We start from the raw sequence: 478328 nt of genomic DNA on the forward strand, positions 1-478328 counted from the left end.
CAGCCTGGGCGATGGAGTGAGAGTCTGTCTCAAAAACAACCACCACCACCACCACCAAACAGCTATTTTTGGGCTATCGGTCCCATTTATATGATAACCCATTAATCCATTAACAGTGAAAGGATGGGCTGGGTGCGTTGGCTCATGCCTGCAATCCCAGCTCTTTGGGAGGCCGAAGTGAGTGGATCGTTTGAGGTCAGGAGTTCAAGACCAGCCTGGCTAATATGGTGAAACCCTGTCACTAATAAAATTACAAAAATTAACCAGGCATGGTGGTGAACACAAAAATTAGCTGGGCATGGTGGCACGTGCCTGTAGTTCCAGCTACTCAAGAGGCTGAGGCAGGGGAATTGCCTGAACCTGGGAAGTGGAGGTTGCAGTGAGCTGAGATCATGCCACTGCACTCCAGCATGGGTGACAGAGACTCCGGCTCAAAAAAAAAAAAAAAAAAAAAAAGTGAAAGGATGAATCCCCTCATGCGGGCAGAGCCTTCATGACCCAATCATTTCTTGAAGGTCCCACTTCTGAATACTGCCACATTGGGAATCAAGTTTCAACATGAGTTTTAGAGGGGACAAACATTCAAACCATAGCAATCACCTCACTGATGCATTAGAATTGCTCAGAGCTCCCTACACATTGCACTAGGCTGGGGGTGGTGGCTCATGCCTATTATCCTAACTTTGGAAGCCAAGGCAGGCAGATCGCTTGACCTCAGGAGTTCAAGACCAGTCTGGCCAATATGGTGAAACCCTGTCTCTACAAAAAAAAAAAAAAAAAAAAAAAAGCTGGGCATGCTGGTTCACACCTCCCAGCTACTCAGGAGGCTGAGCTGGGAGGATTGTTTGAGCCCAGGGGGTTGAGGCTGCAATGAGCCGTGTTCATGACACTGCACTCCAGGTTGGGGGACAAAGTGAGACCATATCCGAATCAATACATATCACCCTGTTCATGACTGTCTTTGCTCAAGTTGATGCCCCCCCAACAAATGCCCTTATTTGCCTACTGCACCCTTTGCCTGTAGGTTCTGACATATCGAAGTCCAGTTTATTATCCAGTTTCCTTGACTTCAAGCATTCATTCAATACTGAACACCTACCTGCTACCTACTGGGCAAAACAAACTTGCTTCCTGCTCTTGTAGACACGGTCATAGGTTACTTTCACTAATCACCAAATGCTTTAAGAAAACACATAGGGTTGGGTGTGGTGGCTCACGCCTGTATTCACAGCACTTTGGGAGGCTGAGGCAGGAGGGTAACTTGAATCCAGGAGCTTGAGACCAGTCTGGGCAACACAGCGAGACCTTGTCTCTATAAAAAATACAAAAAACAGGCCAGGCTTGGTGGCTCACGCCTGTAATCCCAGTACTTTGGGAGGCCAAGGCGGGCGGATCACGAGGTCAGTTCAAGACCAGCCTGGCCAACACAGTGAAACCCCATCTCTACTAAAAATACAAAAAATTAGCTGGGTGTGGTGGCGTGCATCTGTAATCCCAGCTACTAGGGAGGCTGAGGCAGGAGAATCGCTTGAATCTGGGAGGCGGAGGTTGCAGTGAGCGGAGATTGCGCCACTGCACTCCAGCCAGGGCAACAGTGCAAAATTCCATCTCGAAAACAAAAACAAAAAACTAGCTGGGCAGGGTGGTGCATGCCTGTAGTCCCAGCTATTCCAGAGCCTGAGGTGGGAGGATTGCTGAGTCTGGGAAGTAGAGGTTGCAGTGAGCTGAGATCGTGCCACTGCACTCCAGCCTGGGTGACAGAGATGCCGTCTCAAAACCAACCAACCAAACCAAAAAACCACATAGGATGCTAAGTGGGAGTACAAGGGGAACTTAGATTAAGGGTCCGGAGAGGCATCTTTGAGGAAATATTTGGCTAAGGTCAGAAGGGAGTAGGGGTTAGCTGAGTAAAAGGGAGGGGGGCACAAGCATTCTAGAGGGATCAACATGTTAAAAATAAACCCAAAGCAGAAGCCAAAAGGAAAGCAGCAGTTGTGGAACTGAAACGGAGCCTATGGCTGCAGTGCAGAGAAAGGGGTGGCCAAAAGCGCCCGGAAAGTGCTGTAGTCCTATGGCCATGGCCTTCCCCTGCCTTCCTGTGGTACCTCCAAGCTAGGCCTAGAACCCTTCCTTTGTGCATCCTCTGGGTTATACTGGAACCTTTTTTGTGTGTGTGTGTGAGATGGAGTTTCACTCTTGCTGCCCAGGCTGGAGTGCAATGGCACGATCTCGGCTCACTGCAACCTCTGCCTCCTAGGTTCAAGCAATTCTCCTGTCTCAGCCTCCCGAGTAGCTGGGACTACAGGCATGTGCCACCATGCCTGGTTAATTTTTGTATTTTTAGCAGTGACGGGAGTTTTGCCATGTTGGCCAGCCTGATCTCGAACTCCTGGGCTCAAGTGATCCGCCTGCCTTGGCCTCCCAAAGTGCTAGGATTACAGGTGTGAGCCACCGCGCCCAGCCCATCTTTTTTTTTTTTTTTTTGAGGCAGTCTTGCTCTGTCACCCAGGCTGGTGTGCAGTGGCGGGATCACTGTTCACTGCAGCCTCAATCTCCAAGGCTCAAGGGATCCTCCCATCTCAGCCTTCTGAGTAGCTGGGACTAAACTACAGGTGCATGCCACTATACCTGACTAGTTTTCATATTTTTCATAGAGATGGGTTTTTGCCATGTTGCCCAGGCCGGTCTTGAACTCCTGGGCTCAAGATCCGCCTGCCTGAGCCTCCCAAAGTGCTGGGATTACAGGCGTGGGCTACTGTGCCCAGCCTCCACCATAACTGGAAGCTATCTCTTCAGTTCAAAATTAAAGTTGGGCAGGAAGGAAAAAATAGTACGTTTCTAAAGATGACTTTGATCTATCTATAATGAAAGGTATGGGTGGTTTTGAATTCCTTCCAGTGGTAATAAGAGGACAAAGTACTTAACCAATCCCACTACCTCTGTTTTGAATCACAAATTCCTGGGTGACTAAAATAAATTCCTAGAGTTAAAGTTAAGTGGGGAAGGTGACTACCAGAAAATAAACACCAACTTTATTAATATAATAGCAACAGAAAGAGTTTCCAATTTCTCAAAAGGAAAATAATATGAGACTAGTGGGCTATGATGATGCCTGTGAATAGCCAGCTACTGTACCCCACTGTAGCTGGACAAGTGTTAAACAAGTAAATGCCTTTCAAGAGGGCAGAGCCCTGCCCCCCCCCTCCAAAAAACGGGAAATGCCTACATTTCTTGTTCTGATAGCTTCCCACCACACACCAAAGGTTCCTCAAGGACAGCTGCCACCAGAGCTGCTGCAAGAACATGTTTTTCACTGAGCGTCGCTTCACAGTCAATTCCTCAAGCAGAAGACTAAAATATTATTTCTTTTTAGAAGATCTTGGTTGAGGGAGAACATACCAATATAGAGAACAGATCTTTGCTTCTCGAATTCAAGAAAAACCATTAACTAATCTATCAACTTTTCTCCGATATGGTGTGCCAGAGTGCTCTGTGAAGAATCCTTTTCCATCCCTACCACGTGTCTGGGTGAAGGGAGAGGAGGGGGTGGCAAGCTGCCAGTACACTAGCAGGCACTCCTGGTGATGCTCTGGGCTCTGCTCCCTTTCTGCTGGTAGTAGTAGGCATGTTTTCTGGCAGCTGCAGCAGACTGATGTTGGGGGGAGGAAGGGGCCACCCACCAATCACCTCTTCTTGAAGCCGTATTTTTTGCGTTCATAGAAGAGGTCTGTCTTAGAGCTCCCCAGATTGACAATCTTTGGGCAGCCATCTCTCTGGAAAACAGAACAGAGAAGTCGTTAAGTCTTTGAGCCTGAACCAAGAGTGACTTAAGATAAAAAATTTAAGCCCAGTGTGGTAGCATGTGCCTTTAGTCCCAGCTACTACTCGAAGGCCGAGGCAGGAGGATTGCTGAAGCCCAGGAGTTCGAGACTAGTGGGCTATGATGATGCCTGTGAATAGCCAGCTACTGTACCCCACTGTAGGCAACATAGCGAGACCCCCATCTCTTGAAAAAAAAAAAATTGGTCACAGAGTTCAAATTCTCATCTTAGTATTTGAAGAACTCAATAAATGGGTTTGTAAATGTGTCCAAACACCAGTTATCTCCTTAATTGGGAGGCCCAGATCAGCAATGTTTCTTCCCTGTCTCTTAGCACTTACGAAAGATCATTTATAGGCCGGGCACGGTGGCTCATGCCTGTAATCCCAGCACTTTGGGAGGCCGAGGCAGGTGGATCACCTGAGGTCAGAAGTTCGAGACCAGCCTGGCCAACATGGTAAAACCCCGTCTCTACTAAAAATACAAAAATTAGCCAGACGTGGTGGTGCGTGCCTGTAGTCCCAGCTACTCAGGAGGCTGAGGCAGGAGAATCGTTTGAACCCAGGAGGCGGAGGTAGCAGTGAGCTGAGATCACGCCACAGCACTCCAGCCTGGGTAACAAGAGAGAAACTCCATCTCAAAAAAAGAAAAAAAGACCATTTTATAACTTTTGGATTAATGGTTTAGCCATTTATCTTACCAATTATCCTATTTGATCTATCATCAATAATTTACTAAACACCTAAGAATGTGCTCAGGGCCTGCCTACCCTCTATCCAATGACTTGCAATTCACGTAGAATGCTGGATTCTCAGCCATGTCTGCTGCTATGACACAGTTGAGGTAGACTATGAAACTCTTTTTTTTTTTTTTTTGAGAAGGAATCTCGCTCTGTCGCCAGGCTGGAGTGCAGTGGCGCGATCTCGGCTCACTGCAACCTCCGCCTCCCGAGTTCAAGCAATTCTCCTGCCTCAGCCTCCCGAGTAGCTGGGACTACAGGTACACGCCGCCATGCCCGGCTAATTTCTTTTGTATTTTAGTAGAGACAGGGTTTCACCATGCTGCTCAGGCTGGTCTCGAACTCCTGAGCTCAGGCAACCCGCCCGCCTCAGCCTCCCAAAGTGCTAGGATTACAGGCGTGAGTCACAGTGCTCGGCCATACCTTATATTTTATTTTTTTTTGAGACAGAGTCTTGCTCTGTTGCCAAGCTGGAGAGCAGTGACATGATCTCGGCTCACTGCAACCTCCGCCTTCCGGGTTCAAGCAATTCTCCTGCCTCAGCCTCCCGAGTAGTGGGGAGTACATGCGCCCGCGACCATGCCCAGCTAATTTTTGTATTTTTAGTAAAGATGGGGTTTCACCATGTTGGCCAGGATGGTCTTGATCTCTTGACCTCCTGATCCACCCACCTCGGCCTCCTAAAGTGATGGGATTTCAGGCGTGAGCCACCGCGCCTGGCCCTTATATTTTAAATACCATAGGAGACTAATGGGTTTTATGTGTCTTCATTAATTCACTTAATTTGACACACCGTCTTGGGGGTACAGAGCACTACTGGCTAGAGATAGATGGCTGTTGACAGACCATGCACTAATTTGTCATGACAGGCTGCCCTGGCCATTTGATGAGCTTGAGTGCTTTCAGTGAAGCCCCTGGGAAGCTGTGTTATATAGAAATGATGACTCCATCAGTTGATTAGGGATGATGGGAGAAAAACCGGGGAAGCTGTAACTGGAAAACCCTTACAGGTCTGTTGATTTTATTAAACACCCATGTCAGAGTTTGAGTCCTGTGATATTAGGTGATAGTATGAATTAATCAAGTCCTTAGCCATCTCATTTCTAACTCAACTAATATCCTTCTTTGGGGGCAGACATCAACAACTACAAAAATCTCTGTAACTAACACTAACATTTTAGGATCTCCTAGAAAACAAGTACCGAGTCATTACATTGAGCACTTCCATCTCTGAAGCCTGGTGTACCAAGGAAGCCGCCTACCAATAGCTTGCTAGGTGAACCCAAGTAAGCAACGTAATCTATATTTAATGTCCTCGTAAAAATGAGGCACTAGCTGCCTCTCCTGGACAAAGGCCTGATATTAGACATAATAACAGGACTCTCAACTCTTTAGAGAGGCTATGAAACTCATGGTATGATGATAGCTTAAACTGTGCCTTACTGACTTGTGCAAATGTGGGCAAGTTGCTTCTCTTGGGACTTATATTACTCCTCAGCTGCAAAAGAAGAAGACTGGAATCAGGTCAAGGTTTACAAACTATCCTTATAGATACCTAAATATTCCTGGAAGGTACCAAGTGATGGTATGACCCAATCCTCCAATCTGCACAGCTCTGTTCTTTACTTACAGGTTAGCTTTTTTTTTTTTTTTTCTGAGGCGAAGTCTCATCTGTCGCTCAGGCTGGAGTGCAGTGGCGCTATCTGGGCTCACTGCAACCTCTGCCTCCTGGGTTCAAGCAATTCTCCTGCCTCAGACTCCTGAGTAGCTGGGATTACAGGCACCCACCACCGCACCCAGCTGGTTTTCGTATTTTTAGTAGAGATGGGGTTTCACCATGTTGGTCAGTCTGGTGTCGAACTCCTGACCTCATGATTCGCCTACCTGGGCCTCCCAAAGCGCTGGGATTACAGGCGTGAGCCACTGCCCCGGCCTACTTACAGCTTAGCTTTAAGATGGTAGGCTCCTGCCCAGCCCCAAAATTTAATTAATTTACATTAACTTTTAACTTTTCTCCTTAGGGGTGCAATGATGAGAAAAAAAAAATAAAAGGTTGAGAAACACTGAGTCAGATCGGGCGTGGTGGCTTACGCCTGTAATCCCAGCACTTTGGAAAGCCGAGGCAGGCAGATCACCTGAGGCCAGGAGCTTGAGACCAGGCTGACCAATATGGTGAAACCCCATTTCTACTGAAGATACAAAAATTAGGCTGGACACGGTGGTCCATGACTGTAATCCCAGCAACTCTGGGAGGCCAAGGTGGGTGGATCACAAGGTCAGGAGTTCAAGATCAGCCTGGCCAACATGGTGAAACCCTGTCTCTACTAAAAACAAAAAATTAGCCAGGCGTGGTGATGCACGCCTGTAATCCCAGCTACTCAGGGGGCTGAGATGGAAGAATTGCTTGAACCCAAGAGGCGTAGGTTGCAGTGAGCCAAGATCACACCACTGCACTCCATCCTGGGAAACACAGTGAGACTCTGTCTCAAAAAAAAAAAAAAAAAAAAAAAAAGCCAGGCATGGTGGCATGTGCCTGTAATCCCAGCTACTTGGGAAGCTGAGGCAGGAGAATCGCTTGAACCTGGGAGGCGGAGATTGTAATGAGCCGAGATCGTGCCATTGCACTCCAGTCTGAGTGACAAGAAAGAAACTGCGTCTCAAAAAAAAAAAGAGTCAGACCACCTAGGTTCTAGTCCTGGATCTGTCACTTATTAGCCACGTGACCTTGGGCTAACCAAGTTGCTTAACATCTCTAAGCCTTAGCACCCTCATCTGTATCACACAGAACTTTTGGAAAACAATGTTCAGCTAAGTACCTTGCATATATTAAGAGCTTCATAAATGTTAGTGCTATTTTTCTTATTTTCTGGTTGGGCGAACTGAGGAAAATGGTAAACAAAAGGAATAAAGGAATCAAGATTAAGGGGATTACATGATGTGGCACCATAAGAACCTACAAATCAGTCCTCTGGTAGCAATGTCCATAGACATCATCCCTGTCTCCTGGTTATTCTTGTGGCTTTGAAAAATTATAAATGAGAATACCTAGCTTAGCTTACCTGTCTAATTCCCTTATCAATTATGAAAGTTGCAGGAAGAGAATAATAACAAGGGGTACCTTGGTTGTAGGAAGGTTTCTGCATAGGAAAGAGCCTCGGCCACTTAATCTACATGATGATCTGTAAGGCTGAGAGCCTGGATCATGTCACTGGACTTTGTGTTCCTTGGAAACTAGTGCTGAAAATGTGAGCTAGATTCCATCTCAAATGTCCTCAGAACATTCGTGTATAATGTGAAGTAGGGGAAGTGACATCTAGAATAAGTCTCAGGGACAGAATGAGGCATGAGGATCCAAAGGTATCAGTTCACACACCACATTCAGAGGAGTCAGACAGCAATTAACATTTATTAAGCATTCTCTGGTTGCAAGCTTACGCTACATAAGAACTCTAGCTAGACCCATGCAAAAATTCAAGAAAATGCTGTCTTAAATGGCTTAAACAGATATCCTGTATCTAGTTTAGGAACTGTTTGTTACTTTTCTTCACTGCTGTTACCTTATCATGCTTTCACTGCTTATAGACCAGAAGTAATTAACAAACACCTACTATGTGCTAGACACCCTACAGGGGATACCTCTGGATGACTTACAGGGACAGCACCAAAATACAAGTACCATGCTTGCACCGCATGTCAGGCACTGTATCATGACCTAAAGAAAAGGAGAGGCAAATAGACAAACCAAAGTCCTGCCTCTAATGAAGTGTAATCTAGCTAGTAGACTAGATTTGGATTTTCGGACAGCAGGATGTGACTTGATAGTTGAAGGTAAATGCAAATCAGAGTTGAGGACAAGAGAAAGGTCCGAATCATTATGTTTTTGGTACTTCAGGACCTTCCTCATCTCCCTAAACAACAGAAGATTCAATGGTGTACTCACTTTTTTTTTTTGAGAAGGAATTTCGCTCTTGTTGCCCAGATTGGAGTGCAATGGTGTGATCTCGGCTCAGCTGACTGCAACCTCTGCCTCCTGGGTTCAAGCGATTCTCCTGCCTCAGCCTCCCAAGTAGCTGGGATTACAGATGTGTGCCACCACGTATTTTTAGTAGAGACGGGGTTTCACCATGTTGGCCAGGCTGCTCTCAAACTCCTGACCTCAGGTGATCCACCTGCCTCAACCTCCCAAAGTGCTGGGATTGCAGGCATGAGCCACTGTGCCTGGCCCAATGGTGTAGTCTTATCTGGCCCAATCTCTCCCACTTACTGGGGGTAGGCAGGATCCAAGTGCATGAAATGAGGTACTGGCGTTACTGCCTTCACCATGGGCACATCCCAGAAGCACTTGTAAAAGGACAACATAAGGCCAGGCGTGGTGGCTCACGCCTGTAATCCCAGCACTTCGGGAGGCCCAGATGGGTGGATCACAAGGTCAGGAGTTTGAGTCCAACCTGGCCAGCATAGTGAAACCCCATCTCTACTAAAAATACAAAAACTAGCTGGGCATAGTGGCATGCACCTGTAGTCCCAGCTACTCGGGAGGCTGAGGCAGGAGAATTGCTTGAACCTAGGAGGCGGAGGCTGTGGTGAGCCGAGATGGCACCACTGCACTCCAGCCTGGACAACAAAAGTGAAACTCCATCTCAAAAAAAAATAAAAATAAAAATAAATAAATAAAAGGACAACATGGTGAAATAACGACACTACAAGGTTTAGTTGAACAGCCTGGGCTTGTCAGAGGAACTACAAAATGGGCATCATAATAATAATCCCTATTTCACAAACTTATTGTGAGGAACAAGGTGTGATAACATCTTGTTCCTATTCTTGAATAGATACCATCTTGTTATCTATTCTTCGCTCATGGGAATGTGAAGAATTACGCATCTTTTGCCTTATTCTGAATTAGAATTAAATTAGATAACTAGGTACTGTCATTAACCTAGTGAGACTGTATCATACTTCCTTTTGTTTTTTGAAGAAAACAAGCTGATTCATAGTTTTCTCCCACAAAGAACCCTGCTGCCAATACTAACCGAAAAAAATGGGGTAAACCTTGCCTGTAGCACTAGTCTATAAGCTCTCTCTCCTGGCATTTGGCTCAGAGTTGAATAGAAAGTAGCCACTGCCACTACACAGCGTCAAGGGACAAAAAAAATCACGATGCAGGTCCACAATCATTTCTGCAATATTAAACCAAAGGCATCTGTTACCTGCTTAAAGCTGAAGTCAACTTGAATTGTCCCAAATTCAACTTTGTCACGATATACACCCAAATAGTGCTTAATGATAGATTTGAGTGGCTATGACACAACATGGGCTGTACAGGACTTATAAACAGACAGGGTCTCTGTCACCCAGGCTGGAGTGCAGTGGCGTGAAAATGGCTCACTGCAGCCTTGACCTCTTGGTCCCAAGTGATCCATCCGCCTCAGTTTCCCAAGTAGCTGCGACCACAGGTACACACCAGCACACCTGACTAATAAAAAATATGTTTTTTTGGCCAGGCGTGATGGTTCATGCCTGTAATCCCAGCACTTGGTGAGGCTAAGGCAGGAGGATCACTTGAGCCCAGGAGTTCGAGACTAACCTAGGTAACAAAACAAGACCCTGTCTCTACAAAAAAAAATTAGCCAGGTATGGTGGCGCATGCCTGTAGTCCCAGCTACTTGGGAGGATGAGATGGGAGGATCGTTTGAGCCCAGGGGGTCAAGGCTGCAGTGAGCCTTGCACATGATCATGCCACTGCACCCCAGCCTGGGACACAGAGCAAGAGACCCCGTCTCAAAAAAACAAAAAACAAGAAGCAAAAAACAAAAAACAAAACACTTTTTTTTTTTTTTGAGATGGGATCTTGCTCTGTGGCCCAGGCTGGTCTTTAACTCCTGGACTAAAGTGATCCTCCTAACTTGGACTCCCAAAGTGCTGAGATTACAGGTGTGGGCCACCACGCCCAGCCGGATGTCATTTCTGAATAAGAATAACCACAGAGACATGAATGAGAGGGCTCTCCAAATTGCTGGTCTTGACAAAGATTTGCTTCCCTTGCATTTTTCCCCTTGATGCAAAATAACTGCCTTTTATTGGACTACACCCAGTTTGACTCACAGAACTTGAAGAAATTATAACCTAGATGACTAGATGAACACAGTAATCTCCATAGACCATAGGAGATTGCAGTGGATGGCAAAGTGTTACTAAACAAAAGGAGGAAAGGTCAGATGGAAAGCTGTACACTTACGTCCTTCTCCTGGATGGTGCACTCCTTACAATAATAGGCATCAGAGACCCCAGGTCCTCCACAGATCACACAGCGCCCCTGGTAAGATCCATAGTTACACTCATCACATATGCGCACCAGAGTGCAGGGACGCACGTAGGAGTCACAAATCACACACTTGCCATCACCTGTAAGGAAGAGAATGGAGTCATGCTCACAAGTTCTTCAGTCCTCTGCTATCTCCTGCCACGGGGAAATATACTAGTCTCCTGGGAAATACACTAGTCTCCTTTTGACAGTGACTTTAGGGCCCACCTCTTGGCATCACAAAACTTGGTTTCCCCAGTGTCCATCTCAAGCCCCTCAACACATACAAAAGTTTACCAATTAACATATGTGAAGAGCTTAGAAAAGCACCTCGGAGATGATAAGCCTGTATAATTGCTGGCAAAGTGCCGTGTGTTGGGGAGGGGTCATGCTACTCTGGCGATTCTTCCCGTTGAAAACTAGAGAGATACAGCGTTAAATGTGCAAGTGGCAGTGGGGAGATAGAGGGGCCTTTGGCTAAAGTGCAACATTCAGTGTTCACATACTTCCAGGCACATCTACTCAAAGCCCTCTTTGTGGCACTTTTGTTGGTTCCACAGAAAACTGGGAGTGGGAAGGGTGGGTTGTTGGGACGGTGTGTTCCACTCACATTTTTCACACAGTCTTCCGATGGCTGCAAGATGAAAGATGGTAAAAAGTACAATTAGAATAAAGGATTTGACAAAGAGGGGAAGTACATCCTCGAGCTGGGGGTAGGGACATGAGTAAGGACTGCAGTGAGAGACCTGCGGATAGCCATTTTATCATTACAAATTTCCATATGAACCAAACCTACATCCAAGCACCCTCCTGAATCTCCTCCAACATCCTGGGTAAGCTCAGAGTTTCTCTGGACCTGGTTCAGACCCCACCCCCCGATACCTGCCTGGGGCTCCCAGCACGCGCACCCCCGCCCTCTTCTCATCAGAGGCCACAAACCTGCGCGCTCCTACAACACCCCGCGCCTGAGAGGCGGGAAACGTGGCGCCTGCGAGGCAAGCCCCTAAGGAAGAGACGGGAACCCCCGACCCCCCAGCTCCTAATACCACCCCTGCCCAGACAGCCAGGGGTAGGGCGCAGTCTCACCAACACCAGCCTGCTTGCGGCAAAAGATCAAATCAGGATGATGTTTAGCCATAGCTCCTAACTAAGCCGGCCACCGGAAGCTTCGGGAACTTCCGTCCGACCTTTAACCCCCATTGTTCCTGCCTCCACGTCGCTGTGATTGGTTCTCTAAGCTTCCGTCAGTTTACAATCCTTGCACCAGGCCCGTCTTGCTCTCGCGCGAGTTTTTGTCGCTGCTGGGCGGCCAGGTCCTGGCAGGTGCATGAAACTCTTAAAAACTCTCCCAGATTTGGATGGCGGAGATAACTAAAATTTGTTCTTGGGTAAAACATCTTTGTGCTTGGTATCTATTTCTGCAAGTGTCTTTAGGCAGTCCGATTTCCTCTTGCGTGTCTGTTCGTTGCACGTGAGCTCCGCCTATTGCGTTCGCAGGGTTCTGGCGCCTCTAGGGAGGCCTCGCCTTCACCGTGTGCCCCACTCTTCCGGGCACGCCCCTGCCCAAAGGCTTTAAAGGCGCCGTGTGGGACGTCACTTTAATGCGACCTCATCTTTGTCAGTGCACAAAATGGCGCCTTACAGCCTACTGGTGACTCGGCTGCAGGTGAGCGAGCTCAGGGACCTCTGGGTTCACGGGGGCGGGGTGTCTCCTACTGTGCCGGCGGCTGTGGGCGAGGCAGGGCGAGGCGGGCCCAACCTGGGGCCAACTTCTCGTGTACCTGTCCCGGTTGTGGGCCCGGCACCCGTGCCCGCTTCTCTGGTGCCCTAGGTCAAGGCGTCCCCGGCACAGTCAGCTTTCCTGGCCCTGTCCCTGCCTCGCAAGAAGCGTGGGCCCAAGCAGCGGCGGCCGGGTGAAGAGCGGAGGCACCTCTTTCTTCTTTTTGAGGACAGCATTGCCTGCTCCCGTGGGGTGTGTTTCCATTCCTCAAGGTGAGGACAAGGTGACTAGGGGGCGCGGTCGTTGTTGAGTCTTCTAGGCCCAGTTCCTGAGGCCTCACTTCCCATCTCTTAGCAACAGAGGCATGACAGCATCTACGGTTGCCAGGCCTGGAGTCTGGAGAAGAAACTAGGACCCTGTACCACCTTTTGAGGACCCTGCGGAACGTGGAATGTCGGGGAGGGGGGCGGTTTTCTGGGCCCATACGTAGTAAATAATATAATAATAGTCTCTCACCTTTGCACAAGATTTGAGGCCTGTTTTAATTCTTCATAATATTATTTGATTCATGTAATCATAGGAATGAGGTGGTTTTTCTCATTTGATAGGTGATAAAGCTGGTAGAAAGTAGGTGAAAGTTCTGATTCTCAAGAGTGTCACCGAAGTGCTGTGGCAGAAGCATGGGCCCTACCATCACTCAGTTCTTGTTTATGTCAGCCTGCCCTCACAGAACTTTATGAACCAAGGTGCAATTATTTCTGTTTGTTAGAATGCAGTACGAATATTTTGAGCCTCACAATAAGTTGCTTGTCAAATATGGGAGGATAAGGAGACTCCAGTTTGACCTTGACTCCCTTGTTAGGAGCTATCTAGAAAGCTGACTGACTGCCAGATGATTTTTTCACTTCTAACTTGACAGCCCTGGGAAGGTGTTATACTCAGAGGTTCAATGTCAAATGTGTACTTTGTTAATAAAAATCAAGCAAGCATCTGTAGACATTCTCTGTCAACCTTTCACATTTAACTTTGTGAATTCCTTTTGGATCAAGTGGCGCAACTTTGATAATAGAATTTTACGAGTTGTTATGCGTTGTACTCTCAGGAAGCTTGTGGTACTTGAACTTATTTTTCATCACATTGCTTAAATTTAAACTTGAACTTATTTTTCATCACATTGCTTAAATTTAAACCATATGGTTTAAAGTAAAATCATCATTTATCTGAAAGAAAATATTTCTGATCTCAATTCCGGGCTAAGGGAAAGGATTTGCACCTAATTATCTCTTTACGTCTTTTTTTTTTTTTTTTTTTTGAGACAGTCTTGCTCTGTCACCCAGGCTGGAGTGAAATGGCGCAATCTTGGCTGACTGCAACTCTGCCTCCTGGGTTCAAGTGACTCTCCTGCCCTCAGCTTCCCGAGTAGCTGGGATTACAGGTGTGCACCACCATGCTTGGCTAATTTTTGTATTTTTAGTAGAGACGGGGTTTCACCCTGTTGACCAGGCTGGTCACAAACTCCTGACCTCAAGTAATCGGCCTGCCTTGGCCTCCCAAAGTCCTGGGATTACAGGTGTGAGCCACCACACCTGGCCTCTTCACGTCTTTTGATTCTCTAGGTTAATGATGTGGAAATAGTTGTTTCTTCCTGTCTCATGATTTAAGGGAGTCAGGCAAGATTATTTGATAAGATAAATGATTATAGAGTTCTTGAACTTGGAAGAGAAGAATAGTATCACACCATTTTGAACTGAAAAGGATCTTGGAAAGTATGAGTATTAGACTGGTGTAGAAGGAGATCTGGGCTCTCTTTCCTGATCCTGTGACCTTGAGTAAGTTACTTCCTGAATCCATTGTCTGTCCATTGGAGGTGATCTTCATTGAACAAATGTATATTCAGCAACTGGATGTTAGAAAGTGATGAGCAAGTAGAATGAGTTTACAACCATCATGTAGACTAACCTCTTATACAGGTGGAAAAATCTAAGACCTTGAGAGCCTGGGTGACTTCCAGTAGCAGAGTCAGGATTAAAATCCTGGTCTCCTTGTTTGTTCCTTCAGCTAAGATGAATGAACAGTATTATGCAGTTTGCACACTGCCTCCCAATAACCAGGCTGTCTCAAATAACCAACTAACACGGTTTCTCTGAGAAGCTTGTATATTTACCCCTTTTGTGCTTAGATACATTTGAGAAGTGATGGTTACTACCTTAATAGTCGTGTATGCAAAACCCTATGCCTGTAGTCAATTCATTCCTACCTCATTCACCATATATTTACTGAGCGCCCAATGCTTGTTCTGGATACCGTGGTAAGCAAAGACAGTCCCTGTTCTCGTGGAGCTTCCACTGTATTCTAATGTACCTGACTGCAGAGGGCCTTGGAGATCTTTCTCAGCCAAATACAGTATTTTTCTTTCCTTGGCTGGACCAAAGGTGAAGGTAGATAATAGAACGATGGGTGTTACTCCCAGCACTAAGAGTACCTAACATTTATCTTACTGTGTATGACTAATTTCACATGACTCTGTGAGATGAGGCAGGCCTATTAGCCTGGTTTATAGATGAAGAAATAGGATTAGAGAGCAAACATAGTGTTATGGTTGAGAGCATGGACTCTGGCATCAGGCAGCCTAGATTTGAATACCGTAATAACTCTAATACTCATGTTGCTGTGTTTTGGGTAAGTTACTCAACCTCTCTGCACCTGTTTCCTTGCCTTTAGATACAATAATAATAGTATGTCTGTTTCAATCATGTAATAGTTGTAAAGTATTTAGAACCCTGCCTGGTACTTAGTAAGGGCTATATAATTGCTAAATAAATTTGTGGCAGGGCGCAGTGGCTCACACCTGTAATCCCAGCACTTTGGGAGGCCAAGGCAGGTGGATCACAAGGTCAGGAGTTCGAGACCAGCCTGGCCAATATGGTGAAACCCCATCTCTACTAAAAACACAAAAATTAGCCGGGTGTGGTGGCAGGCGCCTGTAGTCCCAGCTACTCGGGAGGCTGAGGCAGAAGAATCCCTTGAACCCAGGAGGCGGAAGTTGCAGTAAGCCGAGATCGCGCCACTGCACTACAGCCTAGGTGACAGAGTGAGACTCCGTCTCAAAAAAAAAAAAAAAAAAATTGCCTGGGGCTTTATCAGTAGTTGTTAGTAGGTATGGTTTGAATCTGGACATGTCTGATTCCGAAGCCTGAGGGCTTAGCAACTGGCACTATGCGGCTTCCCTTTGGCATCGAGCTCAGCCTGTGGATCAGGGAACCATAACCTCAGAACAGTGCCAAGTTGAATGTGTACTCTCGTTTGACAGTACCTGCTACCAGGTAGTAAGATTAGAAACAAGAAAATAGAACGTGGGTTTTGTTTTATTTTGTTTTGTTTTTTTAAAGAAATGGGGGTCTCGCTATGTTGTCCAGGCTAGTCTCAAATTCCTGGGCTCAAGCAATCCTGGCTTGGCTTCCCAAAGTGCTGAGATTACAAGCGTGAGCCACTGCAACCAGCTAAGGAGGTGAGATTTTTGAAAAACCACATTTATTCTCTGGTTTTAGCATTTATTTTTGTGCATATGACTGAGTAGTACACAAGAGGGGCTGAGCAGTTGCAAGTATGTTTATTAGGTGTTTGGTTTTGCCTTGAGATAACTGGGGTGCTGAGGTTTCATGTGACCTTGGGGGAAGTCATGTAACCTCTTGCATATAAATTTGTGATGGCAGTTAACTACAAAAATATTTGACAGAAACTCTGTGCCATGTTAAAATCTTGGTTTGAATTGTGAAACAGATGATTCTGGTTGTATGGTCACTGTGATAACCTTCGCAGATATCAGTTGTTATTAGAATTGAGTGAATGAATGAATTGGTAAATAAGCTTCCATCTTAGATGTGGACAGAGGGAACAGACACACCATCCGAGGATTAAGGGAGCACAGCATTACCTTTCAAACCAACTGCTTCACAGTGTTCTTTGAAAGCTTTGGCTGGGCTCAGTGGCTCATGCCTGTAATCCCAGCACACTGGGAGGCCAAGGCAGATGCATCACCTGAGATCAGAAATTCAAGACCAGCCTGGCCAACATGGTGGAACCCAATCGCTAATAAAAACACAAAATAAGCCGGGTGTGGTGGCACATGCCTGTAATCCCAGCCACTCGGGAGGCTGAGGCAGGAGAATCACTTGAACCCAGGAGGTGGAGGTTGCAGTGAACCGAGATCACGCCACTACACTCCAGCCTGGGCAACAAGAGTGAAACTCTGTCTCAAGAAAAAGAAAGAAAAAGCTTAATGTCTAGCACTGCCTAGCATTGTTCTAGACACTGGGGGTGCAGTAGTGAACAAGAATAGTGGGGCTTAAATTGTTGTCCTGGGGAAATTAAGTAGAAAAATAAGAATATTGTATTACTGAGTGTTGTGGGGAAGATAAGGTAGAGAGAATAGGGGTGGGAACGTGGCATTTTTAACTGGGGTGTTTGGGGAAGACCTCGTAGAAGAGGTGACATCTGAACTGAGACTTAAATGATACGAACGCAGCTGTTTACCATTTTTGGAGGAGACTTCAAATAGAAGGAGCATGTGCAGAGCACCCACCTAGGTATGAGCTGAGTGTGTTGAGGATAAGAGCTAAGGCCAGTGTTGCTACAGTGTCCTGAGGAGCGAAAGGTCTGAACAAGAGGCTGGGGCTAGGGTCAGGCAGGCTTCGGTAAGGAAATCCAAGTGTAGTGAAAACTGGGAGATTTTAAGCCAGGGAGTGATGTGATCTGATCATCTGGGCTGCTGCATGCATGATGGACCATAGAGGGTCAAAAGGAGGAGGCAGGGAGACCAGTGGGGGACTGTTGGAGTCATCCCAGGAATGGCAGAGGAGTCTGGGACTAGGGATCTGGGGGGTGGAGATAATGAGATGTATTCAAAATTGGGATATATTTGGAGGCAGATGGGTTGGCGCATGGGAGGGATAGAGAATATGGGTGACTGCTGGGTTTGGGGTCTTAGTAACTGAGGGATGGGTGAGCTTGATTGAATTCAGTGGTCATGTGTTTGCAGTCATTTTTTTTTTTTTTTTTTTTGAGACAGGGTCTCGCTCTGTCACCCAGGCTGGGGTGCAGTGGCGCGATCTCGGCTCACTGCAAGCTCTGCTTCCTGGGTTCATGCCATTCTCCTGCCTTAGCCTCCCGAGTTGCTGGGACTACAGGTGCCTGCCACCACGTCTGGCTAATTTTTTGTGTCTTTTTAGTAGAGACGGGTTTCACGTGTTAGCCAGGATGGTCTCAATCTCCTGACCTCATGATCCGCCCGCCTCTGCCTCCCAAAGTGCTGGGATTACAGGCGTGAGCCACCGCGCCGAGCCTTTTTTTTTTTTTTGAGACGGAGTCTCACTCTGTCGCCCAGGCTGGAGTGCAGTGGCGCGATCTTGGCTCACTGCAAGCTCCGCCTCCCAGGTTCACGCCATTCTCCTGCCTCAGCCTCCTGAGTAGCTGGAACTACAGGCGCCCGCTACCATGCCTGGCTAATTTTTTTTGTATTTTTAGTAGAGACAGGGTTTCACTATTAGCCAGGATGGTCTCAATCTCCTGACGTCATGATCTGCCTGCCTCGGCCTCCCAAAGTGCTGGGATTACAGGTGTGAGCCACTGCACCCGGCCTGCACAGTACTTATAAAAATTAGCTAAGGGCAGAATCTCATTGATAAATTTTTGATTCTTTCATCAGTTCTCAAGTACTTTATTTCACAGGTGAGAAAGCCAGATGACGTCAAGTGTCTTACTCAGGGGCCCTCACTTGAGTCAAGTATGAGCATCTTGTCTCATGTGGACTCTGTCCTATCTGGTCTTATTGTGAAACCTGGTGTGTGTCCAAGAGGGCCATCTTGTAAATGCTTACCTTTTTTATAAAAAAAAAAAAAAATTGTTTTTTCCTTTTTTTTTTTTTTTTTGAGGTAGGGCCTCATTCTGTCACCCAGGCTGGAGTGCAGTGGTGTAATTATAGCTCACTGCAGCCTTGACCTCCTGGGCTCAAGCAGTCCTCCCACCCCAGCCTCCCTAGTAGCTGGGACTAGAGGCATGTGGCACCATGCCCAACTAATTTTTTATTTTTTGTGGAGATGGGGATCTTGCCATGTCACCTAAGCTGGTCTTGAACTCCTGAGCTCCCAAAGTGCTGGGATTATAGGCGCGAGCCACTGTGCCTGGCCAGTGGGAAGAGAGTGTTGAGTCTTCCTTGGCTCCAGCTTTCTTTGACTTGCCTCGTTTTCCCAGCACCTGGTTTGGAAGGCAGTGGTGGGCTCTGGGCCTCTCAGCATGAAGGAGGGAAGGTATTGTAGAGAGACTTCTTGTAGCCTTTAAAAAGCAGCAAATGGGCCAGACGTGGTGGCTCACGCCTGTAATCCCAGCACTTTGGGAGGCTGAGGCGGGTGGATCACAAGCTCAGGAGTTCGAGACCAGCCTGGCCAATATGGTGAGACCCCATCTTTACTAAAAATACAAAAAAAAAAAATTAGCCAGGCGTGGTGGCGCATGCCTGTGATCCCAGCTACTCGGGAGGCTGAGGCAGGAGAATCAGCTGAACCCAGGAGGTGGAGGTTGCAGTGAGCCGAGATCGCGCCACTGCACTCCAGCTGGGCAACAGGAGTGAAACTCTGTCTCAAAAAAAAAAAAAAAAAAAAAAGCAGCAGATGGACCCTCAGGAGCCTTGGGAGACTTCTGCCACTGGCTTACTGTGTAGCTTCGGGCAAAGTCTCAACTCTCTGTGGTCCTGCAGTTAGTTACACATCTGCAAATCAGTGTAATTAATAACTACCCTTCAGTTAAGAAGGGTTCTGAAGGCCTAATATTTGAAAAGTTGTTTTGACTCTGTTTGATGTGCTATAAAGCATTGTGAGCCGGGTGTGGTGCCTCATGCCTGTAATCCCAGCACTTTGGGAGCCCAAGGCAGGTGGATCACCTGAGGTCAGGAGTTCAAGACCAGCCTGACCAACATGGTGAAACCCCATCTGTACTTAAAATACAAAATTAGTCAGGTGTGGTGGCGCATACCTGTAATCTCAGTTACTTTGTAGGCTAAGACAGGAGAATCATTTGAACCTGGGAGGCGGAGGTTGTACTGAGTTAAGATTGTGCCATTGCACTCCAGCCTGGGCAACAAGAATGAAACTCTGTCTTAAAAAAAAAAAAAAAAAAAGGCCAGATGCAGTGGCTCACACCTGTAATCCCAGCATTTTGGGAGGCCAAGGCAGGCAGATCACCTGAGGTCAGGAGTTTGAGACCAGCTTGACCAACATGGTGAAACCCCATCTCTACTAAAAATAGAAAAAAATTAGCTGGGTGTGTGGGTGGTCGCCTGTAGACCCAGCTACTTGGGAGGCTGAGGTACGAGAATCGCTTGAACCTGGGAGGCAGAGCTTGCAATGAGCCGAGATTGCGCCACTGTACTCCAGCTTGGGCAACAGAGCAAGACTCTGTCTCAAAAACAAAACAAAACAAAAAAAACAAAAAAACACACACACTGCAAATAGTTTCTGATATTATTTTAGGAATAGGCCATTTCTAAGATTGAGAGTAGGGACAGATTTTCCCCTTGTAGAATATCTTCATTTTGGAAGTCTTGAAAGGTAGGGAGAACGGGCCAGGCATGGTAGCTCACGGCTGTAATCCCGGGACTTTGGGAGGCCGAGGTGGGTGGATCACTTGGGGTCAGGAATTCAAGACCAGCCTGGCCAACATGGTGAAACCCTGTCTCTACTAAAATACAAAAAATTAACTGGGCATGGTGGCGTGTACCTGTAATCCCATTTACTTGGGAGACTGAGGCAGGAGAATCAGGTTCAAGCGATTCTCCTGCCTCAGCCTCCCAAGTAAATTAAAGGTAGGGAGAATGGTTTCCATATTTTTTATTTATTTATTTATTTATTTATTTTTTTGAGACATAGTCTGGCTCTGTCTCCCAGGCTGGAGTGCAGTGGCGCGATCTCCACTCAGTTCAAGCTCCGCCTCCCGGGTTCACGCCATTCTCTTGCCTCAGCCTCCCGCGTAGCTGGGACTACAGGCACCCGCCACCACGCCCAGCTAATTTTTTGTATTTTTTTTTTTAGTAGAGATGGGGTTTCACCGTGTTAGCCAGGATGGTCTCAATCTCCTGACCTTGTGATCCACCTGCCTCGGCCTCCCAAAGTGCTGGGATTACGGGCGTGAGCCACCACACCCAACCTCTTTAGTTTTATTCTGCAGCACCTGGGCCAGAGGAAGGGGCACCAGCTTTGGAGCCAGGTCTGGAATTCCACCTTGCTGTGTGACCCTGGGCAAAACAGCATTCCAGAGCTTCAGTTTCCTCATCCATTAAATGGGCACAATGCCTTCTGCCTCACAGGGTAGTCGTGGGATTGTGTGGATAAAGTACTTGGGGCAAATCCAGTGCAGGGTAGAGGCACTTGGTGAATATTCATTTCTGTCTCCAGCCCCTGCAGATGGCCCGTGGCATCCATCACCCCAGCCTTTATCCTTAGCTCATACGTTTAAAAAAGACCAGTTGTGGCCGGGCACAGTGGCTCACGCCTGTAATCCCAGCACTTTGGGAGGCCGAGATGGGTGGATCACGAGGTCAGGAGTTTGAGAACAGTGTGGCCAATGTAGTGAAACCCCGTCTCTAATAAAAATACAGATATGAGCCGGGCATCGTGGTGTGCGCCTGTAGTCCCAGCTACTTGGGAGGCTGAGGCAGAAGAATCGCTTGAACTCAGGAAGCAGAGGATGCAGTGAGCCGAGATCACGCTGCTGCACTCCAGCCTGGGCAACAGAGCGAGACTCTGTCTCAAAAAAAAAAAACAAACCAGTTGTGAAAATTGCTTGTTCCTCCCATCATCTCCCCAGATAGCAGGTAAGTGGTAGTTGTTCAAGGAAACCTTTTTTTCAAGACAGAGTCTCGCTCTGTTGCTCAGTGTGGATGCAGTGGCATGATCTCACTGCAACCTCCACCTCCTGGGTTCAAGCAGTTCTTTTGCCCCAGCCTCCCAAGTAGCTGGGATCACAGGCACGCACCACCATGCCCAGCTAATTTTTGTATTTTTTGTTTTAGTAGAGACAGGGTCTCACCCTGTTGGCAAAGCTGGTCTCCAACTCCTGACCTCAAGTGGTCCAGCCGCCCCAGCTTCCCAAAATATTGAGATTACAGGCGTGAGCCACTGCGCCTGGCCAAGAAAACCCTTTCAATACTGTTTTAAAAGAGTTGGGGGAAGAGGTAGAAACGAATCTTTTGGTTTAGTTTTTTAATTCTCTAAGGACAACATTGGGGAAGTGAGCTTTAGAGTTATATTTGCAGTATTTATTTTTATCATGAAATATTTAAGTCTAGGCCCTTGGTGAATTGAGGCCTGGTGAGTATTTCTGCTTTCCCCCTGGAGAGATTGAGACGGTTTCTGATTGGGAGCTTTAATTCTGTGGGCATTTGTGGGACTTACCAAAGAGGTAAGTCCTCTTTAAAACCCCCGCCCTGTCCCTGCCACATATCTTCTTTTTTTTTTTTTTTTTTTTGAGAAGGAGTCTCACTCTGTAGCCCAAGCTGGAGTGCAGTGACACGATCTCTGCTCACTGCAACCTTTGCCTCTGGGGCTCAAGCAATTCTCCTACCTCAACCTCCCAAGTAGCTGGGACCAGAGGCATGCGCCACCACACCTGGTTAATTTTCTTGTATGCCACACTTCTTTAGTTCCTTGTAGCCGGGCTCCTTGACCTTCTGCAGGGCATCTGTGGTTGTGGTATTTATAAGCACTCACTGTGTCATGAGTGTGTTCACAGAGCTCTAAGACAAGGGCCCTGTCTGTGGAAGAGCTTTTAGGGTGGTGAGGGAGAAGTCATCTAAATAGCTATAATACACGGTACTGAAGCAAGGAGTAGGTGGGGGGGATTTGCTGGGTGGGGCTAAGTACAGCCTCAGCCACCCGTCCTGGAACATGGATGTAGTGGTGGTGTGTTTGGTCCGCCCACAGACAATGACAGATGCCCATCCAGGCCTGGAGGAGCGGAGAAACGCATTACCCACCATCTGTTGAGCAATCAGGCCCTCTGCGCCAGTCACAGAACTAGGTCTTGTTTTACAAATATTGCCTCATTTGTCCTTCACAACAACCCTAAGAAGTACATATGAGTAGCCTGTTTCACAATGATGAAACTGAGTCCCAGAGAGGTTAAATAGCTCCTCTGAGGTCACAGCTAGCACATGAATGCAGATTTGACTGCAGAACCCAGGCTTTTTACCAGTCAGCCAAACCGTTTCCCCAGAGGGAGTAGAAACTGATCTCTGTGGAGCGGGCTGGATATAGGGGATACAGTTCAGTCGGCTCTGTGCCCGTTTGGGTTATGTCTTTGAGACTGTGATTGTCTCCTGCCCTAAACACCAGTGAGGCTGGTGGGGGAGAGGCTAGAGGGGTGGGTTGCACAGAGGCAGCTTTATTCCTTGACTGAGCTTCAGCTCAGCCTCACAGGCTGCCTGTTGAGCTTGCAGAGAATGCCCGTCTCAAGTGTGTAGGTGCAGAGCTGCTGCCTGTGGGGCCAGAGCAGGGCTTGGGATTTGTATGCAGCTCACAGTGTACGACTGATGTAGGCAGCAAAAGAGAATTAGTCAGATGAGCGAATCTGTCATCAGCCTATTCCTTAAAGGAACCCCCTGCTGCCTTTGGTACCCATTTAGAGGCTTTGACTTGGAGAGACATGGCTCCTTGCTCCCTTTCCAAGCCTCTGAAAAGGACTGCATCACTTTTGTTCCTGCCAGTTGCATAGCAACCAAGCTAGCTGACTGCCTGCTGGCAGGAGGGAATTGTTTAGCTTTGGTTTCTTAGGAGAGGAGCCAGGCATCGCCTACCAGGAGGGGGAGAAAATTGTTAGAAGCCCTGCAATGGAGGTGTGGGAAGATGCTTCTCCTTAGGAGGGTGTGGACTGATGTGCATTCCTGTGTTGCCCACTTAGACAGAGTCCACCTGAGACTTCTCTGCCAGGAAGGGCTAGGCAGTTAGTTGCTAAGAGATGTGAGCCCGAAGTCATTCTTCTGTGAAATGGGCTGCCGTGTAATGTATGAGTTCCCCACTGCTGGAGACAGCTTGGCTAGGTTGGGTGAGTGTGTTAGGCATTCAAATACAGAAGGAGTGGATAGATGAGGCCTTTTCAGTTCCATTTCAATTCCAAGATGTGCTGTCCTGGTGCTTGGGACCTGCTCTGGGGCTCTGGTCTTTGGTGGCTGGGGAGGGAGAAGTAGGCGGCATAGTGGAAAAACATCTGCCCGTAATCCTCTCCCCAGTACACAGGCAGGCCACGTTTTAGTAGCAGCATCTCATTCTCCCAGGAGAACTGAGTAATAGCAGCTTACGTTTATTGAATGCCTGCCAGAAGCCCAGCTACCAAGCTCTATGCCTTTCGTATATTTTTTTTGTAACAGAATGCAGTATATTCATAAAAGCTCTCTTCTCCCTGTCCCAGTCCCCAGGGGAATTTTGTGTTTATCATTCTAGACTTTTCCTCTGTGTTTACAAGTCTTTCTAATCCTCACAAAATCTCTGCCATTTTTGTTGTTGTTGTTCTTTCGAGATGGAGTCTTGCTCTGTCACCCAGGCTGCATGCAGTACAGTGGCTCGATCTTGGCTCACAGCAGCCTCAAACTCCTGGGCTCAAGCAGTTCTCCTACCTCAGTCTCCTGAGTAGCTCAGACTATAGACACAGGCTAATTTTTGTATTTTTTTGTAGAGATGGGGGTCTCGTTTTGTTGCCTAAGCTGGTCTTGAACTCTGGGCTCAGGAGTGGTGGTGATCCACCTGTCTCGGCTTCCTAAAGTGCTGGGATTACAGGCATGAGCCATTACCCTCGGCCAAAATCTCTGCTCTTTTACCCCCATGTTACAGAAGAGGAAATTAAGGCTCAGAGAGGTAAAGAATCTTACCTGAGGTCCCACAGCTAGGGAAGCTGAGATTCCAAGCCAGATCCCTCCAGCCCTAGAGTGGATGCCATTTCTGTGACTCGGCACTTGTCTTGGAGTGTTTCCATGATGGCACTCTGACAAGTGCTTGGTGACTTCTCTGTCAGTTGTTAAAGCAACTGTCTCAAGGACCCTGGCCTGTTTGGGTGGCTCGGCACCCTCAGCTCTGTAGCTTGCTCTGTGTGCTGGGGCTCACTGGTACATGGCTCCCCAACAAGCAGTGCTGTATGCACCATGCTGGACAAGGTGGGCAGAAGCCTGCCCGAGAATAGGTCAGTCCGTTTCGATTGTAGTATTCTCTGAATACAACTGGTCCCAAGGGAAGACCTCCGACCTCCGTCCTTTGGGAAGAGAGGGCAGCATGTCTGACTTTGGCCGAGTGGGGTTGTGGGGAGTTCTGAGTGGGTGTACATGTGATGTGCCGTGGGGTGGGCCCTTTTCCCATCTGCCACAGCTCTGAACCCATGCTGTTGCTCACCACGGCTTCTGCCAGAGGCACTTAACTTGAGTTTGAAAGCACAATCCAGAAGGCCGGTGGTCGTGTCACGGCTCTGCCTTCATCTGTTTCATCAGTAAGTCTTTCTTGAACTTCTTCTATGTGTTGGACATTGTCCTAGGTTCTGAATATATTGTGACCAGAATAGACCATTTTTTGTCCCCATGGAGCTTATATTTTAGTGGACTTTACTTTCCCATCTGGTCCAAGTCTCTGTCTTCTCATGTAAACAAGGGACAGAATGACCTGTAGTAGTCCCACTTGGCACAATTTTTAGGGTAAGAGAGCTGTTGTCATCTCGCCAGCAGCATCCTTTCTTCCTTTGTCTTGCCTAGCCGTGTGGTGCCTGGCTCCCCGGTGGGGGTCTGCTGTGGGGATGCCCCTTCCCTCAGCGTTTGCCCACTGTTCTGTGTTGGTAGTTGCAGGATCAGCAGAGCCTCCCTTACTCCCTGGAAGCCCTGGAGATTTGTGGCTCATCCAGCTAGACTCAGCAAAGGCACTTAGGGTCAGCAGTTGGGACCAACAACCCCCTGGAGGACTCAGCCCACCTGGCCGCTGGGCCTGAAGCAGAGGTTGGGAGACACTGTCGGTAGCACAGGGAGAAAGCCTCGGCCTCTGCAAGTTCCCAGCTGTTTGACCTTAGGCAGGCCCCTTCCTGTCTCTGAGCCTCTGCAGCTTCAGGCAGTTAGGGAGGCTGAGCTATGCACAGCAAGGTTCACAAGAGTCACTGGCACAGAGATGTGTGGGAGGTGATATTTACTCCAAAACAGATCTGTGGGCATCTGGCTACTGGTCACCCTGATGGGAGACTCCCACTTAGGTGTAAAATTAGGAAGTTGTTTTGTGGCTGAGGAAGTGCTATAGTGATGCTTAGGATGGAGAAGACATAATTGTGGTTTTCAGTGATTTGAAGGGCTGGTTGTGGAAGACTGACTAGCCTCATTTGATCTGGTTCCAAAGGATAGGACTAGGAAGTTAGGCCTGTCATGTGCCAGGCACTGGTCTAGGTTCTCTCCTTTCATCCTCACTGCAGCCTGTGAAGCATTATCCCCATTTACAGATGGGAAAAATTGATGTTTAGAGGGATTAAATAAAACCACAGAAGGTTATACAGCTTGTAAGGGGCAGAGCTGGGATTTGAGCCCAGATCTCCAAAGCTGGAATGATGTAATGGGGGCACATTTTCATTTGATTTAAGAAGCATTAGTTTAAAATCTTAGAACTGACCAGTAGTAGAATAGGCTTTCGGGAAGAGAGTGAGCTTCCAGACCTAGTCATGTTGAACCAGGGGCTTATGGGAGTTGATGAGGGGAGATTTTCTGCCTCGAGGCCACCCCAGTCCTGCCCTCAGCCCCTTTGTTCCCCAGAAAGTGGGGGAAAGTGGAGGGCGAGGGCGCAGTGAAAGTATTTCTTCTAGATGAGGGCCTGGGATTTACCAGTGAGGATTTTACAAGGCCTGAGACGTAGGCTCCAAGTATGGGAAAAAATTTTCCCGTTTCCCAGTTTTGGGAAAACTGTGTTGGATGGCCTTATGGGTGACCTCCGGAATGTCTCTGTGGCCTGTGGTTGAACTGAGCATTGAGTGTGTTTTACTTTTGGAATCAGGAAATAAAAACAGAACTCTGTAAAGTTATTTTTAAAAAATATGGCTGGGTGCAGTGGCTTATGCCTGTAATCCCAGCACTTTGGGAGGCCAAGGCGGGCGGATCACTTGAGGTCAGGAGTTCAAGACCAGCCTAGCCAACATGGCAAAACCCTGTCTTTACTAAAAATACAAAAATTAGCTGGGCGTGGTGGTGCATGCCTGTAATCCCAGCTACTCAGCAGGCTGAGGCAGGAGAATCGCTTGAACCCAGGAGGCAGAGGTTGTAGTGAGCCAAGATTGCGCCACCGTATTCCAGCATGGGCGACAGAGTGAGACTCCGTCTTAAAAAAAAAAAAAAAAAAAGAAAATTAAAAATATGCCCAAGGCATCATCATCATCCTTCTTTAAGTAATACTGGGCTGGGCATGGTGGCTTACACCTTTAATCCCAGCACTTTAGGAGGCTGCAGTGGGAGGATGGCAGATACTTGAGGATGTGTTCTCTCAAAACGAGAGTAATCTAAGAAAAATCCACTGAATCCAGGAAACAAGAATCCACCTCAAGAGGAGGACAGGATATTCTAAGGATACTAATGGATGTGAGTTCCAGAGAGGTATTAGACCTTATGGGGAAGGAGACAGAGGCTCCAGGAGATGACGAGGCTGGTGGATCTCCTGACGCATTCATAATATCGAGTGTCGTAGCCGATGGAGAGTTTGAGAATGAATTTGTGATAAGTACACCAAGTGTTGAAGTTTGTTGTCTTTGGGGCAGGGAAATGGGGGGTTGGGACTTGAGTCCTGGTTTCCTTTATAATGATAGTTTTTAAATTTTAATAATGCGTAAAGATGTTACTCTGATCAAAATAAAAAATTACATTAAAAACAAAAGTATCAAATACTACTAATAAAGATTAGTATTATCATGGTTGTATTTGCTCAGAAACTTCAGCCCTGACACCTGTTCAGTGTGGGCACAATGGATTCCATGGTACCAGGGATTGTGGGGAGGGAGAGATGCAGCATAGACTAGTGCTTGGTGCCTTGCTTGGAGTCATTGAGTATTAGAGACCCACAAGATATCCTGTACCAGGCCAGGGAGCTGGTGGATGGGTAATGATGATAGACGTCCCTGGATGGGCTTCAGGGAGTCTGTAAAATTGTGTGTTTTATGATTTTTCTGTATTTTCTCCATGAAATATATCTTGCTTTTTATAACGGAGGAAAAATTCTGGTAATTTTTTTTTTAAATACAGACTAGGTCTCACTATGTTGCCCAGGCTGGTCTTGAACTCCTGAGCTCAAGTGATCCTCCTGCCTCAGCCTCTCAAAGTGCTGGAATTACTTTTAGTATTTTACATATTACATAATTACATACTTGCTATTCTTTGGGAACCCATTCATATTATTTCATGCTTCACAGTAACTCAGAATAACATTCATATCATTTCATTCCTCGCATAATACTGCAGATATTATTCTTTTCTTCCAAGTGAGGAAATTGGGGCGAAATGTGCTTGTCATGTAGGTAGTAAGTGAGAGAGCTGGGCTTTGGAGTCAGCTCTTTTTTTTTTTTTTTTTTTTGAGATGGAGTTTCACTCTTGTTGCCCAGGCTGGAGTGCAATGGTGCAGTCTCAGCTCACCGCAACCTCCACTTCCCGGGTTCAAGTGATTCTCCTGCCTCAGCCTCCTGAGTAGCTGGGATTATAGGCGTGTGCGACCACACTCTGCTAATTTTTTTGTATTTTTAGTAGAGACGGGGTTTCTCCATGTTGGTCAGGCTAGTCTCAAACTGCCAACCTCAGATAATCCACCCGCCTCAGCCTCCCAAAGTGCTGGGATCCGTGAGCCACTGCTCCCGGTTGGGTTAAGTTTTCTTTACTGTGCCACATTGCCCCTTGTAAACAGCAGGTTATAGTTCAGGTTTTTAGGACAGCGAGCCACACCCTCCCCTGCCTGGCTGGGTTTCCACCCCGATCTTCCACTATTTCCTGCTTTGTCTTTTTTTTCGAGATGGAGTTTCACTCTTGTTGCCCAGGCTGGAGTGCAATGGCGCAATCTTAGCTCACCACAACCTCTGCCTCCCGAGTAGCTGGGATTACAGCATGCGCTACCATGCCCGGCTAATTTTTTTTTTTTTTTTTTTGAGACGGAGTCTCGCTCTGTCACCCAGTCTGGAGTGCAGTGGCACGATCTCGGCTCACTGCAGGCTCCACCTCTCAGGTTCACGCCATTCTCCTGCCTCAGCCTCTCGAGTAGCTGGGACTACAGGCGCCCGCCACCACGCCCGGCAAATTTTTTTTTGTATTTTTAGTAGAGATGGGGTTTCACTGTGTTAGCCAGGATGGTCTCGATCTCCTGACCTTGTGATCCACCCGCCTTGGCCTCCCAAAGTGCTGGGATTACAGGTGTGAGCCACCGCGCTCGGCCCGCCCGGCTAATTTTTGTATTATTAGTACAGACCGGGTTTCTCCATGTTGGTCAGGCTGGTCTCAAACTCCCGACCTCAGGTGATCCGCCTTTCTTGGCCTCCCAAAGTGCTGGGATTACAGGCTCGAGCCACCGTGCCTGGCCTCCTGCTTTGTCTTTTACACCCCAGCATTTTGAGTGATTGGCAGCTTCTGCATGCTTCACTTGGTGAGTCTCTGTGTGCATGCTGTGTGTTCTCTTCAGCTGCCCTGCAAATGCCTGGTTGCCCTCTGCGACCCTGCTCAGGTGCTGCCCTCTCTGTGAAGCCTTGTGGAAACATCCCAGGCAGAGCTTCTCATTCTCTGTGCTCCACTCCTGCCCCTTGTGTGTGTGTGTGTCCTTCTTTCAAAGGTTACAGTGAGGTTTTGCATTTACTTCCTGATCTTGGCCAGACTGAGGCATATTAGTCTAGTGACTGTCTCACTCTTCTTGGTATCTGAGTCCTATTGCTTGGCACATAATAGAGTGCAAATGTGCTGCTAGGAAAGAGGGTACACGATAAGCTACTGTCAACCTCTTCTTTTTTTTTGAGACGGAGTCTCGCTCTGTCACCCAGGCTGGAGTGCAGTGGTGTAATCTTGGCTCACTGCAACCTCTGCCTCCCAGGTTCAAGCGATTCTCCTGCCTCAGCCTCCCAAGTAGCTGGGACTACAGGTGTGTGCCACCACGCCCGGCTAACTTTTTGTATTTTTTTTTTTTTTTGAGACGGAGTCTTACTCTGTCAACCAGGCTGGAGTGCAGTGGCGCGATCTCGGCTCACTGCAAGCTCCACCTCCCAGGTTCATGCCATTCTCCTACCTCAGCCTCCCAAGTAGCTGGGAGTACAGGCACCCGCCACCGTGCCCGGCCAATTTTTTGTATTTTTAGTAGAGACGGGGTTTCACCATATTAGCCAGGATGGTCTCGATCTCCTGACGTTGTGATCCGCTCGCCTCGGCCTCCCAAAGTGCTGGGATTACAGGCGTGAGCCATTGCTCCCGGCCCGTTGTGTAGCATTTCTACACCTTCAAGGTCCCTCGTGATACCTGGTTCCTTTTTGTCTCCTCAGTCTTATTTTCTGCCATTTCTTCTTCACTTTGCCACAACCAAGCTGCTTTTCTTTTGTTTTCTTTTTTTTGAGACAGTCTGTCTCTGTCGCCCAGGCTGGAGTGCAGTGGTGCCATCTCGGCTCACTGTAGCTTCCGCCTCCCAGGTTCCAGTGATTCTCCTGCCTCAGCCTCCCGAGTAGCTGGGATTACAGGCGCCCACCACTACGTCCGGCTAATTTTTGTATTTTTGATAGAGACGGGGTTTCACCATGTTGACCAGGCTGGTCTCGAACTCCTGTCCTCAGGTGATTCACCCACCTCAGCCTCCCAGAGTGCTGAGATGACAGGCATGAGCCACCGTGCTTGGCTGCTTTTCTTTTCTTTCAGTTGCAAGTGCTTTCTTGCACATGCTGTTCTCTCTGTGCCAAATTCCCTGGACTCCTTCCCCTAAAGCCCATTTGTTTAGCCTCAGATCAAACATCACTTTCTTGGAGAAGCCCTTCCCCCATTCTGGATTAAGCTGTCCAGCTTTATGCTGTTACAGCAGCTTAACTTTTTTCTCACAGCACTTCTCTCACATAGTCACTTACACAGTCCGTTGAGTGATGACTTGACATGTTTTCTCACCTAAAATTCAGGCACCACAACACATAGTCTGGGACTGGAGAAACATTTAATGAATCAGGAAGACGTTAGTTTAAATTGGGGAGGTAGTATGGGAGGGAAAGCATTGACTTGATAATTGGAGGGCTTGAATTCTGCCCCTAACTTCTGTTAACTAGGTATGTGACCTTGGCATTCATATCCTCATCTGTCAAACGAAGAAAAAATTCTTGGTGATCTGGGGTCATCTTGAGTTGTGATAATCTATACTTCTAGATGAATCATCAAATTAACACAGCTCTAGAGGGCTGCTTATCTAGGATGAGAATCCACCTGCCTGCTTGGCCTCTCCACTTGGGTATCAGATAGTCCAATGTCCAGAACCAAACTCCTGATCTCACCGTGCATGCCTGCTCTTCCTGTTGCCTTCCCCATTTCGTTTATAGCAACCCATTTTTCCAGTTACTTAGGTCCAAAACCTAAGTTGTATTCTTGATTCCTTCTCTCACACCCCTTGGCCAACTTTTCAGCAAATCCTACTATTATTACCTTCAAAATATATGCATCTCTAGCCAGTTTTTTTGAACTTGAACTCAAACATGATCTGGTTTGAGCCTGATAAAATCTTGCCTACTTTTGCGCCTGATTGCTCATATTTCTGTGGCCTCACTGAATCTTGCACCTAATGTGCACAATAGCAACTATAATACTACAGCACTTTCTGTTTTGGTGTCTTCCTTATTCTACCAGATGGTAATCCTGACGGTAGGGGCCCCATGGTGGTGTTCCCAGTGTCCAATGTGGTACAACTAGGCATCCCTCAGGTGCGCTATAGCAGATGGGACGTGGGCATGTCAAGATAGTGAGCCCTGGCTTTACCCTACCCTAGCAGGGTGACATGCTGAGCCTGCCGGTTGCCTCCCGGCAGCAGTTTAATCTGCTTACTGCTCTGTGGTGCCCAAATGTATTATTTTGTTAATGTGCCTTAACTTGGAAAAGCTTGGAAGCCTCATGGTAACAGCATTTGGCACCTAGGAAGGTATTCATTGTTAAATGAATTCTTTGTTAAGTGAGGTAGACTAGAGGGATCATTCTCCCTGTTTTATAGAAGAAAGAGTAAGCTATGTGACCAGCCAGGGGCCTGATCATAATCGAGTGCTGTTCTGAGTCTCATGTGCGTTCTGGGGCAACACACTGGGTTGCATTTCACATGTGCACACATGTAGCTCGTTGCTTCCTTACCTGCATGTACATGAAGGTGAAGGCTGTGGCTAAGCCAGAAGGGCCTGGGTTCTGGGGGTTTCTTCCTTGATACAGATAAATCCATTCTGACATTGCTGTGCTTTCCTCCAGGCCTTTGGGGATTAAGGGGGTTTACTGGAGAGCCTGCTTGCTGGGGAGGAATATTTATAGACTGTGAGCTGGAAGGAACTTTGGAGAACATCAGGTTCAGTGGTTACCAGATGTGGCTATCTCAGAGTACCTGGTAATCTTTGACTGATGCTTAGGCCCTACTGCAGGTGATCTGGTTCAGAGCTCTGGGAGTGATAGGGCTTAGAAGCTGAGTTTTTACAAAACCTTCCAGGTGATTTTGATACAGCTGGAATAATCCAGTTCCTCCTCCTCCCCTTTTTTTTTTTTGAGATAAGATCTTGCTCTGTGGTCCAGGCTGGAGTGCAGTGGCACACATGATCACAGCCCACTGCAGCCTTGACCTTCTGGACTAAAGCTGTCCTTCCATCTCAGCATCTCAGGGAGCTGGGACTACAGGCGTGTGCCACCTTGCTCGGCTAATTTTGTTTATCCTTTGTGGAGACAGGGTCTCACTGTGTTGTCCAGGCTGGTCTCAAACTCCTGGGCTCAAACCATCCTGCCTTGGCCTCCCAAAGTGCTGGGATTACAGGTGTTGTGAGCCCTGCACTGGCCAAATAATAATACTCTTAATAGTAATACCCAGACCACATTCTTAATTTCTTCCAAAATGTCTTTGATAGCTATCTGTTTCCAAATCGAGATCTAATAAAAAACATACATTGCATTTGTTTTTCCATTTCTCTGTCTTAATCTACAGCAGCACCCCCGCTCCCTGCCCCAGCACTTTCTTCCCCATGACATTGACTCTTTGAAGAGACCAGGCCAGTTTTCCTGTAGAATGTCCACCTTCTGGGTTTCATTGTTCTTTTTTCCTCCTGCATTTCCCTTACTCTGGAGGTAAGGTTCCAAAGCTTGCTTAGATGCAGGTTAAACATTCTGGGCAAGACTTCTTTATAGGTGAGGCCGTGTCACCAGGAGGCACCGGTGTCGGGTGGTCCTGCTGTCGGTGGTGCCGCATTTGATCTCTGGGTTAAAATGGTGGTAATCAGATCCTGCTATTGTAAAGGTACATTTTTTTTTCCTTTTCCTTCATAGTGATAACTTCCTGTAAGTAAACCTGCTGAAACAAAGGGTTTGCACATTTCAAAAAACCAAAACGCTTTTGATTATTGTCAAATTGCCGCTAAACAATTCTGCTATTCTATATTTTAAGGAGTATGCTTTTCTTCACTCTTTGCCTGGTTTATTTTTTCTTTTTCTGATTACAAAAGAAATGTATATATCATGCAACATTTAAAAGTTACAGGCCGGGCACGGTGTCTTACACCTGTAATCCTAGCACTTTGGGAGGCCCAGGCGGATGGATCACCTGAGGTCGGGAGTTCAAGACCAGCCTGGCCAACATGGTGAAACCCTGTCTTTACTAAAAATACAAAAATTAGCTGGGCGTGGTAGCACGTGCCTGTAGTCCCAGCTACTCGGTGGGGGGCTAAGGCAGGAGAATCGCTTAAACCCGGGAGGCGGAGGTTGCAGCCAGCCGAGACTGCGCCACTGCACTCCAGCCTGGGCGACAGAGCAAGACTCTGTGTCAAAAAAAAAAAATTGTGGTCAAATCTAACAGAAAATTTGACATTTTAACCACTTTCAGTGTTCAATTCATTAGTACTAATTATGTTCATAATGTTGTGCAACCATCACCATTATCTTCTTTGTAAACAGCTGTAGAGCGGCATTCCATGGTGCATGAGCCAGAATTTATTCAATCAGTGCCCTGTGTATGGACAATTGGGTTGTTCTCTTAAAAACAGCGCCACGGACAGTACCTTTGCCTGTCTCTCTGCTCTTTTATATATTTTAATTAGATAGTTTCCTGGAAGAGGGAAAGCTAGTCAAAGAGTGCAAACACTTTACATTTTAATATGTATTACCTAATTGTCTTTCAAAATGTTGAACCTCTTTACAGTCTAACTAAAAGCATCTAAGACTGATAAAGTATTGATTTGCCTTGATAACTGTTGGCTCTCACAAGACTAACTCAACCTGCTCTGTATTTTAATCCTGCTTAGTAAGGAAGAGCTGGTTGGGAAAGTAGAAGCAACATCCTTTTTTTAAACTAATTGGTATTTATGTAACACCTCCTGTGTATCGGGCTTGCTTTTCAGGCTGGGGGATTTTAGTTATGAATAAACAGAGACCATCTCTCCCTAGTGGAGCTTACAGACTAAAATATTTGGAGACAGACATCATCTCATGAATGAAGTCAAGGAGAGGTAAAGGGCATATATAATAGGAGGCTCTGATAGGGCTGGGGATTTGGAGAAGGATTCCCTGAGAAAGTGAAATGTATTTGGAGTTTGAAGGATCAACCGGATGTTCCCTAGGCAAAGGGCAGACTGGGAATGGAGGTGGACAGCAAACATTCCAAGCAGAAGAAGAACGGCATCTGTAAAGACCTGTGGCAGGTCCCTTTAGAATGTGTTCTGGTCAAGGAGGTTCATCACGTTCAGTGCCCTTGAGGAAGGCAGGTTCTGAATTTCCCAGATACCAGATAGATGAGATCCCACTGCCAGGGGCCCATGAGCAGAAGGGGTTTGAGAGGGATGGGAGACTTTCCAAGGCAAATTCTAACAAATTACAAATAATCTGGAGAGGAGAAAGAGAGGCACCTAAATAAATCAGTTTAGAGTTTTAGAATGACTTGTCCAAAGTTGGAAGGGGGTCAGGTAACCAAGGAGGAACAGTGCCGAGCAGCTGGAATACATCAGAAGGGGGTCAGGAATGCCAAAGGACCTGATGAGCTAAGGCTTCTGGAAAATGCTAATCAGCCACAAGGGCCTTTAAAACTGTCTGCAGTAAGAAAAATAAGAGGCATGCTGCTTCTGGCAACATCCAGAGAACGAACACAATGTCACCACTTCTAGTTTTACGTTCATCTCCTTTATGGAGGAAACAATATAGTATAACACATGTGGAGTGCTTTTATTATGAATAGGCCATATGCCAAGCACTTTATGTAGATGATTTCATTTTTATCAATACTGTGAAGTTTATCTTCATTTTATTTATGGCAAAACTAAGATGTGGGGAGCTTAAATAACTTCCCCAGGGTCACAGCAGTTAAGTGGTGGAGCTGGGTTGGGCAATCTGACTATAGTTCTTCAATCCGAACTACCACACTGTGCTGGGAAAGGAGGGGCCATATGAGGTGAGAGGGACTGGCCGAGATTCTAGAGGTAGCAGGATCTAGAAGAAGTGATCCATCACAGAAGGAGAGACCTGAGCTTGCATCCTGGAGTCAACTGCATACCAGCTATCGAATTCTGACTTACCTCCCTGATCTCCAGTTTCCACATCTGTGAGATGGGAATAAGTTACTTGCACTGTTATATTGGGAATTCAAAATAGGCACAGAAAGTGCTTGGCATGGAACAGATGCTTAATTAGTAATTTTTTATTTTTATTCTAAAAGCAGGGTAAATACCCAAAGCTAGTCTTTTATTTATTTAACATATGAGAGATATGTGGTCCATGAATGAATGATATGTGGTGTCTTAGTCCATTTTGTGTTGCTATAACAGAATATCACATACTGGGTAATTTATAAAGGAATTTAGGCCGGGCGTAGTGGCTCATGCCTGTAATCCCTGCACTTTGGGAGGCCAAGGCAGGCGGATCACCTGAGGTCAGGAGTTTGAGACCAGCCTGGCCAACATGATGAAACCCCGTCTCTACTAAAAATACAAAAAATTAGGCCAGGCACAGTGGCTTATGCATATAATCCGAATACTTTGGGAGGCAGAGGCAGGCAGATCACCTGAGTTTGGGAGTTAAAGACCAGCCTGACCAACATGGTGAAACCCCATCTTTACTAAAAATACAAAATTAGCTGGGTGTGGTGGTGCATGCCTGTAATCCCAGCTACTCGGGAGGCTGAGGCAGGAGACTCGCTTGAACCTGGGAGGTAGAGGTTACCGTGAGCCGAGATCACGCCATTGCACTCCAGCCTGGGCAACAAGAGCTAAACTCCATCTCAAAAAAAAAAAAGAAAGAAAATTAGCCAGGCGTCATGGCAGGCGCCTGTAATCCCAGCTACTCAGGAGGCTGAGGCGGAAGAATATCTTGAACCTGGGAGGCGGAGGTTGCAGTGAGACGAGATAGCGCCACTGTACTCCAACCTGGGCAACAAATGTGAAACTCCGTCTCAAAAAAAAAAAAAAGAAAAGAAAAGGAATTTATTTCTTACAGTTCTGGAGGATGGGAAGTCCAAGATTGAGGGGCTGCATCTGGTGAGGGCCATCATGCTGTGTCATCACTTAGCAGAAGGCGTAAGGGCAAGAGAGAGGGGAGGAAGGGGGCCGGATTTATCCCTTTATCAGGAACCGACTCGCATGACAACTAACCCACTTCTGTAATAACAGCATTAATCCGGTCATGAGGGTAGCGCCCTTCTGACCTAATCGCCTCTTAAAGGCCCCACCTCTCAACACTGACATTGGGCATTGAGTTGCCAACACATAAACTTTGGGGGACACATTCAAACCACAACACATGGTGGCCTTGCCCTTGAAGTTAGTCTACAGGGTAAGCATATTTCTTGCCCATGTGTAGAGAATGAAATTAAAAAAAAAAATACAGGGTAAGCATGTTGATATGGCCCCCTCTTTTAACAGTTTCCATGTGACATTTCATGCACTACAGCCTCTCACGGCTCTGAAGCCAGGAGTCAAGCTGAGATTTCCCCTGAGGACTGGAGAAGATAGGTGAACTGGCAAAGACTGAAAGTCTAGCTGTCTTTTACTTTTTTGTTGCAATGAGCAGATAGACTAGTGACAATGAGTGTTTCATCCTTACTAATTTATAAACCTAAGCTGTTCAATCTGGCAATTTAAAATTCAGTGACATAAAAAATTCCATTCCTTGGCTGGGTGCGGTGGCTCATCCCTGTAATCCTAGCACTTTGGGAGGCCGAGATGTGAGGATCTCTTGAGTCCAGGAGTTCGAGACCATCTTGGGCAACATGTTGTAAAAAATAAAATAAAAAGGCCAGGTGCGGTGGCTCACACCTGTAATCCTAGCACTTTGGGAGGCTGAGGCAGGCAGATCATCTGAGGTCAGGAGTTCGAGACCAGTCTGACCAATATGGCAAAACCTCCTCTCTACTAAAAGTACAAAAATTAGCCAGGTGTGGTGGCACATGCCTGTAACCCCAGCTACTTGGGAGGTGGAGACAGGAGAATTGCTTGAACCCTGGAGACAGAGGTTGCAGTGAGCTGAGATCACACCAGACAGCACAGATCTAGAACATGTTCATCAGGACAGGAAGTCCTCTTGGACAGCACTGGATGTTGAGAACAGACACTTTCACATAGTTGGAAAGCAGAACGGCACAGTGATTAAGGGTGAAATGTGTAGCTGATTTCATTTGTGTTTAACGCTGTGAAGTGTATCTCCATTAAGCACGGAGGTTTAAGGAGTTAAATGACTTGTCTGGGGCAACAGCAGGCACGTGGGTCACTCAGGCTGGATTTGGATCCCGCCTGAGATAATCATAGGAGCCGCTTCACTGGGTGGCTGTGAAGATTAGGCCATGTAATATATTCCAGGTGCGTCACACTATGCTTGTCTCATATTAGAGACATCGTAGTCTTTCTTTACCCATAAGTTGTATTCTGTATCTTTTTTTTTTTTTTTTTTTTTTTTTTTGAGTCAGAGTTTCGCTCTTGTTGCCTAGGCTGGAGTGCAATGGCGTGATCTCGGCTCACTGCAACCTCCACTTCCCGGGTTCAAGCGATTCTCCTGCCTCAGCCTCCTGAGTAGCTGGGATTATAGTCGTATGCCACCATGTCCGGCTAATATTGTATATTTAGTGGAGATGGGGTTTCACCACGTTGGTCAGGCTGGTCTTGAACTCCTGACCTCAAGTGATCCGCCTACCTCGGCCTCCCAAAGTACTGGGATTACAGGCGTGAGCCACTGCGCCAGGCTGTATTCTGTATCAACATATGATTTTGTCCTTTTTGTTTTTTGAGACAGAGTCTCACTCTGTCACCCAGGCTGGAGTACAATGGCGGGATCTCGGCTCACTGCAACCTCTGCCTCCTGGGTTCAAGCAATTCTCCTGCCTCAGCCTCCCGAGTAGCTGGGATTACAGGCGTCTGCCACCACACCCTGCTAATTTTTGTATTTTTAATAGAGATGGGGTTTTACCATGTTGGCCAGGCTGGTCTCGAACTCCTGACCTCAGGTGATCCACCCGCCTCAGCCTCTCAAAGTGCTGGAATTATAGGCGTGAGTCTCCGCACCCAGCCTGTTTTGTTTTGAGACAAGGTCTTGCTCTGTTTCCCAGGCTGGAGTGCAGTGGTGAGATCATAGCTCACTGCAGTCTGGAACTCATGGGCTCAAGTGACCCTCCTGCCTCAGCCTCTTGAGCAGCTGGGACTATAGGTGTATGCCACCATGCTCAGCTAATTTATGTTTTATTTTATTTTGTAGAAACAAGGTCTTGCTGTCTTGCCCAGGCTGGTCTTGAACTCCTGGGTTCAATTGATCCTCCTGCCTCAGCCTCCCAAAGTGTTGGGATTACAGGTGTGAGCCACTGTGCCTGGCCTGTTTTGTCCTTGACAGGTCTTGCTATGTTGGCCGGGTTGGTCTTGAATTCCCGGTCTCAAGCAATCTTCCTGTGTCCGAAAGTGCTAGGATTACAGGCATGAGCCACCGCTCCTGGCCCAGCATTATTTCTTAAGCCCATCTACGTATTGATAAGTAGTCTGTAGTTTGCTTAACCGTGCCCTGGCTGTTGGGAATTGGGGCTTTGCCTTTTCCCGGTACTATAGATAAGATTACAATGTATTGTCTTGCCTACTGACCAGGCAATAGGTATTGTTACAGTTATTTTTCTTTCTTTTTTTTTTTTTTTGAGACGGAGTCTTGCTCTGTCGTCCAGGCTGGAGTGCAGTGATGTGATCTCGGCTCACTGCAAGCTCCACCTCCTGGGTTCATGCCGTTCTCCTGCCTCAGCCTCCCGAGTAGCTGGGGCTACAGGCGCCCGCCACCACGCCATAGTAGAGACGGGGTTTCACCATGTTAGCCAGGACTGTCTCGATCTCCTGACCTCGTGATCCACCCACCTCGGCCTCCCAAAGTGCTGGGATTACAGGCGTGAGCCACCGCGCTCGGCCACAGTTGTTTTTATTTCTAAGGAAACTGAAACTTAGGGCAATTAATTTGTAAAAATAAAGAAACAGGTTGGTAATTTCACATTGGAAAGCTGTCTGAGATTTGTTAGTAAGTGAAAAAGATGAGTTGCAGGCCAGGTGTGGTGGCTCACACCTGTAATCCCAGCACTCTGGGAGGCCAAGGTGGGTGGATCACTTGAGGTCAGGAGTTTGAGACCAGCCTGGGCAACGTGGTGAAACCCCATCTCCACCAAGAAAGTACAAAAATTAACCGGGTGTGGTAGTGCACGCCTGTAGTGCCCAGCTACTTGGGGGACTGAGGCAGGAGAATTGCTTGAACCTGGGAGGCAGAAGTTGCCATGAGCTGAGATCGTGCCACTACACTCCAGCCTGGGTGATGAGAGCAAGACCCTGTCTCAAAAAAAAAGAAAAAGAAAAAGAGTTGCAGAACAACTTGTATGGTTTCTCATTTGTGTGTAGAACATGGTGGGGGTAGCTGTGTGTACACTTAGGAACGCACAGGGTAATAATCACGGAAACGTACTCAGTACTTTATATAATCCCTCCAGATCCTCACAATAGCTCTGTGAAGAAATGATTGCTTGGAGAGGTTAAATTGTCCAGGATCAGTAAGTTGTGGGGCCATCCTTAAACCCAGGGCTCTGCTACTCCATCTACCCCATGCACTGGGCTCCTCCACCCGTCACAGGGATAGCGTTTATCACTGCAGCAGAAATACACTACCTTCTTCCTATGCACACGCACTGTGGAAGGTCCTTTGACGTCATGTCATTGGTGGGTTCTTTGCACCTACCCAGTGAGGCAGGCAGTGAGGAGCCATCAGTCAGGTTTGAGCTTGAGGGCAAATGGATGTGAAGTCTGGACTGGGGATGTCGCCCATGCCATAGGTTAGAATGGGTGATGGTCAGGGGTGCTGTTTCAGAATGTGGCCTGTTCTTACTGCTGGGTGACTCGAACAGGGAATGGCTGCTCTGGGTACATACTGGGTTCAGGTGCTGAGATTGACAGCGTTTGGATTATATATCCAGGTGACATACAGAAGGGAGCCTGGGGCAGTGGCTTCAGCTTTGCCTCTTCCCTTACCCAAGGTATGACGAGGAACACCAACCACCTAGAAAGGAAGCAGCTCTTCCCTTCTTGCTGTCATTTCTTTTTTCTTTTTTTTTTCGAGACGGAGTTTCGCTCTGTCACCCAGGCTGGAGTGAAGTGGGGTGATCTTGGCTCACTGCAACCTCTGCCCCCTGGGTTCAAGCAATTCTCCTGCCTCAGCCTCCTGAGTAGCTGGGATTATAGGTGCCCGCCACCACGCCCAGCTAATTTTTGTGTTTTTAGTAGAGACAGGGTTTCACCACGTTGGCCAGGCTGGTTTCAAATTGCTGACCTCAGGCGATCCACCTGCCTCGGCCTCCCAAAGTGCTGGGATTACAGGTGTGAACCACTGCGCCCGGCCTCTTGCTGTCATTTCTTTGGATTCATTTATTCTTCTCTGGTAACAAGGTACCCTTGAAGGTTGTTATTCATAGTTTAAGATTAACTAATACAGGCCCGGTACATGCCTGTAATCTCTGCTTTGGGAGGCTGAGGCGGGAGGATTGCTTGAGGCCAGGAGTTTGAAATCAGCCTGGGCAATGTAGTGAGACCCTATCACTACAAAAAATAAACATAAAAGAATTAGGGTGGGCGCAGTGGCTCACGCCTGTAATCCTAGCACTTTGGGAGGCCGAGGCAGGTGGATCACCTGAGGTCAGGAGTTCAAGACTAGCCTGACCAATATGTAGAAACCGCATCTCTACTAAAAATACAAAAATTAGCAAAGTGTGGCGGCGTGTGCCTGTAGTCCCAGCTACTTGGGAGGCTGAGACAGAGAGTTACTTGAACCCGCGAGGTGGAGATTGCAGTGAGCCAAGATCATGCCACTGCACTTCAACCTGGGCAACAGAGCAAGACTCCCTTTAAAAAAAAATAAAAAAAATATTGGGAGGCCGAGGCAGGCGGATCACGAGTTCAAGAGATCGAGAACATCCTGGCCAACATGGTGAAACCCTGTCTCTATTAAAAATACGAAAATTAGCTGGGCATGGTGGTGGGTGCCTATAGTCCCAGCTACGCGGGAGGCTGAGGCAGGAGAAGTGCTTGAACCCGGGAGGCGGAGGTTGCAGTGAGCTGAGATCGCTCCACTGCATTCTAGCCTGGCGACAGAGCAAGAATCCATCTCAAAAATAAGTAAATAAACAAATAATTGGGTGTAGTAGTGTGCGCCTGTAGTCCCAGCTACCGAGGAGGCTAAGATGGGAGGATAATTTGAAGTCAGGAGTTTCAGACTGCAGGGAAGTATGATCTTGCCCCTGCACTCCAGCCTGGACAACAGAACAAGACACTATCTCTTAAAAAAAAAAATTAACTAATACAGATCCCACCATAACAATCATTTATTTATTGCTGTGTAACAAATTGCCCCCAAACTTAAAGGTTTAAAACAGCAACAAGCATTTATCTCATATTTTTGTGGGCCAGGAATTTGGGAGTGGCTTGGCTGGGTGGTTCTGGCTTGGGGCCTCTCCAGAAGTTGCAGTGAAGATGTCAGCCGGGGCTAGCCATCTGACGGGTTGAACCGGGGCTGGAGCATTCGCTTGCAAGATGGCTCACTCACACCTGGCAAGGTGGTGCTGGTTATTGGCAAGAGGCCCCTGTTCCTGTCTAGGTGGGCCTCTCCCAGGATTGCTTAACAATATGGGGACTGTCTTCCCCCAGAGCAATCCAAGAGAGAGAGCAAGCCAGGCAGAAGCTGTTCTTCTTATGACCTAGTCTCGAAGTCCAATAGCATCACTTGTCACATTCTATAAAGTAGAAGTAAGTCCGCCACACATTCAAAGGGAGGGTAATGGCTGGGCACGGTGGCTCATGCCTGTAATCCTAGCACTTTGGGAGGCCGAGGCAGATGGATCACTTGAGGTCAGGAGTTTGAGACCAGCCTGGCCAACGTGGTGAAACCCCGTCTCTACTAAAAATACAAAAATTAGACAGGCATGGTGGTGCATGCCTGTAATCCCAGCTACTGGGAAGCTGAGGCAGGAGAAATTGAAGCTTATACCCAGGAGGCGGCGGTATCAGTGAGCCGAGACCCCACCACTGCACTCCCACCTGGGCGGCAAGACTCCGTCTCAAAAAAAAAAAAAAGGAAGGGAATTAGGCACCACCTTTTGAAGGGATGAGGAAACATCCAAAGCTCACGCACAGGGTTTTCCTCATTCATTCTTCCCTCTGACCCATGGATATTTGTTGAATCTCCAGTATGTGCCAGGTAGTCCAGACATAGAGATGAGTAAGATAAATAAGGCTTGATCTCAACCCTCAAGAAGCTTATAGTGCAGGTAGACTAATAGCTATGGTTTGGATAGTGTTTTACAGCTTAATGAGCACTTTCACTTATGGTCTTATTTAACCTTCCCAGTACCCCGTGTGATCACCAGAGCTGGTTATATCCCTCTTTTCTATCTCCTCTGGGTTTTAGTCAATGAGGGCTTTTCTTACATTGATACACCTTACATGATAGAACTTGACTTTGATCCCAGCGATTTTTGTCTATAAATCCCTTGCACTTTTTTCCTACCCCAGGCTGTGTTCCTTGTGGCTGCTTTGTCATCCCTGTCCTGCAGATGAGGAAGCTGAGGCTGCAGTTACTGAACAGCTCTTGACACTTTAATTCCTGGATTTTTTTCACCATACTGAGCTGCCCTCGGGGATGGACTCTCCTAAGTGCTCCATTGACAGTGGCTGTCATGTTTCTTCTTGCAGAAAGCTCTGGGTGTGCGGCAGTACCATGTGGCCTCAGTCCTGTGCCAACGGGCCAAGGTGGCGATGAGCCACTTTGAGCCCAACGAGTACATCCATTATGACCTGCTAGAGAAGAACATTAACATTGTTCGCAAACGGTAAGGCTGCAGATGGGAGGCTGTGACTGTCAAGGGCATTGCGTCTGCTGCCTGCCCGTCAGGCAGAGAAGGAGGTGTTTTGTGAAGGATGCTTGGTGATAGTGGCAGGGTCAAGGTATTCAAGGTACAAAGGTTTCTGCTGAGGAAAGGCATTCCAGATCAGTGGTGTAACTTCTGTCCTCTCTGCCAAGGGAGAATCTGTGTTATCAAGAAGCCTCTAGATGTGAACCACAGCCAGCTCTCTGAGACACTTTGGCGCTATAACCTGAACCTCCCAAACTTTTCAGGGCAGGCTGCTGACCCTTGGCCTGCCCTCTGGAAGCCACCAGGCCCAGTGCCTGGAGAATCATCTTCTATTTCCTCTTCAGTGCACAGGCACAGAGGAGAGCTCAGGTCTGAGACCCAGAAGATAAACTAAGATGGGACCTTTTTAATTTAATTTAATTTTATTTTATTTTATTTATATATATTTGAGGCAGAGTATATATATATTTTTATATATAAAATAAAAAAATATATAAATATATGTGTATTTGAGGCATAGTCTCGCCCTGTTGCCCAGACTGGATTGCAGTGGTGCAATCTTGGCTCACTGCAACCTCTGTCTCCCCAGTTGGAACGATTCTTGTGCCTCAGCTTCCTGAGTAGCTGCAATTACAGGCATCTGCCACCACACCCGGCTGATTTTTGTAGTTTTAGCAGAGATGGGGTTTTGCCATGTTGCCCAGGCTGGTCTCGAATTCCTGAGCTCAAGCAATCAGCTTGCCTCGGCTTCCCAAAGTCCTGGGATTATAGACGTAAGCCACTGCGCCTGGCCTATTTTATTTTATGATTTTATGTTATGTTATTTTATTTTTTGAGACAGTCTCACTCTGGTCCAGGCTGGAGTACAGTGGTGCAGTCTCGGCTCACTGCAACCTCCGCCTCCCAGGTTCCAGCAATTCTCCTGCCTCAGCCTCCCGAGTAGCTGGGACTACAGACGCACCACGATGCCTGGCTAATTTTTTGTATTTTTGTGGAGATGGGGTTTCATCATGTTGGCCAGGCTGGCCTCAAACTCCTGACCTCAGGTGATCCACCTGCCTCAGCTTCCCAAAGTGCTGGGATTACAAGTGTGAGCCACTGTGCCCAGCTGGGACTATTTTTTTTTTTTGAGATAGGGTCTCACTCTCTTGCCCACGCTGGAGTGTAGTGGCACGATCACAGCTCACTGCAACCTCAATCTCGTGGGTTTGAGTGATCCTCCCACCTCAGCCTCCTGAGTACCTGGGACCACAGGCGTGAGCCACCATGCTCACCTAGTTTTTTTATTTTTTGTAGAGATGGGGTATCGCCATATTGCCACCGATCTCGAACTCCTGGGCTCAAAACTGTTCTCCCACCGTGGTCTCCCAAAGTGCTGGGATTACAGGCGCGAGCCATGGTGCCTGGCCTAACGTGGGATCTTGAGCATGTCTTTTTTCTGGACCTCATTTTCCTCACTTGGTAAAATGGCAGTCAGCTCCGCCCTGCTGTCCTGTGTGCCAGGTCCTGGGTTAGATGCTGCCACCAAAAGGATGAATAAAGTACCACAGAGGATGAGGAGTTGGGGCTGGCAGTGCACACCAGCCTGCACTGCCACACTTCCACCTTGCTCTTCATCAGGCATGAAGGAGAGCTGTCATAGAAGTTTGCTTTGATTGATTGGAACCTGAACAACTGCAGATGGGGCTGTGCCCTTGCCTGCCTGGTGGCTTCTTTGATACTGACAGTGGTGATCCTGGGAGAGAACAAATCTGAGTCTACCCACTGGGTAGCTGAGGCTCAGCTGGAGAAGGAACCTGCTGACAACCATGCAGTGCATGAGTGGTGGTGTCTCGTCTTTGTACCCTCCAGTGCTCTAACCACTACCCCATACTCCCTTTCTCATGCCACTTTGCTTTCTGTCTACTGGTATCCCCACTTCGGTTTTAAGGGTAGGGACTTCCTTAATCTGGATCTCCAGCCTCCAGCACAGCATCATCTAATTATAGTAAAGGACCTATTGTTTGTCAAGGACGGCTGTGACAGGAGTACCCACCTTGTTGTCCAGTCTGGCCTGGGTACTTGACACACATTATTTCTGTTCTCAGCAACCCCTGTAGGTTGTTGCTTTCCATCTCTGCCCCCCACCATTCTGCAGGGAACAAAATTGAAAGTCAGGTTGGGGAAATACCCTAAGGCCATACATTTATTGAGTGACTGACCCCACACTCAAGCCTGGGTCTCTGTGACTCCAGGGCTTGTTCTTGTGGGTTTCTTCTGGGCTCCATGTTAGAATCACCTGGGAAGCTTTAAAAATGACGGACACCTGGGCCCCACTCCCAGCAATTCTGATTCAAGTGATCTAGGCATTGCTATTCAAAATGTGGTCCATGGGCCAGCAGCATTGGCATCACCTAGGAGCTTGTTAGAATTCCAGCATCTTAGACCCCACTCCAGACCCACTGAGTCAGAACCGGCCATTTAACAGGATCCCCAAGGGACTTACGTGCCTGTCAAAATGTGAGAAGCACTGGCCCGTTCCCCAGCAGGTCCCATAGTGCAGTCAGGACGAAGAACCACTGTCCCTGTCAATATAGGACGTTGTATTTATTCTTGGAGCTCTCACACCGCTGCTCAGTGGAAAAGTGATAGATTTTTCTTTACTCTGTAAAACACTTCCACCTTGCTTTCATCAGGTATGAAGGAGAGCTGTCATAGAGATTTGTTGTTGTTTTTGTTTGTTTCTGTTTTAGACTGAGCCTCACTCTGTCACCCAGGCTGGAGTGCAGTTGTGCAATCTCGGCTCACTGCAACCTCCACCTCCCAGGCTCAAGCGATTGTCCTGCCTCAGCCTCCTGAGTAGCTGGGATTACAGGCGTGCATCACCATGCCCAAGTAATTTTTGTATTTTTAGTAAAGATGGGGGTTTCACCATGTTGGCCAGGTTGGTCTCGAACTCCTGACCTCAAGTGATCCACCTGTCTCAGCCTCCCAAAGTGCTGGGATTACAGGTGTGAGCCACTGCGCCTGGCCTTTTTTTTTTTAATTAATAAAAAAAAAAATTTTAAAGATGGGCTGCCCAAGCTGGTCTTGAACTCCTAGGCTCAAGTGATCCCCCTGCCTTTGGCCTCCCAAAGTGTTGGGATTACAGGCCTGAGCCACTGTGCCGAGCAAGAGGTTCGCTTTGAGATAACTTGACAACAGAGTATTATTCACTATTTAGTTTTTGCATTAAACAATTAATAACAACAACAAAATACCCTTTAAGGCACTGGGAGTTTTTTAGTTTTAATTTTATCATTAAAATTGACAACTACAACAATATTTTTCCTTGCTTACTTTTATTCCAACCTTGCTTTGCAACCAGAAAAGTCCAATAACTTTTTTTCTTTTTTTTTTAAAGTCCAATAACTTTGAACATTTTCCAGATTAGTACAGACGAGGGGATTGTTCTCTGTTTTCTTTTTTTTTGAAACGGAGTCTCGCTCTGTTGCCCAGGCTGGCTGGAGTACAGTGGCACGATCTCGGCTCACTGCAACCTCTGCCTCCCAGGTTCAAGTGATTCTCCTGCCTCAGCCTCCCGAGTAGCTGGGATTACAGGCGCCTGCCACCACGCCCAGCTAATTTTTGTATTTTTAGTAGAGAAGGGGTTTCACCATGTTAGCCAGGATGGTCTCAATCTCCTGACCTTGTGATCCACCCGCCTCAGTCTCCCAAAGTGCTGGGGTGACAGGTGTGAGCCACCACACCTGGTCTGTTCTCTGTTTTCATTGTTGCCACAGAGCAGGTCTCAACAAGGTGGGGGGTGGTCAGTTTTGTCCCTAGGGCCCATTTGGTGATGTCTAGAGATATTTTTCGTTGTCATAACTTGGCTGGGGTTGGGGCTTGCTGTTACCCAATGGGTAACCAGGAATACTACCAAGCATCCTACAGCGCACAGGGCAGCCCCACAACAAAAGAATTCTGCGGCCCAAATAGGTTCATAGTGCCCTGGCTGAGAAACCCTGACATGGAGAAAGAGGGCAGAGGTGAGGTTATGCTAAAAAGAATTATATTCTAGCCGGGTATGGTAGCCCACGCCTGTAATCCCGGCACTTTGGGAGGCCGAGGCAGGCGGATCACTTAAGGCCAGGAGTTTGAGACCAGCCTGGCCAACATGGTGAAACACTGTGTCTACTAAAAGTACAAAAAAATTAGTCAGGCATGGTGGCGAGCGCCTGTAATCCCGGCCACTCGGGAGGCTGAGGCAGGAGAGCCGCTTGAACCCAGGAGGTGGATGTTGCAGTGAGCTGAGACCACACCACAGCACTCCAGCCAGAGTGGTGTCTCTGGTGACAGAGGAAGAGACTCTGGCTCAAAAAATAAAAATAAAAAAGCATTCTATTCTAAGAATTTTTTAGAAGGCCAGGGGACTTGCTGGGCGACTTCTCTTCCACCTTGTGTCTCCAACAGAAGGGGTCTAAGTCTGTTCTTGAGAACTGGATCTGTGTCATCTGGAGAGCAGAGGGACAGATGGATATGAAGACCCATTTTGTCATCCTCAGTTAATCCTCAGGGACATTCAATGATGAACCCATCCTAAAGCTTCAGCATTGCTGAGCTTTTTTATATAGCTTCAATCATTTGCTTCCAAAGTCTTGGGTTTTTAAGCCCATGTGCTATTTTTTGTCTCCCTCGGGGCCCAGAAGGAGGGGCTGTGAGTCATTGCCCGTACACCAGCCTTGGCGGTGCTGCCGCAATCGGCGCAGGCTGTACCTCAGGCTAGTGCTATTTTTATTCGTAGAGATGCTCAGAGTTGCCAGTTGGTCTGCTGTTGCCAGCAGATCCAGCACCTTAGGGAACTTTTTTTTTTTTTTTTTTTGAGGTAGGGTCTTGCTCTGTTACCCAGGCTGGAGTGCAGTGGTTCGATCATGGCTTACTGCAGCCTTGACCTTCTGGGGTCAATCCATCCTCCCACCTCAGCCTTCCCAGTATCTGGGACTGTAGGCACATGCCACCATGCCTGGCTTCTTTTTATGTTTTTTGTACAGGTGGAGTTGCCCAGGCTAGTCTCAAAACGCCTGGACTCAAGTGATCTGTCTGCTTCGGCCTCCTAAAGTGCTAGGATGACAATCGTGAGCCACCACACCCAGCTGGGAACTCTTACTTTGAAGAGGTTGGGTAAACTTGGGGGTGAGGGACTGGAACCCAGCTTGCGAAGGAAGTTTCTCTGCCATCTCACTATGCATATTGATGATAACAGTAATGATAACTGAGAAAGGACGAGGTGGCTCACACCTGTAATCCCAGCTCTTCGGGAAGATCACGTGAGCCTAGGAGTTCAAGACCAGCCTGGTCAATACAGTGAAAACCCATTTCTACAAAAATAAAATAAATAAATAAATAAAATTAGCCAATGTGGTGGTGCGTGCCTATAATCCCAGTTACTCAGAGGCTGAGGTGGGAGGATCGCTTGAGCCTGAAAGGTTGAGGCTGCAGTGAGCTACGATTGTGCCACTACACTCCAGCCTGGGTGACAGAGCAAGACCCTGTCTCAAAATAATAACAACAATAATAATAATAATAATAATAATAATAATAATAATAATGGAACATTCACCATGTGCTGGCCCTATTCCAGATTCCAGGTGTGGAGAGACCGGGTAGATTAGTGTCAGGAGCACAGCCGTAGGGCCACACTGCTGCCTCTTCGTGGTCCAGCTGTACCCCTCACTGGCTTCGTGTTCTGGAGCAAAGCTACTCTGTCCCTCTGTGCTGCAGCTTCCTCATCTGTGCTGTGAGGATAAAATGAGTTTTATACATGAAAATACTTAAGATAATGCTGAGCTGAAAGTAAATGCTACGATAACGCTGGTCTCTAGTGACAGAAAGCCAATCAGTAGTGGCAAAGGGGTGGGAGGGAGTTAACCAAGGGGTGGGGAAACTTGAAGGAGAGATGGTCAGTATCTTGATTGTGGTGCTGGTTTCACAGGTGTATACAGTGTCAAAACTTAGCAAATTGTGTACCTTAAATATGCAGTTTATTGTATGCCAATTATACCTCTGTTTAAAGCTGTTTAAAAATGAAAGGCTATAGAAGTGGAAGCTGTTATCTCATCCCAGTGCAAGCCCTGGTATTTAGAGATGGGCTGGCTGAGCTGAGGAGAGCAGTTGCTTATCTTGTTAAATAGTGGTTTCAGTAATAGGTCAGGTTTGGGCTTTTTTGGTTTTTTTTGGTTTGTTTGTTTTTATTAGAGACAGCATGTCACTCTGTTGCTCAAGCTGGAGTGCAGTGATGTGATCAGGGCTCACTGCAGCCTTGATCTCCTGGGCTTAAGTGATCCTCCCGCCTCAGCCTCCTGCGTAGTTGGGACTACAGGCACGCATCACCCTGTCTGGCTCATTCTTTTTTTTTTTTTTTTTTTTTTGAGATAGAGTCTTGCTCTATTGCCCAGGCTGGAGTGCAGTGGCGCTATCTCAGCTCACTGCAAGCTCCGCCTCCCGGTTTCACACCATTCTCCTGCCTCAGCCTCCCGAGTAGCTGGGACTACAGGCGCCCGCCACCACGCCCGGCTAATTTTTTTGTATTTTTAGTAGAGACAGTGTTTCACCATGTTAGCCAGGATGGTCTCCATCTCCTGACCTCATGATCCGCCCGTCTCGGCCTCCCAAAGTGCTGAGATTACAGGCATGAGCCACCGCACCCAGCCTCATTCTGTTTTTTATAGAGACAAGGTCTCACTCTGTTGTCCAGGCTGATCTTGAACTGGCCTCAAGCGATCCTCCTGCTTTGGTCTCCCAAAATGCTAGGATTACAGGCGTGAGCCACCACACCAGGCCCCCAGGTCAGGGTTAAACTCAGAGCTTCTGACTCCCAGTCTGAAACTTTTTTCTTGGCCTCAAACAATAGGACAGAGCCTGTCAGGTGTGGGTTGAACTCTGCTCCTCCCTAGGAAGGAAGTCTCAAGCTTGGCCTAGGCTTTGAGAATTCTGGGGGGCAGAGCGTGAGGTCCGAAAGGGGCTGTTGTGGCAGGCAGGGCGGCCACAACAGCCCCTTTGCTCTGTCGTGTGGGTGCAGCCGGGAGTCAGCCGGAACGTTGAGCCTGGCAGGGAGAGTGGACCCGCGCAGAGCTCAGTCTAGATGGCTGGGAGGCTTGTGGGGAGAAGATGGTTGAGTCCTGACAGGGCCGGACCCCAGGGCAGGTTTGGACTGCCATTTTGGCTCTGATGAGGAAGGGAGGGGTGGGGCCTCCGGGGAAATGGGGTCTGGGAGGAGGAGGAGCTGTGAGAGGCCAGTGGCAGTGACCCGGTCTCTGTTCTTGAAAACTGACAGATACTCCTGTCTATGTCTGGAGCTAATGGGCAAAGTCTTAGTGTCATAGTTGGGTAGCCAGGCATCCCAGGCCTGAGGTGTGGAGGGTTGTAGATGGCGGACAGGGTGGACAGGTGAAGGGGATGCTGGTCCTGATTCCCTGTGCCTTAGTGGGGCTGAGGGCACAGAGGGAAGTAGCGAAATCTAGCTGTGAACTTGGTCACTCTGCTGAGCCTGTTTCTTGGTTGTTGTTAAATGGCTTTCTTGGTTGTTGTTGTTAAATGGCAGGAATGATGAGATATGCATGTTGCGGGGACTTAGTAGGAATTACGATGCTGGGAAAGCCAGGATCCTTTGAAAAGAACCAGCGCTGCCCTCTTGTGATGTTGTCATTCACTTACTCATCAAGTAATTGTGGAGCACCTAACAAGTGCCAGGTGCTGCGGGAGGTGAGGAGGTGGTGCAGTGAACAGGACCCAGCAGTCCCCACCCAAGTGGAACGTTGAGGTCCTGAGTTCAGACTCCCTGTCCCTGGCCACTGTTGAGGTTGCCACATGGACTGAGAGGGAGAGGCAGGGCGGGAGGAGGCCGTGCAGCTAGCACCAGGCCACCCTTTTGCTCTTCTCCCCACAGACTGAACCGGCCGCTGACCCTCTCGGAGAAGATAGTGTATGGACACCTGGATGACCCCGCCAGCCAGGAAATCGAGCGGGGCAAGTCGTACCTGCGGCTGCGGCCGGACCGTGTGGCCATGCAGGATGCGACGGCCCAGATGGCCATGCTCCAGTTCATCAGCAGCGGGCTGTCCAAGGTGGCTGTGCCATCCACCATCCACTGTGACCATCTGATTGAAGCCCAGGTTGGGGGCGAGAAAGACCTGCGCCGGGCCAAGGTGAGCGGAAGGTGGCTTTGGGGGTGGGCAAGTGGACAAGACTGGGCGAGAGGCCTCACCCTCACACTGGAGCAAACCAGGGCATTGCCTCCAAATTCTCACACCTCTTTGGACTGGTCTGCTTTTAAAACTTGATTTTACTTGTTTCTCTTTCTAAAAATACCACTTGCTCATTATGTTAAAAAATACAGAGGAAGCCTAAAGAAAGAAAAAATCATCCTTGACCTTACCACACTGCAGGTCCTTTTTCTGTCCTGTTGGAGGATGATGTGGATCCTGCCAGGTGCTCTGGAAGGGGCCATGCAGGCCTCCCTGTCTGCCTGAGCAGTGAGGGGTGCATCTTAGCATAGTTTGCCAGCATCCCATTTGCACCCACTCCCGCTCTCCTCTGACCCTCCAAGGACCCTCTCCGGGAGGTAGGCGTGCTAGGGTCACTATTTGTAAATTTGAGGCGGCAGTGGCATCATACTTGAGTTCTGTAACTACATGAGGGCACGATTAGGGCTCAGTGCTGATCCTGGCTCCCACTCTGGTGCTCTGTCACTGAGGAGCCTCCTTTGGGGTCCATTCTTCTGTGAGTTTTGCTTAACTACATGGGGGTGGCTGTATGCCATGCTGAAGGCTTTTCCCCCACCCTTCTATGAAATCGAGTTCCTGCTCCTTCTCCCAGGCTCAGCTTGTGGGACCTTTGTGTCAGCCTGCTCTTGGCAACAGCGGGCCTCTCTCTCCCAGCTCTGGGCCTCCCCACTCTCCAGCCCCTGCAGTGGGAGTGGGTCCCCCTCACGGGGAGGGGCGTTGGCAGGAGCTGAATGCTGGCAGGGCTGCGGCCTGTGGGCATGTGATTGAAAGTGCTCCAGCTCCCAGGGTCAGCATGGCTCAAAGCCTCCCAGCCCCATGGGAAACACTCGGGGCGGCGCTCTCACTCAGACCCTCTCTTCCACCCTGGCCCCCTGGTGGTATCCTGGCTCCACAGTGGCTCTTTCCCCTCAGCTGAAAGGACAGTCCTGCCTGCCGGCCGGCGGTTTCCACATTAGCAACAACACTGGTGGGGGTAATAATGTTACAGGAGCTCCCACAGTGCCGGGAACTGCACGTGGCCGGGAACGTGGGTCCTCTGCAGCCCTGGGGACAGCTGCCCACAACAGGGCTGCTACCTTCTGGGGCTGGCTTTCTGCTTGCTTTATGGGCTCAGAGTGAATCTTCTGGAGATGAGATGCACACTCATAGCATTCAGAGCTCATTCCCTCATGCGTTCAACAAATTGAACATTCTTTATGTGCCAGGCACTGGGCTAGGTACTGAGGTTCAGTGTGAACAAGTCAGGCAGGGGCCCTGCCTTCAGGGATCTGCTTGTGGGTGTGGACACTAAACAATGGCCGAGGTAGGTAACTGCAGATCTGGGTATGTGTTAGGAAGGGAAAGTGCGGGACTTGGTCAGTATAAAAAAGAGGTCTAATTTAGATGCTGGGGGAAAGAGAGAGCTTCTTTGAGGATGTGACAGATAACCTGAGGACTGAACATACGAGTTGCATTGACTGGAGGAAGAACATGCTAGAAAGAACAGCATTTGCAAAGACCCTGAGCCAGGAAGAAACTTGATGCTTTTGTGGAAGTGAGAGGGGGCCTGTACTGCTGGAGTTCTCTGTGTTTGGAAGAGCGGGTGGTATGAGGTGGGCAGGGGCAGCCAGGAACGCGAGGGCTGTGGGAACGCTATGGTCACCATCCTCAGAGTCCTAGAACGGTTTAAGCGGGGAAAGAATATGGTCTTTTTTTTTTTTTTTTTTGAGACAGAGTCTTGCTCTATCCCCCAGGCTGGAGTGCAGTGACACACAATCTCGGCTCACTGCAACCTCTGCCTCCTGGGTTCAAGCGATTCTCATGCCTCAGCCTCCCGAGTAGCTGGGATTACAGGCACCGACCACCATACCTGGCTAATTTTTGTATTTTTACTAGAGACAGGGTTTCACCACGTTGGCCAGGCTGGTTTCAAACTCCTGACCTCAGGTGATCCACCCACCTCGGCCTCCCAAAGTGCTGGGATTATAGGTGTGAGCCACCACGCCCGGCCTAGAATGTGGTCATTATTACGTGTATTTGTAAAGTGTCCCTCTGGCTAGGGCTCAGAGAGGCAGTGACCTGTCTAGGGTCACAGAACCAGAGATGGATCCAGGCTGAGTCCAGGCCGAGACTCTGGCACCAGTCTGGGGTCCTCCCACACCCCTTCCTCACACTTAACACAGACGTGTAGTCACATGCGCCCAGACACGACCACAGCCTCCTGTCCTGGATACCAATTTCATAAGTGACTGATTTGTAAATGAAAAAGCTGATGTATTAATTATTAATTGGAAAGAGACTGCTCTGGAAACCCACATTCTTTGCCATTCTCTTACCTGGGGGAACCCAGTGGGCCTTCAGAGGGCACACACTGGTCTGGAGTTTCAGTGAAGGGGTGTGTGGTTTGAGTGTATCTTATCAAGGGTCCGAGGGCACTGGCTGGGGTCCCTTCTCTGAAGCATCGCTCTCCCATGCCAGAGGCTGGCAGGTCCCATTTCCTAGTTCCTCCTTTGAGACTCAGTAGAGTCCACTAGAATCCCACCCTTTTGTTACTGGGGTCAGTCTCACTGACCCCACACAGGGACCTCCCATGTCTTCCAGATAAACCCTGGCCTCACATCTGCTGTGCAGTGGGCCCTTCCCTGTCCCTCAAGGAAGCTTCCTTCAGATTAGGCAGGATGGCTGCAGCCCGTGTCATCATTTCGTTTGGCTGAAACCTCCTTTTCAGAACAGTGGTCCATTCGACAGCCTTCCATTTGGGCCCATCAAACACATTACCAAGAATTCAGCACTTCCGACAGTCAGACACCAGTCCAGGGGGCTCTCTCAGGTGTCGTCTAAGCCTGGGATCTCCAGCAAGTTATTTCAAAAAAAGCCTCGGGGGTTTTTGTTTTGTTTTGAGGCAGGGTCTTGCCCTGTCACTCAGGCTGGAGTGTAGTGGTGCAATCTCGGCTCATTGAAGCCTTGAACTCCTGGGCTCAAGTGATCTTCCTGCCTCGGCCCCCAAGTAGCTGGGACCACAGGTGCACAGCTAATTTTTATTTATTTTATTCTTATTTTTATTTTTTGAGACAGTCTCGCTCTGTCTTGTAGGCTGGAGTGCAGTGGCACGATCTCGGCTCATTGCATCCTTGTCTACCAGGTTCAACCAATTCTCGTGCCTCAGCCTCCCGAGTAACTGGAATTACAGGTGTGCGCTACCATGCCTGGCTAATTTTTGTATTTTTAGTAGAGACAGGGTTTCGCCATGTTGGCCAGGCTGGTCTTGAACTCCTGACCTCAAGTGATCTGCCTGCCTCAGCCTCCCAAAGTGTTGGGATTACAGGCGTGAGCCACTGCACCCAAGCCACTGCGCCTAGGCCAGGGCCTGCCTCTGCACTGCTGGCCTCATCTGGGGACTTGAGTGCCACAGGCACTCTTGGCAATTATTTAGACCAGTCCCTTCTCCAGATAAGGAAACTGAGACCCAGACCAGGGCAGGGACTTGTTCCAGACCCACCACCCTGGCCAGGTGTCACAGAACTGGGGCTCCATCTCTGCTCCCCTGTCCTTCTCTCTGACACTGCTAGTGGAGACTGGGCCAACATCCAAGCTCTTTGGAATTATTTTTAGAAGGTCTCTAAGAGAGGGCCTGTCTCCAGTGCCAGCATTTCAGAGTCAGAAGGGAGGCTGATGGGGTGGGGAGGGCTTGGTGAGGGTCACCTGGACACAAACCATGTTGCTAACGCCCAATTATTGATTTGTCTCAATAGGACATCAACCAGGAAGTTTATAATTTCCTGGCAACTGCAGGTGCCAAATATGGCGTGGGCTTCTGGAAGCCTGGATCTGGAATCATTCACCAGGTAAAGCTGGGCTCAGTCTGCCGTCCCAAGGGCCCAAGCCAGAGAAGTATGTTCCAGGCCTATGGGGGGAGGGGGTTCGAGGCCCAGGGGGGCTGAGGGGAACTGGATGACATATCCATTAGCTCTTATGCTCTTCCTCCTTTGTTTTGAAACTGATTTTCATTATGTCATTATACGTGCTCATTTTCTGGGTGAGAAGTTAAAATAATACCTCCTAACCACCCAGGTAACCAGCATTTTAAGTGCGACATGTTTCTTTCCACATTGTCTTCTGGGCGTGTACTCAAGCATCTCTATTCCCGTAAACTCTCATACAGAACATGGTATTATTTTGTTTTTTTTCACAAGTGTCACCCCTTGTGGCATGCATCACTGACATTTGATGAGCCCATACTGTGTCTCAGGTACTAGGCTGAGCACTTGAAAGATATTCACCATGCCCTGTGAGGTAGGTGCTTTTACTATCCACACCCTACAGAGGAGGCAGCTGAGGCACAGAGATGTTAACGTTCTTGCCCAGGGACACCTAGCTGGCTTACTGTGGAGCCAGGCCTGTGGGCAGGAGGGCTGGTCTGGAGCGAGTGCCCCATGCCACCGTGCTGCTCTGCCGCCTCCCTCGCCCCCAGAGCTCTTTCTGCTTCTGCACGTGGCGCTCCTCGGATTTCTTTTTGGCTCCTTCATGGTGTTCTGTAGGGTGGAGGTACCATAGGTCATGTGGCCATGTCAGCCGGGGGCTCCTCTGAGGTGTCCCAAGGATGGATCTTCTTTTGGTGGACAGTTGGACAGTTTTGTCTCTGGAAGTGCAAGTGTGAACGTGTATATCCTGGGGAGGTGGGTGCTTCCCTTTCTTCCAAGGGCACTGTTAGGGACCACTGACCTAGTTTGTGTCCATTTACATCCACCCTGTATGTATGAAACCTGCCTCTTCGCACCTTTGCAAGGTGGCCCTTCGCCCCACCTCCATCCCAGACCTCACTGTCCTGGCCTCCTCAGGATGTGCTGAGTCAGGCTGTAATCTGACGCCGCACAGGCTCCCAGCACCGCCCCGCTCTGAAACCAGAGCCAGCAGGGGATCGCTCCTCTGCCCTGCCCAACCATCACTCTTGCCAGGAAGGGGCTGCGTGGAATGGCCGTTTGCAGCGGCCCGTGGGGACTAGAAAGCCCCTCTCTGCAGCAGGGTTAGGGAGTCAGGTGGACCCAGCCTTGGCCTTCTGTTACGAAGGGCACTGCAATGCAGGTGTCTCCCTTTCTACCTCAGTACAAATGCCCAGGCCTTTATGGCAGCTCCTGGGCCAAAGTTTGGAGCCATGAGTGATGGCAGCTCACATCTGCCACCGGCTAGCTGCTAAGCATACAGCCTCGTGTGTTTGTTTCTTTAAAAAGAAAATGCCCAGGGGCCATGGGAGTACTTTGCAGCTTTACTTTCTTCCCGCCTTGATCTCACGTCTTCAGCAGCCTCAGTCCATTAGGTCCAACCCAAACCTGAACCCCTTTCCCTCCGGGAAGTGCCCTGGCCCCACTTGGCCCGCAGACCTTCCTCCACATCACAGCTTTCTGGTTCCTCTGTGGAGCCTCCCTGGCCCTCCCCGTGCCTGGCACAGTGGCTTCCAGTGGATCCTCTGTGGGATCTCTTCACATTATGTTCCCAGCATCTGCCAAGTGCTTTCTGCACTGGATCATGTGCTCTGTGGGGACAGGGACTGTGGCTTATTTATTCCTCTCTAGCTCTGGGTTTGGGACCAAGTCAGTACAGAGCAGGTCCTTAATGTATGTGTGTGTTGTGTGGATGGATGGCTGAATTTCCAGGTGTAGTTCTAGGCATTAGTCCTTCTTCCCAGCCCTCACCCCCATCTGTCCAGCCACACCCACAGACCGGGGAGCTCACTGTCACGGCCAGCGTCATCGTGACACCTTCTGCAGTCCTCATGTCTGCCTGACCTCTCCCCCTGGATGTGGACCACAAGTGTCTACACCGTGTAGACCACCCCGAATTCTGTGTGCCCAGCCTTCGTGGATCCAACTTTTACAAGCTTGAGGCTCTTTAGGGATGCACTAGTCTTAAATCCTCGTACGTGGCAGCATTGGCCAGTTCTTCGCAGCCAGGTCTTCCCTCTGCATCCCCAAGAGATGAGACCTTTGGACCTTAGAGTCTGCTGGGCAGATGCTTGTCCTGAGGCAGAGGCCCTGGGGTTTCTGTAAGATTTCTGGGAGCACTGGTGGGTCCTGAGAGTTCACAGAGCCTGTCACGCCTCTCATGTGTTCTTCCCCACATCCCCGGGTGGGGCACTAACTCCATCTGACTGATGAGCGGCAGAACCTCAGGTGAAGGCTCTTGCTGCAAAACAATAAATAAAAATGTTGCTTCCCGCAGGCACTATTCTGTGCCTCACGGACAGGATCTCATCCAGTCATCAGTGAACCAATGATGTGAGCACGATTGTTAGCTATTTCTTGATAGGGAAACTGAGCTCGGAGAGAAGTGACTTGTCGTCCATGGTCCCACAACAACTAGTAAATGGTGGGGCCAGACCTCAGACCCCCCGATACAGGACGCCTGGCTCAGGGCTTGCCAGGCAGTGTCCTGCAGCTTCAGGGGGCCAGTGCCTCAGAGGTGCCTAGTGCCTGGGCCACACTTGGGTGTTGAGGTGTTGAGCCTATACAACACCCAAGGTGTTGAGCACTTGGGTGTTGAGGTGTTGCTGCCTTTCTTACCAAATGTTTTGGGGGAAGTGCTCCCCCCGGCTGGGAGGAGCGCCTCAGTGAAGGGAGTACTGTGAAATGGGACAGGTGATGAGGCAGGGTGGCATCGCGCCTTGAGCAAGTCACATGGGTTCTCAGAGCCACCTCCAGATGCTGAAGTGGACGAGGCATCACCTATTCTTTGCAGTTGAGGAAAAGTTCATAGCTTTGTGCACCCACTGGGGCCCCAGCACTTCTTCCTCAGGGGCCTTGTGGGGCTGGAGCCAGCTCCTGGAAGAACCGCCAACCCCTATGAGAAGCCAGGTGGGGATGCTCCACACCCAGGATGAGGCCGGGCCTGGGCCCATCACAGGACAGTTTCTCTGGTTCTTGTCACATCCTGGGGTCATGGTGGTATGGGTGTTTGGTTACTGTACTACAAATGAGGAAACTGAGGCATGGGGCAGCATTCAAAGGCCCAAGACATATAGCAGGAACTATCAGAGCTATTCAAGAGCCCAGGCCACCTGTCTCCCAAGGCTCTGGCTCTTCTTGGCCACCCTGGAGACGGCCTGGATTAAATGGCGCTGCTCCCACCAGTTCCATCCTGGGAGAGTGGCTGGACGTGGTTGGGAGGCCCCGGGTCAGTGGGGCCATTTTTTGGTATTCTCGGCTGAGGGCTTCTAAATATAACATCTTGGATTATTTTTCAGATTATTCTGGAAAACTATGCGTACCCTGGTGTTCTTCTGATTGGCACTGACTCCCACACCCCCAATGGTGGTGGCCTTGGGGGCATCTGCATTGGAGTTGGGGGTGCCGATGCTGTGGATGTCATGGCTGGGATCCCCTGGGAGCTGAAGTGCCCCAAGGTGAGGGTGGGGAGGGACTCATTCTGGGCTGGCTGTGGGGTGGTGGTTGGTGGGGATGAACGGGAGACGGTGGGACCCAGGAGGGAAAAGGGAACAAGTTAGACTCGAATCTTCTGGGAGGGAGGTAGAGACCAATAAGCAGCAATGTGAATGGCAGCAGGGCCATCCTGACTTCGTGGCTGGCACAGGCACACACGGCCTCTCACAGCCACCTCGCCCCCTCCTGTCCAGGTGATTGGCGTGAAGCTGACGGGCTCTCTCTCCGGTTGGTCCTCACCCAAAGATGTGATCCTGAAGGTGGCAGGCATCCTCACGGTGAAAGGTGGCACAGGTGCAATCGTGGAATACCACGGGCCTGGTGTAGACTCCATCTCCTGCACTGGTGAGGAAGGCGGCCAGGCGACGTGGCCCCTACCCTGTGCTGGGCCTGATGGGTCTCCAGTTGGGAGTAGAAGCGGTGAATGGCCTTCACTTGAGAATCTGTCTGTTCCATTTGGGGACTTGGGATAGACAGAGGTAGAAGGAAAATTGGAGACAGCATTAGAGATTGTCTAGTCCACACCCTCATTAAACAGATGAAGAGATTGAGATACCTGTCGAGGCTGCCGGTGACTTCCTAACTGTGTGGCCACACACAGTTAGGAGCCAAGTCAGCTTCTGCTGCTGGGCCCAGGCCATAGCACTAGGCCACCTTGGGTGATCTAGACGAATCCAGAGAGGACAGAGGCAGTGGTGGGAATGGGCAGAGCCAGGGCTTCATTCATGAAGCAGCTGCAGGCCCACATCCTCCCTTCGCTGAAGTTCGAGCCTCACTCACTTCCCTTGGATTAGAGATCGGTGCCTGTCCGCCTCCAAGACCAGGTAGGAGCCAGCTGCTCCCTGCCTGTCACTCCTGGTGACCTGGCCTGGATGCCTGGTCCTCAGAAATCCAGGGAGATTTGGAACAGTCCAGACTTCCCAGGTGCCTTCCTGGGCTCCCTGGCAGCCCTGCAGAACTCTGGTTCCCCTGCAGTGATGGGGGCTCACTCCTGCCACGGGACTGCTCAGTCAGGACGTTGGTAACAGGCCCATACCTCCGTCCTAGTGGCTCCTGAGGCAGGTGGCCTGGTAGCAGCTGCAGTACCTGTGAGCCCCACCAGTTCTGTGACGCTTTGTGGTCCAGACAGTGTGTATCATTTCAGTTTTGTTTTTGTTTTTGTTTTTTGAGACGGAGTCTAACTCTGTCGCCCAGGCTGGAATGCAGTGGTGCAATCTCGGCTCACTACAACCTCCGCCTCCTGGGTTCAAGCAATTCTCTGGTCTCAGCCTCCTGAGTAGCTGGGATTACAGGTGTGCACCATGATGCCTGGCTAATTTTTTTGTATTTTTTTTTAGTAGAGATGGGGTTTCACCATGTTGGCCAGGCTGGTCTCAAACTCCTGACCTCAGGTGATCCACCCACCTCGGCCTCCATCACTGGAAAACTTGAGACACAGAAAAGTGTCTCCACCATGGTATGGCTAAAGGAGGGCAGGCCACCAGGCAGACAGACCAAGATCTGAATGTCAGCATCTACCTTTATGTGCTTTATGGCATGACCTTGAATCTCTCTGAGCCAGTTCCTCCCCTGCCAAAAAGAATAGCAACTGGGCAGTGTCTGGTCAGGTCAGCCTACAGTACGTGGTGCCTGTTCAATCTCTTGGGCGACAGTCAGGCCCCAAGCTCGCAGCTCAGTGTGTGGGGGCTGAATCTTCACCTGAGTCCTCTTCATTCTACCCAGCAGCCACCCTGAGCTGGGGCCCTGAGCTCTGATCCCCATGGCCTCCCCTCACCAGCCCAGGTTTTTACCCAGGGCCTCAAGGGATGAGTCGGCCCGCTGTCACCACATCTCTCTGAGTGGGAGAAGAAGCAATGCAGCTCCCTGGTGTGAAGATGCAGGTGGCCGCGTAGCAGGTGCGTGGGACCCTGGCCCGGCCACCAGCCAATGCCCGGGGCTCTGTTGCTCCACAGGCATGGCGACAATCTGCAACATGGGTGCAGAAATTGGGGCCACCACTTCCGTGTTCCCTTACAACCACAGGATGAAGAAGTACCTGAGCAAGACCGGCCGGGAAGGTGAGCTGGCAGGGGCAGGCCCGTGTGGGTGGAACAGTCACATGCCCGCTCCTCCCCAAGACAGAGCTATGCCTTTCCCTGTAGGGCAGGGGTTCTTAACCCATTGTCTCCAGACAGGCGTCCGAGGCTCTGAGAAAGCCCTGAAGAGGTGCAATATGTTTCTAAGTAGATTGTCTGGAGCTCTCTCCAGCTTCTCAAAGGGCCTGGCGTCTGAGTTCAAAATAGCCCCACCTCAGGATGGGCATTTCATTTTCCCTGAAAGGTGGCTGAATGCCCTCCCTTCTCGGCCTGGTCCCTGCTGCCCCCTACAGGAAACTCCGGAAATGGCAGGGATCGCTTCTGTTGATAATTCCTGACCTAGCAGGGGAACATTTGGAAGGAGAACCACTTTCCCAGCCTCCCCTGACAACTTACCTGAGACTCTAGCCTGGCTTCTTTGGAGCTCAGAGGGCATTGGCACCTGTGAAGGGTGGTGCGTTGTGGGAGTGAACGAGGAGCCAGAGACCAGGGGCCATGGGGAGAGCCGTAAGCACGTGGAATCCTTGGAAGGCTCCTCCCTTTCCTTATTGAGTGACTGCTTCTTCAAAACCCAGCTCTTCACTTCCAGGACACCCTCCCCGGCTCTGAACCTTAGCTGGCGCTCCTCCTCTGTGTCTCCGTGTCCCTGACAGCTCCTGCACTAGGGTGTGAGCTCTGTAAGGGCAGAGACAGCAGCCTTGGTTTCTTCATTGGCCTAGTCAGTGCCCAGGGCGGGCCTGGTGTTTGGCAGGTGCTCAGGTGGGTGGTGAGTGAACTCTCAAGAACAGTTTCTGTTTCACGTGCTCCATCCCCGTCCCTTGTTGATTTCAGACATTGCCAATCTAGCTGATGAATTCAAGGATCACTTGGTGCCTGACCCTGGCTGCCATTATGACCAACTAATTGAAATTAACCTCAGTGAGGTGAGGAGACAATTAATTGGGTTCAAGAAGTTTCTGAGAGTAGTGGGGAGCAGGGCGGGTCCTGCCTAAATACTCATTGAGGGCCGGGCGGTGGCTCACAGCTGTAATCCCAGCACTTTGGGAGGCCAAGGCGGGTGGGTCAGTTGAGGTCAGCAGTTCAAGACCAGCCTGTCCAACATAGTGAAACCCCGTCTCTACTAAAAAAAAAAAAAAACCAGCCTGTCCAACATAGTGAAACCCCGTCTCTACTAAAAAAAAAAAAAAAAAAAAAAAATACAAAAATTAGCTCGGCATAGTGCCATGTGCCTATAATCCCAGCTACTCAGGAGGCTGAGGCAAGAGAATCGCTTGAACCCGGGACGCAGAGGTTGCAGTCAGCCGAGATCGCACCACTGCACTCCAGCCTGGGCGACAGAGCGACATTGTCTCAAAAACAAAACAAGAAAAACCTCAGGGTGACTCGTGGGCCCCTGGGTCCCCAGTGTTCCTGCAAACTGCTTCCTGAAGCAGCCTGGAGCGGTGGGTGGGGAGGGGGGAGACACAGCCATGGGGAGAGCAGAGGTAGCTCTGGCTGCTGAACCAGAAGTGGATGTCAGTTTGCCACCAGCTCAGCTTTAGGAGAAGCCAAGGTTTCACCCTGAAGGGTTTTTGTTATCTGAGTTCAGAGGGCAAATCCCAGCAGGGTTAGGCACCCTGAGACGCACAGATCAGAGCAGGTGTTTGCAGAGCCAGAGGAAGGGCAGGCTAGAGGATCCCGTCTGCAGGAGTTCACACCTTGGCTCTGCCACTTAAGTTGTGTGGCCTTGGTCACGCACTTAGCCTCTGTAGGCCCCTTGCTCCATTACGTGTGGAACCTACAGCAGTCGTGAGGATTGAATGAATTCATGTAACTAACACTGACGGAGGTTTACTGCATGCTGGGCACATAGCTGAGTGCCTCGCATTTACTGATGATTATGATATGTAAAGCGTCTGGCCTTAAGTCCATTTTTGTCATAAGATTCCAAAAGCGGCCGGGCATGGTGGCTCACACCTGTAATCCCAGCACTTTGGGAGGCCGAGGCGGGCAGATCATGAGGTCAGGAGATTGAGACCATCCTGGCTAATGTGATGAAACCCCGTCTCTACTAAAAAAATACAAAAAAATTAGCCAGACGTGGTGGCGGGCGCCTGTAGTCCCAGCTACTCGGGAGGCTGAGGCAGAAGAATGGTGTGAACCCGAGAGGCGGAGGCTGCCGTGAGCCAAGATCGTGCCACTGCACTCCAGCCTGGGCAGCAGAGCGAGACTCCATCTCAAAAAAAAAAAAAAAGATTCCAAAAGCAACATCGAATGGGAGATAATGAACTTAGGAAGCTGACAGCCTTGATCCATTCCATGCCTCTGCTGTCTCCTAGCTATGTGACTTCAAGCACAGCATGTCACTTCTGAGCTTCAGTTCTTTCATCTGCAGAGCTGAGCCCAGCCTTGCAGGGCTGGAGGGAGCCCGGGAGCGGGTGTGTGCAGAGCCAACTGCTCAGTTCTTCCCTGTGATGAGGTTTCAGTCAAGAGAAAGTCGTTGGCCTCTCTGTGGGGACGTGGTGAGGCAGTGAAAGAGACTGTCCCCGCTTCAAGGTTTCTTCCCTCCTTTCTTCTCCTTGCATGTTTGTTTCTTCAGCTGAAGCCACACATCAATGGGCCCTTCACCCCTGACCTGGCTCACCCTGTGGCAGAAGTGGGCAAGGTGGCAGAGAAGGAAGGATGGCCTCTGGACATCCGAGTGGGTGAGCACCTTCCACCCCATCTGTTTAGCAGGTCTCAGGGCCAGTGGCTCTGCCCAGGACTGTAGACAATCACCTATGCCTACTGTGTGGCACTTTCTAAGGTGGGCAGTTTCTGAAATGGGTTTATTATTGAAAAATTACTTTTTCGGCCAGAAGTGGTGGCTCATGCTTGAAATCCCAGCATTTCAGGAGGCCAATGCAGGTGGATTACTTGAGTCTAGGGGTTCAAGACCAGCCTGGGCAACATGGAAAAACCCCGTCTCTTAAAACAAAATGCAAAAATTGGCCAGGGGCAGTGGCTCACACCTGTAATCCCAGCACTTTGGGAGGCCGAGATGGGTGGATCATGAGGTCAGGAGATCGAGAACATCCTGGCTAACACGGTGAAACCCCATCTCTACTAAAAATACAAAAAATTGGCCGGGGGTGGTGGCAGGCACCTGTAGCCCCAGCTACTTGGGAGGCTGAGGCAGGAGAATCGCTTGAACCCGGGAGGCGGAGGTTGCAATGAACCGAGATTGTGTCACTGCACTCCAGCCTGGGTGACAGAGCGAGGCTCCGTCTCAGGAAAAAAAAAAAAAATTGGCCAGGTGTGGAGGCGCATGCCTATAGTCCTGGCTACTCAGGAGGCTAAGGTGGGAGGATCACTTGAGTCCTGGAGGTCAAGGCTACAGTGAGCCGAGATGGTACCACTGCATTCCAGCCTGGGCAACAGAGGCAGACTCAAAACTGCAGACTCAGGCAACAGAGCCTGTCTCCAAAAAAAAAAAAAAAAAAAAAAAAGAAAGAAAAGAAAAATTGCTTTTTCTTGGCAGAAAAGAAAAATATGTTTATTGTAGAGAATATTCACAATCAAGAAGAATTTTTAAAACTCCTAATCTCAACCCCCAGCCAGGAGCAAGCTCTTAGAGCTCTTGGAGAGGTGTGCTGTGTTTCTGTGTATTGTGTGCATAGATTTTCCTGTTTTACATTTTATATCACCCTTGCTGCTTTATGTGACTTTTCATGCTTTACACATGCAGACGCCCTGGCATGCCAGTCACTGGCATCTGCTGCTGCTGGGTACAGTGTGGCTGTGAAGAGCATGGATCCTGGAGCCAGATGGCCTGGGCTTGAATCCTGGCTCTGCCACCTAACAGCTGAGTGACCCTGAGCAAACTACTTCACTGTCTATGTGTGGGTTCCCCATCTGTAAAACAGGAGTCATGATCGTACTGACACCTTTGAAGGTGGTGTTGGGCCTATTGCTGCTATCACCAATGAGAAAAATAAATAAAAAATAAAGTTGTCTGGAGAAGTGACAATATGTGAAAAGAGATTTCTATACCATCTGGCCGAAAATAAGGGCAATATAATGTGTTCACCCTTATTCATTGAAGTAATTTTAAGAAAAAAAATATTTGGTGGTTTAATAATTAGAAAGTAAATTACTAAATTAATAAAATAAACTATCTTGGCTGGTTATATTGGCTTTCGCCAGTAATCCCAACCCTTTTTTTTTTTTTTTTTGAGACAGAGTCTTGCTCTGTCACCCAGGCTGGAGTGCAGTGGCGCAATCTCGGCTCACTGCAGCCTCCGCCTCCCAGGTTCAAGCAATTCTGCCTCAGCCTCCCGAGTAGCTGGGACTATAGGTGCCCGCCACCATGCCTGGCTAATTTTTGTATTTTTAGTAGAGATGGGGGTTTCACTGTGTTAGCCAGGCTAGTCTGGAACTCCTGACCTCAAGTGATCTGCCTGCCTCGGCCTCTCAAAGTTGTGGGATTACAGGTGTGAGCCACCGCGCCTGGCCAGTCCCAACACTTTGAGAGGCTGAGGCAGGAGGATCATTTGATCCCAGGAGTTCAAGAGCAGCCTGGGCAACATGGTGAGACTTTGTCTCTACAAAAACAATTTATTGAATTAGCCAGGTGTGGTGGTACTCACCTGTGGGTCCCAGCTACTCAGGAGGTTGAGGTAGGAGGAGTTGCTTGAGCCCCAGGAGTTAGAGACTGCAGTGAGCAAGCCTTGACTGTGCCCTTGCACTCCAGCCTGGGCGACAGAGCAAGACCCCATCTCAACAACAACAAAAAGAGACTGTCTAGACAGAAAATGCGATGTTATTCAGGTTTTATAGACTTTTTAAAAAGAACTCTTATTGCCCTGATTATAAAACAATCTTTAAAACCCAGAAAATACTAGAAAGTATAAAAGAAGAAAATTAGCATCTCCTGTCAGCCCCAGCCCATCAAGGATGGCTGTTCGTGTGAGCCCTCTGACGTGCCTACACGTGTACATGATATTGCTGTAAAAGGGGTCATAGTCCTAATGTGTTCAGCATCATGGCCAATGGCTACAGCATCTTTCTTCAAATGACGCCACGTCATGAGTAGCCTGTCCTTTATTGTTGGATATTTCGGTTGCTTGCAACTGGTCTCTGTTAAAAAAGTCTCTGGCCCAGCCCAGATGGTGAACTCTTTTGGCCAAGTCTGGATAATTTGAGGTCAGGTGGAGACCTCTGCTCACTGTCTCCTCCTGACCCTTAACCCCACCACCCACAATGCACCAGGTCTAATTGGTAGCTGCACCAATTCAAGCTATGAAGATATGGGGCGCTCAGCAGCTGTGGCCAAGCAGGCACTGGCCCATGGCCTCAAGTGCAAGTCCCAGTTCACCATCACTCCAGGTTCCGAGCAGATCCGCGCCACCATTGAGCGGGACGGCTATGTGAGTGCCCATATCCCCCTGCCCATCTCCCCCACCCCATGCTGAGTAATGCCTCCAGGCGGCACAAGCCCAGAGGCCTGTTGGGCCGGGGCTGGGGCAGGTCCCAGTGGCTGCCCTGGGGTTCCAGTACAGCACTTCGTCCTGCAGCCACCACATCACCCCTTCCCATCAGACTCTCACCCACCCTTGACATTCTGTCTTCCTCTCTCCCTGGCAGGCACAAATCTTGAGGGATCTGGGTGGCATCGTCCTGGCCAATGCTTGTGGCCCCTGCATTGGCCAGTGGGACAGGTAAGAGGCGTATCTTTTGACAGGACAGCCCCTTGTGCACAGGGTACGGAGCCCCAGAAGTTGGAGGGGGAATTATTGGGGTGGAGAGAAGAGACTCCAGCCAAGGTCTCTAGCTCCAGGGACTCTTGCCCATTAGAAGCCTCTGGCAGACATGCCTGGGAAGAGGGGCTGGGTGAGGAAGGGCCCTGCAGAGGCACTGGGGGGCCACTTGGCTGAAGCCTGGGCTGGCAGGAGGAAGCCAGCGCGGCCTCATCCTGACGGACACAGCAGGAGCCATTTGGGAGGAGGCAGTGCCCCAGGTCAGGAAACTCAGGCCTTGAGCAAGGCCTTGCCTCTGGCTTATGTGTGGTTGCAGGCTGGGCCCAGTGATCCTGAGGTTCCCTTCTGCTCTGCGCGTGGCCCCAGGAGGAGGCAACCCTGGCAGGGCCTCTTCATTTTCCCTCGGTAGGAGCTAGGCTGGGCTGCGCCACAGGAACCCAGCTTATCTGTCCTCAGGACAGGCCAGGTGACAAGGCCAGATATCCCTAACCCTGATCCCTCTGACCTGGCAGGAAGGACATCAAGAAGGGGGAGAAGAACACAATCGTCACCTCCTACAACAGGAACTTCACGGGCCGCAACGACGCAAACCCCGAGACCCATGCCTTTGTCACGTCCCCAGAGGTGAGACTGCCCAGCTGCGCACGAGCCTGGGATGGCCTCTGGGGGCCCCTGGCGGGTCAGAGGAGGAGGCAGGAGGAGATGGGGACTGGGGTCATCCAAGTGGTAGCCAGGAGCTACAGGCCTTCCCAGCCTCAGGCGCATGCTTGGTGCTTCCTGCCTGGGGCTCCCTGGGTCGTGGGATTATGAGATATTTATACAGTGGTTTGTGCTTATGAGCATGGAATTTGGAATCTCACTCACTGCCTAGGACACATCCCAGCCCTGCCTCTAACTCGCTGTATGAGTGTGGCCAAGTCACTTACCTTCTCTGTGTCCCCGTAATCCTCGGGATTACCTGGGAAAGTGCGTGGGACACATGCAGTTTCCAACCCCAGGTAGGAGTTCCACAAAAGCGAGGCCTTTGCCATTGTTCCCGTGGCCAGAGTGAGCCTTGCCCTTGGCGGTATTCAGCCCTGGCCGTGACTGGCACATGGCCAGGCTCTCTTGACTTGGTTGTTTATCTGCGTGTTCTACAAATACTTCTTGCTAAATGGGTGAAGGAATGGCCCCTTCCATGTTTTTAGTGTCCTGCGCACTGAGCAGGTTTGCATCATACCAGCATTTCTGCGCCAGGGCCCCCACTCCCTCCAGGATAGCTGTGAGGAGAGAGAACAGCACTGCCGGCCCGGCCCTGCAGGGATGGGAGAGGCCGCACTGCCCTTGGCTTCCTGAGTCCTCTGCAGGCCCAAGGCCCCGTGGTCCCAAAGATCGTCCTGCAGCTCTGGCCTCTGAGGAACACAGGGGTCTGGGAAGAACATGGAAATTTCCTGGGTTCCTTTCTCAGTTTTGGCTTAGGCTTTTGGTAGGTGCAGGAGACAGGAGTGGCGATTGGTGCTGACCAACAAACTGGCCACCTCCATTTCAGATTGTCACAGCCCTGGCCATTGCGGGAACCCTCAAGTTCAACCCAGAGACCGACTACCTGACGGGCACGGATGGCAAGAAGTTCAGGCTGGAGGCTCCGGATGCAGATGAGCTTCCCAAAGCGGTGAGCGCCCACGCCCCCTGCTTGCTGGTTGCTGTGTGGCCACAGCACTTCCTTCTCAACCTCACAGCACCTCCTGTGCAGGCAGGGAGGGCGCTGCTAGTGAGAAGGAAGCAGCTCTGTTCCCTGGGAGGGGAGGTGGGGCCCGGGGAAACTTGCCTTCTGAGAGTCTGTCCTTGTGGGAACTGAGGACTCAGCACCCCACGCATCCCCATTCCCTGCTGCAGGAGTTTGACCCAGGGCAGGACACCTACCAGCACCCACCCAAGGACAGCAGCGGGCAGCATGTGGATGTGAGCCCCACCAGCCAGCGCCTGCAGCTCCTGGAGCCTTTTGACAAGTGGGATGGCAAGGACCTGGAGGACCTGCAGATCCTCATCAAGGTCAGCAGCATGGGGACGGCAGGACAGCCCCACCCTGCCAGGGCCCCCCGTCCCCTGAGCATCGGGAAGGGCCATGAACCTGGAGGAAGTGAGCAAACAGTCAAGACACAGGTGGGAGATGGAAGGGAGGTTTGGCTGCAGAGCAGAGAGGGTATCGCAACACAGTCCAGCGTCCCCCTTCTCTGTGGCCCCGAACTGGGCAGAGCTAGATCTGGCCAGCCTCCGTCTGGGGCCCTCAGCCATCCAGCAGCAGCTGATCAGAGCCACCTCCAGTGGGTGTGGGCAGGTGAGTACAGCTCAGGCTGGGCTGGGACGGTGTGTGTGATTGCACAGCAGGCTCCACACCTGGCACGTCCACACAGGCTCTGGAAGCCATGGACAACTCCTGCCCCCACAGTTGGGCACCCGTGGATATGGGATGGCTTCTGTTTGGCACCGACCAGAAACAAGCCTTTTTGGTGTGGCCAGAGGCCTCCAATCTGTGTCAGATATTAATTTATGCTGCTTATTAAGGGGTCTCCAGGCACCCCTGTGACAGAAGAGACTAATCAGTCATCAGCCAGGACCCAGGCATGTCCTGGGCTCCTGTGTCTGGCATGAGGTCTGTGGCTGATCTTGCAGCCAAGGCCTGAAGGGTGAGCGAACATTGACCTGTCCCAACTTTGGGCGGCCTCTGCCCCATAAGGGAGACTGAGCAGCCAGAGGCCTTTGAGGGGATGAGTGGTGGCCTGGCCTGAGCCCATGTGGCCTTAGGGTGGAAGCACCAGGACCACAGAACACGTGTCTGAAGACTTGCCTGCCTCTCACCCCTCTGTCACCCCTCCTGGGCCGCGGGGCCTGCTGCCTGCCTCTGGAGGGCTTGTCATCCACCCCTCCAGGGCCATGCCCTGACCTCTGTCCTCTCTACTTACCACCCAAGGTCAAAGGGAAGTGTACCACTGACCACATCTCGGCTGCTGGCCCCTGGCTCAAGTTCCGTGGGCACTTGGATAACATCTCCAACAACCTGCTCATTGGTGCCATCAACATTGAAAACGGCAAGGCCAACTCCGTGCGCAATGCCGTCACTCAGGAGTTTGGCCCCGTCCCTGACACTGCCCGCTACTACAAGGTGGGTCAGAGTTGATAGGGGCAATGCCAGTGGTCACTCCTGAAGGGGCCTGCAAGGCAGGTGCAGGGAGGACATTAGGGGAGTGGAAACTGGGAAGGAGGCCGACCAAGCCCAAAGGGGACTGCTGTGGAAGGGAGGAGAGGCCTGCAGCCCCTCCCTGTGGCTGAGAGGGCATGAGGCCCAGGTCCGGTGGTACAGCCGGGTCCCTGCACCAGGAGGAGTTAGTGAGAGATATCTCAGGATATCTGGCCCTAGACAAAGACAAGGAAGGGGGCCGACTCAGGAAGTCAGAGGCCAAAAGCTCAGAGAGGGGGCTACACGGGGCCTCACAGTGAGCAGGCAGAGAGGGTCTGAGGTGATTGGACTTTTTCTGCTTTGAGAAACAAACAGAACCAGGGCTGAACCCAAGTCCTGGCCCAGCCGGGTGAGAGGACTCTGGCACCCCCTGGTGGCTGGGTGGGGCAGAGGGTGCTCCCAGGAAGGGGGCGCCTTGAGCTTCACAGATGCATCTTGTGTGGGGCCCGGAGGCCGTCCCTGTCTCACCCAACCTCCCTCCACACACACCTGCCTCTGCCAAGCACCAATGGGTGGCTTCTGTCTTCTTTGCCACTACAAACAACCATGTGCCTCTGTCCCCTCGGGGCCTCGTTTGGGTCTCATTCACGCAGGCTTCACTTGCCCTTAGGCAGCAGGTGAGGAAGGGCCCCTCCAGCCCCTTTACCGGGAGCCTCAGGATGCCCAGGCGCCAGGTGGGTGAGGCCAGGCAGGTAGGGCCAGACAGGTGAGGACGGTGCCCTCCTCTGCCTTATAACCTTACCCCCGCTTGCCTGACAGAAACATGGCATCAGGTGGGTGGTGATCGGAGACGAGAACTACGGCGAGGGCTCGAGCCGGGAGCATGCAGCTCTGGAGCCTCGCCACCTTGGGGGCCGGGCCATCATCACCAAGAGCTTTGCCAGGATCCACGGTGAGCTGGAGTCTGTACCCAGGCCATCCTCATCCCATCCCTAGTGATCAAGGTCACTCTCCCTGCCCGTGGCTGAGTTGGGCCTGGTTCTAGGCTGTGTCCACTGCAGCCCACAGGCCCGTCAGCCTCTTGCCCCTTCTTAGGCTCACACAGTGCACATCCGACGCTCAGCTTCCTGGCTTCCCGCAGGCCCTGCTTCCAGGCTTGTAGATCTGAGCCGCTGAGATCTAGGACATGTGCCAGGGGGTTCTTTCTGATCATGAATGTGCAGCAGGAAGGCCTCGCAGACCTCAGCACCAGCACACACTTGCTAGGGGCACCCCTAGTGAAAGGGAGCAGACCAGGGCCCCGTAGTCACTGCCCGGGCATTGTCCCAGGCAGCAGGATTAGGGGCATCTCCTAAAGCCCCAGATGGGTTCAGAAAATGAAGCTCTCCAGGCTAGTCAGACCCCCGATGACCGAATGCCGCCTGCTTTCCAGAGACCAACCTGAAGAAACAGGGCCTGCTGCCTCTGACCTTCGCTGACCCGGCTGACTACAACAAGATTCACCCTGTGGACAAGCTGACCATTCAGGGCCTGAAGGACTTCACCCCTGGCAAGGTTAGGGGCCCGGGTCCCCCTGAGGTGGTGGGGTGAGGGACAGCCACCTTGTTTCCCCTCCTGCACTGGCCCCAGGGTAGCTTCTCCCAGGAGGCTTCATTCCAGCTGGCAAGGCCCCCAGTTCTCCAGGTGGCCCCACAGAGAAAGCAAAGTGCCTTCTCAGAGTTGGGGGTTGGGGTCAACCCGGGGCCCTCACACCTCCCCAACCTCCCTTTACTCACCAGGACCTGGCACTCAGGGGACAGCCCACCCACTGCAGGACCCTCTGGGCCCCAGGAATCCCCTGTAGGTGCCACCTGGGTCTGACCTGGGCCATCAGGCACAGACTGGCCTAGGATTTGGTTTGCCTGCTGACCTCCTAGGTCCCCAGGCAGTGCCCTGTCTCCCTGACCCCCCTGCAGGGCCAAGGGCACACAGTACCCACCACTTCCACCCACACCCACCTTCTCCTTGCAGCCCCTGAAGTGCATCATCAAGCACCCCAACGGGACCCAGGAGACCATCCTCCTGAACCACACCTTCAACGAGACGCAGATTGAGTGGTTCCGCGCTGGCAGTGCCCTCAACAGAATGAAGGAGCTGCAACAGTGAGGGCAGTGCCTCCCTGCCCCGCCGCTGGCGTCAAGTTCAGCTCCACGTGTGCCATCAGTGGATCCGATCCGTCCAGCCATGGCTTCCTATTCCAAGATGGTGTGACCAGACATGCTTCCTGCTCCCCGCTTAGCCCACGGAGTGACTGTGGTTGTGGTGGGGGGGTTCTTAAAATAACTTTTTAGCCCCCGTCTTCCTGTTTTTAGTTTGGTTCAGATCTTAAGCAGCTCCATGCAACTGTATTTATTTTTGGTGACAAGACTCCCATCTAAAGTTTTTCTCCTGCCTGATCATTTCATTGGTGGCTGAAGGATTCTAGAGAACCTTTTGTTCTTGCAAGGAAAACAAGAATCCAAAACCAGTGACTGTTCTGTGAGTGATTGGTGTCTGTGCCGTTTGTTGTCAAGTCCAGGGTCCAGGAAGGGTCTTTTCAGTCAAGGTCAGTGGAGGCCCAACAGCCACAGCCACAGATGGATCCATCACTGCAGTGAAGGAGGAGCAGGGCCTAGATGGTGGAGGAGCGGGGCAAGCTGGTGGGCACTCCTGGCCTTGCCTCACTGTCCAGCTCAAGACACCATCTCCTTAGCATCGGCCTCAGCTGCTGTTGTCTTCACAGCCGGCCGTACCACCTTCCTGCAGGCTGGTAGGGTCCACTGTCCAGCCCCAGGGCTAGTTGCTGGTCCACCAGGAGAGAAGGCCCAGGCCTGGCTCACTGATGGATCCCTGCCAGGAATAAAGAACACGCACATTTCACTGACATGCTGGCTTGAACCAACCTGGACAGGAGGTGAAGGGAGCCCAGCAGGCCCAGCACAGGCAAAGAGGAGGCGGGGCACACGGCAGCCAAGAGGCTCTGGAGAGATGTGGGAGCCACAGCAGTGCTCCCAACGGGCACGCGGCACGCAGGGCGCAGACCCCTCTCCAGGGACTCCAGGCCCTGAAAGGGTCAGGGACCCTTCCTCACCCTTAGGCCTGCCCTCCAGGGCCACCTAGGTTCTAATCATGGCAGGAAGGCTGAGCAAACACAAGGCCCATGCTCCAGATGCATCCAACAGGGAGCAGCCTTGAAAGCCACTCTTCCCCGGAGCCCTCCCTTTTATTTCACCACTGCTGCAATGCTGCTCCTACAGGGAGCCCTACCCAATTTTTTTTTTTTTTTTTTTTGAGACAGTCTCGCACTGTCACCCGGGCTGGAGTGGAGTGGCACAATCTTGGCTCACTGCAACCTCCACCTCCCGGGTTCACACCATTCTCCTGCCTCAGCCTCCCAAGTAGCTGGGACTACAGGCGCCCGCCACCACACCCGGCTAATTTTTTGTATTTTTAGTAGAGATGGGGTTTCACCGTGTTAGCCAGGATGGTCTCAATCTCCTGACCTCGTGATCCGCCCACCTTGGCCTCCCAAAGTGCTGGGATTACAGGCGTGAGCCACTGTGCCCCAGCAGCCCTACCCTTAATCTCAGGGCTTTGATCTCTCCCAAGCCCCTTCCTTGATTTCTTTCTCCCTCAAACCCCTCCCTACCCCCCAATTTCTTAAAGATAGCATCTCATTGTGTTGCCCAAGCTGTAATGCAGTGGCACAACCTTGAACTCCTGGGCTTAAGGGATACTCCCATCTCAGCCTCCCAAGTAGCTGGGACCACAGGGCACGCCACCATGCCCTGCTAATTGTTTTTTATAGAGACAACTTCTCACTTTTTTAGCCAGGCTGGTCTCAAACTCCTGGCCTCACGCGATCCTCCCACTTTGGCCTCCCAAAGTGCTGGGATTATAGATGTGAGCCACTGCACTTGGCCTCAAAGCCGCTTTATCAGTGGTCTTGTCCAGCGTGAGCTCTGTCCCCTTTGCAAGCTGACTCGCCCACCCCACCAGCAGCCATGTACTTTTACTGCCTCACAGCCCTGGCCTACAGAAACTCAGGCTCTCCAGGGAGAAGTGACCAGCCAAGACCCCCCAAACAGGATCCCTGACCTGCTGGGGGAGATCCCAGAGCAGAAGCCCCAGGACACAGCTTCCAGCCCTGCACTCCGGCTCTCCCGCCTCATGGGGGCTTCAGCACCATCAGAGCCACTCACCACAAGCGTGTACGGAGCCTCCTTCTTTGGCAGCTCCTCACTGGAAGTGGTGGCATCTGCTGAGCTGGGCCCTGTGGGGGACGTGTCAACAAAGCTCTCGTCCACCACCCGGAAGCGGATCTCCTCGCCGGTGTCCATGTAGAGGTCGTGCGCTCCTTCCTCCGTCTCGTACTCCCACACCCACACCTGCTCTGCTTCGTCGCTGAGGGGGTCCAGGGTCAAGGCAGCAACCAGATAGTGGGAGGGGCTTCCCTCAGCACCCACTCCCCGACCCCGCAGGAAAAACCAATCTCAGGGTGAGATCACTGTGGCTGGGAAGTCACAGGAAAAGCAGGTCCCAGCCCCATGTACAAGGCCTGGGCCAAACAGAGAGGAACAAGCGCTCTTGGAGGCCAGGACCCAGGAAGGGGAACATGGGGTCCCCAGCCAGGCACCACGGCCAGACGCACATGGATCTCAGAGCACCAGAGCAGGAGGGGACGAGACAGGGTCCGAGTCCCACCTCTCAAGACAAGAGCAACCTGGGCCTCCTGCCACGGAGCCCCACACACCCTTTTCATCAAAGCCTTGTGACGGGCTGATGGGCACCCAAAGACTTGCCGTTTTCAAGAGGACATAGTGGGATGGGAGGTCACCTGCCCACTTGGATGACAGGTGGTGAGAGAACCAGCCGGGCTGCGCCAGGTTTTCTAACACATCCTGGAGTCACACGCAGACCCAGAGCCGTGCGGCCACCCAGCCAGGGCAGTCCCCCTTGGCTCTCCATCGTCCCTGGCAGAGCCCACACAGTGGAGCCATGGGTTCTCTGGTGGCAGTCCCACTGTTGGGTCCTGCCTCTGTGCCAGGTCCCGTGCTGTGCACCGTGGGTACAGCTGTGACACGTCAGAGTCCTTCCCAGTGAGGAGTCTCAGATTTGTGGATAGCCCCACAGAAACAGACAACCCCAGTACAGCAAGGTGAGGGGTGGGACAGGGACAACGGAGGCCCAGGAGGAACACATCTTAGCCCATGACCCGGCACACAGGCAAGGCCTCACGTCCCAGGGACCAGCGCATGCCTCCAGGGCAAGTGATCTTTAAGATGATTCCTGCAGGGACAACCTAAGTGAAGTGAACCGGAAGTGAATGGTGTCCCCCAGGACACCACAGCTCTAATGGTGTGCAGTGTACAACCCAGACAGCCAAGCCTGATGGCCCCGACAAAGACAGGCATGTGGACATCACATGACTCCCTGCATGGGAGGCACAGACAGGCTGGTGCCTCTGGAGCAAAAGCACAGGTGAGGGGCAGGCACAGAGGCCAGTGACATCAGGTTACAGGCCCCAAAGGCCACCCTAAGGAGTGGGGACCTTCCTTTGGAGAGGCCTGAGCTCCTCTGTGACAAACCACTTTAACCCTTGGAGGATACAACTTGGCTGGCTGCTGCAGTGACTCTGGGGGGATGAGAATGTCATCGAAGAAGCCTAGAGAGACTGGAAGGAAGGAAGCAGGTGACGGCCTGAGATGGGGGTCCCAGTGGACGCCAAACACTGCGGGGTCTTATGCTTGACAGGCAAGCCCTGCCTGGGGCTGCCCACGAGGCGGATGTCGCTGTGGAAACCTAGGCCCCTTCCCCACCTAATGCCTCTGCCTACACCACCCACATAGCGGAGCAGCCCTGGGCAAAGCCCGGAGCACCTAGTCCCCAAAACCTCTGCATACAACAGGGGCCAGTGGGCGCTGAAGACTCCCAGTCACTTCCGCCAGCTTCAGTGCCCACCCTGAAGTCCTGAGTGACGGCCTCACAGTGAAACCGCACTGCTGACGGAGGTCCTCACACAACACATAAAAGGGAGGGTGGGCAAGCTTCTCTGACACCACGGGGAAGGTTCGGCCTCGACACCTGAGCCCTCCCCTGACCATGTGGATGGACACAGACCTCCTGGCCCCACAGTGTTCCCAAGTCTTGTCTGAGGCGTCAGGGCCACTGTTACCGTGCACTCCTTCTGGGCTGCAGCCTTTGATCTTCCCAATGAGAATCTCATCTAGGAATGGATGAAACACCACGCAGCGAAAATGGACTGGAAATGAAGAGAGCCCATCAGTGATGCTGACCGGGGCCCCAGTGCGCTCCCATGTCACCCTCAGGTGCCAGCACACCTGGGGCCTGTGTGGCTGCTCCATGCCACATCCCCCTGCAGGCCTAGACCCTCCCTTTGTCTCCTGCAAGTTCACAGCATGGCCCCCACAAGGGGCCAGCAGCAGCTGTCCTGTAACTGGGCACTCCCAAAACTGCCAGGTTACTCACACCTGAGCCCAGATTCTGAGCCATCAGTGGCTCCAAAGTCAATTTCAACCTCCCTCCAGGCTCTCCTTCAGCTCCTAAAAAGGGCAGAAGCAACTGGTAAAGAACGCAGGGTTTGGAAACTCCCACCTCCTGCTGAGCAGCAAAGTCGGCGCCAGGCACAGCTCTGACCTGGAGAGGAGGCTAAAAATGCCCTGGTGTTGTGAGGCGCAGGCCAGCAGCCCAGCAAAAATGCCTCTGTGGGTTCCAGGCCATGCTGCAGGTGGTCCCCACTCACCTGACTGCAAGGAAAACACCAGGTGGGGTCTGTGCCCACATCGCACACTCTGACCCCAGGCCCTGGCATTAGCTGTATGTCACCTTGTCACTCAGGCCCTTGCTCGAAGCCCCAAAGTGGGAGTCCAACGCTGACCTGAGAATCGGCACGCGGCTGCCCCCTGCTGGTCACCAACAGAGTTCCCACCGTGAGGATAAGGCAGTGGCTCAGAGCCAGGGTGACCCACTCACAGCCACATAGCCATGGGGAGACACCTGGTCTTTCTGTACCCACCAGACAGGGCCACCGGGTCGAATCTTGCCTTCCTCAGACAGGTTTAATCCCAAACACAGGCTTCCACGATGCCGTCAACCATTTAGTCAGCCAACATGCCCCCCAGGACGGCAGGGACCCTGGCCCCTGGCTCCCTGGCATCAGCAGGGCATGAGGAGAGGCAGCCGATGGACCTCTCACCCTGGGAAGACACAAACGTGAGCCATCACAGCCACCATGAAGATGACTGGGCCTTGTGCTGACCTCCCAGAGAGCAGATGAGGGCGGCCAAGGGCCACTTACGCACAGATGGAAAAACCCTGTCCCCTACATGACCCAACATTCAGTTTGGTTTAATAAATCCTCACAGAGGCCGGGCAGGGTGGCTCAAGTCTGTAATCTTAGCACTTTGGGAGGCCGAGGTGGGCAGATCACCTGAGGTCAGGAGTTTGAGACCAGCCTGGCCAACATGATAAAACCCCGTCTCTACCAAAATACAAAAATTAGCCGGGTGTGGTACCAGGTGCCTATGATCCCAGCCACTCAGGAGGCTGAGGCAGGAGAATCACTTGAACCAGGAGGTGGAGGTTGCAGTACGCCAAGATCATGCCACTGCGCTCCAGCCTGGGCAACAGAGCAAGACTCCGTCTCAAAAAAAAAAAAACTTCACAGAGCCTGCACCAGGTTTGTGCCAGGCCCAGTCTGGGCACTGGGCTCACAGGGGTGGGACAGCACATGATCCTGCGCCCAGGGAGCCCCAGGCTGGAACAACCACATCCAAAAGCAAATGCTGGGCACCCGGAGTCCCCCATGGATGGATGAGTAAACAAAACATGCTGGAGACACACAATGGAATATTATGCAGCCTTACAAAGGAAGGAATTCTGACATGCACTACAGTGTGGCTGAACCTCGGGCTGAACCTTCACATGGGGCCAAGTGAAAGCAGCCAGACACAAAAGCCACACAGTGTGCGACTCCATTCATGTACAGTGTCCAGAACAACATCCACAGAGACAGAAAGCAGTTAAGTGGCTGCCAGAGGCTGGGTGAAGGACAAGATTAGCAGTGACTGCTACTGGGCGGGGTTTCTTTGTAGGGTGATAAAAACACTGTGGAATGGCCCCGCGCACGGTGGCTCAAGTCTGTAATCCCAGCACTTTGGGAGGTCGAGGCGGGCGGATCACCTGAGGTCAGCAGTTCGAGACCATCCTGACCGACATGGTGAAACCCCGTCTCTACTAAAAAAATACAAAAATTAGCCAGGCGTGGTATTGGGTGCCTATAATCCCAGCTACTTGGGAGGCTGAGGCATGAGAATTGCTTGAAACCAGGAGGCAGAGGTTACAGTGAGCTGAGACTGCGCCATTGCACTCCAGCCTGGGCAACAAGAGTGAAACTCTGTCAAAAAAAAAAAAAAAATGTGGAATTAGATAGTGGTGATGGCTTAGCTGATGAGGGTGTTGTTCCTGGTGGTAGGGGGCCCTCTCCTGCCCTGCTCATATCTGCCTACCTACCATAACCCCTGGAGGCCTGTGGTGCCAATCACTGTATTCCTCCATTCCTACAGTTCCTCCAAACTGGAACTTGCATCTAGAATTTTTAATAGATTCAAGTCCTAACGTTTAGCAACAGAACTGCCTCATAATTGGTGTTGAGTTCTTCCATCAGGAACTATATAATGCTTGTTTGTCTCTCTTTGGGGGAAGCTAAAAAGTTAATGATCATTGATGAGATCTGTCTTCATAAGGAGTTGCAAAATGGTGATAATGTAATTAAAAAAAAAGATACTGGTGATGGTTGCACAACTCTTAATATACAAAGCCACTAAATTGTATGCTTTGAAAGGGTGAATTTTGTGGTATGTGAATTATATCTCAGTGAAAAAACAGAAGGACACAGAGCAACAGGCTGGTCAGCCAGGAGAGTGCTGGATCTGCAGTTCATCTCACAAGAGCCCCACCTGGAGGTCTAGGGATGTGTAGCCTGCAGAGGGGATGCCTGGAAAGTCAGAAAGGATGAGTCTAAAGGACCATCAAGAAGACGAAGGAAGCTGGGCGCAGTGGCTCACGCCTGTAATCCCAGAACTTTGGGAGGCCGAGGCGGGCGGATCACTTGAAGCCAGGAGTTTGAGACCAGCCTGGCCAACATGGCAAAACCCAGTCTCTACTAAAAATACAAAAATTATTAGCTGAGCAGGCCGGGCGCTGTGGCTCACGCCTGTAATCCCAGCACTTTGGGAGGCCAAGGCAGGATGATCCCCTGAGGTCGGGAGTTCAGGACAAGCCTGATCAACATGGAGAAACCCCATCTCTACTAAAAATACAAAATTAGCTGAGCATGGTGGTGCATGCCTGTAATCCCAGCTACTTGGGAGGCTGAGGCAGAATTGCTTGAACCCGGGAGGCAGAGGTTGCAGTGAGCCGAGACTGCACCACTGCACTCCAGCGTGGGCAACAAGAGTGAAACTCTTGCATTTTTTTAGAGACAGGGTTTTAGCATGTTGCCCAGGCTGGTCTCGAACTCCTGGGCTCAAGTGATCTGCCCGCCTCAGACTCCCAAAGTGCTGGGATTACAGGCATGAGCCACCATATCTGCCCTATGAAAAAGTTTTGGAGGTGGGCCGGGCACGGTGGCTCACGCCTGTAATCCCAGCACTTTGGGAGCCCGAGGCGGGCGGATCACGAGGTCAGGAGATCGAGACCATCCTGGCTAACATGATGAAACCCCATCTCAACTAAAAACACACAAAAAAATTAGCCAGGCGTGGTGGCGGGCGCCTGTAGTCCCAGCTACTCGGGAGGCTGAGGCGGGAGAATGGCGTGAACCCGGGAGGCGGAGCTTGCAGTGAGCCGAGATCGCGCCACTGCACTCCAGCCTGGGCGACAGAGCAAGACTCCATCTTAAAAAAAATGAAAGTTCTGGAGGTGGATGGCGGTGAAGGTTGCATAAGAATATGAACGTGCCTAATGCCACTGACTTACACACTTAAAATGTTTAAATTGGTAAATTTCATGTTATGTATATTTTACCACAATAGAAAAAAATGAAATAAATGATAAACATGTCAAAAAAGGTTTAAAAAAAAAAAAAAAGGCCAGGCGCAGTGGCTCATGCCTATAATCCCAGCACTTTGGGAGGCCAAGGCGGGCGGATCGCCGGAGGTCAGGAGTTCAAGACTATTCTGGCCAACATGGCAAAACCCCATTTCTACTAAAAATACAAAAATTAGCCAGGCGTGGTGGTGGGCACCTGTAATCTCAGCTACTCGGGAAGCTGAGGCAGGAGAATGGCTTCAACCCGGGAGGCAGAGAGGTTGCAGTGAGCCAAGATGGTGCCACTGCACTCCAGCCTGGGTGACACAGAAGACTCTGTCTCTCAAAAAAAAAAAAAAAAAGGCTTTTAAAAAAAAAAAGGTGGGGGGTGTCTCTGCACCAACTCTGGCTGAGGAGGCTGCCCGATTTGCAAATCAATATAACATTTAAAAATGTTAAAAAATAAATAACTAAAGGTGGTCACAAAGGAGCGCTGCTCTAGACTGAGAGCAGGGCCCCCAATCAGTATGGGGCAGGCAGGGGCAGGGTATAGCAGGTCCCAGGCTTGGAGGATGTGGGGAACACGGGCTGGCACCAAATGTCGAGGGATAAACTTGGCCAGCGGGGGTCAGGGTCCCATGCCACAAAGGCCATCATCTGTGAGCACTCCCCACGTGCGGGGCGCTAGACCACAGCTTCACTCAGACTTGCTCGTTGACTCCTCACAGATATTTGATGAAGGAGGAAGGCTCTATTACTGTTATTATACTGTGTGCACAGATAGGGAAACCGAGTTTCAGACAGGTCAAGCAACTGCTCCCAAGGCCCAGGCAAATAAATATTCCTCTGAGCAAAGGTGAAGGCACAGCATGACCTGGTGCTGAGCCCTTCAGCACTGGCTCAGTGACAGCCCTGAGTGAGGCTGTGGGGTTGCAGGAGAGGGAGCAGTGGGAACAGGGCCTGGGGTCAGGCATCAGCCTCAAAGCATGGCAACTGGTTCCCACCACAAAATCACAGTTCACCCTGCATGGTGCTCAACAGGACTTTTATAGCTGCAGGGTTAACCCCATTGTACAGAGGAGGAAACCAAGGCAGAGAGAAGCAGAGGTACCCGCCCAAGGTCCCCATCCAGGAGACCAGAGCCAGAATTAATTCAAATCTAGGTCCTTGTGATCACTCCATGCCTCCCACCTGGTTCCCAAGAAAACAGAGACTCAGGACAGATGAGGGTGGGGGCTAATAAAAGCCAGCAGTAGAAATCTTCCAATTGAATAGACAGAATTTCCTCCAACTTTTTTTTTTTGAGACGGGGTCTCTCTCTGTCACCCAGCTGGAGTGCAGCGGCGTGTTCTTGGCCTCCTGGGTTCAAGCGATTCTCCTGCCTCCACCTCCACCTCCCAGGGAGCTGAGATTACAGGTGTGTACACCACCAGACCTGGCTAATTTTTTTTTTTTTTTTTTTGAGACACAGTCTCACCCTGTCGCCCAGGGTGGAGTGCAGTGGCACAATCTCAGCTCACTGCAACCTCTGCCTCCTGGGTTCAAGCGATTCTCCTGCCTCAGCCTCCAGAGTAGCTGGGATTACAGACATGTGCCACCACACCCAGCTAATTTTTTTTTTTTTTTTTTTTTTTGAGACGGAGTTTCACTCTGTTGCCCAGGCTGGAGTGCAGTGGTGCGATCTCGGTTCACTGCAAGCTCCGCCTCCTGGGTTCACTCCATTCTCCTGCCTCAGCCTCCTGAGTAGCTGGGACTACAGGTGCCTGCCGCCACACCTGGCTAATGTTTTCTATTTTTAGTAGAGACAGGGTTTCACCGTGTTAGCCAGATCTCCTGACCTCATGATCTGCCCGCCTCGGCCTCCCAAAGTGCTGGGATTACAGAAGTGAGCCATCGTGCCTGGCTTTTTTTGTAGTTTTAGTAGAGATGAGGTTTTGCCATGTTGGCCAGGCTGGTCTAGAACTCCTGACCTCAGGTGATCCACCCGCCTTTACCTCCCAAAGTTCTGGGATTACAAGCGTGAGCCACCACACCCGGCCGCAACTTGACTTTTTTCTCCAAGTTTTTCTGGAAGTTCTAGTACCTATTACCACTTGTCTCCTGGACAACCAAGGCCCCTGTCCAAATGCGGAGACTGGGCTCAGCTCGGCATCCTTCTCTGTAAACAGAGGCCCTCGTGGTTGTTTTCACACTGCAATCTTATTTCTCTGCTAATGAAAATGCTCCTAGTCTGTACAAAGACAGCCTGTTTCTTCGGCCTCTCGGCGTACCATGGTAACATCCATGCGAACTAATTAATTCCCTGAATGGCTGGACACAGACACTAGGCAGTCTCACAGCATACTTGGGAATGTTCTGGCATCTCTGTGCTGAGAGGCTGACCAGTATGGACTACAGCAGGGCTTATCCAACATGAGCTTGTGTGACAACCACCTGGTACCTTGTTAAAACAGTCTTTGGGGCTGGGGGCAGTGGCTCATGCCTGTAATCCCAGCACTTTGGGAGGCCGAGGTGGGCGGATCACGAGGTCAGGAGTTCAAGACCAGCCTGACCAACATGGTGAAACCCCCCTCTACTAAAAATACAAAAATTAGCCAGGCGTGGTGGCACGTGCCTGTAATCCCAGCTACTCGGGAGGCTGAGGCAGGAGAATTGCTTGATGCTGGGAGGTGGAGGTTGCAGTGAGCCAAGATCACACTTCTGCACTCCAACCTGGGCAACAGAGCAAGACTCTGTCTTAAAAAAAAAAAAAAAAGTATTTGGGCCCATCCCCCAAGATTCTGACTCAGGCGGAGGCCTGGGGCAGGCTGAGAATTGCGCTCTGAGTGCCCAATGGATGGCAGGCTTGGCGCCTGCGCTCTGGGAGCCTGAACCATCTCAATGGGCCTCTCACCATCTCCTATACACTGGTTTGGTCCAGACATGAGAATGAAGAATGCCCCTCTCCTGGGGCTCATCACCTCCCTTGACTGGTGGTCCTGGCTCCTCTCAGGGTGGTCCTCTCTCTACTCCTCCCTCCTTCCAGGATCTGGTAATCACCTTCCATTCCTGGATGCACACCCTTTTGCAATGTGACTGCAGTTTCTCCCACCCAGAGGTGAAGTCTGTTTCTCCATCCCCTCACCCTAGCCAATGGGATGGAAGCAGAGGCTTGAGAAGTACTTACGCACTGAACTTTGGAACCTTAAAACCGCCAAGCCCAGCCTGGCCTACTGAAAGATGAGACCATGTGGGGCAGAGATGGGCCAGCCCAGCCCAGGCCCCCAGTAACCAACCAGTCTGCCAACCTTCAGAATGTGAGACCATCCTAGATTGTCCAGCCCCAGGCCAGCCAGATGAGAGGAAAACCACCCAACTGACCGACAGAATAGGGAGAAACAATCCACGCTGATAAGTCACTGAGTGCTCGTTAGGTGCCAAGGCTCTGTCCTAAGAGCTTTCACGTATTAACTCCTTAATCCTCACAATGGTCTTAGAATATAAAATCTATCCTGAACTGCAGTTGACATCCTGAACTGCAACTGACAGATGAGGAAGCAGAGGCACAGAGCAATGACATATTCAGCCAGGACACACAGCTAGTAAGAAGCAGAGCTCAGCTTTGAATCTTGAGGCCACACTCTTACCTACTGTGTCCTACTATCGAAGTCCCCCACCCCCAGCCAGCCTGCTGATCCCCCTTCCGTCTGCTCTCCACAGGCAGCGGGCAGCCCGAGGAATGGACAAGGTGCAGGGCTCAGTAGCAATGAGACCAAAAGGGCACAGACACAGAGCTATGAAGTCAGAGCTGAAGAGGCCTTGAAAACCAACTAGTCCACATCCCAGGCCTCACAGATGAGGGAACAGAGGCCCAGAGAAGAGAAGTCTGCCGCTGTCACCAGGTCAATTCCTGGCCGATTCAGGATGAGGCCCCACATCTCCCAGCCTCCAGGACTCCCACCACCCTCTGGCCATCTCTTTGGCTTTAGCCTTTTAAAATTTTTTCATATTTTATTTATGTATTTAAAGACAGGGTCTTGCTATGTTGCCCAGGCTGGCCTTGAACTCTGTAGCTCAAGAGATCCTTCCGCCCTCAGCCTTACAGGCACGCACCACTGAACCTGGATTTGGCTTGACCTTTGGCTACAGAAAACTGAGCCCCAAGAAACCCAATGCCCCAGGGACAGAAGATACCCACCTTTGGTGTGTGATGCGCCATCCCCAGGGAACACATAGGCATCCTCCAGTTTGGTGATATCAAACAGACAAATGCAGAGTCCCACGTTGTACACGACCTGCATGCATACAAACACAGACACACAAGTACACATGGATACAGAGTGACCACAGGCCCAGCTCCCAGGCAATCTGAGCCCCTCACAACCACAAGCAAGCCTTGATTATCTCCTTTTTTAGGTGAAAATGAGTTTGTGGAGGGGACCAGGGTAAGGAACCTCAGAAGGATGCAGAGCTCTGGAAGGAGCAGGGCCTCGGGTGACAAAACAGGTCCAGGTTCCAAGGCCAGCTCCACCACCCACTGTGTGACTGCCAAGAGGGTCACTTCACCTCTCTGAGCCTCGGTCTCCCCATCTGCCAATGTGAAATACCAGGCTGCAGAGTTATAAAATAAAGAGAGATAACAGATGTGAAGCCCCTAGCCTTGTACCTGGCTCGTGTATTGGAAACCATCATCATCAAGGATCTTTGTTATTACTAGTGAGGACCAGTGACAGGAATGCTGCCTAAATGTGCACTCTCCGACATCCCAAAGCCAATGCCAGAGCTCACAGTTTAGTGAGCGTCACAGCCACAGCTAAACCCCACTGTGCTCACAACATCTCAGACACACAGACGCAGCCACAGGGACTGCAGCTGGCAGAGGGACACAAGACCTAGGCCCCAAGAATGTGCAGAAATCCCATGCCCTCACCCCACACCACTGTGGTTCAAACGACTGGCTCCTCAGTGTCTGCTTATCTGCCACCGAGTCATCACCCCCACTTAGAACCCTTGCAAGAACTGTCCAAGAATTAGCAAGAAGCTCAGAGAACTCAGAGTCGTGGCCAGACCTCACCAAGATAATGCGACAAGATCTGTGCCCTTTGTCAGACCATGGATTTCTGTGTGGGCCCCTCTCAAACGATTCATCTAATCAAATACTAAAAGACTTGTCCCAACAGGACCTCTACCCCAAAGGGACTATATTCCCTTCTTGGACTTTCCACACCTTCTCTCTCAAGGTCCATACCTCCATCCCCCAACAGACCCTCATCTTCAACCTCACAAAGTAACCAGAAGCCATCCACTTAAAGACTCCATGAGTTCCCTTCACTATCTAGCAACCCCCACATCAACCTCACCTCTTCTGAAGGGACCTGTCTCATGCGTAAAGCCAGCTAAGCATCCTCTTTCTGGCTCCTTCTCAGCCCATCACCTTCTGATGCTCCACGGATAAAGACCAATACCTCAACTCCGACATCCTACAGGGCTGTGTGGCCTGGCCCCCACCCACCTGTCCAGCCCACCCTCCCCTCTGCCCAAGCCACACCAGCCTCTTCCACACCATGGTGGGTATTTTACCCCTTCTTCTTTTTTTTTTTTTGAAGCAAAGTTTCACTCTTGTCACCCAGGCTGGAAGGCAGTGGTGCGATTTCAGCTCACTGCAACCTCTGCCTCCTGGGTTCAAGTGATTCTTCTCCCTCTGCCTCCCAAGTAGCCGGGATTACAGGTGCCCGCCACCATGCCCAGCTATTTTTTGTATTTTTAGTAGACATGGGGCTTCACCATGTTGGACAGGCTGGTCTCAAACTCCTGACCTTGGGTGATCCACCCGCCTCAGCCTCCCAAAGTGGTGGGATTACAGGTGTGAGCTCCCACGCCCGGCCTGTATTCCTTCTTCACAGGGCCTTTGCACATGCCAGTTCCTGCCTTCAGGGCTCTTCTCTCCACCCAGCCCCCTCCCACCCTAGAAAGGAATCCTCTGGTTGGCTCCACTTCACCATCAGATCTCACCTTCAACCCCACCTCCTCAACAAAGCTGCAGGTCCCCTCATTCCAGGGGACGTTCCTTTGTTCCACAGGTGTGTGAACACCTGTCCCTCATAACATTTACCTCAATTTGCCACCACTCAACTGTGGACCCTTCTCATTCATATCTGCTTTCCCACCACACTATAGCACAGAGCCTTGTCTCTGTTTCATTCATTCAGTCAACAAATGGCCGGGCGCAGTGGCTCACACCTGTAATTCCAGCACTTTGGGAGGCTGAGGCAGGCAGATCACCTGAGGTCAGAAGTTTGAGACCAGCCTGGCCAACATGGTGAAACCCCGTCTCTACTAAAAGTACAAAAATTAGCCAGGTGTGGTGGCAGGTGCCTGTAATCCCAGCTACTCAGGAGGCTGAAGCAGAAGAATAGCTTGAACCTGGGAGGTGGAGGTTGCAGTGAGCCAAGATCGCTTCATTGCACCCCAGCCTGGGCGACAAGAGCGGCACTCTTGTCTCACACACACAAACACAAAACAGAAAATTATGGGACATCTACTCCCGCCAGGCTTTGGCTAAATGAGGGGATACTTCAGGGAAGAAGGCAGATAAGGTCCCTGCTCTCAAGGAGAGGGAAAGGAAAAAGTCTAAGAAGGAAAGAGAGTGATGTGACACAGAATACCTGGAAAGGGAGGACTGTCAAAGAAATGGCAGTGGGAAGACCTCTCAGCTGGCACTAAGGCACATAGGCACAGCACAGAGAAGGCGCACAAATATTGGCTGCTGGAATGAAGGGATGAACCTCCTGACAGTTAATTCTGTACTACTAGAACTCTCCATCTTCACAAAAACAATGCATTGACCCGAGGCGATGGCGCACACCTGTAATCCCAGCACTTTGGGAGGCCGAGGCGGGGGGATCAAGAGATCGAGACCATCCTGGCCAAAATGGTGAAACCCCGTCTCTACGAAAAATACAAAAATTAGCTGGGGCTGGTGGCGCGCGCCTGTAGTTGTCCCAGCTACTCGGGAGGCTGAGGCAGGAGAATCGCTTGAACCCGGGAGGCGGAGGTTGCAGTGAGCCGAGATCGCGCCACTGCACTCCAGCCTGGACGAAAGAGCAAGACTCCGTCTCAAAAACAAAAAACAAAACAAAACGAACAACAACAACAACAAAAACAATGCATGGCTGGAAGGACAGCAATATTTTATCCCCATTTTAAAAATGGAAACCGAGGCCCAGAGGGGGTCAGTAACTTGCCTGCCATTGCAAAGTAATTTAGAATTGTGGAATCTAACACTTCCAGTTACAACTCCCTTTTTCAAGCCCATTTCCTTTTGATCCCCTTCAATATCTCCTTTCACGGTGAAGAAAAGTTCTGAGACATTAAGCTGCTTGCCCACGGCCAGGGCTTGGCAAGACCGAGGCCGGGCCTGCGGCCAGTGGGCGGCGCTCGCTCTCCCACGCCAAGGCCTGCCCGCGAGCCGTGGGCCCAGTACCTTGTTGGCCAACTTCTTGTTCAGCTCCTCGGCAATGGAGTCGTTGAGCTTCCTCTCAAACTGCCAAGGGGGGATCCGGACGGTGTCCACCATCTCCACCAGGACGAACATCCCGGCCTGCGCTGGGGGCTCTGGGAACAGGAGGGTCAGTCACGCACCAGGGCCGGGGGCAGGGAGAATCCCCGAGCCCCTTGGTCCCGTCCCGGTCGCTGAGGCCCCCAGGCTGGCGGTGAGGTTGCACGGGGCGGTCTCGGGGGCCCGGTCCGGGCCTTGCTCCGCTACTACAACATGAGGAAACTGAGGCCAGAGGGAGGCACTCTCCGTCCACAGCTCCGGGTGCGCGCCCGCGCCGCGAGACCCCGCCACGCCACGCCACGCCCCGCACCCGCGCCACGTGCCGCCGCTCGCACTACGCACCACGCACCACGTACCGCACACAGCCGCTCGCGCTTGCGCGACTGCGGGCGAGATTCCGAATCCATCGCTTCCGGAAAACTCACCAATAAGAAGCCTCTGTCCACCCCCCCGAGGCGGGGCGGGGCTGCCTGTGTGCTCGCGCTCAGCGTGGGGCAGAGAGAGGGCGGGGAGAGGGCGGGGCCTCCTCCTTTCACAGGAGCAGAGCGGTTCCCCCGCCCCCGACAGCGCTTTCTGTTGCTAGGCGACCTCCGTGCAATCCCGCCTGATTATCCCTCGCCTGGCCTGTGCTTTACCCGCCTTGCTGTCCTCTGCTCCGCAGCCAGAGTGATCCTTTGGAAACGCAAACATATATTACCACATCTAAGTTAAAAAAAAAACCCACCGCAAACATAACATGCTTAGCACCCTTAAGTGTTCCGGAGACAAGCAGAATTGGCAGGAAAGAGGCATTTGGGACTGTTCTGGGATGATGGAAATGTTCTGTATTTTGTTTTCGGTGGTATAACATTGACGTATATAATTGTCCAAACTAATTGAACTCGACAAGATTTTTGCATTTATTTGTAGACATTATGTCCCAATTGAAAAGTTATAATAAATTGGAACAAAAAACACAACCCATTGAACTTAGAATACTAGATCCAAGCCGGGCGTGGCGGTGTACACCCGTAGTCCCACCTACTCAGAAGCCTGAGACAGCAGCATCGCTTGAGTCCAGGAGTTTGAGGTTGCAGTGAGGCAGTGACCTACAATCACGCCGCTGCACTCTAGCATGGGTGACAGTGACACCTCATGTCTAAACGAAAAAGAAGAAGGAGAGGCGGAAGAAGAAGAAAGAAGAAGGAGAAGAAGAAGAAGAAAGAAGAAAGAAAAGGGAAAGAAGAAAGAAAAGAAAGAAAAGGGAAAGAAGAAAGAAAGAAAGAAGAAAAGTCCAAAACCTTTATGGTAGTTCACACGGCCCTGCAAGATCTGACCATACCCCCCTCCTATAGCCCCATCATGCTCTGTCTCGCTGACATTCCAGTCTCATTCATCTTCACGTGATAGCATGGGCTAAGAGAATTTGGTAACTTACCCAAGATCACGTGTTGACAAGTGGTAGAGGTGGGCCCAGTCTGAACCTCACTACCCTGCCTCTAAAAATTGGTGGGGTGTAGATGTATACTGTAGTGGGTTTGTTTGTTTGTTTGTTTGAGACGGAGTCTCGCTCTGTCGCCCAGGCTGGAGTGCAGTGGCGCGATCTTGGCTCACTGCAAGCTCCGCCTCTCGGGTTCACGCCATTCTCCTGCCTTAGCCTCCCGAGTAGCTGAGACTACAGGCGCCCACCATCACGCCCGGCTAATTTTTCGTATTTTTTTTAGTAGAGACGAGGTTTCACCGTGTTAGCCAGGATGGTCTCGATCTCCTGACCTCATGATCTGCCCACCTCAGCCTCCCAAAGTGCTGGGATTACAGGTGTGAGCCACCGCGCCCGGGCTTGTAGTGTGTTTTAACCAAAATAACAATTTAGGTACTTACAAAAGATCCTTGGGGTAAATGACAGAGGCACTTGGAAATGTATGGTGCCTTAATTTGCTGATTTCACAAGCATAGTGATCTCTCAGTGACACTGGCTGCAGTGATGCTAAATGTGGCCTTCCCTGCATCTATGATTTTATTTTTAGGTGTGCTTCTATAGGATTTGAGGTACTTGAGGACAGCAGCAAATGCTACTTCAGCTCTTTATTCCCACAATCCCCTAACACATTCCTAGGAAGCATTGAGTAAAGGTGTTTAGGGATTACCATTAATTCTTCCTCTCAAATGTTTCCTCTTTATTCCACTCCCACTACTATTGCTTCGGTTCAGGCCTTTTTTTTTTTTCTTTTGAGACGGAATCTTGCTCTGTCGCCCAGACTGGAGTGCAGTGGCATGATCTCAGCTCAATGCAACCTCCACCTCCTGGGTTCAAGCGATTCTCCTGCCTCAGCTTCCCAAATAGCTGGGATTACAGGTGCCCACCACCACACTTAGCTAACTTTTGTATTTTTAGATAAGATTTCACCATGTTGGCCAGGCTGGTTTCGAACTCCTGACCTCAGGTGATCCCCCCCGATCTTGGCCTCTCAAAGTGCTGAGATTACAGGCATGAGCCACCGTGCCTAGCCAATATCTGGTCATTTAAAAGTATGTGGCGGGGCCGGGCGTGGTGGTTCACACCTGTAATCCCATCACTTTGGGAGGCCGAGGTGGGTGGATCACAAGGTCAGGAGATTGAGACTATCCTGGCTAACACGGTGAAACTCTGTCTCTACTAAAAATACAAAAAAAAAAAAAAAAAGTAGCCGGGTGTGGTGGCACGCGCCTGTGGTCCCAGCTACTTGGGAGGCTGAGGCAGGAGAATCACTTGAACCCGGGAGGCAGAGGTTGCAGTGAGCTGAGATCACACCACTGCACTCCAGCCTGGCGACAAAGTGAGACTCCGTCTCAAAAAAAAAAAAGTGTGTGGTGGCCAGGCGTGTGGCTCATGCCTGTAATCCCAGCACTTTGGGAGGCCAAGGTGGGCGGATCACCTGAGGTCAGGAGTTCAAGACCAGCCTGACCAACATGGAGAAACCCCGTCTCTACTAAATACAAAATTAGCCGGGTGTGGTGGCGCATGCCTGTAATCCCAGCTACTCAGGAAGGCTGAGGCAGAAGAATCGCTTGAACCCAGGAGGTGGAGGTTCTGGTGAGCAGAGATCACGCTATTGTACTCCAGCCTCGGCAGCAAGAGCAAACCTCCATCTTGAAAAAAAAAGTGTGTAGCACCTCCCTCCTCCCACTCTCTTTCTTGCTCCTTTTTTCCCCATGTGATGTGCCTGCTCTTCCTTTGATTTCCGACATCATGGGAAGCTTCCTGAGGCATCCCTGGAAGCTGAGCCTATGCCAGTACCATGCTTGCTGTAAAGCCTGTGGAACCATGAGCCAACTAAACCTATTTTTTTTTTTTTTTTTTTGAGACGGAGTCTTGCTCTGTCGCCCAGGCTGGAGTGCAGTGGTGTGATCTCGGCTCACTGCAAGCTCCACCTCCCGGGTTCATGCCATTCTCCTGCCTCAGCCTCCCAAGTAGCTGGGACTACAGGCACCCGCTACCATGCCCAGCTAGTTTTTTGTATTTTTAGTAGAGATGAGGTTTCACCGTGTTAGTCAGGATGGCCTCGATCTCCTGACCTCATGATCCACCCGCCTTGGGCTCCCAAAGTGCTGGGATTACAGGCGTGAGCCACCGTGCCCAGCCAGCCTATTTTCTTTATAAATTAACCAGCTCTGTTGCCCAGGCTGGAGTGCAGTGGCGCTATCAGGGCTCACTGCAACCTCCACCTCCCCATTTCAAGCGATTCTTCTGCCTCAGCCTCCAGACTAGCTGGGATTACAGGCGTGCACCACCACACCTGGATAATTTTTGTACTTTCAGTAGAGACAAGGTTTTGCCATGTTGGCCAGGCTGGTCTGAAACTCTTGACTTCAAGTGATCCTCAGCTTCGGCCTCCCAAAGTGCTGGGATTACAGGCATGAGCCACCACTACCAGCCAGGTATTTCTTTTTTCTTTTTTTTTTGTGCGTGTCACCCAGGTTGGAGTGCAGAGGTGCCATCTCAGCTCACCGCAACCTCCGCCTCCTGAGTTCAAGCGATTCTCCTGCCTCAGCCTCCTGAGTGGCTGAGAGTATAGGCACATGCCACCACGACTGGCTAATTTTTGTAGTTTTAGTAGACACGGGGTTTCACCATGTTGACCAGGCTTGTCTCAAACTCATGACCTCAGGTGATCTGCCTGCCTCGGCCTCCCAAAGTGCTGGGATTACAGGCGTGAGCCACCACGCCCGGCCAAGGTATTTCTTTATAGCAACGTGAGAACAGCCCAAAACAGAACCCACATGTGATGCTGTTCTCATTCATTCGTGCATTCATTCAACATACTGTTGTGTCCAGTTGTTGGAGATGCAATGCAGAAGAAAAACTGGGCCTCAAACCGAGCTTCAACTCAGAGCACTTGGTGCTGGAGTTGGGGGGCAGCGGGGTGGGCATTGAGAGAAAGAGCGAGTTTGTACTCTCAGGTAATTAAAAGTATTTGGAGACAGGCACAGTGGCTCATGCCTATAATCCCAACATTTTGGGAGGCCGAGGCAGGAGGATTGCTTAAGGTCAGTTTGAGACCAGCCTGGGTAACAAAGTGAGATACTGTCTCTACTAAAAAAATAAAATAATTAGCTGGGTGTGATGGCACTTGCCTGTAGTCCTAGCTACTTGGGAGGCTTAGTTGGGAGGATTGCTTGAGCCCAGGAATTTGAGGCTTCAGTGAGCTTTGATCATGCCACTGCCCTCCAGCCTGGGTGACAGAGCAAGACTCTGTCTCTGAAATAAATAATAATATTCGGGCTGATTTACATGGGAGATGAGAACTGGTAAGCTAAGAGGTTAGAGACCTAAGCAGCATGCAGATCAGAGGGCCTTATGATTATATTAACAGCTAACATTCATGAGCACTTACTATATGTCAAGTACTACTTAGGTGCTTTATATGCATTAAGTTTGATCCTCAGAACAGCTGTATACAGTAGGAGCTATCATCGTTATCTCACTTGCCCAATTGTCTCATTTTGCCTCATCTAAGGTAAACAGAGGTTAAGTAGGTCATTCAAGGTCATACAGCCAGTAAGTGGCAAACCTGGGACCCAGGCCCCAGAGTCCCTAATCACGACCACCAGGCTGTGCCCCGCCATGACGTTAGCCTGAGGACAGCGAAGGGAAGCCTTGGAAGGCTAGGACAGTCCAGGCGTGGTGGCTTACACCTGTAATCCCAGCACTTTGGGAGGCCGAGACCAGCAGATCACTTGAAGTCAGGAGTTCGAGACCAGCCTGGCCAACCTGGTGAAACCCTGTCTCTACTAAAAATACAAAATTAACTGGGCATGGTGGCGCATGCCTGTAATTCCAGCTACTCAGGAGGCTGAGGCAGAATCACTTGAGCCTGGGAGGCAGAGGTTGCAGTGAGCCGAGATTGCGCCATTGCACTCCAGCCTGGGTGACAAGAGTGAAGCACTGTCTCAAAAGAAAAAAAAAAAAAAAGAAGGCTAGGATAGGAAAATAACACAGGGACATATCAGCTGGGTAGACAGCAAATGGGAAGGGGCTGGAGCGGAGGCAGGACCAGGAAGGAGGTTATTGTGTGGCCGCAGCAAGAGATGCTCAGAGCAAGGCTGGTAGCCATGGAGAGTAACGCTGGTCAGAGTCCAGAGGTCTTCAGGGGGTGGAATGGGTGGGATGACCTGGAGGACAGAAGTGGGAGGAGCCGACGCCTGTGGGCTTTAGCCTTCACCTCTGAGATGGGAAACTGCAGCGGGGCCAGGCTGGGGGCAAGGGGCCAGAGCTGAAGCAGTCAGTGTGTGGGTTACCAGGCTACTGTTACGGTATTCCGCTCACAGGATTGCAACAGTGATGTGTTGGCACGTTTGGTTTACTCATTGGTAAAACCAGAGATCAGGCCTCTTTATGAATTCTCCATGTTGCTCCATGGAAGGTTTGAGGTACAAAAACACACAAGCGGGCCGGGCGCGGTGGCTCACGCCTCTAATCCCAGCACTTTGGGAGGCCAAAACAGGTGGATCACGAGGTCAGGAGATCAAGACCATCCTGGCTAACATGGTAAAACCCCGTCTCTACCAAAAATACAAAAAATTAGCCGGGCGTGGTGGCGGGAGCCTGTAGTCCCAGCTACTCAGGAGGCTGAGGCAGGAGAATGACGTGAACCCAGGAGGCAGAGCTTGCAGTGAGCCGAGATCGTGCCACCACACTCCAGCCTGGGTGACAGAGCGAGACTCCGTCTCAAAAAATAAAAAAACCAACAAAAAAAACCCATCACAAGTGGCTTCATTTTCAAGCTCCGTGACCACAGAGCTTCTCTACCTATTGCGTCCCTGCATGTGCTCTGGCCTAACCCAGTGTCTGATACATGTTATTTGAATGAACAAAATAATAATAAAAGAATTGGCTGGGCGCAGTGGCTCACGCCTGTAATCCCAGCACTTTGGGAGGCCAAGGCAGGTGGATCACAAGGCCAGGAGTTCAAGAACATCCTGGCCAAGACAGTGAAACCCCATCTCTACTAAAAATACAAAAAATTAGCCAGGCACGGTGGCATGTGCCTATAATCCCAGCTACTCAGGAGGCTGAGGCAGGAGAATCGCTTGAACTTGTAGGGCAGAGGTTGCAGTGAGCTGAGATCATGCCACTGCACTCCAGCCTGGGCGACAGAGTGAGACTCTGTCTAAAAAAAAAAAAAAAGAATTGCTGAAGGTATAGGAGTGAGGGAGAAATAGGGCTGGAAACTCACCAAGGCAGGAGAAAGAGAGTCACTCAGGATGACTAGGAGCATAGCGTTTCCATGCCACAGCACACGAGTTGAGCACCTGCAGGGATGCCCATGACCCTCTCAGTGCCCCACGGCCTCTCTGTAAAAGGGAAGCAGCAATAGATCCCATCTCAAATGACTGTCCATCAGCAGAGTGCTGGCTGAAAAAAAAACATGGTACATCACATACCAGAAAAATATGAAGCCATGAAAAAGAATGAGAATGTCCTTTGTGTATTGATATAGAATGATATTTAGGATATATTGTTAAATCCAAAAATACAAGGTGCAGAGCACTGTGTAATGGTGTAATGGGATGTTACCATTTGTGTAAAAAAGGGAGAAAAATAATTATCTAATGTTATTTTATGCAGAAAATAGCTCTGGAGGGTTCATGAGAAGTGGATTACACTGGTTGTCTCTGGAGTAAGGAATGAACAGCTGAAGCGGGGTGAGGGGCAGTGGGAGGGGAGAGAATTTTTTCCTAAATGCACTTTGGAATCTTTTTTTTTTTTTTAAGAGACAAGGTCTTGGCCCGGCGCAGTGGCTCACACTTGTAATCCCAGCACTTTGGGAGGCCAAGGCGGCTAGATCATCTGATGTCAGGATTTCGAGACCAGCCTGGCCAACATACCCCATCTCTACTAAAATTACAAAAAATAAGCCGGGCATGGTGGCGGGCACCTCTAATTCCAGCTACTCGGGAGGTTGAGGCAGGAGAATCACTTGAACCTAGGAGGCAAAAGTTGCAGCAAGCCAAGGTCATGCCATTGCACTCCAGCCTGGGCAACAAGAGTGAAACTCTGTCTAAAAAACAAACAAACAAACAAACAAACAAAAAACAGAGAGAGAGAGAGAGAGAGACAAGGTCTCACTCTGTCATCCAGGCTGGAGTGCAGCAGTGTGATCATAGCTCACTGCAGCCTCAAACTCCTGGGCTCAAGCAATCCCCCAGTCTTAGCCTCCTGCATGGCTGTAGCTGTGTACTATAGGCACGTACCACTCCACCCGGCTAATTTTTTTATTTTTTATTTTTGTAGGAATGGGGTCTCACTATGTTGCCCACGCTGGTCTCGAACTCCTGAGCTCAAGTGATCTTCCCTCCTCGGCCTCCCAAAGTGCTGGCATTAGAGGTGTGAGCCATTGTGCCCGGCCAGGAATCTTCTTTGTGTGGGATCATGGGAATATATTACCTGTTCAAAATGAATAAAACAAAATTTAAAAAGCAATTAAGATTTTTTTTCACATCTTAAAAAAAAAAGCTTCTCTTGGCCCCCTTTCCTGGCTCCCTTTTCCTCCAGTGAATGCTCCATTTTTCTGCTCCCTTTACTAGCAAAACTGCTTGAAACAGTCGTCTGTACTTGTTGGGTCCCTTCCAAACCTCTCTTCTCTCTCCGACCTGCTTCAGCCAGGGTTCTGCCCCTGCTGCTCCAGGGAATATGCTTCCTGAGGGTCATTAATGGACTCCGTGTTGCCAAATCAGTGGTAATTCTGTCCTCAGTGGCAGTTTTTGTCCCAGAAGGTCAGACACCTTTTCCCCTGTGGCCCAGCCATGTTCTCCACCCACCTCACAGACTCCTCTCTCGGCCTCACAACACTGGTGGGCCTTGGGCTCACTTTCGGTTCTTGGTACACTCCTGCGGGTACCATGCCTCCACACAGCACCTGCCGCTCATGGCTCCGCCCCTTCCTGCCAGCCTAGCCTCTCTCCCCGAGCACGGACTCCACAGCTCCATCTGGTCACTCGAGTTTAACATGCGTCACAATGGGACTCCTGGCTGGCCCTCCCAACAAACCTGCTCTTATTCATCTTCCCTGTCTCTTTTTTTTTTTTTTTTTTTTTGAGACAAGGTCTGTCGCCAAGGCTGGAATGTAGTATTGAGATCACAGCTCACTGCAGCCTCTACCTCCTAGGCTCAAGTGATCCTCCCACTTCAGCCTCTCCAGTAGCTGAGACTACAGGCGCGCACCACCACACTCAGCTAATTTTTGTATTTTTTATATTTATTTATTATTTATTTATTTATTTATTTTTGAGACAGAGTTTCACTCTTGTTGCCCAGGCTGGAGTATAATAGTGTGATCTCGGCTCACTGCAACTTCCGCCTCCAGGGTTCAAGTGATTCTCCTGGCTCAGCATCCCAAGTAGCTGGGATTACAGGCATGTGCCACCACGCCTGGCTAATTTTTTGAATTTTTTTAGTAGAGACAGGGTTTCACCATGTTGGTCAGGCTGGTCTCGAATCCCTGACCTCAGGTGATCCGCCCGCCTTGGCCCCCCAGAGTGCAGGGATTACAGGCATCAGCCACTGCGCCCAGCCTCATTTTTGTATTTTTTTTAGAGATGAGGTCTTGCCGTGTTGCCCAAGCTGGTCTTGAACTGAGCTCAAGCAATCCTCCTGCCTCAGCCTCCCAAAGTGCTGGGATTATAGGCGTGACCCACTGCGCCGAGCCTCTTCCCTGTCTTAGAAAATGACTTCTCCACTCTTCGTTGCTCAGGTCCAGGCTTCAGAATCATTCTCCACTCTTTGTCTCTCACACTCTTTGTGAATCCCTGAGCAAATCCTGTTGTTGCTGTCTCCAAAATGCATCCAGAATCCGACCTTTCTCCATCAACTCCACTGCCATTTTTGGGTCCCAGCCACCCTCAATCCTCCCCGGGCCATCGCAGCAGCCCCAGTACAGGTTTCCAGGTTCCTGTCCTTACGCCCTGCCGCCTACAGGTAACACAGAAGCCAGAGAATTGCTGTTTCAGTGTCAGTCAGGAATTTTCTCTCTTCCCCTGCAGACTGTGCAACACCCCATCTCCTGAGAGGAAAAAGCCCAGGCCTTAGGATGGCCTTCACAGCCCTTGGGGTCCCCCTGCCCCCGGACTCCTCCAACCTCATGCCCCACTCCTCCGCCTGGCGGCTGTTTTTCAGACACCCCAGACCCACCCCCACTCAGGTCCTCCACCTGTGCCGTTTCCTCTCGCTGAACACCCTTCCAGTCACCTCCTCCAGCTCCTTGCTGTAACGTCACCTTGGTGAGGCTTGCCCTGGCCCCCTGTTTTATTTTTGTTTATTTATTTTGTAGAGACAAAGTCTCATTATGTTGCCCAGGCTGGTCTTAAACTCCTGAGCTCAAGCGATCCTCTTGCCTCAGCCTCCCAAAGTGCCAGGATTATAGGCGTGAGCTACCAAGCCCAGCCTTGACCCCCTGGTTTAACCACTCACCACCATCCCCACACTTCCCTGTTTAATTTTCCCTGGCATTGCCTAGGCTAGCATTCCTAGTCTTCCAACATGACATTATTTATTTCTTAAGCTATTTTTGTTTGTTAGGCTTTTTTTTTCTTTTTTCGACAGGTCTTGCTCTGTTGCCCAGCAGAGTGCAGTGAATTCCTGGGCTCAAGGAATCCTCCTGTCTCAACCTCCCCAGTAGATGGAACTTTAGGCACTTGTCACCATGTCCAACTTTTTTTTTTTTCTTTTTGAGATGGAGTCTCGCTCTGTCACCAAGGCTGGAGTGCAGTGGCACGATCTCTGCTTACTGCAAGCTCCGCCTCCTGGATTCACGCCATTCTCCTGCCTCAGCCTCCTGAGTAGCTGGGATTACAGGCACGTGCCACCACTCCCGGCTAATTTTTGTATTTTTAGTAGAGACAGGGTTTTGCCATGTTGGCCAGCCTGGTCTTGAACTCCTGACCTCGGGTGATCCACTCGCCTCAGCCTCCCAAAGTGCTGGGATTACAGGCGTGAGCCCCCATGCCTGGCCTTATTTATTTGGGTACTTTTAAAACCTCTCTCACACACCTATAATCCCAGCGCTTTGGGAGGCCGAGGTGGGCGGATCACAAGGTCAGGAGATCGAGACCATCCTGGCTAACACGGTGAAACCCCGTCTCTACTAAAAAATACAAAAAATTAGCCGGGCATGGTGGTGGGCGCCTGTAGTCCCAGCTACTCAGGAGGCTGAGACAGGAGAATTGCCTGAACCCGGGAGGCGGAGCTTGTAGTGAACCGATATTGCGCCACTGCCACTGCACTACTCCAGCCTGGGTGACAGAGCGAGACTCCATCTCAAAACAACAACAACAAAAGTCCCTGCATGGAGGCCAAGGCACAGGCAGAAGTGCCACTGGGAAAGGAGATTCTAGAAAAGGCCTAAACACTAGACATCCTGGGCCAGGTGCAGTGGCTCGCACCTGTAATCCCAGCACTTTGGGAGGCTGAGGCTGGCAAATGACTTGAGGTCAAGAGTTCAAACCAGGCTGGCCAATATGGTGAAACTCCATCTCTGCTAAAAATACAAAAATTAGCCAGGTATGGTGGCAGGTGCCTGTAATCCCAGCTGCTCAGGAGGCTGAGGCAGGAGAATCGCTTGAACCCAGGAGGTGGAGGTTGCAGTGAGCCGAGATTGCACCGTTGTACTCCAGCCTGGGTGTCGCAGCAACTCCATCTCAAAAAATAAAAATAAAAATAAAAACCACTAGACATCCAGATGTCACCCAGGATGCTGCTCCCTGGTTTGGCTTGGGCCAAAAGTGAAATGCGGAGAGTCACCAGGTATTTGGTGAGGGCCTCAGAGGCCCTCCTATAGGGGCCTGTGCTCTGGGGGGACTGACAGGAAACGGAAATAGACACGTAGGGAGATCATTCCAGGTGGTGCCATTGAGAGGGTCACATGGATAACATGATGGGGCATAACTAGAGACCACTGCCCTCGCCAGGGCACCAGCTATAGCTTTGTTCAGAAGGTGAGGATGAAGGGGAACCCTCAGCATTGAGAAGGCTGGAGACCCATGGCCCAGAGGGTCCAGGAGTGTGTGTGAATGGACGGATGGCTGAGGGAGACTTGGCTCACAGCCCAGACCAGCCCTGGAGCAGCCGGGAGACAGACTGCTACCCCAGCCTCAGGATCTCAGGGCAGGATGCGGGGGAGGTTGACTGTGGGCCAGAGCCCGCTACCCATCACAGAGAGCTACTCCCACGGACCTGGGAGGAATTCTGGAAGGAGTCTGAGCAGCAGCTGCAGAAGGAGACCCTGCCCCACGGCCCAGGGACCTCAGCTGGGGGAACCCCCTCACCTCCCCCATTCTTCTGCCTGCAGTGATCGCTACCCCAGACAAGGGTGCCAAGCTCTGAAGCCTGCTGGCCACAAAGAGGCTCTGCCAGGTTGCCAGCTATGCTGTTTGTTGGCAGAAGCATGTCATTCCTTCCCCTCTCATTTCAGATGAGGAGCAGACCTCTCGTCAGGTCCCCCAAATCCCATACGATGTGGCTGCTGCCCTTCTCCTACATGCTGTTCCAGCCACATTTGCAATCGTAAGTTGCTTGAATGTGCAGAGTTGTTTCTCCCCTCTGGGTGTTCCCTTCCCTGCCTTTTTTTTTTTTTTGAGAGGGAGTCTCGCTCTGTTGCCAGGCGGGAGTACAGTGGGGTGATCTTGGCTCACCGCAACCTCTGCCTCCTGGGTTCAAGTGATTCTCCTGCCTCAGCCTCCCGAGTAGCTGGTACTACAGGGACACGCCACCACACCCAGCTAATTTTTGTACTTTTAGTAGAGACGAGGTTTCACCATGTTCGCCAGGATGGTCTTGATCTCTTGACCTCATGATCCACCCACCTCGGCCTCCCAAAGTGCTGGGATTACAGGTGTGAGCCACCACACCCAACCCCCTTATTTTTTATTTTTGTAACTTGTGATTCTACATTTGTCTGTGGATTTTGTATCATCTGTATCATTTGTAGATGAGATGCGAGCTCCATGAACTCAAGGAGCTCACCTGCGTTGTCTGCCGCTGTCTTCCTGGAGCCTTGGCCATCTGGTACATGGTAGGCAGGCAATAAATATTTGCTGAACGTATGAATGAATGCACAAATGATGTGGTCAGATCTGCAGGAAAAGATCTTCCCTGGCAGAAGGGTGGTAGTCGGATTGGAGGAGACAAGTGGGAGACAAGGAGAGAGGAAGGAAGGACCACTCTGATTTACTGAGTCCAGGTTGGAGATGAGTCCCACTGTAGGGGAGATGGGCATCTAGGGGATTGAAAAGACATTTCAAAGACAGTGTGGCATGGCAGGAAGAATAGGAGTGTAATGAAGCCAGAACCTCTGTGTGTGTGTGTGTGTGTGTGTGTGTGTGTGTGTGTGTGTGTGTTTGAAACGGAGTCTTGCTCTGTCGCCAGGCTAAGAGTGCAGTGCCGCGATCTTGGCTCGCTGCAACCTCCGCCTCCCGGGTTCAAGCAATTCTCCTGCCTCAGCCTCCCGAATAGCTAAGACTATAGGCACTTGTCACAATGCCCAGCTAGTTTTGTACTTTTAGTAGAGACAGGGTTTCACCATGTTGTCCAGGATGGTCTCGATCTCTTGACCTCGTGATCCTCCCGCCTCAGCCTCTCAAAGTGCTGAGATTACAGGCATGAGCCACCACGCCTGGCTGAACCTCTGTGTTTTAATACCAGCTCCATCACCAGCTGTGATGCTCTGTGCCTGAGCATCCTCATCATCTTGTCACACGGCACCAACACCTTAGAGGTGTATGTATCTCAAAGGGATGTGGATTCAATGCCACATAGGTCCAGGCCTGGCCACCACAGGTGGGCTGACCGTCGATAACAGGAGTGAGAATTGTAATTCAGGTGGAATCAGTAGTCGCAGGCACTATTTGGCTCTAACCCACCTCTTCGGCTTCTCCAAGGCAAGGGAGGCTTTCAAGGAGATGAGCTTTTGAATTCTCAGCTTTTCACAAAAATAGCCTCCACGCCGGAGCCCCTGGTTTCAGGCAGACAATTTCTTTGTTACTCAGCTGCTGGTGGGTGGGTGGGTGGGGCTGCGGCTGCTCTTTTCCTGAATGAACAGCTGTGCCCTCTCATCGCCGGCTCAGGAATAATCATAACACTGCTTCAATGCTCGGCCCAGCCTCCTTCATTCACTGCTCTCTGGCTGCCTGGCAGCTCTGGGCACATGTTCAACAGCCCATGGGAGGGGCCAAGAGAAAGGAGACTGGACGTGAAGGGAGGGGTCAGGGCCTTGGCCACAGCAGCCGGGCCTCAGCCTCCTGAGAGCTGGCCTCCGGGACCCTGCCTCATGTTCCGCATTCCCTTCCCTCACCCTGTCCCCTGACACTGCCTCCTTTCTGTTCCTCCGCCACCCCAAGCTCATATACAGCCAAGGGCCTTCCAACCTCCCGAGCTTCTTCCCTCTCGATGTCTTCTCTCTAGGTCCTGACAAGCTGGGTCCCGAGGTCACCTGGAGTGCAGAAATGTCCGCCCAGCCACTCCCCCTCTGCTGGCCAATCAGCTTATAACCCATCACTCAAACAACATGGGGGCCCCCGGGAGAAGGGCCAGCCTGGGCATCCACATTCCAGCTCAAGTCCTGATGCCAGTTCTGGTTGGCCAAGCCTGGGCCAGAGGTCCTACAGACCAAGAGAGGGGAGAGGTGATTCCCCAGGTGACAACATCAAGGCAGTTCCCAGCAAACGGGATAGTAAGGGTGGCCAGGGAAAACTGCCAGCGTCCACCATGGCTCCAGCGCTTCTGCTGGGAGGGCAGGTTGGTGTGTTTGAAAAACATGGGTCCACCGGGCGCAGTGGCTCATGCCTGTAATCCCAGCACTGTGGGAGGCCGAGGTGGGCGGATTGCCTGAGGTCAGGAGTTCGAGATCAGTCTGGCCAACATGGTGAAACCCTGTCTCTACTAAAAATACAAAAAAAGTAGCCGGATGTGGTGGCGTCCTCCTGTAATCCCAGCTATTCAGGAGGCTGAAGCAGGGGAATTGCTTGAACCAGGGGTGTGGAGGTTGCAGTGAGCCAAGATCGCACCACTACACTCCAGCCTGGGCAACAGAGCAAGACTCCGTCTAAAAAAAAGAAAAAAAAGAAAAAAAAAACATAGGTCCAGAGATCAGGCTTGGGGCCTCTGCTCCAGCACTCCTCCACTTCGGAGCCGCGTGACTCAGTGGAGCCCCACGAGCTCTCTGAGCTGTTTCCTCATCCCACCGAACCCGATAGAGCTGTCAGAAGAAGCAGGCAAGGGGCTGGGCGCAGTGGCTCATGCCTGTAATTCCAGCACTTTGAGAGGCCGAGGCAGGTGGATCACCTGAGGTCAGGAGTACAAGACCAGCCTGGCCAACATGGCGAAACCTCATCTCTACTAAAAATACAAAAATTAGCCGGATGTGGTGGCACACGCCTGTAGTCCCAGCTACTCAGCAGGCTGAGGCACGGGAATTGCTTGAACCCGGGAGGCAGAGGTTGCAGTAAGCTGAGATCACACCACTGCACTCCAGCCTGGGTGACAGAGCGAGACTCTGTTTCCAAAAAAAAAAAAAAAAAAAAAAGAAGAAGAAGAAGAAGAAGAACCAGGCAAGGGGATGCCTGTGAAGGCCCTTTGAAAGATATTATTGCTGGGCCGGGCGTGGTGGCTCACGCCTGTAATCCCAGCACTTTGGGAGGCCAAGGTGGGCGGATCAGGAGATCAGGAGATCGAGACCGTCCTGGCTAACACGGTGAAACCACGTCTCTACTAAAAATACAAAAAATTAGCCGGGCGTGGCTGCAGGTGCCGGTAGTCCCAGCTACTCGGGAGGCTGAGGCAGGAGAATGGCCTGAACCTAGGAAGTGGAGCTTGCAGTAAGCCGAGATCTCGCCACTGCACTCCAGCCTGGGCGACAGAGTGAGACTCCGTCTCAAAAAAAAAAAAAAAAAGAAAGATATTATTGCTGGAGGAGAGGAAGGCAGAGAAGAAAGAAGAGACGATGTTATCCCAGCACTTTGGGAGGCCAAGGTAGGAGGATCGCTTGAGGCCAGGAGTTTGAGACTAGCCTGGGCAACATAATGAGACCCCATCTCTATAAAAATTTTTTGAAAACTTAGCCAGGCATGGTGGTGCACCCCTGTAGTCCCAGCTACTCATGAGGCTGAGGCAGGAGGATCATTTGAGCCCAGGAGTTGGAAGCTGCAGTGAACTGTGATTGCACCACTGCATTCCAGCCTGGGTAACAAAGCAAGACCCTGTTTCAAAAAAGAAAAAATAAATAAATAAAAAGGAGGAAAGAGAGAGGAGAATTTAAAGGGGAAGGGAGGCTCCTCTGGGTAGAGTTCTCAGGTAGGGGTGTGAGATAAAATCAGAACCCTGGCTGGGCGCGGTGGCTCACGTCTGTAATCCCAGCACTTTGGGAGGCTGAGGTGGGTGGATCACGAGGTCGGGAGATCGAGACCATTCTGGCCAACATGGTGAAACCCTGTCTCTACTAAAAATACAAAAAAATTAGCTGGGTGTGGTGGTGTGTGTCTGTAGTCCCAGCTACTCAGGAGGCTGAGGCAGGAGAATCGCTTGAACCCGGGAAGCGGAGGTTGCAGCGAGCTGAGATCAAGCCACTGCCCTCCAGCCTGGGCGACACAGCAATACTCTCTAAAAAAAATAATAATAATTCAGAACATCCCCAGGTAACCACAGGCAGCATTTCTCAACAGTCTCTCCTGCAGAACCAGAAACCCAGACTGTCTGAGCCTGATTGTCCTGAGAGGTTCTGGAAGGGCAGGGGCGTGTGGTGACACTGGGTGCTCCTGGGTTCCAGTACCTCTCTAGCCAGTTGGAAGAATATAGGCAAGTCAAGTCCTTCCTCCTCCCTGAGCCTCTAATTCCTCACCGGTAAAGTAGGGATGATAAAAATAAATTATTAAATTGTTGTGAGGTTTCAATGAGGGCAAAGCTTGCTGCCTGAAACAGAGCAAGCTCTTGTGGCATCTTAGCTATTTGTATTAGTTACTTGTATTTTTCTCTGCGGTTTCCCTTTTAACTCCCACCTCCTTTTTATTTTAAAAAGACTCCTTTTGAAAATGCCAGCCTGCCTCAGTAGTACCCGGAGACACCAGGGAAAGGCTTCCTTCTTTCCAAGCTGAGGCTGAGAAGGAATGGGAAGAACGAAGAGAAGCACCTTTGTGGAGGCCTCCTCCAGCCGGCCCTGGGTTTAGGAACATCACACACTCAACCTCCAAAGGCCCTCAGGGGCTGGCCCAAGGTCACACAGCTTGACAGTGCAGAGCACTTCAAAGCCAGGGCGTGTGGTGTAAAACAGGCTGGGTGCCTGAATTCAATCAGCCCTCTCTACTTCTCTACTCAGAGCCTCCCAGGCTGTGGGGTGTTCACCTGTGCACCTTCAAGCCAATCACTTCCTTGGGGTCCTCGTCAATTCAATTCCATGGAAATATTACAAGGGGTAGACAGAGATGAGCCGTGTCAGTGTCTGTACTAGCAGAGGGCAGGACCACTGAGCGTCCGGAGGGGAGATGAGTGTCTGGGTGTCCCTGGGAACCTGGCTTGTCTCGACCCCTCTGGGGGGCTCCTCTTGGCTCTGACCTCCATTCTCCCAGACTCACCCCCACTCATGCCCACCCACCCCGAGGGGCCCCCCAGTGTGCACTCACACACTCACACTCAAACTCACCACCCCACTTGCTCTCTAATTACCAGGAACGTGGCGCTGTCTCAGGTTCTTCCTCCCCTGCATTCCTCAGCAGCTGCCCTCACTGGGCAGGGCAAATTATACTGTGGCCCAACCATAAAAGCCACTTTCCAAAAAAAGAAGCTTTAAGGCCCCCGAGAGACGCAGCTGAGCCTCTCACCTGGCAGTGCCTGACTCAGGAGGTGATGTCTGGGCCATGAGCCACAGAGCCTGGTGTCCCTTTAAGCAGGGAGTACAAATTCTCATCCCTCCCTCCTGCTCTCCCTGACGTCAGCTGGAAGGCGTGTGAGTGAGTGAGGGGCTGAGGTACCGCCCGCGCGAGCACACACAGACACACACACACACACACACACACATCTTCCAGACCCATCCCCTGCCTGCCAGCTCCACGAGCCAGAGAGAGACAGAGCGCGGACGCCGCAGGAGGCAGTGCCTGGACCCCGGCTGCCCAGGAGAGGTGAGGGGCTAGATGGGGCCTGAGGACACTGTGCCAGAAACTGTGGCTTTGGCCAGGCCGAAGGAGAGAGGTACAACGTGAAGGTGGGGGCTGGATCAGCCCAGTTCAGCTTACAGATAGGGTGTTGGGGGTATAGAGGATACCACCTGTCTCTCCCTCCCTCCTTCTCTCCCCGTGACCCCCAAATGAGGTGAGGCCGTGTGGCTCCCGTGGGAGCATGTCTGTGTCTGTGTCTGGGACCTGCGTCTGGCTCAGGAGGCAGAGAGCAGCAGATACCTGCCAAGCCGCAGCCTCCTGTCTGGGAAGCAGCGGGAGAGAGGACCGCCTTGACCAGAGAAACCCCAGTGCCGCTTCCAGATGCTGAAAGCAGAGTGCAGCAGGGACCCTTGCTGGTCCTTCCCCTGGAATGTCGGGCTGGGAAGGGACCGGCTGGGAAAGGCAGACAGTTGGACCTGGAGCAGCTGTCTTATCCTGACTCTATTTTTTCCCCAGTGTGATGGGGATAATTGTGTTAGTTGGCTTAGAGAGGTGGCTCCGTGTGGTTATTCTCTTCCCCCAGGTACCACCCCACCCCGAGCCCTTGCTTCTTGCCTGCCTGCTGGTCTGCTCTGACCTCCACCCTTGCCAGGACACAGTCCCCGGAGGGCAGGGGTGATAAGTCAGGGCCTGCTAGGCCTCCTCTGTCATGGGATACAGGGACTTAGGGTGGCCTTGGCTGGTGCCAAGCCCATGAATGGCCTGACCCTGGCACAAGGAGTCCAGGCGGAGATAAGGGGCGACGCTGGCACCCACAAGGAGACAGCAGGTTCCTGCCAAGCTGCCAGCCTGCAGGCTCTTCCCAGGGAGAGGGGAGGGGGACACAGAGCGAGAACAATAATAAATAGAGTGTGAACTGCTGCATCCACTGGGGCTGGGGGAGGGGAGGAGGAAGTATGCCCAGTGGGGGGTGGGCAACCTCTCTGAGAGCCTGGCATCATGCTGCCTGGCTGTGATCCGGCAGGGGCCTCTCCCTGGGAAAGGGGGTCTCCAGCTTTCTGGGGGATGGGGAACTGGTTTCCCAAACCTGACTCCATCCCAGAGTCCTCTGGACCCTCCAAATTCTGAATGTTTCCTCCTCCCAGCTTTGCCCTGCCGCCCCCCATTTCCTTGAAGTCTTCTCCAAAAATGTCTGTTTTCTGTGTCTGCCCATCTTGACCCATCCTCACCCCCTTCAAAAAAAAAAAAAAAAAAAAAAAAAAGACAGGTATAGACAGGAACTGCCTGCCCGTGTCCTGGGAAAGGCCAGAGGACAGTTTTGGCCACAGATGGCTCTCCCAGGCTTGGAGAGACATGGCTAGGCAATGTTCACGGATGTGCAGGGGGATTCCCTGAGGGGGACTTGGGGACACTCTCGGATGGCTGGTGGGGAGGGGACACCTGCCAGCCAGTCTGGAGTAGAGCCCCCTAGGGGGTAGAGGGCGCTCAGGACCTGGCTGAGCCAGTCATGTCCACGGTCACAACTGGGGCAGCCAGGACCCAGAGCCTTGTAGGAATGGGGCTTGGGGCAGTTCAGACCTTTGTCCATGCTGAGCAGCAAAATGTGAGGCTAAAAGTAGTAGGGAGCTCTTCTGCCCCACAGCCAGCAAAATAACACTCCTGGGCTGGGGGGCTGGCATGGCACACCAGAAAGCTTTGGGGTCACACTGATTGGAGTTCAAGTTCAGATGCTGTGTGTATGTATGACTTTGACCAGTCTATTCCTCTCTCTAGGGGGTCTCAAAATGGGAAAGTGACTTGCCCAGGTTCGCACAGCCAAGCACAGGTGGGACTGGGGTGCGAATTTGGCTCTCCCAGTGCCGTCCTGGTTTCCCCACCACCACCCAAGCCACAGAAGCCCAAAGGCCTTAACCACAGCAGTTCCCCAGGGCAGCCTGGGCATGTGACAAGGAGGACTACAGGGTCTCTTAAATAATTAAGCTCAAGTATTGGCTGGGGCAGCCCCCATGCACAGACTCAGGCACACAGGCTGTGTGGGGGAAGGACCAGGTTTAATCAGGTCACCTCAGGCTGCAAGAGCAGTTCAGGCACTGATGTATTTTAAGGAGCATCCGGGAGGCTGGGGGAGGGGGAGGAGCCAGGGAAGTGTCAGCTCCTGCCCGGGGGTCCTGAGTTTGTTTTCTCACTCTCCCAGGGCCCACCATGCACAAGCTCCCGATGTTCGGGAAGCCCTTCCAGCGTCATCCTTGTGTTCCCCGTCCTTTCTATTTTTAAACCACCGTACCCATTCCTCCCATCTGCTCCCCTGTGATGGGGGCTTGGGGCTGGGACATTTTTATTGGGGGAGTTGTTTTTAAGTTTAGCAGAGTTGGTGAGTGACTCACCCAAGGTCATGGTCTGAGTCAGCGCAAAGCCAGAAATAAAAGCCCCAGTCCTGGCTCCCCAGGAATTCCACACCCGTCTCCTCCTTCTCCAGGGGAGGGTGGGCGCCACCCTCAAGGAATGGCTGGTCTTCACCTCCCCAGACATCTCCAGAGGGCAGATATGCTGCACCTGACCTGCTGTGAGAGCTCAGCGAGGCTCTTCACCTCTCTGAGCCTCAGTTTACTCTTCAGAAGATGGGTGTACTAAGCCAGGCGCAGTGGCTCATGCCTGTAATCCCAGCACTTTGGGAGGCTGAGGCGGGCGGATCACGAGGTCGGGAGATCGAGACCATCCTGGCTAACACGGTGAAACCCTGTCTCTACTAAAAATACAAAAAAAAAAAAAAGAAAAATTAACCGAGCGTGGTGGTGGGCACCTGTATTCCCAGCTACTCGGGAGGCTGAGGCAGGAGAATGGTGGGAACCTGGGAGGCGGAGCTTGCAGTGAGCCGAGATCGCACCACTGCACTCCAGCCTGGGCGACACAGCAAGACTCCATCTCAATTAAAAAAAAAAAAAAAAAAGAAGAATGGGTGTACTAATGGTAGTTACTGCATGGGGTTCTTATGAGGATGAAATGAAAAAATGGGGCAAAGGGCTTGGCACATGGTCAGTATCAATAGATCACTAGATGGTGGCTGAGGCTCACATCAGGACTTCCAATGCTGCTTTTTTAAAATTATTATTGTTTTTGAGACAGAGTCTTGCTGTGTCACCCAGGCTGGAGTGCAGTGGCGCGATCTCGGCTCACTGCAAGCTCCGTCTCCCGGGTTCACACCATCCTCCGGCCTCAGGCCTCCCCAGTGACTGGGACTACAGGTGCCTGCCGCCACGCCCAGTTAATTTTTTGTATTTTTAGCAGAGACGGGGTTTCGCCGTGTTAGCCAGGATGGTCTCAATCTCCTGACCTCGTGATCCACCCGCCTTAGCCTCCCAAAGTGCTGGGATTACAGGTGTGAGCCACCACTCCTGGCCCCCAAGCTGCATTTTAATAATCTGTTTCTGTTCCCCCTGCTGGACTGGGGTGCTCTAAGGACAGCTGTTGCCCCACGTTTGTTGTTCTGGTGCCTGCACTCAGTTTGATTTCATTTACATATGTGTTTTTGAAAACCTCGGAGGAGAATTGGCCTGACCTTCATTAGTCATCTGGACCAACAATGATTCACGTAGCTGAAGAGAAAGGTGAGGTCCAGAGAGGAGCAGGTGCCTGCCCCAGGTCACACAGCACTGGGTGGCTGACCAGGCTGCCTTTCTCTAATCCGCTCAGACTGAGAGGACTCATGGTCAAGAGAAGACCATACAGTCAGGCGCGGTGGCTCACACTTGTAATCCCAGCACTTTGGGAGGCCAAGGGGGTTGATCACCTGATGTCAGGAGTTCAAGATCAGCTGGCCAACATGGTGAAACTCTGTCTCTACTAAAAATACAAAAATTAGCTGGGCATGGTGGTGAGCGTCTGTGATCCCAGCTACTCGAGAGGCTGAGGCAGGAGAATCACTTGAGCCTGGGAGGCAGAGGTTTCAGTGAGCCGAGATCGCGCCACTGGACTCCAGCCTGGGAGACAGAGTGAGACTCAAAAAAAAAAGGATGGGTGCGGTGGCTTACGCCTTTAATCCCAGCACTTTGGGAGGCTGAGGCAGGTGGATCACAAGATCAGGAGTTTGAGACCAGCCTGGCCAACATGGTGAAACCCCATCTCTACTAAAAATACAAAAATTAATCGGGTGTGGTGGTGCACGCCTGTAATCCCAGCTACTCAGGAGGCTAAGGAAGGAGAATTGCTTGAACCCGGGAGGCAGATGTCGCAGTGAGCCGAGATCGTGCCACTGCACTCCAGCCTGGGTGACAGAGTAAGATTCCATCTCAAAAAAAAAAAAAAAAAAAAAAAAAAAGAGGACTATGGCCAGGCACAGTGACTCACACTGTAATCCTAGCACTTAGGGAGACTGAGGCTGCAGTGAGCCATGATGGTGCCACTGCACTCCGGCCTGGGTGACAAAGTGATACCCTGTCTCAAAAAATTAAAAAGTAAGAGAGAACCATGACAACCATTTCCTGCCCCATTCTGCATCCTTTTAGGGGAGCTGAGAATTGGAGCAGAGCCCCAGCATGGGCTGTGGTTCATCTGCCAAGAAGGCTGAGTCACCACCCAGAGTGCCCCATGACACTGCATCCAGCCTCAGGTTATCTCCAAACAGCCTGACATTTGTGTTTACTTCTAGGCCCCTTTGTCTGCAGAGTCAGTCATTTGGGGTCTGGCCTTCTGCAGGGAAATGAAGATGAACTTGGCTCAGAGCCCAAACTCAGGGCTGGGGGACAGGGGGATGCACACTTTCCGGGGGGCCTTTGACACAGCTCTGTGGCTCCTCCCGACAACCTGGGTAGGATGTTATGATCAGCCCCATTTGACAGATGAGGGAACTGAGGCACAAAAAGGGAGAGTTGGCTGGGCGCAGTGGCTCATGCCTGAAATTCCAGCACTTTGGGAGGCCAAGGCGGGTGGATCACCTGCAGTCAGGAGTTCGAGACCAGCCTGGCCAACATGGTGAAACCCCATCTCTGATTAAAAAAAAAAAAAAAAAGGCTGGGCGCAGTGGCTCACGCCTGTAATCCCAGCACTTTGGGAAGCTGAGGTGGGCGGATCATGAGGTTGGGAGATCAAGACCATCCTGGCCAACATGGTGAAACCTTGTCTGTACTAATACAAAAAATTAGCTGGGCGTGGTGGCACATGCCTGTAGTCCCAGCTACTCGGGAGGCTGAGGCAGAAGAATCGCTTGAACCCCACAGGCAGAGGTTGCAGTGAGCCAAGGTTACGCCACTGCACTCCAGCCTGTTGACAGAGCAAGACTCCATCTAAAAAAAAAAAAAAAAAAAAACCACACAAAAATTAGCTGGGTGTGGTGGTGGGCGTCTGTAATCCCAGCCAGCTACTCGGGAGTTTGAGGCAGGAGAATCACTTGAACCTGGGAGGCAGAGGTTGCAGTGAGCCGAGATCGCGCCACTGCACTCCAGCCTGAGGGACAGAGTGAGACTCCGTCTCAAAAAAAAAAAAAAAAAGGGGAGGGTCACCGGGCTCAGTGGCTCACGCCTGTAATCCCAGCACTTTGGGAGGCCAAGGCGGGCAGATCACGAGGTCAGGAGATCGAGACCACAGTGAAACCCGTCTCTACTAAAAATACAAAAAATTAGCCGCGCGCGGTGGCAGGCGCCTGTAATCCCATCTACTCGGGAGGCTGAGGCAGGAGAAAGGCGTGAACCTGGGAGGCGGAGCTTGCAGTGAGCCAAGATCGTGCCACTGCACTCCAGCCTGGGCGACAGAGCGATCCTCCGTCTCAAAAAAAAAAAAAAAAAAAAAAAGGGAGGGTCACAAAACTGGGTTGCAGTGGAACAAGGATTTAAACTCAGGCAGTCTGGGTCTCAGGCTGCCCTCTTACCTGACTGCTCGTTCTGAAGGGCATTATTCCTGGCAGGAGATGGCCCCAGAAGGACACACGAAATCCCCCTGGAGCTGGCCTTTAGCTCTGTTTGAGTGGAAACAAATGTTCTAGAAACATATCAGTTTCTCTGCTCTTGGGGGAGTTTATTTTCCCATTTAGTTTCTCAGGGAAAGTTCTTTTGGAAAAACTCCAGCCTCATCTTGGCTGAACCAGGAACAGAATTTATATTCACAGGAAGAGCACTGGTTTACTGTTAGACAGATCTGGGACTCTGTCACCTGCTGTGTGACTTTGGGCAAGTCACTCAACCTCTCTGAGCCTCAGCTATCTCATCTGTAAAATGGAAAAATTGTAATTTCAACTCTATAGGGTAACTGGGAGGTTGAAACATAGAAAATAATTTCTGTAAAGACTTTTGCACAGTACATGGCATTCAGCCAATGAAAGCCTCATTTTCACTTGCCCTCTTTGGCAGCAATGCTCTGGAGAGGGGGTCTGAACTGGAGGGTTGCTCCGTATCTCCATGTTCCCTTCTCTCTGGTCTCTCGGGCTGCTGGGCATTGTACAGCTCCTCCAAGCCCACGCCCTGGCGGGCCCAGAGAGGGAAAGGCCCTGTACCAGCTCACACAGTAGGTCAATAGCAATACAGAGCCTGGACACAGGACTCCTGCCTTCCCACTGGAAGGCTCCAGATCATACTGATTGAAATTCTGGCTCAGACTTTGATTGGTGTGTGTCCTTGAGTGAGTGATTTAACCTCTTTGAGCCTTGGTTTTGTTGTCTACAAAGTGGGGTAATAATAGCACCAGCCTTGAAGAGCAGTTGCAGGAATTAAAATAAGAGACTGTGGAGTTTTGAGGGGTGGGCGATCCTTAGGGAAGAAGAGAGGATGAAAGTGAATGGTGGGCTTGGCCCAGCTCGGCTGGGTCTCTCCTTCCCCCACTCCCTCTTCCCTCAACACCCAATTCCACAGCCTTGTCTAGGAGGGGCAGGCTCTCGCCCAGCGCCCAGCGCCTACTCAGTGCTTCCCACATCCCACCTCAATTCTCATTTCATCCTCAAAAGAGCCCTTGGAGGAGAGAGTCTTTTTTTTCTCTCTCCCTCTCTTTTTTTTTTGAGGCTGGGTCTTGCTCTGTCGCCCAGGCTGTAGTGCAGTAGCTTGATTACCACTCACTGCAGCCTTGACCTCCTGGGCTCAAGCAGTCCTCCCACCTTAGCCTCCTGAGTAGCTGGGACCACAGGCATGCACCACTACACCCAGCTAATTTTTTTTTAAGACAGTGTCTAACTTTGTCCCCCAGGCTGCACTGCAGAGGCGTGATCTCGGCTCTCTGCAGCCTCGACCTCCTGGGTTCAAGCAATCCTGCTGCCTCAGATGCCCAAGTAGCTGGGACTACAGGTGCGCCACCGCCATGCCTAGCTAATTTTTGTAATTTTTATAGACACAAGCTTTCGCCATGTTGCCCCAGCTGTCTTAAGCTCCTGGGCTTAAAAGATCCTCCTGCCTTGGCCTCCCAAAGTGCTGGGATTATTGGCGTAAGCCACCTTGCCGGTTGGAGGAGGAATTCTTGTGATCCCCATTTCCCAGATAAGGAAACTGAGGCTGCAATGGGCGACAGGGGAGAAGCCTGTTCTCTCTGCCTTGTGGAAGCTGCCTGTCTCCTGCCCCTGCCTGAGCTCTTGCCCTGAGGCCAACTCGCTGCCTCCTCTTGGTCCTGTCTTTGCTGTGGCTCTTCTGCCTCCCTTCTGCTCTTTGGTCTCTCTGCCACCTGAGAGCCCATCATGGGGAGGCTGCCCTCGACCCTGGCCCAGAATCATCAGTGGGTTCTTCCCCCATCCCTGCTGCCCACTTAGCATGAGGCCCTGGAGCCGCACAGTCACTTGGGTGGGAGGTCTGGCTGGCCAGAGCAGGCCCCAGCTCAGCCGCGTCTCCCTGGTAACCACCATGAGCTACATCTCCCCCTCTCCATCCTCCTCTTCCCTCCCTGCCCCTCCATGGCCTCCCAGCACTGGCTGTCACTGCCAAGCACAATACCAGGCCTGGGAAAACTGCAGTTGGGAGACCGCCCTGCTCCCTAGAGAGAGGGAGGCAGGGCCTCTGTCCCCATCGCCTGCCAACCCTCACCCAGGTGGGGCAGGTGGCACTCAAGGAGTGCACTGCAGGGCGTCTGGTGCTTCCCAGCTGTGTCATCTTGGGTAACTTTGCTGCCCCGTCTTCTTTTTTTGGTAACAGCTTTACTGAGATATCGTTCATATACCATAAAATTCACCTGCTTAAGGCGTTCAGTTCAGTTGTTTTTAGTACATTCACAGAGTTGTGCAGCCATCACCACAGCCAATTATAGAACATTTCCATTCCCCAAAAAGAAACGTTCTACCCATTGGCAGCCCTCCCCTCTCCCTCCTTCCCAGCCCTGGTGACCACCAGTGGACTCCCTGTCTGTGAGGATTTGCCTCAGAGATGGAATCATGCCCTCTGTGTTTTTGGGACTGGCTTCTTCTCTGTGACCTTGCAAACATTCTAGCATAATGTGTGCAGGGTTCATCTAGGGTGTAGCGTGAATCAGTATTTCTTCTTTTCTTTTTCTTATGGCCAAGTGCTAGTCTACCATGTGTCTAGACCATAATTTATTATCCATTCATCTGCTGATGGGCTCGGGCTGTTTTCACTTGTTGGCTGTTGTGAATGAGCACTGGTGTGACCATTCATGAACATTTATGTCCAAGTGTTTCTATGGTTGCTTTTTTTTTTTTTTTTTTGACAGAGTCTGGGTCAGTCACCCACCCTGGAGTGCAATGGTGTGGTCTTGGCTTGCTGCAACCTCTGCCTCCCGGGTTGAAGCAATTCTCATGCCTCAGCCTTCTGAGTAGCTGGGACTACAGGTGGATGCCATCACACCCGATTAATTTTTGTATTTTTAGGAGAGACAGGGTTTCACCATGTTGGCCAGGCTGGTCTCGAACTCCTGACCTCAAGTGATCTGCCCACCTTGGCCTCCCAAAGTGCTGGGATTACAGGTGTGCGCCACCACACCCGGCTATTTGTGTGGTTGCTTCTTGAAGCTTCCGTATTCTTCTCTCTAAAATGAGGATAATGGGTGAAAAGGCCAAACCTGGTTTGCCCTGCCAACCTGGCATGAGCTTAGACAGAAAAGCCCCACTTCAGCCTTTTCAGGGTTGAGGGTCTGTGAGGCAAGCCAAGCCCGGGGCTCCACTGCCTTCCTGACTGGAGGGGGAGGGTTTGGGGAGGAGGGAGGATACTACTCCACCTCCACCCCCTAGGCATGGCAGAGCCAGCTCAGCATCTTGGTTCAGAAAAATTCCACTTGCTGTATAATCTTGAGCAGAGGCCAGAAGACCTGCTCCAGTGGACTGCTGGACTCATCCAGGCCTGCCATGCAGGGTGTTCAGGCTTTCTGAGCTCTGGACTTCAAGGAACCTTACAGGAACCTTGTGGGTGATTTTCCTTCCCTGGGAACTCCAAGCTCTGTGGTGGGAGGGGTATAAAATGGAGGCCACAGGCCTGTAACCCCAGCATTTTGGGAGGCCGAGGGAGGTAGATCAACTGAGGTCAGGAGTTCGAGATCAGCCTGGCCAACATGGTGAAACCCCGTCTCTACTAAAAATACAAAAATTAGCCAGGCGTGTTGGCAGACACCTGTAATCCCAGCTACTTGGGAGGTTGAGGCAGGAGAATCACTTGAACCTGGGAGGCAGAAGTGGCAGTAAGCCGAGATCACACCACTGTACTCCAGCCTGGGTGACAGAGTGAGACTCTGTCTCAAAAAAAAAAAAAAAAAAATTAGCTAGGTGTGAGGGTGCATGCTTGTAAATTCCAGCTACTTGGGAGGCTGAGGTGGGAGGATCGCTTCAGCCCAGGAGATGGAGGCTGCAGTGAGTCATGACCATGTCAGTGTTCCCCAGACTGGATGAGACCATGTCTCAAAAAAAAAAACCAAAGGATCAATGCTAGCCCCATTTTACAGAACAGAAAATAAGAGTCAGAAGTTAAGAGTGTTGACCAATGGGCTGGACGAGTTGGCTCATGCCTGTAATCCCAGCACTTTGGGAGACCAAGGTGGGCAGATCACCTGAGGTCAGGAGTTCGAGACCTGCCTGGCCAACATGGTGAGACCCCATCTCTACTAAAAATACAAAAAATCAGCCAGGTGTGGTGGCAGGCGCCTGTAATCCCGGCTACTCAGGAGGCTGAGGCAGGAGAATCACTTATACCCAGGAGGCAGAGGCTGCAGTGAGCCGAGATCGTGCCAATGCACTCCAGCCTGGGCAATAAGAGTGAGACTCTGTCTAAAAAAAAAAAAAAAAATTTGACCAGGGCCAAGGCTATGTAGCCAGAAGGTGGAGGATGCAGGATTCAAACCCAGGCCTGGGTGTGGAGCCCACACTCCCACCTGCCATGTTGGAGCTGATGTGTGGCTTGGCTTGCTTGAAGTCACCAAGTTGTAGGTGACAGAGCTAAGGTTTGAACCCAGATGTGTGACTCTGAAACAACTGACCCTTATGCCGAACCATATTCTAGACCATCACTGGCCACCCTACCCAGCCACCTCCCAGGCCCCTGGAGTTAAGAGAATTGAACTGCAAACTGGAAGGACTTAGGGGTCATATGACCCCTAGTTTTGTTTTTCTGGTGAGGACTCTGAACCACGATGGGGTCGTTTGTGACTTGAAGTAACGCCGTGAGGATAGCAGGTGGGACCAGCCCTCCTCACTGTGGCCAGGGTTCAGGAGCTGCTCCCCTGGACTAGGCTCACCTGTGCCTCTTTCTTCCTCTTCCAGACGGAGCCCGTGGCTGGTGAGGCTGCAGAGCAGGGCCAGGCCGGGCCCTGCCCGCAAGGACGACCAAACCCCTCACCGGCCCCTGGGCCCCAGAGCCCACCAGGCTCTCCTGCTGGCCCCACCATGACTTCAGAGTCGACGTCACCCCCAGTTGTGCCCCCGCTCCACTCCCCCAAGTCCCCAGTCTGGCCCACCTTCCCCTTCCACAGGGAGGGCAGCAGGGTCTGGGAGCGGGGTGGTGTCCCACCTCGGGACCTACCCAGCCCTCTGCCCACCAAGCGGACCAGGACCTATTCAGCGTGAGTACCTGCCCCTTGCCCAGGCCCCTGACCCTTGTCAGGACACGAGCTGACCATCCCCAACCTCTTCCAACTCCTGTTGTCCTCACCTGGGACAGGGGAACTGTGTGTGGACCTTCCAGTAACTGGATGGATGTTTGTCCCATACATCCATCCATCCATCCACCCATCCATCCACCTGTCCATCCATCCATCCACCCACCCACCCACCCACCCATCCATCCATCCACCCATCCATCCACCTGTCCATCCATCCATCCACCCACCCACCCACCCACCCATCCATCCATCCACCCATCCATCCACCTGTCCATCCATCCATCCACCCACCCACCCACCCACCCATCCATCCATCCACCCATCCATCCACCTGTCCATCCATCCATCCACCCACCCACCCACCCACCCACCCATCCATCCATCCACCCATCCATCCACCTGTCCATCCATCCATCCACCCATCCATCCACCTGTCCATCCATCCATCCACCCACCCACCCACCCACCCACCCATCCATCCATCCAGCCACCCACCCACCCACCCATCCATCCATCCAGCCACCCACCCACCCATTCATCCATCCATCCATCCATCCACCCACCCACCCATCCATCCATCCACCCATCCATCCACCTGTCCATCCATCCACCCACCCACCCACCCACCCATCCATCCATCCACCCACCCACCCACCCATCCACCCATCCATCCAGCCAGCCAGCCAGCCTCCCACCCACCCACCCACCCACCCATCCACCCATCCATCCATCCATCCATCCACCCACCCACCCACCCACCCATCCATCCATCCATTCATCCACCCATCCACCCACCCACCCATCCATCCATCCACCCACCCACCCACCCACCCACCCATCCATCCATCCATCCATCTATCCACCTGTCCATCCATCCATCCATCCATCCACCCACCCATCCATCCGTCCATCCATCCGTCTGTCCGTCCATCCATCCACCCATCCATTCATCCATCCATCTATTCCACAAAGATTTACTGAGCTCCTGACCAGTCGGGATCCATAAGCTGCTTACAATCCAGAGGGGACTTGTTCACCATCCATTACCACCCAGCCGGGTTAGGGGTGAGGACCCAGCATGGGGTACCAGAGGAGATGATGTCCTGGTTGGGTATGGAAGATGTATCAGGTGAAGAAGGGAGCTGGCGATTCTGGGCAGATAGTACAGCATGGGCAAAACCCAAGACACGGAGTTAACCTTTGGAGAGGGGTGGGCAGGCGGGACAAAGACTAGGCCTGGGCCTTTGGGGTAGGTCACCGATGAGGTGGCATAGGGGAGTAATATGGGTCCATATTGGGGAGGCCAAAGGATCTTTTGGGAAGGACAGAGTCTCGCTCTGTTGCCCAGGCTGGAGTGCAGTGGTGCAGTCATGGATCACTGCAGCCTCAACTTCCTGGCCTTCAGCAATCCTCCCACCTCAGCCTCCTGAGTAGCTGGGACGACTGGTGCGTGCCACCACCCCCAGCTCATTTTTTAAAAAAAATGTTTGGGCCAGACATGGTGGCTCATGCCTGTAATCCCAGCACTTTGGGAGGTCGAGACAGGTGGATCAGTGAAGGACAGGAGATCAAGCCAGTATGGCCAACATGGCCAAACACTGCAAAACCCTGTCTCTACTAAAAATGCCAAAACTTAGCTGGGTGTGGTGGTGGGTGCCTGTAATCCCAGCTACTCAGGAGGCTGAGGCATGAGAATCACTTGAACCTGGGAGATGTAGGTTGCAGTGAGCTGAGATTGCACCCCTGCACTCCAGCCTGGGTGACAGAGAAAGACCTTGTCTCAAAAAAAAAAAAAATTTTTTTTTTGTAGAGATGGGAGTCTCCCTATGTTGTCCAGGCTGGTCTCAAACTCCTAGGCCCAAGTGATCCTCCCGCCTCAGCCTCCCAAAGTGCTGGGATTACAGGTGTGAGCCACCGTGCCTGGCCTCATTATCGTTGAATGGGGATGACTGTGTGGTTTCTGGCCTGGGGCAAGTTTCTCACAGCCCTGAGGCACGCTCAGCAGAAAGGGCCCAGAATGGCTGTAGGGATCCGGGGAGGAGTTCCTCAGGCCACAGCTCCAATCCCACTACCCTATCTCCAGGACAGCCCGGGCCTCAGCTGGCCCTGTGTTCAAGGGCGTCTGTAAGCAGTTCTCACGCTCGCAGGGCCATGGCTTCATCACCCCCGAGAACGGGTCCGAGGACATCTTCGTACATGTGTCTGAGTGAGTCCCCTCCACCTCCCTGTTCTTGGCTCCTGCCCTAGTGTCCCCAGTGGTGCCTCAAAAATGTCTCTCCACGCCTCTCCTCTCACTGGCTGAGGTCTGTATTCATGGCGCCTTTTCTGTCCTCTGAGTAGGGGCTGAGGGTGCGTTGGGAGAGGAGGGCTGGGGCCAGGGAGGGAGTGGGCACGCAGACCCCAGAAGCCTGGGAGCCAGCGGCTGGGCCCTGGATCCTGTTACAGCATCGTGGAGGTCTGAGAGGGCTAGGCCAGCTCCTGAGCCTCTTGGCCTGGAAAGGGCCTTCATGTGGGTGGGCCAGGAGGTAGAGATGGATGTCATGTCTAGGCCTGGCCCCACCCACTTCTAATGCCAGGAGGACCGGGGGAGGTCACTGAGCTTCTCAGAGCTTTAAGGACCTCCCCGTGCCCTTTCACATCTCAGTCCCCAAGGGACCCAGAAAGGGAGGTACAGTTTATGAGTCCCATTTTATTTTATTTATTTATTTTTTGAGAGGGAGTCTCGCTCTGTCGCCCAGGCTGGAGTGCAATGGCACAATCTCGGCTCAGTGCAACCTCCACTTCCTGGGTTCAAGCGATTCTCCCGCCTCAGCCTCCCGAGTAGCTGGAATTACAGGTGCCAGCCACCATGCCTGGCTAATTTTTGTACTTTTAGTAGAGCCAGGGTTTCGCCATGTTGGCCAGGTTGGTGTCAAACTCCTGACTCAGGTGATCCGCCCGCCTCAGACTCCCAAAGTGCTGGGATTACAGGTGTGAGCCACTGTGCCCAGCCATGAGTCCCGTTTTACAGATTCGAGAGCTGAGGTTCTGAGAAGCAAGGCCTGGCCAGGCCTCCTGGCCTAGGGAGGCTTAGGGCCAGGCTGCCCCCAAGGCCAGGCCGCAGGATTGTCTGGGGCACAGGGCCTGCCGCTGGGCTAACACCCCTCTTCCTGCCCGCCAGCATCGAGGGGGAGTACGTGCCAGTGGAGGGCGACGAGGTGACCTACAAGATGTGCCCTATCCCTCCCAAGAACCAGAAGTTCCAGGCCGTGGAGGTGGTGCTCACTCAGCTGGCCCCCCACACTCCCCACGAGACGTGGTCTGGCCAGGTTGTGGGCTCCTAGGCTGAGTGGCTCACAGGCCAGCTGGCCGGGGGTTGGGGAGCCACACAGGGTGAACGGGCAGCAGCCGGCTCCATGCCCCACTGCCCTGGCTGATGAGTCCTTCGGTGGCCTCAGTGTGCACGTCTGTCTGTCCGTCTGTGCTTGTGGCTATGAGCGTGTGCCTCCACCCACCCCACGACCCGTGACTACTGTGCAAGCTGGCCAGGAGGTGGGTGGAGGGCGAGGCCACCAGACCTGGCTTCTCGCTGTCCACTGCCTCTCTCCTCCCCTCCCTGCCGCAGACACGCAGGACCCGCTCGCCCTCCTGCTTACCCGTCCCCATGGTGACTGAGCTGCGAGAGCCTGCACTGGGCTCACTCCCTGGCCTCCGCCCCTGAGCTGTCCCGTGTCAGTCCCTGGCCCGGAGCCAGGCTCTCTGTGCTACTTACTTACATCTCCCTCCCTTGGCTGAGGTCCCCCGCCACAGCCTGGACCCTTCCCTCAGAAGCCTGGCCGGTGGGTGCTTTTGGGGAGCCTCTCAGCCTCTGGCAGGGGAGGAGGACTGACACGGAGGCACACAGGCCTCTCACTGCCGAGGCCAGCCTTCCTTCCTGCTCTGCTCTCTCAGTGCCATGGAGAGGCAGGAAGAGGGGCCTGAGGGCGGAAGGGGTTTGGGGCTCCCATTTCGCCGGCCAGTCCCTCCTCCTCAGCCTGGCAGTGGCGCTGGGCTCCTTCCCCTGGGCTGTACTGAGCCGAGCCCAGGGGTTTGCAGAGGGTGGGGGTCCATCTCTCCAGCTTGGCTGCAGCCCTCCTTTACCCTGACTCACAAGCCCCACTGATGCTCTGGGCCATGCCCAGCTGACGGCTGCTGTGGATGCCACGAGGGACGGACACACGTCCGGGGCACCCACGAGGAGGGCCCCCAGCCTGGGAGACTGGCCCTGCGGCCTCCACGTCAAACTCTCTTCCCAAAGCCCTAACAGACCAGTGGCCGAGGTGTGGCTCTTATCGCATCCATCCCTGAAGATGTGTGGCTGTTGCTGTCACCTGGAGTCCTTTTGGGGCCAAGATGTGTGTGCACCCGGGGTCGTGGCCATTCACTCCCAGGCAGGGGTGAGGGTGGCCTGGCCCAGGAGGCCAGGAAGGAGGGCCCTGTCTGCCTCCACCTCTGGGTGCACCCCCTGCCTACCACCGTCCCTCCTAGAGAGCACATCGCCTGACCGGGGAGAAATGGGGCCGTGGTTCAAGGGAGGGCTGGCCAGGGGTGGGACCCTTATGAGACTCAGTCTGTGAGTAAAACCGGGGGCTCAAATGCCCAGGATGAGGGGATCAGTGACTGTCTAGGAGGATCCCTTGCCTTGTAGGTGCCCCAAGACCGCAGGGTAGAGATCAGCCGGGATGCCTGCATCCCACCCCCGGCCCCAGGGCCCACCACATAAAATCTGGGAGCCCAGAGCTGCTGAGGTGTGGTCAGCTCCCCTAAAATGGGCACGGCCCAGCCTGTCCCATGAGGAATAAAGGCCCCTGGCCCCCTTGAGAGAGGGCTTGTTGGTGAGGGCTGACTCCTGGGGGCCCCCAAGGCTCCCCTCCTGTGGGGAGGCCACCTTTTAAGGCACCACTAGCAGTCAGGATATGGTGGCATCAGCCCTGGGGCCTCCTGGGTGGCAGGGGGGCAGCAGCTCTCCTCCCCACTCACAGGCCCTGCAGTGCCCATTTGGAATTCCTCCCAAGACCCCTGGCCACCCAGACCCCCCATTCTTCCTAACACTGGCAATAAACCCTCAACTGTGACCCACCGTGGCCTGAAGCTGCCTCTGTGTCAGGGTCCCCAAGGAAGGGGCTGGGGGTGGACACACCAAACCAGCTCTTCTTTGGGGATTCAATGGCCCCCTCCTCGACTGCATCAGACTTCCTTTGTGACCTGGGCCAAGTCCCTGCCCTCTCTGTGCTGTTTACTTGTCGGCAAAGTAGTGGCTGTGACAGCATGTGACTGGGGCCAATTATCCATTCAGACACAGCTGACACCTACTTTGTTCTGGGAACTTTAATACTGTGACAAAGTTCTCTAAAATAGGCACCTTCCCCACCGTACCTCATCGCCCAGGGCAGGCAGGCAGGGCAGGCTAGATCTCGTACCGACACTTGCGCACGCCTCCTCCTGGTGCAGAAAGAAACCTCTTCTGTACCGAAATACAAGCAGCAGCTGTGGCCTGGGCCACCAGGTGGAGCACGGGGAACACTCTGGGCCCTGGGAGGACGAAGCCAGTGCCACTAGGAGCAGACTGGCTGGGGACGGTTGTCCACACGGACTCTGGCCCCATCTGGGTGGGCTTGCAGCAGGCGTCCTGGGCCAGAGGAGGGGCCCTGGCATCTATCCAACACCAGGACCTCTCTTTAGGCCTAGGCCAAACTCTTCAGAAGTCACGACACACAGATGTGGGCCCCGGTCACGCCTCATGAGCTGTCTCTGGGAAGAAAATCTCCCGGCATCGCTGCACCGTGTCCTGAGGAGACACCACGCTGTGGCCAACAGTCCGGGGGTCGGCAAAGATCTCAAAGTCGTTCCCACCCTGCACACAGAGGATGGGCAGAGGAGGGATATTTAGGTGGAGTCCCTCTCCACATTGGCTGCTACGGACCTGCCCCTCCTCCTGCCCCTTCAGAACTGCCAGGAAACCCACCTTCTCACCCCTTGTCAGACCTGCCCTGACTTGCTGTGTGATGTAGAACAAGTGCCCAGCCTCTTGGGGCCCCAGCTTTCCAATCTGTGTAACGGGGCTGGTGAGCAATGGTTGTTCTCCAGGAGCCCCCCAAGAGGTCTGTTGTGTTGCCCCATGTTCTGGCCTTGACCTCAGGTGATTTGCGTTGGAGAAGCCACCAGACCTGGCTTCTCACTGTCCACTGCGTTGGGGGAAACCTGGGGTGGGCCACACTCACAGGGCTAGTCTCGTTCCCAAAGAAGTGGATGGTGTCGAAGCTGTCCTGGTCCAGGCTATCCAGGCAGTAGCGCTTGTCCCAGCCCTCGGGGAAGACGTCAAAGCTGATCATGCCTCCTGTGGGCAGGGGTGGGGACTGTTATTCCCTGCTGGGAGGGGCAGACAAGGCTAACAGAAGGGCTGCTTGTTCATTCATTCATTCAACAACCCTTGAGTGCCTACTGAGGGCCAGGAACAGGACACGGGACAGACTTAGGATCCTCAAGGAAGTTATGACACAGGTTGGAGAACGAACAAGACCATGAAGTGGGTGGGGGAAGCTCATCCAGCCAGGGTGATCAGGGGAGACCTCTGAGGAGGTGGCAATGAGCTGGGACCTGAGCCGAGTGGGGATGGCTGGGGCGCAAAGTACAGCCCCTGAGGCAGGGAAGAGAACGAGCGTCCCAGCAACGGAGGAGGCCAGGAGAGGTAGGAGGAGGACGGGCAGGCCCTGGGCATCATGTGGAGAGGGAGGAAGAGCCGGGGGAGGACTTTGGGCAGAGGCATGTCATGACTCCAGCTCCAGCCTCTCTGGCCACTGGGGAATGGGTGAGGTGGCAGAGGGGAGCCCAGCTGTGTCAGGGTCAGTTGGAGCCTGGGACAAGCTGCTGGCAGTGGAAGTGTGAGCACCGGTGGGATTCCAGACAGGGGGCCCTGTGACTTCTAGGAGTTTGGACTTGGGAAGGGGTAGGGGAGAGCATTCAAGGGAGAGGCTCTGATTTTTTGGCCTGAGAAACTGGGTGGGCATGGGGCGTTTACCTCTGAGGTATGAGGTGGGGAAAACTGGGGGCCAGTAAACACTGAACCCCTTTCTGCATCGGGCTCAGCCACCCTCTCTGCCCTGAGCTGGGGAGGGGCTACTAAAGCTACTGGGGGCCACAGCCTGGTCTTGGCAGGGGCAGATGGTTTGAGGAGGGGCCCTGTACCAGGCCTCCCAGGTCCTCTGCAGGGTGGACGTACCTCGAGAGAACCTCAGCCCTTTGCCAGCAAACTCTGTTTTCAGGGCTTCCACGAACTTCTCCCGGATCTTCTCTTTCTGCAGAGGGGAGGGAGCAGATGGCAGCTCAGAGGACCTGCTGTGTGCCAGGCCCTGGCTGGGCACACAGTCCACGTGAGCGTGCTGAGCATTCTAGGTGGGTAGGACCCCCAACTGTGCAGATGCGGAAACTAAGGCTCAGAGAGGGGTTGTGCCTTGGTCAAGGTCACCTAGCCCTGGTGGCAGAGCCAGGGCGTAAATCCAGAAGGGATGGGGCTGCCAATGGGGCTGTGGGCTAGGTCTTCTGAAGGAGACCTCAGAGGAGAGACACGAGCAGGAAGGGCGAGGAGACGGGGCAATCTGGATCCCACATCAGTGTCCTCCTCAGGGCAGGGCTCGATCCTGTTATCTGTAACCAGCTCAACAAAGCAAATACTCAGAAATGAGCATGGGAGCTGAGAGCAGGAGACCTGTGAGGAGGTGGCTGTGGGCATTCACAGAGGGCAGCAGGATGCCAGGCATGGCAGAGCACCCAGCATGCAAAGACGCGGCTGGGCTGGGGACTAGGTAGTGCCCAGGCCGGCCCGGTCCCTCTGAGCAGGAACTCTGGCAGCAAACGTGGAGCAGGGGGACATTCTCCCCGCCAGCCCCCAGGATCTCCATCTCAGAGGGCCACAAAGGGGAGCAGCTATGCCCAGCCTGAGGGGCAGCTGAACATCTAAACCAGCCAGCAGGACATTCAGCTGACAGAGGGTCTCGAGACCGGGCTGGGAAGTCTGACCACATCCTGGGGGACCAAGAGGCGCTGAGGATTCTGGAGCACAGGAGTGGGGTGGCTGGTATGGCCCTGTAGTCAGAGCCGGGTAGGACTGGGGCAGAAAGGCAGGCAGTGGTCAGCAGCATGGAGCTTGGAGAAGTGGCCCAGGGAGGATGTCAGATATAAAGCCAGACACCCACTAGCCTGAGATCTGAAGGCAAGTAGCCAGGCTTGGCTACTGTACTCCTCAGCTGTGTGACCATGGGCAAGTCACCTGACCTCTCTGAGCCTATTTCCTGGACTAAAGGACAGAGAAGTAATGAATGACCCCTGCCTGCTTCCCTCTCATGGAAAAGCAGAGATAAGGGATGTGAGCCCCCTGCCAGCCTTGGCCTGGCTTTCCAGCAGGTAGGTGGGCCCCAGGGAGGCCAGAGTCCCCACCAGCGGCCACTCTGTAGGCCCAGGGCTACCACTAAGACTGCCCCAAGCTCTGAAGAAATGTTTCCACATGGCCGAGGCTGGCTGCACCTCCCTTCTCTGGAGAACAAGGCTGGTCACTAGACAGCCCCATGTGCAAGGCCAGCCTCAGGAGGGACCGGCACTGTGACCTCGAGCTGGTTACTCACCCTCTGGCCTCAGTGTCCTCATCTAAGGAAGGGAAGTACTCATCCCCCCTTCAGGGTTCTGGAAGACGAGCTGGGTTAAGCATTTATTTACACCAGCTCTGGGCCAGGGCAGGGCGCACACATCAGGAAGGTTCATGCTCCTCCAGTGCCAGAAGGGAGCAAACAAGAGCCAAAAATACTTGAGAAGGCTCTGGGGTGGGGAGTTAGGGTGTGGCTCCCCAACTCCATGCCAGGTGGGGTCCATGTGCCACCTCGTCCAGTCCTCATGACAGCCCATGGGATGGGAACTGCTATTACCCCCACCTTACACATAAGGAAACTGAGGCACACGTTAGTAAAGATGCTTTTCCAGGTTACAAGGCAAATGGGTAGAGCTGGGACTGGGAACCTGGGTGGACAGGAAGGGATAACCTCTCAGCACGTGTGTTGGGGGGAAGGGTTCTTTGCCTAAGACCAATCCTAACTACCCCAAAAAAAAAGTCCCCGTGGCCGGGCGCAGCGGCTCACATCTATAATCCCAGCACTTTGGGAGGCCAAGGTAGGCAGATCACTTGAGGCCAAGGATTTGAGACCAGCCTGAACATGGCAAAACCCTGTCCCTACTAAAAAATACAAAAATTAGGCTGGGCGCGGTGACTCACGCCTGTAATTCCAGCACTTTGGGAGGCCAAGAAAGGCGGATCACAAGGTTAAGAGATCGAGACCATACTAGCCAGCATGGCAAAACCCTGTCTACTAAAAATACAAAAATTAGCTGGGCGTGGTGGCAGGCACTTGTAGTCCCAGCTACTTGGGAGGCTGAGGCAGGAGAATCGCTTGAACCCGGGAGGCAGAGGTTGCAGTGAGCCGAGATCTCACCACTGCACTCCAGCCTGGCGACAGAGTGAGACTCCATCTCAAAAAAAAAAAAAAAAACCAAAACCAAACCAAAACCAAAACCAAAACCAAAAAACTTAGCCAGGTGTGGTGGCATGAGCCTGTAATCCCAGCTACTCAGGAGGCTGAGGCAGGAGAATTGCTTGAGCCTGGGCAGCGAAGGTTGCAGTGAGCTGAGATCATGCTACTGCACTCCAGCCTGGGTGACAGAGCAAGACTCTATCAAGAAAAAAAAAAAAAAGTCCCTGTGCCTGTGGGCACTGCCTCCCCTAAGCCTCAGGGCCCAGGTGGGAGTCAGGAGTCACTGAGCTGAGAGGCACCCTCAGGGAGGCACCAGAGGGCCAATGGCAAAATCAAATCTTTGCTCTGCAACCAACTCCCTATGTGACCTCGGGCAGGGCCCTTCTCATCGAGCCTTGGTTTCCTCATTTATAAAATGGAGATAATACAGCTCATTTCATTCATTCAAAAGGTATTTCTTGCCGGGCACAGTGGCTCACACCTATAATCACTTTGGAAGGTTGAGGTGGGTGGATTGCCTGAGCTCAGGAGTTCGAGACCAGCCTGGGCAACACGGTGAAACCCCATCTCTACTAAAATACAAAATATTAGGCCGGGCACGGTGGCCACGCCTGTAATCCCAGCACTTTGGCAGGCTGAGGCAGGCGGATCACGAGGTCAGAAGATCGAGACCATCCTGGCCAACATGGTGAAACCCCGTCTCTACTAAAAATACAAAAAATTAGCTGGGCATTGTGGTGCATGTAATCCTAGCTACTTGGGAAGGCTGAGGCAGAAGAATCGCTTGAACCAGCGAGTCAGGGGTTCCAGTGAGCCGAGATTGTGCCACTGCACTCCAGCCTGGTGACAGAGCAAGACTCCGTCTAAAAAAAAAAAATTAGCCGGGCGTGGCAGCATGTGCCTGTAGTCCCAGATACTTGGGAGGCTGGGGCAGAAGAATTGTTTGAACCCGGGAGGTGGAGGTTGCAGTGAGCCGAGATTGTGCCACAGCACTCCAGCCTGGGTGACAGAGCGAAATTCAGTCTCCAAAAAAAAAAAAAAAAGGGTATTTCTTTGCGAGGTGCGGTGGCTCACACCTATAGTCTTGGTACTTTGGAAGGCTGAGGCAGAAGGCCCACTTGAGGCTAGGAGTTCAAAACTGGCCTGGGAGACACAGCGAGATCCCATCCCTACAAAATATTTTAAAAATTAGCCTGGCATGGTGTAATGCACCTGTGGTCCCAGCTACTCAGGAGGCTGAGGTGTGAGGATCGCTTGAGCCTGAGAGATCGAGGCTGCAGTGAGCTAGGACTGGATCACTGCACTGCACTCCAGACTGGGCAACAGAGTAAGACCCTGTCTCAAAAACAATAACAACAAAAAGTATGCCATGTGCCAAGCATAGGGGATCCAGAGGAGAACAAGCCGCAGAAATCCCTCATGGAGCTTACAGTTCTGGGACAGGGACAGACAGTAATTCGGATTTTAAAAGTAGATGATGAAAGTTGTCCAAGGCTACTTGGGGAGAAATAAGGTAGGGGAAGGAGCAGGAAGTGCAGCAGTGGATGTGATACTCTCGGAGGCCCCACTGGGAAAAGGATGTGAAAGGGGATTTGAAGGAGGCGAGGGACGAGCTGGGCCTGAGAGAAGTGTGCTCTGGTAGAGGCACAGCACTCTAGAATCAGCCAAGAGGCCATAGCTGGAGCAGAGGGCAGGGAGAGCCACCGAACAGGTCAGAGAGAATGACAGAATGACGTGGACGGGCCAGCATGGAAAGGTTTGGATGGGTGGATTGCTCCATCCCCGAGAGGGAGGGAGGCGGTGGGGAGAAAAGCAAAATGCACATCAAGATTTAGCAGGGGCAGTACAGGCAGAGGTGAGAAGACCTTGGTGTATTCCAGGAATAGAAAGTGGAACTTGAAGGGCACAGAGAGGAGACGCGGAGAGCCAGAGCCAGACAGAGCCCTCAGGGCTTGAGGCACCATAGCAGGGGGCTAGGACATCATCCAGTTGGCAACGAGGAGCCAAGGAAGGATTGTAAATGAGGGGGCGGGGCTGGGGGGTGAATGCGGCTGATGTGTTTGAAAGGTTCTAATGGACTGTGCGTGGTGGCTCATGCCTGTAATCCCAGAACTTTGGGAGGCCGAGGCAGGCGGATCACCTTAGGTCAGGAGTTCGAGACCAGCCTGGCCAACATGGTGAAACCCTGCCCCTACTAAAAAAGTACAAAAATTAGCTGGGTGTAGTGGTGCATGCCTGTAATTCCAGCTACTTGGGAGGCTGAGGCAGGAGAATCACTTGAACACGGGAGGTGGGAGTTGCAGTGAGCTGAGATTATGCCACTGCACTCCAGCCTCTATCTATTTTTTTGGAGACTCTATCTCCAAAAAGAAAAAGAAAGAAAGGTTCTCAGTGGCATTGCTGGAGAGCAGGCTGGCAGGGCTATGCAAGGGGTAGGGAGGGACAGAGAGGAAAGTTGGGGCAGCCTGGGGCTGGGGAAAGGGGTAATCTAGAAAGTGGGGTCTCAGTTCTGCAGACGAACAGATTTGACACTGACTCGAGAGGCTGATGAAATAAGAGTTGTTGGACCCGATGTGGGTGGGAAGGTGGAAATGATGTTCCCAGATGTTGGCCTGGCTCAGTGGGTGGCTGCCTGGTGCTGGTCACCTAGGAAGGGGGACCAGCAGCATTGGAAAGATGCAGGTGTGTCTACAACAATGGCACACAGTAGGTGCCTGAAAGGGTATCAGTTAAATCAGAACACATCCCCCAGTCTGTTTTACTGATGAGAAAATAAAGGCTCAGATAAATTGAGTGACTGAGGCCCTACAGGCCTAAGATTGCATAGCTAGTGGTACCTTGTCCAGTTCGGAGAACTCGATCCTCTCCTCCAGGGTGCAGCTCCGGCCGATGGGCGAGATGTTCAGCATGCCATTCCGAAACTCGATGAAGGTTCCACTGGTGGTGAGGGAGGGCGGGGAGCCAGAGAGAACCAGAACGGCCCTGAATTCAAATCTAGCCCCACCTGGGACCCCAGCCTCCTAGGACTTCAAAGGGGACAAGAATCCACACTCCCCGCAAAAAATCAGGGGCCCAAGTATCTCCAGGCTCCCTCTGAGGGACCCACACTTCTCCTCCCTCAGGCCCCAGGTTCTGGAGACCAGGCTGGTGGGACCTCACCGCTTCTTGGGCAGCCTGAGCAGGGCCATGTAGCTGAGGCAGAAGTTGATCAAGTCCTGCAGCAGCTCCTCCCCCAGGTGGTTCTGGATGGTCTGGCCAAGGAACACAGGGCTCTGAGCGTGGCCTGGGCTGCCTGACCCTGAGACAGGCACAGTGTCTCTCCCCCAGCCCAGGACAGAAGCCCCCTTGGACTGCTCCACTATGGAAAAGTGGGGTGCCCCTGGCTAAGCCCTGGGGGACACTGACCTGCTTGGAGAGCAGTCGTCCGTGCTTATACTGCACCGTCCCGTTCTCGGCAAACACATAATCAAACTTCTCAATGACTTCGAGGTCACATAGAGGACAGGAGGAAGAAAGAGTGTGAGACCACGTCTGTGACCCCACGGGCAAGTAAAGAGAGAGGAAGCCTACACCCTTGGTTTCACATTCAAAGGCCATTTGTTCAATCTGAGGCTGCAACCTGCTTCTCCAGCCTTTCTCCCTCTGCAGCTTGGTTTTCTTCCAAAGAAGCCAGTCACACCTGTGGGCCTCTGCACACAGGCATCCATGCAGGTCCTTCTGTCAGAACCGCCCTTCCCTGGCTTCCCTGCCACTCATCCTCCAAGATCCAGCTTCCTCCTCTGGAAGCCATGCAGTACTCTCTGGCAGAGGGCATCATTTCCACTCTGTGCTCCCCTGCCCCTCTGCAGAGGGGCTCCCTTCTGTTCTATAGCTGCCATCGCACTGGGTTCTCAAGGCTGGCTGCATGGGAGAGTTGGAGGTTTCAGCTCTGACTGCCACGAGAAGCAGCTGGAGTGGGTGGGAGGTGGGAGGCGCAGGGAGCACAGCCCAGAGGCTGTTGCGGGGTCTGGGTGGCACGTGGTTACCTGGACTATGATGGCGTGGTGGAGATGGAGACAGAGGGGACAGGGAGATATTTTGGGGTTTGCTGATAGAATAAACAAGAGGTGGGGAAAAGGAAAAATTCGAGGAAGTTGCTGGCTTGAGGAACTGGAGGCACCCACTTTGACTGGGCTGAGACCAGGGGCTCTGAGGTCCAGTCGATTTCCTGGATAACTTCAGACTCATCCTCTGTTAAATGGGATGATCACGCCTACTCTAAAGTGTGATTGTGGGGATCAAATGCAATGACATTAACACATGATCATTTTTGACAAATGGTAGCCATCATTGGTTCTGCCCTTTTATTTATTTATTTATTTATTTATTTATTTATTTTTGGATGTGTAGCCTCACTCTGTCACCCAGGCTGGAGTGCAGTGGCCTGATCTTGGCTCACTACAACCTCCGCCTCCCAGGTTCAAGCGATTCTCCTGCCTCGGCCTCCCGAGTAGCTGGGATTACAGGCACGTGCCAACACACCCAGCTAATTTTTTGTATTTTTAGTAGAGACGGGGTTTCACCATGTTGGCCAGGCTGGTCTTGAACTCCTCATCTCAAGTGATCCATCCACCTCGGCCTCCCAAAGTGCTGGGATTACAGGCGTAAGCCACCGTGCCGGCTGGTTCAGCCCATTTTAAAGATGAGGAAATCAAGACTCAGCAGGGAGAAATGAGAATGTAAACTGCATAAGGGCAGGTTCTGCTTGCTTTGCCCCAGCCATTTTTCAAGGGCCTGGCACAATCCCTGGCAATAGGAGGTGCTCAAGTGTTTGTCAAATCAGTGAGGGAACTATCTGGCTGCTCTCTCTCTATTTCTTCTGCCCCACAGAAGCAGGACTGGATCTTTGAAGACGCCCAGGAATCTCTCAAACTCCCCACTCCCTCTACCCCCAGCCTCACTCCTACCTTCATCCCCGTCACCCAGCTGCTCAGCGATCTTACAGTAGTCAGAGCCGCCCACCACACCGATCTGCACTCTACTTCGCAGCTTCTGCAGGAAGGCAGCCACCTCAGGGTCAATTTTCTATGGGGGGAGAGGGGAAGCATAGCATTCTGGCTTTCAACATGTCTGGGACCTCCACTTAGCCCTCACTTAGTGCTGAGAACCCAGGAAGCCCACATTCTACCTGGATCTGAAGCAGTACAAAGCTTAGACACCAAAAATTAGACAGGTTGGACACCGTGGCTCAGGTCTGCAATCCCAACACTTTGCGAGGCCAAGGCAGAAAGATCACTTGACCCAGGAGTTTGAGACTAGAGCCTAGGCAGCAAAGGAAGACATTGTCTCTATGAAAAAAAAATTTTTTTTGGAGACAAATTTTTGCTCTGTCATCCAGGCTGGAGTGCAGTGGTGTGATTCTGGCTCACTGAAACCTCTGCCCAGGCTGGAGTGCGATGGCGTGATCTCAGCTCACTGCAACCTCTGCCTCCCGGGTTCAAGCGATTCTTCTGCCTCAGCCTCCCGAGTAGCTGGGATTACAGGCGCCTGCCACCATGCCCAGCTAAGTTTTAAATTTTTAGTAGAGACAGGGTTTCGCCATGTTGGCCAGGCTGGTCTTGAACTCCTGACTTCAGGTGATCCATCCGCCTGGGCCTCCCAAAGTGCTGGGATTATAGGCGTGAGCCACCGTGCCTGGCCGAAAATTTTTAAAAATTAGCCAGGCATGGGCTGGCACGGTGGTTCACACCTGTAATCCCAGCACTTTGGGAGGCCCAGGAGGGTGGATCACTTGATGTCAGGAGTTCGAGACCAGCCTGGCCAACATGGTGAAACCCTGTTTCTACTAAAAATTAAAAAAAAAAAAAAAATTGGCCATGCGCGGTGGCTCACGCCTGTAATCCCAGCACTTTGGGAGGCCGAGGCGGGTGGATCACAAGGTCAGGGGATCGAGACCATCCTGGCTAACATGGTGAAACCCTGTCTCTACTAAAAAATACAAAAAAATTAGCCGGGCGTGGTGGCACGCGCCTGTAGTCCCAGCTACTCGGGAGGGCTGAGGCAGGAGAATGGCGTGAACTTGGGAGGCAGAGCTTGCAGTGAGCCGAGATCACGCCACTGCACTCCAGCCTGGGCGACAGAGCGAGACTCCGTCTCAAAAAAAAAAAGAAAAAAAAAATTAGCTGGGCGTGGTGGCAGGCGCCTGTAATCCCAGCTACTCAGGAGGCTGAGGCAGGAGAATCCCTTGAACCCGGGAGGTGGAGGTTGCAGTGAGCCGAGATCATGCCATCACACTCCAGCCTGGGGGACAAGAATGAGATTTCATCTCCAAAAAAAAAAAAAAAAAAGATATTAGCCAGACATGGTGGCACTTGCCTGTAGTCCCAGCTACCAGCTACTCCAGAAGCTGAGGCGGGAGAATCACTTGAGCCCAGGAGTTCGAGGCTGCAGTGAGCTGTGATAGCGCCACTGCACTCCAGACTGAGTGACAGAGTGAGACCCCGGTCTCTAACAACAACAACAAAATAGCATCACAATCAAGTTGATTTTTGAGGAGCCAAAGAACAATAACAAAAATAGCCTCACAAAACGATGCTTAATATTTGCTCTGGGCAAATAGATCCAGATAAAGGCCTGGAGGGAAGCCACACCACAGTAACCACATTAACTTGGGGAGCCGGCCAGGCTCCCCAAGTGCGGTCAGAGCGGACTTTACCCTTCTCTGTTACGTTTCCATTCTTTACCAGGAGAGTGTGCTCATGAAAATGTGTACGATTAAAAATTAACTTTCAAAAGGCACTAAGCACAGAGGCTGGCCCGTAGACAAATTAATAGGCTGTTCTTATTCAGGTTGTTATGTTTGTGGAGCAAAAGGTCAGAGGGAGGGGTCAGAACTGTGCCTAGGCCCTGCCACCTTTGTTCCAGTTCTTTTATTCATTTATTTGTTTGTTTGAGACGGAGTTTCACTCTTGTTGCCCAGGCTGGAGTGCAATGGCACAATCTTGGCTCACTGCAACCTCCACCTCCTGGGTTCAATCGATTCTCCTGCCTCTGCCTCCCCAGTAGCTGGGACTACAGGCACACGACACCACGCCCAGCTACTTTTTGTTTTGTTTTGTTTTGAGACTGAGTCTCCCTCTGTCGCCCAGGCTGTAGTGCAATGGCACATTCTCGGCTCACTGCAACTTCTGCCTCTCGGGTTCAAGTGATTCTCCTGCCTCAGCCTCCCGACTAGCTAGGATTACAGGTGCATGCCACCATGCCTGGCTAATTTTTTGTATTTTTAGTAGAGACAGGGTTTCACGATATTGGTCAGGCTGGTCTTAAACTCCTGACATCGAGATCTGTCCGCCTCGGCCTCCCAAAGTGCTGGGATTACAGGCGTGAGCCACTGAACCCAGCCTAATTTTTGTATTTTTAGTAGAGACGGGGTTTCACCATGTTAGCCAGACTGATCTAGAATTCCTGACCTCAGGTGATCTGCCCACCATGGCCTCCCAAAGTGCTGGGATTACAGGCGTGAGCCACAGCAAATGGCCCACCTTTGCTCCAGTCCTGCTATCTTCCTCCTGGATCCACCCCTGCAGGAAGGCCTCCAGGGCCCAAGCCAGGGCAACTTCACCACAGAGGATGGGGCGGGGCATTCGGGACCTAAGAGAGGAGGCTAAGACCTGGGTTCCCATCAGCCACTGCCCAGTAAAGCCCATCCCACTGCTCCCCCACGCTAGGAGACCTGTCGGTTGGTCCTTGAGGCCCCCAGACTGGAGGGTGGGTTACCCACAGGGAGGGCATGAATGAAGCCTGCTTACTGATGCATCCAGCTGGTGAGGGGGCTTTTGGGGACTCACTCACAATGAGACCCAATGGGAGAAAAACTGAGCAGAGGTAAGAGGCTCAACACAGCGAGAGTCTTTAGAAGAAAACTACACTCTTACCCTCACTATTCCTCAGTGTCCTCACAGCAAACAGGCTAGGCCTGGAGCCTCTCACATCCGGGTGGGTAGAGCTCATAAACGAATTTGAAAAGAAGCCCTCTCTGCTCCACGACTGGGGGTGGAAGGTAAAGTGGGTGATGGGGCTTCAGAAACTAGACCCAGTCCCAGGCCTGCAAAGGTCGGGGTGGGAAGACTCCGAGACGCCCTGTCTCCCACCAGATGATGACTGACGCTTGGCTGTGTGCTTGTGTGCCTGGAACCCCGGTTCAGAAGCCAGCTCCGACCACTGGTGTGTCGTAGGGCTGAACTAGGGTGGGATCCCCAGCTCAGGAGGCGGGGGCGTCCGTGAGCCAGGCCTTAGCGGCGTGTGAAAGCCTCTAGGGAGGGAGGGAGCTAGGCCCCTGCTCGCAGCCTCCTCCCTCCAGTACTGGATCCAACCCCAGCACTCCCAAGCAGAACACAGGCAGGGACGCTGCGGGGTCAGTGACGTAAGGGCCAGGTCCCCTCACTCCCGGTGGGTGGCCCCGGATGTCAGGGGGCCGGGTACCGCCGCATCCCACACTCGCTCCCCGGGTGTCCACGGTCACGCTGCTGCAGACCCCACACTCAGCCTCGGGGGTGTCCGCGTGACACTCCCGGCGGGAGCTTCCAATCTTCAGGGTCCTACCTGGCGAGCCGGCGTGAGGGTCCCGTCCACGTCAAACAGGCAGAGGACGCGCTCCTTCCTGCGGGCTGCCTGGGCGGTGACTGCCATGGCTGCAGGTCCGCGCGCGGGGCGGAGTCCCGAAGATGCAACGGCAGAAGCAGCTCAGGGATAAGTGCTGACGGGGCGGGGCATTAGGGGGCGGGGGCCAGTGGACTGCCTGATTGGCCAAACGAAGAAGGGGCGTGGTCTAGGCGGGCGGAAGCGGGGGCGGGGCCTGAGCTGATTCTGATTGCTCCTGGAGGAGGGGAGCGCGGCATAGGGCGGAGCGGAGCCCTCCAGGTTCGATTGGATTGCTCCAAACAAGACGGAGGAGGGGCCTGAGCCTGGGATCGGCAGGAAGTGAGAGGGTGAACCCGGAAGACAGGGGCGGGGCCAGAATTGGCGGGTTGATAGTGATTGCAACAGGCCGATTAAGGGGCTGGGTCGGGCGGGGCCTCTACCATGCAGTGCAGTGTCTAGTGGGCCAAGCGGGACTAAGAGAGCCGAGGTCGCTCTCCATCCACTCTCACAAGGTTTGTGGCCATCTCTTTGCCTTACAAATTTTGAGCTGTAGGAAATCTCCTGAGCCGGGCGCGGTGGTTCACGCCTGTAATCCCAGCAGTTTGGGACGTCGAGGCGGGCGGATCACCGGAGGTCGGGAGTTCGAGACCAGCCTGACCAACATGGAGAAACCTCGTCTCTACTAAAAATACAAAATTAGCCAGGCGTGGTGGCGCATGCCTGTAATCTCAGCTACTCAGGAGGCTGAGGCAGGAGAATCGCTTGATTCCAAAGAAGCCAGAGGTTGCGGTGAGCCGAGATCGCGCCATTGCACTCCAGCCTCAAAAAAAAAAAAAAAAAAAAAAAAAAAGGAAAGAAAAGAAAAGAAATCTCCTGAAGGCCTTTGTTCAGGCTTTGGACTTCGCCAAATTGCCTTCCCCGAGCCTTATTCCTTCTGTCCACACATAAGACCCAGCTCTCAGGGTCTACCTGCTTGGAGACCTTCCCAGATTCTTCTTCTTCTTTTTTTTTTTTTTTTTTTGAGACAGAGTCTCGCTCTGCCCAGGCTGGAGTGCAGTGGCGGGATCTCTGCCCACTGCAACCTCCACCTCCCAGGTTCAAGCGATTCTCATGCCTCAGCCTCCCGAGTAGCTGGGACTGCAGGCGTGTGCCACCATGCCCACCTAATTTTTGTATTTTTACTTACTTTTATGTTTATTTTATTTTATTTTTGACACAGGGCGATTTATTTATTTATTTATTTATTTTTTGAGACTGGGTCTCACTCTGTTACTCAGGCTGGAGTGCAGTGGCACGATCTCGGCTCACTGCAACCTCCGCCTCCCAGGTTCAAGTGATTCTCCTGCCTCAGCCTCCTGAGTAGCTGAAACTACAGAAGTGCGCCACCACGCCCCGCTAATTTTTTTTTTTTTTTTTCTGAGACGGAGTTTTGCTCTTGTTGCCCAGGCTGGAGTGCAACGGCACGATTTCAGCTCACCACAACCTCTGCCTCCCGAGTAGCTGGGATTATTTTGTACCCACTACCACGCTCGGCTAATTTTTTTATTTTTAGTAGTAATTTTGTATTTTCACCATGTTAGCCAGGCTGGTCTTGAACTCCTGGCCTCAGGTGATCTGCCTGCCTCAGCCTCCCAAAGTGCTGGGAATACAGGCGTGAGCCACCGTTCCCAGCCAACCTTCCCAGATTCGATTCACAATTATTTAACCATTGCGTTGACTTTGGAGTCACTTCCAGGTTGCCTTCCCGGCTCCACCACTATGGGACCTTGGACAAGTCACTTCACCTCTCAGAGGCTTTGTGTCTTCACCTATAAAATGGGATGAACACCACCTGCTTTGTAGGTTTGCTTTTCACATGAAAATAAGTAGCAGGCTGGGCGCGGTGGCTCACGCCTGTAATCCTAACACTTTGGGAGGCCGGGATGGGCAGATCACCTGAGGTCATGAGTTTGAGACCAGCCTGGCCAACATGGGGAAAGTCCGTCTCTACTAAAAATACAAAAATTAGCCGGGCATGGTGGCAGGAGCCTGTAATCCCAGCTACTTGGGAGGCTGAGGCGGAAGAATCGCTTGAACCTGGAAGGCGGTGGTTGCAGTGAGCCGAGATGATGCCACTGTGCTCCAGCCTGGGAGACAGAGGGAGACTACACCTCAAACAAACTAACTAACTAACTAACTAACTAAATAAATAAAAAATAACTGTAGAGCTGGATGTGGTGGCTCACACCTGTAATTCCAGCACTTTGGGAGGCCAAGGCGGGTGGATTGTTTGAACCCAGGAGGTCAAGATCAGCCTGGGCAACATGGCAAAATGCTGTCTCTACTAAAAATACAAAACATTAGCCAGGCATGGTGGCAGGCACCTGTGGTCCCTCAGGAGGCTAAAGTAGGAGAATCACCAGGAAGCTGAGGCTGCAACGAACCAGATCTTCCCACTGCACTCCAGCCTGGGTAACAGTAGTGAGACCCTGTCTCAAGAAAAAAAAAAAAAAAAAAGATGCAGATCATATGAGTCAGCAATTCAACTTTTAGAAAATAGGAAAAGAGGCTGAGCACGGTAGCTCACGCCTGTAATCCCAGCACTTTGGGAGGCCAAGGCGGGTGGACCACAAGGTCAAGAGATCGAGACCATCCTGGCTAACGTGGTGAAACCCCATCTCTACTAAAAATACAAAAAATTAGCCAGGCGTAGTGGCGGCACCTGTAGTCCCAGCGACTCGGGAGGCTGAGGCAGGAGAATCCCTTGAACCCGGGAGGCGGAGCTTGCAGTGAGCCGAGATCGCACCACTGCACTCCAGCCTGGGCCATAGAGCGAGACTCTGACTCGGGAAAAAAAAAAAAAAAAAAGGCCAAGCGCGGTGGTTCACACCTGTAATCCAGCACTTTGGAAGGCTGAGGTGGGCGGATCACGAGGTCAGGAGATCGAGACCATCCTGGCTAACACGGTGAAACCCCATCTCTACTAACAATACAAAAAATTAGCTGGGCGTGGTGGCGGGTGCCTATAGTCCCAGTTACTTGGGAGGCTGAGGCAGGAGAATGGTGTGAACCTGGGAGGCGGAGCTTGCAGTGAACCGAGATCACGCCACTGCACTCCAGCCTGGGCAACAGAGCAGACTCCGTCTCAAAAAAAAAAAAGAAAGAAAAGAAAATAGAAAAAAGGACAAATATATGGAATTGTTTAAATGAACTAAGACCCATCTAGAAGATGAAATGCTACGAAGCCATGAAAATCTGCATTGTGTTTGTGTGCGTGTGCACGTGTGTGTGTAGAATAGGGTCTCACTATCTTGTCCAGGCTGCTCTCAAACTCCTGGCCTCAAATGGTCCTCACGACTCAGCCTCCCAAAGTGTTGGGATTACAGGCCTGACCCAACGCACCAGATCCCCATGCACAATTCTTGTTTTTCTGACTGGGTAGCTATGGTGTCCTGGAGAGATCATTGGAGTTGGAATCAGGAGAACTGCAGTTTGGTCCTGGCTAACTACAAGGACTTGGACAGGTCACCTTTCCTCACTGGGCTTCAGTTTCTTTATATGTAATGAGGATATAAACCCCACGTGATAGAACTATGAAAGGTGATGAGAGGTGACAGCGTACTAGCAGCCCTCGCTCACTCTTGGTGCCTCCTCGGCCTCGGCGCCCATTCTGGCCGTGCTTGAGGAGCCCTTCAGCCCGCCGCTGCACTGTGGGAGCCCTTCTCTGGGCTGGCCGAGCCCGGCGCCGGCTCCCTCGGCTTGCGGGGAGGTGTGGAGGGAGAGGCATGGGCGGGAACCGGGGCTGCGAGCGGCGCTTGCGGGCCAGCTAGAGTTCTGGGTGGGCGTGGGCTTGGCGGGCCCCGCACTCAGAGCGGCAGGCGGTGCCGGCCCGAGCAGTGAAGGGCTTAGCACCCGGGCCAGCAGCTGCGGAGAGTGCGCCGGGTCCCCCAGCAGTACCGGCCCACCGGCGCTGCGCTCGATTTCTCGCAGGGCCTTAGCTGCCTCCCCGCTGGGCAGGGATCGGACCTGCAGCCCGCCATGCCTGAGCCTACCCTCTGCCGTGGGCTCCTGCGCAGACAGAGCCTCCCCGGCGAGCGCCGCCCCCTGCTCCATGGCGCCCAGTCCCATCGACCACCCAAGGGTTGAGGAGTACGGGCGCACGGCGCGGGACTGGCAGGCAGCTCCACCTGCAGCCCCGGTACAAGATGCACTGGGTGAAGCCAACTGGGCTCCTGAGTCTGGTGGGGACTTGGATAACCTTTATGTCTAGCTAAGGGATTGTAAATACACCAATCGGCACTCTGCATCTAGCTCAAGGTTTGTAAACACACCAATCAGCAGCCTGTCTAGCTCAGGGTTTGTGAATGCACCAGTCGACACTCTGTGTCTAGCTACTCTGGTGGGGACTTGGAGAACCTTTGTGTCCGCACTCTGTAACTAGCTAATCTAGTTGGGACGTGGAGAACTTTTGTGTCTAGCTCAGGGATTGTAAAGGCACCAATCAGCACCCTGTCAAAACGGACCAATCAGCTCTCTGTAAAACAGACCAATTGGCTCTCTGTAAAATGGACCAATCAGCAGGATGTGGGTGGGGGGCGGTGGACCAATCAGCAGGATGTGGGTGGGGGGCGGTGGGGTGGCGGGGGGTGGCGGGGGGGGGCCGGGGGTGGCGGGGGTTGGGGTGGGGGCCAGATAAGAGAATAAAAGCAGGCTGCCAGGAGCCAGCAGTAGCAACCCTCTCGGGTCCCCTTCCGCAATGTGGAAGGTTTGTTCTTTCGCTCTTTGGATCCACACTGCCTTTATAAACTGCAACACTCACTGCGAAGGTCTGCAGCTTCACTCCTGAAGCCAGTGAGACCACGAACCCACCAGCAGGAACGAACAACTCCAGACTGGCAGCCTTAAGAGCTGTAACACTCACCGCGAAGGTCTGCAGCTTCACTCCTGATTCAGCGCGACCACGAAGCCACCGGAAGGAAGAAACTCCGAACACATCCGAACGTCAGAAGGAACAAACTCCGGACACGCCACCTTTAAGAACTGTAACGCGGCCGGCGCGTGGCTCACGCCTGTAATGCCAGCACTTTGGGAGGCCGAGGCGGTGGATCACGAGGTCAGGAGTCCGAGACCAGCCTGACCAACATGGTGAAACCCCGTCTCTACTAAAAATACAAAAATGAGCCGGGCGTGGTGGCGCACGCCTGTAATCCCAGCTACTCAGGTGACTGAGGCAGGAGCATCGCATGAACCCAGAGGTTGCAGTGAGCCGAGATCGCACCACGGCCCTCCAGCCTGGGTGACAGAGCAAGACTCTGTGTCAAAAAAAAAAAAAAAACCAAACTGATGCTTATTCCTCTACTATGGGCTGACCACCACACAGGACACTTGACCAGGTATCTTCATTTTCCTGTTCCATGACTGAAGAATTCCTAGAAACAGATGAAGTGCGAATTCCTGGGCCCTACCCGTAGTGCTTGGATCCAGAACATCTGGAAGGTGGCCCACTGGGCAGGAGGGGTGTTTGTCTCCTATGGACTGGATCTACTTTTCTAAAAACAAAGATAAGCACCCTTGGCCCCTTAACAAATGGGCTGCTGCTTACAAATCCCTTTCCTACAGTCTCTCCGTAAATTCTCATAACAACCCTTTCCACATGATGAGGCCACTGAAACCCAGAGAGGGAGAGTTATTTGCCCTGAGGTACAGACCCAGGAGGACCAGGTAGGGGGGTACCTGTGGCCACCACTATGTCCCTTTAAGAGGAAGGCTTATCCCTGGCAACTGGTGCTCAGATGGGGACCAGGGGAGGCCCTGGGGAGAAAAGAGCAGGACTGGTGGGAGGGAAGACTGGACAGAAAGGTGACTTGGAGGGACCCAGAAGCAGCCAGGACTGAAAGTGGAGGGCCTGAGACCTGAGCCTGGCAGGATTCTGCTATGAAGGGAAGACCCTGGGCTCTTCTGGGCCAGACGTGTGGCTGAAGTTTGGAGGTTAGTGACTTTCATGTTTGGTTTGGGTATTTCACTTATTTTTCCCAACACATCTCCGAAGACAGTACCCTTATACTCAATTTCCAGAGGTAGGTACTGACATCAGAGAGGTGCAATGGCTTTTCTAGGGTCACACAGCACAGTCGAGATTCCTCCTCAATCCCGTCTTGCCCAAACCCAGGCTTTTCCCTGGCTCCTGGCTATTGGTAGGAGGCCATGTGTCAGTATGTCCAAGTACCGGGGCTGTCAATGCTCTTTTTCTGTACCTGGTATGTGACTTGTTGTATATGGGTGGTCCAGGCCCAAGGGGCAGCCTCTGTGTAGTGGGGTTTACAGGCAGGCTGACAATTCCTGGAGTTCTCCTCCCACTAGTGACTTTGGGCAGGTCCGTCCCACTCCGTGAGGTTGTTGTTCATTTACAAATGGGGTCAACACCCTCCTAAAGGCTGTGTAGTTAAGAAGCCTAGGGGCAGCAGGGGAGGTGTGCTGTGTGCTGAGGTTGGGGGAGACTGTGGAATTCTTTTTTTTTTTAGATCTGTTGCCCAGGCTGGAGTGCAGTGGCACCATCTCACAATCTTGGCTCAATCCAACCTCTCCCTCCTGGGTTCAAGTGATTCTCCTGCCTCAGCCTCCCAAGTAGCTGGGATTACAGGTGCATACCACCACACCCAGCTGATTTTTGTATTTTTAGTAGAGATGGGGTTTCACCATGTTGGCCAGGCTGGTCTTGAACTCTCGACCTCAGGTGATCCACCTGCCTCGGCCTCCCAAAATGCTGGGATTACAGGCGTGAGCCACCTCGCCTAGCCTGTTTTTTTGTTTTGTTTTGTTTTTTAACTTTCAAAATGCCTGCAGTGCTTACATTGTCTTCATAATAAGCAAGTCCATTGAGTCTAAACAAGCTGAAGGGCGCATGCTCAGATGGCTTTGTAGGAGGAGGTGGAGGCTGTTGCTGGGTTGGCTCAGGCCCTCTGGGGCTCTCTCAGACAAAGTCAATGGGGACAAATATGGCCCAGGCCACAACACTGTTCCACCTGGGGGTGTGGAACAGGAGCGGCAGCCTGACAGCTGGGGTCAGTGGGCTCTGCAGGTCAGAGCTCAGCCCAGAACTGTGAGAACTTGGGCAAGTCTCTCTCCTGACCTTGCAAGCCAGGGGTGGGGAGCGGAGTCATACTGGGAGGGACTTAGAAAGGATCCAAGGCCTTTGTCATGGTCTCAAAATCTGGGGCTCACCCCATGCCAGGCCCTGCCCTGGGAGGTACTGGGCTGGTGGGAGTGCGTTGGAGGTACCCATGGGAGCAAGGAGTCAGCTCTGGGCGGGGACAGGTCAGAGGACATGCTGGAACTGGGCCTTTAGCACTGAACAAGGGGTGGGGAAAGGGGATCCAGGTGGAGCAAAGGGTGAACCGAGGCCTGGAGGTGTGAAACCACCAGAAGTGACAGGGACTGGGACTGGCACTTGCAGCAGGGTGTGGGGTAGGACCAGGGTGTTCAAGGACAAGATTGAGAAGGGCCTTGATAAATGAGGACAAGGAGCTTGGCTCTTACCCCATGGGCTCGTAGGTGTCCACACGGGCTGAGGGGAGCTGGATGAGCTTACTGAGGTGGCCGAGGGTACCCAAGACCAGCCTGGCATTGGGCGTTGGGCAGTAGGCTGGGCCTGGTGTGCAGGGCCACAGCGCCACCTGGTATCCATCACTCTCACTGCAGCGTGACCTTGCCTGGCTCTCCAACCTGGGAACCAGTGGGGCAGCCTCGTCCCAGACACACTCTGCCTCTTTCAAGAGCAGCCAGGCTCTGTGGTCAAGGGCTCACATTCAGTGGTGTGCCAGGCCCCCACTAGGCTCCTTGTGTGCCCTCTCAGCTACAGCCTGTCTGGGCATGAGGAGCCACAGACCCAACCTAGAGCCAAGTTGAAAGTAGAAGTGAACACTTTTCGGTGAGGTCAGACACTCCTGATAGCTAGAGGAAGACTACAGAATTTGAAGTTATCAGACAAAGCATTGAGCTGCACCAGCTGCAAGGTGACCTTGGGCAAGTGATATTCTCTCTGGGCCCTTCCCCCATCTTTATAAACCAGTGGTGAAATTCAGACATCCTTCCCTGTTATCACTTCTTATCTACAGGCTCACAACCATGCAAAGGAGACACATGCAGACCCCGCAGACTTAAGCTCCAAGGGACCCAAAAGCCTGGGGTCGCTTCATGTTGGATGCATGTGCAGACCTGATTCAGGCACCACACAAATGCAGCAGGCAGAAATGAGTTTATTGCATTAGAAAAAACACCGAAGAAAACCAGCAAACACCTCCGTACTAGACAGTTATTAGTTTGACTCAAGGGCATAAAGAAAACTCAGATACTAGATTTACTTCTGGGAGGGGGTGATGGTCTCATCCCTCCTCCTTCCCTATCCCTTTAAACCAATGGACCTCTAGAGGTGTCCACTGTGCAATACAAGTACGTGACTCTTCCCACTGTGCTTGCCTGTTCACATCCAGGTGGAGTTAGCCGGCCACAATGAGAATGCTCCTGAGGTGCTGGGACAGACAGAAATATGAGGATGGGGGTAGGCAGTTGAAGCCTGAGCCTGAGTTTACAGTTAGTGACAGTGGGGCTCCCATTGGGAGGGAGAGCTTGCCTTCCCATGGAGCTCTGGGAAAACTGCTCAGTGATCCCTCGCTCTCTCCCCACAAACCCTAGGGCACAGGCAATGGCACAAATGGCTGCTAGTATAAAGGGGGGTGCTGTTCAAGGAAATGAGTGACTCAAATTCTCTCAGGGGAGCTGCTCCTGGGCCTAAGGGTGCCTGCTGGAAGAAGCAAACCAGCTGAAACTGGATCTGGAAGAGGAGAAAGGAAAAAAAGGAGCTGTGATGCCCAGAACCCCCTGGATGGAGGGGAGACCCCAGGCAGAGGGGTCTGGAGCAGGACCCTGGAAGACAGAGCCGGGCCAGGCAAGCTGGAAAAGGGAACAACACTGGTGGGAAACAGAGCACTGGCCAAGACCAACCTGCTACCCTCCCAGAAGAAACCCAGCCTCAGAAATTCTTTCTCTTTGGGCCCAATTCTGCTAGTAGATCACGATTATACAACAGTCCCTGCTAGTTTCTGCTCTAATCTATTATTTCCATGCACACTGGCAAATCAGTGGGTCTTGAGAAGAATTAAACTTTCAATCATTTGGCCTCTACAAGTTCCCAAATGTCACTTGACATCCCAGCTGGTCATGCCCCTGGTCAGGTCACAGGCAAACACTGAGGCAGAATGACAGCTCCTCTAGCTGAGACTCTGATGATGCCAAACTGTGATGGCTGATGGCAAAGATAGCAGCAGATGGGGCCAGAAATGAGCAGCAGCTTTTTGGAGAGGAAAGGCCTGTGCTGCAGGCCAGACTTCCAGGAAGAAGCAACATAATTCAAGTCCGTGAAGTGGCAAGAAGTTGTGGCAGAAGGGGCCCAAGGATGTCAGACCTGAGACTCGGGTACCTGGCAGCTCTGAGTCCCTTCTTCATGCTCACTTTCCCAAAATCTAACTAATGGAGGTTCACGTGAAGAGAGGGAATCTGAAAGTCTCTCTGGATTAGAGACTCCCAGACTGTTCCCTGCCTATAACCTCCTAGCAGCAAGTCATTAGGAAAATGCCCACTCATGCCCCAACCTGCCTTTCTAAAGTCAGAATGACAATGGAAATAACGTGTGCCTTCAAAACACATTTAGGATAAGGGAAAGTCCCTATCAGAAACGATTCTAAATTTTCTTGCCACCTTGATTCCACTTCACTATTTTATTTTTTTGAGATGGAGTCTCACTCTGTCGCCCAGGCTGGAGTGCACTGGTACGATCTCGGCTCATCGCAATCTCTGCCTCCCGGGTTCAAGCGATTCTCCTGCCTCAGCCTCCCGAGTAGCTGGGACTACAGGCATGCGCCACCATGCCCGGCTAATTTTGTACTTTTAGTAGAGACGGGGTTTCACCATGTTGGCCAGGCTGGTCTTGAAGTCCTGACCTCAAGTGATCTGCCTGCCTCAGCCTCCCGAAGTGCTGGGATTACAGGCGTGAGCCACCGCGCCAGGCCTCACATCATTATTCTTTCCATATCAAAGGTATTTTCTGGCCAGGCGGCGGTGGCTCACACCTGTAATCCCAGCACTTTGGGAGGCCAAGGGAGGTGGATCACCCGAGGTCAGGAGTTCCAGACCAGCCTGGCCAACATGGCAAAACCCTGTCTCTACTGAAAATACAAAAATTAGCCTGGCGTGGTGGCACACACCTGTAATCCCAGCTACTCAGGAGGCTGAGGCAGGAGAACCACTTGAACCCGGGAGGCAGAGGTTTCTGTGAGCCGAGATCATGCCACTGCACACCAGCCTGGGTGGTAGAGTGAGACTCCGTCTCAAAAAATAATAATAATTAAAATAAAGGTATTTTCTTAGAGTAGGGAATCCCATCCCTTGGTCCCCAGCTAAATACTGCGTACTGGCCTGGATGGTGGTTACAGAGACTGCAAATAACCTACATCATTACTTGCAGAAAAAAGGCCTTGGCTTCTACTGCTCCAGCCCAGACCTCATCCACTATGACAAGTCAGCTATGCTGAGGAAAGGCAGCCTCGGGGGCACAAAGGCAGGTTTCCCAAAATTGATGGCAGAAGATTGGCAATCCATCTAGGTGGAAGGAGGAATGGCTTTATCCTGTTTTCTCTGGCCTGATACTTGCTGTTACTCCCTTGATCCGGAGGCAATGGCTGCTCCAGCACTGGCCTTGCTTGGGGTAAGGGAGGGAAGGTGAGGGTTGTGGCTAAAGAGTTCACTTAGGTTAGTCATCCTGAAACCGGTCCCATGTACACCAAATCCTTTGGTTCATTTAACACTAGAGTAACTTTCTGGGTCACGGATGTTCTAAAACTCACCTGGGTCCCACAGGTGTTGGCAACTTGGGTAGAGCGTGAGTGTTCTCTGGAAAGAGTTCTAGGTTGGGGCTCCCGCAAACTGTGACTCGCTTTCTGTTTAAACAAAGCCCCTCCCTTTCTCCAGTGTGGAGGACGCTTAGGAAACAGCGTCCGAAGTGAACGCACAGACAAGACAGCCTTAATAAATTAGTATAATACTATTAGAAGGGGTGGCATTTTGTTCTGTTTCTTAGCAGCATTGTCTACATGCGGCCTGACGGTCTCCTTCCCTGGGAAATTTAAAAAGCCGTCCCCTGGTTGTTAGCTCTGATGTAAAATTATAAAATAGAAATCTGGTAGGGTTTGTTTTGTTTAAAAAGGAAAAGCCCTGGTGAGGCAGGGCGGTCCCAGGCAGTCCTGTTAGCTCTGGCCGTTGGGTCTGCCCACGGAGCTCCCTCCTGGAGGCTGGATCTGAATGGAGTCCAGGAGGGGCCGAAGTGCCTGTCCAAAGGGCCTGCAAGGAAACAGAGACATGAGAGGGGTGGGCTCTGGGATGTGGCCTGCTGTCACACACCCTGTGCTGCCCACGGGTAGGGAGGAGGAGTGGGCGTTGGTGGCAGCAGCAGCAGCACCAGCAGAGAAGGAAAGAGCACCTCGTCACCTCACTTAAGTTTCCCACCTGCCTCACACACCAGTGTTCTTGGAGGGCATCTCCGAAATAGCCTGCTCTGTATTTTTATTCCTGGGGTTCCCTCCTCAGGGCCTCACCTCTAGAGCCTGGTTAGCTGTGGTTTGAGTAGGCTGGCTACATACAGAGAACTAGAACTTTCTGTGCTGTATGTGCTTGTGTCTTTAATTCTTGTGAGCAAGGAAAAGATCAAATTTAAGCAGGGAAACTGAGGCAAAAGAAGAAGGACATGAAAAAGAAGACAAAGGGGTGAGGACAGCAAACAACTGGATTTTTTTCAGGAACAGAGGTCTGCCAGGGAGTACAGGGAATATTCTGGAAAAATGACAAATGCTAGGTTGCCAGTATGAATGCCTTTCTTTCACCCCGAGACAGAGTCTACCTCTAGCCTAGAGCTGGAGTGCAATGGCGTGATCTTGGCTCACTGCAACCTCTGCCTCCCAGGTTCAAGCAATTCTCCTGCCTCAGCCTCCCAAGTAGCTGGGATTACAGGCATGTGCCACTGCGCCTGGCTAATTTTTTATTTTTAGTAGAGATGGGGTTTCACCATGTTGGCCAGGCTGGTCTCGAACTCCTGACCTAGTGATTTGCCTGCCTCGGCCTCCCAAAGTGCTGGGATTACAGGCATAAGCCACTGGGCCCAGCCATTAATGCCTTTCTAAAGGGCTCCTAGGTTGCTCTCATAGTAACAGATGGAAAAAGTACTACAAATACTGGAGTTTGGAGATTTTCCATGATTACGACAACCATAAATAAGGTTGCCCAGAAACTTTTAAGTCACTGGCTTTTTCTTCAGTGGATACTGCCATTTTTGAAAATCATCTCCAAGTTTAAAGGAATGAAGTACTCCAAAGTATAGACAGATGAAACCTAGAAATATCAAACCTAATTCAGACAATTCCAGGAACTCCACCCATAAAATAATAACAGCAAGAACATTCTGGCTACTCCAGTTTGCTCAGGGCCCCATAACCTAGATCCCTCAGCAGAGCTGTGGGACTGCAAACTCATCGAATGATAGGAAGGCAGGGCCAGGGCTGGCGGACTGGGGCTCCTCACCAGCCTGCCACAGCAGTCTTGTTTCCTATGCAAGCTCTTCCTGGGAGGTGCTTCCTCAGATATAAAAAACAGCCCACCTTGCTGGGCCTGCGAAACCTGCCAGGATCTCTGTTAAATAAGGCCATAGTTCAGGATAAACTGAGTCAGAATAAGCAAATAGACATGGTCCTGGAATGAGCAGAGGCTGCCTGAATGCAATCAACGACAAGAGGGAGGAGGTGAGATGGCTTTGGGGGTGTTGTGTCCTTTCGGGGTATACTGCCTGGATGATGGCCTGCAAGGCTCTTCCAAGGCTTGGGGCACATCAGGACAGAACGGGCTGCAGAGTGTTCTTGAAGAAAACATCTGTTGAAGACTGTGCTGTAATACATGAGGGCAAGTAGAACATAGTCGTTGAGGGAGTCAAAGAGCTCATGGTGCAGTGTAAGGCAAATCAACAGCTACAAAACAAGCCCCCCTACTATTTTTCTGACCCCCTCTCTGCTTGTCTAACATTGCATTTTAACTGGGTGCTTCTGGGGAGTGGCATGCTTCAAGCACAATGGGAAGGACAGACGCCAGAATTTTGTGCAAGTACTGAAGCCAGTGTCAAGTGGGTGTCTAAGTTCTGTGGTTGCACTTAGGCCAGGGCAGAGCTGGTCTAGCTCTGAAGGTGGAGGTAATACAGGTGCGCATCAGTGGATGGAGAGAATGGCAGCCTTCTGTGTTAGAATCTGCCATCAGGGCAGGCCCACCTGGTTGGGAGGGCAGATGGGGGCCAGAGGAAGGGCACTGACCATGAATGGGGATTTTCAAGGTTGGCCAAGGCAGGGGCAGGGACAGAGGCCACACTTACGTGGAGAGAACTTCAGAGGGCAGGTCTGTGATGTAAGAAGGAATCTTCCGCCCAGTCAGGAACTGTGCCACTTCGTTGCTGAAGGTGTTACAATTGTGTTCAAAGAGGTTGTAGGCCTCACCTCTGTACATTGAAAGGTTTGCAGAACATATATGAGAAACCAGCAAGCGTCTATGTGGAATAACTCAAGCTAGGCAGTGGAATGGTGAGCACAGCTCAATGTGAGGATTGCGATTTCCCCCGTCTCATACACCAGAAAAGCACTGCTTATTTGCCATTCTGGCCATTAATAACTGATTTTTAAGGGAAGGAGAAACTGAAAAGACATGGCTCCTACACAGTTTCAGGAGAATCTTTACATTCACGAAAGCAGAACTCTGGTGTTAAGAGTTTACCCCCTTACTGAAACTGACTAAAGCCTCTTTCAGAGAAAATCTGCTCAAGTTTGTATTTCATCCCAACCCTTCTGCAAACCCTGTTTTTCCTTCTGCAAACTTGGCCAATACAGGTTGAGAACAGCGCTTGCCGATTTTAATCAGAAGGAATGAAAAGCCCTTATTTCCTCTAAAAATTTCAGCAGAAAGTATGTTTGAAGGAATATCTGTATCAGAACAACTTAGAGCTTTTTGTAGCATAACTGCCTTTTGTTCATGTTAATTCAGCAAAAAACTGGGCCAGGCCTTGTGCTGAGTGATAAGGATGATATGACATGGCAGCTGCCTCCAGGGGTTATTATCTAGTTGGGGAGACAGACACAACTAACCACCACCCCTGTCTCCACTCACCGGAACAGGGACTCCCCCAGGGAGGAGAGGTACTCCAGAAAGATTTCTTCTGTGACTTCTGTACTCCCCACATCAACCACAGAGTCTGGAGGCCCAAGCAATGTCCCTCCCTAAAAGAGCCAACCCAAAGGAAGTCATTAAGTTACCATCTCCACTGAATGTTTTAATGTGGCTTCCCACAGTAGACTACAAACACTCTGTTCTGACTTTTTTTTTTTTTTTTTTTGAGACGGAGTTTCTCTCGTCACCCAGGCTGGAGTATAATCTCAGCTCACTGCAACCTCCGCCTCCCGGGTTCAAGTGATCCTCCTGCCTCAGCCTCCCAAGTAGCTGAGATTACAGGTGCCTGCCACCATGCCCAGATAATTTTTTGTATTTTTAGTAGATACAGGGTTTCACCATGTTGGTCAGGCTGGTCTCAAACTCCTGACCTTAAGTGATCCACCCACCTCGGCCTCCCAAAGTGCTGAGATCACAGGTGTGAGCTACTGCGCCCAGTCTGACTTCATATTTAACTTGCAGAGCACCCTGGGCAGATGAAGAATGCAATTTGCTATTTGTATCAAGGATGCAATAGCTTAGAAGCATGGGTGTCCAATCCTTTGGCTTCCCTGAGGCACACTGGAAGAAGAATGGTCTTGGGCCACACACAAAATACACTAACACTAATGATAGCTGATGAGCTTTAAAAAAAAAAAAAAAAAAAAAGATAAAAAAATCTCATGTTTTAAGAAACTTTACAAATTCACGTCAGGCCACTTTCAAAGCTGTCCTGGGCTGCGTATGGCCCACAGGCTGCAGGTTGGACAAGCTTGGCTTAGAGCTTTCTGGTCACTTTTCATTGCCATGTGCTGGCAGCACAGTTAGGAGTCGGACTTCTTGTTTCTGGAGGGGAGGGGGGCCCTGGGAAGCTGATTCTCTTGCAGCTCTGACTCCTGATGCTGTCCACTTACTCAGCTGAGAAAGAGAAACCCAGAATCTGAAGTCTACTTTTGTCCCCAGTATGTCTCATCATGAGGACAGAACAGGACAAGAGAAATGGCTCACACTTCACAGGCCATCTCTCCATGCCTATTTGCATAAAGTATGCAGCCAGTTTTTCTTATGATATACTTGATATCCCGTGTAATAATGGAAAAACGAGGACGGTGAGAAATCTGGCAGGCTGGCAGATATTTCCATAATTCAGTTCTTTTTGGATCTGTGAGCCTAATCCTTGCCCTATCACCATCATAGGGCAAGGGAGTTAATGGCTCCCGAAAGGCCTACAGAAAACCCTCAGCCATGTGGTTAACAGACTGCCAGAGAAAACTGAAGGAGAGACTGAGGTTGAGTGGGGAAACCAGCCACTGGGGAAGCAACGGGATCAGCAGGAGAACAAATCTGGGAAGGGATAACACTCCAGAACAGAGATCCCTGAAAAGATCATTCATTCATAGCCACTGAGCACCTCCTACATAGCTGACATTGTTCTGGGCACTGAGGAAAGCATGGTGAGCAAGATAACCATGGTAGGCAGAGAACAATTATCTCAGAGTTGTAAGAAACTAAAAGGTCACTCTTTGACCCCTCTTATTCACTTATATAACAACTATGGATTGAGAACTTATTGTGTGTCAGGCCTTATGCTAGGCACTGGGGCTGTGGTGTGGACAAAATAGATGAGATTCTTGCCCTTAAGAAGCTTAGTGTAGCAGGGAAGGGAAACTGAAAAATCCCATAAACCAGTATATAATTATGAGCTGCAATTAAGGGGAGGCTGGAAAAGTACAGAATGCCAACAGTACGTATGACAGGAGACCTTCCCGGTCTGAGGGATCAGGGAAGACTTGCCTGAGAAAGTGACACAACTCAAATCTGAAGGATGGGGAGGCGTAACCAGGTGAAGGATCAAGAAGGTGTACTGATGTCAGAGTGCAGGTTTCAATGTCTATGGTGTGTTCAAAGAATGAGAAGAGAGTGAGGGTTGGGAGGGAACAACCTAAAAGAGGCTGGCCAGAGTCAGAGTCAGAGACCACATCAGGTAGGTCCTGGGAGGCCATGCTGAGTTTTCTGGCTTTTATTCCAAAAGCAATGGGAGAATTCTGGCTTATGCAGTAGATTGCTTGAGCCCAGGAGTTTGAGATCAGTCTGGGCAACATAGGGAGATCCTATCTCTAAAAAAATAGAAAAAAATAGCAGGGCGTGGTGCTGCTGAGTCCTAGCCACTCAGGTGGCTGAAGTGGGAGGATTCATTGAGCCTGGGAGGTGGAGGCTGCAGTAAGCAAGACTGTGCCACTGCATTTCTGGCCTGGGTGACAGAGCAAGACCCCGTCTCAAAAAAAAAAAAAAAAAAATCCTTCCTGTAGGATGTAGCAAAAACAAACAAACACACAACCAAAATGAATGGCTGCTTGGCCATTGCTTGAGCACCTACTGTGACAACACTTGGATAGCTGATAGAAATTTTTGGAAAAGGCTGGGCGCTGTGGCTCACGCCTGTAATCCCAGCACTTTGGGAGGCCGAGGTGGGCTAATTACGAGGTCAGAAGTTTGAGATCAGCCTGGCCAACATGCTGAAACACCATATCTACTAAAATATGCAAAAAATTAGCTGGGTGTAGTGGCAGGCACCTGTAATCCCAGCTACTCGGGAGGCTGAGGCAGGAGAATGGCGCGAACCCGGGAGGCGGAGCTTGCAGTGAGCCGAGATCGCACCACTGCACTTCAGTCTGGGCGACGGAGCGAGACTCCATCTCAAAAAAAAAAAAAAAAAAGAAATTTTCGGAAAAGGGTGTGGGCTTTAGTGTGATAATCCTGGGTTCTAGGACTGGTGTCACTTATTGGCTGTTTAAGTTTGGGCAACTCTTGATGCTTCTCAGAGCCCTCATCATTCAGCTTAACATCAGTTGCGTTCCTAGGATGAGCCGGACACTGTGCAGGGGATGGAGATGGAAGGTCTCAGCTCGCAAGGAGCTTACACAGTTCCCTGTGGAGAACCAGAAACAGCTCATTTCACCATAACATGCTCTCTGTGAGACAGAAGGACCCACACGTGCCATGGGAACAGAGAGGAGAGGAACTGGCTGGGGTGTCTGGGAAAGGTTTTATTGAGCCGAGTCTTCAGGTGGCTTTGAGGAACAATGCCAGAAGTCCATAGTAGAAGCAAAGCTCCTGGTCTACAGGAGCCCCCAGGAACCTGAGACTGCAGGACAGAGTGTAGGGGAAGACACTCACCGGGGGGCAGCTGGAGATACCACCACTGCCGAAGAAGAACTCATCCTTGTGCACAACTATGGATGTGTGCCTGTCACACAGAGAGAGACACAGTAAGCCAGAAAACTTAAACTTTGAGAAAAAGCAAACACCATAATGCAATGAGAGTAATTTCTGCCCAAGGATAGGACTGTGGGGACCAGTCTTATAAAACCAACAAACCAAAGGTATGAATATGATAAATACCACAGATCAGGGCTTCTCAATCTTGGCACTATTGACATTTGAGGCTGGATAGTTCTTTGTTGTGTGGGGCTGTCCTGTGCATTCTAGTCTGTTGAGCAGCGTCCCTGCCTCTATCCACAAGATGCCAGTAGCATCCTCCTCCCTGTATGACAACCAAAAATATCTCTGGACATGGCCAAATGTCCCAGGGTGAGAGAGCAAAAGAACTGATGAGAAGCACTGCTTTAGGGCTTGAAGATTTATAGCATGGAGAGCTAGGTTTCATGCTGGAAGCCACAGACTAGAACCTGAAATGCATAGAGTGCTGCCTTGTTTCAAAACTAGTCAAAGTAAGGAGACCCACCCAACTTACCAGATGCCTTCCAGTTGTTTCCCTGTGGAGAGAAGAAGAGATTTAGCCACTTGGGACTAGAATAAGTGGCCCCTCAGCCTTGGTAAATTCACGACATCACTCAAACCCAGGGTAACCTGTCATAAACCTCTTGAGGGACTTTCTAGGAATGCAAGTCCCCTCCAGTAAGGTCTTTAGGTTGTGACAGAGTGTAAGTAAGTTGAAAAGTAATGAGAGTCTTTTATCAGAATGCAAGATTAAAAACACTAGTATAAAGGTACCCCAGTTTTATGTCTGCTATTCTTTCCTCTTTGGGGTCAATTCAGCTATGCCTTTTTAACTTCTCTGTCTCACGTACAGTAAGACTATAGTAATACAATGAATGTTATTACTCATTTCTTCATTGAGGTGAAATCCTTCAGAAACTGATAGGATAAAACTTTGCAAATGCTATCCATTTAAATAGTTAAGGCACTGTTATTCTACCTCTATGTGCCAGAAACAATGTTAGGTGTGGAAATGCAAACAGGAACGTATTACTTTCCTGCCTTTGAGAAACTCAAAGTCAAATGGACTGAGACACACAAATAATTAACTAAAACACAATGTTAATACGCTGTATCATAGTGGTAAAAATAAGGTGCTAAATATAATAAACTACTTTTGTGAGCTTCCATTACCAATGACAAGTAAGGGCAGGGATGGACATTTCTGTGGGAGAGAACAAGATGTGCACATGCATGGCTGTGAAGTCTAAAGCCTGCAGGGCAGAGTGAAGGGGGCAGTGATGGTGCCAAGGGGAGGAGCGGCCAACAGGATGGCCAGCAAAGCGGGCAGGCCTGGACTCAAAGAGGCTGTGAGGCTGGAGAGTGCCTTGATCAGATCCATGTTCGGAAAAGATAACTGTAGTTGTGGGATAGCAGATAAATTGGAGGGAAGAGAGCAGACCAAGCAGACCATCCAAGAGTCCATGGGAGATACTCTACAGCAGTGCTCAGGAGGCAGAGGAAGGGCATTGAAAGACGTGGAGTGTCAGCAAACATCACCCACTCACTCCTGCTTATCACTTCACACGGCGACATGGCAGATTACTGATTGCTAACTGCTACCTTCGCTGTTTGCCCTGTGCCTTTCTTTTTTTTAGAGGCAGAGTCTCTCTGTTGCCCAGGCTGGAGTGAAGTGACGTGATCTCGGCTCATTGCAACCTCTGCCCCCCGGGTTCAAGTGATTCTCATGCCTCAGCCTCCCAAGTAGCTGGGATTACAGGCATGCACCACCAAGCCCGGCTGATTTTTGTATTTTTAGTAGAGACAGGATTTTGCCATGTTGGCCAGGCTGGTCTCGAACTCCTCGCCTCAAGTGATCCACCTGCCTCAGCCTCCCAAAGTGCTAGGATTACAGGCATGAGCCACCACACACTTGGCATAGCATCCTCAGAGATAGTTAAGGGGACCATATGGGTTCAGATCCTGGATTTTCCACTTCCTAGTGGTGGATCTTGGGCAAGTTTACCCAGCCTGTTTAAGTCTGTTTCTCCAGTTCGGAGTAGCTGTGACTGGTAATGTTAATGTATAGAAAGCTTCACAGTATGTGATATACAGATGTCTGATAAATGGAGGCTCTTATTAGGTACAATGACCTCCTTGGGGAAAAGGGTAAAGACTTCCACAAGATAAAAATAAATTCTACTTCAGACATGTCACAGTGGCCCACCCCTGTAATCCCAGCACTTTGGGAGGCCGAGGCAGGCAGATTACTTGAAGCCAGGAGTTCAAGACCAGCCTGGCCAACAGAGAAACCCAGTCTTTACTAAAAATAAAAATAAAAAAACTCTCTGGGTGTGGTGGCATGCGCCTGTAGTCCCAGCTACTCAGGAGGCTGAGGCACGAGAATTGCTTGAACTTGGGAGGCAGTGAGCCGAGATTGCGCCACTGTACTCTAGCCTGGGCAACAGAGTGAGACCCTGTCTCAAATAAAATAAAAAATAGGCCAGGTGTGGTGGCTCACGCCTGTAATCCCAGCACTTTGGGAGGCCGAGGCGGGTAGATCACATGAGGTCAGGAGTTCGAGACCAGCCTGGTCAACAACCCTGTTTCTACTAAAAACACAAAATTAGCCGGGCATGGTAGTGCATGCCTATAGTCCCAGCTACTCAGGAGGCTGAGGCAGGATAATCGCCTGAACCCAGGAGGCAGAGGTTGCACTGAGCCGAGATTGCGCCATTGCACTCCAGCCTGGGCGACAAGAGCAAAACTCTATCTTAAAAAAAAAAAAAAAAAAAAAAGACAAGGTACGGTGGCTCACGCCTGTAATCCCAGCACTTTGGGAGGCCGAGGCAGGCGGATCACAGGTCAGGAGTTCAAGATTAGCCTGACCAACATGGTGAAACCCTGTCTCTACTAAAAATACAAAAATTAGCTGGGCATGGTGGCAGGCACCTGTAATCCCAGCTACTCGGGAAGCTGAGGCAGGAAAATCGTTTGAACCTGGGAGGTGGAGGTTGCAGTGAGCCGAGATCGTGCCACTGTACTCCAGCCTGGGCAACAGGGTGAGACTCTGTCTCAAAAAAAAAAAAAAAATTCTACTTCAGTATTGGTAAGTAAAATCTAAGAACAGATTTCAACATCCAGGAAATTAATATGAAATGCTATATCTATTTTACATGTAAAATTCCATTCTTTGCTGTTAGTGTTCCCAGGCTAAATGGAATAACAAGAAAATGAAATGTAGCGGAGTACTTCTGCCTCTGTTCCAATTCCAGAGATCAGTCTGCTTTTCACCAAGAGATCTGCTGCTCTGGCCCGGAAGACCACAAGTGGGCCAGGCGTGGTGGATCACCTGAGGTCAGGAGTTTGAGATCAGCCTGGCCAACATGATGAAACTCCGTCTCTACTAAAAATACAAAAATTAGCTGGGCGTGGTGGCAGGCGCCTGTAATCCCAGCTACTTGGGAGGCTGAGGCAGAAGAATCACTTGAACCCAGGAGGCGGAGGTTGCGACGAGCTGAGATGGCACCATTGTACTCCAGCTTGGGTGAAAAGAGCGAAACTCTGTCTCAAAAAAAAAAAAAAAAAAAAAAGACCACAAGTGGATAGAGGGATCCTAGCCAGGGGTTTCTGGGGATAGCACCCTAAAGAATGTGAGGCAGGTTCTGACCTTATCCAAACTGAGGTGAAATTTCACAGTGGTTGATGAGAACCAGACTGGATGCCAAAGGGGAGTGGTAATCCATTTAGGACGAGCATCTTCAAACCCTGGGTTCCACTGGGCTATAAGATACTAAATCTCCTCTTTCCTGTTTACTATATGTAAAATGGGGAGACTAACATTCCTTTTTTTGAGACAGAGTCTCACTCTGTTGCCCAGGTTGGAGTGCAGTGGCACGATCTTGGCTCACTGCAACCTCCGCCTCCTGGGCTCAAGCGATTCTGGTGCCTCAGACTCCCAAGTACAGGCTGGGATTACAGGTGTGCGCCACCATGCCCAGCTAATTTCTGTATTTTTAGTAGAGATTGGGTTTCACCATGTTGCCCAGGCTGGTCTCGAACTCCTGACCTCAGGAGATCTGCCCTCCTCAGCCTCCCAGAGTACTGGGATTACAGGTGTGAGCCACTCTATGTGGCCTAACACTGCATTTTAAATAGAGCTGATGTGCCCTTCTGAACTGTCATTTATAAATCAGCTGTTTAAATGGCTGCAATTTGCTTATTTACTTGAAGACATTTAATAGTTCAGTGAAACTGGAGAAATTAAGGATACCTGCTTTCTCTTACCTGTTCCTTCTTTTTTTTTTTTTTTTTTTTTTTGAGACAGTCTCACTCTGTTGCCCAGGCTGGAGTACGATGGTGTGATCTTGGCTGACTGCAACCTCCGCCTCCCAGGTTCAAGTGATTCTCCTGCCTCAGCCTCCTAAGTAGCTGGGACTACAGGCGCTCACCACCACGCCTGGCTAATTTTTCTATTTTTAGTAGATATGGGGTTTCACCATGTTGGCCAGGCTGGTCTTGAACTCCTGACCTCGTGATCCGCCCGCCTCGGCCTCCCAAAGTGCTGGGATTACAGGCGTGAGCTACCGCGCCTGGCCCCTGTGTTCCTTTCAAATGAAGCTTTTCTCATTTACTTTGTGAGGAATGCTACGCTTACAAGGAGGAAGTACAATATAGTGAATAAGAACACAGGTTCTGGTGTAGACAGGTTGGGTGTGAATCCTACTGGCTTAAACGGTGAACTAATGGTTTATTGAGTGACTACTACCTTCCGGGCACTATCCTTGGCACTAAGGATACATCAGTAAACAAAAACCTCCTTCATGACACTTACTAGGTGGGGGGAGGGGACAGTCAATAATAATAATGATGATAATAAGTCATAACATGTTAGCAATAGTGAATGATATAGAACGAACAAGAGTAGGTTAAGGGGGTCTGGGCGTAGTGGCTCACGCCTGTAATCCGAGCACTTTGGGAGGCAGAGGCGGGCAGATCACCTGAGGTCAGGAGTTCGAGACCAGCCTGGCCAACATGGTGAAACCCCATCTCTACTAAAAGTACAAAAATTAGCCAGGCATGGTGGCACACACCTGTAATTCCAGCTACTCGGGAGGCTGAGACAGAAGAATCACTTGAACCCGGGAGGTGTTGCAGTGAGCTGCGATTGCACCACTGCACTCCAGCCTGGGCGACAAGAACAAAACTCTTGTCTCAAAAAAAGAAAAAAAAAAAAAGAGTAGGTTAAGGGAGTTTCAGGGATGATCAGGGTGGGCCTCTTTGAGAACGTGATATTTGAGTGAAGATTTTTTTTTTTTTTTTGAGACAGGGTCTTGCTCTGCTACTCAGGGTGGAGTGCAGTAACGCGATCAAAGCTCACTGCAGCCTTGACCTCCCAGGCTCAAGTGATCCTCCCACTTCAGCTTCCCAGTTGCTGAGACTATATGTGTACCACCCAGGCCTATTTTTTGTTTTGTTTTGTTTTTTGTTTTTGAGACGGGGTCTCCCTATGTTGTCAAGCCTGGACTTGAACTACTGGGCTCAAGTGATCCTCCCACCTCCAGGCGTGAGCCACCAGGCCCAGCTTTGAGCCAAGATTTAAAGGAGGCAAGGGAAAGAGGGATGCAGGGGCAATGACATGCCAGGTTTATCTGAAGGCCTGTAAGGAGGCCAGTGAAGTTAGAATGGGTGAGGAGGGGAAGTAGAAGATGACCAGAGGTAATGGAGGACCAGATCACAGAGAACACTGCAGAGGCTGAGAACACTAAGCCTGAGCTGTCCAATATGGTGACCACTGACCACATGTGGCTATTTAAGTTAAATAAATGCACAAATTCAGTCCCTCAGTTCCACTAACCACATTTTAGGTATTCAATAGCCACATGTGACTAGTGGTTACTTATTGGACAGTGCAGATCTAGAACATTTCCATCACTGCAGAAAGTTCTATTGGACGCACTGTTTAAACTATAGTTTCCTATTCTGTAAAAAAAAGCATAATAACACTGCCTGCCTCATAACATTTCCAGGATTAAAAGAGACGATACATGACACATGCGTAGCACAGGGTCTGGGACATAATACATGCCCAATAAAGGCTAACTCATTTCTTCTAGGGTTTATAATTTGAAAGTTTTATAGTTGTTCTCATAGTACCCTGGTATTGAAACTATTCACGTGTCCTTCTCCCCAGTTAGACTACAGTTGCCTCAGTAACCAGGACAGTTTCTTATGCATCTTTATAACTCCAGCACCTAGCAAAGGACCTGGTCCTGAGATGTGACATGAACATCTGTTGAGATGAGCTGTTCTGTTTAGTTAGCTTTGTTGGTTGACACACAGTGCTATTGAGGACAAAGTTCCTAACCCCAATCTGGGCTGCCTGGCTTGTTATTGCAATGACTCTGCCACCCTGGCATACTGCACTCCCAGTCTACTGCTATCTTCTCAGATGCGCATGCTCACTGACTCAGGAGTACAGCTGGCAGGTATGGATGTATCATCAGCTCAAACCCATTCCTACTAAACAGATTTTTGAAGAGGGGCCTCAGTTATTTCACACCTGAAAAACAACTCAAAAGTTGCAGGATACAAACCCTACTTTATTCTCCTTTATATCCTTTGTATCATCACTGAATTTGCCTGTAAGCTACACGCCACACTTCCTATTCAATTGCATCAAGGTACACTTAGGATCTCATCCATTCATAGAGTGGAGATAGGGACTATAGAAAAAAGATCCCCTTATTTATTCATTCATTTTTTTTTTTTTTAAGACGGAGTCTCGCTCTGTTGTCCAGGCTGGGGTGCAGCGGTGCAATCATGGCTCACTACAACCCCCGCCTCCCGGGTTCAAGCAATTCTCCTGCCTCAGCCTCCCGAGTAGCTGGGATTACAGGAGCGCGCCACCATGCCCGGCTAATTTTTTGTATTTTTAGTAGAGACGGGGTTTCTCCGTGCTGGCCAGGCTGGTCTCAAACTCCTGACCTTGTGATCTACCCGCCTCGGTCTCCCAAAGTGCAGGGATTACAGGGGTTAACCACTGCACCCAGCCTATTCATTCTTTCACTTATTCATTCATCCACCAAACACTTGGAGCCAACAATAACATTAAAAATGAATTGAGTGAATTTACATCCTTTCTTTTTTCCTTTTGAGACAGAGTCTCACTTTGTTTCCCAGGCTGGAGTGCAGTGGCGTGATCTCGGCTCACTGCAACCTCTGTCTCCGGGGTTCAAGCGATTCTTCTGCCTCAGCCTCCCAAGTAGCTGGGATTATAGGTGTGAGCTACTGTGCCCGGCCTACATCCTTTTTTTTTTTTTTTTGAGATGGAGTCTCACTCTATCACCCAGGCTGAAGTGCAGTGGCATGATCTCGGCTCACTGCAACCTCTGCCCTCCGAGTTCAAGCGATTCTCCTGCCTCAGCTTCCCGAGTAGCTGGGATTACAGGCATGCGCCACCGTGCCCAGTTAATTTTTGTATTTTTAGTAGAGATGGGGTTTCACTATCTTGGCCAGGCTGGTCTTAAACTCCTGACCTCAGGTGATCCACCCGCCTTGGCCTCCCAGAGTGCTGGGATTACAGGCATAAGCCACCTCACCCCGCCTTGTTTTCTTCTTTTTTTTTTTTTTTTAACAAAAAAGTTCCTTTTCACCTGTTTTCCACATGCATATCTGCAGAAGATTTCATTTCAAGGAAGAGTTTCACAGCTAAAGAGCATTTGAAAACCACTGGTCAGGCCACGTGCAGTGGCTCACGCCTGTAATCCCAGCACTTTTGGAGGCTGAGGCGGGCGGATCACAAGGTCAGGAGATCAAGTCCATCCTGGCTAACATGGTGAAACCCCGTCTCTTCTAAAAAAAAATACAGGTCGGGCGCGGTGGCTCAAGCCTGTAATCCCAGCACTTCGGGAGGCCGAGGCAGGAGGATCACGAGGTCAGGAGATGGAGACCATCCTGGCTAACACGGTGAAACCCCGTCTCTACTAAAAATAAAAAAAGAAAAAAAAAAAAATTAGCCAGGCACGGTGGCGGGCGCCTGTAATCCCAGCTACTCAGCAGGCTGAGGCAGGAGAATGGCATGAACCTGGGAGGCACGCGCCACTGCACTCCAGCCTGGGCACACAGCAAGACTCTGTCTCAAAAAAAAAAAAGAAAATTTAAAAAAGCAGAATCACGCAGGGGCTTGTAAGCCATATTCCTTTCCATTTTGCCTTAAAGAAATTGCATGATTATTAAATTAATTCATTAGATGAGTATAAAACAGTTCACACAGTGAACAAAAATCAAAAACAAAGCACAATAGATGGCATTAAAACAGAAAAAACCTCTCTCAGATTTGAATAAATTTTACTTAATCTTCAAGCTTAAGTTCAAGTCTCAATCATTTCTATAAACAATACTTACTGAACACCTGCTCCAACAGGCCACTGGGGACATAAAGGAAGGGGACAGAGTCCTTGCCCTCCAGGAGCTCCAGGCTCTTGCCAAAGCCTTTCTGACATGCTCAGCTCACCATGGCCTCTCTTATTTCAAAGCGTAACATAGTTCCTGCACCACTCACTCACTTTGGCACCTAATCATAATCTGTTTTATATTGTTATCAAATGTTATATGTGTACGTTCATTATTTAAAGGAAAATAATATTTTAAGAAAAACTCCTGGGCTGGGCATGGTGGCTCATGCCTTACTTTGGGAGGGGGGTTTGTTCAGATTTTGGGAAGCTAAGGTGGGTGGATCGCCTGAGATCGGGAGTTTGAGACCAGCCTGACCAACATGGTGGAACCCAGTCTCTATTAAAAATAGAAAAATTAGCTGGACATGGTGGCACATGTCTGTAATCCCAGCTCCTTGGGAGGCTGAGGCAGGAGAACTGCTTGAACCCAGGAGGCGGAGGTTGCAGTGAGCCGAGATCGTGTCATTACACTCCAGCCTGGGCAACAAGAGTGAAACTCTGCCTCAAAAAAAGAAAAACTCCTGGAGGACAGAGTTCACGTCATATCTTTTATTTCATTACTATTTGTACTACAAAATGAAGTAAAGAATTGAGTATAGCGTAAAATCTCTAATATTCATTAGAATTCATTCTGCCAAGAAATTTATATATTCTATGTCTCCAAATCTTTAAATCTGAAAACAGTTTTGAAATGGGCTTGTAAAGAAAAATAAACGTGATGCATGTACACGAAACTTCTGATCAGAAAATAAACAAATATGAAGTACTTCTTACCACAATTAAAACACACACACACACACACACACACACACACACACTTCTGCATGTACTCTGGCACAAAAAGAGGTCAAGAAACTTAAAGAGCAGCCAAAATTATTAAGAGGAGGAACTGAAGGACACTTATAATAGCTAATTATTTTAGGCAATTGGTGACTATGAAAAAAGGTGCAATGAGGCTATCTGCTCAATTAGAATGCTGAAGATAATTTTGGGACCATTTTTCATAGTGAATGAAAAGCTATAGAACAGTAATGCCTTCACTTGAGGCAATTCCAGGAGGCTGAAAACAGGACAGGCTAAAACTACGGAATTTACATTGCTTCAGGAAAGGGGAATTACCTTGGGCTTTATCTAGTCTAATCCTGAACTGCGACAGAGCTAGATGAGGTCTCCCATTGGAGAACTGACATAACTGAAGCCTGAGAGGGTACTGCAGATGAGATCACATGGATTTAATTTGGGAAAATGGAGACTAAGAGGCATGATCATAAATCTAGATTGTAAGTGGCACATACACATTGAACCCAGCTTTTTTTCTCATCCAAACTTGAAACATTTGGCAAAGGATGCCTTTACAAACTTCAGGAAGGCATCTACTTTACTTCAATTTTAAAGGAACGTATTACACAGAGGTGGTATCTCAAAATGACAGAGAACGCGAGCTCTGGAAGTCAGACTGCCTGTGTTCATAACCCAGCTCTACCACCTAGTAGCTCTGGGACCTGGGGCAAATTCCTTAACACTCTACTTCTCAGGTTCTTCAATCAAGAAAATGGAGGCAATAACAGGACTTATCTCACAAAGTTGTGGTGAGGATTATAATGCACGCAAAGTACTCAGAAAAAAGGGTCTGACACATGGTAAGCTCTCAATAAATAGTGGCTATTAATATACTTCTAGAATTCATCATAAAAATCAGGAAACAAATTGATTTTTTAAAGGTTCAAATATATTTAGGAATGGGAAATCAATATATGGCTACTTATAGAACTGGGACATACCCAACTTCAAGATTTGTGTTGTCTGAATGGGATGAATCAGTAAGACCATGCCTATTTTCCTTAAGTTTTCAACTCTAGAAAGTAATGACTACTAGCTTTGCTAATTCTTTCTTCATTAATTTTGCAAAAGGTATAAAAGCAATATGGAAAAAAGAGGTAGAGAAGACCGAAGTAGATTAGCACACAAGGTGATTTCCTCAGATCAGAATCTGATGTGCCCAATGAATGGGTGATGTTCCCATGTTTGGCTGAGGCATTCCAGGACTTTACATCTATATAAAGGGGCGGGGAGTGGGAAGGGGGCAGGTCTATTACTCCATCTTCAGTTACGGCACTTTCCCCTTCACCCACTACACTCCACAAAAGCCTTCTTTCAGTTCCAGTATCAGGCCAGACTCTTTCCTGTCTCAGGGCTTTGGCAGGTTGATCTTTCTCCTACCTGGAACACTGTTACTCCCTTACTACCCTCCTGTGGCTACTTCTTCCTCATCCTAAATTCCCAGTTTCAAAGTCACTACCCTTGATACCCTTATTTAAAATAGGTCTCTTCACTGGGTGCAGTGGCTCATGCCTGTAATCCTAGCACTTTGGGAGGCTGAGGCGGGCGGATCACTTGAGGTCAGGAGTTCAAGACCAGCCTGGCAAACATGGTGAAACCCCGTCTCTACTAAAAATATAAAAATCAGCCAGGTGTGGTGGCATGCACCTGTAATCCCAGCTACTCTGGAGGCTGAGGCAGGAGAATCACTTGACCTGGGAGGCAGAGGTTGCAGTGAGCTGAGATCACCCCACTGCACTCCAGCCTGGGCAACAGAGCAAGACTCGTCTAAAAAAAAAAAAAAAAAAAAGGTCTCTCTTGTTATTTTCTATCACAGCACCCAGTGTGCTTCCTGTGCAGAAGGCACTTATGCAATTTGTAACTATTTATGTATTTATTTTTAATGTCTCCCCTATTAGATAGCTCCATGATGGCAAAGAACATCTTTGTTCATTATATCAACCTCATTTACCTTAACACGTTGACTAGCATAGAGCAGACGCTCAATAAACATCTGCTGAATGAATGAAATAATGACTCCTAAGGCTCCTTTCAGCTGCCCAATAATTATTAGGTAATAGGATAAAAAATACCCAGTGTAAAGGGGGAGGTTTTACGTGGGGTATAGGAAATATCTGATTCCTCACTATGATAAAAAAACAAACAACTAAATGGCTCCATTCCAAGAAGTTTAGTTAAAACTTGACTGATGTGGGCTGGGCATGGTGGCTCACGCCTGTAATCCCAGCACGTTGGGAGGCCAAGGCAGGCGGATCACAAGGTCAGGAGATCGAGACCATCCTGGCTAACACAGTGAAACCCCGTCTATACTAAAAATACAAAAAATTAGCCGGCTGTGGTGGCGGGCGCCTGTAGTCCCAGCTACTCGGGAGGCTGAGGCAGGAGAATGGCGTGAACCCGGGAGGCGGAGCTTGCAGTGAGCCTAGATCGCGCCACTGCACTCCAGCATGGGTGACAGAGCGAGACTCCGTCTCAAAAAAAAAAAAAAACACTTGACTGATGTAATCTATTAATGAGTAACAGCTTCCTCAGTGACTTTGTAAGTTTTGCTTTCAGATGTGCCTCAATCATTTTAACAACTGGTTATCTAGGCCCAAACCCCTGTCAAATAATGGGTTGGCTACATAAGAATTAGCTGATAAGCTCATTAAAAATACAGATTTTTGGACCAAAACTCCAGGAGATTCTGATTTAGTATTTGTGAAGCTCTAGAATCCATATAATTAAAATTTTCTCATTTTAAATAGATATTATGTGTATGTAATACACAGGTCCAGAGGTAAGAAACAGTTTACAGCAAAGTTTCTCTTCTACTCCTGTTCCCCTGGCATCAAGTTCCCCTTTCCATAAGCTACTGCTGTTATCAATTTCTTGTGTATCCTTACGGATAATTATTTGCCTAAGCAAGCACATATATATCCTTTGATTTGCATATTTAAAGAGCTGTTCTAACCTTGTTTTTTCTAATCTCATTTACAATATATGTTGGAAATGAGGGTATCTGCATTTTTAACAAGCACCCTAGATGATTTTGATGTGAAGCCAAATATAGAAACAACTCATGGACCCACGGTTGTGAGATGAAGTTCAATTCACTACGACATATTAGAAACTCAAGGGCATTGAAGGATGCCCTCAAAAGTAGCCTCCCTTACTTGATCTCTGCCCCCTCGTCTCACAGAGATGAACTAAATCATTCGCCAGTGTCTCCACAGAAGCCAGGAAAAACTAGCCATTCAAATGGATGCTGTCAAAGCTTCAATTTTCAATAACTGGAATTCTTTCCTGCTCATTGTTACCCGAAATTACAAACCTGACAATTCCTGTGTTACACAAGACATTCCTGTATTTAAGTTGAAATAAGGTGTGATCTTCACTGAATGAGGGCTGGTTTTTCTCCTGCCAGTTAAGTAGTTTAATGGAGCACAACCGAAATACTTTCTTTACTAATCCTTATTCACACAGCCTCATCCAAACTTCCCCCAAAACTGCTTTCTTGCCATTTGAGCAAAAGCAATTAACTTAGAAACTGTGGGGAGAAGACTGCTTGGTGAATTCTGGAGTTCGGGGCTCCTCTTATCCTGACTTGACCTACCTGGGGGCGATGGCTGGGTCCCTAGGCAGCTCTATCTCCCCCATCCCACCTATCCCTGGGACTGCAAAGGGAGCTTCCTTTTGGCACTGAGACAAGGTTCTCCGAGAGCCACCCGACCTCCGCAGTGTCTCTGTCACCACGAGGGGCACCGCGCGGCAGGCATCCTCACCTTTCCTACACCGCGCCAAGGAGGCAGGAGTGCACTGGGCTACCCGAGCGAGGCAGAGAACCCGCCGGGATCCAGCGCTGGTTTACCCCACACCCTCGTCGAAGGGGCTCTCGAGGGCTCTGTTTCTGCCCGAGCCCCCTGCAAGGTGGAGGCATGACTCCTCCATCCCTTCCCCTTGAATTCAAACGTGAGGATGGTATCTGCGAGGCTAAAGCGGGGCTCAGATGGCCCAAACTTCAGACCACTCTCTTCTCCACTCGGCTTTTCTTCCATCCTCCTGGCCATGTGTCTCCCCGTGAGTCGTGGCCCAAGTCTCCCCACCTCGGCCAGCCGCCACCCTCTGGCCTGGCTCCCGCCCTCCTGCCCACCTGGCCCCTTCCCCCTCACCCAGCATGATGGGGCTGAGCCGCCGGGCCAGGCCTTTGGACAGGTCGTACACGTAGAGCTTCACCGGATAGAGATTCGGCGGCTCCATTGGGACCCGTGGCGACGGCGGCCACGACGGCCCTCGGGCACCCGGCAGCGGCTTGGACCTTCCCGTACCCGACGGGAGTGCGAAGCGGAGGGAGAGGGGGGGACCGAGCCCGGGCCCGGGCTGAGGGGTGGGGGAGAGGCCGCCCTGCGCTGCTCGCGCCCCCACACCCGCTACCGGCAACGACTACTGTGAGGTGACAGAGAGGGGACAGGGAGGGCCCACACGGAAGAGGGGGCGGGGGCAGGGATGCACTTTTGCGCATGTGCTTACTGTCCTGACGTACGGAAGGGGCGGGGCTTTGCCGAAGGGGGCGGGGCTCTCGCTGATGGGTTGGCTTTCGTCAGGGACATAGGTAGAAGCTGGTTGGGGAGTGTGCGTGCCAGCCTGACGCGATATAGTGCGCACATGCGTGATGACGTAGGGGGCGTTGATTGGGACCGAGTACAGGGCCCGCGCATGCGTGGATTGTCGTCTTCTGTCCAAGTTGGTCGCTTCCCTGCGCCAAAGGTAAGCGGGCCGTTATCCATTTGTGTTGTTCGCCAGCTAGGCCTGGCCTCGTCCCGCTTCGCTCGGTCGGTCTCGCGCGCCCCCATAGCCTTGCTAGAGGGTTAGCGTTAGCCTTAAGTGTGCGAATCCGAGGAGCAGCGACAGATTGGAGACCACGCTCCTTCCTCGGGAAGGAGGCGGCACCTCGCGTTTGAGGCCCGCCTGCGTTTGAGGCCCGCCTGCGCTTGCGGCCTGCCTGCGCTTGAGGCCTGTCTGCGTTTGAGATCTCATTGGGCGTGATTGAGGAATTTGGGGAGGTTTTTGGGCGGTATTGAGGACGAGGGGGTCCGTTAGTCAGCACAGAATCCGGAGCGGGAATCCCTCACCGTCTAAATGGCGTCGGGGGCGGGACCTCCGGGATCTGGCTTCCGCGGGCCGCCGCGGGCCCTGAAACGTGAGGGGTAGCTGAGATGAGGCAGCTACTGGGATGGCCCCCATGCGCATTTACATGCAGTCCGACTGCCGAGCTTTCGAGGCAGCAGGATTTACCGTCCACATTCCTCACTACTAACCAAGCTTTTAGAACAGATCTCACAAGAACCTAGAGGTCGGTATTTTTTCGATTTAAATTTGCCTGTTGCTGACGTTAACGTCTTTTGCCTAGTGAGCAGTAGCCAACATGTCAGGGTGGGAGTCATATTACAAAACCGAGGGCGATGAAGAAGCAGAGGAAGAACAAGAAGAGAACCTTGAAGCAAGTGGTAAGTGACTTCAGCATGTAGTGCCATTCGGTGTGTGGAAGAAAGACCTTCCCTGCCTATCTCTGCTGGATGGACTTTGCTGTTTGATGGCCTGCCCTTCTCCCAGATAATTCTGAAATTCTTTTCTTCCTTTGAACTTTGCAGAGCTACCCTAGGCTCTTATATTCAGATCTTACTCTAGTGTGCCCTAAGTTTTTTTTGGACACTGGTAGTTTGACATCTTTTGGGCCCTGATAAATGGCCATGACCATAGGTATTTTTTGTCATCTTAAGTGGTTCAGGTGAGACCCTTCTCATCCAGGAAAGTAGTGTTACCATTCCAGGACCTCAGTGTAAAAATGCCCCCACCCTGCAATAACTACACCAACCAAAGAGTAAACGCAAGCAACACAGTTACAGGAAAGTGATTGATTCCCTCACTATAGCCTCCACGTTTGGGAGTGTATGTGCAGGCAACACAGTAACACATAAAACAAAAGAAGAGAAATAGGGGTACATGTAATCTTCATACTGGTTAGTTTAACTCCTGAGCAGAAAAATTTTGAATATTTTTATTAAAAATGAGAAACGGCCAGGCGCGGTGTCTCAAGCCTGTAATCCCAGCACTTTGGGAGGCCGAGGCGGGCGGATCACGATGTCAGGAGATCAAGACCATCCTGGTTAACACGGTGAAACCCCGTCTGTACTAAAAAAAAAATACAAAAAATTAGCCGGGCGTGGTGGCGGTCGCCTGTAGTCCCAGCTGCTCGGGAGGCTGAGGCAGGAGAATGGTGCGAACCTGGGAGGTGGAGCTTGCAGTGAGCCGAGATGGCGCCACTGCATTCCAGCCTGGGTGACAGAGTGAGACTCTCTCAGGAAAAAAAAAAAAAAAAAGTGAGAAACATAGGAAATATAAAAAAGAAAAAAATTTGCTATAATCTACCACTCTAACACAACCACTAGCAGCATTTTGACATTTTTGTATTTTTCTTTCAAGTATCTTTCAATATTTATTTCCTAATGAAATATATATATTTTTTAATTTTTTAATAGAGACAGGCTGGAGTGCAGTGGTGAGATCATCGTAGCTCACTGTAACCTCAAACTCCCGGGCTCAAGTGATCCTCCTGCTTCAGCTACCTCAGTAGCTGGGACTACAAGTGCCGCCAACTCCCAATAATTTTTTAATTTTTTGTAGAGACAGGATCTTGCTATGTTGATCAGGCTGGTCTCAAACTCTTGGCCTCAAGCGATATCCCCCAGCCTTGGCCTCCCAAAGTTCTAGGTTTATAGTCATGAGCCTCCATGCCCAGACTGTATCTGATTTCTTTTTCTTTTTTTTTGGAGACAGTCTTGCTCTGTCGCCCAGGCTGGAGTGCAGTGGCGCGATCTTGGCTCACTGCAAGCTCCGCCTCCCGGGTTCATGCCATTCTCCCGCCTCAGCCTCCCGAGTAGCTGGGACCATAGGCGCCCACCACCACGCCCGGCCAGTTTTTTGTATTTTTAGTAGAGAGAGGGTTTCACTGTGTTAGCCAGGATGGTCTCGATCTCCTGACCTTGTGATCCGCCCTACTCAGCATCCCAAAGTGCTGGGATTACAAGTGTGAGCCACTGCGCCTGGCCTATCTGATTTCTTGTATTGTAACGATAGTGCATATACATTTATTTATTTATTGAGACAGAGTCTTGCTCTGTCGCCCAGGCTGGAGTGCACTGACTCAATCTCGGTTCACTGCAACCTCCGCCACCCCGGTTCAGGCTATTCTCCCATCTCAGCCTCCCAAGCAGCTGGGATGACAGGCGTGTGCACCACCACACCCGGCTAATTTTTGTATTTTTAGTAGAGGCAGTGTTTCACCATGTTGGCCAGGCTGGTCTTGAACTCCTGGCCTTAGGTGATTCACCCACCTCGGCCTCCCAAAGTGCTGGAATTACAGGTGTGAGCCACTGTGCGTGGCCTATAGCTCATTTTAAATGTACCATAATTTGGCCGGGTGTGGTGGCTCACACTTGTAATCTCAATAAATATACCGTAATTTGTCTGGGTGTGGTGGCTCACGCCTGTAATCCCAACACTTTGGGAGGCTGAGGCGGGCAGATCACTTGAGGTCAGGAGTTCGAGACCACCCTGGCCAACATGGCAAAACCCTGTCTCTACTAAAAAATACGAAAATTAGCTGAGTCTGTGGTGGCATGCACCTGTACTCTCAGCTGCTTGGGAGGCTGAGGCACGAGAATTGCTTGAACCGGGGAGGCAGAGGCTACAGTGAGCCAAGATTGCAACACTGCACTCCAGTCTGGGCAACAGAGTGAAACTCTATCTCAAAAAAAAATAAAATAGGGGCCGGGCGCGGTGGCTCACCTCTATAATCCCAGTACTTTGGGAGGCCGAGGCAGGTGGATCACAAGGTCGGGAGATAGAGACCATCCTAACTAACATGGTGAAACCCCGTCTCTACTAAAAAAATACAAAAAATTAGCCAGGTGTGGTGGCGGGCGCCTGTAGTCCCAGCTACTCTGGAGGCTGAGGCAGGAGAATGGCGTGAACCCGGGAGGCAGAGCTTGCAGTGAGCCGAGATTGCGTCACTGCACTCCAGCCTGGGCGACAGAGTGAGACTCTGTCTCAAAAAATAAATAAATAAAATAAAAAATAAGGCCGGGCGCGATGGCTCACACCTGTAATCCCAGCACTTTGGGAGGCCGAGGCGGGTGGATCACGAGGTCAGGAGATCGAGACCATCCTGGCAAACACGGTGAAACCCTGTGTCTACTAAAAATACAAAAAAATAGCCAGGCGTGGTGGCAGGCGCTTGTAGTCCCAGCTACTCGGGAGGCTGAGGCAGGAGAATGGCGTGAACCCGGGAGGCGGAGCTTGTAGTGAGCCGAGATTGCGCCACTGCTCTCCAGCCTGGGCGACAGAGCGAGACTCCGTCTCAAAAGTAAAATAAAATAAAATAAAATAGGTCAGGCACGGTGGCTCATGCCTGTAATCCCAGCATTTTTGGAGGCCAAGGCGGGCAGATCACCTGAGGTCAGGAATTCAAGACCAGCCTGGCCAACATGGTGAAATCCTGTCTCTACTAAAAATACAAAATTAGCCGGGCGTGGTGGTGCATGCCTGTAATCCCGCTACTCAGGAGGCTGAGGCGGGAGAATCTCTTGAACACGGGAGGTGGAGGTTGCGGTGAGCCAAGATCGCGTCATTGCATGTTTAAGGTTCTTGACACACATTGCCATTTTGTTCTCCAGGAGGCAGCTAATTAAACTTATTAAGAAGCAGCAGGCCATGCACAGTGGCTCACGGCTGTAATCTCAGCACTTTCGGAGTAGGAAGCTGAGGCGGGCTATCACCTGAGGTCGGGAGTTTGAGACCAGCCTGACCAACATGATGAAACCCCATGTCTACTAAATACAGAAAATTTGCTGGGCATAGTGGCACATGCCCGTAATCCCAGCTACTTGGAGATGACCAGACATTATATACCTTTTTAGGAAAAAATATGTTACTTATGATAAAGTCATGCTGAAGAAAGAAAACCTGAATCGGATTAAGCCTCTCTAGGTCCTTAGTAGGAAGGACAGAGGACTCTGTTAATCTACACCAAAAGAGGTCAATCAGCAGGCCAGGCAAGGTGGCTCATGCCTGTAATCCCAATACTTTGGGAGGCCACGGCAGAGGATCGCTCAAGCCCAGAAGTTCAAGGCTGCAGTGAGCTGTGATTGCGCCACTGCATTCCAGCCTGTGTGAGAGAACAAGACTGTTTCTAAAATAATTAATTCAATAATTTTATTTTTTTATTTGAGATGGAATCTCTGTCGCCAGGCTGGAGTGCAGTGACTAATCTCGGCTCGCTGCAATCTCTGCCTCCCAGGTTCAAGTGATTCTCCTGCCTCAGCCTCCCTAGTAGCTGGAATTATAGGCATGCGCCACCACACACAGCTAATTTTTGTATTTTTAGTAGAGATGGGGTTTCACCATGTTGTCCAGGATGGTCTCAATCTCTTGACCTTGTGATCCACATGTCTCGGCCTCTGAAGGTGCTGGGATTACAGGCGTGAGCCACCGTGCTTGGCCATTTATTTATTTTTATTTTTTTTGAGACGGGTTCTTGCTCTGTCACGCAAGCTGGAGTGCAGTGGCGCGATCTTGGCTCACTGCAGCCTCTGCGTCCCAGATTCAAGCGATTCTCCCACCTCAGCCTCCATAGTAGCTGGGATTACAGGCATGCGCCACTACACACAGCTAATTTTTGTATTTTTAGTAGAGATGGGGTTTCACCATGTTGTCCAGGATGGTCTCAATCTCTTGTCCTCGTGATCCACATGCCTCGGCCTCCCAAAGTGCTGGGATTACAGGCGTGAGCCACTGTGCCCAGCCAAAATAATTTTTTATTTTTTATTTTTTATTTATTTTTTTTGAGACAGAGTCTTGCTCTGTGGCCCAGGCTGGAGAGTAGTGGTGTGATCTCTGCTCCCTGCAACCTCTGCCTCCCAGGTTCAAGTGATTCTCCTGCCTCAGCCTCCTGATTAGCTGGGATTACAGGTGGGCACCACCACACCTGGCTAATGTTTGTATTTTTTTTTTTTTTTTGTGAGACCGAGTCTCACTCTGTCACCTAGGCTGGAGTGCAGTGGCGTGATCTCGGCTCACTGGAAGCTCCCCCTCCCGGGTTCACGCCATTCCCCTGCCTCAGCCTCCCGAGTAGCTGGGACTGCAGGTGTCCACCACCACGCCCAGCTAATTTTTTTTTGTATTTTTAGCAGAGACAGGGTTTCACCGTATTAGCTAGGATGGTCTCGACCTCCTAACCTCGTGATCCGCCCGCCTCGGCCTCCCAAAGTGCTGGGATTACAGGTGTGAGCCACTGCGCCCAGCCTAATGTTTGTATTTTCAGTAGAGACGGGGTTTAACCATGTTGGCTAGGCTGGTCTCGAACTCCTGATCTTAAGTGATCCTCCCGCCTTGGTCTCCCAAAGTGTTGGGATTACAGGCATGAGCCACTGTGCCCCGCCTAATTAAATTTTTTAAAAAGGCAATCAGCAAAATTCAGAATATGGAAAAGTGTATAACACAAAGCATCTTGGCTCTTCAGAAGATAAATTACAAGGGAAAAAAGAGAGGGTATCTGTAGATGAAGAGGCTTTAGAAAATTAAGTCAAAGCTAATGTTTAGAAATGTAGGTTTGGGTGATAAAATTATAAAGAAACGTAAGGGGTGGGTGTGTGGTAGATCATGCCTGTAATCCCAGCTCTTAGGCCAGGGCGGGGTGGGGTGCGGTGGCTCACGTCTATAATCCCAGCACTTTGGGAGGCTGAGGTGGGTGGATCACCTGAGGCCGGGAGTTCAAGACCAACCTGGCCAACATGGTAAAACTGCGTCTCTACTAAAAATACAAAATTAGCTGGGCGTGGTGGCGGGCGTCTATAATCCCAGCTAGTTGGGAGGCTGAGGCAGGAGAATCGCTTGAACCTGGGAGACGGAGGTCGTAGTAAGCCGAGATTGTACCACTGTACTCCACCCTGGCAACAGAGCGAGACTCCGTCTCAAAAAAAAAAAAAAAAAAAGGCCTGGCGGGGAGGATTGCCTGAGCTCAGAAGTTTTAGATCAGCCTGGGCAGTGTAGCACAATACCATCTCTACAGTAAATTTAAAAAATTAGCTGGTCATGGTGGCACACACCTGTAGTCCCAGTTGCTCGGGAGGCTGAGTCAGGATGATGGCTTGAGCCCAGGAGTTCGAGGTTGCAGTGAGCTATCATCGCGTCACTGCACTCCAGCCTGGGTGATGGGAGTGTGACCCTATCTCAAAAAAAAAAAGTCAGGATATTGACTTTTTTGGGGAGGTGGGTGTTGTAATTGGGGGGGAATATAAGAGGGATTTCTGGGGTGTCTGGCAAGACTCAATTTCCTGACATAGGTGGAGATTTTATGGTTGTTCACCTTATAATAATTTATTAGGTTATACTTTCCTTTATGGCCTTTATTTATCTTATATGGTAAACAAATACGAAAACAAGGACAAACATTTTCTTCCATTTTTTTCCCCATAGGAGACTATAAATATTCAGGAAGAGATAGTTTGATTTTTTTGGTTGATGCCTCCAAGGCTATGTTTGAATCTCAGAGTGAAGATGAGTTGACACCTTTTGACATGAGCATCCAGGTAAGACTACCTTTTAATTTAAGAGAAATTTAAAAACAGTATTGGCTGGGCATGGTGGCGGCTCATGCCTGTAATCTCAGGACATTGGGAGGCCGAGACGGGCAGATCACTTGAGCCTAGGAGTTTGAGACCAACCTGGTAACATGGAGAAACCCCGTCTCTACAAAAAATACACAAATCATCCAGGTGTGGTGGTGCAAACCTGTAGTCCTAGCTACTCAGGAGGCCGAGGCGAGAGGCTTGCTTGAGCCCAGGAGGTCAAACAGAAAAAAGAAGTAGGCTCCTCCTCTTGCAGAGATGGAAGTATAAAGGAAGAAGGGAAGTTCCCACAGTTATAGTGTGGAAAAGAGTGAGTGATACTTGGGAGTTGACTACTGCCTGTGGTTGGGGAAGATGGCTACAATAAAAAGGCAACTTCAATTTTAAAACAGGCACAGGACTTGAAAAGACATTTCTCCAGCTGGGCGTGGTGGCTCATGTCTATAATCCCGGCACTTTGGGAGGTCGAGGCAGGCGGATCATGAGGTCAGGAGACCAGCTTGGCCAACATGGTGAAACCCTGTCTCTACTAACAATGCAAAAATAATTAGCCAGGCGTGGTGGTGCGCTTCTGTAGTCCCAGGTACTTGGGAGGCTGAGTCAGGAGAATCTCTTAAACCCAGGAGGCGGAGGTTACAGTGAGCCGAGATTGTGCCACTGCACTCCAGCTTGGGCAACAGAGTGAGACTCTGTCTCAAAAAAAAAAAAAAAAAAGGACAATTCTCCAAAGATATGCAGATGTCCAACAAGCACAGGAAAAGATACTCAGCATGTTTAGTCATCAGAGAAAGGCAAATGAAAACCATAATGAGCTACCACTCACACCCACTATATAAACAAACTAAAATTTAAAAAACACCAGCAGAAAATAAGTGTTGGCAAGGCTGTGGAGAAATTGGCGTGATTGACTGTACCTGACCTGTTTTTGTTTCTTTAAATTGAGATTGTGTTTCATGTAACATAAAATTAACTATTTGAAAGTATACAATTCAGTGACACTTAACACATTCACAATGTTATGCAGCCACCACCTCTATCTTATTCCAAAACATTTTGAATGGCTAAACAGTGGCGTATGGATATACATTCCATGAAAAGGAATGAATAATTGATACATACTACAAAGTAGATGAATCTTGAAAGCATTATGCTAAGTGAAAGAAGCCAGATACAAAAAGTCAAATATTGTATGATTTCATTTACATGAAATATCCAGAATAGGTAAGTTCTTAATGCAGAGGGGTGGTTGGTTACCTGAGGCACAGGGAAGAGAGGAACGGGGAGCAACTGCTCAATGGGTATGGGGTTTGCTTTTGGGGTGATGAAAATTTTTTGGAACTAGAGTTGGTAGTTGCACAACATTGTGAATGTTTGTGTGTGTATTTATTTATTTATTTATTTTTATTATTTTTGAGACGGAGTCTCGCTCTGTCACCCAGGCTGTAGTGCAGTGGCGTGATCTTGGCTCACTGCAAGCTCCGCCTCCCGGGTTCATGCCATTCTCCTACCTTAGCCTCCAGAGTAGCTGGGACTACAGGCACCTGCCACCATGCCTGGCTAATTTTTTGTGTTTTTAGTAGAGACGGGGTTTCACCGTGTTAGCCAGGATGATCTCAATCTCCTGAAGTGATCCGCCTGCCTCGGCCTCCCAAAGTGCTGGGATTACAGGTGTGAGCCACTGCGCCCAGCCTTGTGTGCATTTATGCTTTTTTTTTTTTTTTTTTTTTTTGAGATGGAGTCTCGCTCTTGTCGCCAGGCTGGAGTGCAGTGGCGCAATCTTGGCTCACTACAACCTCTGACTCCCTGGTTCAAGCGATTCTCCTGCCTCAGCCTCCCGAGTAGGTGAGATTACAGGCACGTGTCACCATGCCCAGCTAATTTTTGTATTTTTAGTAGAGATGGGGTTTCACCATATTGGCCAGGATGGTCTTGGACCCCTGACCTTGTGATCTGCTCGCCTCGGCCTTCCAAAGTGCTGGGATTGCAGGCGTGAGCCATGGCACCCGGCCTTGCTTTTTGTTTTTTGAGATGGTGTCTCACTATTGCTCAGGCTGGTTTGGATCTCCTGGGCTCAAGCAATCCACCCACCTCAGCCTCCTGAGTGGCTGGGGTTAAGGCATGTGCCACTATGCCTGGCACATTGTGAATGTATTAAATACCTCTTAATTGTTCACTTAGAAAATCTAAATTCCAGCTTAATTAAAAAGATTACTGTTTCTTTTGTGTACTTCGTAGAGAAGAATTTTCACAGATTTATTATATATCTCATGTCTCATAATTTTAGAATTTGGAACTGAACAGAAACTTTTCATGTTCTAATTTGTGTACAAATAGTTCTTGGTAGGCAGGGTGTGGTGGCTCACGCCTGTAATCCCAGCACTTTGGGAGGCTGAGGTGAGTGAATCACTTGAGGTCAGGAGTTCGAGACCAGCCTGGCCAACATGGTGAAATTCTGTCTCTACTCAAAATACAAAAATTAGCCGGGCATGGTAGTGCAGGCCTGTAGTCGCAGCTATTCAGGAGGCTGAGGCAGGAGAATTGCTTGAACTGGGGAGGTGGACGTTGCAGTGAGCCAGGATCGCGCCACTGCACTCCAGCCTGGGTGACAGAGAGAGACTCCATCTCAAGAAAAAAAGAAATAGTTCTTGTAGTTGGCACACCAGAATATCTTGCACCAAAAAAAAAGAATAAGCTGGGTGTGGTGGTGTGCACTTGTAGTCCCAGCTACTCAGGAGGCCGGGGTGAGAGGATTGCTTGAGCCCAGGAGTTTGAGGCTGCACTGAGCTATGATTGTGCCAGTGAACTCTAGCCTGGGCAACAGAGTAAGACCCTGTCTCTTGGAAAAAAAAAAAAAAAAGAAAAGGCTGGGCGCGGTGGCTCATGCCTGTAATCCCAGCACTTTGGGAGGCCGAGGTGGGCGGATCACGAGGTCAAGAGATCAAAACCATCCTGGCCAAAATGGTGAAACCTCGTCTCTACTAAAAATACAAAAATTAGCTGGGTGTGGTGGCGTGCGCCTGTAGTCCCAGCTACTCCAGAGGCTGAGGCAGGAGAATCGCTTGCACCTGGGAGGCAGAGGTTGCAGTGAGCCAAGATGGCACTATTGCAGTCCAGCCTGGGCAATAGAGCCAGACTGTCTCAAAAAAAAAAAGTGTATGTAAAATAAAATAATAAAACTATGAATAAAAACAATCGTTAATTTAAAGTGGTTCTCAAACAGAATTACTTGCAGGACATTAAAACACAGACTACAGAACCTTGCCCCAGAATCAAAATTTCTGATTCTCTACGTCTAGAATGGGGACCAAGAATTTGCATTTCTACTACATTGTCAGGTGATGCTGATGTTACTGATTTGGAGACCATTACTTTGAAGAGCAGTGCTTTAACCTTTTTTAGACCATGGACCTATTTTTTTTTTTTTTGAGACGGAGTCTCGCTTTGCTGCCCCGGCTCTTGGCTCACTGCAAGCTCTGCCTCCTGGGTTCACACCATTCTCCTGCCTCAGCCTCCTGAGTAGCTGGGACTACATGAAGAGCAGTGCTTTAACCTTTTTTAGACCGTGGACCTATTTTTTTTTTTTTTTTTGAGACGGAGTCTCGCTTTGCTGCCCCGGCTCTTGGCTCACTGCAAGCTCTGCCTCCTGGGTTCACACCATTCTCCTGCCTCAGCCTCCTGAGTAGCTGGGACTACAGGCACCCACCACCACACCCGGCTAATTTTTTGTTCTTGTTTTTTAGTAGAGATGGGGTTTCACCATGTTAGCCAGGATGGTCTCCATCTCCTGACCTCGTGATCTGCCCACTTCGGCATCCCAAAGTGCTGGGATTACAGGCGTGAGCCACCGCACCTGGCCAACCGTGGACCTCTTTGAGGATATGATGACAGCTACATACCTTCCCCTGAAAAAAGATAGTACTCACAATTCTACCTGTAATTTCAGAGAGTTAAAGGAACCCTTGATGCCTAAAGACCTCAGAAGAAAATGTAGTGTTAGGTAGCAAGGAAATGAGACATTCATAGATGAGCACAATTTGATAACCGATAATAAGTATTCAGTAGTTGATAAGCAATAGAAAACATTTTCTAAAATTCTGTTTTAGTTTTTGTTTTTAATTTTTAGAACCTAAAAGGAGCCCTTACCAGATTCTTTTAAAAGTTTGTAGACTCCTCAGAGTAGATTAAAATATTTATGGAAATGACTACTTGCCATGTGGATTGTTGTCAGTGACTAGCTATAGTACATGTTCTGCATTTAAGGAGAGAATAGCTGTGGACGAAGGCCAGCTAGAGCTCAGGCAGGACATGGAGGGGATCACCATGGTTGGTTTATTCCTCAGCTTTGCAGGTTCCAAAACTTAATTTTTTTTTTTTTTTGAGACAGGGTCTCGCTCTGTCACCTAGGCTGGAGTACAGTGGCATGATCTCTGCCCACTGCAGCCTTGACCTCCTGTGCTCAGGTGATGCTCCTGCCTCAGCACCCCTGAGTAGCTGAGTAGTGGGGACTAGAAGCATGTGCATGCCCAGCTAATTTTTTTGTTTTTTGTAGAGACATTGTTTTGCCATGTTGCCCAGGCTAGTTTCAAACTTCTGTAGCAATCCTCCTGTGTTGGCCTCCCAAAGTGCTGGGATTATAGGCATGAGCCACTGTACCTGGCCCGAAGACTTAATTTTGTTGGTGCTCCAGAATTAGGTAGGCCCCTAGAACTGATGAACTCTTTTTTTTTTTTTTTTTTTTTTTTGAGATGGAGTCTCGCTCTGTTGCCCAGGCTGGAGTGCAGTGGCGCAATCTCAGCCCACTGCAACCTCCACCTCTTGGGTTCAAGCAATTCTCCTGCCTCAACCTCCTGAGTAGCTAGGATTACAGGCACGTGCTACCACATCCAACTAATTTTTGTATTTTTAGTAGAGTTGGGGTTTCACCATGTTGGTCAGAATGGTCTCGAACTCCTGACCTCGTCATCTGCCCGCCTTGGCCTCCCAAAGTGCTGGGATTATAGGCATGAGCCACCGCGCCCGGGTGAACTGATGAGCTCTTACAAGACCTGATTTACCAGATGCTGACATTAGTTTATATAGAGGGGTAGACTTTTCCTGTTACTGGAATACTGATGTCTTTAACTGGGTAGTTAAACAGTTTTATTTCAAGGATGCGCTTACTGGTAGTTATTGACTTATTTTCAGGTCACATGTACTTAAGCATTGTAATTATTTTATATAGTCATCCCTTGTTATTGAGGGAACTGGTTGCAGGACTCCCCGTGGATTCCAAAATCCGAGGATGCCCAAGTCCCTTAAATAAAATGGCATAGTATTTGCATATAACCTACACACATCCTCCCCTATACTTTAAGTCATCTATAGGTTACTCATAGTACCTAATACAATGCCTATGCATCACTTCATTCACATGGCTTCAATGTAGTACTTGGCACATGGCAAATTCAGGTTTTGCTTTTTGAAACTGGAATTTCTTTGTTTTTCCTGAATATTTGAGATTTGAAGTTGGTTGAATACATAGATGCAGAACCAGCAGATATGGAGGGCCAACTGTGTATATAAACTCTGTTTCCTGATACCAGGGTACTTGAAAGATCACATGACCTGTCCAAATTCAGCCAGTTAAGTAAGTGACATCAGTAGGACTCAACTTCAGGTTTTCTGATTCCAATGCTTTGCTTTGCCCCAACTCCCATAGCACAATTTCCTCCCTCTGATACTTCTTTTTCTTTTTTCTTGAGATAAGGTCTCACTCTGTTGCCCAGGCTGGACTGTAGTGGTGCAGTCTCTGCTCACTGCAGCCTTCACCTCCTGGGGTCAAGCGATCTTTCACCTCTGCTTCCCAAGTAACTGGGACCCTGTGCTGCCATGCCCAGCTAATTTTTTTGTTTTTTTTTGTTTGGTAGAGATGGAGTCTCACTATGTTGCCCAGGCTGGTCTCGAACTCCTAGGGTCAAGTGATTCTCCCACCTCAGCCTCCCAAAGTGCTGGGATTGCTACAGATGTGAGCCACTGTGCCTGGCCTGAATATACATATTGTTAATTCTCTGATTTCAATGGCAGGGACTGCTTATACTTCTAATGTATACTTACTGCATTCTGGTTTTTGTTAAAATTTGATATTTATGCCCATTACTTTCACTGATTCATTACCACTGAAGGTAGGGATCATGCCTTATTTTAGTGCCATATACAAATTCATTGCACATATTTTGAGCAACTAATAGGTACTGAGCACTTATGGAGCTTCCATTTAGTGGTAAGTAAATATTAATTGAATTTTTATTTTTTTTCAGTGTATCCAAAGTGTGTACATCAGTAAGATCATAAGCAGTGATCGAGATCTCTTGGCTGTGGTGTTCTATGGTACCGAGAAAGACAAAAATTCAGTGAATTTTAAAAATATTTACGTCTTACAGGAGCTGGATAATCCAGGTCAGTAATATTTTAAGATCAGCTTTTCCCTTATATATGAGAATATCAGTACTCTGATCAAAGAGGACTGTGGAGAAGGAAGCAAGTTACATCTTGTCTAGGAGTATGCTTTCCTCCATAAGGGGACCTTGCTCGATGTGGACTTTGTTAAATGGGTTAAACAGCTCTGGGGTGAAAAAGGGTCCTTCTGTTAGTCTTGTGGTAAAGGCAGCCACTGACATTCTTCTGATTTTTCTTTCCATTTGACTCCCTGCCTCTGATCAGGTGCAAAACGAATTCTAGAGCTTGACCAGTTTAAGGGGCAGCAGGGACAAAAACGTTTCCAAGACATGATGGGCCACGGATCTGACTACTCACTCAGTGAAGTGCTGTGGGTCTGTGCCAACCTCTTTAGTGATGTCCAATTCAAGATGAGTCATAAGAGGATCATGCTGTTCACCAATGAAGACAACCCCCATGGCAATGACAGTGCCAAAGCCAGCCGGGCCAGGACCAAAGCCGGTGATCTCCGAGATACAGGTGGGCATATTTCCCCGTTCTCTTAAATTGGCACTTAATTATTGTTTTTTTATTTTTTATTTTTTTAGGTGTTCAGGAGTCTTGGCTCAGCCTCAGCCTCCCAAGTAGCTGGGACTATAAGCATGTGCCGTTGTGCCCAGTGCAGTTTTATTGCTTTCTGTGTACCTGACTTCAGGCATGTGCTTTTTACCATTTAGAATAAAATAAAAAAATAAAGTGAAGCCAGAAGACAACTGTGTAACATTAACACTGCAGATGGCCATGCCATTAGCTGTCTAAAGGACTCTGTCAGAACAAGATTGTCTTGATTTTTTTTTTTTTTTTTTTTTTTGAGACGGAGTCTCACTCTGTCCCCCAGGCTAGAGTGCAGTGGCACAATCTTGGCTCACTGCAACCTCCGCCTTCCAGATTCAAGCGATTCACCTGCCTCAGCCTCCCAAATAGCTGGAATTACAGGCATGAACCACTGTGCCTAGCTAATTTTTGTATTTTTAGTAGAGATGGGGGTTTCACCACGTTGACCAGGCTGGTCTCGAACTCTGGACCTCAGATGATCCACCACCTCGCCCTCCCAAAGTGCTGGGGATTACAGATGTGAGCCACTGTGCCTGGCCAGTTGTCTTGACTTTAATATTACCACGAATCGTGATTATTTGAAAAGTTGTCTGAAGTCATTATAGCAGTTGGTTTCCTTAGTCACTTTTTCTAAGTGCTGAAAATGTTAATAGTCTAGTTTTCAGGGCTCTTTTAAAAGCATGTTTCAGTTTTAACTGAAAGAACTTCTCACTTGCTGAAAATTGTTTTTTCCTCCCTCACTTTTGTTTACCCTTGCAACAGGCATCTTCCTTGACTTGATGCACCTGAAGAAACCTGGGGGCTTTGACATATCCTTGTTCTACAGAGATATCATCAGCATAGCAGAGGATGAGGACCTCAGGGTTCACTTTGAGGAATCCAGCAAGCTAGAAGACCTGTTGCGGAAGGTTCGCGCCAAGGAGACCAGGAAGCGAGCACTCAGCAGGTGTGCACTCAGCCCGGGTCAGCTGCCTACACTGCCCTTAAATCAGAAGCAGGCTGGGCGCGGTGGCTCACACCTGTAATCCCAACAGTTTGGGAGGCCAAGGCAGGCGGATTGCTTGAGCCTAGGAGTTGAGACCAGCTTGGGCAACATGGCAAGACCCTCTCTCTACCTAAAAAAAAAAAAAAAAAAAAAATCAGAAGCAATGCACTGCTACACATTGCTTAACAAACCAGAAGCAATACATTGCTCTGACCTGACTGGCTACTTAACTCGACTATGCCACTGCCTCACTGTATTCCTCTAAAATAGTTTATTTCAGGATAGCAGAAGCTATTTGCTGCTTTATCTCTGGCAAGAGCTGGCATGATATTTCTCTAAAGTAACACAGCCCTCCATTTCGTGGGGGTAAACAGTTATGGTCTAAGAGTATCCTTAGCTGTACTCACTAGTACAGTCATGTGTTAATTAATGATAGGGATACCTTCTTAGAATTGCGTCATTAGGCGATTTTGTCATTGTGCAAACATAGAGGGTACTTCACACACCCAGAGAGTACAGCTTGACTACACACCTGGGCTGTGTGGTTAGCCTGTTGCTCTTAGGCCACAAACCTGTATAGCATATTACCATACTGTTTACTGTAGGCAATGGTAAGTATTTGTGTATCTAAATATATCTAAAGGTATAGAAAAGGTACAATAAAAATATATAGGCCAGACACGGTGGCTCACGCCTTGTAATCCCACCACTTTGGGATGCCGAGGCGGGTGGATCACAAGTTCAAGAGATTGAGACCATCCTGGCCTACATGGTGAAACCTCGTTCTCTACTAAAGATACAAAAATTAGCTGGACGTGATGGCGTGCGCCTGTAGTCCCAGCTACTCAGGAGGCTGAGAATCGCTTGAACCCAGGAGTCAGAGGTGGCAGTGAGCCAAGATCATGCCACTGCACTCCAGCCTGGTGACAAAGTGAGACTCCGTCTCAAAAAAAAAAAAAAAAAAAAAATATGGTATAAAGATAAATGGTATACCTGCATAGGGCACTTACCACGAATGGAACTTACAAGACTAGAAGTGGCTCTGAGTGAGTAGTGAGTGAAAGTGAAGGCCTAGGACATGACTGCATACTTTTATATAACTGGCAGCACAGTAGGTTTGTTTACACAGCATCACTACAGATGCATGAGTGATGCCTTGTGCGACAAACTTACGACAGCTATGATGTCAGTAGGTGACAGGAAATTGTGAGCTTCATTATCATCTTAACAGACCATCATTGTACGTGCGCCCTATTGTTGACCAAAATGTTAGTGGTGCATGAGTGTGCATTATTTGCTTTATTCTTCTCTGTAAATTGGTGAGAACAATACCTGCCTCATTAGGTTACTGTGAAGAGTTAGTGAAGAGCACAAAACAGAGCCTGTTAGGGAGCAAAAACTCATAAATGTTAGTTATGATCATTGTTGTTAAAATTGTGTCATTCTGATTTCTTATAAACCTGAGACCAATGGGAACCAGATTGCTAGATTCTTTTTCTTTTTCCTTTTTTTTTTTTTTGAGACAAAGTCTCACCCTGTTGCCCAGGCCAGAGTGCAGTATGATCACAGCTCACCTTAGCCTCGACCTCCTGAGCTCCAGTGATTGCCCCGCATCAGTGTTCTGAGTAACTGGGACCACAGGCGTGTGCCACCATGCTCTGCTGATTATTTTTTATTTTTATTTTTATTTTTTGTGAGATGGGGTCTCACTGCTTTGCACAGGCTGGTTGCAAACTCCTGGGCTCAAGAAATCCTCCCATTTAGGCCTCCCAATGTGCTGGGATTACAGGCGTGAGCTACCATGTGTCCATGTGTAGCCTAGATTCTCTCTCTCTGGTTTTTTTTTTTTTTTTTTTGAGATGGAGTCTTGCTCTTTTGGCCAGGCTGGAGTGCAGTGGTGCGGTCTCAGGTCACTGCAAGCTCTGCCTCCCGGGTTCATGCCATTCTCCTGCCTCAGCCTCCTGAGTAGCTGGGACTACAGGCGCCTGCCACCACACCCGGCTAATTTTGTATTTTTAGTAGAGACGGTTTCACCGTGTTAGCCAGGATGGTCTCGATCTCCTGACCTCGTGATCCGCCCGCCTCGGCCTCCCAAAGTGCTGGGAGCCTCTGCGTCCGGCCTAGATTCTGTTTTTTTTAGAGAGCCTTGATATTAGAATCCTAAAGGTTACTCATTGTTTCTTCCTAAAGACCTACAGCCTTTTATTTATTAAGAGACGGTGTCTCACTCTTGCCCAGGCTGGAGTACAGTGGCACCACAGCCTACAACTCCTGGGCTCAGGCAGTCTTCTGCGGTCTTCCTGTCTCAGCCTCCCAAGTAGCTTTTTTTTTTTTTTTTTTTTTTTTGAGACAGAGTCTTGCTCTGTCGCCCAGGCTGGAGTGCAGTGGCGTGATCTCAGCTCACTACAAGCTCCGCCTCCCGGGTTCATGCCATTCTCCTGCCTCAGCCTCCCGAGTAGCTGGGACTACAGGCACCCGCCACCACGCCCAGCTAATTTTTTTGTATTTTTAGTAGAGACGGGGTTTCACCGTGTTAGCTAGGATGGTCTCGATCTCCTGACCTTGTGATCCACCCGCCTCAGCCTCCCAAAGTGCTGGAATTAAGGGCGTGAGCCACCACACCCTGCCCCAAGTAGCTTTTTTTGTAGACTTGGGGCTCTTGGTATGTTAACCAGGCTGGTCTCAGACTCCTGGCCTCAAACGTTCCTCCTCAAGCTTTCATTCTGGAGTGGTTTCCTCAGTATAGGGGTCCATGACCTTTGGTAACTTTTAAGCAGTTTTTAAGAGTTTACTGACAATTCTACCAGAAAACCCAAGAAATTTTTTTGAGGAGACCTTGAATCACTCATTGCCACAGTTGTAGTTTTGTCATTGTTCTCCTTTTCCTCTCGGAAACTATTTTTCTTTCCTCAGACAAGTATCTTGTCACCTCTTCACCTGTCTTGAAATGATGCGATGTTGTTTATACTACAGTTTGGAAGTCTACTACACATTTTGGTGGAGATGGATGGGAGGATAGAATAGTGGGTAAATGTAGGCCTTGTTGTCAGATTGTTTGGATTCTAGTCCTGGTCCCTTTGCTATGCGACCTGACTTCTCTGAGCCTTAGTAAAATGGGAGCAAAAAATGGTACCTCCTTGGGTAGGTGCAGTGGCTCACGCCTGTAATCCCAGCATGTTAGTAGGCCGAGGCAGGAGGATTGCTTGAGTCCAGAAGCAAGACCAGCCTGGGCAACCCAGGGAGACCCTGTCTCTCTTTATTAAAAAAATTAAAAAACTGTACTTTCACATAGGATTGCCGTGAGCATTAAATGAGATAACCTAGGCATAGTGCTTGGCACGTGGTAATTATTTATAAATGTTAGCTGTTCTTATTTTGTGGAACAGTCATTGTAGGATGGATACTTCATATAAATAATAATAAATTGGAGATATTGAGAACTAACAATGCCTTAGGGCTAAGGCCTAGAAAAATATTAAACTTACGCTTTTTAAAAAATTTTTAATTTTTGTGGGTACATGGTAGGTGTATATATTTATAGGATCCATGAGATATTTTGGTATAGGCATGCAATGCGTAATAATTACATCAGCATAGATGGGTTATCTATCACCTTAAGCACTAATCCTTTGTATTATAAGCAATCTGATTATACTCCTTTAGTTATTTTAAAATGTACTGTTATTATTGACTATAGTCACCCTGATCTGCTCTAAAGTATTAGATCTTATTCATTCTTTCTATTTTTTGTACTCATTAACCATCCCCACTGCCCCATCCCTACCCCCTTACCCTTCACAGCCTCTGGTAACCATCCTTTTCTGTGTCCATGAGTTCAGTTGCTTTACTTTTTATCTCCCAGAAATAAGAACATTCAAAGTTTGTCTTTCTGTGCCTGGCTTATTTCACTTAACATAGTGAAACAACATTGCATAGTGAATGCAACAACATTTATGTTGTTACCAATGACAGGATCTCCTTTTTTTTTTTTTTTTTTTTTTGAGCCTGAGTCTTGCTCTTGTTGCCCAGGCTAGAGTGCAATGGCGCGATCTCGGCTCAGTGCAACCTCTGCCTCCTGGATTCAAGCAGTTCTCCTGCAGCCTCCGAAGTAGCTAGGATTACAGGCATGTGCCACCATGCCCGACTAATTTTGTATTTTTAGTAGCGACACAGTTTCACCATGTTGACCAGGCTAGTCTCGAACTCTGGACCTCAGGTGATCCACCTGCCTCAGGATCTCATTTTTTATGGCTGAATAGTACTCCATTGTACTACACTTTCTTTATCCATTCTTCTTTTGATGGACACTTAGGTCGCTTCCAAATCTTGGCTGTTGTGAATAGGGCTGCAATAAACATGGGAGTACAGATATCTCTGATATACAGATTTCCTTTCTTTGGGGTGTATACCTAGCAGTGGGATTGCTGGATCATACAGTAGTTTTCTTTTTAGTATTTTCAGGAACCTCCAACCATTTTAACTGAGGTGAGATGATATCTCAGATTATGTTAGAGTTTTTTCCTGTAGAGTTGTTTGGGTTCCTTATATATTCTGGTTCTTAATCCCTTGTCAGATAGATAGTTTCCAGATATTTTCTCTTCTCTTTGTCGATCATTTCCTTTGTTGTGCAGAAGCTTTTTAACTTGATGTGATCCTATTTGTCCGTTTTTGGTTTGGTTGCCTATGCTTCTGGAGTATTACTTAAGAAATCTTTGCCAAGCTCAATGTGCTGGAGAATTTCCCGGTATGATTTTGTGGTTCCACATACATTTTAGGATTGTTTTGTCTATTTCTGTGAAGAATGTCATTGGTATTTTGATAGGGATTGCATTGAATCTGTAGATTGCTTTGGGTAGTCTGGGCATTTTAACAATATTTAAACTTACTGTAGCAATCTACAGAGTGAGACCCTGTCTACAAAAAAAAATAGTTACTTTTGAAGATTGTGCAGTTTTGTAATTGGTTGCATTTATCGTCAACTCTCCTTCAAGCAGCCTTTAGACACTGATTTTCACATCTAAGAAGCCACCAAATGGTTGATGTTGTTAGTAATGCATCTGTTACCAACACTCATCTGTGAGTCACGTCATGCATTTCCAAGTTGATCTGAAGGTATATTAGGTGCTTGCCCCAGGAACCAAAATTTCTATTTGTGGCTCTGCTCAAAACCAGTGTTGTCTCCACGGTGTGAACCTGTATATCTTCGAACTATACAGACACTTGTCTAAACATGTTCTTTTCTTTAAATACTGCTAGGTTTTCCACAACAGTGAAGATTTGGTTATTGGAGACTGTTCTTTTCTGATAAAAGTGTTATAGCTGGCCGGGTGCGGTGGCTCACGCCTGTAATCCCAGCACTTTGGGAGGCCAAGGCGGGTGGATCATGAGGTCAGGAGTTCGAGACCAGCCACACCAACATGGTGAAACCCCGTCTCTACTAAAAATACAAAAATTAGCCAGGCTTGGTGGTGGGCGCCTGTAGTCCCAGCTACTCAGGTGACTGAGGCAGGAGAATCACTTGAACCCGGGAGGCGGAGGTTGCAGTGAGCCGAGATCACACCACTGCACTCCAGCTTAGGCGACAGAGCCTCTCAAAACTCCAGCTTAGGCGACAGAGCCATCTCAAAAACAAAAGAAAACAAAAAAGTGTTAAAGCTGTAAATTTGTCTCTGAGCATGGCTTTAGCTGCATCGTATACATTTTGATATATTGTGTTTTTACTTTCATGCAGTTCAAAATAATTTTAAATTTTCTGGCCGGGCGCGCTGGCTCATGCCTGTAATCCCAGCACTTTGGGAGGCCGAGACGGGTGGATCACCTGAGGTCAGTAGTGCGAGACCAGGCTGGCCAACATGGCGAAGCACCGTCTCTACTAAAAATACAAAAATTAGCCAGGCGTGGTGGTGGGCACCTGTAATCCCAGCTACTCAGGAGGCTGAGGCAGGAGAATCACTTGAACTCGGGAGGCGGAGGTTGCAGTGAGCTGAGATTGCGCCACTGCACTCCACCCTAGGCGACAGAGTGAGACTCCATCTCAAAAAAAAAAAAAAATTAGCTGGGTGCAGTGGCATGTGCTTGTAGTCCCAGCTACTTGGGAGGCTGAGGCAGGAGAATCTCTTGAACCCGGGAGGCGGAGGTTGCAGTGAGCCAAGATGGCGCCACTGCACTCCAGCCTGGGTGACAGAGCAAGACCCTGTCTCCAAAAAAAAAAAGAAAAATGTTTTCCTCGTGATTTCTTCTTGGGTTTTTTATAAGTGTATTGTTTAATTTTCAAAAATTTCAGGTTTTCCCACATTTCTTTCTGTTGTGGACCTCTAACTTAGCTCCATTGTGGTTAAGGAACATACTTTATGGGATTTCAACCTTTTTCCATGTACTGAGACTTGTTTTGTGGCCCAACATATGGTCTCTCCTAGAGAATGTTCTATGTGCTTGAGAAGAATGTGTATCATGGGTTATTTTACGTTCTTTTTTTCCCCCATAATATAAGAATTTTTTGCATATTGTAAATATATGTGTACATTGTTATTATTGCAGAACACATTTTCTTTTTTTGGAGATGGAGTCTTGGTCTGTCATCCCAGGCTGGAGTGCAGTGGCACGATCTTGCCTCACTGCAACCTCTGCCTCCTGGATTCAAACAATTCTCCTGCCTCAGCCTCCATAGTAACTGGGACTGCAGATGCACGCCGCCACGCCTGGCTAATTTTTTTTGTGTTTTAGTAGAGATGGGGTTTCACCGTGTTGCCCAGGCTGGTCTCAAACTCCTGAGCTCAGGCAATCCGCCCGCCTCAGCCTCCCAAAGTGCTAGGATTACAGGCATGAGCCACTGCACCCGGCCTGCAGAACACATTTTCAAGAGGGATTATAGACTGCTTAAGCTGTTGGTATAAGTGCTCTGGAGTAATATGTCATGATGGAAAAGTACATGAGCTTTGAAACAGGGATACTTGAGTTTGAATATGGATTTTTATTGTGTGTCCTTGGGCAAGTCATGTAACTTCTCTGAGCCCTCACTTATAGAAGGTCAATAATAAGGTTCTTGAGTGGCAAGCAATAAAAACTGACCTTGAGCTGGGGGCTGTGGCTCACACCTGTAATCCCAGCACTTTGGGAGGCCGAGGCGGGCGGATCACCTGAGGTCAGGAGTTTGAGACCAGCCTGACCAATATGGAGAAAGCCTGTCTCTACTAAAAAATACAAAATTAGCCTGGTGTGGTGGTGGGTGCCTGTAATCCCAGCTACTCGGGAGGCTGAGGCAGGAGAATCACTTGAACCCGGGAGGTGGAGGTTGCAGTGTGGAGATCGTGCCATTGCACTCCAGCCTGGGCAACAAGAGCGAAACTCCATCTTAAAAAAAAAAAAAACAAAAAACAAAAAAGGCTGACCTTGACTAATTTCAGCGTATGAGTCAAATAATTAGTTCTAGGAATCTACATAGCAGGAACTAATGACAGTGTCTTTAGGGTGCCATTATGAGAAGAAAGTATCCTCTGCAATCATATCCTTTCATGGCCACTGCTCAGAGACCCCGACTCTCAGATGAGAACGTCCTATGGCCTTCTCCAGGGTCAGATATGCCCACCACTTGGCCAGAAGAAGGCACAGCAACTTGACTTTGACTAACATTCTCCCAAAACTGTAGTGGGGGAAGGATAATTCCCAAAGAAAAATTGGGGTGTTTTTTTGTTTTGTTTTGTTAAGTAACCCTTATTTTGATGGGGCTTTATTCTTTCTTCTTCTTTTTTTTTTTTGAGATAGAGTCTCGCTCTGTCGCTAGGTGGAGTGCGGTGGCACGATCTTGGCTCACTGCAACCTTCAACTCCCTGGTTCAAGCGATTCTCCTGCCTCAGCCTCCCGAGTAGCTGGGATTATAGACTGTGCGTGCGCCACCATGCCTGGCTAATTTTTGTATTTTTAGTAGGGATGGGGTTTCACCATGTTGGCCAAGCTGGTCTCGAGCTCCTGACCTAGGATTACAGGCCTAAGCCACCGCACCCGGCATGATGGGTCTTTATTCTTCAAAGCAGGAGGAAGGGATCCTAGAAAAACAGAGACAAGGCCAAACATGGTAGCTCACACCTGTAATCCCAGCACTTTGGGAGGCCAGTGCGGGTGAATCATGAGGTCAGGAGTTCAAGACCAGCCTGGCCAACATGGTGAAACACCGTCTGTACTAAAATAAAAAGAAATTAGCTGGGTGTCGTGGCAGGTGCCTGTAATCCCAGCCACTTGGGAGGCTGAGGCAGGAGAATCGCTTGAACCCGGGAGGTGGAGGTTGCAGTGAGCTGAGATCACACGACTGCACTCCAGCCCAACCAATAGTGTGAGACTCTGTCTCGAAAAAAAAAAAAGCAGAGACAAGACAACTAGTACAGTACTTACAGGGTTATTATGATGATTAAATGAGAGAATAGCTGTGAGGTGATTGATATAGTGCTGTGCTTAATACAAACTATCATTTTATTATACGGGTTGAGTGTTTCTAATCTGAAAATCCAGAATTAGAAATGCTCTACAGTCTGAAACTTTTTTGAGCACTGACCTAATGTTCAAAGGAAGTGCTTATTGGAGCATTATGGGTTGTTAGATTTTTGGGTTGGGAATATTCAACCAGTAAGTACTATAAAATGCAAATATTCCAAAAAAAACCTGAAATCTGAAACATTTCTGGTCCTAAGCAAGCATTTTGCAAAGGGATACGCAAGCTGTAGTACGTTCTAGTTAATATATTGTGGTACAGATTCTGAGGTGGTATAGCAAATTCGATTGTATTATTAAAAAGCATATTAATATTTTGAGAGCTTGCTTAGGATTATTGGAGAGAATAAAACAGTGAAGCTTTGGTGTTATGAGGGAATTTTAGATAGAAAAGTGCAGTTTTTCAGTTCATGCTCTTTCATTTTTCACTCCCTCAGGTTAAAGCTGAAGCTCAACAAAGATATAGTGATCTCTGTGGGCATTTATAATCTGGTCCAGAAGGCTCTCAAGCCTCCTCCAATAAAGCTCTATCGGGAAACAAATGAACCAGTGAAAACCAAGACCCGGACCTTTAATACAAGTACAGGCGGTTTGCTTCTGCCTAGCGATACCAAGAGGTCTCAGGTAGGTAGAGATGCCTTTTGTTGTTGTTGTTTTTGAGACAGGGTCTCATTGTGTCGCCCAGGCTGGAGTGCAGTGGGGCGAACATGACTCGCTACAGCCTTGACCTCCTGGACTCAAGCGATCCTTCTGTCTCAGCCTCCCAAGTAGCTGGGATCACAGGCATGTGACATCACACCCAGCTAATTTATTTATTTATTTATTTTTTAAGAGACTGGATCGACTGGGCACAGTGGCTCATGCCTGTAATCCCAGCACTTTGGGAGGCCGAGGCGGGTGGATTACCAAGGTCAGGAGTTCAAGACCAGCCTGACCAACATGGAGAAACCCCATCTCTACTAAAAATACAAAATGAGCTGGGCATGGTGGTGCATGCCTGTAATCCCAGCTACTCAGGAGGCTGAGGCAGGAGAATCACTTGAACGTGGGAGGCAGAGGTTGCGGTGAGCCGAGATCATGCCATTGCGCTCCAGCCTGGGCAACAAGAGTGTAACTCCGTCTCAAAAAAAAAAAAAAAAAAAAGAGACGGTGTCTAGCTATGTTGCCTGGGCTGGTGTCAAACTCCTGGTCTTAAGTAATCCTCCTGCTTTGGCTTCCCGAAGTGCTGGGGTGCTGGGATTACAGACATTGGCCACTGTGCCCAGCGTTTTTTTGTTTCGTTTTGTTTTGTTTTGTTTAATAGAAATGAGGTCTCACTGTGTTGCTCAGGCTGGCCTCGAACTCCTAGGCTCAAGCAGTACTCCTGCTTCAGCCTCCTAAAGTGCTGGGATTATAGGTGTGAACCACCACACCTAACCCAAGATGCTTTCTTACTGAATTTTCTCCAACTGAAGAGTTAACAAGGAGGAGAGACATTGATCAGGCTGACCAGTTAAATAACTTTCATATGTGCATCTTTCCTTTCCTTCTCCTTCCCTTTCCTTTTCTTTTTTCTCTCTCCGACTCCCTCCCCTCCCCTCCCCTCCCCTCCTCTCTTCTGTTTCTTTTCTTTCCGCTAGTCAAGTGAAGCAGTGGGAATGGAAAAGGAACAAAGAAATCTGTAACTGGTTGTGATCAATTAGTTGTAAACACCACCGCACTTGGACGAGCCATGTGCACCTTTCTTGCTAACCTGTTAAACCACAAAGACTTAACTCTTTGGGACTGTGGTATCTGGATCAGTGATATTTTGATAGCTAGAAAGTTAAACTGGGCCAGTGTCTGAAAGAGATGTCAGTGAAAACCTCACCCCTTCATCACTCAGTACATGCTGCTGTCAGTCTAACAGTCTTGCTCAGGTACAATAGCAGAAAATACTTTATAGTTAATTAGGGAGATAAGGAGTTAGGAAAAGTATGAAGTGAACTCATTTTTTTAGGGAGAGAATTTATTTTTGCTAGTGATATTTTTCCTGTGCCTTGGGATGACATACATCTCCCTTTCTGCATCTGAAAGACAGATGGAGGACGCAGAACATTGTCTTTTCTCATCCTCTTACCTTTGCTCAGTCTATAGAGGGATTTAACATCAAAAATTAAAATTGAATGAGTCATGCTTCCTATATGCAAAATGTGGAAGAATCTGAGATTTTACATAAGTTTAGGGCCTATAAGGATGACTAAAATATTATTTTGATTCAAGCCAGAGAGTTTTGCCCTACTCTTTGAAGGAGAAAAAGATAAGGAATTTTCTTTTCCATTTTGGAAGTAACTAATTTTTTATATTGATTTATTTATAGGCAGTAAGCTCTCTGGTCACTGAGTTTCTTTCTTGGTCCAGTATGTTTGAAAAAACCTTGAGAGTTCTTTTGTTCATAAAACCCAAATTTGAATCTGCTACTAAGCTGTTATTAGTCACATATCCAGGATCAAATGCAAACATCATTGGGTATGGTGGCTCATGCACTTTTGGAGGCTGAAACAGGAGGATCACTTGAACCCAGGAGTTTGAGATCAGCCTGGGCATCATAGCGAGACCCTGTCTCTACTAAAAAACTAAAAATTAGCCAGGCGTGGTGGTGCACAGCCTGGGGAAGAGAGTACAAAAAAAAAATATATATATATATATATATGTATATGTATGTATGTATGTATGTGTGTGTGTGTGTATATATATATCTCTCTCCAAACAATACAAATAATCTTTGCAGTAGCGCCATCATGGTTGACTGTAGCTTCAACCTCTTGGGTTCAGTTGATCCTCCCACCTCAGCCACCTGGGTAGCTGGGACTACAGGCTCATGCCACCACGCCTGGCTAATTTTTTGTATTTTTTTTTTTTTTTTTTCATAGAGACAGGATCTCACTATGTTACCCAGGCTGGTCTCGAATTCCTGGGCTCAAACGATCCAGCCACCTTGGCCTCGCAAAGTATTGGGATTACAGGCATGAGTCAATGTGCCCTGCCTTGGAAGTAGTACTTATATGTGTGTGTCTCTGCCTCCCACATTGAGACCTAGCACAGTACCTGACATAGGTCCTCTCATTTAATAAATAGATATGGTGGCCGGGTGCGGTGGCTCACGCCTGTAATCCCAGCACTTTGGGAGGCTGAGGCGGGCGGATCACGAGGTCAGGAGATTGAGACCATCCCGGCTAACACAGTGAAACCCCATGTCTACTAAAAATACAAAAAAATTAGCCAGGTGTGGTGGCGGGCACCTATAGTCCCAGCTACTCGGGAGGCTGAGGCAGGAGAATGGCGTGAACCCCGGGGGGTGGAGCCTGCAGTGAGCCGAGATCGCTGCCTGGGTGACAGCGAGACTGTCTCAAAAAAATAAATAAATAAATAAATAAATAAATAGATATGGTTTGGGCTGGGCACAGTGGCTCACACCTGTAATCCCAGCTAGTCAGGAGGCTGATGCAGGAGAATCACTTGAACCTGGGAGGTTGCCGTGAGCCGAGATTGCGCCACTGCACGCCAGTGACAGTGTGACAGACTGCATCTCAAATAATAAATAATAATAAATAGATATGGTTTAAGCATGCTTTGTGTGTCAGGGATGGTGCTGACAGGTCAGTACATTTTTTTTTTTTTCTTTTTTTGGGTTGGGATAGAGTTGCTCTGGTACCCAGGTTGCAGTGCAGTGGCGCCATCTTGGCACACTGCATCCTCGAACTCCTGGGCTCAAGCGATCCTCCAGTCTCAGCCTCCCAAGTAGCTGGGACCACAGGTGTGTACCACTATACCGAGCTAATTTTTAATTTTTTTATACAGATAGGGTCTTGCCATGTTGTCCAGGCTGGTCTTGAACTCCTGGGCTCAAGCAGTCTTGCCTCAGCTCTCAAAGTGCTGGGATTACAGGCATGAGGCACTGCACCTAGCCTATTTTTATTGTTTTTGCAAAGAGGATCTCACTGTGTTGCCCAGGTTGGAGTGCAGTGGCTATTCATAAGCACAATCCCACTCTAAAACAGTTTGAACATCTACCTCTTGGGATTGTTACAGAAGATAAAGTAGTTGGTGTAAAGTACCTGCAGTCACTCAATAAATGTTAATTCCCTGTTGGAGAAGGAGGATGCCCCAGGTGAGCCATCTTCCTGCTCCTTAGCAGAGAGCTGATTTTAACTTGCTAGTGTCAGCATCTTCGAGTTATTTTGCATCTCCTCGTAGCCTTCCCATTTGATCCTTGTTGTTCTTCTCCTTCAGATCTATGGGAGTCGTCAGATTATACTGGAGAAAGAGGAAACAGAAGAGCTAAAACGGTTTGATGATCCGGGTTTGATGCTCATGGGTTTCAAGCCGTTGGTACTGCTGAAGAAACACCATTACCTGAGGCCCTCCCTGTTCGTGTACCCAGAGGAGTCGCTGGTGATTGGTAAGTAGCGTGGACCATGGATGAGTGACTCTAACACACAGTGCAGTTTACGGAGCAGCGCTTTGTAAATGGGCACTGCTTGGACACTGTACAGGAGATGTTAATGGAGTATGTTGAAAGTGTTTCGGCCGGGCGCGGTGGCTCACGCCTGTAATCCCAGCACTTTGGGAGGCCGAGGCGGGCGGATCACGAGGTCAGGAGATCGAGACCATCCTAGCTAACATGGTGAAACCCCGTCTCTATTAAAAATAGAAAAAATTAGCCGGGCGTGGTGGCGGGCGCCTGTAGTCCCAGCTACTCGGGAGGCTGAGGCAGGAGAATGGCGTGAACCCAGGAGGCGGAGCTTGCAGTGAGCTGAGATCGGGCCACTGCACTCCAGCCTGGGCGAAAGAGCAAGACTCCGTCTCAAAAAAAAAAAAAAAAAAGAAAAAAAAAGAAAGTGTTTCAAGCTCTGCCTGGTGCAGTGGCTCATGCCTGTAATCCTAGCACTTTGGGAGGCTGAGGCGGATGGGTCACCTGAGGTCAGGACGAGCCTGGCCAACATGGTGAAACCTTGTCTCTACTAAAAATACAAAATTTAGCCAGGCCTGGTGGCTTGCGCCTGTGATCCCAGCTACCTGGGAGGCTGACGCATGAAAATCGCTTGAACCTGGGAGACAGAGGTTGCAGTGAGCTGAGATCACACCACTGCACTCCAGCCTGGGCCATAGAGTGAGACTCTGTCTCAAAAAAAACAAAAGTGTTTCAAGCTCAAATTTTGGAAATGTGGGAATGAAGAAAGTTAAACAGATTTCTTTTTTTTTTTTTTTTTTTTTTTTTGGAGATGGAGTTTTACTCTTGTCACCCAGGCTGGAGTGCAGTGGTGCAGTTTCAGCTCACTGCAACATCCGCCTCCCGGGTGAGGACTGTGGAATTTAGCTTTATATATATATTTTTTTTAATTAAATTTTTTTTTTTGAGACAGTGTCTCACCCTGTCACCCAGGCTGGAGTGTAATGGTGCAATCTCGGCTCACTGCAACCTCCGCCTCCCTGGTTCAAACGATTCTCCTTCCTCAGCCTCTGGAGTAGCTGGAATTACAGGCACCTGCTACCACGTCTAGCTAATTTTTGTATTTTTAGTAGAGACGAGGTTTCGCCATTTTGGCCAGTCTGGTCTCGAACTCCTGACCTCGTGAGCCACTGCACCTGGCCTTATTTATATTTTTATTCATTTTTTTGTTGTCGCCTAGGCTGGAGTGAAGTGGCACAATCTCGGCTCACTGCAATCTCCATCCCCTGGGTTCAAGCGAGTCTCCTGCCTGAGCCTCCCAAGTAGCTGGGATTACAGGTGCACGCCACCACGCCCGGCTAAATTCTGTATTTTTAGTAGAGATGGGGTTTCACCATGTTGGCCAGGCTTGTCTCGAACTCCTGACCTTAGGTGATCCACCCGCCTTGGCCTCCCAAAGTGCTGAGATTACAGGCGTGAGCCACCATGTCCAGCCTGGAATTTAGCTTTTTAAAAACAATTTCCCATGTAATTCTTTGAAGCATCAGATAGCAAAAAGCAAACAAAACCAAAATAAGTCCACAGCTTTTTCTCCAGTGTTGGAAATTAAAGAGGATGTGAACCTTGCCGTTGTGTTTATTTGTGCAGTCTAGACCCTATCTTCTTTTGTGCTATGGCTCATGAACACCCCAGATTTGACTTGATTGGTTTTCATTAGTAACTGGGGTCATGTCATTAACCTAGCGTCAGTAAAAGTGAACTGACATTAATAATTTGCTTTTTTTTTTTTTTTTTTTGGAGACAGTGTCTCACTCTGTCACCCAGGCTGGAGTCCAGTGGCACCATCTTGGCTCACTGCAGTCTCAAGTTCCCAGGCTCAGGTGATTTCCCACCTCAGCCTCTCGAGCAACTGGGACTACAGGTTCACACCACCACGTCCAGCTAATCTTTTGTAATGTTAGTAGAGACAGGGTTTTGCTATGTTGGGCAGGCTGGTCTCAAACTCCTGGGCTTAAGCAATCTACCTGTCTTGGCCTCCCAGAGTGCTAGGACTGTAAGCGTGAGCCACCTCACCTGGCCAATAATTCACTTTCTGTTTGTTTGTTTTGAAACAGAGTCTCACTCTGTCGCCCAGGCTGGAATGCAGTGGCAATGTCTCTGCTCTCTGCAAGCTCCGCCTCCTGAATTCAAGCGATTCTTCTGCCTCAGCCTCCCAAGTAGCTGGGACTACAGGCACGCACTACCATGCCCAGCTAATTTTTGTATTTTTAGTAGAGACGGGGTTTTACCATACTGGCCAGGTTGGTCTCGAACTCCTGACCTTGTGATCCGCCCGCCTGTGCCTCCCAAAGTGCTGGGATTACAGGCGTGAGCCACCATGCCCGGCCATAATTCACTTTCTTAAGTGGAATGTTTGGGGCTTCTAAACCTCTTATTCCTTTTTAAATTTTCCTTTCTGTGTCTCTGCTGTCCCCATTTTCCCCTCAGCTGTGGGGTCCTCCAACCCTTACCTGTTGAGATATTATAAGCCCTTTAAAGGCTTGGTGCGGTGGCTCATGCCTGTAATCCCAACACTTTGGGAGGCTGAGGCTGGAGGATCAGTTGAGCCTAGGAGTTGGAGACCAGCGTGGGTGACTTAGAGAGACTTTGTCTCTACAAAAAATCTTAAAACTAGCTGGGTGTGGTGGTGTGTGACTGTAGTCCCAGCTATTCAGGAAGCAGAAGTGGGAAGATTGCTTGAGCTTGGGAGATCAAGGCTGCAGTGAGTTGTGATTGCAGCACTGCACTCTATCCTGGGTGACAGAGCGAGACCCCGTCTCAAATAAATAAATAATAAAATTAAAATAAGCCCTTTAAAGAAAATGGAAGAGAAACTTTAGGGCTAAAAGAGAAGAAAGGAGGAAACCTTTTTAGGAGGCTAGTCACTGGGCTTTTTGTTTTCTAGGGAGCTCAACCCTGTTCAGTGCTCTGCTCATCAAGTGTCTGGAGAAGGAGGTTGCAGCATTGTGCAGATACACACCCCGCAGGAACATCCCTCCTTATTTTGTGGCTTTGGTGCCACAGGAAGAAGAGTTGGATGACCAGAAAATTCAGGTGACTCCTCCAGGTATGTGGCAGAGATATTTCCAGGGCTTCTGAACCTTGCCCATACTTTGGAATCATCCATGGACTCCTAATGCAGACCTACTGAATCATAGTCTCTGGGAATGGGGCTTAAAAATGTCTATTTTTAAGCTTTCTTGGGTGAATTTCGTGCACAGCCAGGTAAGGCCACTAAATATGGTGATGGGGTGCACAGCATGCGCAGCCGTACAAGGCTGATCTGCAGCTAGGATAGAGAAATGTCTGCCTAGGGGACTGTTTGCAGATTACTGACACAAGTTCTTGGGACCTCACTGCCGACACCTTTCTTTCCAAAGCCATTGTTTGGCACCCTTGTAATGTCTAATGTTTGGTTTAGTTCCTATACAAACCAACCATGGGGTTTGCCAAGATAGTGAGGTATAGCGGAAAGACCATGGATTTTAAAGTCAGATTTGACTTTATCTTGTGCTTATGTGTCTGGAAGCTTGCTTGCTTTTGTTTTGGGCCCATCTCTGCTGCTTGTTAGCTGGTCAACGTGGGCAAGTAATTTAACCTTTCTGTTTAATATTCCTTAGCTACAAAGATGGGCGTTCTGGAGCACCTTTCCCTCAGGGTGGTTTTACATTTGAGATGAGTTACTGTAGTTTTAACTTTGATCCTCAGCATGCTCAGGAGTGCTCAGTTACTAAGCTATTGTATCTCAGCTCCAAATTCACCCTTTTATGCTCTGCACTGCTGAGGCTGAAATGATCCAAACCTAATTTCATCTTTCACAGCTGGCTCTCAGGCTGTGTCTATAGTGGGTGCTAGAGGGAGACCAAAGGGCAGAGGAGAGGTGAGGGATTTGCTTCTTCCTGTTTGCTCAGTGTGGTCAGCATTGTCAGCAAAGGCTTTCACCTGGTAGCAGCAGTTAGTTACAGGGCGTAGATTTTTTAGTCCTTCCAGAACCAGCCAGTAACTGAACTAAAATCAGCCTGATAACTCTTACCTGTTTCCTTTTATTTATCACGTGGTAGAGGGTAAGGAAAAAAGGGGCGAGGGTGAAGCTCAGAGAAGGCCCCCGTGGAGCTGGGACTTAGCCCTCTAGGGAGGAGGCACTGTCCAGCTGGCTCTGGATGTATCAAAAAAGCTGGAGACTGGAACCAACTGCCGCCAGGTAAAGGGTCTTTGCTGGGGCAATACAGGTAGGAACAGAAATACAGGAGGGCCACAACCACAGTTTTGCTTTCTGCAGTTTCAGTTACCCATAGTCAACCATGGTCCAAAAATTTTAAATGGAAAATTCTAGAAATAACTTAAAAACACAATCCCACCTGGGGCAGGAATCATCTGTTTGTTCAGCATCTCCACACTGTAAATGCTACCCACCAGTTAGTCACTTAGTAGCTGTCTTGGTTATCAGATTGACTGTCAAGGTAATCAGTATTGCGGTGCTTGTGTTCAGGTCACCCTTATTTAATAACGGCCCCAAAGCACAAGTGTAGTGGTGCTGGCAGTTTGGATATACTAAAGAGAAAGTCATAAAGTGCTTCCTTTAAATGAAAAGGTGAGAGTTCTTGACTTTAAGGAGGAAAAAAATATATGCTAAGGTTGCTAAGATATATGGTAAGAAGGAATCTTCGAACCACAAAATTGTTAAGAAGGGAAAAAATTCATTTTAGTTTTTTTTTTTTTTTTATGCTGAGGTTGCTAAGATACATGGTAAGAAGGAATCTTCTATCCACAAAATTGTTAAGAAGGAAAAAGAAATTCATCTTAGTGGCCAGGTGTGGTGGCTCACGCCTGTAATCCCAGCACTTTGGGAGGCCAAGGCAGCGGATCACGATGTCAGGAGATTGAGACCATCCTGGCTAACACGGTGAAACCGTCTCTACTAAAAATACAAAATTAGCCAGGTGTGGTGGCAGGCTCCTGTAGTCCCAGCTACTTGGGAGGCTGAGGCAGGAGAATGGTGTGAACCCGGGAGGTGGAGTTAGTGAGCTGAGATTGCGCCATTGCACTCCAGCCTGGGTGACAGAGCGAGACTCTGTCTCAAAAAAAAAAAAAAATAGTTTTTTTTCCCCCCCTTCTTTTTTTACATAAATTGAGACAAGGTCTCACTATGTTGCCCAGGCTGGTCTCGAACTCCTGAGCTCAAGTGATCCTCCTGCTTCAGCCTCCCAAAGTGCTGTGCTTACCGACGTGAGCCACCATGTCCGGCCCAAGCTAGTTTTCCTGTTGCACCTCAAACTGTAAAAGTTACTGCCACAGTACATGAGAAGTGCTTAGTTAAAATAGAAAAGGAGGCCAGGCACTGTGGCTAATGCCTGTAATCCTAGCACTTTGGGAGGCTGTGGCAGGTGGATCGCCTGAGCCCAGGAGTTTTGAGACCAGCCTGAGCAACATGGTGAAACTCTGTCTCTGCAAAAAAATACAAAAAAGTAGCCAAGTGTGGTGGCATTCACTTGTAGTCCCAGCTACTTGATAGGCTACTTGAGCCGGAGAGGTAGAGGCTACAGTAAGCTGTGATCACACCACTGCATTCCAGCCTGGGTGATAGCAAGATCCTGTCTCAAAAAAAAAAAAAAAAAAAAAAGATGAAGGCTGGGCGCAGTACCTCACGCCTGTAATCCCAGCACTTTGGGAAGCCGAGGTGGGCAGATCCCCTGAGGTCAGGAGTTTGAGACCAGCCTGGCCAACAAAGCGAAACCCCATCTTTACAAAAAGTACAAAAATTAGCCGGGCGTGGTGGCGCCTGTAATCCCAGCTATTCAGGAGGCTGAGGCAGGAGAACCGCTTGAACCTGGGAGGCGGAGGTTGCAGCGAGCCGAGATTGCGCCACTGTACTCCAGCCTGGGCGACAAGAGTGAAACTCCATCTCAAAAAAAAAAAAAAGATGGAAAAAAACATTAAATATTAAATTTATGAACGTATGACATGGACAGAAACATGTTTCAATTGACGGCAGTCAGGTTTGGTGCTGTCCGAGGTTTCAGGTATCCTCCCGGGTTCTTCAAACATATTCCCCAGGGATAAGGGATCTACTGTATACAGGAAGGGGCACCCCTCCTCCCTTGCAGTCTTCTGGAAACTGCAGAGGGAGTCTGTTAGGCAGATGATAACAAAAACCAGCTGGTGGAGTTCAAGAAATGGGGCCTACGGGGCCCCAGCCCCAGCACCACAGGACATAAAAGGAAGAATTTGGAGCTGAGAAACAAGTGACTGCAACACTTGAAGTCAAATCAAAGAAAATTTATCTCCTTTCTTCAGGCTTCCAGCTGGTCTTTTTACCCTTTGCTGATGATAAAAGGAAGATGCCCTTTACTGAAAAAATCATGGCAACTCCAGAGCAGGTGGGCAAGATGAAGGCTATTGTTGAGAAGCTTCGCTTCACATACAGGTGAGTCAATCTCAGGCCTTCTGGAACTGCCTCCTGAGTTGAAAGTCTTATTAGAAACAGCTTGGGCATAGGCCAAGAGAATGGCACTACTCTTTTCAGCAAACTGACAGATTACTACTTGTTATTAATAGTTTTTTGAAAGCCATATAGAGAATGGAACCTTTTATTATGTTGGAGACTCTGGGATTTTGTGGTTGCTCTGTTGTGCTGTACTTAGCCAGATTAGTTGGTTGAACAAATTTGAAAAAATAGCAGGATTCTTATTCGCCCTTCTCCTTGATTGTTTGTTATTCCACAATGAGCAAAAGTAAATAAATCTAGTGTAAATGTTAAAGGCTTAAAAGAATGATTAAGTAATTCAAGTCATTCCCTCTCACATATATAATAGACCAACTCTCAGAGCCTGCATAATGGGACACTAAACGTAATTTTTTTCACGTCATTTTTAAAAATTTATTATTATTATTATTATTTTGAGACAGGGTCTCTTGTCACCCAGGTTTGATTGCAGTGGTGTTACCGTAGCTCACTGCAGCCTTGACCTCCCTGGGCTCAGGTGATTCTCCCACCTCAGACTCCTGAGTAGCTGGGACCATACCCTTGCACCACCACACCTGGCTAATTTTTGTATTTTTTGTAGGGACGGAGTTTCACCATGTTGCCCAGGCTGGTCTGGAACTCCTGAGCTCAAGCCATCCGCCTGCCTCAGCTTCTCAAAGTGCTGGATTACAGGCATGAGCCAGGGTGCCCAGGCTGGTTTGCTTTTTAAGTTGACTTGAGACAAAGTCTTGCTCTGCCATCCAGGCTGGAGTACCGTGGCACGATCATGGCTCACTGCAGCCTCGATCTCCTGGACTCAAGCAGTCTTCCTGCCTATGCCTCCTGAGTAGCTGGGACCACAGGCGTGCACCAACATGCCTGGCTGATTTTTAAATTTTTTGTAGAGACAGGGTCTCACCATGTTGTCCAAGCTGGTCTTGAACTGCTAGACTCAAGCATTCCGCCTACCTTGGCCTACCAAAGTGCTGGGATTACAGGCATGGGCTATTGCACCTGACTTCAACTGTTTTACTTGGGGTGTTTTTCTCAGCTCACCCCGGACCTGTAGTATCTCAGGTGGTTTTATTTATTCTAATTTTTTCAATGTTTAAATTGTCATGTTTCAGTTGAGTTACATTATTGTTTTAACAGAAGTGACAGCTTTGAGAACCCCGTGCTGCAGCAGCACTTCAGGAACCTGGAGGCCTTGGCCTTGGATTTGATGGAGCCGGAACAAGCAGTGGACCTGACATGTAAGGAGGTTGAATAGAGTAGTTCTTTTCATGGGAGGCTTTCTTACTGGTTCCACTCTGCACCAGTAATTTGGGTGCATTTCCCAGTCCTCTCTAAACACTTAACCTCATTCCCCAGACCCCCTCTGTTTGGAAGCTTTTCCAGACCAGCTTAAACAGCCAGGGAACAGATGTGGCTGGTTCCATAGTGAGAGGAGGAGAGTGTCAGGCTTCTGAGACCTGCCTCTGCACTAGGCCGCCCTGTGACTACATGCTGGTGAAATTTAAAAAATAATATAAGAGGCTGGGCACGGTGGCTCATGCCTGTAATCCCAGCACTTTGGGAGGCCGAGGCGGGTGGATCACGAGGTCAAGAGATTGAGACCATCCTGGCCAACATGTCTCTACTCTGTCTCTACTAAACTCTGTCTCTACTAAAAATACAAAAAATTAGCTGGGTGTGGTGGCGTGTGCCTGTAGTCCCAGCTACTCGGGAGGCTGAGGCAGGAGGATCGGCTGAACTCAGGAGGCAGAGGCTGCAGTGAGCCGAGATTGCATCACTGCACTCCAGCCTGGTGACAGAGCGAGACGCTGTCTCAAAAAACAAAACAAAAACAAAAAAAAATTAAATAATTTAAGAGGAAATAAGTGGTGGATTTGGGTTTAGAATCCAGCGACTCGCGGCTGGGCGTAGTGGCTTACGTCTGCCTCCTAGGTTCAAGCTATTCTCGTGTCTCAGACTCCCGAGCAGTTGGTCCCCGCCCGGCTAATTTTTGTATTTTTAGTAGAGACGGGATTTCGCCATGATGGCCCGGCTGGTCTCAGAATGATCTATTTTAGACAAAATATCCCCAGTGTTAAAAGCAGAAGAGTTATTGGACCATTGTTACTGTGGTGCCTGCTTAGCTGTGTCTGGCGAAAGAGAAACGTTTTGAGCTAAACAGCCCATCTCCTCCTTTCAGGCCTTAGGCAAATTTGGAAGTTGGTGGCCTAGTGCCTAGCAAGGTAGTTTAGGACACAGGTGCCCGCCACCAAGCCCGGTTAATTTTTTTGTATTTTTAGTAGAGACGGGGTTTCACTGGGTTAGGATGGTCTCGATCTCCTGACCTTGTGATCCGCCCGCCTTGGCCTCCCAAAGTGCTGGGATTACAAGCAGGAGGCGCTGCGCACGGCCTATTTTGTGTTTTTATTAGTGATTGGGTTTCACCATGTTGGCCAGGCTGGTGTCAAATTCCTGACCTCAAGTGATCCACCTGTCTCGGCCTCCCAAAGTTCTGGGATTATAGGCATAAGCCACCGTGCTCAGTACTTTTATTTTTATTTTTAGTACTGAGCATAGGCTGGACCTCAGTACACTCATTCATTCATTTGAGACAGGTTCTCACTCTTGTCACCCAGACTGAAGTGCAGTGGTGGGATCTCGGCTCACTGAAACCTTTGGCTCCCAGGCTCAAGCAGTTCTCCTGCCTCAGCCTTCCGAGTAGCTGGGATTACAGGCACCCGCCACCATGCCTGGCTGATTTTTGTATTTTTTGGTAGAGATGGGGGTTCACCATATTGGCCAGGCTCATCTTGAACTCCTGACCTTAGGTGATCCACCCGCCTCGGCCTCCCAAAGTGCTAGGATTACAGGCAAGAGCCACTGCACCCAGCTTCTCTGTACTTTTAAAACTCTACAGATGATTCCCAGATTGGGAGCCAGTGCTCTTGCAGAGGTTCCCATGATGTGGACCAGGGGACTTCTGATGCAGCAGGAGCACAGTTTGGCTCCAGCATTGTGCCATCTAGGTACACCAGCAAGAGCTCCCCTCCATGCTTGGCAAATACGGGCATGTGAGCTGCCCATCTCATCACCCTTGCCTTTGATGTGACACAGCTCATGTCAGAAGCTTGATTTAACAATATAGTTGTAAGCTAACAAAAAAGGAAACAAAAGTATGATCTTTCCTCCAAAGTTGCCTTTTCCCGTCATACTTGCTCCCCCTGTTTCAGCCAGTCATCTCCCCATCCCACTCCTATTCTTCTTACATTCTGGTTTCCAGCTCTGTGATTTCAGTTAAATAATAAATCCTATTCTATCAGTAAGTCCTGCCAGTTCTGTCACTTCTCATGATTATGGGTCCTCCCACCCACACCCCACTTCACCTGTCTATCTTACCCTCTTTCAGTTCACCCTCCATGCAGCCATCAGGGGATTCTTTGGATAAGGCGTAATTCCTTGGCAGGCATCCCAGCTTCCACGACCTCATCATACCCATCTTTCTCACCTCTCTGCTGGCCCTGTCCTCCTTAACACCCTACCTTCCAGCTATATGTCACCTGCTATTTCTCTCCCAATGCCTTCTGCTTCTTATCTTTCACCACCCCTCCTGTGTTCCAGTGTGTCTGTACAGTCGCTTCTTGCATGGTGTTGCCCAACTCCACTGCATCGTTTTTATCCACCTCCTCTCTCTCACTGGGCTGTAAGCTCACCGCAGGCATGAGCACTTGTTTGAATTCCCAGAATCTAGCTTAGTATCTCCACTGTACCACTGCCCTTCGGGAAAGTCATGTAATCTCTCTCCTTTTCTCCTCTGTAAAACTGGGGACAAATCAAGAGGCTGAGGCAGGAGAATCGCTTGAACCAGGGAGTTGGAGGTTGCAGTGAGCCAAGATCGCGCCACTGCACTCCAGCCTGGCAACAGAGCAAGACTCCATCTCAAAAAAAAATCTAAAAAAAAAAAACTGGGGACAAATTTATCTATCCTATAGGTTGTTAGAAGGAGTAAATAGAGTAAGTTTAAAGCATTTACAACAGTGCCTGGCGGTAGTATGTGTGATTACAGTAAATGCAGGTGTTGGAAGGTACTTGGTAAATGCTGGAAAGACCTTTCCCTAGACCCCTCCCACCTTAGCAGTTAGGTGCTCTCTCTTCTGGTTCTCAGAGAGTTCTGGAAGTGGACAGCAAGCTGGGGCTCGTGACTCACCAGGCCACTCTTCTGTGTTTTGATTTTCTAGTGCCCAAGGTTGAAGCAATGAATAAAAGACTGGGCTCCTTGGTGGATGAGTTTAAGGAGCTTGTTTACCCACCAGATTACAATCCTGAAGGGAAAGTTACCAAGAGAAAACACGGTGAGAAGCTGAATGTGGACATGTGGGCTATTTTAAAAAATTGCTTTTATGATAGTCTTATCACAGTGGGCAATATCCTTTCAGAAATATCTATTCACAGTCTAGTTAAAATGGCTTTTATCCAAAAAACAGACAATAACAAATGCTGGCAAAGATGTGGAGAAAAGGGAACCCTCATACACTGTTGGTGGGAATGTAAATTAGTACAGCCACTATTATGGAGAATAGTTGGGAGTTTCCTCAAAAAGTGAAAACTAGAGCTACCATATGATCCAGCATACCATATGATCCAGTCAGTATATACCCAAAAGAAAGGAGATCAATATATCAAAGAGATACGTGCACTCCCATGTTTATTGCAGCACCATTCACAATAGCCAAGATCTGGAAGCAACTTGTGTCCATCAACAGATGCCAGGTAAAGAAAATGTGGTACACGTACACAATGGAGTACTATTCGGCCATAAAAAAGAATGAGATCCTGTCATTTGCAATAATATGTTAAGTGAAGTAATCCAGGCTCAGAAAGACAGACATTTACATGTTCTCACTTATTTGTGGAATCTAAAAATCAAAACAATTGAACTCATGGAGAGAGAGCATAGAAGGATGGTTACCAGAGGCTGAGAAGGGTAGTGAGGCATTGGGGGGTTGGTGGGGATGGTTAATGGGTACAAAAAAAAAATAGAATGATTAAGATCTATTCGATAATACAACAGAGTGACTATAGTCTAATTTAATTGTACATTTAAAAATAACTAAAGGAATACAATTGGAATGTTTGTAACACAAAAGATAAATGCTTGAGGGGATGGATACCCCATTTATGCTGATGTGATTATTTCACATTGCATGCCTGTATCAAAATACCTCAGGTACCCCACAAATATATATACCTAGTATGTACCCACAAAAATTAAAAATGAAAAAATTTTAGAAAAGAACTGTCTATACAACCATACATATTTACACATACCAACATACATATTTCAGCACAAATGGAATAATACATTGTTTTCTAGTTTGCTATTTTTGTTACTCAGCTATATATGTTGGACAGTTATTTATATCCACACTTACCTATCTAATTTTCTCTATCCAAGAAGGAGTGTGAATGTTTTCCTGCACTCTCACCCTTCCAGGACTTAATTTTTTTAATTTCTATTTAAAATGATACAGAAGTTGGCCAGGTGCAGTGGCTCACACCTGTAATCCCAGCACTTTGGGAGCCTGAGGTGGGCGGATCATGAGGTCAGGAGTTCAAGACCAGCCTGGCCAACACAGTGAAACCTTGTCTGTACTAAAAATACAAAAATTAGCCAGATGTGGTAGTGGGCGCCTGTAGTCCCAACTACCTGGGAGGCTGAGGTAGGAGAATCCCTTGAACCCGGGAGGCAGAGGTTGCAGTGAGCCGAGACCACACCATTGCACTCCAGCCTCGGTGATAGAGTGAGACTCCATCTCAAAAATGATACAGAAGTTACATCCTTTTTTTGTTTTTAGACAGTCTTGCTCTATCACCCAGGCTGGAGTCCAGTGGCTCAATCACAGTTCACTGGCTCACTGTAGCCTCAACCTCCTGGGCTCGAGTGATCCTCCAGCCTCAGCCTGCTGAGTAGCTGAGACTGCAGGTGCACACCACCATGGCCAGTTGATTTTATTACTTTAGAGCCAGGGTCTCACTGTATTACCAAGGCTGGTCATGAACCTGTAAAAGATTTTCAAAGGAAGGAAGGAATGACTTACCCAGAGTGAGCAACAGTTTTGGGTAAACTGATGGCATTCACACTACTTGTAATTTCCTCCTAGGTGTGATCTGTGTTTTATTTTGCACTTTAAATGAAGCTACCTTATCGAGATAAGTCTTCCCCATGGTGTCCTAGGCTGGCATCACAGCTTTATGGTTAATTGCAGCCCAGATTATACGAGGTCCCCCATGCCATGTAGCTGGGATGCCACTTGTAGCATTTCCAGTCACTCCCTCCTGACCTTTCCCCCCAGATAATGAAGGTTCTGGAAGCAAAAGGCCCAAGGTGGAGTATTCAGAAGAAGAGCTGAAGACCCACATCAGCAAGGGTACGCTGGGCAAGTTCACTGTGCCCATGCTGAAAGAGGCCTGCCGGGCTTACGGGCTGAAGAGTGGGCTGAAGAAGCAGGAGCTGCTGGAAGCCCTCACCAAGCACTTCCAGGACTGACCAGAGGCCGCGCGTCCAGCTGCCCTTCCGCAGTGTGGCCAGGCTGCCTGGCCTTGTCCTCAGCCAGTTAAAATGTGTTTCTCCTGAGCTAGGAAGAGTCTACCCGACATAAGTCGAGGGACTTTATGTTTTTGAGGCTTTCTGTTGCCATGGTGATGGTGTAGCCCTCCCACTTTGCTGTTCCTTACTTTACTGCCTGAATAAAGAGCCCTAAGTTTGTACTATATACTGTTCTTTTGTGTGAAGGAGAAAGGTGTGTATGCCTTGCATCCAAAACTTGCTAGCCATCACTTAGCTTAATTTTCTCTTTCATCGGGAACACTCATCACCACAATGGAAACAAAACAAGTATCAGAGGGGAGGATGAGAGTGTGACGGGTCAGGGCAGGCGAAGGCATTTCGGGAGTAAGAAGCCCTAGCAGGATTATATTATCCTTATCCTCTGTCCTCTAGCCTGTTTTCCTTTAAATGTGTCATGTTAAGGTATAAAAATCAGATTTCTGAAGCAGTAAGAAGGTAACACTTAGTTCTGGGGCCATTTGCTTCGTGAGTAAACAGCAACTCCTTCTCATTGCATTCCTCTTAATGCAACATTAAGTCATGCAAAAATATACCCATTTTCTGTTGCCCTGAGAATTTGGGTTCCAGAATAAGTGAAATGAAGAGTTACTCCTCTTGTGTTTCAGGGGAGCTGTAGGAAATTCAAGATGAGAAAATGTCCTAGTATTTAAAGAAGGGGAAGAGGACAGGAGTGTCTTTTACCTTTTCTTCTTCTACATCCCTGCTCTGTCCTCCCTGTCCCTTTCCTGCTCATTCTACTGCCACTGCTTTTGAAGAATTAGCCTGAGGGAAGGAAGGAGAGCATCTGGAATTGTTGGTCTCCTCTGAGGATGTGAGTAAGGATTTGCAGGTCCTGTGTCCTTCAGGACTAGAATGAGCAGCACCTCATGAGGAAGAGTGTAGGAGGGGCCAAATTACTCCTTTCAGCTTTGGATTCTTGGCTCTAAGCTTTATAGTTTTTTTTTTTTAACCTGTTATTGCTTTTGTTTCTGTTTGAAAGGAGATACTGTATTTTTTTTGTATTTCCTTACGTGTCTGGGCAAGAGGGGAAGATAATTCTCCCATTAGATGCTTAGAAATTGTTGAGAAATTGGACCATTCCCCTTAAATGGAGCAAGTTTGGAAACTGGATTCTATAGGGGGTTAATCTACCAAGGTAGATTGAAATTACACTAGTCACAGCCAGTCACCTGCAATAGGAGGGCAAGGAGTAGCCCCACTGAGCCCTTGGTATCCGACCCTGGATGCTGGAGCTAGTGAAGAGCAGCCCTGGGGTGAGCTCCAGGCTGGCTTTGCTGTGCACACTATGCCCAAGCCTACGCTCCTTTGCCTCCTACTTCCAAAATGGAGAGAATGAGAGTTCAGAAGTCAAATACCTACCAGAGCCAGGCAGGTATGTGAATGTTAGACAAATCACCCGAGGTCTGTGATAAACAGCAACAGAGTGATATTTCTCTGTAAATCAATGATGCCTTCTCTGCCTGCTGAGTCCCCCACCCAGGAGAGAAGAAATACCATGTTCCAGTGGAATTGGTTAGGCCTTTGGAAGCTCACGAGGCTGATTTAGCAAATTTACATCTTAGTGCCATCATATATACAAGTGACCTTGGGCAGTTTATGAGGTATTTTGAGCCTTAGCTTCCACATTCTTATAATAACGTCACATGGTGAAAATGAGAAAATACGTAAAAGAACATGGCACTCAATAGATACAGTTGGCCCTCTGCATCCGCAGGCTCCACATCGATGGATTCAACCTACATGGATCAAAAATATTTGGGGGCCAGGCGTGCTGGCTCACGCCTGAAATCCTAACACTAGGAGGCCGAGGCAGGCGGATAACGAGGTCAGGAGTTCGAGACCAGCCTGGCCAGCATGGTGAAACCCCATCTCTACTAAAAATACAAAAAATTAGCCGGGCATGATGGCGTGCACCTGTAATCCCAGCTACTCGGAAGGCTGAGGCAGGAGAATCGCTTGAATCTGGGAAGCAGAGGTTGTAGTGAGCCGAGATCGCGCCATTGCACTCCAGCCTGGGCAACAGAGCGAGACTCTGCCTCAAAATAAATAAATAAATAAATAAAACTTGGGGAAAAAATCGATGGCTGCGTCTGTACTCTTGCTCTTGTCGCCCAGGCTGGAGTGCAGTGGCGCGATCTTGGCTCCCTGCAACATCTGCCTCCTGGGTTCATGCGATTCTCCTGCCTCAGCCTCCCGAGTAGCTGGGATTACAGGCGCACAACACCGCACCCGGCTAATTTTTTACTTTCAGTAGAGACGAGGTTTCACCATGTTGGCCAGGCTGCTCTCAAACTCCTGACCTTAGGTGATCCACCCGGCCAGGCCTCCCACAATGCTGGGATTACAGGTGTGAGCCACCGCGCCCGGCCAGACTTTAAATTTTGTCATTAGCCCGCCGGGCGCGGTGGCTCACGCCTGTAATTCCAGCACTTTGGGAGGCCGAGGAGGGCGGATCACCTGAGGTCAGGAGTTCGAGAGCAGCCTGGCCAACGTGGTGAAACCCCATCTCTACTACTAAAAATAAAAAAATTAGCCGGGTGTGGTGGTGGGAACCTGTAATCCCAGCTACTCGAGAGGTTGAGGCAGGAGAATCACTTGAACCCGGAAGAAGGAGGTTGCAGTGAGCCGAGATCACGCCACTGCACTTCAGCCTGGGCGACAGAGCGAGACTCTGTCTCAACAAAAACAACAAAATTGTCTTTACAGTATGACAATTATTGACATAACATTTACATTTTATTAGGTATCGTAAATTATCTAGAGTATAATTTAAAGTATCCGGGAGGCCATGCGTAGTTCATATGCAAATACTGCGCCATGTTACATCAGGGACTTGGGCAACCTCAGATTTGGGTATCCGCATGGAGTGCCCTCTGGCGCTTGACTTCTACCGCGGCCATCGCACTTCCATCCGCCAGGTGGCGACATAGCCAGCGCGGAGCGCCGACCTGGGCCTGCGCATGCGCGCCACGGACGCGGCAGGCCGGGTGCCTGGGCCTGGGAGCCATAAGCCGGAGAGTCTGGCGGGCTAAGCTCAGCGGCATCCGGGTTCCTTGTGGCCGCCGCAGCAGCTCGAGAACACGAATCCGTTTGGCCAAAACTGAAACAAACACACGGATGCACATATGTCTGTTTACTTCTAGGCCAGGTGCAGAAGGAACGTCTGGAATGACACTCAACAAAAACTGCGGTTACTTGGGAAGATGAGCCTTTTACCTCTCAGCCTTTCCCCTTCTGTAATGTCTTGTTTTAATGTCTTGTTGAAAACCAGAAGAGGCCGGGCGCGGTGGCTCACGCCTGTAATCTCAGCAGTTTGGGAAGCTGAGGTGGGGGTGATCACCTGAGGTCAGGAGTTCGAGACCATCCTGGCTAACACGGTGAAACCCCGTCTCTACTAAAAATACAAAAAATTAGCCGGGCGTGGTGGCAGGCGTCTATCATACCAGCTACTCGGGAGGGCGAGGCAGGAAAATCGCTTGAACCCGGGCGGCGGAAGTTGCAGTGAGCAGAGATCGCGCCAATGCACTCCAACCTCAAAACAAAACAAAACAAAACAAAAAAGTAAACAAAAAAAAACAGAAGAAAGGCAGGGCAGGACCACGAGCTGTGAGGGAGATTAGTCATCCACTTCCTCTCCCTGCCAACTATCCAGAAATTCCATCCTCATTAGAATCCGTATTAGAAGAGGAAACACACCCAGGTTTTACTGGAACGGGAGCTATGTATTCAGCCTTTCTTGTTTAAGCCACACTGCCCCTGACTGTAAGGACCCTGGTGCAACCTTCTCTGCATCATGTATGGAAGCAAATCCTACGTGGATTTCTATCTTCTGAGGACTCAGGCGGCTCGTGGGCCATGCCAGCACTTCTAGTGTTCCTCGCTACCCTGCAATTTTAGCATGACCATTTATTTATTTATTTGTTTGTTTATTTATTTATGACTACAAAGATCCAGAAGAGAAACATGACCATTTCTTTCTTTTTTCTTTTTTCTGAGATGGAGTCTTGCTCTGTCGCCCAGGCTGGAGTGCAGTGGCGCCATCTCGGCTCACTGCAACCTCCACCTCCCGGGTTCAAGTGATTCTCCTGCCTCAGTCTCCTACGTAGCTGGGATTACAGGCATGTGCCACCATGCCCAGCCAATTTTTGTATTCTTGGTAGAGAAGGGGTTTCACCATGTTGGCCAGGCTGATCTCCAACTCTGGACCTCATGATCTGCCTGCCTTGGCCTCCCAAAGTGCTGGGATCAAAGGCGTGAGCCACCGCACCTGGTCCTTTTATTTTTATTTATTTTTATTTTTTTTTGAGACTCAGTCTTGCTCCGTCGCCCAGGCTGGAGTGCAGTGGCACAATCTTGGCTCACTGCAAACTCTGTCTCCCGGGTTCAAGCAATTCTCCTGCCTCAGCCTCCCGAGTAGCTGGGTTACAGGCATCACCACGCCCAGCTAATTTTTGTTTTTGTTTTTTGAGACTGAGTCTTGCTCTCTTGCCCAGGCTAGAGTGCAGTGGCATGATCTCGACTCACTGCAACCTCTTCCTCCTGGGTTCAAGTGATTCTCCCGCCTCAGCCTCCCAAGTAGCTGGGATTACAGGTGCCCCCCACCATGCCTAATTTTTGTATTTTTAGTAAAGACGGAGTTTCCCTTTGTTGGCCAGGCTGGTCTCGAACTCCTGACCTCGTGATCCACCCGCCTTGGCCTCCCAAAGTGCTGGGATTACAGGCGTGAGCCACCACGCCCGGCTAATTTTTGTATTTTAGTAGAGATTTTGTATTTAGTAGTAGTAGTAGTAGTAATTTTATATTTAGTAGAGATGGGGTTTCACCATGTTGGCCAGGCTGGTCTCAAACTCCTGACCTCAGGTGATCCACCTGCCTTGGCTTCCCAAAGTGCTGGGTGGGATTACAGGCATTAGCCACCGCGTCTGGCAGAAACATGACCTTTTTTTTTTTTTTTTTTTTTTTTTTGAGAGGGAGTTTCACTCTTGTTGCGCAGGCTGGAGTGCAATAATGGCGTGATCTCAGCTCACTGCAACCTCCGCCTCCTGGGTTCAAGCAATTCTCCTGCCTCAGCCTCCCGAGTAGCTGCGATTACAGGTGTGTGCCACCATGCCTAGCTAATTTTGTATTTTTTTAGTAGAGACAGGGTTTCACCATGTTGGTCACGGTGGTCTCGAACTCCAACCTCAAGTGATCCACCTGCCTCGGTCTCCCAAAGTGCTCAGATTATAGGTGTGAGCCACCGCGCCCAGCCAACATGACCATTTTTATTGCTGTGGTTTGACAAGGCGTCCCCATCCCTTCATCACTACGCCGCACCCTCCTCCCACCTTAGTTATCTATTGCTGTGTAACAAATTACACCCAGGAACTACTGGCTTAAAACAGTAAGCATTCCTCTCCTACCTGAAAGCTAGAGTGAGGCTGGAGGATCTATTTGCTGGGAGGCCGTAATGAGCATGTTTCCAATTTTCTCTGTCTTATGTTTTGACATCTTGGGGGGCCTTCCAGACCCAGGAATAGACTGCTCCTCCCAGGGCTAGCTTACTCATAGAGACAGTTACCACATATTTGTGAGAATGCCTCTCATGCACGCCAGTCACCTCCTTTATCTTTCACACACCAAAGCATTATTCCTCCTGTACTAACTCATCCCAGGACCAGATGCCAGGCAACTAGAGACCACCCCATAGCCCAAAGCCCACTGGAACGATTCAAACTAGCCAATCAATCCTAAACCGTTTATTCTGTCCTGCCTTTCCTGAGGAAACTCTGATAAAGGATGTGGCCTGTGATTCCCCTTGCTCTAATTCTGACTCGTAAACAAAGCGCGATGTTTCTCCCATGGCCCTGTGCTGTGTGGAATGCCCCTTCTCGTAGGAAACGTACATTCTTTCAATGGCATTGACTTAGTGTCATCACTCAATCTGTTAATTAAAATCCCACAGGAGGCCGGGCGCGATGGCTCACGCCTGTAATCTCAGCACTTTGGGAGGCTGAGGCGGGCGGATCACGAGGTCAGGAGTTCGAGACCATTCTGGCTAACACGGTGAAACCCCGTCTCTAGAAAAAAAATACAAAAAATTAGCTGGGCGTGGTGGCAGGTGCCTGTAGTCCCAGCTACTCGGGAGGCTGAGGCAGGAGAATGGCGTGAACCCGGGAGGTGGAGCTTGCAGCGAGCCGAGATTGCGCCACTGCACTCCAGCCTGGGTGACAGAGCGAGACTCCGTCTCAAAAAAAAAAAAAAAATTCCACAGGTACAAATGAAACAGAGGCTCATTCCCATGGCTGGCAAAGGTGATGCCAGCTGTTGGCTAGAGGCCTTAGGACCTCCATGTCCTTAAGTCCATGGCAGCTGACTTCCCTTATAGCCAGTTATCTGAAGAAATGAAGGCAGAAACTGCAATGTCACATCAATTCTGCCAGACCCTGAGTTGGTGTGGTAGACTATACGAGGGCGTGAATCGCAGGTGAGGAGCACTGGAGCCATCTTGGAGGCTGGCTGCCACAGGTCATTGTGAATATTGACTTGCTACTTTAAATTATTTCCTTCCTTCACAAGAGTATAGTTATCTTCCATCCCCATGACCCCACCCCCAAGTAGATACATCAGCTCAAGCCAGAGGCCATACTTGATTTTTCCAAATGTAACCTGGGCTAGACATGGTGGCTCATGCCTGTAATCCCAGCACTCTGGGGGACCAAGGCGGGCAGATCACCTGAGGCCAGGAGTTTGAGACCAGCCTTGACAACATGGTGAAACCTCATCTGTACTAAAAATGCAAAAATTAGCCGGGCATGGTGGTATGCACCTGTAATCCTAGCTACTCGGGAGGCTGAGGCAGGAGAATCTCTTGAACCCGGGAGGCAGAGGTTGCAGTGAGCCGAGTCTGCACCAATGCACTCCAGCCTGGGTGACAGAGTAAGACTGTCTCAAAAAAAAAAAAAAAAAAAAAGTAACCTGATGCCAGGGGGATGGGGGACACTTATTTCCTACAACAAGCTGCCTTTCCATCCATCAGTTTGAGATCAAAGATAATGAAAACGTTCAAATACAACAAATAAATACAACAAATAAATAATCTCTTTAGGTCAATACTAAATGTAATGTAATTAAATGTAATGCAATTAAATGTAAAACTATTTAATTGCAGGTTCTCTTGGGAAAGAGTTTCAGGAAACACTGTAAATCTGAAATTCCTAACCAGTTGTGTTTGGGGTCAGGGGAACCTTTGAGACCTGATGAAAGCAACGGATTCTCTCTCAAAAATAAAATGTTTAGAAACAAAAATCAGAAGGCAATCTCAGGCTGGGCCCAGTGGCTCACGCCTGTAATCCCAGCACTGTGGGAGGCCAAAGCAGGCGGATCACTTGAGGTCAGAAGTTTGAGACCAGTCTGGCCAATGTGGTGAAACCCCATCTCTACTAAAAAATACAAAAATTAGCTGGGTGTGGTGGCGCACTTCTGTAATCCTACCTACTTGGGAGGCTGAGGCAGAGAAATTGCTTGAACCGGGGAGGTGGAGGTTGCAGTGAGCTGAGATCATGCCACTGCACTCCAGCCTGGGCAACAGAGACTATGTCTCAAAAAAAAAAAAAGAAAGAAAGCAATCTCAGACATTAGTTATGTTTAAGTTAAAAAAAAAGTAGAATGTTACAGAGCTAGGGGGAAAAGGAAATTATGAGGTGGGGTAGCTAGGAAAGGCCCTAAAGAAAGGATGTTTGGAGCCGGGCACAGTGGCTCACGCCTGTAATCCCAACACTTTGAGAGACCAAGGTGGCGGGGGGAGGCGGGGTGGGCCATGAGGTCAGGAGTTCGAGACTAGCCTGGCCAACGTGGTGAAACCCCGTCTCTACTAAAATACAAAAAATTAGCCAGGCATGGTGGTGGGCACCTGTAATCCCAGCTACTCGGGAGGCTGAGGCAGGACAATCACTTGAACCTGGAAAGCGGAGGTTGCAGTGAGCTGAGATCGCGCTACTGCACTCCAGCCTGGGCTACAAGAGCCAGACTCTGTCTCAGAAAAAAAAAAAGAAAGAAAAAAGTCATTATGTTGGCTGGGCGGGATGGCTCACGCCTGTAATCCAGCACTTTGGGAGGCTGAGGCAGGTTGGATCACTTGAGGTTAGGAGTTCCCGACCAGCCTGGCCAACATGGTAAAACCCCGTCTCTACTAAAAATACAGAAGTTAGCTGGGCGTGGTGGCGTGTGTCTGTAATCCCAGCTATTCAGGAGGCTGAGGAAGGAGCATCACTTAAACCCAGGAGGCAGAGGTTGCAGTGAGCTGAGACTGCTCCACTGCACTCCAACCTTGGTGACAGAGCAAGACTGTCTCAAAAAAAAAAAAAAGTAATGTGTCATTTAATGACAGAGGTAAGTTCTGAAAAATGCATTGTTAGGCAATTTCGTCACTGTGTAAACACCATAGAGTATACTTACAAAAACCGGCCGGGTGCGGTGGCTCACGCTTGTAATCCCAGCACTTTGGGAGGCCGAGGTGGGCAGATCAAGAGATCAGGAGTTCAAGACCAGCCTGACCAACATGGGGAAACCCTGTCTCTACTAAAAATACAAAAATTAGCCGGGTGTGGTGGCGTGCTCCTGTAATCCCAGCTACTCAGGAGGCTGAGGCAAAAGAATCGCTTGAACCCAGGAGGCGGAGGTTGCAGTGAGCTGAGATTATACCACTGCACTCCAGCCTGGGCGACAGAGCGAGACTGTCTCAAACAAACAAACAAAACCCTAGATGGAACAGCCTACTATACATACACCTAGGCTACAAACCTGTACTGCATGTTACTGAATACCGTAGGCAATTGTAACACAATGGCATTTGTGCATCTTAACGTAGGAAAGGTACAGTAAAAACACAGTATTACAATCTTAGGGGACCACTGTCATATATGTGGTCTGTCATTGACCAAAAACACTGAATGCATGACTGTGAAAAAGCAAGCACTGTGTAAAATTCCACCATCCAAAAATATAAAACTGCTTCAGGGGTGGTGATGAGAACACTGGAGTAAGCTGGGAGAAATGACCAGCCCAGGATGCACAGAACAGGTCCGACTGGCTAAGGTGGCTGCCAGGTTCCCCCAGGTGTGCTTCTTGCTAGAGCAGGGGTATATTGGCCCAAGCTGGCAAAGAGGGGATCACTATGGTACCCAGTTACTTGCACCTTGGAAGATTTCTCAAGCTGAGTTATTAGGCTTTCAAGGAACTTATCCTTAAGATAATAAGTAGAAGAGGCAAGTGAGGGGGCAGTGGCTTTAGTCACCAATACCAATCCTGCATGTGCCAAGGGTTACTAGAAACCCTGATTCTCCAACAGTGATTCTCAATTGGGGGTGATTTTACTGCCGGGGGCATTTAACAATGTCCAGAAACATTTTTTGGTTGTGGGGGGGTGCTGCTATTGCCACCTAGCGGGTAGAGGCCAGTGATGCTACTAAACATACAACACACAGGGCAGTCCTCACAACAAATTAACCAGCCCCAAATGTCAACAGCACGGAGGTTGAGAAAGCCAGTTCCAGTGATAGCAATGCTCCAGTTGAGTGTGTATAAGACGACATTTTGAACTGCCAAGGTAGGAACTACCTGGTAGGAGGAGACAGCTCTTCCATAGCCTTCTGGTAAAAAAAAGTCTAAGCAAGTGGCCAGGCGTGGTGGCTCACACCTGTAATCCCAGCGCTTTGCGAGGCTGAGACAGGTGGATTACCTGAGGTCAGGAGTTCAAGACCAGCCTGGCCAACATGGTGAAACCCTGTCTCTACTAAAAATACAAAATTAGCTGGGCGTGGTGACGCACGCCTGTAATCCCAGCTACTCTGGAGGCTGAGGCAGGAGCATCACTTGAACCCAGGAGGCAGAGGCTGCAGTGAGCCGAGATCGTGCCATTGCACTCCAGCCTAGGCAACAAGAGTGAAACTCTTTCACAAAGAAGAAAAAAAAAGTCTTAAGCAGCTATCACCACTCTAGTAAAGCTAAGTATGTCTTCATTCCAATTTTAGCCGGATACTTACTAAGAATCAGGCACTGCCATTCTGTCATCAAAATGGAACAGATTTCTTTATTAGGATGCTCACAAGAATGGAGAACACATGAACTAGCACTCTCCTCATGTGACAGAGAGTACATCTGACCCACACGGTGGCAGGACACAGGGGAAGGGCTCTCAGAGCTGGTGCCAAGTGTCCACCAAAGAAAGTCCCATTCACCAGAGACAGGCTGTTTCCTTGGACTCCACCATCTCTGTTTACAGCTGCCAGCCAGGTCTCCATGATCTTCCTGGAATCCTTCATGCCAGCATCAGTTCATGCTCTCTGAGCTTGTCACTCCCGACTCTTTCAAGACCCAGGTCAACTGCCCCATGGCTCACCCACCCAGGCCGCCTCCGGAGTCCTGCAGCACATCTCTTTGGTATGCTGCTGCCCTGCTACCCTCAAGGGCATGGTTGGGGGTAGGGGGAGAACATCAACATCACATTACCAAAAGCAAACAGCAGGGGTACATTAGTAAACGACACTTGGACATAGCCGAACAACCTCACAGAACACATGCTTCCTCCCCAAATGATACCTAATCCCCCAAGAGCAAATGAAACCCTTTGATCACTTGAACACGTATGAATGATTCTGTGTGCCAGGCACAGGGACACACAATGAATGCTGTTTAATTCCACCACACCCTGCACACAACAGGAAGCTAGTGGCTGAAAGCTGGAACCAGATCTCTGTCCTGGCTCCATCAGCTTTCTCCTGGCTCTTTCTGCCTTTCAACGGTGCCACCACCCTGCTTCTGTCTGCTCTGAACACTTGTTCCAAAAAGGGAGGATAAAAGGATGAAGGATGGCAGAGGGAGGGAGGAAAGGAAGGGGGATAGCAACCCTGTAAAACAGAACAAAAACAACACAAAAATCCAGAAACCAGATTTAGTACTACATTTTATAACAATAGAGAGTAGCTGAAAATACTACATGCTAACACAGATAATATGATACACAACCTCAGGGGGGAAGCTGGCAGGGAGCACGTGGCAGAGGCCACAGGTTTAGACTAAGAGCCTTTCAATGGACTGCTGAATGGACTGGATCTGCTGTTTCAGCTGCGAGCCTTCTTTGATGGTGACAGAACAGGCGATGACAGGCCTGGAGACCCCACAGGCTCTCCCCAGGGCCTGCTTGGAGCGCACAAACACGTAGGGCACATTCTTGTCTTCACACAGCAGCGGGAGGTGCAGAATGATCTCCAGTGGCTCGGCGTCTGCAGCCATCACGATGAACTCAGAGATGCCCCTGTTGAGGGTTTTGGTGGCTGCGGAGAGAAGGACGTGAAGCTAATAGGTGATGTGGGCTTGGGCAGGGCAGCCACAACAAACTGGGAAGAATGCCTAGGCACACACAATTGTGTGTCCTAGACCGGCCCTGGGATATGATAAAGGATTCAAACACCAGTCAGTCATACACAATGGCCTTTTCTCAAGCCCTACATTAAATCCACCACTTATCCTCAAAACACGTCCTGAATCTCACCACTTCTTCTTTTTTTTTTTTTTTTTGAGATGGAGTCTTGCTCTGTCACACAGCTGGAGTGCAGTGGTGCGATCTTGGCTCACTTCAACCTCCGCTTCCCGGGTTTAAGTGATTCTCCTGCCTCAGTCTCCCAAGCAGCTGGGATTACAGGCACGTGCCACTGTGCTTAGCTAATTTTTGTATTTTTAGTAGAGAGACGGCTTCACCATGTTGTCCAGGCTGGTCTCAAACTCCTGACCTCAACTGATCCACCCACCTCGGCCTCCCAAAGTGCTGAAATTACAAGTATGAGCCACTGTGCCTGTCCTAATCTGACAACTTTTTTCTTTCTTTCTTTTTTTTTTTTTTTTCTTTTTTTGAGATGGAGTCTCACACTGTCGCCCGGGCTGGAGTGCAATGGCGCAATCTTGGCTCATTGCAACCTCTGCCTCCCAGGTTCAAGTGATTCTCCTGCCTCAGCCTATTACAGGTGCCCGCCACCATGCCCAGCTAATTTTTTGTTTCACTATGTTGGCCAGGCTGGTCTCAAACTCCTGACCTTGTGATCCACCCACCTTGGCCTCCCAAAGTGCTGGGATTACAGGCATGAGCCACCATGCCTGGCCCTGACCACTTCTTTCTACTCCTCTGCTATACTCGTCCAAGTCACCATCATCTCTTACCTCGTCAACTGCAACAGCTTCCACAAACCCCCACCAGCAAGTAGTAGTATATTAATAATATAGTACTTCTCAAGGTATCTGTGACTGAGAGTCGGAGTTTTACCATCTCAATCTGCCATAATCAATACTTCTAGAAAGCTGATCCCACATGCGACTCACCATGCAAGTTCAACACCCCACAGCACCGTTTCAGATGCGTACTCTCCTGACTGCTTGCCTCTGTGGCTCAGTGTGAATACTCTGCATTCATGCTGGAGTACTTGAGAAGGGCACACACTCTAGAGCTACACTGTCTGAGTGCAAATGCTGGCACTCATTCTTGTTACACAAATGGCCTTGAGCAAGGTGTTTAACTTCCCTTACTTTCATCATCTATAAAATAATTCTACCTAACAGGATTCTACCTAATAAAAAAAGAATTACCTAATTCTTTTTAACCTAATTCTTTTTTTTTTTTTTGTATCAAAGAAAATATTTTATTCAAGTTCCCAAAACAAACTTGAGGAGTTATGCTGGGTTTGAATTGAAGAAAAAAGGCCAAGTTAAAATAGGAAAACAAATGGTTTTCATTTGGTGGCAGTTCAAATCAAAGTATACATGTGTATACATTCTAATCCGTCATCTATCCCATGTGGCATTTTCCAAGGTTTTAAGAGTCTACCAGGCCAAACCCTTTGCCACTTTCACTGCTTTTGCTTTGCTTTTCCCCTTTCTTTTCTCTCGCTTTGCCGTCAGCCTTTTTCGTTGCCTTTGGTTCGTCCATATTGGGTACTGTCCATGCTGGTCTAGAAGAGTCTTTTTATTTCTCTTAATATCAGTCTCCATTTTCATGTCATCTTTTTCATCTTCTACCTCACATTGCATTTTCTCTTGGCAATGTTTGGGTTTGGGTACCACCACAGTTGCTATCTCTTGAACATCTTTCATTAAAACATCACAGTCTAGTTTGAGAATACTTTTAAGCCTGCTGGCCTCCTTTGGGGCATTCTTTTTTCTCTTTTCAGCACGCATCTTTCTTTTCCACTTACTCCGTAAGCTTTTAGCCATGTTTTACCTGAGAAACGAACACCCACACCTCAGCTCTTTTTAACCTAATTCTAATTACCTAATAATTCTACTTAATAGGATTATTGAAAGGATTAAACAAGTTAATAAGAATGATGAGGCTGGGCATGGTGGCTCACACCTGTAATCCCAGCCCATTGGGAGGCTGAGGCAGGTAGATTGTTTGAACTCAGAGTTTGAGACCAGCCTGGGCAACATGGCAAAACCCCATCTCTACTAAAAATATAAAAAATTAGCCAGGTGTGGTGGCGTACACCTGTAGTTCCAGCTACCTGGGAGGCTGAGGTGGGAGGATCACCTAAGCCCAGGAGGTCGTGGCTGCAGTGAGCCATGATCAATGCCAATGCACTCCAGCCTGGGCTGCGGAGTAAAACCCTATCTCAAAAAAAAGTAAAATAAATAAAAATAAATAATAATAATAATACCTGACACATGGCAAATGCAAAGCATGTTCATTTCTATTGATATTACTATAGCTTACTCACCCTACAAAAGTCATAGGAGTGACTCTTTTATAAGTGTTAAGTAAGATCATAGCAATCTTGCTGTTCAAAATCTTTCTACTCATTTACCATTGTACTCAGTGCTAACAGTGGCCTACATGGTCTCATGTGATCTCCTAGTACCTCTCATCCCCTCACTTAGTTCCAGCCACACACCAGCCTCCTTAGAATCCCTCAAGCATGCCTTTACACCATGCCCAAAAACGTTTTTCCAACACCCTCATCTATTCAGTTCTCTGCTCAAACTCCTCAGACAGACCTTCTCTGAATACTCCATCTAAAAAGACCCACCACTGCCATTCCTATCCCCCTTCTCTACTTTATTCTGTTTTACAGCATTCTTTTTTTTTGAGACGGAGTCTCACTCTGTCGCCCAGGCTAGAGTGCAGTGGTGCGATCTCGGCTCACTGCAAGCTCCGCCTCCCGGGTTCACACCATTTTCCTGCCTCAGCCTCCTGAGCAGCTGGGACTATAGGCGCCCGCCACCACGCCCGGCTAATTTTTTGTATTTTTGGTAGAGATGAGGTTTCACCGTGTTAGCCAGGATGGTCTCGATCTCCTGACCTCGTGATCTGCCCACCTTGGCCTCCCAAAGTGCTGGGATTACAGGTGTGAGCCACCGCGCCCGGCCTCTTACAGCATTCTTTACCACCAGGCATAAAACCTATGTCTTTCTCCACTGGAATGTATACTCCAAGAAGGCAGAGACTTCATTTTCTTCGCCAGTGCATCATCAGCATATATACATGCACCTGGCACATACCAGGCAATCAATAAATATGGCAAGAAAGAATACCTGACACTGAGGCAGAAGTACGGAAAATTGTTGCATCTCCCTCCCTGAACTCCCAGTAAGCATATTCTGAATTAAGTCGCTGAGACTGAGCATCTCCATTCAAGGACCTGTGTGCTTATCACCGTGCAAAGTATGGCAAGAGGAAATAAGGTTGCTCTGTGTCCATGCGTCCTCATCTACCTGAAGTGTAAGAACTCACATCCCTGCCCAGCCAAGCTGACGTGAGTGCATCGAATGAGAAGAGAGACCTCCCAGGAGAGCTGGTGGGTCACCCTACAATGCCCCACTGGCCACTGCTATACCAGGCACTGCAGTTACTGCAGTGTGACGAGCAGGGAGGAAAGAGCACCACGATGAGACCCACAGAGTCTACTTTATCTTCCTTCAGCAACACAGGTGAAAGCGATTGTAATAGTTCTCCTAAATCTCAAACACAGTTGACAAAATCTCTGATGTTTCCATTAAAAATCTTCAACGACAAAAGAGCTCTACCACATCAAACTACCCAGCATCTATTAAAATGAGAGTATTCTGGCTGGGCATGGTAGCTCACGCCTGCTGTTATCCTAAACTTTGGAAGGCCAAGGCAGGCAGATTGCCTGAGCTCAGGAGTTTAAGACCAGCCTGGGCGACAGAGCGAGATTCTGTCTCCAAAAAAATAAAATAAAATAAAAATAAGGCTGGGCAGCCGGGCACAGTGGCTCACGCCTGTAATCCCAGAATTTTGGGAGGCCAAGGCAGGCGGATCACTTCAGGTCAGGAGTTCGAGACCAGCCTGGCCAACATGGTCAAACCTCGTCTCTACTTGAAAAAAAATAAAAATAAAAATAAGGCTGGGCACAGTGTCTCACGCCTGTAATCCCAGCAGCACTTTGGGAGGCCAAGGCAGGTAGATCACCTGAGATCAGGAGTTCGAGACCAGACTGACCAACATAGTGAAACCCCATCTTTACTAAAAATACAAAATTAGCTGGACGTGGTGGTGCATGCCTGTAATCCCAGCTACTTGGGAGGCTGAGGCAGGAGAATCATTTGAACCCGGGAAGCGGAGGTTGCGGTAAGCTGAGATCCTGCCATGGCACTCCAGCTTGGGCAACAAGAGCAAAACTCTCAAAATAAAAAAAAAATAAATAAATAAAAATAAAATTAAAAAAATAATAATGAATAAAGTGAGAGTATCCTATATCACCTCTGGGCAGAAGCATCATGCATACATAATTATTCTACTGAAAAACAGCTTTTTTTTTTTCCTTTTTTACAAAGGGAGGTAGTGCTCGCTTCAGCAGTACATATACTAAAATTGGAACAATACAGAGAAGATTAGCATGACCCCTGCACAAGGATGACATGCAAATTCGTGAAACGTTCCATGTTTTTGAATAATTGCATCCAAAAAAAAAAGGGAGAGGGGTAGGGAATGTTTCTGGGAACCAAATGAAATTCATGAATGTTAAGTATCCATCATATAAGGGATGCTAAAAAGCATTAATATCCCTTTCCTTCTGATGGCTCTGGTGAGGTCATACAGCCACTATACAAAGTCTCCACAACTGCTTTCAAATGGCTCAGCAAAAATAAAATTCACTTATAGAGTGAAAAAGAAGGTAAATGTGGCAAAAGGGGATGTTAACAATTGGTGGGTCTAAAAAAAATTCTTAGCCCATCAGCTTTAGCATCTAATGCCAAAGTCCTCCCACTGGCTGTAGTCAAGAGCAGCTAGCCCTCCTCCCAAACTGGAAATCAGATCAGAGGCCCCAGATGGAAACAGGTGCCTTTAACATTCCCCCAGAGCATCCTGTGGCTGCCTTACCCTCATTGGCTCCTTTCCGAAGCTGCTTATAGTTACATGACTGCTGAACGAGGTCCAGTAGCTTCTTGGTGAGGTGGGCATCGGCAAGGGGATAGGCCTTCGGATTCACATCAGCCTCAGTCTATGGGGGGAAATAAAAATATCAGACAAATTGAGCCAGAAGTTTTCCTACCTGAGTCACAAAATACTAATCAACAATTGAGACACAGGGGGCAGCTGCCCTGCTCCCTAACCCTCAAACACACAAAACACCAGGTAGTTAACAATGGACTTTCCACTCCTACCTTCGAAAAAAAGGAAATACACTATTAGGAATTACACAGTTCAGTAAAGTATACTAAAGCTCATGTACTTTTGTCTTTCTTCAGCCGAATGTTTGATAATATTACAGCAAATGGATTACAAACAGGCTGCCATGGCTCTGCATCCATTTGAGTCCATGGCTAATCCATTTCTGTTTTTGTTTTTTAGATGGAGTCTTGCTCTGTTGCCCACGCTGGAGTGCAGTGGTGCAATTTCAGCTTACTGCAATCTCTGCCTCCCGAGTTCAAACGATTCTTGTGCCTCAGCCTCCCAAGTAGCTGGGACTATAAGCGTGCACCACCATGCCAGGCTGATTTTGTATTTTTTGTGGAGACAGGGTTTCACTATGTTGGCCAGGCTGGTCTCAAACTCCTGGCTCACGCCTGTAATCACAGCACTTTGGGAGGCCGAGGCGGGTGGATCACCTGAGGTCAGGAGTCCATGGGTAATCTTTAAATTTGAACTTCTGTATTCCACCTGAATTTACTGAATCAATAAGATATAATTTACAGTAAATGTAGCACAAAGTTTTCTTTCCATTCCCCACTCCATATGCATATCTTCTGTTCAAACCCCTGGTTTCCAACACATTAAAGTATTTCCTCACCTCCTCTACAATACACACAAAATGGTTCCAAAATTGCTACACCAATATACCACCTCTACCAACAAACTCACCAAAGTCAAAATTTATTTTTGTTCTTAGGATATACCCTATCAAAGCCATCCAGTGGCAGGACTTTGTTCAAAAGTTATTCAAATTAAAATTTTCCTTGTGGTTAGCAATTTGGTATACAAGTAGATTTTGTAGTCAGCTTGCTTTAAATTTTATTTTTCAAATATGTAAAATATCTTCATGGTTTAAAAGTCAAAACTATGCAAGTGATAGCAACTCAATATTTTGAAAACTGGGAAAGGGAAACAATCATCCTCTGTGCCTTTCCTAAATGCTGTATTAGGCGGTAACCAGGTAGAAGATGAGAAGTACCTCTTGTATCACTCTTCCGCCTAATAAATAAAGAGGGAATGGTACAGTTAAATATCACCAACTTGCAACCCTTATTAACTAATTAATGGCATTTGCAGTTATGTTAAAAATTCTTACTTTATAGATATATACTGTAATACTTATGGATAAAATTATGTCATTGAGATCTGTGTCAAAATAACCCATGTAGGGGCCGAGCGCGGTGTCTCACGCCTGTAGTCCTAGCTACTCGAGAGGCTGACGCAGAATAGCTTGAATCCAGGAGGCGGAGGATGCAATGAGCGGAGATGGCGCCACTGCACTCCAGCGTGGGCGACAGAGCGAGACTCCGTCTCAATAAATAAATAAATACACACCCATGTAGGGAGCATATTGGGTGAGTGGCCTGCCTATTCCGCTCCTTCCATCTCATTCCCACTGCTCCAGTAAATCATTTTCATTAATTTTTCTCTTTTTTTTGTTTTTACAAACACGTATTTATATACAAGGATATATTCATATTATAACCCAGGTGCGGCCCCACATGTCGCCATCGTGTGTAACGTGCGAATCGCGAGTGATTCACTGCGGCTACCACCTAACCTCGGCCTTGGAGGCTGGACACAGGGTGGACGGCAGTCGCTGGAGACGGAGATGGCCTGGTGGGACCACTCATCTATAGCGCCTGCCTCGGTGGTCTCCTGCCCGACACCGCGCACCTGCCTTTTTCTCCTTCCGTTTTTTTACAGCTTTTCTGACACAGCTGGACCACGCTCGCGGCACCGCGGCTCTCGGGAGGTGACCCGGAGATAGTGGCCCAGTAGGAACACTCACCATAGCGTCTGTCTTGGTAGTCTCTTGCCGGACACCGCGAGGATACCACGCGTATCGGTTTGGACGGTCTGCTGCCCAGCACCGCAAGGACACGGATGCCCCGCCCCCAAGAGCAGGAAGTGACGCCACTGCCGCCAGCGGAAGTGACGTCCAGGGCCACCCCGTACACCAGGACGCCCTGTCTTCTACGTAACTCCTTATCTTAGGCGAACTTGTCTTGGTCCCAGGACAACTAGGAGGAATTAGGTGAAGGATGGAGGAGTTCTCTAAAGGAAGGGGGTTGGGGGAGGTCAAGGGAAGACCTCCATATTATTTTTCTCTTCCTCATACATTTATTTATTTAGAGACGGAGTCGCCCTCTGTCGCCTAGGTTGGAGTGCAGTGGCGCGATCTCGGCTCACTGCAGCCTCAGCCTCCTGAGTACCTAGGATTACAGGTGACCGCCATCACGGCCGGCTGATTTTTGTATTTTTAGTAGAGACGGGGTTTCACCACTTTGGCCAGGCTGGTCTCGAACTCTTGATCTCAGGTCATCTGCCTGCCTCAGCCTCCCAGAGTGCTGGGATTACAGGCACGAGCCACCGCACCTGGCCATCCTTTCTTTTTAATGTCTATAGAGTATGTCTCCTTCACATGTTAGCTACTTAAACCTTTTCTTTTTTGAGACAGGGTCTCGCTCTGTCACCCAGGCTGGAGTGTAGTGGTGGCATCTTGGCTCACTGCAACCTCCTCCGGGGTTCAAGCGATTCTCCAGCCTCAGCCTCCAGAGCAGCTGGTACTACAGGCATGCACAACCACGCCCGGCTAATTTTTCTGTATTTTTAGTAGAGAAGGTCTTTCACCATGTTGGCCAGTCTGGTCTCCCAATTGCTGACCTCAAGTGATCCGCTTGCCTTAGCCTCCCAAAGTGTTGGGATTACAGGCGTGAGCCACCATGCCTGGCCTTATTTTTTTGATTAATCTTTCTGAAGGGGACTTTCCTGGGCTCAAGTGGTCCTCCTGCCTCAGACTCCCAAGTAGCTGGGACTACATGCATGCACTACCACGTCTGGCTAATTTTTTAATTTTAGAGGCACTGTCTTATTATGTTGTCCAGGCTGGTCGTGAACTCCTGGCCTCAAGCAATCTTCCTGCCTGGGCATCCCAAAGTACTGGGATTACAGGCGTGAGCCACTGTGCCCAGCCCATGTATATATTTTTTAATCTTTCACTATTATGTAAATGCTATAATGTCTAATCTCATCTATACCTAATCTATATTATGTTTCATTCAGTATATCTGTAAGATAAACTCCTAGAAGTGGGATTAACGAGTCAAAAGATATAATATGCATTTGTAACTTTTATATCTATTCTAAATTGACCCTATATAGGGTTTAACAACTTGCACACCCACCAGCAATGCATGACAGTGACTAATTCCCCAAAACTTTGACAACAGTGTCAAACTGAACTAGCTTCGTTGCCTGGGGTAAATATCCAGGGTTTGTTGTCTCATGCCAAGAAAATTTAGGACACGGACACACAGGAGTTTAGGAGCAGGGTTTTTTTTTGTTTGTTTTTTTTGAGATGGAGTTTTGCTCTGTTGCCCAGGCTGGAGTGTAGTAGTGCGATCTTGGCTTACTGCAACCTCTGCCTCCTGGGTTCAAGCAATTCTCCTACCTCAGCCCCCACCAGTAGCTGGGATTACAGGTGCGCATCATCACACTGGGCTAATTTTTGTATTTTTTAGTAGAGACTGGGTTTTGCCATGTTGGCCAGGCTGGTCTCGAACTCCTGACCTCAGGTGATCTACCTGCCTCGACCTCCTAAAGTGTTGGGATTACAGGCGTGAGCCACTGCGCCTGGCTGGGAGCAGAGGTTTAATAGGGAAAAGAAAGAGAAAGAACAGCTCTCTCTGGTGAGAAAGAGGGGCTTCGGAAAGGAAAAGACCCAGCAGTATGCTCTACTTTCTATTTCAGCAATTTCTCCTTTTGTTTTTTTTCTTTCCTTCTACTTTCTTTGGGGTTATTTTGTGCTTGTGTTTTTTTCCTACCTTTTTAGCCCGTTTCTCCCTAGCATTAGCATCTTAGGCTCCAAGTAATACTTTCATTATATCCTTTCATTTGTTTCTTCCCCCCTCTGCCCTTGTCACTTATGCTCTGGTATGTGGTATTTTCATTATTGTTCTGTTCTATTTTTGAATTCCTACTACAATTTTTAAATCTCTCTGATAGTTTATATTTTTCATTTCAAACTACTTTGTTACTAATTTTTAACTTATTTCCATTTGGGTTAGGCAAAAATGGTATGTAATATTACCAATGTTAAAATTTGCAGGGCTTGCTTTATGGCCAATTTTCAAAAACGTTCCATGTTTGAAGAGTGTATTCTGAACTGGCTGCAGTGGCTCAGGCCTATAATCCCACCAACTTGGGAAACTGAGGCTGGGGACTGATTGAGGCCAGAAGTTTGAGACCAGCCTGGGCCACACAGTGAGACCCCCATCTCTAAAAATATTTAAAAACTTAGCTGGGGCAGTCCAGGCACAGTGGCTCACACCTATAATCCCAGCACTTTGGGAGGCCAAGGTGGGTGGCTCTCTTGAGGTCAGGAGTTCAAGACCAGCCTGGACGACATGGTGAAACCCCCGTATCTACTAAGAATACAAAAATTATCTGGGTGTGGTGGCAGGCACCTGTAATCCCAGCTACTTGGAGGTTGAGGCAGGAGAATGGCTTGAACCCGGGAAGCGGAGATTGCAGTAGGCTGAGATGATGCCACTTCACTCCATCCTGGGCGAAAGAGTGAAACTCCATCTCAAAAAAAAAAAAAAGAATTACACCCTTTTTGTTGTTGAGACAGGGTCTCACTCTATCACTGAGACCAGAGTGCAGTGGCATGACAATAGCTCACTGCAGCCTCGACCTCCAGGGCTCAAGCGATCCTCCTGCCTCAGCCTCTTCAGTAACTGGGACTACAAGTGTGGGCCACCACTCCTGGCTAATTTTATTTTATTTTATTTTTTATTTTTTGAGACGGAGTTTTGCTCTTGTTGCCCAGGCTGGAGTGCAGTGGCACAATCTCGGCTCACCGCAACTTCTGCCTCCGAGGTTCAAGCAATTCTCCTGCCTCAGTGTCCTGAGTAGCTGGGATTACAGGCATGCGCCACCATGCCCGGCTAACTTTTCTATTATTAGTAAAGACGGGGTTTCACCATGTTGGCCAGGCTGGTCTCGAACTCCTGACCTTGTGATCCGCCCGCCTCAGCCTCCCAAAGTGCTGGGTTTACAGGCGTGAGCCACTGCACCCGGCCAACTCCTGGCTAATTAAAAAAAAAATTGTTTAGGCTGGGTGCGGTGGCTCACGCCTGTAATCCCAGCTCTTTGGGAGGCTGAGGCAGGCAGATCACCTGAGGTCAGGAGTTGGAGACCAGCCTGACCAACACGGCAAAACCCCGTCTCTACTAAAAAAATACAAAAAATAGCTGGGCATGGTGGCACATGCTTGTAATCCCAGCTACTCGGGAGGCTGAAACAGGAGAATCGCTTGAACCAAGGAGACAGAGGTTTCAGTGAGTCAAGATCGTGCCACTGCACACCAGCCTGGGTGACAGAGCGAGACTCTGTCTCAAAAAAAAAAAAAAAAAATTTGTAGAGACAGGATCTCACTATTTTGCCCTGGGTGGTCTCCAATTCCTGGGCTAAAGAGATTCTCTCGCCTCAGCCTCCCAATTTCTGAGATTGCAGGCTTGAGCCACAGTGCTCGGCCACATCCCGTCTTTTAACTGGAGCACTCAGTCCCTTTACATATTTAAGTATTGGTATAAAGGTTTCAAATTTTCCTTCTTTTGTGCCTTCTATTTGTTCCACTTGTTCTGTTTCTTTTTCTTTCTTTCCTTTCTCTGGATTTATCATTGCATTTGCACTATTTTCCCCTCTACTGATTTGGAGTTTATTCTTTTATCTTTTTCTTTTTTTTTTTAAGAGACGGCATCTCCCTCTGTCGCCCAGGCTGGAGTGCGGTGGCGCAATCTCGGCTCACTGCAACCTCTGCCTTCCAGATTCAAGGAATTCTCCTGCCTCAGCCTCCTGAGTAACTGGGACTACAGGCATGCACCACCACGCCCAGCTAATTTTTGTATTTTTAGTAGAGACGGGGGTTTCACCATGTTGGCCAGGTTGAACTCCTGACCTAAGGTGATCCACCCGCCTCGGCCTCCCAAAGTGCTGGGATTACAGGTGTGAGCTACCACGTCCGGCTATACAAATGTTTTATTTGATACTACAGTAGGGATTTTTTTTTTCTTTGACACAGTCTTGCTTTGTCACCCAGGCTGTAGTGCAGTGGCATGATCTCGGCTCACTGCAAACACCGCCTCCCTGGTTATAGTGATTCTCCTGCCTCAGCCTCCTAAGTAGCTGGGATTACAGGCACGCACCACCACGCCCGGCTAATTTTTGTATTTTTAGTAGAGATGGGGTTTCACCATGTTGGTCAGGCTGGTCTTGAACTCCTGACCTCATGATCCACCCGCCTCAGCCTCCCAAAGTGCTGGGATTACAGGCGTGAGCCACCGTGCCCAGCTGGAAATTTTGGTTAATAATTTATCACAAGTTTTATTTTATTTATTTATTTTTTTGAGACGGAGTCTCAAACTGTCACACGGGCTGGAGTGCAGTGGCGTGATCTTGGCTCACTGCAACCCCCGCCTCCCAGGTTCAAGCGATTCTCCTTGCCTCAGCCTCCCAAGTAGCTGGGATTACAGGTGCCCACCACCACGCCTGGCTAATTTTTTTGAATTTTTAGTAGAGACAGGGTTTCACTATGTTGGCCAGGCTGGTCTCGAACTCCGGACCCCATGATCCACCCGCCTCAGCCTCCCAAAGTGCTGGGATTACAAGCGTGAGCCACCGCGCCTGGCCCTGTTGCATGTTTTAAAATAGATATACTTAGAAATATTACATGGAACCCCCAAAGTATGTACAACTATGATATGTCAATTTAAAAGAACTTTAAAAATTGCCGTTGTTTCCAACAACCCATTCTCTGGAAATCAGGATTCTCAAATCTCAATAAACATCAAATTCATAAAAGAGGAAGACTTCAGGAATCTGAACAATCATTAAATACCTAAATGTTTCACTATTAGTCAACAAAAAAGTTAAACTCAATTTAAAAACCAAACTAGCTTATAAACACTAATTGAAACTTGCTTAGGGTGTATTTATTTGCCTTTCAATTTCTTCAGGGGTTAAATAAATTAACGAATGATATCATACCGCCAGCCAACCTAAATCCCTACCTAGCATGATCAGTTTGGTTTCCCTGTACACCAGACAGCCAAAATTTGCAAGGTTTTGATTGAACAACAAATACTGCGTGCTTACTCTGTACCAAGCATCAGGACTAGATGTTTACCATGCTTTATTTCATTTGATCCTCACAACACTCTCATGCACTGTCATCCCCATTTTACAGTTGAGGAAAACTGCAAAGTTCAACCTGAGACCATCCGATTCCAAAACGTTTCAGGGAGCTGCGTTAAAGCGAGCACTGAGTTTGGAAGCTTCAAGTTCTAGGCTCAGCCACGTACTAAGCTTCAAAATGCACGGGAGGAGGTTTGTGGGGAGTGCTACCGCCGGGATCCAAGCTCCACTGGAAGGATTAACTATAGAAGTTACAGTGCTTTACAAATTCTTCCCTCCTCACCAAGTGCCAACCAAAACTACTACGCCAGGACACACGTTTTAGAACTTTCCCTAGATGTTTAAAAGTCAGAGACGACCAAGAGTTTAGAGACGCCGCACGTGGTGCTACCAGACTTCTGGTTTTTGAAGCCACCGCCTTGCAGGAGAAGCCTTTCCTGCACTCCAGGCCGTGAGTCGCGCTCACTTCATGTTCCCCACAGCCCCCAAATGCCAAAGGCTCCTCTAGGTCCCTGGCGCGTGTGACTCGCGGCGGGCACTAAGCGCAGACCCATGGGAGATCTCCTCCTGAACCCCAGCAACGGGGGTGGGGTGAGGTAGGGTGGGTAGGAGAGGTTGATCCGAATCCCAGGGTCCCACGCCATCGTAGATTTCGTATGAAAAGAAACAAGGAAAAAAAAAAAAGTTGGAGCCAAGTTTTCTTCACCCAACTTTTTGCCCTCTCCCACGTGGGTTGGTCTCTTTCTCCCAGGCTGGGCCATGCCCCCTCCGCTCGCTGCAGGCCTTTTGCCAAGCAAACAGACCGTGCGGCAAAGCAACACAGCTGCGGGGATCCTAAGGTTTCCTGAGTTCTAACCTCGGGCCAGGCTGCTGGGACCCCGCCGCTGCTGGGGTTCTAAGGGCCCGGCGGTTAAGACCCAACGCCGGCGGATGAGACGGCGCAGGGTCTAAGCCTCCATCTAACAGGCTAGGGAGTGAACGCAACCCTGAGTCTCCCGCTTCCCGGTCCCTCGGCCGGCGCACGCACTCACCATGGCTGCGGTTCCGCGGGCTCAGCACTCCTAGGGGAGCGCAGCTGACGTCTGAGAAGCACTCGCGTGCACCGGAAAAACTCACAGAAGCAGCAGCGGAAATGGCCCCGCGCGGCCGGAAGCGAAGGTGACGCTACCCGAGCGAGTGGGCCCCGCCCTCTACGGGGGCACTGGCGCGGAAACTGGCCCTGTGTCGAAGAAGGAACGTACTTTGGCGTTCTTATGAGCTGCCTAGTACAAATTATTGGCAGAAACAATGAATTAAACATTCAAAAAGTAACCCACCGGCCGGCCGCAGCGGCTTATGGCTGTAATCCCGGCACTTTGGGAGGCCGAGGCGGGCGCATCACCTGAGGACAGGAGTTCGAGACCAGCCTGGCCAACATGGCGAAACCTCGTCCCTACTAAAAAATACAAAAATTAGCCAGGCGTGGTGGCGGGCGCCTGTAACCCCAGCTACTTAGGAGGCTGAAGCAGGAGAATCGCTTGAACCCCGGAGGTGGAGGCTACAGTGAGTTGAGATCATGCCACTGCACTCTAGCACTCCAGCTGAGGCGACAGAGCGAGACTCTCAAAAAAAAAAAAAAAAAAAAAGGCCGGCCGGGTGCGGTGGCTCACGCCTGTAATCGCAGCACTTTGGGAGGCTGAGGCAGGCGGATCACTAGGTCAGGAGATCGAGACCATCCTGGCTAACACGGTGAACCGTCTCTACTAAAAATACAAAAAATTAGCCGAGCATGGTGGCTGGCGCCTGTAGTCCCAGCTACTCGGGAGGCCGAGGCAGGAGAATGCCGTGAACCCCGGAGGCGGAGCTTGCAGTGAGCCGAGATCGCACCACTGCACACTGCACTCCAGCCTGGGCAACAGAGTGAGACTCCGTCTCAAGATAAAGAATAAAAAAAAAGGGCCGGGTGCGGTGGCTCACGCCTGTAATCCCAGCACTTTGGGAAGCTGAGGCGGGCGGATCACCTGAGGTTGGGAGTTCGATACCAGCCTGACCAATATGGAGAAACCCCGTCTCTACTAAAAATACAAAATTAGCCGGGCGTGGTGGCGCATGCCTGTAATCCCAGCTACTCGGGAGGTTGAGGCAGGAGAATCGCTTGAACTTCGGAGGTGGAAGTTGCAGTGAGCCGAGATCGCGCCATTGCACTCCAGCCTGGGCAACAAGAGTGGAAACTCGGTCTCAAAAAAAAAAAAAAAATTCCAGCCACTAAACAGTTAAGGCCTGGCTCATTATAATTGGCTGACGTCCCTGCCTGCTCAGATATTTAATATTTTGAATAGAACTTTTGGGTAAAAGAGTCTTCAGGGTAACATTTATTTTCCCACCAACACTGATCCTAAGATGGGAAAAGTAATTCCCCCACAGGAAATCAGGATACTGCAAGCAACGAGAAAGGGATGTTGAGTGGTTAAACAAGAATACATGTATTCAATACAGTGTTCATTAAATGTTGATAATAGAAGGACAGGCAGATCCAAGTATTTCATAGGAAGGAAGAAATCAAGCAGACCGCAGGTTATATCACCCCATCAGACATTCAGGGAACTTAATCTTTTCATTCCAGAGGATGGGTTTGTTTAAAACAAGTTCTTCCTCCTAATTACTTTTGAACAATTCCCCAATACTGTCCTTACCTGCACCAAGAGCATGCTAACCAGGCCTGGCACCAGGGTCAAAGTTGAGGCTGGGGCATCAGCCCCCTTTGTGAGGTGGCCTCAGTGACAGGGGTGCTATGAGGTGGTGGCTATCCTACTGCAGCTGGCTGCATCAGATGTGCCAGGCCTGCCCTCTAGCTCCCAACACCATCTGCCTGATCTAAGCTTTGCCATGTTGTTGTCACTGCTGGGTGCCTGTGCTATGGTGGGGCCATTCCATGGCCCTGAGTGGGAGCCAGTGCAGGGCCTGCTCTCCCAGAATCACAGCTGCAGGGACCCTCAGTGCTGTGGCAACCTGCTTGTCCTCTGCCTCTTTCTGGTCTGGCAGGTCCGGCACTGTTGGCACCAGGTCACCAGGACCCGCTTCAGCACAAGGAATGTCATCAAGGTGAGTGGGCCCCATACACCTTCACCCTTCTTCCCTCAGCACCATGATTGTCTCTGTCACTTGTTACAGGGACCTTGTTTTATGCCTGGTGTACCAGAAATGAATCAGAGGGAAACTCAGGCTGCTCAGGGAGAGCATCGGCCAAGCCCCAAACCCAGGAGTCACCCTGAGCTCCTCTCTTTCCCTCACTCCACACATTCAATCCATCTGCAGGTCCCAGGGGCTATACTTGCAAATTGTATCTCAAATCTGCTCACTTCTAACCACACCACACCCTCCTGGGCAGAGACACCATCATGTCTCAATTGGACCATAGCAACAGCCTTCTGCCTGGTTCTTGCTGCTTCTCTTATCCAACTACAGCCTATCCTCCATACAGTCACCAGAATGGCCTTCTTCTTTCTCTCTCTCTCTCTTTTTTTTTTTTTTTCTGAGACAGAGTCTCACACTGTTGCCTGGGCTGGTGCGCAGTGGTGTGATCTTGGTTTGCTGTAACCTCCGCCTCCCTGATTCAAGCGATTCTCCTGCCTCAGCCTCCCGAGTAGCTAGGATTACAGGCGCCCGCCACCACACCTGGCAAATTTTTTTTTTTTTTTTTTGTATTTTTAGTAGAGATGGGGTTTCACTTTGTTGGCCAGGTTGGTCTCGAGCTCCTGACCTCGTGATCTGCCTGCCTTGGCCTCCCAAAGTGCTGGGATTACAGGTGTGAGCCACTGTGCCTGGCCTCTTTTTTCTCTCTTTTAAAAAAAAAATTGGTCCAAGGATAATACACACACACAATTACAAGTGTGTAGATCAGTAAATTTTCATAATTGAATACATCAGTTTGTAGCATGCAGATTAAGAAACAAATGATTACCAGCAGCCCAGAAGTTTTAGTTACAACTCTGCGGATTTCCTTTTCTTTTCCTTTTTTTTTTTTTTGAGATGCAGTTTTGCTCTCGTTGCCCAGGCTGGAGTGCAATGGTGTGATCTCGGCTTACCTCAACCTCTGCCTCCCAAGTTCAAGCAATTCTCCTGCCTCAGCCTCCCGAGTAGCTGGGATTATGGGCATGCACTACCACACCCGTTAATTTTGTATTTTTAGTAGAGGCGAGGTTTCTCCATGTTAGTCATGCTGGTCTCGAACTCCCGTCCTCATGTGATCCGCCTGCCTTGGCCTCCCAAAGTGCTGGGATTACAGGAATGAGCCACCACTCCTAGCCAACTCTGCAGATTTCTTTCTTGTTTCTTTTTCTTTTTTTTCTTTTCTTTTTTTTTTTTTTTGAGATGGAGTCTTGCTGTGTGGCCCAGGCTAAAGTCCAGTGGTGCGATCTCGGCTCACAGCAACCTCTGCCTCCCAGGTTCAAGTGATTCTCTTGCCTCTGCCTCCCTAGTAGCTGGGATTACAGGCATGTGCCACCACGCACAGCTAATTTTTGTATTTTTAGTAGACACAGGGTTTCACCATGTTGGTCTGGCTGGTCTCGAACTCCTGACCTCAAGTGATCCACCCACCTTGGCCTCCCAAAGCGTTGGGATTACAGGTGTGAGCCACCACGCCTGGCCAACTCTGGATTTCTTTCTTTCTTTCTTTCTTTTTTGAGACGGAGTCTTGCTCTGTCACCCAGACTGGAGTGCAGTGGCGCGATCTCGGCCCACTGAAAGCTCCACCTCCCGGGTTCATGCCATTCTCCTGCCTAAGCCTCCTGAGTAGCTGGGACTACAGGTGCCCGCCACCATGCCTGGCCAATTTTTTTTTTTTTTTTTGTATTTTTAGTAGAGACGGGGTTTCATCGTGTTAGCCAGGATGGTCTCAATCTCCTGACCTTGTGATCCACCCACCTCGACCTCCCAAAGTGCTGGGATTACAGGCGTGAGCCACTGCACCCAGCATCTTCTTTTTTTTTTTTTTTCAGATGGAGTCACGCTCTGTCACCCAGGCTGGACTGCAGTGGCGTGATCTTGGCTCACTGCAACCTCCGCCTCCTGGGTTCAAGCAATTCTTGTGCCTCAGCCTCCTGAGTAGCTGGGATTACAGGCATGCGCCATGATGGCTGGCTAATTTTTGTATTTTTAGTAGAGAAGGGGTTTTGCCATGTTGGCCAGGCTGGTCTGGAACTCCTGACCTCAAGTGATCCACCCATCTTGGCCTCCCAAAGTGCTGGGATTACAGACATGAGCCACCATGCCCTGCCATCAGAACAAACTTTTAGAAACAGAACATAGCACTTAGCTGCTCAAAACCCTGCAATGGCTCCTATACTTACATTATCTGGCAAACTCAGAATAAAATTCTCGCTCCTAATCATGACTCTAAGGACCAGCATAATCTGTCCCGTGTTTGTCTCCGATCTTATCTCCCAGTGCTCTCCTCATTACTGGTTCCATTCTGGCCACACAGTCTTCTTTGCTGTTCCTGTACATGTAATTTTGTTCCATCCTCAAGCCTTTGTACTTAATGTCTCTTCTGCCTACAACGCTCTTTCTTCAGATGTCACTTGGTTTGCCCCTTACTTCATTCAGGCTCCAGTCAAATGTCACTTCCTCCAAGAAGCCTTTCCTGACTATTCTGTCTGTGCGGATTATGCAAGTTATTATGTGTGCAAGGATTTTGCTTCTCTGTTCTCATCTACAGGTGCCACTGCAGAAGCGGGGAGTGCCCTCCATGAGGTGCGAAACTGTCTTCAAGCTGACTCCTGAATTCTTCAGTCCTGGAAAGTCCAGGGGCCTAGATTCTCAACAATGCGCACAAAGGCAGAGATGGGGATACCGAAGGAGCCTCCAGGAATCATGGGCCCAGAACCTGCTCTCTCCACAGCACCCATGTACAGGCCCACCTTCGGGTGTCCACACCCACTCTGAGCCCATCTTTTGTACCACCTCCATTTCAAACACCTGTTTACTGCCTCAGAAGAGTTCCTGGAAAGCATGGCAGGTGCCTTGGTGTCTCCATGATGGTCAGACTCGCCCTGCCTTGGACATGTGTCAAGAGATGGAGCAGCTGCTGCTTCACTCACAGGAAAGGTTGGTGTCACTGGAGCCTGTCATCAGTGTGAGGTCTCGCCCCACCTCCATGACCTTAACCACCTCTCTTCCAAACTTACTTTCAGCTCAGAGGCTGCAATTCTGCCCCAGAGAGCTCCTGCCTGATCCTTCCCACCAAACACTGAGAATGTGCACTTGGAAGTCTTGGCACTGTCGACCAGAGGTCTGGGAACCAGGGGGTAAAAACCAGACAGCAGGCAGAGAGGATAGTAGAGAGACCCAGGCTCCAAGGTGGGTGAACCAGACAGGGAGCAGACAGGAGGATGCTTCAGAAATCCAGGCATCTGGGGAGCAGTTCCCAGTAGACTTTGGAATGGAGGGTGATGCAGAGACTAACGTGTTGGAGTGTGCAAACCAGAGACTAGTAATAAGTGAAACTGATGGTGAGATCTTGACACCAGGGTGGGACACCCAGGACCGGATGGGAGTTGAGAGTAGAACCAACATTCAGGAACTAGGGAATAGAAACCAGAGGGAGGCTGGAGGTGAGAATCTCCCTGAAACCCAGGCACATATGGGAGAGAACCAAGAACAGTTAAGATGTAAAATTGATGCAGAGACCCAAACACCTGAGTGGGAGAACCAGGATAAGAATGGAAGTGAGGATGCTGTGGAGACCCAGACATTTGAGAGGAAGGACAAGAAAGAGGCTGGAGAGGAGGATGGGGAAGAGATCCAGGCTCAAGAATTGGGGAAGCAAGGCCAGACTGGAGATGAGAATGGTGAGGAGACCCAGACACCACAGTGGGAGAAACAAGATCAGATGAAAGGTGATGCGGATGTGGAAATTCAGATGGAAGAGGGGAGAAACAAGGATCAGGTTGGAGGTCAGGATGCTGCACAAACCCAATCATGTGGGAGGGAGAACGTGGGAGAAGTAAAAAAGGAGAATAATGTAGAGACCCAGGCCTTGGATTGGGGAAAACAGGAATGTGTTGGAAATGGGAATGTTACAGAGATCCAGACACCAAGGTGGGAGAAGCATGATCAAGGTGGAAGTAAGAAAACTAAGAAGACCTAAGCATCTGGGAGAGAGAACCAGAAACAATTAAGTCATGAAATTCAAGTGAGGTGGGGAAATAAGGGCCTGAGAAGAGATGAAGATGCTAAGTAAACCCAGATAGCTACCAAGAAGAAGCTCAGGGAGATAAGAGAGAAGGATTGGGTGGTGATCCAGGCACTATGGTGGGGAAACCGGAGACAAGTAGCAAGTGAAATTTATAGAGAATTTGAGATACTATGTTGGGAGAATCAGAACTGGATTGGAGGTGAACATAGAGCAGAAATTCAGGCATCAGAGAAGAGAGACCAAAGAAAGGATGGATGTGAGGATGGCACAAATATCCTGGCACCCGAGGCTGAGATCCAGGAACAATTAAAAGGTGAAACTGATGTGGAGACTCAGAGCAATGGGCCACTTAGAGAAGAGGATGGTACAGACATTCAGTCACTAGGGAGGAGAGAGGTTAAAGGTGAGGATGATAAAGACACCCAGGAACTTGGGGGGAAAAATCAGGGTCAGTTAGGAAATGAATTTAGTGGAAAGATTCACATACCAAAGGGGAAGAATCAGGAACATATTAGAGGCGAAGATGGTGCACATACCCAGACATCTGAGTCAGGGAACTGGGGCAAATTAACAAGTCAAATTGATGGAGAAATGCATTCAGTAGAATGGAAGAAAGATCAGCAGATTGGAGGTGAGAATGGGGCAGAAATTCAGATACAAGGGAAGAGAAACCTGAGAGAAGTTGGAGGTGAGGACGGTGTAAAGACCTGGGCACCTGGGAAAGAAACCCAGAGTCAGTTTAGAAGTGATCTTGGTAGAAAGATCCTTTTATCAGAGTGGAAGAGCCAGAAGCAGATGGGAAGTGAGAATGGAACAGAAATTCAGGCTCCAGTGGAGAGAAACCAGAGAGAACCTGGAGGTGAGGACGGTGTAAAGACTCAGAGACCTAAGAGAGAGAACGACGACCAGTTAGATAGTGAAATTGGAGGGAGCCATTCACCAGGGAGGAGGAACTGGGAGCTGATTGGAAAGGATGTTGCAGAAAATCAGGCATCAGAGAAGAGAAACCAGAGAGAGGTTGGAAACGACGGTAGAATGATCTGGAGGCTTAGGGGAAAACTGGAGGCTTACAGCAAAGAACCAGAGACTGTTAAAAAGTAAAGATAATGGAAAGACCCGTTTATCAGAGTGGAAGAACCAGGAACAGGGTGGAGGTGGGAATGATGAAGAAATTCAAATACAGGGGAAGAGAAACCTGAGAGGGACCACAGGTGATGATGGTACAGAGACCCAGGCTCCTGCAGGAGATGACCAGGGACAGTTAAGAGTTGAAATTGATGAAGAGATCCAGGTACAAGGGCAAGGAAATAAGAATGAGGGTGGAGTTGAGGATGTTGCAGAACTCCAGGATATAGGAAGCCAGAGAAAGTGCACAGATGAGGATGTTGGAGAGCCTCTAGCACCAAGGGAAGGAAACAAGGATCTGGTCAGAGGAGAGGATGCTGTGAGGGACAGTCTCCAAGTCGACTGTTCTGGGAGTGAGAGGCCCACAGGCAGGAAGCACAGCCTACTATGGCCTCCAGCCTTCACTGGCTATGGATGTGGGACCCGGGAACAGGAACAGGCAGTGGCTGTGAATGGTTTCATCTCTGCCCCCTGTCCTGAGATGAATCCTGTCCCCCACTGGGGTGAAGTCTTCCTGCTGGTGGGTGGGGAGGGAGAGCATCTGGCCAGCCAGGGCACAACCCCTGCCAGGGATCATAGAGTGGGGATCAGTCCAGCCTCCCAGCAGGCCCAACCTGAATCCTGGAGAAGACGACAAAGGGACAAAGGGGTGGATCCAGAGAAGGCCCCCAGCCTGACTCGGCAGTCCCAAAACCCTCCGTCTCTGACTGCTCCCTTGGGCATGCCCTCTGCCTGCCCCTGTCTCCCGTGTGGCCCAGCCCCGGAAGCTGCCATCATTCTAGCGGATCCTCCCACCGCCCTCACTGTCCTGCCCAAGGGGACAGGCCTCAAGAAGAGCAAACGACTGCTCCTGGAGTCCCTCATGCGGAGGAGGATTGCACACCTGAAGTGGGGTCTTCCCTGGCGGATCCTGGAGTCCTATTTCCTATTTAACTTCTTAGGATCTTGCTCATTGACCCTTGCTGGGGCGAGGCTCTCTGGACTGAACACAGGCCAGGAGCTCCAAGCCCAGCAGGAAAGGTATTGTGAGGCCCAAGGCTCCCCACCAGGCCTTAAGTCCCCGGAGAGGTTCCAGAGGGTTCAGCGCCCAGACAGAAAAAGCTCGAAACTTCCTATACAAGCCAGAGCTCTGGAGAGGAACAGACCGCACATGTCAGAGCCCATAAGCATTTCCATCCAGCCTGAAAAGGCCAGGAGAGTCAGGCCACCAGGGGGCGCCGGAGAACCACAGGAGATCCAGGAAGCGCCTGCTAGGACCAAGCTCCCAGCTCCCAGGACCCCCAGGCCGGCAGCGGAGTCCAAGAGCTGGTGTGGCCCACAAAGGGTCGGAGAGCCTCTCAGTGAAAACAGTAGGGGCAGGAAAATGATCAGGTCAAGGGTCTCCCAGCTGGCAGAGAGGGCTCCCAGCAGAGTGAGTACTTCATTCTCTAGGGCAGACCACGCCCACTGGAGGAAGGAATGTACATCCTGGGAGGCCTCTAAGCTCCCCAGACTCAAATGCCAGCAGCCCACATACTGGAGAAGAGGAAGCCTGGAATCTACAGGGTGCAGAGGGGCTGGGCAGCAGCCTTCCTGCCATTCTGCAGAACCTGTTAGCTTCAAAGGGAGGCTCCACTATGCAGTGGCAAAGCTGGGCCTGACCCTTCTGGCCAAGATGTCCTGGTCCCCACAGCTCGCGAAGCACAAGAACTTGGCCCCTAACCTGAGCCTGAGGGAACCTGATTCTACTCTGCCTCCCAAAGTGGGTGATCCTCGTGCAGGGGACGACAGCATCGGAGATCACACTGCTTCACAGAGGGATCTTCAGCCACAAGGTCACTGCTGTACTGGGGCCACCCTTCCTAAGACAGAGAGTCCCCAGGGCCAGGAGGCACCTGGGAACCCAAATGGGGCTCCACAGAATACACGAGCCTCCAAAAAGTTTAGTATTATGAAGCATCTGAATTTTTTTCTCTTCCAGCATGGCTTTAAAAAGTAGACTCAGGCCCAGAGTCCTCAGGACATATCAGAAAAGCTTTGAGAGTGTCCTGATCCCTGCAAAGCCTCTAATAAATTGGTCATTTGGGCCCTGTGGTGTTCTGATTTCTCTGGCAGATTTTCCAAGTGCCCCCTTTCGGGGTTTGGGATACTTTGTGGGTGGGGTAGAAGCCCCTTCCACTCTGTGGTTGTGGTTTAGGGAATGTGGGTCAACCCAGTGTCCTCTCCGAAACACCTGCCCCCCAGCTCCTCACAGTGGAGTCCACTGAGGTTCTATCCTGCTCTGTCTCCAAGCTAATCCTGATTGAGGCAGGACACTCCAAAAGCCTCAGCTGCTTATGGGGAGGGGTGGTCCTCTGCATGGGACTCTTTTTTTTTTTTTTTTTTTTGAGATGGAGTGTAGGTCTGTGGCCCAAGCTGGAGTTCAGTGGCTTGATCTCCCCTCACTGTAACCTCCGCCTCCTGGGTTCAAGCGATTCTGCTGCCTCAGCCTCCCGAGTAGCTGGGATTACAGTCATGAGCCACCACACCCAGCTAATTTTTGTATTTTTAGTAGAGGAGGGGTTTCGCCCTGTTGCTCAGGCTGGTCTTGAACTTCTTTCTGTCTTTGGTGTTTTTTTTTTTACTTTTATTTTTATTTTTTGGTCTTAAGCCTCTGATTTATTTATTTATTTTTAAGATGGAGTCTTCCTCTGTCACCCAGGCTGGAGTGCAGTGGTGCGATCTTGGCTCACTGCAACCTCCACCTCCCAGGTTCAAGTGATTCTCTTGCCTCAGCCTCCCTCCGAAAGTGCTGTGATTACAGGCATGAGCCAACTCACCCAGCCTCTAATTGCTTTTAGATGCGAATCCTTGGGATCGCTTATTTTCCCTTTTTTTTTTTTTTTTTTTGAGATAGAGTCTTGCTCTGTCGCCAGGCTGGAATGCAGTGGCACAATCTCAGCTCACTGCAACCTCTGCCTCCCAGGTTCAAGTGATTCCCCTGCCTCAAGCCTCCCAAGTAGCTGGGATTACAGGCACTTGCCACCACACCCAGCTAATTTTTTGTATTTTAGTAGAGATGGGGTTTCACCATGTTAGGTAAGATGGTCTTGATCTCCAGATCTCGTGATCCGCCCACCTCGGCTTCCCAAAGTGCTGGGATTACAGGCGTAAGCCACCATGCCCGGCCTTCACTTTTAAAAAACAGTAGAAATAGCTTCCTTTCCTTCCTTTTTCAAGGCAAATGCCCCCTACTTTATAATTGCTTTTCAACTTTGGATGTGGTAAAGACATTCCTGCAGGGTTCTAAGCACAAACCGCTTTTGGCTTAGCTAGACACGATCCAGAGCACTTGCGTCCACCACTTGCCCTCAGGGGCTGCTGCTCGTCTGAGACTGCAACTTCCTGGGTCCGCGCAGGCGCATTCCACACCGACGCAGGTCCGTCCTCCAAGTGCGCATGCGTGCAGTCTGCGCGGGAAAGAGTGCCGCCTCAGCTGAGGGCAAGCGAGGAGATGGCTGTGAGGCAGGCGGCGACGGCGGGCACTCCCGGGCCCAGGAGAGAGGAAGAGGCGGCGCTTCTATTCGAGAGGGCCCATTACCGGCACGACCCGCGCTGGCTGCTGCCCGTGACCCCCCGCCTGTGCCTGGCCTGCGCGCTGGAGCTGCTGCCGGACCCCGGCGTGTCGGTGCGGGCGGAACCTTTTCTTCAGAAGACCTGGGTTTGGCCATTTCCCTCAGCAAACGCGGCCAGGCCCTTGCCAGACCCGCTCCGGTGAACCCGACGCGAAACCGGGCCCCCGCGCTGTGTTCACTCTCCTCCCTGTCAGCCCGTCCCGGACCAGGCCGCAGCGGCCTCTCGGGCCCCTCAGCCCCAGGCCGGCCTGCGGGCCTCCGTGGAGCCCGGTCCACTGGCTCTGCGCCTGAAAGGACGGAAATCCGAATCCCCCGGGACCTCACCCAGTCTCAGGGACACACCTTCCCGCCTTCCGCCTTCTGGCTCCTTCCCTTTGCTGCCCCTGCCTCCATTTCCCGGGGATTCGGCCTTAGCTCAGGCTCCCGCCATTTCAGCCTCCCGCCATTTCAGCCTCCACTCACCTGCGGGCCAGGGGCGCATGCGGCGGCCGCTCCTCATTCCCTTCAGCTGTCGGGGTGTGAATCGGAGGAGGGGCAGTCTGGGCTCCGAGGGGACAGGAGTGACAGGTTACAGCCGGGCAGAAGTGGGGTGAACGGGAAGACTGTTCCTTGGGCAGAGCTGGCCAAAGCGGGCTGCCTGGGCCCTCATTGCCTACCGCGTTTGCAATGAAGTGGTTTTGTTTGTTTCGAGACGGAGTCTCGCTCTGACACCCAGGCTGGAGTGCAATGGCGCCATCTCCGCTCACTGCAACCTCTGCTTCCTGGGTTCAAGCGATTCTCCTGCCTCAACCTACCCAGTAGCTGGGATTACAGGCGCCCGTCACCACGCTCGGCTGATTTCTCTATTTTTAGTAGAGACGGAGTTTCATCATGTTGGCCAGGCTGGTCTGGAACTCTTGACCTCAGGTGATCCACCCGCCTCGGCTTCCCATAGTGCTGGGATTATAGGCGTGAGCCACGGTGCCCGACCTGCAGTGAGTTTTCTTGTCCATGGAGGCATCCAAGAAGACTTTGGGAGGTCAAGTTTCTCTCCAATTCATGGGAGGGGAATTCGTGAGTGGGTGGATTGGCTAGATCAGCAGTTCTCAATTTTTTTTTTTTTTTTTTTTTTGTAGAAACGGTCCCGGGGGTCTCCCTGTGTTGCCCAGGCTGGTCTTGAACTCCTAGTCTCAAGCAATTCTCCTGCCTTGACCTCCCAAAGTCCAAAGTGTTGGGATTGCATCTGTGAGCCACCGTGCCTGGCTGCGTTCTCAAATATTTTGATTTCTTTCTTTCTTTCTTTTTTTTTTTTTTTTTTTGAGATGGAGTTTCACTCTTGTTGCCCAGGCTGGAGTGCAATGGCGCAATCTCAGCTCACCGCAACCTCCGCCTCCCGGGTTCAAGCGATTCTCCTGCCTCAGCCTTCCGAGTAGCTGGGATTACATGCATGCGTCACTACGCCCAGCTAATTTTGTATTTTTAGTATAGACGGGGTTTCTCCATGTTGGTCAGGTTGGTGTTGAACTCCCAACCTCAGGTGATCTGCCTGCCTCAGCCTCCCAAAGTGTTGGGATTAAAGACGTGAGCCACCACACCCGGCCAAACAGCTGGATTTTTATCTATTTCTGCATTCAGTCTGTTGTGCTATCATGTCATGTAGTCTCAAAAACTCCACTGTACACTTGTGGGAGAATAAGAATGAGAAAGACTGGGCCGGGTCCGGTGGCTCACACCTGTAATCCCAGCACTTTGGGAGGCCGAGGTGGTCGGATCACGAGGCCAGAAGTTCAAGACCAGCCTGGCCAACATGGAAAAAATTAAAAAAAAAAAAAAAGAGGAAGACTAAGAACATTTTAATATTATATGAAAATATTTTTGTTCTTGTGGACCTCTGGGAAGTTTTTAGGCACCCTTAGGAATTCCCACACTGTGCTCTGGGAACTTGTAAACTAGCTAATAACCTCTGAATTTTCATTAAGGATGGAAATTCTGAGGCTGCTTTTCTTGGACAGTAAATCAGAGATGAATAAGACAGTGCAGCGGGGAGAAATAAGAGAACATGTTAGAACTTAGAAGAATGAACATGTTTGTAGTCAAGTGCTGTTCAGGGTAAGGAGAGGAATTAGGAAAGGTTTCTTAGAGGAGGAAGCATTCAAATTAGGTTTAAGAAGTTGGGTGAGATTTGGACCAGAGGAAGTGGGAGGCTGATTATCCCAGGAGGTAGGTATTATAAGGATGGGTTTTGGGGATAATCAGAGTGTTTGAAGGGAAAGTGAAAGAGATGAGATTGGAGAGACAGGTTGAGGACAGTTACTTGAAGAGTTTGAAACCCAGCTAAGGAGCTTGAACATAATCTGTCAGATGAAGGGGAGTTACTAGGATTTTTTGAGTAGCTCATATAGATCACTACCTTAATCTATTACGTAGGATGAATTGGTGAAGGAAAAACAGGAGCCTTACAGTAGCACAGATGAGAAGCAATAAGAGATGCAACTTCTACCTTTTATTGAGCACACTTTTCTTTTGAGATGGTTTCGCTCTTGTTGCCCAGGCTGGAGTGCAATGGCGCAATCTTGGCTCACTGCAACCTCCGCCTCCCAGATTCAAGCGATTCTTCTGCCTCAGCCTCCTGAGTAGCTGGGATTACAGGCGCCTGCCACCATGCACGGCTAATTTTTGTATTTTTAGTAGAGAAGAGGTTTCACCATGTTGGCCAGGCTGGTCTCGAACGCCTGACCTCAGGTGAGCCACCCACATTGGCCTCCCAAAGTTGGGATTAGAGGTGTGAGCCACTGCACCCGGCTTGAACACACTTTTTTTTCTTTTTCTTTTTTTTTTTTTTTTTTTGAGACAGTTTTCCTCTTGTCCAGGCTGTAGTGCAATGGCGCGATCTTGGCTCACCGCAACCTCCCCTCCCAGATTCAAGTGATTCTCCTGCCTCAGCCTCCCAATTAGCTGGGGATATAGGCATGCGCCACCACGCCTAGCTAATTTTGTATTCTTAGTAGAGACCAGGTTTCTCCATGTTGGTCAGGCCAGTCTCGAACTCCCAACCTCAGGTGATCTGCCTGCTTCGGCCTCCCAAAATGTTGGGATTACAGGCGTGAGCCACCATGCCCGGCCTCTGAACACACTTTTCTTTTCTTTTTTTTTTTTTTGAGACAAAATCTCGCTCTTGTCCCCCAGGCTGGAATGCAGTGGCGCTATCTCGGCTCACTGCAACCTCCGCCTCCCTGGGTTTACAGGCACCTGCCACCATGCCCGAGTAATTTTTTTATTTTTAGTTGAGATAGAGTTGCACCATGTTGGCCATGCTGGTCTCGAACTCTTGAGCTCGTGATACGCCCGCCTTGGCCTCCCAAAGTGCTGGAATTACAGGTGTGAATCACCGGGCCCGGCCTCTGTTTTTGCTTTCCTCACCAACTTGTTAGTCTTAAATGAGCTGGTGGACAAAAATGATTTGTGAAAAATAAATTGCTATGTAAATATAGGGCATTAGGAACCTTAGCTCATGTATAATCTTCTGTATGAATACATGGATTCCTCTGCGTAAATGATATCCTTTTCCAACCTCCCTTGAAGGAGTATGGATCTCACCGTAGTTTAAATGATCCCTTGTATCATCTTGTAATTGTATTTGGAAATTACGGTTGTTGGATTCAGAATAGCCAAAATTTGGTTGCTATTGAATGTTTTTCTTCATTTGCTTCAAGTTAGTGCGCAAGAAGCACATGTTGTCCTGCTTCCAAGATGCCCTTGTGAGGCATACCTCCCTGGTCACGCAACTGGTGTCTCAGGATCAGAGAGTCTGCATCCACTTCATAAGTGTGCTTTTTGGTAAGATTAAGAGGGAAATTTGACATGAGTTTTGAATGTATAGTATGTATATCTGCTTTTGGGGCTCTTGGAAAAATGATCTTAGATGATTTAGATTTTTTGTATTGTAATACTTTATCAGCAAATTGTTTTGTCATAATGATGTAGAAATGGCCCTTTTTCTAAGATCCAAGATGCATTTTACAGTAACTGACTTTACTAGAGCCAAGAAGTTAGTAAAAGTAAGAAGATGAAAATGGGAAATGTTGGCCGGGCGTGGTGGCTCATGCTTGTAGTCCCAGCACTTTGGGAGGCTGAGGTGGGTAGATCACTTGAGGTCAGGAGTTAGAGACTAGCCTGGTCAACATGGTAAAACCCCCATCTCTACTAAAAATAACAAAAATTAGCTCAGTGTGGTGGCACGTGCCTGTAGTCCCAGCTACTTGGGAGGCCGAGGCATGAGAATTGCTTGAACCCTGGAGGTGGAGGTTGCAGTGAGACCAGTTCGTGCCACCACACTCCAGCCTGGGTGACAGAGCAAGACTCCGGTCTCAACAAAAATAAAAATTCTTCAAAGAGTCCAGTATACATGGTCTTTGTACAGGACCAGAATGGAGTCTGCTGACCTAGGTATGACCCTGCTCAACTTACTTTCCCTCTTCTGTGCCTTAATATCTTCATGTGTGAAGTATGATAGATTAAATTTTATCTGATGTTCTTTCTTTGAATATGACGGTAATGTCCAGTGGAATGAGCCCTTTCAGGGAGGAAGGCAGCTAACTTGTATTTACTGCTTTTCTGTGCCAGAGACTTTTCAGGCTTTTAACTGCCAAGACAGTTTTTAAGGGAGCTAGGATGATCTTCCAAGCTTCAGGGAATTTATGCTAACAAGTGACAGAACTAGAATTTTATCCCAGGTCTGTCATAGACACCAGAGCACATGGGGGTTTTTTTTGCTGTACCACATTGACAATTCTTACCTTTTTTTTTTTTTTTTTTTTTTGAGATGGTGTCTCGCTCTTTCGCCCAGGCCGGAGTGCAGTGGCGTGATCTCAGCTCACTGCAACCTCCGCCTCCTGGGTTCAAGCAATTCTCCTGTCTCAGCCTCCCGAGTAGCTGGGATTACAGGCATGTGCCACCATGCCCGGCTAATTTTTGCATTTTTAGTAGAGATGGGGTTTTGCCATGTTGGCCAGGCTGGTCTCGAACTCCCAACCTCAGGTGATCTGCCTGCCTTGGCCTCCCAAAGTGCTAGGATTACAGGCATGAGCCACTGCACCCTGCCACAATTCTTATCTTTTTTTGAGATGGAGTCTTGCTCTGTCACCCAGACTGGAGTGCGGTGGCATGATCTTGGCTCACTTCAAGCTCCGCCTCCCGGGTTCACCCCATTCTCCTGACTCAGCTTCCCGAGTAGCTGGGACTACAGGTGCCCATTACCACGCCTGGCTAATTTTTTGAATTTTTAGTAGAAATGGGATTTCACTGTGTTAGCCAGGATGGTCTCGATCTCCTGACCTCGTGATCCACCTGCCTCAGCCTCCCAAAGTGCTGGGATTACAGGCGTGAGCCACCGCGCCTGGCCAATTGTTATCTTTTTAAAGCCTGGGCAGGTCATCGAAAGTCAAAGTGTTTGGTGCTGAGAGTAGAATTTAGCTGGAACATTGTTTATAGCTGCTTTTAGACTTAGAATTTACAGTGTGCCTGTGTGGGTCTATTTCTCTTTGAAGAGAACTGTTAACCACTCCCTTTTTTTTTTTTTTCTTGAGACAGTCTGTGTTGCCCAGGCTGGAGTGCAGTGGGGCAGTCTCAGCTCCTTGCAATCTCTGCCTCCTGGGTTCAAGTGATTCTCCTGCCTCAGCCTCCTGAGTAGCTGGGACTACAGGCACAGACCACTACTCCCGGCTAATTTTTGTGTTTTTAGTAGAGAGAGGGTTTCGCCATATTGGTCAGGCTTTTCTTGAATTCCTGACCTCAGGTAATCTGCCACCTCGGCCTCCCAAATTGCTGGGATACAGGTGTGTGCCACCGCGCCCTGCCTAACCACCCCTTTCTTACCTCCCTCTGCTCCAAGGACTATTATGCAGCATGGAAGATGGGAGTGTGACAGACCTCTGTATTGAAGGTAAGTTGAAACCTTGTATCTAGCACTTGAAGATGAAAGTATTAGTCTGAATTGTAGCTCTGGTTACTTGAGACCTTGGCGAAATTGTCCGTTTAGACACAGATAAGACGAACCCCATTAGTTTTCAATCACTAATTCAACATTTGTTTTTTACTTTTTTTTTTTTTTAAGACGGAATCTTGCTCTGTTGCCCAGGCTGGAGTGCGGTGGTGCAATCTCAGCTCACTGCAACCTCTGCCTCGCGGGTTCAAGCGATTCTCCTGCCTCAGCTTCCCGAGTAGCTGGGATTACAGGCATCTGCCACCACACCCAGCTAATTTTTGTATTTTGAGTAGAGACAGGGTTTCATCATGCTGGCTAAGCTGGTCTCGAGCTCCTGACCTCAGGCGATCTGCCTGCCTCAGCCTCCCAAAGTGCTGGGATTACAGGCATGAGCCACTGCACCCAGTCTTTCTTTTTCTCTCTCTCTTCTTTTTGTTGAGACATGGGCTCATTCTGTCACCCAGGCTGGAGTGCAGTGGTACAATCATAGCTCACTGCAGCCTTGAACTCCTGGGTTCAAGCAATCTTCCCGCCTCAGCCTCCCGAGTATCTGGGATTACAGGTGTGCACTACCATGACTGGCTAAACAAATTTCTTTTCGTTGAGACAGGGACTTACCATATTGACTAGGCTGGTCTCAAACGGCTATTCTCAAGCAATCCTCCTGCTTGGCTTCCCAAAGTGCTGGGATTATAGGCGTGAGTCACCATTCCTGGCCTTACATTTTTTCCTTGGGTATTTACTCTGTGCTAGATACTGGATCAGGCACTACGGATACATAGATAGATAAGACATGGTCCCTGTCCTCTAGGAGCTTACAATCTGGAGAAGAGATTGACTGACAGGTAAATAACTAGAGTTGATGAGTGCTGTTACAAAGGCACATACAAAACTCTTTTTTAGTACATCTCGTATTGGTTCATTGAAAGTTGTCTGCACACAGATGGTGGTTAAAACTGTTGAAGTGGACTGAGGATGGTACAACATGCCTGTAGTCCTAGCTACTTGGGAGGCTGAGGTGGGAGGATCCCTTGAGTCCAGGAGTTTGAGGTGACAGTGAGCTATGATCATCCCACTGCACTCTAGCGTGGATGACAAAGTGAGACCCCTTTCTCTTAAAAAAAAACAAAAAACAAAAATTGTCGAAGCGCATGGGTTTACCTATAAAGGGTTTGTAGAGAAAGAAGGTAAGAGCCCTGGTATGTGACGATTCTTGCAGAGAGAGTGAGAATTGTACTAGTTAGGATCCAGTCAGGAAATAGAAACCACACCAATTATTTGAATAGAAAAAAACTTTAAAGAATGGTTAAGTAGGCCGGGCGCAGTGGCTCACGCCTGTAATCCCAGCACTTTGGGAGGCTTAGGTCTGTGGATCACTTGAAGTCATGAGTTCGAGACCAGCCTGGCCAACATGGTGAAACCCCATCGCTACCAAAAAAAAAAAAAATTAGCCGGGTGCGGTGGCGGGCACCTGTAATCCCAGCTACTTGGGAGGCAGAGGCAGGAGAATCACTTGAACCCGGGAGGTGGAGGTTGCAGTGAGCTGAGATCGCGCCACTGCACTTCAGCTTGGGTGATACAGTGAGACCCTGTCTCAATTAAAAAAATAATGTTGGTTAAGTAGGTAACTGAAGAAAAAGAGAACAACCAAATTTTCATGGAGATAGCTATTATAGAAAACAACTCCCTCACTGGGGCTGGGGGAACAAAGGAAAGAGGCTGGAATTGTTAAAACTTAGAAGTTTGGAGGAAGGGCCTACTTATGAAACTCAGACCTCTGAGTGGCACTGACTAGATAATACCGTTGTCTCTGGAGGAGGAGAGATGCAATGAAGGTGGTTCTGGAAAAACTGCAGGCTGGATTCAGCTGCTGTCATAGAATGGCACTGCCACTGCCAAGATAAAGAAGTGCTAAGGTGCCAGGCACCTTAATTGTGTGGGTCTGTGGTCCTAGCTACTCAGGAGATTGAGGTGAGAGGATCACTTGAGCTCAGGAGTTCAAGTCCAACATGGGCAACATAGCAAGACTGTCTCTTAAAAAAAAAGTGTTAAGGGGATACTTACATGAATGGGAAGACTTATATGAATGGGAAGACTTACATGAATGGGAAGCAGACAGGAAACCCATAGGAAACAAAGAGGAAGGAGCAAATCCCTTCTTCCTATAGCCTTGCCATCTCTTTCTAGTGCTCATTATTGGCAGAGCTTAATGAGGTTCAGCTAGCAAAGCAAAAATGTGATTTGCAAAGTCCAGTCTTAGTCTTCCAAGGCAGATTACAGGGTGGGTTCTGGAGCTCAAAGACAATAGTGTAATAACTGGTTTGATCCATTCCTTTGGCTACTTGGTGTCCAAACACCCTTCTCCACATATTTGAACTCCCATAGAACAAAAACAACTTGTTTTTTTACCTAACAAGATGTAACTATCCTTCATTCATATACTTCATACAGACTAAGCCATTGTCAATTTGTCCCCAACATAAGGAGGTTAGTAATTTATTTTTAAATTCAATCACAGTCCTATATGAATATTCTGTTACCGAAAGACTAAATTTTAAAGCTAACCTCCACCAAAACTTGTACAAACAATAAGGAAAAAAGGAGAGAGAAGAAAACAGTTAATATACTGAAATATATTACAATCTTCATTTTCATAACTGGTCAAAACGATATAGTTAATATTTATAATTTCCTTCTTAATGGTGTTTGTTCTATGTATCCTTTGCCTTCAACGAGGGTCTCAACTGGTCAGGGTTTTTACATGGTAGGGTGACTCACACCTTCATTCCTGAAAGGTCTGAATCTTTTTTTTTTTTCCAAGCCAAACTGTATCCAGCTTTATTAAAGATACTTTCCATAAACAGTCATGGTATTTCAGGCAGGACATGGGCAGACAGTCGTTAACAGTATACAACAACTTTCAAACTCCCGTCTTCAATGGATACCAAAAATCGGAAAGCCACTATAAAACCCAATGAAGTCTTCATCTGATGCTCTGAACAGGAAAAGTTTAGAGTGAGGGTTGACATTTCACATTTAGCATGTTGTTTAACAACTTTAAACAAGCCGACCCTGACTTTCAGGAAGTGAAATGAAAATGGCAGAATTTATCTGAAGATCCACAATCTAAAAATGGAGGCACTGTTCTTTTGACAGATGCCATCTCAGTGGCATCACTGGAAAGTCTAGATTGCCTGACACACTGGTAACCAATGAATAGGGGTCAGGTCCCAACAGATGTCTGGGTCTTAAGGGAGTTAAGTCTATGCTGAAATGTAGAGAGGGAGAAGAGGACATAAAAACGAATTTGTTTTTCCATACCACAAGGCTTTTGTGCCAAAGTGGCCACGTGTGTCAAAGTCAGGGAATCCCTCCTCCTGGGAGCCAAGAGGAAGTCTCTCACAACTAGAAGGGAAAGATGTTTCCCCACATCAGTCCAGCTGTGAAGACATTCTATTAGTGACATTTGCCCCTTCCCCAAAATATAACAGTGAAGTGTTCTGTGTGCTAACAACATAGCTTAAAAAAATTCTGCATTTTTATAAAACTTGATAAAAAATAGTATTTCAAACTGTACAGTCACCAGAAGTACACAGTTACCAAAAATGTACACACTTCACTTGGCATCTCCAGCACCTTCAGCTTTCTGTGCCTGGTCTGTTTTGGCATCTCCATTTTCTGCAGGGTTATTCCCTTCCTTGCCAGCATCCACTTTTCCCTTTTTCCCTTTGGGTACCTTCTCTTCTTTGCAGGGGCCTTTTTAGGCTTGGGCTCTGGCTTTGGAGGAGCAGATTTTGCAGACAACCTTGTGGATCTTCTCTGTGGTTCGTCCTTCACTTTGGCTTTATCTCCTTTAGCATCACCTTCAGCCTTTGTCTTGGGCATGGTGGCAGCAGCGACGGCGGCGGGATGTAGGTGCTGTGCATGGGATGCAGCGGCACACGGGCTTTGGTCGGTCCAGGGGTTGTTCTCGCCTCTTCTTCTGAAAGGTCTGAATCTTCAGTGGCTCTTCCTTTTTTTTTGGTTGCTGATGTTTTTCATTAACTTTTACTATTGAATGTGAGACTAGTAAGAAGAGCCCCAGAGAATACCTGGTTCCAGACATAGTCCTCCTTGCCATTATTGTTAGTGGCAACTGAGTTTCCCCTGGATATTGGGATCAGTCATTCCAGGTAGTAGAATAATCCCTTATTTGTCTATTGGTTGAATGACATGAGGCCTCAAAATGGCCAGATGATAGTCACAACTTCTAATTCAATGAAACCATTGTGTGACCTCTCATGGAAGCATTCTTTCCTTAGGAGCTAAGATCTTTAGCAGAGCCCAAAGTTGCAGGATAGGATATGTTGTGGGCTAAATTTATATGTACCCCCCACCCCCGGCAAATTTATATGTTGAAGCCCTAACTCTCAGAACCTCTGAATGTGAGTGTCTTTGGGGATAGGGCCTTTAAAAAGTTGATTAAGCTAAAATGAGGCAATTAGGATGGACCCTAATCCAATCTGACTAGTATCCTTATAAGAAGAGCAAATTTGAACACACACACAGAGACACCAGGGGTGTGTATGCACCAAGCAAAGACCATGTGAGGGCAAGTGAGAGGGTAGCCATCTGCAAGCCAGGAAGAGAGGCCTCAGAAGAAACCAAATCTGCTGACACTTTGATCTTGGGCTTTCAACCTCAAGAACTGTGAGAAAATTTCTGTTTTTTAAGCCATCCAGTCTGTGGTATTTTATTATGGAAGCCCTAGTGAGCTATTATAGGATACAAAAATTCTGCAAGTGGGTTAGTAAGTGTAATAGGGAAATGACTCCCACTTTACCCCCTTGATTCTCTGACCCATGTATTCTCCTGTGGGTAAGACAGCACCGAATGTTGATCACCACATCAAAATATATACCACATGGAAGATAGAACCCTATCCTTTCAGAGTGGTGTCTTTCAGATGGTGGAATAACTGAGTCTTCAGAGGCCATTCCACATTCTGTTAGGTCAGGTGGTTCCAGCTGATAGAGTATGGGATAAGAGCAGTGAATTTTATGGGTGTGATCCCATTGCCTCACTTCTTTTGTGAAATGAGTTCCTTAATCCAAGTGATGTTGTGCAGAATACCATGATATTGAATAAGCCATTCTGTAAGCTTACAAATGTGTTTTTGGCAGAAGTATCATGGTTTGGGAAGGCAAGTCTGTATTCAGAATACATGTTTATTCCAGTGAGGACAAATCTCTGCCTCTCCATTTGCTGTTGGCAGGTTAGGCACTCAGTCATAGCAGTAATCAATTTAGCCTTGACAAGGGAAAGTCCGTGTTGTTGAGCCCAGCGCATAGCCTCCAGCTCTGCCACCATAGCCAACTTGTACATGGATCCATTGAATAAGCACTTGATGGCGAGGGAAAGAGGTGGATTAGCATTCACAAAATGTGCCATTTTGACTACCTGGTTACTGAGAATCTCTTCTTTAATAGATGTTCTTTAGGGAGCATTCACACAAGAGACAAGTGTCTTCCCACTTTATGCTCCCTCTGAAAGGTCTATCTTCTTCTCCAGGCCTCATTGTCACCAATATTTCTTTTTTTTTCTTTTTTTGAGACAGAATCTCACTCTGTTGCCCAGGCTGGAGTGCAGTGGCGCGATCTCGGCTCACTGCAAGCTCCACCTCCTGGGTTCACGCCATTCTCCTGCCTCAGCCTCCCGAGTAGCTGGGACTATAGGCGCCCGCCATTGCGCCCGGCTAATTTTTTTGTATTTTTAGTAGAGACGGTTTCACCGTGTTAACCAGGATGGTCTCAATTTCTTGACCTCATGATCCGTTCTGACCCCCCGGGGGATTTTCCTTCATCATTTTCCTTCTAGGCCACCCTTGAGTGGGGCTACAATCCTGCAGCCATCCACTTCTGGTTGGTATCAGCATGGCTTGCAGAACCATCAGACCTCAGGAACTTCACCCAGGTGGAAAGCACTAGAGGAAGACTAAGGGTGAGGGGTGAAGGACTTGCTCCTTCCTCATGGTTCCTGTTTGCTTTCTTCCTGCTTCTTGTTTCTGTGCGTGTTCGCCTAGAATGCTTCTTGAACCTCCAGTGACAGAACCTTCCCACAGCAGCTGCTGAATTTAGTTTGCAGCTTTTCCAACCTTACAGAATCTCTCCTCAAAGCCACCAGCAGAAGTACCACAAATGATTGTAGAGAAGGGTGGGTTTGGAGCTAAGAGATAATGTTGTAATAATTGGCTATAGGAACTTGCCTATAATTCTTTTTTTTTAGTATATATAAAGGAGCAAACTGAGGAAAGAAATAGTAGAGATAATATAAAATAGCAGTTTTTGGCCAGGCACAGTGGCTCACACCTATAGTCCCTGGGAGGCCAAGGCGGGCGGATCACCTGAGGTTAGGAGTTCGAGACCAGCCTGGCCAATATGTAGAAACCCCGTCTCTACTAAAAGTACAAAAAATTAGCCAGGCGTGGTGGGCGGGTACCTGTAATCCCAGCTACTCGGGAGGCTGAGGCAGGAGAATCACTTGAACCCAGGAGGCAGAAGTTGCAGTGAGGCGAGATCATGCCAGTGCACTCCAGCCTGGGCAACAAGAGTAAAACTCCGGCTCAAAAAAAAAAAAAAAAAAAAAAGCATTGTGTTTTTTTTGTTTGTTTTTTTGATACGGAGTCTCACTCTGTTGCCCAGGCTGGAGTGCAGTGGCGCGATCTCGGCTCACTGCAAGCTCCACCTCCTGGGTTCACGCCATTCTCCTGCCTCAGTCTCCCGAGTAGCTGGGACTACAGGCGCCCACGACCACGCCTGGCTAATTTTTTTGTATTTTTAGTAGAGATGGGGTCTCACCGTGTTAGCCAGGATGGTCTTGATCTCCTGACCTCGTGATCCACCCGCCTTGGCCTCCCAAAGTGCTGGGATTACAGGCGTGAGCCACTGCGCCTGGCTCAAAAGCAGTTTTCAAACCTGGCTTCACAATAGACTTACCTGGAGAACTTTAGAAATACAGTAGAATTTTATATTTAGAAAAATATTTTAAAGTATAAAACATTTAAATATATGTAAGTATATTTAAATAGAAATACGTGTGTGTGTGTGTGTGTGTGTGTGTGTGTGTGGAGCAATATATATATATATTCACATTAAACAAAACAATATATTGGGCTTTTCCCTTAGACATTCAATTGGTCTGGGGTGGGACTTGGGTATTAGTTTTGTTTGTTTGTTTGTTTGTTTGTTTTGAGATGGAGTCTCGCTCTGTTGCCCAGGCTGGAGTGCAGTGGCATGATCTCGGCTCACTACAATCTCCACCTCCCAGATTCATGCCATTCTCCTGCCTCAGCCTCCTGAGTAGCTGGGACCACAGATGCCTGCCACCATACCTGGCTAATTTTTTTGTATTTTTAGCAGAGATGGGGTTTCACCGTGTTAGTCAGGATGGTCTCCATCTCCTGACCTCGTGATCTGCCCATCTCGGCCTCCCAAAGCGCTGGGATTACATGCGTGAGCCACCGCTTCCGGCTGGGCATTAGAATTTTTTTAAAGCTTCCTAGGTGAGTCTAATGTGCAGCCTGAGTTGAGAACCACTGATATAAAACAAAGAAGGCCAGGCATGGTGACTCACACCTATTATCCCAGCACTTTGGGAGACAGGCAGGAGGACTGCTGAAGCCCAGGCATTTGAGATTACCCTGGGCAGTACAGACCCTGTCCCTACAAAAAAATTAAAAAATTAGCCAGGCATAGTGGCATGTACCTGTAGTCCCAGCTGCTTGAGAGCCTGAGTGGGAGGATTGCTTGAGCCCAGGAGTTCAAGGCTGCAGTGAGCTATGATCACACCACTGCACTTTAGCCTGGATGACCCTGTCTCTAAACAAAGCAAAAGCAAAATCAAAAGAAAAAAAAAAAAAAGAAGCCAGAACTCCTTTAGTTTAGATGTGCACACATAGTTGTTTTTTTGTTTTGTTTTGTTTTGTTTTTGAGACAGAGTTTTTGCTCTTGTTGCCCATGCTGGAGTGCAATGGCATGATCTTGGCTCACTACAACCTCCGCCTCCCGGGTTCAAGCAATTCTCCTGCCTCAGCCTCCCGAGTAGCTGGGATTACAGGCCTGCACCTCCATGTCTGGCTAATTTTGTTTTTCTAGTAGAGATGAGGTTTCTCCATGTTGGTCAGGCTGGTCTCAAATTCCTCACCTCAGGTGATCCGCCTGCCTCGGCCTCCCAAAGTGCTGGGATTACAGACGTGAGCCACTGTGCCTGGCCTGTGCACACATAGTTAAATGGAAGAAATAGAAAAGAATAATACCAATTAGCCCAGGCAAATCACTACCCTGCACTGATTGAGTAGAAGGGCCATGGAAGGTGGACTCTGGGTTGGGGGTGCCTCCTGGTTAGTAATACTGTTGTGTCTGTTCAGTCCTTATTCAGATCACAACGCACCTGAAGCTGGAGCAGACTATCCATTGCCTGCTGGATGAGTGCCACAAAGAGGTCAGTAAATAGCTATGGGTTCTTGAGTCTCTCAGAATCCTCAGATGTCAGAGCTGGGTCAACCCTTCTTTGAACAAATGAGAGATTGAAGTCCAGGGAGGAAAAGGAGCTTTCCTGAGGTCACCGAGTTGGTGGCAGAGTCAGAGCTAAGGCCTGGGTCCACTGATCATGCTCCAGTGTTCTTTACAGCTTTCTTCTTTCCCCTTTCAATCTCCCAAATGTTACCTCCATGCAATGAAGTGCCATCTTTCTGGCATAATCATCCCATGGTTCATTTTCCGTGACTTCCTAATTATAATACAGATTTCCTTGATGAAGTTGTCAAGGAAATATGTTCTCTATGTCTTGTTTTGGTGGTTTTATTTAATTTTGAATTGTATACATTACTTAGTACTGAAGGTGTTTGGTTTTATCAGCTTACTTTGTACTGAAGGCATTTGCTTCTATCTGAGTAAGCATTGAGTGGATATGGTATGTTTAATCTGCTTTCTTCAGTGTAGTCAAAGAAATTAGTTAGCCAGGCACGATGGCTCACACCTGTAATCCCAGCACTTTGGGAGGCTGAGGTGGGTGGATCACTTGAGGTCAGGAGTTCGAGGTCAGCCTGGCCATTATGGTGAAACCCCGTCTCTACTAAAAATACAAAAAAAAAAAAAAATTAACTGGGTGTGGTGGTGCATGCAAGTAATCCCAGCTACAGGGGAGGGTGAGGCAGGGGAATTGCATGAACCCAGGAGGTGGAGTTTGCAGTGAGCTGAGATCGCGCCACTGCACCCCAGCCTGGGTGACAAAGCAAGACTCCATCTAAAAAAAAAAATCAGTTAAAGAGCAGCTTTTGTGTTGTATTTAAGACTGAGGAATAATATCAGAATAACTTTTTATTTAATTTGCAGAAGGAAGACAAATGTTTATCTTGTTAAAACCATCAAGAACATTTCATTATAAATTATATTTCAATTATATCATAGTTATTTTACATATGATTAATATGTCAGATTGAATTTATAATTATATATATCAGTGCTTATGATTATGATGAGATGATGCCACTTAACATTTATTGAGCACCTTCTATGGGCTAGGGATTGTATGAGGTGGTTTATATGTAATATCTCATTCAGCCCTATCAACAACCCTATAAAGCTGTTACTATTATTATTTCCCACCAGAGTTAAGAATCTTGCCAAAAGTGGTATGACTAGCTAGTCAATAGAAAAGGTAAAATATGGACTATTGACTCTCCCTGTAAAGCATGAAGCATAGTGCCTGGTATACAGAGAATTTTCAGTAATAGGAGCTATAATAACTATGATAACAATAATTTTTTTTTTTTTTTTGAGACGGAGTCTTTCACTGTTTCCCAGGCTGGAGTGCAGTGGCGCAATCTCGGCTCACTGCAAGCTCCGCCTCCCGGGTTCACGCCATTCTCCTGCCTCAGCCTCCCGAGTAGCTGGGACTACAGGCGCCTCCCACCACACCCGGCTAATTTTTTGTACTTTTAGTAGAGACGGGGTTTCACTGTGTTAGGCAGGATGGTCTCGATCTCCTGACCTCGTGATCTGCCCGCCTCGGCCTCCCAAAGTGCTGGGATTACAGCGTGAGCTACCACGCCTGGCCAACAATAATTTTTTTTTTTTGCATCGAGTCAGTGTTCTGTCTTTATGACATTTCAAACTTTTGTCCCCCAACTTCTGGTTCTATGGAGGCAAAATATGTAGATTTTAATTCAGTTTAACAAACATGCACTGAGCTAGGTACTGAGGACTCTGAGAGGACTCAATCCCTTTCCTCTGGGAGTTCCCAGTCCAATGGGGGAGCTGGACACTAAGCTAAAAAAGCTGATTGCTGACTGTGGTGAGAGACACATGCAATACAGGCATTGGTGTGGGTAGGGCAAGATCAGTTTTGGTGGAAGATCTGTCCTGATCCTAATTGACAGAATGGAGCATATTCACTTTCTGTAGCTGTGTAACATGCCCTCCATGCGAGGCAGCCTGGCCACCCTGACCCTTCTTGGCAAGTTGGTGGATGCCATCCCTGCTCTGGCAGACGAGCTTGTAATGGAGCATGGTGAGTGACCTGTGGGAGGAGCTGCCACTACCCTTTTACCTGCTTTTATCATACTGCCATTTGGGTGTCCCATTCACTCTGTACACCTGGGAAGTCATTACTTTCCTGCTTTAGCCTTCAGTTTCCCCATCTGCAAAATGTACCGTATGTTGGTCAATTTGAAAAAGGTCAGTTTTTTGACTCTATTCTTGGACTATTTCCATTCATTCTTTTTTTTTTTTTTTTTTTTTTTTTGAGATGGAGTCTTGCTCTTGTTGCCCAGGCTGGAGTGCAATGGCGCAATCTCGACTCACTGCAACCTCCACCTCCCGGGTTCAAGCGATTCTCCTACCTCAGCCTCCCGAGTAGCTGGGATTACAGGCATGTGCCACCACGCTGGACTAATTTTGTATTTTTAGTAGAGACGGGGTTTCTCCATGTTGGTCAGGCTGGTCTCGATCTCCCAACCTCAGGTGATCCGCCTGCCTCAGCCTCCCAAAGTGCTGGGATTACAGGCGTGAGCCACCACGCTGGCCTTCCATTCATTCTTTTTTTTTTTTTTTTTCCCCTGAGACGAGTCTTGCTCTGTTGCCCAGGCTGGAGTGCAGTGGCGCGATCTTGGCTCACTGCAAGCTCTGCCTCCCGGGTTCACGCCATTCTACTGCCTCAGCCTCCCGAGTAGCTTGGACTACAGGCGCCTGCCACCACGCCTGGCTAATTTTTTGTATTTTTAGTAGAGACGGAGTTTCACCATGTTAGCCAGGATGGTCTCTATCTCCTGACCTGCTGTTGGACCCGCCTCAGTCTCCCAAAGTGCTGGGATTACAGGTGTGAGCCACCACGCCCGGCTCCATTCATTCTTTAACACAAATTAATTAAGTACCTACTATGAACCTTCCTTTTGGATGCAAGGAGGAATTCCGGAATATAGAAGCACTTTTTTCTGTCAGCGAAATGCAAATAAATATCTCCCAGAGGATTTACCAAAGGGTAAATAACTTCTTTAAGTTGGTTTCCCCTTTTTAAAAAAATTAATAATAATAATAATAATTTTTTGAGACAGAACCGGGCTAGAGCGCAGTGGCATGATCTTGGCTTACTGCAATCTCTGCCTCCCAGGTTCAAGTGATTTTCCTGCTTCAGCCTCCTGAGTAGCTGGCATTATAGGCGTCCGCCACAACACCAGGCTAATTTTTGTATTTTTAGTAGAGGTGGGGTTTCGCCATGTTGGCCAGACTGGTCTCGAACTCCTGACTTCAAGTGATCTGCCCTTCTCGGCCTCCCAAAGTGGTGGGATAACAGCCATGAGGCACCATGCCCAGCCTAATTATTATTATTTTTTAGAGACCAGATCTCACTATGTAGAGCAGGTTGGTCTCAACCTGCTGGTCTCAAGTGATCCTCCCACCTTGGCCTCCCAAAGTGCTGAGATTTCAGGAATGAGCCACCGCACCTGGCTTTCTTTTTCTTTTTTCTTTTCTTTCTTTTTTTTTTTTTTTGAGTTGGAGTCTCGCTCTGTTGCCTAGGCTGGAGTGTGGTGGCATGATCTCGGCTCACTGCAACCTCTGCCTCGTGGGTTTCAGCGATTCTCCTGCCTCAGCTTCTCAAGTAGCTGGGATTACAGGTGTGTGCCAGCATGCCCGGCTAATTTTTGTATTTTTAGTAGATGCTGGGTCTCGTCTTGTTGGCCAGGCTGGTCTCGAACTCCTGACCTTAGGTGATCCTTCTACCTTGGCCTTCCCAAGTGCTGGGATTACAGGTGTGAGTCACTGTGCCCAGTTTGGTTTTGCCTTTAGATTAAGCATGCAGAAAGCATTTTTTGTGGGAGATTATAGGGACTTACCATTACTACCCTGTTAGGAATAATAGATTGGAGTTTCATATAGCAGTTGACATTGTGAAATTTCCCTTGGCTCCTTGGTTGTTTTCTGGACAGGCAACCTGATGGAGCATCTGTTGAGAGGCTTAGTATACCCCAGTGAGGGCATACAAGCTTCTGTCTGTTACCTTTATGGGAAGCTATACTCCTCACCAGTGGCAGCTGAGATGCTTTCAGGACACTTCCGGGAGAAGCTTTTTCCCCTCTTCCTTTCCATCCTGGATGGTGCCCAGACAAAGGAGCTGCAGATTAACTGCTTGGGTAAGACATGAGGCTGGAGAAAAAAGGGAGAATACATTTTTGACATTTTGCTAGAAGACTTGAGATATTGGATTCTCTAGTAGTGGGGAAGTTTGCTGTTTTGCAAAAGGTAGAAGCCACAAGGCTTGAGAGATAAGAGGCACACTGTGTGAAAGATGCCTAGAGTTGGTATGACATCTTAAGAATGTTGCCTTTGGAGGAAAATAGGAAGGAAAGTGGGACAGCAATTTTTTCTGCCTTTACTGCCTGCCCTGGTGCATCCTGTATTTGCTGGCAAGTTAATCTTTACATTGTATAGCTCACATCCTGTCACTTTCTTAAGTCAGAAATTCTTCCATGGTTCCCTCTGGCCTCCAGGGTAAAGCCTAGGTGTCTTAGTGCATTTTATGCTGCTATAACAGGATACCACAGACTAGGTAATTTATAATGAAAAACTTACTGGTTCAGAAGTTTATTGGTTTGCAGTTCTGGAGCCTAGGAAGTCCAAGATCAAGAGGCTGGCAGTTAGTGAAACCCCTCTTGCTCTGTCATCCCATAGTGGAAGGGCAAAGAGAGGGCAAGAGAAAAAGCTAGAGGGGACTGAACTTGTCCTTTTTTTTCTTTTTTCTTTTTTTTTAGAGACAGAGCCTTGCTCTGTTGCCCAGCTTGAGTCCAGTGGTGCGTTCTCAGCTCACTGCAACCTCTACCTCCCGGGTTCAAGTGATTCTTTTTTTTTTTTTTTTTTTTTTTGAGACTGAGTCTCACACTGTTGCCCAGGCCGGACTGCAGTGGCGCGATCTTGGCTCACTGCAAGCTCCGCCTCCCAGGTTCACACCATTCTCCTGCCTCAGCCTCCCGAGTAGCTGGGACTACAGGCGCCTGCCACCATGCCCAGCTAATTTTTTGTATTTTTAGGAGAGACGGGGTTTCACCGTGTTAGACAGGATGGTCTCGATCTCCTGACCTCGTGATCCGCCTGCCTCGGCTCCCAAAGTGCTGGGATTACAGGCGTGAGCCACCGCGCCCGGCCGGTTCAAGTGATTCTTATGCCTCAGCCTCCTGAGTAGCTGGCATTACAGGCGCCCACCATCACATCCGGCCAAGTTTTATATTTTTAGTGGAAACGGGGTTTCACCATGTTGCCCAGGCTGGTCTCGAACTCCTGATTTCAGGTGATCCGCCCACCTTGCCCTCCCCAAGTGCTGGGATTAAAGGCGCAAGCCACTGTGCCTGGCCTGAACTTGTCCTTTTATGAGGAGCCTACTCTCATGATAACAAACCCACTCCCATGGTGATGGCATTAATTCATTCATGAGGGTCCAAACCCAAACCCCAAAGTCATGACCCAAACACCACCCGTAGGTCCCAGCTCCCGATACCGCTGCATTGGGGATTCAGTTTCCAACACATGAACTTTGGGGAACACATTCAAACCATGGCACTAGGTTTCTCTGCTTGTTACTTGAGGCTCTTTAGAAGCCCCAACATACCCTTTTAACGTCCTCTCCTGCTATTTTTTTACATAAATACATAAGGTCTATCAACTGTTCTAAGCAGGGAGATTTCTTATTTTGGGCAGAACAGATGGGCACTGTAATTGGTGCCTGGTTGAGGGCCTGTTCTCAGGTAGAAGCTGTAGAGAAAAGCATAGTCTATGGGTGACAGCAGCTTCTTTTCAAAATTTGGATCAGGAGCTGTGTTATGAATGACCTAGCCATACATAGTGAGCATTCGTTCTATAGCAGGCCCTGTGCTGGGCTCTGAGGTCACAGAGATGATCAAATCCAAGCTTTATCTTAGGGGAGCTCACAGGCCAGTGTAGAAGACACACATGGACAACTAGAGTCTAGTGTGATGAGTGCCATCTTGGAGGTGCACAGCAGAGGGTAGGAGCAGGGGACAGGAGAAGCTTCCTAAAGGAAAGGATGCCTGGACTGAGTCCTAAATTGAGGGGAGAGGAGGAAGGCAGAAGCACAGGCCAGGGCACGAGGTATGAAGCAGCCTGTATCTGCGGTAACTTGCAGCAGGGCAGTGTTGGAGTTAGTGCATATAGAACAAAAGGGTGCAAATACAGGCCCTAGGGTAAGGCCCTTGGCAGTCCTACAGCTCACCTAACCATAGCAGAGGGAAATCTCAACTGGTTATACTGGGAATTCCCACTTTTATTTTTTAAAATTTTTATTTACTTATTTATTTTGAGACAGGGTCTTGTTCTGTCACCCAGGCTGGAGTGCAGTGGTAGGATCACAGCTCACTGCATCGTTGACTTCCAGGGCTTAAATGATCTTCCCACCTCAGCCTACCGAGTAGCTGGGACCACAGCCTGCACTACTATGCCTGGCTCAATTTTTTTTTTTTTTTTTTTTGACAGAGTCTGGCACAGTTGCCCAGACTGGAGTGCAGTGGGCGCGATCTCAGCTCACTGCAAGCTCCACCTCCCGGGTTCATGCCATTCTCCTGCCTCAGTCTCCCGAGTAGCTGAGATTACAGGCGCCTGCCACCATGCCCGGCTAATTTTTTTTTTTTTTTTTTTTTTTGAGACAGAGTCTCGCTCTACTGGCCAGGCTGGAGTACAATGGCGTGATCTCTGCTCACTGCAAGCTCCGCCTCCCAGGTTCACGCCATTCTCCTGCCTCAGCCTCCCGAATAGCTGGGACTACAGGTGCTCGCCACCACACCTGGCTAATTTTTTGAATTTTTTTTTTTTTAAGTAGAGACGGGGTTTCACCATGTTAGCCAGGATGGTCTCGATCTCCTGACCTCGTGATCCACCCACCTCGGCCTCCCAAAGTGCTGGGATTACAGACGTGAGCTACTGCGCCCAGCCTTTTTTTTGTATTTTTAGTAGAGATGGGGTTTCACCATGTTAGCCAGGATGGTCTCGATCTTTTGACCTCATGATCCGCCCGTCTCGGCCTCCCCAGGATATGTCCGCCTTGGCCTCCCAAAGTGCTGGGATTACAGGTGTTAGCCACCGCGCCTGTTCTTTTTTTTTTTTTTTTTTTGAGACGGAGTCTCGCTCTGTCACCCAGGCTGGAGTGCAATGGCGCAATCTCGGCTCGCTGCAACCTCCACCTCCCAGGTTCAAGCAATTCTCTTGCCTCAGCCTCCTGAGTAGCTGGGACTACAGGCGCATGCCACCACATCTGGCTATTTTTTTGTATTTTTAGTAGAGACGGGGTTTCACCGTGTTAGCCAGGACAGTCTCCATCTCCTGACCTCGTGATTCGCCTGCCTTGGCCTCCCAAAGTGCTGGGATTACAGGTATGAGTCACCGTGCCCAGCCCATGCCTGGCTAATTAAAAATTTTTTTTTGTAGAGTCTGGATCTCATTATATTGCCCAGGCTGGTCTTGAACTGCTGGGCTCAAGAGATCCACGTGCCTTGGACTTCCGAAGTGCTGGGATTACAGGCATGAACCACCACACCCAGCCAGAATTCCCGTTTTTAAATGCTACCTCTTTTTTTTTTTTTTTTGAGATGGAGTCTCGCTCTTTCACCATGCTGGAGTGCAGTGGCACGATCTCAGCTCACTGCAACCTCTGCCTCCCGAGTTCAAGTGATTCTCCTGCCACAGCCTCCCTAGTAGCTGGGACTACAGGCGCGTGCTACCATGCCCGACTAATTTTTGAATTTTTAGTAGAGACGGGGTTTCACCGTGTTGGCCAGGATGGTGTCAATCTCTTGACCTCGTGATCTGCCTGCCTCGGCCTCCCAAAGTGTTGGGATTACAGGCGTGAGCCACCGCGGCCAGCCTCTTTTTTTTTTTTTTAAATAATAAAAAAAATTAACCCTATGCATGTTTGTCAGACCCGAGGGCCTCTTTTATCCTGGTCAACGGGAGTGCTAACCTTCTTTCAAACAACACTTAAAGGTCACCTCTTCTCTGGAGCCTTTCCTTCCCACCCTCTCCCCTCAGCCAGGGATGTAGTCACATCCTTTGGACCCTTGAAGCACCAAGGGTCTTATATTCTGTCTTATATCATCTTATTCACTTACTTTACAACCCAAGATCCTCATAAGTTCTTATTTTATTTAATTTACTTATTTTTAAAGATGGGACCTGTTCTATTGCCCAGGCTGAAGTACAGTAGCATGTTCATAGCTCACTGCAGCCTCGAACTCCTGGCCTCAAGTGATCCTCTCACCTTGATCTCCCAAGTAGCTGGTATTACAGGTGCACGCCACCTTGCCAGCATTTTAATTTTTTTTTTTTTTTTTTTTGTAGAGATGGGGTCCCACTATGCTCATAAGCTGTTTATGGTCTAATCCTTATTAACCTCTCAAGCCTCATCTCTCACTTCTCTATCTGTCCCCATCCTAACTCAGCCTTACTGAACCAAATCCATCTCCAGGAACACACCATACTCTCCTGCCTTTATATATTCCTCTGCCCAGAAGTTGGCTCACATCCAACTTCTCATCCTTCAAGATTTGGTTCAAATATCTTCTTATAGAAGCCTTCCCTGGGCCCCCAGGCTAGATTAGATGATTCATTTGATTTCCCACGGTCCTCTGGGCTTTTTTCCAGATTATTTAATTTTAATATTTAATATTCTGACATGCATTTCTTTACTTGTTTGTTAAAGTATGTATTATTTGGAACACTTTGGTGACTTACCATGAATCCCAGCATAAGTACCAGAATCCTTAACATAGCTTATGTGGTCTTTTGTGACTACTTCTCAAACGTAATTTCTGGACTTTTTTTTCCCCCAGCCATTCTGGCTTTCTTTCACTTTCTAGAATGTTGTTCTCTGTATCTGGAATACTCCCCACTTCACCTAGTTTTACGTACTTATCTTTCAGATTCAGCTTAAATGGTACTTGCTGATGGAAGGCTTTACTGATCCCCCACACTGGGTTAAATCCTCATATACATTTTCATGTATTTGGGTATTTCTCATTTATATCATTTATCACAATTATAAGGGTCATTTGTCTGACTTGGTTTTTTTTTTGAGATGGAGTTTCACTCTGTCACCCAGGGTGGAGTACAGTGACGCCATCTCAGTTCACTGCAACCTGTGCCTGCTGGGTTCAAGCGATTCTCCTGCCTCAACCTCCTGAGTAGTTGGGACTACAGGCACGTGCCTCCATGCCAGGCTACTTTTTGTATTTTTTTACTAGAGAGGGGGTTTCACCATGTTGGCCAGGCTGGTCTTGAACTCCTGACCTCAAGTGATACACCCACCTTGGCCTCCCAAAGTGCTGGGATTACAGGTGTGAGCCACCACGCCTGGTCTTGTCTTACTTGTTTTTGTGTTTGTTTCTCCTACAGGAGTGTATGCTCCCTTTGTTAATCAAAAAATATTTTTTGAGTTCCTGCTGTGTGTCAGGAACTGTGCCAGGTGATGGATGATGTTATGTTGAAAAAACTCACATTATTCCTGCCCTCATGAAACTTATAGTTGAGTGAGGCAGTCGGGCTATGTTTATCTTGCTTACTCTTGAATCCCTAGACCCTTAGGCCTAGCACTTAGTGGGCTCTCACTAGATCTGTGTGGAAGAGAGTCGGGTGCAAAAAGCAAATTGGTGCTTAAGGATTCTAACCATTCTTCATATTTGTAGAGGGATGAAGAACTTTCTCTGGGGATGTCTGAGGGGCTATCTTGGGAGTACTCTGGTGCCTGTGTTCCTCTCGCCTTACTTCCCAATCCCTTTGTTTCCTAGGTTTGCTGAGGCAGCTGTTGAAGTATGATCTCTTTGTGTCCATGATCATGAACCAGGATGGACTGGAAGAAAGTGCTAAGAATATCGAAGGTTCATCAGGAAATACCTCACTGCCTTTGGTGCTCAAAAAGGTAGTTGTCTTGTGATTCCTGGTCTCTAGGTTCAATAACGAGGGGACCCAAGTGCTTCTTGGGCCTTGTCTTCATCTACCACTCCTATCTCAGATTTCCAAGTGTTTTCTTACTGGGCAAAATAATATACTGGCTGGGGGCTGTGGCTCATGTCTGTAGTCCCAGCACTTTCGGAGGCCTAGGTCGGTGGATTGCTTGAGCCCAGGAGTGCAAGACCAGCTTGGGCAATATGGCAAAACCCTGTCTCTATAAAAAATACAAAAAAGTTGGGCGTGGTGGCTCACGCCTGTAATCCCAGCATTTTGGGAGGCCAAGGCTGGCGGATCATAAGGTCAAGAGATTGAGACCATCCTGGCCAGCACAGTGAAACCCCATCTCTACTAAAAATACAAACATTAGCTGGGCGTGGTGGCACACACCTGTAGTCCCAGCTACTCGGGATGCTGAGGCAGGAGAATGCCTCGAATCTGGGAGGCAGAGGTTGCAGTGAGCCAAGACCGCGCCACTGCACTCCAGCCTGGTGACAGAACGAGACTCTGTCTCAAAAAAAAAAAAAAAAAAATTAGCTGGGCGTGGGCGTGGTGGTGTGCACCTGTAATCCCAGCTACTCAGGAGGCTGAGGTGGGAGGATTGCTCGAACCCAGGAGGCGGAGGTTGCAGTGAGCCATGATCATGCCACTACACTCCAGCCTGGGTGATAGAAAGTAGATTTCCTTTCATTTGTAAATTCTTTTTTTTTTTTTTTTAAAGTGTCGAGGTCTTGCTCTCTCCACTCAGGCTGGAATGTAGTGGCACAATCACGGCTCACTGCAGCCTCAACCTCCTGGGCTCAAGCGATCCTCTTGTCTCAGCTTCCTGAGTAGCTGAGACTACAGGTGTTCACCATGAGGCATGACTAATTTTTAATTTTTTGTAGAGACAGGGATCTTTCTATGTTGCTTGGGCTGGTCTCAACTCCTGGGCTCAAGTGATTCTCCCACCTTGGCCTCCAAAGTGCTGGGATTACAGGTGTGAGCCACTGCACCTAGCCTCAGTTGTAAATTATTATTATTTTTTTTTCGAGATGTAGTCTCGCTGTTGCCCAGGCTGGTGTGCAGTGGCGTGATCTTGGCTCACTACAACCTCCGCCCCCGAGGCTCAAGCAATTCTCCTGCCTCAGCCTCCTGAGTAGTTGGGATTACAGGCGCCAAGCCACCATGCCCGGCTAATTTTTTGCATTTTTAGAAGAGACGGGGCTTCACCATGCTGGCCAGGCTGGTCTCAAACTCCTGACCTTGTGATCCGCCTGCCTCGGCCTCCCAAAATGCTGGGATTACAGGCATGAGCCCCCAGGCCCAGCCGTAAATTCTTACCTCTGCACTTCCCCTTCACATTTGGGCTGCCTGAAAATGGAGAATACTTACAGCAATAGAAACAAAGTCACCTCAGTTGCTTTAGGGATCAGATTCTGAGCTTGGTACTGAGAACCTTCTTTATCTGGATATCCTTCAGCCTCACTTTCCTGTCTCTTCCACCCCACAACCCAGTGCTCCAGCTACATGCAGTCTTTCCCTGGTCCTGCATATGCTAGGTCATCCTGTCTCAGTGCCTGTGCAGTTGCTCTTCCTCTGCCTATAGGGCATTTCTCCTCTCTTTATCTGCTGATCTGAGTCAGCCTTCAAGCCTATAGGGCTCCCCTGTCACCCTGGCTCCTTTAGGCAGAATGTGAACCATTGCCACCGTGCTTACCTCATACCATATTGTGGTTGACTGGCTGGGAGCTCTTTCAGGGCAAAACCTGAGTCTGGCATCTTTCCCCAGTGCTCGGCACGGGGGCTGGCAGAGCTGCAAACCCTGATGTGATGGCAGGGGTTGATTGCCCAAACTCTGGGGCTCTTTCTGCAGCAAGGAAGAGGAGGAGGAGCTCTGGTTAGAAGTGAGAAGGGAGGCCGGGTACAGTGGCTCATGCCTGTAATCCCAGCACTTTGGGAGACCGGGACGGGTGGATCACGAAGTCAGGAGTTTGAGACCAGCCTGGCCAACATGGTGAAACTCTATCTCTACTAAAAATACAAAAATTAGCCAGGTGTGGTGGCACACACCTGTAATCCCAGCTATTTGGGAGGCTGAGGCAGGAGAATATAGCAAGAAAAGTTTGTCCTGAGACTACAGCAAGAAAAGAAAAGAACTGACTTCTAAAGAAAATAGTTTAGTCCATTTCAGAGTTTAAATGTCGGTCATCAAGTGTAATGAGCTAGGATCAGGTTTCTGACTTAGGAATCATACACGTATTCCATAAGTTTTAGTGTAGTTTTAAGCTTAAAACTTAACTTAAAAGCAGTAACTTAAAAGCAGTTACTGTTGCCATTTTCAAACATATGTACTTAAACAACAACAGGGAAACTAAAAATGTGTTATCAAATCACAAAACTGAAGTGTAATGAAATTTAACCAATTAAACTTCAAAAAAGAATATTTATTTTAAACCAAGAATCATTGTTTTAATGGATACATATCATATTTCTTTGATTCTGAGATACATTTTTTCACATTTTAACAGCTCTGAAATTGGGAGACTTTTTACCATCAATGGTGCATCATAGTTTAATTGGGAGCACTTTTTCTTTCTTAGTGGTACATAAAATAATGGCTTGCGTTACATCAATAGCATCTTAAGATACAATATGTCATTTCTTTTATAAAGGAGAACAAGATAAAGATTAATTTCCTTTTTTTTTTTTTGAGATGGAGTCTCGCTCTGTCGCCCAGGCTGGAGTGCAGTGGCGATATCTTGGCTCACTGCAAGCTCCACCTCCCGGATTCATGCCATTCTCCTGCCTCAGCCTCCCGAGTAGCTGGGACTACAGGCGCCCGCCACCACACCCAGCTAATTTTTTGTAGTTTTAGTAGAGATGGAGTTTCACCGTGTTAGCCAGCATGGTCTCGATCTCCTGACCTCGTGATCCGCCCGCCTCAGCCTCCCTAATTTCTAAACTCCTTTATATACTATCAGAAAATCTGGCTTTTTTTTTTTTTCTTTTCCTGATATGTCTGACAAGTAGGAAGGCTGTTTATGTGTCCACTTGTAAGTCCAATATGGCTGAGATAGGGTTAAGCTTGCAGTCCTCAGATGTATCTTTACCAGACATTAGTAGTCTCATGTCTACTTGGTCCTTTTTCTTAAAAGCTGTAAAACCAGGTATGCCCTCCATTCTTCTGGTGATGTATATTCTGTTTGGCATTTTTCTCCCCCAAAATCAGCTTCTATGATACTTAAAATCTGTGGTTGCAGTTAACGCTTTTCTTGATTTCTGAAAGTGTTAGAGGCATCCCTAATAGCTATGGTGACCAGTAGGAGTTTGGATATTATTCAGAGTGCAATGGAAATTCACTGAGATGTTTGGAGTAGCAAATATGCCTGATCTAAAAATTCTGATGGGGAGGCATCACAGTTGTGGGAAGACTCCTAGATTTGGACTTGTCTGACCTGAGTTTGTGCCTTAGCTTTGCCACTTATCAGCTGTGTAGCCTAGAGTAAGTAACCTAACCTTGCTAAAGGTTCCCAAGACTACCCCCAGGTTTGATGATTTGCTAGGAGGACTCATAGGACTCAACGTATAGTCATACTCATAGCTACGATTTACGGCAGTGTAAGGAAAGCAGTATCAGCAAAAGGAAAGGTGCATGGAGCGAAGTCTGGTGGAACCAGCACAAGCTTCCAGAGTCCTCTCTCAGTGGAGTCACATGGGATGCACTTCTTAATTTCCCCAGGAATGAACTGTGACATGTGAAACCTTACCTACTGAGGAAGCTCATCGGAGTGTCAGTACCCCAGGTTTTTATGGGGGACTGGCCGTTCACGTAGGTATCCTCTGCTGAGCATGTACCAAAATTCCAGACTCCCAGAAGGAAAACAGGTATTCAGCATAAACTACAGTTGTCCCTCATATACACGGGAGATTGGTTCCAGGACCGCCGGCATATACCCAGACCCACATATACTCAAGTCCTACAGTCAGCCCTGGCAAACTCCAGTAAGTTGGCCCTGTTCATATGCCAGTTTCACATCTAGTGAATACTGCATTTTCCATCAGCGTTCAGTTGAAAAAAGGCCGCATATAAGTAGAACCACACAGTTCAAGCCTGTGTTGTTCAAGGGTCAACTGTTCATTGTACACATAGTTTAGTCACAGTGAGCCACTCTCTCAGTTCTGTTAGGAACCCTCCTGAAATCCAAGTTCCCAAACCTAGCCAAGAGCCAGCCTTGCAGAGAAGGTTTTCTAAGTATAATAGCCTCAGGCCTACTGTGTTAAATCTTTTCTGTGCACTCAATAAATTGAGGTTTATAGTAGAACCTTCCCTTGTTATGTCACAGAATTGTTGCAAACATCAAAGCCAGATGAGGGCCAGCTGGGCACAGTGGCTCATGCCTGTAATCCCAGCATTTAGGGAGGCCAAGGTGGGAGGATCACTTGAGCCCAGAATGGGCCATATACTGAGACCTTGTCTCTATAAAAAATTTTAAAATGAGCTGGGGCTGAGCATGGTGGCTCATGCCTGTAATCCCAGCATTTGGGAAGGCCAAGGCAGGTGGATGGCTTAAGCTCAGGAATTTGAGACCAGTCTGGGCAACATGGTGAAACCCTGTCTCTATAAAAATAAAAATAAAAATTAGCCAGGGTGGTGGTGCATGCCTGTAGTCCCAGCTACTTGAGGGGCTGAGGCAGGAGGATTGCTTACGTTGGAGAAGTTGAGGCTGCAGTGACTCATGTTCACACGGCTGCACTACAGCCTGGGTGATAAAGTGAGACCCTGTGTCAAAAAAAAAATAAAAATAGTAATAAGGCAAGGCGCAGTGGCTCATGCCTATATTCCCAGCACTTTGGGAGGCCAAGGCAAGTGGATCACGAGGTCAGGAGTTCGAGACCAGCCTGGCCAATATGGTGAAACCCTGTTTCTACTAAAAATACAAAAATTAGCTGAGCGTGGTGGTGCACACCTGTAGTCCCAGCTACTCAGGAGGCTGAGGCAGAAGAATCGCTTGAACCCAGGGAGGTGGAGGTTGCAGTGAGCCAAGATCATGCCACTGTACTCCAGCCTGGGCGACAGAGTGAGACTCCGTCTCAAAAAAAAAAAAGGTACCAGGCATGGTAGCATGTACCTGTAGTCCCCGCTACTCAGGAGGCTGAAATGAGAAGATCGCTGGATACCTGGAGGCAGAGGTTGCAGTGAGCCATGAGCCATGATCATACCACTGCACTCCAGCCTGGGCAACAGAGTGAGACCTGTTTCATAAATAAATAAACCAGATGACTTTGGAAGTACTTTTGTTAATGAAGGCTTGAGCACTTATTGGTGATAACAGTTACAGTGTTCTTTGAGTGCCCCTAGTGGGTTTTACATTGTGTTCTTTCCTTATTTTTCTCACCTGCTGCTGTTCACGGAGACCCCTTCCCATAATCCATAACTGCTTTCCTGACCACCATCCTTGTGCCTGGTGCCATGTGGGACAGGAAGGATCGAAAATGAATTAGGCTATTGCCCTGAGGCACCTAGGCCAGTTTTTCTGGTCCTATTCGTGGTGTGACTGGGGTACTTTTTGCTGCCTGTTTCTCCAGCTTCTCCTCTCTAGAGATGAAACCCTGCAGGTGGCCAGTGCTCACTGTATAACTGCGGTGCTTGTCCACTCCCCAGCGAAGCATGCCCCAGCCTTCATCCACGCTGACATCCCAGGTAGGGGAACACTTCTAACCTTCTCCTCCCTATACTAGAAAGATAGGGTGGTGACAGGTTCAATTGTGTATGACAGACCCTATGAACTATGTCTCATAACATCTGAATCCTATTGCTACAGATTTCTTGTATGACCTTGAGCAATTTGTTACCGATTTTTGTCATTTATTTGGTCATCTATGAATAAAAACCTAATGTGGGGTGGTGAAAAGACCTGTGGACCAGGTAGGCAACAGGAAACAATATTTTTCAAGGGACTATTATGAGCAGGGACTGTTATGAGATGCATTGCAAATGTTACCACATTTAGGTCTTCATCTTCACTATTTTATAGATAAGGAAATTGAGGCTCAGAGAATGTAATAATTGGCAGGCCTAGTCATTGGCAGAGATGGGATAAAAAGTCAAGTCTCTCTGACTCTAAAAACTCTTTTTCCTTCATCCACACCACTGCCCATTCTGAGAATTAGGAGACTTAAGTTCCAACTCTACTTCCGCCACTAATAGTGCCTCTTCTCTGGGACTCAGTTTCCCCACCTGTTAAAAAGAAGAGGTTAAACCATAACCAAGGGCACTTTCCAGGTTTATTAGTGGATTGATGATCATGACTCATGGAGAGGATATGTGAACAGATGAAGTAGCAAGAGTAAGGTGCTGAATAAATCCAAGGCCTTAGCATCAGTTAAGGGATCGTGATCACATGGCTGTCATTTATTGTTTTCTCATCCTCTCCCTTGTTAGAGTTCCTCTTTGAGCATCTTTCTTCTTCCAGTGAAGTGCTCGTCTGGTCCAGCTGTAACTGCTTGACTCTCCTGGTAGAAGAGCCACTCTTTTTTTCCAAGTGCCACACGGTGTATGGTTGGTAGTAAGGGTCCTGTACTAGCTTTGGGTTGGGTGGACGGCAGTTTGCACTTGGGTAGCAGCAGCAGTGATGGGGGGCTAGCCTTCACCTTGGAGGGGAGCACTGAGTCTAGACATTTCATCAGCCCAAACTCATTACCAGATTTCATATGCAAGTATTGATATCCAAATGTTCTGCTGTTCACTGATTATCGGAAGTATATATGTTTAGACTCTTCAGCAAGGGAAGGACACTTCTCTTAGCCACTAAATGAATTCCTGTTGCATGTTAACAACAACTCTAAACAGTGTTACTCAACCTTAGATTTAGTTCTTTCCCATGCCGCAGATATCTAACCATCCAGGTAGTCTCTAAGTTTTGTTAATTTATTCTTTCAAAGTTTCTTGAAACTGTCCTTCCTTGTCTGGGACTTTTTTTTTTTTTTTTTTTTTTTTGAGATGGAATCTCACCCTGTCACCCAGGCTGGAGTGCAATGGCGTGATCTCGGCTCACTGCCACCTCTGCCTCCCAGGTTCAAGCAATTCTCCTGCCTCAGCCTCCCGAGTAACTGGGATTACAGGCATGTGCCACCACGCCCAGCTAATTTTTTGTATCTTTAGTAGAGATGGGGTTTTACCATGTTGTCCAAGCTGGTCTCAAACTCCTGACCTTGTGATCCACCCACCTTGGCCTCCCAAAGTGCTGGATTACAGGCATGAGCCACCACGCCAGGTGACTTTTTCTTTTTTTGAGATGGAGTCCTGCTCTGTCACCCAGGCTGGAGTGCAATGGCACAATCTCGGATCACGGCAACCTCTGCCTCTGCCTCCCAGGTTCAAGCAATTCTCTTGCCTCAGCCTCCCAGGTAGCTGGGATTAGAGGCGACTGCCAGCACACCTGGCTAATTTTTTTTGTATTTTTAGTAGAGACGGGGGTCTCTCCATGTTGGCCAGGCTGGTCTTGAACTCCTGACCTCAGGTGATCTGCCTGCCTCGGCCTCCCAAAGTGCTGGGATTACAGGCGTGAGTGCACTGTCTGGGACTTATTATACCACATCTGGATTTTTAGAGTAGGCACATTCAGTCATTCATTTTATATTCCTAGTTTATGCCAGGCACCAGGCTGGGACCTGGAGATTTAGAGATAACAAATAACATTGGTCCTTGCCCTCAGAAAAGGGAGAGAGATGCAAAGGGAAATTTCATTATGAGCTGATTAGAGCTCTGCTAGAGGGAAGCACAGGAGCTGTGGGGGCTCAGGGGAGGTTCACAGCTCTGAATGGATCAGGGAAGGCTTTTTGGAGGAGTGGGGTTTTGACCTGATTCTCCAAGGAGGAACAGGAGTATGCCAAGTGGAGAAAATATGGCTTGGTCAGTAGGTGTTCACTGAAAACCTCAAGTGCCAGGGACTCTGCTATGGCTTGTACTGGGTGTTGGGGAGATGAATCAGATGAGGGCCCAGCCTCAAAGATCTCACAGTCTGGTCCCATTAGCTCAATCTTGTCAGGGTCCCTCCACGAGTGGCCTCCAACTCATACATGCTGTCCAGAGCCTGTCACCTCTTCTGGGTGGGCAGTGAAGGAACAAGAGAGCACTGATCCCTGGCCTCTGTCATGTCATCCTGTGGTAGGGATCGAGGCAGTCGTGAGGAGCCTGCAGGGAAGCCTGAAGATGAACAACATAGAGCTGCACAAGCAGGGCCTGCTGCTTTTTGCTGAAATCCTGACCCGGTGAGCAAAGTGGTGGAACATGAGGCTTGTAGGGGCCAGACTGCAGAAGGAAAAGTGGGCTTTCATTCCTGGTGGGGTCAGTGAGAAGAGTTCACCTACTCGTTTCTCATCTACCATTTCTCAGGCAGCCAGAGGAGATCAAGCTGTTCACAAGCTCAGCCATGTGCAGAGATGCTGGCCGTGCCCTCCAAGAAGCAGTTAGTAGCCCTGTGCTGGAGGTGGCTGCTGAGGCCTTGAAGGCCACTTCTGCTTTTCTGAGGTGAGAGACCCAGGCAGGCTGAACTTTCCATCCCCGCATATACCTAAGGGCCTGTTGAGGCCAGGGCAGCGGATATTTAAGTATCCCTAGATAACTTATAATACCTAATATAGTTGGCCCTTCATAATTGTGGATTCCACATCCATGGATTCAACCAACCATGGATTGAAAAATTTTTTTTTTTTTTTTTTTTTTGGAGATGGAGTTTTGTTCTTGTTGCCTAGGCTGGAGTGCAATGGTGCGATCTCAGCTCACTACAATCTCTGCCTCCTGGGTTCAAGTGATTCTCCTGCCTCAGCCTCCCAAGTAGCTGGGATTACAGGTGTGTACCACCATGCCCGGCTAATTTTTGTATTATTATTAGAGGCAAGGTTTCACCATGTTGGCCAGGCTGGTCTCGAATGCCTGACCTCAGGTGATTCACCTGTCTCAACCTCCCAAAGTGCTGGGATTACAGGCGTGAGCCACCGCATCCAGCTGAAAATTTTAAAGAATGGATGGTTGTGTCTTTATTGAACACGTACAGACTTTTTTTCTTGTTATTATTCCCTAAACAATACAGTATACGTTGGACATGGTGGCTCACACCTGTAATCCCAGCACTTTGGGAGGCCAAGGTGGGTTGGATCACCTGAGCCCAGGAGTTCAAGACCAGCCTGGGCAACACAACAGAACCTGTCTCTACTAAAAATCCAAAAATTAGCCAGGCATGGTGGTGCACACATAGTTCCGGCTGCTTGAAGGCTGAGGTGGGAGGATTGCTTGAACCTGGGAAGCAGAGGTTGCGGTGAGCTGAGATCACACCACTGCACTCCAGCCTGGGTGACAGAGTGAGACCTTGTCTCAAAAGAAAAAAGAAAAAAAGAAACCAGGCCGGGCACAGTGGCTTATCCCTGTAAACCCAGCACTTTGGGAGACCAAGGCAGGTGGATCACTTGAGTCAGGAGTTCGAGACCAGCCTGGCCAATGTAGTAAAATCCCATCTCTACAAAAACTTAACTGGGCATGGTGGCGCATGCCTGTAGTCCCAGCTACTCAGGAGGCTGAGACACGAGAATTGCTGCAGAGGTTGTAGTAAGCCAAGATTGCGCCACTGCACTCCAGCCTGGGTGACAGAGCAAGGCTCTGTCTCAAAAACAAAACAAAACAAAACACCCAAACAGTATAATAACTATTTATATAGCATTTGCATTGTATTAGGTATTATATGTAATCTAGAGATGATTTAAAGTATACTGGAGGACCAGGTGCGGTGGCTCACGCCTATAATCCCAGCACTTTGGGAGGCCAAGGTGGGCGGACCACCTGAAGTCGGGAGTTTGAGACCAGCCTGGCCAACATGTAGAAACCCTGTCTCTACTAAAAATATAAAAAATTAGCTGGATGTGGTGTCACACACCTGTAATCCCAGCTACTCAGGAGGCTGAGATAGGACAATTGCTTGAACCTGGGAGGCGGAGGTTGCAGTGAGTGGAGATCGCACCATTATACTCCAGCCTGGGTAACAGAGTGAAATTCTGTCTCAAAAAATAAAATAAAATAAAATAAATAAAGTATGCTGGAGGATGTGCATAGGTTATATGCAAATACTATACCATTTTATGTAAGGAGCTTGAGCATCCTGGTTTTGGTATCTTCAGGGGTCCTAGAACCAATTCCCCACAAATACTGAGGGACGACTATGCAATGTCAATGCAATGTAGATGGGGCGCGGTGGCTCACGCCTATAATCCCAGCACTTTGGGAGGCTGAGGCGGGCCAATTACCTGAAGTCAGGAGTTCAAGACCAGCCTGGCCAAGATGGTGAAACCCCGTCTCTACTAAAAATACAAAAATTAGTTGGGCATGATGGCGCTTGCCTGTAATCCCAGTTACTCAGGAGGCTGAGGAAGGAGAATTATCTGAGCCTGGGAGGCGGAGGTTGCAGTGATCTGAGATCTTGCCACTGTACTCCAGACTGAGGCCACAGAGTGAGACTCCATCTCAAAAACAAACAAACAAACAATGGAATGTAAATAGTTGTCATGCTGTATTTAAAATTTTTTTTGAGATGGAGTTTCGCTCTGTCGCCCAGGCTGGAGTGCAATGGCGTGATCTTGGCTCATTGCAACTGCTGCCTCTCAGGCTCAAGCAATTCTCCTGCCTCAGCCTCCTGAGTAGCTGGGACTACAGGTGCGTGCCACCATGCCCAGCTAATTTTGTATTTTTAGTAGAGATGGGGTTTCGCCACGTTGGCCAGGGTGGTCTCGAACTCCTGACCTCAGGTGATCCACCTGTGTCGGCTTCCCAAAGTGTTAGGATTACAGGTATGAGCCACTTGCACCTGGCCTACATTTTATATATTTTTTATTGTATTTTTTTCTTTTTTTTGAGATGGAGTCTTCCTCTTTCACCCAGGCTGGGGTGCAGTGGCATGATCTTGGCTCACTGCAACCTCCGCCTCCCAGGTTCACGCCATTCTCCTGCCTCAGCCTTTCTAGTAGCTGGGACTACAGGCGCGCGCCACCACACCTGGCTAATTTTTTTGTATTTTTAGTAGAGACGGGGTTTCACTGTGTTAGCCAGGATGGTCTCGATCTCCTGACCTCGTGATCCGCCCGCTTCGGCCTCCCAAAGTGTTTTTTTTTTTTTTTGAGATGGAGTTTTGCTCTTGTTGCCCAGGCTGGAGTGCAAAGGCATGATCTCGGCTCACCACAACCTCTGCCTCCCGGGTTCAAGTGATTCTCCTCCTGCCGCAGCCTCCCGAGTAGCTGGGATTACAGGCATGCACCACTACACCCGGCTAATTTTGTATTTTTAGTAGAGACGGGGTTTCTCCATGTTGGGCGGGCTGGTCTCGAACTGCCGACCTCAGGTGATCCCCCACCTTGGCCTCCCAAAGTGCTGAGATTACAGGCGTGAGCCACCGTGCCCAGCCATATTGTTATTTTTTTTATAGATTTTAAAAAATATTTTTGGTCCACAGTTGATTGAATCCATAGTTGTAGAATCCACAATACAGAGGGCCAAATTATACTTCCAAAGTATTATGTTATCATGTCTTTTGTATTTTCTCTGTTGTTTTGAATTTATATCTTGAAAGAAAATTCTCTTTCATTTTGGTAAGGAGTAGCAGAGGTAACTGTATCTGTTGACTCCATCATCTTTAATCAGAAGCTGGCAGCTCTTTAACACCTATGAACTCCAGCCTCTAGCCCTGGTTCTCTTACTGGAGTTCCTCTTTGAATGCTCTCAGCCACTCACAGAGCTTCAGCTACTAGCTATATGTTGATAATGCTCAAATCTATAGTTCATGCCTAAAATGCCTGTGTTAGTTTCCTATTGCTACAGGACCAGATTACCACAAACTTGAAAACAACAGGTATTTACCTTCTCATGGTTCTAGGGGGCCAGAAGTCCAAAATCAGTATCACTGAAATGAAATCAGGGTGTCAGCAGGGCCACACTCCCTTTGGAGCTTCTAATACGAAACCCTTCCCTGCCTCTTCCAGCTTCTGGTGGCTCCGGGCATTCCATGACTTATGGTCATATCACTGTAATCACTGCCTCTGTGACTACATTGTCTTCTCTATGTGTATAATCTCCCTCTGCCTTTTCTCTTTCTTTTCTTAAATTTTTTTCTTTTTTCTTTTTCTTTTTTTTTTTTGAAACGGAGTCTTGCTTTGTCTCCCACGCTGGAGTGCAGTGGCGTGATCTCAGCTCACTGCAAGTTGTGCCTCCCGGGTTCACGCCATTCTCCTGCCTCAGCCTCCCGAGTGGCTGGGACTACAGGTGCCTGCCACCATCCCTGGCTAATTTTGTTTTTGTATTTTTAGTAGAGACAGGGTTTCACCGTGTTAGCCAGGATGGTCTCGATCTCCTGACCTTGTGATCTGCCTGCCTCCGCCTCCCAAAGGGCTGGGATTACAGGCGTGAGCTACCGCACCTGGCCAAAAAATTTTTTTTTATTTTTTGTAGAGATGGGGATCTTGCTATATTCCCCAGGCTGGTCTTGAACTTCAGGCTTCAAGTGATCCTCCCACTTTGACCTCTCAAAGTACTGGGATTACAGGCATGAGTCATTATGCCTGGCTGCCTCTCTCTCATAAGGCTACTTATGATGGGATGTAGGGGACCACCTGAATAATCCTGGATAATGGCTTTATCTCAGGATTCTCTGTGAAAACTTTACTGTAGAAAATAACATAGGTTCCCGGGATTAGGACCTGACATCTTTGGGTACCACCATTCAGCCCACTATAGTGTTTTCCTGAACTCCAGACAACATTTCCAACTGCCTGGTGCTTTATTCCAGAACCTTCAATCTCAATTTGTCCATGCTACTAGCATATAGAGAAAAACACCCAATTTGGGATCTAAAGAATTAGATTTGGGTCCCTGGCTCCACAAACAGTACTCAGTCACTTCTTGTTCATTCCTCTGATCTGCTTTCTGTTTCTTGAACACATCAAACTTATTCCTGCCACTAATTATTTCAACTCTGCCCAAAATAATATTCCCTTAAATCTTTGTGTGACTGCGTTTTTCTTATCATTCAAGTCTCATTCAGAATTTCCTTTCCTAATTGACCTTATCAGACTGCTATAGCACCTATCAAACATTTGAAAGTTATTGTTTATTCTTTTTTTTTTTTTGAGACGGAGTCTTGCTCTGTCGCCCAGGCTGGAGTGCAGTGGCGCGATCTCGGCTCACTGCAAGCTCCGCCTCCTGGATTCACGCCATTCTCCTGCCTCAGTCTCCTGAGTAGCTGGGACTACAGGCGCCCACCACCACGCCCAGCTAATTTTTAAAAATATTTTTAGTAGAGAAGGGGTTTCACTGTGTTAGCCAGGATGATCTCGATCTCCTGACCTTGTGATCCGCCTGCCTCGGCCTTCCAAAGTGCTGGGATTACAGGCGTGAGCCACGGCGCCCGGCCTCTTTTTTTTTTGGGGTGGAGGGTCTCACTCCGTCACCCAGGCTGGAGTGCAGTCATGCGATCTTAGCTAACTGAAACCTCTGCCTTCTGGGTTCAAGCAATTTTTCTGCCTCAGCCTCCCAAATAGCTGGGATTACAGGCGTGAGCCACTGAACCTGGCCTATTCGTTTGTTTTGTACCCCCCCTCCCCCCACTAAAATATAAGCTCCAGGAGCTAAAGGACCTTGTCAGTTTTTTCACTGCTCTATCTCTGGCTCCTCATAGGTAGTCAATATGCGAATGTAGGATGTTAAAATGGACAGTGAGACTAAGGGATCCTAGCACCACAATGGGAAATTATTCCTTAGCAAGGTGCTTGAAATCTTAAAAAAAAATAATAATAACCGAGGAAACCCATATTTATAGAGTAACTTTTATTTTGTTACCATATTTTCTCTTTTAATTTTCTAACACAGTAATGTATTCAAATAATACAAAACAAAATATTGGCTGGGCACGGTGGCTCACGCCTGTAATCCCAGCACTTTGGGAAGTCAAGGTAGGAGGATCGCTTGAGGCTAAGCGTTTGAGACTAGCCTGGACAACATAGCGCCACCCCATCCCTACAAAACAATATAAAATAAAATAGGCCAGGCACAGTGGCTCATGCCTGTAATCCCAGCACTTTGGGAGTCCGAGGTGGGTGGATCACAATGTCAGGAGATTGAGACCATCCTGGCCAACATGGTGAAACCCCATCTTTACTAAAAATACAAAAATTAGGCTGGGTGTGGTGGCTCATGCCTGTAATCCCAGCACTTTGGGAGGCCAAGGCGGGCAGATCACGAGGTCAGGAGTTCGAGAACAGCCTGACCAATGTGGTTCATCCCCGTTTCTACTAAAAATATAAAAATTAGCTGAGCGCAGTGGCGGGTGCCTGTAATTCCAGCTACACAGGAGGCTGAGACAGGAGAATCGCTTGAACCTGGGAGACGGAGGTTGCAGTGAGCCGAGATCATGCCACTGCACTTCAGCCTGGGCAACAGAGCGAGACTCTGTCTCAAAAACAAAACAAAACAAAACACCAAAATACAAAAATTAGCTGGGCGTGGTGGCACATACCTGTAATCCCAGTTACTTGTGAGGCTGAGGCAGGAGAGTCACTTGAACCAGGGAGTTGGAGGTTGCAGTAAGCCAAGATCACGCCACTGCACTACAGCTTGGTGACAGAGCGAGACTCCGTCTCAAAAAAAAAAAAAAAAATAATAATAATAATAAAATAAATAAAATAAAATAAAATTAGCTGGGTGTGGTGGCATGCACCTATGGTCCCAACTACTCGGGAGGTAAGGTGGGAGGATCACTTGAGCCCGGGAGTTTGAGGTTACAGTGAGCTATGATCACACCACTGCACTCCAGCCTGGGTGACAGAGTGAGATCCTCTCTTGAAAATAAATAAATAAATTATAGAGGATTTATCATGAAAAGGAATAGGCTGGGCATGGTGGCTCACGCCTGTAATTCCAGCACTTTGGGAGGCCGAGGCAGGTGCATCACCTGAGGTCAGGAGTTCAAGACCAGCCTGGCCAACATGGCGAAACCCTGTCTCTACTAAAAATACAAAAAAAAAAAAAAATTAGCTGGGTGTGGTGGCGAGTGCCTGTAATTCCCGTCTTAAATTTAAGACATTATTCATTGACTTGCCAGTTAGAAAGATCAATATTTAATTAGCTCACATTTTTTGTCTTCTCTACATGTCCTTGGCATTTTTGCTATTTAATATTTTGTTTTTAACCTTTAAATAATGTACCTAAAACTGGTATTTCTTGTTCCCTCAACTTGAAGCAGTGTCTCCTGAGTTCCTACGTGGTTAGCAGCACCCCAACTCTTCTTTTCCCCTCTCTTCCCTACTTCTACTTCTCAAGGCCAGTCAGCTATACCTTTAATTTTACATTGTGAAAGTTGTTAATATTTATAGTCTCTTCTGTAACTATATTTAAGTCTTTGTGATTTGACTCTAGGTTGGTTCTAAAAATTGAAACAAAAAATAGCATTTACGTGACAGTGACTTCAGTCTGTCTTCTTTCCTCCTTTGTCCTTCCCTGAATTTGAATCTCTAAATCTAGGACATGAATTCTAGAGTGGGAGGGATGAGTAAACCAACAAGGCAACAAAAGCATAAGTAAGAGCAATGTCAATCAGAGGCATCTATGCTGAGCTGGAAGTCTCCCAGCAGGACACTGCTAGAGGGGACCAGTAGTGCCTTTTGGGCAGGAGGTGGTATTTCAGTTGTACTATGAAGGGTGAGAGTTAGATTTGTGGAAGGACCAGGATTAGCAAAACGTGGGTTCGAGAGTATAGAGATTGCTCAGGGTGCAGTAGCCAGTTGACCAGCAGGTTACATGAAGGGGGTGTTGCCTGGAGAAGCAGGAAAGCTGTTGGGTCAGAATTGTGGAGAGAGATGGATAGGGGGCAGGTTATTAAGCCTTGGATTATTTTACTTTTTTTTGGGGGGGGGGGTGGAGTCTCGCTCTGTTGCTCAGGCTGGAGTTCAGTGGCTCGATCTCGGTTCACCACAACCTCCACCTCCCAGATTCAAACGATTCTCCTGCCTTAGCCTCGCGAGTAGCTGGGACTACAGGTGCCCGCCACCACGCCTGGATACTTATTGTATTTTTAGTAGAGATGTGTTTTCACCATATTGGCCAGGCTGGTATCGAATTCCTGACCTTGTGATCTGCCTGCCTCAGCCTCCCAAAGTGCTGGGATTATAGGCGTGAGCCACCGCGCCCGGCCAAGGATGATTTTACTTTTGACTTTAACTTCCCAGAATGTTTACTGACGTGGTCCCTCTGAGGTGGGGTGGTTCAGAGTGCCTTTGGAAAGCACAACTAGAAGGAAGAATGAAGAGTGAGAGCTGCTAAAAAGAATTTAAAGAGGCCGGGTATAGTGGCTCACACCTGTAATCCCAGCACTTTGGGAGGCTGAGGCTGGAGGATCGCTTCAGCTCAGGAATTTGAGACTAGCCTGGATAACCTGAGGAAACGCTATCTCTACAAAAATTATCCAAGCGTGGTGTATGCCTGTAGTCCCGGCTACTCAAGAGGCTGAGGCAGGAAGATTGCTTGAGCCCAGGAGATTGAGGCTGCTGTGAGTTGTGTTTGTGCCACTGCACTCCAGCCTGGGCAACAGAGCGAGACCCTGTCTCAAAAAGAAAAACAAAAACAAACCCAAGAATTTAAAGGTGGTGGAACTAGGGCTTGATGATCGTGTAGGATCGTCAAACTTGGAGCTTCCAGAGATGAAGAAGGAAAGGGGAAATCAAGCCGTAACCATATGCAGTTGACTGAGAACCTGTTAGAAGGCCCAACAGATTGCTCTCAGTGCTCAACAAAGGCCCAGGGATGAGGGTCTTGCTCTGTCACCAGGCTGGAGTGCTGTGATGTGATCTTGGCTCGCTGCAACCTCCAACTCCCTGGTTCAAGCGATTCTCCTGCCTCAGCCTGCCGAGTAGCTGGATTACAGGCACGCGCCACCATGCCCAGCTAGATTTTGTATTTTTAGTAGAGACAGGGTTTCATATCATAATGTTTTAAGAAAGTTTACAAATTTGTGTCAGGCTGCATTCAAAGTTGTCCTGGGCTGCATGCGGCCTGTGGGCTGTGGGTGGGACAAGCTTGCTTTAGAGGGGACATGGCCCTGACGACACCTCAATTTCAGATTTCTAGCCTCCAGAACTGTGAGAGGATAAACTTCTGTTGTTTTAAGCCACGCAGTTTGTGGTAATTTATTATAGCAGCCCTAAGAAACCAATACCCTGTGAAATAGTCATTCATTCATTTGACATCTGTTCTATTAATCATCAACTTACAATGCATCTGTCTCTGTGTAGGTAAAGTGAAAAGATGGAACTGGTCCCTTTCCTCTTGGAAACTCACAATTAAACTAGTCAATGACTCTTGGCTCTTCTGAGTCTATAGAATCTGAGGGTTCAAATGGGCCTTAGGTGTTACCTGTCTACATTTACCCCACACTCATAATGATTGAATCTCCAAAAGTACTTTTCCAGTCTCTGCGTATAGTCTCATAGAATGGGGAATCACTTCTCCCTAGAGATGGTCCCCAATACTTCTATAGACTTTGACTCAGAAAATTCTCAGGCTGATGCTGGGCGTGGTGGCTCACGCTTGTAATTCCAGCACTTTGAGAGGCTGAGGCGGCGGATCATGAGGTCAAGAAACCCCGTCTCTACTAAAAATACAAAAATTAACTGGGTGTGGTGGCGTGCGCCTGTAGTCCCAGCTACTTGGGAGGCTGAGGCAGGAGAATCACTTAAACCCGGGAGGCAGAGGTTGCAGTGAGCTTAGATTGCGCCACTGTACCCCAGCCTGGTGGCAGAGCGAGACTCCATCTCAAAAAAAAAAAAAAAAAAAAAGAGAGAAAAGAAAGTTCTCAGGCTGGGTGCAGTGGCTCATGCCTGTAATCCCACACTTTGGGAAGCTGTGGTGGGTGGATAACTTGAGGTCAGGAGTTTGAAACCAGCCTGGCCAACATGGTGAAATCTCATCTCTACTAAAAATACAAAACTTAGCTGGGTGTAGTGGTGTGCGCCTGTAGTCCCAGTTACTCAGGTGGCTGAGGCAGGAGAATTGCTTGGATCTGGGAGATGGAGGTTGCAGGGAGCCAAGATCACACCACTGCACTCCAGCCTGGGTGACAGAGTGAGACTCCATCTCTGGATCTTAGTAACATTTACCTGTTGATCCTGGTTTTCCTCATTGAGTTAACAAAGTTCGATCCCTCTTCCCCAGAAGAGCTTATTACTTATTGGAAAACAGTAGCTGTCACTCTCTTGATGCACGTTCAATTCTAGGTAGTGCTTCTTTTACCAGCAGGCTCTCCTCTGCGAGAAAACCTTGTATCCTTAATAGTAATAATAGACACAGCTGACATTTATAAGGACTTATTACGTATTAAGCATCATGCTAAGTGTTTGGCATACATTATCGAATTTGATCCCCATAATAAGTCTATGAGGAGAGTACTATTAGCCTCATTTAATAGATGAGGAAATTGATGGTTAGAGAGGGCAAGGAATGTACAAGAAGTTGTGCAGTTAGATAAGCATTGAAGTAAGGATTTTTTTGAGACAAAGTCTCGTTCTATCACCCAGGCTGGATTGCAGTAGTATGATCACGGCTCACTGCAGCTTCTACCTTCTTGGGCTCAGGTGATCCTCCCACCTCTGCCTCTTGAGTAACTGAAACCACAGGTGTATGCCACCACACTTGGCTAACTTTTTGTGGAGACTGGGTTTCACCATGTTGCCCAGGCTGGTCTCCATCTCCTGGACTCAAGACATCTACTCATCTCAGTCTCCCAAAGTGCTGGAATTAACAGGCGTGAGCCACCATTCCTGGCCTGGAGTAAGGATTTTTATCAGATTAGATTCCATGTTCTGATCTAACTGCACTGCCTCTCATTGCCTGAGAACCTGGGGTTATCTTGGGAATACCGTTGCCTTACCATGAACCTGCTTTTGTCTCTCTGGATGCAGGAAGGACCATCAGAGCACTCCACCTGTGCAGTATGGGGAACTGCGGGCTTTGCTAGAAGCCATGCTAAACCGATGTGCGGAGTTTTCCCAGACCTTGCTGAGCAGGAGGCCCCTGGTCAGTGTACTGCAGCCTGCTGCTTCCGAAGATCATGCTGCAGTGTGTTTTTAGAAAGATAATTAGTATATTCCCTTACTTTTGTATGCTATTTCATGACTTTTTCTCATGCACACATGGCTACAGTGAGATGCTTTTTCCCTAATAGCAGAACTATGAAGCTTAAGGATTACTATTGTCATTTTTACAGATGGGGAAACTAAAGCCACGAGGGTTAAATAATTTTTCTCTAAGGTCCAAAACTATAAAGTACCTAAGCCTAGACAGTAAATTCCAGGGTGTTTTTACCCCAGTCTATTATGCACATTCTCTGTTTATATCATATAAGCAGATAGGGTAAACATGCTCACAAAATTATTTAAGTCTGAATTCACTAGAATCTTAGAATCTGACCAATGTGCAATGTGTTGTAGCTGCTGGCTTTTAATAGCCTGTAGACTTAAGATATCAGGAAAGACACTGTCAGTGTGAATGTTGATTATGTCTTTCAGGATTAACTTTGGAAACTAAGCTCTTTACACCTGATGGAGTGGGGATTTTCTTGTGTTTTAGAGCAACTAATAGGGCCATTACAGTCAAGCTAATGCCCACGAGCCTGTGACAACTTTCTGCATATAATAGACCAATAGTCATTCCTGTGGTTCAGAGAGACTGTAGGTTAAGGTCCCTCCAACACTGCTACCATTTTTTTTTTTTCCCGAGATGGAGTCTTACTCTGTGGCCCCAGTCTGGAGTGCAGTGGCACGATCTCGACTCACTGCAACCTCCGCCTCCCGGGTTCCAGTGATTCTCCTGCCTCAGCCTCCCGAGTAGCTGGGATTACAAGCACGCACCACCACACCTGGCTAATTTTTGTAATTTTAGTAGAGACAGGGTTTCACTGTGTTGGCCAGGCTGGTCTCGAACTCCTGACCTCCACCTCGGCCTCCTAAAGTTCTGGGATTACAGGCATGATCCACTGCGCTGGGCCCCTGCTACCATTTTTTTTAATTCTGTGATGGAGTCTTGCTCTGTTGCCCAGGCTGGAGTGCAGTGGTGCGATTTTGGCTCACTGCAACCTTCGCCTCCGGGGTTCAAGCAATTCTCCTGCCTCAGCCTCCCTAGTAGCTGGGACTACAGGTGCCCGCCACCATGCCTGGCTAATTTTTTTTGTATGTTTAGTAGAGACGGGGTTTCACTATGTTAGCCAGGATGGCTATGATCTCCTGACCTTGTGATCTGCCTGCCTTGGCCTCCCAAAGTGCTGGGATTACAAGCGTGAGCCACCATGCCCAGCTTTGCTATGATTTTTTTAAAGGAGCTATTTGCAAGGATATAGCCAAGATCTCTTGGAAAGTTAGGTGTATGGGAATGTCAGACTGCAGTGTGAGAAGAAGAGGTCTACAGTCATCCAAGCATAGACTGAGACACAGCATATACTTGATCACTAGGTTCCTGTCTCTCCTTCCCACCTCAGGGCCATGCCTCCAGTAGAGATTCAGAGAAGGCCATTCTTCAAAGGGGAAAGTTCCTCCTGAGCACTCTGGAGGGATTTAGAAGTGCCTGCAGGTGAGGGGCCCTCTGAGGTATGAAGTAATAGCATGGAAGGTAGGGGTGGAAGGGATTCAGACAATGGGTGAAGTTCTAGAGGCAACACTTGATTTCTGATACTCTGCTGTATGGCAAAGAGGACTTTGGCTGGGGTAGGGGTTGGGGGTGTGTGGAGGAGGCTTGAGGACAGGCAGCTAGGGGTAGGACCTTTCTAAAGATTCCTTCCTCATGGAGTTTTTGCTACTGTGCCATGAGGTTGTGTCTTATTCACCTTCGTTCCCCACCACCCCCCAACTAGCCTAGCACTACAGGTATTCACTGAATGGTTGCTAAATTAATTCAGTTTACATTAGCAAATGTTTGTTGTATCTACTATGTGCCATGCCTGATGCTAGACAGTGGGGCTAGAAAGAAAAGTCAGAATGGCTCCTGCCCTCAAGGAGCTCACAGTCTCTTGGGGAAGAGATGCTTTTTGGTATATATGTGGGATTCGTTGGGTTTTCAAGAATCCGGGGAAGGTATTCCAGATAGAGAGAGCAGCATATTTAAAGGCAAATGAATGGGAAATAGCAAATAGCATGGCATATTCAGGGAAATACACACAATGGGGTAGAAGTACACATAGTTGGGGGAGGGGGTAGGGAGCAAGAATCTGGAGAGGTAGCCAGGGATCAAGTCCTCTCCTCATTGTGGTCTATTGAATTTTCTCCCAGTCTGATAATAGAGATACTTTCCCTGGACCCTGAGCACAGGCACTCCCCGCCACCCCACAGGAAGCTGTTTGTAACCTTTAGGTTGCATAGGTGGTAGTGGATATACTCACACATTGATTTCTTAGGTTGGCTATAGAATTCCAGAGTGAGCCTTCAGCCCAGGAGAATCCATTCACAGCTCCCAGCGCCAAGAAGGAAGACACCTTGGAGGCCTTCTCAGAATTTCTTCTCAGTGCCTGTGACTCGCTGTGTATCCCCATGGTGATGGTGGGTTCTCCTGAGCCACGGGCAACATGAAGCTTGGGGAAGAGAAGAATGTGCAGGCGAGCCAGGCTCAGAGGCATAAGGCAGTGACTGCTCAAAGGAACTCTCTGGGGGCCTCAGCAGTGCGATTCTTGCTGCTACCTTTCCTTTGTTCTAAAAATAAAATGCAGTGTTTGATTATGAAACTAACAGGTTCATCTTAAGAAAAAATAGAAAGCAGTAATAATAAAATAATAAGTGGCTAAGTTTATGGAGTGGAAAGTGCCTAATATTCACTACCTGATTTAGTTCTCCCAATGACCCTGGGAGATGGATGCTATAATTTGCCCTAATTTACAGATAAGCTTGTCATATTTCTATAGTTATAAAGCAAGCCCATAACGGTGCTGAGATTGAACCTATGACTTCAGGTCCCCTAGCTTTTCTTGTGTCTTTAATAATGAGCAGCAGTGAATGTCTGTTATCCAGGTGTTAACAAGGAACATGTATGTGTGTTCTGTAAAATGAGAGATGACCACTCTGAAGAGAGACTTGATCCTTGATCCTGAAGAGCTTCATTTTGAGCTGACTTGAGGTTGAGATGGTGGGAAGAGCAGGGCCAAGAGCTGCTGACTCTGGGTAACCTTGGATGAGTCCTCTCCTGCTTGAGGTTTGGGCATCCTATGAGCCTGTGAGGAGTCCCTGTTAGTCGGGAAAGGGCAACTCCTAACCATCTACTGGGAACAGTAGGTGGCAGCAGGGAGGCACCTCTGGCTCTGCACCAGCGAGGCTCTCTTCCTTGAAGAAGCCATTGAGCTGGAGTCTGCAGGAGGTAGTAGTCAGGAACCCTGGACTGTGGCCCTGACTTAACCCACTAACAGTAAGACTTGGGCAACTCATCGCAGTTTACTCACCTGCCCTGCCTTCCTCCTAGATTTTTGAAGTGTTAGAGCTAAATCTAGAAGTAGATCATAGAATTATTGTATTAGTCCTTCTTTCTACTTTTCTGTATTTTACACATTTTCTTTAATGAGCATATATTACTTTTATAATAATAATAATAATAATAAAACAACCAAACTTGCTCTAAAAATGAAAGGAAAGGTGTCGACAAGAACAGTGCCTCTGAGGACCCAGCTGTTTACAGAAAGGGAACTGAGACTCAGGGAAGGGAGAAGGTGACTACCCAAGGGTACACTGTGGTGGCTATGTACAGAGCCTGAACTAGAACCCTGTTTCTTTTTTTTTTTTTTTAATTCAGAGCTGTGTTTACCACATAAGACTGCCTCATGACTCTTGAAGAATTACCTGAAGGCTGGTCTGAGTGCAATGGTATTTACAACTAATTGATCACAACCAGTTACAGATTTATTTGTTTCTTCTCCATTCCCCCTGCTTTACTTGACCAGCCTTAATAATAACGGGCCGGGTGCAGTGGCTCACACCTGTAATTCCAGCACTTTGGGAGGCTGAGGCAAGTGGATCACTTGAGGTCAGGAGTTTAAGACCAGCCTGGCCAACATGGCGAAACCCCGTCTCTACTAAAAATACAAAAGTTAGCCGGTCGTGGTGGCACATGACTGTAATCCCAGCTGCCTGGGAGGATGAGGCAGGAGTATCACTTGAACCCGAGAGGCAGAGGTTTCAATGAGCCGAGATCGCACCACTGATCTCCAGCCTGGGTGACAGAGCAAGACTCCGTCTCAAAGAATAAAAAAAACCCCACCCCCCCCCCAAAAAAAACAACAAATATGAAGGCAGTTTATAAACTATATTATTATTATTACTATCGTAATAGAAACATGAGAGTCACTCTGCATTATGGTTTAGAAAGCAGTTTTTACACACCAGACCACATTTGTTTCTGGGAGGGATATCTTGTTATTCCCACTTTAGTCTTGGGAACAGAAGCCCAAAGAGATAAAGTATCTAGTACAATCTATCAGGTGATCCAAGCCTTAGATGTAGGTTTGGACTTTAAGTACCCTAGCTTTTCTTGTGTCTTTCAAGTGAAAGGAGTTAATCTACTGTTGCTAGATTTGATGTGAGTTTTCTCTGATGCCTTTTCTTCTTCAGAGGCTCAGTCCCCGTGGGCTGTGTTCTCTCTCCTGGTTCTTTGCAGAGACACTTGGAGCAGACCACCCACCCAGCTTTGATGGAAGTTTTCCTCTCAATTCTACATAACCTCTTTGTCATCGTTCCCCACATGAAGGAGAAGTTTTCCAAGAAGCTTGGTAGGCAGCAGGCAAATGTGGAGGTTGGGAGGGAGGCAAGCACCTTAGGCAGTGCTCAGAGAGTATTCAAAGAGAGGATAAGTTGTGGGTGCACATTTACTAATTCATTCAGAATCTGTATCTATTCTTTGTCCAGTGATGAGTGAAAGGAAGTGTCAGGCAGCAATCAAAAGTCATTAAAGGGGCTGGGTGTGGTAGCTCATGCCTGTAATCCTAGTGCTTTGGGAGACCAAGATGGGAGGATCACCTGAGGCTAGGAGTTTGAGACCAGCTTGGACAATACAGTGAGACCCCATCTCTAAAAAAGATTAAAGAAAAATTAGCTGAGAGTTTTTAGTAACATTAGCGACTAGTTATTAATAATAACTAACATTTAAGTTCTTACAGTGTGTGAGACTGTTTTAAGTGCTTTGCATGTATGGACTCATTTAGTCCTCAGAAAAACCCTAGGAATTGTCTATTATGATTGTACTCATTCCACTGATGAGCAAACTGAATCTCAGAGAGGTTAAGTAACTTGCCTAAGGTCACACTATAAGTGGTATGCCCAGGATTCAAATCCAGGGAATCTGACTGTAGAACATGCTTTTTTTTTTTTTTTTTTTTGTCTGAGATTGAGTCTCGCCCTGTTGCCCAGGCTGGAGTGCAGTGGCACGAACTTGGCTCACTGCCAGCTTCGCCTCCCAGGTCACGCCATTCTCCTGTTTCAGCATCCTGATTAGCTGGGACTACAGGCGCCCGCCACCACGCCCGGCTAATTTTTTTGTATTTTTTAGTAGAGACGGGGTTTCACCGTGTTAGCCTGGATGGTCTCGATCTCCTGACCTCGTGATCTGCCCGCCTCGGCCTCCCAAAGTGCTGGGATTACAGGCGTGAGCGACCGCCCAGAACATGCTTTCTTAATCTCTGTGCTATATTTGGCTCTTATCATTATAATTTAATGTTTTTTCTTTTATACTTGTCACATGGCATGCAACAAATGTTGTGCAACAAGTCTACCGTGGAGAGGCAGCCAGGGCTCAGCCATGTAGGCCCTTGTTGGCCATGTGAGGAATTTGGATTTTTTTCTTTTTTTTTTTTGAGACAGAGTTTCGCTCTTGTTGCCCGGGCTAGAGTGCAATGGCACGATCTCGGCTCACCGCAACCTCCGCCTCCCGGGTTCAAGTGATTCTCCTGAGTCAGCCTTCCAAGTAGCTGAGATTACAGGCGTGTGCCACCATGCCTGGCTAATTTTGTATTTTTAGTAGAGATGGGGTTTCTCCATGTTGGCCAGGCTGGTCTCAAACTCCCCACCTCAGGTGATCTGGCCACCTTGACCTCCCAAAGTGCTGCGGTTACAGACGTGAGCCACCACACCTGGCCTGGAATTTGGATTTTATCCTAGGAGTTTTGTTGAGTTTTAAAGAAGTGGAGTAACATGTTCAGATTTCTGTTTCAGAAAGATCTTTCTTGGAGCAGTGTGGACTATGAGTTAGAGGGAGGCAGATTGGAGGCATGTATCTCAGCCTCTTGCATTAACTCAGGTTGGTGGTAGGAACTAAGGTAGTGTTGGGGCATGGAATAGCTGGATGTAGGGCTTGAAAGAGAGGGAACAGTGCAAGGTAATGCCTGGCTTCTGGCTGGCTTCTATGTGGATGGTGGTGTGTTTAACTGAGAGAAGGCTCACTGGGGGAGGATCTGGTTTGGGGGGGTCAGTAGAGGGTATGGTCAGTTTGGGTCAGGGTGAAAGTGAGATGTTCCAGTGAAGATGTTAGGTGGGTAATTGACTGTGTCTGAAGACAAGGGAGAGATCTGGGATTTAGATATAGGTATAGAAATCTTCAGCATCCAGCCTTTCATTCATTCAACAAATATTGGGCACCCACTGCATGCAAGATATAGGCTAGGGCTGGAGATTTAGCATTGAACAAAACAGACCCCTGTCCTTGTGAGGCTGACTCCTCAGTGGGGATCAGGTGAGATTCTTCAAAGTTGAGGGTGTAAAATGAAATGATGGAAGAAGCCAAGCATTTAATTGAGCATTTAATGGTCAGGAGGAGGAGAGGTACGAGCATTTGGAGAGGTAGGAAGGAAACCAGAAGGGTACGATATTAAGGAAGCCAAATGAAGAGAGTTTTATGGATCAGGGAGTAGTCAGGAGTGTGAAAGGCATCCCAGAAGTCAAGTAAGATGAAGATTGAAAAATGTCCATTGGACTTGGCTTCATGGCAGCTTTTGGCCACATTGGCCAGAGCAGCTTCTGTGGGAGTGGTTGGAATGGAAGCCAGACCAGAGTGGGTTAAAGAATGAGTGCAAGATGAGGCAGTAGAGACAGGATACACAACTATTTTAACAAGTTTGGTGTGTGGGGAAGGTGAGAAATGGGGGTGTGAGTAGAGGGGAACATGGAATCAGGAAGGATTTTTTCTACCCCCTAAGATTGGAAACACTTACCTGATTAGCTGCTGATAGGAAGGAGCAGTAGAGAGACTGGTTGTTAGCCCATGTGAGTTGGAATTCTTCTCACCTCTCTTACTTGTTTATTGAGATTGTACAAATTAATTTTCTTGTCTCCAGTGTCCTTAGCTAGAACATGGTGATAATAGTGAGAATTAAACAAGATGATGCATATAGATTTCCTGAAGACTGCATCCCTCAGCCATTGTGATAACTGATACACACTTCTTTCCTTCCTTCTAACATTCTTCCTGCCTGCCATACTTCCAGACCCAAGAGGATCTAGTCTTGGGGCGCTGGATGAGAGGCAAGTGTAGATCTCTTGGGGGCAGTGGTGGGGAATAGGGGATGTAGAAAAAGGCTGTGAGATCTGTAGGGAGATCTGTGTAGCATGAAGCCAGGTAGCACAGGATCAGATCAGAGGCTCAACCTGCAAGAGGGAGGAGGGAAGCAGGCACTGCCAGCCAGGAATGGTATGGAGACCTGGAGTAGGAGTGTGGAGAAACTCTGGATCCCTGAGAGATTGGGCCAAGAGGAGCCCATCCAGAAGGGAAGCTTGGTGCCCCTTCCTGGGAAAGTCATGGGTTAAATTGTTGCCCCAGAGAGTTGCTGTGAAACCCTGAGGGATTCCCTGTCAGCTGCTTTAGCCCCAGGATAAAATACAGATTATTCCCAACCCAGGGGCTGGTGAAGTGGGAGCTTCTGATGTCTTCTTTATCTAGGATTCTGTTTTACAGTGGCCCAGGGAAGGCAGAACAGAGGTTAGTATTGACTGAAAGCCTTACTGGGGAGACTGGGAGGAGCCAGCAGCACAAAGGCCTGGGCCAGGGTCAACAGCTAAGGCAGAAACTGCTGGCTGGGTGCAGTGGCTCACGCCTGTAATCCCAGCACTTTGGGAGGCCAAGGTGGGCGGATCACCTGAGGTCCAATACCAGCCTGACCAACATATAGAAACCCTGTCTCCACTAAAAATACAAAATTAGCTGGGCGTGGTGGCGCATGGCTGTAATCCCAGCTACTCAGGAGGCTGAGGCCGGAGACTCGCTTGAACCTGTGAGGCGGAGTTTACAGTGAGCCGAGATCGTGCCATTGCACTCTAGTCTGGGCAACAAGCGTGAAACTCCATCTTAAAATAAATAAAAAAAAAAAGACCAGGCGCAGTGGGTCACACCTGTAATCCCAGCACTTTGGGAGGCTGAGGTGGGTGGATCATGAGGTCAAGAGATCGAGACCATCCTGGCCAACATGGTGAAACCCCATCTCTACTAAAAATACAAAAATTAGCTGGGTGTGGTGGTGCGTACCTGTAGTCCCAGTTACTCAGGAGGCTGAGGCAGGAGAATCGCTTGAACCCGGGAGGTGGAGGTTGCAGTGAGCTGAGATCATGCCACTGCACTCCAGCCTGGCGACAGAGTGAGGCTCCGTCTCAGGAAAAAAAAAAAAAAAAGAAAAGAAACTGTTATTGGACCTCTGTTCTGAGAATCAATTGCTTTCAACAGACAATTCAGAGATGAGAATAAAATAGTAACTACTGTTCTTTCTGCATCTGAAACTGGATTGTTTTCTATAAAACTGAAAGAAGGGATAGAAGGAGCAGATGTGCCCTTCCTAGGTCCTTGTCAAATATACCAAATTGTAGTGGAGGATCATTCAGAATGGAAGAAAATGAACACTTATTGCAGCACTTACTTTGAGCCAAGTACTTGTTAGATGTTCTCCATACATTTATCTTACTTAGCTTTACAACAACCTGTGAGGTACAAATATCAAAACTGAGTCTCAGAGAAGTTAAAAAACCTTTCCAGAGTGAAACTACTAGACAGTGATGGAGTACATTTTGAACCAAGTCTGTGTAACTCTGAAACCAGAGCTTTTTGATACCACCCAGGCTTGGGACTCTCTGTGACAAGTCTGGTTTAAACTGCTCTCTGCTTTATTCCCACTTCTCTGAAGCTTCCTCATCCTTCATACGACTGACCCTGGAGCTGAAGGCCAGGTTTTGCAGTGATCTGAGGTATGTGTGGTCCCAGGCAAGATTGAGTGGCCAAGGGGCCAATGTCCCTCTTGATGGGACAAGTGGGAATTGTTGGCTGGTGTGTTTTAGTCATGGGCTCATGGTGGTGTTGACATAGTGTCAGCATTGCTCAGCATCTGGTGCAGTAAGCTGGTCATGCTTCTGTAGGTTGTATTGAATCTAACGTGGTAAGGATCTTATTCCTGGTGATACTTGGATGGGTACCTGTCACATCAAAACTGGGAGAGGCCTGGCACAGTGGCTCATGGCTGTAATCCCAGCACTTTGGGAGGCCAAGATGGGAGGATTGCTTGAAGCCAGCAGTTCAAGATCAACTTGGGCAGCATAGCAAGACCCTGGTCTCTACAATTTTTTTTTTTTTTTTTGAGATGGAGTCTTGCTCTGTCACCCAGGCTGGAGTGCAGTGGTACAATCTTGGCTCACTGCAACAACCGCCTCCTGGGTTCAAGCAATTCTCCTGCCTCAGCACCTGAATAGCTGGGATTACAGGTGCCTGCCACCATGCCTGGCTAATTTTTGTGTTTTTAGTAGAGATGGCCAGACTGGTCTCAAACTCCTGACTTGAGGTGATCCGCCCGCCTCGGCCTCCCAAAGTGCTGGGATTACAGGCGTGAGCCACCGTGGCTGGCCACAAAAGTTTTTTTTTTCTTTTTTTAATTAGCCAGACCTGGTGGTACACACCTTTAGTCCCAGATACTCAGGAGGCTGAGGCGAGAGGATCCTTGAGCTTATGAGGTCAAAGCAGCAGTGAGCTATGATCGCATCCCACTCTAGCGTGGATGACACAGTGAGACCTTGTTTCTAAAAAAACACAAAAAGCCCCAAAAAACGCTTTCAGAGATCATTTGTTTAACCTCTCATTTAAATGAGGAAACTGGCCGGGTTTCCTCCGCCTTCTGAGTTCAAGCGATTCTCCTGCCTCAGCTTCCTGAGTAGCTAGGATTACAGGTGTGTGCCACCACGCCCGGCTAATTTTGTATTTTTAGTAGAGACAGGGTTTCACCATGTTGGTCAGGCTGGTCTAGAACTCCTGACCTCAGGTGATCCACCCGCCTCAGCCTCCCAAAGTGCTAGAATTACAGGCATAAGCCACTGTGCCCAGCCCCATATTTACTTTTCATAGCCACCTTAAGACCTCCTCTGCCACGGCCATGGCTAGAATTTCACTAGCCTCTGGCACAAAGCAGTGGTGCCCAGGCATATGGCAGGGATAATGCTCTCCCAGCCAAAGTAGCAATGTCATCTCTTCTATTCTTTCTTCTTCTCCCTCTAAGTCACTCAGCCCTAAACCAGGTGTGTTCCAATTTCCTCTACTATATGTGCCTCAACCTTCTCTCAGCTCCAGAGAAGACAGGACCACCTTCCAAAGAAGGTAAGATACTACAATTTGACCACTCATGTGGCCTGTGCTGGTCTTTAGAGTCTGGGTGCCTTGCTGATTGACTAGATAGTGAGTTAGTACAGGCATGAGATTTCTTTGTCTGAGGCTGCCCAGAGGAATAGGAGTGATGCAATTATAGGTTGATTCCTAGGGATATGAAGTAATAGAACTGGAAAATGATGGAACCCAAGGCTCCTGGCACCTTAGAGTTGAGAAGGATCCTAATGTTCATCAAGTCCAGTTCCTTCTTCCTGACAGTCTCCTCTGCAACATCCCCATACCATAGGCCTCAGGAGTCCAGTGTTCACTATAGCATTAATAGTGTGTTCTATTTCTTCATTCATTCAAGTAGTGTTTCTTTTTTCTTTTTCTTTTTCTTTTTCTTTTTTTTTCTTTTTTTTTAAGACAGTCTCGCTCTGTTGCCCAGGCTGGAGTGCAGTGGCATGATCTCAGCTCACTGCAACCTCTGCCTTCCAGGTTCAAGTGAGTCTCCTGCCTCAGCCTCCCAAGTAGCTGGGATTACAGGCTCCTGCCACCACGCCTGGCTAATTTTTGCATTTTTAGTAGAGACGGGCCTTCACCATGTTGGCCATGCTGGTTTCAAACTCCTGACCTCAGGTAATCTGCCTCGGCCTCCCAAAGTGCTGAGATTACAGATGTGAGCTACCGTGCCCAGCCAAGAGGTGTTTCTTGAGCACCTGTTGTGTGTCAGACTCCATTCCAGGTGCTGGTGAAAGAGCCAGGGATACAAAGCCCTGCTGTCATAGATCGAGACAGGCAGGCAATAAGCAAATGCATACTATGTCAGAGATCCATAGGCACTATGAAGAAAATAAAACTGGGCAAAAGGATAGAGAGTGATAGAAGGAGGAGAGAGACATGTTAGATAGGGTGGTCAGGGAAGGCCTCCATGTGGAAGTGGTATGTGAGCAGAGGTCTGAGTCAAGTAAAGGAAAGCCATGCAGAATCTAGGCAGGAGGAACAGCAGCTGCAGGGCTGAGAGCTGGAAGTTTTTCCTCTTGTTGAACGTTCATTGAGCTTCTGCTACCTGCCAGGGGAGGCCTAGGTACTGCTGTGGATAGAGCGATTATAACAGTATGTTATTTGCCCTGAGGGGTTCCTCTATCTTAGACCTGTCTCCTGATATAATAGAAAACAGTTTAATAATTGTTTCATCATTCATTCAACAAATATACCTCTGTGGGTAAGACCTAGTTCTGGCTCTTTTCCCCCTTATTATATTTGTGAAGATTCTGTGTCCTCTCCCCCACTCTCTACACCTGCTGCTCTCTTTTATCTTTCCCAGACATCATGCTGAGAGGGAGCAAAGCCCAGGTGAGCATTTTTATTGCTTCCAACATAGCTTGGCTACTGGTTCTCTCACTATGCTGGCTACTCCTTTCTGCAATCTCCCTGTTAAGGCATGATCTGGCCTGCAGAGAGAATAGCATGATTTCTGCCATGTAGTCTAAGACTATTGGCAGTCACATCACCATCACCTCTCATGCTCATAAGTGCCTGCTCCACTGCTTCTGGCAGTTCCCTTGCTTGTCAAACCAAGGGGAGCCCCACACATCTCCTGCCTTAAACACTGGGGCTTCTTAAATCTCATTGTGCCAGGAAATGCAGCAGATCTCTCATAACATTCAGACTGCTTCTTTCTTTTATATATCAGGAGAAAGGCAGGTGGATGTGTGTGGCTGAAGGATATTTGTTTCATTATTATTATATTGATGAGAGCATGCTTTGGTGGACAAGCACTGAACTTGGAATTAGGAGAGCTGACCTGGCTCTGCTACCAAATTGCTGTGGGACATGCGCTATCCTCACCCTCTGCTTGCCCAGGACTTGGCCCTGGCAGGATGGATTCTTTCGGTTGACCTTCAACTGAGGTCCTGTCTTTCAATCTCTCATCCACTCACTGCTGGAAGGATTATCTGAAAACAAAGTCTTAACATCTTAACTCCCCTGGCTTTCAGCTGTGGTCTCCACACATCAGTCTGTGGAGTAGTGTCAGATAGTGATGAAGTTTTCTCTGGTCCATGGTGAAATGTGGAACATAAGGATAAAGTTGACTTTATTTAGGTTTTTTTGTTTGTTTGTTTTTTGAGGCAGAGTCTCAGTCTGTTGCCCAGGCTGGAGTTGAGTGATGTCAGCTCACTGCAACCTCCACCTCCCAGATTCAAGTGATTCTTGTGTCTCAGCCTCACGAGTAGCTGGGACTACAAGCACATGTCACCATGCCCAGGTGATTTTTTTGTATTTTTAGTAGAGATGGGGTTTTGCCATGTTGGCCAGGCTGGTCTTGAACTCCTGGCCTCAAACAATCTACCTGCCTTGGACTCCAAAGTGCTAGGATTACAGGTGTGAGCCACCGCACCTGGCCTTTATTCAAATTTTAAACTCTGAAGTCAGTCTTTTTCTTTCCTTTTTTTTTGTTTTGGGACAGCGTCTTGTTCTGTTGCCCAGGCTGGAGTGCAGTGGCGTGATCTCGGCTCATTGCAACCTCCGCCTCCCGGGTTCAAGCAATTCTCCTGCGTCAGCTTCCTGAGTAGCTAGGACTACAGGCACTTGCCACCACGCTTGTCTAATTTTTGTATTTTTAATAGAGACAGGGTTTTGCCATGTTGGCCAGGCTGGTCTCGAACTCCTGACCTCAGGTGATCCACCTGCCTTGGTCTCCCAAAGTGCTGGCATTACTGGCTTGAGCCACCACGCCTATCCTTCTTTCCTGTTCTTTTGGTATTAAAATATTCTTTCTTTTATGAAACCGTTTTCGTAAGAAATCTAGAAGTCTCTGCCCTCAGGATGAAGTCCCAATTCTTTAAGTGGCATTTGCTTAAAGGTCTTTCACAGTCCAACTGCAGATTACATCACATAGTTCCCCAGCTTCTGACACCCCACATCTATTCACTGACTGTCCAGTGACACTGAATGGAAACATGGCATGTCTTCTCATGCCTTCAGGCCTCTGAACACCTTGCTTCCTTTTCTCTTTTCTCCTGTTGCTGCCTCTTTTCTCCTCACCCTCCACAGTTTGTTTGTTTGTTTCTTTCTTTCTTTCTTTTTTTGAGACGGAGTCTTGCTCTGTCGCCCATGCTGGAGTGCAGTGACATGATCTCGGCTCACTGCAGGCTCCGCCTTCTGGGTTCACGCCATTCTCCTGCCTCAGCCTCCCGAGTAGCTGGGACTACAGGGGCCCGCCACCTCGCCTGGCTAATTTTTTGTATTTTTAGTAGAGACGGGGTTTCACCGTGTTAGCCAGGATGGTCTTGATCTCGTGACCTCGTGATCCGCCAGCCTCGGCCTCCCAAAGCTTGCTTTCTTTTTTCTGAGATGGAGTTTCGCGCTTGTCACTCAGGCTGGAGTGCAATGGTGCCATCTCAGCTCACTGCAACCTCTGCCTCCCAGGTTCAAGCGATTCTCCCACCTCAGCCTCCCAAGTAGCTGGGATTACAGGCGCCTGCCATCATAGCCGGCTAATTTTTGTATTTTTGTAGGGACGGGGTTTCACTATGTTGGCCAAGCTGGTCTTGAACTCCTGACCTCAGGTGATATACCCTCCTCACCCTCCCAAAGTGCTGGGATTACAGACATGAGCCACCGCACCCGGCCCACAGTTTCATCCTCTTTGACCTTTCCTTCCCCATGCCAGGCGGCCTGAGTCACTCCCTCCTCAATATAGCGCTGATCACATGTCCTGCAATTGCCTGTCTCATTATGTGTCTCTTCCCATCAGCTGCCAGTTCCTGGAGGTAGGGCCTGGGTCTCACAGCCTGTCCTAAGAGTAGTAGCCACTCAATGAACATATGTCAAATGAATGAAAGAATGAATGTTTTTGGGAGGCCAAGGTGGGTGAATCACCTGAGGTCAGGAGTTTGAGACCAGCCTGGCCAACATGGCAAAACCCTGCCTCTACTAAAAATACAAAAAATTAGCTGGGCGTGGTGGTGGGTGCCTGTAATCACAGCTACTTGGGAGGCTGAGGCAGGAGAATTGCTTGAACCCAGAACGGGGAGGTTGCAGTGAGCCGAGATCATGCCATTGCACTCCAGCATGGGCAACAGAGCGAGACTCTGTCAAAAGAAAAACAAAACAAAAAAAGAATGAATGTTAATTTTTGAGACATATCCATGTCCTTCTGCTTGTGAAGTTTAGTCTTTCCCGGTAGGCTGAACCTTGCTCAAAGGAAGAGGAGCCTCTGATTTCCTTATTTCCCACTATACTGCATTTACCCTTGCTGCCCTGTGCAGTACTCTGCATGTAGTAGGTACTAATGTGCTGATTACCTGTTCTTCTATGTTCTCTGTGTGGCTTTCCTCTACTTATTCCCTCCCTAGAACTCTCTGCAGTGTCTGAGCTCCTGCAGCATGGGCTGCCCCAGATAAGCAGCAGGAGCCCTGAAAGCCTTGCCTTCCTGTCTGATCGCCAGTACATGGAGGGAGCTGCTCGCCAGAGACAGTACTGCATCCTGCTCCTCTTCTACTTGGCCTACATCCATGAAGACAGGTCAGTGCACAGAGGTGGGTGGCTGGTGGTGGGTCTTGGGACCTTCATCAGCAGTTCAGTTCAATAAATAAGGGCATCTCTCCAAGCCTGATGCTGGGCACTGGGGACACGGGGATAAGTAAGAAATGGGTTGTGTCCCTGAGAGGCTCATATCTTAGAAGTGGGTTAGAACAGGTGGGTAGACACTGTGCTGAGAGACAGAGGCCTAGAAAGCCAATGAGTATTCCTTGCTATCCTTGAGGGTGTTGTTTGTCCACAGAAAAAAACTTCAGTAGTTTACTTTGGTTTTAATCATTACTGTTCAATTTATTACATTTTAAAAATCATGGCTGGGCATGGTGGCTCACGCCTGTAATCCCAATGCTTTGGGAGGCCAAGGTGGGCTGATCAGTTGAGGTCAGGAGTTCGAGACCAGCCTGGCCAACATGGCAAAACCCTGTCTCCACAAAACATACAAAAATTAGCCGGGCATGGTGGTGCACACCTGTAATCCCAGCTACTCTGGAGGCTGAGACAGGAGAATTGCTTGAACCCAGGAGACAGAGGTTGCAGTGAGCCAAGATTGTGCCACTGCACTCCAGCCTGGGTGACAGAGTGAGTGAGACTCCATTTCAAAAAGGATATAAAAATAAAAATAAAAGGGCTGTTCTTTCTTAAGCTGTAAGAAATAATTTGTTGGGCCGGGTGCGGTGGCTCACACCTGTAAGCCCAGCACTTTGGGAGGCCGAGGCGGGTGGATCACCTGAGGTCAGGAGTTTGAGACCAGCCTGACCAACAAGGTGAAACCCTGTCTCTACTAAAAATACAAAAATCAGGCCGGGCGCGGTGGCTTACTCCTGTAATCCCAGCTCTTTGGGAGGCCGAGATGGGCAGATCACGAGGTCAGGAGATCGAGACCATCATGGCTAACACGGTGAAACCCCGTCTCTACTAAAAATACAAAAAAATTAGCTGGGCATGGTGGTGGGTGCCTGTAGTCCCAGCTACTCGGGAGGCCGAGGCAGGAGAATGGTGTGAACCCGGGAGGCAGAGCTTTCAGTGAGCTGAGATCATGCCACTGCACTCCAGCCTGGGTGACAGAGCGAGACTCCGTCTCAAAAAAAAAAAATAAATAAATAAATAAATAAAAATAAAAATACAAAAATCAACCGGGCATGGTGGCAGGCGCCTGTAGTCCCAGCTACTCGGGAGACTGAGACAGGAGAATTGCTTGAACCCGGGAGGTGGAGGTTGGAGTGAGCCAAGCTCATGCCACTGCACTCCAGCCTGGGTGACAGAGTGAGTGAGACTCCATCTCAAAAAGGATATAAAAATAAAAGGACTGTTCTTTCTTAAGCCGTAAGAAATAATTTATTGGGCCGGGTATGGTGGCTCACATCTGTAATCCCAGCACTTTGGGAGGCCGAGGCGGGTGGATCACCTGAGGTCAGGAGTTTGAGACCAGCCTGACCAACAAGGTGAAACCCCGTCTCTACTAAAAATACAAAAATCAGGCCGGGTGCAGTGGCTCACTCCTGTAATCCCAGCTCTTTGGGAGGCCGAGACGGGTGGATCACGAGGTCAGGAGATCGAGACCATCATGGCTAACACGGTGAAAACCCGTCTCTACTAAAAATACAAAAAAATTAGCCGGGCGTGGTGGTGGGTGCCTGTAGTCCCAGCTACTCGGGAGGCTGAGGCAGGAGAATGGCGTGAACCTGGGAGGCAGAGCTTGCAGTAAGCTGAGATCGCGCCACTGCACTCCAGCCTGGGTGACAGAGAGAGACTCCGTCTCAAAAAAAAATAAAAAAAAGAATAAAAAAAATAAAAATAAAAATACAAAAATCAGCCAGGCGTGGTGGCAGGCGCCTGTAGTCCCAGCTACTGGGGAGGCTTAGACAGGAGAATTGCTTGAACCCGGGAGGCGGAGGTTGCAGTGAGCTGAGATCGTGCCACTGCACTCCAGCCTCGGTGACGGAGTGATACTCTGTCTCAAAAAATAAATAATTAATTAATAATAATAATTTATTGGCCAGGTGTAGCAGGACGAGCCGTAGACAAAACCTCTCAGACTCCGAATTGTAGAAGGAAGGGCTTTATTCAGCTGGGAGCATTGGCAAGCTACTGCCTTAAAATCTGAGCTCTCCAAGTGCACCATTTCTGTCCCTTTTAAGGGCTCACAGCACTAAAGATTTCACATGAAAGGGTCGTGATTGATTTGAGCAAGCAAGGGGTACGTGGCAGGGGCTGCATGCACCGGCGGTCAGAGTGAAACAGAACAGAGCCGGGAGTTTCACAGTGTTCTTCCATACAATGCCTGAAATATACGTGTAACATCGGGTTCTAAGTCATGAGTTGATTTTTAACCGCTAGGTTTAAGCCAGGCAGGCCCAGGCCTGGTTTTGGGCCTGGCGCCGGGCTGCCTGGCTTTGATTTCACTTCTTTGTTTTTTTCTTAAAACAGGTACTGAGTAGAAAACAATATAAAACAATATAAGAGGGTCTGTCTCTTCCCTCACAGGTGCGGTGGCTTACACCTGTAATCTCAGCACTTTGGAAGGCCGAGGTAGGTGGATCACCTGAGTTCAGGAGTTCAAGACCAACATGACCAACATGGTGAAACCCTGTCTCTACTAAAAATACAAAATTAGGTGAGTGTGGTGGCGAGCGTCTGTAATCCCAGCTACTCGGGAGGCTGAGGCAGGAGAATCACTTGAACTCGGAAGGCAGAGGTTGCAATGAGCTGATATTGTGCCATTGCACTCCAGCTTGGGCGACAGAGTGAGACTCAGTATTTTTTTTTTTTTTTTTTTTTGAGACGGAGACTCACTCTGTTGCCCAGGTTGGAGTGCAGGGGCGTGATCTCGGCTCACTGCAAGCTCCGCCTCCCGGGTTCACGCCATTCTCCTGCCTCAGCCTCCTGAGTAGCTGGAAATTCAGGTGCCCGCTACCACGCCCGGCTAATTTTTTGTATTTTTAGTATAGACGGAGTTTCACTGTGTTAGCCAGGATGGTCTGGATCTCCTGACCTCGTGATCTGCCCGCCTCGGCCTCCCAAAGTGCTGGGATTACAGGCGTGAGCCACTGCGCCCGGCCGACTCAGTCTTAAAAGAAAAAAAAATTATTAAGGTAAAATTTACACAACATAAGCTTGACCATTTTAAAGTGAACAATTCAGTGGTATTTAATAGTACCTTTAAAATGCACAACCACCACCTTCATCTAGTTCTAGAACATTTCCATCACTGCAAAGCTGTCACTCCGTTCCTCCTCCCCAGCTCCTGGCAATCAACAATCTGTTCTGTCTCTTTGGAGTTACCTATTCTGAATATTTCATATAGATGGAATCATACAGTGTGTGACTTTTTGTGTCTGGCTTCTTCCACTTAGCATATCATTTTAGAAGTCCATCCAGTGAGCATAATGTTTGTACCATGTATCAGTACTTCATTCCTTTTATGGCTGATTAATATACCTTTGTATGTATACACCATAATTTGCTTTTATTCACCTATTGGTGGACATTTGGGCCTATCCACCTTTTGGCTATTGTGAATAGTGCTGTTGTAAACATGTGTGTACATGTATTTGTTTGAGTAGTGTTTTTAATTCTTTTTGGGTATATTCTCAATCCTCTCACCTTGGCCTCCCCAAATGCTACCATTACAGACGTGAGCCACCGCACCTGGCCTCCTGTTTGCTGTCTTTTCGCTTTCTTTTCTTTGTTTCTTCCTTTCCTTTCCATTCCTGTCCTGTCCTATCCCGTCCTTTCCTCTTTTCCCTCCCCTCCCTTCACCTCCCTTCCTCTTACTTCCCCTCCCCTACTCTACCCTCCCTTTTTCCTTACCTTCCCCTTCCCCCTTCCTCTCCTTTCCTTTTGTATCTTGCTCTCTTACCCAGGCTGAATTGCAGTAGCACAGTCATGGCTCGCTGCAGCCTCAACCTCCTGGGCTTCAGCGATCCTCCCATCTCAGCCTCCCATGTAGCTGGGACTATAGGCATGCGTCTACACAACCAGCTAATTTAAGTGTTTTTTTTTTTTGTTTTTTTGTTTTTTTTTTTTTTGTAGAGAAGAGGTCTGACTATGTTGCCTAGGCTGGTCTCGAACTCCTGGCCTCAAGCAATTCTCCCACCACAGCCTCCCAGAGTGCTGGGACTCTAGGCATGAGCCATCTCACCTGGCCGTTTTCACTTTCTTAGTGGTATCTTTTAAGCACAAATGTTTTTAATTTTGATGACCTCTAATTTATCCATTTTTTTCTTTTGTCATTTATGCTTTTGGTGTTATATCTGTTAAATACACCACTGTTTAATGATAAATACAAGAAGAGAAGGGTGGAGCAGCTGCCAGGGCAGGGCCTTCTGAACCCCAGCAGTAGCACCCTTCTCTTTAACACTGCTGGTCCAGCTGGCAGATAGCTCACCTCCCAAGTGTGAATGAGGAGTATTTGGCCCCTAACTGAGCCTTGCACAAGGCACAGAACAATGTGATGTATATATATGGCAATGCTTTGTAAGTATGTATAGCACACTGTTTGTGTAAGATGTCGTTAGGCTGTGGGCATGCTGGGGCAGGACAGTGGGCTGAGGAAGGATGCGGCCAGGCAGGATAGAAGAGCCCAGTGGCCTGCCAACTCTGCCTTTCTCACTCAGGCTTTTCTTGGTTGACAGGTTTGTCTCAGAGGCAGAGTTATTTGAGGCTGTGCAAAGCTTCCTCCTGTCTCTGCAGGACCAGGGCGAGCGCCCCCCACTGGTGGTCTTCAAAGCCTCCATCTATCTGCTTGCAATCTGCCAGGACAAAGACAATACACTACGTGAGGTATGGACCACAATGCCTGGGCTCCTTGTCCTCCTGTACCTCTTTACATTAGTGTTCCCTGGGAGACCATGATGATGATAGTGTATAGGCAAGCGGGTGGTAGAGAGAGACAAAGCGGAGGTGTTAGGAGTGTGGAGAGGAGTAGGATGCAGACTCATACAGAGCCTGTATAATTTACCTAATTATCTCAGCCTTCCTGGGAGGAAGAGATTTTTATTTGCATTCTACAGATAAGAAAATCGGGACTGAGGCTGGGCACGGTGGCTCACGTCTATAATCCCAGCACTTTGGGAGGCTGAGGTGGGCGGATCACCTGAGTTCGGGAGTGCAATGGTGTGATTTCGGCTCACTGCAACCTCCACCTTCTGGGTTCAAGCGATTCTCCTGCCTCAGCCAGGAGTTCAAGACCAGCCTGGGCAACATAGTAAGACCTTGTCTCTACAAAATATTAAAAATTAAAAAAAAAAAACAACTCTTTGGTCACCTTTGGAGGATGCTATGCAACAAACTCATGTTTTTGAAAACTGGTAACCACAGGAAAAGAATCAAGCACTTAACCTATGTTTCCTATGTAATCTAATCTAACCCTTCAGAGTAACTGAATAGTTAATGAGGGGAAGTTTCCTTTTTTTTTTTTTTTTGAGACGGAGTCTCGCTCTGTCACCCAGGCTGGAGTGCAGTGGCAGGATCGCTGCTGACCACAACCTCCACCTCCTGGGTTCACGCCATTCTCCTGCCTTAGCCTCCCGAATAGCTGGGACTACTGGCGCCCGCCACCACACCCGGCTAATTTTTTGTATTTTTAGTAGAGACGGGGTTTCATCCTGTTAGCCAGGATGGTCTCAATCTCCTGACCTCGTGATCTGCCTGCCTCGGCCTCCCAAAGTGCTGGGATTACAGGCGTGAGCCACCGTGCCCAGCCGGAAGTTTCCTTTTATACAAGTATTTAAGTTAATAAACAGAGAATGACAGAACTAGAATATTATTGTTTTATAATCCCTAATTAATTAGTGGATCTAGGCAATGATCACCAGTGGCTGCTACTAGCACAAAGAGAGAGACAACAGGACATTGTGTGCCCAGGTGTGTCTTACTTGAAAACCCATTCACTTTCACTATGCCTTTCTGTTTCCATTCAAATTAAACCAGGTCTACTCTCATCACATTTGCCTCAACAGTAATCAAAAAGAGGCAAAATTAATAGTCAATGGAGGAAGAGTATCTTTAGCTTTAGACTGAAGAGTCCACACTAAGGAACAGAAGCAATATTCTATGAAATAGGTGAGAGGTTCAGTGATGAATCAGATGTGGTCCTTGATTCCAGGAGTTTATAAAGAAGCTGGAGAGAGAAAACTTGTCCACACACAACCACCACGAAAGTGATCCAATAGCCTAATTAACAATGATCTGAGTCCCAGCAATCCACTTTCTTTAATAAACTGTTACCAGGAGAAGATACCAATACCTTAGAGCTCTTTGCTCCTGTACCAACCAGAGGTGGTACTAAGGAATGAGCCTTAGGAGTCAGTCAAGTCTGAGCTGGAGTCCGACTCCCCCATCAGTTAACTGTGTGACCCAGAGAAAGTTACTTGAACTTCAGTCTTGATTTTTTTTTTCAGAATACTAATAATTTTCATGACCTGAGAAGCCTTTGCTTCAAAATGAAAAGTTCTAATAATTGAACAACCAAGAGTCTTGCTCTTGTTTCCCAGGCTGGAGTGCAATGGCGCCATCTTGGCTCACTGTAACCTCCGCTTCCCAGGTTCAAGCAATTCTCCTGCCTCAGCCTCCCGAGTAGCTGGGATTACAGTGGGATTATAGGCATGTGCCACCACGCCCAGCTAATTATTGTATTTTTAGTAGAGACGGGTTTTCAACATGTTGGTCAGGCTGGTCTCTAACTCCTGACCTCAGGCGATCCACCCACCTCAGCCTTTCAAAGTGCTGGGATTACAGGCATGAGCCACCGTGCCCAGCCAGAAAATTTTTAAAAATTGGCCAGGTATGGTGGTGCGCACCTGTGGTCCCAGCTACTGGGAAGGCTGAGGTGGGAGGATTACTTGAGCGCAAGAGGTTGAGGCTGCAGTGAGCCATGTTCATGCCACCGCACTCCAGCCTGGGTGACAGAGTAAGACCTTGTCTCAAAAAATAAGATAAAATTTAATATAAATATATAAAGGGCAACATACAATCACAACTTGATTTTTCTACTCAATTTTATTTTGATATTATTTCATCTTACAAAAAAATTTCAAGAACAGTTCAAAGACACCGATTAGCCAGATTCACCAATTTTTATTTTTATCTCATTTGCATTCTCTCTCTTCGCATCCCCACCCCCTTATTCTTTTTTTCTGAACCACTTGAAAATAATTTTCAGAGTCATTTTATTCATAAATACTTCAATTTGTATTTCCTGAGAATTAGGACTTTCTCTGTTACATAATCAGGGTACAGTGATCAAAATCAAGAAATTTAACATTGTATATAATACTGTGTAATCCTTAGTCATCAATAGTCAAATTTCACTATACCAAAATGTTCTTTTTTTTTTTTTTTTTTTAGACGGAGTCTTGCTCTGTCGCCAGGCTAGAGAGTGCAGTGGCGTGATCTCGGCTCACTGCAACCTCCGCCTCCCGGGTTCATACCATTCTCCTGCCTCAGCCTCCTGAGTAGCTGGGATTACAGGCACCCGCCAACATGCCTGACTAATTTTTTGTATTTCTTAGTAGAGACGGGGTTTCACCGTATTAGCCAGGATGGTCTTGATCTCCTGACCTCATGATCTGCCCGCCTCGGCCTCCCAAAGTGCTGGGATTACAGGCATGAGCCACCGTGCCGGCCATACGTTTTTTCTTTTTTGAGACAGAGTTTTGCTCTGTCGCCCAAGCTGGAGTGCAGTGGCGCGATCTCTGCTCACTGCAACCTCTGCCTCGGGTTCAAGCAATTATCCTGCCTCAGTGCCCCAAGTAGCTGGGATTACAGGTGCGTGCCACCATGCCTGGCTAATTTTTGTGTTCTTAGTAGAGACAGGGTTTCACCATGTTGGCCAGGCTGGTCTCGAACTCCTGACCTTGTGATCTACCCGCCTCAGCCTTCCAAAGTGCTGGGATTACAGGTGTGAGCCACCGTGCCTGGCTTACAATTCCTTCTATATTTTTTAGTTGGAATTCTACCGTATGGATGTTTTCTTTCTTTTTATTATTCATTTTACTCATTATTATTTTTTGAGACAGGGTCTTGCTCTGTCACCCAGACTGGAGTGCAGTGGTGTGATCACAACTCCCTGCAGGCTTGACCTCCTGAACTCAAGCAATATTCCCACCTCAGCTTCCTGAGTAGCTGGTACCACAGGCATGCACCACTGCATATGCCTGGCTAATTATTTTTATTTCCTGTGGAGACGGACTGGTCTCAAACTCCTGGGCTCAGGCAATCCCCCTGCCTTAGCCTCCCAAAGTGCTAGGATTACAGGTGTGAGCCACTGCTCCTGTCTCCAGTATTATTTTTGAGAATTACTCGTGTAGATTCACGTTGCCCTAGTTTATCAGGAAGTTGTTCTGATTAGAGTGAAAAGAAAGGTTAGAAGGGAGGTGAAAGAGTTTAGAAGGCAGAACAGGGACCATCAAGCTACTGGAGGCAGGGAAGCTCTTTGTTCTGGGCAGCTGGTAGGGCTAAAGAGGTGTGGGTAGAGGAGCACCCTCCATGGTCACTGAGGTCCCTGGTGAGCAATGGGACTGCCTAGATGAGGTAGTGCTGCAAGGGGCACCTTCAGGAGGCTCGTGGACGTCTTCCCCATAAAATTTGCCTGCTAGCTCCCAGGCCTTTCCTTTGCTTCTGTCTCTGATGTCACATTCTTTATGTGGTATCTTTATGAGAAGGCTTCCTTGGTACCATTTACCTGTGAATGCCCTTTATGTAGAAGCAGGGTAACCTTGTATACATGCATTGTGCAGAAAGGCAGGACTCCTGGGTCCACATTCTCGTTCTGTTGCTAATGTTCTGGGCCTTCCTGGTGAGATCTCCTTCCCTTTCTGGGCCTTGGGCAGAGTTATCTCTGAGATCCTTTCTGATTCTCATGGTCTTTGAGCCTTTGTGGAAGCAGTGGAGGAGATACACACTGATGTGTGTTAAGGTATGTGTCTGAGGATCCCCAATAGCCAGAGTGTGGGTGTCTCTGTGGGGATGGATATTTCAGAGTGTCAGGCCTTACTTATGCCTGGAAACTCTTCCTTTTCAGCAACTTCATTGCAGTTTGATCAGCATTTCCTAAGCTGTTGAACACAACTCTATGCCGATGATTTTTTATTTGCTTCTCAACATTTCAGCTACTCAGCCAATGTGGATTGACCACTTGACATGAGCTAGGTACCATGTGGGGCCCTGTCAGGTCTGAAATGAATCAAACAAGTTCCTTTCCCTCAGAGAACACAAGTTTGTCAGGAGAGACAAAAAGATCTCCTATGGGTCAGGCAGCTACAGTAATGAGTGCTCTCCTGGAGCTGGAGGACTGGCCAAGAACCAGCAAAGCATTATATAGCATCAGGAGAGGCTTTGTGGAGGAGATGGAGGAGGTGAAGGGAGAACTTTGAAGCTGAGAGCAGAGTATGATTTAATGTACAGAAGTGGGAAGATGCCCAATCTATCCATTCAAGGAAGGAAGCCTAGCTTAATGTGCCTTAGCTAAGTCATATGGGAGGTAGAATAGAGAGGAGCTGAAAAGAGACTTAAATCTTTATTAACATGTTTGAAAATGAAATTAGGCCGGGCGCAGTTGCTCACGCCTGTAATCCTAGCACTTTGGGAGGCCGAGGCGGGCGGATTGACTGAGCTCAGGAGTTTGAGAGCAGCCTGGGCAACATGGTGAAACCCTGTCTCTACTAAAATACAAAAAATTAGCTGGGCGTGGCGGCATGCGCCTGTAGTCCCAGCTACTCGGGAGGCTGAGGCAGGAGAATTGCTTGAACCCTGGAGGCGGAGGTTGCAGTGAGCTGTGAGCTGAGATTGCGCCACTGCATTCCAGTCTGGGTGACATAGCGAGACCCTGTCTCCCAAAAAAAAAAAAAATGAAATTAAGGGAACAATTCCATTTACAATAGCATCAAGAAATTAAATACTTGGGAATATAACTTAACAAAGTATAAGGACTTTGTGTTAGTCAGTTCTCGCATTGTTATAAAGAACTACCAGAGACTGAGTAATTTATAAAGACAAGAGATTTATGTGACTCACAGTTTCACAGGCTGTACAGGAAGCATGGCTGAAGAGGTCTCAGGAATCTTACAGTCATGGCGGAAAGCAAAGGGGAAGCTGGCACATCTTATATGGCTGGAGAAGGAGGAAGAGAGTGAAAAGGGAGGTGCTACAAACTTTAAAACAACCAGAGCTCATGAGAATTCACTCAGTATCACAAGAACAGCAACGGGGAGGTCCACCCCCATGATCCAGTCACCTCCCACCAGGCTCCTCCTGCAACACTGAGGATTATAATTTGGACATGAGATTTGGGCAGGGACACAAATCCAAATCATATCAACTTATATAGTGAAAATTTCAAAACATTACTGTTTTTCTCTTTTTTTCTTAATTAAAAATCTAAATTAACAGACTGCATTCATGAATTGGAAGACTTAATAGTTTAAGATGGCAGTGCTCTCCAAATTGATCGGTAGATTCAATGCAATCTGTATCAGAATCCCAATTGTACTTTTTTGCAAAAATGAATAAGCTGAACCTAAAATTCATATGGAAATGCAAAATAGTCAAAACAATCTTGAAAAAAAAGAACAAAGTTGGAAGACTCATACCTTTTTTATTTTGGAACTTAGCAAAAAACTATAGTAATCAGGATAGTGTGGTACTGACATAGGAGTAGACATATAGATCAATGAAATAGAATTGAGAGTCCAGAAATAAACCCATACATTTATGGTCAATTTTTGATGAGGATGCCAAGATAATTCAATGGGGGAAGATTTGTCTTTTCAGAAAATTTTCAGGAACAACTAGATATACACATGCAAAAGAATGAAGTTGGACTCTTAACTCATACCGTACACAAAAATGAACTCACAATGAGTGAAAGACCTAAATGAGCCAAAACTGTAAAACCCATATAATAGCATATTAAGGAATTTTCTTTTTTTTGAGATGGAGTTTCACTCTTGTTACCCAGGCTAGAGTGCAATGGCGTGATCTTGGCTCACCACAACCTCTGCCTCCCGGGTTCAAGTGAGTCTCCTGCCTCAGCCTCCCAAGTAGCTGGGATTACAGGCATGTGCCATTATGCCCGGCAAATTTTGTATTTTTAGTAGAGACGGGGTTTCTCCATGTTGGCCAGGCTGGTCTCAAACTCCCGACCTCAGGTGATCCGCCCACCTCAGCCTCCCAAAGTGCTGGGATTACAGGCATGAGCCCCCACGCCCAGCCTCATACTAAGAAATTTGAACATTGTTATGGGAATGCAATGGGAAGAAGTAGGTTTGTGAGGAGTAAGAAATTATTCAACAAGGCCGGGCACAGTGGCTCACACCTGTAATCCCAGCACTTTAGGAGGCCAAGGCGGGCAGATCACCTGAGGTCAGGGGTTTGAAACCAGCCTGACCAACATGGAGGAACTCCGTCTCTACTAAAAATACAAAATTAGCCGGGCATGGTGGCACATACTTGTAATCCCAGCTACTCAGGAGGCTGAGGCAGGAGAATCACTTGAACCCGGGAGGCAGAGGTTGCGGTGAGCCGAGATCATGCCATTGCACTCCAGCCTGGGCAACAGGAGCGAAACTCTGTCTCAGAAAAAAAAAAAGAAATTATTCAACATATCTCCCCTTCACCCCTTCTGTGCCAGGCCCTATGCTAAGTGCACAGATTAATCTGCCACAGTCCCTACCCTCAAGCAGCTTTCAGTCTAGTGTGGGAAGTAGACATGTACACTGACAATTACAACCCACTGTGGTACCATCATCAAGCTGAGTTTCTTGACCTCGGCACTATTAATATTTTGCACCAGATCATTCTTTTGTGATAAGCTTTCCTGGCATTGTAGGATATTTAGCAGCATCCCCACTCTCTCCCTACTAGATCCCAATAGCATTCCCCCAATCAAGATAGTAAAAAATGTCTCCAGACTTTACCAAATGTCCCATGGGAACAAAATCACCCCTAGTTGAGAACTTCTGTTATAAGGTAAGTACAGTGGTATTTTCTCACTAAAGTGCCTTGGGATGAGCTAGCCAAGGTGTCCTGGAATACTGAGATGACAGTACATTTTTCCTAGTCATCTCTTGGCCATGTTGGGGTCTCTTGGGTCCTCTGCAAGGTGTATTTACCTCCTTTCTTTGTTTTGCCTCCAGACTATGGTCAGTGCAATCAGAAAATTCCTAGAAGGCATCCCAGACCTGCAGCTAGTCTATACTCACCATCCGCTCCTGCTCAGGTTCTTTCTGTTGTATCCAGAGCTCATGAGTAGGTATGGGCACCATGTCCTGGAACTTTGGTTCTTCTGGGAAGACAGCAGCTATGAGGAACTGGATGATGTCACCTCTGCTGGGCAGCCCGCCCTTCCTGCCAGCTTAGTAGTCCTGTTCCAGTTGCTCAGAAGCATCCCCAGCATCCTGCTCATCTTGCTGGTAGGCAACCACTCATTCATTTCTACATTCAGAAATCGTGGGCCTTCTCTCTCTGAGAGCCGGTTTACTGAGGTCAGGAGGCACCCACATCTGCTTCAGCCCACCTCCAGACTTATCACTGTCTGCATGTGAGTTGGAGGGGTGGTGGTCTCTTCTACTTGTAGGTGCCTAGTTTCTGTAAATCCATACTCTTTCCTAAGTCTAATGGAAGTCTACCAACTGAGAGATGTGTGCCTCTCTTCCCCCCAGGGGATGACACCATGAAATGCAGATCTTAGTCACCATCCCCTCTCACCTCACTGTCATCTCTCAAGCAGATTCTGCTGACACAGGTTTAATGTTAAAGGAAGCCCATGGGGCATGTAGATGGACATTTCTGATGGCAGAGGGACTTCTCCTCTTTTTTGCCATGACTTACATGATAATATCATATGTGCATTACTTGCTCAGGCATACCTAGAATTGTCAGATGCCCCAATACTTTTTTTTCTGGAGACAGAGTCTCACACTGTTGCCCAGGGTGCAGTGCCGTGGCATGATCTGGGCTCACTGCAACCTCCACCTCCCGGGTTCACGCAATTCTTCTGCCTCAGCCTCCCGAGTAGCTGGGACTACAGGTGCACGCCACCACACCCAACTAATTTTTTACTTTTTTTTTTTAGAGATGGGGTTTCACCAGGTTGCCCAGGCTGTCAATACTTTCTGGTGAAGTATGTTACTGAAATTCCCATCAGGAATTAGATGGATTAATTAGATTAGATAAGGTAAACTGCCTAGTGGCTGGCTTTAACTCCACTTTTTTTCCTTCCACTCAAGAAGGCAAATTGAACAACAAATTAGATACCAAGGAGAGTAGCAGGGGACAGAACTCAGATACTAGGTTTTCTTCACCAGATGAAATATTCGGGGTCAGTTCCTCACACATAGTAGGTACTTATAAATTATGACCCATTGAATTATGGGTCTAGACCAATCTAAGTCTGTCCAGGGATAGTAGTGACAATACAGTCATGCATTGCTTAATGATGGGGATACATTTTTAGAAACACAGTGTTAGGTGATTTTGTCATACCAACATCATGGAGTATACTTACAGACATCTAGATGGTCTAGCCTACTACACACCTAGGTATATGGGATGACCTGTTACTCCTAGGCTACAAACCTGTACAGCATGTTACTGTACTGAATTTTGTAGACAAATGTAACACAGTGGCATTTGTATATCTAAACATAGAAAAGATACAGCATGACTATATCTTATTTATTTTTATTTTTTTTCTTTTTTCTTGCTCTGTTGCCCAGGCTGGAGTGCAGTGGCAGGATCATGGCTCACTGCAGCGTCAATCTTCTGGGCTCAAGTGATCCTCCTGCCTTAGCCTCCCAAGTAACTAGAATTGGCTGGGCGTGGCAGCTCATGCCTATAATCCCAGTACTTTGGGAGGCCGAGCCAGGTGAATCACCTGAGGTCAGAAGTTCAAGACCAAGTAGCTGGAACTACAAGCATGTGCTACTGTGTCTGGCTAATTTTTATATTTTTTGTAGAGACAGTGTTTTATCATGTTGCCCAAGCTGGTCTCAAATTCCTGGGCTCCAGCGATCCTCCCACCATGGCCTCCCAAAGTGTTGGGATTATAGGCATAAATGACTGTACCTGCCATTTTTTCTTTTTAAATACATGAAACATAGGCTTAGAGAGATTTGCCCATGGTCACAAGAGTTGGAAATCAAAATATTAAAACCCAGATTTGACTCCCTATCTATCAGTTGTTCTGTCTGAGGCTCTCTTTTTACTCAGTCTATTTATTCTTCCTGGGTTATCTCATTCACACCCATGGCTTTGTTTGCCTCCTGGCTGTATGGTGATGACTCAAATCCCTGCACCACCCCTGACCTCTCTCCTGAGCTCATACCCATGAAGTCAACCATCTGTTTGACATTTCTGCCTAAAATGGAGCTCATTATCTCCTCTCCCAAATTCCCTTTCTCAGCCTGGGTCTTCCTAGAATGGAGAGGTCCCTCACTAACTGAAGGCTGTGCTAGGCCACTAACTTCACAGGATGTAAATATTAAAAGAAGCAAACCAAACAGAAATTGAATCTCAGGAGACCAAATACTTAGAGTCTACATCCCAGGGAAGCTGGAGTGGATGCCCCACCATTTATCCTGGTGACCCAGTCCTTGTCCTTGAGTGTGCACCATCCTTATCACCTCTCCTTTCTGGAGGTGGTGGAGGTCAGGGCAGAGAGGAGTCTTGTGTTTCACTTGGCATAGAGCTTAACAGAAAGGAGCTGCCTTCAAGATGAGTTGTTGCATAGAGGACTAGGAAGATAGAGGCTAATCTGAACTTCAGTTTTCTCCCACAGAAAATGGAGAAAACATGAGGGTAGATGAGATAGTATGTAGGAACACTCTTGGTTTGCTTCACATAGTGGGCTGTCATTCACTAATCATTGACTGCCTCTGAACCAGATAAAGTTCATCTCAGGGAAGCTAATTGAATTGCCCAAGGTCATATAGTTAATAAGGGTCATGGCTATGACTAGAGCCCAAAGTGAGTAAGTTTTTCACTAACTTAGATCCTAGAGACATCAATGGTAAAAAAAAAAAAAAAAAAAAAAAAAAAAGAACAGCAAGGAGGCCGGGCGTGGTGGCTCACGCCTGTAATCCCAGCGCTTTGGGAGGCTGAGGCGGGTGGGTCACAAGGTCAGGAGTTCGAGACCAGCCTGGTCAACATGGTGAAACCCTGTCTCTACTAAAAATACAAAAAATTAGCCGGGCATGGTGGCACGTGCCTGTAGTCCCAGCCACTCAGGAGGCTGAGACAGAAGAATCGCTTGAACCCAGGAGGCGGAGGTTGCAGTGAGCCAAGATCGAGCCACTGCATTCCAGCCTGGGCGACAGAGCTAGACTTCGTCTCAAAAATACAAAACAAAACAAAACAAAAAGAACAGCAAGGAACAACTTTATTGTCTGTTCATATATATAATTCTTACCATTTCTCCCCAGCTTCTAGCCAGAGGAAGGAAAAGGAGTCTAAAAATTTTGTGTTGATACCAATTTCTGTTTTTTGTATGGGTAATTAACAGCTGAAAACAAAGCTGTTAATTGCCACTCTTATCAATGGGTGGTCTTTCATGTAGGTTTTTTAGATGTGAAGGGACAATGACATCACAGAAACTCTGTTTGTTTCCTCTTTGGCCAAGTTACGCTGGTCTGTCAAGACCCAGAGAGTTCTGGACAGCAGAGACTACAGATTGGGTCATAGTTTTGCCCAGAGCCTTCCCACTGATGCATATGGTGGGGTCCTCACGTTCCTCTTCCTCCAGCATTCACCATAGCCACACAAAGCTGAGTAGCCCCTTCCTTTTATACCTTTAACATTCATTAACTCAGACTTCTGAGGGACCACCTCTGTGGCAGTGGGGCAGTGATGTGTTGGTGAAGGCACAAGACCAGGAAACTGGTTTGACTCTGGGCTCTATGACCTTGGGCAAATCATGCCCCTCCCTTCCCATCGGGCTTCAGCCTCATACTCTGTAAAGTAAAGGTATTGGAAAAAATTATCTAGATTCTCTCTAGCGCTCCCATTCCGTGACCTTTTTCTTTTCAGAGATGTTTTCTGAGTCTCTACAAGATGACAAAGATGAAGTAGACCTCATCCCTTCCCTTCGTTAACTCACAGTGCAGTTTAATTTACAACTTTATTACTTTCTTGATATGTAAACTGATTAACCTGCCCCAGTTTTCTCATTTGAAAAATTGGGGTGACACCTATATGGAAGAGTTATTGTAGAAGTATAAATAATGTATAAACAAATATACAGCTACTGTATAAACACAACATAGTACCTGACATTGTTAGGCCCTGAGTGGTTGTTATTGATATATAGTTGTTTTTCCAGCAACTGCGGAGGTTTCTGAGAGCCATACTTAGACATCCCTGTGACCCCATCCCTCTCCTTCTGCCCAGTGATCAGCACACCTGGGTTTGTCTGGCCAGATGCATTGTAGCCATATCTCTCTGTGTGTCAGTAGCTGTCCTCCCTGGAGAGGGAGTCTGTGTGACCTTGGATTCATAACCCTCAGTCCTAACTGGCCCAGCACATTAGCCTGTCCAAAGGAATTGGCTTCTTTGAGCTAGCAGGTGCCAGGAGCTATCAGTAGGGTAGCCTCTGGTGCAGCTTTCTGACTGGCTTTGTCTTTAACATATACTCACTAAAATAACTCTGAAAGCAAAATAAAAAGCATCTTCCCATCTTCCGAGCCTAAGGCCTTTATAGCTTGGGGCAGAGATAACCAGATGCCTTGGTAGAGCACGGGCCTGACCTGGTCCTCACTTGCCTTCCTGTGCACTGAATCTGTCCTAATTTATCCTCTGCCTGCCCAGTGACATCATTTCTCTTTCCTTCTTTTCTTCTTTAAGGCACACTCAGGTTCCCTGTCTTGAAAACAACCTCTTGACCCTAATCCTACCATTTGCAGGAGGGAGGCATCCTGGAAAATAGAGCTTTGGGCTTGGAGTTAGGAGACTTGCATTCAAATTCTGTCTGTGCCACTGGCTTATATGACCTTTAGCAAGTCATGTAATCTCTCTGAGCCTGTTTTCTCCTGTTTAGGATGGATTTAATAGGATGGACCTATTCTTTTTTTTTTTTTTTTTGAGACAGAGTTTCGCTCTGTCACCCAGTCTAGAGTGCAGTAGTGCGATCTCGGCTCACTGCAAGCCCCGCCTCCCGGGTTCATGCCATCCTCCTGTCTCAGCCTCCGGAGTAGCTGGGACTACAGGCGCTTGCCACCACGCCCAGCTAATTTTTTTGTATTTTTAGTAAAGACGGGGTTTCACCGTGTTAGCCAGGATGGTCTCAATCTCCTGACCTCGTGATCCACCGGCCTTGGTCTCCCAAAGTGCTGGGATTACATGCGTGAGCCACCATGCACGGCCTAGGATGGACCTATTCTAAGGGATGGTTTTGAGGTGTCAGTGCACCTAGAAGAGCCTTTGGTACATAATAGGTGCTGAGCAAGTGACAGATTACCCAGTTTTTGTGACATCATAATTATGGGCCCTTTTCCTGCCCCTCTATTACTCATTGTCACTTTTCCCCAACTGCAGTACCCTCTGATCTCTGGCTTTCTTCTCTCCTGCTCAGGACCTCATCTATTCCAGCCCAGTGGACACAGCTCACAAGGTACTGAATAGCCTGAGGACCTTCCTGAGGAGGAATGAGGATATCCAAGTGGGCGGTCTTATCCGAGGCCACTTCCTGCTGATCCTGCAGCGTCTGCTAGTGGAGCATGGGGCATCCCCATCAGGAGGTCAGCCTGCAGGTGCTGTGGGCACACTTTGACCTGAAAGCCAGTCGAGAATGGGCATCTCTACCCTTGTTAGGTCTGCTCCAGGAGAGAGAATCAGGGTTTTATCTGAAAAAGAAAGCCAGGCCATTGTGGCATCAAGCTAAACTTCACCTCCTTTCTCTCACTGCAGAGTGGGCGTACAACATGCTTGGTTTGCTGTGTGTGTGTTTAACATGAGTAGATGTGTTTGATGTGTGTGTGCATATCCCCACCCTGTGCAGCATGTGCTCAGTGTTGTTTGTCACAAGCATGGCAGCCCCCCCGTGGGAAGAAGAAAGTGAGAAATCTGGAGGAGGATGGAGGCAGCAGCAGTCTGCAGGGGCTGGGGAGGGAGGTGGATCTGTGATGTGTTGGAAGCTCCTAGTGAGATCCGGGGGAATAGTTTCCAAATCTGGAATGGTACTCACTGGAGTCAAGGAAGCTTGACGTTTGGTACAGTATGGAGACACTGAAAATTTGGATTGGTTTATTTTATTGTATTTATTTATTTTATATTTTATGTATTTTATTTTATTATTATTTTATATTTTAGACAGTCTCACTCTGTCACCCACGCTGGAGTGCAGTGGCAAGATCTCTGCTCACTGCAACCTCCACTTTCCAGGTTCAAGCAATTCTTGTGCCTCAGCCTCCCAAGTAGCTGGGACTTACAGGTGTGTGCCACGACACCCAGCTAATTTTTTTGTATTTTCAGGAGAGACGGGGTTTCACCATGTTGCCCAGGGTGGTCTCAAACCCCTGAGCTCAAGTGATCCGCCCACCTCAGCCTCCCAAAGTGGTTGGATTACAGGGGTGAGCCACTGCGCCCAGCTTAGTTTTTTTCTATTTTTAGAGAAGCTGAATTTTAAAAATAATTTTTTTTTTTTTGAGAGAGGGTCTCACTCTGTCGTTCAGGCTGGTGTGCATTGGCGTGATCTCGGCTCACTGCAACCTTCACCTCCCGGGTTCAAGTGATTCTTCTGCCTCAGCCTCCCTAGTAGCTGGAATTACAGGCACGCGCCACTGCGCCTGGCTAATTTTTTGTATTTTTATTAGAGGTGGGGTTTCACTATATTGGCCAGGCTGGTCTCGAACTCCTGACCTCAAGTGATCCGCCCGCCTCAGCCTCCCAAAGTGCTTGGATTACGGGTGTGAGCTACCACACTCGGCCTAAAATTATATTTCTAAGCAAAGCGAAAGGCAATCTGTGGCTACCTGACAGAGGACTGAGGGTTTGGAAGTAGATTTAAAGGTGTCAAGAGGAGATGAGTTATTTCTTTTCAGGGAAGGACAAGCCATGTTTAGCTGATAATACTGGTTAAGAACGTTAAGATTTAGTGGAAACATAGTGGGAAGGCCATGGGCATTGGATTCAGATTTGGGTCTATTTGGGCCATAGACTGGGTGACTTATAAACAACAGGAATTTATTTCTCCCAGTTTTGGGGGCTGGGAAATCCAAAATCAAGGTACTGAAAGATTCAGTGTCTAGTGAAGGCCTACTTCCTGGTTCATAAATGGCTGTCTTCTTTCCTTCCTTCCTTCCTTCCTTCCTTCCTTCCTTCCTTCCTTCCTTCCTTCCTTCCTTCCTTCCCTGCTTCCTTCCTTCGTTCCTTCCTTCCATCCATCCTTCTTTCTCCTTCTTCATCTTCTTCTTTCTTCTTTTCTTCTTCTCCTCTTGTTCTTCTTCCTCTTTTCCTCCTCTTTCCCCTCCTTCTCCCCTCCCTCCTCCTCCTTCCTTCCTTCTCCTCCTTTCTTCCTCCTTCTTCTCCCCTGCCCCCCACAGCCTTGACCTCCTAGGCTCAAGCAATCCCCCAACCTCAGACTCCTGAGTAGCTGGGGTTATAGGCATGTGCCAGCATGATGGCTTGTCTTCTTACTGTGTCCTCACATGACAGAAGGGGTGAGGGAGGGAGCTCCTCGCAGTTTCTTTCAAAAGGCCACTCATCCCATTCATGAAGATTCTACCCTCATGATTCAGTCATCTACCAAAGGCCTCACTTCCTAATACTATTACATTGGGGGTTAAGATTTCAACATGAATTTTGGAGGAACACAAACATTCAGACCACAGCATTCTGCCACTTTCTGGCTGTGGGACCTTGGAGAAGTCACTCAGGCTCTCTGAGCCTCAATTTTGTAAGTGCAAAATAGGAATAACAATCCATGCTTTCACATTTTGTTTAGTGGGATTAAATGAAATAATGAATTCCTGGTACCAACCTATGTCTGGCACTTAGTATATCAGTTACGCCTGTTCTGAATGAAGAAAGAAATAGGAGTAAATCCCAACAAAACACCTCACCCCTTAGGAAACAAAAAACTTTGAACCTGTTATTAAGGGCCATTGAAGAAGGGCAGGGTGTCTGACCTTCAGGTGATCTGAGCATCAGGCTTCTTGCCCAGTCCTCCTTGTTCTTCACAGCCTCGGGGAACCTACCATTGCTGCTGAGCCTCCTCTCCCTGATGCAGCTCAGGAATGTGTCAGAGCAAGAACTGGACAGCGTGGCCATGAAGCTCCTTCACCAAGGTGCCCTGGCTGCTTGGGATAGCGCCCAAGGGCCCAGGGCTGGACGTGCAGTGGGTGCTCACTAAGTAGACTGGTGTTCTTCTTTCTTCTACTCTTTCATCCCTTTGGAAGAAGCTAGTAGGTCAGTCTGTCCCTAGGGTTTTCTTGCTAAAGGACCTCTCAGGGCTTTCTCTGCTTGTTCTCTGGGAATGTTTGGGAGACACCCTACCTCTGCAAAAAATCAGCATTATGAGGCCAGGGGGGTGCTCATGCCTGTAATCCCAGCACTTTGGGTGTTTGAGGCCGGAGGATTGTTTGAAGCCAGGAGTTCAAGACCAGCCTGGGCAACATAGCAAGATCCTGCCTCTACAAACTGCCAGGCCTAGTGGCTCACGCCTATAATCCTAGCACTTTGGGAGGCTGAGGCAGCATGTCGTTTGAGCTCAGGAGTTCAAGACCAGCCTTGGCAACATGGTAAAACCCTGTCTCTACAAAAAATATACAAATAATTAGCTGTGCGTCGTGATGCAGACCTATATATAGTCCCAGCAACTTGGGAAGGCCGAGGTGGGAGGATTGCTTGAGCCCAGGACGTCAAGGCTGCAGTGAGCTATGATCTCACCACTGCACCCAGCCTGGGCAATGGAGTGAGACCTCGTCTCTAAAACAAACAAATCTGTATGACAGGCACAAGCTCTAGAGTCAGGAAGGCCTGGGTTTGAATCTCAGCTTAGTCACTAGCAATCATCTAGTCTCTGTGAGTCTTAGGTTCCTCATAGGTAAAGTAGTAGTACTTTCCTAAACTAGGGTTAAGATACGGAATACTTATCTAGTTGTTAAGATAAGGAATACTTATCTAGTTAGATAGAGAATGTCACACAGTGCTTGACACACAGTAGGCCTTCAACAGATGCTATTCATGCAGATTCCTTTTTTCCTGGCACAAGGTCAGCTCTCCAGCTCATCCTACAATTGACTCAGATCTGATGATCCAGTTCACAGTTCTCCAGGCTTTTTTCTTACCCACACCCCAAACCTCCTTGGTTTCTCAACTCATGATGCTGCCATCACTTCATAGGCAGCACCTGCAGGAAGATTTGCTGAGGGAAGGTTGAAATGAATAGGAAAAATGACATGTCTTCAGTGTTTGTGGACCCCCCAGCTCCTGTAGCCACAGGTGAAGATGGGGCATCTTCCCTGCCTGGAGCCCAGTCCACCTCATGAGAACATCAGTGTCAGATTCAAAAAAAGGCCACTGGGGACACATTGCAGATGGCCTCAGCCTGGTGCCAGTCATCACCAGCCTGTCTGTGAGATCAAGGCTGACACTAAGCTAGGAGGGGGATCTGTGTGTGACAAACTCAGCCTTCAGAAGAGCCTCTGACAGGGAGTAACAGGCTGAAACCCACAGATGAAATGTAATAGGACATTTACATATAATCCTTGAGCACTTCTATATGACAGCAGAGAGTAGAGGACTGTGGTTCGGGGTGGAGGTACTGGTGTGGGAGGGAGCTGAGACCTGCTTGTCTGGGTGAGCACCGAAGTCAGGGTGTGATGTGGCTGCCAAAAAGTGAATGGAGCTGTAGGTAGGTTTCATATTAGGATGGGGATAGGGAGATGGGAAGTGGGAGTTCCCGAGAGTAAAGGGATATGTTCTATAGATATCTACAGTGTGATGTTGCACTGATGAGGCCTGGGAGAATGCAGAAGCAGCATCTAATCTTGCCTTGAGAGGTTAAGGAAGGCTTCAAGGGGGAGATGAACTTTGAGCTGAATTTTTTTCTTTTTTTTTTTTTTTTTTTTTGAGACAGGGTCTCACTCTGTCACCCAGGTTGAAGTATAATAGCATGATAACTGCTCACTGCAGCCTCTACCTCTCGGGCTCAGGCGATCCTTCCACCTCAGCCTCTCGAGTAGCTGGGACTACCAGTGTGTGCCACCATGCCCAGCTAATTTTTTGTATTTTTTTGTGGAGAGACGGGGTCTCACCACATTGCCCAGGTTGGTCTTGAACTCCTGGGCTCAAGCAATCTGCCTGCCTCTGCCTCCTAAAGTGTTGGGATTACAGGCGTAAGCCACTGCGGAGGCCTGAGCTGAATCTTGATTGCTGACGGGGACTAGAGGAGTTAGCTAAATGAAGTGATGTGAGAGAGGGGATGTGGCAAGTGCAGGGAACTGCACTTCATTCGACTGTTAAAGTTCCCTTGGGAAGGTGGTGACGATGTTCAAAGGATGGATCCCTTTGAAATCCTAAAGTCTTTCTGTGATGTGCAGCTGTAGGCTGCTTGCCTGATGTTTGTCTAGATGGAGGGTGTGAATGTGCCTTAAGGTTTGTCACTGTGTTTCTTTCCATTGGTTGTAATATCAGGGATACTTAGTTTGTGCTTGCTCCCCAAGACTGACATCCGAAATAGCCAGTCGCAGGCTACCACCTATGACAAGTGTGAGTGTTTTGCGACAGGCCGACTGGGGACTTTCATCTCTTGCAGTAAGCAAGCTGTGTGGGAAGTGCAGCCCCACTGACGTGGACATCCTGCAGCCCTCCTTCAACTTCCTGTATTGGAGCCTTCATCAGACCACACCTAGCAGTCAGAAAAGAGGTGCAGGGGCCCGGGCTGGGACAGTGAAGAGTGCTGGGCAGTCTGTGGTCCTCTCTACCTCAACTTTTTCATCTTAAAAAAACAAATAGGGTTGTGTGTGTGGCTGGTGGTCATAAGGTCCTTTCTGGCTCTAATAACCTGAGCTTCTGTTATGAAGCTGGGACCCTTAGAGCCTCAGGATGATCCTCTGTTCGTTTGTGAAGCCCCCATCAGGTGCTAAGCACCATAGTGGCACTTAGCTGAAGCTCCTCTGTAACTCCTGTGGGCCCTGCCTTGCCCACCCCCGACAGCTGCTGCAGTGCTCCTGAGCAGCACAGGCCTGATGGAGCTTCTGGAGAAGATGCTGGCCCTCACCTTGGCAAAGGCAGATTCTCCCAGGACTGCACTCCTCTGCTCTGCCTGGCTGCTCACTGCCTCCTTCTCTGCCCAGCAGCACAAGGGCAGTTTGCAGGTTAGTCTTTAACTCCTGTGGCTTTGAGGCATGGGGTGGCACTCAAAGGAGTGTTGAAGATCCTGAGTTCTGGTCCCAGCTCTGGGGGCTTATTAGCTGTGTGACCTTGGCAAGGTATTTACCCTTTCTGAGCTCAGTTTCCTTACCTACAAAATGGGGAAAGCATCTCAGGATTGTTGTGAGGTTGTTTTATATTAATCCACTTAACACATAAAGTTTACCTACACTCCAGGCTCTATTCTTGGCACAGAGGAATAAAAAATGAATATAGCATGTGTCCTACCCTTAGGGAACTTGTAGTCTTTAAGGATAAGATTGTACTCAGCAAAGATAGTGGGGGAAGGCATTCCAAGTAGAGAGAACAATATGAGCAAAGGCATGAAGCTGCACAAATTCAGGACACGCTCTGTATATTTGGGGAGTGGTGAGGTGCTCTGTGTGATGAGAAGGTGGGGAATGAATGGAGCAGAACAGACCAGACGGGGAGGCAGAAGCCAGCCTGCGACCTTAAAGTGCAGCATGGCAAGCCGTGGAATGCCACACATGGTTAACTGTCATTATTACAGAAGGTGATGCAGGGAAGAGAAGAGCAGTGGACTTATCCACAGAGCACCTCCTTCCCCTCAGCCCCTCCCTCTTGTAGGGCCTTGTCATCACAGTGCCCTGCGTGAGCTCCTCTGTGGGCTACTTCTCATGGAAACCATCTGCTAGCCTCTGTGGTATCCTCACACTGCGCCCAATACTGTGCCAATCTAGTGATGGGCACACAGAAGTGACATGAGTTTTAAACTTTGGCCTCTAGAGGGGCAACAAGCTGTGGCAAATCTATGCTCTGGCAAATCCTGCAGGTTGTTGCCTGTGGTTGGTTTAGGACAGAAACCTTTCCTAATTTTCCGTATGAGGCTGCTGGGCTCATCCAGCTGTCTGCAGTCACCTGCCTAGGAGAAAACTTGCATTTTGTCCTTGGCTCTGCCCTGGCCCTCAGCTCACACCTAGGCAATTACCTGCTCCTAGCTACCTCCAGTGCCCTAACTCAGGCCTGATCATTCGTCCTCCCCACTAATGTGACCTAGTTACAGTCTCCTGGCCACCCGCCTCTTCCCTCCTCTGCATGTCCTATCATTGCAGCCACAGTCTGTCCTCACACCCCTTCTGCCCAAGCTCCTTCAGCAGCCTTTTTGTCCTCCTCTAGGCCTGGCCCTCTGCAGCCTTACTTTCTGCCATTCCCACCCACCTTCCCTGTCCTCTGGCCAGGCATTTGTGCTTCTCCCAGTCAGCTATGCTCCTTCACATTGCCATACCTTTTTTTTGTCTGTTTTGTTTATTATTAATAGACTTCATTTTTAGGACAGTTTTAGATTTATAGAAAAATGGTGCAGGTAGTACAGAGAGTTCCCATATAACACCCCCCCTCACCCCCGACACACATACACAGAGTTCCCTGTTATTTTATTTTTTCAGACAAAGTTTTGCTCTAGTTGCCCAAGCTGGAGTGCAATGGTGTGATCTCGGCTCACCGCAACCTCTGCCTCCTGGGTTCAAGCGATTCTCCTGCCTCAGCCTCCCTAGTAGCTGGGATTACAGGCATCTGCCACCACACCCAGCTAATTTTGTATTTTTAGTAGAGACGGGGTTTCTCCAAGTTGGTCAGGCTGGTCTTGAACTCCTCACCTCAGGTGATCCACCCACCTCAGCATCCCGAAGTGCTGGGATTATAGGCGTGAGCCACTGTGCCCGGCTTGTCTTAATTTCATAGATGAAGAAAGTAAGGCATGCTGAGAGAGGTGCAGTAACTTGCCCAAGGCCATACAGCTGACAGGTAGCAAAGCCAGGATTTTATTTTATTTTTTAAAGAAATGGAATCTGTCATCCAGGCTGGAGTGCAGTGGCAGTATCCCAGCTCACTGCAGCCTTGGCCTCCCAGCTCAAGTGATTATCTCACCTCAGCCTCCTGAGTAGCAAGAACTACAGACACATGCTACCATGCCCAGATAATGTTTTTGTATTTTCTTGTAGAGATGGGTTTTCGCCATGTTGTCCAGGCTGGTCTTGAACTCCTGGGCTCAACGAATCCTCTCACCTCAGCCACCCAAAGTGCTGGGATTACAGGTGTAAGCCACTGTACCTGACCTGAGAGCCAGGATTTTGATTTGGCCTGTCTGACTCCAGATCTTCTGAGTTAGGTGTATAGTGAACAGAGCCAGAGACTGAACCACAGATGAGGCCAGAGAAGGCTGTCTGATGGAGGAGGCCAGTGAGGATGGGGGAGATTTGGAAGAAAAAGAGTTCTCCAGGTTTGGACTTGATTCTTCTCATGCTCCTGAAGCCAGGGCTGGTGCAGCTTGGAGGACTCTGTGTGGCCTCCTCCGTCCCCTTTTGATGCAGTGGATATGTGGGGGGAGGTGACAGAAGAGATTTTCAGGCAGGTTATTTTCTGCCCAGGCTTCCAGAACATGGGGGTTAGCCCTTTACCCTGTGCCCTGCCAGGTTCACCAGACACTCTCTGTGGAAATGGACCAAGTATTGAAGGCTCTCAGCTTTCCAAAGAAAAAGGCTGCACTGCTCTCAGGTATGGGTCCACAAGTCTCCAGCAGAAGAAAAGCTTTTTCCCTAGGTTTTCAGATAAGACCAGCGCCCTGACCAGCCAATGGTCACTCCATAATTGTCTCATCTTCATTGTCTCCCATCCTGTGACAGAGCTGGGTGGGAGGTGGGAAGGAGACAGGAACTGGGTGTAAGGAATCTCCTGCTTCCAGCTGCCATCTTATGCTTCCTGCGGACAGCCCTGCGACAAAGCTTTTCCTCTGCCCTGGTAGCCCTGGTGCCCTCAGGGGCCCAGCCACTGCCAGCCACCGAGGACACTGTCCTAGCTCCACTGCGAATGTCGCAAGTCCGGTCCCTGGTCATTGGGCTGCAGAATCTCCTGGTGCAGGTAAGGCCCTTGCTGAGTGGGGCTTGCTTCTCCCAGGACAACAGCAGGAAGGGGTGGCTGCCTGTCGAGAGCCTGATATTCCTACCAGGGCTTGGAGGGTGGATTGAGTAAGACTTTTTTAAAAAAATTATTTATATTATTATTTATTTATTTATTTATTTATTTATTTATTTATTTATTTATTTCCAGACAGAGTTTCGCTCTTGTTGCCCAGGCTGGAGTGCAGTGGCGCGATCTTGGCTCACTGCAACCTCCGCCTCCCGGGTTCAAGCAATTCTCCTGCCTTAGCCTCCCGGGTAGCTGGGACTACAGGTGCCTGCCACCACACCTGGCTAATTTTTGTATTTTTGGTAGAGACGGGGTTTCACCATGTTGGCCAGGATGGTCTGAATCTCTTGACCTCGTGATCCGCCTGCCTCCGCCTCCCAAAGTGCTGGGATTACAGACGTGAGCCACCGCGCCCGGCATTTTTATTTTATTTATTTATTTATTTATTTTTATTATTTTTTTAGACAGAGTCTAGCTCTCGCCCAGGCTGGTGTGTGGTGGCGTGATCTCGACTCACTGCAAGCTCTGCCTCCCGGGTTCACACCATTCTCCTGCCTCAGCCTCCCGAGTAGCTGGGACTACAGGCAGCCACCACCACACCCGGCTAATTTTTTGTATTTTTAATAGAGAAAGGGTTTCACCGTGTTAGCCAGGATGGTCTTGATCTCCTGACTTCATAATCCTCCCGCCTCGGCCTCCCAAAGTGCTGGGATTACAGGTGTGAGCCACTGCACCCGGCCTATTTATTTATTTATTTTTGAGACAGAGTTTCACTCTTGTTGCCTAGGCTGGAGTGCAATGGTGCAATCTTGGCTCACTGCAACCTCCGCCTCCCAGGTTCAAGTGATTCTCCTGTCTCAGCCTCCCGAGTAGCTGGTATTACAGGTGCATGCCACCATGCCCGGCTAATTTTTGTATTTTTAGTAGAGATGGGGTTTCCGCATATTGGTCAGGCTGGTCTCGAACTCCTGACCTCAGGTGATCCACCCGCTTCAGCCTCTCAAAGTGCTGGGATTACAGGAATGAGCCACCACACCTGGCCTATTTTTATTTTTTAAATACAGATGGGTTCTTGCTACATTTCCAGGCTGGTCTCGAACTCCTGGCCTCAAGTGATCCTCTTACCTTGGCCTCCAGAAGTGCTAGGATTACAGGCATAAGCCACTATTCCCTGCCTGGGTGAGACTTTTAAAGCTACAGTGACAGAAACAAAACTCAATTTGGCTTATAACTGAGAAGTCCTGGGGTCAATACTGGCTTCAGGCACAGCTGGATCCCAGAAGCTCAGACAAGGTCATCAGACTCTTTCCATCTATTGGCTTTGCATTCCTCACTGTCAGCTTTATTTTTATGAGATAGTAGGATGACCAGCAGTAGCTCCTAGCTTATATCCTCTAGGGAAAAAAGATTTCTCTTTCCTCATAGTTCCCAGAATTGAGTCTCATTAGGCTGGCTTGGGTAATATGCCAGTCACCATGGCTGGGGCATGGGATGCCCTGATTGGCCTGGCTTCGGTCAGTGCCCTCTCCTGGAGGCCAGAGCATGTGGTCAACTCTCCATAGCCCAGGTGGACTGATCCTAAGAGAGGGATGGTTCCCCATGGGAAAACTGCTACCAGAAGAAGGAGGGGATCCAGAGCAAGCAAAAGCATGTCTACCTCCAAGGGGTTTGTGTTTTATGGCTTAGGAGACACTTGTAGATCAGTGTTTATGTAGCCATCATATCCCGAGCCCTGACCCAATGTCATGGCCTATGAAGGATACTGGGGGCCCCAGGAAGATGTCCCAGGAGTGGGCCCTATGCTGAGTTAGCGGTTGCTGAGTCTTGTCCTGTGGCACATCCTTGCACAAGGCTTTGTGCTCTTTAGGGATCAAACATCTATCCTATTATAGCACTTAGCTCTCTGTTTCAAGTTTCCATTTTCATATCACTATTCCCCCAACCAGGCTGTGATATACTCAAGGGCAGAGTCTGGGTCTGGTTAATCTTTGTGTGTCCTTCCCCTTGTGGGTTTAAAGCTAATTTAGAATTCAGGAATCAGATGAGAACCAAAACATAAGCTTTATTGCTGGTAAACATCACAGTAGAATATTGGCTGGGACTCTGGAACAGAATGGGCTTTTTTTTCCTGCAGTTTTTCAAACATACAGCAATGAGAGAGTTTTACAGTGAACATTCATACACCCAACACCTAGATTCTACTAATAACATTTTATTATACTTGCTTAATCATATCTGTCCAAAATGAGCTTTTTAAAACACCCTCCTTCTTGCCAGACCAGGGGTCCACAGGTGGGAAAAACTGTGTTTGCATTATGGACACTTAGCCAGCTGGCCAGGATCTTAAGAGTTTAAGTTCATGGGAGCATAATCTTTAATACCTTAATCCTGCCCTGATGGCACAGTAGATCTTAAGCTAGTATCTTGCCTGCTAGATAAAACCTTCCTTGGGTGAGGAGGGCCAGTTAGGGAAATGCTTTCTCCCTAATGTTTCTAAAAGCACTGATGTTCCTGTTTTAAGATTCAGAACAGGAGGTGTAGGGGGAATGATTTCCCAATACCCAGCACAGAGCTTGGCACAAAGTTGGCATCTGGGAATGTTTGTTGAATGGATGAAAACCACAGAAATTAACATTACATGATTCCAGCCATTTAGGCACTCACAGATTATAGGAAGCACAAATAACTACATCTAATACCAAAATGACCTATTAGCAGTTAAGCATTCCTAATACAAAAGTCCAAAATCCGAAATGCCCAATGAGCATCTGCTTTGAGCATCATGTTGGTGCTCAAAAGTTTTGGATTTTGGGATATTTCAGATTTCAAATTTTTAATTACAGATACTCAACCAGTATTTGTTTTTTTGTTTGTTTTTGAGATGGAGTCTCGCTCTGTCACCCAGGCTGGAGTGCAGTGGTGCAATCCCAGCTCACTGCAACCTCTGCCTCCTGAGTTAAGTGATTCTCCTGCCTCAGCCTCCCAAGTACCTGGGACTACAGGTACGCACCACAATGCCTGGCTAATTTTGTATTTTTAGTAGACATGAGGTTTCACCATGTTGGCCAGGCTGGTCTCGAACTCGTGACCTCAAGTGATCCACCTGCCTCGGCATCCCAAAGTGCTGGGATTACAGGCGTGCCCAGCCTCAACCTGTATTGGAAGGCTGCACAGGAGAGGTAGCATTTGAACTGGGCCTTGAGTGATGAAAAAGCCTTCTTCAAACCAATAGCCTAAACACTAGGGTGGGGTGCCAGTGAGGTTTGTGGGTTTTTTTTTTTTTTTTTTTTTGAGACATAGTCTTGCTCTGTCACCCAGGCTGCAGTGCAGTGGTATGATCCCAGCTCACTGCAACCTCCACCTCCTGGGTTTAAGCGATTCTTCTGCCTCAGCTTCCTGAGTAGTTGGGATTACAGGTGTGTGCCACCATGCCTGGCTAATTTTTGTATTTTTAGTAGAGACAGGGTTTCACCATGTTGGCCAGGCTGGTCTCAAACTCCCAACCTTAGGTGATCTGCCCACCTCGGCCTCCCAAAGTGCTGGGATTACAGGTGTGAGCCAACGTGCCCAGCCACCAGTGAAGTATTGTATAGCACTTTCACCATTCGCCTCTCATGCCCAAGAGCCTAGGTGTCTCCCTGGCCTGTGACACTCAACTCTGCCTCTGGCAACTGTTTATTTTTATTTTTGAGATAGGGTCTTGCTGTCGCCCAAGCTAGAGTACAGTGGCATGATCATGGCTCACTGCCACCTTAACCTGCTGAGCTTAAGTGATCCTCCCATCTCAACCTCCTGAATAGCTGGGACTACGGGTGTACACCACCATGCCCAGCTAATTTTAAAATACTTTTGTATTGGTAGTAAGGCCAGGCGCGGTGGCTCATGCCTGTAATCTCAGCACTTTGGGAGGCCAAGACGGGCGGATCACTTGTCAGGAATTTGAGGCCAGCCTGGCCAACAGGGTGAAAACTCATCTCTACTAAAAATACAAAAAAGTTAGCCGGGCATGGTGGCGCGCACCTGTAATCCCAGCTACTTGGGAGGCCAAGGCAGGAGAATCACTTGAACCCGGGAGGTGGAGGTTGCAGTGAGCCAAGATCATGCCAGTGCACTCCAGCCTGGGTGACAGAGCAAGACTCCATCTCAAAAAATAAATAAATAAAAAATAAAATACTTTCGTAGAGATGATATCTCACTATGTTGTCCAGGCTGGTCTTGACCTCCTGGGCTCAAGCAATCCTCTGGCTTTGGCCTCAAAGTGCTAGGATTACAGGTGTGAGTCACTGCACCTGGCCTTGTTTTAATTGTAGTAAACTATATATAACATACAATTTAGTATTTTAATCATTTTAAGTATATGGGTCAGTGGCATTAAGTACATTCACATTGTTGTGCAACTTTCACCATCATCCATCTCTAGATCTTTTCATCTTCCCAAACTGAAACTCTGTACCCATTAAACAATTCCCCAGTCCCCTCCCCCAGCCCCTGGCATCTACCATTTTACTTGCTATCTCTATGAATTTGACTACTGTAGGGACCTCATGTAAGTGGAATCCTGTATTTGTCTCTCTGGTAGTTTTTGACTGTCTGTCCTCAACAGTCCCTGGGAAGGGGAACCCAACCTGAGAAGCTCATGACTCCCCCTGTAGAAGGTGCTGGGCCTACCCTGCTTATGGGAGGGTATTGCTGAGGAGCCTGTCTTAGCCTCACAGTGACTGCCCTATAATTGCCTAGTGAACAGGACCAAGTAGGCTTTTCCTTTTTTCTCTCACTGTCACACTCTCGAGAAATTTCCTGGCCTTCTTTGTTCAGCCACAATGTCCCCTCTGTCACTGCCCAGGACCTCATGGCTATAGCTAAGCCTCCTTCATTCCCTTCAACCAGTTTGTTGTTTAAAAATTGTTTGTTTTTTTGTTTTGTTTTTTGAGACAGGCTCTCATTCTGTTGTCCAGGCTGGAGTGCAGTGGCGTGATCCTGGCTCACTGCAACCTCTGCCTTCCAGTTGCAAGAGATTCTCGTGCCTCAGCCTACCAAGTAGCTGGGATTACAGGCACCTGCCACCATACCTGGCTAATTTTTTGTATGTTTAGTAGAGACAGGGTTTCGCCATGTTGGCCAGGTTGGTCTCAAAACTCCTGGCCTCAAGTGATCCGCATGCCTTGGCATCCCAAAGTTCTGGGATTACAGGTGTGAGCCACTGCACCCGGTCTTAAAACTCGCTTTTTATTCATTTCTTCATTCATTTGTTCAATGATTCATACATTCAGCAAATATTTATTCCACAGTAACCCAGCAGTAGAGGAAATCCCTCTCCCTTGAGCTCCCAGAATGGTTCATTCAGCTGTGAATTGAGTATCACATTATCATATTTTATTATATGATAGTGGTTTACATTATCTTCTTCCACAGAACTGAAAACTTCTTTTTTTCTTTTTTTTTCTGAGACAGAGTCTCACTCTGTCACCCAGGCTGGAGTGCAATGGCGTGATCTCGGCTCACTTACAACCTCTGCCTCCTGGGTTCAAGTGATTCTCCTGCCTCACCCTCCTGAGCAGCTGGGACTACAGGCTCCCGCCACCATGTCTGGCTAATTTTGTATTTTTAGTAGAGACAGGGTTTCACCATATTGGCCAGGTTGGTCTCGAAATCCTGACCTTGTGATCCGCCCACCTCAGCCCCGAAGTGCTGGGATTACAGGCGTGAGCCACCACGCCCGGTCTGAAAACTTCTTTTAGGCAAAAATGCCCCCTGTGTGGGAAGTCAGAGGAGGCTTCACGGAGAAGGTGACATTTGAACTCAGCCTTGAAGGGTGTCTAGGCAGAGGTATAGAGGGAAGGGCATTCCAGCAGGACAACAGCATGTATAAAATCACATATTCTGAAAGTGCATGCTGGGGTGTGGGGTGTGATGAAGCAGAAAATGAGACAAAAAGCTGGGCAGAGCCAAACTGAGCCATGCCTCATACACTAGGCTAAGAATCACTGTGCGAACTGTGGAAGGACATCTATCAGACTGTGTGTTTGAAAGTTATCTCTCGGGCTGGGTACTATGGCTCATGCTTGTAATCCTAGCACTCAGGGAGGCCAAGGTGGGTGGATTGCTTGAGTCTACGAGTTCCAGACCAGCCTGGGCAACACAGCACAACCCTATCTCTATAAAAAATACAAAAAATTAGCTGGACGTGGTGGCACATGCCTGTAGTTCCATCTACTCAGGAGGCTGAGATGGGAGGATCACCTAAGCCCAGGAGGTTGAAGCCAAAGTGAGCTGTCATCATGCCACTGAGCTGCAGCCTGGGTGACAGAGTGAGACCTGTCTCAAAAGAAAAAAAGCAAGTTCCCTCTCAGCCACAGTGGGAAAGATGGGGGCAAGGAGAGTGCCTGGAGGTAAGGCAACTGGTGAACAAGAGGCTGTACATGCAGATGACAGCTAGGCCATCCTCATACCCATGAGGGTGGCTAAAATAAGAACACAGATAATAGCAAGTGTTGACAGGAGGTGGAGAATGTCCACACAAAACCTTGTATCTGAATGTCCATAGCAGCACTATTCATAATGATGAAAAAGTGGAAACAACCCCAATGTCCATCAACTGATGAACGGACAGATTGTATATCCATACAATGAAATACTATTTGACCATACAAAGGAATGAAGTACTGACACATGCTACAACATGGATGAACCTTGAGAACATTAAGTGAAAGAAGTCAGATACAAAAGAGCACATATTATGATTCTGCTTATGAGAAATGTCTGGAAAAGGCAAATTCATGGAGACAGAAAGTAGATTAGTAGTTGCCTAGGGCTGAGTGGAGAGATGGAGGAATGAAGAGTGACTGCTGAGTATGGGGTTTCTTTTTAGGGGTGATGAAAATATTCTTGAATTACATTGCTGTGCAACTCTATGGATATAATTTTTAAAAACTACTGAATTATATCCTTTAAAGGATGAGTATTATGGTTTGTGAATTATATCTCGATAAAACTATACTTTTAAAAACTGGTGTCAAGGGAGAAAAATGACAGTGAAGCCTAAGCTAGGGCTCTGGGTGCTGGTCCTCCTTGACACCTCTGGGCCAAAGCAGCCTGGTGGCACCAGCACTACAAACTGAGTGCTGATCAGCTATGCAGAATCTTCAGCAGTTGGGTGGCCCAGTGCAGTGCAGTGGAAGGTACAGTATCTAGAGTCACAGGAATCTGTGTCAAAGCCCCTGCCCAGCCTCTGACTCTGAAAATGTTTAGCAAGTCACTTTTTACTAATCTTTATGTTCTCCATCTGCAAAATAAAAGGCTGACATGAGAACAGCCTCTATTCCCCCAGGAATGGAGCACGGTGGAGGAAAGTGTTAGTTGAAATAAGAGTAGAGAGAGTGTCCAGGGTCCACCATGCTGGGTCACTTGGGGTGAAGGGGCAGGTCAGTGGCAGCAGAGGGCTGTGAAGAAGGGCTGTGGGCACTGGAGTGATAAGGGTGGTTATGGGGGTGATAAGTGTATGTTTAACTTTATAAGAAGCCATCAAATTGTTTCCCAAAGTGGTTGCACCATTTTATCTTCCCACCAGCAATGTATGAGTGCCAGCTTCTCCACATTCTCCTCAACACTTGGTGTTGTCAGTCTTTTTAACTTTAGCTATTGGTAGATGTACAGGGGTACCTCATAGTAGTTTTAATTTGCATTTCCCTAATAACTAATGATAAATATTTTCATGTGCTTATTAGAGCATACAATTTTGATGAAAGGTCCTGTTGCTTTAAAAAAAAAAAAAGGTTGAAACCCACTGGCTTAAGTAAACTGTGAGGCTCTGTAATCTATAAATCTTTTAGTGTGGCCCAGGGTCCATCTTCTTTTCTGAAACAAAGCATTCTTTTTTTTTTTTTTTTTCCCAGATAGAGTCTTGCTCTGTTGCCCAGGCTGGAGTGCAGTGGCATGATCGTGGCTCATTCTGCTCCCGGGTTCAAGCAATTATCTGCCTCAGCCGCCCAAGTAGCTGGGATTACAGGCGCCCACCACCACGCCCAGCTAATTTTTTGTATTTTTAGTAGAGACGGGGTTTCACCATCTTGGCCAGGCTGAACTCCTGACCTCGTGATCCACCCACTCAGCCTCCCAAAGTGCTGGGATTACAGGTGTGAGCCACCACGATGGAGTTTCGCTCTGTTGCTCAGGCTGGAGTGCAAGTGGTGCAATCTCAGCTCACCGCAACCTCCGCCTCCGGGGTTCAAGCGATTCTCCTGCCTCAACCTCCTCAGTAGCTGGGACTACAGGTGTGCACCAACACACCTAGCTAATTTTTGTATATTTAGTAGAGATGGGGTTTCACCATGTTGACCAGGCTGGTCTCAAACTCCCGACCTCAGGTGATCCAGGCGCTTTGGCTCCCAAAGTGCTGGGATTACAGGCGTGAGCCACTGTGCCTAGCCCAAAGCACTGTCCTGAATGTAGGTAAATCACACAGTATAAGCACTGTGCTCTGTATGAGGGTGAGAGATGAAGCCAATAAACATTTCTTGATTATCTACAGGGCTATAATCCCAAATCTGAAATTCTGAAATCCAAGTAACTCTGAAAACCAAATGTTTTTTCTTGGTTGGCACCAAAAGCCATTGGTAGCAAAACCTGACCTGATTTTTTTTTTTTTTTCTGCAGAAGGACCCTCTATTGTCCCAGGCCTGTGTTGGCTGCCTGGAGGCCTTGCTTGACTACCTGGATGCCCGGAGCCCAGACATTGGTAGAAACTCTCCACATTATCTGATGTTCCCATGAGAGAGATTAGAGGGAGCAACACCCTTCCACCCTCCTGCTCCAGCCTTCCATTCCCTTGTGTGACTTATACTTGTTTTGTTTAATTCTTTTAGCAGGACTGCAAGGGCAGTCATGCCCATTATACAGATGGGATCAATAAGGTTCAGATAGGTCAAATGATGTGCCCAACCAAGGTCACAATGCTCTTAAGCGGCAGAGCCCTTCTTACTGCCTGCCTTCCACAATCATGGCGTATATAGTTTCACTGAGCCAGTCAACATAAGTGGATTAGAAGCCCAGGGAAGAACCCTCCTCGGGTCAGCTTGTTCAGTGCCCTGCCTCTAACTGGGTAGCCCCTTTTTAAGCCAATAGGAGAAGGTCCTCTTGAGCAATGTCCCAAGGCAAGGCCTTGGAAGCATTAACAACCCAGTGTTTCTTGAAGCTCTCCACGTGGCCTCCCAGCCTTGGAATCGGTTTTTGCTGTTTACCCTCTTGGATGCTGGAGAGAATTCCTTCCTCAGACCTGAGATTTTGAGGCTCATGACCCTGGTAAGTGCAGAAAGGATATCTTGTGGTCTGAGGAGTGTCATGAGCTGGGTGGTGCTGAAGAGGCCAGGGTCTCCTTACTTTAGGTAACCCTAATCCTTAAAGAAGGTGGAAGGGCTCGGCAGGCCTTCACCCTACAAGAGACTTGCTGAAAGAATTCCTCTGAATGCCCATATCTCCTCACTCCAGGGGACTCCGACACCCTTTCCCCTATTTCTCTCATGACATGTTGACCAGGGCCTGTCTACCACATGCCAGGTCTGCTAGATACTAAGGATATCAATGAACCAGATACTCTGCCTTTAGGGTCCCTCAGTCTAAAGAGGATGACAGACAAGTAAACTAGTAATGTAAATATGATGCTACAAGTGGTAGAGTAGAGGAGATGCTAACTGTGGGGCACACAGTAAGTGCCCCTTGAATAAATAACAAAGCAGCAGGCCTAAGAATGACAGCAGAGTGGATCAACAAGTACATCAGTGGTTGGTGTAGGAACAAAGAGGAAAGAGTAATTGCTTCTCAGCAGTGAAGGTAACATTTTAGCTGTGGCTTGAGAGATTAATAGGCAGAGAGGAGGAAAGGTATTCCAGGTAGTGAAGTACAAACAACAGGTACAAGAGCACATGGTGGTATGTCGGGAGCCACACGTAGTTCATTTTGGCCATGAGTGTTCAGTGCAAGGTTGGGTAGGAGGGAACCAAGGCCAAAGGGGTCAGGAGGGCCAGCTCTCTCAGGATCTCACAGGTTGCCTTACTTACCCCACTTCCCCATGACACAGTCCCACCTCTGCCCACTAACTCTGAGCTCCTTGAAGGCAGGCAGGTTCTGTGGGCTTCAGGACAGTGTCTCCTAAAGTTGGGGCACAGCAGTTGTCTATGATGAAGGAGATGCCAAATCACTGGGTGTTTGGGGGTTTCTCTTTCTGGGCCAGTTTATGCGGTACCGGAGTAGCAGTGTCCTCTCTAATGAAGAGGTGGGTGATGTTCTGCAAGGTGTGGCTTTGGCTGACCTGTCTACCCTCTCGAACACCACACTCCAGGCCCTGCATGGCTTCTTCCAGCAGGTGGGTGGGAAGGGGAGGCCATGCAGCCACTGTAAAGCTAGACCCTCAAGACCATCTTCTCTTGGAGGGTGGGAGCTCTGGCCACAGCAGCCAAGGAATGGGAGGAGGGAAGTACAGAGGATGGAGGCAGTTAGGGCCTGTGTGGAATGGGCACTGAGGAGGCCTGTCTTCCCTGCCCTCTTCTCCCTGCAGCTCCAGAGCATGGGACACCTGGCTGACCACAGCATGGCCCAGACCCTGCAGGCCTCCTTGGAGGGCCTTCCCCCTAGCACCTCCTCAGGCCAGCCACCCCTGCAGGACATGCTGTATCCTTTCTTGCATCTATGATGAAGGAGATGCCAAGTCACTGGGTGTTTGGGGCTTCTCTTCCTGGGCCAGTTTATGCGGTACCGGAGTAGCAATGTCCTCTCTCATGAAGAGGTGGGTGATGTTCTGCAAGGTGTGGCTTTGGCTGACCTGTCTTGGCCTGGGCAAGCTCTCCCAGGCCATAAGAAGCTGTGGCATCATGCTTCAGGACCTAGGTGCATTAGTCTTCTAAAGTAAGCAGGGGTCAATTAACAGTGTTGACAACAACAATGCCGTGTCCTGTTAATATTAAGTTCCTACAGAAAGCAGGTACATTACATGCATTTTACATATATATATATATTTATTTATTCATTTTTGAGATGGAGTCTTGCTCCGTCACCCAGGCTGGAGTGCAGTGGCACGATCTTGGCTCACTGTAACCTCCGCCTCCCAGGCTCAAGCGATTCTCCTGCCTCAGCCTCCCGAGTAGCTGGGACTACAGGTGCCTGCCACCACGCCTGGGTATTTTTTTTTTCCTATTTTTAGTAGAGACAGGGTTTCACCACATTGGACAGGCTGGTCTCGAACTCCTGACCTTGCAATCTGCCCCCCTCGGCCTCCCAAAGTGCTGGGATTACAGGCATGAGCCACCATGCCCGGCTACATGCATTATATTTAATCCTCACATCAGCTAGGAGTGTTAAGGTACTTGTAGTACAGGTTGAGCATCCCTAATACAAAAATTAGAAATCCAAAGTGCTCCAAAATCTGAAACTTTTTGAGTGCTGATGTGATGCTACAGGTGGAAAATTCCATACCTGACTTCACATGATGAGTTGCAGTCAAAATGTAGCCAAAACTTTGTTTCATGAATAGGCCAAGTGCGGTGGCTCACGCCTGAGGCCAGGAGTTTGAGACCAGTCTGGCCAACATGGTGAAACCTCATCTCTATGAAAAATACCAGAATTAGCTGGGTGTGGTGGCATGTGCCTGTAGTCCTAGCTACTTGGGAGGCTGAGGCACAAGAATCGCTTGAATCGGGGATGCGGAGGGCAGTAAGCCAAGATCACACCACTGTACTGCACCCTGGGCGACAAAACATGACTCTGTCCCAGAAAAAAAACAAAAAATTTTGTTTCATGAATAAAATTATTATATTTTTTACATTCTTTTTATTTTTATTTTTTAAGACAGTGTCTTGCTTTGTCACCCAGGCTGGAGTGCACTGGTGTGAACATAGCTCACTGTAGCCTTCACCTCCTGGGCCCAAGGGATCCTCCCGCCTCAGCCCTCCGAGTAGCTGAGACTACAGGTGCACACCAGCATGCCTGGCTAATTTTTGTAGATACAGGGTTTCACCATGTTGCCCAGGCTTGTCTCAAACTCCTGAGCTCAGGTGATCTGCCTGCCTTGGCCTCCCAAGTGCTGGGATTACAGGCATGAGCCACTGTGCCTGGCCCATGAACAAAATTATTTAAAACTGCATAAAATTACCTTCAGGTGGCCGGACGCGTGGCTCACGCCTGTAATCCTAGCACTTTGGGAGGCCAAGGTGGGTGGATCATCTGAGGTCAGGAGTTCAAGACCAGCCTAGCCAACATGGTGAAACCCTGTCTCTACTAAAAATACAAAAATTAGTCGGCTGTGGTGGCACACGTCTGTGGTCCCAGCTACTTAGGAGGTTGAGACAGAAGAACTGCTTGAACTTGGGAGGCAGAGGTTGCAGTCAGCTAAGATTGCGCCACTGCACTCCAGCCAGGGCGACAGAGCAAGACTCCGTCTCAAAAAAATAAAAAATTACCTTCTGGCTATGTGTACAAGGTGTATATAAAACAAATGAATTTTGTGTTTAGACTTGGGTCCCATCCCCAACATATCTCATTATTATAGGCAAATATTACAAAATTCGAAAAAAAATCTGAAATACAAAACACTTCTGGTCCCAAGAATTTTGGATAAGGGATACTCAACCTGTACCTACCTCCTAGGGTTGTAGCAAGGACTTAAATGAGTTAATATATGTAAAGCACCAAAAACAGCTCCTGGCTTGGTGTGAATGTTATATTGGTGTCTGTTATTATTCCTACTCCCTTTCCAAATAACGAAACTGAGGCCAGAGACATTCAGTCGTGCCCAGAATCACAGAGCTAGTGATACAATCAGGATTTGACCTCAGATTTGCCTGTCTCCAAAGCCACATCACCGAACTCAGAAAGGAGCTAGTCCTTCCCCCATGAGCTTTGGAGACAGTTGCCCAGGCGCAGTTGGTTCAAGTGATCCTCAGCCCAACACACACACACACACACACACACACAGTGTGTGTGTGTCTGTGTGACTGCCATGTTCTTAAGAAAGCTTGGATGGCCGGGTGCAGTGGCTCACGCCTGTAATCCCAGCACTTTGGGAGGCCAAGGTGGGCAGATCACCTGAGGTCAGGAGTTTGAGACCAGCCTGGCCAACATGGTGAAACCCCATCTCTACTAAAAAATACAAAAATTAGCTGGGCGTGGTAGTGTGAGCCTGTAATCCCAGCTACCCAGGAGGCTGAGGCAGGAGAATCACTGGAACCTGGGAGGCAGAGGCTGCAGTGAGCCAAGATCGCGCCACTGTACTCCAGCCTGGGGGACAGAGCAAGACTCCGTCTCAAAAAGAAAGAAAGCTTGGGGGCCGGGCGCAGTGGCTCACACTGTAATCCCAGCCAAGGTGGGTGGATCACTTGAGGTCAGGAGTTCTGAGACGAGCCTGGCCTACATGGTAAAACCCCATCTCTACTAAAAATACAAAAATTAGCTGGGCATGGTGGTGCATGCCTGTAATCCAAGCTACTTGGGAGGATGAGGCAGGAGAATCACTTGAACCTGGGAGGTGGAGATTGCAGTGAGCAGAGAGCCGAGATTGTGCCACTGCACACTCCAGCCTGGGTGGCAGAGTGAGACTATGTCTCCAAAAAAAAAAAAAAAGCAAGCTTGGGGCTGTGGCAGTGGTCAGAGGCCCTCTGGTAGGTGGCTGGTTGCACCCAGAGACACTGCAGTCCAGAGATACTGCAGTCCAGAGGTGTGTGTGAGGGTAGTTTGCTTCCTCCGCACCCCTCTGGTTGCCTCCCTGGCTCTCTTCTTGCCCCTTCTGTGCAATAGTTCACTGTTGAATAGCAACTACCTAGCCCAGGTGTTCAGGACCCAATTTCAGAATCCATCCCACTATTCTCAGGAGCATCTCTGTTCTTGCCTGACCATTCTTGACTGTTTTGGGCTCTGGAAGTGTGATGCCCCCATGGTTGGCCCCACTTCTCTGCTGTTTTCCTCTCATGTATTGCTGCCAGCTGCCTGGGAGGGGTGGCTGTATCCCTGTCCCACATCAGAAACTGATCCTCAGGACTTGAAGGCCCAGAAGTGGAGAGAGAATGAGACCTGGAGACAAAGGGCATAATTGTTGGGGAAATGGATGACAGCTGAAGCTATTCATATGGAGCCATATACTCCATTGTTGAAATAGAATAAGGAAATAAAATGATACACTCACATACCTGCGTGAGCTCTCCAAAAACACTGTACTACCTTGTCTACCAGGAGCTGGTTTCTCAGCCAGTTGGATAAGGGATTGTTTCAGCAAGGAGACTGATGGCCTCCTCAGGGAGGGAGGGACGGGACAGGATTTGTTCTTGTAACAGCATTCAAGGAGTCAGCTGGGTGCCTCAGCTGTACTCAGAGAACACCAGTCAGGCCATCCTGGGGCTGGCAGGGCAGAGAAAGGCCTAGGGGTTGGGGCTGCTGCGATTCAACAGCTCCCAGAGGCACTTGACCTGCTCCCTCGCCTCACGTGGAGGTGGATAGAGGTAAACTTTCCAGGCAAGGGGGGTCAAATTCTCAGCTTTCCTATCAGAACGAAACTGTCCCAGCCTCAGCCCTTGTCTGGCTAAAGTAGGTCCCCTCTGTCCCTTCCCGTACAGCCGTCATCAGAACTGGTGTTTATGCACCCTCGTGGGTAGATCCTGGGAATGCATGTCCAGCTTGGTCCCCGGCATGAGGTCTGCGCTCGACAGTGCCTGCCCTGCGCCTGTTCTGGGTAGCTCAGCCCAGACCGGGCCTCCAGCTCCCTTCCCGCCCGGCAGGGGCCCCGGGCCCGGAGATGGCCACGCCACGCTGCCTTCTCGGGTCTGACTGTCCTGATCCTGCGCAAAAGTGGGGCTGCACTCGGCCTAACGAACGGACGGGGAAGCCCCCGCCGCACTTGGCTTATTAGTTGGTGGACCGGAGGGGCAAGGAGGGGATGCCCGAATCCTGCACTGAGTCTCTGAGGTCCTTAAAGAAGAAAAAAAGTGCTAGTCACCGCCCACTAAACTCACGTTGCGATCTAAAGTTTAAAAACTCGGCCACAGACGACGACACAGTTTCGGGGAGGGCGCGCAGAAGGTCGCCCGGCCGACAGGAGCTGGGACCCCAGTTTGCTGATTCACGCCTTAAATTGGGCACAGACCCCACCCACAGATTTAACTTCCTCCAACACAAGCTAAATCCAGGGCCACGTACCCGGGGACCGCAGGAGGGACAGGACGAGGATGGTGCCCACAGCGCGCTGGAGGCACGCCAGAGCCTGGAGGGGTGGGCAGGGGCGGTGGAGCGGGGCCGGAAGTGAGGCTAGCGGAGCCCCGCGGTCGCGGCTCGCGCTCATTGGCCGGGAGCAGCGCGGTGGGCGGGACGGAGCTCGGCGGTCTGCGCTCGGTTGCTAGCCGGGTGCTCCCGCTTGCAGTTGCTTTGCTGTTAGCCTGTTGGACCTTCGAGCCTAGCTGCTCGCACAGGACTCGGCCACCTGCCCTTCCTGCACCGACTGGCCAGGTAGGTGGCGGTAGGGGCCGCGGGCTGCAGGTTCCCGGGAAGGATAATGAGAGAACCGAGGGCCTCGAACCGGCTGCAGGTGGTGGGGAGGGAGTTTCGTGGACCTGGACGCCTCTGTTCCTTGAGAAGGCTCGCTCCCTCCTCCGGGAGCTCCGAAGGCTCGGGGTCAACCACCTGGGTCCCCGACCCCGGTAGCCGGCTCAAGGCCCGCCACTACCTGGTACCTCTGCAGGAGTTCAGAGCCTCATGCTGAGCCAGGGGGAGCTCCGGGTGACGCATACGGCAGGATCGGGATTGAGAGGCTGAAAAAGTGAGTTTAACAGTAGAGAAAGCAGGACCTGTCCCGCAGGCTGCTGTTCTGGCTTTTCTTTCCCACTACCTGCTTCAGTCATTGCCAGCTGTCTGGTATTCTCCTTGGCCCCTAAAGTTTTGCCCTAGCCTCCTTCTGGTTCCCTTGAGTTTGGAGCAGGAGGTGGAATGTGGGGGGTCCTGGGTGAACTTGGACTATTCCTTCTCTAGGTTTCACTTATCTCGTCTGCTTGGGGGTAGGGGGTTCTCCGGATGATCTCTGCAGCCCCTCACTGTCTGTAACTGAGCATCTCTCCCCTGGGGCAGGTGTCCTGGTAGTTCAGTAGCCAGCTCTGATCTCAGGTAGCCTGTGCTCATTTAGAAAGAGTCAGAAGACAGAGCACTGGACTTAGAGCCAAACAGACTCTTGGTTCAGCCTGGGAATAGCTGTGTGACTTTGGGCAGTCACCTCATTTTTCTGTGCCTTGATTTCACATTGGTAACATTGGGGAGTTGTAATCTGAGTGTGAGACCTCTTCTGACCACTTTATGTAATCTTGTACCTGACCGACACCCTCTCATCCCTCTGTGCTTATTTTACAAGTTTATTGATCAACTCTTATCCCTACTAGAGACAAGTACCATGAGTGCAGAGATTTTTGCTTATTTATTGCTGTATTCCCGCCTCTAGAACAGTGCCTAGAGTGTGGTAGGTACTGTCAACCTAAATAGCAGACTGAGAGACTCTAAAAAAATGATGTTTACTTGGGAATAGACATTGTAGTGACAATATGTGTGCCATAGTAACCTGTGTACGTATTTGGGGAGGTAAAGGAAGACAAAGGTTTTGAAAAGGAAAAATGAGGATTACATGATTATTTTGAGATAGTTATCCTTGGCTACAAGGATGAATAGCAAGAGTGGTGCCAGTCTGAGGTTGGACAGGCAGTTGCAGGGCAGATGTCCTCACTGAAAGATTTTTCTGTGTAAGTTTGCAGTGGCCTTTGTGCAGGGTTGTGGTTTTTGCATTTTTTCTGATCTTGTTATCAGTCATTTGTGCATAAGAACCCTCTTTTCACGACCTTCCTCGGTTTTATTTGTCAGAGTTGTTGTTCTTGTTTTTTCCCATTGGAGAATCATGCTTTAAATTTGTCAGAGTTTTTAACACAAACGACTCTGTTTTGATTCTAACAACTTTCATATTTCCCCCTTTTGGTCAAGATCTTTCTCCAAAAACTTTACTGATCAGTCATCCTGTAGTTAGGTCCCTCAGTGCTGGGACGGACCTATCTTGGGTTGTTGGTCTCTTGCCATGTTGGAGACTAGGAGTCTCCAGTTGGAGACTGGTGACTAGGAGTCAGTGTCAAAACCCTTGTAGTGGTTGGGAGCAGGGGCTCACGTCTGTAATCCCAGTACTTTGGGAGGTCAAGGAGGGAGTATCACTTGAGTCCAGAAGTTCAAGACCAGCCTGGGCAACCGCCAAGGCGGGCGGATCACCTGAGGTTGGGAGTTCGAGACCAACCTGACCAACATGGAGAAACCCGTCTCTACTAAAATACAAAAAAATATATAAATAACGTCCAGGCGCGGTGGCTCACACCTGTAATCTCAGCACTTGGGGAGGCCGAGGCAGGCGGATCATGAGGTGAGGAGATCGAGACCATCCTGGCTAACACGGTGAAACCCCACCTCAACTAAAAATACAAAAAATTAGCCGGGCGTGGTGGCGGGCGCCTGTAGTCCCAGCTACTTGGGAGGCTGAGGCAGGAGAATGGCGTGAACCCAGGAGGCAGAGCTTGCAGTGAACCGAGATCGCACCACTGCACTCCAGCCTGGGCGACAGAGCAAGACTCTGTCTCAAAAAAATAAAAAATAAAAAAATAAAAAATAAAAAAATAAAAAATAAATTAAATAAAATACAAAAATTAGCCGGGCGTGGTGGCACATGCCTGTAATCCCAGCTACTAGGGAGGCTGAGGCAGGAGAATCGCTTGAACCTGGGAGGTGGAGGTTGCGGTGAGCCGAGATTGCACCATTGCACTCCAGCCTGGGCAACAAGAGCGAAACTCTGTCTCAAAAAAAAAAAGTTATCTGGGCATTGGTTGGGGAGTGTGCAGGAGTCAGTTGGGTAGAGGATCACTTAAGCCCAGGAGTTTCAGGTTATAGTGAGCTATGATTGTACCGCTGCACTCCAGCGTGGGTGACAGAGCGAGACCCTGCCTCAAAAAACCCCAAATACCTTTTAGCCACATTTGAGCAGCAAAGGAGGTTTGGAAGGAGTGGCTCTCAAGGTATGTCTACCTGGAGTTCATTGTTAAGTTCAATTTTGGCTGTTCCATAGGCATTTGCTGTCATTGCAAACTTCTGGGCCAGCATTATTCTGTCAGGAGTGATACTTCAACAAAAATTTAAAAAGTAATAGGTATAAAGTTTAAAAAGAAAATAGGGCTGGGCACGATAGCTCACCCCTATAATCCTGGCACTTTGGGAGGCCAAGATGGGCAGATTGCTTGAACCCAGGAGTTCGAGACCAGCCTGGCCAAGATCATGAAACCTCGTCTCTACAAAAAATTCAAAAATTAGCCAGGCATGGTGGTGCACACCTGTAATCCCAGCTACTCGGGAGGCTGAGGCAGGAGAATCACTTGAACCCGGGAGGCAGAGGTTACAGTGAGCCAAGATGGTGCCACTGCACTCCAGCTTGGGCTACAGAGTGAGACTCTGTCTCCAAAAATAATGTAAAATAAATAAATAGGAAAATAGGAAGTAATAGCAATGTGATAATCTCAGTTTGCATAATAGTTCTGAGAGGGCCAGCGTGGTGGCTCACACCTGTAGTCCCTGCACTTAGGGAGGTCAAGGTGGGTGGATTGCTTGCACCCAGGAGTTCGAGACCAGCCTGGGCAACTTGGCAAAACCTCATCTCTACAAAAACAAGTACAAAAATTCTTCAGGCATGGTGGCATGAGCCTGTAGTCCCAGGCTACTGGGGAGGCTGAGGCAGGAGGATTGCTTGAGCCTGGGAAGTCGAGGCTGCAGTGAGCCAAGGTGGCACCACTGCATTCCAGCCTGGGCAACAGAGTGAGACCCTGTCTCAAAAAAAAAAAAAAAAATCCTGAGACATGAACCTAGGCTTAAAGACAACCAATTGAATAAATCAAATGACCATTGGGAATTAGATGAGACCTATTGTAACCATCAGGCCTGCTTTATTTTTTGTATTTGGATCTCAGCTTCCCAGAGGAATGTATCCAGGTACAGTATGTAGTATTAGCAATAGCACCAACATTTGTGAATAGATAATATAGCTCAGTTTTTACCACCTACTATGCCATAACTGGGTTGAGTTAAAACAGAGAGTGAGCAACAGATTTTTGGGGTGGTGGTGTTTGTTGTTTGTGAGCAACAGTTCTGTTAGGGATATTGCCAAAGTCATCCACTAGGTGGCCTAAAGGATCTCTTGAGTCAGGTTCTGTCAAGTTACCAGCAGAAGCTACTGATTGTGAAATTTCAGTTACACCATTATCCTGCCAAGTGAAAAAAAGGAGACATTAAAACGGGTAAGAGTCCGTCGGGTGCGGTGGCTCACGCCTGTAATCCCAGCACTTTGGGAGGCTGAGACGGGCGGATCACGAGGGCAGGAGATGGAGACCATCTTGGCTAACATGGTGAAACTCCGTCTCTACAAAAAATACAAAAAAAATTACCCGGGCGTGGTGGCGGGCACCTGTAGTCCTAGTTACTCGGGAGGCTGAGGCAGGAAAATGGCGTGAACCTGGGAGGCGGAGCTTTCACTGAGCCGAGATTGCAGCACTGCACTCCAGCCTGGACGACAGAGCCAGACTCCTACTCAAAAAAAAAGAAACGAGTAAGAGTCTCAAAATGATATGGAATCTTGTTCCAGTGTCTTCGGAAAAGCTATCTACAGTATGAAACCATCAACTTCTTATCCTGGTTTGCAGTTTGAATGTCTCTGGTTATGGCATTGGGATGTTTGGTGAACTTCCTGTGTGACCCATACATTAGGCACAAGGCTTGTCCCTTAAAGTTCATCTAGTTTCAACTTACAGGGCTTCAGGAACAGAGCAGTGCCAATTTTTAATAATTTCATGAAAGAAAGTTAGATTGGAGGAATCTAGAATTCAGGAGCTAGTCCAGTATACAAGTAGATAATGAGAACTCAAAAACAATGCACAGGGCTACAGTCGAATAACAGATGTACTATAGCTTTTTTTAGAAACAAAATTTTCTCTTTACAGTGATCACATAGGAATAACAGATTTAAAAACCATTTAAGGCTAGGAAGCAAAACCAAGGCAGACTTTAGATTTTACTTAACAGTCTTAAGGTTCCTGGGCCTGCCAGGAAGTGACAGATTTTACTCATTCACTGTAAGGCTGGGAATCTTTGAAGGCAGGCTTTCTATGTACATTCTCAAGTATGATATTCTAGTTAAAGCCCTGGTAATATAAGCAATATTTGTTGTATTCTGTTATAAGAGAGAACAGGCTGGGCACAGTGGCTCACGCCTGTAATCTCAGTACATTGGGAGGCCAAAGTGGGCAGATCGCTTGAGGCCAGGAGTTCGAGACCAGCCTGGCCAACATGGTGAAACGCTGTCTCTACTAAAAATACAAAAATTAGTCAGACATGGTGGTGCTCGCCTGTGATCCCAGTTACTGGGGAGGCTGAGGCGCAAGAATCACTTGAACCTGGGAGGCGGAGGTTGCAAGATCTGAGATCGTGCCACTGCACTCCAGCCTGAGCAACAGAGTGAGACTCTGTCTCAAAATAAAAAAAAAAGAGAGAGAGCAAAGTCTTACTGGACTTTTGCAAATAACCACATTGCCGTAAGAATACTCATGAATAGACCAGCATGGTGGCTCACGCCTGTAATCCTGTCACTGTGGGAGGCCATGGCAGCCTGATCACTTGAACCCAGGAGTTCAAGATCAACCTGGGAAACATGCCCAAACCCCATCTCTACTAAAAAATACAAAAATTAGCTGGGTGTAGTGGTGCATGCCTGTACTCCCAGGCCCTTGGGAGACTGAGGAAGGAGAATTGATTGAGCCTGGGAGGTCAAGGCTACAGTGAGCCATGATTATACCACTGTACTCCAGAGGGAGACCCTGTCTAAAAAATAAAAAATAAAATAAAATAAAGAATACTTTTCTTGAATAGTTTTCAAATTTTAGATGGGTTAAATAGGGAGAAAAAGTAAATGTTTCCACCTCTCTTTACAAAAGTATTTCTTATGGAATTGCTGTAAACTATAGATAGCTTAAGAGAAAAAGTTTCCTTAAATTTAGAAAACAAAACAAGTAAAGAACCAATAATATTCCAAATATATGTCATAAACACATTACTCTGGCAGGGTGGCTCATGCCTGTAATCTCAGCACTTTGGGAGGCCAAGGCAGGAGGATTGCTTGAGCTCAGGAGTTTGAGACCAGCCTAGGCAATATAGCAAGATCCTACCTCTACAAAAAGATTGTAAAAATTATAATAGCTGGGCATGGTGACATGTGCTGGTAGTCTCAGCTATACAGGATGTTGAGGTAGGAGGCTTGCTTAAGCCCAAGAGGTTGAGGCTGCAGTGAGCCTGGATGACAGAGTGAGACCCTGTCTCAAAAATAAATAAATAAATACAGAAAAGAAAAGAAAATTATCTTCATCAGTTTTTAATTGAGTTCTGTTTGATTTTGATTAGAGATTTCAGGAATTCATCAGTTTCTTCATTAGAGTTCTGAAAATTCTTTATTTAGTCCATAGATCTTAAAGTTTTTAAGTTTTTAGAAACTTGTATTTAAGATTACTTGTTAGAGTCTTTTTATGAATCTGATTGCAAATGCTCTTAGAGAAGAATCAGAACCACAGATGACAAAGACTTGGAACAACCATGGTTGAAAATCTTTTTTTTTAGGCGACTAATTTTTTTTTTTTTTATTCGCAGTCTCGCTCTGTTGCCCAGGCTGGAGTGCAGTGGTGCGATCTCAGCTCACTGCAACCTCTGCCTCCTGGGTACAAGCGATTCTCCTGCCTCAGCCTCCCAAGTAGCTGAGATTACAGGCACATGCCTCCACACCCGGCTAATTTTTTTGTATTTTTAGTAGAGACGGGGTTTCACTGTGTTAGCCAGGATGGTCTTGATCTCCTGACCTTGTGATCCGCCCACCTCGGCCTCCCAAAGTGCTGGGATTACAGGCATGAGCCACCATGCCTGTCCCCATGGTTAAAAATCTAATGGAAGTTCATTATAATCAGCAATGGACAAGGAAATTTGTCAATTTGTTATTTATGTGTCGCAAGCAATACAGAAGGTTACCAGGGTGTAAAAACAAAAAAATCTTAACCCTTTCATAGCTCAGGTTTTATGAAAAAGTTGTGAATTTCATCAGACACAGGAAGAGTGTGTCCAAAGTTATGAGTTTCCATCATATTATAGTGGAATGTAAACAAGAAAACTAGTACCAGCCAGGCACGGTGGCTCACGACTGTAATCCCAGCACTTTGGGAGGCTGAGGCGGCGGATCACCTAAGGTCAGTAGTTCAAGACCAGCCTGGCCAACATGGCAAAACCCCGTTGCTACTAAAAATACAAAAATTAGCTGTGTGTGGTGGCAGGCAACTGTAATCCCAGCTACTCGGGAGGCTGAGGCAGGGAGAATCGCTTGAACCCAGGAAGCGGAGGTTGCAGTGAGCCGAGATCGTGCCATTGCTCTCCAGACTGGGCAACAGAGCAAGACTCCGTCTCAAAAAAACAAAACAAAACAAAAACTAGTGCCTTCAACTGGGGAATACCTGGCTCTTAGTTAAAAGCATGAGAAATTTCCTGGTTAAATGGAACAATTCAGACACATCAAGAAAAGCCCAAAGTACAGAATCAAGTTATACTAGAGGAAAACATTGTTTTTCTAGGCCCTCAAGACAGAATATTTGAGTGTCAGGCCGTAACAGTAGAGTTAGAACCAGAGAAAAAAGCTATAGTAGCCGGGTGCAGTGACTCACACCTGTATCCCAGTACTTTGGGAGGCCAAGATGGGTGGATCACTTGAGCCCAGGAGTTCAAGACTAGCCTGGGCAATGTAGCAAAACCCACGTCTAAGAAAAATACAAAAAATAGCCGTGCATGGCGGCATGCACCTGTAGTGCCAGCTATTCAGGAGGCTGAGGTGGGAGGATGGCTTGAGCCTGGGAAGTGGAGGCTGCAATGAGCCATGACTGTGCCACTGCACTGCAGCCTGGGCAGCAGAGCAGGACCCTGTCTCAAAAAAAAAAAAAAAATTACAGGAACTAACAAAAAACATTAAGAGAATTACCACCCCAGCCAAGTGAAAAGATGCATCCTTTCAAGGGGAGAAAGAGGAAGGGTGGAAGGCAGCAATGTATGTCCTGGGAATCACCAGGAAAGTGAACTTCACAGTGCTCAATAAATAATTGTGTTGGCTGGGCATAGTGGCTCACGCCTGTAATCCCAGTATTTGGGAGGCCGGGGCGAGAGGATCTCTTGAGCTCAGGAGTTGGAGACCAGCCTGGGCAATATAGCAAGACCTCATCTCTACTAAGGAAAAAATAAATAAAAAGGGCCGGGCGCGGTGGCTCACATCTGAATCCCAGCACTTTGGGAGGACAAGGCAGGCGGATCACCTGAGGTTGGGAGTTCGAGACCAGCCTGGCCAATATGGAGAAACCCCGTCTCTACTGAAAATACAGAATTAGCTGGGCATGGTGGCGCATGCGTGTAATCCCAGCTACTCAGGAGGCCGAGGCAGGAGAATCGCTTGAACCCGGGAGGTGGAGGTTGCAGTGAGCCGAGATTGCGCCATTCCACTCCAGCCTGAGCAACAAGAGTGAAACTCCATCTTAAAAAAAAAAATTAAATTAAAATAAATAAATAATTGTTGCGTGTTGCCTGAATATGAACAGGTATTCTATGTAGTACCTATGGTTCCAAAGTGAGTGAGTAGCAAGCCCCCTTACCCCGAGACTGCCCTGCCTTCCTCCCTGCCCTTTGTCCCTTCTTACTTTCTGATGACAAAAGTCAAGGAAGGAGGAAAACTCCAGAAGTTTCATATCTTCTCTGCCTGGGCTTCCTTGACCAGATGCTTTCCTGGGAGACCAGGATAGGGGATGTGGAAGGAATACTGTTGACGAGCCCCTCCTCCCCAGGCACAGTGCCTCACCCAGACCTCCCTCCCTGCATCAGGGAGGTGACCTCCTTATCCCTGTTCTACAGCTGAGAAGGCTGAGGCTCAGAAAGGCTGGGCAAGCTGCTCGAGGTCCCAGAGATGGGCGGGGGCAGGGCTCCAGCCTAGAGCTCTAGCCACTGACCCTGTGCTCTAAGTGTTCCTGTGTTACACACACTTATCTTTCTCCCCACCTCCTAGCATCCCACGGCTCTGTATTGTGTGCCTGCTGGCCCTGGGATAAGAGCTGCAGCTTCAGGGCTCCCCAAAGCTGGGTTCTTGGTATACAGAGGCTGCACTATGTCAGGGGAAGCTGCTGTTCACCTGTGCACTCTATTTTATGTAACACCGATCTCTGAGTCTCACTCTCTTTCTTTGGGTTATTCTTCCAGCTCAAGAGGTTTGGATATGGACCTTCTTCAATTCCTGGCCTTCCTCTTTGTCCTGCTTTTGTCTGGGACGGGAGCCACAGGCACCTTGAGGACCTCCCTGGACCCAAGCCTGGAGATCTGTATCCTTTGGGGTTGTAGTTAATGAGCTGTCTTTGAGAGGTCTATAAATGAGGTTCTTCTACTCAGGGATTCCAGGGATAAGCAGGCCCAGCTGGCGGGAACAGGGAGAAAAGGTGAGGTGCTCTAGCCAGACCTTGAGCAAGTCAGGTCTCTCCGGAGCTTCAGCTTCCGCGTATGGTAAATGGAGATGACAAGGCCCATCTCTAGACTGCAAAGGCTCAGTGAGGACTGTGCATGGCCTGGCACCTTGTGGGCAAGATCCTGGGTGAAGACTCAGGAATTCTGGATTACTGGCCCATCTGGACTCTGGTGAACTGGGCCACCTGCTCCAGGCCAGGCCTCAAGGACACAAAGATGAATTACAACAAGTCCCCTGGCTTTGAGGTGTCCATAAGCCCAGGGGGAGAAAGTATCCAAACAAATGATCATTTTACTCTGTGACCAGTGCTCTGATGGGCACAGGAGGGGTCAGGGAGAAACACTGTGTGATGGTTTTTGAGCCAGGCCTTGAAAGGAAAGAAACTCCTAGAGGACGGTGAGGGGCATCCTGGGCAGAGAGGGTGCAGCGCGAGCAGAGAGGTGGAGGCTCTGGAACAGTGAATGCTTGTGGAGACGGCAGGAAGACCACAGCAAAGGGAAGGCAGGAGCCAGGTGTGGAGGCTTGGTTTCAGGCTTCTGGGTGTGGAGCGCCATGGGAACTGGATGAACAGTGCGTTGCAGGTCCATGCACTTGTCAGTTTGTTCATTTCCTGGAGGCTTCTAGCCCTGGGCATCCATGGCCCTTGCAGATACTTCCTAGTCAGGAATGAGCCTTCTGAGGCAAGACTGCTGGATTGTCCAGGCAGGGCTATTGATGCCAGCCCCTTAACTTAATTCTGCCCAGACAAGAAGATGTTTGAGGTGAAGCGGCGGGAGCAGCTGTTGGCACTGAAGAACCTGGCACAGCTGAACGACATCCACCAGCAGTACAAGATCCTTGATGTCATGCTCAAGGGGCTCTTTAAGGTGTGTGCAGGCAGGGGGCAGCTAATGGCAGGTCCAGTCTTTGATCTAGGCACTGATGGGTAAATAGGAGTTCCCTAAGGGGTTGGTGTTCAGGGACAGGGGAACTGCGTACACATAAGACTTGAAGTGGGGTTTAAATAAATGGGGATGGGAGCAGTCTGTGATGGGCACTGGGAAGCCACTCAGCCCTGGCGGGATTCCCTCAGGTGCTGGAGGACTCCCGGACAGTGCTCACTGCTGCTGATGTGCTCCCAGATGGGCCCTTCCCCCAGGACGAGAAGCTGAAGGATGGTATGGTCTGCCCTGCCCCGCCCTGTCCTCCGCACCACCTGATCTTCTCTAGCTGCTCCTTCTCTCCTGTTCTTGTCACTCTTTTTTTCTCCCCGGAAGTGCCCTCTTGTGGCACCTTCTAAGTGGTCCCCTTGGGCAGATGGGCGTTTCGTGAGTGGCCTCCCTAATTAACTGGCTACTTTTTAGCAATAGCATTTCTTTTTTTTTTTTTTTTTTTTTTGAGACAGAGTCTCACTCTGTCACCAGGCTGGAGTACAGTGGTGTGATCTCGGCTCACTGCAACCTCCACCTCCCGGGTACAATGATTCTCCTGCCTCAGCCTCCCAAGTAGCTGGGACTACAGGCACATGCCGCCACACCCAGCTAGTTTTTGTATTCTTAATAGAGACGAGGTTTCACCATGTTGGCCAGGATGGTCTCGATCTCTTGACCTCATGATCCGCCCACCTCGGCCTCCCAAAGCGCTGGGATTACAGGCGTGAGCCACTGCACCCGGCCACAATAGCATTTCTTAGATTACACTGAGAGGATGCGGACAGCTCTTATATATTAAATAGTAGATACTTTACAACCATGAACTCAAATCTCCACCATAACTCTGGAGGAAGACACTGTTCTCTCTACTTTCTATATGAAAGAGGACAAGTGATTTGCCTTGGCTCTTCCCTCTGAATCAGGCTGACTTCCTGAGTTCTTTGAGGTTCAAGATTATTCTGAAGCCCCGGGGTCCCTGCCTGACATGTCTCAGACCCACCCTGGCATATCTTTGGAGTCTACTTATCTTTCTGCGTGGCCTCTTAGTGCTGGTGAGGGCTGCCTGGGCCCTTTCTGACAGGCTGGCTCCAATAGGGACTGCTTAGACCTGTTTACACAGTTACACTTTTGGCTAACCTGGATCTGGGGGACTTGCTACCATGATGGACACATGTTCCTTGGTGAGCAGGTCTGTGCAAACCTACCCTCCAAGGCCAAGGGAGCTGAGAGCGCCAGTTTCTCAGAAAGAAACATTTATTAGGGACTTCTGAACAGAAGCCATGTCTCAGGCAGAAATGAGATGGTGGTCTCTACACCCAACCTCCAGAAAGTATTCTTTACTTGTTGTTTTGCAGACGACAATGCTTGTACAGAAACTATTCTTTTTTTTTTTTTCTTTTGAGACAGAGTCTTACTCCATCACCCAGGCTGGAGTGCAGTGACACAATCTCAGTTCACTGCAACCTCTGCCTTCCAGGTTCAAGTGATTCTTGTGCCTCAGCCTCCCGAGTAGCTGGAATTAGAGACGTGCGTCCCCAGGCCCGGCTAATTTTTGTATTTTTAGTAGAGATGGGGTTTTGCCATGTTGGCCGGGCTGGTCTCGAACTTTTGATGTCAAGTGATCTACCCGCCATGGACTCCCAAAGTGCTGGGATTACAGGGGTGAGTTACCACACCCGGCCAAAAGTATTGTTTATACAGCAAGCTTTTAGGTTAAAACATGCAGCTGGTGACATCTCAGGCTTTCGTGTGAAACGTGTGACCACTGGGGAAGTTAAATAATCATCTTTTTGAGGGGTTATCTATGCTACCAGCATTGTTTAAAGACCTTGCTGCAGAATACCTTGGTGTGCAGGGGTCAAACCTCAGCCATTATGGCTTCAAGATGGTGCCACACTTGTCTTGCAGCAGGCTGTTTTCCTACAGCACACAAACAAAGCTCAGTCTAAATTGACCTGTTGACCAGTAGAAGCACATTAGTAGGAAAACAGAAAATTCAAATTAAGTCTGTTAGGTTAGTTGGTAGTATTGTATTGCTGTTAATTTCCTGGTTTAGATAGTTGTATGTTGGTTATATAAGATGACAACACTAGGCCAAGCAGGTGGCTTACTCCTGTAATCCCAGCACTTTGGGAAGCCGAGGCAGGCGGATTACTTGAGTTCGAGTTTGAGACCAGCCTGGCCAAACACGGTGAAACCCCATCTCTACCAAAAATATAAAAAAGTAGCCGGGTGTGGTGGCATGCACCTGTAATCCCAGCTACTTGGGAGGCTGAGGCAGGAGAATCACTTGAACCCGCGAGGCGGAGGTTGCAGTGAGCCAAAATCATGCCACTGCACTCCAGCCTGGACAAGAAAGCGAGACTCCGTCTCCAAAAAAAAAAAAAAAAAGGATGGTAACATTAGAGGAAGCCAAGTGAATGAATTTTATATTGTGTTATGTTAAGTCGAAGATAATTTCAGGCCGAGTGCAGTGGCTCATGCCTATAATCCCAGAGCTTTAGAAGGCCGAGATAGGAGGATCACTTGAGGCCAGGAGTTTGAGATCAGCCTGGGCAACAAAGTGAGACCTCACCTCTAAAGTAATTAATTAATTAATTAAATATATTCATTCGTTCATTCAAAATAAGAACTTAAGCACTTAAAATGAAATAAAATGGAAATAATATTAAAAAAGAAAAATGCTGGCCTGTTCTGTGGCCATCCTAAGAGACCTGAGGTCTCACAGACACTCTAGTTGTGTTAACACCAGGGCCAGCACTGGACATTTGGATAACATGTCGGTGGGGGCGTCAAGCCCAGTAAAGTCTCATGTGATACATCAGCTTCTGTGTGCAGAACAACACTCACTTCTCTGGTCCCCACAGCAAATGTGTCTTCTAAGCAGCAAGATGTGCCTTTGGGCTGACGGACCTGGGTTTGCAGCCCAGATTTGCTACTCACTAGCTGCTGAGCCTCAGTTTCCCATCTGTAAAATGGGAACAGCAGCCACATCTCCCTCTAAAAGTGGTTATGAGGACTCAGTGAGCTGGTGGATGTAAGGCCCTAGTTCGCACTGTACATGTGATTGGCAGCCTGTGGTCAGTAGGCACTGTTCCTTCCTTGCTTGGTGGGTTTGGTGGATGTCTCTGTTCTCTAGAGGATGCCAGGGGCCAGTGAGGCAGCCAGGAGAGCATCTGCCCTGGCCACTCATCAGGGTCCTCTCGCCAGCTTTCTCCCACGTGGTGGAGAACACGGCCTTCTTCGGCGATGTGGTGCTGCGCTTCCCGAGGATTGTGCACTATTACTTTGACCACAACTCCAACTGGAACCTCCTCATCCGCTGGGGTATCAGTTTCTGCAACCAGACAGGCATCTTCAACCAGGGGCCCCACTCGCCCATCCTCAGCCTGGTAAGGACTGGGGTGGAGGTGGCCCGGGAGCCCTCTGTCGGGTAGTGGACTAGGATCCTCACATCTGCCTTCAGTTGGGCCTGAACGTCAGTGCTTGGTTACATTTTCTTTGTGGAGCTTCAGGGTATCTTGGGCCACAGAGGCCCCATTTCAAGGGATTCTGTGCTGACCCAGTTCCCATGGGATCATCATGTGGCCCACATCTGCCCAAGTCAGGAGTCTGGGTCCCAGCATGGAAGGAATGACTCTCTGGTGAGCAGGACTCAGGAGAAGGCAGATGATGACTAGTGTTTCTTCATCTGCAGATGGCCCAGGAGCTGGGGATCAGTGAGAAAGACTCCGACTTCCAGAACCCATTTAAAATCGACCGCACAGAGGTGAGCTGCCAGGGCCTATGCCTGTGTCTGCTTTGCCTCTGCTGGGCCATAGGACACCGAGTCCTGCAGGGGCTGGGGACCTTGGGTGGCTTTGGACTTGGAGCCAGGCAGCCTGGGCCTGGGTCCAGAAGATATCACTGACTCATTGGAGCCTGTGGGTAAGTCATTGCTCCCCTCTTAGCCTCAGGCTCCCTGTCTGTTCACAGCGTGTGAACTCCAGTTATGGGAGGTAGTTAGGAGGCTATGAACAAACCCATCCCAGCACAAAATAGGCATCCCACTTCAGGTGGATATCAGGGTAGCCAGGGAGATCAGGCCATTCTCTTCCCTGCCTTTGAACCTCTGAGCACCAACTGGGCTTCCATCCCGCACTCCTGTACATGCTCTCATTCCAAGGGTTCCAGGGGGCTGAGGTGGGCTTTGAGAGCTGGAGACCAAGTTTGGGATAAAAGATGAGGACAGGCCAGGCACGGTGGCTCACATCTGTAATTCCAGCACTTTGGGAGGCCGAGGCGGGTGGATCACCTGAGGTCAGGAGTTCGAGACTAGCCTGGCCAATATGGTGAAACTCTGTCTCTACTAAAAATACAAAAAACTGGCCAGGCATGGTGGTGCATGCCTGTAATCCTAGCTATTCAGGAGACTGAGGCAGGAGAATCGCTTGAACCCGGAAGGTGGAGGTTGCAGCGAGCTGAGATCGTGCCATTGCACTCCAGCCTGGGCAACATGAGTGAAACTCCGTATCAAAAAAAAAAAAAAAAAGGGGACAGATACGATAGATGGAGGAAGGGATTGGAAGTGACAGGGCTAGGAGGGGCAGGAAGGAAGGGCTGTGGTGGCTGGAGGACTGGACTTGTCAAACCCTGGTGTGGAGAGGGGTGTTGGGTGTCTCAAGGGTCTAGGATTTAATTCTGCCTCCAGGCCAACAAGCTAGCCTGCTACTGTTTCATGGACACTGATAGGTCAGAGACATTGGACTGTATTACAGCAAAGGCACTAGCTAGACTGTTGGCCTGGTTGTGTTGGTTCACCTTGTTCCCTAACTCCCACGGGGGTGACACAGAGGGGGCCAGGTGGGCGCTGTGCATGCAGGGGGTGTGCATCACAGCTGAGAACTGCCAAGCTGGAGAAATTCATGATTTTTATAGTGAACCGCAGCAAACGTGCTCTTTGGGAGGAGACATCACCACACCCTTCGAGGTTGCTCTCTGCAAACACAATCCTAAGACATGGCCCAGGTAAAGAGGGGTTAGGGCTTTGTATCTTTGGTGTGCCCTGCAAGAATATGCAGGGATGCTCAGGGCCATGATGGATTGCCGCCCCAACAGTCTGCCCCAAGCCCAAGCCCTTCATGGCTTGGTTTAACTCAAATTTTCTTTTCTTTTCTTTTCTTTTTTTTTTTTTGAGATGTAGTCTCGCTCTGTCGCCCAGGCTGGAGTACAGTGGCGCGATCTCGGCTCACTGCAAGCTCTGCCTCCTGGGTTCACGCCATTCTCCTGCCTCAGCCTCCCCAGTAGCTGGGACTACAGGCGCCCGCCACCACACCTGGCTAATTTTTTGTATTTTTAGTAGAGACTGGGTTTCACCATGTTAGCCAGGATGGTCTTGATCTCCTGACCGCGTGATCCACCCGCCTCGGCCTCCCAAAGTGCTTGGATTACAAGCGTGAGCCACCGCACCCGGCCTAACTCAAATTTTCACACGAATGTGCTATTCAGTCTGATTGATCTGACTGATAGAGGCTAGGACCAAATCTGTCAATTAGTCTCATACTTCATTTAATTAAGATTACTATCAACTATATTCTGAATAGCAGGGTAAGGCCAACCTACATTATTATTATTTTTTTTATAGACAGGGTCTCGCTCTGTCACCCAAGCTCTGTCACCCACCTAGCTTACTGTAACCTTGAACTTCTGGGCTCAAACAGACCTCCCACCTCAGCCTCCTGAGTAGCTGGGACGACAGGCCTGTGCCACACCATTCCTGGCTAATTAATTTATTATTTTTTCAGAGACAGGTTCTTGCTGTGCTGCCTAGGGTGATCTCAAACTCCTGGGCTCAAGCCATCTTCCTGTCTCAGCCTCCCAAAGTGTTGGGATTATAGGTGTGAGTCACTGTGTCTGGCCCCTAACCTGCAATATTGAACAGGGTCCTGGACTCAACCAGCTGTGAAGGTCCTGGAGGACCAGTAAGTCTCATTTTGGATAATCAGGATATTGTCTAAGACCAATCTGTTATCCACGACCACCCACAGAAGAGAGTTTAGATTGACCTGCCAATCTTTGATGTTATTGCCAATAATTACAGGGGGCAATAGATGGACCCAAGCAACCCTCATGCCCCCATAAGGAGACATTCCATGACCCATTCTCTCCCACATGTTACGCTCGATTTGAGTCACCAGAACAATGTTTAGTTGAGCCTGAGGGCAGTGTCACTGTGGAGCTTCAGCCTCAGTTGCCTACATGGTATAATCCAAGGCTCCTCAGACATCAGGAAAAGCAGATGAATTTGTATCTGTCAGGTTGAAACAAAATTGTGCTGGCTGGTGTGTCTGCACAAGGTCACTGTTGAGAACTACCTTTGATGGCATTAGACACAGCAGAATAGCTCAGTACTGACGTGTCCATGTGAGTTTTCCTATCATGTGGATGGAAATGAGACACCCAACAGTTGGCCATATTGACAGCTGCAGCTGCCACTGGGCTTGGGCAGACCCTAGGATTGTTTTGCCAGGTGGCAGTGATGGATGTAAGGGATAAAGAGAACATTAATTGTTCCCTGCACTTTCTGGGATCTAAGGTATATCCTCCCCAGGTGGCAGGATTCTTGCTATAAAATCCATGTGTCCTTGGGGGACCGAGGCGGGCGGATCATGAGGTCAGGAAAATCAAGACTATCCTGGCCAACATGGTGAAACCCCGTCTCTACTAAAAATACAAAAATTAGCCGGGTGTGGTGGCGCATGCCTGGAGTCCTGGCTACTCAGGAGGCTGAGGCAGGAGAATTGCTTGAACCCAGGAGGCGGAGATTGCAGTGAGCCAAGATCGCACCACTGCACTCCAGCCTGGCGACTGAGTGAGACTGTCTCACAAAAAAAAAAAAAAAAAAAAAAAAAAAAAGCATATGTCCTATGCCAGCATCTATAGTTTCACTTTTTCTCCAGTTGTTGCCTACTATCACTTAGATCTTTCATTCAGAAATGTCAGGTATGAATGGGACCAGGGCATTTTTACAGATGTATAGAGACCTGTTATATCTCTTCTCTTTACCCACATGGGCCACTGCAGAGAAATCAGCAAGCAGGATACTCAGCCAAGTGGTCACAATCCTAACAATCTCAGGCTGTACCATTCCAACCAGAGACTCAGATAGTTGAACCAGAAATATACAGTCCTCTGTTTTGTGCCACTCCTTGGTAGTGGGTATGTTACCATGCCAAGTAGAATGATATGTTTAGGTGGCAGTGGCAGTGATCTGGATGAAGTAGGCTTGATCAGCAGTTTGACTCCATTTGGTCTTTTCAGAGATTGAGCTTTATGATGGGCATCTAAACGAGTGAGCCAGGCTGTCTAGTTTGTCACCATAATTTGTTTCCATAGTTTGTGGCCCTAAAGAGGGGTGACGGGTAGGTATCGCCAGGCATGGTGGCTCACACCTGTAATCCCAGCACTTAGGGACCGAGGCAGGCGGATTGCCTGAGGTCAGAAATTTGAGACCATCCTGGCCAACATGGTGAAACCCTGTCTCTACTAAAAATACAAAAATTAGCCGGGCGAGGTGACGCATGCCTGTAGTTCCAGCTACTCGGGAGGCTGAGGCAGGAGAATCGCTTGAACCCGGGAGGCAGAGGTTGCAGTGAGCTGAGATCGCACCACTGCACTCCAGCCTGGGCAACAGAGCAAGACTCTGTCTTAAATAAATAAATAAATAAATAAATAAAAAGAGGGGGGTAGGTATCTTTGATCTGCCAGTTTGTAATCTCCAGATGACCAGGACACTGACAATAGTCAGTAAGAATATAACATGCATGGCTGTTAGGAAGGAGTGTCATCCAAGCAAGGGTGATAGCTTTTAATTCAGGCCATTGTCTGACTGGCCTTTATGGCAGTTAATCAGCCAGCATTGTTACTGGGGCTGGCTGACTGTTGCTGCCCATGGACACCTGTGTCAGGTTCCCAGAACCACTCCCAGGCTTGATGGTTCAATAGGAGGATTCACAGGACTCAGCATATGGTCATATTCATGGCCACGATTTACTACAGAGAAAAGATACAAAGCAAAATCAGCAAAGGGAAAAGGTGCATCAGGCAAAGTCCAGGGGAAATAGGCTCAGCTTCCAGAATCCCCTCCAAGTAGAGTCAAACAGGATGTGCTTCATTCCTCCCGCAATTAGTTGTAACAACATGTTTAAAATGTTTTCTACCAGGAAACTTAATGAGGGACCTAGTGCCTGGGTTTTTACTGGGAGCTAGTCATGTGGGTACTTTTTGCCTAACATATCAAAATGGCAAACTCCCCGGAGCAAAGTATGTATTCAGCAGAAACCATATTGTTTGCACAAACAGTTTAGGCGCAGCGAACCACAGTTAGCAGTTAAGGTGGTGGGGACCCTCCTGAAATGCAAGTTCCCAGATGTCTGCTAAGGGCTAACCTTGGAAGCAGGCCTTTCAAAGGTTAGGAGTCAGGCCGGCTGTGTTAACTCTTTTCTGTACAACACTATTAGCTTTTATATTAGCTGAATTACAGTGGGCTAGGCCTGAGTACTTGGGGGAACCTGTGAATTGAGGGTCCTGTTGAGCCAGTGGCTTTGCTTTATGTGGCAGAGTCGGGGATGCTGTTTCCTCAGTGGGGTAGCTGCCACCCCTGCATGCCCAGCTGAAATGACACATACCCCAAGGTTGCATGCTGCAATCATTACCCTGATAAATGGCCCAGATCAAGAACAGCCACGGCCTTCCGTTCTTGGTTTATGCAGCAAGAAAACATGTGTGGACACTCAAGGCCATGGCAGATTGCCTTTCCCAGCAAGGGGTTACCCATGGAGATGCTTTATTGCTGTGATGCCAGTTCTTCTTGCTATGCAGGTCATAGATGCCTCACTTAAACGCAGGAGGAGGGTGACAGCATAGGCCACAGAGAGAATGGGTGCCAGGATAAGTTGAGTCCAGCTTTATCATAACGTATTCTACTTGGACACAACCACAGCAGCAACATACTTTCCTTACATGCTGGATGGGGACAGTTCTGAGATTTTCCTCACTTTTTGATATCCCGCGTGGACTTGTCTCTCGCAGGAGCCCCAGATTTGCTCGGCTCCCCTCACACACTCCCTCCATGCTGGTGAGAGTTCTGAGTTCTCCTGCTTCTTATGTACCCATCACTAGAGTCAACTCGTATCAGGCTGTGTGCCAGCCACTGTCCCTGTCCAGGGGGCTGGCCCTGTCCCAGCTCCTCAGATGCTCACAGTCTGATGGGGAAGGCAGCAGGGAAATAGTTCTAATCCGGTGTAACTGTTATACTGGTAAGAAGCATAATTCTCTGAGGCGAGCCTGACCCAGCCTTGGCAGGGAGGTGGGATGAGTTATTTGCTGGGTGGACCAGCTGAGGCAGGGCCTTCCAGGCAGAGGGACGAACTTATGCAAAGGCTCAGATGCATCCCACATTCATTCATTCAGCATCAAGTGAGTATCTATTGCATCCTGCCCCTTGGGGAAGCAGGCTAGCCCTGTTCTCCTGGGAGTGCCATTCTAGTTGAGGAAGACAGGCAGTCAACTTAAAAATATATAATGTGGTAGGTGGTGACAAGGGCTGTGGAGAAAAAAGGCAGGGGAATGTGGTTAAGGAATGCCCGGGGTAAGGTGGGGGTGCAGTTGCTATTTCACATGGCCTGGGTACTGTCTTACTGAATTATCTGAAGGAGATGAGGAGTCATCTGTGTATCCCAAGGAAGAACATTCCAGGCTGAAGGAGCAGCAAGTGCAAAGGCTGTGAGTTGGAAGCATATTTGGGGGCTGGGGAGTGTCAGGAGATGGGGTCAGAGTTGTAGGCCTGATCCTGAGACCCTCAGAGGTCTTCACAAGGGCTTTGGCACCTACCCTGAGGGACCTGGAGAGCAGGCTGTGACTTACCACTTTATATGTGTATATATATATATATATATATATATATATATATATATATATATATAAATTTTTTTTTTGAGATGGAGTCTCGCTCTGTCCACGCAGGCTGGAGTGCAGTGGCGCAATCTTGGCTCACTGCAAGCTCTGCCTCCCAGGTTCACGCCATTCTCCTGCCTCAGCCTCCTCAGTAGCTGGGACTACAGGCACCCGCCACCACGCCCGGCTAATTTTTTTGTATTTTTAATACAGACGGGGTTTCACCATATTAGCCAGGATCGTCTCGATCTTCTGACCTCGTGATCCGCCCACCTCGGCCTCCCAAAGTGCTGGGATTACAGGCGTGAGCCACCGCTCCCAGCCGTTATTTATATATATATTTTTAAGACGGAGTTTTGCTCTTGTTGCCCAGGCTGGAGTGCAATGGTGCGATCTTGGCTCACCACAACCTCCGCCTCCCAGATTCAAGTGATTCTCCTGCCTCAGCCTCCTGAGTAGCTAGGATTACAGGCGCAGACTTACCACTTTAAAGAGGCCATCTGGCTGCTGTGTGGAGCATGGTCGGGGACCAGAAGCAGGGACACAGGTGTGGAGGCTGCTGTGCACATCTGTGTGGCAGTTGATAGTGGCTTGAACCAGACGATGACAGTGGAGCTGCTGAGAAATGGTCAGGTTCTGCTTCTCTTTTGGAAGTAGAGCCAGTGGGATTTGCTGAGGAAGCATATGTGGTGAGAGAGAGAGGAGCGTTAAGCATGACTGGAAGACTTTTGGCCTGAGTGTCTGGAAGAATGGGACTGTCATTTTTTCAAATGCTTGGAGAGGGAGGGTAGTAAGAGTTTTTTTCTGCACCTGGTGAACATCGGAGTAAAGATGTCAAGGAGGTAGCTGGATATTTGACTCGAGACTTCAGGGAGGAAGGAGAAGCTGGACTTATAAATGTGAGAGCCATGCCTATGTAGAAGGCACCAAAAGCCGTGAGACAGGACACAGTCATCTGGGGCATCGGGCAGGTAGAGAAGCAGTCTGAGGACTGAGGCCTGGGATGGGGCTGGAGATAGAGGTTGAAGGACTGAGGAGGAAGCAGCAAGAACCCGCAGAAGGAGCAGTCAGCATGATGGTGGCCGACCCAAGAGTTTCCCAGAGGCCACATGAGGAAAGCGTTAGAAGTAGGGAGGGAGCGATCGGTGTGTCAGACGCTGCTGGGAGGTAAGGAAGGCGAGGACTGAGAATCGACTGCTGGACTGAGTAATGTTGAGGCCGCTGGTGGTCTTGATAAAAGCTGCTTTGAGGGGGTCCTGGGAACAAAAGATTGGATTTCCAGAGAATGAGAGGAAAGGAAGTGGATGTGGCAAGTATAGACAGTCCTTTCGAAAAGTTTTCCTTTCTTTTTTTTTTTTATTATTATTATACTTTAAGTTTTAGGGTACATGTGCACAATGTGCAGGTTAGTTACATATGTATACATGTGCCATGCTGGTGTGCTGCACCCATTAACTTGTCATTTAGCATTAGGCATATCTCCTAATGCTATCCCTCCCCCCTCCCCCCACCAGTCCCCAGAGTGTGATGTTCCCCTTCCTGTGTCCATGTGTTCTCATTGTTCAATTCCCATCTATAAGTGAGAACATGCGGTGTTTGGTTTTTTGTCCTTAATGGGAGAATAGCTGGAGGACAATGTGGTTTCCAATGTTAGTCCCTTGGGAGAGACCACAGCAGGCTTGCACTATGTGGATGGGACTGATCCATTAGAGAGGGAGGACGTGATGAGGCCAGGGGCTAGGTTGCTGGAGCCTCATCTGGAGGAGGTGAGGAGGGGTGAGTTGTAGTGCTGGGGGAAGGCTTGGCCTTGTACAGAAGAGCAGGTCCTTAACCTTGAACAGGAGGGCGGGCAGAGCATGTGGGCACAGAAGCAAATGGGTTGGTGGGTGTGGTGGTGGAGCTGTGGGGGTTGTCTCCTGCTACTTTCATCCTCTCTGTGAGATAGAAAGCAAGGTCATGGTCTGGGAGTGAGGGGAGCACGGAGGCTTGAGGAGAAGGTATGTGCAGGAGAGCAGGAGGATGAGCGGACCAGGGAATGAGGCTGGACTGCCGGCAGCACGGAGGGCCTGCTCGTGGTTATGGTAGGGCTAAGGAGTTAGAGAAGGTAGAAGGCGGTGGCCAGAGTGGCATGCTTGAGGCTATGGAGGATGTGGTTGTTGTCAGGGACAGGCAGAGCAGGGTAGCTTGAAGACAGGAGGAGATAAGGCTGGAGACGTAGCATGGGGTCCGGGCCTTTGAACAACAAGCTTAGGAGTTTGGGGCTCTATCCTGGAGCCAGATGCATTTTTGCAGAGCAGGCAATGAAGAGTGAATTTGGAATAGAGAGGAAATAAATTGATGACTAACCTAACAGTGAAGACAGCGGAGGCACAGGGAGGTACAGTAATCAACCTGAGGTCTCACAGCCAGTAAGTGATGGAGTGAAGGTTCAAATACATGTGGTCTGCCTCTTGAACCATGCTCTTAACCACAGTGCTGTGTTGGCCATCAGCCTGCTGACCTGACCCAGGCTGGTCAGGTACAATCAGGGGTGGCCAGGGAAGATTCCTGGGGAGACATCTAAAGATAGACTCAAAAGATGACTAGGCACTGCCAGGCCTAGGTGGGGAAGGGAACAGGGAAAGGATGGGTGTGTTTCTCTTCTGACCCAGCTAGGTTAGGCTGAGCCTGCTGAGGCTGAAGGGGCTAAGATCTCTTGACTTGCCCTTGCCCAGCCAGAGTCAGAGAGGAATGGGGTCTCTGTGGCCTAAGGGGTCTCCCAGCTCCCCGTCTTAAGTGGATCAGGATTCACTCACAGAGATAGGAGCAGAGTGTGGTAGGGAAGTACTAGGCAGGGAAGTGTGCAGCCTGCAAGGCTAGTCCTAGTTGGGCCTACCACATGCCGTGTGACTCACTTACCTTCTCTGGGCTACACTTCTGTGAATCCCCCCATCTTCCAAAGTCATGAGTCAATCTAACCTGGTAGGCAGATTATTCCACAAGGTGGAGCCATTTGTTTGTTTTTAGTATCTACTTTGATCAGATCAAACATTTGTCACAATTGCCCTAGGAACAAATAAAAGGGTGTGTTTTACAGCACAGCTGCCTGAGTTGTAGGCATAGTAAATCTTCACCTAACATCATCCATAGGTTCTTGGAAACTGTGACTTTAAGTGAATCTATGTATTACAAACCAATTTACCACAGGCTAATAGATATAAATAAGAGTTAAGTTACTACAGCATATTTCTGGTCAAAAAACCATTACCAGAATTTTTTTTTTTTTTTTTTTTTTGAGACAAAGTCTCGCTCTGTCACCCAGACTGGAGTGCAGTGGTACAATCTCAGCTCACTGCAACCCCCGCCTCCTGGGTTCAGGTGATTCTCCTGTCTCAGCCTCCAAAGTAGCCGGGAATACAGGCGCCCATCACCACACCTGACTAATTTTTGTATTTTTGAGTAGAGACAAGGTTTCGCTATGTTGACCAGGCTGGTCTTGAACTCCTGACCTCAAGTGATCTGCCCACCTCAGCTTCCCAAAATGCTGGGATTATAGGCATGAGCCACGGCGCCCAACTCCAGTCTTCAAAATAAAAACCAAAACACTCTTAATATGAAACATTGAAATAAATGTGAACTATACATACATTTAAGAAAGATTCATCAAAACAAGTAAAATAATTATTTATCCATTTAGTCCCGTTCAGGGTCCAGCCTCTCCCAGCAACTCAGAGCATAAGGGAGGAACCAACCCTGGACAGGACGCCCTCCCATCACAGGGCACACTCACACATGCCTCCACAGTCAGACTGAGACAGTGTAGACATACCAGTGAACCCAACATGCACATCTTTGGAATGTGGGAAGAAATTGGAGTACCCAGAGAAAACCCACCAGAACACGGGGAGAATGTGCGGACTCCACACAGACAATGGCCCTGGCCAGGAATCGATTGTTTTTTTTCTCATCCACATTATAATGACACGACCTTGAACTAAACCACATTATTCGAGGACCTGCTGTACTATTGTATTTCCTATTCTAACGTGGCTTGCTCATTCATTGAAAAAACACATATTGAATGCTCTTGAAAAGCCAGGAAGACTCTGCGCTAAGGCCTTGTGGCAGAGGACACTATCCTCCTACCCTCATGGAATGTGCTGTCTGGGAGGGCGATGGGCACAAGAAAGAAGGAATCAGCACAAAGTTGAAGGGAGCACACCACCAGGAGCAGCCCCTCAGGGAGTCAGGGCAGGTCTAGAGGGCAGTGAGTCAGCTGAGCCTGAGCTAATGTGGCAGAGGGGTGGGTGTTGGAAAGAGCGTTCTGGGCCTCAGCCACAGCACATGCAAAGGCCTGGAAGTGAGAGGGTACAGGGAATCCAAGAACATAAAGGTGGGGGATATGAGGTAGGAACAGAGAGGCGGGCGGGGTGGACCTGCAGATACACCATGTGGAACTTTGTCTTGAGAGTCATGGAGAGCCATGGAAGCTGGAATGTGACATGAACAGATTTACATTTTGAAAAGATCCATCCGGCACAGTGGCTCATGCCTGTAATCCCAACACTTTGGGAGGCTGAGGCGGATGGATCACGTGAAGTCAAGGTTTGAGACTAGCCTGGCCAACATAGCGCAACCCTGGCTCTACTAAAAATACAAAAATTAGCCAGGTGTGGTGGTGGGCGCTTGTAATCCCAGCTACTTGGGAGGCTGAGGCAGGAGAATCGGTTGAACCCGGGAGGTGGAGGTGGCAGTGAGCCAAGATTGCACCACTGCACTCCAGCCTGAGCGACAGAGCAAGACCTCTGTCTAAAAAAAAGAAAAGAAAAGAAAAGAAAAGATCCAACTGCAGTGAGGAGAATGACTTGAGAGGGACCAAAGGGGATGTGGAAAGCCCTTGGGAGGCCCCTAGAGTCATCCAGCAGAGAGATGGGGGTGGTGATGGGGGCAGCAATAGTAGAGACAGAGAAGTGGATGGGTTTGAGAGAGATTTAGGGCTTGAAAGTAGCCAGGCCTTGGTGATGGACCCGAGGAGGGAGAGGGAATGCTGGGTGCAGGTGGGGCTCCTCGGTTTCTGCCCTGCTGCTCATCAGAACAGGGACTCTGGGGAGAGGGAACCATACTGAGTCTAGGGTGCATTTGGGACATCCTAAAGGAGGTCTCAGACAGGCATTTGGAAATGGAGATGCAAGTTTGAGGGGTAACTAACCACACAGGCCAACAGAAGCTATGAGTTAGACGAGACAGTCTGGAGAGAGAGGAGGGAGGACAGCCAAGGGCCTGGGTTGCAGTTGAAGAATGCCCCCCCGCCACCCCCTACCGCCAATGAAGTCCTCATCCTCCACCCCCCCACTTGCCTTGTCATCTGTGACTCTGGCTGACCTCCCTCCTCTCCTCCTGAAGGGTGCAGCAGATGTGGGGCTCCCGGGTCTGTGGTGGTCTCAGCCACTCTACTCCCTCACCCTGGAGGAGTCTGTGTGTTGTTTCTCAGATGCCCCATGTAGGTTCCCACCTCAGCATCCGTCCCTCCACCTAGAATACCCTTCCCTTTCCTCATGCCGTTGGTTTGGCAAACTCCTGCTTATCTTCCAACACCCACTCAGCAGTTCTCCCAAACCCATTTCCTGTCTCCATGTCTGGGGCAGGGCCTGTGTCCAGGGAACCTTCCTATTCCCACACCCCGCTGGTGGCCTAGCTCAGAGCAGGCTCTTTGCTGCCACAGACTAAATCAGACTGCTCTTCTCTTCCCTTCAGTTCATTCCCAGCACTGACCCTTTCCAGAAGGCCCTGAGAGAAGAAGAGAAACGCCGAAAGAAAGAGGAGAAGCGGAAGGAGATCCGAAAAGGCCCAAGGATCTCCAGATCCCAGTCTGAGTTATAGCCCTGGAGCAGCTCAGGGCTCAGGGGGACACAAGGAGGCAGGTCGGGAGGAAGAAGAGGTGGAGGTGTGGTTGTGGTGGAGAGCACCAGCCAGCCCCTTCCAGAAGGGGAGGCCACATTTGCCCGGCCCCCTGGAGCTGGGTCTGAGCCCCAGCTGAAGGGACTGAGCCTCAGATGGCTAGATTTTCTCTCAGGGGCCTCCTGCTGAAGGGGCCTTCAGAGGATTTTATGCTGGAAATATGACCCTGTGCAGACTGCTGGGGGAGGCAGGAGGATGCCTGCCTGGACCCTGTTGGTGGCTGAAGACCTCTGGCCAGCTGGCTTCCGCCCTTGGTGGGGAAGCAGCAGAACTAGGTTCTGAGCCACGGGTCAGGGTGCCACCCTGCTGCTGGCCCCACTGTGTCACAGAGCTGCCTGGCACAGGTCCCAGCCCCTCTGCAGAGACACAATAAAAGCCAGCAGACCCTTTGGACCAACCAAGGCTGGTGGGGACACTGTGAGGGGACCAGGGCCCCTCAGGGATGTAGAAACAGCTTGGAGGATGCCTCTGCCCCACCAGGAGGGGCCCCAGGCCCTGGCAGGGCAGAGAAGGAAGGGGCTTGGCTTGGGCCTCCTGGTCCTACGCCATCACTGCCCTTGACAAATGATTGGTGTTGGGAAAGGACCTGGAAGTGCCCTGGGACCTGGGAAACATTTAGCTCAAGAAGACCTTGGAGCAACATGATCCCTGTCCTCAGATGTCTGGGGACAGTCATTGAGCAAGCACAGGGAAGTCAGCTTGTTCTCTCTGGCAGCGCTGGAACACAGTCAACCTGTGGGTGGGGGGCTGCAGGGGGACAGGCCGCAGCCCTGCAGGAGGCCGTGCTCCGCAATGGCTGCCCTAAGCTGCATGGGTCAGACAGCTTCCCGTCTCGGGAGGCCACAGGGCAGGGAAGCTGCAGAGGGCATGTGGCCCTGGGTAGGGCAGCTGCCCTTCACTCATGCCCCTCCCAAGCAGAGGAGGGAAGGGCTTTAGTGAGAATTCTAGCTCTGCCTCTTTGACTTTGCCAAGTCAGGATCTGCCTCTTAATGGAGCAGAGAAAACCATCCCAGATCCCCTCGACACCCAGCCCCCTACCACTGACAGAGCACAAGTGAGATCTGAGTCTTAGCCCTTCAGATTTGCTGACTGGCCTTGGCCCACCCCTCCCTGTGCTGCAGCTTCATTGGCAAAATGAATTTGATGGTATCTGTATCCCCTGCCCAGCCCTAACCTGTTTCTCTGAGGCTGGCCTCCCTACGGGGCTGCAGTAGCAAAGGGAAGCCAAGCCTTAGAGAAGCCTCATGGAAGGGCCCAGAACATCCTGCACCCATCAGTTACTCGGAAGTAAGGGGACAAGAAGCAGCTGGAAGAGAGCTGGGTGTGGGGGCTGGGAGGAGTGCTGAAGAAATTTCCCCATCAGAACTGCACCAGCCACCTGGGCCCCTCACTGGGCAGTGGAGGCAGGGCAGTGTGGTGGGACTGACTCAACAGACCTAGTTTCATCTCCACCCTGCCCTTCTCAGGTTGTGTGACCCCAGCCACATGGACACCCGAGTCTGTGAACTAAAGGGCTGGTCCATGGCATTAATAGTGGAGGGCATCCAGGTTCTTGATGTCTTGAACAAAGAATTGGGCAAAATGCACAAAGCAAGGAAGGAATGAAGGGTTTTACTGAGAATGAAAGTATACTCCACAGCGCGGGAGAGGGCCTGAGCATAGGGACTCAAGGGGCCCGTTACAGAATTTTTGGGAGTAAATACCCACTAGAGGATTCCATTGGTTACTTGAGGTACACCCTATGTAAATGGAAAGGATGAAGTAAATTTACAAATTCATTTACAGCATATACCCTATGGGGAGGATATTTCCTGTTATAGCTGAAGCGTGAATTGGCCTTATGTTCCCTGCCTCCAGACCCTATTTTCCTGCATCAACGGGAAAGGGTCAGATTCACTGGCTCAGCTGTTTAACCTGTCCTGGTGCCAGCAGCTGGAGCTGGGGGTCAGGACCAGCCCGCAAGCTCTTCCCTGCCGGAAGGACCAGGCCAGTCGCTGTCCTTTTCATGCTAGAGAGTGATTGTGGTTGCTGACTTAGCAGAGAAGGTGCTTGGCTTTCCCCTTAACTGGAGAAAAAACTTTCTAAGAACCAGGCCTGGTTGGCAGCAGACCTAGCTTTCTTGGGGTGGCAGGGAGGTTAAAGCATACCTCAGGACAGTCAGTGGTGGGTCCAGCTTCGGCTGGAGGTTCTTTCTACTGAATAACTTCTACGGGCTCTGTCATTAGCAGGATTTGTATAATTTGAAGCAGAGCTGGGCAACTGCAGAGCAATGGGGAAGCCAGCCCAGTGTGGTGGCGAGACCTGGGCAACTTGGGACCAACCTGGGCTGTCTCTTGCCAGCTGTTGTTATCAGAACCAGGCTCTTCACACTCAGATCCTTGGGCCCCCCATCTCAGAATGCCCAGTGGTTGAAAGGATGAAACCTAGAATTTAAGTGACTTCTCAGTGATGCATGCCCTTCTCTGATGGTTCCTTGTTCATCCCATGTATTTACTGACTGCCTGCTATATATGCAGAGCCAAAGAGTGGGGCCTGGTCTTGAACTATCTCCTCATCTGCCCCTTCTGGCACCTCCTTCCTCCTGGGCTCTTTCCTCTAATACCGTCATCCTCTCTCCAACCTGGTTAATCCTGTCCTTTCTGCCCTCAAATGGGCACCTTCAAAGAAACAAATAGAGCTACTCCACTCGCTCCCTCTCTCCCTCCCTTTACTGCCACTATTGATTGTTACAGTCACTTGCTCCAGGAAGTCTACTTGCTGAGTCTTACTGCAGACAGAGCCCACCCCCTGAGCTGTAAAGGCCCCAGGGCACATGTTTGTCCAGCCGCCTCTTGCAGCTGGGATTGTTAGGTCACTATAGCGCTACCAACTGCATATACCACTGTGGGAGTCGTGCTGGTGGCGGTAGTGGTCACAGGTACCAGGGGCAGCAGTGAAGGGGTGGCTCTAATGCCAAGTCCAGTGACCAGTGCCAGGGTGCCCAGTGGTGGCAACAGTGGTGTTTTCAGTGTGATCTTGGACATTGCTCCTGTCTACTCAGCTGCTAGTCTGTGAGCTCCCTGATATCCTTTAAGGCAGCGTTTTCCAGCAGTGGCACTATTAACGTTTGGGGCTAGATAATTGTTTGGTGTGTGAGTGTGAAGAGGGCTGTCCTGTGTGTTGTAGGCTATTTTAGCAGCATCCCTGGCCTCTCCCTCCCAGGTGCCTGTAGCAGTCCCCCAGTTATGACAACCAAAAATGTTTCCAGACATTGCCAGATGTCCACTGGGAGGGAAAACCTCTCTGGTCCACAGCCCTTCTCCTTATTCCAGTCCCACATCTTCCTCCCCTTCCCCATCACTGTCCTCAGAGAGATGCTGTTGACAGCTCCTTGAGGTGATTCTCTCAGGCTTGTTGTTGTAGTTCTCTGCTGTCAAGTCTGAGCTTACTGTCTCTTCCGGATTCTTCTTTCCTCACCTGCCCCCGTTTGCATGAAGTTTTTTGTGGAGCTGTTTCTATTTTCTTTTTGGGCAGCCATACTCTCTTTAAGACCTAAAAGCTGAATACTCGCCTGGTTACTACCTGATAATTCTCATCGCTTATGTTTCCAAAACCAAACTGGTTATTTCCCTCTCTAACCCCATCTCTGTGTCAAACAGTGGAGTACATGCTTTTGGTTAATCCAATTGGAAGGCTTCCTAGAGGAAGTAATATCTGAACTGAATCCTGAAAGATTAGGGGAAGAGGAAGAAAAGGACAGGTGCTGTGGGAAAAAGGGGAAAGTGTCAGAGGAAGTAAATGAAAAGCCATATACAAAATTATCTTCTGTGACCCGTAGCACATGCCCAATCCATGGTAGATATCGAAACATAGTGGTTACCCAGTCTAATCCATCCCTTTTCTTTCTTTCTTTCTTTCTTTCTTTCTTTCTTTTCTGTTTTTTTGAGACAAGTCTCACTTTGTTGCCTGCCTGGAATGCAGTGGTGCAATCTCGGCTCACTGCAACCCCCGCCTCCCGGGTTCAAGTGATTCTTCTGCCTCAGCCTCCTGAGTAGCTAGGACTACAGGTGCTTGCCACCACGACCAGCTAATTTTTGTATTTTCAGTAGAGATGGGTTTCACCATATTGGCCAGGATGGTCTCGATCTCTTGACTTCGTGATCTGCCTGCCTCGGCCTCCTAAAGTGCTGGGATTACAGGCGTAAGCAACCATGCCCGGCTGTCCATCTCTTTTCAGATGAAGAGCTCAGGTTCTGAGGAGTGACTTGTCAAAAGCTGTTCTACCTCTCAGAGCCAGCCCTTGTCCTCCTGCTAGCCAGAGCAAGGTACCACCTGGAAGCGATGTTCAGTTACGTGGGATCCAGGGCCAGAGGGAAAATATCAGTGCTTCCTGAGGTTCGGGTCCAGCCACCCTTCTTCCACCATTTCTACTGAGCCTTCAGTTGTACCCCTTCAGTCCACTTGGCGAGGCATCACGGCCTCTGGGCAGGTTCAGTGGGGAACTATGGGAGCAGGTGCTGTGTGCCACCTCTGGAGGGGGTTACTGAGGTTCTGGGTTGTGGGGGGTGCCCTGGGCCAGAGTGAGTTGTATGGGAGTTGTTGCTGAATCCCCCCAGAGTACCAGTCACACACCAGTGTGAGGGGCCTTGCAAGAGCCACTGGGCAGCACAGTTGAAGGTGGCACCTTCCTGCTCAGTGCTGGGTCCAGAGCAGGGTTTAGTTTTCTGTGTCTTTCAGGGTGAGACTGGTGTATTCTATACCAGCCTCCCTGTGTGTGAACAATGACGAGAACAATGTTGTCTTGCTTTCCCAAAAAATAAGACACTATCTATTTCTCATTAGTTATACACGTTCATTATAAAACGTAATTTAAGCAATACTGAAATGCCAAAAAGAAAGTAAAATTCACTCCAAAAGTAAAATTCACCCCAAATCTCACTACTCCTGTAACTATGTCTGACAGCCAGCTGTTGGGTCTTCCATCGTTTTTAACCTTCAGGTGAGCACACAGATCCTTATTTTTTCTTTTCTTTTCTTTCTTTTTTTTTTTTTTTGAGACGCAGTCTCCTGTTGCCCAGGCTGGAGTGCAATGGCGCGATCTCTGCTCACCGTAACTTCTGCCTCCCGGGTTCAAGCAAGTCTCCTGCCTCAGCTTCCTGAGTAGCTGGGATTACAGGCATGCACCATCACGCCTGGCTAATTTTTGTATTTTTAGTAGAGACGGGGTTTCACCAAGCTGGCCAAGCTGGTCTCGAACTCCCGACGTCAGGCAATCCGCCCACCTCAGCCTCCCAAAGTGTTGGGATTACAGGCGTGAGCCACCTTGCCCGGACTCTCTTTGTATTTTTTCTTTCTTTTTTTTGAGACAGAGTCTTGCTCTGTCTCCCAGGCTGGAGTGCAGTGGCATGATCTCAGCTCACTGCAGCCTCTATCTCCCAGGTTCCGGCAGTTCTCCTACCGGTTAGCTGGGATTACAGGCATGTGCCACCACACCCGGCTAATTTTTGTATTTTTAGTAGAGACGGGGTTTCACCATGTTGGTCAGGCTGGTCTCCAACTCCTGACCTCAAATGATCTGCACACCTCGGCCTCCTAAAGTGCTGGAATTACCGGTGTGAGCCACCGCGCCTGGCCAGATCCTTATTTTTTCAACTGCAATACAGCAGTATGCAAGGCACTTACTGTATGCCAAAGCTTATGCCGAGAGCTGGCTGCCAGCAGCTCCTCCTGCCTCGAGGCCTTTGTCCATGTCATCATTTCCCCTTTGGCTGTAACAGCTCCAGTTCTCTCATAATTTTAGGTTTCATCTTAAATGTCACTTCTTCAGAGGCTTCTTGACAGCACAAGTCAGGGCCCTTGTTAGTTTCATCACATCCATTACCTTTCCTTGATCACTTGTACCATCATCTGTAATTTATTTTTATGTTTAATACGGGTGTGGGATTTCTGATTTTTTTTTTTGCTAGACTGGAAGCTCTCAGAGGGCAGGAACCATTTGTTTCCCTGCCACAGAGATGTTCAATAAATATTGTCAATTGAATGTGCAAATAATCTCACTTAACCACAGCTATGAGGGATGCTATTTTATCCCCATTTTAGAGATGACTAAACTGAGGCTTAGAACAATTAACCCAAGGTCACAGTGAATTAGTGGATCCATGTGTCTGCCTCCACACAGCCTGTGTGTTCTTAATTATTGATCACTAAGCAACAGCTGCCTCTCACAAACTGGCAGGAAACTTACTTTTCCCTTTTATCAATATATTGTGAACGCCTTTTCTTGCTAATAAATATACATTTGTGTGCGTAATTTTTAATGATCCCATGGTATTCCATCGTGTGGATGTAATTTACATATTCATTTCCTTATTCTCACTTCTTCCTAGTTACAGCACTTCTTTAAGCACTTGTAATTTTTATTCCTTTGGATAAATTCCTAGAAGTTTACAACACGACCAGCTGCAAGATGGGGCAGTGAGGTGCTTGAAGGAGTGGGTGGGCTGCACTTCAGAATCCCGGTGGAACTTTTTCAAAAAACTCGTGCCCGGGGCCCCCCTCTCAGGAGGCCTCGGTGGGCCTGGGCACTGGCGTGGTTTTCAGGTCCTCAGTGGTTCCGAGGTGCCAGAGATTGAGGACCACTGGAGTAAGCGCGAGGTCACGGCGGGTGCAAAGCAGAAGACGTAAAATCCTGACCGCCCTGGGACAATCTGCAACCTTGTCAAGCCTCCGTGCCCGCCTTTGTAAGGAGGCTGGGAGAAGCGGGACTTGGATGACCCGGACTCCCGTCCCGAGCGCTGGGGTCCAGGTTTGACTCCGCTGGCTTTCTCAGGCGGGCAGGGCGGGGGTAGGCAGCTGGGAAGATGACGTAATGTGCTCCCAGCCAGGGCTGGAGGCGGCCAGCGGTCGCAGGTGGAGGGTGGCCTGTTAACCCTTCACTCCCAGGCCAGTGGACGGACTTGCGTGTGGCGCAGATCCAACGGAGAAGGCAGCGGCTCCTTTAAACAAGGCGGAGAAGGTTAAGATGATGACCGGACGGCTACTCCAGGCATTCGCTCCGAGGCCGCGGGGGGAGGGACCTCACTATGCAAATCTGAGCTGCTGATCGATGACGCGCCATCACCCCACGCACCGCTTCGCTCGCCCATTGGCTGAGATGAGCCTGGTCCCATTGACAACAAACAGGGGGGCGCGCGGCCTGGAGGCGGGGCCGCAGGGGGCGCGGGCTGGGGCGGGGGAATCCCGCCCCGCCCTTTCGGTGCGGCGCCCGGGCGCAACGCAAAGATGGCGGCGGGTGGCACCCGTCGGTGAGGCGGTGCCGGGCGGGGGTTGTCGGGTGTCATGGGCGGTGGCGACGGCACCGCCCCCGCGTCTCCCTGAGCGGGACGGCAGGGGGGCTTCTGCGCTGAGCCGGGCGATGGACGAGAGCGGCGAGCTGGGCGGTCTGGAGACCATGGAGACCCTCACGGAGCTGGGCGACGAGCTGACCCTGGGAGACATCGACGGTGAGTGGTGGGTGGGTGGGAGTGCGGGGGCCGCGCGGGGAGGAAGGGGTTACGGCGGCGCGCCCGGGTGCGCGTGCGCCCACCCCCCGACAGCCCCGGCTCGCGCGGGAAGAACCCCGTGCGCACGGTGCCCCCGGCGGTCCTCAACCCTTCCGGCGCTGCGAGCGTGAGCCCGACCCAGCTGCGCCGCTCCGGGAGGCCGTGGGATCTGGGGCGCCGCGGGGCCGAAAGCGGCGCAAGGGTCGCGGGTTCCAGAGCGCGGGGCCAGGGACGTCGCGGGGGCGTCTCAGGGAGCGGCCTAAGGAGAGCGCGTGGCCGCCGCCTCCCTCGCGCGCCCACACGCGGTTTCCGTGGTCCGCTCTCCCGCCGCCCGCGACCGCGCGTCGCACCTGTCACTCCCTTCCTGGCCGCGGGGGCGTCTTTGGGATTCCCGGGGCCCAGCCCCCAGTCTCCGCGCCCCGAATCCCTGGGCTTCTCAGGATTGACCGACGGCCAGGTCGCCGGGTGCTCCGCGAAACTTTGGGCAGCGACTGCAGAAGCAAGTTGCTGATGAAGAGAGCAGTGGCGGCGGAGTGTGGACACATCTCTCCGGGATGGAGACCCGGGCGCTCCTGCTGTCACGCTGCAAGGGGAATTGAGCAGAAGGAATTTTGAGTTGTGGCCCCTCGGGTACGGGCTGGGGAGCGGGTGGCCTTTGTTCCAGCGCCTTAACAGCGGAGTGGAAGAGCTGGTAGGAGCCCAGGGATCCACTCTTAAAATACTAATTTTGCGACCACGGGAACCACGATTTGGAGAGGGTCAGCGGCTTGCTCAAGGTCACCCAGCTGGTTAGAGCCTAGTTCTTGCAGTTCCTCGGCCAGTATTGGTTTTTTTATACCCCTCCTTTCAAGAAAGAGTCCAGTTGACTAGGCTAGTAATCTTATTAACTGGATAGTTGCACTCTTATGTTTAGGCCCCAAAATGCTTTGTATTATTTCACTTCTTCCTCACAACAATCCTGTGAGATACTCTTATTACCTCTATTTTAATACGGTAATTAAAGAAGCCGAGGCCAGGAGATGTTGACTTATCTAAGGCCACTCACCTTAGAGAGCTTAGGCAGAAACACAGGTGCATTGTACTTTTCAGTTTTCAGAATGCTTTCCTGTCCAGGATCTCACTACAGCCTTGCAGGCATGTATGATGGCTACATCCCCGTTGTGCAGATGAAGAAACAGAAGCAGCAGAAGATTCTCTTTTGGGGGAAGAGATAAATGCAGCAGCTAATTGAAAAGGATCTGTTTGCCATTTTCCCATTTTGCTTTTGTAATATTTCTCCCCTTGGTTTGTCCTTGATTTCCATTTTGATCATGTGGGCAGTGTGATAAGACCCTTAATTGAAGCCCCAGTTCTAACCACAGACTCTTTGCTAAGTGCTTCTAAATACAGAAATGGGTTAACAAATGGGGGATGGGGTAGGTGGGGGTTGGGAACATAGCAAGGGCAGCTAACATGTTTTGAGAACTTCTGTGCCAGACGGTGTTAAACAGTTATACACGTTAATGTTCTCAATCTTCCTAACAACCCTGTCAGGTAGAGAGAACTGTTATACTTGTCATCTCCCTCTCACAGATCCTGAAAGTGAGGCCCAGGGCGGTTCATTAATTTACTGAAGATTACACAGCCAGTAGAAAGTACTGTATATCTATAGCTGCCTACCTGCAAGGGCACAGAAAGAAATTCATGTGCATTTTGCATTCCTATTCCATGATCAATTCCTATTTGTCTTATTTTGTTTATCTGATTTTTAAATTTAAATTTTTATTTATTTAGTTATTTTTTGAGACAGGGTCTCATTCTGTCACCCAGGCTGGAATGCAGTGGCACAATCACAGCTCACTGCAGCCTTGACCTTCTGGGCTCAAGCAATCCTCCCACCTCAGCCGGGAGGCTGGGACCACAGACGCATGCCACCACACCCAGCAAATTTTTTGAATTTCGTAGAGATGAGGTCTCACTATGTTGCCAGGCACAAACTCTTAGGCTCAAACGATCCTCCTGCCTCGGCCTCCCAAAGTGCTAGGATTACAGGTGTGAGCCACCTAAATTTTTTTTTTTTTTTTTGAGACGGAGTTTCGCTATTGTTGCCCAGGCTGGAGTGCAATGGCGCGATCTCGGCTCACCGCAACCTCCACCTCCCGAGTTCAGGCGATTCTCCTGTCTCAGCCTCCCGAGTAGCTGGGATTACAGGCATGCGCCACCACGCCCAGCTAATTTTGTATTTTTAGTAGAGACAGGGTTTCTCCATGTTGGTCGGGCTGGTCTCCAACTCCCAACCTCAGGTGATCCGCCCACCTTGGCCTCCTAAAGTGCTGAGATTACAGGCATGAGCCACTGTACCTGGCCGAGCCACCGTGCCTGGCCGAGCCACCTAATTTTTTTTAGAGACAGTGTCTGGCTGTTGCCTAGGCTGGAGTGCAGTGGCACAATCATAGCTCACTGCAGCCTTGAACTCTTGGGCTTAAGCAATCCTCCCAGCTCAGCTTCCCGAGTAGTTAGGACTAAGGCATGTGCCACCACACCTAGCTAATTTATAAATATATGGTAGAGCCAGTCTCACTGTGTTGCCCAGGCTAGTCTTAAACTTCCAGGCACATGCAGTCCTCCTGTCTTGGCCTCCCAAAGTGCTGGGATTACTGGCATGAGCCACTGTACCCAACCCTGTCTTAATTTGTAATGAGTTTAAATTACCTAGTGGTTAATACTGCCTTTATCCCCACAGATTTCTGAATAAAATGGAAACTACCACCCTCTGGAAACTACCACAGTGGTTCAGTGGCTTCATAGGTCCATTAGGTTTGATCCCAGTGGAAGAAGATTCCACTTCTCTGTCCTTCCAGAAGACCTGGTTTATAACAGTGCATAAGGCTTTTTCTCAAAATAGTTATATACCGCACAAGGAAGAGGTGTGGCTGTTGTGTCACAGGAGACCTAGGGGCCAGGTTTGGGAAAAGTGGTTCCATGTCTTCAGTTGATCAACAAGTATTCAAGTGCTGGCTGTGGTTTCTGAGCTGTAAGGAATTATGAAAGATAGCATAGAATTTTATGGCTTCATGGAGCTTGAGATGAGAAACTCTAGTGCCAGTATGGAACAGCTTAAAATTGCACAGCACAACAAGTAAAAGTCAGCAGTGAGGGTAGCTTGGTAAAGGCTGGCTTAGCAGGAAGACCACACCAAAGAGGTGGCTCTTGACCTGGGCCTTGGAGGACAAAAAGAGTTGGGCACGCTGAAGGTCAGTGGTCTGAAGATAAAATTATCCCTTGATTCTCACCCCTGTGTTCCCATTACTGAATGTTAGCTCCTTGAGGCAGAGACCTTCGTTTCATTCCCACTGAATTCTTTGAACCTAGAACAGTGCCTGGCACAGTGAGAGTGCCCATTAAATATTTGTGGAATGCCTGAGTGATCCAGTGATCTTGGGCTGGGCAGGATACTAATTGTCTTGGACATGGTTTGGAGTTGGATTAGATCAAGGAAATAGCCAGCCTGGATGCTTCTAGGAGCCGGTCAGGTGAGGAAGGGGAGAGGCAGGCAGGGTGAGTACATTTACTTCCTTTGTATGTGTATGGTGGGGATAAGGGGTGGATGCAACCTAGAGAGCCTCCAGGAGGTGCAGGCAGGCAAGGATCCATTCATTCCACAATGTCTGCTGTGTTCCAGTCCGTTGGTACCCTTCAAGGATATGGGCTCAGGGAGGCCACATTCATTTACTCATTCAACACATCTCTTGAATGGCTTCTAAGTATTCATGATGGACAAAGGATAACTTGAGCGAGACAGATCATGTGTCTTCTCTCTCAGGAAGCTTACATTCTTGATGGAGGAAATACAAGTTGAGTAAAATAAATGAACAGTTTAGGCAGGGCACTGTGAGCAAAATAAAATTGGGCCATATTATAGAGTGTGACTGGGCTAGCCTACTTAGATTCGGAAGTCCAGGGAGGCTTCTTGGAAGAAAGGTATCAGTGTCTGTTTTTCAAGAGATGCTGAAGTCTGGATTTTTATTTGAAATACCCAGATTTTTGGCCGGGCACAGTGGCTCATGCCTGTAATCCCAGCACTTTGGGAGGCCGAGGTGGGCGGATCACCTGAGGTCAGGAGTTCAAGACCAGCCTAGCCAATATGGTGAAACCCCATCTCTACTAAAAATACAAAAATTAGCCGGGCATGGTGGTACACGCCTATAGTCCCAGCTACCCAGGAGGCAGAGACAGGAGAATCACTTGAACCTGGGAGGCAGAGGTTGCAGTAAGCTGAGATCATGCCACTGCACTCCAGCCTAGGCAACAGAATGAGACTCCGTCTAAAAAAAAAAAAAAAAAAAAAAAGCTGGACACGGTGGCTCACACCTATAATCCCAGCACTTTGGGAGGCCGAGGCGGGTGGATCACCTGAGGTTGGGAGTTCGAGACCAGCCTGACCAACATGGAGAAACCCCGTCTCTACTAAAAATACAAAATTAGCCGGGCGTGGTGGCGCATGCCTGTAATCCCAGCTACTCAGGAGGCTAAGGCAGGAGAATTGCTTGAACCCGGGAGGCAGAGGTTGCAGTGAGCCGAGATCGCGCCATTGCACTCCAGCCTGGGCAACAAGAGCAAGACTCTGTCTCAAAAAAAAAAAAAAAAGAAAAAAAGAAAGAAATACCCAGATTTTTATATGTTGGCTCATTTAAAAAAAAAAAATACTATAGGCACCCAATAAAGCATGTGTGCTAGTTGATCTCTGGGGTCTTGTACTACTGCAGAACGTCCTGTTGTCCCAGGCCCCCAGGTTTCCCATAATAGAGTAAGTCTACCATTTCATTTTGTGTTATATATCTCTATTTTGAGAAAGGGTCTCATGTGCCATTACACACCAGGTCTTCTGGAAGGGCAGCAAGGTGGGATCCTCTTCCACTGGGATCAGGAAAGGAACAGTCATGGAGGTGACCTTTTTGCTGGGTCCAAATAGATGGGTGGCAGGAGCAGCCTGACAAGTATGTGGGAGGAGTTAAAACAAGCTGCCTTTGGAAATGAAAGTTTACTAGAGATTTCTTGGTATATAGTGTGTGTGAGGAAACAGTAGAAGATGAGGTCTGAGAGGTGAGGTGGAGCTAAATTGTACTGTAGATGCAAGGTGTTTTATGGAAGATAGGGAATTGTTGAAGATTTTCAAGTAGGGGGTGACATATTAATCATGGGTTTTTAAGAAAATTGAATTGTGGGCTGGGCTCAGTGGCTCATGCCTGTAATCCTAGCATTTTGGTAGGCCGAGGAGGGTGGATCACCCGAGGTCAGGAGTTCAAGACCAGCTTGGCCAACATGGTGAAACCCCATTTCTACTAAAGATACAAAAATTAGCCGGGCATGGTGGCGGGCACCTGTAACCCCAGCTACCTGGGAAGCTGAGGCAGGAGAATCGCTTGAACCTGGGAGGCGGAGGTTGCAGTGAACCCAGATTGTGCCACTGTACTCCAGCCTAGGTGACAGAGCAAAACCTTGTCTCAAAAAAATAAAAGAGAAAGAAAAGAAAATTGAACTGTGGTGATAGGCAAGGAAGACTGGAGGCAGGGAGGCCAATTAGGAAACTGTAGCCATCCAGGTGTGAGGTGATGAAGGGTGACAAATTTGGATGGGAAGTGGCCCTCATTCAAATACCTTTCCATGGCACTGACTTGGGCCTCTGCTTGCTTCTCCCTGCAGAAACCCAGTTTGACAGAGTACCCTGCAGTACCTGGCACTGACTAGGTGTTCTGTAAAGGTGTGTCTGATGAGGAAAGGAAAGCACCTCAAGTTCGGTCTGAGTGTTCACACCATTGGGAAGGTTGGAGTGGTCAACTGGGTGAGCAAGGAGTGAGTGTTGGGGATGTGACAGGACATGTCCTCACTGAAGGCTTGTCCCTGAAGGCAGAGCAGAGGGAGAATTCTAAGATCCCATTAAGACTTTGAGCCTGGAGCATTGGGGGAGTTAGGAGTCAGCAGAAAGAGCTGGTTAGGGGAAATGATGAAAATTTATCTTAATTGTGCTGAAATTGGGGTGCCTGGGGGTCATCCAGTAGGAAATGAGATGTAGATACTTAGGAGAAGGTAAAACTGGGATGGAGATTGAAGAGAGTCACTGTTGAGTCAAGAGGAGAGAACTGGGAGATTCGAGTTTAGGAAAGTGTTAGCTTTTCAAGGAGTAGTCTGCAGATGGTGGAGACAATGCCACAGAGAACAACAAGGATGACAAGGCCATGCAAGGAGTCGTGGGACTTGGTATTAGGAGGCCAAACCTTGCCAGAACAGTCAGATGAGGGAATCCAAGGCAGAAAGGAAGCAGGGGTGAGTGGGAGATGGGCAGGTGGAAGCAAGTAGTTCTCTTTGGAGAAAGTAGAATAATTTTTTCAATGAGCTGATCTACTTTCTGTCTTGATGAGTTTGCCTGTTCTGGACAACTCATAAATGGAATCAGACAGGTAGCATAATATTGCTTAGGTTCATCATGTTGCAGTGTAGTGTTCCATTGCATGGACACACCGCATTCTGTTTTATCTACTCTTCAGTTGGTGGACATTTGGGCCGTTTCCACTCTGGCTACATTATGAATGAAGCTGCTACAAACTTGTTTACAAGTTGCTGTGTGGACATATATGTTCATTTCTCTTGGGTAGATCTTCTACATTTTTTGTTGTTTATGTTTTCCAAGAGCTTATAATAAATAGTCCCATTTATTCACATGCTTAGTTTCTTTTTTTTTTTTTTTTTTTTTTTTTTTTTGAGACGGAGTCTCACTCTGTCGCCCAGGCTGAAGTGCAGTGGCGCGGTCTCAGCTCACTGCAGCCTCTGCCTCCTGGGTTCAGGCAGTTCTCTGCCTCAGCCTCCCAAGTAGCTGGGATTATAGGCACCCACCTCCACACCCAGCTAATTTTTTGTATTTTTAGTAGAGACGGGGTTTCACCATCTTGGCCAGGCTGGTCTTGAACTCCTGACCTTGTGATCCACCCGACTCGGCCTCCCAAAGTGCTGGGATTACAGACGTGAGCCACCGCGCCCGGCCCACATGCTTAGTTTCTATGTTCCTGTAACTAATTTGCCCTAAATCTTTGTGACGGAAACTTGCAATGTGGTGGTCAATTCCTTTCTTTCCTGTCCCATCTGATGGCTATGGTTTAGGTCTGCTCTCCCTTCACTTATCTTGGGACAACCCCTAACCATCACCCTTGGGGGCAATGTTGAAGCTCTTCTTTCCCAGTTCTTGATTTTTACTCACTTATTTTAGTGGACCACATCCTCCAGTGGCTTCCTGAGAAAGAGTACATTTAGGTAACTCTTTGAGGCCTTGCCTGTCTAAAAACATCTTTATACCAACCTCATTCCACTTTGGTAGTTTGGCTGAGTTTAGAATTTTAGGTTGGACAGAATTTTATGTCAGAATTTTGAAGGCATTATCTGATTATCTTCTTGCTTCTAGTAGAGAAATCTGATGCCATTTCCATTCTTGATCCTTTGTGTGTGACCTGTTTTCTTCTCTGGAAGCTTTTGGGATCCTGTCTTTATGTTCTGAATTCCATGACAACGTGCCTTGATGTGACTGGGCCGACAGTCACTGTCCCAACTTGTTGGGGCTCTGGAGAGCTGTGTCTGATACCTGAATTCATGCAGTCCCCCTGCCATCAGCCTCCTTGTCACCTGAGCCTGCAGAGGAACTTCCAGTACCTGAGCCTTTTCATGGCACTGATTTGGGCCTCTGCTTGCTTCTCTCTGCAGACACCCAGTTTCATCTTTGGCAGAGTATCCTGCATGCAGTACCTGGCACTGAATAGGCACTCTGTAAAGGTGTGTCTAATGAGGGAAGGAAAGCACCTCAAGTTCAGTCTGGGTGTTCACACCATTGGGAAAGTTGGAGTGGCCAACTGGCTGAGCTAGGAGTGAGTGTTGGGGATGGTTGTGGTCAGCACACCCCTAGGAGGTAGAGGTGGGAGAAGAGTGGAAACTGACTTCACATTTCTCCAGGGAGGGATGCTTTGGAAAAACTGCTCAGTGAGATGAAGCACAGATCTGCTTTTCATCCCTTTTGTACCTTTTTAAAGACATAAGTTATGTTTTGACACTGGAGTATATATGAGGGTTGCTAACGTTTGGGTTGAAAGAGCTGCTGTTGTCCACAGCTTATTTATTTTCCACCCATTTTTGTCTCCTGGTCTCATCCAGTTACATTTCCTGGGATATGTTTTTGGAGGTTGCTCAGATCATGACACTAGAGTTCCTTTGGGTTTCTTCTCCCTCCTCTGTCTATTTGGCCTCGCCCTTGACAAACATTCCCCACATTCACACCCAGGCCTTTGGCCTAATGTTCTTGAATGCTGCTTGCCTCTCATTGGATAGGCTTTTATGTAGCTCTCATATTCAGTTCATATTTTGGCATTTTAAAAAATATATATTTTTGCTTCTTTCTCAACTAGATCATTTCACTCCTCAAATTTGTAATTAAAAAAAGGAAATTCTCAAGCAGTTTTATTCAATTAGAACTTTGCAAATATCAAATTGTCCGTATCCTTCTGGATTCTTGTCTGAACATTGCTTATCTGCGTACATATCACAGTGTTTTCACATAGGGATTGCTGTATGTTGAAGTAGTTGAGGTGTAATAGCCATATAATCTAATGTGATCCATCTGAATAGGCAAACCCTTGCATACCTGTGTACCTGTTGAACATTTTCATCATTTGCAGTTTTTTCTTAACATAAGCACTGTTCTGAATACTTGTGAACAAGTCACTTGGGAGTTTGTTCATGGGCGTGTATCTTCCAAAGAGGAGTCTTCAAGTTGAGCTGGGTAACACACTATCAGCTGTAGCCCTTTCATTTTAAAAACATTTCCAGTGCTGCAAATTACTATGGTGATTGGGAATTACAACTTGGAAATATTTTTATTTTTTTAAAAGATAGTACATTCATATGAATCAAAATAAAATACATAAAAAGGTACTATGAAAAGTCTTGCTCCCGGCCCTACCCACTATCTGCATAGTCCCACCGCTCCCTCACAAGTAATTAAATTTTTAGTTTCTTTTACCTGCTTCAAGATGTATTTGTTATTACAAAAGAAGCTAATAACAAATATTGATTTTAGTTTTTGCTTTGCTTTCCTTTTTGACTGAAAAAGGTAGCATGCTATAAGCCCTGTTCTTCTGTGCCTTGCCTTTTCCTTTCTGCTTACCAATGTATCTTATAGATCATCCCAGACTTTTTCACTGCTGCATGGTTTTCCATTTGATGATGCCCTGTAATTTATTCATCCAGTCCTTTTTTGATGGACATCTGAAGGTATTTTCAGTCTTCTGCTATTAAAAACAATGCTGCGAATAGCTTTGTAAATTCTTCCTTTCACACATGTGCAAGTCTAGAGGCAGGAGCGGTTACCAGAAGTGGGATTGTTGGATCAAAGCCAGGGTGGTGCTGTCTCCGACATAGTTGTCGCAAGAATCCAGTTAGGTAAAACATAAGAGGGGCCAGTCACAGTGGCTCATGCCTATAATCCCAGCACTTGGGGAGGCCAAGCCGGGTGAATCATGAGGTCAGGAGATCAAGACCATCCTGGCTAACATGGTGAAACCCTGTCTCGACTAAAAAATACAAAAAATTAGCCGGGCGTGGTGGCATGAGCCTGTAATCCCAGCTACTTGGGAGGCTGAGGCAGGAGAATCGCTTGAATCCAGGAGGTGGAGGTTGCAGTGAGCTGAAATCGCACCACTGTATTCTAGCTGGGACACCAGAGCGAGACGTCCGTCTCAAAAAAAAAAAAAAGATTATAATGGAGCTATTGCCATACCATCTAGGTGTGTGTAAGTATACTCTGTGATGTTTGCACAATGAAGCAGTTGCCTAATGACACATTTCTCAGAATGAATCCTGTTGTCAAGTGACACATGACTTTATTTGATAATGAATACAAGACCATTTCATCTTGATCCCAGATAGATACATTGAGATGCATTGATGTTCTCTAAGTGAACGTGACTCATCCTGTTCTTTATTAGTTATTGATTGTTTCCGTAGTCACCTCTACTTTTTGATCATTCACCAGGTTTTGAAATCACTGTGTAGGCAGCACCCACTATGCAGTTCAAAACTTTATGTAGGCCTGTTTTGTACTGGGCTCCAGGTTCAGTGCTGGCAAATAAACAAGTTCCTTGTTCTCACAGAATGTGTATGGCCTTGGGTGCCAGGCACCGTTCCATGCCTTAACCTACATTCGTCTCATAATACGTTTTTGCATGCAATCTTTTCTTCAATTCTGTGGTATGCTGCAGGTGAAGAAACTGAGGCATAGATCACGTAGCTTGTAAGTGATGGAACAGTGGCCTAAATCCAACATGTGCAACTTCAGAACCCATGTGTTTTTCCTCTGTCCCATGCCCTGTCTGATGTAAGCAGGCTTCTAAGTTGCAAATACCAGGTGGTGTGGTGTGCTTTGAAGCTATTTATTCAACATGTGTTTATCAAGAAGTGTCTGTCCAGGCGCAGTAGCTCATACCTGTAATCCTAGCACTTTGGGAGGCCAAGATGAGAGGATCCCTTGAGCCCAGGAGTTTGAGACTAGCCTGGGCAACATACCTGGACAACATACTGAGACCCCATTTCTGTAAAAAAAAAAAAAAAACAAAAAAAACAAAAATTAGCCAGGCTTGGTGGCACCAGCCTGTAGTCCCAACTACTTGGGAGGCTGAGGTGGGAGGATCACTTGAGCCTAAGAGGCTGAAGATACAGTGAGTCAAGATCACACCACTGCACTTCAGCCTCGTCAACAGAGCGAGACCCTGTCTCAAAAAAAAAAAAAACATATATATATACACACACACACACACACACATATATATGTATGTATATGTATATATATTTTTTAAATTAAGAAAAAATGTCTGCTCTATGCTGGACACTTAAAGTGACTTCCCCTGGGTCCTAGGGTACTTTCTGAGCCTTAATTTCCTCTGTAAGGTGGGGGTTGGGTACCTTAGCTCACTTAGTTCTTGCAGCACCTATGACGTAGCTAAGGTACAAAAAAGGAAGAGGACAGGACCTAACCTCTTTTGGCTCTATTTAAAAATGAATGAGGAACTGAATGAACTTCAGTTTGCACATTGATGTAGGACTAGAGGACCTGTTTTTAGAATATGTTTGGAAATGTTTATTTTTTTCCTTTTGAAATGGCTTTTGTAGGTGTGGTAGTGGGACACAGAGGAGCAGTCACAGAGTGTGGTGCAAGTGACCACAAAATCAAGGGTTAAACTTTGTTGACATGATGGAATTTTTTAGAGTAGCAGAATCCCAGAGCCTGTGCCTTAAGGTAAGGCTCCCTGGGGAACTTTGTTTAGAAATGAATCCTAAACTATCGAAGGGCTTGCAAACTAGAAAATTTCTGCATATCTCAGGCCTTGAGAATTGCTAATGGATATGTATCTAAATGTCCCTTACAAGCTTGCTCCTCCACGTGGCCCTGTGGAACAGGTCTGTTGGGTTCAGGATCTGGTTTGGAACAGTGATGAAATTTCGAGCTGCTGAACCAGATATGGAACTGCTTTGCTAACCTGGTGTCTGCCCAGCTTAAGCCCTCTCCATCCCACAGCTGTGAAAGGAAATCATGCTTCTTCCCAAGTGCTAACATTCCTGTGAGGCCTTAGACTTTACCCAAGTCCTCCTGATACATTTGTCTTCCTAATAAGTGCTATAAAATTGAGGCTTGATTTCCACCCCCACCCCCAACCCCCACAAGAGTCCTGCTCTGTCGCCCAGGCTAGGGTGCAGTGGCGCAATCTCTGCTCACTGCGACCTCTGCCTCCTGGGTTCAAGCAATTCACCTGTCTCCTGTAATCCCGAGTAGCTGGGATTACAGGTGTGTGCCACTATGCCAGGCTAATTTTTGTATTTTTAGTAAAGATGAGGTTTCAACATGTTGGCCATGCTGGTCTTGAACTCCTTACCTCGTGATCCACCTGCCTTGGCCTCCCAAAGTGCTGCGATTACAGGTGTGAGCCACTGCGCCTGGCCAAGGCTTGATTTTTATGCCCATTTTCCATGGACATAGATGAAGGCACTGAGACAGAGAAATTAGATGATTTGCCAATGCTTCCTATGCTGATGACGGGGAATGAACTTGGATTTTCTGATGTGGGATTCCATATTCTTCGCTGTCCTATGAAAATGAGGTGGGAGATGCCTTGATTCAGGAAGCCTGTCTATCTAGGAGCCTCTTCTCTGGTCAAAAGTTGTTTTTAAAAAATCCTTGCTGCATTTCAACGTGAATGAGTATCCACTGTATTCATAGCACAGCGCTAGAAGGTGTTAGAGTTGAATGAAATGGCCTCTGCTTTCAGGGAGCTAACATGTAAACATCCAGTCATAATACATGGGAAAATACAACAGAGGCTATAACAGAGGAACAACTCTAAATCTTTGGAGGACTGAGGAAGGGAATTAGAAAAATCTTCACAAGGACTTTGGCATTTGGGCTGAATTGTGAAAGGTGAGTAAATAGGATTTTAGAAGGTAAAGGAGCAGGCATGGTGTTTATTTAGATAGATTTAGACAAAGTTGGGAATAATTTGGCATGCTCTAGGAATATGTGTGTCAGAGTGCTGCATAGGACAGAGGTTCTCAAACTTGAATGTGTCTATGAACTCCCAGGGTATACCCCCAAAGATCTGAATGTGGAAGGTCTGGGATGTTGTCCAACAGGAACACCTAACTAGTGGAGGGGGCAGGATCAGAGAAGCCTTCTCAGGGATAAGCTGAGGTCTTAAAGGGGTGGAAGGAGAGAGCAGCTGTGTTCCAGGCTGAGTGAACAGCCATTTTGAAGGGCTTGACCAGTGCTGGTGCTCGAGTGTCTGGGTTTTGTGTAGACCACACTCTTGATAACTGTGCTGTTCGTTATCTTCCTCAAACAGGGTTTTGGTCAGGTGCCTCCTTGCTTCAGTGTGTTCTTTATCAGTCAGGATTCTTGGTGATAAGCAGCAGAAACCGCTTCTATCTAGCTTGAACAGAAAAGGATTTGTTAGAAGGATGGTTCTTGGAGTGACTAGAAAAGCTGGAGAGCCAATTTGGAAAATGGGCCAGAACCAAGGAGACTCCTGCTTAGTACTCCTCCGCCTTCATGATCTGTATATTGTCTTGGCTTTCCTGGGTCATTCCCTCAAGGGCCGCACTCCTGGTGGGAGGATGCATTAATCAGAGCTGACTGGCAGGAAACCTTCCCTCACATGAGGACTGCCCAATGGGGATTCTCCAAAGGAAGATCAGGGTGCTAATGGGAGGGTCGGGTCTGATGATGGACAAATGGAACAAAAGTGGCAAATGCCCACCATGTATTCTGTGCCTTTCCTTGCCTCTGAAATAAAAGCAGTTTCTGCCGCCAAATATACATGGTAGCATTAAGTCAGGCCTTTCACAGGCAGCTCCATCTCTCCATTTTGCACCGTGCTGTCTCTACTTCAGCAGCTGGCAGGACATTTCCTGATACTGTGGTTTTGCTCAAACTATTTCCTTTGCCTGGAATACCCTTCCCTCTCTCTAATTTATAAACCCTTTTCATCCGTTAAGCTCGGTTTTCACTGCCTGCCAGGATGGATCAGTCCTTTCTCTGCTCTCTGACAGCCCTTTCTTTGTGAGGCACTTGTCTGTTCTTGCCCTTGTCGCAGTTTATGGAGTTGGTTAGGTTTCTCTTTCTTCTCTGTGAGCATGGGAGATGGGAAGAAAACGAATACTTTTCAGTCTTTGTCCTGTGCGGAGTTCCACACAAGGCACATAGGATCCTCCAGCTCCCAGCCCAGAGTACATAGCGTATGCAGATTTGAGTGGATGTTTGTATTTGTAGCGTGATTTGATAACCTGCTTTGCAAGTATTCTTTTTCTCTTTAGTTTTAGGGAGATTTGGGGGCATGGTAATGGATGGAAGGGTAAGATGGTGGGATGTTGGGGTCTTTCATTTTTGCCTGAATGGTTTAAGGGCTGAAAAAGGTTGAGATCTCTTGCTTTGTAGACTCTGCCCCCAGGAGGAGGACAGTTCAGGTGAAGTGGCTTGTGCCTGATTTTGTTGGCAGTGGGTCACCTGAAATGTGAAATGTGAGGGCCTCCTTTTGCAGAACAGGGTCATGCAGGATCAGTTCCTTGGAGTCTCACTCTGCATCTCGCTCAATTTTGTAGTCTCCTGCTAAAAGAGAGTGAAAGAGGGAACAGTATGATGCCAGGGCAGCAGCAGGTGAAGAGCTGGGAGATACAGGAAAGACCTGGGATGACACATCCTTCTCTCTCTGAGCTTGGGGCATTCACTCTACTCATTCGTGAATGAAGCACTTACTGAGCACCTGTCCAATGTCAGGCTCTCTTTGGTGATATCCGTATGATGATAGAACCAAAGCATCTGCATTATGTGGTAGCTAAGAGCTTGACTTTAAATCCCAGCTTCACCACCTGCTGACTGGGTGACATTAGACAAGTTACTTAGCCTCTGAGTGCCTCATTTTCCTTACCTTAAAGTGGAGATGATAATGGCATCTACCTCAAAGTGTCATTGAGATTAAACGAAATTTATGTAAAGTGTTTAATTGCTGATACATAGTAAGAGCTCAGCAAATGTTAATTCCTGTACTTTTTAAAAATTATTACTACTAATTTGCTCAGTTTTTCTTCTTGATTGTTGTGCTCAAAGTCTGTTTCTTTTATTTATTTATTTTTATTATTATTATTATTATTTTTTTTTTTTGAGACGGAGTCTCGCTCTGTCGCCCAGGCTGGAGTGCAGTGGCGCAAACTCGGCTCACTGCAAGCTCCGCCTCCCGGGTTCATGGCATTCTCCTGCCTCAGCTTCCCGAGTAGCTGGGACTACAGGCGCCCGCCACCACGCCCAGCTAATTTTTTTTTTGTATTTTTTTTTATTTATTATTATTATACTTTGAGTTTTAGGGTACGTGTGCACAATGTGCAGGTTAGTTACATATGTATACATGTGCAATGCTGGTGCGCTGCACCCACTAACTCGTCATCTAGCATTAGGTATATCTCCCAATGCTATCCCTCCCTCCTCCCCCTGTATTTTTTTAGTAGAGACGGAGTTTCACCGTGTTAGCCAGGATGATCTCAATCTCCTGACCTCATGATCCGTCCACCGTGGCCTCCCAAAGTGCTGGGATTACAGGCGTGAGCCACCGCGCCTCGCCTTCAAAGTCTGTTTTTAATACAGCAGTCATTTAAGAATAATAAGTGGGATAAGAGAGACAGCCTTTCAAACATGAGATGACAAGAATCTGATGTCTGTGTTTTAGCATTAGGCAAGGATTGGAGTCCCTGGCTGCAGCAAGGGTGGGGCTCTTGCATGGGTTGGGACTCTGGTTGATTGCAGCATCGTAGAGCCTAACTGCTGGGAGGTGGGGCAACCCCAGCGAGAAACTCCTAGGAGGAAGCACCTCCCTGTGGTGGTTGGGGCAACTTGTGGAGCAGGGTGCTTGTGAAAAGAGCACAGGGCTTAGAGAAAGGAGTAAGGCTCCTATCTCTGTCTGCCACTCGCTCCCCACCTGCCTGAGATGGTGTGCAGGTCACCCCCTCTTTGGACTTGGACTTTTCTTCCTGTGTAAAAACCACCACCAAGACCGCTTTTCAAGCACTTACTGCCAGGCACTATCTATCCCAGGTGATTTACATATATTAACTCACTTAAAACAGTGCTTGAAATGGCTACCTCACAGGGTGATTTTGAAGATTATATAACACAGTGTGTGAAAGTAGAAGTGTTAAAAGGAAAAATAAGGGAGCCACAGTGTTAATGAAGTTATTTTCCAGTAAAAAAAATCATGTTTAAACTTTGTATATGAATATATACATACGTACATATACACTGCAGTAAATAGTACTGAAAACAGCAACAACAGCTGTTTAAGCAACATTCCAGCAGGTTCCTCTTGTATCATGTATCCCTTTTTATCCTAACACTTTGCATGCAGTCCTGGCAGATTTATTATTTATTTATTTATTTATTGGAGATGGGGTCTCACTCTGTTGCCCAGGCTGGAGTGCAATGGCGTGATCTCAGCTACTGCAAACTCTGCCTTCCAGATTCAAGCGATTCTCCTGCCTCAGCCTCCCAAGTAGCTGGGATTACAGGTGCTTGCCACCATGCCCGGCTAACTTTTGTATTTTTAGAGAAATGGGGTTTCACCATGTTACCAGGCCAGGCTGGTCTTGAACTCCTGACTTCAGGTGATCCTCCCGCCTTAGCCTCCCAAAGTGCTGGGATTACAGGTGTGAGCCACTGCACCCGCCCCAACAGATGTTTTTACAGAGGGTTTCTACCATAACATGTGCCTCTTGAAGGCATTTATTTTTGTATCTGGCACATAGTAGGATCTCAGTTAATGTTTCTTGAATGCGTGTCTTAAGGGATGTATCTTTTATTAAAATGTATACTTAAAAAGAGAGAGATTGTTCTAGAAAACAGCATCTTGTCAAGGCATATGGTCTCATTTGAAGAATAATTTAATAATTTGGATAGGAAGGTATACTTGTAAAATACAGCCAGTCAAAAATATCTTTTCCCCATTCCCCTTGATGCATCCATTACATACATGTTCACCCTGAGATTGATCTTCCATCAGCATTGAAATGAACATTGAAAGTAATAAGATGGGCCGGGTGTGGTGACTCACGCCTGTAACCCCAGCACTTTGGGAGGCGGAGGTGGGTGGATCACGAGGTCAGGAGATCGAGACCATCCTGACTAACATGGTGAAACCCCGTCTCTGTTAAAAAAAATACAAAAAATTAGCCGGGCGTAGTGGCACACACCTGTAGTCCCAGCTACTCGGGAGGCTGAGGCGAGAGAATCGCTTTAACCTGGGAGGCGGAGTTTGCAGTGAGCCGAGATTACCCCACTGCACTCCAGCCTGGGTGACAGAGTGAGACTCCGTCTCAAAAGAAAAAAAGAAAGTAATGAGATGGGGCTGGGCGCCGTGACTCACGCCTGTAATCCCAGCACTTTGGGAGGCCGAGGCGGGTGGATCACAAGGGCAGGAGATCAAGACCATCCTGGCTAACATGGTGAAACCCTGTCTCTACTAAAAATACCAAAAATTAGCCAGGTGTGGTGGCGGGCACCTGTAGTCCCAGCTACTCAGGAGGGTGAGGCAGGAGAATCACTTCAGAACCAGGGAGGCGGAGGTTGCAGTGAGCCGAGATGGTGCCACTGCACTCCAGCCTGGCAACAGAGCGAGACTCCATCTCAAAAAAAAAAAAAGTAATGTTATGATTACCTAAGTGCCCCTCCACACAGCCCCAAATCTCCTTTGTTGTCACTCCAAGTCTGTCTTACAGCTTTTTCCCAAGTTGTGATGAGCATAAATGTAAAATCCAAGAAATGTTTATTTTGTAAGGGGAAAAAAGTGTGGGTAGAGGAGAGACTCAGACAAACCTAAATATAGATATAAATTCAAATCTCAGTTCAGCCACTTTGTAGCTTATGTAGGGGGCTTTGGCAAATTATCTAATTTCTTTGAATCTTAGATTCCTCACTTTTTTCTTTCTTTTTGTTTTTTTTGAGATAGCCTCTGTCCCCTGGGCTGGAGTACAGTGGAGAGATCTTGGCTCACTGCAACCTCTGCCTCCAGGGTTCAAGTGATTCTCCTGCCTCAGCCTCCCGAGTAGCTCGGATTACAGGTGCCCACCACCACGCCCAGCTAATTTTTGTATTTTTGGTAGAGATGGGGTTTCACCATGTTGGCCAGGTTGGTCTTGAACTCCTGACCTCAAGTGATCCACCCACCTCGGCCTCCCAAAGTGCTGGGATTACAGGCGTGAGCCACCAAGCCCGGCCAGTTTCCTCACTTTTAAAACATAATAATATTGGTCTCAGGGTTGATATAACGTACTAAGTGGGTATCAGTGGTAGCTACTTTTATGTTGTCCTCATGGAGGACATGAATGAATTTAATTTCAGTAATATTACCTTCTGTACTGGTAATATTTATTCTGTAAATAAAATATAAATATGCTTTCTACCCAGAAAATAAGTTTATTAGCTTTGTCACTTCGTTGGTTTTGTTCTTAAATATCAATAGTGCAACCACTGGCTTTTATTCAAAGGTTTAATTGGAATCTAACCTGGAGATTTTCCCCTTTTTAAATTTATGTTTAAAAAAAAAAACTATGGAAAGTCGGCATGGTCTGGGCTGCTTGGGAGCCTGAGGCAGGAGGATCACTTGAGTCCAGGAATTTGAGACTCTCCTGGGCAACATAGTAAGGCCCTGCTTCTTTTAGTCTTTTTGTTTTGTTTTTTTTTTGAGACGAAGTCTCGCTCTTGTCCCCCAGTCTGGAGTGCAATGGCGTGATCTCGCCTCACTGCAACCTCCACCTCCCGGGTTCAAGCGATTCTCCTGCCTCAGCCTTCCAAGTAGCTGGGATTACAGGTGCGTACCACCACGCCCAGCTGATTTTTTGTATTTTAAGTAGAGAGAGGGTTTCGCCCTGTTGGCCAGGCTGGTCTTGAACTCCTGACTGCAGGTGATCCACCCGCCTCGGCCTCCCAAAGTGCTGGTATTACAGGCATGAGCTACCGCACCCAGCCAATAAGGCCTTGCTTCTAAAGACACTTAAAAAAAGAAACAAAGCGGCCGGGCGCGGTGGCTCACGCCTGTAATCCCAGCACTTTGTGGGGCCAAGGCGGGTGGATCACAAGGTCAGGAGATCAAGACCATCCTAGCTAACACGGTGAAACCCCGTCTCTACTAAAAAATATGAAAAATTAGCCGGGCATGGTAGCGGATGCCTGTAGTCTCAGCTACTTGGGAGGCTGAGGCAGGAGAATGGTGTGAACCCGGGAGGTGGAGCTTGCAGTGAGCAGAGATTGTGCCACTGCACTCCAGCCTGGGCGATAGAGAGAGACTCCATCTCAAACAAACAAACAAAAGGCAAACCTATGGGGACCTGGCCTGGGAGTGAAGGAGGGAGGAGGGAGGCAGGGAGGGAGGAAGGAAAAAACCAGAAAAAAAAAGTGAAAAAATTAAATACATTTTATTATGTGCTTGATGTATTTTTCTGTGTATTGATATATATCCATCAGTTTGGATTATTCCCATATTTACAATTAAGTAACTGAGTCTCAAGGAAATTAATTAATTTTTCAAAGATAGCACAGTGATTACATTATTGGAGTCACAGCCACTTCTCTTTGAATTTAATCGTGACATCTCCATTCAGTTTGGCCTTGCAAAACGGGCCTTGGTTTAGCTTTTTGACATCTTGCCTTTCTCCTTAAATCTGATCCCTTGTGACTCTTTTTTTATTTTTTTGTTTTTTCCTCTCCTGACTTTCATCTGAAACCCTGAACCCTACAGGCCATGGGAGATGACCTGTTTCCCAGTTTTGGTCACTTTTTGGGCCATATTTATAACCAAAACTCTTATTTAACCAGTTTTCAGAAAATTCTCAGCTTCTTCATCAATTGATGAAGTTATCTGACTGAATTTTTATTCCAGCCATTCTCATACTCTCAGAATGATTTTTTTTTTTTTTTGTGGTAGATGGAGTTTTGCTCTTTTTGCCTAGGCTGGAGTGCAGTGGCACAGTCTCGGCTCACTGCACCCTCCACCTCCTGGGTTCAAGTGATTCTTCTGCCTCAGCCTCCCAAGTAGCTGCAGGCATGTGCCACCATGCCCAGCTAATTTTTTTATTTTTAGTAGAGACGGGGTTTCACCATGTTGGCCAGGCTTGTCTCGAACTCCTGACCTCAAGTGATCCACCCGCCTTGGCGTCCCAAAGTGCTGGGATTACAGGCATGAGCCACTGTGCCCGGCCAGTGATTCTTAATTAGTTCATGATATTTTGGGGTTCTAGGCAGGACAGCAGCCTCTGCCTCCTCAACCCCATGTAAACCAGAATGAGCAACTGCTGGGTTGGAGGAGCTCTCCTTCTTAGAGCATTGTTGGACAACTTGCTATGAGTTCTCCTTCATTTTTTCATTTCACCACCATGAGTTGTAGGGCCCTTTGTGCTTTGGCCCCTAACAACTTGCCCAGTATGGTGCCCTGCCCGTCACCCATTGTCTTCAACAACCTATCATGCAGCTCCATGTCTCCCTGCCTTGGCTCTTGAGGTTCCCTGGCCTAGACTGTACTTTGCATCCTGATCAGCCTTCAATCCAACTCCTTCAGGGAACTATTGACCTGCTGGATTCTGTGATTTTGTCATGTTCCCTGTGTCCTCTTTGGTGTCTTGCAGATGTACATCTCTGCTGTGACAATCTTCACAAACCATATCGTGATCCTTTCACTAACTCTTTGAGGTCAAGGACTAATTTATTATCTCTGTGCCTGGTACACAGTGGATGCTTAACCCGTTGAAATCCTTCTGTATTTACATACTTACCTCCCTAAAAGTGAAAGCTTTGCAGAAATTACATAGATCTGTCCAGATTTTCCAGGCTAGTCTAACTTTTAAAAATATCTTATTCCATTATGAGGTGAAACATCCCTTCTAGTTTCTGGTTCAGAAAGCATGATCGGTCAGGTGCAGTGGCTCACGCCTGTAATCCCAGCACTTTGGGAGGCCGAGGCAGGTGGATCACAAGGTCAGGAGATCAAGACCATCCTGGCTAACACGGTGAAACCCCGTCTCTACTAAAAATACAAAAAATTAGCTGGGCGTGGTGGCGGGCGCCTGTAGTCCCAGCTACTCGGGAGGCTGAGGCAGGAGAATGGCATGAACCCGGGAGGCGGAGCTTGCAGTGAGCTGAGATCACGCCACTGCACTCCATCCTGGGCGACAGAGCGAGACTCCATCTCAAAAAAAAAAAAAAAGAAAAAAGAAAGAAAGCATGATCACCATTTTTATAAGTTGCATGAAAGTTGCTATTGAGAGCATTTCAGTGAGTCAGTGCCAGTTTTTTTGTTGTTGTTGTTGTTTTGTGTTTTGTGTTTTTTTGTTTTTGTTTTTGTTTTGAGATGGTGTTTCACTCTTGCCACCCGCGCTGGAGTGCAGTGGCGCGATCTCGACTCACTGCAACCCCTGCCTCCCAGGTTCAAGTGATAACTGCCTCAGCCTTCCGAGTAGCTGGGATTACAGGCACCCACCCCCACACTCAGATAATTTTTATATTTTTAGTAGAGATGGGGTTTCACCATGTTGGCCAGGCTAGTCTCGAACTCCTGACCTCAGGTGATCCACCCGCCTCGGCCTCCCAAAGTGCTGAGATTGCAGGGGTGAACCACCATGCCCGGCCTGGCTTTTGTTTTTTAATACCAGTATGCTTGGTGCTTGAAGCGGTACAGGGAAAGGAACATTTTCTCCATGCACTCATAGAACACAAGACATAAGAAAAACATCTTTAAGATTTATTTATTTAGAATCCAGGGGTGGTGGCTCATTCCTATAATCCCAGCACTTTGGGAGGCTGAGGCAGGCAGATCACTTGAGGCCAGGAGTTCAAGACCAGCCTGGCCAACATGGTGAAACCCGGTCTCAACTGAAAATACAAAAATTAGCCGGGTTTGGTGGTACGTGCCTGTAATGCCAGCTACTCAGGAGCCTGAGGCTTGAGAATTGCTTGAACCTGGGAGGCGGAGGTGGAGCCGGAGGCTGCAGTGAGCTGAGATCACACCACTGCACTCCAGCCTGGGCGACAGAGTGAGACTCTGTCTCAAAAAATAATAAAATAAAATTTATTTATTTAGTGACCTTGTCTCACTTTGTTGCCTAGGCCGACCTTGAATTCCTAGGTTCAAGCGATCCTCCCATCTTAGCCTCCCGTGTAGCTGGACCAATAGGCATGTGCAGCATTAAAAAAAAAAACTTACTATGTGTAATACAGCAAAGTAAAGTTTTTTAAAAGTTAAAAACATAGCCTTGAACTAAAACATCATGAGCACATGTCAGAGATTTATTAACATTGTTAATGAAGATAACAGGATGACAAATGGATCAAAGGAGACTGCAAGAAACTGATATTTACATAGAAAAAAGAATGCCGGAATAAGATTGCAAATTTAAATACAAAACTAGGGCCAGATTCCGTGGTTCACGCCTGTAATCTCAGGACTTTGGGAGACTGAGGCGAGTGGATCACTTGAGGTCAGGAGCTGAAGACCAGCCTAGCCAACATGGTTAAATTAAACTTCGTCTACTAAAAATACAAAAATTAGCTGGGTGTGGTGGCGGGCACCTGTAGTCCCAGCTACTTGGGAGACTGAGGCGGGAGAATTGAAACTGGGAAGTGGAGGTTGCAGTGAGCCAAGATTGTGCCACTGCACTCCAGCCTGGGTGACAGAGCGAGACTCTGGCTCAAAAAAAACACAAAACTAGTTAATGTCCTACAGTGCAATGAAAACAAAAGCTTAAAGGTTTTCTTTTCTACCAGACAGAAATGATTTTAACTTAACAATTTTCTGCAGGCTAACATCTAACTTTACAGAATGGGAGCCTTAATCAGTAGTAAATAGAAAGTCAAACAAGGTGATGGTTCCATAGAGCATCAGATAACTTTTAGGCAGGCAGCTTAGACAGTGCTGTAGTATAACTTTTTTTTTTTTTTTTGAGTCAGGGGTCTTGCTCTGTTGTTCCAGGCTTGAGTACAGTGGTACAGTCGTGGCTCACTGCAGCCTTGAACTCTGGCCTCAAGTGATCCTCCCACCTCAGCCTCCCAAGTAGCTGGGACTACAGGCATGTGCCACGAGGCCTGACCAAGTTTTTTTATTTTTTAGAGAGATGGGGTCTCACTATTTTGTCCAGGCTGGAATGCAGTAGCATGATCATGCCTCACTGCAGCCTCAAACTCCTGGCCTTAAGTGATCCTCCTGCCTTAGCCTCCTGAGTAACTGGAATTTTAGTATAACTTTAAAGAGGCATATAACTTTTTTTTTGGTCTTATTTCCAAGTTTTAGTTAATTTTTCTTTCCTGTTTTCTTGAGACATGGTCTTGGTCTGTCACCCAGGTTGGAGTACAGTGGCACAAACTCTGCTCACTGCAACCTTCACCTCCCAGGCTTAAGCAATCCTCCCACCTCAGCCTGCCGAGTAGCTGGGCCTACAGGTGCGTGCCACCATGCCCCCTGCTAAAGTTTGTATTTTTTTGTAGAGATGGGGTCTCACTATGTTGCCCAAGCTGGTCTCAAACTCCTGAACTTGAGCAATCTGGCCACCTCAGCCTCTCAAAGTGCTGGGATTACAGGCATGTGCCACCACACCTGGCCAATAATTTTCTTTAACAAAATAAATCACGATTGAGTTCAAGAACTAAAAGATGACTAGATCATCTGAGGTGGAAAAGAGTCCCTGGTAAAAGTAATTTTAAATAGTTTTGAAGTAGAATTGTGAAATTCAGAGTTTGGAGAAAGGAAGAGGGTGGTCACAAGTAGAAAAGAGGAGACATGGCACTTACATTCAAAGAAAGATTGCCCTACCCCACCCCTCAAAGGCATGTGCAGAAGAGGGAGTGAGTACTTTTCCAGGGTGGATGATGAACTAAAGTGGGTGGGAAGTGAAAACCTTTGGAACAGAAGGGAGCAGTTCATAGGAAGCTTGGAAGCTTGTGTTAAAGAATTTGATTTGATTAAGGGCCGGGCACGGTGGCTTATGCCTATAATCCCAGCACTTTGGGAGGCTGAGGCAGGTGGATCACCTAAGGTCAGGAGTTCAAGACCAGCCTGGCCAACACGAAGTCTCTACTAAAAATACAAAAATTAGCTGGGCGTGGTGGCAGGCGGCTGTAATCCCGGCTACATGGGAGGCTGAGACAGGAGAGTTGCTTGAACCTGGGAGACAGAAGTTGCAGTGAGCTGAGATCATGCCACTGCACTCCAGCCTGGGCAACAGAGCAAGACTCTGTCTCAAAAAAAAAAAAAAAAGAATTTGATTTGATTTAAAAGGCTGTTGGATGAACAAGATACTCAAAGAAGATGTTCGTCACTGGGTAGGAGGCTATGGTTGAAATTAAGGCAGAGTGTGGACGGGCGTGAAGAGGTAAATCCATGATGCTAAGGAAGGAGACTTGAGTGAACTTAAGGCAGGAGGAAAAAGAAAGAGCAATGGAAAGTGGAGCTGCAGATCCCTCTCCTGTTCAAACTATGAGAGCTGGCTCAGGTCCCCTGCTATAGTGGGCCAGAAAAGCCTGGACTTCCACTGCTTTTTCCTGCAGAGCTGAGTCCCTCCAGGGCTGCCATGAGAGGCGGGGAGAGAGAGCACTAGACAGAGAAGACCAGAAGACCATTTGAGAATTCCTTTGGGTTTCCTTCGTGATTCCTTTTTCTTCTCATTCTGAATTGTTTTATTTTATTATGTAATATTTGGTATATGCAAAGGAATATATGACACCTTTGTGTGTATTACAAAACAAGCATATGAGAATCCGCACCTCTCCACCCAATTTTTCTTTGTGGTTTCTTTGCCAGTAAAAGAGTTCACTCATCTGTTGCTTAAAATATAGGATGCTTGAGTCACCAGCTTGCCATCCTGTGTCATTCAACACCTCCTCCAGACTCTTTGCAGGAAGGTGACCCAGAAACCCCTTGAAGGACATGATACCGTCCCTGTGCTCTGATGTGCCCCCTGGTGTTTGAGTGGAGTGATTTTTAGATAGCGGTTTGCCTGTTAAAACCTTCCCTTTGTTCCCTATATTATTGCTTGCATTTTAGGGCTTCTCAGTTGAAGGATGTGGTTGAAAGAGCCCAGTTCCTCAGCTGCTCCTCTGGGTGACTAGAGTGTGGGTAACTGATGTTTTAGGTCCTGGAGAAAGCAGTGATGATCACAAATAGTAGAATGGAGAAATGGTTATCTCATATTGATCTTCAGGTTTGTTACTAGTCTACATTTGGTTTTTTAAATAATTATTAGAAAAAAACATTGTGGGTGGGGAGATAGGATCATTATGATGAAACAGTTCTGTACATTCAATCAGGATACTTGTTGGGAATTAGATTTTGCATTTACCTCCCTCACTGGTGTGGTCCATCTCATTTTCAGTGGCCTACACACATCACACACCATGATTATTTCCATGTTCTTGTACTTGTTGGGCAGCTCTAATATGAAAGATAAAATGAACAAAAAGTACAAATGAAGAAAGTTTAGGTGACTATTCCTCTGATCTTGAGGATGAGGGTTTTTCTTAAGTGTTACACAGAAGCCATGTAATTTCACTATACAATGTAAAAATGGTGTATAGTCAGTTCTGCTATAGTTCATCATGTGCATTTCTAAAAATCATGCTATGCGAAATCATGCAATAAAAAACACGGAGTGGGCATGTTGGCTCATGCTTGTAATCAGGAGGCTAAGGTGGGAGGATCGCATGAGGCAGGGAGTTCAAGACCAGCCTGGGCAACAAAGCAAGACCCAGTCTCTCTTACAAATAAAAAGTAAAAATTATCTGGACATGGTGGTGTGTGCCTGTACTCCCAGCTACCCAAGAGGCTGCAGTGGAGGATCCCTTAAGCCCAGGAGGTAGAGGCCACAGTGAGCTATGATCACATCACTGCACTCCAGCCTGGGTGACAGAGTAAGACCCTGTCTCTAAAACAGAAACCCAGAACTTACTGTGAAATGGGGGTTAAGGATCACAACAATAAAAAATCTCATAGGTGACCAAAAAAAGGAAAAGATTTATTTTTTAAAAAAGATAGGGACCTGCCGGGCACAGTGGCTCACACCTGTAATCCCAGCACTTTGGAAGGCCGAGGCGGGTGGATCACGAGGTCAGGGGTTCGAGACCAGCCTGACCAACATGGTGAAACCCCGTCTCTACTGGGCGTGGTGGCGGGTGCCTGTAATCCCAGCTACTCAGGAGGCTGAGGCAGGAGAAGTGCTTGAACCCAGGAGGTGGAGGTTGCAGTGAGCCGAGATCCCGCCACTGCACTCCAGCCTGGGCGACAGAGCAAGACTCCGTCTCAAAAAAAAAAAAAAAGGGGGGGGGACCTAATAAAACAGTCACACAGTTTTATAGACCAGAAAAACTAAGAAATATATAAATACCACAATGAAAAGGCACTTTGGCTTGAAAAACACCTGAGGTTTGCTTGTGGGAAGTAAGTGTCATTAGGTTACAGCTTGGGAGTTATCAGGAAGTGGTGGAAGGAGGGCTGTCTGAAGTCCAATGGAAAGTTCTGACATCAATGTGATGAATGTGATTCATAACACGTGCAGTGACCTGATGAAGCTGGTAGATGTTTAAGGTGCCTGTGTATGTGTGTGCACATTTTGTGCATTCCTGCATGGCTCATTTCAGCCGAATATGGTTTTCTGCATTTCCTAGTGTTTCTCTCATGCATAAGCAAATGCAAAATTTATGTTATGCTCAGATTGTTTCTGGATGTATCTGATGCATTTGAACAAATTCACATTTTCAAAGTAAGAGTTAAAGCAAAAGTGTCAAAAAAAAAAAAAAACCCACTATGAATAATGTGTACTAGCTAATACTAAGTGCCAGGCATGGTGCCATAGATTCCACATGAGTTATCTCATCAATCCGTGAGTTAGCTGTAATTGTTAGCCACAATGTACAGTTGAGAAAAACTGCAGCTGAAAGAGGTAAAACTTGCCCCAGGTTCCAAGGCTAGGATATGGTGATTCTTTTTTTTTTTTTTTTTTTTTTTTTTTGAGACGGAGTCTCGCTCTGTCGCCCAGGCTGGAGTGCAGTGGCGCAGTCTCAGTGCAAGCTCCGCCTCCCAGGTTCTCGCCATTCTCCTGCCTCAACTGCCCAAGTAGCTGGGACTACAGGCGCCCGCCACCACACCCGGCTAATTTTTTATATTTTTAGTAGAGACGGGGTTTCACCGTGTTAGCCAGGATGGTCTCGATCTCCTGACCTCATGATCCGCCCGCCTCGGCCTCCCAAAGTGCTGGGATTACAGGTGTGAGCCACCGCGCCAGGCCGACATGGTGATTCTTAATTGCTATGTCATTCTTTTTTTCTGAACATATTAAAAGAGAAATAACAAAGTGGGGGAAGTACTTGCAGACATTTAAGAAGAATAAGTATCTATAATATCTGGAAGTTTTTTAAATCAGTGAAAAAAAAAAAAAAAGACAAAATAGCCTGATAGAAAAAATGGACAAAGGTCAAGAGCAGGCAATTTACAAAGGAAGAAATGCAAATGCTCAATAAAATTGGGACTTTAGAAAAAAAAAAGACTTTCAGCCTCAGTTAGTACTCAGTCATGCAAGACAAAACAATTCCATGTCGGTTTTTTCCACTATCGGATTGACAGAAATGCCTGTGAGGAAACACTAGCAGGAGCATAGATTTTTGAAACCTTTCCAAAGCATGTATAGTGGTCCTTTGACCCAGCCATCTAACTTCTAGGAATTTATCCTAAGAAAATAGAGAAGTGGGGGAACAAAAGAGTTGTTAATAATGCCGAATAACTTGCTGGGTGTGGTGGCACACGCCTGTAATCCCAGCACTTTGGGAGGCCAAGTCAAGAGGATCGCTTGAGCCCAGGAGTTTGAGACCAGCTTAGACAACATAGGGAGACTCTGTCTCCACAAAAAAAAGATTTCTTTAAAGTTAGCCAGGTTTGGTGATGCATGCTTGTAGTCCCAGCTACTCAGGAGTCTGAGGTGGGAGGATTGCTTAAGCACAGGAGGTAGAGGCTGCATTGAGCCCCACCACTGCCTTCCAGCCTGGGCAAGAGAGCAAGACCCTGTCTCAAAAAAATTTAAAAAAAGATAAGGCTGAAAAATTTAAAGCAATTTTTCATCATTAAGTTAAACAAATTTTAATACACTGGTACAGTACAATGGCACACAGAATGATACTGTGGGACTCTGAAAAGGATGATGTTACGTCTGTAATGGTTGACACTGAATGTTCTTCATATTTATTAACCAAAGGGAACAGGGTGCAAAGTAGCATGTTCAGTGTGATCTCATTTTTGTAAAACAATTTGCATGCATGTGCATGCTTAAGTGTGCAAGCAAGCCTTGTAGAGGAAGAAATCTGGAAGGGCACACATTAAAACATTGACAATGGGCCGGGCGCTGTGGCTCACGCCTGTAATCCCAGCACTTTGGGAGGCCGAGGCAGGCGGATCACAAGGTCAGCAGTTCGAGACGAGCCTGTCCATTGTGGTGAAACCCCCTCTCTACTAAAAATACAAAAATTAGCTGGGCATGGTGGCACGCACCTGTAATCCCACCTACTCAGTGGGATTACACCGGGAGGCTGAGGCAGGAGAATTGCTTGAACCTGGGATGTGGAGGTTGTGGTGAGCTAAGATTACGCCACTGCACTCCAGCCTGGGCAACTGAGTAAGACTCCATTTAAAAAAAAAAAAAATTGACAATGGATGACTCAAGAATAGTGGAACTGCTGGATGATTTTTATTTTTGTTCTTTTCATTTATATGCTTTCTAAATTTTTCTTTAGTGAATATATTACTTTTATGATTTTAACAAATTATTAAAAACAGGCCAGGCGCAGTGGCTCACACCTGTAATCCTAGCACTTTGAGAGGCCGAGGTAGGCGGATCATCTGAGGTCGGGAGTTCGAGACCAGCCTGGCCAACATGGTGAAACCCTGTCTCTACTAAAAATACAAAAATTAGCAGGGCGTGGTGGTGTGTGCCTGTAGCCCCAGCTACTTGGGAGGCTGAGGCAGAAGAATCACTTGAACCCAGGAGGTGGAGGTTGCAGTGAGCCGAGATTGCACCACTGCACGCCTGGGCAACAGAGCGAGACTTTGTCTCAAAACAAAAAATTATTAAAAACATTGTCTAACACAAGGTGCATAATAAATACAAAATATAAGAATAAATGACCTTTGTAAACTAGGTTTCCCAGCCCCTAATAGGGCTGGGTAACAAATACCTATTAAAGGATTATTGACTGAATCTGTAATTTGGAGAAACTGTAACCCTATTTGGAGGCTTCACATTCTTTATTCTTGACCAGAATTAATTTAGCCAGATTTCAGGTTACCTCATTCTCAGGTAGATGCTGAAGGCTGAGCTGAGCAAAGTGATATTTATGTTACCTCCAAGCCACAAGCTCCATAAAGTTCATGTGAACTCGGGGTCTCTTTGTGAGTCATGGGGCTGCTTGCAATGCACGGATGATAACAGGAACCTCTAATTTTGGTTATTTGCTTTTAGAGACCAGAACCCAGATACAGTTTCCTGGGGCCTCACCTGCTTTGTTAAGCAACTTAGCTATAAGTTTACAAAGCAGCTAAAAACAGGAGCAGGGGAGTGAGATGAGCTTGAGCGTGCCAGCCTAGCTCGTGGGAGGCCTGTCTCTGGCCCTGAGCTCTGTGGCCTGCCGTAGGAACTGGAGCTTCATTTTCAAAGCTCCATAAAACTTGTGCCTTCTCCGGGGCCTCCCTTTTCTGAGTTTCATGACTCTCTGTGGAAATGAGAGCCTGTGTAATCACAGAATGTGAATGATCAGAGCAGGGAACAGTGAGGAGCCATTAGGATGTTCCCATGGGTGTAGCTCAGAGTTACAAAGCACAACTACACCCTGGTTCTCCAGGCCTCCTCTTTCCTGGCACCGCAGACCAGATGGGGTCCTGGAGAGGCTCTGCGTGCCCTGCTGGAGCTTCCCATCACTCCTTTCTGCAGATGTTCATCTTAACAGCCCCTCTGTGCCACTCAGCCCAGTACCCGGCTGCCTGGCTGACTGGAGATGGCTCCACTGGAGCTTTTTGTGTGTGGGTTGAAAGGGATTTTTTTATTTTAATTTAAGTAGTCTCATTCCATCTGCCTACACACTCTTACGCTTCGTGAACTAAGCTTTGTGACCTTTGTAGGTTACTTCACCACACCAGCCCATATCTGCCCCACAAAAGGGTTTCAAGAGTACTTGACAAAATGAGATCAGTGCACCCACATGCCTGTGTAGTGGGTGCTCTGGAAGTATCACTAACAGTGACCTGCATAAGGGTCTGCCCTTCACCAAGCACTTTGGATAAATTATCTTATTAATCCTCAGGGCAAAGAGGCCAAGTGTGTATTTTCAAAGCAGCCTTTTGTAGTGAGGAAACCAAGGCGTGAAGAGAAGTATCTTGCCCACACTCACACCACTGATTAGGTGGGCCTCCAGAGACTCACACCTAGGCCTGACTACCACCAAAGCCTGTGCGCATCTATGAGGCCACCCTGGCCTTCTGCCCTCCTTAGCTCTCCATGGATGGAAACTGTCGGCCAGTGTGTGATATTTTTCTGGCTCTGTGTTACAGCCCTCTGTGTTGATTTCTTACAGAGTTGGGATTTTGGGGGAATTCTAAAAGGTTCAACAAATTCTTAGATTTCTCTTAGTCATTTTCTTAAAGCATTTTATAATCTTGTACTTGGAGTGTATCAGCACTAAATTATGTTTTGTTTAAATGTACTGAATTTGAGGACATTTCTCAGTTTAATCATGTCAAGGAATTGGAATTGGTTAGTACAAGTTGCAATATCTGTAGCAATCTGCCCATTTCTCCCTCGCACAAGGCTGAGTGAGGACAGAGCTTAGTGTCAAGGTGTTGGTAAATAATACCACTATGTAGGAATGTAGTCTGGTGAGATGCTGTTTTTCCCAGCAGGTTTAACTGACTGAATACTTAAGGTGCCCAGATTGAAATGCAAAGCTCCAGTTATCCCATATGGAGACCACACTAGAAAGCCCCAGCAGCTTTATATATTTACATTTATTTATTTATTTATTTATTTATTTATTTATTTATTTATTTATTTATTTTTTGGGACGGAGTCTTGCTCTGTTCCCTAGGCTGGAGTACAGTGACGCAGTCATCTCGGCTTACTGCAACCTCTGCCTCCTGGGTTCAAGCGATTCTCCTGCCTCAGCCTCCCGAGTAGCTGGGATTACAGGCACCCACCACCATGCCTGGCTAATTTTTGTAGTAGAGAGGAGGTTTCACTGTGTTTGTCAGGCTGGTCTCGAACTCCTGACTTCAGGTGATCCACCTGCCTTGGCCTCCCAAAGTGCTGGGATTACAAGCATAAGCCACCACCCCTGGCCTATTTACATTTAATTATGATTTATTTTTCCTATCCTTCTGCAAGCTTATATATATATATATATATATATAAAATATCAAAATATATATATATATATATATATTTTTTTTTTTTTTTGAGACTAAGTCTCGCTCTGTTGCCCAGGCTGGAGTGCAGTGGCACGATCTCTGCTCACTGCAAGCTCTGCCTCCCGGGTTCACTCCATTCTCCTGACTCAGCCTCCCGAGTAGCTGGGACTACAGGCGCCCACCACCACGCCCAGCTAATTTTTTGTATTTTTAGTAGAGACGGGGTTTCACCGTGTTAGCCAGGATGGTCTTGATCTCCTGACCTTGTGATCCGCACGCCTTGGCCTCCCAAAGTGCTGAGATTATAGGCGTGAGTCACCGCGCCCGGCCCAAAAAATCTTTGTGTTTTTTTGTTTGTTTGTTTTGTGTTCAGAGAAGGGATCTGGCTAGGTGCCCTGGCTCATGCCTGTAGTCCCAGCACTTTGGGAGGCCAAACCGAGAGGTTGCTTTTCAGGAGTTTGAGACCAGCCTGGGCAACATGGTGAAATGTCGTCTCTACAGAAAATACAAAAATTAGCTGGGCATGATTGGCGCACACCTGTGGTCCCAGCTACTCATGAGGCTGATGTGAGAGGATCGCTTGAGCCTGGGAGGCGGAGGCTGCAGTGAGCTGAAATTGCAACACTGCACTCCAACCTGGGTGACAGAGCAATACCCTATCTCAAAAAAAAGAGAGACAGAGTCTCGCTGTGTTGCCCAGGCTGTTCTCAAACTCCTGACCTCAAGTGACCCTCCCACCTTGGCCTCACAATGCACTGGGATTACAGGCATGAGCCACCACAACCGGTCTCAGCAGCTTTCTGTTTGTCAGATATACAAATATACCCCAGGCTCCAGGCCCCCACACCCCCCAAAACACACACACACACACACACACACAGCATCAGAGACCTGAGAAGGACATCTTGGTGGAGGTTTGGGGGAATGGAGATGGTGCCTTTTTTTTTTTTATAGTGGTGGGGTGGTGGTTTTTGTTGTTTTGGTGTCTAAATCAGAGCATCATATGGCCTTGAAGGTTTGGAAAGGAGGGGCCATAGTTCAAGAACAAGCAGTAGCTTCTTGGGAACATATTGGAGAGAGAAAAGAGAAAAGAATATGGACAATGTAGAGAATTGTAGGTCTGAAACTATCTGGGACAAAGCTGAGGCTCCTGACTTCTATAGGGACCAGTCATATGAAAAAGAAGGGAGTCATGAGAGATGAGGGGGTAGTTGTGGGTTAAGTTGGGTTTTGGAAAGCCTTTGGGAAGATTGACCAGGGAAGAGGCCCTGGAAGTAGGCTTCAGACCCTTTGGGCTGGGAATTTAAGAGTCCCAGCTACTTGGAACATGATCTAGAAAGGGAAGCGTGGTCTCCAGGTGGACAAATCCCTTTGGACCCAAGACTCCTTGCCCAGAGAAAAAGGGCACAACCAGACAAGGGCTAGCATGGGCCCTGGGAAGCACGGAGTTCAGGGTAGGGCAGGCTTGCTGTGTCCTGGCCTGGCAACATACCTGCACTGTGTTGTGGTAGAAGAACACAAAGCTGGGAGGCAGAGAACTGGTTCTAATCCTAGCTGTACCCTGACAAGCTGTGTGACCTTGGCCAAGTTACTTTCCTCTCCTGGACTTCATATATGGTTTTTCCATTCTTTGCATCCCTGAAGCTCCATGACTTAGGGGCCATCAACTTGGTTGTCCCTGAGTGTTTCCAAGAATACCAACAGTGCCCAGGGTTTTACTCAGCTTGGAGAGGAGGCCTAGAGCCTCCCTGTGGTGAGGAGGAAAGGGGTTAGAGCAAGTTTGGGTCTGCAGTGCTAGGATTAGAGGTGGCCTCACAAGCCAAAACCGCTATACTCACAGCCTTAGGACAGTGACTCCCTACTCGCTGCCTCAGTGTTTCCAGCTGTAAAAAAGGACCCTTGGTACCTTCGACAGAACAGCACCCATCTAGTACAAAGGTAGTTCCTTTTATGATCAAAACAATCAGGAAAATGAGAGAGGCTGGGCACGGTGGCTCACACCTGTAATCCCAGCACTTTGGGAGGCTGAGGTGGGTGGATCACCTAAGGTCATGAGTTCGAGACCCGCCTATCAATATGGTGAAACCCTGTCTCTACTAAAATTACAAAAATTAGCCAGGCATGGTGCCGTGCACCTGTAGTCCCAGCTACTCGGGAGGCTGAGGCGGGAGAATCGCTTGAACCCGGGAGGCAGAGGTTGCAGTAAGACAAGATCGCGCCACTGCACTCCATCCAGCGTGGGCGATAGAGGAAGATTCCGTCTCAAAAAAAAAAGAAAGAAAATGAGAGAAAGGGCCTGGAGGTGAGTGTGAGGAGGGAAAAGAACATCAAACAGATAAAGTCCTGTCCTGTTGTCCTGGGACCTTGGGCAGCCATCTTGGCCCAGATGATCCCCACAAGAAAGAGGTAAGGGTTTCCTGACCCATTTCTGCCACGGTCTTAGGAAAGTCATTGGGTTTTCATGCCTTAGTTTCTTAAGCAAGTTTGAAAGTTAACTTTTTGGATAGCAATAAAATTACTCCTTTTCTTTTGTTCACAGAGATGCTGCAATTTGTCAGTAATCAAGTGGGAGAGTTCCCTGACTTGTTTTCAGAACAGCTGTGTAGCTCCTTTCCTGGCAGTGGTGGTACTGGTAGCAGCAGCGGCAGCAGTGGCGGCAGCAGCAGCAGCAGCAGCAGCAGCAGCAATGGCAGGGGCAGCAGCAGCGGAGCTGTGGACCCTTCAGTGCAACGGTCATTCACCCAGGTCACATTACCTTCCTTCTCTCCCTCGGCGGCCTCCCCACAGGCTCCAACCCTGCAGGTCAAGGTTTCTCCCACCTCAGTTCCCACCACACCCAGGGCAACTCCTATTCTTCAGCCCCGCCCCCAGCCCCAGCCTCAACCTCAAGCTCAGCTGCAACAACAGACGGTAATGATCACGCCAACATTCAGCACCGCTCCGCAGACGAGGATCATCCAGCAGCCTTTGATATACCAGAATGCAGCTACTAGTTTTCAAGGTGATTCAGAAGTCAGAATGGTAGTGGTTGGTTGGTTCCAATGTTTATGTGCCAGTTTGCAGACACTGTAAATATTTCTGTCCTCTTCAGGAATGGCAGGTATATCAATATGGTCCTGTCTGAATGAGTTTCTGGTAACTGGCGATAAGAACTGGTACAGGAGCATGTCACATTCTGCAGCTTCAAATACCTTAATATCTATTGTGCCTAATTCAAAAATACTTGGTTAAAAAATCCAGCAAGCGGCCGGGCGCGGTGGCTCACGCCTGTAATCCCAGCACTTTGGGAGGCCAAGGTGGGCAGATCACGAGGTCAGGAGATTGAGACCATCCTGGCTAACTCAGTGAAACACCATCTCTACTAAAAAATAGAAAAAATTAGCCGGGCATGGTGGCAGGCGCCTGTAGTCCCAGCTACTCAGGAGGCTGAGGCAGGAGAATGGCGTGAACCCGGGAGGCAGAGCTTGCAGTGAGCAGAGATCGTGCCACTGCACTCCAGCCTGGGCAACAGAGCGAGACTCCCATCTTAAAAAGAAAAAAAAAATCCAGCAAGCATAGTAGACACAGGGCCATTCTGATAACTAGTGGTGGAGACTTGAATAAGGCTTGAAATTGGCTAGGCGGCAGCCAGATCTCAGCTGCCACAGTTGAGAACTATTCATTCAGCAAACATCTGAGCATCTACTATGGTGATGAATATGACTTTTAATATAGGTGCAGCAGCTTCAAGTAGCAAGCCTCATGCTGGGCCCTTAGTATGTGTTGAGGGAATGGATGACTGAAAGGGGCTTGTTCTTTCTGTGATGTGCTGCATCCCAGTGCCTTTTCATCATATTTCCCTCTGACTCTGTGGGGAGCCCAGGGTAAGATTAGTATTGCTTTGAATTTCAAAGAATCTTACAGTTCTTCAATGGAGTTCAAGAATTGGGACAGGTGGGGGAATGTAAAGGCAAAAAGCTGAGACAGCCCTCCCAAAGTGCACTTTCCATCCAGAAAGGATGGAAGAAAATGAAGCCCCAGGGAGTTGTTGATTCTCAACATCTGTTAACTCCCTTGCTGGGTGCAGTCATTTGCTGATTAGCTTCCCTTTCCTCCACCCTGGCACCCAGAGTAATAAAACAATTTGTACTCGTTCCCTCAGAAATTGATGCAGCCCTTATGGGATGTTCTTGTTGTCTAAGCCACCTTGTAAATGGCTGTGCACATCATCTTCAGCAGCAGGTGGGGAGTTGGAATCATTATGAGATACTCCATCCTCAGGTTTCTGCTGCAGCTGCAGTGACAGAATGCATTCCTCATCTCTGTGCCTTTTTTCTCCTCTTCTCCCAAGTCCTTCAGCCTCAAGTCCAAAGCCTGGTGACATCCTCCCAAGTACAGCCGGTCACCATTCAGCAGCAGGTGCAGACAGTACAGGCCCAGCGGGTGCTGACACAAACGGCCAATGGCACGCTGCAGACCCTTGCCCCGGCTACGGTGCAGACAGTTGCTGCGCCACAGGTGCAGCAGGTCCCGGTAAGTGGCTGGAAAGGATTCAGGGAGGCACTGGTTGGGGCTGTTAACTGGTCCTTGGTTGAAGATGTGGTCTACATACTAAGAAGGACCAACCAGAGTGTAAACAAAGCAGCTTGTAGGGCGCCAGGATGCACCTGTAAGCAGCGTATAGCGACCTGGCTGAGTCCATATCTGTAGATAGACACTGGCACTCAGGAAAGGCTGGTGCAGTCACTTACGTACACATGTAATGGGCACAAAACTGGAAAGAAATGTGCTAAATTGGTATTTCCCAGATAATTTTCTTTTTCATAGTTTTGTGTTGTGTTTTTTTGTTGTTGTTGTTGTTTTGAGACGGAGTCTCATTCTGTTGCCCAAGCTGGAGTGGAGTGGTGTGGTCTCAGCTCGCTGTAACCTCCGCCTCCCGGGTTCAAGCAGTTCTGCTGCTTCAGCCTCCCGAGTAGCTGGGACTACAGGCATGTGCCACCACACCCGGCTAATTTTTATATTTTTAGTAGAGACGGGGTTTTACTATGTTGGCCAGGCTGGCTTGAACTTCTGACCTCGTGATCCACCTGCCTCGGCCTCCCAAAGTGCTGGGATTACAGACGTGAGCCACCGCCCTTGGCTTTCATAGTTTTCTGTTCTCCATATTTTCTGCTGTGGATCCTGAACATATATTGGGTTGGGGGGAGGGGGAGCATGTATTTTTTTTTTTTAATTTTTTTTTTTTTGAGACAGTTTTGCTCTTGTTGCCCAGGTTGGAGTGCAGTGGCGTGATCTTGGCTCCCTGCAACCCCTGCCTACCAGGTTCAAGCGATTCTCCTGCCTCAGCCTCCCAAGTAGCTGGGATTACAAGCACCTGCCACTGCACCCGGCTAGTTTTTTGTATTTTTAGTAGAGACGGGGTTTCTCCAGGTTGGCCAGGCTGGTTTTGAACACCTGGCCTCAAACAGTGCATCGATCTCGGCCTCCCAAAGTGCTGGGACTACAGGTGTGAGCCACTGTGCCCAGCTGGGGGACGTGTATTATTTTTATAATCGCAAAAAACGTCTTTATGTTCTATATCATCGTGGACCATATCTTCTTTTTTCTTTTTTTTTTTGAGACAGAGTCTTGCTCTGTCGCCCAGGCTGGAGTGCAGTGGCACGATCTCAGCTCACTGTGCAACCTCAGCCTCCTGGGTTCAAGCAATTCTCCTGCCTCGGCCTCCCGAGTAGCTGGGATTCCAGGCACGTGCCATCACGCCCAGCTAATTTTTGTATTTTTAGTAGAGACAGGGTTTCACCATGTTGGTCAGGCTGGTCTCAAACTCCTGACCTCATGATCCACCTGCCTTGGTCTCCCAAAGTGCTGGGATTACAGGCATGAGCCACCACATCTGGCCTATATTTTCTTACTAACAAAGTAATTTATCTTAAAAAAATCAGGTTTATTATTTTTGCTTCTCAGCCATGTGTCTGGCTTTCCTGAGTCTTTTCTCTCCTCTCTGCCATCCACCCTACCCATCTCTGCTCTGCTCCTGCTGGGCCACTGGCACCACCCTCTGGAAAGTCTTTCAACCTAAAAACCCATGACCTGGCTGAGCACCATGGCTCACGCCTGTAATCTCAGCACTTTGGGAGGCTGAGGCAGGTGGATTTCTTGAACCCAGGAGTTCAGGACCAGCCTGGGCAACATGGTGAAACCCTGTCTCTACAAAAAAATACAAACAATTAGCCAGGCATGGTGGCACACACCTGTAGTCCCAGCTACTCAGGAGGCTGAGGCAGCAGGATCACTTGAGCCCGGGAGGTCAAGGCTGCAGTGAGCTGAGATTGCACCACTGCACTCCAGCCTGGGCAACAGAGAGCAACCCTGTCTCAGCAAAAAAAAAAAAAAAAAGCCAGGACCCTCATTAGCTAGCCCCTCTTTCTCCACCTGAACCCAGTATTCAGGCTGTACAAAATAGCCGGCTTTTGAAATGGCCTCTATGAAATTTCCTGTTCATTTTTTTATTCTCAATTTCATAAAAATTATATCATTTCTCATTCTTTCTTGGAAGGTCTATGCAGTAAGAAAGGAATGCATAACAGAAGGATAATGCTATCATCCTTTTACTTTTCTTCCTTCTTCATCCAGGTCCTGGTCCAGCCTCAGATCATCAAGACAGATTCCCTTGTTTTGACCACACTGAAGACAGATGGCAGCCCTGTTATGGCTGCGGTCCAGAACCCGGCCCTCACCGCCCTCACCACCCCTATCCAGACGGCTGCCCTTCAAGTACCAGTAAGAGCTGCCTTCTCCCCCACCCTCCTCCCTCCCCCTTTATTCCTGGAGGTGTTAGTCTTCAGAGATGTTAAATCTCTATATGCTGAGTAGGTATGGGAGGGTCTATAGCACAAATCAGTCAAATTGTAAATGTCACCCCTCTTAGTTGTTTTTTCGCTCGAAAAAGTATTAGCAGTGTGTGTTCGATGTGGGAGTACTGGAGTCTACAAGGAGGTAGAAAAGAATAGCAGAAGGACCCTCTATTCTTGGCTAATAGCTCTACACAAGACCATTCACCTCTTAGATCCTGCTGATGACTTCTGAAGGACCCTAGGGCCACCAGGCAGGGAAGGGCTCCAAGGTGAAGAACATGGAAGGTACCCCATCCTTCAGTTGTAGGTTCTTAGCCACTTTCAGCATCCTATAGCATGAGAATCTGATAGAGTAAATGGTGATTAAAATTTAGAAGCACTAGCTTTATTCATAAAAGCCAAGAACTGGAAGCAACTCAAATGTCCATCCACAGGAAAATAAGCACATTGTGATATATTCATACAATGAAATTATGCCTAGCAATTAAAAAAAAGAACTGCTGACAGGCACGGTGGCTCATGCCTGTAATCTCAGCACTTTGGGAGGCCAAGAAGGGTGGATCACCTGAGGTCAGGAGTTTGAGACCAGCCTGGCCAACATGGTGAAACCCCATCTCTACTAAAAATATAAAAATTAGCCGGGTATGGTGGTGCATGCCTGTAATCCCAGCTACTCAGGAGGCTGAGGCAGGAGAATTGCTTGAACCTGAGAGGTGGAAGTTGCAGTGAGCCGAGATCGCACCACTGCACTCCAGCCTGGATGACAGAACGAGACTGACTCTCAAAAAAAAAAAAAAAAAGCTACTGATGCATGAAACAACATGGGGCTGTCCCTCAGAAATAGTGTGTCAAGCCGCCGGGCGCGGTGGCTCACACCTGTAATCCCAGCACTTTGGGAGGCCGAGGTGGGTGGATCATGAGGTCAGGAGATCGAGACCATCCTGGCTACCATGGTGAAACCGCGTCTCTGCTAAAAATACAAAAAATTAGCAGGGCACCTGTAGTCCTAGCTACTCGGGAGGCCGAGGTAGGAGAATGTCGTGAACCTGGGAGGTGGAGCTTGCAGTGAGCCAAGATTGCGCCACTGCACTCCAGCCTGGGCGACAGAGCAAATCTCCGTCTCAAAAAAAAAAAAAAAAAAAAAAAGGAATAGTGTGTCAAGCCAAAGGAGTTCATGCTAATGAGTCCATTTATATGAAGTTCAAAAAGAGGCAAAATGAAGCTATGGTGCTGGAATTCAGAGCGGTGGTGACAAGGAGGGGAGGGGCATGCGGGGACTTTCTGAGCTGGTAGAAATGGGCTATATCTTGGTTTGGGTGGCTATATACATTGGGTACATATGTAAAATTCATCAAGCTATAAACAAGATTTGTCGTTTTTATTGTGCATGACGTACTTTTTGGCAACTAATGAAATTGGGCACCTTTTTATTTATTTATTGGCTGATTAGATATTGAGGCCATTATTTAAGAAATTAAACTAAAATTGGTCCGGGCCCAGTGGCTCACGCCTGTATTCCCAGCATTTTGGGAGGCTGAGGTGGGCAGATCACCTGAGGTCAGTAGTTTGAGATCAGCCTGGCCAACATGATGAAATCCCTTCTCTACTAAAAATACAAAAATGAGCCAGGTGTGGTGGCGGGTGCCTGTAATCCCAGCTACTCAGGAGGCTGAGGCAGGAGAATCACTTGAACCAGGGGGGTGCAGGTTGTAGTAAGCTGTGATCACGCCACTGCACTCCAGCTTTTGGGCAACAGAGTGAGACTTTGTCTCAAAAAAAAAAAAAAAAAAAAAAAAAAACAGGACGTGGTGGCTCACGCCTGTAATCCCAGCACTTTGGGAGGCCAAGGCGGGTGGGTCACCTGAGGTCAGCAGTTTGAGACCAGCCTGACCAACATGGAGAAACCCCGTCTCTACTAAAAATACAAAATTAGCCAGGCATGGTGGCGCATGCCTGTAATCCCAGCTACTCGGGAGGCTGAGGCAGCAGAATCACTTGAAGCCGGGAGGCAGAGTTTGTGGTGAGCCGAGATCGCACCATTGCATTCCAGCCTGGGCAACAAGAGCGAAACTCCGTCTCAAATAAAATAAAATAAAATAAAATAAAGTTAGAAAAAATAAGAGGAGAAAACAGAGATGAAGAATAAAAAGGGGAGACCTCCATGGTTGGCCTATTTACTTAATCAAATGGCTCTTATTGAGAGTGTCACTTCTGCCCTTGAGCTTTTTGATGGCAAAATTGTATAAAGAAATGCAGTAATTTGCTTAATTGTCATTTGAGAGGAAAAAATGTGTCATACACTAGGAGAAAGTTTTCTCTGGTGCCAACTCGTGGTTCACCGTGTACAACTTTAGAAGTGGTTAACAGTTTGACAGCAAAGCAGAAATCATATGACTTGTTTCTGGCATACGTAGATCAAAACTTAAAACATATTTAGCCATGTTAATCCTCTTGTGGTGTAGTTTATCAGCAGTGATTCTTGAAGGGAGGTAGTAACCAAGGTTCCGTGGCTCCTGAGACTTCTTGGGGCCTGATTTGATTAACCCAGGAAGAGTCTCAGACCTCATGAAGTACTGCCAGGTCTGGCAACACTTGGCCAAAGCGGGCAGGTCTGTGTTGAGGTTGCTTTATGCAGACTAACAAAGGGATCACTCTGCTGTGTACCTGTCCCTATTCTAGACCCTGGTGGGCAGCAGTGGGACCATTCTGACCACAATGCCTGTAATGATGGGGCAAGAGAAAGTGCCCATTAAGCAGGTACCTGGGGGAGTCAAGCAGCTTGAGCCCCCCAAAGAAGGAGAAAGGCGGACAACCCATAATATCATTGAGAAACGATATCGCTCCTCCATCAATGACAAAATCATCGAATTGAAAGACCTGGTCATGGGGACAGACGCCAAGGTGGGTGCCAAGCAAAATTGTGTTTTATGTTCCACCATCTCCCCTCTACCTGTTTTTGCCTCAGGAGCCTAGAGAAGTCCCAGGCTGAAGGTAAGTGAATACAAGACCGAGTTAGAGGTGCTTTTTTATTAAAGCATCTTGGTGTCATGTCAAGATTATAAAATATTAAAAAACATAAGGGACTGGTGAGGGTTGATAAGGCAGTGACCTGCTGAGACCTTTGACTCCTTCGGCTATGCTCTGCAGTGATGCGGACTCCACTGTCAGAGGCAGAGAAAGACGCCTGCCACTCAGTAGTTCCAGATACAGGACTGTGTGTACCTTGGAGTCAGCTGATGGCATAGTTTTAGCTGTGTTTAGGGGTTACCTTTTAGGAAAAAGAAAGAAAAAAGAGGTTGAGTCTTTGACCAGCAACAAATAGAGGAAATTGATGTTCCAAATGTTTCTGGTGTTTCAGTGAATGTGTCTTCTAGAAAGTAGGAGATTTTATTTTTAAAACCTATCTATGTTTAAACCCTAGTTTGAAAGAAAATTTCATTTTCCTTGCCTACAAATCTGAAAGGTGTACATCCTAAGTAAAAATCTATGCCTTAAGATAACTGTCCAGGCTAGGCACTGTGGCTTACGCCTGTAATCCCAGCACTTTGGGAGGCTGAGGCGGGTGGATCACGAGGCCAGGAGTTCAAGACCAGCCTGGCCAACATGGTGAAAACCCGTCTCTACTAAAAATACAAAAAATTAGCCGGGCGTGCTGGCAGGTGCCTGTAATCCCAGCTACTTGGAAGGCTGAGGCAGGAGAATTGTTTGAACCTGGGAGGCAGAGGTTGCAGTGATCTGCGCCATTGCACTCCAGCCTGGGCAACAAGAGTGAAACTCTGTCTTGGAAAAAAGAAAAAAAAAAAAGATAACTGTCCAACAATGCTGTGGTTGTTTTTTTCATTTGTTTTCCTTAAAGTTTGTTATGGTGCTAGGATTATTATAAGAAGTGGGAACAATAGCTAATATTTATTGAGTGTCAACTATTTGCCAGGCTCAGGGCTAAGCCCTTTACACTCATTATCTCATTTAGCCCTGCTGCAAGCCTGTGATTCACGTGCTTTCATTATCTCTGTGCTAATGAGGAGGAAAGTGAGGTTCAGAGGTATGGAGTAACTTCTCCCGAGTGGCACAGCTAATCACTGGGAGGACCAGCATCTGAACTTGGTTTCTCCTCTCACAGAGCCATGCTGTCATCCCAAGTGCTAGGGCTCTGCTCTTTTCACACTGTAGCCTGCACTGGTCTCACTGTGTTTTCACTCATCTTCCTACCCAGATGCACAAGTCTGGCGTTCTGAGGAAGGCCATTGATTACATCAAATACTTGCAGCAGGTCAATCATAAACTGCGCCAGGAGAACATGGTGCTGAAGCTGGCAAATCAAAAGAACAGTAAGTGTGCTGAGAAAAGGCTTGTTAGCCCTGGCCCAGGTGGGGCTTTGTAAAAGCAGATCATTTTTACCAGGTGGGGTTTTCTTTGCAGAGCTTCTAAAGGGCATCGACCTAGGCAGTCTGGTGGACAATGAGGTGGACCTGAAGATCGAGGACTTTAATCAGAATGTCCTTCTGATGTCCCCCCCAGCCTCTGACTCAGGGTCCCAGGCTGGCTTCTCTCCCTACTCCATTGACTCTGAGCCAGGAAGCCCTCTGTTGGATGATGCAAAGGTACAGACATTTGAAATCTCCTGATCCCTGGAATCTTTCCCATTTCCCCTAAGAAGATAGCTGGGAGGTCACAGTTAGGAGGCCAGGCCGCATGTTCAGAGGGCCTAGCCTGGAGAAAAACAGGAATTCTGTGAAATTAGCCAGGTCCTGGAGAATAAAGAAAGAAAAAACTGACTCCGGGGGGAAACAGTCCGTCAGGTTTAACTGGTCCTTGCTGATAGGCCCCGTCAGAGAGGAATGAGTGCCAGATCCAGAACGAGAATGCGGAGTAGCTGTTGTGGGGGCGTTGGGAGCTGCTGGAGGCACCTCATTGCTTCACTCTGCCTTTAATGGGCCTGGCAAGACCACTTTGGGAGGCTGATCAGTTGGTTTAGGATGAGGCTGCCTCTGGGTCCTCTTTTCAGAAATGATTACAATTTGCAGTCTAACAGATAACGTTTTACCTTTGGGCCTTTAATCGTCAAAGCCCCTGGCAATGGTAGTTTAATGGAATTACTTAAGAGACGCTCTGAGCCTAATGATCTTCCTGGGAACCTGTAGAGACCACTGGGTTTTGTACTGTATTTTGACTTCGGCAGTTTCTGACTCTGAAAGCACAAAGTTCCCTCCTAGTGTTTGTTTCTGACTAAGCTGTTTATTGTATCATATACTTAATTTTACTAAGGAAGCTCCATTTTTGAAATATTCTTATAAATGTGGTTCTGTTTGGCAACAACAGGCTGTTTGACATATAAATGGAATTAGCTGGGCTTCTGAGTCATCAGAAGAAAATCTTAAATGGTTTTAAAATATTGAAAAGAAATGACATGCTATATACACATTGGGGCGCAGGGGAGATCTGGCTTCAGCCCTCCTGCTGTAAAATGGAGAGTGGGGTGGGTGTAGACAATGATACGGTTTTAGAACAGGTAAAATCCTTTAGATAGATTCACACTAAATACGGTCTTTGATCAACTTCATTGAGGTGTAATTTAAATGCAATAAAATATACCTACTTTAAAAGTACAGTACCAAGAGTTTTAACATAATGTACAGTGCTATGTAACTGTCACTGTAATCAAGATATAGAACATTTCCATCACCCCAAAAAGCTCTTTTGTACACCTTTGCAGGTAGTTTCCCACACCCCTCTCCAGCCTCAGACAATGACTGATTCATTGGTTTCCTGTTACTTTAGATTCGTTTTGCCTGTTCTGGAATTATACAGAAACAGAATCATACAGTGTGTTCTCTTTTGTGGTAGATTTCTATTTTAAAAGAAAATCTCTTCTACCTTTGTTCTTTGGAACATGTACTTTTCTCAGTTAGCAAGCAGGTGAATGTGCCAATGTTTGAGCAGCAGTTAGTGAATTATATGCTTCTCAGTTCCCATCTGGCCTTAGTCCTGAGTTAATCGACTTGAATTTAAACCTCATAACCATTTGTCTATATATATATGTATTTATAAAGTGCTGTAAAAACCTAAGCAGTATTTATTCCAACCTCGAGGCCTTGTTTTGAAGGTCAAAGATGAGCCAGACTCTCCTCCTGTGGCGCTGGGCATGGTAGACCGCTCACGGATTCTTCTGTGTGTCCTCACCTTCCTGTGCCTCTCCTTTAACCCCCTGACTTCCCTGCTGCAGTGGGGAGGGGCCCACGACTCTGACCAGCACCCACACTCAGGCTCTGGCCGCAGTGTCCTGTCATTCGAGTCAGGTAGGTGGAGGCCCCTTGCCCCACCTGGGCATGGCTGGACCACTATGGCAGGAGAAGGACCCTGTGTACAAACTTCTTGGCTTGGCTACCAGGTCCCAAAGGGCTTTTATAGTGGGCCCCCACCTGCTTGCTTCTGATAGGGACTGGCATAAGTTCCATTTTAGAAGTAACAAGGCAAGCCCAAGTTCAGTCAGAATGAGCAAAACAAATCAGGGACCCACACTACTCTAAATACCCTGGGGTGGAGGGGTGGTACCTATTTGAAGGAGGATATCGTGTTTTTTATCTGAGGTTGCAAAACCAATGCCTCAACCCTTTCAAAACAAAGATTTTTATGGCACTCAGCTCCATAATGAGAAGGGCTACAGTCATTAGCCCTGTTTAGATTATAGAATTATTTGCCCTTTCTTCTGAAAATGAGGTAGAAGACTCTTTCCTGTGATAGTGCTGGGGTCTGTCAGGTGCCTGGCTGCTCCGCAAGGCCTTTCCTGGCAGACTCTGCTGAGACGTTCCTTCTTAGGTTCTGGGGGCTGGTTTGACTGGATGATGCCTACTCTTCTCTTATGGCTGGTAAATGGTGTGATTGTCCTGAGCGTCTTTGTGAAGCTGCTGGTTCATGGGGAGCCAGTGATCCGGCCACACTCGCGCTCCTCGGTCACCTTCTGGAGGCACCGGAAACAGGCAGATCTGGATCTCGCCAGAGTGAGTTCTGTGTCCGCCCTTCCCCATCCTCCCCTAGACTTGACAAATAATTCAGCAACTCGTGTCAAAGAAAGTCCTATGATAGATGCTTGTGGTAAGTGAGAGGAAAAAGGGACCCTGCTGCTGAATAGTCACAGGGCAGTGGAGTGGGCGCCTCTGCATAGATAATTAATTCCAGGGACATGAGATGATCTATGTCTCCGGTATGACAGGAATAATGAAGTTGAGTTCTGAGGGAGGGGTTCTAGGGCTTGAGCGGGGCTGCCAAGAGTAGGAAGGAAGGGCAGAGGTGGCAGAAGGACCTTCCAACCCGAACACATGAATGGACAGGCTGTTTGGAGACTGGCAGGTTCCAGGGTGTGTTGAGTGTAGGTTATGTCAGAGAGAGTTGAAGGCAAAGGCTGGTAGTGTGTCTAGGCCCAAATTGGAGAGGGCTTTCACTAGGAACTGATTTGGGGCTTTATTCCCAATTCTCTATAGAACCAGGAAAGGTTTTTGAGCAGGAAAACTAGCTGAAAGTTTTCATTTGACATCAACAGGGAGTTTACGGAAAAAAATCTGGGGCAACTCACAGCATTGAGGAAGAGTTAAACATCCACATTTCAAGAGGAACGAGAACCAGAACACTCCTCAGCAGCAGTGAGCCATGGGCCTGCCCTCCCCACCTCTGCAAGCTGCAGGGCCATTAGTGAGAATCTGATTGGCCATCCTGGATCTGTCAGCCTTGCTGGGGCTATGGGTCTCAGAATATAGATGTGATTTTGAGAGGCCTGTTCCTTGAGTATAACATCCCAAGATGTATATCCTAGAGGCAGGTTCAGGTGTGTGTTTTACAAGCATCATTCTGGTGGCTGTGAAGGATAGGTAGGAGGGAGATGTGAAATGCATGGAACATGGCAACAAGTTAGGGTGCTCTTTTTTAAGTAAAGACAAGGTCTCACTGTATTGCCTGGCTGGTCCTGAACTCCTAGGCTCAAGTGATCCTCTCACCTTGACGTCCCCAAGTGTTAGGATTACAGGCATGAGCCACCACGCCTGGCTGAGTCAGGGGGCTCTATGAAATAGACTGAGTAAGAGATGATGGCAAGGACCTGGAATTAAAAGGAAAGGTTTGAACTGAATAAGCATTTGAAATGTAATATTTGGAAGGGAAGTGATTAGTGACGTTGACTCAAGGATAAGAGAGGCTCCAAGATGGAGTGGACTCCATCTAGGCCATGTTGCCTGGAAAAGCTGGAAGAGGCCCCTGTAGAGTGAGCAGTGATTGAGAGGCAGGCCATGGGGACTGAGCGGGGGCGGGGCCAGAGTGTTTGGGAAGCATGTCTGTCAGCAGAGGGTTCTTAGGGAGAATTGGACTGGGGAGTCAGGAGGGGTAAGAGCCAAGGACTGGGACTTGGGAATAGCCCATCTTTGAGGGAAAGGCAGGGGAGGAGCCAGGGAACACCTGCCTCCTTTGGAATCTGCAAATGCAGGTCCTTCTGGCTGGAAAGATAGAGGCACCTTAGAGACTGTTGCTGTGAGGACATCTTTTCTTTTCCCTTGTCCAGTCCTGTAATGATGTGGGAAACAAAGCACAGATAGTGTACCAGCTGCCCAATAGAGGAAAATAGGAGAATTTACTTTCATTTCCCAAGACTATATAGCCTGTCCTCTAGTCTCCAGCAGTGAGAGAGAGAAAGCGAGCGGTCTCCAGTACAGTGCTGTAGACTCTCCATTAGACCCTCTCAGGTTGACAAAGATTAGTTCATCTGAATCCTAGAGTAGGGTAGTTTAGCTGTGAGTTTGCCTAAAACCATGGTTCTCAAACTTCAGCAGGCATGAAGCCGGGTGCTGTGGCTCACACTGAGGTGGGGGGATTGTTTGAGCCCAGGAGTTCAAGACCAGCCTGGGCAACATAGCAAAACCCCCATCTCTAAAAATGAAAAGAAACGCTTTAGCAGACATGGCATGAGAATCACCTAGAGGGCTGCAATACCAGAGATTCTGATTCAGTATCCCTGGGGTAAGGTCCAAGTGCTTGCATTTCTAACAAGCTCCTAAGAGCTGATGCTACTGGCCTCTGGGGGCCGCACTTTGAGACCCTGAAAGCCTAAAGGATCATGCAGTTCATCTAAATCTGTGTCACCACCTTATGTCTAAAAGCTACTGCTGGCCGGGCATGGTGGCTCACGCCTGTAATCCCAACACTTTGGAAAGCCGAGGCAGGTAGATCACTTGAGGTCAGGAGTTCGAGACCAGCCTGACCAACATGGTGAAACCCTGTCTCTACTAAAAATAAAAAAAAAAAAAATAAAAAAAAGTGCTACTCTGAGGGAACTCTGACCAGCATTTGCTCATAGAACAAACGCACGCAGTACAATCTCAATCGAGTAAAAAGTCTGTAAGGAAATACCTCAGAATGTCAGCAGGGATTCTTCCTGGGGGATGAGATTATAGGTGGTTTTGTTTTACTTTCTTGTAGCTTTCTGAAGTTTCCCTCGTTTTTATGAGTGTGCACTAATTCCTCTGATAATTGGGGGCAGGGGGAGTAGAAGTCTATATCAAAACAAAAAGCCGGAGCAAGGCCAGTGACCATTAACACCTTTTGATACTTTGTAGGGAGATTTTGCAGCTGCTGCCGCCAACCTGCAAACCTGCCTGGCAGTTTTGGGCCGGGCACTGCCCACCTCCCGCCTGGACCTGGCCTGCAGCCTCTCCTGGAACGTGATCCGCTACAGCCTGCAGAAGCTACGCCTGGTGCGCTGGCTGCTCAAGAAAGTCTTCCAGTGCCGGCGGGCCACGCCAGCCACTGAGGCAGGCTTTGAAGACGAAGCTAAGACCAGTGCCCGGGATGCGGCTCTGGCCTATCACCGGCTGCACCAGCTGCACATCACAGGTGAGGGGGCGGCTGCTGCTGCCTGGCTTGCTGCAAGGCATCTCATGCTACCTCTCCTCCTTAGCTTGATTTGCCAGTTCTGCACCCTAGCTGAAGTCCCTTTAACGCTACTCTTTTAGAGTGGCTAGACCAAGTTTCTACCTGTTTTCACAGCTGTAAGGTTGGCTCTTTGCTTTAGCTCATCAGTTCTCAGATGCACATGTTTTCACAATAACATCACTATACTCAGGATGTGTCCTATAAACAGTGGCACATTGTAGATAAGTTGGCAGTGTTTTTCTTTAGTGATACTTAAATTAATGGTGAGACTTAAAATTGCTGACATCTTAGAGTCAATGAAATATGATCATCTGTTTCATTCAGTAAGCTCCTGCTATAATAGGCAGAGAGGTCAGCAAATGAATGACAGTTCAGCGTGAGTATGTTAGACTTAGCAGAAGGAACATGTTTTCGTTGGGAGGGAGTGGGTACCCGTTTGGAGGGTTTCAAGAAAGGCTTTCTGGGGAAGTAGAGTCTTGGCTTTGCATGGAAGGATGCATAGAGGTCACCAGCTCTGCAGGAGATGAGCCTCTGGGCAGAGGGATGTTCCCAAGGAGGAGCCCCACCTGGGGTGGCTCTTGAGAATAAGCCTTCAGTGGTCCTAGAGGGAGCCAGGGCACAAAGGCAGTACTCAGACCGTGAAGGATTTGGATGCCAGGCTGAGGATCTTGTAGTGTATCAGTAGGATTCAGTGAAGAGCATTAGGAAAATAGTGATATGATCAGGTTTGTGCTTCTCAAGTTTAGAAGAGTCAGGCTGGGCATGGTAGCTGGCTCACACCTGTAGTCCCAGCACTTTGGGAGACTGAGGCAGGAGGATCACTTGCACTCAGGAGTTCGAGACCAGCCTGGACAACGTGGCAAAACCCCATTTCTACAAAAAATACAAAAATTAGCCAGGCTTGGTGATGCACACCTGTAATCCCAGCTACCCAGGAGGCTGATGTGGGAGAATCACTGGAGCCTGGGAGATCAAGGCTCCAGTGAGCCAAGATTGCACCATAGCACTCCAAAAAAAAAAAGTTTAGAAGATTCACTCTGATGGCAGATAAGGAGTGGATCCCAGAGGATCAAGGCTAGAGCTAGAGAGGCCAAATAGAAGCTGATGCAGATTAAAGATGAGAGTTGCTGAAAGGACAGATGAGAGGAAATTAGAAGGTGGAATTGACTGGACTGGGGACTCATTGGACTGATGGATGGGGACAGTAGTCGGCTAAGACGGTTCCCTGGTTCTTCCTTGGGAGTTTGGGTGAGCGATGGTGCCACCAACAAAGGTAAAGAAAATAGAAGGAAGAGCAACTTTCCAGGAAAAGGGTGGTGAGTTCCCTTTTGGACACTTGCCTGTGAGATGTGGAGGTGAGCTGGACATGCAGGATCTACAGCCCAAAGAAGACTACAGGTGAGAGTGAAAAGCAAGGGAGCCTATGAGAGTGGATATGGTGAAAAGGAGACCCTCATCTAAAGAACAGATAAGCCATCGCGGTGGCTCACACCTGTAATCCCAGCACTTTGGGAGGCCAAGGCAGGTGGATCACCTGAGGTCAGGAGTTCGAGACCTGCCTGGCCAACATGGCAAAACCCTGTCTCTACTAAAAATACAAAAATTAGCCGGGTGTGGTGGCACGTGCCTATAATCCCAGTTACTCGAGAGGCTAAGGCAGGAGAATCACTTGAACCCAGGAGGTGGAGGTTGCAGTGAGCCAAGATGGCACCACTGCATTCCAGCCTGGGCAACAAGAGCAAAACTCCATCTCAAAAAGAAAGGATAAAGGCTGGCACAGCAGTTCACATCTGTAATCTCAGAACTTTGGGAGGTCAAGGAAGGAAGGTCGCTTGAGCCCAGGAGTTTCCCATCAGCCTGGGAAACACAGGGAGACTCCATCTCTCCAAAAAAAATTCAAAAAATTAGCTGGTTTTTGTGGTGTGTGCCTGTGGTTCCAGCTACTTGAGAGGCCAAGGTGGGAGGATCACTTGAGCCTGGGAGGTAGATCGAGGCTGCAGCGAGCTGTGATTGTGCCACTGCACATGCATGCAGAGATGAACGGATAGAGGATGGGGAGTCAGGGGCAGAGGCTGCCTGAGAGGAGCAGTTGGAGAGGTCTGAGGAGACACTGAGATGCTAAGTGTTGGAGGAGCAAGGTCAGAGAGTGGAGGAGGGGAGATTGTTGCTGGGACACCCAGTAAGATGAGGGCCAGGAATAACAGTAGGATGTGGTAACTGGAAGGTGTTAGATACCTTGATGGCAGTAAGGAGCTTCAGCCAAAAGTGGAACAGAGCCAGGCAAGTGATGTAGGAGTGACCAGGAGGTGAGACAGTGGGGCCATTGTGCAGCTTTAATATGTGGGCTCATGGTAGAATTTTAGCAGAAGGTCCCTATCTGCAAATTTGCCCCACTGTTATCTTGTCTGTTCCTCAGTGTGCCCTTGGGACAGAATAAGCCCATACTCAGGTCTTTGATCAGGCTGTGTCCTCCTTGCTGCCAAGTTCTGGAGAATTCCAGCTGAGAAGCTTTACATCACTCATTCCTTCCATACTCACTGGCATTCCCTGTGTGAGGCACTGAGGGGACAGAGGTAACTACAGTATGGTTGCCACACTGCCCTCTCACCTCCCTTCCTGTGTCTCCTGCAGGAGGAACACCTGAGGCCAGTACAGAATGGAGTGTGGAGGCTGAGATCTCCCTACGCTGATAAAAAGACAGGGAGGCAAGGCAGCCCAGGAGGGGGAACACAGGGCTGGATGAGCACGGGAAGCCTGGCTTTGCCACTGTCTGCACCTTGACATGGGCACTTCCTCCCCTGAGGCAAGGAGACTGCTTGCCCTTGTAGCGAGGACCAAAGCCAGCAACAGTATGAAAGCCTCACGAGAGCTGTGATGGGCCCTTGTGCCTGTGCAAGGATACTTTGTTCCCTGATTAGGGGATCAGCCCCAGATGGGCCACTGTGCACCTCTCATAGGGGAGGGTGTGGTAAGCCTTCCTGGCCTCCCACTCACTAACCCAACATGTGTTCAGCTGTCCTTGCTCAGTTTACGTCACTTCCCCCTCAAACGGGTATGTGTTTGTGTATTGTGAAGGTGGGTTTTTTTTTGGCTTTTTTGGGGGACAGAGTCTCGCTCTGTTGCCCAGGCTGGAGTGCAGTGGTGCGATCTCAGCTCACTGCAACCTCCGCATCGCAGGCTCAAGCAATTCTTCTGCCTCAGCCTTCCAAGTAGCTGCAATTACAGGCGTGTGCCACCACGTCCAGCTAATTTTTTCTATTGTTAGTAGAGATGGGGTTTCACTGTGTTTGCCAGGCTGGTCTCGAACTCCTGGTCTTAAGTGATCCGCCGGCCTTGGTCTCCCAAAGTACTGGGATTACAGGTGGGAGCCACTGGCACCCAGCCACATTGTGAAGGTTTTTTAATGAAAATAAATTCAAATCAGTTCATCTAAAAAAAATGTCATTACCTCTGTTGAATGTTTGGAAACACACAGTGTAGCTGTGCTGCTGACACTCTTTTGGGAAGTGTTGCACTGTGCGCCTCTGAGTCCTATACAACAACCTGCAATTGTGACAGCTCTGGGTGCGACAGAAATGGGTGCCATGTTCCCAGCTACCCTGTGAGGTAGACAGGAACACACAGCCAGTATATCACAGAGCCTGGCATCCCATCCTGTGATCAGGCCTGTCTGATCACAAAGTTCACCTCGCTTCTCCCCTGGTTCGTCTCTTACTTTGATTGTGCTGGAGAGAGCAGGAAAAAGTTTGGTTTGGGGGCTCCATCAACGATAGTGTCTGTTTCTACCCACCCTAGGGAAGCTTCCTGCAGGATCCGCCTGTTCCGATGTACACATGGCGTTGTGTGCTGTGAACCTGGCTGAATGTGCAGAGGAGAAGATCCCACCGAGCACACTGGTTGAGATCCATCTGACTGCTGCCATGGGGCTCAAGACCCGGTGTGGAGGCAAGCTGGGCTTCCTGGCCGTGAGTACCCTTCGGTTCCCTTCTGTAAACCTCCCCTGAGCACTTACCTAGCCAGGAGTTAAGATGCAGAAGCAGTTATGAACTCCCTTCCCCATCAGGTGCTGCCCACCTGGAGGGGTAGGCATTCATTCAGTCGCTCATTTCACCAGGACTCCCAGCAACCGATAAAACAGACCAAAATTCCTCCCCTTGTGGCCTTAATACCATAAGCCTTGTAGGCAGGACATTTTGGTCCCCTGAGGTAATATGAGGTAATATGAAGATTGGTTCAGCAATAGAAGAGCTACTGTACTTGGGGGTTAATATGCAACTTTTCTGTTCTTCAAGTGGTCATAAAAATTCTTAGAATCCCCTGGTTATGTCTCATGGTTCTTTTATTTACTCAGAAGGTATTTATTGGGCATCTTGTGTTGATCACAGCACTGTGAATCCAGAAATAAAAGCCAGTGCCTTTGCCAAGCTACAGAGTTAAAGAAAAGAAAAATAAAATGAATAAAAGTAAAAGAAAACCTGTGCCTGTCTACAAGGAGCTCAGGTCAGACGAGGGCAGGGATTGTGGCTATCAAGCACCTCCCATATGCCTAGCTAGGAGCCAGCCTTGGGAACTCTCAAATGGGTAATTCTCGGTCCTTGTTATCAGCTAGCTCACAACATGCTGACCTCAGGCTTTCTCTTACTCTAGCAGAAACAGGTATGTTTTACTTTGTGTCCCACTATGGGTAGACTGCTGAATACATCAGGTATGTTCAAGCATTACCACATCTCTATTTGTTTCCGTATCTCAGTAACAGCAGAGATGAGCTGAGAATGAATCAGAACGTGCCCTGTAGTGACACTGATACGTTTCCTGAGGTACATCACGATAGTCTAGGGGACAAAGGGCGCAGGGAAGCCCAGTGTACTCTTTATGTCTACACTTGATCTTAGCCAGAAGGCTGAGAAGTGATACTTTTTATGTCTTACCTCTGTTTCTGGTGACTACAGATAAGAGATTCATCCCTTGATTCACTCATTCAGCAAATATGACTGAGCACCGTCTCTAAGCAGGACATTTGCCTTGTCCTCAGGGAGCATAGTTGGCAAGGAATCTAGACAGCAGCCCTTCTTGAGCTTGACATTGATCTTCTCATGAGGAGGACTGGGCTCCAGGTGGGGAAAGAACCCCATCCTCACTTGTGGGCTAGACGACCTGGGAGTCCACAGACACTGAAGACACATCATTTTTCCTATTCATTTCAACCTTCCCTCGACAGATCTTCTTGGGACCAGGTCTTCAGGACAGTGTGAGCTAGGGTGAGCTCCTGAGCTGGTCTTGGGGGAAGTCAGGGTGGGCTTTCTGGGAAAGGTGAATCTAGGATGACAGCAGGAGGCATTGATGAGATCTCTCTCCTTTTCGGTTTATTGAAGTGCTCTGGGCTGATGTCATTACATTTGTAACTTCCATGCCCCCCAAAAATGTTTTGAAGACATTCATTTTATCAAAATACAACATACATGCAGAAAAATGCCCACATTTTAACTTACGGCTTGAAGTGAAGTTACCCACGCAACACCCACCCACATCAAGAAGTAGAACATTCCCAGCACCCCCAGAAGCCTTCTTGAGGCCCTCCCTGCTCTTCCTGCCCCAACCAAGGTAACCACTTTTCTGAATTCTGTCACTGGAGTTTAATCTGTCTATTGTTCGTCATTTCAGTAAACTTATCAAAGTACATGCTCAGAAGTCTGGCTGGGAGGGCCGGGCACGGTGGCTTACCCCTGTAATCCCAGCACTTTGGGAGGCCAAGGCGAGCAGATCACCTGAGGTCAGGAGTTCAAGACCAGCCTGACCAATATGATGAAACCCTGTCTCTACTAAAAATAAAAAAATTAGCCAGGCGTGGTGGCATGTGCCTATAATCTCAGCTACTTGGGAGGCTGAGACAGGAGAATCACTTGAACCCAGGAGGTGGAGGGTGCATTGAGCGGAGATCGCGCCATTGCACTCCAGCCTGGGCAACAGAGCAAGACTCCATCTCAAAATAAATACATACGTACATACAAACAAAAATTAGCCGGACGTGGTGGTGCACACCTGTAATCCCAGCTACTTGGGAGGCTGAGGCAGGAGAATCGCCTGAACCTGGGAAGTGGAGGTTGTAATGAGCCAAGATTGCACCACTGCACTCCAGCCTGGGTGACAGAGTGAGTGAGACTCCGTCTCAAGAAAAAAAAAAAAAAAAAGATTACAATATGCATGTCAAAAACTATACAAATCATAAATACACAGTTCAGTGACTCCACAGAGTAAACACACCCTTATAGCCAGCAGACAGATCAAAGTACAGAACCAAGACCCCAGAAACTTCTCTTGGGCCCTTTGCAATCACTAACCTGCCCCTTCCCCCAAGCCTTCCAGCCTTCCAAGGGTAACCACCATCCTAGTCACCTCAGATGCTTTGCCTCTGTTTAAACTGTATTAATATAAGGAGAGTCTTGCAGTATACACTGTTTTGTGTCTGACTTATTTTGCTCAATATCATGTGTAAGAATCATTTATGTTGTTATGTAGAATTATAGATTGTTCGTTCTCATATTTATAGTGTTCCATTGTATGACTAGATTATTGCAGATGAACTTTTTAGTTGCTTTCTGGCTTTGGTTGTTATGAAGGGTGCTGCTGTGAACCTCCTTGTACACACATCTTTCAGGAAACGTGACTGCATTTTTAGGAATGGCATTGCTGGGTCAGAGGTTGTGCGTATTTCCAAATTGTTGGCCATTCTCCACTCCATCAGCAGTGAACAAGACTTCCAGTTCTACATCCTTACCGAACACATATAATGTCCATTTTTTTAAGCCCTTCTAGTGTATCTCATTGTAGTTTTCATTTGTACTTCCCAGGTGATGAATGAGATTGAGCACCTCTTCTTACATTTATTGGCAATTTGGATAGTCTGTTTCGTTACATTCAATTCAAGTCTTACCTCTTTTTCATTTGGACTATCTGTCATCTCATTGATTAGAGGAATTCTTTATTCTGGAGATTACCCCTTTATTGGATATATGCTTTTCAGATACCTTCTCCCACTCTGGGGCTTGCCTGTTCTGTCTTAATGGTGTCTAGTGAGAGCACAAGCTCTTAATTTCAGTGAAATCCAGATTATTAGTCTTTTCCTTTACAGTTAGACATTTTAAGCCCTGTTCAATAAATCTTTGTCCTACCTCAAAGTCATGAAGATATTCTCCTATGTTGTCTGCTAGATGCTTTATTTTTTACTCTTTACACATATGTACCTAATCCACCTGGAGTTAATTTTTATAAGAGTTGGAGGTAGGAGTGCAAGATCTGTTTTTCTCCATAAGGATATCTACCTGATGCAGAACCTGTTATTTTAAAAACTATCCTTCCCCTGCTGCACCAAGTGGCACCTTTTTTTCATAAATCAAGGATCCGTGTACCGTGGGTCTGCCTCCAGATCTGCTAGTCTCTTCCACTGCACCACCACCACCCAATCCTAACGGCTGAGTTTTCTCTTACGTCTTGATGTATGGAAGTGTTGGTCTTCCAGATTTAGTGACTAACGATGAATCTTGGGTGTTTCTTTGTAGCCTCTTCATTCTACAGAGGTACTTGATGCTGCTGATGGACATTTGGGTTGTTTCCAGTATTTGCCGTTATAAACAGTGCTTTAGGGAACATTTTTGTCCATTGTCTGCATGCACCTCCATAAGAGTTTCCTCAGACCAAATCTGTAGAGATGGTGATGCTGTGTCAAAGGATATAAATATTTGAAACTTAATAGTATTACCAAATTTGCATATTCAGTAAGATGGAAAAAGGAGAACTGTCATCTTTAAAGTAACTGCTCTTCTCTGTTTACTTCTCTTGAGAGAGGATAAAGAGACTCAGACAGTACTTTCTTATAAAGGAAGAAGCTTTGAATTTGGTGAGATATATTTAGCTACAAATGAGCCAGGTGTTGGGGGCAAGTGGAGGGCTGGCCTCTGTGAAAATGGTTTAGACTAGAGGTTCCCAAACTTGCTCAACTCATGACTCAAGATTCCCAAACTTTCTCTACTCACTATGTCTCAGTAAATTTTTCATGGCGTCCCTTAGCCAAAAGAAATACCTAACGGTTCTGGTTTTCGTTTTTTGAAACAGTGTCTTGCTCTGTTGCCCAGGCTGGAGTGCAGTGGTGCAGTCACGGCACACTCTAGCCTCATCCTCTCTGGGCTCAAGTGATCATCCCACCTCACCCTCCCGAGTAGCTGGGACTGCAGGTATACACCACCACACCGAGCTTATTTTTGTATTTTTTGTAGAGTCAGGGTTTTGCTATGTTGCTCAGGCTGGTCTCGAACTCCTGGGCTTAAGCGATCTGCCCACCTCAGCCTCTCAAAGTGCTGGGATTATAGGCATGCACCACCGCGCCTGGCCTCTGTTAAGTAGTTAAGTTTGAACATCCTAATAGGTATTTAAATTGTCTTAACAGCTTAGTGGTCATTTGAAAAAAATCATATGTCAAGTTGAAAGAAGAAATAATATTTTTTGCTAGGAGTGGTAGCACACACCTGTGGTCCCAGCTCCTCAGGAGACTGAGGTAGGAGAATCTCTTGAAACCACGAGTTTGAGGCTGCAGTTAGCTATGGTCACACCTGGGAATAGAGCCACTCCACTCCAGCCTGGACAACATAGTGAGACCATGTCTCTATTAAAAAAAAAAAAAAAAAGAGGTTGGGCACGGTGGCTCATACCTGTAATCCCAGCACTTCAGGAGGCTGAGGCGGGTGGATCACCTAAGGTCAGGAGTTTGAGACCAGCCTGGCCAACATGATGAAACTCCGTGTCTACTAAAAATACAAAAATTAGCCAGGGATGGTAGCACGCACCTGTAATCCCAGCTACTCGGAAGGCTGAGACAGAATCACTTGAACCCAGGAGTCAGACGTTGCAGTGAGCCGAGATTGTGCCACTGCACTCTGGGTGACAGAGCAAGACTCTGTCTCAAAAGAAAGAAAGAGAGAAAATATTTTGGATTCTTAATAATTTCTTAGAAATCATGGTTATTAAGAATCCAAAATATTCTTTTATTTATTTATTTATTTATTTATTTGAGATACAGCCTCACTCTGTTGCCCAAGCTGGAGTGGAATGGCTCTTCACAAGCATGGTGTCACTGTTTCTTACCAATACATGAACCTGTCAAGCACTGCACACCTCAAGCTTTGGAATCAGACTAGCAACCATCACTGTCTCTCTTTTCCACATTGATTTTCACACAGTACTATGACAGATATCACATCTCCAAAGGAAGCTAGTGTGATCTCAATGCTGAGGCTGCAGGCTCTCCCCATCTAGTCACTTACAGTGCCCAGCTGATGTTGAGCATCACTGTTTTCCTCGAAAGTTTAAAATAGCCAATGGCTCCCGTGATCACTTGCTGTGGCACCTCAGACTGCCTTGGTACACAATTTGAGAGCCATGGGGTTAGACCGATGTTGGGGGACACAACCTGGGGTTGGGACTGGCCCAGGGATACTGAGTGGCTCTCAGGATCTAAACAGTTGTGGGGTTCTTGCCACAGCCTCTTTCACATCAGGCAATTAGCAGATGAGTTACAGGGGGAGGCTCCTAGGCCCCAGTTGGGGAGGATTCTGGTGTCTATAAAATTTAGGAAAACTTAAAAAAAATGTTTTTTTTTTTTTGCCTGGGATTACAGGCCAAGCCACCAGCGTGGCCAAGATGGTGAAACCCTGTCTCTACTAAAAATATAAAAATTAGCTGGGTGCGGTGGCGGGTGCCTATAATCCCAGCTACTTGGGAGGCTGAGGCAGGAGAATTGCTAGAACCCAGGAGGCGGAGGTTGCAGTGAGCCGAGATCACACCACTGCACTCCAGCCTGGGTGACAGAGCAAGACTCTGTCTTTAAAAAAAAAGAAAAGAAAAGAATTAAGCTTAAAATACATTTTAACTTAGTGATTTCCACATTTGCCTTTCTGGTTCCTCTTGCCGTATGACCTGGACTAGGCTTTGCTTCTACTTGTAACATTTGGGCCCTCGTGAGGGACCAGTTGGTCCTCAGTTTCTCCTGGAGCAGCCACCAGGCTCCCTTGCTGTTTGGACATGTGGAATTGGCTGTTCTTGGAAAGAGAGTTGGAGTCAACCGTTCAAATGTTCTGGGACCTCCGAAGCCCTGGAATCACGCCACCACCCCCTAATCTCCCTCCCTGCTCAGCTCCTCAACTGCTATTCTCCCACCATTGCAGTTATCAGCTCAGATTCAGTGAGTGCTTTGTGGAAGGTTGGCAGAGGGTCACGAGGGTCCTCTGCATTTGTTCTCCAATATCCAGTATCAACACTGGTTAGCAAAGAGGAAGGACGGACTATTGGTGCCACTGGTCCCATGATTAGAAATGTAAGTGAAACACCCCACCTCATCTCATAAGCTGCTTTGAGATTATGAGTATGTGTCTATAGAACAGGTTGTTTTCTCTCAGACTCAGGCAGTGTCTCCAGGTTCCCCCTGTAGAGAGATAGTCTTCTCTGTCTGTGTCCTCGAGTGGCACTCTGACAGTGCTATTTCTGACCCTGGCATTCAAGTCTTCTGAAGCCATTACATTCGCTGATGGCTACTTAGAGCCCAGTAAAGGTCAGAACCATCAGACTGAACCAGACCATGAAACAGCGCTGCTCCTGTGGGGGCGAGGGCTGGGGTGTGGAAGCGATGTCTGCGGGCCTCGGCCTGGCAGCCCCGCCCCTGGGCTCCCTGGGCTTTCTCTCTTATGCTTCTCCCTCCCTCCTGTCTTCTGTCCTTAGTTCCTCACTCACCCTGGCCTGTTTCGGGGAGTGGTTATGGGTTGGAAGTCATGGGTGTTAGTGTGAAAATATCCTCACTCAAAAAGTGACAGAACTGAAAACGTGATAGATGGTATTGTCCCTGCAGTTCTTGTCAGTGGGGTCCTGGAATGATGTTATCCCAGCAAGTGGAGGAGGGGCCCAGTGACCGGGGCCCTGGCTCTTTGAATTGTCCCACAAAGAGGCTTTCCAGGTTCCCCCTCTGTTCTTTCTCGTAGGCTGGTGTTCACATCAGGGGCTCATGCAGGGGTGCCATGGGGTTTCTGTAGGGGGCCGCCCTTGCAGGGCCAGCTTTGTGGGGGGAGTCTCTCAACCACCTCCACACAGATACTTGCCTGTACAGGGCCTGGGCTGTCCTCCCAGCTGCCCCTTCACTTCAGTGCCATCTGATGTGACCCTGACGGCTGGCCATGTGCCGAGCACTGTTCTAAACTTTACACGCAAAGTAAAAGTAAAAGAAAAATTAGTCAAAGCAGAATAATTTTGCCTAAAATAGTCTAAAAGATATGTAATTAAAATGACATGATAAAAAGTCCCAGGATAGAAGGGGCTGCCTGGCTTGGCACTCACGGGGCCGAGGGGAAAGTACAGCAGCCAGGGGGCCCCTGAGACCCCTCCTTGGGAAACCACCTTCCTAGTTTACCCTGCAGGTTGAATGCCAGTAGGATCAGGCAGCCCCAGCAGGACAGGATGCAGCAGGGGGCCCACGCGTGCCTTGTGGCTGCTCCCTGCCCTCCTGCTGGGATGTGGACCTAGTCAGCAAGTCCAGCACACTCTACTGGTGGGCTTGCCCTAGTTTCCATGGTGGGCTTTACTTTCAGGTACCTGTGGGAGTCCTAGCCCTGTGCTGATCTTTCCCAGTCTCCCCCAAAGCCCACCTCCACCATGGTGCTTTCTGCACCCCACAGTGGCTGCAGCCAGCATTCTGCCACCTTGGTGTTACCCCTGGTCCTTGTCCTTCCACAGAGCTACTTCCTCAGCCGAGCCCAGAGCCTGTGTGGCCCCGAGCACAGTGCTGTTCCTGACTCCCTGCGCTGGCTCTGCCACCCGCTGGGCCAGAAGTTTTTCATGGAGCGGAGCTGGTCTGTGAAGTCAGCTGCCAAGGAGAGTCTATACTGTGCCCAGAGGAACCCAGGTGAGAATAACTTGGAGCCATTCAGAACTGGAGAAAGCCATGCAAACCGCCGGGTACTACAGAGTCACTGCACCAGACATGCGGTGACACGGGTTGTCTCTTAATCTTGTTGAGTCCATTTGTTTGTTTGAACTGAAGCTCAGGGAGGTTGAGTAACTTGCCTAAGGTCACAAGCCTGATCAGAAATTGTCAATGGCTAAGCTGGGTGTGCAGCTCTGCTCTCTCTGACATTCAGAGCCCATGGTCCTTACATCACACAGTAATAAATTGTGATTAAGCTCCAAGTGTACTCTTAGCCCTTGTTTTGGGCACTTTGGAGACACAAAGGATGTGTGAGGCTTGCTTTCCCTGGCCTCCAGGTCTCTCCCATTGGGAGAGCAGACAGACATAAATGGAGAGTTTGGGAACAATAGGTGGCAGGCGGTCATCAACTGCTCAGAGTGGTGACAGGGACGAGGCTTCAGGCGTTGGAAGGAGGTGCTGGCTTTCTGTCCCTGGCATTTGATAGTGATTGGAGTCGACTCGCCCGGCCTTGGAGCAGTAGAGGCTGGTCAGGATTGACTTAGACCTTGAGTGCTCAGTGGCTGTCTGCTTTCTGCTGTACTTTTCCTCCCCTCTCAGAATTGGAGTCTGTGGGGAGAGTAAGGTTCTACAGGTATAGGGGTGTGTGTCACACATTGGGTGAGTTCACTGTCCTTTTCTTTTTTAAATAATAACTGTATTGCTCAACGTGAGAATTGTGTGCAAAACCAAAATATAAAGGATGAAAGCAAAAGCAATCCTAAATCTTTCTACCCCACCCCTGCTGGCTAAACATGGACTTCTCAGTGGCTTTGTCATCTCTGGCAGTCTCTGGCTCCAGGCCTTGTTACCTGGAATGTGTTCATAAGTGTCCCTCCTTCTCCTGGTCATTAGATCGAGGCCCACATATCTGCCACATGTGAGGAGAGAGAAGGGGCTGGTGATTTCAGGCCTGCCAGTAAAGAAACTTGCTGGTGACAGTCAGCTATCCAAGCATTGCAAGGCCCCGTGTCCAGCCAGTTCAGACAGGTCACTGCTGATGGCACGTTCCATGACAAGGCTCTGGAAAAACCGGAGCATGTTCTTCGTTGTCATGAGCGTGGCAGCAGCTACCACCTTTTTTTCCTTGCCTGGTGGTTCTCCTTAGCCACATGGAGAAGAGAAATCCTCTGAGACATTCCATTTTCTGTTTTCTGATCCAACTCCACCTGACAGCTCCCAACCTTAGAGTACTGGGCACTGTGCCAGGAGACACAGCACCCTCCCCAAACCCCCTCCCCACCGGAGCTCATCCAGAACTAGTCTTGAGCTCTTCAGCCTGGGAGTGAACACTCTCCCCCAGCCTCCAACTGTTTAGCACAGTAGTTCTGGGCTTTGGTGGAGAAGGGGGATCTGATCCCCATTCACAGGGCATGGCTGTGTTTGGAGTTTCTCTCCGTTAAGACAAAGTGGGCTCATAAATGAGCTCCATTTAACCCTCCTTGCCTGTCTCTTTTCCAGCTGACCCCATTGCGCAGGTCCACCAGGCCTTCTGCAAGAACCTGCTGGAGCGAGCTATAGAGTCCTTGGTGAAACCTCAGGCCAAGAAGAAGGCTGGAGACCAGGAAGAAGAGAGCTGGTAAAGTCCCCAGACCAGTCCCCCTGCCTTAGGACCTGTCCACGCAGGCAACTCCAGGACAGCCTGAAGGCCTGCACTCCTGGAGGGAAACAAGCCTGGCATCGGGTTGGCAGGGCAATCAAATGGTTCCTTTGTATTTAATTTCTCAAAAATGAGAGCCCTATGTTAACTCTGACCTGGCCTTTCCTCCTAGACCAAGTGCGTTTTTTTTTTTTTTTTGGAGACGGAGTCTCGCTCTGTCACTCAGGTTGGAGTGCAGTGGCGCAATCTTGGCACACTGCAAGCTCTGCCTCCCGGGTTCACGCCATTCTTCTGTGTCAGCCTCCTGAGTAGCTGGGACTACAGGCGTCTGCCACCATGCCCGGCTAATTTTTTGTATTTTTAGTAGAGACGAGGTTTCACCATGTTAGCCAGGATGGTCTCGACCTTGTGATCCGCCTGCCTCAGCCTCCCAAAGTGCTGGGATTACAGGCGTGAGCCACCATGCCCAGGCCTTTTTTTTTTTTTTTTTTTTTTTTGAGATGGAGTTTTGCTCTTGTTGCCCAGGCTGGAGTGCAATGGACCAGTCTCAGCTCACTGCAACCTCCGCCTCCTGGGTTCAAGTGATTCTTCTGCCTTAGCCTCCCAAGTAGCTGGGATTACAGGCACCCACCACCATGCCTGGCTAATTTTTGTATTTTTAGTAGAGATGAGGTTTCACCATGTCATTCAGGCTGGTCTCAAACTCCTGATCTCGGGCAATCCGCCCGCCTCGGCCTCCCAAAGTGCTGGGATTACAGGCGTGAGCCACCACGCCTGGCAGGTGCACCCATTTTTATGTATCCCTTTACCAAGCGGAGTCAGTACTTGGACCAAGTCAGGGATTTCATTAGCTTGCTCTGCTTTTTGGGGTAGGGAGCAGGGGCCTGTTGAAAGGGGATGGGGGCTGGGTGCAGTGGCTCACGCCTGTAATCCCAGCACTTTGGGTGGGAGGCCAAGGTGGGCAGATCACGAGGTCAGGAGATCGAGACCATCCTGGCTAACACGGTGAAACCCCGTCTACTAAAAATACAAAAAATTAGCTGGGCGTGGTGGCGGGCGCCTGTGGTCCCAGCTATTCCGGAGGCTGAGGCAGGAGAATGGCGTGAATCCGGGAGGCGGAGCTTGCAGTGAGCCAAGATCACGCCACTGCACTCCAGCCTGGGTGACAGAGCTAGACTGTCTCAAAAAAAAAAAAAAAGGGGAATGGGAATGAAATGTGACGAGCTCAGCAGAAGGCAGACACATCTGGCCTGGACATCTTGGGGACCCAGCCCCTCATGGAATGTGCCGGGCAATTTTTCTCTCTGACATACTTACTGAGCACAGTCCTTCTCTCACAGAGTAAGACCTGAGAGGCAGATAGGTGCCAAAGTCACTTTTGTTTTTTGTTATTTTTGTTTGTTTTTTGGGGGGTTTTTTGAGACAGTGTCTCACTCTGTCACCCAGGCTGGAATGTAGTGGTACAGTCTTGGCTCACTGCAACCTCTGCCTCCTGGGTTCAAGCGGTTCTCCTCCCTCAGCCTCCCAAGTAGCTGGGATTACAGGCACGCGCCACCACGCCCGACTCATTTTTGTACTTCTTGGTAGAGGCAGAGTTTCACCATTGGTCAGGCTGGTCTGGAACTCCTGACCTCAAGTGATCCGCCTGCCTTGGCCTCCCAAAGTGCTGGGATTACAGGCGTGAGCCACCGTGCCCGGCCCCAAAGTCACTTTCCTACAAGGCCCAGATCCTGATTGGGGTGCACCTGAGGAGAGGGGGAGGGGGCAGTTCTGCCTGGGAGATAAGAAAACTTTTGGGAGGAGATGACACTGGACTTGGGGCTTAAGGAGAGGAGTGAGGGTAGGCTGTGGGGGATGCTAGGGAAAGGCCCCCAGTAGAGGGAAGAGTGTCAGTGACAGCCCAGAGACACGGAGGAAGGATGCCTGAGGAATACAAAGGGTACACATAGACAGCGCTTGCGCGTGCCTGGGATGACAGGAAAGGGACAGAAATGGCCATTGGGTCTTAGAGCTGGAGAGCTGAACAGCTAGGCCATGAGGTGGGCCTTGTGTTATATGTTTTGATGTACATGGGACCCTTTCTTTTCTTCCTAGTGAATTTTCCAGTGCTCTGGAGTACTTGAAATTACTTCATTCTTTTGTGGACTCTGTGGGGGTTATGAGCCCCCCACCCTCCAGCAGCTCCGTGCTCAAGTCCGCCCTGGGTAAGCACCTGCGGGTGGCCCACAGTCTCAGGGTGCTCAGTTCAGGTCTTCACAGTGCTTTTGCCCCAGGGGTCCAGGGCGTTAGGAATGTAGATGCCAGCATCTTCTCTGGATCCCAGGTTCATACCTGTGGCCCCAGTTCAGTCACCCCCTCCCAAACAGCACTCAGAGGCAGGAAACTATGGTTTTCAGAGAAGTAGGGCAATGAGTAATTGAATGTCTTCCTCAAGCCCTAGCTGTGTGACCCAAGTGAGGACCCTTCTTAATGCCAAGAACAAGCAATGAGTGGCCCAGGCACCAGGGATGGTGGGGAGTCACCTTTCAGATGCACAGTGGCCCCTGAGGCAGCTCTTGGGCCTTATGCTCTTTGCTGAAGAGACTTTTCATCTGGGCCTCTCTACCACTCCTCAGCCCCTCATCACATCAGTGTCACAGCACAGCCCACTGACTAGATTGACATCATGCCATTTCTTTGCTTCTGTCCCTAAACTGCCATCAGGATGATAGCACATCAGCTGCCAACTCTTGGGCTTCTGTGGCCACCCTGGAAGATGGGGGTACCAAGCTACCGCTGGTCACTCTCCCTAGGGAGGGAGGGATCCCAGAAAATCAGCCACCCTCTCATGATCCCTGACCTGTGGCCTCTGTTTTCAAGTTTAGGGAAGCATGACCATCCCCGCTGGTTTTGTGGGATCACTACTGTCATCATTTTGCAGTTGAGAAAACTAAGGCTGAGAGAGGAGAAGACTTAAAATATTCTAACAGGAGCCTGTTCCAGATACTTTGAAGATACCATTCTTTATGGCTATTGAAAGCTTAGGTTGTATCCATCTTTTTATTTAAAAACAACACTGCAGTCAAATATGTGTTAAACTTTTTTCTCTCTTTAAGCCAGTTTCATTATGACAGACTGCCAAAAATGGGATTACTAGTTTAACGGGAGTGAACTTTTTTATTTTTTTTGAGATGGAGTCTTACTCTTGTTGCCCAGGCTGGAGTGCAATGGCGCGATCTCGGCTCACTGCAACCTCCGCCCCCACCGAGGTTCGAGCGATTCTCTTGCCTCAGCCTCCCTAGTAGCTGGGATTACAGGCACCCGCCACCATGCCCAGCTAATTTTTTTGTGTATTTTTAGTAGAGAGGGGGTTTCACCATGTTGGCCAGGCTGGTCTCAAACTCCTGACCTCAGGTGATCCACCTGCCTCAGCCTCCCAAAACGCTGGGATTACAGGCGTGAGCCACCGCGGCCAACCAGGAATGAACATTTTTAAGGCTCTTGATATATATTGCCAAACACTTTCCCAGATTGTGCTGGTCTATTCCCCTCCCCCAGAATCCTGGGTGTGGGAGCCCAGAGGCTGCTGGCCCGTTCCCAGCAGGCAAAGATGTTACCCACCTCCTAGGAAGGAAGTGTAGCGCCTCTGAGCGCCACAGGTCTTGTTTCTGTGGGTGCTGGAGTGCGTTTGGTGCTGTTCTCCTCTAGGTCCAGACATCATCTGTCGGTGGTGGACGTCTGCAATCACTGTGGCCATCAGCTGGCTCCAGGGAGACGATGCAGCTGTGCGCTCTCATTTTACCAAAGTGGAACGCATCCCCAAGGCCCTGGAAGTGACAGAGTGCGTAACCCTCCTTGGCCACTCACTTGCTTCTCTCCAGGGGAATCTTGTTTGAGTTAGCAGGAGCAAACTGGACTGGGTGGGCGTGTTGGGGTGAAGGGTCAGGACTGCATGACAGGTGGGTGGCTAGAAAAGTCGGGGGTGAGGGCACCATGGAGAACTCAAGTTGGGCCAGCAGGTCCTCTTTGCAAGTGTCCTGCTCTGCACAACACGACAGTTGTCCCAGCAGCTGTCAGCACTGTGTCCGGGTCCTCCTCCCTGCAGCCTTCATGGCGCCACAGGCTGAAAAGAAGAGACGAGAGCAGTGTGGCCCCCAGCATCTTCAGAAGCTTTGTGGTGGAGGCAGGCACTGGTGGTTCACAATCAGTGCAGAGAGGCCACTGTTGCCCCCAAAACTCATGTGCACTGGAGCATCTTGCCCCTGTGTGCTAGCATTTTATCCACTTTCCTTCCAGCCACCTCCAGCCCCATCATCAACCCTGGCAACTTTGTCCTGTAACTAAAATAGCCTTTAGCACATGGCATAACCAGAGAGCTTTTGACATTCCTCTTTGGAGATTCATGTCTGCGTCTTGGGGGCATTCGGCACTAGTGATGGGCAGCCCTGCCTGCTGACTCCCCGGCTGTTTCTAATTGGATCTGAGTATTCTAAGAGAAACTGTAAAATGCTCCAAGACAGAAAGGCCCCACGAGGTCCTATCCTTAGAGCCAAGGCTGTAGCGTTTCCTATCAAGCAGACCCTTAACCAGCGCACAGGAAGGAGCTGAGAAGAGTGAGTATACACAGGCTTGAAGTCCTTTGTTCCCTGAAGTAGATGTGACACCCTAATTTCATTGAAGTAGCCCCATTTTTAAGCACTCTGACTAGGTAAGCACCCAGCCCGGTATAGCATTCCACCTGTATGTGTGTCTCCCCCAGTCGATGTGCCTGAGGACACTGAGACTCAGCAGGTAAGTTGTCCAAAGTCACCTCGCTCCAGAGCAGCAGAGCTTCCATGGACAGCCAAGACACCCCTGCAGGCACTGCTGTCTGCTGGATTCACTTACCCCTGGGTCCCTCTGCTTTTCAGGGACTAGGATGCTATGAGAACCCTCCCCCATCCCTAGCCTCCCCTTCCACTCCCAGTCTCCTCTACAGAAAGAAGCTAACTAAGTATCTCCAGAGAGTTTAATACCACATATCTGGGGGGGTGGTCCCTTAAAGAACGGGTACAACACCTTATTGTGGCCACTTTATAGGTAAGGAAACTGAGGCACACGTTGGAATGACTATCTTGGGTGGCTTCTTAGCAGCAGACGTGATGGTGAAGCCTGTGTCTCTGACTTCCAGCATTGAATGAAGGTGCTAAAGGGTGGGGCGCTAACCCTAGCTCAGGGCTGGCATTTCAGATCTGGAGCTGGTGGCATGGAGCCATAGTGGCAGCATTGGAGTCAACAGATGCACATGTCATATCAGTGTGGGGCGTGGCAGTCACTGGCTTGGGCCCCTCTGCCTGTCACGCAGGTGACACATAGTGACCTGCCTCTCGACTCCCTGTCACTGCTGCAGGAGCCCCCTGGTGAAGGCCATCTTCCATGCCTGCAGAGCCATGCATGCCTCACTCCCTGGGAAAGCAGATGGGCAGCAGAGTTCCTTCTGCCATTGCGAGAGGGCCAGTGGCCACCTATGGAGCAGCCTCAACGTCAGTGGGGCCACCTCTGACCCTGCCCTCAACCACGTGAGTGGGAGCTGAGTTGGCCCCTGGGGGAGGTGCTCTGCACTGGTTTACGAGAACACTCCCACTCACCTCATGCTGACCCTGCGGGTGGGGCCATCCAAAAGACAGAGAAACCAGGACAGCAGCCCCCTTTCAAAAAAGTTACGGCTTATTGGCCTAGGTGGACTCCCTTTTCATCACTTTTCAGCCTCTGAGGCAAGCATGTTTCTACCTGCACCTTTCTTAGGCTCCCAGAGTCCCAGGTCCTGCTGGCCCATAGCCTCTGTAAGCCCAGGTGCACCCCAGCTGGCCAGGGGTTCACCTGCATTTGCTCCAGCGGTTTGTGTGACTTCCCAGGCCTCTGCAGGCAGCCTTGGAGTGGGTTCCTGCCCCCTCGGGCACACAAACAGAGCTGAAGACCACCCTGGGCACCTCCTTGGCTGGCCGCCTACCTCCTGGCGGGCAGCTGTGGTGCATTGTAGTTGCATTGCATGTTCTGGTGGTACCCATGCAATGTTTCCACAGTGCATCACAGAGGCCTGCCTGGCCCTCGAGAGACTGCCCTGACTGAAGGCCCTATCACGTGGGGGAGGGGATCCTGATAGAGGGCACTGCTGCCACTGTTGGGGCCCAAGTCACAGCCATCCCAGGAAACAGGAGGGCACCCAGCTGAAAGTGGAGCATCACCTGGTCTACGGGGAACATGTCCTTAGCTCCAGAGTGGGAGGGACCGGGAGAGTCCTGGAGATTCAGATTCTCAGCCACTCCCTGGGGCTTGGTCTTAGCTGGCTAGGCTAGTACTTCAAGCTAGATATTGTCAGTGGACCTGGGCACTGGGATGAACCCAGGACAGCGTGGCAGCCCCTACAGGGACAGGCAATGTGCAGAAAAGGCCCAAACTGGCTGGATGTGGTGGCTCACACCTGTAATCCCAGCACTTTGGGAAGCTGAGGTGGGCAGATCACCTGAGGTCAGGAGTTCGAGACCAGCCTGACCAACATGGTGAAACCCCGTTTGTACTAAAAATACAAAAATAAGCCAGGTGTGGTGGCATGTATCTGTAATCCCAGCTACTCAGGAGGCTGAGGCAGAAGAATCACTTGAACCCAGGAGGTAGAGGTTGCAGTGAGTCGAGATTGCACCACTGCACTCCAGCCTGGGCAACAGAGCGAGACTCCATCTTTAAAAAAAAAGCTGGTGGGGGAGCCCAAATGCCCTGGGATGCCAAGACCAAAGGCAGATGGTGAGCCACATTTCACCTTCTCTTTTGGGCTTTCCATTAGTCTCTTCCATGTTTGTCTTCATGAGAGAACCAAATAGTACAGGCTCAGTTTGGGGAATGAGAGGCTTGCAGCCACCCTTTGGACTGGGGTTCCTTGGTAGCAGCTCTGTGGTAGGAGAGTGAGCCTAGAAGACAACGCCATGCAGCCTGATGGCCCTCGGAGGGCAGAATCCAGACATAGGCCTGCTGCCTCCATGCCCACAGGCGCTTCTGCAGCATGCACAGCTTAGAAGTGCCAGGTTTTGAAGAGAGGGATCCTTTTCCACATCCCCTTGAAGCACACAACAGCCAGAAAACAGTGTAGGCAAGGATCAAGGCCTTGTGCAGGGACAGGGCAGGGTCTTCCTCAGGCCCAGTGTCCTGGGAAGGAGGAAAGCCAGGGCTGGGTGAGATGAGGCTCAGCCTGAGGGAGTTCATCAGGACCGGAGGGCTGCTTGCGGCCCATCTCAACAAGGACTCCTCACTGCTCGGTGTCGTGCAGGTGTGCCACTGCGAGCCGGGTGGGCAGCCCAGCCCCATAGGTAGTAGGCAGAGAGTATGCATGGTCCACATGCAGTACCTTCTCACATGATACAACAGCCCTGTGGTGCTGCCATTTACATTTTTTTGGATGAAGAAACTGAGGCTCAGAGAGACTAAGTCCTATGCCAGGGTCATGTAGCTAGTAAGTGGCAAAGCCGGGTCAGTAGGCCTAGTCCCCAAGCACTAAGGCACTCTGTGGTTCTGTCTTCTGAGACACCTGTCTCCCTCTCCCCCTCCTCCTCCTCCTTCCCCCAGCCCCATCGACAGGCTCTGCTGCCACTTCAGGCTTTTCCTTGGTACCTTGTGGGTATCTCAGCCTCCTAGCCAGCCATGGTGGGGCTCCCATGGGGTGGAAGAACCTGCGCCTTCAACCCACAAGGGTTTTATTTCTGCCCCTGCCACCTGCCTGTGCTGTATTCCCTATACAAGCTGCTGTCCCTGTCAGAGCCTTGCTTTCTCACCTGCAGAATGGGGAGGGCTTGTCTCCCACCTCCTGGGGCCATGGAAGGAACTGGTTCTCCCCTGAGCTGTTCCCTCACGTCCTGCGGAGTTCACCAGACTCTGGGGCTCTCCACTTCCTCCCAGAGCTGCTGAGTGTTGGTCTGGGGAGAAGCCTGGTAGGTGCTAGGATCCTTGCCTCAGGGATGGGCCAGTCACCTGTCTCCCCTCTCTCGTGGCTGACCCCACAGGTGGTCCAGCTGCTCACCTGTGACCTGCTACTGTCGCTACGGACAGCGCTCTGGCAAAAACAGGCCAGTGCCAGCCAGGCTGTGGGGGAGACCTACCACGCGTCAGGCCCTGAACTGGCGGGCTTCCAACGGGACCTGGGCAGCCTGCGCAGGCTGGCACACAGCTTCCGCCCAGCGTACCGCAAGGTGAGGCCCAGCTGGCTGGTGGGGCAGGGCAGATTGGAGCCTGTGGGGCCTGAGCCCAGAACCCAGCATGGGCACCAGCATGTGGTTGTGGAGTTGGCCCTCTGAGGTCAGCCTGGTGAGCTGTCGAGCACCTGCTTGGCTCGTGCCCAACACTGGGCTAGGCGCCATGTGTCCCTGTGTTCAGCACACATTGGTTGAGTGCCTGCTGTATGCCTGGCCCTGGAGCTCAGCAGGGAGCAGGCCACACTTTGCTGCCACAGACAGGGGCCAGCAGGGAGCTGTGCCTCCCCAGGCACATGCTGGGTGGGAGGGCTCTGAGGGCAATGGTGGCAAATCAGAGCTCCTGGCCTGGTCCCGAGCTCCACTTTGACTTTCATTCTTTTTCACAGTAGCTAGAGGCTTCGGTTCTGCTGCTGGGTAACATCCCCTTGGCAGTGGCCACATGATCTGAACTAAGTCACGGAGGAAAGTTCTATGACTGGGCTTGCCAGGTTCCAGCTATTTCCTTTTTTGTTTATTTGTATTGCTACATAATGTATTCAACATATTTGTACCTGTATTTTTTTCTAAAAATTTGAGTGAGATGACTCAAGTGTCATTGAGGGGGCACGGGCTGGGCTGGAAGAAGGCCTCAGAGCGAGGCTGCTGCCGTGAAGCCTGGGATTCAGCCCCCATACCCATCACCCTGAGGTGCTGCGGGGCCCACACAGGGTTGCACTGTGGCCACTGTGTGCAGCAAGCCAAGACAGACACAACAGACAGTATCATCTGAGAGCCATTCCTTACTGTGGAGAAGAGGGCATGTACCCCAGGCCTGGAGCGGCACCCCTGCCTCCTGAAGCCCACTCTGGTCAGCTCTCTGGTCTGCTCACAGCATGGCTGGCATCAGTGGCCTTTTTTTCATAATAGATGGGGTCTTGCTATGTGGCCCAGACTGGTCTCAGACCCCTAGCCTCAAGCTGTCCTCCTGCCTCGGCCTCCCAAAGTGCTGGGATTACAGGTGTGAGCCACCTCGCCTGGTCCAAAGGCCTCCTCTTAAATACCATTTCCATTCTGCTACTCCCTGCTGAGAGCCCATCAGCGGCTCCCCATTGCCTACCAGGACCAGAATCCACTTGGCAGCACTGAAGACCCTCCCTGAAGACTGAGATATAAAGGCATCAAAAAGAGCTTGAGATTTTAAGAAATGACAGACCTCAGCCTTGCCCTTCACCCACCAGCGTCTCATACCTAAGCGCTGCAGACTTTACCCGCACACCTCTAGACTCTCTTCCTTTCTAAAGATACGGAAAGAGGATACCAAACCTCTCTGGTACCAGCCCAACTGTCCCTCCTCACCCCTCTGTCCCTGTCACACCTGTCCTTTTGTCAAACTGCAGGCAGCCTCCAGGGCCCTTGGGGCTTCACCCAGGGCACTTGTCTACCAGCCCCACGAGGTGCATCCAGGGCTTTCTTGTCACCAGTTGGGAAAAGCAGGCCTTTTGCCTCTCTCTCCTCTCATCCTGCTCCTGCCGTTCAGCCAGGTTTCCGGCCTGGCTCAGGGTCAGAGTACGGGACAACAGAGGTTGCTTTTCAGGGGTGAGCAAGGCAGGGTGGTGTGGGAAGGGATGTCATGAGGTGGCAGGCGAGATGGCTCAGGGAGAGCTACCCTGGGCATAGATGGGTGGGGACCAGGGGTGTGATGGATGTCACCCCGGCACCTCCCCAGGTGTTCCTGCATGAAGCCACCGTGCGCCTGATGGCAGGAGCCAGCCCCACCCGCACCCACCAGCTGCTGGAACACAGCCTGCGGCGGCGCACCACGCAGAGCACCAAGCACGGTGAGTCCACCCCTCCCCAGCTCACAGGCTGGGCCGGGCCCTGCGCCCTAGGAAGAGAGAAGGAGAGGGGCCAGCCCAGCTCCCACATCTGGCATTGGTGCCCAGCACACCTCTCGCCTCTCTGAGAATGAAAGAAGCCCGAGGCCGCCCTTGGTGGGTTGCGGGGGTTGGGGTGGTCATGGGTCATGCTGTGATCAGGGAAGGAGGGGTGGGGTGGCGTCCCAGCACAGGTGCAGGCATAGAAGCAGAAGCTCGAGCCAGGTCATGTGGGCCCATCTCAGCCCCACCACGGGCTGGCCGTGAGAGGCTGGACAAGTTCACTTCTTTTCCGTGGACTGGGTGGGGCAGCAGACCCCACCTCCCAGGATGGATGTGAGCGTTCAGTGAATGAGTCCAGGTAACGCCAAGGAACAGCACCAACTTCATGGTAGATTCTCGGTTGTGACACACATCTTCCCACAGGAGAGGTGGATGCCTGGCCCGGCCAGCGAGAGCGGGCCACCGCCATCCTGCTGGCCTGCCGCCACCTGCCCCTCTCCTTCCTCTCCTCCCCGGGCCAGCGGGCAGTGCTGCTGGCCGAAGCTGCCCGCACCCTGGAGAAGGTGGGCGACCGGCGCTCCTGCAACGACTGCCAGCAGATGATTGTTAAGCTGGGTGGTGGCACTGCCATTGCCGCCTCCTGACCACCAGGCTCAGCCCACCCCTCCACCTCTCTCTCGATTTCTCTCTCTCCCCCTCAGCATCTTCCCGCTGAGAGTGGTGGGGAGGAGCCTTGTCTTCTTAGCTGTCACCTGCCGAGGCTTCTGGGCCACTCAGGCCAGTGCACCCCTGGGCAGAGCCCGTTAAAGCTGCTGTCACTAGATGCCCAGGTCCAGGGCCTGGTGGGCGTGAGAGGAAAGGTGGCAGGGCAGAAACTGGGCAGCCCTGACTTGATAGCAGCAGGGGGAGCTCCCAAGCTGCCAAGCCCCTGCCTCCAGCCTTCCTGAGTTTCTCTCTCCTGAACCCTACTCTCTCCTTTTTGCTTCCTCAGTTTTTATCAGGCTTTCTCTGGGGGACAGCAGTCTCTGAGCACCAGGGAGCAGTTGCCCTCAGGCCTGTGCCCAGCATGCCCTCCCCTTTTTATACGAATGTTTTCTACTAGTGTGCTTGGGTTTGCCATGATGCGAGGCTGAGTTGCTGTAGTGTCTTGATTCTTTCCCTGGGTCTGCGTTCCCTCCCCTGGGCCTGACTGAGCCTGCTCATTGTTTTTCCCTTTATTACACAGGACAGCCAGGGGAGGAGGGGGGCCCAGCCCTGGGAGGCTGGTGGGAGGCAGGGGGCAGGCCTGCAGATGCATGAAATAATGTTGGCATTATTTTTTAATTTTTTAAAAAATAAATGGTATCTTTTTAATTGTCCTGTTCCTTCCCACTCCCCGCCTCCTAGGATGTTAGCCCAAGCTCAGGGTAGGCCCAGGGGGCTGGGAAAAATGAAGCCACCCATTGGGACTGGGGACCAGGGGCCTTCAGCATGGCTTCTAGGTTCCCTCCTCCCCCTACCCCATCTCCTACCTCCACAGTACAGACTGTCCCCAACTTAACAGTGGTTCAACTTAAACCATGTTTCAACTTTACAATTGGTCTGTTGGGGTATTAAATGAATTTGTGACTTAGGATATTTTCATTTATGATGGGTTTATCAGGAAGTAACCCCATGGTAAGTTGAGGCATATCTGTATATATTTAAACCTAATTAATTCTTGAGCTGAAAATAAACCAGGATGGCAGGGACCAACCCCTAATCCCTCCCCAGCGGCAAGCCCCTCTTTTCAGAGTGGGCAGAGGGTTGCCTGTGGTGGGCACTAGGAATGAGGTCCCCTGCCTCGATGCAGGTCCTAGGAGAAAAAGTCCTACTTTTCTGGGTCCCCAGGTGCAGCACCTCCCAGAGACTGTTTCTCCCATGGCCTCCTGAGTGATGGGCCCTGCCTCCCTGTGCCTCATCCTCAGGCTGGTTGGAGCAGAGGGTGGGCAGGAGCCCCAGCACAGACTGGGGGGTGCTCACAGCAGGGCCACCTTGATGCAGGCTGGAATGTTATCCCTGGGGTGTGCTTGGACCCCACCTGCTTTCTTTCTCTCCTGCCCCTCCCCTACTCTCACTGTAATTTATGGACCCTGCCCGCCTGCGTGTTGTATGTCCTGTGCCTTTTCTCACTGTTGTTTGGGTGTGGGAGGGGGTGGTTTTTCACTGAAAAGGGGGATACACCTATAGCTTTCTTGATGTTCAATCAGTCACTGTGTCCCAGACATAGGTTATTCAATAAACACAGATTGGTACCACCCAGCACGAGGTGTGTGAGGGTCTGTAGTGCGACTGCTGTGGTGCCCAGCCAAGGGGCTGCGTGACTTGGCAGGCAATGGGCCAGGGACTGAGGGCAGCCCCCCAACTGCTGAGAGGGCCCCTGGCTTCAGTCTAATGGATCTCCCTTGTCCACCTTCCTTCCGGTGCCTGGCGCAACCTCCAGCCTGGGCTAAAAGGGCTGTGGGTGGCGCTTTGGGGGTCAGAGGTCACTGTATCCAGGTTCCAGCTTGTTCCCTGGATGTAATGCGGGCTGGCTGACAGATTTGGGGTGCTGACCCTCTCCCCCACTGGGTAAACTGCTCCTTAGTTTCTCCCTCCCTGAAGGCAGTGATCCTCTGAGCCAGGAGGCTCACTGGCCCACAAGTCAGATCCAAGTCCAGGTCCTGTGCTTCCCAGCTGGGTCACCTTGGGTGGGACCTGGCCTCAGTCTCCACTTCCACGTGTGCAAAATTGGGAAGCTAAGCTCAGCCATGAACTGCAGCTCCAAAGGCTTGTGTGCCAGGACTGAGTGATGGGATGCAAGTTTACAGCGAGTGCCTTATGTGGCTGGTGAGGCCAGGCTTGGTGTAAGACACACCAGGGGACAGGACCACAGACTGGGATGGGAGTGCTGGGCCTCGTCGCAAGAGGAGTCAGGATGAGACTGAGCATGTGGCTGAATCCCTCAGCTATGAGCCACATCCTTCTCTGAAGGGTAGTCACAAGCAGGCTACCCTGAGACCAGAGCAGCCCGGTGAGGCCCAATTGCAGCTGGTCCCGTGCACAGCTCCATCATTTTCAGGGATGGCCACTGCCCACAGCCTCAGCCTGGCTCCACTGGGATGGAGATCCAGGGCCCTTGGAACTGAGAATGAGCAGGGGGAATTGCCCACTCTTGGCACAGCCCAGCCACAGGCTGCGTCATGCGTTGGGGGGCAGGGGGTGGGAGGTGGGGTGAGAAGGAACCAGATTCCTTTGTGAGTCTGTGTAGGCTCCATGCCTCAGCCCCCACCCTCCTCCAGCTCTGCACAGCTGTGGGACAGGGGCAGGACCGTGGGCCCAGAGCTCTGTCCTGGTGCTTCTAGGCCTTGGTTTCCTTAACAGCCTAAAGGGACAGGGAGGTGGACCCTTTGTGGCAGGAGCGGAGACCGGGCCTGGTGGGTTCTGGGGCCTCAGGGCAGCCCAACCAGCAGAAGGAAAGCTCCAGACTGTTTATATATACCCTGGGAACAGGGACCCCTCCCTACCAACCCTCAGAACCCTCCCTCCCAGCCAAACTGCCTGTTGAGCCATTCCAGCCGATTCACAGCAATTCGGGAGAGTCCTAACCTGGGAGTCTGCTGGGTGACCTTGGGCAAGCTACTTAGGTTTCAAAACCCAAATTTCCTCCTCTGTAAAGACACACCCCCTTGAGGCGCTTGTGGATTTCCTGAGAAAGGCCAACAAATGGTGGCCATTGTTCTTAAAACAGTACACCACACTTCAGGTACTCAGGAGGGAAACAGACCCACCTGGGTGGCTTTGCTGAGGTCACACACCTCAACCAGCCACAGCCCTGGCCCCTAGCCTCCCCAGATCACACACCTCAACCAGCCACAGCCCTGGCCCCTAGCCTCCCCAGATCACACACCTCAACCAGCCACAGCCCTAGCCCCTAGCCTCCTCAGATCACACACCTCAACCAGCCACAGCCCTGGCCCCTAGCCTCCCCAGATCACACACCTCAACCAGCCACAGCCCTGGCCCCTAGCCTCCCCAGTGTTACCTGGCGGAGAGGAAATCTGTGGAAGATGCACGCAGACTGCTAGCAGTGCTCTGGGCCACAGCCAGGTGCGGGAAGCCCTCCCGGAGGGACACTGCCAGGGACCCTGCTCCAGCTTTTCCCCCATTTCCTTCAGAGAAGCTCCTGGGAGGAGGCGCCCCCATCCGGAGCACCAGATGTCCACACGGCCCACACCCATTAAGGGGGGTAGCCCGGGGCCAATCTGGCCAAGCGACCTGCAGGCCAGGGGCTGGCCCACAGCCAGTGGTCAGTGAGCATCAACCAGGTTCAGCCAACTCAAGCTGCAGAGTGGCGGCTGGAGGGGGCTCACCTTCAGTACAGGGCATGGACCCCCCACTGGGCCTTGGACCCAACAGCCCTCTCTCCTGTGCCCGGGCCTTTCTATGGCTGAAGTCTAACTGTTCCCTCTCTCCCAGGGCTCCCACGGGGGTGGGCATTAACCCTGACATTCAACCCTGGCCCCCCTCTCCAGCCACCTCCCCCTGGCTCTGGCCGGTGCACTGGAACAGTCCTCCAACCTTGCACTCGCCGTGCCCTCTGCCTGCACTGCCATCTGTCCAGTCAGTGACCAATGGTGCCTCGCAGCCACGCTGGGGCTTCTTTATTCTCAGGGGCAGGAACCACATAAAAGGGCTTATTTACAAGATGAACCCGCGGTCTGCAGGCTCCAAGACACCACTGCCGTTGAGGCAGACAGAAGAGCTGGCCTTACGGCAGGCGCTCCTCTCCCTGTGGCCTGAGGCTCCGACGGGCAGACAGGACCCCAGCCCATGCCTCGAGGGCACCGCGGCCCCGCTTCACACGGTGACCTCGGTCTTGCTGTTGGTCCTTAGGTACCGGGACCCGCGGCCCGCGCTGCCGTAAAGGCCGGGGGGCTGCGGGTTGAAGGTCTCAGGCATCTTCACACTGAACTGGCGCCGGGCCGCGTGCCCGGGTCGCCGGGGTACCTGGAAGGCCCGAGCCGTCGGGTGGCTGAGCGGGGCGGGCCGGGCCGGGCGACTGGAGGTCCAGGCGGCATAGGGGCCCGGCGCGGCAGGGGGCGCATAGACCGGCGGGGCCCAGGGGCAGGCGTCCAGCGGCGCAGGCAAGTCCGGGGATGGTCGCGGAGCCCGCGCCGGGGGTTGCCGCGGGGACGGCTCGAGGGCGGGGAAACGCTGGCAGAAGTCCCGCGGGGCGGCCTCTGCGGGGACAGGGCAGGGAAGAGTGACGCCGCGCCGAGCACCCAAGCTCAGGACTGGACAAGGGGTCCCGGCCGGGGACTGGGACGGGGACCGGGCCGGGGCGGGCCGGGGGCGGGGCCCGCTGGGGCGAGGGAGCCGATTGGCCGAGCGGCGGGCGCGCGGAACTGGGAATTTGGCGCTTGGAGCTGCGGCCCCGCGCTTCGCAGTCCGGGAGCTCGTGCGCCCACGTGCCCTGACGCTGCCTGCACCCGCCACTCACCTGCGGCCTTGAGCGCGGCGGCCTTGAACGTGGCGTACTTGGCGTAGTCTGGCTGCAGCGTCAGGCTGCCGCCGCCCTGCAGCCGCGGGCCGCGCGGGGGCCCCGGGGCGGCCGACCCCCGGGGAGCGTTGTTGAGGCGCTTCTTGTCTGGAGCGAGGAGTGAGACGCGGCTCGGTCCGATGCCCCGGGTCACTCCGCCCTCGCTGTCACCTCTCCGTAGTCCTCTACCCGAGGCCGTTCGGTGAGAACCTGGGGGACCGTTCTCCGGGCGAGGCTGCGAGCCAAGCCTGTCTTCGCGGCAGCCTCCAGCGCCTGGAACAGGGCCTGGCTCCGAGTCACGCGCAGCGGCGGCAGCAGCCAGCCCGGGGGGTGCCACCCTCATGAACGGCTCGCCCGGAGGCGACGCTCGAGCCAGGCGTGGAGTCCTGGGACCTGCTCCCGCCGAGACGGGGGATGTCTGAGGAACAGAACCCAGACGGGGCGTGGGGGCTGCCAAGCCTGCCTGCCTCTCGAGAGACCCAGGGGGAGGCTCCGGAGCCCGAGCCTCAGATCACAGCCCGGGCCAGCAAATCCTGCAACTGGAACCTTCCTCACACATCACAGCCCCCCAGACTCGAGGCCGCAGGACCCGTGGGGGGTCCCTTTCCACCCTGGCGAGCTGGCTGGCCGGTCGGGCCCCTCACCCGCAGAGGCCGCGGCTCATTTCCACCGGGGAAGCCTCTACGCCCCAGCCGAGGGACCGCCTCTCGGCCTCTCACGCCCCTCCGCGTGCTCCGCCGCCGCTCAGCCCCGCCCGCCACCGACTCACCTGCGCTGTTGTGGGGGGAGCCCCGGGGGAGGCCATCCCCCATCTGCACCTGGACACAGCTACCCAGGGGTGGGCCCAGGGTGGGAGGCAATGGCTCCTGGGGGCCCGGCTGCTTCAGAAGCTCTGTCAGCGCCCTGCGGGGACAGCAGTCAGGGGTGGCCCTCTGTCTCCCACCTCATCAAAAGCCAGCCCCGGCCACCACCGTCTCACCGTGTGGCCCTGGGCAGTTCTTTCGGCCTCTCCAGGCCGTCCTCTCCGGTGCTCGAAATCACGCACGAGTTTCCCCTCCCAGGCAGTATCTGCCAGCCTCACCTGTGGCCCCAAGACAGCTGCTTCCCAGAGCAGGTCAGGAAACTCTAATGAGGCTCCCCTTCCCTCCCCTCCCCTCCCCTCCCTGGAGCCCACTCTCAGGGACCTTCCCCAGGTGAGCCTCCCCTCCCAATGCGAGCTTTCTCTGCTTTCCTGCCTCTTCTCCCAAAAAACTGCTACTCATTCTTCAGACCCCATCAGCGGCCTCCTCCAGGAATCCTTTTTTTTTAATTTTTTTTATTTTTTGAAGCAGAGTCTCGCTCTGTTGCCCAGGCTGGAGTGCAATGGCGCAATCTTGGCTCACTGCAACCTCCACCTCCCCAGTTCAAGTGATTCTCCAGCCTCAGCTTCCCTAGTAGCTGGGATTATAAGGTGCCTGCCACCACACCTGGCTAATTTTTGTATTTTTAGTAGAGACGGGGTTTCACCATGTTGGCCAGGCTGGTCTCCAACTCCGCCGGTCTCGGCCTCCCAAAGTGCTGAGATTACAGGTGTGAGCCACTGCGCCCGGACCAGGATGCCTTATTTACCTGCCTGCCTAACTGCCCCTGCAGCCGCAGCTTCTGCTGGGACCTGGGATAAAGCTGCCATCACGGGCATGAAGGACAGATGGGTGACGGAATGGGGATGCTGGGAGACCCCCTGGTGGCAGCCCAGGACCCACAGGCTGTGTGACCTTGGACAGCCACCTCCTTGGACCCAACACCCAGCCCCCACCCAGCTGTGATGTGACAGTGTCTGCAGCCCAGCTGCCTTCAGAACCCGGAACCCATGATTTTCTCCCACTCAGCCTGACCCTCCTTCTGGGGCTAGAGCCTCAAATGGCTGATTCATGAAGGTCATTCAGGAGGCAGGACACCAGGGATGGCCGAGGTTTGGCTTCAGGTTTGGTGGCAGGGTCTGAAACCATCCTAGTAACTGCCTGGGCTGACCTTCCTGCCCTGCCCTCTCCCCAGCGGCTCACCTCTGTGGCCTCATCTCTGGGCAAGCACCTCAAGCTCCTGTCTCCCTGACAGCTGAGTAACCACCACGCCTCTGGGCCTTTGCACAAACTCTTTCCAGATGCCCCGCCCAAGCCCTCTGAGAAGCCTTCCCTGGCCTTCAACCCCAACACAGCAGAATGAAGGGTGAGACTCGAGTGGAGGACAGGGACTCAGGACACACCCACACACGAGCCTACGTCCCAGTCCAGGTCTCCCCAGCAGAGAAAAGGGAGTCAGGGCCATGGGAGCCTGAAGCCCAGAAAGGAGAAGGGACTGGCCTACACACAGCACAGCAAGGGTGGGCGTGGCTTTCCTGTGGCATCACCAAACCTGCTGCCCCATCCCCAGCAGGTGCGGGGAGTTCAGGATGAACATGTCAGCTGGGCTGCTGTAGCCACCCCTCACCATCGCAGCCCTAAGTTCCTTTTTCCCCGCCCCTGTCAAAGACATATCCAGGCCTCTTCCAAGCTACCCTCACCCATCATGGGGGACCCCCAAATTCGGGCAGCCCAGCCCCTACCCCTGCAGCATCCAGAAGCCAGGCCAGGAGGCTCCACCTCCTGAAGGCAGTGCAGAAGCTGAGGGTGGAGGCCAGGGTGCCAGCCCGGGCTTCCCTTAGAGCTCCCTGGGAGAAAGTGGGCTACGTGGTTTCGGGAGCGAGGGGTGCTGAAGTGCCAAGGAAGCCCTCACCCCCTGCCTCTGGGGCCCAGGAGGGGGAAGTGTCCACATCTGGCCTACCAGGGTATGAAGGCTTCTCTATGGTCACTTTTAAATACCAGCCTGTCACATTCGGTGTCAGCAGCCCACAGGCCCAAAGGGTGCTGGGACCGGGTGGATGAGGGCACAGGCCCCAGGGCATGGGGGTTGCTAGGGGCATGTGAGTGCCACGTGTGGCATGTGGGTGGGAGTTCCAGGGTCAGGACACATAGAGTCCTAGAGTCCTCGTTCCAACCGAGGAAGGGGACCTGGACCCTGTAGTGCCCACTTCACACCAAGCTCAGAATGCAACAAGCACCTGTCCTGGCCTCAGCAACACACGACTGTGTTCCAGAGTCCCCTTTCTACGCAAAGGGAGCCCTGACCTTCACCTGGGAGCTGTGGCATGGGGTGAGTGGGGGGAGGCCTTTGAAACCCAAGGAGGGAAGGGCAGCCTTGAGTCACAGCTGTGGGGGCAGGGGAGAGGCAGGAGGTGGAAGAGGGGAGGGAGGAGTGGGGAGAAGCAGGAGATGGGCACCCAGAGAACCAAGCGCCCCTTCCTTTCCCTGTGCCCAAGACGCCCGGTCACCTCCCTGGCCAGCGGCGCCCCTTACCCTGGACAGTGACCCGGTGCCCTCTGTCCAAGGCTACCTGTCCCCCTCCCAGCCCGCCCCCACCCGCCCGCCCCCCCGCCCCCCCGCCCCCCCGCCCTCCAGAGGAGACTCGAGCAGGGAAAGGCGGTGCGGCGCCCAGCACGGGCAGAAGGTCAAAGGGAGTCAGGGCGGTGTCAGGTGTCTCCCTGATGAAGTGTGAGGGGTGCGGCGGGGGGAGAAGGAGACAGGAAAACCCAGAGAAGAGGCCTGCTGGGAGAACCAGCGCTTCGAGAGCGGCGGGAAGGATCAGCGGGCAGGGAGAGCAGTCCGAGGAGCAGGCGGGGGTCCCTGGGCGGCGCGTGCTCACCTGGTCACGGTGCGCCGCGCGCGCGGGCTGTGCGCCCTCTCCAGTCCCAGGCGCGCCCCGATGCCGGCCAGCACCAGCAGCGCTGCGACGCCGCACACAGCGTAGACGGCCGTATGGCTGCGCTCGCGGCCGGGGTCCCGGGGCGGTGCGGTGTCGCGGGCGCGGGCGGGCGGCCGGCCTGTCTGGACCCAGGCCGGCGTGTCGTAGTTGGAACAGCGGCTCTGGTCGAGGCGCCGCGGCCCGTCGTGGCAGCAGAAGCGGTAGCCGCACGTGCCGCAGCAGAAGCTGTAGGCTCCCGAGCTGCAGTTGAAGGGCGGGTCCCACTGGCCCATCACGTCGTAGTAGCCGCGGCAGCGGTCGCCCCCCTCCGGGGCTGTCGTGCCGGGCGCCGCGGGACCCTGCGCCTCGGGGGCTCCCGCGCGGCCCGACGGCGGCCGCGCCAGCAGCAACGCGAGCCGAAGCGCGAGCGCGAGCCGGAGGCCGGGAGGACGGCGGCCGCCGAGCAGTCCCCGCGCCCCGGCCCGCGCCATCGGGCCCGCGCCTCCCGCTACTGCGCCCGGTGCATGGCCGGGCGCCGCGGCTCCCTCCGGCTCGGCTCCTCCGCTCCCGCAGGGATCGCGCTGGCTCCCGGCGCACGCCGCCTCGGCCGTCGGCCTCCTCTGGGGACCCCAGCCCCGAGTGGGCTGAGTCTGGAGCTCCGAGGCCGCACCTCCGGTGGGAGCGTCCTCCGCCCGGGCTCACCTCGGACCCGAGCTGCCCGGTCCGCGTCCTGGGATCTTCCCCGGGCCGGGCGGCGGGTCCCCGCCTGCGCGCGGCCCCCGGCTTCTCCCCGGCCCGGCAGGTGTGCGGGTCTTGGCCCTAGCGGAGGCCGCTCCCGGGCCGCGGGCCGCCCGACTCCGCTACCTTCCCGCCGCGCGCTCAGTACAGCCCGCGCTCTGGCTCCGGCTCCGGCTCCCGCTCGGGCTCGGCGCGGGCTCGGGCGGGCGGGGGAGGGAGGGAGGAGGGAGGGCGGAAGGGAGGCAGAGCCGGGGGAGGAGCGCGGCTGCCGCGAGGGGCGAGAGGGGGCAGCAGGCCCCGCGGAGCCGGGAGGCCCCACAGGGGACCCCCCCCCCACAAAGACTGCCCCGAAACATTCATCGGAACTGGGCGCTCGAAGGGGATCAGTTCTAGGGCCCGCGACTAGAGCGTCCCTGTCTTACAGGTGCGGGGACCTGTACCTTACAGGCGCGGAGGTCAAAGCAGCACGGAATTGCCCCGGGACGGGCAGGGCCACCCTCTCACCTCCTTCCCGTCCCCTCTGTCCGTTCTGATCATAACATAAGGAGGGCCCCTTCCCCTCTCGGCGCCTCAATTTTCCCACCTGTCAAATGGGAAGGACTTCCCCTGGCAGCGCCGCTTCAGAGGGCCAAGGATTTACCCCACGGCGCGAGCCCAGTTCCAGAACCCCTCGAACGCTGGGCTGGGGTCCAGGGATGTCCCCATCCCTGCGTCGATGGGCACGGCTTGGCTGACGCACTTCCGCGATCTGCTCCCTCCCCAGGTGTGAGGAGAGGGGGATTGGGCTCGCCCCTGCCCTGGAAAAGGAAAGCCTGGAAAAGGAAGACCTCCGCCCTGCGCCAACCCGCAGGTCCTTTCACAAACCGAGGGGTAGGGTGTGGGGGCCCTAAGGAGCCCGGACCCGGTCCCAGCACGGCCCAGTGGTGTTTTCGGGGTTGAGTTGAACTGGAGAAGGTCCTGGTGCTTGGCTTCTCCCTGCCTCAGTATCTCATCTTAACATCAAAGACTCTTCCTGGAGGGCAGACTCATAATCTGCTCCTTCCAGGAGATAGGGGTCGATATGGAACCTCCCTCTGTCCAGACGGAAACAGCAGGAGGGCAAGGACTGGGCGTGTAATTCACCCAGTGTGCAGCTCAGGCCTCTGTCGGCATTTGCTGAATGAATAAATGAATGAAAGGACTCCAGCGCCTAGTTTCTGTGAGATGAAACATTTGGGGCTCCCTAGGGTCCCTCCTGGTCCCCTTTCCATCCGTCCTTCACTCAGCAACTGGGACCAGCTTATGAAAGTGGAGAAGGTGGGGGAGAAGAAGAGGAAGGATTTACATTTTAAGGAGGATCAAGTCTGTTGCCTGACATGAGGGGCTGACAGGCTAATTTCAGGTATTAATGGGTTCAGACAGGAAGAGGAGGTGACCTCCCCACTCAGAGCTTCTCCTTGTGCCCTGGCCAAAGACAGCCTGCTCCCTCCACCTACACACACACATGTGCACACACATGTACACACACTTCCCATCCAGCCCCGAAAACCCACCCTCATTAAAGGACCCCTTATTACCAGTTTAGAAGAAAAAACACAGATGAACAAAGGAATTAAATGAAATTGCTTTAATCCCATGTCCAGAGACAACCACACTAAAATATGCCACATTTACATGCTGGATTGTAACTGGTTTGTGGTTTACTTTTTGCCATCCTTAAACTTTTCGTTTGGCTGGGGGCAGTGGCTCGCGCCTGTAATCCCAACACTTTGGGAGGCTGAGGCAGGTGGATCATGAGGTCAGGAGTTGGAGACCAGCCTGACCAACATGGTGAAACCCCACCTCTACTAAAAACACAAAATTAGCTGGGCATGGTGGCATATGCCTGTAATCCCAGCTACTCGGAAGGCTGAGGCCAGAGAATCGCTTGAACCTGGGAGGCAGAGTTTGCAGTGAGCCGAGATCACACCATTGCCCTCCAGCCTGGGCAACAGATTGAGACTCCGTCTTAAAAAAAAAACAAAAAAAAACCTTCTCATTTGTGATTCTTCTCAGAGCTTCTGAGCTCTACTTTCTGGAGCGTCCTTTCCTGCTTCCTTTCCTTAGGGCCATTCCTAGAAATAGAATCCGTGGCACAACCCGTACCACTGGTATTGAAGTCCCCACCGCCCTCTGCCCACTGCCCTGGAGGCTGCAGGAGCTCTGAGGGGGGCCACTTCTCCCACCTTTCCCACCCGTTGCTGGGCACTGGGTTGAAAGAGGCTTGTCTCTGTGCCCTTGGAACTGGGGCCTCTTCCAAGTTAGAGTGACCCTGCTGGGTCAGAGCAAGTCTCCCAGTGCTCCCCCTTCCTGGACACCCTCCTGCCCCCACTGTCCTGGCACTGGGTGCTTTCCTCATGTTGACCCCATCAGGCCTTCAAATACATATACATAGTGACAGTCATTTGTCCAATGAAGGAAGTGGATTCCAGCCCCTCCCAGGGACTGATGTCCAACCCCCAACACCACCCCCCACCAAACACACACACACACCTTCCTCCCCGTCTCAATCTGATTCAGTGGTCAGCCAGCAGCCATAGGTAACCATAACTACTGGGTCTGTGCCAGGCACTGGATACCCTCTTCTCTCCATGGGAACACCTGGCCGCGAGGAGTAAGTGGAGCAGGAGAGGGCAGCTGTAAACACAGAGCCCAGCTGACCCTGACTGGCTGAGTCCTGGGATCTGATCGCCCATTCAGCTGACACTGCCCCAGGTGCCTGGCCATGTGCCGGGTGAGGGGATCTGGAGATAGAGCAGCCCGGCCGAGGAGTGACCCCTTTGCCCTGGACCCCGGGGTCTCTCGCCCCATCAAGGCTCCAGGGCAGCCACCCCTTATCTCTTCTGCCTGCCCCCCTCCACTACCACTAAGCCTGTGTCACCAAAACTCATCCATTGATCCAGGCTTAAAATAACCCCTGGCATCTGCAGCGAGCCCCGCGGGGCGGGCAGAGGAGCCGAGTCCCTGCTCCTGAAGGGCACCCGCCCCGCCCCCAGCTCCCAATGCTGGCAGCTCGAGTGTGCGGGTGTCTGCGCGTGTTTGGGTGACAGCAAGAGTGTGCATGTCTGGGGCTAGCATGACTATGAGGGCCTTCCCTGCACGGTGGGCATGTGTGTGCACACGTGTTTGTCAGCATACATGCTCCTGTGCACGAACGGCCTTCCTCCATGTCCAGCCCTCACCTGGTGCTCAGTTCTGGCTGGGGAAGGCTGGGGGCCCTGAGAGGTGTGGACATGACAAACAGCCTGTGCTGGGCCTCAGTGTCCCCATTTTAGGTGGTGGGTGACCAGTCTGCCAGCTCTGCTGAGCCCTGGGAAAGGTTTGGGATTTCCTAGAGAGAAACTCAAGACTCAGAGAGAGGAAGTGACTTGCTGTGACTGGCACACAGCCAGGAAGGGCAGGGTCTGGCCTGGAACCTGCACTATGAGTCCCGAATCCACATTATCGCCAGTTCAGCACACCCGGGAGGCACTCCTACCCCGCGACAGGGCCCTTGCCAACACCTGACCCAGGCTCACTTGCCCCCTGTCTGGACACGCAGGCTGCCCTCTCTTCCTGGAACCCCTTTCCAGCCCCACATGCCCAGAGTTTCTAGGTTTTATTTATTTATTTATTTATTTATTTATTTATTTATGAAACGGAGTCTCTCTCTGTTGCCCAGGCTGGAGTGCAGTGGTGTGATCTCGGCTCACTGCAACCTCTGCCTCCTGGATTCAACCAATTCTCCCGAGTAGCTGGGATTTATAGGGACCCGCCACCATGCCTGGCTAATTTTTGTTTTGTTTTGTTTTGAGACGGAGTCTCACACTGTCGCCCAGCTGGAGTCCAGTGGCGCGATCTTGGCTCACTCCAACCTCCGCCTCCCGGGTTCAAGCGATTCTCCTGCCTCAGCCTCCAGAGTTGCTGAGATTACAGGTGCACGCCACCACGCCTGGCTAATTTTTGTAATGTTTAGTAGAGACAGGGTTTCACCATATTGATCAGGCGGGTCGTGAACTCCTGACCTCAGGTGATCCGCCCGCCTCGGCCTCCCAAAATTCTGGGATTACAGGCGTGAGCCACGGGGCCCGGCCTAATTTTTGTATTTTTAGTAGAGACGGGGGTTTCACCATGTTGGCAGGGCTGGTCTCGAACTCCTGACTTCAAGTTATCAGCCCGCTTTGGCTTCCCAAAGTGCTGGGATAACAGGTGCGAGCCACTGCGCCCAGCCTTTATCCTTTATTTTGGAGCCAGGCTGACCGGGTTGGAATTCCTGCTCTTCAGGGCCATTCAACCTTTCTAGGCCTCAGTTTTGTCATCTGCAAGATGGGCTACCAGCATTTCGGCAGGGTTACAGGGAGAAGCAGTGGGCCCCAGAGACACTGAAGCCAGGCTGAGAAGACCGTGACCGCGGATGCCACCCACAAGCCTCCAAGGCCTCATTCCTAAGCTAATTTCACTTCCATTTCCTCAATGATGCAGTTACCCAAGAAGCAGAGGCTCTTGGGGACTCTGGGCTCCCTGATGGTGCAAATGCCGATACCAGGAGGGGTTCTGGAGGGAGGGCCCACGGCTGTCTTTGTCTCCCGCGAGGCAACTCTGACTCAGGCTCCAGCTGCCCGTGGGAGGGAGGGGGCGCCCGGGCTCCTGAGGTCGCCAGGGAGCGGCGGGACTGGGAGGCTCCAAAGCCCTCAGTGTACGTGCGAATCCGGAGCGGACACCGAGACCTTAGCGCGGGAACCAAGGGAGGACAGAGCTCCACGGAGGCCACAGCGCGTGCACGGGGACAGGTGCGCCCTCCCCGGCAGCCCCCCTGCTCCTCCGTCACAGTTCCGCGCGGAGGCGTCTTGCGCCCTCTCCCCTGAGCCTCGCCCTTGAGTCGGGGCCGTGGGCCGCATCCAGGCTCCCAGGGCTCGGGATGCGCGTGAGGACCCGGACTCCCGAGGGCGCAGAGGTCGGGAGCCCGAAGCAGGCGCCCTTGGCCTTGGTCCCGCCCCTTATCCGGTCCCAAGCTTTTTCCTCGCCCCTTGGCCTTGACCCCACCCCTTAGGCATGCCGCTGGCCCCGCCCCTTTCCGGCCACCTTGAGGCTTGGGGTCCCTCAGCCCCGCCTCTCTTCTTGACCCCGCCCCTTGGCCGCACCCCCTACCCCCGCCCCACGTCCAAATCTCCCGGGGCCGGTGGTGGCCGGGGCTGACGGCGGAAGCCGCGCAGAGACTCGCTTGCCCCGAAGTCGCTGGATTCGGGCCTGGATCCCAGATTATCCGCAGCCTAGGGGAGTGGAGAGATGCCCAAGGTTCCTCTGGGTCCCGGGACCCCAGTAGCGTCCCTCCCCCCGTCCCCGACGCCAACCACTGAGCGCCCTTCGGAGTCCCGGGAGGAAAGTGTAGGGGCGGGGAACTCTGGCATCTCTTTCCTCCCGGTTGCTCCCCGACTCTGCCCCGCTATTCCGCTATTTGGGGCAGTCGTTTCTACCGCATCCCCATTCTCTCCCCACCCTCGGGTCATGAGGGCAGGACCAGGCCTGCTCACACCTCCCTGCTGGGGGCGTTCCCTGGCTCTAGCAGGGGTCCCTCTGTCCCTACATGCCACAGGACCTCTTCAATCTCCAAGGACAGCTGGGTGGGCCTCAAGAGCCCCATTTTGCAGATGGGAAGAGGGGCCCAGAGAGTTGAGGCCCAGTGAGATGCTACCAGCTTGCAGGGATAGTGCTGTGTTGAGCCATCCCTGCTGAAACGAAAGTGGGGGGTCAGGCCTTCCTCCCTGGCCTCACCAGCTGGGCCTCCCCAACCCCTCCTGGAGCCCCCAGCCTCTGGCTACCAGGCAGGAAGTGAAAGGGGCCTGCAGGAAGCCCCAGGAGGAAGCGAGACTTCAGCCAGGCCTGCCCCCACCGGCCAGGGCCCTGGGGACCTGGTGGGAATCAGACCCTCCTTCAGGAAAAGCTGGCCCGAAACACAGGCTCAGAGAGAGGCCTTTTCCCTTCAGTTCCCACCCACAAAACGGCGCTTCCAGAGTCTGTCTGGGATCCCTCTTATCAAAATGAGAGAACAGTTGGGGAGAAAATCTGAGTAGTGATGAAACCAGGGAGTGGGGCCTGGCATCAGTCCCCAAGTTCTCCGCTCCCAAGGAGGGGGTCCGGGCCAATGACATTCTGCTGGGCAGGCATGGCCGCCAAGCGCAGGAGCCCAGGGTTCGCCCAGCTCCACCACCCACCTGTTGTATCTTGGGCCGGATCCCATTACCTCACAGGGCCTCTCTTTTCCTATCTGCAAACTGGACCATATAATCCCTCCTCATGGATGTGAAATGGTCTAGATTTTCAGGAGAAAATTTGGACCAACAGGGACCTTTAAAAAGGTCAAGGCTGGGCCGGGCACGGTGGCTCATGCCTGTAATCCCAGCACTTTGGGAGGCCGAGGTGGACGGATCATGAGGTCAGGAGATCAAGACCATCCTGGCTAATATGGTGAAACCCTGTCTCTAGTAAAAATACAAAAAAATTAGCCAGGCGTGGTGGCGGGCGCCTGTAGTCCCAGCTACTCAGGAGGCTGAGGCAGGAGAATGGCGTGAACCCGGGAGGCAGAGTTTGCAGTGAGCCGAGATTGCACCACTGCACCCCAACCTGGGCGACAGAGCGAGACTCCGTCTCAAAAAAAAAAAAACAAAAAGGTCAAGGCTGGCTGGGCGCGGTGGCTCATGCCTGTAATCCCAGCACTTTGGGAGGCCAAGGCGGACAGATCACCTGAGGTCGGGAGTTTGAGACCAGCCTGGCCAACATGGAGAAACCTCATCTCTACTAAAAGTACAAAATTAGCTGAGTGTGGTAGTGCATGCCTGTAATTCCAGCTACTCGGGAGGCTGAGGCAGGAGAATTGCTTGAACCTGGGAGGAGGAGGTTGTGGTGAGCCGAGATTGCACCATTGCACTCCAGCCTGGGCAACAAGAGTGAAACTCCGTCTCAAAAAAAAAAAAAAAAGTCAAGGCCTTTGGCACAACAACTGTGCTGGGAAACAGAGACTCCTGCATAGGCGCATGTGGCCTGTGCCGTCTTGGCCACAACAGCAAAAACCAAAGTATCCAAATGCCCAGGTGGAAAACCTTACCATGTTGAAAACTTTATTGTGGAGTCTCTAAAGAGAGAGAAACTTACCAAATATTAATATGATGGTCAAGACATGAATTTGTATGTATAGAATGATTACAATTATGTAGAAAAATACACCACACACTCGAGGCCTGGGGTTACTGGACATGGGTCATTTCTTCCCTGACTACATCATGGATTCCGGTCCAGAACTTCCAGATTGTCTACAAAATGCCTATCTTCATTTTTTTCACAAAAAAAATTTAAACAAACAAACACCCCACCCCCCTCCTCCAGGTGCTCTTATGAAGATCAAATGAGGTATTGATGTGACGGCTCTAGGTCTCAGTTTCCTCATCTGTTAAATGCATATGAGAATTATCTAAGGTTCCTTCCTGCCCTTCTCTGGGGACCACAGGCCGGGAGGAGAACCTTGCATACAACCCCTCATTTTTCAGAAGAAAAAACTGAGAACTCAGGGGAAACTTCCTACCGGCTGGCAGGGCCAGCTGGGACAGAGAGATGCCCAAGGTTTGCATGTCTGAGCCCCAGAGGGGTTTCACCCACCCTCGGGGTTTTCACCTGCTGAGCTAACCCTGGCTGTAGCAAAAGATGGGGTGGGAGATGGGGGTGTCCAGGAGAAGATGGGGTGGGGGAGATGGGGTGGCCAGGAGAAGATGGGGTGGCCAGAAGATGGGGTGGGAGATGGGGTGGCCAGGAGAAGATGGGGTGGGAGACGGGGTGTCCAAGAGAAGATGGGGTAGGAGATGGGGTGGCCAGGAGAAGATGGGGTGGGAGCTGGGGTGGCCAGGAGAAGATGGGGTGGGGCAGATGGGGTGGCCAGGAGCAGCTCAGACTCCCCCAACTCCAGATGGAAGGGGAGTGGATGGCTGGGCCCATGTGGGCCTGACCCCACCAAACCTCTCCCACACCTACTGCTTGTCACTTGACCTCACCCTGTCACCTGGCTCCCTGGGGGCAGGGGCATCTGAGATGGGTTCATGGAGCAAATAGCCAGGCAGAGACCTGGATGTGAGTGGCCACTGTCTTCCAAGCTGGGCACACAACAGGTCCTTGGGACAGGAAGCACTGAGTCCAGAGGCCTGGCAAGGGACAGGAGGGGCAGGAGAAGCAGGGGTCTACAGGTGGCTCTGGTGGCAGCTCAGGGGGAGGCAGGCAGAAAACATCTGATGCACAGAACAGAACATGCCCAGGGCCCAAGAGTGCAAAAACAGCACCCAGAACTCCACCTTCTGACTCCTAGTCCAGTGCTCCCTTCCAAAGATGCTAAGCTGCAACAAGTTCCAAGGAAGCTGCCCAGGGCGAAGTCCAGGTCAGGAGGTTCTGACCCTGTGCAGGAGGGCAGGTAGGAGGCGGCTGACTGAGTGCACAGTGTCGTCCAGGAGTGGAAAGAGATGGTCTTGTCCCCAGACCCCAGAGCAAGGAACACCATTGTAAGAGGAGGGAGCAGCTTCCACTGTGACGGTGGGTGACCAGGGGGCTGGCACAGGATGGCCAAATAAGCCCAGCACTGGGGGGCCAGTGCTTCAAGGGAACAAGCCAGAGAGAGAAGGGAGTTCAAGGGACCTCATGTCCACCTGGTTCAAGGTCACACGCCTGCCCTGGCCTCTACACAAAGGAACCTCCTGTAGGTCCCAGCCCTTCCATGTTTATGGCTAAATGTGCTGTGTCTTGGAGCAGCTGGAACCCCAGGTGGACCCTGAGAGAGCTACCTGCCAGCATGTTCCTTCAGCTCGAGTTTGGAGTCCAGCCCTGGAGGCTGCGCACCTCCTCCCAAATGCAGGCTTGTGGCTCTGGAAGCTGCCACTGGGGTCAAAATGGCATCTTAGGTTCTGGCAGATTGGGCCAATCTCAGGGTTGACCCTGGGGTACAGATACCTGAGAATCAGCAAAATCCAGCTCAATCTTTTCTCCTTTGTTATTTCTTAAAATAATCTTGTACTAAATCCCAAAGCAAGCGAACCCATGAATTGATTATTCACTGCTGCCATTTGCATCAGTTTAAAAGCAGGACGGCTCTGAGGGCAGGTATTAAAGAAATAGAGGCCAGGCCTGGCGCCTCCTGCCTATAATCCCAGCCCTTCGGGGAGGACTGCCTGAGGCCAGGAGTTTGAGACTGGCCTGGGCAACATACCGAGACCTCGTCTTAAAAAAAAAAGGCCAGCCACGGTGGCTCACGCCTGTAATCCCAGCACTTTGGGAGGCTGAGGCGGGCGGATCACGAGGTCAGGAGATCGAGACCATCCTGGCTAATACGGTGACACCCCGTCTCTACTAAAAATACAAAAAAAATTAGCCGGGCGTGATGGCGGGCGCCTATAGTCCCAGCTACTCAGGAGGCTCAGGCAGGAGAATGGCGTGAACCCAGGAGGCGGAGCTTGAAGTGAGCCGAAATTGCGTCACTGCACTCCAGCCTAGGCGACAGAGCGAGACTCTGTCTCAAAAAAAAAAAAAAAAAAAAAAAAAAATTAGCTGGGCAAGGTGGAGCACCTGTAGTCCCAGCTACTCAGGAGGCTGAAGCAGAAAGATTGCTTGAGCCCAGGCTGCAATTAGCTGGGGACCCATCGTTGCACTCCAGCCTGCGTGATACAGCAAGACCCTGTCTCAAAAAAAACCAAAACACAAAACAAGGCCGGGCATGGTGGCTCATGCCTGTAATCCCAGCACTTTGGGAGGCCGAGCAGGGCGGATCACGAGGTCAGGAGATGGAGACCATCCTGGCCAACATGGTGAAATCCTGTCTCTACTAAAAATACAAAAATTAGCTGGCTGTGGTGGTGCGTGCCTGTAATCCCAGCTATTCGGGAGGCTGAGGCAGGAGAATCACTTGAACCAAGGAGTCGGAGGTTACAGTGAGGCGAGATCGCGCCACTGTACTCCAGCCTGGCGACAGAGCAAGACTCGTCTCAAAAAAAAAAAAAAAAAAAAAAAAAAATCAAACAAACACAAAAAACCACCCAACTACAAATTAGGCATCCTCCCACTTGGTCTTTTTTCAGATTCATTTTGGCTTAATGGTGCCTTCCCCATTTTAAAAGCGGTCTTTTACTCATAGTGCCCCAGCCTTTTGAAGGCACAGGAACAGGAGCTGGGCTACCACCTTCAAGGGCTGTCAAAGATGGTGAGGTCTGAAGCCAAAGGCAAGCACACCAAACTCCATGGGGGCTGAATGCTGTGGTCTGTAGTGTCTGTGCTTCTGCAGGGTTAGCCTGGTCCCAGAAAGAGGGCATGTGCATGCTGGAGTGAAGAGCTGAATTTGATTTCCAAGCCCCTGGCTGGGGGTCGAGAGGGAGGGCAGGGGCCACCTCCTGCCGGCTCCCTGCTATTGTTGCTCAGGGCCGGCCGTCTTGGTGGTCACCAGTTCAGTGGAGCCCAGCTCTGTGGCTGGCACAGGGACACTGTGGCCAGGTGGGGTGGTTCCTGGGTCTTCCCCAGGAGGAGGCCAGGCAGGAGCTGTGGCATCAGAGATTGCCGGAGACAGAATGATGACCTTGTCCAGGGGCTCTGGGGCTGCAGGCAGAGGGGGTAGAGGCTCCGTACTGGGTCACAGCCTTCCCTCCCTCCCCTAGAAGACTCCTCTGGAGGGGCAGTCCTCCGTCAAATGAAGCCCAAATGCAGGGTGGGGAGGGGTGGCACCTGGCTGACCCTGAGTCCAGAGGCCTGGCCAGTGGGGAGCTGGCAGGGCAGGGAGGTGGGGAGCTGGGGCTCAGTCTGGCAAACTCTTCAGGGATTTATGGGGGAACCAAGCTCTGTTAGACTCCCAAAGGGCAGGACAGACTCCTCCCTCAGACGGGGCCCCCTTCCTGCAACCTGTCTCTTCCTCACACTGGGGTCTGTCAGGGCAGAGCTGTTCCTGGCTCCGACCAGGGTCCCAGGGGCAGGACTATGTCTCCCTCCCCAGCCTGAGCCCCTCAGCGCAAACTCTTTTCCGCTCTGTCTCCGTTTCCCCTTAAAGCCCTTCTCTCCCCCGCAGGGGCCATGCATCTCCCCCTAGACCGTCCCGACACCCCAGCCCCTGCGCCCCGCTCAGACTGGTTCCCCTACACACGGAACTCACCGTCCTTGTCTCCGTCGGGGGCCTCTGCGGAGGACGCGCCGCGAAGCCGCCGCTGTCGCCGCCTCCAGCTCACCAGACCCACCAGGACCAGCGCCAGGACCAGTGCCAGGCCCAGCAGCGCGGGGGCGCCAAAGAGCAGCCCGGGCAGGGGCAGCGCCGCCTCGCCGGCCCCCGCGCCCACCGACTCCTGCGGCTGCAGCGCCGTTCTGGGCGCAGGGCTGCTGGCCCCGGCTGCTTCGGGAGGGGACAGGGAGGGAGGCCAGGGGGCCGAGGGGAGGGAGGAGCGGGGACGGGGAGGGGCGGAGGGGGGCGAGGCTGGCCGGGGAGGGGAGGGACAGCCGGGGGGCGGTGGACAAGGGGAGGGAGAGAGGCGGCGGTGAGGGCCACGCGGTGATCGCGGGCCCCTCCAGGCCCTGCCCACAGGGTCCTTTCAGCCCTCGGCGCCCCCGGGGGTCGGGGCTCTGCCTGCGCCCTGGTGATCGGGGCCCCGTCCTCCCCGCGGCTGCCGGCGCCGCGCGCCCCGTGGGTCCCCCTTACCCGGTTTCGGCCGCGGCGTGCGCAGGAGCCCGCAGGCCACGCAGTGGCGGACCAGCAGGTCGAAGCACTCGGCCGGGACGCAGGGCGTGGGGGCTGGCGCGTCCCTGCCCCGCAGGCTCCGGGGCCCTCGCCTCATGGTGCCGACGCCGCCGCACAAGCTGCGGGGACTGGGGCTGAGCTGGGCTCCGGGGCCCTCGGGGAGGAAGCGGGGGGCGGGGGGAGCACTCTGCCCTGCCCCGCCCCCGCCTGCTGGGTGGGACCGAGCTCGCCTGGGGCCCCCCTTTCTTTTCTTTTTTTTTTTTGAGACGGAGTCTCGCTCTGTCGCCCAGGCTGGAGTGCAATGGCGCTCTCTCGGCTCACTGCAAGCTCTGCCTCCCGGGTTCAAACAATTCTCTGCCTCAGCCTCCCGAGTAGCTGAGATTGTAGGCGCCCACTGCCACGCCCGGCTAATTTTTGTATTTTTAGTAGAGACGGGGTTTCACCATCTTGGTCAGACTGGTTTTGAACTCCTGACCTCGTGATCCACCTGCCTCGGCCTCCCAAAGTGCTAGGATTACAGGCGTGAGCCACCGCACCCGGCCTGGCCTCTCTTTCTACCTGTGGTTCCCCAATTCAGCCCCTCAACCAGCACCGCCTGGGTGGGCCCTCTGCTGGGTGCTGGGAGGTGTCTGGGGGCAGACCAGAGCCTCCTCTTGGGTAGGGAGGGGGATGGACCCCGCAGCCAGGACACAGACCCTGAGTGGTTCCTCTGCTCCGTCTAGCCAAAGCCGCTCCATGACCCTGGGTGTTCCCCTGCCATCTCCCCCAACCCACCTGTCTCCTCCTCTCTTCCTGCCCTTCCTGGACAGAGCTGGTTGGGGACATCAGACACCTGCTTTTTTTTTTTTTTTTTTTTTGAAAAAGAGTCTGGCTCTGTGCAGTAGTGCAATCTCGGCTCACTGCAACCTCTGCCTCCCAGATTCAAGCAATTCTCCTGCCTCAGCCTCCCGAGTAACTGGGATTACAGGCATGCACCACCATGCCTGGCTAATTTTTGTATTTTTAGTAGAGATGGGGTTTCACCATTTGGCCAGGCTGGTCTCGAACTCCTGACCTCAGGTGATCCGCCCTCCTCGGCCTCCCAAAGTGCTGGGATTATAGGTGTGAAGCCACAGTGCCCAGCCTGACATCAGACACTTGTACCAGGCCCAAGTAGCATGTGGGTCTGCCCTGAGGGAATCTCACACTTGTGCTGATGGGGGAAGACAGCCTCGCAGCAAGGGCACCAGCTCATGTCATCCTGGAAGGTGGGCCGGAAGGCTTCATGGAGAGGGTGATGGTGAAGTGTTTGCCAGATGGACTGAGGTCTAGGGAGCAGATGGGGGTGAAGGCCAAAGGGGAGCAAAGGCTTGGAGGCCCAAACAGGAAGTCCAGGGAGTGCTGGGACCGAAAGGCTGGACTGGGGCCTTATCTAGCACATTAGGGAGCTTGGACTGTGGCTGGGGGACACGAGGGAGCCACTGGGGCTTTGTGCAGGGAGGACCCAGGAAGATCTGCCTATGAGCGAGGGAACTGTGACTGCAGTGGAGGGAAGCCCGCCCACACCTACTCCTTTTCTCCAGGGCTGTGTGTCCTCTCCTGCTCACCTCTGTGTCTCACTGCGGGCCCCTCCTGTCTATCTCTGCTCCCCAGTGTTTGGGATCCCCAACTGTCTGTCACCCGTGTCTCTCTCAGACTGAGTCTCAGAAACACACACAAGCCCCTCTGCCCTCCTGGTCACATGCTACCCCCTCCCCAGGGCCAGGGCTGGAGGGAACTCTGGGAGCTCAGGGCTCAGCAGAGAGCATGGGGTTAAATGCCACACATGCCACCCAGACCCCTAAGCACTCAGGGCTGGGGAAGCACAGTGAGAGGAGAAACTCAGGGGCTGGGGAGGGAGCCTGGGGGCAGAGGGAGACCCTGAGCAGCAGCGAGGGGGAGGCAAACACTCCAGGCAGAGGGCGGCAGGGGCTAAGGCTTGGAGAGATGAAAGGGGAGCCTGAGCTGCTCTGGGGGCAGGCATGGCCACTGCCACAGGGGACGCTGGGAGGGAGGAGGGAGCATCCAGGCTGCGGATGGGCAGGGCACCAGTCCCGGGGCAGTACAGAACCTGGGGGTGTCTGGGTAGGAGGGAGATTCTGAGCTGTACCTGCAAGGGTCCCTCTCTCTGGCACTGTGGCCCACGTCCAGGGCAGGTGGCCCAGGGCAGGGGATGATGCAGCGGCTGGCCATGGAGTGAGGAGAGCAAGGCCGACCCCCAGGTTTCCAGCTTGGGAGACCCTGAAGGTTCACAAAGAACCCCAGTCAGCCAGCCCTGACTGGTGGGCGCTGGCCCACCCTCTCCATCCCCTGTACATGGGCCAGCAGCTCCCAGGCAGGAAGGTGTGGGCGGAGGGGAGCTGCAAAGGAGAAGTGGGGGTGGGGGCAGGTGTGGGTGAGCGTGGGTGTATGGTGATGTGGGGCTGGGGGCAGGTGTGGGTGAGCGTGGGTGTATGGTGATGTGGGGGTGGGGGCAGGTGTGGGTGAGCGTGGGTGTACGGTACAGGGATGGGGGACAGGACCCTGGAGGGGAGCCAGGGCAGGGAAGGCCTCTCTGTGAGGCAGAGAGGTGGGGACAAAGCCAGAAGACTGAGCCATAACCCTGCCACCCACATACACGTCCATCCATGTTGGTGCTGCTATTACCCATTAGTGAGGGCTGCAGAGGCCTGACTGAGTACCAGGCAGCTCATTTAGCCCTTGTGCCAGCCATGTGGGCAGACTGAGGCTTGTGGGAACCCAGGAACAGGGAACCTGTCCCTGGAGAGGGTGGCCCAGTGAGGCCAGAGTCGGGAGAATTTACAGGAGTTAGGAGGAGGGGGTCCGCCTGCCCCAGGTCTGCGTTTCACAGCAGAAGCACTGGCTGCTCTGACCCCCAGCAGAGACTCGAGGAGACTGCTCTCAAGGCCAGAGAGAGTGGGAGGGCTGGAGCCCACTGTCAGAGTTCCAGGGTCCCTCACCTTGGCCAGAGAGGGAGGCCAGCTGCTAAGAGCAGCAGACACAAATGAGACACCCACTCATGTGACACAAATGTTTGCTGGGCGCTCCCTATGTGCTGGGCCAGGTGCCGGGACAAAAGGCCTGCGGGATTCGTGTCTGTGTTGTGTGCAGGTGCCTGGCCTCACGTGAACCTTTCCACTTGGGCCTCCTAAATGGGGTGGGGGTGGGGGGCTGCAGCAGGCCCTGTGTCGCTACTTGGATGACAAAACAGTTAAGAAGAATTCACAATCAGACCAATGTGGGGAATGTTAGTTTACTCCTCAATGTATTCTTATTTCCCCGTGGCTTTTTTTTTTTTTTTTTTTTTGAGACGGAGTCTCTCTCTGTCGCCCAGGCTGGAGTGCAGTGGCGCGATCTCTGCTCACTGCAAGCTCCGCCTCCCAGGTTCACGCCATTCTCCTGCCTCAGCCTCCCGAGTAGCTGGGACTACAGGCGCCCGCCACCATGCCCGGCAAATTTTTTGTATTTTTAGTAGAGACGGGGTTTCACCGTGTTAGCCAGGATGGTCTTGATCTCCTGACCTCGAGATCTGCCCGCCTCGCCCTCCCAAAGTGATGGGATTACAGACGTGAGCCACCGTGTCCCTTTTTTTTTTGAGACGGAGTCTGGCTCTGTCACCCAGGCTGGAGTGCAGTGGCGTGATCTCGGCTCACTGCAGCCTCTGCCTCCTGGGTTCAAGCCATTCTCCTGCTTCAGCCTCCCACGTAGCTGGGACTACAGGCACGGGCCACCATGCCTGGCTAAATTTAGTAGAAATGGGGTTTCACCATGCTAGCCGGGCTGGTCTTGAACTCCTGACCTCAAGTGATCCACCCACCTTGGCCAACATGCCTGGCCTAATTTCTTTTCTTTTTTTTTGAGATGGAGTTTCACTCTTATCGCCCAGGCTAGAATACAGCAGTGCGATCTCAGCTCACTGCAACACCCAACTCCCAGGTTCAAGCGATTCTCCTGCCTCAGCCTCCTGAGTACGTGGGATTACAGGCACCTGCCACCAGGCCCGGCTAATTTTTTGTATTTTTAGGAGAGGTGGGGTTTCGCCATGTTGGGGAGGCTAGTCTCAAACTCCTGACCTCAGGTGATCTGCCCACTTTGGCCTCCCAAAGTGCTGCGATTACAGGCATGAGCCACCACTCCTGGCCTAATTTCTTTATTCAAGTCTTTTTTTTTTTTTTTTTTTTGAGATGGAGTCTCGCTCTGTTGCCCAGGCTGGAATGCAATGGCACGATCTTGGCTCACTGCAACCTCCACCTCCTGGGTTCAAGCGATTCTCGTGCCTCAGCCACCCCAGTAGCTCGGATAACAGGCGCGTGCCACCATGCCCAGCTAACTTTTGCATTTTAGTAGAGACGGGGCTTCACCATGTTGGCCAGGCTGGTCTCGAACTCCTGGTCTCAAGCGACCTGCGCGCCTCGGCCTCCCAAAGTGCTGGGATTACAGGCGTGAGCCACTGCACCCGGCCACCATGCTCTACTTTTAATTCACGGGATACTCTTTTTAAAAAGATAATTTGGGCCTGGTGTGGTGGCTCATGCCTGTAATCCCAACACTTTGGGAGACCGAGGCGGGTGGATCACCAGAAGTCAGGAGTTTGAGACCAGCCTGGCCAACATGGTGAAACCCTCTCTCTATAAGAAATTAAAAAAAAAAAAAAAAAAAATTAGCCGGGTGTCGTAGCTGGCGCCTGTAATCCCAGCTACTTGGGAGGCTGAGGCAGGAAGAATTGTTTGAACCCGGAAGCCAGAGGTTACAGTGAGCTGAGGTCGTGCCACTGCACTCCAGCCTGGCTGACAGAGCGAGACCCCATCTCAGAAAAAAAAAATAATAATAAAATAACAAGATAATTTGGGGTCTTCAGAGAGAAGGGGGTTTCTGTCGATTTTTGTGCCCCCAATTCTCCTGAAGACACCCTCACAAGGATCTGATGCAGGTACTATTAGGACATTTTCCAGATGAGAAAACAGAGGCTTTAAGGGGCAAGGGCCCTCTCAAGATGAGCCAGCAGATGGGAGGGGCCTGCCGGGGGTCTGTGTCCACCTGACTGTGAAGCATGGCCTGGGCCCTGCATGCTTCAGGGACGGGGTTGGGGAAAGTGAGAGCACTCTGGGGATGGGACAAGCACAGTGTCATGGGGAGCAGTCCTTGGGGACAGAGAGGCCCAGTCCCCCAGATCTGGATGTGAAACTGCTCTGGGGCCTGGGATGCACTCTGTACTTCAAAATCAGTTTTCGTTGTAATTATGCAGTAGTACCTGAACACGTGCTCAGGAAAAACCTGCAAACAATACAGAAGTCTATGAGTGACAAAGGGCGTTTCCCCACGGTCCCCAGAGGGAGTTTCTGTTTTCCCTTGGGAGCCTTTCTTCACTGCCTGGTTCTGTGCCTTTGCCCCCTCGTGTAGGTGTACACAGAAACAGCTTTTCCCGTGTTCCAGGAATGGGGTCAGCAGTGGAGATGGCTCTGCTGGCTGGGTTGGGCCTGCAGGGCTTCGAGTCAGCTCTCTTGGCTCCATTTTGTCTCATGACAGTGCCAGGACCACCCCTTGTGGTTATTTCCTTTCCCTTCTCCTGTATTTAAAAGCCCCCACAAACAAGTACAATGCTACAGAGTACCTCTTGCTGGAGCCAGGGGAAAGGATGCAGTGTCGTGGGCCTCGGCTCATTGGGAGAGGGCAGAGTGGCCACGGAATCAGCACAAAGTCCTGGCGAGTCCAGAGCAGTGTGACCCAGAGGTAGAGGCCTGGGAGTCCCCAGATCCCGTTCCTCCCTGAACCCACACCAGGGGAGGGCAGGTCACGCCCTTCCATGAAGCAGTCACAAATCCTTGCCTGGGTCTTCATGGGCTGGAGCCGCCTGTCCTCCAGCCCGCCACTCCATGCACACGTGCGCACACACGTGCGCTCCTGCACTCCACAGGGTCTGGCCAGGGCACCCCGGCCACTCTCAGCATGGCCCCGGGATAGAGGACATGGGCCCTCCATGTGAGACTAGAGGGCAGACCACAGCCCTTTAGCCACAGGGAGCAAAGCCCCCACCTCTTGGGGGCCAGGTGTGTGAAGTAGAGGGAGGCTGTAAGGCCAGGGTAGGCAAGGGGGAGAGGAACGGGGGCCCCCAGGGCCAACCTCCCAGGCCTTATTCAGGGTACCACACAGGAAGGCCCTTGTGAACGCAGAGGCCGACCCCTGCGCGGATGCCTCCCCGTCACTCGCCACTCACTCACTTAGCACCTACCAGGCACCAGGAGCTGTTTTGGGTTCTGGGGAAATAGCAGGGAAGCAGAGAGGAAACCCAAATGGGACACAACGTAGTGGGTGAGGAGGTAAGGAGTGCTGGGGAGAAAAAGTCAGAAGGGCAGGGTGCTCGAGGGTTATGGGTGCAATTTCAAACAGGGGAGTCAGAGAAGGCCTGGTGGATGGTGACCTCGGAACAGAGGACAGGGTGGAGCGATCCCCAAGGATGTCTGGGGGAAGCAGACAAGGCCCAGTGACCAGGAAAAGGGCTGTGCGCAAAGCATCTCCCTACCCGGCTGTCTCCTCCCTCAACCCTGTGTGGGGCTAGCACGACTGGTCCCACTTTACAAAGAGGGAAAGCAGGCTAGAGTAAAGGGGCCCACCAGGCAGCCCCTGAGCCTGCCACACTACACACATCAGTGGGGTCCTCTTCCCGTGTGCAGACAGCGGCAGGGAGAGGGGGTGGGGGTGAGGCCCAGGGGTCTGTGTCCTCACAGGGAGGCTGGCCAAGCATTTGGAGGAGGAGGGCTGGGGGACCCCTTGGGCCTGGCCAGCTCGCAGGGGCCCCAAGTTCGGCTGGCATACCCTTTGATGGAAGAGGGCAGTCCAGGGAAGGCTGCCTCCTGTGCAGGTCCGGGGCTCTGGGAAGTACCCACCCACTCTCCCCAGGGAGCTGCCCTCAGCAGCCCCCAGTCCACAGCACCATACTCAGGTGGGACCCGCAGACTTAGGGTACACAGCCTGGCAGCCCACCCCACTGTCTCCCTCAGCCCCCAAGTGTGAGACATTCTTTCACAGAGACTCTCTGCCTGTGTCCTTCTGACCCCAGGGTACACTGGAGGGAAGGGGCTAAGCCAACAGAACCTTCCAGAAAACGTCCCTTTGTGCTCGAGCCCTGCCAGCAGGCCTGGCCCAGCACCCCTGGTGTGTGTGGGTTGGGGGCAACTGTAACAGGGCCTTGTCTCAAGAACCCCACGGCTCTCCTCGCCCACCAGCCTGCCAGCCCGTACCGAGCCACTGTCTGTAGAGGGTGGAAGGGCTGGCATGGAGTCAGGCTCTTCAGTTTCTCTCCGAGCCTCACAAGACCTGAAAAGGGGGGCAGGCAGTGGGGCTTGGAGAGGGAAGTGGGCTGCCCCAAGTCACACTGCAGATCGGCCACAGACCCCAAGTCGGTGGGACTCGGAGGCTGCTCCTGTTCCCACTGCACCACTTCCCCTCTGCAGCTGGGCTGCTGCTGCCTCTGCTCACCGGGGGTGCAGGAGACACGGGGCCCAGGCTGCAGAGCCCCTCCTTGCTAGGAAGGTCCTGCCTCCTTGGTAGGGATGGGAAACACCATCAGATTGAGGCCAGGACACTCGGGCCTGGACCGCTGGCCATGGAGAACGTGAACTCCCTGGGGTCCCAAGGACTGCTCACAGCCAGGTGGAATGAGGGGGACAAATGAGTGTGTGACCCCGAGTAAGCTCTACTCCTCTAAGAGTGGGGCCCAAACACCACCTTCCTTCCAGCTTATAAGAGCATAGACGGGGCAGCTTCCAGGCCCAGCTGAAGAGGCGCCGCTTCCAGTAGCCTTAGCCCCCCCATTCCCAGCCTGTAGGCCTAGGGGGTTCTTGCCCGCCTTCAACAACATCCTGCAATGACCACGTCATGACCATGGCCACCCTGAGGCATCTGAAATTTGTTTAAAGCTTTATGTTCAAAATAATGGGCTTGAGGCCAGGAATTTGAGACCAGCCTGGGCAGCATAGCAAGACCCCATCTCTAAATAAATACATAAAATAGTGGCTTCTTCATTGCCAGTCCTCAACTAGCTAGGAAGAAAGGCATCGGTTAGCCTGGCGCCACGCTACAGCTGAGGAACTGAGGCTTGCCGAGGGTGAGTGACCTGCCTGAGGTCACGCCACCAAGCAAGCAGCCAAGCCCAGCCTCTCCCATCTCCCTCCACCTTACCTCAGTACCAAGCCCCAATTCCGGCACACACTGATCTTCCATTACTTCCCTCAGCCAAACTGTCTCCTGGACAATGTCACTGGGTCTCCAGATGGCGTGAAGCAACCCCACTCTCTGGCCACCCATCCCCTGCCTTCCAGGGACAGCAGGTCTGAGGGCACCTGCCTGCCATTTAAGTGTGGCTCAGCTCTGCTGTGAGGCAGGGGCAGGCCAGCCCCCAACTCTAGAGGGGAGGCCTCCTGGTTCCAGGGCCCCTGCCAAGCTCAGCTGGGAGCTGGCGGCAGTGACAGCACTGTGTTCCCCAGTGCTTGGAAGGTTCCCAGACTCTTGGCTGGAGAATGCGATGCCACTTCTCTTGTTAAATGGTACCAGGTGGCAAGGAAAATGTGGCACAAGGACCTGAGAGAGGTGCCCCATGCGGGCATGGGGGGGAGGGGGTGTGGGGGAAGGCCTCTCCTCCTGGTCGCCAGCAAAGTGACATCCCAGATCAGGCAGGCTGCATCCACACCGCCTTCCTCCCCTGCTTGGACACCCATTCCATCAGCCCCCGCAAAGACCTACTCTACCCTCCAGTTACCCTGCAAAGACACCCGTTCTGGCCAAGGACAGAAGGGCCAAAGACAAGGTCACTCTCTGGGAAGGCTGGCCTTCCGGGCTCTGCTGCTACTGCCCATCCCTTCAGGGACCAAAGTGAAGGTTCACCTCCAGCCTCTTCCTTCTGCCCTGGAGCCTCCCCTCCTCAAGCAGAGGCTGGCTTCCCCGAC

General features: G+C 49.5%; 14 protein-coding genes, 1 long non-coding RNA gene, 2 other non-coding genes and 1 pseudogene across 26 annotated transcripts; 8 read left to right on the plus strand and 10 right to left on the minus strand.

Moving 5' to 3' along the window:
- Window positions 1–3010: 3010 nt before the first annotated feature.
- On the minus strand, window positions 3011–12074 carry PHF5A (PHD finger protein 5A). 2 transcript variants are annotated; one of them, XM_063603327.1, is made up of 5 exons: window positions 11950–12074; window positions 11474–11497; window positions 10798–10964; window positions 6007–6057; window positions 3011–3773 (listed from the first exon to the last, which is right to left on the minus strand). In XM_063603327.1, exons 1-5 carry the CDS (start codon window positions 11999–12001, stop codon window positions 3684–3686), a joined length of 384 nt encoding a protein of 127 aa, XP_063459397.1. In that variant the 5' UTR covers window positions 12002–12074; the 3' UTR covers window positions 3011–3683. The 2 variants fall into 2 exon arrangements, with proteins under 2 accessions (XP_063459397.1, XP_003814676.1); XM_003814628.5 differs by lacking the exon at window positions 6007–6057.
- A 286-nt stretch (window positions 12075–12360) lies between these two features.
- ACO2 (aconitase 2) lies at window positions 12361–72283 on the plus strand. The gene is made up of 18 exons (XM_003814629.6): window positions 12361–12529; window positions 43016–43152; window positions 51080–51338; window positions 55148–55240; window positions 58633–58791; window positions 59023–59173; window positions 60781–60885; window positions 61735–61826; window positions 63482–63587; window positions 66133–66290; window positions 66508–66581; window positions 67133–67244; window positions 68149–68271; window positions 68496–68651; window positions 69571–69762; window positions 70597–70729; window positions 71210–71331; window positions 71788–72283. Exons 1-18 carry the CDS (start codon window positions 12494–12496, stop codon window positions 71920–71922), a joined length of 2343 nt encoding a protein of 780 aa, XP_003814677.1. The 5' UTR covers window positions 12361–12493; the 3' UTR covers window positions 71923–72283.
- Window positions 72151–87782, minus strand: POLR3H (RNA polymerase III subunit H). Its single transcript, XM_034948360.4, has 6 exons — window positions 87308–87782; window positions 84023–84119; window positions 75971–76057; window positions 75406–75469; window positions 73998–74199; window positions 72151–72645 (listed from the first exon to the last, which is right to left on the minus strand). Exons 1-6 carry the CDS (start codon window positions 87416–87418, stop codon window positions 72592–72594), a joined length of 615 nt encoding a protein of 204 aa, XP_034804251.1. The 5' UTR covers window positions 87419–87782; the 3' UTR covers window positions 72151–72591.
- A 7326-nt stretch (window positions 87783–95108) lies between these two features.
- On the minus strand, window positions 95109–104681 carry LOC130541134 (uncharacterized). The gene is made up of 2 exons (XR_008955179.1): window positions 104550–104681; window positions 95109–95288 (listed from the first exon to the last, which is right to left on the minus strand). It is a non-coding gene; the product is annotated as an uncharacterized LOC130541134 (long non-coding RNA).
- Window positions 104682–104834: 153 nt separating this feature from the next.
- CSDC2 (cold shock domain containing C2) lies at window positions 104835–121076 on the plus strand. Its single transcript, XM_003814633.5, has 4 exons — window positions 104835–105001; window positions 115641–115939; window positions 118062–118184; window positions 119139–121076. The coding sequence occupies exons 2-4, from the start codon at window positions 115764–115766 to the stop codon at window positions 119299–119301; spliced, it is 462 nt and encodes a 153-aa protein (XP_003814681.1). The 5' UTR covers window positions 104835–105001; window positions 115641–115763; the 3' UTR covers window positions 119302–121076.
- Window positions 121077–121309: 233 nt separating this feature from the next.
- Window positions 121310–135696, minus strand: PMM1 (phosphomannomutase 1). Of its 2 annotated transcripts, XM_003814632.5 has the most exons (8): window positions 134092–134948; window positions 130458–130575; window positions 128917–128993; window positions 128671–128762; window positions 128349–128448; window positions 123216–123291; window positions 122218–122333; window positions 121310–121850 (listed from the first exon to the last, which is right to left on the minus strand). In XM_003814632.5, exons 1-8 carry the CDS (start codon window positions 134176–134178, stop codon window positions 121728–121730), a joined length of 789 nt encoding a protein of 262 aa, XP_003814680.1. In that variant the 5' UTR covers window positions 134179–134948; the 3' UTR covers window positions 121310–121727. The 2 variants fall into 2 exon arrangements, with proteins under 2 accessions (XP_003814680.1, XP_063459399.1); XM_063603329.1 differs by having other exon boundaries at window positions 121310–122333; window positions 134092–135696.
- A 6648-nt stretch (window positions 135697–142344) lies between these two features.
- On the minus strand, window positions 142345–165257 carry DESI1 (desumoylating isopeptidase 1). Of its 2 annotated transcripts, none has more exons than XM_003814634.5 (6): window positions 165059–165257; window positions 152147–152168; window positions 151570–151639; window positions 148354–148463; window positions 147569–147691; window positions 142345–145500 (listed from the first exon to the last, which is right to left on the minus strand). In XM_003814634.5, exons 1-6 carry the CDS (start codon window positions 165144–165146, stop codon window positions 145407–145409), a joined length of 507 nt encoding a protein of 168 aa, XP_003814682.1. In that variant the 5' UTR covers window positions 165147–165257; the 3' UTR covers window positions 142345–145406. The 2 variants fall into 2 exon arrangements, with proteins under 2 accessions (XP_003814682.1, XP_008965647.1); XM_008967399.5 differs by having other exon boundaries at window positions 142345–147093.
- Window positions 165258–165494: 237 nt separating this feature from the next.
- Window positions 165495–206745, plus strand: XRCC6 (X-ray repair cross complementing 6). 4 transcript variants are annotated; one of them, XM_034948450.3, is made up of 13 exons: window positions 165495–165653; window positions 166297–166393; window positions 172422–172534; window positions 178870–179008; window positions 179273–179527; window positions 180365–180548; window positions 189506–189692; window positions 193320–193488; window positions 196424–196585; window positions 199813–199942; window positions 201134–201234; window positions 204211–204324; window positions 206326–206745. In XM_034948450.3, exons 2-13 carry the CDS (start codon window positions 166312–166314, stop codon window positions 206517–206519), a joined length of 1830 nt encoding a protein of 609 aa, XP_034804341.1. In that variant the 5' UTR covers window positions 165495–165653; window positions 166297–166311; the 3' UTR covers window positions 206520–206745. The 4 variants fall into 4 exon arrangements, with proteins under 4 accessions (XP_034804341.1, XP_063459398.1, XP_034804342.1 ...); XM_034948451.4 differs by having other exon boundaries at window positions 165602–165718; XM_055105388.2 differs by having other exon boundaries at window positions 165647–165899.
- A 9904-nt stretch (window positions 206746–216649) lies between these two features.
- SNU13 (small nuclear ribonucleoprotein 13) lies at window positions 216650–231627 on the minus strand. Of its 2 annotated transcripts, none has more exons than XM_008967402.4 (3): window positions 231510–231627; window positions 222967–223087; window positions 216650–217912 (listed from the first exon to the last, which is right to left on the minus strand). In XM_008967402.4, exons 1-3 carry the CDS (start codon window positions 231510–231512, stop codon window positions 217650–217652), a joined length of 387 nt encoding a protein of 128 aa, XP_008965650.1. In that variant the 5' UTR covers window positions 231513–231627; the 3' UTR covers window positions 216650–217649. The 2 variants fall into 2 exon arrangements, with proteins under 2 accessions (XP_008965650.1, XP_057156962.1); XM_057300979.2 differs by lacking the exon at window positions 231510–231627 and adding an exon at window positions 225071–225303.
- LOC103785418 (protein LLP homolog) lies at window positions 217919–222910 on the minus strand. The gene has a single exon (XM_055105389.2). It carries the CDS (start codon window positions 219837–219839, stop codon window positions 219450–219452), a length of 390 nt encoding a protein of 129 aa, XP_054961364.1. The 5' UTR covers window positions 219840–222910; the 3' UTR covers window positions 217919–219449.
- Window positions 222427–222533, plus strand: LOC112438169 (U6 spliceosomal RNA). Its single transcript, XR_003026646.1, has one exon. It is a non-coding gene; the product is annotated as a U6 spliceosomal RNA (small nuclear RNA).
- A 150-nt stretch (window positions 231628–231777) lies between the features above and the next one.
- On the plus strand, window positions 231778–342434 carry MEI1 (meiotic double-stranded break formation protein 1). Its single transcript, XM_003814635.5, has 34 exons — window positions 231778–232020; window positions 233500–233559; window positions 236177–236565; window positions 236652–242426; window positions 246066–246189; window positions 248243–248293; window positions 256740–256813; window positions 258778–258883; window positions 260799–261002; window positions 266655–266785; window positions 272383–272497; window positions 273239–273355; window positions 274968–275067; window positions 275192–275326; window positions 285781–285895; window positions 287352–287443; window positions 288264–288405; window positions 290504–290615; window positions 295005–295065; window positions 296361–296458; window positions 300808–300976; window positions 305626–305773; window positions 313126–313401; window positions 318555–318720; window positions 321163–321267; window positions 323739–323849; window positions 324140–324300; window positions 326788–326869; window positions 327057–327232; window positions 335933–336014; window positions 336471–336577; window positions 337506–337637; window positions 337830–337942; window positions 341245–342434. The coding sequence occupies exons 4-34, from the start codon at window positions 242253–242255 to the stop codon at window positions 341288–341290; spliced, it is 3825 nt and encodes a 1274-aa protein (XP_003814683.3). The 5' UTR covers window positions 231778–232020; window positions 233500–233559; window positions 236177–236565; window positions 236652–242252; the 3' UTR covers window positions 341291–342434.
- Window positions 264761–264849, minus strand: LOC112438197 (U6atac minor spliceosomal RNA; annotated as a pseudogene).
- A 157-nt stretch (window positions 342435–342591) lies between the features above and the next one.
- CCDC134 (coiled-coil domain containing 134) lies at window positions 342592–374954 on the plus strand. 2 transcript variants are annotated; one of them, XM_003814636.7, is made up of 7 exons: window positions 342592–342757; window positions 351626–351744; window positions 352629–352750; window positions 352957–353041; window positions 356006–356187; window positions 356493–356564; window positions 368462–374954. In XM_003814636.7, the coding sequence occupies exons 2-7, from the start codon at window positions 351642–351644 to the stop codon at window positions 368585–368587; spliced, it is 690 nt and encodes a 229-aa protein (XP_003814684.2). In that variant the 5' UTR covers window positions 342592–342757; window positions 351626–351641; the 3' UTR covers window positions 368588–374954. The 2 variants fall into 2 exon arrangements, with proteins under 2 accessions (XP_003814684.2, XP_054961365.1); XM_055105390.2 differs by lacking the exon at window positions 342592–342757 and adding an exon at window positions 342771–343067.
- SREBF2 (sterol regulatory element binding transcription factor 2) lies at window positions 370569–449881 on the plus strand. The gene is made up of 19 exons (XM_003814637.5): window positions 370569–376146; window positions 409744–410205; window positions 411535–411716; window positions 413817–413963; window positions 416717–416938; window positions 418251–418365; window positions 418457–418638; window positions 420141–420333; window positions 420854–421035; window positions 423634–423910; window positions 427745–427914; window positions 435719–435887; window positions 437409–437526; window positions 439642–439751; window positions 441235–441367; window positions 442916–443084; window positions 445557–445742; window positions 447451–447562; window positions 448025–449881. Exons 1-19 carry the CDS (start codon window positions 375750–375752, stop codon window positions 448243–448245), a joined length of 3747 nt encoding a protein of 1248 aa, XP_003814685.3. The 5' UTR covers window positions 370569–375749; the 3' UTR covers window positions 448246–449881.
- Window positions 443530–443598, plus strand: MIR33 (microRNA mir-33). Its single transcript, NR_106551.1, has one exon. It is a non-coding gene; the product is annotated as a microRNA mir-33 (primary transcript).
- A 2355-nt stretch (window positions 449882–452236) lies between the features above and the next one.
- SHISA8 (shisa family member 8) lies at window positions 452237–457387 on the minus strand. Of its 2 annotated transcripts, none has more exons than XM_034948691.3 (4): window positions 456858–457387; window positions 453910–454043; window positions 453102–453413; window positions 452237–452841 (listed from the first exon to the last, which is right to left on the minus strand). In XM_034948691.3, the coding sequence occupies exons 1-4, from the start codon at window positions 457385–457387 to the stop codon at window positions 452459–452461; spliced, it is 1359 nt and encodes a 452-aa protein (XP_034804582.2). In that variant the 3' UTR covers window positions 452237–452458. The 2 variants fall into 2 exon arrangements, with proteins under 2 accessions (XP_034804582.2, XP_034804580.2); XM_034948689.3 differs by having other exon boundaries at window positions 453102–453533.
- A 7347-nt stretch (window positions 457388–464734) lies between these two features.
- TNFRSF13C (TNF receptor superfamily member 13C) lies at window positions 464735–471076 on the minus strand. Its single transcript, XM_034948813.3, has 3 exons — window positions 469330–471076; window positions 468793–469023; window positions 464735–468245 (listed from the first exon to the last, which is right to left on the minus strand). The coding sequence occupies exons 1-3, from the start codon at window positions 469463–469465 to the stop codon at window positions 468058–468060; spliced, it is 555 nt and encodes a 184-aa protein (XP_034804704.1). The 5' UTR covers window positions 469466–471076; the 3' UTR covers window positions 464735–468057.
- Window positions 471077–478328: the final 7252 nt, after the last annotated feature.

Source organism: Pan paniscus, chromosome 23, assembly GCF_029289425.2.
Source record: "Pan paniscus chromosome 23, NHGRI_mPanPan1-v2.0_pri, whole genome shotgun sequence".
In the NCBI taxonomy this organism is placed as follows: Eukaryota; Metazoa; Chordata; class Mammalia; order Primates; family Hominidae; genus Pan; species Pan paniscus.

Excerpts from the sequence above, each read along its gene's own strand:
- PHF5A (XM_063603327.1), bottom strand. The coding sequence starts at position 12,001 with ATGGCTAAACATCATCCTGATTTGATCTTTTGCCGCAAGCAGGCTGGT. Across the intron at positions 11,498-11,949 it reads CCGCAAGCAGGCTGGTGTTG|CCATCGGAAGACTGTGTGAA; the intron begins GTGAGACTGCGC and ends TTCATCTTGCAG. Across the intron at positions 10,965-11,473 it reads CGGAAGACTGTGTGAAAAAT|GTGATGGCAAGTGTGTGATT; the intron begins GTGAGTGGAACA and ends TCTTCCTTACAG.
- ACO2 (XM_003814629.6), top strand. The coding sequence starts at position 12,494 with ATGGCGCCTTACAGCCTACTGGTGACTCGGCTGCAG. Across the intron at positions 60,886-61,734 it reads GAGCAAGACCGGCCGGGAAG|ACATTGCCAATCTAGCTGAT; the intron begins GTGAGCTGGCAG and ends TGTTGATTTCAG. Across the intron at positions 68,272-68,495 it reads CAGATGAGCTTCCCAAAGCG|GAGTTTGACCCAGGGCAGGA; the intron begins GTGAGCGCCCAC and ends TCCCTGCTGCAG.
- POLR3H (XM_034948360.4), bottom strand. The coding sequence starts at position 87,418 with ATGTTCGTCCTGGTGGAGATGGTGGACACCGTCCGGATCCCCCCTTGG. Across the intron at positions 84,120-87,307 it reads ACAAGAAGTTGGCCAACAAG|GTCGTGTACAACGTGGGACT; the intron begins GTACTGGGCCCA and ends GTATGCATGCAG. Across the intron at positions 74,200-75,405 it reads CTGCAGCAGCCAGCCAAGTT|CGACGAAGCAGAGCAGGTGT; the intron begins GTATCCTCCAAG and ends GGACCCCCTCAG.
- CSDC2 (XM_003814633.5), top strand. The coding sequence starts at position 115,764 with ATGACTTCAGAGTCGACGTCACCCCCAGTTGTGCCCCCGCTCCACTCC. Across the intron at positions 115,940-118,061 it reads CGGACCAGGACCTATTCAGC|GACAGCCCGGGCCTCAGCTG; the intron begins GTGAGTACCTGC and ends CCCTATCTCCAG. Across the intron at positions 118,185-119,138 it reads ATCTTCGTACATGTGTCTGA|CATCGAGGGGGAGTACGTGC; the intron begins GTGAGTCCCCTC and ends CCTGCCCGCCAG.
- PMM1 (XM_063603329.1), bottom strand. The coding sequence starts at position 134,178 with ATGGCAGTCACCGCCCAGGCAGCCCGCAGGAAGGAGCGCGTCCTCTGC. Across the intron at positions 128,763-128,916 it reads GACGACTGCTCTCCAAGCAG|ACCATCCAGAACCACCTGGG; the intron begins GTCAGTGTCCCC and ends TTCCTTGGCCAG. Across the intron at positions 128,449-128,670 it reads CTCAGGCTGCCCAAGAAGCG|TGGAACCTTCATCGAGTTTC; the intron begins GTGAGGTCCCAC and ends CCTCACCACCAG.
- DESI1 (XM_008967399.5), bottom strand. The coding sequence starts at position 165,146 with ATGGAGCCGCCGAATCTCTATCCGGTGAAGCTCTACGTGTACGACCTG. Across the intron at positions 152,169-165,058 it reads GCTCAGCCCCATCATGCTGG|GGAAACAACTGGAAGGCATC; the intron begins GTGAGGGGGAAG and ends TTCTCTCCACAG. Across the intron at positions 147,094-147,568 it reads CCCTCTGAAGTTCTCTCCAC|CACAGTCTTCAACAGATGTT; the intron begins GTAAGTGTGGCC and ends CATGTATTACAG.
- XRCC6 (XM_063603328.1), top strand. The coding sequence starts at position 166,312 with ATGTCAGGGTGGGAGTCATATTACAAAACCGAGGGCGATGAAGAAGCA. Across the intron at positions 179,009-179,272 it reads ACAGGAGCTGGATAATCCAG|GTGCAAAACGAATTCTAGAG; the intron begins GTCAGTAATATT and ends GCCTCTGATCAG. Across the intron at positions 196,586-199,812 it reads AATTCAGGTGACTCCTCCAG|GCTTCCAGCTGGTCTTTTTA; the intron begins GTATGTGGCAGA and ends TCCTTTCTTCAG.
- LOC103785418 (XM_055105389.2), bottom strand. The coding sequence starts at position 219,839 with ATGGCTAAAAGCTTACGGAGTAAGTGGAAAAGAAAGATGCGTGCTGAA.
- SNU13 (XM_008967402.4), bottom strand. Across the intron at positions 217,913-222,966 it reads TCGGAAAGGAGCCAATGAGG|CCACCAAAACCCTCAACAGG; the intron begins GTAAGGCAGCCA and ends TTCTCTCCGCAG.
- MEI1 (XM_003814635.5), top strand. The coding sequence starts at position 242,253 with ATGGCTGTGAGGCAGGCGGCGACGGCGGGCACTCCCGGGCCCAGGAGA. Across the intron at positions 300,977-305,625 it reads GCCTACATCCATGAAGACAG|GTTTGTCTCAGAGGCAGAGT; the intron begins GTCAGTGCACAG and ends CTTGGTTGACAG. Across the intron at positions 337,943-341,244 it reads CCACCCCTGCAGGACATGCT|CTGCCTGGGAGGGGTGGCTG; the intron begins GTATCCTTTCTT and ends TATTGCTGCCAG.
- CCDC134 (XM_003814636.7), top strand. The coding sequence starts at position 351,642 with ATGGACCTTCTTCAATTCCTGGCCTTCCTCTTTGTCCTGCTTTTGTCT. Across the intron at positions 351,745-352,628 it reads GGACCCAAGCCTGGAGATCT|ACAAGAAGATGTTTGAGGTG; the intron begins GTATCCTTTGGG and ends AATTCTGCCCAG. Across the intron at positions 356,188-356,492 it reads ACTCGCCCATCCTCAGCCTG|ATGGCCCAGGAGCTGGGGAT; the intron begins GTAAGGACTGGG and ends CTTCATCTGCAG.
- SREBF2 (XM_003814637.5), top strand. The coding sequence starts at position 375,750 with ATGACGCGCCATCACCCCACGCACCGCTTCGCTCGCCCATTGGCTGAG. Across the intron at positions 376,147-409,743 it reads GACCCTGGGAGACATCGACG|AGATGCTGCAATTTGTCAGT; the intron begins GTGAGTGGTGGG and ends TTTTGTTCACAG. Across the intron at positions 435,888-437,408 it reads CTGTGCCCAGAGGAACCCAG|CTGACCCCATTGCGCAGGTC; the intron begins GTGAGAATAACT and ends TCTCTTTTCCAG.
- SHISA8 (XM_034948689.3), bottom strand. The coding sequence starts at position 457,387 with ATGGCGCGGGCCGGGGCGCGGGGACTGCTCGGCGGCCGCCGTCCTCCC. Across the intron at positions 453,534-453,909 it reads CTCCCCCCACAACAGCGCAG|GTCCCAGGACTCCACGCCTG; the intron begins GTGAGTCGGTGG and ends CGGCGGGAGCAG. Across the intron at positions 452,842-453,101 it reads CGCCGCGCTCAAGGCCGCAG|AGGCCGCCCCGCGGGACTTC; the intron begins GTGAGTGGCGGG and ends CTGTCCCCGCAG.
- TNFRSF13C (XM_034948813.3), bottom strand. The coding sequence starts at position 469,465 with ATGAGGCGAGGGCCCCGGAGCCTGCGGGGCAGGGACGCGCCAGCCCCC. Across the intron at positions 469,024-469,329 it reads CACGCCGCGGCCGAAACCGG|CCGGGGCCAGCAGCCCTGCG; the intron begins GTAAGGGGGACC and ends CTCCCGAAGCAG. Across the intron at positions 468,246-468,792 it reads CCCCGACGGAGACAAGGACG|CCCCAGAGCCCCTGGACAAG; the intron begins GTGAGTTCCGTG and ends CTCTGCCTGCAG.